At 44.1% G+C, this 542,997-nt stretch overlaps 3 protein-coding genes and 1 non-coding gene across 4 annotated transcripts; 2 read left to right on the top strand and 2 right to left on the bottom strand.

Annotated features, from left to right (window-relative positions):
- Nucleotides 1-9,648: 9,648 nt before the first annotated feature.
- On the bottom strand, nucleotides 9,649-42,168 carry CSE1L (chromosome segregation 1 like). The gene is made up of 24 exons (XM_056844505.1): nucleotides 42,077-42,168; nucleotides 36,576-36,718; nucleotides 35,055-35,156; nucleotides 33,532-33,677; nucleotides 33,286-33,376; nucleotides 31,301-31,408; nucleotides 28,690-28,782; nucleotides 28,259-28,426; nucleotides 28,042-28,171; nucleotides 27,053-27,118; nucleotides 26,014-26,216; nucleotides 24,235-24,319; nucleotides 23,523-23,584; nucleotides 22,713-22,849; nucleotides 22,245-22,348; nucleotides 21,196-21,293; nucleotides 18,034-18,184; nucleotides 16,643-16,851; nucleotides 15,608-15,705; nucleotides 15,377-15,462; nucleotides 14,490-14,571; nucleotides 13,420-13,566; nucleotides 12,959-13,190; nucleotides 9,649-9,867 (listed from the first exon to the last, which is right to left on the bottom strand). Exons 1-24 carry the CDS (start codon nucleotides 42,159-42,161, stop codon nucleotides 9,778-9,780), a joined length of 2,916 nt encoding a protein of 971 aa, XP_056700483.1. The 5' UTR covers nucleotides 42,162-42,168; the 3' UTR covers nucleotides 9,649-9,777.
- Nucleotides 42,169-66,222: 24,054 nt separating this feature from the next.
- Nucleotides 66,223-118,121, bottom strand: ARFGEF2 (ADP ribosylation factor guanine nucleotide exchange factor 2). Its single transcript, XM_056844199.1, has 32 exons — nucleotides 118,013-118,121; nucleotides 108,997-109,027; nucleotides 106,785-106,908; nucleotides 105,823-105,969; nucleotides 104,557-104,736; nucleotides 103,224-103,443; nucleotides 100,737-100,808; nucleotides 100,252-100,415; nucleotides 97,393-97,523; nucleotides 95,765-95,999; nucleotides 95,419-95,518; nucleotides 94,231-94,370; nucleotides 92,933-93,041; nucleotides 92,034-92,235; nucleotides 91,078-91,189; nucleotides 90,025-90,230; nucleotides 88,526-88,610; nucleotides 87,004-87,175; nucleotides 84,834-84,985; nucleotides 83,927-84,055; nucleotides 82,955-83,113; nucleotides 79,413-79,560; nucleotides 77,981-78,080; nucleotides 77,051-77,091; nucleotides 76,785-76,954; nucleotides 72,985-73,136; nucleotides 72,692-72,864; nucleotides 70,467-70,627; nucleotides 69,239-69,369; nucleotides 69,008-69,137; nucleotides 68,140-68,261; nucleotides 66,223-66,335 (listed from the first exon to the last, which is right to left on the bottom strand). Coding segments are annotated over exons 1-32 (4,296 nt in total). The 5' UTR covers nucleotides 118,110-118,121; the 3' UTR covers nucleotides 66,223-66,334.
- Nucleotides 118,122-173,806: 55,685 nt separating this feature from the next.
- PREX1 (phosphatidylinositol-3,4,5-trisphosphate dependent Rac exchange factor 1) lies at nucleotides 173,807-440,239 on the top strand. The gene is made up of 40 exons (XM_056843986.1): nucleotides 173,807-173,959; nucleotides 274,384-274,455; nucleotides 279,807-279,929; nucleotides 291,516-291,620; nucleotides 297,081-297,182; nucleotides 313,210-313,371; nucleotides 323,626-323,759; nucleotides 329,754-329,869; nucleotides 333,078-333,227; nucleotides 340,602-340,749; nucleotides 350,546-350,646; nucleotides 353,596-353,699; nucleotides 354,297-354,346; nucleotides 355,997-356,072; nucleotides 361,195-361,267; nucleotides 365,821-365,963; nucleotides 376,219-376,311; nucleotides 387,180-387,328; nucleotides 388,201-388,286; nucleotides 389,710-389,846; nucleotides 395,230-395,404; nucleotides 398,621-398,808; nucleotides 402,440-402,598; nucleotides 404,019-404,229; nucleotides 405,579-405,855; nucleotides 408,030-408,236; nucleotides 417,636-417,724; nucleotides 418,588-418,670; nucleotides 420,160-420,250; nucleotides 424,110-424,238; nucleotides 424,851-424,892; nucleotides 425,415-425,632; nucleotides 428,513-428,612; nucleotides 430,450-430,593; nucleotides 432,290-432,404; nucleotides 434,556-434,622; nucleotides 436,114-436,292; nucleotides 437,565-437,667; nucleotides 438,935-439,002; nucleotides 440,157-440,239. Exons 1-40 carry the CDS (start codon nucleotides 173,807-173,809, stop codon nucleotides 440,197-440,199), a joined length of 4,965 nt encoding a protein of 1,654 aa, XP_056699964.1. The 3' UTR covers nucleotides 440,200-440,239.
- Nucleotides 181,012-181,083, top strand: TRNAG-GCC (transfer RNA glycine (anticodon GCC)). The gene has a single exon. It is a non-coding gene; the product is annotated as a tRNA-Gly (tRNA).
- Nucleotides 440,240-542,997: the final 102,758 nt, after the last annotated feature.

Below are 542,997 nucleotides of genomic sequence, written 5' to 3'. Positions count from 1 at the left end.
GCAGTGGAAAGAGATCAGCACTAGTTCCTAAACTGCAGAAGAATCTCCCTCCCCATTTGTGTATTTCAGATTCCACACAAGCCACAAACCAACAGTCTGGTAGCACCTTAGAAACAAACAACATTTTACTGTAGCCGTGAGCTTTCGGATTAGACTTCTGCAGCATGATCCAAAGCACTCGGAAGCAAAAGCTGTGGAGGTCAAGTGGAGCTTATTCCCTAATGCGTGTGCTTACTTGGAAGTAAGTGCCTCTAAATCAACTGAGTGGGACTGTTTTCTAAGTGAAAATCGCTTTCTTTATCAATGACATATGTAAACAGTGATAAGTAGGGTTGCCAGGTCCCGCTTCATCACTGGTGGGAGGTTTTTGGGGTGGACCCTGAGGAGGGCGGGGTTTGGGGAGGGGAGGGTCTTCGATGCCATAGAGTCCAAGTGCCAACGCAGCCATTTTCTCCAGGTGAACTGATTTCTGTTGGCTGGAGATGAATTGTAATAGCAGGAGATCTCCAGCTAGTACCTGGAGGATGGCAACCCTGTGGATAAGAGAAGCAGGTGGCTTTTCAGATCCAGTGTCAGAAGAAAAGGGAATCCCATACTGAATTGTTAAACCCAGCTCCAAACTGTGTCTGTAGAATTGCCTTATTAAAGGCAATTTCCTATGCATATTTACCCTGCAGTAAGCTTTATAAAGAAAGCCAGCGTGGTGTGGTGGTTAAGAGCAGCGGACCCTAATCTGGAGAACTGGGTTCAATTCCCCACTCCTCCACATGAGGCCTGCTGGGTGACCATGGGCCAGTCACAGTTCTCTCAGAACTCTCAGCCCACGTGGAGGCAGGCAAACGACCTCTGAACATCTCTTGACTTGAAAACCCGACAGCGTTGCCATAAATCAGCTGTGAGTTGATGGCACACACACAAGCTCTATAAAACAAAGTGAGAATTACCTCTGAGTAAAAAATCCTCAGAAGCACACTGTCAGGTTGTCTGCCCACTCACATTCACTTAAGACTTAAGAAGCTGTGCAGGTGCATATCAGTGGTCCATGAGTTCAGCATCCTGTTTCACCAGTTGCCCTAGATGGTCCAACAAACCAGGTGCAGAGGCCTTCCCTTAATGTTAGGAGAAAGAAATCTTCAGGGGTAAATGGGATATCTATAGAGCTATTTCAAGTCACAGAAACAAGAATAGGCCAACAAACATAGAAAACAAAACAAAACAAAGGCCTACAGCCTGGAAATTATCCATCAATCTTCCAATTTTTTTTAAGGAATGTCAAAAATTGCAGCAACTATCAGACCATTGCATTAATGACTTATGCAAGCAAAGTGGTACTCAAAATTTTGTGAAAGAATCTTACCATGTATGGAAGCAGAAATGTTCAAGATGGATTCAGAAAAGGAAGAGACACTAGAGATCATATTGCAAATTTACGTTGGTGACTGGAGCATACCAGAGAATTTCAGAAGAAAATCAGTTTGTGTTTTTATAGATTACAGCATAGCTTTTGACTGTGTGGATTATTAAAAGCTATGAATGGTTTTAAAAGAAATGGTGAGCCACAACATCTGGTTGTTTTGATGTGCAATCTGTAATCTGGGCAAGAGGCTACTGTTAAAACAGAATATGGGGAAACAGGATGGTTTCCAATTGGCAAAGGTCTCAGACAAATATCCAATTGGCAAAGGTCTCAGACAAATATCTCCCTGTTTTTTAAACAACAACTTGAAACATCTACTGAGGAAGGTTAAAAGTAGAAAGTGCCAAAGCAGGATTAAAGCTGGACACCAAGACAAAAGTAATAACTACTGAGGCATTACACTAAAGCAGCTTGATGGCACATAACACACACAGGAGGTAATGTGAAAGAGAGCCCCTGCCAATCAGAGTAAACAATGAGTGGTCTGATTCAGTACAAGGAAGCTTCACGTATACACATTAAACTCTTTTCCTCCTCAAATGCACCTGGTACTTTTTCTTTCCTCCTGCAAGAGGGTAGATGGACGTAGGCCAAGGTCTCAGAACTGTCCTCTGCCAGAGTCAAAGCTGATCCTCACCTTGAGTAGGGTCAGGGGAACCCAGGTTCAAACCCCTGCTCTGCCATGAAACTTGTTTTTGATCAGATTTCTTTTAGCGTATGCAGGTTATGTAAATTTGAACCAAGCCATCAATTAATGCAATGAACCATTTCAGATTTATTGATTTAATCAAGCCACCGCCTTCATAATAAGCAGTAAAGGTTTGCCAATTATAGAGCACATGTCCTTGGGGTCAGCATTACATGCAATACAGGTATTTATATTGACATTACATTTGCAAATTCAGAAAGGAACAGAGCACTGAAGTGTGGGATTGCTCTAATTTCTTACCACTTGAAAGCATTCCCCCCCCCCACTTAGCAGCAAAACCGTGGGAAACATTTTACCATACTTTGAGTGAAGTATTTAGGGCCACCTCCCCTCCCGGATTTCACCGTCACCATGTCAAGGGATTCAGCCGAAGCCCCATTAAACTCTGCTGGCCTGCAGGTTTCTTGCCGTCTAATTAACTGTGGAAGTTAGAAAGTCATCAGAATTTGTTTTCATTCAAGCATATGCAGGTTATAAGTGTACTATATCTATTTGTTTTATGATTTGTTTTATGAGTGTACTGATTTGTTTTATGGTTGATATCATTCTAGCATATGCAGGTTATAAGTGTACTGATTCATATCACCAAAACACACTTTGAGTCCATTTAAGAGAGGGCTGGGCTAACATGTCTTACATATATATTGTTTCATAGAGTAGCCGTGTTGGACTGCAGTAAAAACAGCTAGATTAGAGTCCAGCAGCGCCGTAGAGACCAGCAAGATTTTGGGGGTGGGGGATAAGCTTTCGAGAGCGAAAAGCTCCCTTCATCAGATAAATATGGACTAAAATCTAGCTGTTAAGTAAATATATAGCTTGAAAATGATGTCTAAGAAGGAATTCCAACTCATGTCAGAGTCAGATCCAATAATGTTTTCCACTGGTGAAAAAGGAGGAAGAGGAAGAGTTGGTTTTTATATGCCAACTTTCTCTACCACTTAAGGAAGAATCAAACCGGCTTACAATCTCCTTCCCTTCCCCTCCCCACAACAGACACCCTGTGAGGTAGGTGGGGCTGAGAGAGTGTGACTAGTCCAAGGTCACCCAGCTGGCTTCATGCGTAAGCGTGGAGAAACAAATCTAGTTCAGCAGATTAGCCTCCGCAGCTCATGTGGAGGAGTGGGGAATCAAACCCGGTTCTCCAGCTCAGAGTCCACCGCTCCAAACCACACTGGCTCTCCAGGAAGGAGGGGCCCCCTTTGACCACCACCAAGGCTATGTCCTGGATCATGGGGCTTGCAAGGAGAAAAGCCAAATGGGGCGGGGGCCGTAGTGTGCAGAATTGGGTAAGACTGAGTGAAAGAGGTGGTTGGATCCAGTCCCTTACTCTCTTCAGAAATCATGTTCTCATTTATCAGCATGAAAACCTGAAGTAGCTCATTCTCTTCGCTCCCCCCCATTTCAAATGGTTTCTTTCCTTCGTTGAAAAGCACAGTCTCAAAGCTTCGCCCTGTGCAAGCAAAGACAACTTTGAACCCAACTTTCTTTTCTTAAAAAGAGAAATTGACAAGAGTTTCAATGTCTTTTCATTCTAACAAAAAGAAAGGGACAGAGAATTGAGGGTTCTGCTCAATGCAGTGCCTTAGGTGGTAATTCAGCACATATATATTTACAGTCACTGAAGACTAGGGCATAACATTCTGCAACAAATGTACGATTAGCACCGAACAGTGAAGTGACTTGTCCTAAGATTTTTTAGTGAAGTAAGAAGAAGCAGAGTGGCAAGCTGCAGTACTGCAGTCCAAACTCTGCTCGCGACCTGAGTTTGATCCCAACGGAAGTCGGTTTCAGGTAGCCGGCTCAAGGTTGACTCAGCCTTCCATCCTTCCGAGGTCGGTAAAATGAGTACCCAGCTTGCTGGGGGTAAAGGGAAGATGACTGGGGAAGGCAACGGCAAACCACCCAGTCTGCCTAGAAAACGTCAGGATGTGACCCGGTGCTTGCACAGGGGACCTTTACCTTTTAAGAAGAAGCAACAGGCAGAGAACACTTAGCGTAGCAGTCAGGGACGGTTTCTGCATCTTGTCTTGTACATGAAAGAGCAGTGTCTTGTGAATGATAACTATAATGCAACGACGGCATAATATCCTACAATGTGCGGATACAGCATTAGGACTTGGGGCAGTTGCCAGATCACAAAAATATCACAAAATCACTCAAGGTTGGAAGAGACCACAAGGGCCATCAAGTCCAACCCCCTGCCATGCAGGATCCCACAATCAAAGCGCTCCCAACAGATGGCCATCCAACCACAGAGGGAGGGGGATCCTGCCTCCCCCCCCCATGGTGTTTTTATGTGCTGTAGGGCTGTGGAAGCCATAATCAGCAAAAGTACACGGCCCTATAGGGTTTCAATCCCCGGCCCACTTTCTTGCACAGGCTGTTTAATTTTGCATCCACGCTATTTTTAAACGTTTATTTACACCCTTTCTCCCCAGAGTGGCTTTCATAATTCTTTCCTCCATTTTATCTTCACAATAGCCCTGTGAGGTAGGTTAAGCAGAGTGTGTCTGGCCCAAGGTTATTTAGCAAGCTTCTGTGGCATAGCTCCTCCAATCCCTCATTTTCAGATTACTGCCTACATGCTTCCTTTACACTCGAGTCTGGTAGCACCTTAGAGACCAACAAGAGTTTCAGGGTATAAGCTTTTGAGAATCAAGGCTCCCTTCATCAGACATGTCAATATGACAAAGGGAGCTCTGACTCTCAAAAGCTTATGTGTGTGTGTGTTAAGTGCTGTCAAGTCATTTCTGACTCAGTGTCCTCCAAAATGTCCTACCTTTAACAGCCTTGCTCAGGTCTTGCGAACTGAAGGCTGTGGCTTCCTAGAATCAAAGTTGGAACGGTCCACCAGGGCCATCTAGTCCAACCCCCTGCACAATGCAGGAAATTCACAACTACCTCCCACCCACCCCAACCCCAGTGACCCCTACTCCATGCTCAGAAGATGGCCAATCCATCGCTTGTTGGGTCCTCTTTTCCTGCTGTCTTCAACTTTTCCTAGCATGATTGTCTTTTCCAGTGACTCTTCTCATAATGTGACCAAAGTACAGTAGCCTCAGTTTAGTCATTTTAGCTTCTAGGGTCAGTTTAGGCTTGATTTGATCTATAGCCCACTGATTTGTTTTTTTGGCCGTCCAAGGTATCTGTAACACTCTCCTCCAACACCACATTTCAAAGGAATCTATTTTCTTCCTACCAGCTTTCTTAATTGTCCATCTTTCACACCCATACATAGTAATAGGGAATACAATGGCATGAATTAACTTGATCTTGGTTGCCAGTGTCACATCCTTATACTTCAGAATCTCTTCTAGCTCCTTCATGGCTGCCCTCCCCAGTCTCAGTCTCCTTCTGATTTTTTGGCTGCAGTCTCCCTTTTGGTTGATGATGGAGCCAAGGAATAGAAAGTCTTGAACAACTTCAATTTCCTCATTGTCAACCCTAAAGTTGAGTAATTCTCCCGTAGTCATTACTTTTGTCTTCTTGATGTTCAGCTGCAATCCTGCTTTGGCACTTCCTCCGTTAACTTTCAGCAGTAGTCGTTTCAAGTCTTCACTATTGTCTGCCAGCTTATACCCTGACACTTTCATTGGTCTTTAAGGCACTACTGGACTGTCCGTCTAACTGTCCTACTGCAGACCAACTTGGCTACCCTCTGAAACTTGTTTCCTTTAGCCATCTTTCCTCTTGACCAGCCTCTTTGGAGCTCTTCCTCCACGGATTCTGCACATCGATTACAGCACTTCCTGATCTAAATACAGACATTTCTTCAGACCTCCCCCCACCCCGGCCTCATTTCAGTCTCTTCTGTTCTTGGCCTTAAGCTTCTAGGCCTCCTTCTGTCAGGTTGTTCAAACTACTGTTTATGCTTCCCTCTATGTTCAGCCTAGAAGCTGAACTAGAAGCTAAATGACTAAACTAGTAGCTAAAATGACTAAACTGAGGCTATCGTATTTTGGTCACATCATGAGACAAGAGTCACTGGAAAAGACAGTCATGCTAGGAAAACTTGAGGGCAGCAGGAAAAGAGGAAGACCCAACAAGAGATGGATTGACTCAATAAAGGTAGCCACAGCCTTCAATTTGCAAGATCTGAGCAAGGCTGTCAAAGACAGGACATTTTGGAGGACTTACATTCATAGGGTCGCTATGAGTCGGAAGCGACTTGACGGCACTTAACACACACACACACATGTTCAGCCATTTTGTCTATCTTCCCTTATCTTGGAAGACTTCTTCCCAGTTCTTAGCAATTGCTTAGGTGAGGCTTTAATTCTGAATAGCTGGGTTACATTTTTGTTCTTCCCCTAGCGCAAGGTTTCAAGTCAACATTAAATGCCAGAGGTTTCACCACTACAGACACAAAAAATTCTGAAGCAAAAAAAATCTTCAATTAAAGGAGGCACTTAAAGCTTCCATTCCAGAAGTCAGTAACAAAGCATTCAACTTTCTAACATCACATGGCACAAAAATCAAAGTGGCAGCCTTACAATTTCCCTGCCTGTGGAGCATGAATGAATTAATGGGTGTCCTACAGTGCAAACTTACATGCAGTGTTTCTCCAGCCTTCACTAACTCAGCTTAGAACCGCACTGTTAATTCTTTTTATTTTAAAATTGCCTGATTATTGAAAGGAACAACTGTTGGTTTAACAATAAGCAAAACTGAAAGTCTTAAAGGTGGGGTAACGGGTCCCAATTTTATAGGCAATTAAAATAGAGGTTTGTGAATCTAAAACATTGGATGCTATAGTACTTGGAAGTTTATTGATCCAATTATTATGTAATGCAGAGATATTTCTACCACCAGTTGATTATTTTGCAAACTGGAAGCATTCAAAGTTAACAGGAAACATTTAAAATAAAGATTCTTATTTCTGGTATGTGTGATCAGGACTATCAGGAGAAAATGATATGGGAAGTATTTAATAAGTCATTAAAGCCAATCTTATTTCTAGTATGCATTTTTCTCCTAATTGCCAATACATTGGGACAACTTCTTCTGAAATTTGGTACTTTTAATCCCTCAGGTCCAATTCCCAAAAAATTTAATGGAACAAAAAGTTACAGCTGGAAATGCTTATCTCATTGAAGCCACTTGGGTGGGGGGAATGTTATTGTGCTGCGATCTTCCTACTATGCAAATGTGCAGTAAGAAAAAACCACACAGAGTAAAGGCATATAAACTGTACAATTAGCTGCTTCACTCTCATCAACTAATCTGGCTTTGCTGTGTGCTCATTTTTATTTTAAGGAAGATCTCATAGAGGTGTATTGTCTTGATCCTGCATATGTCTATAACTTGACCTCACTTCAATGGATAATTAATAACAGGAAAGTTAAATCATAATAGATACATTGGCTTTTCAGCAAGCCAATTAGTGAAAGACCCACCAACCAGAGGTTTTATGAATTTGATACACTTAAAACCAAAAAAGGAATGTGTTTTGCTTGTGGGGAAAAAAAAAGTGTAGCAAATTTTCTGTACCTGCAAGCTCAGCTATTTCAGGTACGATTTTTTAAAATCTCACCAGATTGCATTGCTCTTCAGCTAGATTCTCTTTGCCAGACCTTAGCCTGATAGTACGAATTGCCTGAATTTTATGATGGAAGAGAATTTTCAGGCTTTGTGACAGCAGGACACCTTTGAACCAACATGCCTTGGAGTCATTGCATACAGAAGATTCTTTTTATTCTCACCACTTAAGATGCAGTAGTGATTTGCTCAAGGCCACCTTGTGGCTGAGTGAGGATTTCAGCCCATACATGCAACAGCAGGTCCCACTATAAACATCCTGAATGGAACAGATTGTGCAGATACAATCACATTATGAAACATTGATCTTTCCATGTGCAACCAAAACAAGATGGTACAATTGGAGTAAATCTTTTTTTCCAGGAAATTAAAGATACACGTTCCCAGGTTCTTCTGGTAGCTCAACTTCTGCTGCAAATAAGCATCTTTGCATTCACACTTTATTCAAAATACGTAAGCTACCCTTACGAGTAAGGGTCACTGGCCCACGAGCAGCCATGACTCTTGCCCCCCTGCCCCCCCCTGCACTGGTGAGCTAGCAGCAATTCTCATGATCACAGCATCCTCCATAATAACAGAAACCATAGCCAGCCACTTATCTGTGGTTGTTGCTCAGTTCACACATTACATTTGCTTATGTAAATATGTGCCTCAGAAAGGCTGGGGGGGGACAACATTTCATGTAAACAGTCCTCAGGTTTAAAGCTAAAGCTCTTTATATCACGGGGAACTAAGACACTCAAAATCATACACAAAGGTTCATGAGCTCACTTCTTGCAACCTGGACTGTGCTATACCAGAACCAGTCGCTGGCACTTCCTAAACCCAAGTCCCTAGCAAAAAATAACTTCAGCATACATTCATTGGAAAAAGGTTGATTTCTTTGTCCTATCCTTCCTACATAAAGTAGCTTGAGAACCAGATTCCCCCGACCAGATCCACTCTTACCTTCATCAGCGGAATGGTGGTATGCATTGCCACAACATTTTCTCAGCCTCTGGATTCTAACAGGAAAGCTGCATGGTCCTTTACATTCAAGGAATGCCAAACTTCTACCTCTTCTATTTATATTGCACTTTTACTTTGCGAAGAAGGGACTTCTGAGTCCTTTGTCAACAACATTCATTAGAGGAGCCACCAAGAGGCCAACAGTTGCCTCCACCCCCAAATCCATTTTCTTTATCTCTTTCTGAATATCTAGAACCCCAAAACCAGCTTCATTGGATGAAAAAACACTCGGATACTCACAGCCCTGATTACTCTTCCCCTAAACAAAATTCTGTGACACATAAGAGTTCTCTCTACCACAATTTTCAGTGTTTGGATATTAAACCGAAGAACACCAGTGAGTCTCAAATATAACTAAACATAGTTGCTTAACAAGAACCATCTGCATAGATTACATTTAATAGACATTTATTTGTTTTGTTTTTTTTAATAGCTTCGCATTGCCTGAAAAAAAGATTCGAGTGTTTCTGTAAAGGAGTGCTCCTTACACTTTTGGCAGTGGAAATCAGAATGCTATGAAGGTGCCTCTTCAAATACAATTTTAACTTTATCATGAATGGTGTCAGGGTGGCAAACAAAGTTACACACGCTGCGTATGGCATGGGACCAATGGCATCATTTGCAGACAAGTTACAATTTATTCTAACAGAGTAAGACATACATTGCTAGGCAGACCCGTTAAACAAGAGCTTATTTATTCACAATTCAGATAAACTTTAAAGACACAAAAAGAAATAAAAATGACAAACTGGGGGGAAAAAAAGGATTTTAGTGACACAAAATGAGTTTTGCAGCCAGTGCTCTATACATTTTAAAATGTTACCCAAAACACAGCAGATGTGGAACTCCAATCGATCCCAAAATGAGAAACTCCTATTACTATTTCCCTTTGAAAGCAAACCGGGAATGGGAAAGAGTCACTTTTGCTTCTTTTATCTATGATCACGTGAATGAAATCTTTCAGGCTCTGCGTCAAGCAAACGATTCGGCGAAGTGTTTTTTGAAGGAGCAACTTGCTTCGTCCTCTCCGAGCTTGGCTTAGGAGACAGTCAATATCAGCGGTCTTTGACACAATTTTGAAACTCCGATGCCAGAAACGAAGAGGTCAGAGCAACGTGACGCTCGCAGCCTGTAAGTATCCTTGGAGAAACTGCAGAGCTTCCGCATTCAGGCTTGTACTCACCATCGAGGGCACCTTAAAACAGAAGAAGTCATTTAATTGTTTAGCCATAGGCCGTTACAAAGAAAAAGAAGAAAAAGAATTCATTTATTTGTTTAGCCATAGTCCGTTACAAAATATCCTTACATATGTACAAATAGCCAAAAAAGGGATAAAGTTACATCAATATACATTACCTGGATAAAAACTATTTCATACAAAATCTCTATTAAAACACAAGGCACAGCTATTAACACACACTTTCAAAACCGTAGTAATAGTGGCAGCTTCAGCTTGGTGAGAACCATTATGCTATCCAGCTTTAGCTCCCCCTGGCGGCAAAGCCTTAAGCAACACATAGTGCCATTATTACAACACTTCACAAGTATTGGTTTTGCCTACTCATTGAGGCATGGCTCGTTTAGACTGGTTCAATCTGTGCCTCGTTTTGTTTCCGGTCATTAAGACCCAGAAGCTCCTCTAATGCTTCCAGCCTCTTCAGAATGACGGCAGTGGCAGCGTTATGTTTGGAGCAGTGGACTCTGATCTGGAGAACCGGGATTGATTCCCCACTCCTCCACATCAGTGGCAGACGCTCATCTGGTGAACCGGGTTGGTTTCCCCACTCCTACACACAAAGCCAGCTGGGTGACCTTGGTCTAGTCACAGCTCTCTTAGAGCTCTCTCAGCCCCACCGACCTCACAGGGTGTCTGTTGTTGGGAGGGGAAGGGAAGGTGATTTTAAGGCAGTTTGATTCTTTCTTAAGTGGTCGAGAAAGTCGGTATATAAAAACCAACTCTTCTTCTATGTTAGCAGAAGGATAAGAAAGGGTTAGCTTTGGACAAAAAGAGGAATGAAGAATAGGTGGCATTGTGTATTGTACACAATGGTTGGGCCTGTTTCTTCCTTCCCCTACTGTCCAAAGTTGGCCTTTTTCTCAGTGCAGCCAGCACCTTACAAGTTGGAAAGTTACGCTGGTCTCCTAACTCTAACATTGCCTAGGGCAGTGGTCGGCAAACTCATTAGTCAACAGAGCCAAACATCAACAGCACAACAATTGAGATTTCTTTTGAGAGCCAGGGAGAAGCCTAACCCTTCCCCATCCCATAACCTCTTTTTGGGAAGGAGCGGAAACTCCTCCTCCTTCCAGCCACTCACTCTTGCTCGCCCCCTGTCCAGGGAGGTTCTCCCTTCCTCTTTGTCCTGGGACGGGGGTCCAACCCCGCTCCCCGGACCTTCCCTCCCACTCTCCACCTACCCGACGGCACGCAACTGCATCCCCCATGTGTACCTCTTCTTTTCCAGGGCCCCGGCGATGAGGAGGATGGGAGACGCGTGCTGATGCCCCCGCAGAACACGGAGCGGCGCCGGGCCTCACAGCTGACTCACGGGAGGCGCGGGCAGAGGAAGTCCGCACTGCCCAACAGCTGACTGGCGGGCAAGCCTGGAGCCGGCATGACCGCGCCCCCAGCCCGGCAGCGCGAGGTGGGGCGGGCGCTGAGGCATCGTCACCGCCCAACAGCTGACTGGCGGGCAAGCCCGGAGCCAGCATGACCGCGCCCCCAGACCGGCAGCGCGAGGCGGGGTGGGCGCTGAGGCATCGTCCCCGCCCAACAGCTGACCGTTGGGCAAGCCCGGAGCCGGCATGACTGCGCCCACGCCCGGCAGCGCGAGGCGGGCCGGGCCTGGAGGCATCGTTCTCCCAGTGAATTTGGGGAGCTTCCGGGTAGCGGGTGGAGGGCGGGGTCGAGGGAGGATCCTCGCTGGCCGAGAGGATAAGAGGCGGGGAGAGAGGGAACCGCCGGGGAGGATACAGACGCATCTCGGGGCTTGTAGTTTTATCTTTAAGGAACAGAGGCATGAGTCGTGCGTGCCTCCCCCGTGCCGCGTATCCCGCGGCCTGCCTGCGCCACGTCTCCCGTCACCCGACCGACCGGGCAGAGTCGCACTCAAACGGCCAAAGAGCCGCATGCGGCTCGCGAGCCGCGGTTTGCCGACCACTGGCCTAGGGAGTAGGCTAAGGATGGGACAACTGGGTATAGCCTGACATCCCCCTTACCAATTTTCTTGGGACAAAACTAAACAAACCCAAGGGCTGATTCAACCTCAGAATCAGATCTTGTGGTATGATAGCCAGAGTGTCAGACTAGGATTTGTGAGGCTCAAGCTCCAATTCCCACTCTGCTGCGGAAGCTTGCTGGGTGACTTTGGGCCACTCACACACTCTCAGCCTAACCTTCCTCACAGTGTTGTTGGGAGGATAAAATAGACAAGGGAATGATAAAAACCACTTTGGGTCCCAATTGGGGAGAAGGGTGGGGTTCATTAGTTCTCTGTGCAATGAGGCATTTTCCATGGAAATTTTCCTTTCTTTCTTGCCATCAAGTCACATTTGACTGATGGCGACCCCTGGTGGGGTTTTCAAGGCAAGAGACATTCAGAGGTGGTTTGCCAGTGCCTGCCTCTGCAGCATGACCACTGGTGTTCCTTAGGGGTCTCCCATCCAAATACTTGGCAGGTCCACCCTGCTTAGCTTCTGAGATCTGGCAAGATCAGTCTAGCCTGGGGCTATCCAGACATCCTCGTTAATAGGAAAGCAACATGGCAAATATTTCAAATATTGCAGTAGACTTGCACTCCCACCCCCCACCCCCCACTTTGGAAGTATGACTTGTTTCAAGAGGACTTAGTCAAGAGAAAATTTACTCATGATCGTAATATGACAAACCGCACCCCCCCCCAAAAAAACCTTTAAATTTTGGAGCACACTGCCTTCCTCGGGAGGTGGCAAGTGCTCCTTCCCTGGAGGTTTTTAAGCAGAGGCTAGATGGCCATCTGTCAGCAATGCTGATTCTATGACCTTAGGCAGATCACGAGAGGGAGGGCATCTTGGCCATCTTCTGGGCATGGAGTAGTGGTCGGCTGGGGGTGTGGGGGGTAGGTAGTTGTGAAATTCCTGCATTGAGCAGGGGGTTGGACTAGATGACCCCGGTGGTCCCTTCCAACTCTATGATTCTATGAAAACCAACATGGGAACAGATCAAGTTATTTCCTCCACAGCAGTTCCCCTTCCCCACAATGCTATCCCCCAAATTAAGATTGCAGGGACACTCTGGAGTCACTCACCCTGCCTGGACATGCAGTAGATAATTTATGAAGAGACTGTGCAAGATGGATTTTAGGGTTGTTCACCATTTGGCCCACGGGGTCGTGTTCTTTTTTCCCAGCAAAGGCAAGCTGGGAGAATGCAGTCTGGTATCCTGGTGTGTCTTCTATGTCAATGAAGTGTTCTTCATCAGGAAGGGTGTCATCTTCAGGCAACTCGAAGAGACCAATGAGGGCCTGGAGAAGAGGCGTCCTAAATGGGGAGACACGTTGGCAGTTGTTTTGGTGGATTCTGTTAAGATTCACTCATTTGAGTCAGAGCAAAAGGAAATGTTAAGAGTAAATTTAAGCAGGGGAAAACTGACAAAATCCCATCTGCATTACAGTTGGGTTGCCGTTGGCTTTCTGAAGGGGCCAAAGATTTATTGTACTGCCGTTGCCACAATAATCTGAAGGATGAACTTTATCAAGGTAACACTTACCAGAGTTTTGTGTACTCCGTGTCCATCATAGGAGGACATTCAGTGAGGATTTTTGTGATGCCAACCGCACAGATTTTCTTTTCTACCTGTCCAGACACTTTCTGTATTTCTGGTATTATGATCTTCTCCAAAACCATTCCAAACATCCTGTTAAGTGTCAAAAAGAAACAATTTTAAATTTTAACCACAAGAGAGATATCAAAGACCTTTGTTAAGTGATGTATAGTCTTGAAATGGTGTTAACACAAGTTAAGGTCTGCATTATCATTTACACAAATATCTGAAAAGAGCATTCTCATGGAGAAAGTCTCTGCAAACCTGACTCGATACCCTTACTTTGGGCCTACATCAAGAATACTGGGGCCCTCCCACCATCAACCCAGAATACTAACGCTGGGGCTACTGTTGCTGACCTCCCAAATCTCCTCTGTTCTCTGCTTTTATGGTGAAAACAAAAAAAAGTGTGTGTGTGTGTGGGGGGGAAGGGGGTAAAGCTTACAACCAGGTAAGTAAACACCCATGACCCATATGACGTCTGGCTAAGCCTCAGCATGAGGCTTCTGAAGCACTTTAGAAGAGGTAATCTTTTCGTTCCTGCAATTTGTACATACTGGCCAAACTACAACAAACAGGTGAAAACATATTGTGTAATTGCACATAACAGCCGCTGCACAACTACTGTGGCTGAAGTATGAGCAAAGGAGTTGTTGTTGTTTTGGCAAAGTCTTACTTTCCCCCAAATATTAATCAGAAATATTGTTGTTTACAAATACCTAATGCAAATAGTTCCCAACACAGTCACATGTTAATTTGGCCAGGAAAAGGACTTGAAATAGCTACACAGCTGCTATAGAGGGAAGATTATATTTACTAGACACAGTTGGGAGCTCCACCCAGCTTTTCTCACACGTGGATTTGATTCTCAATAATGAGGGGGCAAAGCACAGAAGGGATGAGATTCGGACCCTACTCCAACGGACCTCTGGCTGGAGAACAGAGTGGCCCCTGAGAATACAGATATTAACTGTCCCTTGATAGGAAGCAAAAGGTATTTTTAAAAAGGCACTAACTTTGGCTGTATACTGTCAAATATTTCTTGAAGTGCTATTGCTCCATATCTTACACAGTACAAGTTGATAAAGACTAGGAAACCTATTGAAAAAAGGAAGAGTCAATTTAAAAAAAAGCTGTAAAGGACATTCCTAGAAGAGTATGAGGATGCGGTGCTCTCGTCCTCCTGACACACACTTGTTCTCTTGCAAAGCTGCTGTCATTGACAGAGTGGCGGACTGCCACGAACCCTCCCCAGCCCATCGTAAGAACTAATGCAACACAAAGCCCAGAGCTTTCATGTACCACTCTTCCCTTTGCTTTCCAAATCCCACTGCTCCACTTTACAGCCCTTCACCTTTGGAAAAATCACCTAAAAATTTTAACAGTTCAGACCAAAGGCTGAAGTGGATGTTCCAATGCTAAGTGTGTGTGTGTGTATGTGTGTGTGTGTGTGTGCACGTGTGTATTTACACACACATACACACACTAAGCATTGGAACATCCACTTCAGCCTTTGGTCTGAGCCGTTAAATTGTTTAGTTTGCTTTCCAAATCCTGCTGTTCCACTTCACAGCCCTTCACCTTTGGAAAAAATCACACACACACACACACACAGCATTGGAACATCCACTTCAGCCTTCAGTCTGAGCCGTTAAAATGTTTAGTTTTATACATGGAAGTAAGCCCTACTGAAATAACAGCATTTCCAGGCAAACGTGTTTCTAGGATTGTGCCGCAATGCTTTCTCGATCAACACTCTGCAATCTTATTCAGAGTTATTTCAGTCTAAAACCCCAATGGTTTCAATGGGCCTAGGACTGGAGTTGCGCTCCAATCTCTTACAGGAAATTTACTCAGCCTGACAGTCTCACCCAAACTATAGACAAATTGACGAGGAGCTTACTTTTGATATATTTTGTTGTTTTGGAATTCTGAAGTCTTTGGAATAGCAGAATGAAAATTTGCTTCCTGTACTGATCAATGGACTCACTGGAAATATAAAAGGAACACACAGAGATGGGTTATTCAGTCAAGTACACCACGGCTCTGATTACATCCCCCACCACATATTTGGAACAAACACCATCACAAATGTTAACTCGCAAAAACATAAATCTATGAATTTAGTACTCACGGAGGCATATGTTCTATAATACTGTTGAGAAGATAGAATCCTTGGTGGTCGTTAAGTTTAGAGGCAATAAGTTTCTGGAACACCCCTAACAGTCCAGGCTGTAGATTTTAAGACAAAAAAAATTCTGGTTATTATTTGGTTAAAAAGAATGGTTAGCCACAAAAATTACTCTAACAGAAGATATCTCCTGCTAATGTCTTTTTGGTTGCTGTCAGGTCACAGCTGGCTTATGGGGACTCCGTAGGATTTTCAATGTAAGAGACATTCAGAGGTGGTTTGCCATTGCCTGTCTCCACATCATGACCCTGGTATTCCTTGGAGGTCTCCCATACAAATATTTGCCAGGGTCAAGGCTGAGAGTGTGTGACTGGCCCAAGGTCACTCAGCAAGTTTCCAAGGCAGAGTAGGGATATGAACCTGGATTTCCCAGACCCTAGTCCGACACCTTAACCACTACACCACGCCGGCTCTCCTGATAACTATCTACTAAAGTTTAAAAGCCAAAGTGTCTTGGAATCCACTGTCCTCTGCTTCTGCACCCTAACTGGCAAACTACAGCTAGTACTTGCCACTTCAAACTGCAGTTTTCAATTCAGCCGAGAAGGACCAAGACTAACCATCATTTTCCATGTTGGATACTATGGCTAATGATTAACAAGAAACAGATGGAAAGTGTGCATTACAGGAAAGGAGGGACTGTACAAGCCCATGGCTGAGCCAGTCTGTAAAGAAATGTATGTGAAAGCATTTGAAGAGCATTTGCTCAAAATGTTTCTGGTTTGTTACAAGAAAATACACGGAATCTGTGGACTCTACCTTTGGGGATTGCCGTCTGGTATTGCCTTTTGATTCATAGTGCACTTTGGCAGCTAAGCACAAACCTAGCTTAATAAAAACTTGTACCGCTAATGTGATCTTCATTTGCCTGGCCATCCAATAATACACGAGGTGGCCTGCCAATCTTTATTTTCTTCAAAAAAAGGTAGAACACAATACGTTTAAGAAGTCTGGTTGCTGCAATCAACTCATACATACTATTTTGTCGGCTGCGGCGCTTGCTATCGTGTTGGCACCTCTTTCCAAGTAGGCCTGAAGGAGCCTCACCAGAGGGGGAATGTTTCCTGACCTCTCCCACAACACCGGCTGAAGCAGATGTGGGAACAAGGCCATGTAGGATGACGGGATATCATTTTTATGCATCTCCAGGAGCAGAGACATCACTTGAAACACGTAGGGAATGAACTCTGTCAAAAGAGGAAAGACAGTTTATATTACACACTAATCATCATCATCATCATCATCAGAGTTGGTTTTTATCTCTACCACTTTCTCTACCACTTAAGGGAGAATCAAACTGGCCTAACAATCACCTTCCCTTCCCCTCCCCACAACAGACACCCTGTGAGGTAGGTGGGGCTGAGAGAGCTCTAACCGAGCTGTCACTTGCCCAAGGTCACCCAGCTAGCTTCGTGTGTAGGAGTGGGGAAACAAATCCAGTTCACCAGATTAGCCTCTGCCGCTCATGTGGAGGAGCGGGGAATCAAACCCAGTTCTCCAGATCAGACTCCACCGCTCCAAGGGCAAAGTGTTTACGATAGACACATTTATCTAGAACACTTATTTACAATATATTCCTGGAGAGGAGCTGCAGCTCGGTGACAGGACCTCCCATTTGCGAAGCATGGCTGGTACTCTCTGGCCTTGATCCCAGGCATCTCCAGTTAAAAGGATCTCAGATGACAGGGGGTGGAAATGACCTTTATCTGCCTGAGATCCAGGAAAGCTGCTGCCCATCAAAGTAGACAATGCTGAGCTGGAAAGGCCAACGGCCTGACAGGTTACACGACAGCTTCCGATGTTAAACATTTTAAACAGCGCATCTCCATTAAAAAAGACCCGTAAAGGATAAGGAAAAAAACCAGACCCCAAAACAAATAACTGCAACTCATTCCTTTGACTGGACTTAGCTCGTGCAAAACTAGGAGATGGCATGAAGCAATTATCAATCTCTGTTTCCAGTGAAGAATTACTCTGCAGGTCGATGTGAATCAAGTTAGACAAATAATGGCTTGCGTCCTAAGGTGCTGTTCCATCAGCAAAGTGGCAGCTTCTCTGATGGAATGGCTTCACCATCTGCGGAGGAGGGGAGGGAGAGCTTTACCAATCCCCGCCGCCGCTGCTCCCCCACACTGCTCTTTCGTTGCCCACTGACTCATAGCAGCACAATTCTGGGTATCACAGAAGGCTGTTAATGAGGACAGCGATGAGGGGAGGAAGTTGCCCTTCTCTAGCACGATTCCTCTTCCACTGCTTAGGATCCCAGCCAACGCCATTTGAACCACAGACATTTTCTGTAGCATCTGTCATTGTGCCATCAACCAATTTACATTATTTTAGTCCAAGCAACATAAACATTTTATTCATACCTTGCACGTCATTCTGCAGGATTTCAGTGAACACCATGAACAATGCCTCTTCAAAGCTTCCGACTGCTGCGGGGTTGGCTTTGCAAGTTATCCTTATTGACAAGCAAATGGATTCAAACATGTAATGATTGAAGTGAGGCTTGCTTGGATTCTGAAGACAAGACACCAAACAAACAGCACAAAGTCATTGGTGTGATGTTACATCAAATAGAAGAAGGGCGTTGTTTTGGGGACTGTAACCACGTGGACTATTAAAGCTCCGCATCACAGGATACCAGGAAGCTAACGACTTACATGAGCATCCCCCCCCCAAGTTTCCCAAATCATGCCAAGTACTTCAGGTGTTGGTATGTAGCCTAAATAATTATCTCCTCTCTGGACTAACTAGGGCCTTCTCATACATTAATATGCCTCAAAGTACAAAGTAACCTTACTCCACACTAAAATCAAGAAGAATGAAGAAGAGTTGGTTTTTATATGATGACTTTCTCCACCACTTAAGGGAGAATCAAACCAGCTTACAATCACCTTCCCTTCCCCTCCCCACAAAAGACACCCTGTGAGGTAGGCGGGGCTGAGTGAGCTCTAGGAGAGCTGTGACTAGCCCAAGGTCACCCAGCTGGCTTCTGGTGGAGGAGTGGAAAACCAACCCAATTCACCAGATTACAGTCCACCGCTCCAAACCACTGCTCTTAACCTCTACACTACACTGGCTCTCTCAAGGTATATAGATCTCTCAAGGTATATACCGTATATACTCGGGTAATAAGCCGACCCGAGTATAAGCCGAGGTGCCTAATTTCACCCCAAAAATGGGGAAAAATTAGGCACCCACGTATAAGCCGAGGGGGAAATGCACCCCCTCCCCCCCGCAAGCTTACCTGACTGGGCTCCAGGCGCGCAGGCAGGCGGTGGCGGCCCCCTCCCTGCGCGCAGGAGGCCCCGCAGAGTCAGCTGGCAAGCAGGAGGACCGGCCCGGGTGAGGTGGGGGGGTGGGGGGGAAGAAACCGCCGCCGCCCAGCAGAAGGCGCGATCGCGCAAAAGGTGCGATCGGGTGGGGGGGAGAAACTGCTGCCGCAGCGCAGAAGACGCGATCGGGTGTGGTGGTGAGGAGAAGGCAGGACAGCCCGCCCATCAGCTGGCTGGCGGGAGCGCGCTGGGAGAGGGCCCGGCAGGCGAATTACCGTATTGACCCGAGTATAAGCCGAGGTGAGTTTTTTAAGCCAAAAATCATGGCTAAAAAACTCGGCTTATACTCGAGTATATACGGTAGATCAGTGGCACTCAATCCGTGGCTCGTGGAGAGCCACATTTACAATGCCCATCGACAAAAAGAGCCACATTTACTTCCGTCTCTCGAATGAGTATCACAGCTTACCCCATTCCTCTGGTGGTAGCTGTTTCATGGTGGAAACCACCTGCCAACCGCAAGCCCCACTTTTATGAAACACGGGGCAGGTGCTACGTTGGGGTAGAAAAGTGCTCAGAAGAGCCACAAGTGGCACGTTGAAGAGCCACATGCGGCTCCTGAGCCACTGAGTATTACTGGCACAGATGGGCCTATCGTGAGTACACAGAAACAAGAACGCTGCATTATAATTCAGCTCCTAAACCTGAATGATGACTAGTCCTTCTAGTCTAACCTTTATTCAAAGTAAACAAAAAAAATCCAAAAACAAAACAAAACACGGCCATAGCAAACCTAAGCTAAAAAAAACCCCAGGTCAATTACTATTCTGTTCACAGCATTCAGGACACCATGTCCCCTTTTCCAGCCGCTAATCTGTATCTAGATTTCTAGTTGAAGCCTAAGGCAGGCAAGCTATTCTTTAGCAGTCACTGAAATCAGACAAATCATAAAAAGCACGATGGGAACTTCTCCTGCATATGCCAACAGCAGGCTTTTTGCTCATGTCACATTCCTTTTAACAAGATTGCCACAGGAAAGCTTTCCAGGGGACTTGTGCTCATAACACCTAAAATGTGCCCTACATGGTTTGCAGGAGAGGGGGAAAAATACCCATGGAGTGATCAGAGATTAGAACGAACGCTGGATGTGTGTCACACTCTGAATATGCTGTGTGCAGCAGCAGGCCTTCATTTCCACACTCTAAGCCATGATACCTTTAACACTTACAGCTTCCATACAACGAGAAGACTTCCAAGTGTTTGTGATCAACCAAGTATGGTCCCTCCCACTTCAACAACAGACCCCCGTGTTACCTCACAAACACCTGTTTTTTGCTGCTCGGGGGGCTACTTTTCCAGCAACCAAGTCCAAAGGCACCTGGGCATGCACACTAGCTGAGTGCACTTTAGGATCCAGTCTAATCTCTTGCTTTGGGTTGGATTCCACGACCCGAAAAGCTTCACTTACAGAAGGCATCTTCCATGCCTCCTCTCTTGCCACTGCTCTGGATTTCTGAAAGCCTCTTTGTCATCTGAGAAGTTGCCCCTGGGCTTTGGGGACCCTTGGTAACACAGAATCATAGAGTTGGAATGGGCCATACAGGCCATCTAGTCCAACCCCCTGCTTAATGCAGGTTCAGCCCAGAGCACCCCTGACAAGTGTTTGTCCAGCCTCTGCTTAAAGACTGCCAGTGAGGGGGGGCTCACCACCTCCCCAGGTAGCTGATTCCACTGTCAAACAACTCTTACTGCAAAAAATGTTTTCCTAATATCCAGCCGGTACTTTTCCTTCCGCAATTTAAACCCGTTATTGCGAGTCCTATCCTCTGCTGCCAACAAGAACAGCTCCCTGCCCTCCTCCAAGTGACAGCCTTTCGAATACTTAAAGAGAGCAATCATGTTCCCCCTCAACCTCCTCTTCTCCAGACAAAACATTCCCAACTCCCTCAGCCTTTCCTTGTAGGGCCTGGTCTCCTACAGGGAACAGGGAAAGACTGCAAGTATGAAGACTGTGGAAACAGCACTCCCCTTCACCCTTTGCTTGAGTTTTTAAGTGTCTTCTACTGCTTGAGTTAAGTGCCTTCTACTTGCACAAGCGTACATGGTCCGTACATCTTGGTTCTGTTATAACTGCACTACAAGCATGGTTTGTGGTCTGCAGAATAACCATTAACAAGCATCTGATCAGTCTGACAAAAAGAACAGAGGACGATATCATGATGAATAGCTACTATTATCTCTGTATGTATTTACCTTACTGACGGCAAGCAGTTTCTGCGTGAGCTGAGTGATGAGAGAAGGGATGTAAGGAATTATGGCTTCCTGAAGCAGAGAAAAGCTTCTCATGATGGCTGGAAATTCAGAGATTTGTATTAATACAGGCAGGAAGGACTGCTGTGCCCTTTTATAAGCACCAGTGTTTATGAATTACAGAAAAATATAAACCTTATAGGCTGCAACTACAGTTAGCATTTTGTAAAGCAATGGAAATTACAAAGAGCTTTACTCTTTGTTGAGGCTCAAAAGATAGTCCAAACTGAAGTCTGGTTATGAGGCTCAGGTCTAAAAGAACAAAACATGACAAGATGTGCTTATTTCCCCCCTTCTTACAATCCTCCGGGAACCCAATAAAGAAGCCCTTGCTGGACCACCAGACTTCCAGCTACAGCAACTCCAAGCTCAGCCAGAACCATCTGCTGTCTCTTGGCTTTAGCTGCCTTTTATTTGAATGAAACGTCCCCATGACCTTAACAGACTGTTAAAAAGGGGGGCTGGGGCGTGCTGTAAAATCCTCTGCACGTTACGGAGCATTGTAGAAAAACGTTACACGGTTGGTTGTTTCAGTCTACAAGCCTATTGAGGCTACGTGGACAGAACAAGCTTTATTTATTCACACTCTGCCCCATGACTGTGGTTCAAGGGTGCCCGTCTAATTTACAATTTCGCGTTTTAACACACATACACACACAGAAAAAAATAGAGAAGATAGTGCTTGAAGATTCAGGGATGTCGCCTGAAGTTCTCAGAATGGGCTGTTCTGACAATCTGTGCCAGAAGGAAGGGAACAGGCTGGCCTCTAGAACTGGCATTCCCCTGGCCAGTGGGGGAGGAAATGCTTCCCAGCTCTTGCTACTGGACTTCTTGCAGGTAATTTGTGAGCAGCCACTGGTCGACTGGGTGGTAGGTGAGGCCCTTCTGCGTTTTTCCCTTTGCACAACCCTAGGGCTGCCAACCGTTGAATTTGGTGCACACACATGAAGGGCTCCCTGAGCTCTCCTCTTCCTCCTAAAATATCATCTTACCTTTCATAATATATTCATTTTCAGATGACCCCGGAAGCGTCAGAGCTTTGAAAAGGTTTGTTAGCAGCATCTCAACATATGGTGCCATCTCTGCAGCTGTAATTCTGCAGAAGAAAAGGCAGTGTGTTCAAGCATCTAGACATTTTCAAATTGCTCAGACCCCCCCCCCCCACCATGCCTAGGGAAGGAAGTCTATTCCAAGTAGACACCAGCGAGGATGTATGCCCCATTCGACTGCAGGGATGTACAAGGAAAAGACACTGAGAAGGCCAAAACTCTGTAAAGCCTCTCCAAACTGGAGCATAGTCAATTGTTCAGTCAGCTCCAAGGAACTTCATTTTAGAACTTTATCTAAATATGGATGTTGCAATCAATTAAAAATACTTAAATAAAAACCAGGAAATTTCAGTAGAGCAACACAGAAATAAACAAGCATTAGAACAGAAAAATAACCAAATATAAACTTACAATGTTGTGTTGTTAGCCCCTTTCATTGTAAATAATCTTTCAAGGGCATGAGCCGCATATGTATGAACTACAATACTTTCTGCTTGAAGATAATTGATTAGGAGAGGAATAGACACCAAAAGCTGATCTTTAGGAACCTAAAAATAGACACGCAGGGTTAAAGTATTTTAGAAGCAGATATCAAAAAGCATGGAAAATTTAACTCCAACAACTCAATCAAATCTCATCTACTATAGTTTGATACCTGCACCTGTTTTGAGAACAAATTTCTTTACTTGATAATGGAGAGAGAAGACCTCAGCTTTCTTTAATTTATAGACATGTCTTTCTTAAACTTGTTGAAATGATAGCATGCATTCTGTTAAACCAGGATTGTGGCAGGGCCAAGAGAAAGTAAAATTCACTTGGCGATGTCAGTTACAAGGTAAGTGCAGTTACAGTAAGCAAGGTTTTGCAGAGATTACACACAGGAAAACCAAAGCACTAACATGTTGTCCAGTGTGGAAGTCACATGCAGAGCTGCCACCCCCCCCCCCCCAAGATAAATGGTAGCTGGTGTCCTGGATGCCAGTGTCCCATCAGTGGACTATTTGTGGTCCAAATAACACTACCAGAGATATTTGAATCAGCAAACAAATCCCCCAATATGGAACTTTCAGTCTGGATCCAACCCAATGGTTTGTTTCAGAATAACCCATAACCCATTGCAAACAAACATGCCATACGAAGGTATGCACACCTTTTAAAGATTACGTGAATAAAACTACTCCAGTTAGATATTTCAGAATTCAGACTAACAATGCAACTTACTTGGTTCCTGAAAATCATGATGTACTTGATACCATCTGCTTTAAGTACAGGAAATTCATTCACTGTAAAAAAAAAAAAGTTACATTAGCTGTCTATATTGCAGGATATAAAATTCAATTACATAATATAGCACTTGAAAGAGTAACTCAAATCACAGCACACAATTCCAGTTTTACAAACAGAAATAATGTCATTGAGTCTGTTTCCAGCCTATAGTGAGACAGACACCCAGTTAGATTTATCCACTGTTGATGTTTCCTGCTTTTTTTGTACAGATCTTTGCTTTATCCAACTGATAATTTCTGTTGACTTGCTCTTTAGTCTATACACTCTTTGGCTAGATTTAATTGTTATAACTTGTTTTACATTAGCTTTTTAAGACAACATTCGGTCTTCAACTAGTGGAAATCCATTTTTAAATCAAGAGTAAAATGCCACATCCACACACAACTTGCTTTTTCTTTACCCCCTTCTCTATTTTCCATTTGGAAGAATTCCAGCTTTTCTTTAGCACGTGCAATGCCAGATTTTTTTTAAATTAAGAAATATCATTAAATCTTCTGAAAAAGATAAACCAAACAGTCTTTTAATGTCTTCGTCACTTCTCAGTTTTTCTACTGCAGTTATACAGGGGCTTTCTGTAAACAGGAAATACAGAACCTATTTATATTTCTAGGTTTAGGAGATTCTGGACATAGAATTCTAAACTTACCATTAGGAGACTTGAGATCTGGTAGAATATGGTTCACAAAGAACTCTGTCAGATTTACAAGTTCATTGGCTTGTGTTATTCCATGCTACAAAAACAGAAAAAGGAAAAAAAGAGAGAGTAGTTTTGAAATACCTTAAAAATGATTTCTGAATTGGGTTATATGCTCACACACTTGACAGTTTCTCCTTATGCATTTTGCCCCTAAGTTCCGAATTAAAAATAGAATATAACCCAAGCAGTTGAACAAAGCGCAAAATACCTGAAGCATAACAAATATAATATCAGTCCTTTCTGACCTTTCAGAAGCACTAAATTGTAAACTTCTTTTAGAAGATTTAAACAGCTGCTCACCGTGAAAATGGATGGGACACATAGGTTTAGGTGTCATATCAAAAGCATGCTTTATTTTTAACTACGGTCACATTGTAAAAACAGGATTCAGTTTACAGATCATCACTTAAATCCTGGTTTGCCTCAACAAATGTTCATTTCACTGCCTTCGCTCTTTAGTATGGGAAGACATTGCCAGGGTACAAATAAAGACACCCTGGCTTGTTAGCCACGTGAAACCCTAGTTAAGACTACCTGTGGTTAATGAACCAACTTCAGATTGAGGTGTGACAAGTCCTAACTAACCACGACTAGTGGAGTGTCCTGTGTTCAGACTATCACATTAACCATAGTTTAATAAAACCATGGTTTCATGTGATGTCTGAACTGATAGACGACTCTCTTCCTTATGATATTCCTGGATGTCTACTACCCCGCCCCCCCATGCTACTCCTATGGGACATTTCATGCGACAGCATGGGAGGATGCAGTGAAGTTCCACTACGCTGATGGAAATCCCTTCTACCAGAGACTTTCCACAGGACCAAACCATTAGTATGAAGTGTTTTAACAATGTGAGCATGATGAACTTGGGAACAATGACCATAGGACCAGTTCCCCAGAGCGAAGGCCTCATTTTATGAGTGAGTAGATAATCCCAAAGTAGTCTTTGTCCTGATATCCACTTATATCTAAGGCCATGTAATGAAGTGTCCAAGGTGACAGATACAGGTAAGGGAATAAACATTTCAAGAGCCAGTGTGTTCTAGTGGCTAGGGCAGGAGTCCCCAACATTGTGCCCAGCATTGCTTCTCATGGGCTGTGCATTTGCTTCAGCAGCAGCTGCCATCACAGCATAAGGATATTCGCTGTATGACTGAAGGTAGCAGTGTGTAAGCAAGAAAATATTTTAAGCAACGTGTTCATTTAAAAAGGCATCCTGTTAAGCAGAGCTTTTGCCTAAAATGTTGAAGGGGTAGTATTAAGAGTTATGCTCTGCCTCCTGTGGAAGCCATTTTTTGGTTTGCTCCGCCTCCTGTGGCAGCCATTTTTTGGTGGCACCCACCACCCTGTGTTACAATTCCAAAGGCGCCTGCAAGTCAAAATGGTTGGGGGACACCTGGGCTAGGGCATCAGACCAGGATCTATGAGACCTAGGTTCAAATCCACAATGTGCCATGGAAGCTTGCTGGGTGGTCTTGGGCAAGTCCCACTCTCCACTCAACCTACCTCACAGTGTTGTTGTTAGGATATAATGGAAAAGAGAATACCTTTGGGAGAAAGGTGGGATATAAGTAAAGTAAAACAGAAAAAATAATGCTTTACAGCAGAAATTCAGCATTTCTGAAGAGTGACACTTAATATTTAGCAATGGTTTTGTTTGTCTTTAAGGGCCTAGGGCAGGTAACCTTTGTAGTACTAGGTAAGTCCTATCAAGATCAATGGTACCTTTTGTGTCTGAGCTTTTGAGGCCAAAGATGTTACAAGGTAGATAGCAGCATCTTTATGCTTCCAGTTGACAGATGGGTTCTTTGCATATTCTTGCAGCATAGAGTTAACATAACCAGAGAAGATCCCTGTCACGGGTGCTTCAAAAAATTTGCATAAACCCCGTACTAGATCACATGCTGCTCTACGTCTGGTATCGATATCTGTATAAGACACAAGTGAAAACAAAATATATGGCACGTTACAATCAGTGCAGTCTCGTTTTGATTCTGAAGAGCTACTTGGCGAGCACATGGAACTCCGATCCATTCTACTGTGAACACAGAACAACCGAAGTCCAAGCCCATCCTTTTAGAGAGGTGGAGCAATTTAAAGGGTAATAGAAGCATACTCTAATCATGATAGCTGTACTAGCAATAAAGGATTACTAAATATTCAAACAGAATATTTATTTAATGTGGTACATGTATTGATCATTTTGACTCTGTTACCACGATGGATGTAGAAGAAAACTTGGGATCTGTGAAGGCCACCACCTGTCCATCCTAGTTGCTGAAATCACGTAAGGATCATATCATTGAGTCCCTGATGTCCATCACAAATGTCACTGACTCAGGATGTCTTTCCTCTGCTTTTCAAACAGCAGGTTATCTGTCCATTACTGAATAAACCATTACCACCGAAGAATAATGTAGCCAATTCACATGTGGTCTCTAAGCTGCCTGTTTCGGGCAAGATGATAAGCCGTTGCAGAACAACTCCCAGTCTTCCTGTATGGCACATTTACTCTGGACCCTTTTCTGTCTGGTTTCAGGCTGGGCTATAGAATGGAGATGGCATTGGTGGCTTTAGCTGATCTCCGTTTCAATGTAGGCAAGGGCCAAAAATACACCCATTACATATCTGAAGCCTCAAGGACAGCACGATTTAACACATTAACTGATTGAAAATCTTCTAACCCTAGAGTAGGCAATTTTCAATATCAAAGTTCAGCAAACTGCTTCAGTTCTTTAGTGCCAATATAAAATTCTGTGATTACCAGATCCTTCCAAGTCTCTCCGAATATATTCTTCAGAATTATCTTCAAAAGCTTCTTCATCAGCCGCTGCAAAAAAGGTAGTCCATAATATCTTAAGTTTGCAAAGATGTTTATTTTATTTAAAATAAAAAATACACTTTTTAATGAAGTTACTATGAACAAAAAGGTCTAAGAGAGGCACTGAACTGGGGCTGAGTAACCACCAACATTTACAGCTGGAATTGGTAAAAACAAAACTCTTACATAATATTTGTGGTTCAGACCTGGATCCAAACCATCGCACAGTCTGTTTCATGAGCTCATGTGGGACTTCGACTTGCACTTTTAACAGCAATCTCTCTTGCTTCACTATAAACTGCTTGTGAAACTGAGGGATCATTCAAAAGCCCTCTGTGATCAAAGAAAATAAAATCATTCATCTGGACTTCTGCAAACAGCATGAGCCTCATTAGCTGACAGATTCAACTGGCAGCATTTTGTACAATACTCAATACGTTTTGATGACAGCTAAGAATAGAAAGACTTGAGAATAACAGGCTGGGGGGAAAAAACAGAATGGTTCGACAGCTCTTACCATGGGTATATTTCATAAGCTGAAAGCAAACTGTTTTAACTGGAATTAAGGCTTTGGGTGATGTCACCCCATGGGTCAGGAATGACTCGGTGCTTGCACAGGGGACCTTTACCTTTTTTTAAGGCTTTGGGGGCAGTGAGAGATAAAACTTATCCTCTTTGGGTACCTGATGTAATTTCACTACTCACTATTAACATGTACAAGAGGAGTCTTTTTGCTACTCTGCCTACTCAAAACCCATGTTGTAAGCCTATTTAGGTATTAGTTGACAAGACGCTACTACCACACAGGCTATTGCTTAAATTTTCTGATATGATACACAGAATGCCCTGAAGCCCTCTCCACTGACCACTCAGCAGTTTCTGCTTCCTGGAGAAACCATCAAGCTTCCTTTTAAAAAATAAAAAAATATTACCTCTGAATTCCATGTTGGGAACAATAACTTTCTCGCAAATACTTGTCAGCGTATTCTGATCTTCAAACAGATGTGTATAATGGGGTCTCTCACAAACCGAAGCCAGAAACTGGATTGCATTGCTTACCAACTGTGAGACAGAAAGCAAGTTTAAATAAGTACTAAAAAGTTCATCTCAATCTGGACAGAAAGAAAACAGCCACACAGTTAAGCTTACCAAATCATATTTAACTTCTTGACCGGTTGTGACTAATAAATTCCAGATTGCTGTGACAAAACGCGGCAGGTAAGGCTGAAATTCTTCATCATATTTTTGGGCATACAAAGCTGCATTATCACAAATCTGAGATTTCAAAAGCTCTAGTAGACCAGCTTCCTCTTCATCCTGATAATAAAATCATACCCACAAACCCTTTATTATTTATTTTTGCCATTTTTATCCTGGCTGTTCCATACAAATATGCATACATCATAAAATGTTAAGATGACAGCAACAGTAATATTTTATTATTCAGCTGGAAGTTACAAACAATTATATTTCTTGATCAGTTTGTTGGACAAGCCTGAACTATTGAACAACATGTACATTAAAGAATTAAATGTTCCCGTTACATGGACACTCTACAGAAGGTTGATGCAATTACTTACATCTGTTTGTAACAGTTTGTTATCCAAAGTTAAAAGGTTGTGGAAATTCATCATCCAGGTTTCCATGTTATCTTCAAAAAACTCAGGAAGGTCCTAACAAAATTAAGATCCAGGTTTTAAATTAATTTGTTCAATCAGATAAATTTAAAAAGCAGCATATTTTCTTCTTTGCTCAAAAAAAAAAAAAGGTCAAAGTATCAATTCAAATTCAAAAACCTTTAATGGCATAAGATAACAATTAATATAAATTTCACTCAGATATCAAACAACCATAGAAACATAGTTAAATATATCAGATTTCCCCCAGTTCTCTTTTCGGCGAATCTTTAGGACGTTATTAAGAAATTTGGCCACCTACAGAGTGATGTCGGGAAACACATCTTTCAGTACATGTCGTTCTTTAGCTTGATCAATCAAGCCCATTAGGTTAATAAAAATGGGGTCAATGTATTTAAGCCGAAGGTGTGTATAAAAAGGGCAACAGAAAAGAATATGCCCAATTGATTCTATGCTTCCTAATACGCATGTACAAAGTCTATCATCATAAGCCACTTTTTGAAATCTGCCATATAAGACCGCAGATTGAACCTGGCCAGGGAAAAGGCTCTATGCAAATGTGGGTCTTTTAAAGAGTTAAGATACGATGCTGTTCCACCTTTCATCAGTGAGGACCCTAGCCTTAGTGAAGAGCAAATTTTGTCAGCAGCGCTACTGAGATCTTGTAGTTGTATGTCCAAAATTCTACCCTTGATTGTTTGGAGTGCTTCCCTTTGTGAGAGCATAAGCAGCTCATCAAGGGATAAACCCAATGTACCTATTTTTTTCTCTACAATTGTCAGCCAATTGGAGGAGCTAGATTCCAAGAGCATTTGGTGGAAGAGACTGTTACTGTTTGTATTGCAGTGGATACGTAACCAATACTTGAGAGTCAACAGCCAAGCCGTGGTCTCCACTAGATCCTGACCCAGTTCTAAGCATAAAGCTGCATAAGTGACACAGTAAGGCATTCCAAGTAATTTCCTAAAAAATTCAACTTGGAGGCATTCCAGGGAGTGGTCAAATGAGCCAATCCATATCGGTATGCCGTATAGTAATTGTGCAACTGTTTTAGCCTTGAAGACTTCCAAAGCTGCAGGGATGAACAGGTTGCCATTGGTATAAAAAATCTAATAATGGCTTGCATAGTCGCCTTGGCTAAATTGGCTGATTTCCTCTGCATTGTCCAGTTCGCGTTGTATTGGAAACGGACACCAAGATATTTAAAATGTTTGACCTGCTCTACTTTTGTTCCCTTGAACACCCACACATGGGGTTTCCATGCTCTTGAGAAAACCAGAATCTTGTTTTTTTCCATAATTTAATTGGGGTCTATTAGTAGTAAAGTAATCCAGGGAGCAATTCATAAGACGCTTCAGGCCCACTCTCGAGCATGAAATTAATACAGCATCATCCGCATAGAGTAATAAGGGTACGAGTATAATACCAAGTAGAGGTGCATGTCCATCCACTTTGGCGAGCTCTGATGCATGATCATTCAGGAAGAGGTTAAACAGGGAAGGGGCCAGGATACAACCCTGTTTAACCCCCTTATTAATATGAATTTTGGAAGTTAATCTTCCCTCTGGAGAACACTTAACCTGGCAAGCTGTAGATGCATGTAATTTCCTAATAAGAAATAGGAGTCTTCTGTCTATATTCAGTTTCTATAACTTGGTCCAAAGTAAATTCCTATCAATAGTCAAAAGCCCCTTTTAGGTCCAGAAAGGCAGTATAGAGCTTGCCCTTCGTCCTCCTGGAATATTTATTCACTAGGTGGGCAAGAACAATACAATGGTCGATTGTGGATTTCCCCTGGCAAAAACCCGCTTGTTCCGGTCCTGGTAGCTGCTGATGTTTCATCCATTTTTCGAGCTTAAAAAATAGGTGTCTGGCATACAGTTTCCCAATTATAGACAGGAGACTTATCGGTCTAAAATTAGAGAGGGATAAACAGTCACCATTTTTGAATATAGGAACAATTATAGCATTTGTCCAAGCCTCGGGCATTATGCCAGTCTTGTCAACCTTTGTAAACAAGGCCGCAAGAAGAGGGACCCACCAATCGGGGTCAAAGTATCACTTAAGGAAGAATACCAATATGCCTATAATGGATGCATGCTAGCTATATATGGAAGGACAACTTTTTAATTGTCTGTTCTTACTTAAACAGGCCTAGCACCCTCATCTGCCAAAAGCCATTACTCGTTTTCACCCATTGCCTCCTACCACAAGCTTTATGAAACTAACTCTCATCAGAAGGAACAGGCGTAGCACCCAAGTAGGAAAGATCAAGAAAAGTATATTTTAAATGCCAAGAGGGAACTTGCACATTCCTTTAGATTTGTTAATGCTTAAATAAGTTATCCTAGCACACTTATGCAGCCAGGTTTTTGAGAAATTAAATATTTCATCGTTTTCAACCAGCAATGCCAAGACCTTTGATCATGCAGCTATCCCACCAGTGAAGTTCCTGCTTGAATTTTCAGGCACCTTGGACATGTTAGGAGGTGGCTCAGAAGAGCAGATCTGTCAGTTACCAGGAAAATAACAAATTAAAACAAAGATGGCTTACTTGAAAATTTAAACTGTAGAACAGCTTAGCAATCAGAATTAGAGAGGAGAAGAGGACTTTCAGAGCACTGGCATCATTTGCGTGAGTACTGCAGAGCTCAATTGTGGCCTAGACAAAAACAGATTAACACCACCAGCAAGATGTAAGTAAAAAAGGTAAAGGTAAAGTAAAATGTATTTATTTATTTGATTTTTAGGTTACCCTCTCCTGGCCAAGCCAGGCTCAGGGCAGCTCACAACCTGTTAAATCAATCTCAAATCAATCCAATGTTAAATATATATATGATAAAATCCATAAACCCAGGTGCCCACTTCAATTCCAGAAGCAATTTATAATATATAAAACCAAAGCAGCAATAACAGTAATTTAAGTTATAAGACTCGGACTGTAATTCTTTGTTTGTAAGAATATATTAATCCATGTTTCTTGTTTTATCTGGCTAAGGGCCGTAAATGATCGATCGATCTATCTAGCGAGAGATAGGAGAGGTGGAAAAGGAGGGGAGAAGAGAGAGAAGGGGAGGCCAGGTAGATGGAAGACGGTCACTGCCCTCAACCTGGTGGAATAGCTCAGTTTTACAGGCCCTTTGGAATTGTTTAGGTCCTGCAAGGCCCAAACCTCATTGGGCATAGAGTTCTACCAGCCCGGGCCAGCGCCAAGATGGCCCTGGTCGAGGACAGCCGGATGCTTTTTGGGCCAGGGATCACCAGATTTTCACCAGATGAGCGAAGCGCTCTTTGGGGGCTATATCGGGAGAGTATTTGACACTGTTTCATTTTGGCTAAAAATATATTTATAGGGAGATGTATAAAGGTAAAAAAGCTGAAATGTATAAACAAAACCAGCAGCTAAGATGCATAAAAACAAAGGATTTAATACTATTACCAACATCACTATAGCTAACAGCCCTTATGCAAATGTTTTAAACAACAAATCAGATTATCCACAGAAAAAGTCTCACCAGACGTGCAAAAAATATATATATTTTGCACAACTCCAACACAAGCCTGAGGAGAACTGAAATGTGGCAGATTAGGGATGGAATGTTAATGACAGATGAACTTAAAGGGGGGGAAGTGTAGGAAGGAGAAATCAGTGTTAAGTCCTAAAAACTTACATAATTCTAGAGCAGGGGTGGGGAACGTCAGGCCCGGGGGCTGTATAAGGTCCGTGAAATCATTTGGTCTGGCCCTTTGTGGGTCCTGGCAGATCTCTAGCTCAGAAGGATCTAAGACTGGTGATCCGCCCCCTTCTGGAGACAGGAATAGCCTCTATTCAAGGAGGATGTGAGTTTGTTTTGCCGAGAAAAGGAACCCCCCCCCCAAGTGCGCCACCAGTTGGATTCCTGCCTGCTTGCCTGTGCCGGGGGGCGGGTCATCTGGGGCAGCTTGGGCCTTGGTCGGCTAATTTTTAAGCTGATAATTTTGTATGACCTGTGAATGATGTTATAAATATCCAAATGGCTCTTGGTGGAAAAAAGGTTCCCGCCCCTGTTCTAGAGGATAAAAATTAAATATCCCCCCCACTCTTCCCCCAATGATTAGATACAGGCACCCAGCTCATTAAAACCTTTCTGAAATAAAATGCAAGGTGGGATTGTCCCACCCAATGAATGAGAGACTTGCATGCAAATTTCAGCTGAGCAACAAAACTAAACCAGCTAATAAATGCATCAGCCTTATGAATGTATACTTCATGCACCTGGTGAAATGAGCTCTGACTCACGAAAGCTGATGCTGGCATTGGTTCTGTTAGTCACTAAGGTGCCACTGAACTCCTGCTTCATTTTGCTGCTAACAGACCAACTTGGACACCCATCTAAAGTAATAAGTTAACATCTTAGTCTATAAAATAAAAGTAGCAACCTCAAAGCTAACAGCAGTCTCGGAAGGGGGGCTACGATGGGGAAAAATAAGTTTCCACAGGTTGGCAGATATTAAGAATTCAGCTCTCTTAAGTAAACTCCAGATTCCACAAGGTCGTACCTTAAAAAGGTTTGTTAGTGGTAGTGCAAAGGCATCAAGGACAAGTTTGATCTCCGTCCACAGCTCATTTGATTTAAACTCATGACGGTACCTGTCAAAAAAAGGAAAGCCATAATAATTTGTATCTGATAACTTTTAAGGAGGGTTGACAGCCAACTGTGTAAAGGAATCAAGGCAGCAATCAAAATCTATTCTAAAATAAAGTTTTTCCTTTCAAACTCAGAAATTCATGCTCCTTCCCCATACCTTTTAAATAAAGAGTGTGCTGTGCGAAGGACTCCGTTAATAACATGGAAATCTCCACTCTGAAACCGATTCACCATTTCTGTCAGGAGGTCAGGCCATTTTTGAGGGAAATCTTCTCTACCAATGATGCTGATTGCATCACTTAACTAAAAGGAAGTGTAAACATGTCGTGACTTGTAAGAAAATATATTGTGGAACACACACAAAGCTGCCTGATATTGACTCCCACCATTGATGCATCCAGGTCAGTACTGTCTACTCAGACTGGAAGCAGCTCTCCAGGGTCTCAGGCAGAGGCCTTTCACATCAACCTACTACCTGATCCTTTTAGCTGGAGATACTGGGGACTGAACCTGGGATCTTCTGCATGTCAAGTAGATGCTCTATCAATTAGCCACAGTCCTCCCCACTCCAAAGTAGCCTTATAGTTATCTAAAGTAGACATGGTGCTAAATGCACAGATGCTAATGAAAATGCCAGAAACATGCCTACTGCCCCCCACAGCCTGCATATTGTCTAGCATGCCCCAAAGTTCCCACACTTCTGTGCTTTGTATCTTTAGTAACTTATCAGCAGTGTGTATATAAGAGGAAAAAGGAATGCCGGCCTGCACCCAAACAACTGAGCCTTCCTCCAACTTAAGCGGCCCTTCCACTAGAGCAGTGGCTCCCAAACTTTTCGGGCCACCGCCCACTTGGTTCCACAAACTCAACCCCAGTGCCCCCTACCCTACCCTATAAAAAGCATTATTCAAAATAGGGGCTTGCACGACTCACTAAAGAAGATAATAACAATAAAATTTCAAAAAACAATTAACTGCACATCTATTCAAAATCAAATTAAAACTTTTTAATTGAAATTTATTCAACCATGTGATCCAATGTTGCCAGCTCTTCAAAGTCTGGGAAAAAATTCTGAGTTTTCACCAAATTTGCCAGCATGATGCCATAGCTTGATCTATTGTAAATTAGTGAACAACAGTTGAAGGGGCCCACCTCTAGCGCCCCCCCTGCTGCCCTCTTGCCTCTTAGTGCCCTACTAGGTAATCCAATCGCCCCCCAGGGGGCGGTACTGCCCACTTTGGGAACCACCACACTAGAGGAAGCATTGCTTAAGTTGGACTAAGCTTCAAACTTAGCTGAGTAGTAGGATGCATGCCAGAAACATGGAACCACAACCCCATCACAGCCACGATCATCTCCTCCCCAGTCATGATTAGCAAGGCATGAGCTGCCCAAAGCCACAGAAACGGGATTCCCACGCCTGTCCATCTATGCCTTGCTAAGCCAAGAAATCATGGCTTTTATAACAATGCATCAGTTATCAATTAACTTTTAAGAATCATTCATATATTTGGAAGGATACACACAGATGTTCTAGCTTGGTTTGGAACAATGTCTTTGCTTGAATCAAACATTATTTGTATTTTGAAATGAGCATTTCATACAAAACTCAGCCTTCTCTGCAACCATACCTCCCCAAGGAAATAAGCAGGCTTCTATTTGATGTCATTGTTTCCTCACCTGTTTTTGAATTTGTTCTGGGCTGCTAAGCATCAGGTGTACTATGTTGGCTTTAATGGCTATCCTGTCTGCGTCACAGATTTTGTTTGGTTCATCTTCGATCTACAAGCAAAAATGTTAAGTTCATTTATTTATTTTAAAATATTTATATTCCACATTGCCAAAAGTGGCTTACAAAATATGAACATACACAATTAAAAAGAAGATTCGTTTTTATATGCTGATTTTCGCTACCTTTTAAGGAGAATTGAACTGGCTTACAATCTCCTTCCCTTCCTCTCTCCACAACAGACACCTTGTGAGGTAGGTGGGGCTGAGAGAGTTCGGAGAGAACTGTGACTAGCCCAAGGTCACAGAGCTGGCTTCGTGAGTAGGAGTGGGGAAACCAACCTGGTTCACCAGTTTAGAGTCCACTGCTCTTAACCACACTACACCATGCTGGCTAAACAGTTAAAACACATAAAATAACGTGCATCAGCAACTGCTGCAACATATACCACAACCAGCTGCCAGAGAATAGTAATTTTTTACCAAAAGTGCATTGAAATAATTCTGCTTTGCACCTTTTGTGGAAGAGAAAACGTGGGAAGCTTGCTGTTCCATATCCTGCAAGCTGTTCCAAAGTGTGGCCACAGCCATGGAAAACGAGCATGCATATGCTTACATGAGCAGACACCCCCCCCCAAATAGATGACCCTGGTGGTCCCTTCCAACTCTACAACTCTATGAAATAGAGGGGACCACCAAAAAGTGATGCACCTGATGACCTTAGTTGGTACACAGGATTATATGGGACAGGTGGTCCCACTCACTATGTTGGTCTCAGGCTGTGGAGGGCTTTAAAAGTAACAACCAGCACCTTGAATTGTGCCAGGTAACCAGTGAAGCTGCCCAACCACCAGTGTTATACATACTCATACTGGCATAAACTGGTTAATAATCTAGTGGCAGTGTTGTGCGCCAACTGAAGTTTTCCAAGGCAGCCCCACACATAACACATTCCAATAATCTATCCCCAAGGTTACAATGGCATGAATCAGCATTAGCAGGCTTCCTAACACTAGCAGCAACTCTGCATACAAATGTTTTCACAGGGAATACTCCAGACAAGCTCAACGCATCTCATGTTTAAGGGGTCCTCCATACAAATAGCGACAAATACTTTACAAGGTACTTCCCCAGTTAGAGGGTCCAGATCTCTGCAGCAGTGAAACCTGCCTCCCTCCTTCCAGTCTCTGATAAAAAGCCCAATAAGCCTACAATCAAAGCAGCCCGACAACAGCCCCAGCTGCATTGGGGGAAAGAATGCATCAGGCAAGATGGGTGGAATTTGCTGACCAACGCAAGCAGGGTTCTGCTTGGCGCTGGCATCACAAAAGAGATACAAATGCAGTGAGCTGCTGTTGGATAGCCTCAGTTGTGAAACTTCCACTGTTAACCCACACAAGCTCAAAGGGTACTTGCAGTCCTATAGGAGCCAGTCCTACAGTATGCACAGGCACGATTCACCAGAATACCTACAATTCTCCAGTTCCTTTTAATGTAATTCTTGAAAGTGACAGAGGCACAGACTTTGATAACATTATCTTGCGACTTCTCTAGCAGCGTTAAGAGTAGAAGTGGGTAATTTTGGCTTCCTTCAACAGATTCAAGGAATTTTTCCGCTGTAAAGGAATATCCTGGAGTTAGCAAAACATTTTAACAATTTCAGAGATTTCTTCAATTGAAGGCAGTCAGCAGATGCTAATATTAATAATAACATGGCTGATAAAGGGAAGAAATAGAAAATAATATTTTCAAATCTACAATACTTTCAATCTGACCAGTGGTACATTTCTGCCTTGTCAACCACAATCAGTTCTGAATACAGATTCAGCAGCTGCCGCTGCTTAAATTCTGAATCCCTACAATCTTCTTCTTTTAGTTCCTTCAGAGTATGAAAAGGCAGATCAACAAAACAAGAGCACCCACCCGCCTCCAAATCTTATTAAGAAAAATCCTTGTTCATAACTGACTGTTTAAAAGTAACAACACATTAAGTAGAGAGAAGAAAGGTAGCATTTTACCAGTATATGTGAAGATGTATAGAGTTCTGAGAAAATTAGTATGGGAATTTAGTTGGGGAAAAGCTGATTAATGAAATAAGTTTTCTATTTTGCAGAGCTGAATATCTGAACACTGATGTACACTACATCAGGAGCCCCCAATCTTTTTTTTTTAATAAGATTTTATTTGTATAAATGAGAGGGTACAGGACAAAAAGGGGAGGGATAAAACGTTGTAGATATAAAAACAATACAGTATTATGAAATAAGCTCAATTGTATATTAAGAAACAATATCTATACAGCAATAAAAGTAAAAAGGGTTAATACAAGGTGTCATTCAATCAATTATTCTGCTTATGTTGATGTTCTGTTGTGTGAAAGTCTAAAATTTACTCAGCAATTGTTTAAAGCTAATTAATTAATACATAACCATCGTATTACATTCAATTAACTAGAATTCATATAAGTATAAAATGACATCCACTTAGCGACAAATTGCTCTGTAGATTCACTAGATTTTAGGTTTAACTCGAAAGTCATCTTAGCCATACTGGCGTATTCCAATAGCTTTTCTTTCCAGTCTTCTATTTCAGGTATGTGAGTTTGTTTCCAAGTTCTGGCAAGAACCGTCCTGGCTGCAGTAGTAGCATATTTAAAAACATCGTGAGATTTCGAGGGGAAGTTTGGTGGCACTATACTGAGTAGATAAAATTTAGGATCAAGTGTAAACTTGGTATTTAACATCAACTGAAGTTCTTGATGAATTTTTTCCAATATATTTGTAACTTTGGACATGTCCACCAGACATGAAAATAGGAACCGTCCGTGTCTTGACATTTCCAACAGGCGCCTCTTTTTCCGGGAGTAGTCATCTGGGAGAGCATATTAGGAGTCAAATACCATCTATAAAATGTTTTATACCAATTTTCTTTAACTTCTTGAGAAACGGTGTATTTCAATTCGGAAGTACAAAGTTTTTCCCATAAATCCATATTAATCATTTGTCCAAAGTTTTGCATCTATTTTATCATATTGGTTTTCACTTGTTCTTCTTCTGTTTCGTATTTTAAAAGAAGCTTGTAAATTTTTCCTAATAAATGTGAATCGTTTTTAGATATTATCTGCTCAAATTCTGTTAATTCACGAAATGGCTGAGGATAGGAACAGTCTTTTTGTAAGTTGGACCTCAGTTGTAGGTAAGTCAGCCAGTTCAGTTTTTGAAATTTTTCTTGAAGATTAATCAAAGTCTTAATTTCTCCTGTGGGCTCTATCATTTGATTGTAAGTAAGATGGACGCCCGGTTTTAATTTAACGTTATCATGATAAGCTTCAACTGGCGACATTATGGATGGTGGAGTAGGACTTATTCTCTTTTTATATTTTTTCCATACTTTCAATAGCGCTATTTTAACATCGCAATCTTCTGGTGCTTTGTCTTTTTGAATTTTTGTTGTGGAGTCCCACAGAACTTTGTGAAAACCTTGTCCAAGGTCCGCTCGTTCTAGAATAACATGTCTGGTTTGGGGATATTTTATCCATTCTGTAATCCAAGTTAGACAGGCAGCATGATAATATAATTTGAGATTAGGTAATGCTAATCCTCCTCTTTTCTTTTCGTCTTGTAACACTTTGAATCTGATTCTCGTTTTTTTCCCGTTCCAGACGAATCGGTTGATTTGTTTTTGCCAACTTTCTATTGTTCTGTCTGGAATATCAATCGGCAGAAACTGGAATAAAAAATTCAATCTAGGAAGTACATTCATCTTTATCGCCGATATCCTTCCCAACCATGAAATATTCATTTTTGACCATAAACTCAAGTCCCTTTCTATTTTCCCCCAAATTTTCAAATAATTTGACCTTAAAAGTGTTTTGTTTTGTGAGGATATATTAACTCCCAGATATTTAACTGGTTCCTTGGCAATGTGACAACCAGTAACTTCTTTAATGTACTTGTCTTCGTCTGTTGTGGTATTAAAGGTCATAATTTTCGTCTTTGTTTTATTCAATTTGTAGCCAGAATGCTTTGCATATTCCATAATATGGTTATAAACCTGTGGGAGTGTTTGTCCGGGCTTCTGACAGATTAAGACAACGTCATCTGCATAACTTTTAATTTTGTGTTCTTCATTTCCTATTGTAAGACCCTTAATCTTTGGGTCATTTCTTATGTAATTCGAGAGAGCTTCCATGGATAAATCAAAAAGAAGAGGAGAAAGTGGACAGCCTTGTCTTGTACCTTTTGTAATAGCAAATTCTGTTGACAATGAACCATTAATCAAAAGACGTGCTTTCTGAACGGAATATATTGCGTTAAAAATCGTTAAAAGGGTATCTCCGCAGTCCATTTGTTGTAAAGTCTTGGAGATAAAATGCCAAGAAACGTTGTCAAAAGCTTTCTCTGCGTATAGAAAGATCATTGCAGTTTTTAATGATTTAGATTTTATATGTTTGATTGCACTGAGGATCAATCGTACATTGTCTCTCATAAGTCTCTTTGGAATAAAACCGGTTTGGTCTGGATGTACCAATTTGCCAACATATTTTTGAAATCTTTTAGTGATTATAGAAACAAAACTTTTATAGTCGATATTCAGCAATGAAATTGGTCTGTATGCTTGAGGAAGATATTGATCTGTGCCTTCTTTTGGGATCAGAGAGATATGTGCTTCCTGCCAGGACGGAGGAATCTTACCATGTTCAATTACTTCATTATAGAGAGAAAGTAAGACCGGAGTCAGTTGTTGTTCGAACAACTTGTAGAATTGAGGTGTTATACCGTCCGGGCCGGGTGCCTTATCTGATTTCAAATTGTTTATAGCATCTACAATTTCCTGAGTTGTTATCTTTTGATTGAGACTCTCTTGGTCTTCTTTTAGTAGCTTAGGTAATTGTGCATCAAATAAGTACTTTGTTGATCCTTCTTCTTGCAGGTCATCTTTCGCGTATAGTTGCTTATAATAATCAACAAATATTCTTTCGATTTCTTCTTGCTTGTTATAAATTATCCCGTTAGTCTTAGCCCCGATTATCTTCCTTGTCTTCTCTTGTTGTTGAAGTTGATTAGCCAGAAAACGACCAGGTTTATTTGCTCTTTCAAAAATTCTTTGCTTGGCGTATCTGATTTTTGTTTGAATTTCTTCTGTTTCTATCAGCTCAATTTGGTGTTTGATCATCTTGATAGTATGTAATGTACTTTTGTCTAACTTAGTTTGAACTTTTTTCTCCAATCTTCTTAATTGATCTTGCAGATCTTTAAGTTTCTTCTGTTTATCTTTTTTAATTTTGGAATTCAGGGCAATCATTTTCCCTCTAATAAAAGCTTTGCTTGCATCCCATATAACAAAATCAGACATACCTACAGTTTTATTTATTGTAAAGAACTCCTCCACATCACGTTTACATTGTTCAAGTGTTTGTTTCCTCCGTAATATTTGGTCATTCAGACGCCATCTTCTGATCCCTGTTCTGCCTTTTAACAAGGTCAATTCGATTGGGTTATGATCTGACAATATTCTAGGTGCAATCTGTATCTTTTCCACGCTTGTTATCATTGATCTGGAAATCCAACACATGTCAGTTCTGGAATGTGATCCATGGCGATTAGAATAAAATGTGAAGTCTTTTGTTCTAGGATTCTTCATTCTCCATACATCGATTAGGTGGAATTCTTTCATTAGTTTGAGAGCATTCTTCGGCAATTTTCCGGATGTACTATTGTGAGTCTTATCTAACATTGGATTCACAACTGTGAGGAGCCCCCAATCTTTTTTAGCCAGTGGGCAGCTTTAGAAATGTGACACAGGGCAAGTGGACACAACTACAAAATGTCTGTCACAGGAGGCACAGCAAATCACAAATCACAAAATGTCAGGGAGTGAGATTAGGCATAACTGTGTAAATCTTCAGCATTTCAGGCAGAAACTCTGTTTATCAGGATGCTTTTTAAGATGAACATATTGTCTAAAAATATTTTCTTGCATACACACAAATAATGCTTACTGGGCTTCCTAAGAAACACTAGCGAATTGCAAGCTCTGCTGGCACCACCTGGCCACGCCCACTTTCTAAAAAAAATTGGCAGGCACCAGGAAAGGTGTCAGTGGGTGCCCACGGCGCCCACAGGCATCACACGGGGGACCCTCGCACTACAGAAGAATTTTTTTTGTGTGTAGAAAGTATTGTATTGCTATGTTTGAGAAGCTAACAGTCTGAAAAACTTTCCTACCCTAATTTGTTCTAAAGGTTAATATGTACAAGTGACCCCCCTCCCACCCCTTTCCCTTATCTTCCTAAGATTCTTTTTGTGTCTCACAGTTCCCACATTTCGTCTGACCAAAGCCTTGCCAAACTGATTTTTGGCACACAATTGGAATTTTAAAGGACAATTTGAGAATTCTACGGTTTCGACTTCTGAGAAGAAAGCTGACAAAAGCCTGTGATTATGCCCAAGCACCTGCTTGGCTCCAAACAATGGCTTGATAGTCTCTTCTTCTCCCACCACTGTGAGCGTTATCTTCTGGAACTGGCAGACAGCCTTCTTTCTGGCATGCATGATGTTGTGTTACTTTTTCATTTGAGCATCAGGCTGCTGTTTCAGATAAAAGTTATGTCCCAGAACGTTTGAAGAATGTTTCGTTTAATATGGAATGGTGTTAGTCTTTTTTTTGCCGTCAAGTCACAGCTGACCTATGGTGACCCTGTAAGGTTTTCAAGGCAAGAGATGTTCAGAGGCCAGGGTCAGGGCTGAATGTGATTGGCCCAAAGCCACCCAGCAAGCTTCCATGGCATGAGTGGGGATTTGAACCTGGGTTTCCAAGGTCCTAGTCCAACACCTTAACCACTACACCACACTGGCTCTTGTTAATCTGCAAATCCCTTATTCTTGGACAATACCATTACTTCTGAAAAATCCAGTGAACACTCAGGCAGAGAAAAGCTAAACAGACACCATTTTTCAGAACAAACTGTTTACCCGGACGTCTTATAGCGGGATCAGGATCCAGAGTCTTCTTCAAATATTCAGTCAGAGTCTGCAAATTGGCATCACTCAGCTCCATAACGGTAGAACCTAAAAATTAACAAAATATTATTGAGTACACTTTTAGGGTGTTAACGGTATACAAAACAACTAAGTGACCCATTTTATGCACAGCACACAGTTTTGTTTGGAGGACACTAGTGTAAGAATGTCCCCCTGTAATGCCAGAAAGTACAATACGTTAGACACCCTCCTGCTGACAAAAATTAGCTAAAAATATAATCAAAGCAGAAATAACTTGCCATTTAAACATGTGGCTATGATCTGTTGCACCCTGTGTGGCTCTTTCAATCCATTTAGGCATCTTAAAAGCATGAATTCTCAAATGCTGTTACCAAGCTCTTTTAATGTAACAGAAGCATTGTTCTTATTCACTGATTTATGGAAATCAGCAGGCACCCCTGAAGGTCACAACTACTGTCCACTTTGAGAAACACGGGTTTAAAGAATCATTAGTCATATTTTCCTGTCATGGGAAACTTTCAAGATAAATGTTTCCAGTACAGCAGGCTTCCAAAATTTTTTTCTAATACTATGCCAAGAGCAAGCTATTAGACAGACAGCCCGGAAACCAAAACTAGTTTACATTTGTAGTTGCCCCCCCCCAAAAAAAACCACTATTCCCCCGCACCACAGCATACTATTTAACATGGTGCTTTGTGTATATCCATTCACTCTACTGCATAAACAATTTATCTAACAGTTTGAAAAATATTTTAGTTTCTTTATATGTGCAAACATCATGTATTTCAGCACCCAGGCTACCAGGTTCCTAGAATTTTTCCATCAAGCTCTTCAGTCTCTCATAATTCACAGTATTGCTCCTCTCCCCACATCACAGATCCTTCATGTCCCATGTTCCCCACAACATCCATTTTAGGTTTCAGAAAAGTTTTCAGACTGAGACATGAAAACCACACAAACAAGAAAAATTAAACAGGGTTAACATTTCTTCACTTATAAGCCATCTAGTAAGCTAGAAGATGAATTTTAACTTTCATGACTATTCTTACTGTGTATTTTTAATTGCAGAAGAGACCATCGTCCCTAAAAATATACTACAGTGAATACTATAAAAATCCCCTTCAGCACCAGTGAGGCAGGTTTTCCCAGAAAAAATTGATTTGGAGAATTTTCCATTGAAAATTGATTGGGATCAGTTTGCAAGACCTGAGCAAGGTCACCATAAATCAGAAGCAACTTGACAGCACATAACACACAGAGAGAACATTTATTTGACTTTTATTTAATAAACAAAATTAAAGAAATCCAGAAGGGAAGATGTGTTTGCTTGCTACAGCCAAAACAATAAATAATCTTATCACACCTTGAAGGCTAATTAATGTATTTTAGCATATGTTTTCATGACTCAAAGCCACTTTACCAAAAGCATGGTTACATTACATAATATATAAACAAGACTATGCATAGAAGGAGAGGGGAGGAAATATGCCAAAAGGCCCAGCATCCAAAAAACATGTGTGTTTATTACATTGTAGGGCACAGGAGAAAACAAGACCCAGTCTAGAGAATAAGTGAACCAAAAAGTTAGCAAAGAAAGATGAATATAAGTATTAATAAGGAAAGTCAACTGCTGTATGTAATCAGCTAACCAACAAAAGCAATAAATCATGGTATCCTAGAGTTCTTCAACAACTCCAATGGGAAATTGCTGGACTTCTAACAATGATATGTAACATGTCCCTTAGGACATGTACCAGAGGACTGGAGAATGGCCTGTGTAACACCCATTTATTAAAAAGGTTCCCCCCCCCAGGAAATTACAGGCCAGCTAGCTTAACGTCTGTCCAGGTAAATTGATTGAATGCATTATTAAAGATAGAATTGTCAAGCATACAGAAGGGCAAGGCCTGCTGAGCAAAACCCAACATGGCTTCTGTAAAGGGAGGTCCTGTCTCACTAACCTCTTAGAGTTTTTGGAAAGTGTCAATAAGTATGGGGACAGGAATGAGCCTGTGGACATTGTCAAAAGCGTTTTGGAAATCCAAATACATAAAGTCCCCCACCAAAGACTACTAAGCAAACTTCATAGTCATGGGATATGAGGACAAGTCCTTTTATGGACTGAGAGCTAGCTGAAAAATAGGAAGCAGAGAGTAGAAATAAATGGTCATATCTCACAATGAAGGGATGTAAGCAGTGGGGTCCCTCAGGGATCTGTGTTGGGACCAGTGCTTTTCAACTTGTTCATCAATGACCCGGAGCTGGGGGTGAACAGCGAGGTGGCCAAGTTTGCAGATGACACCAAATTATTTAGGATGGCTAGAACAAAATCAGATTGTGAAGAGCTCCAAAAGGATCCCTCTAAACTGGAGAAATGGGTATTAAAATAACAAATGAGATTCAATGTGAGCAAGTGTAAAGTGATGCATACTGGGGCAAAAACCCCCAACTTCACATATACACTGATGGGATCTGTGCTGGCAGCAACAGACCAAGAAAGTGATCTTGGGGTGGTAGGGAATAGCTTGATGATGTCAACCCAGTGTGCAGCTGTTGTGAAAAAGGCAAAATGAACACTAGTCACGATGCCAACCTATTATCTCCAGTATCAGAGGAGAATGCCTATATTAGGTGCTGTGGAATACAGGCAGGACTATCCCAGAAACTGAATGGTGCCATCCTAAGCAGAGCAACACCTTAAATTGTGGAACTCCCTGCCCCAGGATGTGGTGATGGCTGCCAACTTGGAAGGCTTTAACAGGGGAGTGGACATGATCATGGAGGAGAGAGCTATTCACGGCTACTAGTAAAAATGGATACTAGTCATGATGCATACCTATTATCTTCAGGATAAGAGGAGCATACCTATGATATTAGGTTCTGTGGAACACAGACAGGACAATGCTGCTGCAGTCGTCTTGTTTGTGGGCTTCCTAGAGGCACCTGGTTGGCCACTGTGTGAACAGACTGCTGCACTTGATGGACCTTGGTCTGATCCAGCACGGCCTTTCTTATGTTCTTATGAGCTCCACACAGGAGAGAAAGGGAAGCATGAAGATGAGTTGCTGGCACATGGAAACAAGCTGTACTAGTGGGCAAGAGTGCTTTAGTTGCAATTGTCCCAAATCTCATTGTAGCCACTGCACAACCTCGGGAGTACAGCACAGAAAGGCACAAACATTAAAACAGCTGGCACCAAAGGAACAGCGTGAACAGACTGCTGGACTTGATGGGCCTTGGTCTGATCCAGCATGGCTTTTCTTGTGTCTTCAACACAGCCCAATGGAATAGGAAGGGGGCAGAGTTGGAAAAAGAATATCAGAGAGCCCCAGTTCATGTGTGAAAACTCTTGGTTGCACACAAGGTTCTTTGGAGCCAATCTAGGGCAAGTAATTACAACACACTTGACCTTTATAAATATTTCACATTGAATACAGATAAAATAATCAACATTAGGAAGCACATCACCAATCATAATTATCTTTATCAGCAAAGAATTCTGTCAAACTGCCAGAAAACATTTGGAGAAGTACAAAAGGGACCCTTTGGGGATTCTAAGATGGTGCTGGGTAACTTGAACATTAACGTCTGGTGCCATTCAGAACTTTGTTGACTCCACAGAACTGTCCTAGATTGGATTCAGCCCTATGCACATCTGCTTGAATTACTATTCTGCACTGATCAAAGTTCTGATCTTAGACCACTGCAACAGTCATATCACTACCTGCTTAAGACACCGACTAGTTTCTGTAAAATGCTGAGGACTGATTAGGATGGCCTGCCCTGGAGACTTACAGATCCAAATTGACAACTGGAATGCTCTAGGGGATGATGATATGAGAACTAAAGCAAATCGTTTCTCACTCCTCCCCATTTTCTGTTGTATCCTCAGACTGCAAAAAGGGACCCAAACAGAATATTGTCGAAGGCTTTCACGGTCAGAGTTAATTGGTTCTTGTAGGTTATCCGGGCTGTGTGACCGTGGTCTTGGTATTTTCTTTCCTGGCGTTTCGCCAGCAGCTGTGGCAGGCATCTTCAGAGGAGTAACAATGAAGGACAGTGACACTGGTCACACAGCCCGGTTAATCTACAAGAACCAATGGACCCAAACAGCTTTAGCAGCCTTGGTAGGTCATCTTCACTTTGATAGCAATATACATAATACACATTTGTTATAATATTGTTGGAACTAGCAAAAACAACTGACTTTTGACACTATGAACAACATAATTTCCCCAATACATTTGGAACAACCACCAGTTTACCATGGCTGGCTCTCCAGTGGTCTCAATCTGTTTTGTGAAATAATTATCAGAAGTTGGCCATTAGTGAGGTCAGCTCAATGCGAGTTGGTATGTTTGCAACAGCCATATTTACTTATTAACTTCATTTATATCTCACTTTTCTCCCCAGTGGGGACACAAAAGTGGATTACAACATAATATTCTTCATTTTTGCATCACAGCAACCTCATGAGTCAGGTTAGGCTGAGAATGTGTGAAGGCCAGGTCATTCAGCAAGTTTCCATGGCAATGGGGATTTGAATCTGGATCTCTCAGAACCTAGTCCAATACTCTAACAACTACAACATCCTGATATGATTTCCCATGCTCTTACTTTCCTTGGAGAGATCATCTGTAGTTTTGGAGTGTAGTAAAACAGAAAAGTATCTTGTAGCCGCCTAGAGATTAACATTCTTTAAAGCATGAGCGTTCATATATATAAAACATGTTACACTTTACAAGATGCTAGTTTTGCTATAACACACTACATGGATACCCCTCCGGAATTTGGAATAAGAAGTAATCCACATGCTGATGAGACAGCCAGTGTGGTATGGTGATTAAGAGTGTAGGACTAGTATCTGGGAGACCTGGGTCTGAATCCCCATTTGTGCCAAGGAAGCTCACTGAGTGGCCTTAGCCAGTCACACTCTCTCAGCCTAACCCACCTCACAGGATTGTTGTCAGAATAAAATGGAGGAGAGGAGAATTATGTAAGCCACTTTGGGTCGCCACTGGCAAGAATGGTGGGGTACAAATGAATAGAAATAAATAAATGACACAGGTATCTTATATTGCATTGACCAAATGCCCAGGAATTGCTGGGGATCCTATCCTGAATCAGACCGTGTTTAGGGGAAAGAAGGCAAACAGATTAAAGATGAATCCAGACAAAAACATTAATACTGAAGACAAATAATTTAAAATCAACATAGTAAACACCCTAAGACATTTAAAACCAATTATTCCACATTAATAAACACAAGCAACGCCTAACTTGTCCTGTTTACAGAAGAAAAACATACCATTCAGTTTCTGCTTATTTCTTAAGAGATTCTCCAGTGTATTACCATCCTCATTTTAGAGAACAGCTCTCACTATTTCTTTTATAACCTTGTAAAATTTCCCTTAAACTGATTTTTGTTACTTTAAACTTTGCTGAATGGCTACTCTCAACAATAACTGACTAATGATCACCTGTCTAAACTATACTGGGCACTTCAGAACAAAGAGAAAACAAGCATCCCTATTCTAAGGAGCAAAGTATCTACATTTCCATAGTAGGAGAAGCAATAAAATGGAGGACAGAAGGGAAGAATAACTTACAAGGGGTGAATATCAATAGGTTTCAACTGAGGATGAGGACTAAGGTTTCAACTGAGGATGAGCCCTAAGCAATAGGAATACTTCAAGAACACACTTGAGATAAGGCTGCCAGCTATATTTCACAAGATAGTCTAAGTGTGTGCCCACATAAACAATAGACAGAAAAAACAGATTCAGCACTATGCACATTTTTTTAACCAGCATGCAAACTGCATTTTACAAAACCAAGGGACTTAGGCAAAATTAAGAAACTGCACTCTTCAGACCCAGTCTCAACGGAAGTTGCATTGAAATGAATTGGACCTACTTCCGAACACTTAAACTAGTGGCGAAGGCAACCACGTTCTTAAAGATGCTACCAGTGATTACAGGGAAAACATCAAGGCCAGTCTGTGACTCAGGTACAGCAGTAATGCCCCGACTTTTCATGCAGAAAGTCCCAGGTTCAATTCCTGGCATCTCCAGCTAAAAGGATCAGGCAGTAGGCGAAGGGAGAGACCTTAACCCAAGGAGGCTGTAAGGACCGCTTATACAATGGGAGCAGAATGCTTTAAACATACCAAGCGTTAAAGAAACAGTATCCTCTGAGCATGTGTAGATTGGCTTTCCCTTACTACTTTGGCCATCTCGAATTCGGGACACGGTACTTCCAGAAAACCCTCCTTCAAGGGGCTCTTTTAAAAAAGATATTTAGGTTCATTAGCTTCCCTTTACACTTGGCAGCAGGAACTGGGGGGGGGGGAACACCCTTCTTTCGTGGGAATGAAGGCCTTCTCCCCCCCCCCCCAAACCCAGACTCAAGGGCCTGCTCTCGTCGGTGAGGGAAGGTAAAATGGAGAGGTGGAAAAGAGAGACAGAGACTGAGGGTGTCCAGGCCACACTAGCCCGTCACCCATTGACAGTCGAGAGGGCCAATCAGCGGGGCCCTTTCATGGCGGATTAGGCTCAGGAACCAACACCGGCGCGCGTAGCGGAAAAGGGGCGGGCTCAGATGGACACAGCAAGTTCAGAGGCTCCCCTCCGTTGCGCCGTGGGCCCGCCGCCCGACCACCACCCAAGGAAAAAAAGGGGAGCCGCGGAGGTCCCTCAAGGCCTCCCCTTCCTCCTACCTCAGCTCTCAGGGCCGGAGAGGCAGGCGGCCGCTCTCGGAAACGCGCTCTCACCTGACGGGTCTCCCGACAGCACTGGCGGCGGTGGCGACTGGAGCAGCAGCAGCAGCAACGCCTCCTACACCTCCAGCTCCGCTTCACATTCAAACCTCGGTAAGAGGGCGCGGCGGCGCGCTGACGTAATGACGCAGGGCACCGCGGCGCTTCCCCGGCCGCAACCAATCGCGGGCCGGCTTCGCAAAGGGGCCTGTCCAATCCCGAGCGTGCTCCTTCCTTAGCCGGACGGACCAATGGGCTCCTGGTTCTTCCCGGTGCCGTCCCAGAATGCAACGGAGTGTGGTCAAGGCTCCTCAGAGTGGGCCAAGCATGGCTGGGAGGAAGTGGCTCGTCGTTTTGTGAGCTTGGCAAACGCAGATGGCAAACTGAGCGGACGGGGACGCTGAGGGGGAATAGGCCACTGCAGACTCCCGTGTGTGTGTGTGGGGGGGACGTAATTAGGATACAGCCCGCAGTAAGAGAGGGACGTTCAAGTCAAGCCTGCTCCGCCATATATTAGAAAAGGGCAAGAGTCCAGTAGCACCTTGACTAACAAAAATATTTTCTGGCAGGGTATGAGCTTTCGAGAGCCACAGCTCACTTCTTCAGATACAGTAGTAGAAAAGGGCAAGAGTGCAGTAGCACCTTAAAGACTAAGAAAAATATTTTCTGGTAGGGTATGAGCTTTCATGAGCCACAGCGTGAGCTGTGGCTCATGAAAGCTCATACCCTACCAGAAAATATTTTTCTTAGTCTTTAAGGTGCTACTGCACTCTTGCCCTTTTCTACTACTACAGACAGACTAACACGGCTTCCGACTGTGAATTACCTCCATATATTGTTTTGTTTAAAATGTGCACTTGTTGGCCTTTCTCCCAGATGGCTGAAACCCAAGACTAGGGTTGCCAGGTCCCTCTTCGCCACCAGCGGGAGTTTTTTGGGGCGGAACCTGGGGAGGGCGGGGACTTCAATGCCATAGAGTCCAATTGCCAAAGCCATTTTCTCCAGGTGAACTGATCTCTTATCGGCTGGAGATCACTTGTAATAGCAGGAGATCGCCAGCTAGTACCTGGAGGTTGGCAACCCTACCCAAGACACGTAGCAAAAGCTAAACCAACATATCACACAAATGCTTACGCTGGAATACTTTCTTTAATCCTCGCGGTGGTCTCCTTATTCTGCAGCACATCACACCAAAGCTAACACACTATAAAGTAGAAAAGCGCAAGAGTCCAGTAGCACCTTAAACACAATTTCTGGCAGGAGATGAGCCTTCGTGAGCCACAGCTCACTTCTTCAGATACAGCTAGAATGTGAGTCTATCTGTCCTTAAGTAGATAAGAGTGAATTCAGACACCCAATGGAAACCATATGTAAACATCAATAGCAGGTAAATGACATTAGCAGGTGTGATTGGATTAGGTGTGATATGCAGAGGGATAGTAGGTGTGGAGAAATCAGCACTGTAATGAGACAGGAATCCTAAGTCTCTATTCAGTCCAGGAAAATGCATAGTCTTGAGCTTCATTATTAGTTGTAATTCAGCTGACTGAATTACAACTAATAATGAAGAAAAAAATAGAGTAATTGTTGCACCGGTATCCTCAATTTCATAATCCGAGGCAGTGTTTTGATGAGTATTTCATTAGGGTTTGGAAAAGCAGGATAAAGTTCCTAGCTCAGCTATATTATATTTTGACCCTGGGCTACCCACCATGTCTTAGTGCAGCAATGCAGAAGAGAGCAACTGAGGAAAGGTACTCCAATCCCTTTATCATCTATCAGTAAAGACTTTTTACTTTAGAAAGACAACTAAGGGGGATATGATAGGGGTTTATAAAATGATGCATGGAGCAGATACTGTGGATAGGGAACTTCTTGTTCCCTCTTCCATAAGAACCCAGGAACACCCAGTTAAGTTAATGGACAATAGATTAATTATGTACCACAGAAAGTACTTCCTCACTCAGTGAGTAATTAAATTGTGGAATTTGCAGCCAGTGGATGTGGTGACTGTTATTATTATTATTTTGGTCATCAAGTCTCAGCCACGTTATGGCGACCCCGTGGGGTTTTCAAGGCAAGATATGTTCAGAGGTGATTTGCCTGCCTCTGTGTAGCGACCCTGGTATTCCTTGGTGATCTCCCATCCCAAATACTAACCAGGGCTGACCCTGCTTAGCTTCTGAGATCAGGCTGGTCTGGGGCCATCCAGGTCAGGGCGACCAATGACACAGGAGAGTTTAAAAGACGATCAGACAGATTCATGGTGGAGAGGTCCATCAATGGCTACTAACCATTATTACTAAAGGGAGCCTTCACATCTAGAAACAGTACACATCTGAATGTGAGGAGGCAACAATGATCTTTTTGCCCTGCAGGGCACCTGGTTGACCACTGTTTGACTAGGATGCTGAACTAGATGGACCACTGGTCTGGTCCAATGCAGCAGGGCTTTTATGAAGATAAAAGGGAAAACTCCTGTATGCTACCTCAAGTTTCTTGGAGGAAGAGAAGGGAAAATGTGATAACTAGTCCATGTGACTGGGATTCAAAAAATGTGTGATCATTTGGTGCCGTTTAGGTAGGGGTTTTTTTTTGCTTATAATTCCAAATGATAATTTTATATTCTAATAGCGAAGTTGGCCAAATCTTTGGATACTTAAATCTGGTGACTGGAGCTGTCAATGAGCAAGACAGATCTTTCTACTAACCTGAAAAACGCCTTTGGTTTGCAGAAAAAACTGAAATTAAAAAAAAAAATACATGGGGAAGTTAAAACAAAAATGGTAAAAGGAATGCCTGTAGGTTTTTTTTAAAAAATGGAAGCCCTCAGTGGTGGTTGCTGGACAACCACAGCACTCTAGGTTTGGTTTTTGTCGCTAAAAGGCAGTAGCAGGGGGCAGGGCCCTTTACAGGCTGTTCTGGCCTTTGAAGGAGGACTCATTAAGGCCAGGCTGGGCAGCAACCACTGGGTGACATGATAATACCTGACTGCATGACTCACCTAAACCTGGTTTCTTGCTACTGTTCAAGAGCAGTTACCCTATGAAAGCCAATATTGTGTAGCAGTTAGAGCTTCAGATTAGGGTCTGGGAAACCCAGGTTTAAACCACCAGTCTGCCATGAAGCTCTCTAGGTGATGTGCTTGTTACATGTTTTCAGCCAAACCTACCTCACAGGGTTGTTGTGAGGATAAAGATGAGAGAAGAATTATGTATGTGTTGGTCCCCACTGTGGAGAAAGGCAAGGTATAAATGAAGTAAATACAATATATAGCTGAAGATGGGAGGCAGATAAGACAGGTTAGTGAGTGGCAGAGAAGGAGGCAGGGAAAGGGGACAGGATATGGAGTTGCCAGGAGGGAAAGGGAAAATATTGTGGTGAGGGAGATACAGGGGAAAGTGATGTTCCCCACTTAAGTCCTGTCATGCAAGTGGGCCTGGCCCAGTGGCTGACATCACAGAACTGTGCCATAATTTTCCTAGGTAGAGGCTGCTGGTGGGGGGGGAAGGGAAAGCTGAAGACAGAGGGGCAGATAAAGTAGGGTTGCCAGCTCTGGGTTGGGAAATTCCTGGAGATTTTGCGGGTGGAGCCTGGGTAACTGTGGAGTTTGGAGAGGGGAGGCCCCACATCTGGGTATAATGCCATAGTCCCTTCACAGATTCTGTTCTCTGAACTATCTTGGGAGTGCATCTGCAGCCATCCCAGGTTACCAGCTAGCTGGTGAATGCCTCCAAGGTGTTCCAGGACATGGTATGAAAGCATATGACATAGTAACTTTACTGCAGCTCAGCCAGTCTGACTCAAAAGGTACCACTGCACACACATAAGGCTGTGAATGCTTAAGAGTACTATAGTACTGGTCTATAAAGATAGACAAAAACCCTGAGACATACAGCCTGGCATAAGGGAATGAGACCACAACAAATGGCTGCACCTGCTGCTGTGTTCTCAGAGCTCTCTTTCTGCATCTAATAGCATTGGCCCGTGGCAGGGGCACCTGGGCCAATGCTATTAGATGCAGAAAGAGAGCTCTGAGAACATAGTGCCAACACTCCCACCATCTAATGCAGGGATCCCCAACCTTGTTGAGCCTGTGGCCATACTGAAAATGTTGAACGTGGGTAGTGAGCACCAAACAAAATGGCTACCATAGGGGTTGTGTTCAATCTCAAGATGTGGTGAGGTTGCATCCCAAGCATCTTCCTATAACATATATGTGTGCTACCTGTTAAGTGCCGCCATGCATCTTCCAATTCATGGCGACCCTATGAATTAATGTCTTCCAAAATGTCCTATTATTAACAGCTTCTCTATACACACACTGTCAAGTCACAGATTACTTATGGCGACCCTGTGGGGTTTTCAAGGCAAGAGAGGTTCAGAGGTGGTTTGCCATTGCCTGCTTCTGCATCATTACCCTAGACTTCCTTGGTGGTCTCCCATCCAAATACTAACCAGGGCTGACCTGCTTAGCTTCTGAGATCTGATGAGATTGGTCTAGCCCGGGCTATCTAGGTCAAGTTCTTCCTATCAGCTATTTCTGAATGGGTGCTCTCTGCAGAAAAAAATGTGATGCCTCCAGCACCTCCTTCTCCAATGAAGTGGAGGAAATGCAGGGTGTATTTGTTACAGAAATTCCAAAAGTCTATTGGATGGCGATATAAAGCAATGTTAGGGGGGGAAAACCCTTTACTTGATTCTTCATATTGATATGCAAACCAATAGAAATATTTGTTCACTGAGCAAAATAATTTTTTTTCATCATAATTGCTGAAGAGGGAATGGCCAACAGCCCATGCCTTACCGATATTGCAAAACTCCAGAATGCAAGCATGTGGCACGGTTCAGACATAACAGCAAACAACTTCAGGTTCTCCAGCTATTCCAGCCTCTTTCCTTCCCTCATATGCAGTGAGAAAATCAATTACTTTTGCATATGAAAACACAAACAGTGCCTTGCATTTGCCATGAAACACCATGGTTTGATCTTGGTTTGCAGAGAAAATGCATAACATAGTTTGCCAGTTTAGACGCAATGGCAAACTATAGTTTGTTGCAAACCTGGAAATAACAAAAGTAGGTCTCTTGCCACATAAGATGATTCACATGAGTAAGCTTAAAGCACTTTCAAGATTTACTGCTATGTCTGAATCATACCTATGTTTTCCCTTCAAAAACCTTCCCAGTATCACCATCAAATTGGATTCAAACAGTTTACGTATTCTTTAAATCGACTACATTTAAAAAGTGACTCTTGTTTTTAAACTTTATTTACCACCTGATTAAAGCATGGAATACAACAGTATTATATATAATATTTTATGTAAAAAACTTTACATCGCTTTTCATATTATATAATTATTCTGCTATTCTCTCAAAAATGTATACATCCATCGGGCAAGGAATGCTTTTCATTAACTTAATGATATTAAATGCACTTCATAATAGAAGATCTCTTAAGAAAAAGTAGCTTGTAACTTATTTTAGGCATTATATAGATAAAACATACATTTGCACAAAGTATATTTTATTTAAAGTTGCAAAGTTATTCTGGACAAAATGTCAAGACATTTAGGGAATTGCACCTCTCACAGATCACTATTTTGTTGTTTGCTTCAAAAGCCATGGATCACATCACATCATTTGGTTGGGTCTAAAATATTTAGGGGCAACATTTTAGTGGCCACCTACAGTGGCTTACATTAACGTCAGCAGTGACCAAACTGCTCTTATAAAATGCAGTGTACAAACTGCTTCACTCAACCTGACTCCATCCATTTTTATTAAAACTAAGCCAGCTTATGTGCAATCATGCAGGCTTAAGACATCTGTGGCCTGTAGTCCTGGTGTGAAGTCGTATTAAAGGAACTGTACTGGGCGGGCATGTTCCACGTTTTAGAATTTGCATAAATTAAAGCTCGCTTCCAGTTGGGGCGTAAAAGAACACGAATGCTACTTGCGCCATCAGATAACAATGCAGGGATCATAACTAAAGTCATCTTAAGGGCTTCTTTCATCAACAGGTTCACCCTCTTCTTTCTTAGCTGTTTGTGCAGGTTGCCACTTCAGTACTGACAGAATGAGAAGTCTAAGTGTAGGTCTGCACATTTTGTAGGACTGGATTTTAAATACCCATTTGTAGCATGGCTTGTTGTAACTAGAACTTTATTTAAAATATAAAGAGAGTATTGTGGCCCACTGCAGTAATAATGCAATGATAGTTAAGAGATCAAGAGCAGACTGTAGGTTTCAGCGTTCCTCTCAGGATTAAAATTTTCCCATTTTCTGCTTCAATCTTGGTTTGCCATTACATCTGCACTGGCACTAACTATGGTTAACGTTAACTGGTTTGAATCTTTGATTCACGGTTTGAAGAAGGTTTGCCAACCAGGGTTAGGAGAAAGCCTATTAATTTTCACTGTGACTAAATACAGTGCAATCCTTAAGGGGGGGCAGAGCTGTTCAGGAGCTGGCGTAACCCCTACGTTGGTGTTCATGCCGCTTGCGCCATACAAAGTGGCATGGACGCCGGCGCAGGGCGACTTACGGCAGCCCCTGGGAAGGCGCAGTGATGTGGGCCTTGGGCCCTGGTGCTGCCGCCCCAGCAGTGTTGTCCCGGTGTAAGAGGCTGCGCCAGCGTCCAAGGGAGCATTCCCAGGGGTGGAGCTGATGTTAGTCAGCAAAATAGCTGGCGTAGCCGTGTGAAACTTTATGGAGGAGTTTCACAGGAATTTGATTTTTAGTCTTTTAATTCCTGTTTTTGCCAACTGGGAAGCCTCTCAGGAAGGAGAGAGAGGATATTCCACTGACAAGGCAAAAGGGCACCTATGTCCCATGTCAGCTCATGGCTTGCTCTTGATCTGCTAGCCATGATTACATGGGCACTATAAGGATGGCAGACGGAATTTCTGGGGAGAATTCATGTTAGCATTGTTCATGGAACTTGGTGTTGCCAAAGAGAAAAAGGAAAAGAACAGAGTACACTGGAGGAACGGCCACTGCAAGAACACACTTGGACATTACATGTACTACAGTGTCACTCTACAAATCTAATACACACAGAAACTCTCAAAAACAGTTGGAATAAGGCTGTTATGAAGTCTCTTTCCATCCCATGATGACACACATGGTAATCTAGGGTTTATTTTCCAAACATCTTTTAAATTTCAGCCATTTGAAAATGGGACTGCTGACTCTAAACACAGCTTTCCTAAGGAAATAAAGTCATTTAACTCTAAGGCTTTTAAGAGGCTGTACGTTTTATGATCAGAATATTCTACATATAAGCAAATATCTCATATATATATATATAAAGCTTCACAGTATTTTACATTGCAAAGATTTGGAAGATACTGTTTGAATCCCATATGTATTGCACTTCTCATTCATTCCAATTTTGAAAGATTAGTTGTAATGCTGCCATGGTTCCTCAAGTGAGTCAAATGGATGCAAATCTGAACAGGTAAATGTTTGACAAACAGAGATGGGACCCAGCTACATTTGTACTACACAATAATAACAGTGAAAAATAAATAAATAACCCAATTACAAGAAGAATATGGAGCAAGGAATTAAAAACCCAATATAAAAATAAATGATTTCTTGCATTATTTTGCAAAACGCCTCTAAATTGCAAAACATAAAAGTCTTAATTGCTTTCCATGCAGAAGAAGTTAAACTCTTATTATTTTTTCCACTTAAGCCTTTTTGCCCATAACTAAATGTTACCATGATCCTTTTCTTATAAGTCATCTGTTTTGTACTTTCACATGGGACAAAATGCTGCGCTTGTCATGTAAAATTCTTTGGTAACGAAATTAAATCTCAGAAACAGGTTTCACTCATCCTATTGATGACCAAAAACAAAAGAAACATAAAACATAAGTTGCTCAGAGATAAACAAAAATTAAGTTGACAGAAAAAGAGATCACCAGTATAGAATAAAACAAATCCAGCCAATAATTCTCGTCCTCCAGTATCAAACACACTGGCCTGCAATAATAAATTCATTTTAACTCTGAAGCCACCTTCTTCCAATGAATTCACCTGAAAAGATCTCTGTTTAGAATTACAGTTCACGAGGCTCCTTCCCCCCATTTTAATACTCTTACAATTCTCATTTGCAGATATGGGTAGCATAAAATATAATTGATAATACTTTTGCAATTGCATTTTTAATACACTTGGACAGAATTCATCTTCTTCCTCCCCTCTCATACAAATAATATACTCATTACATCAGAGTGGAATACAACTACACAAGCGCTAACCTGCCATATCTTACAAAACTACTATTGCCTTCAGTGGGCCAAGAATACTAAAATGCGGACTTACAAAAGAAAAATAAAACCCTCTGCAGCCTCCAAAGGCAGAAGAGCTAATAGAACTGCATTGATAAAATTCCAAATTTACTTCCTATTGCCCCCAACTAACAAACTCCTGTTGCAAGTACATGTGCACTTATATTAATAAATCAGGTGGTCCCAAAAGGAACCAGACTTTTCTCCCTTACAGCACCAGTGATAATCAGTACTAACCAAGCAATTAAACCACCATCTCTCTCAGCAACACAGTAAAAATAGAATATATCTTGACACACGATAAAAGATATAGACCGTTCCTACCCAAATGCTAATCTAGGTACTACTCAAAAAAGGGAAACGGTTGATCAGCCAGTATAAATTTTAATTCATTCCATTTGTATTTCAAAGAGTTAAAGTTTCTTTTTACCCTTTGCTCCATATAATTAAATATAAAGAATCAGAAGGCTTCCCAAAGCTCTCAATAGTCTTTCCCACTCAAATTATCAGAGATTTCAAACTGGATCAAGAGCTATGATAATGATGTTGTGCTGGTTTGTTTTTAGTGGGGGGTATTTCCTTCGTAACAATATCTCTTCACATGACTTTGCTGAACATAGAAAACACAGTGTAGATAATTTCCCTGTATCAAGGGGTGGTGGAAAAAGAACTATCAGCTACAGGCTGATCCAATATGGGCTACCCCAGCACCATCATTCTGAATGTATTCTGTAACATACAGCAAGCTGGCAATCTAGATAACTGCAGATAAAGACTGCTTTGGATTTTTGCTGGCTCAGATTGCCCAAATGCCCTCTTGCCATGTGTTTTACAGAAGAGACTGCACCAAACCATTTGAAAAAAAGGACCCAGTCTAAACATACAGATCATTTTAAAACTGGATGCACAACAATAAGAAAAAGATAAATACTCCAGCACAATTTTTCCAATTATCTTCCCCCCCTTTCTTAACTATTAATATATTTGCTAATATCACAAGCCTACATGAATATATTCAATATTATCCATGGGGAATTAAGTTTCCATTCATTAATCAGTTCCAGCAGATCAAGGGGAATTCGCTGGAAGGCATTAAAAGAAGGAACCATTGCAAACAGATTTGAAGAGACAAGCTTAGTGATAAGAATGACTTGACATTTACTGCATTAAATTGTGAAAATGCTAACAGCTATTTTTAAAGGGCAGCCAGAATTTAAAAAAGACAAGTTTTCCTTCAGAAATACCAGCTTGATCAGTTTAACTCTGCGGCTCTCAAGGTTTTTCTTCTTCCTTTTCTTCAGACAGACCTGCTAGTTACTAATTTCTCTCCTCCTGCCTTTATTCTTTAAACAGATGAATATCACTCAAGCTTTGGAAAAGAGCAGCCATGGAGCTACCATGCAAGTGAGTGGGTCCCAGTTGTCCGTAACTGTTCTTCGGGAATCCAGATTTTGAATACTACACCTATTCGCAGAAAGAACTTCCGTAGCACGGCTCGGAGCTCTGGGATCAGGTCAAACTGCATTATTTCACAGAGATAGGGGTAATATGTTGAAGCGTGAGCTTTAAACTTGGGAGGAAAAAGAAAGGGAAAAGTTAACTTCTATTAACTTAGTTGTCACAGTAAGACTGTGGCATAGCAGTATCCTGATATGCTCCACTGAACAGTCACCAAGTGTTGAGTCCATTGCTAAGCCTATTCACTAGTTTCTTCTCAAACAAGATCCATCTAGTGCAGATCTGCTAACTGGCAGCCTATGAACCAGATCTGTCCCCTTTTATGTATAAGGTTGCCAGCTCCGGATTGGGAAATACCTGGAGATTTGGGGGGTGGGGCCAGCTTTTGGAAACCCAAACAAATGTTAAACAAGTATGTGCAGGTTTATTACCATAACAATTCTAAGCAGATGATTTGCTTGCTCATGGATTTCCTGCAAGGAGTCCAGCCACTACCCTTGAATATTCACCCATCTGTGATCTTTGTATGTACTCTTCTCTATGTGAAATTAGAACCCCTTTGCTTAACCCGAAAATAATTAAAAAACCCAGGTAGTTAAACTAATTTTTATTTTGCCTAGTAAGACAAGAAAGACTGAATGAACCAAGTAGAGGAGAGAAATCTTTTGTAAAAATTCATTTCATATTTCATTTCTTACCTTTTCATCACTGACTTTAAGTGTTTTTGTTAAAAGCAGCAATAAGAGATTAGTCCAGGCCTCTCTGTGGCTTTCTGAGTTCACAGTAATAAAATAGGCCAACGCTTCACTGCATACACTAGAGGAAGATTATACACACTTTAATTCATATTAAAAGGAACTGTAAGCAAACAGCCTAGAAAGGTTTTCCTACCTACTCTCCAGTCCAGTGATACATGCGGGTTTTGATATGTGCAGAAGAAAGAAGAAAACAAATAACTCCTGAGTTTTTTTAAAACGTTCATTATTTAACATAATGTTGCCTTTTTAAAAATCCTACTACTAAAGTCCCTACTGAGTTTGCAAGTATTGTCACTGACACTATAAAGAGGTGATTTTCTTTGTCTGGCACACAAAAGCCTTTCATTATTCTACTGAACAATGTGAGAGGTAGTTACACCACGTTTTTATTATTTCCCAAAGGAAGTAGACATTTTCTGCTTCTCTGATTCAGTAGCTTTTGCTAAAAGTTGAAACCTGCTTAACACCTGTGTGTGTGTGTGTGTAAAGTGCCGTCAAGTCGCAGCCGACTTATGGCGACCCCTTTTTGGGGGGTTTTCAAGGCAAGAGACTAACAGAGGTGGTTTGCCAGTGCCTTCCTCTGCACAGCAACCCTGGTATTCCTTGGTGGTCTCCCATCCAAATACTAACCAGGGCTGACCCTGCTTAGCTTCTGAGATCTGAGGAGATCAGGCTAGCCTGGGCCATCCAGGTCAGGGCTTAACACCTAGCACCATCTAATCTAATTAATTCTGCAACATTTCCTACATTTCATCTTAAACTTTCCATCATGCCCTGAAAAATCTCTCCCAATCTCTCTCTTTTTTTTCCTTTTGAGTATCCAGCCTGATGAGTTCTGGAGAACTTCACAAGCTTGCTTTCTAGTTGTGACATTTGAGGTTGGTTAATAAAAGGCAATTTGTTGTGTCTGGTTTGGGTTTGCTTCCCCCCCCCCCGCCCCCCATGGACCAACATGGAAACCTGTGATCATTGTTGTACTTGGACACATCTAACAGGCCCAAATTTTCCTTTTCCATCTCCAAGCAACTCTGTCTATCACACTGGAAATTAAACCTAACAGTGGCACACTGAAATCAGGGTCAATGGCCTCTTGTAAAGTAGTATGGGGGAGCTACGTGTGCTAAGCCAGATATCTATGTGCCTATCTAAGAAGAAGAAGATGATTTGATTTTTATATGCTGACTTTCTCTACCACTTAAGGCAGAATCAAACCAGCTTACGATCACCTTCCATTCCTCTCCCCACAACAGACAATCTGTGAGGGAAGTGGGGCTGAGACAGCTCTAAGAGAGCTGTGACTAGCCCAAGGTCACCCAGCTGGCTTCATGTGCAGAAGTGGGGAAACAAATCCAGTTCACCGGATTAGCCTCCTCCACTCATGTGGAGGAGTGGGGAATCAAACCCGGTTCTCCAGTTCAGAGTCCACCGCTCCAAACCACCACTCTTAATACTATGCCACGCTGTTCAATCTGCGTGCATACCCCTTTGCATGTCTTGACTGTGTTCCTATAGTGAAATGAATAAGAGGGTCTAGAGCATGGGTTCTCAACAATGGGGGGAATTCCCCCCCCCCGGGGGGAATTTTAGGGTTCCAGGGGGGGAATTGGGACCACTATTCAGCCAAGTGTGATGTCCTGTAAATTATGTACAATCTGTAAAATTGTAGTTTGTTTTTAATCTAATCTGCGACATTCAATAAAGTTTATGACTATCTTGGGAAGGGGGGAATTATATTCCGAACAATGGTGAAAGGGGGGAATGGAGCAAAAAACGCTGAGAACCACTGGTCTAGAGAAAGAAATCTGTACAGGCATTGGGATCCTGCAGCCATAAGCATCCACCAGCCTGTATCCCAATGCCACAAGGGAGGAAATAATTCTTACTTCAGAAGTCTCTCTTGTATAGCATCCCAAGAATCTCTGCGGTCTTCGTCAACATACATTCGGAAAAGGATTCTCAGGCAACAAGCCAAACTGCTGGTCTCTTGTTTTAGAAGATTGGGTTTTGATTTACCCTTGAATCCTAGAAAAACAAGTGCAGTGCAAAGAATGAGCTGAACTAAGGCATAATAAAGGCAAAACCAATTTCACATCTAAAAGCAAACAGAAGTAATAGCCTGGTTATGGAGACAAAAACAAGTGCAGTGCAAAGAATGAGTTGAACTAAGGCATAATAAAGGCAAAACCAATTTCACATCTAAAAGCAAACAGAAGTAATAGCCTGGTTATGGAGACAAAAGGGACTGAGATCTGGTTCTTAAAGATGCAGATGTTGACTTGTCATGGCAAGATCTAGCCACTATCGGCAGTGCTGGGCTCAAAAAACAGGAGCCCTGGAAGTCAGGCACCATGGGTTGGATCCCGTGGCCAAGCTCCATCCACCGCGCAACTCACTTCATCTGCTGCTAGTACTTAAAGTTGTGCAAGGCTCATTGAAAACCATTGACCTTGCACAAACAGAAGTACTAACAGCAGGGAAAGCAAGCTGGGCTGGAGCAAAGCACATGAGGAATGCAGACATAAGATTCAAGCCAAGCTCCTTTCATACCGTATTACTAGGACAGCTGGTCAGAGAGAGTAATTTCAAAGCCTGCAAGTCGATGAGCAGAACCACCACTGGAAAAGCTCTCATAGCCAAGATTTAAGAATTACAGGTGGGGGTGAACAGGTGGAAGAAGCTCAATGTCAATAAATGAAAAATCAATGCCAATAAATTGAATTTCCTGGGTGGTATACAAACCCATAGCTAACATCTTTGGGGACATATGGCAGCCCAACAGCCATTTTTAGAATGGGAAAGCCACTTTGGGGTGGGACAATTGGTATATAAGAAATGGTCATGGACAGCACAAGATGGAGATGTCTAACCCTTTAGTAGTCCACAGCTCCTCTAACTTAAAGCACCCTGAAGCAGTTTTTCTATCCTGCAATTTTTCAGGCAACTTGACAGGGCAAATCCTACTGGGAGAGGAGACACCTGGGAGCAGGGAAAATTAAGTGTCCCTGTCATTTTACTGCTTCTCCAATTCTGGTCCCTCCCTTCCTGAAGTGACTTTTCCAGTTTAAAACAAGGTTATTTGGATTACTATTTCATGCAGGTGTGTGTAATGGGTAGTTTGGCTCTTGGCTGAGAGTAACAAGGCTCGGTTAAGGGCTTAAATGAAAATTGTACAGTCTATAGATTTACACAAAAATAAGCTTTGGGGGCCAATCTCATTCCCAAAGTCTACAAGGTTGGCTGTACCACCTTCATGCTTCAGTACCCTGGAATCAAATCTACAGAATTCTTCAGTGATGCAAAGAGCATGAGCAGCTATTGCATACAGAGATAATCACGCTACAGAGATCAAAGCAATGATTCCATGCCATTAGATTAATATTTTAGATTTTTTCAGTTTAAGATTTCAGTCAGTATAATCCGTAAAATCATGATGCAGGGAAAACCTGAAAAGCATTTTATAATCCCCTTTGTACTTCACACTTTTTACGTGCTTACCAGCTCTCCACAGGACGGTCCGTTGTTCATAATTTGAGTTAAACGCTTTTGAAAATGAATGAGACTCTTGCAGACAGTCCAGCAACTTGAAAAGATGCTGCGATGACATGTACTTGTACATTCCTTGATCTTCAGTGTCAATGTGGATGTCTGTATCTAGGGTATCCCTCTAAAGAAAATCCAGTTACATGAATCATTGTCTGAAAGCACAAGTGTTCTAAAATCCAAATGTTTGCACCCTTTTCCAAGTATGTCAAAGTTTTTACAGAGGTGGTCTTAGTGGGGACCAGGTAATTTTTTTTACTTTTTATTTATTTTATTCCATTTGTACCCAGCCCCTTCCCAACCCAAAATGGGGCTCAGGGTGGCTTCCAAACTATGGATCATACAATATAGTTAAAACGTAAATTTTAAAACACAGCATTAAAACAATATACAGGTTAAAAGAAGGCCGTTGAATTCATACCTGCTATAATAAATAATTTCCTAAAAGTGAGGGTGGGGGCACAGCAGCAGTACTGAAGGCCAATGATCTGGTCTAATAATAATGATCCTCAGGGAGTGGAGATCAGGGAACTCCAGGAAAAATAGGGAATTAACCAGGGAATTAATCTTCCCCTCGCCAAACGTACTAGAAAGCAAATGCGAACACACTGGCAAATGTGGACTCGTAACATATGAGAGGTTTCTCACCTGAGCAGCAGCCAGATGCTCAGCATCTTCCTTCTTGCTGGTTGCTGGGTAAAACACGATGTTGTCAATGGTCTGAATCAGTTCCAGTTGCACAACGCATTTGATGAGGAGGCTGGCAAAAAGTTTCTGGTCTGGGGAAATATCAGCGCGCAGGGTTTTAGTCCAAAACACAATTTTCAATTTGTTCACGAAGATCAAGAAGAAGAAGAAGAAGAAGAAGAGTTGGTTTTTATATGCCGACTTTCTCTGCCTTTTAAGGAGAATCAAACCGGCTTACAATCTCCTTCCCTTCCTCTCCCCATAACAGACACCTCGTGAGGCAGGTGGGGTTGAGAGAGTTCAGAAAGAACAGTGACTACCCAAGGTCACCCAGCTGGCTTTATGTGTAGGAGTGGAGAAACTAATCCGGTTCACCTAATTAGAGTCCGCCGCTCATGTGGAGGAGTGGGGAATCAAACCCGGTTCTCCAGATTAGAATCTGCCACTCTTAACCAATACACCATGCTGGCTCTCAGATGTAGTTACATACACCTCTTTGACCCCAAAGCCCCCAGACCGTTTCTTCCAATCAGACTCTTTCACAAGCATGCAGTGTGTGACATCCTCTACAAACAGGGACCCACAAAGATCCTGATCTAGTGCCACCCCCTCCCCTTGAACTACTTCCATGCCACTGGTGATGGTATCATTTTATGAGCACTTCGTGACACAATACATTTTTCCTTTGGAATTAAAAGTGGCAAAAACCAACCCTAAACACAACACTGCATGCCCTAGCTAGCGAGTTTTTGTTATAGCTACATCGGGGCTCCTATTCCTAACAGTTTTAGGATGGATAAATCAGTTTAACTTGAATGACCTAAAAAGGAAGGAACTAGAAAAGCACGACTGGGCTACTGAACGTTGATTTACAAACCTAATGAAAGTATATACACAGGGTATGCAGTGGGTGGGGAGTGAACCTATGGCCTTGGATCCTATGAACCATGAACAGATCAGACTTCACAGACAGAAAAGACCTTTGCCACCTTCCACTTCTCACTGGAGTCCCTTGAGGTCCCACTTCTAAAAGCCACACCTGAGAGTCAGGGAGCCCTTCAAAATGACTTGGGATGCGGTGCAGGAAGCCAGAGTGGTGTAGTGGTTAAAGTGCCGGACTAGGATCTGGTTCGAATCCCCATTCTGCCATGGAAGCTTGCTGGGCGACTTTGGGCTAGTCACACCCTCTCAGCCTAACCTACCTCACAGGGTTGTTGTGAGGTTAAAACAAAGGAGAAGAGAATTATGTAAGCCGCTTTGGGTCCCCCACTGGGGAGAAAGATGGGATATAAATTAAGTAAATAAGTAAATAAAAGTGCCCCCTTTGCCTCGCCCCCATAATGTGAGCTCTTATTCCATTCATGGAAGAGTTCACACAAGAGGAGAGGGTCCCATCTCCCATGTTATTCTAAATGTCCTCTTGTCAGCTTAGAGGGCTTTAAGAGGGGAGTGGACATATTCATGGAGGAGAGGGGTATTCATGGCTATTAGTTAGAATGGATACTAGTCATGCTGCATCAGAGTATCAGAGGAGCATGCCTATTATTTTGGGTGCGGTGGAACACAGGCAGGATGGTGCTGCTGCAGCCATCTTGTTTGTGGCTTCCTAGAGGTACCTGGTTGGCCACTGTGTGAACAGACTGCTGGACTTGATGGGTCTTGGTCTGATCCAGCAGGGCCTTTCTTATGTTCTCTTAACTATCAGGTACAGCTTTTGGATGGGCTTAGGCAGTTGCAGACAGAAGAGAGAGGTGGTAAAGTTCTCTTCTGTGAACATGAATAGGATTAGAGTTAAAGTTCCCAAGCCTCTTGCCCTGCATTACAAATCAGACAAAAAAAATATGCTGGTAAGGCATTATTATTGTTGTGGGTGTCTACAGCTGAGTATGTGAAGTGTACGTATATATGTACATTCCAAGGCCAGGAGAGCTACATAGTATCATGGTGCAGGCCACCAGGACCTCTTCTTAGGGCATCAGAGTGGGGTCGCTTGTAAGGAAGCTGAATGAAGTTCAGGTCATTGTCACATACGCAGATGCTGAGGAAGCTGAAGTGCAGACTTACTTGAATAAGGGCTGCCTTTCCAACTTTCATCTGTGGGATTTGAAAACTGGCTCTGTCCTCTTTCTGAAGCATTTTTGTCAATGCTGCTTAAAGACTGGCGGTCCAGGTCCACATCCTAGAAATAAACAGAATCTGCATTTATGTTTGCTTCATATATTAGTTACAACTTATTGCTTTAGTCACTATTCAGTTTACCTCTACCGCCACCAATTTCAATGGTTTTTTTTAATCCTTTCCTGTTATTAAGATCTTACAATGATAAGTGACACCAGTGCATAGAGGAATTCTATATACGCCTGCTATTCTCACATTAACTTATCCTAGTCACAGAGGTCTTTATTTTGCACCCTTTTCGCTTGTGGGGATGAGAAGTCAGAGCGCTTACCAAGTGCTTTTCAGATGAATCATCTTCCACTCCTGCTGGCCTCCATGTCAGCAATCTGCAAAGGAAGAAACAAATCTGATTATAACAGTGACCGTGCGCCACCTGGCAACATTTTGCAACATTTGGAATTCTACTCACACATGAGGAATGGTAGTTTTGAAAATCTCTAGCATACAATTGCAGGTCTGGTCCCAAACATCTGGACTGAATTTTTGCCCATTTAATATTACCAGGCTTTCTAGGCAGTTGGTACCTGATCGAGCCAGCTGCTCGTTATCTGTTAGAAAAAATAGGGAAAAGACAGAAGGGAAGAGAGCCACATATGCCTTGGAGGAAAGGTGGGATAAAAATGTGATGGATCTTGTAGGGTAACTTCTTTGAGCTTTTTTGTTTAAAAAATGTGTTTTAACAAAGTTAACATTCATTGTGACTATATACATACTTGGCCAGGATCCAAGGGCATTTGAAAACAACCTGACCTGAACACTGGCTATACTGACACATAGTGCTTACTACCAGCTGAACCAACATGATACAGCAAAATGTCCCCACTTAATCACAGCTATATGTTACACAGGCACCAATACTAACCATGGTTCCCTTGAAAAACCAAACTTTAAAATAATAACTTGGCTTGTGCATTAATCCTGATTTTTTAAGCAGTCAGAGATAAGCATTAACCATGGTTTTGTACCGGCGATATGTAAAAAGAAAAACCTAAATTAATGACAAGTGGGAAGGGGCAGGGGGGTAGAAGCAACTTCATAGAGAAGAGGGAGCATGCTCTTCCAAGGCTAGCTCCTGACTGAGGGAGCTGCATTACATCTTCACCAGGGCATTATGTGGGCTCCGCAGGAGTACTGGAGCTGCCCTTGAAGATGACCCAGAAGCTTCAACTGGTACCAAATACAGCAGCCAAGCTGGTGTTACAAACCACTTAGCTGGAACAGACATCTGTGTGTCAACATCTGCATTGGTTATTTGCTTCCAGGCCCAACTTGTGGATGGCCCAATACAGTTTGCTGGTCCACACCTTCAAAGCCATTCAAAGAGTGGCCTGCTTATACCTAACCGTCAGCATCTTCCCATCTAGCCCTGTGCACCATCTGCATTCCTCAGGTGACTTCAGTCTTGCTGTCCCCTCTTGGAGACGAAATCATTCCTTGTATGCACGGGGCAAGGGCCTTTTTGGTTGTGAGACAATTACGGCATGGCCCGCTCAAGTAGGTGCGCAGGGCACCACTGATCGCCATTTTCTGTAGGGCACGTAAAAATGCCCTAATTCAGTGAGGGGTTCGAACTTGTGGATGGCTGTCACAAACTGCTGGGTTTCTTTAGGCTTTAGTAGAATATATATGTTCTATGTATTCATGTAATTTTATGTTGTTTTTAATTGATATTGCATCCTAGTGTTGCGTTTGTAAGCAGCCTCAAGCATTCTGAAAAAAGCTGGGTGTAAATAACTACTAAGACAGCTTCATGGGTAGAGATGACTGACAGACCAGAATAGTGCTTGCATATAAAGCACTGGGTTTTTTTGTATTTCTCACTTCCTGGGGGGGGGGGAAGTTAAACATAATTTTTTTAAAATCCAGAGACTGAGTATTGGCTCCAAAATACATAGAAAGGTTTAGAGGGTTCATGCCAATGTTCAAAATAGCCCTAATAGGACATGAAACACATTTAGCAAATTTCAGCATTTAAAAACCTGCAACTGACAGGAAACTGAAGGGATGGGGAGCTTTTAATATAGAATTCCTGATAAGGGAAATCAAAATTTAAAAACAAAAAATCAAAAAACTTCGTATGAAAATAATAGATTTTTCCAATACAATGTTAGCAATAGCACCAAAAATGGTTTAATAAATGAGCAGCTAAAAGCATCCTATACATAAGGTAGTAAAAATGAACTTGTTTCAAGGGGAAAAAACATTTTTCCCCCCAGAGTTTCTTGTACAAAACCATCAGAAGGGGTTGAAGAAGGGAGAGATGAAGATACAATTTATATATACCTTCCCACAAATGGTATTCATTCAGAATAATGTGACATGTATTTAAATAAGCTACCTTGTTTTACACACCAGTGTAACTGTGCAAATATGTCAGAAAGAAGAATCTCATTCAAAGCTTCATAGAACTGTGTGAATACGTCACAGATTGCGTAAAGTGCATGATTACACGTAGTAGTCATCCATTCAGATTTCTGTGGAGAAAAGAAGCAGGCTTGAATTCTTATTGGGATAGAGAGAGAAGGGTTATGAATGACCCATTTAATGAAAATCTCAAAGCAGCGTATAAAATACACAGGCCACCCTCTTTTCTTTCTTCCACTGTCAAAAATTATGTTGCCATTTTTTGTTTATGTTAGTCTGTAAGGTACTGTGTACCGCATGTGGCACAATTTAAAACAACATCAATTGAGCTGCCTACGAAGGAATGGGATGTTTGTAATTTTCCTTAATGGGAGCGAGACAAAAGGGAGAGAGGAAGTCTTTGCGTTAGTATTGCCTTTGCTGTTTGTTTCTTACTTATTTACGGTTTTTGTATATTTGCCTTTTGACAAAATTGTCATGGTGTGCACTGCATCACAAACAAAGACACCAACCTCTCAATTAAGACCCCCTAATTTCATTGAAGCCCTGAACTGGATAGCCCAGGCCAGCCCGATCAGATCTGGGAAGCGAAGCAGGGTCAGCCCTGGTTAGTACTTGGATGGGAGACCACCAAGGAAGTTGAGGGTTGCTATGCAGAGGCAGGCAATGGCAAACCTCCTCTGACCGACACTTGCCTTGAAAACCCCACCAGGGTTTTCATAAGCCAGCTGCAACTTGTTGGTAAAATAAATAAATAAATAAAATAAACAATTTTTCAACAGCCGGCTTTGACTATTGGTTTGAGGAACTTAGATTGCTGATTTACAAGAATCCCTTTTTCAAGAGCTTTCTGTACCTCCGATTGCTGCTCTGGTAGCTTCATGTTATCAAATATCCTAAACACGATACGAAAGAGATCCTGCCACCAGTGCTTCTCAAAGGTATGCCCATAGCTCTTCATAATTTCAAACATAACTGTTAGGCCTCTACAATATTTAAAAAAAAAGTAATAAGAATTCAAGTTAACAGGGAAGAAAAGCTAAGCAGAGTTCCCAAAGACCCAAGTGTTTTTGTTGTTGTTGTTTACCTTGTGCGTACATCTAGCTTGCACCGATTGATAATACAAGAAAGCTCAAATAAAACAGGAAACCATCCTCGGACCCACTCTCTATCTCCAGGAGCCACATTCATGTCATCGCTTGTGTATTCTCTCAAAACCTGTAAACATACAGAGAGAGGGAGAGGGAGAGGGGGAGGGGGAGGGGGAGAGAGAGAGAGAGAGAGGTGTCAATGGAGGAAGGAGGAGTTGGCTTTTATATGCCGACTTTCTCTACCGCTTAAGGGAGATTCAAACCGGCTTCCAATCACCTTCCCTTCCCCTCCCACAACAGACCCCCTGTGAGGTAGGTGGGGCTGAGAGAGTGTGATTTGCCCAAGATCACCCAGCTGGCTTCATGTGTAGGAGTGGGGAAACTAACCCGGTTCACCAGATTAGCCTCCGGCACTCATGTGGAGGAGTGGGGAATCAAACCCAGTTCTCCAGATTCACCACTTCAAACCACTGCTCTTAACCACTACACCAAGCTGGCTCTCCTAATCAAGCCTCACTGCAGAAGTGAGTTCAACAGCTTGGTAAAATTCCAAAAAGTTCAGAATAAAGCAAAGCACAAGAGATTTATGAGCTCAAAGAAGTTACCCTACAAGATCCATCACATTTTTATCCCACCTTTCCTCCAAGGCATATGTGGCTCTCTTCCCTTCTGTCTTGAGCATGTCTACTCAGAAGTGATCCCATATTACTCAACGAGGCAGCCTTATTCTCATAACAACCCTGTGAGATCGGTCAGTCTGCGTATGAATGTCTAGCCCCAATTTTACCCAGTGGACTTCACAGTTGAGGAGAGATTTGAAACCAGGCACTCCAAACCTAGTCAGGCACTCTAACCATTACACTGCACTAGCTCTCCATTTCTAATATCTTTAAAATATGTTTGGTATTTGTATATTAGTATCTTTGCTCTCCTGGCAATGCCAGTAATTTTAAATGTAAAATCCTGGATATTCCATGCGATATTGATAGACATCTTCAATGCATGTTCATCTTAGTTGCGGCAGGAGAGGAAAACTATGATTTTCTATGGTTATGGTGAACAAAATATAACATTGTCTTACTAAAAGTAACAAAAACCCATGAAATAAGAATTTCTCAGAAAACAAACTCATGACCCTCTTAAAGTAGGTCAGCAGGGCATTACTAATTTTAAGCCTCTGCAAAAGCACATAAATATAATCAAGGAAGAAAGAAGAATAAGTACCTGAGGTCTTTCTGAAACATATTTAGCACAAAACCGGATAAGTCTAATTGCTTCCATACTGGTGTCTGGAAATGCAGCGTTGCAAGCAAACTCTGATAAACATTTGACGGCATCCTGGAAGGAATCTATTGCTGCAGGAAAATGCTGTTGAAAAATATTGGCTGAGAGGTAAAAAAAAAAAAAAAAAGAGAGGGAAAAAAGAACAATCACCACCTTTCTGATGATGTCTGATGTTGGTAAAACCTGGTAGATTAGATAGCTCAATAAATAAGGAGGCCAAATTAATTGAGCTGTAAACGACATTGCTACACCAACATTTGCCCTTCTGTGTAATACATACTGATGTAAGAAGAAGAAGAGTTGGTTTTTATATGTGGACTTTCTCTACCACTTAAGGCAGAATCAAACCAGCTTACAATCACCTTCCCTTCCCCTCCCCTCAACCCTGCGGGGTAGGTGAGGCTGAGAGTGTGACTAGTCCAAGGTCACCCAGCTGGCTTCGTGTGTAGGAGTGGGGAAACAAATCCAGTTCACCAGATTAGCATCCGCCGCACATGTGGAGGAGTGGGGAATCAAATCCGGTCCTCCAGATCAGAGTCCACTGCTCCAAACTAGAGATGGGAAGGCCCGGAAAAAAACTGGAAAAATTGGGGGAAAAACAGGGTTTTTTTCTTTTTTCCCAAAGGCTTTTTTTCCGGGGGAAAAAACAGCTTTGGAAAAAAACAGGGGGAAACGGAAAAAAAACCTGTTCCCCCCCCCCCATTTTTCTGTTTTTTTCCAGGCCTTCCCATCTCTACTCCAAACCACTGCTCTTAACCACTACACCATGCTGATCACACAGCTGCAGTTCTGACAGATGATCAACTAAACCTAGCCTGTATAACTTGGAACTCCCCACCTTGCAGACCAAGAACGACGGGCCACCAGGGGCTGAACAAATAACTGGTTTTTAATACCTGCCCAGGTCTGAAATACAGTTGGGCTGTCAAGAACCTGCAGACCACATTTAATGGCTTTATTTGGCACAGAGGATCACATGTAGCATATGCTTGAACCATGACAAGGAATTGCACCATAAAACTACACTTGCCTGACTTTTCCCTATGTGACTTGTCTAGGATTAAGCATTCAAAGTCATGGAGGAGGACAAATTAGCCACATGTAAACCACATGTCTTAAAATGTTCTTTAATCACAGCACTGAAGTTGGAAACCAAGTGTCAAAAAGGTTAACAGCAATTGCTTCCAATTACTTCCACCATCTTCTTTAAGAGGTGGATTTTTTAAAAAAGCACCTTTTAAATCTAAAGTGTTTTTCGGCAGCTGCCAGTAGCAACTATTGATTGGGATGTGGGAAGGTGACACGCAAGAGAAGAAGAGTTGGTTTTTATTCCACACTTTTCTCTACCTTTATGGAGTATCAAAGCAGCTTACAACTGCCTCCCCCCCCAAACAGACACCTTGTGAGGTAGGTGGGGCTGAGAGTTTGGAGAGAACCGTGACTGGCCCAAGTTCACCCAGCCGGCTTCTTGTGTAGGAGTGGGGAATCAAACACGGTTCTCCAGATTACAGTCCGTCACTCTTAACCACTACGCCATACTGGTGTAGAGGAGGGAAGATTAGAGTCACAGCTCTGATTTTGCTAACAGGAGATTCAGTGACAGTACAGCAAGCAGCCCTGCTCATTCTGTGTAAACTCTACCCATGCATCATATATGAGCAGCAAAGGATGGTGCTGCTGCACTCATCTTGTTTGTGGCTTCCTAAAGCCACCTGGTTGGCCACTGTGTGAACAGACTGCTGGACTTGATGGGCCTTGGTTTGATCCAGCAGGGCCTTTCTTATGTTCTTATAAAGGCTTGCTCCCATTTAGAGCAAGCTGCACCAGGCCAGAGTGGCGAACACACAACATTGGCAAGATTTCTGAAATTGCGCACAACTACACCACTTGTTGCCACAAGCACAGCTACAGCTGTGAGTGAATTTTTGAAAGTATGCGATGACAGATTCTCCTGCTCTCTCAAGTGAGATACAGGGGGGTAGGGGGCAAAAGATTCAGTTTCTCCTTAAAACAAATGTATTTGATTATAATAATAGAATTCCAAGGTTTCCCATAAGGTTAAAAAAAAAGATACTTGAAGTGCATGCTAGAAGCAGGTTAGCTGTTTTGACCTTTGGCCTCTATTGATCCCTTTTGTCACATCAGCCATGTTAAACTTTACTTACTAACTATGTGTCCTGTTGTCTGGAATGCCAACTCCACAATATTCCCATTATGATCCGATGCTGCTTGATGAAATACTGCAAAAATGTTTTTCCACCCTGAGCGGATATTAGCAGCTTGAGAATTCACCATCTGAGCGATGCAGCGAATCACCATGTCACGAATAGTTGGAGATCTTATTTTCAGAGAGAGAAAGAAAAACATGCTACCTTATTTACAGCATTGTGCATGACACCAGCAGAATGCACGTGCATAAGAAAGCCGGTTAACCTTTCGAGTTGTAAGGAGCACTTACCTATTTTTCTTCATGATGTGCTCAAAGGGCCTCAGAAAGTCCTTTTGAAACCGGAAGTTGGCCAGCTCTCCCTTTTCAAGAAACTTCATTGACAGCTGTCTCAAAGAATCAACTGCAAATATGGCCACATCTTCATTAGGATTACAACCAACCTACCAAGGAGAAAAAGGCGTCCCTTCAGAAAAGATGTATGCTAGGCATAAAGTAACTAGGTAAAGGTAGTCCCCTGTGCAAGTACCGTGCCCTCCTGACCCACGGGGTGACGTCACATCCTGACGTTTACTAGGCAGACTGTGTTTTACGGGGTGGTTTGCCAACCCTCAATATGATTGGGTTGTAGTGAGAGTACTCCAATCACTACGCAAACAGTCAAAGACATCAGAATTAACTTAAAAGATGGGATCCTCAAAAAAAGTGAAATGAGCCTCCGTCACCCTAATCGGGAGTTCAGTCATTATTTACTGGCAGCACTCTGATGATTTTCAGTGGGGCTTATTTTCCTGTTTATGATCAGCGTACAAGTCTGGAAAAAAATCTTCAGCATTCACATAAGTCAAAGGTTCCAATCGGTCTCAAGCGAGACCACCAAAAAAACCCCCACAAAAGGAGGACAGAAGCCTCACAACAAGACTGGAAGACAGATCTAGTACGGCACAGCGACTCTCAGCCTCACACTGTAAGGCATCAGCTGTTCAGGCCTAATGGAGCACTCCCACACACAGAGGGATTTCTACATTTTAAACAATCTGCTGGCCGATTAAATTTTAAATTGCTTTACCCTTCTCAGTCTGTGAGCCCGCGACCCCTTCAAAATGCTAACCATTTTCCATCTGCAGCTTCTTCCAAGTTCCAAGTTCTGCACAAGGTGCAACTGAATAAAGCTCTGCCCAACAGAAGTTAGGTATCTATGCAGGAAATGGGCAAAATTAAGCACCTTGCATTGCGGGGTGGGGGGTAGGGGTCTTCAGACATCCTGTAAGATCTTTCTAATTACACTGAGGTTACATGGAGGTTATAGAGGTTTCTAGCTATACATTTCCCAGTCATATTCCACATATAGGGTTGGATCCAACCAGATTTTCCATGGGTGAAAAAAGAACATAAGCCATGCTGAATCAGACCAAGGCCCATCTAGTCCAGCAGTCTATTCACACAGAGGCCAACCAGGTGCCTCTAGAAAGCCCACAAACAAGACAACTGCAGCAGCATTATCCTGCCTGTGTTTCACAGCACCTAATATATTCGGCATGCTCCTCTGATCCTGGAGAGAATAGGTATGCATTAAGACTAGTATCCGTTTCTACTAGTAGCCATGAATACTCCTCTCTTCATGAACATGTCCACTCCCCTCTTAAAGCCTTCCAATTTGGCAGCCATCACCACATCCCGGGGCAGGGAGTTCCACAATTTAACTATGCATTGTGCAAAGAAATATTTCCTTTTATAAGTTTTGATATTTTCCTTTTATCAGTTTTGAATCTCTCACCCTCCAGCTTCAGCAGATGACCCCGCATTCTAGGGGGGAAGGGTCCCATTTAACCACCAAGGTGGTGATGCTGATGATCGTGGGACCTGCACAGATCAAAGTCACTTCCGGTGGGGCAGCTGGGCTGAGTGCCACGTTTTCCAGGCTCTCCTGGGAAAATCCAAGAAGCGTTTATTTTGGGGGGCTGAATAGCACCCCAACCCGATCCTAGCAAGTGGATCGGGAAGCAGGAAATTCCCTGCAGCCACCTAAGCGGTTTGACCTCCTAAACTCTCCGAGGGAGCTTTATTAAGTCCCCCAGAGGTTTAGATGCCGGTCCCGTAGGCACAAAGGGATATGTAATCGCCAGAGCGCTACTTCGGCATTAGACTCAGCCCTCCCCCATCAGCAACCATCAAAAGGACATCTTTAAGACCAATACCTCACCTCCTGACACCCAAGTGAGTTGATAACAATCTTTCGTTCCTACTGGGAAGTAATCAAGTAACGGGGGGCAGATGAACATTTCTCTAGAATCCTTGTTCCTCCCTTAATCTAACTGGATGAGCTTGGCACAAAGATCCATCAGATAAAGCGGCAGGAGTCTTATCAAACTGATCAGCTCAAAGACAAAACAAACGAGTTCGATAGATTGGCCCGGGACTTACCAATCAGACGCGGTACTGGTGGAAGGGGAGGGAGAAAATTGAATCCCTCCTTTAGAAATCGGGACGTCTTTCCAGCACAAAAGAGTCTTCCAGCCACGTTTCATGGGAATGGAGATCTCTTAGAACCGGAAGACACCAGCTCCTATTCTCTACTTCTCTCCATTGCTCGGCAAGAACAATCACAAAGGAAGAAGGTCGTAGGACCGGAAATACGTCTCACTCGTATAACACTGAAAATGTTCCTGAGGACAACAACCATCGAGACTAGGCGATAGAAGGTCCGCGCCTTTTTGACTTCCTGTATATTTCCTGGTTATGCCGACCTAGAGCGTCCGGTACAACTCGTTGGTATACTAATTTTTTAAAAGCTTATTTCTAAGCCAAAAAACAGCTTTTTTGTGGCGAAAAAATTTATTGGCTGATCAGTAAAGCATTCTCTACGGAACTAACACATTGGTTTCCTGCTGAATGACTATCAACTTTTAATGTTCAATGTAAATGTCTGGAAGCCGTCCCCGATCTGGCTCTCTTCACAGCCCTGCTTTCTTGAAATTGAAAGAAACCTCACAGGACTCAAACATGGAAAAGAAAGTGCAAGACATGCTAGCCAAACAATCTGAGGCGACTGCTAAACAGCTGGAAGAGGCGTCAACCCAGATGGCACAATTGACTTCAATGATGACTACCCTTAGTCAATCATCACAAACCATCAACCAGAAACTTGATGCTGTCACAGATGATATAAAGGACGTCAAGACTCAAATGATGACTATGAAAACAGATATGCAAGCGATGGATTCTTCAGTTAAGAAGGTAATGGAAGAACAAAAAGAGGTAAAGAAGAAGATAGAAGGACATGAACGACAAATTGATGTAATACATACTCATCAGGACACAGTTAAAGACCAACTTGCAATGATGGAAATGAAGGTTAGAGAATCTAACCTTTGTCTGCGCAATCTACCTGAAGAATTGGGGGATAACAAAGAGGCCTTGATTACAGCAGTAGCTGACCTATTTCAAATCCAAGAACAAATACTAGATCAGGCTATTAACAGAATCTACAGGATACCTTTACCTGCAAGGCTGAAAAAATCAAAACCAAGAGATGTCATGATAATTTTTATGATACAAGGATTAAAGATATGATGATGAAAATCCATTATGATAATCCAGTTTCTGCAGGAGAGACACCTTTGATAATTCTTAAAGATATACCACGTCATCTCTTGTGTCAGAGAAATAACTACAAAGAATTTATACAGGTTCTGAAAAACAATGGTATAAGGTATCGTTGGATAATGCCACAAGGCCTGGCTTTTACCTATAAAGAGGTCAGAATAACAGTTACATCGCTTGAGGATGTTAGGAAGTTTATGAGGAGATACAAAAGAGAATTAGTAGGCCTCACCCCAGAACAGAGACGAGGAGAGGAGGATGAAGATGAGGAACTAAAAGGCGCAGCGGGAGGCTCTAAATCATAAACCTAAATCATTACCTTTTTTTAGCAAGTCCAGTCTTTACAGAACAGATCAGTATTCCACAGGAAGTGAGAACAGCTTGCTACCAAAGGGGACGGGAGCTTGAAGTCATGTGACTGTGTACACCAGTTAATCTTGGTGCCTGAAGTGACAGCTAAGAGTAGCTTGTTCATAGGCTTTACGTACCTTATTGAAATGATCTCCAATCACATGCCATATCCTGGACCACTGCAGCCTAATTCTATTCATGTTGTAGTAGGAGATCTCGACAATCTTCTGTAAGCTGAACATGCGAGGATGGTGAGGGGAAGCCAACTCGTCCATGGAAACAGCACACAGCCACCGGACAAAGTCAACTGAACATTTTAAGAGCAGAGACGTAACAGTGAGTCAGAAAGAGTCCAATGCATTTTGCTCTTCATTTCAGTGTTATTTTGCACAAAAGTACATACCAATTGCATTTCCATCCAGTCTTGTTGATCCGGTAAATATTCTGTGGAGTGATAGTTGGACAGATAGTGAAGAACAGAGTCAATGTGTGGAAGAACTGTATAACAAATACTTATAGTGTAAGCACGAGGGGTGGGATCTAGAGGATAACGAGCAGAGTTCCACTCATGGGAGGGGGCTTCAATGTAGCAAGCCTCTGAGCTCCCTACAAATCTGCTACTGTGGTTAGAAGGACCCTCAGAAACAGTATGAGACGGGGCAGGGAGGACTGCTGTTGGAGGGGAAATGTAAAGAAATCATGAGACCACTGCCACCACCTTTACACAAGCAGGGATTGGGATCCAATGCAGTGAATGTTACAAGTTGACTGTTATAACAGGGAAGTGTTCATTTCATGGAATTCCACACTGATCAGGAAAAAAAAAACCTGTTTTAGGTTTAGAGGCATATATCCTGGTGTGGTGGGGAGAGAGATGACAGATTGAGATACAGCAGTGGGCACCTTTCTTTTGTTCCCCACTCAAACTGTTTTTAGCATCTAGGTCCACTCAACACCCAGCCCAGGGACCAATCTTGGAAGCTTAACCTGTTGCTATACTGTTTTAGATTGTAATGGCCTACGGCCTTATACAATAAACTTGCCTTGACTTGACTTGACTTGCAACATAATAGCAACATTTAATTTCTATTCCACCCTCCCCCTGCCAAAGCAGGGCTCATGGCAATTTACAATAAAAATAAAACAGATCTTCAGTACAACAAATAACAAAATATAAAACACAAGCAAAGATACAACTCTAAAATGCTGTATTTAGCTAGATTTAAAAAGCAACTACTTTGGTTTGAGTCCCAAAATAGAACATATTGCGCTAATGAGGAGCGTATAGCTTCATACTTAACTACAAGGCAAACACACACTCATATATAGTTACCTGTCCACTGCCACCACCACACTTTGTGAACTGGTTTCTCCAACAGATTCTTGAATACTGGCTATTTGCCTTTTATCAACACTTCCGCCAACAAAACTGCCTATTCAGAAAGACCCCCCCCCAAAAAAAAACATTAGATCCAAAAATAACGACACTACTGGTATATGTTATGATTATATTAATTTGCCATCAGAGTGTTGACTGACAAAAGAAAATGTAGAACTAGAGGGACAAGGTCATAGTGCAGTTTCAAACTAAGAACTACAGAACTGGAAGTCCAGAATGTCTTTCTGCAAGAGTTACAAATAAAGCAATAAATCATACTGAGCGTTCAAGGATGAATTTACCCACAGGCCCCTGAAAAATATGGACCCTCTCATGCACACATCTATCCATCACCTGACATAATGACAAGCACTTTGCTAGTAGTCAGAGGTGCTCTTTAGAAGATAGCAGAGTGTAGTGCTCTTAAGATGTGGGTTCATCCATCCTTCTGCCATAGCATTAAAAGGTCTTGGCTCCACATATGCAGAGCCAATTGACAAGGTTCTTTCTCACATAGTGACCAGGGGTTGCTGCTCACTCACTACTACCATCAAGAACAAAGAGCACCAGATTTAAAAAAAAACTTATTTTAAAGTAATGGCATTTTAATTGTTTCTAGGCACTAATTTATTTACAAGCCAGCCTGCTTCCAGAAGAGGACAAGTCTAGCTCTGATTTTAATACGCTACGTAAACCCACCATAACAGACCTAGAACCCCACCTGTAACATCAACTTGCAAACAGGTAGCCACTTTTTGTATTGTGATTATTCACCCTCCTTTAAAAACATACATAGACTTAAAAATGTTAGTGATGTCATCTGTGTGAACCGCCACAGGATGGAGCATTACTAAATCTTGGTCACAATGACTTTTGAAGACCAAGGTAATATTACATATACAACAGAATACCCTATGTAAAGGAAACAAAAGTGTCCGTGCCTTATTCAAGTAACAGAACCCAGTTTTTCCTGGATTCAGGGAGTAATTTACTTAAACACTGTACAGAAACATACTGCGCACATTGTAAAGCACCTGGTATATCTGGGTAAACAATCTACTATTTTATAATTTATGCTTATCCTCTTTATATAACGTCTTATGTGATGTAAAAGTGTAGGGATCCTCTGTTCACTAATGAAGACCTCCCCCCCTCCCGTTCTATTAACTGATCCAGAGGATTAGTCTCTCGCTCAATTCTTTAATTTTCAAACTAGCTTAATTCATTGAACTGACATGGTTAATTATGTAATATCAAGTCTCCCTGCACTAAAGGCTAAAGAAGTTATTGATGCAATCTGAAATAAAGGGACCCAATCATTCATCACAATGACAGAACACCTGGATTCGATTAACCTGGAGAAAAGAGCCAAGGATCTGCTTCTTACCTCGGCCGAGCCCCATGAACTCTTCACCTCCAGATGTGAAAACTTTGAGGCTCCCTTCTCTCTCCCGTCCAGACCCAGAGAGGTAGCGTGTTTTAACACCAGTGCCTATGAGTTGTGCTAGCTCCAACTGGCTGATGCATTTCAAGATCTAACAAAATATATACAAATTCAGTACCAGGGCGAACAACTGCAGGCTGCATGATCAGAAGCTCCACAGAGTTCCAGTGCGAACACATAACCCCACACGGATGAGACTTCTCCATTCACTTCAGTACTGAGAGACAGGTTGGTCTACATAACCCCCTTGGGAACCTGCTCGCTGGAGGCCTTTACACTCTCTTTTCACAGCAGGTCACAGCTCTGATGTAAACATACTCCCCTAGGCCACACCTCTGAGTACCAAACAGTTACCACCACTCTCTGGGACACTATCCCACTGGCAGGGGCCACTTGTGGAGAGGTTGCCAAGGACCCTATATTTCCAGGGTAGGGCCTATAACCATCAGTTTCTCTCTAAGTGCAGGAGTCCATATGCACACTTCTGTTAGATTGATAATGTATGGAGCCCCAAGGCACACTGTCTGATTTTGAGCTTGTTGTATAGATCAATCCAGAGCATTAAAATACTAATAGGTAAATTTTACTGATAAATGCACATCGAGATGAAAGAATACAGGCAACTATAGAAAAGAAGTGAAGATCATTTGGAAGCCTGCATAAAGAATGACAAACTTTACTATATTCAGCTGAGATGATCGCCTTTTTAATTAAAACATTGAAGGAGGAGTTTTGAACACATGAAGCTGCCTTATACTTAATCAGACCATTGGTCCATCAAAGTCAGTATTGTTTACTCCCGTGTTGGCAAACCTATGGCACGCGTGCCGCCGCGACACACCGAGCCCTCTCTGTGGGCACGCGTGGAGCCGTCGAGTCTGCCTAGGGCTGTGCCGTGTTGCCGTGGTGAGGGCACTGAGGGCGGTGCTCCTTCTCCCCAAGCCCATGCTCCCCAAGCGTGCGCTGACGCCCTCCCTCTCCTTGCACCCGGGGCAAGCCCCTTCCTCTCTCTCAGCTGAGCTGCGGCTGCAGCTCAGCTGTTTGTCGGGCCCCGCTCGTCTTCAGTTTGGACCGGGGAGGCTTAGGCCAAGCACCTTGCCACGCCCCCCCTCTCAGCTGAGCTGCGGGGCAGTTCAGCTGTTTGTCGGGGCCCCGCCCGTCTTCAGTTTGTCTGGGGCCCCGCCCATCTAAAAAAGCATTTAGAAAATTCTACAAAATTTGCACACAATCCTACAAGCCATCAGGAAATCTACAAGGAATTTTCTAGCATTGTAGCAGCTGCAAAGGTGAATTTTAGTAACAGATTTTTACAGTTCCGTAAGATGGAGACAACCCTGTGTTTTCTTACTTCTCCAGATAAAGCCAAATTTGAAGAACTTGACCTTTCCTGCCTACACTGGTTAGATTTAGAAAATCTGGAAATGGAGCCAATACAATTTCAAGAAAGTTCTAGCTGGAAAAATAAATTCTATGACCTGCGTGAAACACTTGAGAAGATAGAAGGTATGCCAAAGGACAGCACAGTTAGTTCTGAAAATGAAATCCTTAAAGTGTGGAATTCTCTGCCAAATAATTTTAAGTCAATTAAAGCACTTGGGATTGCTTTCCTTACTTTGTTTGGATCATCTTATGCTTGTGAGCAGCTGTTTCCAGCTTTGCATTATATCATATCTGACACCAGAAACAGGCTAACAGATGACCTGAGTGCTGCATGTGTTGCTCTCAAACTTACAAAGTATGAGCCAAGGGTAGACAAATTATCAGCATGCACCCAACAGCAAAAATCACATTAATTGTTCAAAAAATTTGACGATGTCCTCAAAGATGTCACAAAAATGGTGAATTACATCATGGCTCGTGCTCTGAATTGTCGACAGTTTCAAGCACTTCTTGAGGAGGTTCAGGCACAGTATAATTGTTTACTTATGTACAATAATGTCCGGTGGCTGAGCAGAGGATGAGTCCTGGAGAGATGCATGCCAAATGCAAACTTTTACCTTTCAATAAAAAGTTGTTTGTATCATTGAAAGCTTTGTTGTTGTGTTTTTCTTTTAAGGCAAAATATGTGAATGTATGAGTTTTTTCTAAACGAAAACCTCAGTATTCAGGTTAAATTGCTGTATTGGCACTTGGCGATAAATAAGTGGGTTTGGGTTGCAGTTTGGGCACTAAAAGGTTCACCATCACTGGTCTACTCTGACCAGCAGCGGCTCTCCAGGCTCTCAGGCAGAGGTCTGTCCCATCACCTACTTGCCTGGTTCCTTTAACTGGAGATACCAGGGATTGAACCTAGGGCCTTCTGCATGCCAAGCAGATGCTCTACCACTGAGCCACGGCACAAGCCCAGTCAGCTCTTAGAAAGACTGGGCTTATACATAATGTTAATTTAGGCTCAGCTAATGTTAACAGGTTTCCGGTGGTTAGTACTTCTACCACCCAATGTTTTCTGGAACTAAAATTTACTTAATATGTAGAGAACATGTAAAACGATTCCCCTGTTTCACTGTAGTTTTTCTAGAGGATTAGCAGGAAGAATTGATCAGCACTTCAAAGACACCAATGAGCTATTACGGTAAGTAGAACATAACTGTAGATCAGAAGACATTAGTTTTCATTTGACATGCATCTCTCAAGATTCTTCAAACAGCAATATTCCTGGAAGACTGATAATTACTTCAGAAGTACCCTTCCTTGGATGGTCACTGAATATTTTTAAAAATCCAGAGATTGCAAAATTTGTAATACTTCAAACCTGACATGATGGCAACCTGGTTGTGGGGGGGGGGACATTTAAAAGAAGAAGAAGAGTTAGTTTTTATATGCCAACTTTCTCTACCACTTAAGGGAGAATCAAACTGGCTGACAATCACCTTCCCTTCCCCTCCCACAACACCCTGTGAGGCAGGTGGGGCTGAGAGAGTTCAGAGAACTGTGACTTGCCCAAGGTCACCCAGCTGGCCTTATGTGTAGGAGTGGGGAGTTTATGCCCTTTGTGTCAGAATCTGACTGGGAGCTGCCTCCTCCCACTGCAGGGAATAGCAAGGAATCTAATTTCAATCATAAAATGCTGGAGTAAGTGGGAATTTAATTATTGATATGTAAAAAGCAGCAGCCCGGATTAGCTCTGACTAGCCCAGTCTTGTCAGAGCTTGCATAAACTGTGCTGCTAGCTTTGTTGGACAGCAATTTAGGCACCAAGCTCAAGACTAAACATTAGTGATGACTCAACATGTTGCGATAACACCAAACTTGTAAAGAACAATGCTAGAAAAGCTACCCAAACCATTATGCGGCTCATGTTAGAAAACTGCTCTGCAAAAAAGCATTCCCTTAAAAGACATACACATAAACAGAGGAACAGGATGTTTTCACCAGGAGTTCTACAGCCACAGACACTGATTAAATTAGGCCCCATCATCGACAGATTAATCCAGGAAGTCTTCTGCAAAACCGATAGCACACTCCAAATCTCACATGGGGTTTACCTCATGCCAGGAATTCCCTAGATAGTTGCCATCAGTGTGGGCCACAGTAATAAGAGTCTTGATTGTATCTATGTTCTTTTGTTTCATTTCTGTGATGCTGGAGCTGGCGGTCAGCAAGGAGAAGCGGGCAAGCGCTTGCACATAAGCGTCTCTTTCAAGCTAAAATATTAAAAGCAAAAATAAGCAAGGGGTGAACAGGACAAAATTAACAGGATGTAGAACATTTTAGGACCCCCTCCCCCAATTTTTAAACAATGTGGGGGCATCTGAATGGAATGGGATGTGGAACTAGTCATCACAGTGGGAATAAGGTGGAATGACATAGCTGGGGTGGGTGGGAAATCTTTTTAATATACATCCAAACTAGGCTAAACAAGTGCTATCCCTTAAGAAAAGACAATTAAACATTACTTATGATATCTGTTCTGAGAATAGGCTGCTAGGCACTGTGTTAAATCCAGATTAAATTTTCCAGTGGCAGAATGGAACTTTCCTGCCTCCTTTTTCTCACCGATCTTCATGAAATAGAGATCCTCGGGGAAAGGGGACCCTGAGAAATGACACGGGGGTCTACAGCAGAAAGGGGGAATTGATAGCAATTGCCAGTTTAGTCTGGACCCATGCACAGTTTAAATACAAAGAAGCTTTATGGGCACCAGCCAGCTGGCTGGGCATTAAAACAATAAAACAATAGTCTAAACAAAGACAAAGGGCTAAAATAAAAGAGTAAACGCTCTGCAGAGTGGAGCTCAGTCGCAACGCTGCTCTCAGTTCCGTTAGTTTAAATACATGTAATGCTCTGAGATCTAGATTTTTAGGCTGAATTAGTCATACTTCGGGAGGCCATTTACTGCAACTGGATAAGAAAACTACACTTCTATAAAACTACTACCAAATACCATTTTGGCAATAGCAGGAACACTAATACTGGCCTCCAGTATCCTAGATCTAGTAAGCCTGCTACGCACCAACCTGCATGCCAAAAATGCAGGCAATCCGGATAGCACATCGTATTCCTTCCAAGCACAACGAGGCTACTTCGGTGTCATCGCAATTCTGAAGGCCGACACTATAAGCAGCCAGCAATGGAGTCCACACGAGCTAACAAAAAAGAAAAGAAGGGTTTGTACATTTTGTTTGATAAAAATTACAACTATGTTTTGGCCTAGACGAGTACCTAATTTAGAGATCCGCATTTACGTGACATCAGGAGTATCACAATAATTTTTTAAAAATCTAAGGTATCTCCCACCTCATGCCATCGTATTCCCTATTACTATGTATGGGTGTGAAAGCTGGACATTGAAGAAAGTGGATAGGAAGAAAGTAGATTCCTTTGAAATGTGGTGTTGGAGGAGAGTGTTACGGATACCGTGGACTGCCCCCCAAAAACAAATCAGTGGGTTATAGATCAAATCAAGCCTGAAGCTAAAATGACCAAACTGAGGCTATCGTATTTTGGCCACATTATGAGAAGACAAGAGTCACTGGAAAAGACAGTCATGCTAGGAAAAGCTGAGGGCAGCAGGAAAAGAGGAAGACCCAACAAGAGATGGATTGACTCTATAAAGGAAACCACAGCCCTCAATTTGCAAGATCTAAACAAGGCTGTCAAAGACAGGACATTTTGGAGGACATTGATTCATAGGGTCACCATGAGTCGGAAGCGACTTGATGGCACTTAACACACATACACATCTTCGACCTGCTCTCACACTGTGTCACTCCATTGTTTCTAGTCCCTTTTTCACACTCGTGGAATTCATCACTGCAGATCCTTGAATAGCTACATCACCTTTGCAAAATATCAAGAGATGCAGAATTTTCCCCCCATCTGGCATGTCTGGAAGCCACCCATGACTTTAGAGTCCATACTCACTTTGAACATGGGCCTGACATGATCCAGGTGAGTTGCACTAGTAAAAGGGGCCTTCGCGTGGCTCACCGCCTCCATCAGAGCTTTAGCAGTCTTTGCCATCTGCTCCATCTCCAGGTTGTACAACAACCGTCGCTGCTTCTCACTGGCTACATCTAAGAAATACACACGAAGCTATTAAAATACGTCATTCGGGTAATTCCAGGCCTAATTTCTAGACAATGCACAGTACAGACTTCCAAACAAATACGGTACTACTTACCATATCCTAAAGCACCTTAAAGGCATTCACATTTTGTGCTGAGCATAAAACAGTCTAAGAATATAAAGATACTTTATGGTAGTTCTCAGGTGAGTTTCAGTGACATGAACAAAAGGCTGTCACCATCTGTCAAATCTGCTCTTTGTTTCTTTTCCCTGCTCCCCACTGAGAAGGCAAAAGACTGGCATCAGAGTCTACCAGTCTAACAGCTCTGAGAAGGCAAAAACCAGCCAATTCATGTCTGTTGTTTTCCTCTTGGAAACTGGAAGATCATCAAATGTTAATATTTTCATTATGCACAGTTAACACTATATTTATTGCTGCATTAATATATATATATATTAAAAATTATCATTCTTATAAAATAAGGGACTCGGTAATATTGAAGTTGCAGTCTTCTCTTTAACGTCAAAATTCTTCATTTGTGCACAATATGAGATCCAACGCGCCATTCTGTGTATTCCAAAAAAGTAGAGCGTCCTTTGTAGCCAATGTCTTTCCCAAGTTTGTACACTCTCTCACATTACATGGGCAAAAAATTCCTGAGAGTTTATCCAAGCTGGTGGCTTGGAATAAAGGTCTTAAAATTGTAAACAAGCTTCATTTTTCAGTGTCAGGCTGACTTTCTTCTGTTGTAGATTTCAGGGAAAAAGTGGATAGACTTCCACACCCTCGCTTTCTCTTGTGCAACACCATCGTGCATTTAGCTATGGACAGGACTGAAGGAAATCTGCAGTGTTTGAACATGCAATGGTTGCTATCAGTATTATGGTTCTTCCCCTGCTGCTTCTCTCAGCCCTGTTTTCTGGAGACATACCAGAGGGGGAAATTCACCAGAGTTAAATCAAGCTCAGAGCATCCATACAGGACAACCTGCTTCCACCATACAGTACAACCTGCTTTGTACTTGTTGGATCACTCAGGGGTCCTGCTGAGGCAACAGCTGGCAGCTCCGTTTCATAGCAGAATTACAGGCAGCGGCAGTGAACAGCCTCACTTCAGTTGCACTGTAATTCCCACACATCCAGCACGTGCTCCAGATACTGATACAGTGACATGAGGGTTCATAGTTTGTGACTGGCAGGAGACAGAGACCCAATGAATTTGCAACAGTGCACAGGAGCCCCCACGGATGGAAGTCTCACCTAGTCTAACATAACTTACTTCACCCAGAAGGACTGGTGGCCTGATATGCCAGCGTAGTGTCCCTTTCAAATAGCCACAATGTACAGCTAACACCTTCCCCTTATCTGAGCCTCAGCCCATTGGCACATTAAAATAAAGCTTCAGTTTTATACAGCTTATATTCCAATACCACCTCCACCCCCTTCCCTCCACTGTTACTGTGTAACAGCGATCTGAAAGGCATTTCAAATGTTGGGTTTTAATCTCATTTCAGTATTATGGGAGCTTACATTTGGGACATAGTAAGATAGAAGTCCAAGTGACCTAAATATTACTTTATGCCTTGTTTAATGATCTCCTGTATTACTCTTTCATGAATAGGAATGTATGTTGCGGCAGTTGAAACTATCCTACCCAAGCTTCATAAATGCAGAATTGTAGAGCTAGAAAGACTGTTGTCTGAACTCCCCACTACACTGCAAGATCGAATTACACAGAATGCCAATCCACTCTCTTTCTAAGGTCCCATAATTTCATATCTTTTTGGAGGAAAGGCAGGGATCAAGTACACACATAATTTCATCCTCACAACAACCCTGTGAGGTAGTTTAGACTGCATGTGCGTGACTGGCCCAAAATCAGCCACTGAGCTTCAGAACTGAGTCAGGACTCAAATCCCTTGGTCAAGTCCAATTCTACGGTGTGCCAGAAGTAGGTACACTAAGAAAAGAAGACACGGCTATTTAGTGTTTTGTTATCGGTTGAGGTTTACTGCTAAAATCTTACTTGGCTTAGTAGATTTTGTTGAAATTGCATATTCTTTTGTATCCTTCATTGATATTTTCTTCCCTTCTATTTCATCATAGATAGTAGACAAATACTCCTCCGGAAGGTCTTTGCTGTCATTGATGCCACGATTCATTTTTATGTATTGCTCTTTTGTCATCTTATTCTTCACCTTTAAGGCAAAAAGGGAACTTCAGTAGACGAGTTTTCAGAACAGTACAGAGACACATCTATTTAACTGCCAGCCACGTGCTTCGCCCATACAGTGCAGATTAACTCCACAAAACACATATTACTGTTTATTTTATTTTAGATATTTATGGTCCACTTTTCTCCCCAATGGGGACCCAAAGAGGCTTACAGCATTACTCTCCTTCAATTTATCGTCATAACCATCCTGTGAGGAAGGTCAGGCTGCGAGAAAGTGACTGGCCCAGGGTCACTGACAGAACCTCCACGGCAGAGAGGGGATTTGAAGCTGGGCCTCCTGAATCCTAGTCCGACGAGCCAGTCACAACACCATGCTAGCTAAACAGGGACTACATAAGAAACATAAGAAAAGCCATGCTGGATCAGACCAAGGTCCATCATGTCCAGCAGTCTGTTCACACAGTGGCCAACCAGGTGCCTCTAGGAAGCCCACAAACAAGACGACTGCAGCAGCATTGTCCTGCCTGTGTTCCACAGCACCTAATATAATAGGCATGCTCCTCTGATCCTGAATAGGTATGCATCATGACTAGTAGCCATGAACAATCCTCTTCTCCATGTACATGTCCATTCCCCTCTTAAAGCTCTCCAAGTTGGCAGCCATTACCACATCCTGGGGCAGGGAGTTCCACAGTTAACTATGTGTTGTGTGAAAAAATACTTCCTTTTATCTGTTTTGAAGCTCTCACCCTCCAGCTTCACCAGATGACCCCATGTTCTAGTATTATGAGAAAGGGAGAAAAGCTTCTCCCTGTCCACTCTCTTCATACCATGCATAATTTTATAGATCTCTATCATGTCTCCCCTTACCACCTTCTTTCACACAGGACTATGTTGCAAGTTTCAGCAAACTCAGAAAAAGACCCCCAGATTTGCAGAAAAATACAAAAAGTTAAAGAGGGCTACCTAAAAAAAAAAAAAAACCAAAATAAAAAATGATATATGTACATGCACGGACATTGCAAGAAGAAACCACAGATTTCCTTGCTGACTGAGCTCTCACGATAACATCTCACCAGATCTTGGTCACCATTTTGGGTTACTGAGACAACTGATCCACAAGAATGAGACCACTGCCTCATGCTCTGTGATGGGCAATCAGAATTAGGTGATGCTTGGCAGAGAGAACTAACACCCACAGCAGAATGCCAAGCGCACAATGTGAAGCAGAGACCTTGCCACTGGGAGGGGTTGCTTTGGCAACAGAACGCTCTGGCGGCCACAAGGAGGAGGAGAAACAGAAAAAGAAAGAGCTAAGGGGTGCAGGGGAAGCAATTTCCACATCTTATTAGTAACATTTTAAAAAGTATACCTGAGGACTGTGCAAGTCTGTTGTCAGCATGATAATAGAATATGCTAAAACGTAGGCAGTGTCAGCACTAGCAAAGAGAATTTGTCTGGAAAGAAATGAAAACAGATTTTTAGAACCCTATATCTTGCTCAGTCATCTCATTACACGTAGAGATCCGAATTAAGAGGAGAAACCTCTAGGAATATCCCACCGCCACCATTTCCTAATGAAAAGAGTAAGTTCAGTGGCTCACCCAGGTGTGGGTGGCGGCTGCTCCCAATGTTCCTATCGATATGGTCAAAGGTCAACAGGGACCCACTACTTCTACAGTTCTGTAAGCTCAGGGATTCAGAGTATGACCAAGTCATGGTATGCATTCAATCTTAGCAAAGTGGGGGAGGAGAGAAGTTCAGAGGCGGGGGCAGCAATCTAAGCACTGGCCACCTCCAAAGTCCACGAAGTAGGGCTGTGCACCATTCCCCCCCTGGTATTTATTCGGGTTTATTAAACCTGGAAATTTTTGAAAATCCAGAAAAGCCGAATGTAAAGAATTCAGCTTTTCCAAATAATTGAAATTTTTTAATAAACTCAAACTTGGAAAATACTGGGGGGGGGGGGTAATGGTGCACAGCCCTACTTCGTGGAGGCGGCCCAGCGCTTAGAATGCCACCCCTGCCTCTGAACTTCGGAGGTGGCGGCAGTGAGGACTCAGCCTGCAGGTAAGTAAGGGGAGAAGCAGGGGGGAGAGAGGGGGAAAATGGCAGCGGGGCCAAAGCAGTCCCAAATAATGCCAAAAAATCCAGCATTATTTGGGATCTGCTTTTCCAGTTCCCTTTGATTGCCGTCATTTTTTTTACTGCTAAAAAAAAAATGGTTCAGCTGTAGCTGAATGCACACCCCTAGAGAGAAGTCCTCTACCTGCCAAATATCAAGTGTTAAGAATCTGCAGCAACACTCAGCCTGAGTTCATAGGGAATTCAATGTCTCATAGTGACTAATAGATGCAATATAAAAGTAATAAACAAGTTTCTCCTCAACTACAACTAGATTTTTGTATCTACCTAGCCCATTTTTTAATCGATTCTTTCCTCCAGAGAGGCAAGAATGGTCCTCTAGTCTCATTTTATTCTCACAACAACCCTGCAAGACAGGTTAGGCTGAGACTGTGTGACTGGCCTGAGGTTATACAGGAAGCTTCATGGCAGCATGGAGATTTGAACCTAGATGCCAGACCCTCTAATTTTCTAAGCATTCTAGAGTTTGGCCACAAAAAGTTCATGTTTTTAGAATATATGTTGTTGATTTGAAGAATTCATACATGGCTGACCACAGCCTATTTAAGTAAAATAAGTATAACACATGGTCATTTTAAAAATTACTTTAAATAACTACAAATGTACTTTCTGCCTGGACATCCTGCTTAGAATGCTTGTAATCAAGGGTAATCAATCTACTCTGAACTGAGATTTCTAAAGATGAACTTGTTTCAATGATGGTTTGCCCAATGAGTTTCAAGTTACCCTTGGTTGCATTCAATATATCTAGCAGCAAACTTTTCCATTAGTCTATCAATCTTCTGGGCTTCACCAGGTAACCGAAATCCTTCCAGAAATATACGCAAAGCGGAGACAAAGTCCTTTCCGCAGAAATCAAGCAGGTCTACGTAGGCATACATCACTTCCTTGTTAAACTTGCTACTGTCCCCCAGAAAATCTCCCACTTGGCTCTGACAACAGAAAGGAAGACAAAAACGACATGGAAAAGGAAAGAAAAAAGCATTTGTGAAACATTTTCGAGCAACTGACACTGACAATTTGCTTCTCACTATTACAAAACATATTATGAAACCAAATCATCATGTTTCACCATCAGTACCAACACAACGTTCAAAGCCATCAATGGAAACTAGGCCTTGTGAAGGGGCTTCTTTTCACGTGCTCTCTGTAGAGAAGCAAGAAATCTAAAGTACAATGGCTTTATTGGAACCTGATCATGTATGTTCATTCTCCCCAAGGGACTGCTCTTCTTCCCAGCCCCTGCCCATCCTCTGCGCTCTTCTTCAAAGCTCAGCATCGTCAAAAGACATCACAAGTAACTCAAGAACTCGCGTCAGCTGCTTTTTCAATGCAGCACCAACCTGCAGAAAGGCGATTACACCAGACGCTCCTAATGCATACAGAACTCTTTTGCCTTCAGTCCACTTCAATTAAATTTGAAAAAGACACCTTCTACAGAATTTGTATTTTAAAAGCAGAATTACCATTTCAAAACACGCCTGACATTTGAATTTTAAACAAAGTTGTAAATAAGAACTGTATGGCGTGTTAACAAGCCCTATGAAGCCACAAGCAATAAAGCACACTTGTCCCTCCATTAAATAATATTGCTCTTGCTCCTGCAGAAGGAAGTAGCTAAAATATGATCGGCAAGCTCGTTGGTGTAATATTTACACACACAGCCCCCCCACAAACACACACATTCCTCAGGTAATATTCTGTGGGAAGTGCACAGAGATATACACCACTGTTAAAAGGATCACATGGCAGGAGGGTTAATGCAAGATCCAGCCTTACAGAACAGAGGCGTTCTTCTTGGTGCAGAAACTGAGCTATATCTTCTACTGTTACGCCAAGCATTTCCTGCTCCTGCAAGTACTGCAGCCCTCTCTTCGATTTCTTGTTAAACCTATGATGAGGAGGGAAAGATCAGTCAGACCCAGAAAAGAAGTCACTTGTACTTTTAAAACGCCAAAACAAATGTACATCCTAAAATATGCACGTTCAGAAGTTACGGAGTGCAAACCAGATTTAAAACGTGTGCCTGAATCCAAACTTAGTATACTACAGTATGTTTCAACAGTATTTCTTAAAAAAGGAATATTAGTTCTTATATGCACAGAATCTCAAGGAAGAGAAAGCAGAACTAGAGGAAAGCTGTACAAAGATAGTTCAATAAGTCTTAATTACTACCACAAGAGAGATGTAGAATTTTCTTAAACTTCTATTCCTCATTTGTTATGGTAGAACTAACTCTACGGGCCTAGAAATGTTAAACCAACTAGGCAACAAGCAGAAGCATCCTTTTGTTACTGTAATCTTCATCACAGTCTATAATCAGTGGCCTATGAGAATTTTGTTATTAATTTGCCAGTCTCTCTTTAAGCTGCATAATATTAAAACAACACATAAGAAAAATAAAGGAGAGGTGAGTCTCAAACATTCCAGTTGAAGAATTTACAACAGGATACTTTATATAACAGCAGCAACACAATCCTAAATCTTACTTCAAGAAATAAGTTCCACGGAGTTGGATGGGAGTTATTCCCCAGTAAGTGTGTTTAGGATTCCAGCCTTGATTTCCCCGTACAGCACCAATATGGGGTTCACCTCTCTTTTTACTTCCTTTGCCACTTTACCCTCCTTTCCGTTTCCCTCTCGCAGTACGTAATAAAGCAAACCCAGCAAACCATAAAAAACACAGCCATAAGAAATGCACTTTTCACTCTATTTAAACAATGACTCCAACTCACAATTCAATCCCGTGTTCGATTATCTCTTTTTGTTGCTTGATGACCTCAAATTGCTCGGGATCGTCGTGAAGAGCGGTCTGGGTGCCCACGCTCCCAATTCCCGAGGAAACCGTTGAATCTAAGGAGCTCGCACTGCTTCTTCTTCCTCCCATCTCCAAACACTTGCCTTCACCCATCTCCTGGTCGGAAGACTTATCAGGACCTACGAGTGAAAGTGAAGGACATTTATTTAAATTAAGTGATTTAACAAAATAAGTGGGCAGAAAACCAGACACTGACAATTTTATATAACGGAATTAGATCTAGAAGAGACCAAAAAGGCATCTAGTCCCTCGGTTTACTAACTCCTAAAGGTTTGGATTCCACCTAGAATTTCTACAGATGCAAGGGGGGCAATTTTTGTGGACCCCCACCCCCAAGCAGCAGTCCAAAACACCCCTTGCAATGCTGCTCCTGGTTGATGAGGGATCCCCAGGACAAAATTGGTGACAACTGCCCCCCAACCCTTCACCTGCAGAAATTCTAAAGAGAATCCAAGCCTAAGTTTCTCCACAAGTTTCTTGCAGGCCCACTGCATAGGGCCAACTGTATTTGTACAGTGAATATGGGGTACATCAGGGCAAAGGGTACCTGTTTTTCATAAGGATAGGTCTTATGCAGCTGCCATCTATATAAGCCCCAGTTGCTTCCTGATGTATATCTTTGCTCAGTATTCTTTAGTATTAGTATTTTTTTAAAGTCACATCACAAAGCTTGTCCCAGAAATTCCCACACTGGGATGATAGAAGACAAATTTTCTAAAATCAGGCCTTTGGAACATGTTGGAAGATAGCCAGAAGATCACTTGCGCCCTTATTTTAAGTACGCTTTTGGATACAGAAACCACAGCAGTATCTCACCGAGGCTGGCCTGATGGTTGGGGTTCACATACAGGTCTTTGCTCCATTCTACCATGCACTTTAAAATAGAGACTAAACATTCAAGACCTTTCTTCCTTAGGCTTAGTTCCTGTATAGAAATAAAAAACAAAACAAAAAAGGAGCAACTATACCATCAACAGGCCAAGGACTTCAGGTACCAAGGATTAAAGGAATAGAAGAAGTAGAAGAAGAAGAGTTGGTTTTTATATGCCGACTTTTTCTATCACTTAAGGGAGAATCAAACCGGCTTACAATCACCTTCCCTTCCCCTCCCCACAACAGACACCCTGTGAGGTAGGTGAGGCTGAGAGTGTGTGACTAGCCCAAGGTCACCCAGCTGGCTTCATGTGTAGGAGTGGGGAAACCAATCCAGTTCACCAGAATAGCCTCCACCGCTCATGTAGAGGAGTGGGGAATCAAACCCGGTTCTCCAGATCAGCGTCTACCACTCCAAACCACTACACCACACTAGCTCTCAGAATATGGAATGGAATAGGAATATGGAATGGAATATGGAATGGAATAGGTATAATTGAAAAGGCAAACCACAGCCTGAACTTCCAAATATAGAGGGGAAAAACACAGTTTAGATCTGCTTCCCTGATTTTCTTTTCTATGCGCTTAAGACTCTAGTTTCTAGATTCAGCAGCCTCCAGAAGCAGAGCTTGTTCGCTATGGTTCATCATCCCAAACTACAGTTAACATAAACACGGCCGTGAACCAAACATGACAGCATGCCAAATTCAAACCATGGTTTATAATTTTGCCAGTCAATCAAGAACCATGTTCTGCTAATGCATGTCTAACTAAGCCATGGTTAAGCCTTGGAGTTTGGCATGATGTCTGAACTGAGCCACAAAGTAGAATCATAACTTTATGTGGATATAGGAGTTACCAATCAGAAATCCAGCAATAGACTATGATTTTGTTGTAAACATATGGTTAACCAGGGTTTAGGGATTGAAGGTAGGCTATGCAAGTGTGGGGCTTCCTCCCCAACCCCCTGCCCCACACATGAATCATAACCATCATCTACATTACATTTCATCGAGTCTAAAACAAAGTTCTAACCCAAGTAATAAACTGAAAACTATCTTTAAGAACAAGCTACATAAGTTAACAGAAGAACTAGAAGATATTAATTCAAGGAATCAATAGTACTAAATGCTAATGTCTCTAGCAGTGCAATAAATAGAGTTACTCCAGTCTAAAGTCCATTAATTTCAATGGGCTTAGACAGTGAAACTCTGCACAGGCTATTGCTGTAAAAGACTTACCTGTAGAGGTGTCATTCCTAACTCATGTCCACTCCGTCCCTGCGCAATTTTAGACAAGTCGTTTACTAGCCGTTCAAAAATATTAGCAGCGTTCAAATCACAGTCATAGTTAACGTATATGTCCACTACACATTGGGCATCTGAAACAAAAGATGACAATTCAATTGCCTGGGAACAGTGCACAAAGCCAACAACACTTCACAACTAATGGGCTATTTTCCATTTTTTAATTTAGGAAATATATAGGATAGGGACAAATGAAGGGTAGGGTAGGGACAAACAGTCTATACTAGACATTAGAATTTAATTTTTTAAAAACATATATTTCCTCCTCTCCCCCCTCCCCCGGAAATGCACCCTGAGCTCTCAGGGAAGAGGCATTTCTCCAGGCTCCTGTCCCCTTCTTCAGGATTGGTTACAATTTCCCCTCCAGAATAGGCTAGGGCCAATTCTGAGTTCCTGAATTTCCCCTGGGAGCTTTGGGCAGGAAGAGAAGGACTAGCACATCCTCCCCATAGAGAGAAATTCTCCATTAGGTAGCACCCCTTGGTTAAGGAGTCCAACCACAAAAGAAGTTGCCCTGAGGACCCAGGAAGGGCATAGGGGCCAGACAGAAAGAAAATTATAAAAATTATAAAAAAGAAAATTATAATGATGAAAAGCCCCTCCTTAGCGAATTTCATTTCTTTGTGTTCTACCTTCTGCAGATCTTTCTGGAACTTTCAACTAACTTCTTATTCCCTCCTGTTTCCCTCTGACCAACCACCCTCATAGCTCAGGGGTGTATTGTCTGGTCCTGGCAGGTGTGTCTAGGAAATACCTCAAGCACATATTCCATCACCTGTTTCGAGGATTCTACATGAGTGGTCTTTTTGTCCAACTGAACTTAGAGAGATGGATATTTGTATCAGGCTGGATTCAACCACATTTTCCTCTTGTGGAAAAGGCTATGCTGGGAATCATTGGAGGTGCATGGATAAAAGCCATGTGGGATGGGAGTAAGGAGGGGAATTGGGCAAAATTGAGAGGAGAAGCTGTCTGGGTCCAACCCACTGTATCCACTTTTCTGGATCCAACCCACTGTATTCTGCTCCTTCCAGATTGTCTTCTAAATTTATATTCTAAACAACTACACAATGAAAATAGCCTCTCAATGATGTGAAGTTATTTATTTCTAAAATGAAATACCTGCAGAAATTCTAGTCAAGGTCTGAATCACCATCCATTTGTGTTCAAAGGAACTGGAAGAGGTTTCTAAAATGTTCAAGAAGATTTCTTTGAAAAATACCTGTCAAAAGCAAAGGGAAATACAGATATGATCTCTAAGACATGAGTCTATAGTCTGAGTACCTCCCTATCTTTTTCTGAGTACAGTCATCTATTACAAGAAACCATTCATCACTTATTTTCAACTAGATAATATACCAAATTGATAAATACATTGAGACCGTAATATGTAAAGCAATGCCATCTCCTTTTTTTTTCATACAACAGAAAGACTACCAAGTACATAGAGACAGGAAAGCTTTCTTACCTCAATCTGCATTTTTAAATGGGTCTTGAAGTTAGAAAGAAGGGTGAGGAAGATGGCAAGAGACAGCTCAAAGACATCAGGAACAGAAGACACCCCGTTTTTTGATAATGCCACACAGAGATATTGCTTGATTGCATTTATAAACATTTCATGCGTCCGGAAGACCGGGCCGGCATTTTGCAAAACTGAGAGAAGCAGCTGCAGGGACACGATCTTGGAGCGCAGCTCGTGGGACCTGAAAATAGTAAGGAGGAGAGTCGAGTCACAAACTCTTTGTGCTGCTCTGTTACAAATTGCTTCTGTCTGTTCTGGACTGTGCCTCAGTGTTCAATAATAGATGTGTTCTTCAGCCATTCCTGTTCCACTGAAGGGTGTTATCAAAACTTGTATGCCTTTTACTGAGACCCCATGAAAACCTTCATCCATTTTCCATTACAAGAAACAAAGCAACCATTCAAGAATACCTCAGGCTCCTCTGCCTTCTATCATCTATATGATAGCTAGATGGGAAGACAGGTGGAATATAAATATTTTAAATAAATACCCCTAAGGTGCTATTTAAAAAGTCCCGTGGTGCAGAGTGGTAAGCTGCAGTACTGCAGTCAAACCTGAGTTCAATCTCGATGGAAGTTGGTTTCAGGTAGCCGGCTCAGTGTTGACTCAGCCTTCCATCCTTCTGAGTACCCACTGTAGACAACTGGGGAAGGCAATGGCAAACCACCCCATAAACATAGTCTGCCTAGTAAACGTCAGGATGTGATGTCACCCCATGGGTTAGTAATGACCCGGTGCTTGCACAGGGGACTACCTTTACCTTTTTTTAAAGGTGCTATACATATTTCTCTTTTCCACATACAGCAACTACCCATACAACATACACAGGTCTTTATTTTCTGTGGGAAGCAGGAATAACACACAAATTCTTTGAGTCTATAAAGCCAAGTTGGCCCCACTGGAATTTCTCAGAAACTGTCTCATGGCCTGGAACCAGCCATTGTTATTTGGAAAACCATAACTTAACAGTTTCATTAATGGGGAACATTAACAGCATCAATGACATGACAAAGCAGCCACAAGGCATATTCATTATAAATTGATTTCCCCACAGAGTATCATTTTTTTATATGGCAACAGACAGAATCCTACCACACCACAGGTGGAAGGCGTAGTTCTCCTGAGTTCCTCTCCATTGCTGTGGCAATTTTTGACCTCTGGAGGTATAAACCCCAAAGTTGTGGAATCGACATGGAGAACAGGCACTTGGGTTGGGGAGTGAGAAGTGATAAGGAGTTGAAATTGCTACTTCTTCCCGTTCCACGCACACAGCTCCACTGAGGGGAGAGGGCAATTTAACACCTTTGTCCTTTCTCACTCCAGCCTACATACCCTCACAGTTGTTTCTCTCTGCCAATCCAGTGACCCCAGGAGCGATTTTTCCAGAGGCCAGAGGGAACTGCAGGAAACTTCCATGTGCCTTCTGCAGACTGCCCACTGTTTGGCTTTTCCAAACCAGTTACAGTGCACGGATAGTTAAAACCAAGCTGCCAACAAGGGTTTGATCTTGTTCATTCATCTTGATATTAAGCATTCTGGATAGGGTACAACTCAGGAAGATTTATCTTTTTTACTTGGGATCTGGTGGTCCATCACCAAGTGGTTTCATCGAAAGCTTGCACAGTGACCGGAACACAAGGAAGGCATCCTTCTGAAGAATATGGGAGAACTTGGCAGCTGCCTGTGGTCCGGGGACATCTGTTTCCTAAAATGCAAAGTCGGAAAACTATTAGAAGAAGTAAAAGAAGGAGAAGAGTTGGTTTTTATACCTCATTTTTCTCTACCTTTAAGGAGTAAAAGCGGCTTGCAATCGCCTTCCCTTCCCCTCCCCACAACAGACACCTTGCGAGGTAGGTGGGGCTAAGTTAGGAGAGAACTGTGACTATTATTTTTATTTTAGCTTTTACAGATTCATTTATTGACTCTATTGTTATTGGAATTATATAAGTGGCTAAACGGTTTTACTGTTATCATGAATTAGTCCTTCGGTGTTATCCTATCAAAAATTGCTTTTGTCTTCACTTTAAAGTTTTATGTATGTGAGTATGTATTTTCTGGTCAAAGACCATAATAACAATTAAAGTAAAGAACTGTGATTAGCCCAAAGTCACCCAGCAGGCTTCATGTGGAATAGCTAGAACATCAGCTATAGAATATACAGACGTTTAGAAGCAGGATATTGCCTACAGTGTTGAGGTTATAATGGAGAGAAAGTAGTATTTGTAGCCCAACAGCAACACTGTTTACATTGTCAGAGAACTAAAGAACTCAACTAATCTGGCTACACAATAAGCACAATAGCCCTTGACAAAGAAACAAAGGGAAAAACAACAACTTTAAGCAGTCATTTACTGTATTTAAGAGCACTACAAAGTTATTCAGCTGAGGCTTCGGAATGGCTCAGACATAACATGAATCCACGATTTGGAGCTGTATGAACCAGCCCTGTGCTTGCGTGTTCCTCTTCTCTCCCCAACTCATGCAGTCAGAATCAGTGAATTTCATTTTAATGCAAACCATTGCCTTCTAGCCCCCACACTACAGTTTGCAACTGGTGAAGTTGATTTGCAATCTGGTTGGCCAAATGATGGGTTGATTTGCAACCCATCATTTGGAGATTCAGATGCAACACCAAACAATGGTGTGTGATGACTCACAATCATTAATCAACTCCAACTGCATGACTGGAGGGAAATCAATACAGGAACTCAGGGTTCATTCACACATTGCTAAGCCATGTTTTGGTGTTCCATCTGAACTACCCGTTAGCTTTCAAAAAGAGCACTATGAATAAGGGTTAACAGCTAGTTTAGCTCATGAAAAGATCAGCTTAAAGATGTATTAGAATTTGTGAATTTCACCCATTTTTAACACATACGCAGTCTGAGAAACATTTTATCAGCCCTCTGCCAAACAAGTTGCTTAACCATATCACCCAACTAACCATCTGGTTAATTTAACCAATTAAAAACAAATATTACACATGCAAATTGGCAGCCTTGGATACTCATATCTGCAGGAAATAGGGTAGCATTGTAACAGAATGATGCAGGCATTCTTGCTATAATCTCCAAATCACGAGAGCATGGACGTGTGCAACCGTAGCACATAAAAACCTCATCAGACTGCTCACTGGGAGTTTGATAGATCAGGATTAGATCTGCTAAGCCATTGAGACATTGTGGAAGGGAGAAGACCTGATACAATTGTAAATCAGCTGGCCTCCCTGTCCTTTCCTCCCCTCCCCTTCTTCCCTATATTCCCTGTCCTTCCTTTTTGACCTTAACTTCGGTGCCTTCTCCACCCTGATACTGTTTGTCCCCCTGGCCTTGGCCGGTGGGCCCCCTGGAGTTCCTTTCTTGCTTCGCAGAGTTCCTTCCTTGCCAACCTCCTTGGTACAGACTTATCAGGGTATTGAATTTGGGCACCTCTTTTGTTTTAAACTGAGTTTAGTTTTTCAGTTTTAACATGGTATGTCTTTTATTGATGTAATTAGAGTTGGTTCTTGTAGGTTATCCGGGCTGTGTGACCGTGGTCTCGGTATTTTCTTTCCTGACATTTCGCCAGCAGCTGTGGCAGGCATCTTCAGAGGAGTAACACTGAAGGACAGTGTCAAGTGTGTAAGAAGAGTAATATATAGTCAGAAAGGGGTTAGGTTTGAGCTGAATCATTGTCCTGCAAAAAGTATCAAAGGTAATGTGCTAATCATTGTCCTGTAAGTATCAAGATAATGTGCTAATGAGGGTGTGGTATGTTAATATGGAACCATTGTATCCTGAAGTGATCTGTTAATGTGTGAAATCCAAAGCTAATCTGCATGGCTATTGTGGACTTGTATATTATGTTGGAAGTTGTATATTATGTTGGAAGCTGCCCTGAGCCCAGTGTTGGCCAGGAAAGGCGAGGTATAAACTTAATAATAATACTAACAATATTTCATAATTATTTCTATAATATAAGCCCATGATTCCTTATCAAGAGAATAATGTGTGTGAAAGACCACTTTTGCACACAAATCGTTTAGCTGAATTCAGGCAATATTCAGCTTTGATAACTACTTCCTATACAATAGCTAATATGTCATGGTGGAATTTGGTACTAGATGGTGTAGGTGAATAAATCTGCCTTGAATCTTCTTGAGAAAGGTGGACTATAATTGCTGAACATAAAAAAAAGTTTGTGTTTGATACAAAAGATAATAAAAATGCCCTGTTTACAATACAAACCTTTTTCAAGCTTCACACGAGAGATACACTCAATCCTGAACAATCCTGATGAAACATGTTTGGTTTTGGTTGTAATGCATTATGAAGTTATTTTTAGCTATGCCTTTCAAACATTCTAGTGTCATTTCATCTCTCTCCAGCTCCTACCAATCCCTCCAAGAAAGTCAGGAGCTTAAACTAAGTTCACTGCACACTTATGAATCCTACCAGGTTATCGGTGGAAGAGACCGACTGTCTATCATCTGGAATCCCATTTGCTTGTGCATTTTCATTAATACCACCAGGAGAGGCAGGGGCTACAGTTTCCAGCTCAGACGCCATTCTATCCAATTCAGGCGCAGCCTGCTTTTTTGTTTCTTCTTCTAAAGAGGCTAAGAAAACAAACGTTTTACTATATATTTTCCCATGAATACTTATTTTTTTAGTAATCTCAGACAGGTCAGTTGGAAAGTACTGATAGCACAGGTCAGTTGGAAAGTACTGATAGCACAAAGTATTGCTAAAGAATTAGATTATGCTTCTCCTGTTTTATGACAGAGATAAGAGGTTACAAGTCTAATATAGAACCCTATAAGTGGAAGGCACTAGCTGTTTTCTTATTTAAGAAATTCAAGATCTATAGTTTAGGGGGAAAGAGGCTATTTCCTTAAAGGCATGAAGAAAGCAAGAGACTTCCCCCAAAGAAGTTTTACCTCTAACAGCTGAAGTGACCACATCCTCCAAGATTTCTTTAATAATTTGTTTGCATCCATCAGTTTCTTCTTCTGATAAAATATATACCAAGAAGTCATTTGAAAATGTTTCCAATTTTGCTTTTTGTTTAAAAGATATTTTCAAGAATTAAGTTACACAAGACACCACTTCACAGGCAAGGCCAGCATGAACCTCTGGTTAGGAAAAGCTGATCAGAAATATTGTCGAAGGCTTTCACGGTCAGAGTTCATAGGTTCTTGTAGGTTATCTGGGCTGTGTGACCGTGGTCTTGGTATTTTCTTTTCTGACATTTCGCGAGCAGCTGTGGCAGGCATCTTCAGAGGATTAACACTGAAGGGCAGTGTCTCTCAGAGAGACTGTCTATCATCTGGAATCCCATTTGCTTGTGCATTTTCATTAATACCACCAGGAGAGGCAGGGGCTACAGTTTCCAGCTCAGATGCCATTCTACGCAATTCAGGCGCAGCCTGCTTTTTTGTTTCTTCTTCTAAAGAGGCTACGAAAACAAACGTTTTACTATATATTTTCCCATGAATACTTATTTTAGTAATCTCAGACAGGTCAGTTGGAAAGTACTGATAGCACAAAGTACTGGAAAGTACTGATAGCACTCTCTCTCAGAGAGACACTGTCCTTCAGTGTTACTCCTCTGAAGTTGCCTGCCACAGCTGCTGGCGAAACGTCAGGAAAGAAAATACCAAGACCACGGTCACACAGCCCAGATAACTTACAAGAACTGATCAGAAATATTCAGGCCAATTTATTTATTTATCTAGCGCATTTCTACAGGGAAGCTGCCCACAGCAGCTTACAAAAACATCATAAAAAGTAACATCATAAAAGTTAATTAAAACCCACCATTAAAAACCCCAACCAGAGGAATCAAAAAAGGATCAGCTTAAAATGAGTCTCACACTACTCCTAGTCTAAAAGCAGACCATAAAAATGATGTTAAAATTTCAAGCCCTTAATTAAAAGCCTGGGTAAAAAGGAGAGTAGCCCAGGTGCCAGGTGCCCTTAAGGAGCCTTAAGGGGAAGACCATTCCACAGGTGAGAGGCAATCAGTGACAAGGCCCTGTCTCTGGTTTCCACCCACCTCACCTCTGAAAGGGGGCCCACAGAGAGCAGGGCTTGTGAGGAAGACCTTAGCTGGCAGGCTAGACATTAAGGGAGGAGGAACTCCTTCAAGACCCCTGACCCCAAGCCATTTAGGGCCTTAAAACATAAAAACTAGCACTTTGAAGTCTGCCCAGAAACAAATGGGCAGCCAGATCAATACATTGCTATTCAGAGGAAAGTTTTGGTGTTAACTCTTAATTTGGCATTCATTGGCATTGGCTGGAGAAAGCCTTCTATTTTCACTGTGGTATCAAGAACCATGTTTTAAGAACTGCAGTACGGATAACTGTTTTATAAAGGTCACAAATATCATTTTCAAAGACATTTTTGTCACCTAGAATGGCTACTAGAAATGGCCCCACCACTACACATTTTTCACTTCCCAGTGGTAGTTTGCTGCTCGTTACTATTAGAAGGCACAGTGGGCATTTGGGCATCCCAAAGAAACCAATGTTAAACTCAGGGAGCAGACAGTTTGGGCTTGGATTTTTAATTAAGTCATCTTCATATCATAACAGAGATAATAAAGGATTAATGTTAGTGATAAGACAAAAACAAGAAGCAGCAGGTTCGTGTCTAATAAGTAGGTTTCCAATCCCAGATACCACCCAGATGTAATACACCAAAGCATAATTTCCACCTAATCTGCTTCATGTCTTACTGCATGAATTACTAATTTTCAAAGTTTTGACATAATGGCTATATTTTTGCCATGTGTTTACACATCTATAACAATTTTCCCTACTAACAGTCTCCAGAAAGGCTACACAGCTTGTATCATAGTTCCAAATATAGTACTGAAAATCAAATAATAGTTGGTGAAGCTAGAGTAATAACATTTCGATCTCATTTTCCATTTTTCTCCTCGGCCACCTATTCCCCACGCAAACATTTTTTTTAAAAAAATTGCCAAATACTGTTCACTTCATATTTGACACCAAAAAGCTTGGAGGAAACTATCAGACTCTATTGACTGCATGTATGGAGAAACTGCACCATTTTGAATTATTAGGACTGGAGAAATAGCTGGTGTACTAATTTCAGAGCAGTAGGCGGGAATTAAATCTACTAGCTTACTAGCAGATGAACTGAAGTTTATCCATTCCAAAAGCTTTTGTGACTTGCAACGTGTATAGCAACAAGGATTAGAGGCAATTTTGCTTGTTCTTGGTGAGTAGGTTAAAACTACAATAGGAGAAAAACTAACATCATAACGATTGTTAAAATGAACACTATCAAAGCTCCAAGGTAGGCAAAAGTCTCCTGAGAGGAAGTATAAGTCAGCATTCTCCGTCTAAACAAATCATTTTACTTTAAGTCAGTACAAACATCACAAGCTTATTTACCGAATATTGGAGGAGTCAGATCGTTCTTTGGCTTCCGCTCTCCATTTTCTGTACTTTCTGGCTCACCATTAGTCAGGTCTGCTTTAACAGGAGTTGAAGGTTTGCTCTCCTGCAGATTATGTTGCAATCGGCCAATCTTTGGAGACCCTGACGCAGTATAAATTATGGGGGAATGACATTTTTGTTGATTTGTTTTTTCTAGTTCTCTAGCCTCTTGTATCTAAAAAACCAAGGTAGAGATGCTCCTTCAGTGTACATCACAGTATCTAGCAAAACAGTGTATAATAGCAAAGGGCAAGGCCAAATACCAGAGCACACTTCAAGTACGATGGGTTTGTTTGTGTGTGTTTGTGTGTGTGTGTGTGTAAGTCTGCTTTATGCAGCCACAAGTCTTCTGACACCTTATTAACTTAAAATTTTTGTCATAAATTTCCATGGGCCAGAGACCACTGGGGTGCACAAAGCTTCTGCCTTCCAACCCATGACTAGGAACTGTGATGGGAAGAGGGCTTCACAAGTGACTTGTGTTCGGATGCAACTCCTAGTGAGAATCATCACAATTCAGACTTCACAATTCAGTCAGCCCAATTCAGACTTCAAGAATGCTCTGTCTCTCCATTTCATCAGCTTTCTATAGCTGCTCAGTTTCAACATTTCCAAGATAGCAATTGATATTCTAAGCTTAATTCAGGGTTCCAACATCTAAAATTGCTAATTTGTGTCCAGTAGCACCTTAGAGACAAACAAGATTTTTGGGATATGAGCCTTCGAGAATCAAGGAGGGCTGTGGCTCAGTGGTAAAGCATCTGCTTGGTATGCAGAAGGTCCCAGGTTCAATCCCCGGCATCTCCAGCTAAAGGGACTAGGCAAATGCGTGATGTGAAAGTCCTCTGTCTGAGACATGGAGAGCCTCTGCCGGTCTGAGTAGACAATACTGACTTTGATGAACCAAGGGTCTGATTCAGTATAAGGCAGCTTCATGTGTTCATGTGTTCAAAGCGCCCTTTGTCAGATCTGCAAGCCATAGTCTGGAGGCAATTCCTGGCTAGTGTATCATGGTTAGCCCATTCTGGACACCATGGAAAACTCTAGTTACAGCAAATCAGAAAAGGAAGGAGGGACTCTGAGTACAAGAGGGAAGTGGAGGGAGTGCGTAAGCCCACAATACGTCCCCAGTCATCAAAATTCATTGGACTAATGGAGCCAGAATGCATTGCTAATCGAGCCATTCTTTCTATCTTACCACAATTGGCCTAGAGGAGAAGCAGCAGTAAATACATATGTTTTCAAGATGTTATGTTAAAGATAGATTAATAAACAAGCTACTACATACAGCTTGGTTTTCCATCCGTGTGAAAATAACATTCAGCATCTGAGTGAGGGTGGCCTTGGCAGTTGTCTGATTGATGAGATTTTTACTGGCTAGATAGATGTTATAACAAGTTCTAACGGTCTGAAGAATTGTTCCCTCATGGATTTCTATATATGGGGATGTGACAGCAGTAAGAAGAGCCTGAAGAAACAAAACAAAACACCAGAGAACAAGGACTTGAGGAACAAACCTTATACATCTATGTGTATGTGCACACACAGCAATAGTATTAGCAATATATCGTACAGTACTTCTAAACAAAAGCATAATTTAATTTAAGTATTAAAGAAAAGAAATTCAGTTCGCAAAATAGTAATGGATGCACATCATACCCATCCTTCTGGGAAGTGGGGGGTTGAGGAAGCACTATGGAGAAAAGCAGACTATCGCTGGAAAACACACAAGCTCTTTCTGGATATCTATTACAGGTTAGGTCTGTCATCACTGGACTGAATAGGAATACAGTATTCTATGAGCTTTAAAGTTAGCAAGTGCCTTTTTTAATAGAGCAGTGGAATTTTTACTGTAAAGGTAACTAAGATTGATTTTGCCACTAGCTCAAAAGGAGTCTTAAAATAGTAGAGGTGAGGCTGCAGAAGGACATATCATCTAACCGCTGTACGTAGTCAGTCAATATCCACTAGAGAATGGGAAACCAGATATGGGACAGGCTCTGAGAAAATAAACTGGGTCTAGAAATACAGAACACGACATGCAACAAGTGTTCATTATTTAGCAAGATGTCAGCTCAGTGAATACACAGTTTGGAACCTGAAGGAATAAACAATTGAGTCAAGAAGGAGGAGGAGGAAGAGGAGGAGGAGAAGGAGTCTCATTAAATTAGAAGAAGAGTTAGTTTTTATATGCCAACTTTCTCTACCACTTAAGGAAGAATCAAACTGGCTTACAATCACCTTCCCCTCCCCACAACAGACACCCTGTGAGATAGGTGAGGCTGAGAGAATATGACTAGCCCAAGGTCACCCAGCTGGCTTCATGTGTAGGAGTGGGGAAACCAATCCAGTTCACCAGATTAGCCTCCACTGCTCATGTGGAGGAGTGGGGAATCAAACCCAGTTCTCCAGATCAGACTCCACCACTCCAAACCACTGCTCTTAGCCACTACACCATGCTGGCTAGATTTGGGGATTCTCTTATTGAGAGATAATAAGAGCTGTTTCTGTAAGCAAAGCTCTCAAACCAATCAACAAAGCAAAACCAAAATACCTTTATTATTTGTAGCTGCACTCCTTCATCAGTTTGAGGACCCTGAAAACAATTGCAGATTGTTTCAACTATCCGGTCTATCAGGCGTTTTCCAGGAGCTCCACTGTCAGGAGCATTACCAGTGATATGTCCATATGCAATTAGTTTCTAGACAAAAAAGAATAAATGGCATTAGCACTATTTTCAAGCACTAAACACTTTAAGTCATTTAAAGGATCCGAAATGTCAGGAAAGCTTCCGTAATACCGTCAGGGGGAGGGGAGTGTTTAAAATGAGTTGAAGCAGCTGGTAGAAAAACTGACAAAAAAATCTAAAATATAATCTGATGCTACAGCTAAGATCTCTCAGAGACCTGTATGACATGAAAAAGAGGTGGGGAACGTCAGGCCCGGGGACCTTATAAGGCCCGCGAAATCATTTGGTCTGGCCCTTCATGGATCCTGGCAGATCTCTAGCTCAGAAGGATGCTGCCCTGCCTGAATCTCTTGGGCCCAGCTGGGAACAGCAGAGCTCAAAAGCGAGTAGCTCCATGTGGCAGACACTCGGAGCTGTCTCCGGTCGTGCCTCTTGGCTAAATGTCTGACCAAATATAGCAGGCTAATTTTTAAGTTGATAATTTTGTATGGCCCGCAAATGATGTTATAAATATCCAAATGGCCCTTGGCAGAAAAAAGGTTTCCCACCCCTGACATAAAAGCCCCATCAGAAGTGCTCATTAACAGGAGTATTGCATGTGCAAAATGGTAGAGAGCTTGCAAAGCTAAAAGTAAGAACACTGATAAAAGCATATAAACTAAAGACTCAAGAAACTCCAGAAATCTGGGGAGAGGGAAAGTAATAAAAGCAATCCGATTTTTTAAATCTCACATTTGCAGATCGACAATACATACATATACAAAAATGACATATACATAAATAAAACTGCAGCAAAGTTTGGTGACATCTTAGTTTAAATGGGATACCTGTAAGCAGTCCAAGGAGGTGCTGACAATCCGCGGGGACTTTGACTGGCAGGCCAATTCAAACGGCAAGAAATATTTATCTGCTTCAATGAAGTTTGCTTTTGGTGTGGTTACACTGCCTTGGCTAATTAGAAAAAAATGAAAATCACTGTGTTTATGAATTGCTAGACATTTATCTCCCAATTAATTTCTCAGCCCATGAAAGCAGGTAAATAAAAGCATTTTTAACACTACAATTTTAAAATATGGAATCTGATTCCGGTTGTTCCTAAAAGGCACTCTTAGAAACTAACTGTACTTAACCAGTTCCAAGACAGATTTGCAGACTACATAAAATTCACTGTACACATCTTATTACTGACAGTCCTTCACGATTCAAAGACCAGGGCTGCAGTCTTTCATACCTGGTTTGGAATAAATTAGTGAGCAGGCGAATGAAGACCTGAAGACCAGGGCCACAATCCCAGATGTCCATGTTTGTTCAAAAGCAGCACACACACATGCAAGTACTCTCTCCATACTCTCTGCACAACTGAAGCTCACTGCCAGGCTCCATTGTGTAACACAACAATCAGCTTAACTCCACCCCGAGTATATTTGTTGGTTGAGAAAAGTCTATTGAGAAACTTCTTGCATGCATGGTTTTCAGGACCACAGAGTGTGGTTAACTGAACGGCTCTCATGGAGACACACCAAAACTTTCCTTTCATACCCCAATTCTGACATTTCCATCAGAGTGGAAATCCTTAAGTGCGGATCAGTTTATTTGCAACATTATTCCTTCCCTTTTGGCTTAAAGTGAAATATCAACAATTTAAATGTTTTTGTTAGCTCCAGGATAATTCAGAAGAGGAAATCTCATACGAATCCTGCAACTCCCCTTATTACATATATGCAACATAGGAATTCTCAGTGGTAGAGCTCTGCTTTGCATGCAGAAGGTTCCAGGTTCAATCCCCGGCATCTCCAGTTAAAGGGACGAGGCAAGTAGGTGATATGAAAGGATCTGCCTGATACCCTGGAGAGCCGCTGCTGGTCTGAGCAGACAATACTGTCTTTGATGGACCAAGGGTCTGATTCAGTATAAGGCAGATTCATGTGACCTTGAGGTTCATTATGTAACCACTACCATGTCCAAAATCCTCTTAAAACATAAGAAAGGGTTAACAAACATATCTACCTACAAACATACAGTGGAGCGTGGGAAGACTTGTGAAAATAAAGGTGATGAAATGTCAGGCTACCTCCAGATCAAGAACCTTATTACTACCTGCAGCTTCTATGGAAGCGGAACCATGCCTCACCATTTTCAGTGAGTTTTAGACAGACAAGGAAGGGAAGTGGAAAACCACAAACACCAATTTCAAAGAAGTCCAATGTGAAAAGTGACCAACACAGTTTTTATTTGGCCTTTTTCTGTGTAACAAAAGGCTCTTATTAAGACCCTTCCTAAAACATCATTAATATCTGAATCAAGGGCAGTGTCTATTAAGGAAACAGAGATACAGGAAACCACAACAGAACTAATTTTAAAAGCTGGTAACATTAGAGAGAAAGCCAAACATCAATAGCCAACACGGTTAATTAAATACGACTGGTATCTAATCAGACCAATTAAATGCAAGTTTTGTGGCCAATATGACAAAGGGTTACAAAGAAAGAAACGAAATTAAGATTTTCTGCTAGTAAATAATGGCCAGGACATCAAAAACACTGAAAGAAAAATCCAGTTGAAAGAAAAGGAAGTGGTAAAAAACCCAACATATTTAGGATGTATGGGAAGACGTTTTGTGTAACCGAAATACAGTGGTAATTTTACCTTGACCACTTGCAACGGCAATAATTGCTTAAACCTGTACACGTTCTCCAGCATCTCCTATATGACGCAACCACCTCCACTGGAGGCAGCTCTGGATGTACACTTACCACATCCCAAACTGTCTTCTTGTATTCATTGCTCAGGACCACACACATAAGCAAGCCTGAAACGTGTATTCAGATACTTCTGCAGTGCATACTCCTTCAGTGCATCATTTGTATATCACTGGTATATTAGGTTTTAGAAAGTTGCCTGAAGTACCTAGATCAATGCAGTCTGGACATGCCTTTGCATGCATAGTGCCAAGCATGTTGGTACCTAGAAGCCATGCTTACATTTGCGCACTAGATCTGGTCTTTGATTCACAGCTTCCAAATTACAGCAGGTACTCACCTTTGCTTTTCGAGTTCTTCTTTTATTTCATCTGGCAAAAAAACACAAAAAACACAATGGTTACATTGCAGATTCACACCACAAACAAACTGCTGATGCTAGACAAAACTTAGTAACTTCTAGCACAGCTGCAAAAGACACCAGCAACAGTATAAATACACAATGCAGACGGAGCAAAAGGAACATCGAACAGCAGTATTTGGATATGAGTCTCATTTTTCCAAATGTCTTTTAAAGAATTCTTTTACAAATATGGGATAAGAAGCAACCGATTGTTATGCCTGCTAAACAGCTGCTTGAAAATTCTGCTGACGGCAACACTTCTCATGAAGCCAGTCATTAATATCTCTCAATAGCTAATGCACAGTTTAGCATGGGTAATTTCTTATAACACCGTACATGATTCTCTGAACACTTGCATGTCTTCAACAGGAAGAACTAACTGGTAGCATTCAGCCTATAAGATTATTTTGTTCACCCTGTGGGTGCTACAAATCCAGGTAGAGAAACACTAGGCTATGCAAACTGACCAACTTGCCCATGCATGAATAACAACGTCATAGCCAAGGAGGAACAAGAGACAAACTTTTATGGGAGAAATAATCCCTCCTGGGAACTAGGCAATCAACCTATGCAGAACGAACCAATCCCTAAAAAGTATACAACCAACACCAAAAATCATATGGACCTGGTCTTAGGAAGCCTGCAATACCTGTCCTTAGTGCAAATCTGGAAAACAGGTACTGCTGGTTTTTAAAACCTAGCCTATTAAAGTTGTAAGCAAATACAGTACTAGAGAGAAGTGCAACAATGCAAACACACAGCAACCTCAAAGTATTTATAATATCAAATAATTAACAGTTAATTGTTGTTCATCATTTATCTATAGTTGTTATACTCCCAAACTCTGTATTGGAAAATGGCAAAGAGTCAGGGTAACAAAACGCATTTCTACACACTGTTTCTACTCAAGTAAAATAATACCTTGGACAAGCAAGCTGCAATTTTTAAAAAGGCCTTCGTTTTCCTCATTCTCCTGCATCATTAAGCTTTTTTGAGGAAGTATAATACCTATTTTCAAAGGAGACCTACCCTTTTAAGTAATCAGACATGTTTTATTGAGTAACCCACATGCTAAGAGGTTTTTCACTGCAACAGCAGGAGACCGGTGTGATTCAGAAACCAGAAGCCTAGTTCCAACTGCAGTCACTTGGATTAAACAGTTTAAGCACTGGACTGCAGTGAATCATACACAATACTCCAGAAGAATCTGTTCTGGAGCAATCTTCGTAGGAGGTCACATATTCAATGTTGCTTCAATTATCTGGATTTTTTTTTAAATGTGTTTGAATAGAGCAGCAGATGCGCCTCACTTAAGTTGTGGCTGACCACAAGTTGTGGCTGACCACTCTGAAAGTGGCCAGGATTCCTTGTGCTACTTGCTATACTGATTGCACATGCAAAGAAACTTTGCTTCTCTACCTTTAAAGGACAAGGATATTTCTCTCTCCTGTTGAGATTGGGTTGGATCTCTCAATATTTATGTTTTTAATGAAATGCAGCCTTGGGTGGCACCATTTGATCAAGGCGGGGGAACTTTGTTGATGGAAGGAAGAGAAAGGAGGGAGCAAATTCACCTTCTCTGTCCTTACTGCACTTCCCTTCCCTGACATGGCTATTAATTCAAATGGGCCACGCAACTTTGGGAATAAAGAGTCTGAAAGGGAAGAGACGATTGCAGGGGATTCTGTTTTCTGAATGCAGTTCTCTGGGGCAGTTCCTTGGGCACAAGTCGCTTTAGCCATATTTGCCATGTTGCGTTGAACTTTTACACCCTCTGGGAGATGATATCACTGATACGTAAGAAAATTCCAGTACAAAACCAACATACATAGGCTACTTTTTAAGAGATAACAAAATCACATTTAAGCCAAGACTAAACCAAGCTGATCGCTTAGCCAACAGACGGTGCCCACGCAGGAAAAACCAGCATCAGATAGAATGGAGAAGGAATTGCACAAGACTTCCTGTGCTAATGTTGGCTTCAACAGCCAAAAGCTGTTACACATCGCCAGTATTCTAGCCCTACCCTTTGTGAATTATGCTACGATCTCTACTGCCAGGGAGAGGCCCTTAAGAACAGGTCCATGTTGTCATGCTAGTCCATCAGTCAGGGAGAATCATGAGCACCACAGACATTATCCAACAAGAACCAGGCTGCAGGAAAGCTTAGCTGCCAATTAGCAAGTTGAGTCGAAGGGAATGACTGCTTTTTAATGAAAGCAAAGCTTCTCCATTCCTTACAGGTCAGTGTGAGACAGCTAGGACCTGGGAGACCCAGGTTCAGAACCTCACTCAGCAATGAAGCCGAGCACTTTCTTCAGCCTAATCTACCTCACAGGATTGTTTGGTGTGTGTTTTTTTTAATTAAAGAGTGGAGAACCCTTTATGCCACATTGATAGGGTTGCCAGCCTCCAGGTGGTGGCTGGAGATCTCCTGCTATTACAACTGATCTCCAGGTGACAGAGACCAGTTCACCTGCTTTGGAAGGTGGACTCTATGGCATTATACCCCCATTGAAGTCCCTCCCCTCCCCTCCACACCCCAACCCCGCCCTCTTCGGGCTCCACCCCCAAAATTTCCAAGTATTTCCCAACCCAGAGCTGGCAACCCTACACACTAAGCTCCCTGAAAGGAGGATGGGATAAAAATATGATAGTAAACCACTAGGCAATGGGAAGGTAAGGTGATAAATGTTTGTTATGGCTTCCCTTTGCCAGGATCTATCCTGAAAAGCTTGTACACATCTGGGAGGGAGGGACTGTTTTTTTGTGAGGAAAGAATCAGGAAAATGTGGGAACAGCCAATTCTCTGTAACCTGCTTTCTATGTACAACACAGAAAGCTCTGCTCAATTCCTGCTTCTCTCTTTGCATCTTTAGAAGTTAAAAATCAAACGCTTCTTCAGCAAAGAGCTACTTAAAGCCAATCTGCTTTAAAACTTTAATGTGGCTGCTTAGAAGTGTTATCCAGTAATCTCCTGAACTGTGTTATTATTAGGCTTTTAAAAGCTGTAGGTTTGTATTTTAATTTTTGTGAAAGAACTGGAGTGGAATAAGAAAACAGTAGCATGGGTCTGTGGATGACTGGGGTAGTCCGCTCCAGGCTAACACCTAGTGGGTCAGGATAACAGGCCTGTTAGTTGCTGAATGCCAACAAATATTATATTCAGTGGATGATAGCTCATAACAAACTACTTTTCCAGAAAATTAATGTTGAAGTAGCAACCACTGATCAACAAACTGAGAGACACCCCAGAACAAGTTCTTTGCAATGAGAGTAACACCCTCCATTCCTATAAGGAATGGGGTGTTCTGCTTTCATTAAGAAGCAGTTGTTTAGTTTGATGCAAACATGTTTTATCTTCAGATTGAAAAAAATCTATTTCCCTTGCATTTTTTTATTCGCTGTCCAGAAGCCGTGAAGAGTATACTATCTGATCTGCACAAACATACAAAGCAGCCAACGAAGACAGAAATATAAGTAGTTCCATGAAAAAACAGTATCTTTGGGCTTTTATTTAATGAACAACAGCCCTCCTGCATCCCCTCCCCATTCCACATGGGTCACTGGCTCTGGAACTTAGAAGAGTTTCTGTAAGTTGGTTGTGATACAGCTTAGGGCAGGGGCGTCAAACATAAGGCCCGGGGGATCTCAGGCCACCACCAATATATGCTAAGACATTTACCTTTGCATTTTATTTTAGAAACTCACTGCACCCCATTCCTATTTACCAAAACTACGGCACAGTCTTAACAAAATCATATTTCTACTTTATTTAGCTTTATAGAACTACAAAAGAAACAGCATTTGAAAGAAATGGCACCTGTTGTATGCGAACAAGTTTAACAAGATACTGCTTTCTATATTTTAAAAATGTTTCTGTCGTAAAATATCCCACACTTACATGTAGAATTTTTAAAGCAAAAATGAAATAAAAATGAAATGAAATGCCATCATTGGAAGACTAACAATGCAATCCTATGCAGAGTTACTCCGATGTAAGCCCAGTGAAATCAATAGGCTTAGACTAGAGTGAGCATCGCATTGCACAGAAAAAGGACTTCGAGTAAGGCTAGATTTACACAAAAGGGAGGGGGCAGGGACTGGATCAAAATTAAGCTTGTGAACAATGTTTCTGAGCATCATGATTCCATGCAGCGTGACATTTAGTGTTGCTGATGTGAGGAGTCTCATGACAAGCGTCTTAGTTGACGATGGATGATATTTACTGAATGCTAGTACACAGTCTTGCCATTCAAGTTGTGTTAGACAGCAACCAACAATTAGCATACAATCTATTTTTCAATGTAATCAGGAAGGGTCATTTATAAACTTGCCGCACTCTCTCACTTTATAGAATATGCAAGTAATTAGAGTCTCATTAAACAAATCTTAGCATAAAATTATCTGATAATGTGAATATATACATTTGCTCATTTCTGGGTTCTGTCTTTTTGTCACAGTACAGCATGGTCAGTAAATGGGAACTGAGAAGCTTCATTGATTCTCAACTATTCTCATTAAGTTCAGTGGTCCAAAGTAAATTGGTTACAATCAAAACTGTGGGACCTGGGTCTCCAAGAAATTGGGAGTATTCAGGCAGTTTTAGCATGCAATGCAGCTGTGTGCCTGAGCACACACATATACTTTATTGAACAATTTCAAACAGTGTGATCAAGACTGCAAAATGTTTTAAAAAAAAACTGGATGAGAAAATTGACAGAGAGGATAGCAGGGCATGTTATGTATGGGGCATGGGAAGGGTTCCATGGTAGTAAAACAGAAATAATTATAAGGCTACAGTGGTCCATGAAGGGCCTTCCAAAAGTTGGTTGTTTTGAGAAGAGACATAAAAGAGGACAGAATAGGTTTGATACAGGGAAAGAAAGTGAGGCTGCTCTAGGCAAGAAAGTGGCATGTACTCGAAGTCTGATTAGCTATTTCTGTCCCATAAACAAGTGCCTTGACACTCCTTTGTCCATAAACAGCTCATATACTATTCATTTACTACATATACATACTCAAACAAATATCTGTTTAGATTCTCCAGCATTCCATACACACAAATTGCTTCCTTTCAGCCCCATACAAAGGCTGCTTCCAAGTTAGACTGAATCCCAAATTGGATTTGTGACAGCATCTTTCAAGTGGGTTCTAGATCAAATCAAGCCTAAATTCTCCCTAGAAGTTAAAATGACTAAACTGAGGTTATCATACTTTGGACACATAATGGGAAGACAAGAGTCACTGGAAAAGACAATAATGCTAGGAAAAGTCAAAGGTAGCAGGAAAAGAGGAAGACTCAAGATGAGATGCATTGACTCTATAAAAGAAGCCATGACGCTCAGTTTGCGAGATCTGAGCAAAGCTATTAACAATAGGACATTTTGGAGGACATTGATTCATATGATTGCCATGAGTCAGCAGCAACTTGACAGCACTTAACACACACACATAACACATTATAAGATCAATTTTCTTTATTAAACAACCCCCTGTCATCACACTGACTGCCAAAACCATCCATGTCTTCATTGCTGCACAATATAAAATTATAACTTGCAACCATCCAAATAAACCTTTAGACATATTTTTACTCATCACATGGCAAATACATGTGGCAGGAAATCTACCCCATATGCTTGAACAATTAAGTGACCAGTTAGGTCATGTTAAAAAATTGCTTCTCTTACACATTTATGCTTCTGAAATGCACATCTGTTTCTCCCCCAGTTTCTCTTGCTGCACTGTATACAACTTAAGTGTCTTGCTACCACCTTAGAACGTCCCTAGTATTATCTTGGCTGCCACAATGCCTCTTCTGTCAATTATCAAATGTCAGCTCTTCATCAAGAAGATTCCATGCTTTACTTCAATCCAGTACTTACAGATCAAAGCATTATTAATTTGTAAGCAAAACTACTGGCTGTTACTTTCTGCCCTATATATTGTCCCGGTGACAACTTCCACATGGCAGGAGATACCCATTAGAAAGGAACCCTGTGGATGCTCTGGTAAACAACAGAAATACACTGCACCAACACATGCATTCGATCTCCACCTGCATCCCTTCTTTCTCTCTCTCCACTATTCAAACATATGAATGCATGAGGCTGCCTCATACAGAGTCAGACCACTGGGCTATCTAGGCCAGTACTGTTTACTCTGACTGGAAGTGGCTCTCTGAGTCTCAGGTACTTGTCTTTCCTATCTGCTAGTACCTCACCTGTTTAACTAGACAGGGATTGAACATGGGACCTTCTGCATACAAAGCAGATGCCCTACCCCTGAGACTTCATTCATGATACAACATGGAAGCACAGATGAAGTCCTCCTTTTCTGTCCATCACCCCCTCGGGCCTATTATCATCATCATTAATATAGCACTTGATCTCCTGCACAAATACCACCATTTACTACTGGAGTGCCAATAACAATTTCTTCCTATGGTAAAAAAGAATGGCTACAGTGCTGTATCGTTCAGCATGCACAGTTCTTTACAGTAATCTCTTCATCCTCACAAAATCTATTTGGACCAGGCCATAATAATTCCCATTATACAGATAGGGAACTTGAATAGATGGGAAACTTAATAATGACATGCCAAAGACCAGAAATATGGTCATAACTAAGTCGACACTTTAAAACATATATAGGAAAAAAATGAAAAGCCATAAAAAGTGAATAAAGACTTGGTGAAAGTTTGGGTGGCAGTTTCTTAATCATCACATCCAACAGCTAATTCTAAGAAATAATGCTCTAATGTCTTTCATCCTACTAATCCTTTAAAAAGTATCTTTCAGGATGCTAAGGTATATTTAATTTTAAAACAAAGTAATAAAACGGTTTGCCAAAAATAATTCCAGAAAATACGACAGGATTAATTAAAACAGTACCAGGCAGCATAGTTTTCAGTTACAAAAAAATGTTACACGTGTAGACAGTCCAACCATTTTTCATCACTGTTTAAGAAACAACGTTTGCTCCTGGCTAGTACTGCTTGCTACTATCAGATAAGCAAAATGAACCTTGTGCTTTCTTTTGGGGAAGGGGAGGAACCCTTCCTGTTTCTCTCCACTAGCAAACCAGATCAGAGAATCTGTCAGACACTTCCTGTCAGAAGACAGGCAGTTTAGGTCACCTGTTCATAAGCAGAGGAGGATCCAACGTGGCAGATAAATCTGCCAGGCAGTAACCGATGACAACCCCAATCACTAAGTACACTCAGCCGTTTATTAACTCACGCTGGTTGGAACATGCTCATCTGGCAGTTGGGAAAGTACATATATGCTAGGAAATGACAGGGCTCCTCCAAGCACATAGATCGCCATACCAACCTATGGGAATAGTTCATGGGATGATGAAACTTTGAGAGCACATGGCCTGTAAGTTGTTAAGAAAATACTACATGGGACCTCCCTACCAAAGTAGAAGAGAGGAAAAGATTTATGAACCCTAGGCTGTAAAATGTGGTTTGGGGGGGTCCTTCATTCATTGTTGGGTTATGCTGCCCGTGAGCTCTGGTCAGGTCGGAGATCCTATTGCAACGTTTGGGATTGGACTCGGGAAAACGTATTCTTTGAGCAAACACGCCTAGGATCAGGTCGAAACCTTCAGAGAAGCTGTCTGTATAGGTAGACCAGCAGCCCCTGCCAAATCTCCCTTTAGTGGTTCCCAACCTTTTTTTGACCAGGGACCACTAGGACTTTTTTGTTCCGTGCAGGGACCCCAAGGTTCAAAATAAAAATTCAGAGAATTTGAAAATAAACTTTAACCATAACTGGAAGTTAAACATTAAACTTAGAATAATATTTGAAAATATATTTTTTATAATAGAGAACTTTTAATTGAAAATGTTGATTTATGATGGGTTCATAACTTTGTTTCGCGGACCTTAATTTAGTTCTCCTGGCTGGGAACCAGCGCTTTAAATTAACCAGCGACGTTACAGTGGGAATAATTATGTCCGTTGGTTCTTGTCGGTTATCCGGGCTGTGTGACCGTGGTCTTGGTATTTTCTTTCCTGACATTTCGCCCGCAGCTGTGGCCGGCATCTTCAGAGGAGTAACACTGAAGGACAGTGTCTCTCAGTGTCAAGTGTGTAGGAAGAGGAATATATAGTCAGAAAGGGGTTGGGTTTGAGCTGAATCATTGTCCTGCAAAAAGTAACAAAGGTAATGTGCTAACCATTGTCCTGTAAGTATCCAGGTAATGTGCTGATGAGGGTGTGGTTATCTTGATTATCTTGATACTTACAGGACAATGGTTAGCACATTACCTTTGTTACTTTTTGCAGGACAATGATTCAGCTCAACCCCAACCCCTTTCTGACTATATATTACTCTTCCTACACACTTGACACTGAGAGACACTGTCCTTCAGTGTTACTCCTCTGAAGATGCCGGCCACAGCTGCTGGCGAAACGTCAGGAAAGAAAAAACCAAGACCACGGTCACACAGCCCAGATAACCTACAAGAACCAACGGGCTCTGACCGTGAAAGCCTTCGACAATATTTTAATTATGTCTGTTTTTAGGGTGCCGCTGGACTCTTTGTTTTAACTGGGGAACCCAAGCGAACGTTTAGGAAAGAGAAGGCAGGCCAGTGAGAAGGCCTCTTGCTCCAGGAGAGGAAATGCACATGCGATCCCGAGTTTTAATGGGATACCTAGCTGGTGCCCTTCACCTGCTAGGGCAAAGGGGGTGCTCTTACAGCCATGGGGGGGGGGGAAGCCCTGCCGAATGAAGGCGCCTGCGACGGGGGTGGGGGGAGGGAGGGGAGAGACGAGCGACCGTTGACAGTTGTGCCTCAGCGGCCTCGCTCCAAGAGGGAAGGGTTCGGGCCAGGCGTTGGAAGGAAGGGGGCGAGGGCGAGCGACGTTTGACGGGCTCCCTCTGAGGGGAAGCCGGGGGGGGGGGCTTGCCTGGGCGCGCGCCCCCCTCCTCGCACTCACCCAGCGCCACCTGGCAGGCTCTCCGCAGCTGCCCGTGAGGCGGCCGCTTCGCCTCCTTCTCGGAGAGGATCTTCTCCAGGGCCCGCGACACGAACATGCTCTTGGTGCGGGTGTCCTGCTCGCGGGCCGAGGGTGTCGGCGGCGGCGGCTGCTGCTGCATGGCCGTGGCGAGCCGCCGACCCCAGCGCCGGTCCTTCGCCGAAGGGCGGGAAACGGCACTCAAAGGCTCCGGCCGCAGCCGGGCTCCCTGATCCGGAAGAGACGCGGCTCCCTCAGAGGGAGTGGACAGCGACACGGCGCCGCCATGTTGGAACCGTCACGTGACCCTCCTCCGCTTCTCGAGGCCGCCTTATCGAACGACTCTCGCCCTGCCGGAGCTGGTGACGCCAGGGGGCGGGGCTCGGCCACCCGGAGGGAGGGAGGGAGGGAGCGGGGGCGGGGCTTGCTGGGCAAGTCGCGGGGGCAGGAAGAAATCGCCTTCTGCACAGACATCTGTAGCGGGTTTGCAGCGCTGCAAATGTTTCAGTTCGTTTGATGCAACGAGAGAAGTCTCTCTATTGAGGACTAGTAGAAAAGAGCAAGAGTCCAGTAGCACCTTAAAGACTAACAAAAATATTTCTGCCAGAAAATATTTTTGTTAGTCTTTAAGGTGCTACTGGACTCTTGCTCTTTTCTAACACTAAATACAGTATCTGAAGAAGTGTGCTGTGGCTCTCGAAAGCTCATACCCTGCCAGGAAATATTTTTGTTAGTCTTTAAGGTGCTACTGGACTCTTGCTCTTTTCTAACACTAAATACAGTATCTGAAGAAGTGTGCTGTGGCTCTCGAAAGCTCATACCCTGCCAGGAAATATTTTTGTTAGTCTTTAAGGTGCTACTGGACTCTTGCTCTTTTCTAACACTAAATACAGTATCTGAAGAAGTGTGCTGTGGCTCTCGAAAGCTCATACCCTACCAGAAAATATTTTTGTTAGTCTTTAAGGTGCTACTGGACTCTTGCTCTTTTCTAACACTAAATACAGTATCTGAAGAAGTGTGCTGTGGCTCTCGAAAGCTCATACCCTGCCAGGAAATATTTTTGTTAGTCTTTAAGGTGCTACTGGACTCTTGCTCTTTTCTAACACTAAATACAGTATCTGAAGAAGTGTGCTGCGGCTCTCGAAAGCTCATATCCTGCCAGGAAATATTTTTGTTAGTCTTTAAGGTGCTACTGGACTCTTGCTCTTTTCTAACACTAAATACAGTATCTGAAGAAGTGAGCTGTGGCTCTCGAAAGCTCATACCCTGCCAGAAAATATTTTTGTCAGTCTTTAAGGTGCTACTGGACTCTTGCTCTTTTCTAACACTAAATACAGTATCTGAAGAAGTGAGCTGTGGCTCACGAAAGCTCATACCCTGCCAGAAAATATTTTTGTTAGTCTTTAAGGCGCTACTGGACTCTTGCTCTTTTCTACTACTGCAGACAGACTAACACGGCTACCCACTGTGAATTATTGAGGACTAGTAGCATGAGACAGTAGGTAGAATTTAAGGGGGGGGGGGAAAGATGTCGACTTCATAAGAAAGGCCCTGCTGGATCAGACCAAGGCCCGTCAAGTTCAGCAGTCTGTTCACCCAGTGGACAACCAGGTGCCTCTAGGAAGCCCGCGAACAAGACGACTGCAGCAGCACCGTCCTGCCTGCGTTCCAAAGCACCTAATAGGCTTGCTTCTCTAGTACTGGAGAGAATAGGTATGCATCATGATTAGAATCCATTCTAACTAATAACCATGAATACCCCTCTCCTCCATGAACATGTCCACGCCCCTCTTAAAGCCTTCCAAGTTGGCAGCCATCACCACATCCTTTTGCTCAAATCTTTGCAAGCTTGTACGTCTATGGCATTTTGTGTGTGTGCCGCCCTCAGGGCTACTCAGTATAAGCCATTTTTGCATGAAAAGCTGCATTTACTTATGATTACTTTGTGTGTGTGTGTGTAAAGTGCCATCAAGTCGCAGCTGACTTATGGCGACCCCTTTTTGGGGTTTTCATGGCAAGAGACTAACAGAGGTGGTTTGCCAGTGCCTTCCTCTGCACAGCAACCCTGGTATTCCTTGGTAGTCTCACATCCAAATACTAACCAGGACCGACCCTGCTTAGCTTCTGAGATCTGACGAGATCAGGCTAGCCTGGGCCATCCAGGTCAGGGCATTACTTTATTTATTTATTATTATTATTACTTTATTTATGATTACTTTAAGGGTTCAAAACTCCTTCCATGCAAGATGGAACATATGAATTCAATTTTATATTGAGGACTTGAGACCACCTATTGAATATTTATCGAATCCTGGGATTTTTTTCCTACATGAAAAGTGCCTGCTCATCTATGGCTTATCCCAAATGTTAAATATGCATGTAAATAGTAACAGGACTATCCCACTTTTCTCTCCTTTGATTTGCGCATGTCAGACAAAGATCTGGGAGAGCCAGGTGCAAACTCCCCTCTCTGATATGCAGGCTTGCTAGGTGACCACTCTGTTAGCCTAACCTACCTACCTCACAGGGTCGATGTGAGGGGATGAGAACAGAGGAGGGGAGAAAAGTGTTATAAGATGCTTTGGATCCCCATTGGGGATAAAGGTGGTGTATACATTTCTTTTTGAGATCTAGTGTGCTGTGGTGAGATCTAGTGTGCCCTAGTCTAGACTAGGGCCTGGGAGACCCAGGTTTGAATCCACACGCTGCCATAGAAACTTGTTGGGTGACCTTGGATCAGTTACTCTCTCTCTCAGGCTAATCTACCTCACATGGTTTTTAAAAAGATAACATGGAGGAGAGGAGAATGTTGTAAGCCAATTTGAGTCTTCATTGGGGAGAAAAGAAGGTTATAAATGAAGTAAATAAATAAATCATTGTGAGGATACAACCTTCAGTTCTGCTGCAATGGAGGGATATAGTGACCATCATAAAGCTGATGTGAAGGGAAACCAGGACTGTAATGCTCTTGGTATGCCAAACTAACATGCTATTGAAACAATAATAATTTGGCAATAAGACAGCTGAGGGGACAGATATACAAATGTACTAGTTTCCATATATATATATTTTTAAATGCACTTTAAAGATTAACCGATTTATTGTAGCATAACTTTTGTGGGCTACAGCTCACTTTATTAGATGCATGAAGTGATTCTTAAGTTGACAAAGAGACACATACATGGTGGTGGGGGGGGGAACCTGGGACTACAACCCAGGATTTTGCAGGAGAAGGGGTGGGGGAGAAATCAGGGATAATTATGGAGGTGGGGGCAGGAAATGTGGGAGGGCTAAGGAATGAGAAGCTGAGGAAAGGTTGAAACCAACCCCAAACCACCACTGTAAAGTGAAATACACTGGGGAAAATACATCATCAAAGCAAGTAAAAGAAACAAAATAGAAGTTAATTAAAGCCCAGTGGTTTCAAAAAGTTAGTTCTAAAATTATCACACCGAGGGCTGGTGTAGCATAGTGTGAAGAGAATGAGCAGTCTCTGGTTTAAAATTATCACACTGAGGGCTGATGTAGCATAGTGTGAAGAGAATGAGCAGTCTCTGCCTGGTTTAAACCTTAACCTCTGCCACAAACTCACTAGACAAGCCTCAGACTCCATCCTATAGAGAATATAACTGACCTACCATGCAGGATTGTTGTAATGATTGCAAGAAAATATATGTGAAGCAGCTGGGACACTTGAAAGCGCTACACAAGTGCTAGGTATTCGCATGTAAAATAGGGGCTACATATTAAAACATAACATAGTTTTTAGTTAACCTGTTACACTAGAGGAAAACTTGTGTTGGAGACATAAGTGTTTTGGAAGCCTGAAATGTTCTCCCATTGATTTCTGAACTGATATATTTAACATCAGATTTGTGTCCATTTATATCTTTTGTGTAGGAACAAATCTGTTTGTCCAATGCAGAAAGTAAAAGGGCATTGTTGACACATGGTGGCATATATCACACTAGAGGATATAAAGTGGGGTAAGTACAAGATGGTGTGGCAGATGTCATTAGATCCTATAATAACACTGTCTCTGCGTAGGGACAAATTTGGCATCATGGTTTATTGCAGGGTCCTGGGTTTTGTCTCTGTTTGGTGGCCCACAGTTCTGGTAAGAAACTGTTTTTAGCTTAGGAGGCTGTTTGTATTTCTCTCTCCCAAGGACTGAACAGGGACTTGTGTTTCTAATTCATTGTAAGTGTTAACTTTCTTAGGAAAGCCTGAATTTCCCACCCATTACAGATGTGAACCAGTGCAGCAGCACTAGTGATTGTTCTTTGTATTTTTCTCCTTCAGAGTTGCATTTTACATAATTACATTTCACCCTTGACCCTGTTGTTTATTTTTTTCAGATTTGCTACATACTTGGTCTACCTATGAGGATCCACTGCATTGCATCTGAAGAAGTAGTCCATGGTCCTTAATGCATGGGTACTTTGACTCACATTCCATCCCTCAGAGTTGACCTCGTGCCCACCCTGCACTTTTCTCGGGTTTTCCCAATACTGTTTTGTCACGGATTTAAAGTCTGCTCTGAGATCAACTCAGTTCAAATTGTAGCTATTTGTGTGCATAAGGCATTCAGGTTTCCCCCTCCTCCTCCAACCAAGACTGGCGGGGAAGAAGCAAACGTTTGCATAATCAGGAACCAACTTAGCTGCACTTGTATGGGCTTCATTGAAATACATCACAGCACAAAAACAGTTGCAAAGAAAATGCAGAAAGGATTTTCCATCAAGGTCGCTTGTCCCAGATAGACTGCTCTAGAACTGGATTGACAGCCCCCAGAGTGGAATGATAGACCCAGGGAAACAGAATCTGAGCTGTGGGATTGGAATGGCACCCTCTGGGAGTAGCAGAAGTGTTCTGGGACTGCAATTACAGCCCCAGAGTGGAATGACAATACACTGGGGGCTGTCAATCTAATGCCAGAGTAGTCTATCTGGGCCAAGTGACCTTAATGGAAAATCCATTCCACATTTTCTGTGCAACTGTTTTTGTGCTGTAATGTATTTCAATGGAGCCCATGCAAGTCAATTAAATCCTTGTTCCTATGATCTTCAGTGGGCCTTCCAGCCTCTTCCGTTGTTTCCAGTGGGCAATCGTGTCATTCCTTTTAGTACATCCCTTTGTAGACTACAGCCAATTACAATGCAGCATTTTCAAGGGGCAGGGAGGCAGACACTCCGGATTTGTGCTGGTGATTCTGCAACACAAAAACTTACTCCTTATACTCCAGGACTTTCTTCAGGGCAAACAACCACCATGCTAGGATATTGAGAATTCAGATCAGAAAAGTATGGGTCAAGGGAGCGTTGAACCCAAGGTAAAATTCCTATGCATAAATGACCCATGATAACCTGGTGGTGGAAAGTGCCGTCAAGTCACAGCTGACTTTTGGCAACCCTGTAGAGTTTTCAAGGCAAGAGACGTTCAGAGGTGGTTTGCCATTGCCTGCCTCCATGTCATGACCCTGGTATTCCTTGGAGGTCTAAATACTAACCAGGGCCAACCTTGGTTAGCTTGCAAGATCTGATGAGATCAGGCTAGCCTGGGCCATCCAGGTCAGGGCAATGATAATCTATGCCAGAATAAAAGATTGTCAACCTTTAAGGTACCACAAAACCATGATAGGTAACATTTTAACCAGTTCCTGCATGCCTAATTTTTTATCAGTGCTTTTCAGCTACTTATGACCTGCCAATTGTGTACTCACGTCAGCTCTGAGGATCCTCAAACCAAGTTTAATCAGTAGGTGGCTTCTGACCAGATTAGCAGAGTAATCCTACGCAGAGTGACTCCCGTCTAAAACTATAGAAATTAATGGGAGTCCCTCTCCATGGAATTGCATTGTTAGCCACAAGTCCAGGGTTTTATTCTCCCGCTCAGTTTTGTTTGACTAGTACTAAGAATTAGTGCTTTCAGCTGGATAGTAATGAGCTTCCTGAGTTATGCAGGCCTGAGCAATGGGCAATTTGATTATCATGTGCTGACCAAGTCTTGCTTCCCACCCTGGAAGTCAGTGTGGCGTAGTGGTTAAGAATGGTGTTTTGGAGCTGTGGACTCTGATCTGGAGAACCGGGTTTGATTCCCCACTCCTCCACATGAGCGGTGGACGCTAATCTGGTGAACTGGGTTGGTTTCCCCATTCTTACACATGAAGCCACCTGGGTGACCTTGGGCTAGTCACAGCTCTCTTAGAGCTTTCTCAGTCCCACCTACCTCACAGGATTTCTGTTGTGGGGAAGGGGAGGTGATTGGAAGCCGGTTTGATTCTTCCTTAAGTGGTAGAAAAAGTCTACATATAGAAACTAACTCTTCTTCTTCTCCTCCTCCTCCACCACCAATCCAGGGTTTTGCTCCCTTCCAGCTGTCAGCAAAGCAGAGAGAAACTGGCCTTGGCCACATCGCTGCAAGCTGGGTCCAAACCATGGCAGCTTGGACCTGGCTAGTAGTAGCACAGAAGGAAGCCAAGGGTGCATTTTTTGGGGGGGGGGGGTCCTAAATACTCTGGATCAGCCCTGCCCACCCTGTATCCTTTCTCAGTCCACAGTTCCTGCATTTGGTGTTCCGGGTTGTCTCTCTGGCTGCTTCTAACCTTGGCTGTAGTTCATTGTACTTGTAACCTTGGTCAGATCAGCTGCGAAATTCACCGAGTTACCTGGCGCCACTCGTTATCTTTTGGCCTAACTTAATTCCCAAAGGTGGAAGGGCAAAATGGCATGGGGGTTGGGAAACATAGGCTGCCCTAAGCACCTTGGAGGAAGCGCAAGAAGGATGCAGACAAGGTACAATGTAGGCTGGCAAGAAAAACAAAGCAGATAATTTCTGGCCAACTCAGGGATGTGTATAGTTTTGCTTCCAAAGAGGTTTTCCCCTCAGGCGAGTTTAGCATAGCAAAACAGGTACAAATCTTCTTCTTTAGGATGGAGATCACACAATTACAGTATGTGGTTCAGGAAGACTGTATTTGAACTTCTAGAGAAGGCTTTGATTTTTGTTCACAGGTACTGAGATTAGAGTTGCCAACCTCCAGGTGGTGGCTGGAGATCTGGGATTATAACATCTCCAGACCACAGGGGTCAGTTCACCTGGAGAAAATGGACACTTTGGAAGGTGGAGTCTATGGCACTGTTCCCCATTGAAGTACCTCCCTTCCCCAGACCCTGCCCTTTTCAGGCTCCACCCCCCAAATCTTTAGGTATTTCCCAACCTGGAGCTGGCAACCCTAATTGAGATTAGAATGCAGTTTTGCTTGTGCAGGAACGTTTTAGTAAAGATCTTGTGATGCTCATAAACAAATGCTCTCAACTTGGACATAACCTGTCCTGACAGCCGCCACTTCTTACAATTAACCTTTTTGGCTTTCCAGAGACATGCCTGTCAGGTTTAGTTTAATGCTAAGCAGCGTCTTAAGAAGTTACATTCCTGGATGTGGGATCTTGCTAGGAAACAGATGTATTGGGAGATACTCGCTGATTGGAACTCAAGCAGCTTTTGAATCTATCAAGGGACCATTGACGGATCTGCTGAGTATATAAGCATTATGCAGTGGCTCGCCCTCAGACCTCTGAAGGTCGTAAACAGACTCCCAACTACCTAGCCAGTTCAGATAAGTGCAAACCAACAGCCTGATCCCAAATAATTTGAGGCATGAGTTCAGTATGTGATCACTGCATGGCCAGGCAGAAAGAAAGAATACCCCTAATCTTAAACCACAGTTAAGGTACAATCAACTCCAGGGTGGAGAAGCAGCAGTTACTACACCATGAAATGCTGAGCACTTCAAGAAGAAGAAGAAGAGGAGTTGGTTTTTATATGCTGACTTTCTCTACCACTTAAGGAAGAATCAAACCGGCTTACAATCACCTTCCCTTCCCCTCCCCACAACAGGCACCCTGTGAGGTAGGTGGGGCTGAGAGAGCTCTAAGAGCTGCGACTGCAAATTAATTAGGCTAATGGTAACCTCTCTTAAGTATGGTAATGAGAGCTGGCTTCATGTGTAGGAGTGGGGAAGACAACCCAGTTCACCAAATTAGCGTCCGCCATTCATGTGGAGGAATGGGTAATCAAACCTGATTCTCCAGATCAGAGTCTACCACTCCAGACCACCGCTCTTAACCACTGCACCATGCTGGCTCTTTGACAAGTATCTTTTTAAAATTCTGAACCATATACTGTTAAATCTAGCCCACTAAAACCTATAAACCAGATAGCTTCCTTCTGGTTACCTGTTCCTCTCTGCCTGCATGCTGGCTTACTCCATATTATTAAAAAAAATACATATACCATACAGTATCAATAATAGGATTACTGCAATTATCAGGATTACTGACACCAGCTATTAGCGTGGCACCATTATAGAATATATGCCTTATATATGGATGGTGGCAAGTTCAATCCCCAGAATCTCCAGTTAAAAGGATCCATTTGCAGGTCTTGTGATGAACGATTTGAGACCCTGGAGAGCCACTGCGAGTCAGAGTAGACAATACTGACCGTGATAGACTTAGTAGAAGGCAGCTTCGTGTTACACTGCAGGCTGTACATCTTCTCACAGGTTTAGCAAGTATACAAGTAGGAACTTTCTTCCTCATCGACTATTTCCTTTCACTTCCCTGAAAGACCCCATAGCCTCTCCCCTTTTCTTGCTTCCATCTCTCCTTTCCACCCAACAGCCAACCTACTTTTATCTGCCCCTCTATCTTAACCCCCCCCCCCCCCCGGAAGCCTCTGCCTGGGAAAACTATGGCCCAGTTTTTGATGTCAGTTACTGGGTCAGAACTACTTGCATGATAGGAAACCCTCAAGGACTTGCTGGAGGCACATCACTTTACCCTATATCCTCCTCCCCATTTTATTTCTCCTATCCCTGCCCCATTCTCTCCTCAGCCATTCACCTTTTACCTGCTTCCCATCTTCAGCTATATTTATTATTTGTTTACTTCCTTTATATCCCGCCTTTCTTCACAGTAGGGACCAAAGCAGCTTACATCATTCTCCTCTCCTACGTTTTTATCCTTGCGACAACCCTGTGAGGTAGGGGAGGCTGAAAGTATATGACTGGCCCAACATCAGTCATCGTCAGCTTCCATGGCAGACTGGTGATTTGAACCTGGGTCTTGCAGACCGTACTCTGAAGGTCTAACCACTACAGCACACTGGCTTTCATAGGATGGCTTCTGTTGAACAGTGGCAAGCAGCCAGGCCTTGGTGACTCATGCAAGTTGGCTGGTATCAAGCCACCCAGTGGTTGCTGCCAGGCCTGGCTCCTATGAATCCTCTCTCAAAGGCCAAAACAGCCCTGGAAAGGGCCCTGCCCCTCTCCTTGCCTTTTACTGACAGAAACCAAGCCTAGAATGCTGTGGTTGCCTAGCAATGGCCACTGAGGGTTTTTGTTTCTTAAAGCTAGAGGTAGGGTTGCCAACTTCCAGGTACTATTACAACTGTTCTCCAGCCGATAGAGATCAGTTCACCTGGAGAGAAAGGCTTCTTTGGCAATTGAACTGTATGGCATTGATAATTCACAGTGGGTAGCTGTCTGTCTGCAGTAGTAGAAAAGAGCAAGAGTCCAGTAGCACCTTAAAGACTAACAAAAATATTTTCTGGCAGGGTATGAGTTTTCGTGAGCCACAGCTCACAGCTACTGGACTCTTGCTCTTTTCTACTACTGTATGGCATTGAAATCCCTTCCCTCCTTAAACCCTCCTCAGGCTCCGCCCAAAAAACCTCCCACTGATGGCGAAGAGGACCTGGCAACCCTGGCTACAGGGACTCCTTATCGTTTTGGGTTTGTTTCTGGAAACCTGGGGCATTTTTAGCTATCAGAATATTTGACACTGATTTGTAGTTAGGTATTCTACCAACAGCAGGTCTTTCTTAGCTTTCTGTATGCTGTGAGTTGCTTCTGTCTCAGACCAACTGCCCAGTGAAGGTTGTGTTGTTGAATACCCTGTTCAGAAAGCAAACAAAAGTCCAGTGGCCCCTTGAAAAGCCAAACTTTTGTTTAATTTGCTGCAATACACTAGCTCAGCTATCTCTTTGCAATCTTCAGAAATTCTAGGGGTGTCTGAATCTGGGTTTCTCCACTTGAGGGCACCATTGGTCTGGTTTCACTGCTGTGATGAGAAGCCAGGGAGTCCCTTGTAGCTTGCGTGTGGCAGTTCTACGCCTGTTAACTGGTAAGTCTTACTGATCTCAAGCAGATGAGAGAGAACGCATCTTGGTCATCTGGGCATGTAGTGGGGGTCACTGGGGATGTGGGGGGGAGGTGGTTGTAAATTTCCTGCATTGTGCAGGGGGTTGGACTAGATGACCCTGGTGGTCCCTTCCAATTCTATGATTCTAATTGTAAAAGTCTATAGCCAATTTAACAATAATTATAATAATAAGCCAGTAATTACAGTGAAGGGTAAAGGTAAAGGTCCTCTGTGCAAGCACCGGGACATTCGTGACCCATGGGGTGACGTCACATCCAGACGTTTTCTAGGCAGGCTTTGTTTGCAGGGTGGTTTGCCAGTGCCTTCCCCAGTCGTCTTCCCTTTACCCCCAGCAAGCTGGGTCCTCGTTTGACTGACCTCAGAAGGATGGAAGGCTGAGTCAACCTTGAGCCGGCTACCTGAAACCAACTTCTGTCGGGATCAAACTCAGGTCGTGAGCAGAGCTTGGACTGCAATACTGCAGCTTTACCACTCTGCGCCACGGGGCTCCTTACGGTGAGATTGACTCCCCAGTAAATGTGCTTAAGCTTGCAGCTTCATGTATACCAAGCCTGAACAATATACAAGTTATTCTTAAGCAGTCACCAATGCCTCCGCTTGTGAATTTGTATGTGAGTGTTTCTGTCTTCTTTGGATAGCTCCAAATAAAGGATGATATATTGCTGTAGAAGTTATGCTTGTGTGGAGTACAAATGCTTCCATCCAAATTGTCAGACAGCTCATTTTGTTTGTTGCACAGCTCACTTAGGGTGGACAAGGATAGATTTATTTTATTTCAGATATTTATACTCCACTTTTCTTCCTTAGTGAGGACCCAAAGTGGCTTACGTGCTTAGACATTCGGTTTAGGAACTGAGAGACCCAGGTTCAAATTTCCCTCTGCCATAGAAGCTTGCTGGGTGACCTTGGGCCAGCCATGCACTCTCAGCCTAACTGTCTCACAGGGTTGTTGTGAGAATAAGGTGGAGTAGGGAGAATATTTTAAGCCACTTTGAGTCCCCCTTGGGGAGAAAAGAGGGGTATAAATGAAGTAAATAAATAAAAATTCTCCCCCAATGCCATTTTATACTTACAACAAGAACTCTGTGAGGTAGATTAAGCTGAGAGAGGCTGGCTTAAGGGTCACCCAGTGGGCTTCATTGACAGAATGGGGATTTGAACCTGGGTTTCCCAGATCCTAGTCTGATACCAGCATTGGACAAAATTATGGATCTCTATATGGAGCCTGTGGTATAGTGGTTAGATTTTCAGGACCTGGGTTCATATCCTTCCTCAGCTATGATGGGCCAGTCTCTCTTGGCTTAACCTACCACACAGGGTTGTAGTGAGGACAACATGGGTGGGGAGCCAGGTATGCCACCCCGAACTCCTTGGAGGAAGGGTAGGATAAAAACAGAGAAATAATAAGAAAATTGTGTGCACAGGATGTACATCTGACTTTTCCTTCAAAAGTTGAGTCTGGATCTATGCTAAATCTTAGCAGTGCAACAGTTCTTCGTCTTTTCTTTTTATAATGTGGAGGCTGCAAGTTGGCATGGCTTCTGTTTTGAATTTGTCTCCAGCCCCGGATAGCTCAGATGTTTCCGCAGCGTTCTTTGAACAGAAGGGGTGATTTAGCAGCCTTTTATAAGTATTAGACAACCACTTCCTTCATTTCTCTTCACAGCTGCATCTGCATGCAAGCCACACAGCTCTTGCTAAATCCAATTCACAGGCACTGCAGGCAACCGAGCGTTCATTTGATGTCATATGCAAAGGGACGTCTTGCACATGCCTGAGGTGTGTTTTTTTCTAGGGGGGAGGAGGGGTTTAATGCACTGTGTGTTTTTGTATTTGATGTTCCCAATGTCCAGGTGGTTTGATTATCTTCTTTCTTTGCACCAATCTGTGCTGTTGTTTTGTCCATCTACAACGTGTGTAAAGTGAACCAAGGCCCTGGATCTGGCAGAATGTTGCTGTCTCTGGCTGGATAGAAAATAATCGATGTATTTGTAAGTTGAGAATCCTTGTTCTATACTACCAGTGGGATCTGGTCTTTCTGGAATGTACAGTGCAATCAAAGTCCAAAGTATACCCCTCTACATATGCAATCTTCGCATCCCCTAAGTCCTTGATGTGGCTTTACCTCTAATCTTGTGAGCTGGGTAACAGGCGTCAATGCAGCAGAGTGCCAGTTTAATGTGGGGTTAAAATCAGGACCCATCTGCTTTTGTGCTGGTATGCCGCAAATCACTTCTGCCTGGGCTGTCCCTACTGTCATGCCAGAGGCTGAGAAGACAACTCAGGATAAGACCTCCCATTGCCATTCCATGCTCCAAACATTCTTCTGAGTCAGATAAGCTTTTTTCCCCTGTCTTTCCTGTCTCCCCACATTGTTAGCGTAGCTCAGACTGTGAGGAAGTGAGCCTGCTATTTCTGCTTTGCAGAAGTAGAAAAAAAAAGCAAAAGTCCAGTAGCACCTTAAAAACGAACAACATTTCTGGCAGGGTATGAGCTTTTGTGAGTCACAGCTCATTTCTTCAGATATGTGCCTGTTTCTGCTTTTTAGACTTCCTCCAGCTGGTTCAGTCTTAATCCAGGGCATTACTTGGAAAATGGGCCCTCTTTTAGATACCATTTTTTTTCTAAGCCATTTTCCTGTCTGTTGGAGATCCCCTTCCACAAAAGTTATTTAAGGTCAGGTGACCAAAGACGGTTACAGAAGATGAGCTCCACAGAGCTAGTAGAGACGTTCTCTAAAAGGCAAGATAATCCTAATTCTCTATTTTAAAAAATTGAATCTCCACCAGGAAAGTTTAGGTTGAGCTGGGTTTACCAAACATGAGGATTTGTGATCATCATTGGAGATTGAACATTTTATGCCAAGAAAGTTCCATTGATAGAATTGGATGTATTCTGAGGCACCAAATAAATCAGTTGAACTATTCAAATTGGGGGGGGGGGACGACCCTGAACTGTCTACCAGGGAAATCAAAAGGGGCCCTAAGAACCCAATCATTTCTGTTCAGAAATTCGCAAACATTCTTCTGTTCAGAAGATCATCCCTACTCTGTTTTGGTGTCTGAAACAAGGATTCCTGTGGAGTTAGGAAATTTTTTAATGGGGTGAAGACATTTTAAAAGGACAGATCCCCCCTCCCCAAGAAAATAATGCATAACATGTTTTAATTGCCAAGTCCCCCCATCCCCAAGAAAATCATGCATAACTATGTTTCAATTGCCAAAACCTGGACTCTTCTATACATTTCTGGATATCAGGGCTGCCCCTTCCCCACTGTGGGAAGGCAGGGAACCCCTGAACTGTCCCTAGCAGCTAAAATGACTAAAATTTTCTTTAATGATTCTGCTCAAATGACCAATCAGTCTTAAGCAGGACCACTCTAAAATAGGCCGCCAATATATATATAAATTTTGCAGTCTTTACCATCTCTAGTTTATTTGTTATTTTAAAAATGTTGTTTTAAAAATGCCTTCTTTCCATTATCGAATGACTCAACCAGTCTCTACCTATCAACCGCAAATAATGGATAATGAAAAAAACAATCTACTTATTGTACCTATACTACCTGACCCACAAGGGCAGATCCTATTGGGAAACAGAACTTTATTCAATCTGCCCTTCAACTCAGGTGATGGCAGAGCATTCAATTGGGCCATCATATAAACTCTTCTATACTTGGGAAAGGTTAGTAGATTTAAATACTCCGGCATACTTTGCGGGAAAATACCTCAAAAGTAGGCGGAGCAAACTCTCCATGCTCTATTATGCACACTAGAGCGATCTGATAAAATCAAGCTATTCCAATCTGAGTCGCTGCCCTCCTTTCCCCAAGTTGTTTTGTAGTATCCATCGAGAATCCTATCTGATTAGCCCTTTTATCTACCATTTGTTTCCACATTGACTTATATCATTCCCAAGTTACTGCACACAGACGTTGGAGCTTGTATTTAGCACCAACCTTACCCAACACTTAAAAGGAGAACGCCAGGCTCTCATTACAAGAGAATTCATTGCCAATTCAACTTGCACTGCTATATTGCCAACACATTTGGTAAACCTGTGGCCCTGAGGAGTTTCAATAGAACCATGTATTCCATTAACTCAAACCGAGACCCCATAAAATGACTAAACTGAGGCTGTCGTACTTTGGTCACATTATGAGAAGACAAGACTCCCTGGAAAAGGCAATCATGCTAGGAAAAAGTTGAAGGCATCAGGAAAAGAGGAAGACCCAACATGAAATGGATTGACTCATTCAAGGAAGCCACAGCCCTCAGTTTGCAAGACCTGAGCAAGGCTGTTAACTATATGACATTTTGGAGGACATTGATTCATAGGGTCATCATGAGTCAGAAGCAACTTGATGGCACATAACACACACACAGGGTTGCCAGCTCTGGGTTGGGAAATACCTGGAGATTTTGGAGGTGGAGCCTGGGGAAGGTGGGGTTTGTGGAGGGACCTCATTAGGGTACAATGCCATGGAGTTCACTCTCCAAAGCAGCCATTTTCTCCAGGGGAACTGAACCCTGGTGTCTGGAGATCAGTTGTCATAGTGGGAAGATCTCCGGGGCTAACCTGGAGGTTGGCAACCCTACTCCTTTGGATACTGCTCCTGCTCTGTCTAAACAGCTGCAGTAATACACTTATCCTTCATCTGATGTCAGGATAGATCTTCCTGCTTTATCCAGCTACCAGTCCTCTGTTTGCTCTTAGGCCAGCCTCCTGACACTACACACTAGTGCTTTTTTGTTTGTTTTGTTTTTAAAAAGCTGATTTACACCAATTGTATTTTCTTGCAGATCTCCTCTAGGCTGTTCATAGAATCAGAGAGTTGGAAGGGACAACCGGGGTCATCTAGTCCAACCCACTGCACAATGCATTTAAACCACAACTACCTCCCCACCCCACCCCCAGTGACCCCTACTCCATGCCCAGGAGGTGGCAATAAAAACCCTCCAGGATCCCTGGCCAATGTGGCCTGGAGGAAAATTGCTTCCTGTCCCCAGAGTTGCGATTGGCATTTCCCTGGCCGTGTAAGAAAGGGCCAAAAGAGCCAAACTCTGATGCAACCCTTCCTGTGTTGTCAAGTTGCAGCTGACTTATGGCAGCCCCATAGGGTTTCAAGGCAAGAGACGTTCAGAGGTGGTTTTGCCATTACCTTTCTCTGCGTAGCGACCTTGGGCTTCTTTGGTGGTCTCCCATCCAAACACTGACCAGTTCCGACCCTGCTTAGCTTCCGAGATCGGACAAGATCGGGTTACCTTGGGCCATCCAGGTCAGGGCACTGTCACAAAAAAGCCCTGCTAGACACAGTCATATAACTGACTCTGCATGCCCAGCAGGGCTTTTTTACTTGTATCTTTTTCTCCTTTCACACTGCATGGATAGCTAGTTGTGACACTAGGGGGAATTCCTGATCAGTTGTCTGCTGATGTTTGCCGTTGTTAGAAAAAAGAAGTCATACATGATGTTTTCAGAAATGGGAAGGATTGGTGGAAGGAACCACTCTCACATGGATGCTGTGATATTAAAAATTTGCCTATGTTCAGTTTATTTGGAATGCGGAAGCTTGCAGAACTTACGATAAGTTTTGAGGATGTACAAGGAGCAACAACATTACTGGTGTCCAGTTCAGCAACCCACCCCCACCCCCACGGTTATTAGTTTAAAAAGCAGAAGAAAGTGAGTAAAGAAAAAAAGAAAACATGCCTTCTTTTCCGCTGGCCTTAACCCAACCAAGATGAAATCATGCCCACAATGGGAGCCTCTGGGTACATGCAGCAATCTGGATGGTTGTCCAAAACTTTTGCTGTTGATCGTTCACCTACCCTAGCTGAGAGGTTATGGGCAGGTGCCTTGATTTGTCTGTAGTTGCACTGGATGACAACAGGTGGTTGCTAAGGTTGTCAATTCAAACAGGGCAATACACGTGAAGTCATTGGTCTTAGAAGGGTGTAACTCTGCTTAGTATTGCACTGCAAATTGCTTCCAGTATTGCAAAAACTGAAACACGTCCAGTGGTTTCTCAAAAAAGTAAAAACTTGCACTATCCAGAAGTGTAAAACCAACTCAGGATTTCCACAGTGTAGTGCTCCTGTCTTTCCCCATCACTTGCTTCTTGCTGACTCAAGAAGGACTTCTGATTTGTGTTCTGCTTTCTTTGCATTCACTGATTGCACTGGAAATCTGTCTACTTACTGTACGTTTTAGTGAGGAAATCTCCTCTAGGTTCTAAAGCAAGGCAGTAAAGTACAAAATGGGGAGGGGCTTTGATTCATGCTTTGCATGGAGAAGCTCCTAGGTTCAACCCCTGGCATCTCCAGCTCAGAACATCAGAAGGTAGGTGATGTGAAAGATCTCAGCCAGAGACCCTTGAGGGCCTGTGACAGTCAGATACCTGGAGGTTGGCAACCCTAACCCACAGGGAGGGAGGCAATGGCAAACCACCTCCCAAAGTCTTTGCCTTGAAAATAGGGTTGCCATCCGCCAGATACTAGCTGGAGATCTCCTGCTATTACAACTGATCTCCAGCCAATAGAGATCAGTTCACCTGGAGAAAATGGCCGCTTTGGCAATTGGACTCTATGGCATTGAAGTCCCTCCCCAAACCCCGCACTCCTCAGGCTCTGCCCCCAAAACCTCCTGCCGGTGGCGAAAAGGGACTTGGCAACCCTACCTGAAAACCCTATGGGGTCACCATAAGTCTGCTGTGACTTGATGGCACTCTCCACCGCCACTTGAATTACAGTGGGACTTTGTATATGCACCAGAGATAGATTTATGCACAAGGTAAGTAAGCTACAGTTTAGGGCCTCAGATTAGGAAGGGAGTTTCAAGAGAGTAGCCATGTTGGTCTGCAGTGGAACAGCTAGAGCTAGATTCAAGTCCAGTAGCAACTTAGAGACCAACAAGATTTTCAGAGCATAAGCTTTTGAGACTTAAAGCTCCCTTCATCAGATACTATAGTCTAGGGGTGTCAAACGGATTTGTTGCAAGGGCCGGATATGACATAAATGTCATATCGGCCGGGCCATTTGTACCATAAAATTTAATGCCAGATACAGGAGATTTGTAGAAGGCACAGGCAAAGCCAATTAATGATATTATTGTTTACTTAAAATACAAACATGCTTCAAACAATAACACTGTTAAATAAAATAAAATACTGTATTATTGTTTGAAGCATGTTTGTATTTTAAGTAAACAATAAAGTAAAAATTAATATCATTAATTGGCTTTGCCTGTGTCTTCTATAAAGTTTGTATCTCTGGTCCCTGGCATTAATTTTTTTTAAATTTTATACTGGGGTGGGGGTGGCTGCTTTGGCTGGTGAACCGACAACTAGGGTTGCCAACCTTCAGGTAATAGCTGGAGATCTCCTGCTATTACAACTGATCTCCAGCCAATAGAGATCAGTTCACCTGGAGAAAATGGCCGCTTTGGCAATTGGACTCTTTGGCATTGAAGTCCCTCCCCTCCCCAAACCCCGCCCTCCTCAAGCTCCACCCCCAAAACCTCCCACCGGTGGAGACGGGGGACCTGGTAACCCTACTCACAGCCTTCCCCAGTCCAGAAAGACAGGGAGAAAAAGAAAGAGAGAAAAAGTGGGAGAAAGGGAGAGAGACAGGAAGAGAGAAACAGAGAGAGAAAAAGAGGGAGACGGAGAGAGAGAAAAGGGAGGAGAGAGAGAGAAGGAGAGAGAGAAAGAAAGAGGGATAAAGAGAGAAAGGAAAGAGAAAGAAAGCAAGGGAGACAGGGAGAGAAAGAGGGACGGGGGAGCTCGCTGGCTGGGCTTGCAGGGCCCCTGCAGCCCTTGAATGCCCAGAAAGGGAGGAGGACTGGGGTTGGCTGCCTCAGCTCTGCAGGTCGTATCTTTGACACCCCTGCTATAGTGTGCTCATATAGAGACTCCAGGCGAGCTCATGTACCGAAGCCATTTGGGATCCCCCACTCCTCTCATTTAAGACCTTCGCTCTTAGGTAGGAAAACAGGAAGCACCTTTAATTTGAAGGGTCTGGGAAGCTGATATGATGTCAGGGTGGCCTAATAAGGGAGCCCCTTCCATAATTCACAGTGCAAGGCTTAGTAGCCATCAATGGTATCATCCAGTTAAAAAGGAAATCTCTTTCTACTGTGTGGCCTTAGACAACCACCTGGTGTGAAATCTTTTTGAAGCTATTGTTTTCCAAAGGAAAACCAAGTAAACAAACTGAAACAACAGTTTTTAAAAAAAGGGTTTTTTTTAAAAATGCAAAGGAAGCACGCTGTCATCAAGAGAAAACATTTTTTTTTTTTTACCAGCTGTTCTCTTACAGGGGCCATGTCCACACTGAGCGTTTGCAGCTCTGATTTCTGCAGGCTTTCCTTGCATGTTTGCACTTCATCTCAACCGAAGGATTCCGGAGACGTCTCCAGAGCACAATTTCTCTGCGTTAAGAGCATCCGCTTATACAGCGAATTAATAGAAATGAAACGCTTGTTTCGAGCACCAGGTGGGCATGAGCGGCAGGCTACCACCTCAGCCAATCATAATGCTCCTTCGAGCTGGCGCGTGAATGCTGCTGCGCATGCAGGGGAATTTAACAGCGGTCATTACTGTGATGACGGAAGCTCCGCCCGTGTTTCTCTTCCAAAATATGCTCTCTAAATCGGGGAGTGCGAGGGGAAAACATACGAATTTTATCTAATACAGCGGAGGAAGGCGTCGCGGTGGGAACAGAAATTTTAAGTCGTGTTGGATGCTTGTGGACTGGACACGTTTAAATTGCGAGGTAAGTTGCTAGTTCATTCTCGGGCAGGGAGACCATCATTTGATGCATAAATACTTGGGGGGGGGTAGGGTTGCCAGGTCCCTCTTCGCCACTAGTGGGAGATTTTGGGGGTGGAGCCTGAGGAGGGCGGGGTTTGGGGAGGGGAGGGACTTCAATGCCATAGAGTCCAATTGCCAGGTGATCTGATCTCTGTCGGTTGGAGAACAGTTGTATTAGCAGGAGCTCTCCAGCTAGTACCTGGAAGCTGGCAACACTAGGGAAGAGGGGGAGAACCTTTTTCGGACTTTTTTGTAGAAATATCCTAAATAAATAATTAATACAAATGATACCCTCAGCATCTCCTGAACCAAAGTAATGTTATCAATACCTTCACCTTTGCTTGAAAAATCTGTCTAATTGTTCTGGTGAACTGAAACTGCATTTGCAGGGGTACTTCTGCTCCAGATTTTCTGAACTGAGGTGTAACTTTGAGACGGTGAAGCTGATTTGACTCTAACTTAGGCCATGAGCTTAGGGTCTAACTAGATGAGTACCCATATTTGTAGGATCTAACTAGACAGGTGCTAGTATTCCCCCCCACACACACACACACACACTCGAAGGCCAGTACTAGTATGTGCAAGGGTGGATGATTTCAGTTGGTGAAAATGTATGAGGGTGGAAGACTGAAACACCTTTTCCCTTTTCAGTGTATCCCTGATCCAGAGCCCCCACTCACTTGCTATTGCTATACAAGAACTGCTGGGAAGAACCAGTCAGGGATCTCCTCTAGTTAGGCCCTTATTGATGATAATTCCAGAGAGGTAACTGGAGAAAACAAACAGGAGTCTCAAGGCATCATCAAGACTAACAAAATGTAATTCCTGCATAAACTTTTATGGTCTCGTGCCCCATTCTGCTGATATAATGTGATGGTTTTTCACTAGGCAGAACATCTTGCAAATCCTGCATAGTGAGGAATCTTTAGCAGTGGCAGAAAGAGCCATCAATAATAAGGGGCTAGGGTTGCCAGGTCCCTCCTCGCCACAGGCAGGAGGTTTTTGGGGCGAAGCCTGAGGGCAGGATTTGGGGAGGGGAGGGGCTTCAATGTTATAGAATCCAACTGCCAAAGCAGCCATTTTCTCCAGGGGAACTGATTTCCATGGGTTGGAGATCAGTTGTAATAGCAGGAGATCTCCAGCTAGTACCTGGAGGTTAGGAAATCAGTACAGGAGCAAAAAGAGTAACCAAGTGCATAATAACTTTATCTATGGGCTACTCAACTTAATACATCTATGTACACGAACATCAAACATACAACAACTAGTAAGACCTACAATATGACAACAAAAAACACCATCCAAGGTGAGGAAATATGAATGGAGAGAATTCAAAGATTGTTTAAAAGTCTCTGGTAGAGTACACACGTAGTTGTCAGGCTATATTTCTTATAGTCTTGTATAGAAGAAGCGAAGTTCACAATGAGGATACGTCCGTTTCAAATTCTTAAATATTAATTCTTCATCAGTCCTTCAATCAATATTCTTCTTACATATTCACAAGATGTAGGTTACATTCTGCTTCCCACGACTTTTAAACAATCTTTGAATTCTCTCCATTCATATTTCCTCACCTTGGATGGTGTTTTTTGTTGTCATATTGTAGGTCTTACTTGTTGTTGTATGTTTGATGTTCATGTACATCTATCTTTCCTTCCAGTACCTGGAGGTTGGCAAACCTATAAGGGGCTCAGTCCCAGTTGGAGTGCATGTATAAAAGCCCATCAAGTCGCAGCCAATTTATGGCAACACCGTAGGGTTTTTGAGGCAAGAGACGAACAGAGGTGGTTTGCTATTGCCTGCCTCTGTGTAGTGACCCTGGACTTCTTTGGTGGTCTCCTATCCAAGGACTAGCCAGGACCAACCCTACTTCTGGATTTGACAAGATCAGACTGGCCTGGGCATCCAAATCAGAGGAGTCTGTGCAGGGCCTTAGTTCACAGAATCTTATGCTGGAATAAAAGATTAGTCTATAGCGTGCTGCAGGACTCCTGCTGCAATTTAGGCCCTTGGGTAACTTTTATAGATGCCATGCTCTCTCTCAGAGCCCATATTTGTGACATGGAACTAATAATTCTGACACATCTGGAGAGTGAAACTTTCTCACCTACCCCTTCGGCTGAAGCCCCAAATTCTCACCCGTCCATGCTGCTTCTGGGGGCAGGGCCTCTGCCAGGGACCGCATTTGGGGGCTGTACAGCAGGAGGGGAGACATGAGAAACCTGCACTGTCTGCAGGAAGAATCCCTTCCCTCCTCAGAAATGCTCTGGTCAATCCCTCCTCCCTAGTGTTGCCAACTGCCAGGTAGTAGCAGGAGATCTCCTGCTAATACAACTGATCTCCAGCCGATCACCTTTACTTAACTAAATATGTATAGGATTGGGTTATGTGTGTGATTAACTCATGCAGGGCAGGGTCATTGATCATTATTTTGTTTTATTCCAGACACAAACAACTTAAAAAATAAGGTTTCTATGCATATAAATGCCAGTTTTTAAGATTATGAACGCCCACTTAAAAAATAATAATAGATGTGTGAATATCCTCAGGGATATTATCGAAGGCTTTCACGGTCAGAGTTCATTGGTTCTTGTAGGTTATCCGGGCTGTGTAACCGTGGTCTTGGAATTTTCTTTCCTGACGTTTCGCCAGCAACTGTGGCAGGCATCTTCAGAGTAGTAACACTGAAGGACAGTGTCTCTCAGTGTCAAGGGTGTAGAAAGAGTAATATATAGTCAGAAAGGGGTTGGGTTTGAGCTGAGTATTGTCCTGCAAAAGTATTGTCCTGTAAGTATCAAGATAATGTGCTAATGAGGGTATGGTATGTTAATATGGAACCATTGTATCCTGAAGTGATCTGTTAATGTGTGTAATCCAAAACTAATCTGTATGGCTATTGTTGAATGTTGTCTTTGTCTGGAGGTTTTTCAGGGCAGGAAGCCAAGCCTTATTCATTCTTAAACTCTCCTCTTTTCTGTTAAAGTTGTGCTGATGTTTGTGAATTTCAATGGCTTCTCTGTGCAATCTGACAAAATAGTTGGTAGAATTGTCCAGTCTTTCAGTGTCTTGGAATAAGACCCTGTGTCCTGTTTGTGTCAGTCCATGTTCAGCCACTGCTGATTTCTCAGGTTGGCCAAGTCTGCAGTATCTTTCATGTTCTTTTATCCTTGTTTGTATGCTGCGTTTTGTGGTCCCGATGTAAACTTCTCCACAGCTGCAAGGTATACGATATACTCCTGCAGAGGTGAGGGGGTCTCTTTTGTCTTTTGCTGATCGTAGCATTTGTTGTATTTTCTTGGTGGGTTTAAACACTGTTTGTAGGTTATGTTTTTTCAAAAGTTTCTCCATCCTATCAGTGACTCCTTTAATAAATGGCAAGAATACCTTTCCTATGGGGGACTGTTTTTCTTGAGTTTTCTGATTTTTGTTTGGTTCAATGGCCCTTCTGATTTCATTCTTGGAGTAGCCGTTTGTAGCAGTGCGTGATTTAGATGGTTAGTTTCTTCCTTGAGAAACTGTGGTTCACAGATCCGTCTTGCACGGTCCATTAATGTTTTGATTATTCCTCTTTTCTGTCGGGGGTGGTGGTTGGAGTTTTTGTGTAAGTAGCGATCTGTGTGAGTTGGTTTCCGGTAGACCTTGTGACCTAACTGAAGGTTTGATTTACGGATGACAAGGGTATCAAGAAATGGGAGTTTACCCTCAATTTCTTTTTCCATGGTAAACTGAATGTTTGGATGGATATTATTAAGATGGTTATTATTAACCATCTTAATAATATCCATCCAAACATTCAGTTTACCATGGAAAAGGAAATTGAGGGTAAACTCCCATTTCTTGATACCCTTGTCATCCGTAAATCAAACCTTCAGTTAGGTCACAAGGTCTACCGGAAACCAACTCACACAGATCGCTACTTACACAAAAACTCCAACCACCACCCCCGACAGAAAAGAGGAATAATCAAAACATTAATGGACCGTGCAAGACGGATCTGTGAACCACAGTTTCTCAAGGAAGAAACTAACCATCTAAATCACGCACTGCTAGCAAACGGCTACTCCAAGAATGAAATCAGAAGGGCCATTGAACCAAACAAAAATCAGAAAACTCAAGAAAAACAGTCTCCCATAGGAAAGGTATTCTTGCCATTTATTAAAGGAGTCACTGATAGGATGGAGAAACTTTTGAAAAAACATAACCTACAAACAGTGTTTAAACCCACCAAGAAAATATAACAAATGCTACGATCAGCAAAAGACAAAAGAGACCCCCTCACCTCTGCAGGAGTATATCGTATACCTTGCAGCTGTGGAGAAGTTTACATCGGGACCACAAAACGCAGCATACAAACAAGGATAAAAGAACATGAAAGATACTGCAGACTTGGCCAACCTGAGAAATCAGCAGTGGCTGAACATGGACTGACACAAACAGGACACAGGGTCTTATTCCAAGACACTGAAAGACTGGACAATTCTACCAACTATTTTGTCAGATTGCACAGAGAAGCCATTGAAATTCACAAACATCAGCACAACTTTAACAGAAAAGAGGAGAGTTTAAGAATGAATAAGGCTTGGCTTCCTGCCCTGAAAAACCTCCAGACAAAGACAACATTCAACAATAGCCATACAGATTAGTTTTGGATTACACACATTAACAGATCACTTCAGGATACAATGGTTCCATATTAACATACCATACCCTCATTAGCACATTATCTTGATACTTACAGGACAATACTTTTGCAGGACAATACTCAGCTCAAACCCAACCCCTTTCTGACTATATATTACTCTTTCTACACCCTTGACACTGGGAGACACTGTCCTTCAGTGTTACTACTCTGAAGATGCCTGCCACAGTTGCTGGCGAAACGTCAGGAAAGAAAATTCCAAGACCACGGTTACACAGCCCGGATAACCTACAAGAATCCTCAGGGATGTTCCAGGCTCCTTCCCTAAATTTCCAAACACCATTAAAAGAAAAAGGTAATCTCAGAGCATTTCCCTTTGAAGAGATGATCAGGAAAAGCATCTTGTTATTTTGGAGATGTGTTGCAGAGCCAGCGAGCCATGGTGATTAAGAGCAGAGGACTCTAAAATGGAGAACCGGATTTGATTCCACATTCTTCCACATGAGCGGCAGACTCTAATCTGGAGAACCGGGTTGGTTTCCCCACCCCTACACAAGAAGCCTGCTGGGTGACCTTGGGCTAGTCACAGTTCTCTCAGAACTCTCTCAGCCTCACCTACCTCACAAGGTGTCTATTGAGGGAGGGAAGGGAAGGTAATTGTAAGCCACTTTGAGTCTCTTCTTCTTCTTTGCTGAGGGGTTGCTTCCCCATGACAACCTTTTTGCATTGTTGAAGGATTCCTTTTTCAGCAGTTGTCTGAGACCGTAACCCACACAGCCCCTAATATCACTATATCAAATAGTAAGGTGTCAGGCCCCTGTGCCCATGAAAGCAGCAAAGTTAGGACACCCAGATACAAGATAGAATTAAAGCCTGAAAAGACCCCCGGTATGAAGAAAAAGAGAACTTGTCAAATTACCCTCTCAAAAAAATTCCTAAAATGGCATGGTGATGATTGAGCATGCTGTGCGACCTGTAATTTTTTTAATGTACACATGCTTCTATTGTATGAGCCACCTTGAAGACTTACTAAGCAGAAAGTCAGGATATAATAATTTAGTGTGTTTCTCTCATAGCTGCTGATTAGCACAGACCAGAAGGGTTACAGAGTGCAAAGTTAAACCAATTTTCTCTGTCCTCTGGTTATAGGTCAGACGTCAGAGAATACTGAGTGTGATGGTTGTAGGACTGAGTGAAGGAAGAATCACCCAGAACAAATTTCTTTTAATTGCAACATGCCATCCAGTTTGTGAGCCAGCATGGTGTAGTGGTTAGAATGTTGGAACAGGATCTGGGAGACCCAGGTTCAAATCCTCACTGCCTGGAAGCTTGTTTGGTGACCTTGGGCCAGTCACATACTCTCAGCCTAACCTACCTCTTGGGGTTATGGTTGCCAGATCCAGGTTGGGAAATACCTGGAGATTTGGGGGGCGGAGCCTGAGGGGGCGGAGCCTGAGGAGGGCAGGGTTTGGGGAGGGGGGACTTCAATGCCATAGAGTCCAATTGCCAGAGTGGCCATTTTCTCCAGATGAACTGATCTCTATCGGCTGGAGATCAGCTGTAATAGCAGCTCTCCAGCTAGTACCTGGAGGTTGGCAACCCTACTCGAGGTTGTTGTGAGGATAAAATGGAGGAGAGGAGAACGATATGTGCTTCTTTGGGTCCCCACTGAGGGGAAAAAAATCAAGGTATAAATGAAGTGAATGCATGGATACCATTTTGTTGATGAAAATGGAATTAGCAGGGTCTACTAACAGACAGATCAATAGGTGCAATAATAAGGCTTTGTGGTTCCAAAAACTTTCAGTTTTAAACGACAGCCTAATGGGTGAGAATCTGCACTGCGCAATGTTTAGTGTGAGTCGGTCTTAGACCAGGGAGACCTGGGTTTGAACCCTTGCTCGGACCATGAAGCTGATTGACTCATGTTGGGCCCATCCCTCAGCCTAACCCGCCTCATAAGGATTTGTCAGCGGGCAAATGGGATAATCCCACTCTGATCTCCCGACAGGAAGAGTGGGATATGTGAAAAATGAATGGTGTGGAGGAAAGCTGATTTTTTTGATTTTTTTTTTGGCTTTTGTTTGAAGCACAAGACGTCTGACGCAGCAGAAGGGCAGAAACGAGAATTAGTACCTCATATGCATTTCAAGACCTGGGATGTGGTACATCAGACAGCCGGATAACGGCCCACTTAGCGTTCCTTCCGGCATCCAAGAGAGGTGATAATGAGGCTCTCTGGCAATCTTGGTGTGGAGTGGCAGCTACTTGATAGACTCTCAGGCATCTGATTGCCAACCAGACACTTGTCTTGACTTGTATATATTTAAATAAGGTTGTTTTAGTTTCAGCTTTTCCTTCCTCCTAACACACATACATGACTGCACTTCCGACAGCATACGACTGATGCACATTCTCTAGCTGTGGTGGGTGCATTTTGATGCAATAATTAACAAGAATAAGAATAATAATTAACAAGAATAATGCTGGCATTGCCTTAACAAAGCCAGTCCACTGGGGGAAGTTTAGGGAAAGGGAAAAAATCCATTCACCTACTGTGGGACCAGCAGTTGGAGCAGTCTGGCTTAGCCCGGGCATGTCAGCGCTCAGGAGCTAAGCAGCTATCCCTGGCAGAAGGGGATAGGCCATGGCTCAGTGGTAGAGCATCTGCTTGGTATGCAGAAGGTCCCAGGTTCAATCCCAGGCATCTCCAGTTAAAGGGACTAGGCAAGTAGGTGATGCGAACGACCTCAGCCTGAGACCCTGGAGAGCCGCTGCTGGTCTGAGTAGACAATACTGACTTTGATGGACCAAGGGTCTTATTCAGTATATTTTATAATCTACTTCTCCCTATACTCTCTTGGCCTCAAGAGCTTTCTGTTGAAAGGGGAGGGGCTGTGGTTCAGTGGTAGAGCATCTGCTGGGCATGCAGAAGGTCCTAGGTTCAATCCCCGGCATCTCCAGTTAAAGCAGTGGTTCCCAACCTTTTTTTGACCAGGGACCACTAGAACTTTTTTGTTCGGTGCAGGGACCCCAAGGTTCAAAATAAAAATTCAGAGTGCCAATGCGGCAATTTAACCTGAACACTGAGGTTTTAGTTTAGAAAAAACTCATATGTTAACATCTTTTGCCTTAAAAGAAAAACACAATAGCAGAGCTTTCAATGATACAAACAACTTTTTATTGAAAGGCAAATCCAAGGCAAAACCTCCCATTCACAGATGGCCAATAACCCCCCATGCACAGTTTTGAGAATCTGGATGGGGAAAACGTGCATCTGAGTGGCAAATCCAAGGCAAAACCTCCCATTCACAAATGGCCAATAACCCCGTCCTGCGACGGCTGTTAGCCCTTCCGTCGCGGGCCCTCTACAACGCTGCATACTTACCGCACAGGGGGGCAAGCCATGCCTGGAGGCTAGCCCGGGGAGGCCGTCTTCCGTCCCCGACGGAGGGAGCCAGGAGGGCAGCACGCGTGCCAACAAGCGCCCCTTCGGTCGCGTCGCCGGCGAGGGAGGATGGTGGCCACGTGAGCGGCCTGGGGGCCGGGGGGAACTGAGGCCCAGCCGGTCCCTTGCCAATACGTCCCCTCTCCTCTAGGAAGCCGTCACGAGAGAGGAGCACAGTGAGGGACCGCCCCACAAACGGCTGGGAGATAGGAGGACGAGCGAGGGGGAGAAGACACGGCCCTATAAAGAGGGAATGGGGTGGAGGCCGAGGAGGATCGCCACGGGAAGGCAAATCCAAGACCTCCTCCTCCTCGCTGCTGCCGCCTGGGCTCCTTCCTACCTTCCCTCCCCGGGGGGCCTGCCATCCGCCCGTCCTCAGCGCCTCGGCCTCCTCCGCCAGCCAAAACCAGCGGGAAAATCCTGCCCGCTGATTGGCTGCTGCCGCCACCCGCCTTGGTGCCGCCGGCCCTCGAGCGCCGCGTGCAAAACCCGGCCGCGCTGTGAGGAGAGGGAAAGGGGGGAGGAGGAGGAGGCGGGCCCTTTACCTCACACACGGCCCATCAGCCGCGGCCGCAGCTCAACTGAGAGAGAGGGAGAGAGCTGTGTGCCAGACCCCTGGTGGTAAACTTTGTTTCGCGGACCCCTGGTTTAGTTCTCACGGACTCCCAGGGGTCCGCGGACCACCGGTTGGGAACCACTGAGTTAAAGGGACTAGGCAAGTAGGTGATGTGAAAGACCTCTGCCTGAGACCCTGGAGAGCCATTGCTGGTCTTAGACAATACTGACTTTGATGGACCAAGGGTCTGATTCTGTATAAGGCAGCTTCATGTGTTCATGTGTTCAGGGTTGGCCCTGGTTAGTACTTGGATGGGAGACCACGGAGGAAGACTGGGATTGCTATGCAGATACAGGCAATGGCAAACCACCTCTGTTCATCTCTTGCCTTGAAAACACCATGGTCCCGGGGTCGCTATGAGTTGGTTGTGATTTGATGGCTAATAGTTCTTATTATACTGTGAGACCAGTAATATTCCAATCCACAAATGTCAGTTCACATGTTATGTTTTTCCCACTTGGAAAGCATTCATGTGCACAAAAACTGAGTTTCGGTTGTCCTCTGTAAAACATTCCTTCAGTCTGGGACTGGGGCATTTCAGTGACTCCTACATGAACCTGCCTGGTAGCAAAGGTCACATTCAGAAGGTCTTTTGGAAGCAAGGTAAATGAGTACCAAATAACATCTTCCTCTGTTGCAGCATGAAGCCTTTGGATCTCCCACTCCACAGATGTTTGCCCCAAATCAGCTGGTTTTTAAGTGCCAAGCAAAGGTAATGTTGGATCCTATACGGTTGTAAAAGCATAGGGGATCGTGAAGACAGATCTTCTCCATTCCCCCAAAGCCATGATGCCTAAGAAGGTAATGCTGAGGGTTGTGGAACTCCTAAGGACAAAAGCCACCAGGCATGGGTTGTAGCAAGGCAGGAAAATGAGGTGAAATCACTTCCACCTTCTTCTGACAGAACAAGCATGGTACAGCACGCTTTCTGTTGGTGCAAGAATGAAGTGGGGTGATTTTTGCCTAACTCGCTTTTCGTGGCAGTTGCCACCCCCCATGCCCAGGGATGCCTGGTAATGCCAGGTCAGGGTCACAGAAGGCTGCTGTGGGTAGGGTAAAGATCCACTACTAGTAGTGCCTTTCTTTTGCACAATTATAGTATCCATCCCATATTTATATTCCCAGTCATTTGGTTAAATGGTTTTCCCTCTCTTATTCTGTCTTATTCCCTTGTTTTTTACTGCTAGTTTTAATAAAGCACATTTTCTCTTTCTCCGATGACTCTTTTGTTACTCTGCTGTTTTGTAACCGGGGTACTGTGGCTTTAGTTGTCAATTTTTTCATTGTTCCTTTTAATGGTTGCATGGCTCTTGTATTGATTTTGACGCTGCTGGTTGTTATTCTTACTTTTGTTTTACTCTTTTAAAGGCTGTGGCAAGCTGCCTCAGAAATATTTTTAATTGAGATGCCAGGATATTAATATCTTAACTAAATGAACACATAGATTGCTCTCCATGTGTACACTTTAGGAAGCTATAGCCAAATCACTTTCTCTGTGGGGAAAAGAATAATGACTGAAAGGGTTGTAAGATACAAAAGCAAGTGAAACCGAAAAGTGACCACTACAGCTAGAAAAAGAGGAAAAAATCAGTAGCATAGAAGTAAAGCCAAGTCATAAACCTATAAACAGATGAAAGGGGGGAGATAGCCTGGCCATACTTGATCCACATTGGCCAGCAGTGACGTGGGAACTGTTTCTGGGTACCCAAGGTTGGGTAGAAAGAAAAACATATGTATATAAATACTAAAAATATAATTTATTAGACGTGCTAAGTAAAAATATTTAAAAACATTAAAATAGCACAATGGCATTTCCTAGGGTTGATCTCTGTAACCACATATCAAATGTGTTTCGGCCTATTGGGCCTTCATCAGTGGTTAATTAAAACACATGTTATGCCTGCACACATTTACAGAAATAAATAAATATACAAACAGTTCAAACCCAACCAGGCATGTGTATAGGTTCTAAAATCTTTTACCAGTTACTCAAACATCTGGTCAGATTGGTTCTAGTTGTAATACTGGTTAGTATATGTCTCTCATATACTATGTGTGCAGGTACCAACCTAGTAGAGCTGGGAACTGTTTCACCATGTGGCTTCTTCCCACATGTAAACAAGTAAGAACCATGGTGGACGAGGACAATAATGCTGTTCCTTCTTTTCAAAGTGTCACAAAGCTGACTGGGGGAAAGGTGCCATGTCCACATCAGAAGGCATCAGAAGCCCCACCCGTGTGGTTCTTTCGTGCACATGTCACCAGAGTGGTGTGGAAAAACACACCGCAAGGAAGTAGCTCGCACACCGATGCTACTGCCAGTAAGCAATTGATAGCATACGGGCCTGCCTAAAACTCCCGGACTGGACCTGGCAACCCGCTATGCAGGCACAAGACTACCTTCCAGCCGCGCGCCCGCTCCAAATGCTACTGGGCGGTTGCTGCACAGCCTGGAAACAGAAGCAAGGGCAGCCTCCAGTGAACCAGAGGGAAGCCATGTTCCTGTGTAAAGCCTGTTCCAGCTGCAGCCATGTCATGAAAAGCATGCAGTCACGTAGTAAGTGCCAAACACCTCCCCCTCCCATTGCAACATCCACCGCTTAATGGGCAATCAGCAGCGATCCTGATAACAGCGATGAGTCGGACTTCCAGTTATGCAACAGCGATCCCTGGACATTTGCACAGATCGTGCCTTTTGTTCCTGAGCGTTAATCACTTCAGCAGAGAATTTCCAGTTTCTCCCGGGTTGCAAAAGCCATTGGAATCAGAATAGATTTCCAAATTCTCACTACCCCACCCCGGTAGCCACAGATTAATCCTTTTGTCACCCTTTGTCAGCTGGGAATCTAGGAGGGGTGAAATCCCTCTCCCCGCCCCCAGAGAAACAGTATATCTGGAGTGCCCCCTGCCCATTATGTCACCTTAGGTCTTTCCTGGCACCTTTGCCGTTACTCTGTTGGTTTGGTTTTGCGCAGCCTAACCACGCTCCCTCCCGCCTTGCTGGTCAAGTCTATGGGAACCCCTGCCCCCATCTCGGCTTTTACTTTTCAATCTGTCTTAGTCTACGTGAATTTGGACAACACCACATCTGGAAGGTAAATATATCCCAATCAACGATCTCCTGCCACGTTGGCAACTGTACCTGCACTCCTCTCTTTTTGAATTTCCTAGATTTCTCTGTATGATTGTATGCATCATTGATTTGAATGAAAAAGACATAAACACTATTTAATTTGGAATCCATTGTCTGTCTTTATTCAAGGTCTCATTAAACGGATTCTGGTATAGTTGAGAGCGACCCCGCTTTATAAATACATAAGTTACCGATTGCTTAAGCTAATTCCCCATATTAATAGAGCAATTTGGCTAACACACGACTCACTTCTGAAAGCAAATGAGGCCTAGAAACAGTTCATACCAGGCTTCTAAGCAAGAATACAGTTACATTGAAAGCCTGAGGAAATTGTTGCCACACGAGGATGCGGAGGAAGGAAGTGCCTTCTTGGCCTCCCAGGGTAGCTCAGATATAGAGGTCTAATCCTGTGGGTATAATTGCATAGATATGAACATCAGACCCTGTGCATGTATTTGCGTTAGGACAGAGAGTTTTAATAAGATTTAATGCAACTGCCAAAGTTAATGCTTACATTACACATTGTGGGGACTTCACTGAAAAACAGAATTCTCTACTCACTGGCTGTAGGGGTGCCAGTCTGCAGGTGGGACCTGGGATTCCTCTGAAATTACAGTTCAGAGGACAGAGATCAGTTCCTCTGGGGAAAATTGATGCTTTGGAGGCTGGACTCTATGTCATTGTACCCCACTGAGGTCCCTGTCCTCCCCAGGCTCCACCCCCAAATCTCCAGGAGTTTCTCAACCTGGATCTTGCAACCCTTACCCCCCTCCCCCATCCTTCACTTGTGGCCAGGAAGGACGTGGCACCCCTAATTGGCTGTGATGTACCGTACATTATTTGTTGCTACCATGAGGAGATTTTCAGTGCGCCTGCCAGTGGCTAAGGGAAGAGGTGTGTGGTGGCATTCTGTGGAGAGCAATGACATTGATCCACATAGTAAGCCATGCAGAATGGAACAGTCAGCATACTTTGTTTGTTAGCAGCCTCTCTTTGCTAAGTTCTAAGATCTATGGCAAAAGAAGCAGAGAAACCTGGGACTCCCCCCCCCCATCCCCAATGAAGCCATTAACCAGTTCAGCAAAACTATGAATGTATTTTTTATTAGATTTGAATTTGACACAATTATGTTTCACCTTGCAGTTTTTTGCTTTTCATGGTCCCTTGTTCCTACTGTTTGTTTTTTGTTTCATACTAAGTAACATGATTATATAGCGAGGAACCATTTACTGCATATTAAGAAGTGGGCTGTAGTTCACAAAAGCCTTTGATGGAATAGAACGTTGTTAGTCTTTGAAATATGGTTAGCCTACCTCCACATTCAGAGGCAGCGAACCTCTGAATAGAAGAAGAGTTGGTTTTTATACCCCGATTTTCTCTACAGAAAGGACTCTCAAACCGGTTTACAATCGCCTTCCCTTCTCCTCCCCACAAACAGACACCTTGTGAGGTAGGTGGGGCTGAAAGAGTTCAGAGAGAACTGTGAGTGGCCCAAGGTCACCCAGCTGGCTTCATGTGTAGCAGTGGGGAAACCAACCCCATTCACCAGATTAGAGTCCGCCGTTCATGTGGAGTGGGGAATCAAACCAAGTTCTCCAGATTAGAGTCCTCTGCTCTTAACCACTACACCATGCTGGCAATGAATACCAGTGTCAGGAGCCAACGTTAGGGGAAGGCCTTGGCCTCTATGGCCTGTTTGTTGGCCCTCCAGGGCAAATGGTTGGCCACTGTGTGAGACAGGATGCTGGACTAGATGGATAGGGTTGCCAGGTCCCTCTTCACCATTGGCAGGAGGCTTTTGGGGCGGAGCCTGAGGAAGGTGGGGTTTGGGGAGTGGAGGGACTTCAATGCCATAGAGTCAAATTGCCAAAGCAGCCATTTTCTCCAGGTGAACTGATCTCTATAGGCTGGAAATCAGTTATAATAGCAGGAGATCTCATGCAATTACCTGGAGGTTGGCAACCCTATATAGATGGACCACTGGTCTGATCTAGCAGGGCTTCTTCTAATGTTCTTTAAGGTACAACAAGATTCCTCCTCCCCCCCCCACTGCTGCGAACTAATGTTGATGCCTCTAGGAAATGATCCTGCTGTCTGGGGATAACACCTCTGCCCCCACACTGCAAGCCCCACTGTAGGCCTGCTGCACCAGCAAATCCCAGTGCTGGAGAAGTTGTCTGTCAGGTCACAGCAGCATGTGCCCTTGCCAGAGTCGACTCAGGTGTCAGCCAGCTTGAAGGAGCCCAGCTGGCTCTCAGTGGTGTGCTCAGCAGCAGAAGCCAACCCACCTGAGTTCCTATCCCCCTCCCCTGCTCTATTCTGAGGCTCTACCCTGGGACAACTGCCCAACAAAAGCAACCCTGGGATGGTGAGACAGACCCAGACTTGGACCTGGCCCCAGCAGAACCCAAAATCGGCTTTCCTGGTTTGTTTAATGGATCTATACTACCTGGTTATCTTCTATGCTCCAGAGCTCTCCTCTCTAGTATTTACAACTGAATTGCAATGCAGCGATTGCAACTTGAAAAGATTTTTAAGAGAGCATGGATTGTGTAGCCGCTTCTGCAATGGGGCCTATGTGTAAATCTCACTCATGCTTGGGCAATCCCAACTAAACCAACATTATCAAAATGGATTCAGTGTGTCTCCAGCTTGTCACATGATTAGATTTACTTAACACCACTGCTGGTGTCAAGCTAAGAGTGAGAAAAGATGGAGACTTAGGCTTTAGCCTGAACAGGTAAGACATGTCAGAAGCAGTTCCAAGACACAGCAGAGCGTAGGGTCGAACAGGCAGATGGTCCAGTTTTCAACAAATCCAAAGGGATAATGTGTCAGGGGATGAAGGTGACCCCAAGATGAACACATGAACACATGAAGCTGACTTATACTGAATCAGACCCTTGGTCCATCAAAGTCAGTATTGTCTACACAGACTGGCAGCGGCTCTCCAGGGTCTCAGGCAGAGGTCTTTCACATCACCTACTTGCCAAATCCCTTTAACTGGAGATCCCAGGGATTGAACCTGGGACCTTCTGCATGCCAAGCAGATGCTCTGCCACTGAGCCACGGCCCCTCCCCTCTTACTGTTTAGATTGAATGGGGCTGGAATCCTCTTGTTCATATCAGCTTCAGTGGACAGAACTAGTGACTGGGCTTTTGGGTGCTACCAGGAAACATCCCATTGTCGATGCACACTCATTCTAACTCAACAGTAAATAAATACCTGTCAATGATATCAAAAGTTTGAATGCTTCTGGACTATCCCAGAAACTGAATAGTGCCATGCTAAGCAGAGCTACACCTCCCTAAGTCCACTGAAGTCAATGGGCTTTGAAGGCTGTTAACTCTGATCTGGATTCTGATCTGGAGAACCGGATTTTATTCCCCACTCTTCCACATGAGCATCAGAGGCTAATCTGGTGAATTGGATTTGTTTCCCCACTCCTACACACAAAGCCAGCTGGGTGACCTTGGGCCAGTCACACTCTCTCAGTCCCACCTACCTCACAGGGTGTCTGTTGTGGGGAGAGGAAGGGAAGGTGATTGTAAGCTGGTTTGAGTCTCCCTTAAGTGGTAGAGAAAGTCGGCATATAAAAACCAACTCTTCTTCTTCTTCAAGTTGCACTTAACTTATAGTGATGAACAGAGGTGACTGGCCATTGCCTGCCTCTGTGTAGCAACCATAGAGTTCTCTGCTTAGCTTCCGAAATCTGACAAGATCCAGCTAGCCTGGGCCGTTGAGAGGAGGGCATTGCAAAATTACCATTTGGGATATACCGGTAGTAAGTGCATTTACACACTAATTTCTGTCCATGAAATTAGCACTGTGGCCCCCAGAGAAAATTGTTCCAATGCATGTGAGATAATCCTTCGCACAGTCACTGGGATCTCCTGCCTTGAGGCATGATCATCACTTGATAACTGCAAATTAAAGTCATGTGTGAATAGGCCATCAGTAGATAGTGTTTCCTTACCTCCTCACAGCAGCCCAGACACACAATGCTTTTAAGCTGGAGTCTGTTTTTGCATTCAACAGCTAGTCGTCAAGTATACACAAATCAAGTAGCGTGTGAACCAGCCCTGTACACACTCCCATAACAATTTTATAGATATGTGGAAGCCCTTTTTATCAAAGTCCACTAAGACAAAATACAGCAAAACAGTTCATATTGAAACCAGTGTTTCCTGGCTGCATTGTTTACTTCTTTCTAGCATGTTATGTGTGAGTTGTACATGAATATTTAAACACAGATTTGTTTTTCTTGTAACAGCTTCAACATGGTCCCCTTTGTCATGTATGCCAATCACATTAAGACAAGATCAAGGGGTTTTCTTATAACTAAGATCAACCACTGGAAAAGGACCAGAAGCAAGGAAGCAAACCAGTTTTTAAGACACAGCAGTTCTTGCAACAAAAATAGCCACATTTGTGCTAAACTTTACTTTCTGCTTTATAAAGTATGTGGGAATGAAGAGCACGTTCTTATTTTTTCCCCACCCAGAAATAAAGAACGATTATTTCCCTCAATCCTAAAATAGGCTCAGTTCAATTAAGAAGGTCCTGAGTTCAGTTTCTAGCATCTCCTAATGAAGGGAACAGGTGTTGGAAAGACCAGGAAAGAGAAGCAGGAGTGCTGCTGCCAGCCAGGGTAGGCAATGTTGAGCTGGCTGTCAGTTTGACTCACTATAAGGCTACTCCAAATATTTATGGGTGTTGGCCAAAGCTGTGTTTTTTACCCTCTATATTCCATTCCTTATTTTTGTGTTAGTAAGAAAAGCCCTGCCTACATTACAGACTTATATTGGTTGTCTGCTCCTTGAACTGTCATGGCTTCCTCTGAAGAATCATGGGGATTGTGGTGAGAGTTTTCTTAGAGATCCCCTAGCCACCATCTTAGAGGAGTTGATGAGAAAAACTAGTTTGGGGGAGCAAAGAAGTGGTGGTCATTATTAATATTAGAGGAATAACAATTCTGCAGTGTTTAACATAGGGCTATTCTACTGTGAACTCATCTACAGTATGATGTTCATCATCAGTATCTATACACCTATACACATATGAACTCTAATGATACTGCTATATACTTAGTAAGACCATTGGTCTGTCAAGATCAGTATTGTCTCCTTTGACTGGTAGTCGATTCCTAGCATTATCAGATATTTTTCATATCACCTACCGTATCTCCTTTTGACCTGGGACCTTTTGCATGCAAAATAGATGTTCTGCTGTTGAGCCATGGCCCAGTCCAAGGCAGAGATTAGTTTGGAGGAAACAATAGAAGAGCATTATCTTCTTCACTTTCCCTAAACAAAGCTGGTTTGTGGAGAAATGGAGGCAACACGTAATGAATTTCAAAGCATTTGCTTTCTGCTTCATAAAAAACCTCTGAAATGGTCCATGACTGTTTACTTAACAGTTTAATGTTTTAATTTATGTTTTTTAAAAAATTCTTAGAACAGGGATAGTCTCCTTCTGTGTTAGCGTTGCTAGCCATAGCTGGCCAACTGATGGGAGAACTGAGGTGGGGATAATGTCTTTGGCACCACGTTAATGAGCTACGTCACCAGCAGCAGCACCAGCAGAAAAGAATTTGAAACGGTCCATATCTAGAAAGATCGTCTGTGCCTAGACTTGGAGAGTGACTTCCTTGAAGTGGATCAATGAACTGAAACTGACATGGACTCAACTGGGATCTTAACAGTTTACCAGCACCTATGTGTGGAGTTGCAATGTGCTGTTGGTGACTGTATTGTGAGAAAATATTCTGATCCTGTGGAATTGTTGATGTAGTTATATGTATTGTCGAAGGCTTTCACGGTCAGAGTTCACCGGTTCTTGTAGGTTATCCGGGCTGTGTGACCGTGGTCTTGGTATTTTCTTTCCTGACGTTTCGCCAGCAGCTGTGGCAGGCATCTTCAGAGGAGTAACACTGAAGGACGACACTGTCCTTCAGTGTTACTCCTCTGAAGATGCCGGCCACAGCTGCTGGCAAAACGTCAGGAAAGAAAATACCAAGACCACAGTCACACAGCCCGGATAACCTACAAGAACCGTAGTTATATGTGTTTGACTGGATCCTTTATACATGTACTTACTGTGTACATCCTTCGTATTTTGAATATTTGTGACAAACTATATGTGATATTTTGTTTATAATCTGATTAAGTTTGTTGTGTGGCATGTTTTGTCCTATACTGATTTTGGCTTGTAGTACCTGGAGATTGGCAACCCTAGTAGCCGGGAAAATCGGGGATTAATGAGGGGAATCTCTTCAGTAGACCCCAGAATATGGATGGATTGCCCAGGCAAAGTCAGCTATTGGTTTGCCTTGCTGGGGCCGTATTGTAGGGCTGCCAACCTCCAGGTCATAGCCAGAGACCTCCTGCTATTACACCTGATCTCCAGCTGATAGAGATCAGTCCACCTGGAGAAAATGGCTGCTTTGGCAATTGGACTTTATGGCATTGAAGTCCCTCCTCTCCCCAAACCCCTCCCTCCTCAGGCTCCACCCCAAAGACCTGCCGATGGCAAAGAGGGGCCTGGCAACCCTACCATATTGGGTTCTGCTTGCTGCTATTATGAAGGACCACATGAAGGAATGTGGCTTCTTTAATCACTTGCAGGCTTTAATAATATGTCAGTCCATGCTACAGGTAGGATAGTCAACTCTAGCTTGGGGAATTTCTGGAGTTTGGGTGCTGTGCCTGGTGAGACCATTGGGGAGGGGAGGGAGCTCAGCAGGGAATGTAATGCCACAGAGCCCCTCTGGAAGTGCCATTTCCTCCACGGAAACTGATCTCTGTAGTCTGGAGATCAGTTGTCATTTCAGGAGAGTTCTAGACCTCGCCCTGAGGTTGATGACTCTAGCTATGGGCAGGACAGCTAGGTAGAGTTGCCAACTGGCCTGAACACAACTGTCCTATCCTTTTAATCGAGACTTCATGTGCGAAAATGGACAGCTGAAGCTTTCCATAGTGTGCAAGTAAATAATATCCCCTGTTAAGTAACATCCCATTAAACCTCGAGTAATAGAACAGGGCATTTTTCTCCTGGCAATTGTACTGCTGGGGTAGGAAGAAGGGGGCAGAGGACAAAATTCAGGAGGTCCATGCACTGAAAATGGCGGCAAAAAAGGGCTGACAAAGGAAAGGACTCAGAGGACAGGGGAACAAGTAGATAGTTTGGGGGCACATCCATTACTAGTTGGTACCCCTTGTAATAATCACTGCTCATGGATCTACAGTTCCCAGGTTTTCGGGGAAGAGGAAATTATCATTAAATCAGAATAAATTTGCAGCATGGATATGCCATTACTATGACAAGATCCTTCAAATCTATGTATTGCTTTTCATTTTTTAAATAATGGAAGTACTATTCTTCTTTCCTAGAAATGTTGCTAAGCTTAAGTATTAGAAAATGCTCAAATTCTCATTCAGTAGTTACAAACAAATGAGCAAAACGAAGACCACATCAAAATCTAATCTCTGCTATAAACTTACTAACAGGCCATTCCTGAGGAGGAGGGATGCACTGGTGACTAGAGGCAGCACAGCTGGAGGTTTCTCCCCCTCCACCACTGAGGCCGAAACCAGTGTCCCTGGGCTGCGCTGTGGAGGATGGCATCCAGGGCCCCCTGCCGGTGTCCGTGCTACCCTGGTCGCCGGAAGTGGCACAGGCACCGGCGCAGGGGGCTCGAACGCTGATGCAGCCCCTTCCTGGCTTCCTAAGGACTTTCATCCTTGAGACTCAGGAATGGGCTGTAAATGGTCTCTGGCGAGCTGCATTCTCTTAGCCTCAGTCCCACTATCTGCAGTATGGGAATAGTCTTATACATTGTTAAAAAGACTGCATCAAAATAATGTATGCAAAGCACTTGGAATGTTCTAAAATGCTGTGTAAGTGCTCCTTATCAATAAACATCCTGTTTCCAGACTTAGATAATATTGACTTTGTGGCTGCCTTGATTTAAATTCATTCCTGCAGTCAGGAAAATTAAAGTGGTTTGTTTTTTTTAATCTCATATTAATATCAACAACGAAAATGCGAATACTTTACTGGAGACTGAGAGGAACACACTTCATTACCACAAACCACATGCAGGACATACCTAGCATGAAGCTGCAAACACCACAACCTATTTACTCCAGAGAAATCCCCTTTGGCTTTGCAAAGAGTTTCAGTGGTGTAAATGCACAGGAGGTTGCTGTAGCCACCACTTTGACCCGAGCAAATTGGGAGGACTTTCACTATTGTGACTGAATTATTTTCTTGACCAGCTGCTTACTACCTGGCAGAGAAGGCAGACAAAAGGAAGTCTTGCCTGTTACACTGGGCCCTGGATTTCTTTACAAGAGACTGTTCTTCATCTATTTTTCTGGGTTGGGACCATGTGACAACGGCAGGATGCACATGCCTTACAACTTCTGCTTCAGTCAAAGCAGCATGCTTCCTATGAAAAACTGCTTACCTTGCTAAATACGACTGATCTAGTTTGGCTTTCAGTTACAAATGTGGTTCTTTCCATTGCTGCTCAATCACTTTCCTCCAGAAAGCGCCTCCGGGGAGAGTATTGCAAGGGATGACAGTGCAATCCTAAGCAGAGTTACACCAGGCTAAGCACACTGAAGTCAATGGGCTTAGAAGGTTGTACCTCTGCTTAGGACAGTGCCGTCAGTCTCTTCAAAAACATTCTTATAGATGTGATAGACCATTAATTTAGATTTTACCCACACTCAGTGAGACTTGCTTGTCGTTCTAAGTAAACATGCAGGTTCATATTAATGTATTTATTTGGGTATTTCTATCCAACATTTCTCCTGCTGGGGACTCAAAGTAATCTGCAAAAAAAAAAGTCAGACACAATTAACTTTGACGAACCAAAAAATAAATAAAATGATCCCCCCTGACGAAGGTGCATGCGGAACGCATAGGGATTGTAAACATTATTATAGAATTCGTTTCTTTCTGCCCCATTTGTTTCCTTGCCTTTGTTTTACCTTGGTGTAGCCTCCTTTGTTTCTTCAGGATAGCAAACGGCAAATCCATGTCCCAAAACACAGTTTAGTCAACAGCAACAATAAAAATTCTACAACTGATTTATTCAATAAGGGGCATGCCATTTAGGGGAAACAACCCTGAAATATATGACAGGGAATGGAAGGTCTGTAAACTCTCTGTAATATGAATACAGAAACTTTCTTCTCTAATATTTCCCCATGCATCGGCTAGTCTTCCTCTGTCTGCCTTTTGGCCTGGACAGGAAAAGTAGTATCTGAAAGCTGAAAGGGAGAAGAAGACAATAGTCAGTGTTTGTGGAACCTGCAATCTTTCATCTGAGAGAGAACCACCCCCTTTCTCTTTGGAAACAGACGCAGGAGCAACACTGCTATCTACGGCTTCAGGGAGATATCAGTGCCTTAATAACACCAGCAGCCAATGCTCCACTCCCTGCCTTCATCTCAGATCAATTTGCATGTCCAGCAACAAAGAACCCTCATACTAAGGAACAGGGCAAAGTCTGCTATCCTCAGTAGCAGGAAGTAAAGAGCGAGGAATTTATATGGCACATCCACGCCATACACATTGCCTCTATTTGCTGGGAATTTTGCTAGTATTTTTATAAAATAAAGTTGGCCAGTTCACATGTTCAGAAATGTACACTTCCAGCTGACTGTATGAATCGTCCCAGTGAAAAGCATGGCTTTATATTGGTACAGGCACCATGGCTGCTTTGTGGAATGATCTCCCCAGTACAAAAGAGCTGTCTTTTCAACTGAAGCAAACAAATGTTTCCTATAAAATGAACAGCAGTTTTGGAAAACTAAAACGAGAGCTGCAAAATAAAATGACGGTCTTTTGAATGAGTACATTTTCTTGAAAGCGCTTTGATTGTCATCAAAAGGAGTCAGTCCTAGAGCAAGAATGGCTTTATTCTCTGGGAGCATCAGACAATACTCGATACAACAACAAAAAAATTCTACAAAATGTGGCATTCAAAACAGCACGTGGAAGTAAAAACAGACTTGACAGTTGTGGTGAACTGTGCACTTCAGTTGCTGAGCACAACGCTGACCACAAACACTTTCATGGCTGGGAAAAAAATCTCATGTTGGCACATTGTACATTTTCCCTTTTAAAATGAAAAACATTTTGCACATGCTATACAGTTTCCAGACCAAAGCAAGGATTAGGTGGATCCTTAGGCTAAGTGCATTGTGTCAGTGGGAAAATCAAAGAACGTAGATTACATAGGGGAAAGACGCAGGGGAGAAATTCACTTTTATAGGTAGTAGTAATAGTAGTCATAGTAGTATTTTACCCTGTCTTTTGTCAAAATACTGGCTCCCAAGCGGCTTATGGTAATTAAAAAAAAAAACCTTTACAAGTATCAATTACAATAAAATAAAAAGAAACTGGGGCTGAGGGTTTTCAGCAAGGTTTCAGTTGAGGCACCATGGAATGATTCCCAGTTGCTGCCTCTTCTCTCTCTCAACCCTTATCTCAAGTTAAAATCAACCCTTCGCAAATACTAGAGAGGTTTGGGGTGTTGTTTTTTACAGCGCCCACCATTAAATATGTAGCCATACACGTGAGTTTATTTTTGTCCTTTTCAAGTCCCAGTTCAGCAACTTACCAAATTCTTGCAGTCCTGAACCCATTTTCTGAGAAGTGGGTAAGTTCACACCTGAAACTGCCTTATACTGAATCCAACCCCTGGCCTGTCAAAGTCAGCATCGTCTACTCAGACTAGCTGCAGCTCTCCAGGGTCCCAGGTAGAGGTCTTTCACAACACCTACTGCATGGTTGTTTTAACTGGTGACAGAGATTGAAAGCAGAGGCTCTTCCACTGAGCCTTAGCCCCTCTCCTCAAGCAGGCAAGTTCTGTTTACAACTTGATCACTCTTATATTTCTAAGGGCCCAAGAGGAGAGACCTTTCCTACTTTTAATAGCTGCATACTCATGAACATGTGAAACCGCTTTCTATTGAATCAGTTCCTTGGTCCATCACAGTCAGTATTGTTTACTCAGTATTGCTTACTCAGACTGGCAGTGGCTTTCCAGGGTTTTAGGTAGACCTAATACCCAATCCTTTCAACTGGAGATGGCAGGAATTGAACCTGGGACCTTCTGCATGCCACACTAATGCAGTGAGCCATGGCCCTTCCTTTCTTGTAGGTGTGGTGGTAGATGTTACCACTCTTGCTCCAGCATGGTGTAGTGGTTAAGAGTGGTGGACAATAATCTGGAGAACTGTGTTCAATTCCCCACTCCTCCACATGAAGCCTGCTGGGTGGCCTTGGGCCAGTCACAGTTCTCTTTGAGCTCGCTCAGCCTCACTTACCTCACAAGGTGCCTGTTGTGGGGAAGGGAAAGGGAAGGCAATTGTAAGCCGGTTTGATTCTCCTTAAAAGGTAGAGAAAATTGACATATAAAAACCAACTCTTCTCCCCAGTATTACAAGCTTCTGGAGTTGCCAGTTGCTTGGAGAAAAAAATGTCCTGCCCTTTTAGTAGAGGCTTCATTGGATGTAGCAGCCCAAATGGACACAGCTTTGCCAGAGCTCATCAGAACTTGGAAGCTAAGCAAGGTTGGCCACAGTCAGTACTTGGATGGGAGACCACCAAGGAAGACAGGGGTTGCTATGCAGAGGAAGGCAATGGCAAACCACTTCTGCACATCTGTTGCCTTGAACATCCTGTAGTTGGTGTCAGCAGGAGTTGGTTGCAACGTAATGGTACATTATTCATTAACTGGATGCTATTTAGTAAGTCATGTCATTTATCTCCATGACATGAAAAAGCTTCAGATGTCTATTTCCATACATTATGCTTCTATTAAAGGTAAAAGGTAAAGGTCCCTTGTGCAAGCACTGGGTCATTCCTGACCCATGGGGTGGCATCACATCCTGACGTTTCCTAGGCAGACTTTGTTTACGGGGTGGTTTGCCAGTGCCTTCCCGAGTTGTCTTCCCTTTCCCCCCAGCAAGCTGGGTCTTCATTTTATCGACCTCGGAAGGATGGCAGGCTGAGTCAACCTTGAGCTGGCTACCTGAAACCGATTTCCATCAGGATCGAACTCAGGTCGTGAGCAGAGCTTGGGCTGCAGTACTGCAGCTTATCACTCTGCGCCACGGGGCTCCTTCTATTAAAGGGTCAGAGTATTTTTCTTCATTTCCCTGTTGTTAACCACGCAAGCTTCATGGGCCAGCGTGGTGTAGTGGCTAATATGCTGGGCTAGCATCTAGGAGGCCCGGGTTCAAATCTCATCTCTGTCTGAGAGCTAACTAGGTGCTCTTGCACCAATCACACTTTCTCAGCCTAACCCTTCCTCACAAAGTCATGGCAAGGATAAAATGGAAGAGAGGAGAACAATGTGCACTGCCCTGAGCTTAGAGGAAGGGTGGGGCAAAGAAATCACCACCCACCCCACCAAGGATTGCCAACCTCCAATAGGGTTGCCAAGTGCCAGGTGGTGATGGGCAAACCCCCGGCCATCCACCTGGCTGCCCGCCAACCAGCTGAAGGTCGGCGGGCAACGCGTGCATGCGTGCCTACCCATGGTAGGCCCCTTGCGATGCGGCACTTCCGAGTGTAAATGCATCACAAAGGGCCTTTTACCACTCAAACTGGGAGTGACGCATCGCAAGGGGCCATTTAGTACTCAAACTGGGAGTTTGAGGGGGTTACCGCACTTGTATTCCCAGCGATGTATTAAGAGTTTGAAAATGTAAAAAAAAAAAAAATACTGTTCACACTTTCTATGTATTCCCACCAATATATAAAGAGTTTGAAAACGTTATAAAAAATACTGTTCGCACTTTGTTTGGCCCCTTTTGCTGTGCAGACGTCTTCCAGCCATTTTTTAGCAGTGGTATCCAAAAACCCTTTTAAAGCGATGGTTTTTTTTATAACATTTTCAAACTCTTAATACATTGCTGGGAATACAGTGCGGTAACCCCCTGAGTGGTAAATGGCCCCTTGTGATGTGGCACTTCCGGGTGTAAACCGGAAGTGACGCGATTGCGTCGGTGCGGCCAAGCATGCGCACAATCATCCCTCACCACCGCCCAAAAAACCTCCCGCTGGAGGAGAGGAGGGACCTGGTAAGCCTGACCTCCAAGTGGGGGCTGGCTTTCTCCCAGAATTACAACCAATCACCAGACTGCAGCGTTCAGTTCTCCTGGAGAAGATGGCAGCTTCAGAAGACCGACTCTGCTGTATACCATTGATACTAGTTGCCATCCCTCCCCAGATTCCCTCTTCCACAGGCATGGTCCTTAAATATCAAGGAATGTCCTGGGCTGGAGTTGACAACCTTATTCCCATTCCTGTTTCTTCTGTGCCTCTTCCTCTTTGTTTCAATTGCGGAAAGTATCCGATTCCTACTTGTCAGTATAACAGAGGAAAAGTGCATTATGAGATGAGGGGAAAGGATGCAACATCTTAACGTTTGCACCCCTGTGTAAAGCTGAAAGGAGCTGAACACCCCCCTCCCCCCAAAAAAAAAACTCGCTAAAGTTAAAAAACATTCCAGAATGAAGGCAGATTTTTGCTGGCACTTGACATTTGCAGACATAGACGGCACCACTTCAGCATCTCTAATGGATTCCCATAGCAAAGCCATGACATTGCTTCTCATTTCGGAATTAACAATCAGAAAGGGCTTATTAAAAAAAACAAAAACCCTGAAGGAGTGACTTGGCAGCAACGTCAACCAAAAGATATCCATGCAAAATGGTACTTAACAAATTGCTCAAAGAACATCCTATTGATTGTGTAATTTGACTTCAGCATCATAATTTCCTCAAATGCAACTTACATGCTTTTGAACCTTCCCCCTTCTTTCTGAAGAAGGGATACATTCACGCAGAAGCAAGCACAATGCCCCCTTAGCTCTGGGGAAGTGCATGCTGTCCCCTCTCAAGTGCCATCTAGGGTGGCCAACCTCCAGTTGGTGGCTGGAGATCTCCTGCTATTACAACTGATCTCCAGGCGATAGAGATCAGTTCTCCTGGAGAAAATGGCTGCTTTGGCGATTGGACTCTATGGCATTGAAGTCCCTTCCCTCCTCAAACCCCTCCCTGTTCAGGGTCTGCCCCAAAAACTTCCTGCCGGTGGCGAAGATGGACCTGGCAACCCCAGTGCCATCCCAACAACTAAGAGGTTAGGTTTTGCAGCCTATGACTCCAGAGCAAAACGTGAGGAACCAGATATGGCTCTTTTAAAAAGAAAATGAAATATTTATATTAAGGTATATTGGACGGATCAGTGGGATGCTAGAATAAGTAGTATGCAAAGGGGAGAGGCAGGCATGGATTTTTATGGGACTGAAGAGATTTTTTAGAGAAAGGGAATTGATAGAGGGGAACAGTGGCCAGTAACCCACATGCAAACAGTGCGTAGATTCATACCTGTGCACTTAAACAATAGCACAGGGTGTCCCTGAGTATATTTATGAGTGATTGTGATGTCTTGAGTGTGCCACTTCCTCATAAAGCACTGACTACAACCAGTGCTTGGGCTGTGGAAATGTTATGGATTGTTAATCAACATGTGAAGTCACATATTTTCAGTGATTAGAGTTGCCAGCTCTGGTTTGGGAAATACCTGGAGATTTTTGGGGTGGAGCCTGAGGAGGGTGGGGTTTGAGGAGGGGAGGGACTTCAATGCCATAGAGTCCAATTGCCAAAGTGGCCATTTTTTCCAGGTGAATTGATCTGTATCGGCTGGAGATCAGCTGTAATAGCAGGAGATCTCCAGCTAGTACCTGGAGGTTGGCAACCCTATCAAATGGGCTTTCTTTTGATGGCTCTTTGTTGATCTCTCTCACTGAATGTTGACAAAGTTTGGCTCTTTACTTGTAAAAGCTTGCTGAGCTGAGGCCTGGCAATAGGATCACCACTACCTCTCCCGATGAACAGCAGCAAGCCCACAAATGTGCTGCTAAAGGCGCGGGCACAGGGCCACCCAGAAATAGGCTACTCGGTGTATGCATGTGACTGTCTATAATGTGAAGATGTTGCATCAAGGGTAGCAGACAGGGTCTTAAGGACGACTTCTAATTTTGGAATTAGGCAATGTTTGTTATAAATCTCCTCTGCCTGATGCAACGATCAGTCAGCTGAGAGCATTTCAGGTCAAAGAAAGTGGAGAGGAAAAGCCAAGAATGCTGTTTTGTTTTGGCAGAGATTCGGCATTCTGATTCTATCACTGGCTCCTATACAATGGGGCAATGAGCAATCCAACTTGTGTTTTTTGTTTTTTTACAGAGGTCCAGAGGGGAACTAGGAAATTACAGGCCACTCAGCTTAACGTCTGTCCCAGGCAAATTAGTAGAAACTGTAATCAAAGATAGAATTATTAGGCACAGAGAGGAACAAAGCCTGCTGAGGGAAAATCAGCTTGGCTTCTGCAAAGGGAAGTCCTGCCTCACCAACCTTCTGGAGTTCTTTGAGAATGCGAATATGCATGTAGACAACGGTGACCCTGTAGACATTATATACTTGGACTTTCAAAGGGCTTTTGACAAAGTACTTCGCCAAAGACTCCTGAGTAAACTCAGCGGTCACGGGATGAGAACGGGTTCTCCGATGGATTAAAAGCAAAGAGCTGGAATAAATGGACAGCTGTCCCAATGGAGGGAAGTAACAGTGAAGGGGTCCCACAAGGATCGGCACTGGGGCCATTTCTATTTAATTTGTTCATTGAATATCTGGAACTAGGAGTAAGTAGAATAGTGGCCTCCGTGACCTGGATGGCCCAGGCTAGCCTGATCTCGTCAGATCTCAGAAGCTAAGCAGGGTCAGCCCTGGTTAGTATTTGGATGGGAGACCACCAAGGAAGTCCAGGGTTGCTGTGCAGAGGAAGGCACTGGCAAACCACCTCTGTTAGTCTCTTGCCTTGAAAGCCCTGTAAGGGGTCGCCATAAGTCGGCTGCGACTTGATGGCACTTTACACACACACACACACACACACATATACACACACAGAGAGAATAGTGGCCAGATTTGCAGATGACACAAAGTTATTGAGGATGATGAAAACCAAGGCTGACTGAAGAGCTCCAGGAGGGTCTCCATAAATTGGGTGAGTGGTCAACAGTGCAGCAAATGAAGTTCAATGTTGTTAAGTGTGAGGTGATGGAACATGGGAACAGAACCCCCCCAACTTTGGGCTAATGGGGTCTGAACTTGCTGAGCTCGAGAGGGGAAAGGATCTTGGGGTCGTAGTCGATAGCTCGATGAAATTGTCTACCTAGTGTGTTGCAGCAGTGAAAAAGGCAAACTCGATGTTAGGGATTCTTAGGAAAGGGGTTGAAAATAAAACCACCAATATTAGAGAGCCAGTGTGGTGTAGTGGTTAAGAGTGGTGGTTTGGAGTGGTGGACTCTGATCTGGAAAACTGGGTTTGATGCCCCACTCCTCCACATGAGCGGCGGACGCTAATCGGGTGAACTGGATTTGTTTCCCCACTTTTCCACACAAAGCCAGCAGGGTGACCTTGGGCTAGTCACAGCTCTCTCAGCCCCACCTATCTCACAGGGTGTCTGTTGTGGGGAGGTGGTAAGCTCTCCTTCCCTGGTGGTTTTTAGGCAGAGGCTAGATGGCCATTTGTCAGCAATGCTGATTGTATGACCTTAAGCAGATGACGAGAGGGAAGGCATCTTGGGCATCTTCTGGGCATGGAGTAGGGGTCACTGGGGGCGTGTGGGGAGGTAGTTGTGAATTCCCTGCCTAGCGCAGGGGGTTGGACTTCCACCTTCTGGGCACGGAGTAGGGGTCACTGGGGGCGTGTGCGGAGGTAGTTGTGAATTCCCTGCGTAGCGCAGGGGGTTGGACTTCCACCTTCTGGGCATGGAGTAGGGGTCACTGGGGGTGTGTGGGGAGGTAGTTGTGAATCCCCTGCCTAGTGCAGGGGGTTGGACTTCCACCTTCTGGGCATGGAGTAGGGGTCACTGGGGGTGGGTGGGGAGGTAGTTGTGAATCCCCTGCCTAGCGCAGGGGGTTGGACTTCCACCTTCTGGGCATGGAGTAGGGGTCACTGGGGTGTGTGTGGGGAGGTAGTTGTGAATCCCCTGCCTAGCACAGGGGGTTGGACTTCCACCTTCTGGGCATGGAGTAGGGGTCACTGGGGGTGTGTGTGGAGAGGTAGTTGTGAATTCCCTGCCCAGAAGGTGGGGGCAAGGAGTAGGGGTCGCTGGGGGTGTGTGGGGAGGTAGTTGTGAATCCCCTGCCTAGCGCAGGGGGTTGGACCTCCACCTTCTGGCCATGGAGTAGGGGTCACTGGGGGTGTGTGGGGAGGTAGTTGTGAATTCCCTGCCCAGAAGGTGGGGGCATGGAGTAGGGGTCGCTGGGGGTGTGTGGCGAGGTAGTTGTGAATCCCCTGCCTAGCGCAGGGGGTTGGACCTCCACCTTCTGGCCATGGAGTAGGGGTCACTGGGGGTGTATGGGGAGGTAGTTGTGAATTCCCTGCCCAGAAGGTGGGGGCAAGGAGTAGGGGTCGCTGGGGTGTGTGTGGGGAGGTAGTTGTGAATCCCCTGCCTAGCGCAGGGGGTTGGACCTCCACCTTCTGGCCATGGAGTAGGGGTCACTGGGGGTGTGTGGGGAGGTAGTTGTGAATTCCCTGCCCAGAAGGTGGGGGCATGGAGTAGGGGTCGCTGGGGTGTGTGTGGGGAGGTAGTTGTGAATCCCCTGCCTAGAGCAGGGGGTTGGACCTCCACCTTCTGGCCATGGAGTAGGGGTCACTTGGGGTGTGTGGGGAGGTAGTTGTGAATTCCCTGCCCAGAAGGTGGGGGCATGGAGTAGGGGTCGCTGGGGTGTGTGTGGGGGGAGGTAGTTGTGAATTCCCTGCCTAGTGCAGGGGGTTGGATCTTCACCTTCTGGGCATGGAGTAGGGGTCACTGGGGTGTGTGTGTGGGGAGGTAGTTGTGAATTCCCTGCCCAGAAGGTGGGGGCAAGGAGTAGGGGTCGCTGGGGGTGTGTGGGGAGGTAGTTGTGAATCCCCTGCCTAGCGCAGGGGGTTGGACCTCCACCTTCTGACCATGGAGTAGGGGTCACTGGGGGTGTGTGGGGAGGTAGTTGTGAATTCCCTGCCCAGAAGGTGGGGGCATGGAGTAGGGGTCGCTGGGGTGTGTGTGGGGAGGTAGTTGTGAATTCCCTGCCTAGTGCAGGGGGTTGGATCTCCACCTTCTGGCCATGGAGTAGGGGTCACTGGGGGTGTGTGGGGAGGTAGTTGTGAATTCCCTGCCCAGAAGGTGGGGGCATGGAGTAGGGGTCGCTGGGGTGTGTGTGTGGGGAGGTAGTTGTGAATTCCCTGCCTAGCGCAGGGGGTTGGACCTCCACCTTCTGGGCATGGAGTAGGGGTCACTGGGGGTGTGTGGGGAGGTAGTTGTGAATTCCCTGCCCAGAAGGTGGGGGCATGGAGTAGGGGTCGCTGGGGTGTGTGTGTGGGGAGGTAGTTGTGAATTCCCTGCCTAGCGCAGGGGGTTGGACCTCCACCTTCTGGGCATGGAGTAGGGGTCACTGGGGGTGTGTGGGGAGGTAGTTGTGAATTCCCTGCCCAGAAGGTGGGGGCATGGAGTAGGGGTCGCTGGGGTGTGTGTGGGGAGGTAGTTGTGAATCCCCTGCCTAAAGCAGGGGGTTGGACCTCCACCTTCTGGCCATGGAGTAGGGGTCACTGGGGTGTGTGTGTGGGGAGGTAGTTGTGAATTCCCTGCCCAGAAGGTGGGGGCATGGAGTAGGGGTCGCTGGGGTGTGTGTGGGGAGGTAGTTGTGAATCCCCTGCCTAGTGCAGGGGGTTGGATCTCCACCTTCTGGCCATGGAGTAGGGGTCACTGGGGGTGTGTGGGGAGGTAGTTGTGAATTCCCTGCCCAGAAGGTGGGGGCATGGAGTAGGGGTCGCTGGGGTGTGTGTGTGGGGAGGTAGTTGTGAATTCCCTGCCTAGCGCAGGGGGTTGGACCTCCACCTTCTGGGCATGGAGTAGGGGTCACTGGGGGTGTGTGGGGAGGTAGTTGTGAATTCCCTGCCCAGAAGGTGGGGGCATGGAGTAGGGGTCGCTGGGGTGTGTGTGTGGGGAGGTAGTTGTGAATCCCCTGCCTAGCGCAGGGGGTTGGACCTCCACCTTCTGGGCATGGAGTAGGGGTCACTGGGGGTGTGTGGGGAGGTAGTTGTGAATTCCCTGCCCAGAAGGTGGGGGCATGGAGTAGGGGTCGCTGGGGTGTGTGTGGGGAGGTAGTTGTGAATCCCCTGCCTAGAGCAGGGGGTTGGACCTCCACCTTCTGACCATGGAGTAGGGGTCACTGGGGGTGTGTGGGGAGGTAGTTGTGAATTCCCTGCCCAGAAGGTGGGGGCATGGAGTAGGGGTCGCTGGGGTGTGTGTGGGGAGGTAGTTGTGAATTCCCTGCCTAGTGCAGGGGGTTGGATCTCCACCTTCTGGCCATGGAGTAGGGGTCACTGGGGGTGTGTGGGGAGGTAGTTGTGAATTCCCGGCCCAGAAGGTGGGGGCATGGAGTAGGGGTCGCTGGGGTGTGTGTGTGGGGAGGTAGTTGTGAATTCCCTGCCTAGCGCAGGGGGTTGGACCTCCACCTTCTGGGCATGGAGTAGGGGTCACTGGGGGTGTGTGGGGAGGTAGTTGTGAATTCCCTGCCCAGAAGGTGGGGGCATGGAGTAGGGGTCGCTGGGGTGTGTGTGTGGGGAGGTAGTTGTGAATCCCCTGCCTAGCGCAGGGGGTTGGACCTCCACCTTCTGGGCATGGAGTAGGGGTCACTGGGGGTGTGTGGGGAGGTAGTTGTGAATTCCCTGCCCAGAAGGTGGGGGCATGGAGTAGGGGTCGCTGGGGTGTGTGTGGGGAGGTAGTTGTGAATCCCCTGCCTAGAGCAGGGGGTTGGACCTCCACCTTCTGACCATGGAGTAGGGGTCACTGGGGGTGTGTGGGGAGGTAGTTGTGAATTCCCTGCCCAGAAGGTGGGGGCATGGAGTAGGGGTCGCTGGGGTGTGTGTGGGGAGGTAGTTGTGAATTCCCTGCCTAGTGCAGGGGGTTGGATCTCCACCTTCTGGCCATGGAGTAGGGGTCACTGGGGGTGTGTGGGGAGGTAGTTGTGAATTCCCTGCCCAGAAGGTGGGGGCATGGAGTAGGGGTCGCTGGGGTGTGTGTGTGGGGAGGTAGTTGTGAATTCCCTGCCTAGCGCAGGGGGTTGGACCTCCACCTTCTGGGCATGGAGTAGGGGTCACTGGGGGTGTGTGGGGAGGTAGTTGTGAATTCCCTGCCCAGAAGGTGGGGGCATGGAGTAGGGGTCGCTGGGGTGTGTGTGGGGAGGTAGTTGTGAATCCCCTGCCTAGAGCAGGGGGTTGGACCTCCACCTTCTGGCCATGGAGTAGGGGTCACTGGGGTGTGTGTGTGGGGAGGTAGTTGTGAATTCCCTGCCCAGAAGGTGGGGGCATGGAGTAGGGGTCGCTGGGGTGTGTGTGGGGAGGTAGTTGTGAATCCCCTGCCTAGTGCAGGGGGTTGGATCTCCACCTTCTGGCCATGGAGTAGGGGTCACTGGGGGTGTGTGGGGAGGTAGTTGTGAATTCCCTGCCCAGAAGGTGGGGGCATGGAGTAGGGGTCGCTGGGGTGTGTGTGTGGGGAGGTAGTTGTGAATTCCCTGCCTAGCGCAGGGGGTTGGACCTCCACCTTCTGGGCATGGAGTAGGGGTCACTGGGGGTGTGTGGGGAGGTAGTTGTGAATTCCCTGCCCAGAAGGTGGGGGCATGGAGTAGGGGTCGCTGGGGTGTGTGTGTGGGGAGGTAGTTGTGAATCCCCTGCCTAGCGCAGGGGGTTGGACCTCCACCTTCTGGGCATGGAGTAGGGGTCACTGGGGGTGTGTGGGGAGGTAGTTGTGAATTCCCTGCCCAGAAGGTGGGGGCATGGAGTAGGGGTCGCTGGGGTGTGTGTGGGGAGGTAGTTGTGAATCCCCTGCCTAGAGCAGGGGGTTGGACCTCCACCTTCTGGCCATGGAGTAGGGGTCACTGGGGGTGTGTGGGGAGGTAGTTGTGAATTCCCTGCCCAGAAGGTGGGGGCATGGAGTAGGGGTCGCTGGGGTGTGTGTGGGGAGGTAGTTGTGAATTCCCTGCCTAGCGCAGGGGGTTGGACCTCCACCTTCTGGCCATCTAGTAGGGGTCACTGGGGGTGTGTGTGGAGAGGTAGTTGTGAATTCCCTGCCCAGAAGGTGGGGGCAAGGAGTAGGGGTCGCTGGGGGTGTGTGGGGAGGTAGTTGTGAATCCCCTGCCTAGCGCAGGGGGTTGGACCTCCACCTTCTGGCCATGGAGTAGGGGTCACTGGGGGTGTGTGGGGAGGTAGTTGTGAATTCCCTGCCCAGAAGGTGGGGGCATGGAGTAGGGGTCGCTGGGGTGTGTGTGGGGGGAGGTAGTTGTGAATTCCCTGCCTAGTGCAGGGGGTTGGATCTCCACCTTCTGGGCATGGAGTAGGGGTCACTGGGGTGTGTGTGTGGGGAGGTAGTTGTGAATTCCCTGCCCAGAAGGTGGGGGCAAGGAGTAGGGGTCGCTGGGGGTGTGTGGGGAGGTAGTTGTGAATCCCCTGCCTAGCGCAGGGGGTTGGACCTCCACCTTCTGGCCATGGAGTAGGGGTCACTGGGGGTGTGTGGGGAGGTAGTTGTGAATTCCCTGCCCAGAAGGTGGGGGCATGGAGTAGGGGTCGCTGGGGTGTGTGTGTGGGGAGGTAGTTGTGAATTCCCTGCCTAGAGCAGGGGGTTGGACCTCCACCTTCTGACCATGGAGTAGGGGTCACTGGGGGTGTGTGGGGAGGTAGTTGTGAATTCCCTGCCCAGAAGGTGGGGGCATGGAGTAGGGGTCGCTGGGGTGTGTGTGGGGAGGTAGTTGTGAATTCCCTGCCTAGTGCAGGGGGTTGGATCTCCACCTTCTGGCCATGGAGTAGGGGTCACTGGGGGTGTGTGGGGAGGTAGTTGTGAATTCCCTGCCCAGAAGGTGGGGGCATGGAGTAGGGGTCGCTGGGGTGTGTGTGTGGGGAGGTAGTTGTGAATTCCCTGCCTAGCGCAGGGGGTTGGACCTCCACCTTCTGGGCATGGAGTAGGGGTCACTGGGGGTGTGTGGGGAGGTAGTTGTGAATTCCCTGCCCAGAAGGTGGGGGCATGGAGTAGGGGTCGCTGGGGTGTGTGTGTGGGGAGGTAGTTGTGAATCCCCTGCCTAGCGCAGGGGGTTGGACCTCCACCTTCTGGGCATGGAGTAGGGGTCACTGGGGGTGTGTGGGGAGGTAGTTGTGAATTCCCTGCCCAGAAGGTGGGGGCATGGAGTAGGGGTCGCTGGGGTGTGTGTGGGGAGGTAGTTGTGAATCCCCTGCCTAGAGCAGGGGGTTGGACCTCCACCTTCTGACCATGGAGTAGGGGTCACTGGGGGTGTGTGGGGAGGTAGTTGTGAATTCCCTGCCCAGAAGGTGGGGGCATGGAGTAGGGGTCGCTGGGGTGTGTGTGGGGAGGTAGTTGTGAATTCCCTGCCTAGTGCAGGGGGTTGGATCTCCACCTTCTGGCCATGGAGTAGGGGTCACTGGGGGTGTGTGGGGAGGTAGTTGTGAATTCCCTGCCCAGAAGGTGGGGGCATGGAGTAGGGGTCGCTGGGGTGTGTGTGTGGGGAGGTAGTTGTGAATTCCCTGCCTAGCGCAGGGGGTTGGACCTCCACCTTCTGGGCATGGAGTAGGGGTCACTGGGGGTGTGTGGGGAGGTAGTTGTGAATTCCCTGCCCAGAAGGTGGGGGCATGGAGTAGGGGTCGCTGGGGTGTGTGTGGGGAGGTAGTTGTGAATCCCCTGCCTAGAGCAGGGGGTTGGACCTCCACCTTCTGGCCATGGAGTAGGGGTCACTGGGGTGTGTGTGTGGGGAGGTAGTTGTGAATTCCCTGCCCAGAAGGTGGGGGCATGGAGTAGGGGTCGCTGGGGTGTGTGTGGGGAGGTAGTTGTGAATCCCCTGCCTAGTGCAGGGGGTTGGATCTCCACCTTCTGGCCATGGAGTAGGGGTCACTGGGGGTGTGTGGGGAGGTAGTTGTGAATTCCCTGCCCAGAAGGTGGGGGCATGGAGTAGGGGTCGCTGGGGTGTGTGTGTGGGGAGGTAGTTGTGAATTCCCTGCCTAGCGCAGGGGGTTGGACCTCCACCTTCTGGGCATGGAGTAGGGGTCACTGGGGGTGTGTGGGGAGGTAGTTGTGAATTCCCTGCCCAGAAGGTGGGGGCATGGAGTAGGGGTCGCTGGGGTGTGTGTGTGGGGAGGTAGTTGTGAATCCCCTGCCTAGCGCAGGGGGTTGGACCTCCACCTTCTGGGCATGGAGTAGGGGTCACTGGGGGTGTGTGGGGAGGTAGTTGTGAATTCCCTGCCCAGAAGGTGGGGGCATGGAGTAGGGGTCGCTGGGGTGTGTGTGGGGAGGTAGTTGTGAATCCCCTGCCTAGCGCAGGGGGTTGGACCTCCACCTTCTGGCCATGGAGTAGGGGTCACTGGGGGTGTGTGGGGAGGTAGTTGTGAATTCCCTGCCCAGAAGGTGGGGGCATGGAGTAGGGGTCGCTGGGGTGTGTGTGGGGAGGTAGTTGTGAATTCCCTGCCTAGCGCAGGGGGTTGGACCTCCACCTTCTGGCCATCTAGTAGGGGTCACTGGGGGTGTGTGTGTGGAGAGGTAGTTGTGAATTCCCTGCCCAGAAGGTGGGGGCAAGGAGTAGGGGTCGCTGGGGGTGTGTGGGGAGGTAGTTGTGAATCCCCTGCCTAGCGCAGGGGGTTGGACCTCCACCTTCTGGCCATGGAGTAGGGGTCACTGGGGGTGTGTGGGGAGGTAGTTGTGAATTCCCTGCCCAGAAGGTGGGGGCATGGAGTAGGGGTCGCTGGGGTGTGTGTGGGGGGAGGTAGTTGTGAATTCCCTGCCTAGTGCAGGGGGTTGGATCTCCACCTTCTGGGCATGGAGTAGGGGTCACTGGGGTGTGTGTGTGGGGAGGTAGTTGTGAATTCCCTGCCCAGAAGGTGGGGGCAAGGAGTAGGGGTCGCTGGGGGTGTGTGGGGAGGTAGTTGTGAATCCCCTGCCTAGCGCAGGGGGTTGGACCTCCACCTTCTGGCCATGGAGTAGGGGTCACTGGGGGTGTGTGGGGAGGTAGTTGTGAATTCCCTGCCCAGAAGGTGGGGGCATGGAGTAGGGGTCGCTGGGGGTGTGTGGGGAGGTAGTTGTGAATCCCCTGCCTAGCGCAGGGGGTTGGACCTCCACCTTCTGGCCATGGAGTAGGGGTCACTGGGGGTGTGTGGGGAGGTAGTTGTGAATTCCCTGCCCAGAAGGTGGGGGCATGGAGTAGGGGTCGCTGGGGGGGTGTGGGGAGGTAGTTGTGAATTCCCTGCCTAGCGCAGGGGGTTGGACTTCCACCTCCTAGGCAAGGAGTAGGGGTCACTGGGGGCGGTAGCTGCAAACGCCCTGCATCGCGCAGGGGGTTGGACCAGGCGGCCCTGACGGCCGCTTCCAACGCCAGGATCCTCTGCGAGCAAAGCCCCTTCACGTGGCTGGCAGGCGCGCAGCTGCCGCGCACCAGCCACGCTAAAGAAACCCCATCCGCACCTTGCAAGGAGCAAGCGAGTACTGAATCACCAGGGCTGGGGAAGGGAAACGGAGGGCGGGGGGCTGCAGCTACAAGCCCAGCCGCGAAGCCTTCCCCGCGCGCGCTCCGCAGGGCGAGGGGTCTCCTCCCCACTCTCCTCCCCCCTCTCCTCCCCCGGCCGGCCCTCCCTCCCTCCCTCTCCACGCCCCCCGCTCGCTGGCCGGCCGGTCCCCGCGCGCCGCTCGGGCTGCAGCTGTGCGCTCTCGGCTCTCCCTGCCTCCCCTGTCGGGCGGGCGGGCGGGCGGCGCAGGGCGAGGGTCCGGCGCAGCCCCGCCATGGAAGCGCCGCCGGCGGCCGCCCCGCCGGGCCCCGGAGCGGCCGAGCTGGCCAAGGAGAGCGAGCGCCAGCTGCGCCTCCGCCTCTGCGTCCTCAACGAGATCCTGGGCACCGAGCGGGACTACGTGGGCACCCTGCGCTTCTTGCAGTCGGTGAGTTGGGCCTGAGCCCGGGGTCGCTCCTGGAGCTGCTGCCCCCCAGCTTGGCACGGTGGGTCCTGCAGAAGAGGACTCCCCCCCTCCCACCCCATGCAGCTGACTTGACTTAAGGGTGTTTTTTTTTTTTTTATTGGGGGGGGGGGGCTCTGTTCAACCTTGTAATTTGGTCGCAGGGTTCCTCTATGGAGAAGGGTTGAACCCCTTCCCCATCGGAATGGCGTACTCCACTTGGGGAAGTGTGGCCGCCGAAGGAGCTAGGCGTTTGGGGCCGCCGCCCCGAAAGGCATCTTCGTCACCTGTAGATCCCAGGCGTGGGGCTGGCACCGAAGAGCCCAGGAGACCAGGATTGCGCTGGATGAGAACTTTGCGCGCACCAGTGAAGCCTGCCGGGTCTTGATGGCCAAGGGAGCTGGAGGCACGGAGCCTGGGAAACCGTTGTGCCCTGGCATAGAAATTCGGTGCTCTCTCCCAGAGATGTGTGCTCTCTCCCGGAGGAGATCCGGGATTCAGGGTGGCACGGGACACTCTGTCCCAGTGTGGGCAACACGTTGGGTTCTGGCACGACCAGGAGACACAGTGCAGCCGGCCTGCGTTGGTGGAAGCCAAGTGGACGGTTTCCAGGGTGGGATGTCAGCGGGGCACAACATCCATTGTGTGGCTTTCCTTTGCCTTCCTGCTGGCTGCGGTGGCCACTCTTGGCTTGCAGCGTGTCGCGAAGGGTGGTCTTCCTGGTGGGTGGCCAGTGGCAACAGCCCTGAGCTCCGTGCTGTTGAGCCGTGCTGGTGAAACTGCCCTCCTGAGTGAAACTTGGTGTGGTGCGTAAATCATCCCCCTCAGGATGGGTATGCGCTTGATTGTTCCCGAGGTGGTTCATCAGGTACCTGAGTCGGCATAAGAGGGAGCTCTTTGCAAACAACACTCACATTGTACTGGCGGGGGCCCGTTTTGAGGACAAAGCAATGAAACAGCATCCTGTTTTAAGATTCGCTCGCCTTATTTCCTTTTTAAAAGTTGCTTTTGATTTCTGGCCCTTGAACGACATCTAGCAGGACATAACACTTTCTCTCTTCTGATTTCGCCAGAAGTGAGTTTTTGGCACTCGGGCCATTTATTTATTTATTCGTTTATGCATGGGAGGTTTTGCTTTGGACTTGCCGCTCACTGGATGCACATTTTCCCCATCCAAATTCTCAAAACTCAACAATAAGCCCCCTTGCAGAGTTTTGAGAATTTGGATGGGGAAAATGTGCATCTAGAGAGCGGCAAATCCAAGGCAAAACCTCACATGCATAAATGGCCTCTGAGATCCTCTTGCTTTTAATTTGCGGTCGGTTGAGGAAGTTAATTTCTGTCACTCACAGATCAGATGGAAACTGTCTTTGAAGCACTGTTCCACCCCCCACCCCCCCTTCATCAATGTAAAGTTAGATGCAGGCTTGTGTTAGATGCAGGAGGGTGTTTTTGGTCTGCCCGTGTGGGCACAATGAGGATTCTTAGGCAAACCGAAAAGTAAAAAATGAAGCTGGCAACCCCCCTTGTAATTTACAGCCCTGGCATTCATTAGCATCCCACCACATTTCTGTGTGCAACTTTTGTGCAACGCAGCTCCTTTGTGGCTAAGTCCGTTCTCACACTGTTCCCAAACCAAGAAGGAACAGTTAGTTTTGAGCGTTGCCTGCAAACATCCACAATTGTGCTACTTTTCTAGAGAGTCTTTGTTAGTGGCGCAGAGAGCTTGGATTGGCATCTCTCTTCCGTGAATTCATCGTGTTTGCCCTGTGCCAGCATCATATGCTGGATAAATGCAAGACCGCCTCTAGGAATCAGATCGCTGGAGTGTGCTTCTGTATTATGCACTAAGGAAGTCTGAATAATTCAGAATACATTTTGCGGAGTGTGTGTCTGCATTATTTTGCCCTTGTTTTCCAAATGAGGCTTTCAGATGAAACTAGTAGTTCCCTAGTAACGAGGTCAAATGGCTGGGTGCCCATGTCCTCCGAAAGGAGTTTCAGTCCGTCTTTCTTGGACTGGGTCCTTGCTGCCCAATCCAGCCACCTTTTTAGAGCTTTTCTGCCAATGTTGTCTGGGGACCAGTTTTCACGGTTAACCTACCTTGTGTAACGTGGGGAATAGGATGGGGGTGGGGGCACACCTTACCTCCTTGGCCACTTTTTAAAAAAAGATATTTTATTAACATTTTCAAGAAAAAACAAACAAATTATATACGCATTGGCCACCTTGAATGCCCGTCTTGTCTCCTATGCTGCTGGACGTCCGAGCAATGCTGTTTCATCCAGTTTGGTGCATATGGACTCCGTATGCATAATTTTTACATTTAAAGTCCTAAACAGCTTGGCATTCAGGTACTTCCAGGACTGTCTCCTCCCATACCATCCACCCTACCATTGAAAATCTACCCAAGCCCTGCTCTCTGTAGTGGTTTTTTTAAGCTCAGTGGTTGTTTTATGCTGTTTTTATGCCCCTGGCTTGTTTTTATGGCTTGCTTTGATGATGTAGTTTATTATTGGTAATTCTTAGTTGTTGTTTTCATGATTTTGTTGTGTTGTTTTTGCTTTGGGAGCCGCTTCAAACAGGTCTTTGAAGAAGTGGGTATAAATTTTCTAAATAAATACACAGTGTGTCTGAAGCTTCTCTTTGCTGGCATCAGACAGGAAGGTAAAACACTCCCCCCCCCCCCGATGCATTTCTCATTACACACAGGCTGGCATATCTTCTGAATTGGCCCTATATGTTTCAAGGATGGAAACATGTTCTTTAAAATGGAATCTGCTGTTCCCAGAAGTCAGATGCTGCTTTGCACACAGCCAAAACAACATGCTGAGAATGTTTGCCAACAAGACCTAAACCACATGGGTGCATCCTCAGTTACATCCTTCTCAGGAGTCTTCTGCTTCAGTTACTGTGCATTGCCACATTTCACGTCATGCTCCTTATGCTTTAAACGCCGACAACCCCTTCCAATCGGCCATGGCAAAAGGAGCAGGGAACTGCACCCCTTAGTAGTGTGCACTGGGATATTTCCACACAGGAAGGAGAGGTTAAGTTGCGAAGGAAGAAAAAATCCCGAAGATGTGCAGCTGTATGAGAAAAAGGCAAATTAGCACTAAAACTCCGCTTCAGGTAGAACACATCGGTTCACATGTGATGTAAAAAAGCAAGGAAGATGGAAATGTGATTGTTACTTAATCTTAAGAGCATAAGAAGAGCTTGGCTGGGTCAGCCAGTGGTACATCGAGTTCATCTTGTTTCATTCAGTGGCCAAGCAGTAGCCCTGCAGGGCAAACAGGGCGGAGAGGCTAGAGCAGTCTCCTGATAAGTGGTAGTCAAAGGTCTACTCCCTCTGAATGTGGAGGTTCTCTTTATTCACCATGCCTAGTAGCCGAAGATAGACCTCTCCATCGTGAGTCTGTCCGATCCCCCTTTAAAGCTATCAATGCTCCATCTTCCTGCATGGTAACTGACCAATTTTAAAACTCTGATAGAGGAGCATTTAACACACATTGCCGTCTTTCACACCGGTATGCCAACAGCAGGAGACCATCTGACGTGTAAAGCCTGAATGTTATGTGCAACCGCTCTGTTTCCCTTTGTTGATTGGCACTGAAGTTTTCTTCCTCTTTCTTTCTTCCTGTACTCGCTTTTGTGTTCTAAAACCTAGCAGCAGAAATGGACTTATTCTCAGTGGACAGAGAAGATCGTTGCTTGAAGAACGACACTAATTTCCGTGTTGGTTCTCTCTTGGTAGTGGTTGAACTCAAAAGTATATAATCTTTCAGACCTCCCCATTACAGAGGCTGTCAGCTTCATTTCTTGGATGTGTTTCTGTAAAGAGCCCCGGCCCCACCTCAGACAAAACAAAACAAACATGTCTGACCCAAGTACTGAATTTGTGATTTTTGACATTCCCCAGGCTGGAATACCAACCCGTGATTCCTCGCCAGGAATGAGCTGTGAACATTTAGCTCTGACATGTCACAGATGCTTATTTTGATTAGTGATAGGTCCTCTAACTGTGACTCACAGGAGGAGCCTCAGGGTTCCTTAAGGTGAGTCAGAAACCCTCAGAGGCAAAGGGAAACAGAACCTGTATCTTTGTAAGGATGGGGCCATTTGGTAAGAGAGGAGGGTAGGTAAAGTATCTGTCTAAAAAGTAGCTGTGCACTACTTTTTGTGCTCTCCGTGTTTGTTCATCTCAGTTTTTCGGAATACCACCACGCGGTTTGCCCGCTTATACTTATTATTTGACAACTCCTCGTCTTTCTAGAACCTTTTGCTTAGCTAGACTGAATGCTAACACCTCTATAGTTATGCAGAGCAGAATTCTGACTATACCATACCCAGACAGGACCTGTCCGTTCTCTTCTGGCTCTATTGATTCATTAGCTCAGGCCCTCTTGGAATGCTGCTTTTATGAGGAACTCCGATCTCGTCATATCTCTCCCCTATTAACATATAAGTCTAGTGCCTCTGTGTCTTACATACTGCCTTTTTTATTAAGTGACAGGGATCCCAAGGCTACATTGTCAGTGGCAAGATATATTTCAGTCCTTATATCCCTCAAACATTAGATTTACGCTGCTCAAGATCAATGGATCAAGGAACTTCTAAGGGGTAAAGGAAAAAGTAGCTGTATGTAGGACAGGCAGACCAACTTCAAAGGGGAAGGTTATGGCTCAGTGGTAGAGCATCTCCTTGCATGCAGGAGGACCCAGGTTCAATCCCTAGCATCCCCAGTTAAAAGAATTTGGTAATAGATGACTTTAAAAATAGATGACGTTAAAAATAGATGCCTGAGACCCTAGAGAGCTGCTGCCAGACCGAGTAGACAATACTGATTTTGATGGAACCATGATCGGATTCAGTATAAGGCAGCTTCAGGTGTTCATGAGTCCAGAAAGGTGGAGTAAAGCAGGTGCAGGGAGAAAAACAGGGAGCAGCGCTGGCAGGAATGAGGCATCCGGATGGTCTTGCAGGGGTGGAGACCATAGCAGGAACATAGCTGGCGAGAGACGAATCACGTCTGATGATGGTAACAGATACAGCATTAGTACAAGCGTCACATGCCGGCAGTTGGCTGGTGTGAGATCTCCACTTGTATGCTAACTCTCTGCATGAATGAACCCAGGTCACAAGGTCAGTGTGTTTACATGTGACAGGGCATGTGTCCAGTTCTTCCATGGGCAACCCATGACCACCGTGGCCTCCTTGAATGGTGCACAATGGACGCTTTGTTTCACAGACAGCGTTATTGAGGCAAAGCTCGCTCCAGTGAAATACTACTTCATGCTGACCCACGGAATGACCTAGTGGGAGGACGATTCTCTCAGGGGCTTCTCCAAATGGAAGCTTTTATTTTCTTTGCCTCCTGGAACTGCTGGCAGAAGCCCAAACCGGCACCATCCAGGATCCTCCAGGCCTCTGCTTTCTCTGCATTGTATTTCAGGAAAGAAGGCGTTGCTTTCATTAAGTCTGCTCCTAGGGCGGGGAAGTTCTACAAGCCTTTTTCAGAGCACCCATTTCCTGTTTGAAGAACAAGAAGTAATACCTGGGTGGAGGCCTTGCTAGGAGCTCTTGGTCAGAGGGCTTTCCCTTGCCCCAACAAGCGCAAGCGACGATGGGTGATCCAAATTGTTGTGGGCACAAATCTCGGCTCAGTTACCAGCCTTCTGTCCCAGGTTCCTTGGGAAAAGCTGGGTGGCTTCAGAGAAAAGTGCTTCAGGACACACACCACCCATAGAGGCTGAGGAAGTGGGAGAAAATCACTTCTCACTTACATGGAATGAGGAAGAAGCACAAATTCTTACATGTTTATCTCTGTTTTTCCTTAATGGAATGGTACAGTAATCTTTTTAGCTTGGGACTTCCTGTTGCCAGGGTCTCCGAGTAGGCAGGCATGCATACTGGTGGTTAACATCCCACCCTCTGTGAGGACTCTTATATTCTTATCCTTTTCATTCATCTCTCTGTCCACCCTCCTGGGCTGAGGGCAATTTGTGTCCTGGGTGGGGCTGACTTGAGGGGTGGCACATGCTCCTCTGCCTTGATTAGTTGGCTGTTTCTTCAGGGATGGGGAATGCTGGCCAAATTCATCGTTAATTGGGAGGGTAGGGATGAAAATTAGATGCTGCATAACGAACAGGAACAAACTATGGCTCGCTGAAGTGATAAATGGTTCTGGGCTGCACTACCTCAGGCTGCTCATGGGCATGAATGCTCTGCCATATAAAAAGGCTTTCACATGGAAAACTAGCACATGAAGGAAAAGTCTGGGCTGGAACTGGGGTTGCCAACTATGGGTTGGGAAATTCCTGGAGAATTGGGTGTGGAGCTTGGGGGAGGAACCTCAGCGGGATATAATGCCATAGAGTCCACCCTTTAAAGCAGCCAAAAAGAGGAGGTGGGGCAGAGAGGGTGAGAGGAGAGCAGGAGGGAAGTTACATATACATTTTCTAAGTCCCCTGAAGAAGCCCCAATACCAGCCACGCTAAAGGGATGTCTTTTCTTTCTCAGCACAAATAAATTTTAATTTAAGTACCACACTTTTAAAAAGTTTAGATTAGAACAGTAAGGAGGGAAATTTATTTCCCTGACTATCCATTAGCGGATAGCATAGGCTGCGTGATTTTGGTTTATGAAAATGTGCAAAATTGTAAAGGTTGCAATAATTGGTTTTTCCTTTAAAAAAGGTAAAGGTCCCCTGTGCAAGCACCGAATCATTCCTGACCCATGGGGTGAGTCACATCCCGATGTTTACTAGGCAGACTTTGTTTGCGGGGTGGTTTGCCAGTGCCTTCCCCAGTCATCTTCCCTTTACCCCCAGCAAGCTGGGTACTCATTTTACCGACCTCAGAAAGATGGAAGGCTGAGTCAACCTTGAGCCGGCTACCTGAAACCAACTTCTGTTTGGATCGAACTCAGGTCGTGAGCAGAGCTTGGACTGCAGTACTGCAGCTTACCACTCTGTGCCATGGGGCTCCTGGTTTTGCCTTTAGCATGCTTTAATTGCAGGCTTTTGCTGAAGGGGAGGGGCTGTGGCTCAGTGGTAGAGCATCTGCTTGCCACGCAGAAGGTCCCAGGTTCAATTCCCGGCATCTCCAGTTAAAGGGACTAGGCAGGTAGGTGATGGGAAAGACCTCTGCCTGAGACCCTGGAGAGCTGCTGCCGGTCTGAGTAGACAATATTGACTTTGATGGACCAAGGGTCTGATTCAGTATAAGGCAGCTTCATGTGTTCATGTGTGTTCAACTTTGAATTACTCTGTGGCTGCTGGTGTCTGAATAGCCTCATGGGAAGCAAAGAACACTGCTGCATTTGCAAAAGGGTATATGGGTGTATGTTGGGGATTTTCCCCAAGACTTGGATCCCTCTAGGGCTGTGCTGCCCCCCCAACTGGGTCTCTAACCTCTCAGAACTGGTTTTTGATGGGATGCTACAGGCTGAGCATTGGGTCCAGAAAAGCCCCTGTGTTCACTTGGATGGCTGTATCCACAACTTTGGCACCCCAGCTTTATACTATCAACCACTTTGTAAATTATTCAGTTTTTTACAGTGATGCATATTTTCATTGACCTCTACTGAATGGAATTTTGAAAATCGACATAGACTGAAAATTTAACACAGAACTGTGCGTGACTACTCTGAAAGAAGCCTTACAATGAGAATTGTGTCCTCATAAATGTGTTTAAGGCATAGTCCAGGCACTGAGAGAATAGTAAGCTTGGAGAAGGAGTAGGTGGGCTTCTACTCCTGAACACTTATGTCCCCTCATGGGACAGCCTGGTTTTCTGAACTCTAACTTTAAAATTTTTATTTACATCAGTTATTTATTTATATCATTTATGTGTAGTCGCAAGATTTGAACAAGCCTCTGCTTTGCAAAATTAGCTCATGGCAACAGTTGGTTGGGTCTGAAGAGGGAATGGAACCACACACTAAAGAAATCCAAGGTGTTTACAAGTCTCTCTTGACCCTCCAATGGCTGCAGCTTTTATTGTAGCCTTGGAAAACCCTTTCCTCTAAATGAGAACAGTGAATAACAAGCCCTGCCTTTGAAAGGCCCTGACCACTTTCTGAATAGTTCAGTGGGCTCCCACTGGCACCATATTGGGGAAACCTGTTCTAAGGCATGACATACCATAATGCATAACATGGGTTACAAAGACAGAAGAAGTAAAAGGGAGTTGATGAATGCAATAGACATTGCAATGGACAACAATCCTATTCCCTTATAAAAACAGCCTCCTGAGCTGTTCCATCATACTGCAGTTGTTATCCCTTTATGAGAATGCTGTCCTGAGCATTTCTGTTTTGTACAGTCTGTGACATGATAAAAGTCTGGGGGGGCTGGCTAACATCTTCATCTTAGCCACGTTTATCTGGTAGAAAGTCCTGTTGATTTCAGTGTGATTTACTTGGTATATATTTAGGTGTGCATCCCAAAAAGATTTTTAAAATCCTGGACTCATCATAATGTAAAAATGAGGGACACCAGGTTACCACATGTTTTACTGTGGTGATATGTTTGCAGAAAGGAGCAGAAAGCCAGTTAAGCGAAGGAATTTTTCAATACATGCAGTCTGTAGGGTTTATCCACTGTTACCAAACCCCCTTGCCTGTCTTTTGCATTTGTGCAAAGATAATATTACATACATATGAATTCAGCTATGATCCTTATCTTTAAAATATGTAACATATGTGGGGAGAATTTTATTAATCTTGAGTGTGGGCCAGTGGAAGACGTTTGTGGTTGTAAAGGTTCCTTTAATGCACCAACCGTTACTTATATTTTCAGTCTGAAATGTGAAGTAAATAATGTGTGTGTGGGGAGAAAAAGCCCTAGATATGAACAGAGATAAATAAATGTGCAACAGAGAGGAGAGAAGGAAACGGAACAAATCAAGGGTTAAGTCAACGTTTCTGGTGGAACAAGATGGTTTTCCGTTTGATTGGGGACTTTAATAAAGGTGTTGAAAATAATTTGGTAATATGCTACACTGAGACAAAAAGCAATGGATGGTGCAAAGGAATAAAATTTAATAAGTAAGTACCCCGACGCATTTCGCACAAGCTTCTTCAAGGGGGGATCTTTCTCTGCTCAAGAGTTCCATGCAAGCGATGCTTGAGCAGAGAAGAAGCTCGTGTGAAACGCATAGGGGCACTTTATTTATTAAATTTTATTCCCTTGCACCATTCATGGCTTTTTGGCTCTGTTTAGTTTTGCTTGAATATGCTACACTGCCAAAAGATGGAGAATATGAAATGTGCTGAAATTAATTTGGTAATTAGCAGTATTGTGAAAGGCAGAGAATATGAACGTTCAGTCAATTGTTTTTTAAAGCTACCATCTTTTGCCATTTTGTTTTAAATTAAGATTTATGGCTGTTTTTTTAACGTATTATTTTGGCCTTTGCAACTTTGATCTTCTTTGCAACTTATGAAGACTGACACAGAGGTCCCCAGCTGCATCCCAAACCAATCTTTGGACCACTTCCAATCACATATCCCTACGCTCCTAGTACAAACAGCCACCTTGTCTCATGTTTAGTAAGTTGTTTGAGGCCCAAAGCATCAATCTCAGTTTGCAATCTCCCCTTGAAGCATCTCTTTTTGAGAAGTACCACTCTGGTAGCAATTGAATGGCCTTGGGCCCAGTGACTGCAGGTGCATTTGTCCTAAGGGCATCCCACTTTGGAGCAGCTGCCACAAGAACTGGTTTTGGACCAGGAACCAGCATATGTACCCATGGAGGGCAGAGTCCCCAGAATGTGGGGGTGTATAATGTATGGTGGTCCAAATTGTGTATTGGGGTGCAGAGGGGCACACAGCTGTTCCTTATTAAAATATTCTTTGCAATACCCGCTTCTTGGTGGCAACCCAAATAGAAGATGGTGGTGCCAGAACCAGTGTTTGGACTGGGCACCACTGTACATCTTCTTACAGGGGACAGTTTCTGAAGTGTGGGGATGTGCGATTCGGGGTGGTCCAAATATTGTTTTGGGGTGCAGCTTGGCCCCAGTGTCTATATGTGCATTTGTCCTAGGGCCACCCCACTTTGGAGCAATTTGCACCAGAACTGGGCTTTGAACCAGGAACCAGCATATGTCCCCTTGGAAGGCAGAGTCCCTAAATGGGGGGATGTATGACTTGTGGTGGTCCAAGCCTTATTTTGGGGTTCAGAGCTTTTAAATTGTCCTCAATATTTGTCATTGGATTCACAAGTGACCAACTAGGAAATGCGAATAAGGAACTGGGAACGAACTGGGAAACAGCTTCAGCTTCATGTCCCACACTGAATACTACAACACGGGGTACACATCCCTTTTGGACTATTATGCTAGGACCTCCCCCCCTTTTTTTTTGCAAAAGAATCTGGAGATCTTTTGCCACCTATTGTGTAAATATGCTATGTTACCGCACATGCTGCCATCAGATAAAATATACCCACATCCTGCTGGCTTAAAAAATATTTTGTTCAGTAATCCTGCTAAAGATTCAGCTTCTTGGTGAATCTGCCGTGCCTCCCCTGCCTCTCATGAGATTCCGACGTTTGCAGCTCTTTTGTACTGTTCTTGGGATCTCCCGACTGCGGCTGGCGCTCGGGCCCCTAAAGGAATGCTTGTTTCGGCTGCCTCTTGGCTAGAGTTTCCTTTCTTGCCTCTTTCTAGACTCCGTAGATGCTGCGAGCTTCGGCTCGCAGGGGGAAGGTGTTTCCATCTGGTTTGCGTAAAAAACAAGTTGTTTCCTTTCCTGCAAGGCGGCCCGGAGAGGAAGGGAGTGGGGTGGTGAAAGAAAGAAAGAGCAGGGCAGGTCGCAGCGAGCTTTTCCTGTTGTTGTTGTCGTCGTTGCGCTGGGTCAGATGCATGCGCTTGGCAGTTGTGGCGAGGCATCTGCAAGAGTTTGTGTGTGCGCTTGAGGATGTGCTCCTTCCAAAAAGGCCATGCCTGTTTTGTTCGTTCAAGGTGTTTCCTTCCTCAACAGCATCCTCCCTTCCAGCATTCCCTTGTTTTAACTACAGAGTGTCTACTGACACAGGGAAAGATTCAGCCCAAGGGAGAGAATGTCTCTGGGATGCAGTTTATTCGGGGGAGGCAAGTTAACTTTCCCTCTCAGGAAAACAACCTCGACATAGGGAATTAAGCTGAATAAAGCTGTTCAAAAGGGGTGGGGAGGGATGGAACATGGAACTCCTTTGAAACATCTCGTAGCTGTTCTTCGATCAGTCTTAAAGCCAATTGGCTCATACAAATTTGGGGCTGCACATGGAGACCTGTGGCGCTGCCAAAGTATGCGCACGCTGAGCATTTGTTCTGTAGAGGGTTTTTTTTTTTTTTTTTACAGCAGCAGAAGAGTGGATGTTAAGGTCAGTAAGGAAGGTGGATTCGAGAAACATGGAACAGATTCCAAAGCAACGTGCTGGAGAAACACCAAGGTCAAAAGCAGGCGGCCTTTGCATTTTGAATGAGAATTGTGTGGATTACTTCAGAGTTTAGCAGGACGTCTTTCAGATCATAGGTTAAGCTTCTAAGTTTGGAGGCAGGGAACTGTTTGAATGCAAGTTGTCTGAGAGAGGCTTCACTTCTTGAGGTGTGCATGTATTTTGTTTGTTCCACAGGTGCCTTGGCTCGATCCAGTTTCGCATTTGGGGGGGGGGCTCTTTGCCACTGGTGGGAGGTTTTTGGGGCAGAGCCTGAGGAGGGCGGGGTTTGGGGAGGGAGAGACTTCAATGCCATAGAGTCCAATTGCCAAAGCGGCCATTTTCTCCAAGGGAACTGATCTCTGTCGGCTGGAGATCAGTTGTAATAGCAGGAGATCTCCAGCTAGTACCTGGAGGTTGGCAACCCTAGTTACACTCAAGGAAACCCAATAATGCATAATATAGTAAGATTAATACAAAGGAATATATCCCATCAGCATACCAAATCCAGGTTAGGAAATTCCTGGATATTTGGGGGTAGAGCCTGGGGAGGGCCCGGTTTGGGGAAGGGAAGGAGAGAGTTCAGTGGGTTATAATGCCATAGAGTCCACCATCTCTAGGGGAACTGATTTGTGTAGTCTGCTGATTAACTGGGATTTTGGGAGCTCTCCAGCCCCTAACCTGGAAGTTGGCAGCCCTACCCATGTGGGTCTCATGACCCTGAGAATAAATTTCTTCAGGGTTGAAAATGATTGCTGGGAGGGAAGCAAAGAAGGGGAGATCCACAGCTGTAAGCACCTTCTGCTGGCGGATCTCTAGATCCAACTCCTTGGTGTAGGCATGGCTCCAGGTCTCAGCCCTTTATTCATATATTGCTTTGTTGGGTTTCTGGCTTTGTGCCCGATGTAGTGACGTGAGTGGAGCATTGCATTGATCTTCAACTGGTGTGTCTGGATCTACATCTGGCACGCATACTGACTTGAGAAAGATTGTACCAAAGGCACCAACACTTTTTTTTAAAGTTTGCATCTCTTTTTTTTTTTAAGGAGAAGGAAAATGATAGTGAAATACAGAGCAAATCATTGTGTGTACTGTGTAGAATCTAGTTTTTATTTTAAAAGGCCCACTGACTGCAGACTACTAAGCATAAACTGGAAGTTGCTTCCGTTGATGTTTGCAGGACTTTAGATGCTTGCTATTTTAGCTATTGGTTTACTTCATGGTCTCAATCCCTCATATCTATGGAACCACCTCTCCTCCTATGTTCCATTACAGCAGCTTTGCTCCTTGGAACAGAACCTTCTGCTAGGGTTGCCAGCTCTGGGTTGGGAAATACCTGGAGATTTTGGTGTGGGGGGGTGGCACCTGAGGAGGGCGGGGTTTGGGGAGGGGAGGGACCTCAGCAGAGTATAATGCCATAGACTCCACCCTCCAAAGCGGCCATTTTCTCCAGGGGAACTGATCTTGGTTGTCTGGAGATCAATTGGAATAGCGGGTGATCTCCAGGTGTCATCTGGAGGTTGGCAACCCTACCTCCTGAAGGTGCCACCCTACAAATGGGAAAAATCAACAGCTTCTTGTACACACATTTTCTGTTGCAACCCTCATCTTATGGTCAGGAAGGTTCCTGCTCTCTTGGCTTTCTGCAAACAACGCAAAGCTGAATTATTCAGAAGAGCATTTTTACACCGATAATAAGGCTTTACTGAAAAGTTTCAGAAAGTTGCTTTAGTAAAAGGATAAGGTCTGTGGACTGCACTACTTTGTGTGTCTGTTGATCCTAATATGTACTTTTCTGCATCGTTTAAGGTGTCATGTTAATGCTTATTCTCTGTTGCAGCTCCCTTTTCAGATTTCTGCAACTCAAACCTTATTGCTTTGTTTATTGAATTTCCCATCCTGTTGATTGTATTTGTCACAACGTGTGATCTGCCTTGAGTCTCAGGGAGAAAGGCAGACTATAAATGAATGAATGAATGAATGTACAGTCTGCCTTTCTTACCGAGACTCAAGGCAGAGTACACAATTGGAAACAATGCAGTAGAGACTATCTTGTAAATGAAAACAATGCAAATAAGACAATGCAATACATAAAATAATCAATACAATGAAACCACTCCTGAACATAATGCTTTTTGTTGGCTTTCTGGGTGGGAATGATCCGTGTGAATGTTAATAGCCTTGACCTCTACATGGGAAGAGGAGGCTGTGAGAGCGCTCTGTAGTTTTGCCCTGATAATGACATTATAATAATTATAGTACCGGTTTGCAACCATTTTCCATATTGGTTGAAAGGCTGAATAACCTTTTATAGAGAAAGCATGGGAAATTCTGGATTTGGTTTGTTGTTGGGTTATAGCGGCAATTTCTTTTGAGTGTCTGGGTTTGATTTCTTCCCTCCCCCTCCTCTGCCAAATGGGACAGATAACAATCCGGGCCTCATGCCGTGTTATGAGCTTTTGTCAATTAAGTTTTTTTTTTAAAGGGCTGCAGGTTTCTCAGATTAAAGGGGGAGCCGGGTAATTACTGCTGTTTAATAAAGTCTCCTGCAACTGCCTTGTCAGAATGGCTACGTAAAAGCAAAGGCTTGAGAGAAAAGATAAAGATCAGTGTTGGGGTGTGAGGTATCCTGTGGGTTTTATGGTTCGCCTGCTCTGAGCCGATATTGGGCTGTTCTGCTTGTGCCTCGGGAGATCTCTTATTTGGCTCCCAAATAAACCAAATAAACCAAAGAGGCCCCTCCCCCCATTATTTAGGTTGGAATAAGGGATGCTGGAGTAACGCCTCACCATATTCTTTTTGCATTTAGCAGCCATTTTAATATGAACTTTGGCAATTTTCTACTCTTAGCCCAGCCCTAGTTATTTTGCTTGAGACAGAACATGCGAACGGTGCGCTCCCCCCTTCCCAACACACTAATTAATTCCGTTGTTTCATGCCATGTATGTTATCGTTTTATCTTTGATTTGTTGCACTCATCCACCCTCTGGGCTTTCTGGAGCCATGTGGCAGGAGAAAAAGACAAAAGAAAGGTGTCAACACTGGTAAAGGACAGAGCTGGGAGAAGACCTTACTCACAGATAGCCCTTTAAACCAAGGAGCTGCAACCTTTTGCAATTAAAAAGTCCAAGCAGTGTCTAAAATTCAGAGCAGGCACTTTCACACATGCTGAATAATGCACTTTCAATGCACTAACGATCGTTTGCAAGTGGGTTTTGCCATTTCACACAGTACAGTCCAGCTTTGAAAGGGAATTGAAAGTATATTATTCGGCATGTGTGAAAGTGACCAAAGAGTCAGGACAAGGAAGTCCATCTGTGTGACTGCAGCTGTACAACTTTAATGATAATTGACATCTTGGTTGATAATCCATAAAGTTTCTGCAGCCCAAACACTGGTTGTTATGAGTCCTTTTTTAGGAAGTGGCACACACAAGGCCATCCAAGAAGCCATAAATATACTCAGGAGTGCCCTGTGCAATTGTTTTAGTGCAGTGGCATCAATCTGTACATGCACTTAGATTATTGGCAACTGTTCAACTCTATCATTTCCCTTTCTGCAAACTATCTGTAAGAGGGCCCATTAAAAAAATTCCCACCATCCCTTTCATGTACTGGATATTCTAGATCCTCACCTACCCCTCCAATATACTTTATTTAAAGATTTGATTGTCTTTTAAAAAGAGGCATATTTGCCTCCATACTGAGTTACCTTTGGCTCTAGAATCATAGGTTATAGAGCCCTGCTCTGGAAAGGGGTACGTGAGTGGAGCTTATAGGAAGCTCTAATCTTTTCTGACTGACAGCTGTTTCCCCTAGGTTTTAGGTATATTTGCTACTAGCTGGGATATTTTTAATGAGAGATGCTGGGGACTGAATTTGGGATTTCCTGCATACAAGATGTACCTTACCACTGAGTTATGGGCCTACCCAGCTATGAATGTAAAATGGGTACACAGATTTTGATTCTACTTTCTCTCTGTTCAAGATAGATATTACATTACCTTGTGTTTTTACATGTTTGCCAGGCCCCATGAAAATGTGTGTGGGGTTGGGTTGGGTTGGGTTCGAAGCTAGAGAACACACTTGAAATACAACATATTGTCCTGAATTTGCACACTGGTTTTTGTTCATATGTCTCTGTCTTTAAGGGCTTATTAATTTGCATTTGTATTTTGCATTTTTCCTGTGACTCATCTGAAAACCAGTTTGGTGGTCAAAGTGGTATTTGAACTTGAACTGTAGAATTGTGCCCCGAGTGTGCGTCCCCACTGGCATCTCAGTCTTCGGTGGAGTTGTCATCACACTGCAAGCAAGCTGGATAAACAAACAAACTTACATGGGGAATGTCAGATGTGCTCCTAGTTCAGCTAACCTTTGCTTGGCTAATAAATAAACTAACAAGTTCACTGAGGAGTTGCCCAGGATGGTTGAGCATTGGCTCCCATTTCATTTCTCCTTGGTAAAGGACGCGGACCTCTGCTTTCACCTTGCTTATGCTGTAGTTTGGTTATCTGGTTTGCCTGCCCCCAGAGCTCAGTGCTGGAATGTCTCTTGTCTACCAATCCTTAATCTGTATCATATAATAATGAAAAGAATGTCTGTGCGCCTGCTTAAGACCATTTCTGTGTCATCAAAGCGAGCTCCCCGCACATATCTGGAATCATTAAGCAAGTCAGAGATCGTGGCTTTTAGGAAGACTCCAAGCCACCCGTTGCTCTCTTTTCAGAAAGTAGCTTTTTTTTTGCCATTTGTCTATCCCCTTTCTTCTATGACAGCCGACTCCACCACCTCTGAGCCCTGCAGGAGTGCCTCTTGGCTTGGCCACATTCATCAGTCATGAGTGGAGGGGCAGGGGGAAAGAGTGGCCATTCTGCCGCTGCCCTGGTGCTTCTGCGGCTGATGTCGATGGTGGGCGCCTTGCAGGAAGAAGAGTGGAAGGGAAACGCACAGACCCACATGAAAGCGTCTTTATATAGCCAAGCGTGCAAAACATCAGAACGGTTGAAGATAAGTGCTGGCTCCTCCTTCCCAAGGAAGATAAATTTGTAGGCCTCTGTAGTCTTTGTCTTGGCCTGAGTGTCCTTTGGGTGCCCCAATTTAAAAAACAGTTTATATTTCTTTATCTGTAGCAGGGCAATGATAGCTAAAAAAAACCCCATTCTCCAAGAACCTAGGCCAGTCATGGCGAACCTTTTAGAGACTGAGTGCCCAAACTGCAACCCAAAACCCTCTTATATATCGCAAAGTGCCAACACGGCAATTTAACCTGAAGAATCCCCCTGAAGGAACCATGCAAAATAACAGTGGCGGGTTAGCTATGCACATGCTAATGGCTATGCAAACAGGAACAAAGGAGCAGGTGAGTGGGAGGGGTGGAATTTCTCCTTTTGCTTCGAGACCGTGAATAGGCAGTTTTAAATTCGCATTTTAAAAAAGAGCTTTTAGTGAACATCAAAACTGACCATGCATAAATGGCCAGGGTATCTGTTGTGGGGAGGGGAAGGTGATTGAAAGCCGGTTTGATTCTTCCTTAAGTGGTAGAGAAAGTCGGCATATAAAAACCAACTCTTCTTCAAAGTGAAACTTGATATTTGTAACTGAACCATCAGGAAAAGAGGTAAATGATTGGGGGAGAGACACCTGGCAACCCTAAGGCAAATATATGAAGAAAAAACCTGCTCTATATTCAGAGGGTTCCGTCTGAAAAAAAACTCTGCAGGGGGGCTTATTGTTGAGTTCTGAGGATCTGGATGGGGAAAATGTGCATCTGAGTGGCAAATCCAATGCAAAACCTCCCATTCATAAATGGCCAATAACCCCCCATGCAGAGTTTTGAATCAAACATTGCTTTCCCCACCCCCCCGAGCCCCGACCTCCTCCTCGCCGCCCGCCTTGGCGCTGCCGGCCCTCGAGCGCGCATTCAAAACCCGGCCGCGCTGTAAGGGGAGGGGGAGGGTGGCGCTTTACCTCACACACCACCTCTCTTGTGTGTGTGTGTGTGGGGGAATAAACCAGAAATGGGGCGGTGAGGAGAGGCTTCGTGGTCGACTTTTGGTGGGGGTGGAGCCTCCTCTGCCGGCACGCGGGTAAGTGGCTCAGGACGGGACCTAAAGTCCAGACGGGCGAGGCAGCGACGGATGGAAGAGGTGGAGAGAGAGCAAGCCCGCTTCCCGAGGGATGGGGCGAGGAACCGGCAAGCCAGCAGCCAGGAGAAGACGGAGCGCAGAGACGTGGCGGCGCGCTGCCGCACCCCAGCTGTAGCCCCGTCGCCCGGTCGCGCCTGCGCCAGTCAGAGGACTTGGCTGGGGGCGTGGGGAGGAGGGCAGGATGTTTCAGCCCTAATAAGGTCTTGGGGGCGGGACTAGAGGGAGGGCTGAAACATCCTGCCCTCCTCCCCACGCCCCCAGCCAAGTCCTCTGACTCGCGCAGGCGCGACCGGGCGGCGGGGCTACAGCTGGGGTGCGGCAGCGCGCCGCCGCGTCTCTGCGCTCCGTCTTCTGTCGGCTTGCCGGTTCCTCGCCCCGTCCCTCGGGAAGCAGGCTTGCTCTCTCTCCACCTCTTCCATCCGTCGCTGCCTCGCCCGTCTGGACTTTCGGTCCCGTCCCGAACCACTTACCCGCGTGCCGGCAGAGAGGGCTACGCGTGCCAGGTCGGGCACGCGTGCCATAGGTTCGCCAACACGGACCTAGTCTGACACTCTATTAATGGCCTGCCTGTTCCTTCAAAGGCTGCACCCACCACACACTAGGTTTATCATTGTGCTTTAACAATAGCTTGCAACTAGATTTTCTTGTGTGATTAATACATTGCAGTTATTAATATGGGCCATAGCACAAGAGTCATGCTATATCCAAAGATGTGTGGATGCCATCCTATTTGTAGTCTTCCCAGCCTTCCACCAGCAAGTGTCACCGTTTTTGTCTTGACTTGTGTTCTGGAAACCAAACAATACAAATACAAAGTACTCCTTTTACTCCTCATAGACTTGTCTTTCCAAGATTATATCCTAACAGTGCATGTTTCAGTAGTTTACAAATTGGGTACGCTGAACCATGAAATCAGTTGTCTGTACTCTTAAGTTTAGAAACAGCTATTATAAAATTTTCCACCCATTTCAAGGATATTCTTTCTTATCTACTTCTTCATAGCAAGTATGTGAAACAGGAGATGTCTTCTGCCATTAGAGCTAGTGTATTGTGTTTGAAACAGGACTGAGAAGATTTGCATTCAAATGTTTATCCAGCCATGAAATGGAATGGCTGATGTTAGCTAGTCACACTCTCTGCCTAGCCTACCTCACAGGGTGGTTGTAAGGACAGATTCAGGAAGGGGAGAATCATATTCCACACTGAGCTGTTTGGAGGAAGGGTGGGATAAAATCGGATGATCTTTAACAGTCTTAAAGACAAATAAATGAAAGACACCAGAAGCCTTATGATACTTTCTGAAGTAGTGATCTGAGTCTCAGCACTGCATAGATTTCCTTTTGTAGTGGGAGCGCCAGCGTGGTGTAGTGGCTAAGAGCGGTAATTTGGAGCGGTGGACTCTAATCTGGAGAACCAGGTTTGATTCCCCACTCCTCCGCATGAGCTGCGGAGGCTAATCTGGTGAACTGGGTTGGTTTCCCCTCTCCCACACATGAAGCCAGCTGGGTGACCTTGGGCTAGTCACAGCTCTCTTAGAGCTCTCTCAGCCACACCTACCTCACAGGGTGTCTGTTGTGGGGAGGGGAAGGGAGGGTGATCGTAAGATGGTTTGATACTTCCTTAAGTGGTAGAGAAAGTCGGCATATAAAAACTCTTCTTCTTCAATTCCTTGTTTAAGACACTTTGGAATATCAGGGCAAAAGATGTTCTCCCTGCCCCATTTCCTTGTCCAGGAATATTTCTTATTGCCAATTAGTGTCTGCCTTGATACAAAATAATCCTCCTTTGCAAGGCTGAGATTTCAGCATGCCCGCAATAGTCATTTTCTCACTTCCTCAGGGCAGCTACCATGAAGGCCTAGCGGCCACCTCCACAGCTCCCTTTTTAGCTGTGCAAAACCCAGAGCCTTTTGTTTGGGGCTTTGGATGACAGGAAAGAATGTGCAGTTCATTAGTGCTGGTGATTTACTTCCATCCACTTTTGTATTGGGGTGGGACACTTAATCCGTGTTTACACAGCAATCTCTCTGTTGTGTGCCCTGAATTGACAGACAATCCCTTGATGGATCGAATCAGCAGGGTGGTACTGTTTCAGAGCACACGAGGGCTGGTTGGTTTAAAATGTTAAAAAGCTGCCGTATCAGGTTTTACATTCTGTTATCTTCCTTTGTGGCTGTCCTGGTTCCTCCTTCTGCTCTGTCCTGTGGTAAAATTCCCCTGCAATTTGCACCTTCTCCTGGTCTGTTGGGGGAATTTACATTCCACAACAGGGTTGTCAAAATCTGTCTTTTAATAGTTTTACGGCAGTGGGAAATCTGACCGGGACTAATTGTACCTCTTGAATCTCTCTGCCTATTACGAGGCTAAGTTGACATCTTTGGGTACAGCATGGACGGAGAGCTGTTTTCAGCAATTTCCCCATAGCGCAGGGGCGGGGAACCTTTTTTCTGCCAAGGGCCATTTGAATATTTACAATATCATTCGCGGGCCATACAAAATTATCAACTTAAAAATTAGCCTGCTATATTCTTGGGCGGTCCTAGCAGCTCCATAGCTAACGACTCTTCTGCAAGGGGGGAAAAGGTTCCTATTCTCGGCAAAACAAACTCACATCCGCCTTGAATAGAGGCTATTCCTGTCCGCCGAAGGGGGCGGATCACCAGTCTTAGATCCTTCTGAGCTAGAGATCTGCCCGGACCCACGAAGGGCCAGACCAAATGAGTTCGCGGGCCTTAAACGGCCCCCGGGCCTGACGTTCCCCACCCCTGCCATAGCAAGTATCCCCCAGACCCAATTGTACATCAAGTCAAGGTGCCATTCTTGTCCTATTCCTAGTTGCCGACAGTTTAATATATTTACGGGAAGAAGCTAAGCTAAAGGCCTTATGGAACATAAACCTCTAAGAGGTTAGGAAGAGAAATTTAAAGGAAGGGAGAAGGTGCGCCTTGTACACGTTTAGAGAGGGTTTTTCAGGCATAGGTAACAGTGAGACAGAATAGATGGAGTCACATGAGGGAGAGCAAGAGACTTTTAGTCTTCATCCTTTCACCATTTTACTAATCTTAAACTGTCCTGGTAGGGTGCTATTTGGGGAAACCTGTGTATTCTCTTGAGGTTTCCCCATAGTGCCCCCTTAGACTGTTTCACGGTGGGAAAATGGCTGGGGGTGGGGGAGAGAGGAAGAGGCTAAAGCCCCTTCTCTGTGTGTACCACAGTGGTGATCTGGATTGGTCTCCACATGCCCAGGAATCGACTATTAATGTTTGACACGGGGTGGTGACCCCAGACCAAACCTGTATACTTCATAATGTATGAATAAGTAGTGGTCTTGTCTAGTTTTGACCACCAATTGTTCAGTTTTGGAAACTGTTCTGATTTAATCTAAATGTCTTTTATTTTTTATTTCATTGCTTTTTGTCCAGTCCTCCTTGAATAGGGTGAATATTTTATCTTCCTCTTCCTTCTGACCTCCTTTTATATGCTAGAAAACTGCCTTCTGTCCTTCTTTGCCTAAACTAATCTGACTGTCTTTCAAATGGGCTGGCTTTTAGGCTGTTTACTACACTTGCAGTTTTCCCCTAGTTCCTTTCCAGATTGTCACATGGCCTTCATGAATTATGGTGCCTAGAAGTGAACACTGGTTCATGAAAAGTCTTTTCAGTGCCAAACCATATCCTTTCCTGAATTTTGGAAGTTATTACCTTGCTGGTCAGTGAACTGGTGAGCTTCTTGGTAGGACCTTGGTTGATGTCCTAGGCAGATCTGTTTCCTGTAGATCCACTAGAACCACCAATAAAGCGGGACTGAGATCAGTGAGAATTCATTGGTCAAAAAACTTTACAGCTGTTCTCCCCCCCCCATTTCCTTTCCTATCTGGTATCCTGTACTCTGTAGAAATTACTTCCTTAGTGAGGCCCAGGGGCCTTTTGAACTTCAGACAGACCAAAGCGAGAGAGAAAAACCCTGGAGCTCTTTCTCCGTCCTTCATCTGGCTGATGTGGAGACTTTCTAATTGGGAGTCTGTGCCCTCCTGCTTACACAGCTGATGGCCAGATGTCAAGGCACAGGAGACGTGTAGCCAGCAGTTGAGTGGCAGCTTTTGATAGATCATTGGAAGTTTGATGGCAGAGGAACAGGATCTTGGCCTCTGAATTGCATGTGCGTGAGAATCCCACACACCATTTCAATTGTGAGGATTTGTGTTCTGACCGGCGTCTGGATTTATGGCAAAGTAGAATAGGACTTTCTGTTTCTTTTACATGTGTTACTGGATAGGGGTTCCCCAGATTATTGGATCCCTGTGGATAGCTGGTTGGTGGAACATTGGCCCATGAATAGAAAACCTGTTCCTTATGGACAAGCACAAGTTGTAGATTGGAAGGAGGATGGGTTAAACTGTGACAGGTTTTGTAAATTCTGACTGGCAGCTGGGGCGAGAGTGAGTCACTTGGCATATATGAAGCTGTCTTACAGTGAGTCAGACCAGCTAGCTGCATACTGTCGACTCTGATGAGCAGTGGCTCTCCACAAGGTCTTTGAAAGATAGCCTTCCCAGCCCTAGGTTCTTTAACAGATCATAATTACAGGCTCAGTTTACAAACATTGGTGGCTTGTAATGCTTACCTTCGCTCTGAAGTGAGCCTTGGTGATGGAAAGTGCTGCCAAGTCTCAGCTGACTTATGGTGACCCCATTGGGTTTTCAAGGCAAGAAGCGAACAGAGGTGTGTGCCATTGCTTTCCTCTGCATAGTGACCCTGGACTTCCTTGGTGGTCTCCCATTCAAGTACTAACCAAGGCTGACCCTGCTTAGCTTTTGAGTTCTGATAAGATCAGGCTAGCTTGGGCCACACAGATCAGAGCAAAATTAGCCTTGGTTCTCCTATATATGAGAGCCAGTGTGGTGTAGTGGTTAAGAGCGGTGGACTCTAATCTGGAGAACCGGGTTTGATTCCCCACTCCTCCACATGAGCAGTGGACGCTAATCTGGTGAACCGGGTTGGTTTCCTTACTCCTACACTTGAAAGCCAGCTGGGTGACCTTGGGCTAGTCACAGCTCTCTCAGAGCTCTCTCAGACACACCTACCTCTCAAGGTGTCTGTTGTGGGGAGGGGAAGGGAAGGTGATTGTAAGCTGGTTTGATTCTTCCTTAAGTGGTAGAGAAAGTTGGCATATAAAAAAAACCAACCGAACAACAACCAACTCCTATATTGTAATCCAAGCCCAAAAAAAAAGAAATTCTCTCTGTCCTCCTCTCCTTCTTGCTTCCCCCTTGATCTGGTTAAGGGGTGGGAGCTGAGAGGTCTTTGTGGAAACCTCTGAGGTGTCTTGAATAAAGCAGTGTCCCTGGTGCCATATTAACATGTGTCAACATACTCCAGCCAGTTTTTTTGGCCTTGGCTGGGATAGAGGGCGGGATATAAATCCAAAAAATAAATAAAATAAAATAAAAAAGAGCTGGTGGAATGTTGCTATGAGCCATGAAGTCAGTAATTCTCTGGATCAAATTTCATTTCAGCACTGAACTAGTTAGATGGCCACTGGTTACTCCTCCTCAGCCTTTCCACTATCCAGTTGGGGATGCCTCTACTCTACTTCTACAGAGCTGTTGTAAAAATTATTGAAATAATACACACAGCACTTTGAATTCCACAAAAGCTTCAGCATGTGTCTATGTTAGGGATTATTAGGATTAAAAATAAAACAGCCGATATTATAATGCCCCAGTATAGATCAATGGTGCGGCCTCATTTGGAATACTGTGAGCAGTTCTGGTCACCATATCTCAAAAAGGACGTCGCAGCGCTGTAAAAAGTACAGAAGAGGGCAACCAAGATGATTACGGGGCTGGAGCACCTTCCCTATGAGGAAAGGCTGAAGAGTCTGGGACTTTTCAGTTTAGAAAAATAGACAGCTAAGAAAGGACATGATAGAGGTTTATAAAATTATGCACAAGGTGGAGAGAGTTGACAAAGAGAACTTTTTTCTCCTCCCAAAATACTAGAACTCAAAGGCATCCATTGGAGCTGATGGGCAGTACTCAGGACAGAAAAAGGAAATGTTTCTTTATGCAGGGAGTAATTAAAATGTGGAATTAGCTGTCCAAGGATGCAGTGATGGCCATGGGCTATTAGCCATGGTGACCAAAGGGAACCTCCATGTTTAGAGGCAGTCAACCTCTGAATCCAGTGCCAGGAGGCAATATCAGAAGAAGAAGAGTTGGTTTTTATATGATGACTTTCTCTACCATTTAAGGAAGAATCAAACCAGCTTACAATCACCTTCCCCTCCCCACAACAGACATCCTGTGAGATAGGTGGGGCTGAGAGAGTGTGACTAGCCCAAGGTCACCCAGCTGGCATCATGTGTAGGAGTGGGGAAACAAATCCAGTTCACCAGATTAGCGTCCGCCACTGATGTGGAGAATGGGGATGGGGAATCAAACCCGGTTCTCCAGATCAGAGTCCACTGCTCCAAACCACTGCTCTTAACCGCTCTTAACCACTAAATCACGCTTGACCTCTATGCTGTGTTGTTGGCCCTCCAGAGGAACTGGTTGGCCACTGTGTGAGACAGGATGCTGGACTAGCTGGACCACTGGTCTGATCCAGCAGAGCTCTTCTTATGTTCTCACTGTCCTTCCAATGGAATAGCTTTTCTGTTTGTGGAAGAGGGGGTGGTGATTTCCATTGTTCCCCCCTCTCCCTTTGCAAATTCCTGTTTTGCCCCTTGTAATGTTCCAGAGGGTCAATCAGCTCCCAGGAACAAAATCTCACAAGATCCCAGGTGCATGAAGTCCACAGATTGTTGGATATACAGTGTTACATTAATGGTAAGCATTATTGATATTGCCTAATAATAAAGCTGAATTTGAGGACTGCAAACATAAATACATATGGATGTTTTTTTAAAATAAACCAACTAGGAAAAAGTCCATTTGTTAGCCTGCTGCCACACACTGAGCTTGGACTTCTGTTGTAGATCCCTGTCTTAGAGCGCCAGCAATTAAGCTGTGTTTGGCATCTGTGCCTTTCACCTGCTGGAGCTGGAGTTTGTGTTGTGATCAGTGAGTTCAACAGCTGCTTGACAAACAGCTGGAGCACAGTTATTTGCATGACCGAGTAGTTAAGGCCTAGAGCTCCCTGGCTGAAGACCTCACAGGGCTGTGGCCTGAGGTCACCTTTCTACTAGCTAATGCATAAAATCAAGTAAGTCAAACACTTCTCTTACATCTTCACTTGGTAAAAGAGGAGGCTCAATCCAAACGCAGACAGCCTGTATTAAATGATACCACGTGTATAGATTTTTAAAAAAAGAAATCAGTCTTACTAATCTTCTGGAAACCACATACAAGTTTAAAAATATCCTAGCCAATGGTATGTTGTGTAATGGTGTGTTGCTCCGGTTTGAATGTGCCCCTTTTGGTAGGCTGTTCTGTAGAGCCTATAGAAAAGGGCTATTTGGTAATTTGCACAGTTTGTCTGAATCTGTGTTAAAATATTATGAGAGAGCTTTAATGAATCACTGTTGAATTCTGAGGCTGAGCTGGGATCGGAACCGAGGTTGAAATCTTACACTGAACCCTTTTTAATCTTTATAAATTATTGCTCATCATGTGCATGAGCATCACTGAATAATCAGGGATGGCAACATTTGATTTAAAAAATGGATTTGGGGCAGTGCTTGGTGTGAAGCCAACATAGTCAGTGCAAGAACAGAATCTGGTAAATCAATGTCATAGAGTCCAATTGCCAAAACGGTCATTTTCTCCAGGGGAACTGATCTCTGTCACCTGGAGATCAGTTGTAGTAGTGGGATATCTCCTGCCACCTGGAGGTTGGCAACCCTAGTTTGTCACCTGGCCCTATCCCCATGCAGGTGCAATGCAGCTCCCAGCGTGATGGGCCAAAAGGGGCCCTTAAAGGGCATCTCTGGGGAAACTGGGGCAAGGAGATCTCCCCAGAGAAGCCTTTCACCTGGGATCTTGGAAGGAGATAGCCAGGCAGCTGGTGCTTGTTCTATGGGAGTCACTTGGCCACCTGTACCACTTTGCTGGGTCTTTTCTAGGAAGCTGGCAAATATACCCCTCCTTGCCAGAAGACAAGTGGAATTAGCTCATTAGGGTCCTAGCCACAGCAAGAACTATGGCTGCTAACTACTAGGGTTGCCAGGTGCCCGCTGGTGGCGGGCAAACCCCTGGCAATTTACCCCTCTGCCCGCTGACCACCTGAGGGTTGGCGGGCAAACGTGCACGCGTGCGTACATACCGCACGCGTCACTTCTGGTTTAGAACCGGAAGTTCTGCCTCGCGAGGGGCCTTATACCTCTTAGTTTGAGTGGTAAAGGACCGCTTTACCACTCAAACGAAGAAGTATAAGGCCCCTTGCGAGGCGGCACTTCCGGTTGTAAAACCGGAAGGGACGCGCGTGCATCCCCAATATGAGAACAACAGCCTCCCACCCGAGGAGAGGGGGGACCTGGCAGTCCTACTAACTACCCAGAGAAAAAGAGTCACAACCCTCTTCCCAGATGGGGTTAGTGAAATCTCTACTCTTGATTCTTGCCCCGATTGTACTCCTGGGATAATTTCTGTGCCATTCTACTTTAGAACTGGGCTCTATTGAGATGATCCCCTTTCTGTCATTACTTTTACAAGTTTCAGGGGTACGGAACAGAGAAGTCATTCTTAGATGGATCCTGCAGAGGAGTTTAGTAATCTGAAAGCTTGGGCTGATAATAAAGCCCATGTAGTACGTGGAAATTTTATCTCATTGAAATGTATCAGTGTGAAAAGCAACAAGGCAGAAATTCCACGGTTTCTGGAGAAGGTTCTCCCTTCCCTGTTTGGGGCCATTTGTCTGAGTGCTTTTTAAATCTTGGCGACAAGAAGGATCCCCTCTCCTTCCTTTTGAAGGAATTGTAACAGCAAGCGGTTAAACTTTTGGCCTTGCTAAAGCACAGTGATTTGCTCTAGTCCATTAATGCTTACAGCCCCCTGAATTCTCCTTAGGGCATTTCAAGGTGTTGCAAGATTTTCAGTTGTTTTCCCCCCCTCTTCATCAAAGCTCCTTTTGGAAAGAGTTCCAGGACTGCAAAGGGGACGAGCCCCACAAATTAAATCAGTAATAGCAAGCCAACAAACTGCTACCCTTTCATGGAAGTAAGCCCTCAGCTGGAGATGGTGGAAGAAACTGGGGTTATACAAAGGCTGCAGGTCAGAGGAAAGTTTCGCTTTCTCAAGTCCCGTTGAAATTGATGGGACAAGATAGCTGTGCACTAATTTCAGTCCCATTGAATTCAGTGGGAGTTGATGTAGCGGAAGCTAAAATCTCAGAGCAGGAAAAATGCTGGGAGTTGGAAGGAGGAAGTTGAATTCCAGAGCTACTTGTTACGGCTGATGTGCGGCTGCCATGGAAAGCAGCAGTCTTCAATAAGGCAAGTGTGTTCAATAAGGCAAGTGTGTTACATAATTGAGTTTCACATTTCCCCATCTCTGCTCAGCTTTGTTAGCTGCTGCTTGTAAGGCTGGGGAAACTCAAAATGCAAAAACTCACATGCACAGAGGTTGCCTGGGGCATCCTTGCATGGTTTACTGTTCTGAGCTCTTCGTGATCAGTAGAGCAGGCGATTTTGATGTTTCTTCATTGGGCAATCACCTTTGGCCTCAATCTTGTTTCTGCTGTCCAGCCAGGCAGCAGGGACACTCCCCACTGGGTGACAACAGCTGGCTGGAACCAAGCCTGTGGCAGGACTCAGGTTAGCTCCTTTCCCTATAACAGAAGTATAAAGAGAAGCAACCTAATGGAAGGAGGAGGACTTGGGTGAGGCAGAACCCCCTTCCTCCATCTGTGTGTGTGTGTGTGGGGGGGGGAACAGGCCAAGTGCAGCAAAGTGACAGCTAGGGTCAGCCCTACCCTACACTCCAGAACACCCAATCTTGGAGGGGGGTTGCCTATTGCATCTCTGCATGACTCTTTGGCGGCGAGAGGTGGACTCCTCTGAGTCACCGATGGACGGACAGTTCTCTCCCTTCTACTTTAAAATTAAAGAATGGAGAGCGTTTCCAGCTGTTATTCGGGGAAAGCATGCTGACTCGGACTTCAAGGAAGCTCATTAAGGAAAAAATACGTAAGGATCTCTTGTCCGCTAACTTACACACAACTTTGCTTTCTTCCATTTTCATTGTGAAGCTCGAGCATTTTCATTGTGAAGCTCGAGTTTGGAAAGGGAAGCTGAGTGAGCTCGCCTCTAGTCCTCTGGAAGGAAGCGGGGTGGGGGGAGGAGGAGTTACTTTTTGCACAGCAAAGAAACTGAGTGTCTTGCTCAAGCAATTGCATAACTAAAGCCACAAACTCTGGTCAGCAAAGCATGAACCAAAACTTTACTGTGTGGTGACGAAGGAACTGAAATTTGCAGGAGGGAAGTTGCAGCGGCCACATTTGGGAGAGCGGAGCAGTACAGCATTTGTTTTGAGGTGGAGCTTTCGCACAAGTTTTGTTTTAATGTGGTTCTGGAAGAATGTTTAGGACAGCTTGGTATCAGGAAGTGGCCTAACCTGTTGGGAAATAAAATCCCACCCCCCAAAAGCTCTTGGATTTCTTATGTTTACTTTGGAGAGCAGACTAAAAATTACGGAGGTGGGCGAGGAAGGAAGAATGTTCTCCCAGTTGTCTGTCTCTGCGTGGCTGGAAAGGTAGGCTAACTTGTGGGTCACAAACAAAAGAGCTGGCAGGCTTGGGAATAAAGCGGAAGGCTCTGCCTTCATTTTTTTCCTCACTTCCTTTTATAGACAACAAAGCGGAACAAATGGTAGCCCATGAAACCAAAGGCTTATTTAGCTAAAGGGATGGTATAAAATGTAGTGCTATTCACAGCTCTGACAATGCTTTGGCAGCCTCTGAGGTGCAAGTTGGTGGTCTCAGCTAAATTCTTGGGGTCATAACGATTACATGACAGACTTGGCCCCATTTGTGCTGGAGACACCAGGGGATGCCTAGGAATAAGAGAGAGAGAGCTACTTTCTCCGCCCTTTGAATTGTCTCTTCCACTTTAAAGACATTTGTTTGGACCCTGTACCCTTCCTCCCGGTCTTGTAGAGAGAAGGCATCAGTCCCAAGGACTGCAAGTTATTACTTTCTATTTAGAGAATGAAAGAAAGGAAAAACAAGTAGGACTGTTGAAGTCTTCCAGCATAGCTTTTTGTGGACTAGAACCCACTTCGTGAGGGGAGGCAGCATGGTGTACCTCAGTCTTGTCAGATCTCGGCTTCTAAGCAGGGTCAGTACTTGCATGGGAGGCCACCAAGGAAGGCAATGACAAACCACCTCTGCTTCTCACTTGCCTTGAAAGCCCCTTTCTGAACATAAGAAAGGCCCTGCTGGATCAGACCAAGGTCCATCAAGTCCAGCAGTCTGCTCACACAGCAGCCAACCAGGTGCCTCTAGGGAGCCCACAAACAAGACAACTGCAGCAGCACCATCCTGCCTGTGTTCCACCGCACCCAAAATAATAGGCATGCTCCTCTGATACTAGAGAGAATAGGGATGCATTATGACTAGTAGCCATTTTTACTAGTAGCCATGAATACCCCTCTCCTCCATGAACACTCCCCTCTTAAAGCCTTCTGGGATGCTATAAGTTGGCTGCCACTTTACACACACAGAGAGAACCCACTTCATTAGATGGACTTCAGTGAGTTGTTACTACGTAGACGTTTATATATGAAGTGAGCGCCAGTCCACAGACTTATGTTGGAATTAACTCTTTTTAATCTTTAAGGTGCTACCAAACTCTCGTTGATTTTTTGCTGCAACAGACATGGCTACCGTTCTGGAATAACTAGTCAATATGATGCTTGAGAGATGGGGATTTGCTTTCTCTCAGTTGACCAAGTATCCATGTAGTGTAGCGGCTAAGAAAATGAGCTGCATTCTGGCAAATTCCTGCTTCAGGACTCACCTCTGTCACATGCTTCCACACATACTGAATAACGCACTTTCAAACCACTTTCAATGCTCCTAAAAAAGGTAAAGGTCCCCTGTGCAAGCACTGGGTCATTCCTCCTAGCAAATGTATTTTGCTGTGTGAAATGGCAAATGGCAAAATCCACTTGCAAACAATCACTACAGTGCATTGAAAGCGTGTTATTCATCGTGTGTGAAAGCAACAATTTGGCCTGAGGTGAGCTACTGTCTTACAGTATACTAATATTGGCTTGCCTTCTAGTGCTGTTGTGGAGGATGCAAAAAGATAATGCATTTTGTAAACTGAAGGTACCATATACACTGTAAGCATGATTATATATTGCATGTGATCTCTGCAAAGGGCACATACAATTGTGGTGTTTTGCAGAAGCTGCTGGAAGGAAAATTGCAGTTTAAACACTTTATTTGTGACTCCCCTTCTTCAAAGACATACAGAGCAACGTTGTAGCCTACCTGTCAGTGACTTCTCAAACCAGTTTAACAAACTTCATAGTTGAACAGAGATTTGGTCCTGTCTTCCCCACCTACTCCAGAACTCAAACCATTCCTATTATGTAGAGCAGTGGTTCCCAACCATTCTGATGTGGTAATCTACAAGTCCAAATTTTCTTGGTATGGTGACCCACTTAAAACAAAAACATGCACATATCAATAAAACTGAAATAGCCTGGGACCTATTTTGGACTGGAACCCACAGGTTGGGAGAAGTTGATGCAGAGACCTCAATGTGAACTGGGCTAAGTCTCACAGCCATTTCTGTGAATTTAGTGGCCCATTTGCAGTCATCACAATCAAAATGGCCCCAGATGGGATGATGAAATATATTCAGAAAGCTTGGGGTTTTAACAAAAATATTAAAAATTGGCAGCTGCTTCCTTTTAGGCCTTTAGAAAGGACTGAAATACACAACTCTGTCTCTCTCCCTCTTCCAGATGCAAATGTTATTCAAAGAAAAGTGTTGAAAACAGCCTCTTTTCCTCCACATTTTTACACATCAATCAGTGCCTTCAACCCTTTGCCCATCCTCTAATCCGGTTATTGTTCTTGATGCAATCCTCTCAATCTTTCCTGGTTCTCTGGGGATATATCTGAAGGCGGGGAGGCAGAGGGGTGTGAGGGAGACTGTGTAGCAGCAGCAAAGTAATTGCTTAAATTAGTGCCTGGGCACTCCTCAAGTGGTTATTGGATTGCCTCTTAATTGAAGAAGCTCTATGGGCAGGCTTAACTTGTAGTTCTGCTTACCCCTGGTGACTTCAAGGTGCTGTTTTTGATGCTAAAGTGCAACCCGAGAGGCCTGTGAAATTAGGATGTTTTGAGCCAGCCGGTCCCAACTTTTTCAGTATGATGACCCACAAGTCCAAATTTACTTGGTATTACAACCTATACAGGGCTGGCCCAAGGTATTTTGGAGCCCCAGGCAAACTATGACCTTGGCACTCCATTTTCTACAGTAGCTAACCAGATGTTTTTGGGAAACCAACAAACCTTGCAGAAAGGACGCAGCTGCCCCCTCTATGAAGCCCAAGCAAGTGGCATTCATAGAATCATAGAGTTGGAAGGGACCACCAGGGCCATCAAGTCCAACCCCCTGCACAATGCAGGAAATTCACAACTACCTCCCCCCTCCACACCCCTAGTGACCAGAAGATGGCCAAGATGCCCTCCCTCTCATCATCTGCCTAAGGTCACAGAATCAGCATTGCTGACAGATGGCCATCTAACCTCTTCTTAAAAACCTCCAGGGAAGGAGAGCTTACCACCTCCCGAGGAAGCCTGTTCCACTGAGGAACCGCTCTGTTAGATGCAATCTAACAGCCATTCTGACATACACAGCCATTGATATGGAAGTATCCTTCCAGCCTTCGACCACCCTCTCCTTCTCCATTACTCCTTCTATTACCCAGGATTTTCACTCACTCTGGTGACCATCAGGACATATTTTACTTGATCAACATGTATATACAGTGAAGAAAAAATACCAGCTAATGTATGACATGGAAGATACTGTTTCCAGGGTCAGGTGTTGGGTTTCCAAGATACAAAAGGTAGCAATGGATAGGGCAGGGGTGGCCATGAGAGAGGGTTCCCCCCCCCAACCCACATGCAGAGGCCTCATGATTTGCTTTTGGGTAGTGAAAGAAATCAGAAGGAGATTGAGACTGGGAAGGGCAGCCATGAAGGAGCTAGAAAAGATTCTGAAGTGTAAGGATGTGTCACTGGCCACCAAGATTAGGTTAATTCATGCCATCGTATTCCCTATTACTATGTATGGGTGTGAAAGCTGGACAATGAAGAAAGCTGACAGGAAGAAAGTAGACTCCTTTGAAATGTGGTGTTGGAGGAGAGTGTTACAAATACCATGGACTGCCAAAAAAAACAAATCAGTGGGTTATAGATCAAGTCAAGCCTGAAGCTAAAATAACTAAACTGAGGCTATCGTATTTTGGTCACATTATGAGAAGGCAAGAGTCACTAGAAAAGACAGTCATTCTAGGAAAAGTTGAGGACAGCAGGAAAAAAGGAAGACCCAACAAGAGATGGATTGACTCAATAAAGGAAGCCACAGCCCTCAATTTGCAAGATCTGAGCGAGGCTGTCAAAGATAGGACATTTTGGAGGGCATTGATTCATAGGGTTGTCATGAGTTGGAAGCGACTTGACGGCACTTAACACAACACACACACAGAGTGACTCACAGATTGGGAAACACTGCTTCGAACCAATTCACGGATTACACTTGATGTGGACATACGATATCACTCATCTCCTTTTCACAAGTTACACCCCATGGAAAATGCTGTGGAGACAGATGATTGACCCAAGCTTCTTGACATGCATTTTTGCAGTGCAGGTGTGGGGTCAGTGGTTAGAGCACTGGACTAAAACTAGGGAGAGTTGGGTTCAGACCCCCCCCCCCATGATGTTTGTGTGGGGCCTCTCGTTCTTTGTCAGTCTTAACCCTATCTCTCACAGGTTTGTTGTGAAGAGAAAGAGGATAGACACTTAGAGCCTGCCCTGAGTTATCTTTTGAGGAAGAGTAGAATAAAAATGGGGATAAATCCCATATATTTTTTAAAATGGAAAAAAGAAGATGCACAGCATAATTTCTGACATGCACAAATTTTAACTGCAAGGAGATCAAGACTCACGTGGGTTGGAAGGGCCGTGGCTCAGTGGTAGAGCATCTGCTTGGCATGCAGAAGGTCCCAGGTTCAGTTCCCAGCATCTCCAGTTAAAGGGACTAGGCAAGTAGGTGATGTGAAAGACCCTGGGGAGCTGCTTCCAGTCTGAGTAGACAATACTGACTTTGATGGACCAAGGGTCTGATTCAGTATAAGGCGGCTTCATGTGTGTTCATCTTCACTACACAGAAGATGCTGTGACTGTAATTTTCTACAACTCTCTAATTCATATTAAAGCACATGGCCCTCCAAACTGTCCTCTTTCCTGTGCTGGCCTTTACACAGATGAACTGCAGATATAAAAGAGCAGAACAGGAATGTACAAGAGCAAAACAGGACAAACAGCGGATGAAGAAATCAAAACAAGGCACTCTGGCACAAACACAGCCTTCCTTGGGCCACAAATCCTGGAACAATCCATATTACACTACTGCTCGCCATACTTCTTGCTGCTTTGAGCTGTATTTTTTTTTTTTTAAAAAAAACCGTTTTATTTCATGCCTTGCAAATTTTATTGGAATGGTAGCAGGGGGTGCTAATGTGGAGGCTCATAGTAGTAGCTATTGGCTTGTGATGGGAGTGGGGACTCCAGGCTAGTTTGGGGATGCCAGAGGAACACCTCACTGCAGAGGGCAGGGGCACTGGAGGATCTATAGTCCTGGAGGAGCAGGAGCAGCATACAAATGTATTCAAAACCACAGCCATTTATTTAGCAAGAAGATATAGGGATAGTTTCAGGACAAGGGAGCTCAGGCAGTCAACAAAACTAACTAACAAACAGAACTGAGAGCAGGGCATCCACCCCATGAGTCTAAACCAACACACAAATATCAGATGGAGGAATGTTCCACCATAATGTATACAGTAAATTCACCAGCTGATCATGTGCCCAGGATCAGAGGTTCCTGCTCAGGGAGCCATTTTCAGCCCTGATTACCTATAAGATAAGGTCTGCCTGAGGACGTTTTGTGGGTTTGGGAAGGAAGGAAGAAGAAGAGTTGGTTTTTAAGTGCTGACTTTCTCTACCACTTAAGGAAGAATCAAACTGGCTTTCAGTCACCTTCCCTTCCCCACAACAGACACCCTGTGAGGTAGGTGGGGCTGAGAGAGTATGACTAGCCCAAGGTCACCCAGTGTAGGAGTGGGGAAACAAAGCCAGTTCATCAGATTAGCCTCCGCCGCTCCTGTGGAGTAATGGGGAATCAGACCCGGTTCTCCAGATCAGAGTCTGCTGCTCCAAACCACCACTTTTTACCACTACACCATGCTGGCTCTCAGCCGGAACTGTGCTGGTGGCTGCAGTCCTCCCCAAATTACTAAGGAGTCCCACTTAAACCTGTAGGGTTTACTTCAGATGCATTGAGCTACATAAATAGAGTGAAGTAAAAAGGACTTAGGTACTTATGTATGGATCGCACAAATACTCCCCCCCACCGGTTAGGATGTACTTGCCTACCATGTTGCTTTCTTTGGGGGAGTTCTAACTGGGTGAAGCAGAAAAAAAATCCTCGAATGTATGTTTCAAATACACTTAAAAAAAAAAAGTCTCGAATTCTGATGAGTTCAATTTTAAAGCAAGGTCTCTTGCCACATCTTTTTTTCATCAGCGCTGAAACAAGAGCTCTGTTAGGTGGGCATTTCTTTGCATACCAGAATTCCCAGCCTAGGCAAAAGTTCTCTGTTTGACACAAAATAAGATTTAAAAGCTTGGGAACAGCAGCTGTCTTTTGTCAGATTTTTCTTTTTTTGGGTGTGTGTGTGTGTGTGATTTGTGGCTAAGTGCCATTTTACTCAGAGGTCAACTATTGAGGCACCTTAGCATACTGTCCCTTCCAAACCATTGTATAATCCTTGTTTTGTGGGATTAATAGCAGCTTTTAGGGGTGAAGGTGGATATTTATAAGTGACAGCAAAACTGGAGGGAAGGATTAAGCCCCATTCCCCCACTATTGCTGTTAGAATCAAAGTCTGAGACCCCCCACCACCACCTCTGCTCAACCCCTGGCCACTTAAAGCAGCATTTCCCAACCTGTGGTTCCCGACTCAAAAGTGGGTCACAGGCTTTTGCAGTTTTATTGATCTGTACTTCCCCCTCCCCCAAAATAGGTCACCGTATCAAGTAAATCCAGACTGTGTGCCCAGGAGCAGGCCCACCCCCACTGCCAGAGCTGCCCCCCAGACTTGCCCAGGAGTCACAAGACGCTCACTGGAGAACCCACGGTACTGACAACAGGACAGTGACAGCAAGGAGAAATGCTGCCATAGCAGCAACACAGTGCCGGCCCTTTAAGGCTCTCCCACACCCACCAGCTGCCAGTCCCAGTAGGACAATGGCAGCAAGAAGGAGAAATGCTGCAGTGGCAGTAATGCAGTAGGGGCCTTTTAAGGCACCACGTCCATCAGCGCCAACAGCTGCTGCTGGTGTAGCCCAGGGCAATGGGAGGGGAAAAGAGGCTGCAGGTGCTGCAGAAGATTCACCTCATTAGACTGCTAGTTCTCCTGGGCTGTGGCTCAGTGGTAGAGCATCTGCTTGGCATGCAGAAGGTCGCAGGTTGAAGCCCCGGCATCTCCAGTTAAAGGAAACAGGCAAGTAGGTGATGTGAAAGACCCCTCGCCTGAGACCCTGGAGAGCCGCTGCCAGTCTGAGTAGACAATACTGACTTCGATGGACTGAGGGTCTGATTCAGTATAAGGCAGCTTCATGGGAGACTTCAGGAGAATTGACTGAGCACGTGTTCCCTGTTGCACTGTCTTCATAAGGGGCTTAGAAGCAGGTCAGTGAGGAGTTGGCTGGGTTCGCTCTCCAGGCTGTGCGAGAGAGACGCTGTGGAGAGGAGGAAACAGGTATTGCAGATCTCCTTCCCACCCCAATTCTGAGGCTCTACAAGCCCAAGCAGGTCAGAAAAGGGTGTGATGGACAAAGGAGCTGCGATGAGGGTAAGGGCATAGAGGCCCCTGAACCCCTCAGTAACCATACCTTACCAAAAAGCTTGGGACCCACTGACTTAAAGGACCTCAAGTAGTAGGGCTGGGAAACATTTCTGCTTGGTGCCTTGGAGATGTGACTGTTGCTAGTCCAGTGAAACAATATGGGATAGATGAACCAGTGATCTGAACTGATATAAGGCAGCTTCATAATAAGCCCCTTGGTTTCGTTGTTCTTCTTTTCATGGTCAAGAGAAGGGTGAGCTTTCCTGTGCAGGGAAATGTAGTCCTTTCTTGCTGTTGATTCCTGTCTGCATGAAGCAAGTTGGATTTAATTTATCCATTTGAAATCTGTGTCATTGACCTTCCCTTTCCTATACAGTGGGTTCTTCATTTGTGACACATGTGCTTAGACTCTCTGGTATGGACTGGGACATTCAAAGAGCTCTGGAACAAGTGGAGCTAAATGACCCCATAGGTGCTGGCAGTTATTTGAGGCCTGTTGGTTTGGGGCTATTGTGATAGTGGCTACTGGTGTATGCTCACCCAGACAAGCCGGATATGCCCAGGTAAAAGGGACGAAAAAATTCAGGTAGACGAAGGCCAGCGAATGCATGCCAAGTCTTTTAAAAAAACAATTGACTGAGCATTCTTGCACCTTGGGAAACATTACCATTTTCCTTGGTCTGGTCTCATAAAACATTGCCTCTAGTCACTGCCTCGGAATTGCAGTTGTTTCCAGATTTATCCTCCTTTTGAGATTTATTAAACTGTGAACATATATTCTGTCCATGCCTCTTTTCACTGTTGCCAATGTTACCACCTAGATTTACTATGGCATCCATTATTCGAGGTAGTGAGTGTTTTGGGACATTGCCAGAGATTAATGTCTACCTCTGCTAAGTTTGCATAGCAGGAATAACTTCAGATGCATAGTCCACTGATGTGTGTTACCAGCTACAAATGCAAGTGTGGGATTCAAATGCTGGGCGGGTCTGGGATGAGTTATGAAGAGCAATTGTGCATACCTTTCCAGGAGTTAATATTCATGATGCTTCTACCTAGCTGCTTCGTTCTTCCTCTCATGGTTTCTCACCCTTTGTCTGTAGGCTTGCTGTGAATTCACATATTTGCTTCGTCTGTCATAGAGATATCTCTTACTCCTGTGTGTAATACGACAACGTGGGAGGTAGGGAAGAAGACTTAACCAATAGTCACACTTGAAAGTATTGCACAGAATGTGAATTTGCTGAAGAAAATGGAATGATCTGGTGACGGGATACTTGCATTGCAGTGACGGAATGATGCAGTTTCTCTATGTACTTCCTACTGATGACAATTTTGGCTTCCTTTTATTTGGGTTGAATCCAGGTGAAACTTTACATCAGCAGAATGGATCTTTCTTGCTTCCCGCTGAACTCTATGAAATGATGCTCCTGGAGGATAGGGGTTCCTGAGGAATGACATGAGGGGACTCTGCTGCTGGAATGGGGAAATCAGTAGAAATTGCCCTTTCTCTTCTGTTAGTGGAAAATTTATTCTCGGTCCCATTCATTATGTTTTTAGGAGTCAAAGAGGGTACATGAACAAATGAAGCTACCTTATACTGAATCAGACCCTTGGTCCATCAAAGTCAGTATTGTGTACTCAGACCAGCAGTGGCTCTCCAGGGTCTCAGACAGAGGTCTTTCACATCACCTACTTGCCTAGTCCCTTTGACTGGAGATGCCGGGGATTGAACCTGGGACCTTCTCTACCACTGAGCCACAGCTCAGAAAGCTGTTGAGAGCAAGAGAATATAGGGAGAAGTAGATTATCAAATATTAAGTGAAGAAAAGGAGAATGTGTGTTGAATCAAGAGGAGATCTCATATAAAACACACAAGATCAAATCTCCACTAAGCCATGAAGTACATTGGGTGACTGTAGACTCATCACTCTCTGGATGTAACTTACCTCATAGGATTCTTGTTGGGGGAAAAATGAAAAATCTGTATCAGCCTGCCAGCCAGCCAGCCACCCACCCTTAGCTCCTTGGAGGAAGGTGGGATAAAATGTGATAACTAGTTAAGCCAGATACTACAAATAGGGAAACAGCTATTTCTTGTTTATGCTTGGCTTAATATGGAAGGGAGATAAACGGACAGACACACACAGATTCATGTAGTCTACCAGTGACCTAAATGTAAAACCGCTTATGAGTTAATGGGACACCTGCCTTGTTAAAAATCATGTAGCATTAATAAGAGGAACCATCTTGCCTATACAGCTAATGCATTATTTAATATCAGAGGAACGTGAGCATCTGCTTTATGTGTTGTTACAAGATGTTGCCCATTCCTCCTTTTCACCATTTAATAGTGTAGCAACACTCTTCATTTTTAATGGGACTTTTTTGTTCATATTGCTTTCATGAAGTCCTTCCATTGGGACTATAAAGTCTACTGGACCGGTCAGCCATCTCGTTCCCTTTTTCTATCATTTGTCTTGCTCTGCACTTCAAATAATACTGAAAACTGTGAGCCTGTCTGTCTTATTTCTATCAGAATTAAAACTGGGCTCTAGCTCAGTTAATTCCCCCCATTGATTTTAAAGAGCTCCAGGGTAGAAGACAGTCATTCCCTTCTAATAGTTCAATAATATTTATCCATAGAGTCCAAACGGGAACAAAACCTGGACCACTGGAATGCGTCTGGACTAGAAACCATACAGAACATTCTGTACCTTCATTTTTTCCTCTCCTTATATTTCCTTCTAGCTATCTTCATTGCGGGAATTTACAACTGTTGTGACACTTTATTTCACTATTAACTGATCAATGCTTACATGATATATGATTGCCTCAGAAATTCTTTCTGGAACAAATTTCTAAAAGTGCTGTAGAGACAGGCTTGATGAGGGGAAAAAACAGAATATGTGATTCAGTGGGTGGTTTTTTTCCTATGAGCTGTATTCTTAGTTTAGCAGCTTGAATAGCCATGACTAGCCCAATCTCATCAGAGCTTGGAAGCTAAGTCAGTACTTGGATGGGAGACCACTGAGGAAGACTGGGGTCGCTCTGCAGAGGAAGGCAATGGCAAATCGCCTCTGCTCATCTCTTGCCCTGAATGATGTTCATGGGGTCACTATGAGTCATTTGCAACTTAATGGCACACAGTTATTATTATTCTTAGCTTGAATCAGGTAGTTTCTAAATCACAAGTGAAAAAGTAGCTTGCAGTTCAGTCCTGTGCACAGTTACAAGCACACACTTCTAAGCTCCTTGATGTCAGTGGATTTAGAAAGGTCCATCTCCACTTAGGATGGCACTTTTAGTCTGTAGGGCTCTGACTGAGGCTTGAATTGGTTGTCTGGCATCCATCAGCAGAGGATAGGATCCAGAGAACTATCAGATCCCAGAGAACAGGACACCAGGTAGTCAAGAGAGGTCAAGATCTGCAGGACCCGGGAGAGCTCCCAGTAAGTCAGAGGTTACATCAACAGTGTGAGCTTAGCTGGGTATCCAAAAAAGCAAACTAGAGCTGCTTGTTGCCTAAACCCTCCACCTTAGTTGAAAGATAACAGTGAGCAGCAGAACCACAGTATTCATGGATGGCTGCTAGATGTATCCTTTGTCTTTTCTGTTGAGAGCTTAAAAGTGAATGAAGAGGCATTACTGAGGTGGTAGAGCTGCAGATTATGGTTCCTTAGCTGAGGTGAGGCCTCAGAGGCTGATCAACCATGAAGCTTTCTCTAGGTGGTCTTCCTCTGGATGTGTTCCACCACTGCTAGATTACTCAGACACCCCCCAGAATCTCATTCTAGCATGGAATCGTTGGACAAGTATGTGCAGACTGGCAAAATTTACGCTTTGCAGTATAGAGGTGGAAAATGGTTTTCTTATACCTACTGGTTCTGTGTTTGCTATCTGGCTAGATGCATTTGCACCATTACTATATCCTGCATATTTCTTCTTATTTCACCACATTGGTGTAGTGGTTAAGAGTGGTGGTTTGGGCCTGTGGACTCTGATCTGGAGAATCAAGTTTGATTCCCCCACTCCTCCACATGAGCGGTGGAGGATAATCTGGTGAACTGGATTGGTTTCCCAGCTCCTACACATTAAGCCTTGGGTGACCTTGGGCTAGTCACACTCTCTCAGTCCCACCTACTTCACACTGTCTGTTGTGGGGAGAGGGAGGGAAGGTGATTGTAAGCCGGTTTAATTCTTCCCTAAGTGGTAGAGAAGGTCGGCATATAAAAACCAACTCTTCTTCTTTTCAGACAACAGAAGGAAATAGCTTTTGTCTCTCATGCTATCCAGCCATGTGTATTGGCCCATGTAACAAAAAGCCTTCTAATAAAAAACTGTTTTCTTACAAAAAAAAACAATAATAATAAAAAAAAAAACCCAGTTGCCTCATTTGTAGCAACCTCAGCCAAATTACTCAGGGAGTTTTTAATCAATATTGTCTGCTGTCAAGGGCATATGTCATAACTTCTTTGTTATGGTGTTATTGTTATGTCACTCAGTGGTGTGTATGTGTTTGTAAGACTGTTGTGACCTCTGGCCATTCGACAAGGGGGCATTATGAAAAGACTGACCAGTTTGGTTAGAGGCTAAATAAATTGATCAATAAGGTTAGAAGCAGAGAGAGAAAGACAGAGTTTTGTCTGATTGATTATAGATAGGAAACTTGTAATACGCATTGCTGGGTGCATTACACAGGCTAGTGCATGTTATTTATCTGTTCTTCATGGGTGGGAACAGGAGGCATTTCTTTAAAAAGAGCTGTCATTTTCTGATTCGGGCTGATTTTATAAGCATTTTTGCTGGGTTAGCAGAGGATGGGTGTATCTGTACCTGGTGTCCCTTGATGCATTTATTAATATTGCAGCCTGCCCTGATGTATTGCACCAATTCTTATGAATTTCTCTTACATCTGTGCTGCTGATCTTGTGATCACTTTGCACCAGGCAACCCCTGCATTTTGAGAAGCGGCGCTTTAACAAGATATGCAACATCTTGAGGATATTAGTTAGCTCCACATCAAGTCATATTTCTTGCTAGAAACGCACACATATATTTTCCCAGCATCGATACCCACTGGTTCACTTACATCAGCCAAAAGTATTTCCGGTAAGAGTACCGCATCCCTGTAATTGGTGGCTAACCAACTGCAGGGGTACATGTTTAGTTTGAAATATTTCTTCTACTTAATTTGATTGATGGCATTTTATTTATGCCTTTCCATTAACTGGAAACAAAATACCTTTCCTTTAACTGGTGGCTTCCTTGTCCAGCCAAAGGATGTACAGTTAGAGACTTAAGATCAGGTAGCAAACCTTGGAATGCTGTAAAGGCAACAGCAACAGACAAACAACACCACAAAAGAGCAACAATATATACATCATATAACTAATTCTGAATTTGGTCTCAGAGCTCAGTTCAAAAAAAAAAATCTGGAAAATGGGGGGTGGGTGCAGAAAGGAGAGATGGCTCTAGAGACCTGAGGGAAACCCAAGAGTTAAAATAAAATTAAAGGGGTTTCAACCCTCCTAAATGGAGAAAAGGTTGTGCGCCTGTGCATACACTGCGACATAAAAAGTGGACCGAGATGTCATGACGTCACTCCTACCATTATGGGGTTGCGTAGTAATGCCATACAGCTGGACATCTTTTGAAAAAGCAAAGAGCAGCCAGGGAGGGGGAGAAAGTTGTGATGGGAGTGAGTGAGAAGGTGGTGGTGGCTACAATGGGTGGCCAGAAGAAGGAGAAGAAGAGGAGGCGGGAGGATCTGGCAGTGGCAATAGGCGCGGGGGAGGAAAAGAGACTGCAGCAGTGACAGAAACTTGGAGGGGTCTGACTGAGAGGGACCTGTGGGTTGGGGGCCCCTTTTCTGATTGGGGCTAAGAAGGGGCTAGGATTGAGGCTAAGAAGGGGCTAGGATTTTAAAATTATTTCTTTATTCTTTGTTTATTTACGTTATTTATAGTCCTCCTTTCTCACAGGGACTCAAGGTGGATTGCACAGAAGATCAGGGCTATTATGAAGGAAGGGTTTCCACCCCCTCATGCTATGGAAAGCATCCCTGTCACCTTTTCTTTAATGGAGAAAAAAGTATGGGCACCCATTTTTTCTGTAATGGGCTATGACTGTGCCTGCCAGGAGCAGCTTCAGAGGCACCTTCTCTTTGGAATTTTAGGTACACAGTGAAAACATTTTTATTTTCCCAGGTGTGTGTGTGTAGTATACACACACACTCTCTCTCTTACTTCAAATTGATACTTCCCTGGCTGTGCTGCCTTAACAGCATTACAATGTGTGTGTACTTGTTAAGTGCCATCAAATCTCTTCTGACTCATGGCAACCCTATGAATTAATGTCCTCCAAAATGTCCTATCGTTAACAGCCTTGTTCAAGTCTTGCAAACGAGGCCCATGGCTTCCTTTATAGAGTCAATCCATCTCATGTTGGGTCTTCCCTTTTTCCTGCTGCCTTCCGCTTTTCCTACCCTTATTATCTTTTCCAGTGACCCTTGTCATCTCATAATGTGACCAAAGTATGATAGTGTCAGTTTAATCATTTAGCTTCTAGGGAGAGTTCAGGCTTGATTTGTCTTTTTGGCAGTCCATGGTATTTGTAAAACTCTATGCCAACACCACATTACATTACTTGTGTATATATGTCATTGTAAAGTTAGAGAATACCATAGCATGCATCCCAGTGAGGTGGGTAGAAGCAGCCTCTTCCAATAGTTGGAGCAACCTGTTCCATGTTTGCTGTTGAGGGATCTTGCAGGTCTTTCACTTGCTCAACTTGAAAATGGAGCCCACTCAACAGTGCAGTGGTACATAATTTATTCACCTTGCCTTTCTCCACAAAGAGGATCCAAAGCAACTTAAATCCCCCTCCTTCACCCAGGTTCAAATCCCCACTCTGCCATGGAGGCTTGTGGGGTGAACATGGACCGATCACACTCTCTCAGTCTAACCTACCAAAAACTCTGTGAGGTAGGTTAGACTGAGAGAGTGTGATCGGTCCATGTTCACCCCACAAGCCTCCATGGCAGAGTGGGGATTTGAACCTGGGTCTCCCAGATCATAAGAACATAAGAAAAGCCATGCTGGATCAGACCAAAGCCCATCATGTCCAGCAGTCTGTTCACACAGTGGCCAACCAGGTGCCTCTAGGAAGCCCACAAACAAGACGACTGCAGCAGCACCATCCTGCCTGTGTTCCACAGCACCTAATATATTCTACATGGTCCTCTGATCCTGGAGAGAATAGGTATGCATCATGACTAGTATCCATTTTAACTAGTAGCCATGAATAGCCCTCTCCTTCATGAACATGTCCACTCCCCTCTTAAAACCTTCAAAGTTGGTAGCCATCACCACATCCTGGGGCAGGGAGTTCCACAATTTAACTCTGCGTTGCATGAAAAAATACTTCCTTTTATCAGTTTTGAACCACTTTCCCTCCAGCTTCAGCAGATGATCCCGCGTTCTAGTATTTTGAGAGGGGGAGAAAAACGTCTGCCTGGTCCAACACTCTACTTGTTACACCATGCTGGCTATCATTACGCATCATGGTGACAATATGACTTTTCATACACTATGGACCGCTTCAAGATCTCTGTTCCTGTTTTCTTGTATTATCAAAATGTGTTCTGTGGGTTGTGATCGCTAAGAATAGACTTATATTTTTACTAGCCAAAAGCCTGTCCGAATCTTCACACCCTTGCAAGTCTTATGATGTCATGATGATAATGTCTCATTCCTCTATGAGTCCTACTGGAATCAACTCAGTGTTCAGCCCTGTTAATTGCAGTAGGATTTAAGCATTCTTCAACTCCCCTGGATTATTCACTTCCACAGAATATGTGGGAAGACTGATTGCTCTCTGGCATAGTCACTCTTCCATTGGATCAACTGTATGAATCACTTTTCTAAGGGTGTAATCCTGTGCGTACATACTTAAGGATAAGTCTCACTGAAGTCACTGAGCCTTACTTCTAAGTAGACATATGTAGGACTAGGCTGCTAGCCTGTAAATTATCATTGCAGAGAATATCAAAAGACAAAGAAATATTATAAATACATTTTCTCATTTACCAGGTAGTATTTTAGCAGATATTCAGATTACCGTACCTGTAAGGAGTCAATAGATGATTCAGAGCCACTATGTTACGCTCTACTGCAGAGGAGGTTGCATAAGGCATGGGAAGGAATTGTCTGCAAATAACAGTTTAAGAAGACCAAGAAAAGTGATATAAGAAATAAAGAGGTTTCATTCTGGTCTGAGTGGCTTTGGTGATAAAGCATTTCCAATAGGTTTATTATGGGAATATGCCCCAGGTGATATGGCTTTGGTTTAAAAAATAATTTGTTCAGGTTTGTTTTTAAAGTGCCACACATTATTACATCATAATTAAAAATGGATGTTCACATTGGTGTGTGAAGATGTTTATCATGCATGTCTACAACACTGGGAAAATACTTAGGTAAATTACTTTGTGCTTCACTATAAATTTGCAGAATTGTTTGTTTGTCCTATCAGGTTATTTGAGATGGTCTTTTGCAGTACAAAAATGATTTGCTGCAATACAAAATTGGTGAAGTGATTGTTTTTTATTGACCAACTGACACTAGGGTTGTAATATATTCCTTGCACCTTTTTGAAGCACCCCTGTGACTTTTGCATATACAAACTTTTTGCTGTGATCATGGTTGCCTCTTTTCAAACCAACAAAGCATGATGGGGGGCCAGATAATCTCCCTTGACTATACCACTGTAAGCTCTGCTCCAATACAAGTGGGCCCCTAATCTGTACATTATGTCATTCTCTGGGACCAACAAAACAACAGCTGTGATGTAGACATCCTGAGCATGTATTAGATGTGAAAGGCCCCCGTGGCGCAGAGTGGTAAGCTGCAGTACTGCAGTCAAAGCTCTGCTCACAGTCTGAGTTCGATCCCGACGGAAGTCGGTTTTAGGTAGCTGGCTCAAGGTGGACTTAGCCTTCCATCCTTCCAAGGTTGGTAAAATGAGAACCCGCCTTGCTGGGGGTAAAGTGTAGATGACTGGGGAAGGCAGTGGCAAACCACCCTGTAAAAACATAGTCTACCTAGTAAGCGTCGTGATGTGACCCATGGGTCAGAAATGATCTGGTGCTTGCACAGGGGACTACGTTTACCTTTAATAGATGTGAATCTCTGGAGGCCCTCTAATTACTAAAGTAACAAAATTTCTCCATGTTAGTAGTTGTTGCTGACACGTGCCAAATTTCTCCCGTAGGAATCAAGCTCTGCTCACCTTTGCTCTTTAACAACTCCTTTACAAAAGTCAATGAAAAGATGGCCCGACTATGGATTGTTAGTAGAATTTGCTTTTGGGCTGTGCTGTATTCTGGTACAGCATTGGGATAGGGTAGTGTTGTAGCAAAAGTAGTTTAGGCGCAATGTTTATTTATTTGTATAGACATTTATCCCCTGCTTTCCCCCACGATGGGGACCCAAAGTGGCTTACAACACTGTTCTGTCTTCCTCCATTTTATCCTCACAATGGCAGCCCTGTGAGGTAGGTTAGGCTGAGAGGGAGCAGCTGGTCCGAGGTCTCCCAGCAAGACTTCCATGGCAGAGCCGGGATTCCAGCCTGGCCCTCTTAGATTCTAGTGTCACCGCTAAACGACTACACCGATGCTCCGTTGTGTGGTAATCCTGTTTACAAACTCTGGTTTATCCAGGTTCCAAGAGCTGACCCTGACACTACTGCTACTGTCTAACCGTTCAGACAAGTAGCCTACTCATACCATCAGTGTTCTACCAGAAGGATGAATTCTCACAAGATTGCATCTTGTTTTCCCTGACTACCGTAAATTGTAGGGTTTCCCCCCCCCCACTGTTTTGCCGTCTCTGTTTAAGAACCCCACTCTTTATAAATACATTTGTAGCATTGCCATCAGTCCAGCCTGCCTGGATGGGGTTGCAAAACTGATCCAGATGGTGCCGTTTTCCGAAAGCTGTTTCTGAAATCTGTTAGGATGATCTGATACGACGTAGCAGATGCCTAGTCAATGGCTTTCGGGGAGATCTTACATTTCAGGGTCGCGGCTAGAGGTACCTTGTCAGATGCGCCCTTCCCCAAGATGGGATGCTCCTTAACAGCTGCTTTTGATTCTTCTGTTGCTTTTGGGAGTCCTTGGGCTAATGTGCTCACCCAGCAGTACTTGCCTAATGTTTAAAAAATAATAATTGCAGCCCAGTTAATGGTCTTGTCGAACGCTAGCTTTCAATCCCCAGAAGCTTATGATTCTGTGCAGTTGTTCAAATGGCATTATAGCTAGCCTTTCTGATAACGTTAGCTTTGCTTCCTATACATACACATTTGAAGTAAAAAGAAGAGTTGGTTTTTATATGCCGACTTTCTCTGCCACTTAAGGGAGAATCAAACCGGCTTACAATCACCTTCCCTTCCCCTCCCACAACAGACACCCTGTGAGGCAGGTGGGGCTGAGAGAGCTGTGACTAGCCCAAGGTCACCCAGCTGGCCTTATGTGTAGGAGTGGGAAAACCAACCCGGTTCACCAGATTAGTGTCCGCTGCTCATGCGGAGGAGTGGGGAATCAAACCTGGTTCTCCAGATTAGAGTCCACCGCTCCAAGCCACCGCTCTTAACCACTACACCATGCTGGCTGTGCAGCTGCAGTCCTTTTATCTGGTTAGATTTGCCTTTTCTCCCAAGACAATGGAAGTACACGGCTTCCAAAGAATAACCAACATTTAAACCCAACGGCTGCAAAAGGAAGAGGATGGAAATATTACGGGGAAACATAATGATAGGGAGGTCATCTTTTTACAAAATGTGTGTATGGCATCACTTGTTACATCACAATGCAACGGTATTCTGTACAGAAGTCAAAGCCACAATGATTCTACTTCCCGGGGGAACAATTTTGTTGATGCAGTATTGGCATTTGAGAAAAAATGCTGAGAAAAAATGACATCCTTACTATGGAAGTGCAGTCTTGTTGGCAGACGTGCAGAGTCTGCACGACAAATGGGGAAGAAATGTGCAGTGAATGAACTGATTGTGTAGAGAGGCTGTTGCAAACTAGGTAGAAATGAGCACAAAAGGACTCACACTTTCAGAATGTGTAGCTGTCTCAACGTCAGCTCCGAAAGAAGGCCGTTTCTTTAACAATGCATGTGCCGGGGGCAAGATGTCATGATGTCACTTGAAGATCTCTTGCCCTGGACTCTCTGTGCCCGCTATCGGCTCACACCATATTCATTTCAATCTCCTGTGCCAACTTCTCTCCAAAGCCAACTCGGTTTCTCTTTGCGACTCTCAATATCCAGCTCTCTTGCTTTGTTCTGCTGTCAGTCCTTCTGCTGGAGGAGTGAATAGTCTTACTTTCCAGGGTCCTCCTTAATGTTTCTTAAACAACCATGGGCGAAACCAGACTTTACTTCCATTTAATACCCTTCTGCACCCATCCTTACTCTATTTCTGTGTCACAACTTGTCACACATTTCTACTCACCCATTCCTTTTTTATTTTACAAAGCCCTGGGCAGGGACTCTGTAATTTTTTGGCACAGTCCCATAGGATGTTGTTTGGTTAAATAACGGCAGTACAGATCAAAAACCAGCTGGTTATTTCATTACTTTAGGCCACGCCTTAGCAACCCAGAGAATGAGAAAAAATACATCATGCAGAACTTTGTTGGCACATAGAATAAAGGCAAGGCCTCTCTCAATCCATGAAGCTCTTTTGTTTTCTATAAGGGGAAGAAGCCATTTAGATTATCTCCATAATGTTTGGATTATTTATTTATTTATTACATTGATACATATGCCAACCAATTTGAACACAAGGAGCATCCCCAAGGAGGACTTGGGCACACCTATTCTGCCTGTGGCTCTCTCTCTGGTGCTGTGGACAGCTCCTGGATGGCTGAGTAGTCAAGGTGTCTGCCCAGACTTTTCTCTTCCTTAAAGGGACCAGGCAAGTAGGGGATGTGAAAGACCTCTGCCTGAGACCCTGGAGAGCTGCTGCCAGTCTGAGTAGACAATACTGACTTTGATAAACCAAGGGTCTGATTCAGTATAAGGCAGCTTCATGTGTTCATGTGAGACTATTTCCAGAGAGTTGGTTGCTAATGGTGGATTTCCACGGGAGTGAAGGCAGTGAAAAAGCCATAGGTCTGCTATACATTCATAACATAGTTAAATTGTGGAACTCCCTGCCCCAGGATGATGGCTGCCAACTTGGAAGACTTTAAGAGGGGAGTGGACATGTTCATGGAGGAGAGGGGTATTCATGGCTACTAGTAAAAATGGATACTAGTCACGATGCATACCTATTCTCTCCAGGATCAGAGGAACATACCGAATATATTAGGTGCTGTGGAACACAGGCAAGATGGTGCTGCTGCAGTTGTCTTGTTTGTGGCCTTCCTAGAGGCACCTGGCTGGCCACTGTGTGAACAGACTGCTGGACTTGATGGGCCTTGGTCTGATCCAGCATGGCCTTTCTTGTATTCTTGACATTGCTATAAATGAGTTCTGCAGGGCCTGCAAAACAGAACTGTTCCGCCAGGCCTACACCTGAGAGCAGCCGCACGCCTTTCCATGGTTACACTTTGCTGGCCTCCCCATCCTCCCTTATCCATGGGGTTCGCTGGCAGGTCAGGACTGTCCAGCAGCTGAAATTATGCCATCTTGTTTTATAATATGCGGTATGAATTTTCAAGGTATGTTTTGATATAGATGTTTTAATATAGATTTTAATTGATGTTTTATATTGTGTTGTGAGCCGCCCTGAGCCCGGCTTGCCGGGAATGAGGGCGGGATATAAATGTAAATAATTAATAAATAAATAAAATTAAGGTGGGTGTATAAGTATAATCTGCCAGATTATTTTAGCAGGGAAGACCCCCGCCCCCACACACAGGATGGCTGGTGTCAGCACTACCTCCCAGACAAATGCAAAGTCTTGCATGCCACCTATTGAATGTGCCATGGGTGCTCAGTCAGTGTAGGTGTGGCTTCTGGCCTTTTTAAGAACCTCTTGGCTGAGAAGGCAGCTAAAGGACATTAAGCTACTTTAAACCCATGCATCATAATTCTGTTACTATGCTTTCTGCAAGAGAGCCAGTATAGTGTAGTGGTTAGAGTGTCAAACTAGGATCTGGGAGATCTGTGTTCAAATCCTTACTCTGCCATGAAGCTGGCTGGGTGAAGTTAGACCATAGCCTAATTTGTTTGTGTGTTTATGGCACTTTAAACTTGCCTTTCTTCAAAAGGGTCTCAGAGTGAGTTAGAGTTTTATTTAAAACCATAAGGAAAATACCAGTTTCTGATATCATAAAACCAAGAAAACCAGAGACTGCAGGTTGACATAAATGCTCATTTGAATAACTGTTTTGCACAGGTTCCCAACAAATCAATCACATGGGTGCCTTCCTAGCATCCTCACATAGACTGTTCCACCTTAGGTCACTTCTGAAGAAAGCTCTATTTTAACAAACAGATGCTATTTTAACCTGTCTGCAGTGCAACAGAGCTAGATCCGCACAGCAGAATTGTCACAGCAGAGCATATTGGCCCTGACTTGAAAGAGTTGTTGTGAGGATAACATAAGGAAAGGAGAACTATCTGCCAGTATCACCTTGTTGGAGGAATGGCAAGATAAGAACAAATTGCCTGAGCTTGTTGGGTCTGTGATCACTTTTGAAATTTTGAGAACAGGTAGTGGTTGCCACCACAAAATGGCAGCCATGGGGGGTGCAGCCAACCACAGAATTGCTGGTGCGGGGGCTAGGGCCAATCTCAAAATGTTGGGGTTTGCAAGCCAAGCATTGCCTATGATTGGCTTGCCAACTGGCCTGGAGAAAAATGCCTATTCTCTTTAATAGAGACTTAATGAGATATTTACCTGGTGATGATGTTTACCTCCATGCTACTGCCTTTTCCCACAAATTAGGTGTCGATTAAAGGGAGAAGAATTTTTTCTCCAGGTCCGTTGGCAACTGCATCCTTGAGGGAGGCAGCTCTGTCTGAATGGGGGCTCCTCCAGGCCCAAAGGGGATGACTCTTGGGTTTTGTGAAGTATTTCCTACTTCAGTCAAGTGGTTTAAAGACAGTGTGGGCTCTTTGCTTTGGGGAAGGAGAAAATGGGCACCAAGAAATACATCCATGGGTACCACAGTGGGGATTACTGGCATACTAGACCAGACAGTACGAGAAATCGCTATTTATAGCTTTGTTACTTGTTTCTGTCTTTGCTTCCATTATCACCACTAGAAGAATTCCCTTATGAGGCCAACACCATGTTCGCTTAGAAGAAGAAGAGTTGGTTTTTATATGCCGACTTTCTCTACCACTTAAGGAAGAAGCAAACCGGCTTACAATCACCTTTCCTTCCCCTCTCTCAGTGGGGCTGAGAGAGCTCTAAGAGACCTGTGACTAGCCCAAGGTCACCCAGCTGGCTTCATGTGTAGGAGTGGGGAAACCAACCCGGCTCACCAGATTAGCCTCCGTTGCTCATGCGGAGGAGTGGGGAATCAAACTCGGCTCTCCAGATCAGAGTCCACCGCTCCAAACCACCGCTCTTAACCATTACACCATGCTGGCACGCTGGCTTACAAGTGACTTAGTTTGTCATGTCGCATTTACATGTTTACTACGGGGAGAAATAGAAGGATCTTCTGTAATAAGCCTCCTAGTACCATAATCAACCTGCCATCTGAGGACTGGGACTGCTGGGCAACACCCATTCTCATAGAAAACAGATGCAGATGTATTCTTTGAATGATCGGTCTGTGCAACCAAATGAAAGCCGCGCCCCAGGGAGAGATGAGCTTTACATCGAATCCCAGGGCTGATCGTAGAACTTGTTGCGTGTGTCATAATTCAGACAGTGTGTCTGCATTTATGCATTTATTTTTGGAGGTGGGAGTCTCTCGCAGGCCAACTCTTGCCTCATGAACTGTAACGCGAGACGCAGCCTATTAAAGTTTGTTAGCCTCGTATTCTGCGGCTTTCCTCACACAACCTTTCCGAGGGGCTTAAAAGCCGCTCCTTGGCCGCTGTTCCTTGGCAGTGGCTAAACTCCCTTCTGAGCTGCTGGTCAAACATAACAAATGCAAGGTAGCGTTGGCTTTTGTTTTGTTCCAAACGTTTTACCCAGGAAGAGGAATATTTCCAGCGGCGTTCTAGTGCAATGTGGTTCCCATCCCCAAATAAAGCAAATGGCTCATTTTCTCAGATCCCCAGCATGAATTGTAGAGTGTATTATCCAGCAAACAGCAGCTTTGCCTTAACAAGATAAATTAAATTAATAAGGGATGTTGGGGTGGAAGGAAAAGAGGCAAGGGGGGAGGGAAGAGATTGTGGAGAGGGTGGAATGGGGGCTTCATGGGGAGAAAGACTGGGAGTAGAAAGGAACAGAGGAAGAGTTGTCCCCCCTTTTTTTGGGGGGGGGGAGGAAGCTGTCAAATGAAGATTGCTGAGTGCAACTATGCTAGCCAGTTAACACCCGTGAATTTGCAATTAAATGTGGAAGTGGCGGACAAGAAAAGGGGTAAAAGGAGATATTGTCCCCGGCGCTGTGGCAGAGGATGCAGGCCGAAACTCGGGAAACAGTCGGGGCTGAAGCCGTGAATAAACGCTCAGTTTTCCTGGGATTTGCTGTCGGTGGGTTTGGGGGTAGGGCAGGGCAATGGGGGGGGGGCGGGCTCCGTCATTCAGAAATGTTGCCGCGGCAGAGGCCCTTTGTCCTTCCCCTCTGGACAGTGCCACAAAGGAAAGCTTTATTCGGTTTCACGCTGCCGAGCCAGCAGGCTCTTCTCTAGCAGAGGGGGGTTCCTTCCCCGGCCAGACTCCCAGAGCCGGTCTGTAAAGTCTGATTGTTGTTTGGCTTGGAAGTGCATTGTTTGCAGCTTGAATTTTTCTTGATCTTTTGCCTAGATAGCCTCGACCAGTTCCTTTTTTTTTTCCTTTTGGTTAATGAAAATTACATGCACAGTGTGCCGTGGGTTCTTCTTCACTCCTACCCCGGGATGTTTTTTCCCCCCTTCCATGGGATGGAGACACTTGGAGATAATCAGTCTTGTTACTTAGCAGGCTTGCCACAAGCCTCTTTTAATGTGGTTGTGTGTTGATATAGGTCAAAGGGTGAAAGTTCAAGCTCTCTCCCTCCATCACAGTTGGCTCAAAACTGTATGTGTCCATAGTAACTTCTACTGATGGTGGGGAGGAAGGAGAGATTCTCAAACATTTTATCCAAGCTGCCTACCGTGACTACCAGTGGTTGGAACAGATACGCTCGTTGTTTGCCCATGGAGGGAAACTGACATAAACGCTTTGCAATTCTCTGAGCTGAAAGGACATGCTATACGTTTCAGAGCCTTGCCAACCAACCTCTGGCTTTCCCCCCAAAAGCAGGGCCCAGGAATCCCAGATTTATTACATCAGTATTACAGTGACCAAATCTGTAAGGAGGCAAACATTCATAGTCTAACAATCAAAGTAAAATTTCTCTATCAGAATTTAATTTTATTTCTGAGCAGCCTAGGTAAAGGTATTTTAATTAAGGGTAACTCTTCCCTGCACCCCAAGCCTGTAGTCTTAACATGAAAATACAAGACCATCGCCGTAGTTTCTGTCATGGTTTACTATAGTGTTTTTTGGCCTCTTCAGGCTTGAGAGCATGACTTTTAATTTTTACTGCATGTGCCCATTTTTCTTCTTTATCTCTGTGTTTTGCTATTCCCCCCTTTCCCTTACATCCATCCATCCATCCATCCATCCATCCATCCATCCATCCATCCATCCATCCATCCCTCTCTCTCTCTCTCTCTCTCTGTCTCTCTGTCTCTCTGTCTCTCTGCCTCTCTGTCTCTCTGTCTCTTTCTCTGTCTCTCTCTCTCTCTCTCCCCCCCCCTCACGCTGCCCCTGGGCTCACCCCAGCTACAACAGGTGAGCAGAGCCCTGGTCCCAGCTGACAGTTGCCCCAACGTCTTCTACAGCCCCACGTGGGCTGCCACTGCCCAGCTACAGGAGGCTTAGAGCCTCCACACTTTGTGGGGGCTTTGGCAGACACCGTGGCTGGGCCTCACTGGCTGGACCATCAGGCAAAAGAGGGGCAGGACGGGGTGGGGACCACACAGCGGTGGGAAACCACCAATGAAAGACCTCCCTGAAGAGACTTCTATTTCATGAGAGTCTGGGACAGACTGCTGGGCCTACACATATCTAAACAGGACCCATATAAAGCTATGGGGGGTCCTCTAAGACCTCTCCAGGATGCTCCATGGAGGAGAGGCCTGGGACCAGAGGAGAAGGAACCAGATGTGGTTAACCCCCTCCCTACATCATAGGCCTTATACACTGGCCGAACCACAGATGTGGAGATGGGCGACTGGACATGCTGAGCCTTTGGACCCCTGCAGATCGAATTCGAGCCACTGCCCTTTCGCTGCTTCTGGCTTTAAAAAGTCCACCTGGATCAGACCAGCGGCCAACCAGTTGCCCTGGAGAGTCAAGGCCTTCCTCTGGTGCTGCCCCCCTAGAACTAGTATTCAGATTTTTCTGCCTCTGAATACAAAGGTCCGCCTTAGTCAACTAAAGGAGCTTTCCCATTTACCCCTCTTTATTGCCTCCCCTGCCCTTCCTGTTTACCCCACTGGTTTTTTTGGGGGGGCAAGTTTAGTTTTCTCTGGATCTCTTTGGAACTGCAACAGAGGGTGATTTTTTGAGACACCACCCACGTCCTTCTCATCCCGAAGAAGAGGTGCAGAAGGTCTCTGCCTTATCAACAGGCTTTCTTTGTTGTGGCAGCCGCACGTCCATTACTCATTGCTGTCAACTTTTAGCTGTCTGCTAGCAATTGTCTGTGAGTTATCTGTGCAGTGTGAATGGCTGGCTGCCAGTGTTACTAACTGTATGATGAAGACAAAGCATATAAACTGCTCTTAATTATTTTTAGTTTACTTTCCATCATCCAAGCAAACATTCCAGATGGTTAGAAAATTGTATTAAAGGGACAGATTTTTAAAAGGACTCTTTTTAAAAAAGTCTAACGGATATTTTTTTTTTTGTCATCAAGTTGCAGTTGATTTATGGCAACCCTGCAGGGTTTTCAAAGGAGATGAACAGAGAAGAAAAAGAGTTGGTTTTTATATGCCAACTTTCTCTGCCACTTAAGGAAGACTCTAACCGGCTTACAATCCCCTTCCACTCCCCACAACAGACACCCTGTGAGGTAGGTGGGGCTGAGAGAGCTCTAACAGAGCTGTAACTTGCCCAAGGTCACCCTGCTGGCTTCGTGTGTAGGAGTGGAGAAACAAATCCAGTTCACCAGATTAGCATCCACCGCTCCTGTGGAGGAGTGGGGAATCAAATCCGGTTCTCCAGATCAGAGTCCACCACTCCAAACCACTGCTCTTAACCACTACACCATGCTGACTTTGGCTTGCCATTGCCTGCCTCTGCGTAGCAACCCTGGTATTCCTTGATGGTCTCCCATCCCAATAGCATTTACTAGCCAGGGCCTTTCCTGGTATTCCTTGGTGGTCTCCTGTCCAAATACTGATCAGGGCTGACCTGGCTTAGCTTCCGAGATCGGACAAGATCAGGCTAGCCTGGGCTATCCAGGTCAGGGCAACAAAAAGGAGTGCTTTATTAATGGATACCCATGACATATGTTTTCTCCTCCACCTCTCTCTATTAAAGAAACAATTCAGAAATGCAATGCTTATATTTTTTGGTCATAATCAGGACAGGAAATGACTCAATACAGGGCTTAAGCTGGTCAGAATGACATTTGGGTTGATGACCTTGTAGTTACAATGCAATCCTATGTGTGTCTTTCTCAGAGGCAAGTCCCACTGTGTTCACTGGTGCTAACTCCAAGGTAAGTGTGCATAGGCTTGCATCCTTAGGAACTCAGGTTAATGTATGGGTGTATATATTATTTTGGAAAAGGTTCTGCAGAGTTCTAAGCCTAGTGTTGCCAGATTCTGTGTCTTCAATATACTGTTGGTAAGTCAGCAGATTAGCTGCATCTGAGTTGTGAAGTTGAGGCATCTTTCATACCACTCATTGCTATCACTGTTCAGCAAGGCTTTAGCAAAACCAGGCCTGAAACACTAAGAAGGTAGAGGAGGGAGATCAATATGGATAGCCTTACAGTTCTGCTGCTATTCATGTTTTCTCAGAAGCACACCCAACCATGTTAGGAGTGAGGCCATAGCTTAGTGATGGAACATCTGATTTGCTTGCAGATGGTCCTAGGTTCAATCCTTGGCATTTCTAGTTAAAAGGGTCAGGTAGGAGGTGGTGCTAAAGATCTCAACCTGAGATCCTGGAGAGCCTTTGCCAGCCTTGCATAGACAACACTGACCTTGATGGACCAGTGGGCTGATTCAGTATAAGGCAAGTGTTCAGTGGAATTCTCTCCCAAGTGTGCGCAGGACTGCAGCCTTAATATGTTTTTCTGGAAAGAGGATTTGGAGATTTCCAACCTTCTTAGAGCTGTGAATACTGGATGCAGGGGAGAAACAACAGGGGAGATCTGTTTTGACATCCTTAACCCAAAGTGTAGACAGCTCAAGGGCTGTTTCAAGAAGTGAGTGGAGATGCTCAGGTTTTCTTTCGTTCTCTTTTTAAGGCTGTTTTCAAAGTTAACGCCTGCACCTTTTGACACTTGCCACCTTGGTGCCAAGTAGTGACAAAGTCATCAACAGGCCTCCCTGGGGTCTACTGCAACCCAGGAAACCTGCTTAGCACAGACCAAAGTATTATCTCATCCATCCAAGGCTCTCTGCAAAGGAAGCCCGCTGATGTGAAAAGGCATAGTTCAGGTGGGGGGAGAGGGGGTGTGATGAATTTCAACAAAAGCCATATGAGAATGTGGCATACAAGCAGGGGCATTTTGCAAATCTGCTTTATGGTTCATTGGATTAGGGAAAGATTTCCAGAGCCTTGACAATTTAGCTAGCTGCATAGATCTAGAGCAGGCACAGAGGGGAAATGGGTTTCTCATGCCTAAATTCAGGGCTCAAAAAATCCTTCTTAAACAGAGAATCCTCCTTTTAAGACTGTCTTGTATTTCCTTTCCTGTTTGATTTATTAGGGGGAGGGGTTTGGTTCAGTCGTAGAGCGTCTGCTTGGCATGCAAAAGGTCCCAGCTTCAATCCCAAGCATTTCCAGTGGACAGGGACCCGATGGTAGGTGATACGAAAGACCTCTGCCTGAGACCTGGGAGAGCTGCTGACAGTCTGAGTACACTTGAACACATGAAGCTGCCTTATATGGTACTGAACCAGACCCTTGGTCCATCATAGTCAGTATTGTCTACTCAGACCAGCAGCGGCTCTCCGAAGTCTCAGGCAGGGGTCTTTCACATCACCTACCCGCGAGTCCCTTTAACTGGATATGCCAGGCATTGAACCTGGGACCTTCTGCATACCAAGCAGATGCTCTTACCACTGAGTCAGAGCCCCTCCCCTATAGACACTACTGACTTTGATGGACCAGTGGTCTGATTCTGGACAAGGCAGCTTCATGTGTTCAAGTCAGGTCTGCATTTATTTGTTTGTTTTCAATTCACCACCTCATGACTGCTAAAAGATTATTTATTTAGGTATTTATACCACACTTGTCTCCCCAGTAGGCAGCCAAAGTAGCTCGCAACATTGTTCTCCAGTCCTTCAAAGTGGAGGAGTCCCAACAATGGACTTGTGAGGTAGGCTAGGTGGGTAGAATGATGGGCCCAAGGTCACCCAGAAAGCTTCCATGGCAGAATGGGGATTTGAACCTGGGTCTCCCAGATCCTCTAAGGCACTCTGGCTTTATCCTGGATGCAGCTAAAGGAACATGTATTTGGGCTATTCTAGGGAGGATGTAAGAGCCCCGTGGTGCAGAGTAGTAAGCTGCAGTACCACCGTCCAAACTCTGCTCACGACCTGAATTCAGTCCCAACGGAAGTTGGTTTCAGGTAGCCGGCTCAAGGTTGACTCAGCCTTCCACCCTTCCAAGGTCGGTAAAATGTGTACCCAGCTTGCTGGGGGTAAAGGGAAGATGACTGGGGAAGGCACTGGCAAACCACCCAGTAAACAAAGTGTGCCTAGTAATTGTCGGGATGTGACGTCACCCCATGGGTCAGGAATGACCCGGTGTTTGCACAGGGGACCTTTACCTAGGGAGGATGTAGACCTCACTGTGTGTGGGGAATGACTTGAAGCTTCAGCAGAAATGATGCGATCGCTTTACCTTCTCTGGTGTCTTTTACTTTTGAGAAATTGACAATTGTACCTCCCATCCTTGGGGTGCTTGTTGAATTACTGGGTTGTGCTTATGGGTATGTTTTGCACAGTGAGGCCTGGGAACCCAATCCCTGTTGCTACAGAGAAGCATTGATTGCAGATTTTTATAAAAAGTCCCACGCTTGGCAGGGCTGCTGACACTTGAGGCCGTGATGATGTCAGTCTTACCTCTGCTGGCAGAGGCTGTCGGGAAGCAAAGTGGCAATTATTTTGCATGGCTTTGACAGACGACTGAACAACTGTTGTCAAGTTACACGTGTCATTTCCCCCCCCATTCCCTCCAGATCTTAAAGTAGTAACTCCTTAAACCATATGCGTTAAGCACATTAGCGTGCTGTGAAAAAGCTGCTACTGTGCCACGAGAAATACATTAATTAAATAAGTAACACTTCCTGTTAGCTCAAAGCTTCTGTTTACAGAGGCTGTTGCATGGTGCCTGTCTGCAGGATTCTCTGCTTTCTGGCCTTGGCACCTTCTGTTTTATCCTATGCTTGGATGGGTAATTCTGTTCCAGATTTTTGTTGGGCAAGATTTCGTTATTGCTCATACAGAGGCACAACAGAATTAGCTGCCCTTATCAGAGGTTGCCCGTTGCATCTCTGCTTGTTACTGTTCTGGGGTAACTCTGTTGCAGCTATGTATGAGGGGTGATTAAGCACTCACAAATGGGGAGAACTGCTTACTCTGAGAAGAGGCTGCTTGTTGCATCCCTGTATGTTCCTGGCCTGTGCTGGTCATCAGCTTTAATTCAAAACAAAAAGTGTTAGATTTGTTTTAAAGATCATTGTTCAAAAGATCTGTAATATATTATGTTTTGTAGGAGAATAGCAAACTAATATTTGGCATTAATCAGCAATTAGCACTAGAATCTAATAGGGTGATATTAGAGTTGATGATGGATGTGTGCTTGTATTGTTATATCGAAGCTTGGACACAGACATATTTTTATTTGACTTCCCCCCCCTTTTCTTCCCTTTTTCTTTTTTCTGTATCCTAATATATAAAATAAAATTATATATTTTTAAAAAGATCATTTAAAAAGCATTTCTCTGCTTTTCTCTGAATATTTATATTTAATTGTGTTAGCTGAACAAGCGTAAATAAAAAAGTGTAATTTCTGAAAAAAGGACTGTTTAAAAACAGCAATTCGTTTGGCAATTGCCATTTTGAATGTCCAGCGTGTTCTGCCAAAAAAGGGTGGGTACGCGGATCAGTTAGCTTCCTAGGAGGATGGATTGCACGTTAACAGCCTGAATTGACATACATCTGAGCCACCTTTGTGGCTGTCCCATGCCAGAAGCCATATGGTGGAACGAATGAAGTGTGGCGATTCAGATCCTGCCCAGCTGTCTGGTCCACCAAAGCAGGACTTCTTAGAATTCAGCAGCCCCTTTCCTCTGTTCACTGTTCCTGATTTTTTTCTGCTTTATAATAGTAACTGATAATGTTTCCGAAAATAAAAGCTGTAAGGATTTCTCTTATGAAGCTTAGGGATATTTTAGGCTAAAACCTAAAACCAGACAGTATTAGTCACAATCTGGTTTAAATACGAAGCTACTCTGGGTTGATCTCTTGATGGCTGCTTGACCCTTGATTAACACAGACAGCCGCTCTTTCAGTAAGCTCTGGGTACTCTCTTTGGGATAATACTGATGTGTGAAAGTACATTTAAAAAAATAGGCAGTGGAGCTGATCTAGATCTGAAGGTCCAGTTTGTACTACAACTGAGAAGTCTATTGCAGCTTTCTCCCATGATGTCCAAGGAATTGCCATTCTTTGAGAAGCAGGGGGATCTCTGGTAGAATTATCAGCCAGTTCACAGAATTACAGATGTTTGTGCTCCTTGTGGGGAAGCGGGATGCTTTTCAAAGAGGGTTATGTTGACACTTTGGATCACTGAGACCAAGACATGAACACTGTTATGATAGCAACATTTTCTTAAGGGCTGTCATTTCTATAGTCCATATGGTAAGCAAGAGGTTTAACAGGAAACATTACGACAGGTACCCTTCGTGTACATCCTCCAGACATAGCCTCTCTGAATGAATGTGGAAGGCATAGCAAGATGGATTCTAGACATGGACTCAGCAGGTCATAACTTTGTTTGCCATCCATCCATTTAGCCTGGAAGAGTGCAAAATTTAGTGAAAAAAATGTAGTTCGTATATTATTATCCCATCATCATGTAGTGATTAGATAGTTGGATGAGGATCTGGGAGGTCTGGTGGGTTTAAATCCTCTCAGTGCTGTGAAGCTCATTGGCTCACCGTGGACCCATCACGCTAGACCAACTTTAGTTGGGGTAGCTTTAACATTAGTAACTTTAAAGTTCAAAAAACAGAAGGGGAAGGGAGAAGATTGTATGCTCTCCTGAACTTCTTGGAGGAAAAGTAAGATTAAAAAAAACGTGTTAGATGGACAACATTGTCCTTGGTTCTCTCTTTCTTGTTTTTCCTTCACATCACAGCAGTTCCATTCATCTGTGTGATGTAGTACTTAGAGTGTCTGACTAGGATCTGGGAGACTCAGTTTGATTTCCAGTCTGCCATGGAAACTCACTGGATGATCTTGGTAGGGTTGCCAGGTCCTTCTTCGCCACCAGTGGGAGATTTTTGGGGTGGAGCCTGAGGAGGGCAGGGTTTGGGGAGGGACTTCAATGCCATAGTCCAATTACCAAAGTGCCCATTTTCTCCAGGTGAACTGATCTCTATCGGTTGGAGATCAGTTGTAATAGCAGAAGATTTCCAGCTAGTATCTGGAGGCTTGCAATCCTAGATCTTGGGCCAGTCACAGACTCTCAGCCTAATCACAAGGTAGTTGCTATGAGTATAAAATGGGGGAGGTGAGATGTTGTAAGCTGCCTTGGGACACCATTGGAGTGAAAAAAGGGTACAAATATCTAAAATACATTTTAAATTTTTTTGTAAGGTAAACTAGACAGAGAGAGAGAGAGAGAGAGAGAGAGAGAGAGAGAGAGAGAGAGAGAGAGAGAGAGAGAGAGAGAGAGAGAGAGAGAGAGAGAGAGAGAGAGAGAGAGAGAGAAAAAAAAACAGGTCAAGATTACTCAGTGAGTCTTACGACTGAGAGGGGATTTGAACCCAGGTTTCCTCAGATCCTTGTCCAACAATGTACATCACACTGAAAATAATGTGTTCAGCTCTCCAGGGACCCTTTCTTGAAATAAATAGCACTTTGACAGGAGCTGAGTTGTGGTTGTGAAAGAGCCTGGGAAGTGAACACTAGTCTTTCCTAGATTTTAAAGCCTCATTAAAGAGCCAAAAGACTAGTGTTGTAATTTGAAAATCCATTAACTTCAGAATTAGTCTATGAAAGGCAGTGGTGTTGCTTTGGAGTAAGTGGATTATAGATTGTGGCTTTGGTCTCCAGGACCAGCAAATTCATCTGTTTTACAGCTTTAATTCCCCCTCCCCTCGGTCGGGATGTATGAACATTTTCATTTATTTGAATTTTTGTGCATGGTTGGGACTATTTGCATTCTGTCAGTTTTGTGTTAAATTCCCCATTTTTATATGCTGCATGTTTATTTTTTATGCTATCTTGCTATGACATTTTTACACCGCTGATATGCAATCAATGAGGAAAAAAGGCATCATTTTAAACAGCAATATTTCAAAGACATTTGCAGTTTTGCCCCAAGTGTGGAGAAATATCATCCGAGAAACCTGAACGTTCGAATTGCACTAGATTAGTGTGGTATGAAACTTGGTAACATCTCAGTTTTTTGCAGACCATGGTGAATGAAAGATAGGCAATTAAACCTTCCTTTGAAGCTGCTAATGAAATGCATAGAATCCTTAATGCGAATGGGGGTGGGGGAGAGGAAGGTGAAAGAAGGGGGGGTCAAATCTTTACAGTTTAGTGAAAGTCATAGTGCTCTTGTCTACATTTGTGCTGATGAAGCAAAAAGAAGCCTCACAAACTGGCTGTTAAGAAGAGCACTTCTGGATCAGACCAGTGATCCATCTAGTCCCACATCCTGTTTCACATAGTGGCCAATCAGCTGCCCTGGATGGCCAGCAGACGGGGCATAGAGGCCGAGCTCTGCCCTTGCATTGGTATTCAGAGGTTTGCTGCCTCTGGATATGGAGGTTCCCTGATTCATCATGGCAAGTAGCCATTGATGGTCCTACCCTCCATAAACCTTTCTTTGCACACTATATACATTTCAAACCTGTCATCTCTAAATCAGTGCATTTCTAAGGTATGTGGTGGATTCAGATGTAAGCAACAGAGAGAAGTTATACAGGGACAGTTAAGTGGTGCATTTCCCAACCCAGAGGTGGCAACCCTAATAATCGAGCTATACTTTGAAGATTTCAGAACTCCTCAGAGGATGGGGCGGGAACCGATGTGCATGCACCTTTCCCCCTTCATCCTTATGTAAACGTGTCAAGCAGAGCAAAGCAAGTCTGATTGCTGAAGCAGATGCAGTGGTTTGCTCTGTCCTCAAATGTGCCTGTGCATTGGAAACACATGCGTGTATTTAAGGCCACATCAAAAGCTCAGCCATAAATAGAAGGAGTTTCTGATGCCAGGAGAGCTAACCTTAAATTAGAGACGCGGCAGCTTCCAAAGTCCTGCAGAACCATTCCCAGGGAAAGGGAACGGCTGTGTATTGCTCCAATAGATTTTTTGCTTCACTGACATAATATCTTTATGCCTTTGTGTAAATTGGGTCCAGCAACGAGGTGCCCGAGTGCTTTTTAATGCTGGGAATGGAAAAACACTCTGAGCCTTGAGTAAATGCTGCAGTTCTCACGCAATTTAAGAATGGCTTCTCCCATTAACATGCGTTTAGGCACATTTTTAAAATTCCAAGTTTTATCAGTTGACATTATTGCTGTGTGCCAGGATCAGTGAAATCCTCTGTGCAGATGGTTTGCAGGTAATAAGGGAGGAAAGCACTGCAGAAACAATACTTCTAATATTAAACAATAGTATTTCATCTGCCTTCGGAGTTGAAAGTGCTTCACGCCCACTTTCACTATAATTCTTTACCACAGTCCTGTAAGGTCTAGACCAGCTCTAGTCTCATACTGGAGGCGTGGGATTGAGGTGGAGAGGACAGTTTGCCTAAGGCTGCTCATTCGCTTTGTAGTTTGAATTGGCAACCGCCCAGATCACAACTCATTTTTTTAACCACTGTGCCACACGAGCACTGAAGTATAAAGTTAATCTGTTAATAAACATGGACTTCTGCAATGTTGTCAAAGAAGATAGGAATCTCTAAGATAGTTCTTAGTACCCTTTTAAAATCAGTTCCAAGAATCACTTTGGAGAAGTTAAGAAGAAGAATTGGTTTTTATATGCTGACTTTCTCTACCACTTAAGGAAGGATCAAACCGGCTTACAGTCACCTTCCCTTCCCCTCTCCACAACAGACACCCTGTGAGGTAGGTAAGGCTGAGAGAGTGTGACTAGCCCAAGGTCACCCAGCTGGCTTCATGTGTAGGAGTGGGGAAACCAGCCCGGTTCAACAGACTAGCCTCCACCGCTCATGTGGAGGAGTGGGGAATCAAACCTGGTTCTCCAGCTCAGAGTCCACCGCTCCAAACCACTGCTCTTAACCACTACGCCATGCCGGCCCACTATGTGTGTTAACTGCTATCAAGACGCTTCTGACTTATGGCGACCTCATCAAGTAATCACCTCCTAAACCATTCTATCATTAACACCCTTGCTCAAGTCTTGCAAACTGAAGGCCATGGCTTCTTTTATTGGGACAGTCTTTCTCATGTTGGTTCTTCCTCTTTTCCTGCTACCTTAATCTTTCCCTAGCGTTGGCTTTTCCAGTGAGCCTTGTCTTCTCGTGATGCAACCACAGTATGATGGCTTCCATTCAGTCATGTTAGCCCACTATACCTGTTTGAAATTGTTTAAGGTTAGCAGTTAAGATATAAAAAACCACCTTTTATGGAGTCAGGCCACAGATCACCTTGGTGGTGGTGGAAAGTGCCGTCACGTCGCAACTGACTTACAGTGACCTCATAGGATTTTCAAGGTATGACGCACCCCCCCTTTCAACCACTTCAATATCCCACTCTCTCAGCCTGTCTGTATATGCTTTGGGAAAAGCGTTGGCCTGAGTATATTTGTGAGGAGATTATTATCCTTCTCCTCCAGTCCCACACCAGTATTTACCTCAGAGAGAAATAGGACACAAGAGGCTTTTTAACTTAGACAAAACGGGGAAGTTTATTGAACGGAACTCACAGACATTGATTTTCAAGGAAAAAGCAGAAATTGGAGGGGAAACTCAAAGTCTGGTTAATCGACATAAGATTACTTCAGAGATATAGCTTAGAAGTTTTCTTCACTCAAGTTCCTTTCGTTCTTAGTTTCAAGCTTAGTTCTGTCCCTCAGAACTGTTACTCGGATTCAGACTCTGTCCCCAGCCTAGCTCTCTCTGACTACCCCACACCAGTGGCTGTAATCCTCCACACCTCCCCGGTACCGGAATAGCTCTACCTCAGAGACAAATTCCCCTTTGTGGCCTGAGAATGGGCCCTCTCTAACCCAATTCTCACTCCTGTCACTCCCACAGGTTGTGTGTGTTTCAATAGCTTCGGCTTAACAGAACCCCTCAGGTTCACAGAGTACAGTCTGGCTTCCGCTCAGTCTCTCTACCAAGCTTCCAATCTATCACAGCCTTCTCTGGCTGGGTCCCGATCTTCGACTTCTTTCACAGCCTTCTATCCAGGCTGGGTCCCAAGCTTCAAATGCTTTCTGTCTCTCAGAGTGTCAGCTCTCTAGCTTCGCCCACTCTTGGTCTGTCAGCTCTTGCTGCAGATTAACCCCTTTTCCGTCACACAAGGCAAAAGAGGAACAGCAGTGGCTTGCCATTTCCTGCCTCTGCATAGCAACCCTGGACTTCCTGGGTGGGCTCCCATTCAAGTACTAACCAGGGCCAACCCTGCTTAACGTCCGAGATCTGAAGAGATTGGGCTAAGCTGGTGCCACCCAGGATCACTTTAGCTTAATGGATAATTTTGGCTTAATAATGTTGCACATTTATAGCAACGGTTCTCTGGGGTCAGTAGCGATCTTTCACAAACCTGCTATAAGAGGTCTTTTTGCCATCTCCGGGTAGTGAATGAACATGAGAAATCATATGCGGAAAACCATGCTCTGTAACTGGGTTACAGTGCCTAATGCGGTCTTGGAGGTGATTATTTTTTTACTGTAAACAGGACAGAGCTACTCCCAGCTGTCATCTTAACCTTCTAACAAACAATTAAAATCCCTTCATAAGCCAGGCTGGCTTTCTGTTGTGAGCCATGTAGAGAGAGGGTGGCTGCGGGGAAATATCATGATTCTATGATTCTATCACATGATGCACTGTGGTTTTTCTGCGGATTGCTGCAATAGAATGCAGTTTTTCATTTAAGGAAAAAGTGTGCTGGGTTCAGTGGTAGAACAAAACCTTTGCATGCACAAGATCCAAGATCAACTGTGCAATCCTAAAGGGGGGTGCAGAGCGCCATAGGAGTGTAAAACCACTCCGGCGTCCATGCCACTTTGTAACTCTATGGAGGCGTTTCATGGGTTTCTTTTAAAAATGCATTTTAAACTGTTATTTTCCAGCCAGGAAACCTCTGTGGGGGCGGTGCAGCCCATCACTACACAGCATAGTGTAGTGGTTAAGAGCGGTGGTTTGGAGGGGTGGATTCTGATCTGGAGAACCGCGTTTGATTCCCCACTCCTCCACATGAGCAGCGGAGGCTAATCTGGTGAACCGGGTTGGTTTCCCCACTTCTACACATGAAGCCAGCTGGGTGACCTTGGGCTAGTCACAGTTCTGTCAGCCCCATCTACTTCACAGGGTGTCTGTTGTGGGGAGGGGAAGGGAAGGTGATTGTCAGCTGGTTTGATTCTTCCTTAAGTGGTAGAGAAAGTCAGCATATAAAAACCAACTCTTCTTCTTCTTCTTCTTCTACTCCCCCTTCAGGAATGGGCTGCCCATCTCTAGCATCCCCAGTTAAACGAACTTAGTAATGGGGCTTGGAAAGCAGTCTGCCTTGGGTCCTGAAGAACAGTTATTGGTCAAAGGTATCAGGATAGATGGGACTAAGGAATAGTCTAAGTGTAAGGCAGATTTGTTTCTTCGCAATTATTACTGATTTCAATTAAATCTCCTCGTGGGTAGTCATTCAAAAACGTTTCACAGGTATCAGTAGTAACTACCATTCCCTCAAAGAAAGACAAAGCTGAGCTAAACCAGTTTGGTGCGTCTAGCTCAGCGATGTCTGGTCTGACTGGCAGGAGCTGTGGGCAGAGAAAGGTCTTTTCCGGCACTCATTGTCTGATCTCCTTTATCTGGAAATGCCAGGGATCCAAACCTGCATGGAAAGCCAATGCTTCACTCCTGAAGAATGGTCAGCTCTGAGCCATGTCCTGCGTCATAAACTATCACATTGTTATCCTGTGCTTCTTCTCAGTGTGGCGTACTCTGGCTTTGGATCCAGTGATGCACAGGTGGAAGTGTACACCGATTTAGCGCAGTTCTGTTAGCTGAAGATCTTGTGCCATACCTAGTGCTTTCCACCCTGTATCTTATAGTGTCCTGAAGTTGCTTTCATAGCATCTTGGGCAAGCAGGAAAGCGGTTCAGGAAATGCTGTGTTTAATTTAGCGCAAGGGGGCTAGCATGAAACTTTTTGACACTTCCACCTGCTCAAAGAACCTGCGCATGCAGAAATCTTCCAGTGCATCCAACCCATGTCTAGCATTTTCACATTTTCAATCAGAAGCAAGACAGTTTCCGCCTTCATCTTCTCTGTGGGATGGCAGCTTGTCTTCCGTGATTTTGTGAGGTTTTCCGAATTTCTACTTGAAAAGAATTACGATGTTGAGTCTGATGCTACTAGCTCAGTGGGGGTGGGGGAAGGTTCAGAACGGAAGTGCTTATGCATGGGAGCTTGTGCAAAGGAGAGACCCATAAGAAGAGCAAATTTATAAATGATAAATTTACAAAGGGTAATTCTGCCTCTAGAAATTCCAGCAGCACTGGAATTTAGTTTGGGAGGCTCTTTCTGAATATCTGTGCCCCTTCGAGGGAAGGGAGCATGACTCAAAGAAACATAATGAATAATTGCGTGCCCATACTTTATTCCTGATGATGAATGACCTTGTGTATTGAAAGTGAAATAATAGCTTTAAAATTGCATTTGTTGCAGAGCATTAAAGCTGCTTGGCATTTCTAGCACCACTGCACTAGGGACTTAATTACCCATACATGTACTGAAGCCAGAAAGCTTTTTATTTTTTTATTTTTTTGCAAAGCAGTATAGCATTAATTTAGAGATGTGACTCTAGTACTTTGGAAAACAGCTTTTCATGACTTAGCCTCCCCTGTCAAGATGGTGGAAATATCTGGAGAGAGGTTGGACTGGTGGGTTACGGGCAGCCTAGAATCCCTGAGTCCCAGCGGCGTAGGATGTTTACCCCTTAAACTAGTCAGCTAAATTCCCAGCATTTCATGGATGAAAACACATTCAGGAGTCTTTTGTGGGAAGCCATAATAATTAACAGTTGTGGTATAGATATGCCCTATTTTTAAGCAATTCCAGACCCACGGATTCCATGGCCTGTGCACCCCAAAACTCACACTAAGGAATAGAAGAAGAAGAGTTGGTTTTTATATGCTGACTTTCTCTACCACTTAAGGAAGAATCAAATCAGCTTACATATCACCTTCCTTTCCCCTCCCCACAACAGACAAGGCAAGAGATGTACAGAGGTGGTTTGCCATTGCCTTCCTCTGCACAGCAACCCTAGACTTACTTGTTGATCTCCCATCCAAGTACTAACATCTGTTTCGAGGAGTTGTTGAGCAGTTGGGTATTGTACTGAGGTCTTCATGGTATATATTATTTTAAAATTGATTTTCGATGTTTGGTGTATGTACTGTAGTATTGACTTTTAAATACTGTAAATTGTGAGGAAAATTCCCCACGTTTATGAGGAAAGGTGGTCTAGAAATATTTCCAAAAAGTGAGTAAACTAGTTTTAGTCTGTAAGTGCATGTATTTTACACATTTTTAATCTGCCCCTTCCTCCTAACAGCTCAGGATGGGGGACACGGCTCTCTCCTCCTCTATTTTATCCTCATAACAACTCAGCTTTGTGACTGAGTAGGGATTTGAACCCAAGTCTTCCAAATCCTAGTCAGATACTAACTACTACACCATGTTAGCAGATGAGCCCAGGGCATAATTTTGCTTTTTCTGGTTCCTTGCTGGCTTGCCCATATCCCATGAAAGAAGGTGCAGTGGTTAGAGTATTGGACTAGGATCTGGGAAACCAAGGGCAGAACCCCCACCCTGACGCTGGGAGCTTGCTGGGTGGCTGCGGGCCAGTCATATACTCTCAGTCAAATCTACATCACAGGGTTGTTGTGAGGGTGAAATGGAGATAAGGCGAATGATGTAAGCCTCTTTTGGTTCCAGTTGCGGAGAAAGGTGGGGTGTCATTGAAGTAAATCCCCTGTCATACATCTTTTTGGCACAGTTTGCAACAGCGAGGGAGCCCCGCACTGGTCTCCTCTGGCCCCCTCAGCAGGCAGGCCTCTGCGTTTGCAAATAGCATCCAAGAGTAGCCTCATTACGTAGCGCTGCTCCTAGCTGAAGGAAACCTGCGGTCCCTTGACAAGGGCAGCTGCGCTGGCTCATTACAAGAACCTCCGTCATTAGTACATCAATTCAAAGCTCTTAACACAATCCCTTGTTCGCAATTATAAATCAATCTAAATCTCTTTTTTCAAGGGAACCGCCGCCCAGCTCGTCTGGGCGCATTTACCCAGAGGGCTTACTCTAGCATCCAGTCAATGAATCTGTTTGTAACAGCTTTTTTTCCCTCTTGTGTGTGTGTGTGTGTGTGTGTGTGCGTGTTTAAAAAACAACAACACACCCACTGTTGTATTTTCCAGACTGAACTGTGGCAAAAATAGGCAAGATTTCACATGTTCTCTGGGAAAGGGCTTCAGAAGAATGAAATAAAACATTTTTTTTAAAAAAAAAAAATTCGGCCTCTCACTGTACAGGTATTCATATGTAGAAGTGCCCTGACCTGGCTAGCCCAGGCTAGCCTGATCTCATCAGGACTCAGAAGTTAATCAGGGTTGACCCTGGCAGGTAGTTGGATGGGAGACCTCCAGGGAATACCGGGGTCGGGATGCAGAGGCCGGCAATGGCAAACCGCCGCTGAACTTCTCTTGCCTTGAAAACCCAACCAGGGGTTGCCGTAAGTCAGATGTAACTTGATGGCAAAAAACATGTAGAAATAATATATTTACAGTGTTGATATACTGCTTTTCTCCCAGTTGATGGAACTCAGTATCTTCCTAGCAGCATCTTTGCAATGTGGGTGAGTTGGGTCGCCATGTCCCTCTTCGCCACCAGTGGGAGGTTTTTGGGGCGGAGCCTGAGGAGGGTGGGGTTTGGGGCGTGCATGCCCACCTGGAGCAGGATGGCTTGTTCAGCCTTGTTTGAAGTAGATCCGTGATGTCACAGCAGGCTCCTCAGCCATAGGTTAAGCCCACATCCCTCTCATATTCACAACTGAAATAAGGACCAACAAGCTGGATGCTGGGTATTCTCTCATCCCACCACAATACTTCGTATGGTATTTCTTTAAAGCACTGCATTAGCGTTTGCATGTTCATGCACTGTCCTATTAATTAAAATAAAAGTATTTTTTAAAATTCAAAACTGTTCCTGGAAGATGGGTGTGCAGTTGGTGACAACACAGAGACTAGCCAATCAGTGCTAAGCACAGACTGCAGTTTCTGTTAAAAACTTTCGGAAGGGGTTTTATTTTTTTTTGTGGGTGGGGGGAGAGAGCTCATTTCCGAAAAAGGATGGTTGGACTGAACACAAAGTATTCCCACTGCTCGAAACATGCAGTTACCTCAAGATTTCAGATGTAAGTGTACTTAATTGAGAGTAAGCAGCTTTGAAGATAGTGGAATAATTCTGAAGGGAAAAATTGGCATCGAATTGGACTGAAAATTTGTAATCCTGTGCGTGCTTACTAGAGAACTTGGTGGAACATTCTTGTTAGTTAATATGCACAGGGCTAGGCTGCATATAATTGATGGTCGCCATCCGAGAAGTACAGTTTATTTTGCTTCCCCAGGAGTGAGTAACTTTTCCCTTTCATTATAATGGAAGCTGAAGTACAGACTTATGCATTACTTTTGAAAAATGATCCTCTATGTGTATATTTATGGAAAGGTGTACCAGGATGGATTATCCGTGTAACCTTTCCAGAGACATTCCTGTAAGCGAAGATCCTTGAATCATTCCTGGAAAAGTTTTCATGGAAGGATTTCAGAAAAAGAAATCATCACAGGTGTGAGATTATGAGCTCAGAATTGGCCAGGAGACGCTTATTCCTTGAAAAGTGATAGAAACTCTCCAGCCTGGCAGACACAGAGTGTTCCTGGCAATGAAATGGGAATCTTTTACTTTTAGTGAAGATTTAGCCTCCCCTCCTCCTTGACTTGAAGAGGTTTTCAGCCCACTTCGGGCCTATTTGATTCCACTGGGACTTGCTTGGATAGGAGTGCAGTCTTCCTGTTGCAAATTGTAAAGTTTCTAGTCCTGAGTCATTAATTAAGATATTTATATCCTGTGTTCCTCCCCAATGGGAACTCAAAGCAGCTTGCAACTTTGTTCTTTTAGCTTGGAAAGAAGGCGGTTAAGGGGAGACATTATACCGGTCTATAAAATTATGCATGGTATGGAGAAAGTGGACAGGGAGAATCTTTTCTCCCTCTCTGGTAATACTAGATGTGGGGTCATCTGCTGAAGCTGGAAGGTGAGAGATTCAAAACAGATAAAAGGAGGTATTTCTTCACACAAAGCCTAGTTAAATGGCGGAACTCCCTGCCCCAGGATGTGGTGATGGCTGCCAACTTGGAAGGCTTTAAGAAGGGAGTGTACATGTTCATGGAGGAGAGGGCTATTCATGGCTACTAGTCAAAATGGATGCTAGTCGTGATGCATACCTATTATCTCCTGGATCAGAGGAGCATGCCTATTATATTAGGTGCTTTGGAACACAGGCAGGACAATGCTGCTGCAGTTGTCTTGCTTGCGGGCTTCCTAGAGGCACCTGGATGGCCGCTGTGTGAACACACTGCTGGACTTGATGGGCCTTGGTCTGATCCAGCAGGGCCTTTCTTATGTTCTTCCCATGTCCGTTTCATACTCGCAGTGGGTTGGTTAGGCAGAGAGAGAGGGTGACTGACCCAAGGCCACCCAGCAAGCTTCCTTGGCAGAGCAGAGATTCAAACCTAGGTTGACCAAATCCTCATCCAGCAGGGCCTTTTTGAGCCTATGGGCACCTTTGGAATTCTGACCCAGGGGAGTGGAGCCAAGCACAAAGCTTTGGGAGGCAGAACTACGCGGAGAGGAAGCCCGAGTGCAGGGGAAATGAGCAGTAATTTTAAAAAAAAAAACATTTGGAAAGAGGAGCGTGAGAGAGAATAAAACCAAGGATGCGTTAGCAGCTGCCATTGGTTTTATTTTATGTTATTTCAATCTGCACAACCAATCAGAAGGCCTGCTGAAAAACTTGGTGAGCGACAGTCAAGGTGCCTGTGGGTGAAATGGTGCCGAAGGGCAACACACTGGGACCCCCCCCCCCGTTCTAACAACTACACCCCACTGGTTCTGACACCAGTCTAGTAATAAGCATACTCGATAACGTCACAGATTATTCTCCTACGTGGCATTCAATAAGCATGTGTTTCTGGCGGGCTTTCTCCCTTACATTACTTGCCATATTCAACAAAAGAACAGCAACGAAATAAGGAAAGTTACAAATCCTATGTTCATAGGGACTTACATTTATGCAGAGTTTCAATTCATTGAGGTTTTTCCCTTTAGCAATCAAGAGCCACATTGTAGGATTCAGAAATGTGCTCCGGCATTCTTGCCTTGCTGGAAATGGTGTATCCCTTGGCTGAAATCCTGTACAATTTGCTTTGATTGAAATATTTCTGCTTGGAACCCCAACGCTGTGCTAAGCTGAAGCCACCCCTCCCCGCACGCCTTTCACATCCCAACTCATTTATAAAAGGAAGGCTCACTTTGGATTTTAGTATAAGGACTCTGATTTTGAAGTAGCAGTGCTGTATTATTCCACCTCCTGTTTAAAGTGGTTCTGCTTTGCTGTGCTCAGAACCCCCATTCCCCCTTGTAACTATGGCCAATACTTGGCAACATTCAATTCAGGTTTGCTTTCATGACATGCTGTTTTCTTTTTTGGCATAATTAAAGCTACATCATGGGTCTTTTTTTTTTTTTTTTGCTCTGTGCTCATCAAAGAGCCTGTAAATTTTCAAGACCAAACATCTGAAAAGGTCTGCCATTAACTAGTTTTAAAATGAGAACTTTCTGTCCCCTTTGCTTCTGCAGATATTTAATTTAATAGAATATATGTCGGCTTTGTTCTGCCATTCCATGCTCCTCCGCTTCCCCACAGCTGCCCCTCACATGAGATGAAAGCATGTGCAACTTTGCTTCTTTGGCTTCTCACAGCTATGTGAGAGTGCATTTCTTTGTGCAGGTACAGTTTTCCACCTGGGGCAGTTCCTCCTTGCCGCTGATGAAAACCAAAATACACGGTGGATATATGTAAACCGTTTGTGAAAATTGCTGGTATTAAATGCAGTCATTTTCTCCAGTCATCTGTCACTTGTGGCAATTGTTATGACTGCACCTCATCATTTTAGTGGCATGCACTGCAGTTATTTATTTCACAAAACATGTAGGCTGCTTTTCAGATTAAACTGTATTAACAGAGCTGTGGACAGAATATATATAAATAACACTAAGGCCAATTTTAGAAAACAACAACAAGGAAGGGAAGGATCCAGTCAGAGCAAAGCTCATTAAATATCCCATTGATAATTACTGGGTGACATCTATGTGCATGCTTAAATCTTGCAGTGAAGTCAATGGGAATTTGAAGTGCTTTGCCTATATTATTGTTCTTCCTTGATCGGAGTTCCCACCTGATTTCTTTGAAACACAACAAAGTACTGAGGTTGAATAGAACTTCACTTAACACATTGAAAAGCTCTGAGCGCCCAATCCAGAAAGTCTGTCCTTGTGAAAATTCAATGATTTTTGAAATCATAGACTTGCGGGATGAAAGGGGGGTGGGTGGGTGAATGAGGCTTAGTAGCTTTTGTGTTCCCTGCAATCATAAATCCTGAATGGTAGTGATGACACAGGGTGGGTTTTTGTTCTGATTTGCGTTTGATCCAGGAATGCACAGGGCCTGCCAAGTCTCTGTCTGCGGAGCCAGCACAGAAGCAAATCAGCGGTTCTTCTTTTTCATGCGCAAGTGCTGAAAGTCAAATCTCAGCCGTAGAACTTATTTATTTATAACATTTGTGAACTGCTTAGTTTTCTTCCTTCGAAACTTCTACAGCCACACAAACACGAAAAATGTACGACACCAAGGGTCACAGCAGACAAGATGACATTCTTCCGGATTGGTGATAGGCTGTTCAGATTTTGGGTAAATAGCAGTGGTGCAAGTCCTGATTCAGGAGCCCTGTGGCGCAGAGTGGTAAGCTGCAGTTCTGCAGTCAAAAGCTCTGCTCATGACCTGAGTTCGATCCCGATGGGAGTCGGTTTCAGGTAGCCGGCTCTAGGTTGACTCAGCCAACTATTCTTCCGAGGTCGGTAAAATGAGTACCCAGCTTGCTGGGGGTAAAGGGAAGATGACTGGGGAAGGCACTGGCAAACCACCCCGTAAAACAAAGTCTGCCTAGTAAACATCAGAATGTGATGTCACCCCATGGGTCAGGAATAACTTGGTACTTGCACAGGGGACTACCTTTACCTTTTAAAGTCCTGATTCAGACTGGAACTGTGGGTGGGAGGTTAATCCTCCCTCTTGGTCCTGTTATTTGATCCCAAAATATTCTGCCGGAACTGTTGTTTTGCCCTGTTTTGGGAAACATGCAGGTTTGCTGTAAGGTGCCTGTTATGTTTTCCCCGACAAGGCAAAGAACACCACTGGGAAGGACCATTTGAGGCCAGGGAAAAGTATGTATTTGTGAGTGTGTGGGGGAGATAACTTCCCTTCTTCCCTCACCATGGCCACAGTCTGGATCAGGGCCTCCCATGGCTGACGTTTACCATGGAAAATGCATCGTTGGTTGATACAATTACTCTGTCGTCCAGTTGAAATCAAACAGAAAACGAGAGTGAGAAATACAGTTATGAGAAAATCCAAAAACCATCAGTCTCGAGGATGGTCCAAGGGATCGTGGAGCCTAAACCAGAAAATCCAAACAGGTTTGGAGGTCCAGTCACAGTTGTTCCAACTGAGGGCTACAATCTTCTGTGCTTTTCCTTGGAAGCAGGTTCCACTGAAATCAGTGGAACTTTCTTTGGAGTAAATTTAGAGAGGATCGTGCTGTAAATAATGGTTGAGTTGATATCCTGTAACAGAATGCCAGAATTTGAAGTCTGACACTAGCCTAAATGGTAGGGCCTCTTCCTGTTCAGTATTTTATGACTTTGAATAAAAACACTTCACTTACAAGTGAGGTGGTAGAAGGCAAGCTGGGCATAGCTCTTGTGGCCATGAGTTCCACAGAGTCAGCATCGCAATGGCTTCCAGCCATTGCGTGTCTTTCCTCACTGAACTAAGTGACACAACGTAGAGTGCGGTGCACCAGCCTGGAAGAGGTAGGAAGCTCATAATGAAGAACATTCATATATCTTGGTAATCATGTCATTACTTTGTGTCTTCTTGCACAAGGGTGCCTTTGAGATCGTCTTACAAACTCTTTATAGCCAGAGCTGAGAATCCCCATTATTGTACAGCTGACATACTTTTTTTTTTTTTTTTTTTAAATCTTGGTAGTTAGCTGCTGTACAAAGAAATAAATAACAATAAATGGATTTTGACTGGAGGAAATTTTTTGAAAAAACACAACCCTCCACCACCACACTGTAGCATCAAAATATAATGACATTTTAATGAAGTCAGAAATAATCTGTCTAAACAGCCCTGGGGTATTCCGATCAACTATGAGTAATCCCTTTCAAGTGGCTTTGGCAGGCTGCTTTATGTACTTGGACGAAACAGATTCAGGAAATAATAAAGAAAGGGGCGCGAGTGGTAAAACTTAGGGTGGGGTGGGGAGGTTGATTAGAAAATAGCAGAAGGAGAAACAAAATCCCTAACATTTCCTGTCTGCCTTTGCGCAGTATTTAACATTATTGTATGCAATTTTTTTAAAAAAATAAAAGAGCTGGTTGTGAAGGTGCAACTGGATGAGAATTGTGGGTCTGTACAGGACTCTTTCTCTTGCTTAGTAGTGTACCTGCCTGTAGTGAACTGTGTAGATAGCATGGGAAACAAAAGCCTGTGTCGAGTGTCTGTGTACTGGGAGCTGTTGTAGCACAATGGCCAAGAAAATGAGCACGAACCTGGAAAATGTCCATTTCAGTTCCCATTTCTGCAGGAAAACACGGGCAGTGCAATCCTAAGAGGGGGGTAGTTGGGGCACGGCTGGGGATGGCGGACCATGGCACAACCGCACCACCTCCTGAGCGGTATGTTGCACCGCAGCCAGCAAGCCCAACAGGAAAATTCCCTGAATGCCCATGAAACTGTTGTGTGCAGTTCCACGGGCTGCGCCACCATTTTTGCTGGTATGAGTTCACGTCGGCAAAAGGGAGGGGTTCCTGGGGCAAAAGGGCTCAGGGAGCTGACTAGTGTCAGCACTGCTTCTGGGAACACCCCCTTTGGTGCCAACTGAGCTGTTGCGCCAGAGGTGCGCTGCAGCTGCACCAGGGCCCATGTGAGGCATTGCCACGCCGCTCCCCAGCACAAATGGCCCAGCGTTGCCGTTAAGTGCTCATTTAAACGGTACAAGTAGCATTTACGCCGGCACCAGGGTTATGCCTCCTCCTAACAACAGCCCATTTACCCCCCCCCCTTAAGATTGCACTGTTAGATGGCCTTAGCCAATCTACTGGTTTTCATTTTCTGATGCATGAAGCTGCCATATATTGAGTCAGGCCATTGGTCCATCAAGGTCAACATTGTCTATTCAGAGTAGCAGCAGCTCTCCAGTCCAGGGTTTAAGGTAGAGTTCTTTCTCAATTCCAACTAGCAGACTGTTGAACTGGAGATGCCAAGGATTGAACCTGGGTCCTTCTGTCTGCCACGTAGAAGCTCTGCCACTGAGCCACGGCCCCTCTGCAATGTATGGATAACACAAGCCTTACATTCCAGGACTGCTGCAAGAATTACAACTTGATAATATGTGAAGCACTTTGAACAGCATCCCTGCTAGGTGTCAATACCATATCAGTTTAAGCAAACACCATCATTGAAATGCATCTTTAAATGCTGCTCTGGCTTGTGCAAAGAAGAACCCAAGAGAGAAGATGAGAGAATAAGAGTGTAGCGGAGCTTTCCCTTGCATCCTGAGATTTTACAATCTCCCCATGGGAATCTGTCCACCTCTGGGGTCAGTCCTGGTCTTCCTGATCCAAAAGGAAGAAACACAATCTGCTTGATGGAATAAATTCTCTGTCTCTTAGGTGTGATAATCTAGCAGAGGAGTTAGGTGGTAAACCTTTTTTTTTTTTAAGCCCGGCCAGGGCCATTTGCTTCTCTAAGCGCTCGACTGCTTGGGGGACTGATGACTTACCCCTCATACCTATCCTCTTTGCCAGATATGAAGTGGCAGTTAGGCTTCAGTACATGGACAGAGTGCAGTCCCAGCAATTGAAATATGTGTGAGGTCTTTAGGGTGGAAGGCATTTCTGCACACCCTACATCTCCAGTTAAAAGAATCAGGTAGTAGGTGATGTGAAAAACCTGCCTGAGACCCCAGAGAGCTTCCTCCTGTCAGAATAGACAATACTGACTGTGATGATGATGATGATGAGAACAACAACAACTTTTATTTTTATCCTGCCCTCCCCTGGCAACACCGGGGTCAGGGCGGCTAATAGACCTAAGGTCTGATTCAGTGGAATGTAGCCTCATGTGATTACTAGTAAGTACTTTCCGTGCTTAAAACCCGTGGTGCAGAGCGGTAAAGCTGCAGAACTGCAGTCAAAAAGTTCTGCTCACGACCTGAGTTCGATCCCAACGGAAGTTGGTTTTAGGTAGCCGGCTCAAGGTTGACTCAGCCTTCCATCCTTCCGAGGTTGGTAAAATGAGTCCCCAGCTTGCTGGGGGTAAAGGGAAGATGACTGGGGAAGGCATTGGCAAACCACCCCATAAAACAAAGTCTGCCTAGTAAACGTCGGGATGTGACATCACCCCATGGGTCAGGAATGACCCGGTGCTTGCACAGGGGACCTTTACCTTTACCTTATTTTCCGTGCACTTTGCAACTGGTTTTTACTGTGAGACATGCCCAAATCCACTTGCAAACAATCACTAAAGCACATTGCAAGTGGACTGAAAGTGCATTATTCAGCATATGTGTGAAAGCATAACAGCACTCATGCCCCAGTTTGATGTAAAATGCTAGGAACTATGAAACACTGCATCTGGGTAAAATTGCTGCACTTTCCTTCTTGATTACACTTTTATAAATCCTGAATGTTGTTATACAATTACCTTCCCTTATACGGACTCGGGCAGTCTCTGTGTAAAGGGATAGAATGACAAAGTGCAGTGACCGGCCTCCCTGAAGCATTCAATAATTGACCAGGGTATTGGAAGCAACCCGAGGAAAGCTGTGTAAATTAACACTATGATAATGAGCTTTTTGACACTGTCCAAGGGAGAGGGACGGTGGCGGAGGTCAAAGCAGGTTCCCTATCTTGAAAGCTGGTTCAGTTCATTCCGCACGTTTGTTCTAAATATCAGTCAATCGTTTCATTAATACGGGGGAAGTGAGGACATATTAACTGGTGGCCACTGGGGCAGGCAGTGCAGGGAGAAGCAACTTGATCTGCATTGAGGGCAACAACGGGAATGGCAGAAATAGGGTCACTCATGATTACTTTGTGTGATTACAAATTGCATGTTATATAATTCATTGAGCGGCTGGTTGGTGAGCAAACAGCACAGAGCTGCTAAATTTTTGCTCTGCATTATTACCCTCAAATGTGAAAAATTATGCATGGCTGTTTTCCTTGCCGTCACCCCTCTAATAACTTCAGATCTTTGTTTCGATGATGCATGCCGTTTCCGGCCATCGGAGGTTGCCTCGTTCTCCCCGCTTGTGCTGTGGTGGCAGCTGCTGCCAAAGAAACACTTTAGAAATCTGCACAGTCAATCCGCTTTCCAGTGGCCAGTCATAAGCCCCACTGGGACCTGCCCCCTTTATAAACAAAACTCTTGGCAGGCTCCAGGAAAGGTGTTGGCGGGAGCCATGGTGATTGTGAGTGCCATGATGGGGACTCCTGAACTAAGCAAAAAAACCTTGAAAATGCTTGAAGCGTGACTACAGAAATCATAATGTGTGGGAAAAAATCATACTGAATTGGGGTCTCCAGCCACTGGAACTCTAGTTTGCGTCCCCTTTGCCAGTTGTGGCTAACATTTTCCCAAACTCAGCTCTGTAAACTTGAGAGCTAGAAATCTAAACTAAAAATTAAAAATTAAAAAAATATATATTGTAGAGCTTTCAGGATTCTCACAGGATCTTCCCTTCCCTTCGTTCTTTCAAGCTTCCTTGATAGGGTTGCCAACCTCCAGGTAAAATGGTAAAATTAACATTATTTCTATGAGTTGTATTTACAATATAGTGATTGAGATCACACAAATTTGAATTTCTTGTTGTCTATTCCAACTTATGTGAGCCCCGTGCTGATTCTTATTCTATTAATACTGTTACAGCATAGGTGTTGTGTCTTCTTAACCTCCAGGTACTAGCTGGAGATCTTCTGCTATTACAACTGATCTCCAGCCGATAGAGATCAGTTCACCTGGAGAAAATGGCCACTTTGGCAATTGGACTCTGGCATTGAAGTCCCTCCCCTCTCCAACCCCGCCTTCCTCAGGCTCCACCCCAAAAACCTCCCGCCGCTGGTGAAGAGAGACCTGGCAACCCTATCCCTTGACCAAAAGATCTTGAGCAGTAAAAGGGAAGCCTTTATTTCTTAAGAAATATATGGTGGATAGATACTTGGGTATCACCAATGTTGTACTTGGGGCTCTATCCGCCAGCAAAAAGTTTTATCTAATAGGATCTAATAAACTTTCTAGTCTTTATATCACCGTATATCACCGTATATCACCCACCTGTGTTTTCACCTGGTAGGTTTCTTTCTACCGTGATAAGGGCATGTACATGATGATCTTGCATGATGTTGGGCAGCCACAGTACATCAGTTGTGTGATGGTCCTGCAAGTTCCTCATGGTGCTGTATCCATTCCCAAGGCCTATGAATGGAAGGGTTGGGGTGGGCCCAAAGGCCCGCGGGACTGCATTAGAGAAGAGATGATGTGTTCTCCAGAGCTGGGGGAGAAGGAGCACAGCTTTCAGTTCCTGTCTTACCAGGACTTGGTCAATTTCACTTCTGCTCTCTCAAAAGCAAGGGAAGTAACACTACCAGACAGTTTTTGTATTCATCTTGGCAGTGAATTTTGCCGTAAAATTTGGAGAAGCCCTCTTAGCTGGGCTGGTTGCTAAGATGAACAAGACAAAGTCGTTCTCCAGACTGATTACTGGAGAGGTTTTTTTTTTGTTTTTTTAAGGTGCTGTCAATTTCACTGCAGATGTTGCTACCTAAATGAAAGCATCCATGCGAAATCTTGAGAAGACACTTTCACTGCACAGATTTCAAATAGTTTTAATTACCAGATAGTGAGAGAATGAGAAAAGAAAGGGGTTACCGCATAATGCAAAAGGGAAAGAGGACCGTATCCTGAGCCACCTTGTACAATATTCAGCAAAGATATTAATCACAATTGCAAAATAACCAGACACACTGGCCAGGGTGAGGAATAGGGTTGCCAGCTCCAGGCTGGGAAATACCTAGAGATTTTTGGGGCAGAGCCTGAGGAGGGTGGGGTTTGGGGAGTGGAGGGACTTCAGTGCCATAGAGTCCATTTGCCAAAGTGGCCTTTTTCTCCAGGTGAACTGATCTCTTTTTGGCTGGAGATCAGTTGCAATAGCAGGTGATCTCCAGCTAGTACCTGGAGGTGGCAATCCTAGTGAGGAATGGTATTTTCCCAGCAATAAACTTTGAGTACTTAATGGGACTTAAGTGCATAAAAAAGACTGAAAAGCAAATCTGGGTAGAGGATGTCGGGCAAGAGATTGAGACGACTATGACAAAGCTTGTAGCTGGGGCAGGAATGCCGTAGACGGAAGCTGTGAAGTCCTGATCAGTGGGTAGGGTGATCCTTTTATTCAGTGCTGAGGATAATTTATGAGAAATGGGTCTGCGTTGATTTTGTATTTGTTTGTTTGCATTCTGTTAGAAATGCTTCCAACAAACATTAAATCCTATGGTGTTGTTGTTAAACCTTTGGACTAGGATCTGAGTGATCCAGGTTCGAATGCCCACTCTGCCATAGAAGCTGGCTGGGTGACCTTGAGCCAGTCACACACTCTCAGCCTAACCTACCTCGCAGAGTGGTTGTGAGGATAAAATAGACGAAGGGGTCATGATGTATGCTGCCGTAAACTCCTTTGAGGAAGGGGGTCATGGTGGATAAAATATGGATAAAATAGATAAAATTTAATCCTCAGTGTGGTTATACAAAGTAATTCTAGAAGGTAGGGAATTTCCAAAGATATATTAATTTGGTTTTTTTCTTTTAAAAATCTGAGTTTGTTTTTGCTCACTTTGAAATGTTCCCCAAGTTTCCAACTTTATAACGGGGTCAAGAAGTGTGATCCTTTTTATTTTATTTTTGTTTTTCTTCCTCCTGTCTCTATTTATAGCTCTCAGATGTTGGCAGAGTGGAACATGTTATCTCCTCCAGGACCTTCATTACAGGCCTGTAATGAGAACCAGTCAAGTCTCCGCTGACCTTTAAGATTGTATGGCATTGCATCGCCTCCTTGCAAGCGGCGCTCTCTTTAATAAATAAAGAAGCACTATAAGGATATTTGTGCACCTGGCAGGCTGGAGCCAAAGGATCGGCAGGGCTATTTCCTCTCCAGTGGCCCAGATCCATAAGCTTATTAAGTGGTCATCTTCTGTAGGTGATCACAGCTTGATCATGAGTTGCTTCCAAAATGTGCTAACTTACCTGGCCAGTAATAGCACTGCATTCCTTGATGAGAACATGGTGCATTTTCCCCGCTTAGTAAATTATTATTAGTAGAGCCCTGTGGAGCAGAGTGGTAAGCTGCAGTACTGCAATCCAAGCTCTGCTCACTACCTGAGTTTGATCCCGATGGAAGTCGGTTTCAGGTAGCCGGCTCAAGGTTGACTCAGCCTTCCATCCTTCCATGGCCAGTAAAATGAGTACCCAGCTTACTGGGGGTGAAGTGTAGAGGACTGGGGAAGTCAACGGCAAACCACCCTGGAAACATAGTCTGCCTAGTAAATGTCAGGATGTGATGTCACCTCATGGGTCAGGAATGACCTGGAGCTTGCACAAGGGGACTATCTTTTACCTTTACCTTTACCATACTTGCAGGAAAAAAGAGTGTGTACAGATATCTGCAGAAGTTTTGGAGCCTTGCATTTTGCAATGCTAGTGTCCATTCCCATTTCTTAATAACAGTTGGGACTTAACAGACATTTTTACTTGTTTTTCTTTCTGGTGGGATTGCAGTAGGGGGACTCTGGTCAATCCCCTGTAAAGTTGCCATCCTGGATCTGATGCAGCCACTTTGCACACAAACACAGTGAACTGCCTTCTTCTGAGTCAGACTATTAAGGTCAGTGATTTGCAGCAGCTCTCCAGAGTTTCCGGCAGAGGACTTTCACATCACAACTACTGAGGATTGAGCCTGGCACTGTCTGCACCCAAGGCAGATGCTCTACTGTTCCCTTAGTTGCTAGATACACCTCCCTCCCATCTGCCCTCCTTGAAACATCTCAGATGCTGGGAGAGATGGAAACATGGGCTCAGGTGTGAAAAGAGAAATTGGCAGATGGCCCAGAGGAGGTCATGTGGCTTTTGTCTTCCTTCCCTGGAGGAAGGAGGTGTATGAACAGGGGGAATCTCTGTCTTGCTGACCCATGTGTGTTGCTTCATGCATAGCAGACAGAAGGGGGGTGAAATTAGCAGGTGGAAAGGGACCTTTCCCATGTGTTACACAGCGTAAGGTCAGGGATACGGGCACCTATTTGTGGTAGTGTCAGGGAGGGAAAGGGTTTAACCACTTAGTAAGGCTTCAGATCATTTTTGGTTTCTTCCTGGCTTTCTTTATGCATTGGGCTGCCCATTTCCAGTATCTGGTTTGTGGTCACTCAACACTAGATAGCAGTCTGCTTTTGTGGTAGGGTATCTGCTGTGCAAAGAGAGGGCTGAACATGTCTGTCCTACCATGGTGTTGGGTCTTTTGGTATGATTAGAGATGCAACATTTCCAGAAATTTGGAAGCTATGAAAAAATGTGTTTTCCCCAGTTTTCCAGGAAAAAAAGCGTCATTGAAAAAAATTGAGATAAATGCAATACTTACTTCTTGATCGAATGTAAACATGTCCCACTGCTGTAACAACGTAAAAAGCATCATTTATAAATTTTCACATAAAAGCTGTACTGTTTGAGATATTTATGGAACTGTCTTAAATGCCTGAGCTTTCTACAAGCCAAACTTCAGATGCTCAGAAGAGAACACGTGCAGGGTTGCAGCCTTATAGTGCAGGGTTGCAGCCTTATAGTGAGCCTTATAGTGACCTTATATTGACCTGGATGCCCCGGGCAAGCCTGATCTCACCAGATTTCAGAAGCTAAGCAGGGTTGGCCCTGGATTGAACTTGGATGGGAGACCATCAAGGAAGTCCAGGGCTGCTACACAGAGGCAGGCAATGGCAAACTGCCTCTGAACGTCTCTTGCCTTGAAAACCCTATGGGATTGCCATAAATTGGCTGTGGCTTGACAGCACTTTCCACTACCAAGCACAGTTATACTTTCTATGCCCATAAAAGTCAATGGGTGTAGAAAGGAATAACTTTGCTTTAGGTTGCTCGGCTATTTACACAGGGTTTGGTGCACCAAGGAATGGATATAGTTTCATAAATATAAATTAATTATGGTGTGTTTTAGTGCAAATGTAAATGTATTTATGCACAAACGAAATGGAGCATCTATGACATTATTGAAAAAGAAATAGTGCCATAATCTGTTCTTTAGCACCTGGTAGTTTAGTGAAACATTAAAAAAAAAAAAAACCCACCCTTTCAAATCACTTCTTGAAAATACAGTTGCAAACAAATTGCTGGCAAATTCTGTTCCCTGCAGAGTTTATGCATCCATCTTTCCTGAATTTTTAGCAAAACTCCTGCAGTACAACCCTTGCAAACACAATCGACTTTGTCCGGCCTTTTAAAGATAGTTATAGCAAAGGCGCTTATCAGGGAATCTTTGAGATACTCTCCATCCATGACTTTGGCCTTCTTTGCACACGGGATATAAGGGAGGCAGGTCAGGATAAAAGAACCCTTTCAGGTATTCGTGCCTTTGCTTGCAACTGGGAAAGTAAAGAAAGCCTAGCAGGAAAGCCTTTGAAGCAAGCCACCTAGACCGTTCCTGGCTCCAGGTCTTATCTGAACTCCCTGCCAGAACTTCCTGCAATAGTCCAGGCTAATAGAAGCAACTCCAGCCAGCCAATAGTATCTTAACATGAAAGACAGAGGATGGCATTCTGAACTTTGGGGGTGGGGGCTACGCCATTAAAAAATAGTTCTGCAGCCTTGTAGGATGGACCAAGTCCTATGAGGAAAGGTTGCAGGAGCTGGGTATGTTTAGCCTTAAGAGAAGACTGAGAGGGGATATGATAACCATCTTCAAGTACTTGAAGGGCTGTCATTTAGAGGATGGTGCTGAGTTGTTTTCTGTTGCCCCAGAAAGTCGGACCAGAACCAACGGGTTGAAATTAAATCAAAAGAGTTTCCGTCTAGACATCAGGAAGAATTTTCTAACAGTTAGAGCGGTTCCTCAGTGGAACAGGCTTCCTTGGGAGGTGGTAAGCTCTCCTTCAATGGATGTTTTTAAGCAGAGGCTAGATGGCCATCTGTCAGGAATGCTGATTCTATGACAATAGGCAGATCATGAGAGGGAGGGCATCTTGGCCATCTTGTGGGCATGGAGTAGGGGTCACTGGGGGTGTGTGGGGGAGGTAGTTGAGAATTTCCTGCATTGTGCAGAGGGTTGGACTAGATGACCCTGGTGATCCCTTCCAACTCTATGATTCTATGAAAACACCAGTTGGAGGGCTATTAATAGAGACAAAGGTGTTTTCCACCAGGATAGTCTGCCCTGAAGTCAATGCATTTGGGAAGTGGGTTTCTCTCTCGCTTCCCTGCAGCTTTGAGGCGCATTCATGTACCTCTTGGGTTTCCCCCAGCTTTTCTTGGATCTTTCTGAAACCTGCTTTGCTCCAAAGTTTTGGGAAAGATCACAGTAAAGCTGGGACGGCTGCTGCGAGGTTGGGAAAATTGAGATTTTCCAGGCTGACATGGCAGCCATTCTCTCTGTCCCCCGGCAGCCACTGCCTTACCCTTCCACTGGGGAGCTTTTTATTTTTATTTTTTTAAAAAAAATGGCACTAGAATATGTATTGATATACCATTGTAATGCTAGGTGTAGCTGGTTCTCTGAATTCCCAGTTTTCATTTTTAAAAAGTAAGTTTCTAGACAGGGTTGCCAGGTTCTGGGGCACCTCCCCCCTGTACCGATCAGCTGGCTGGCAGGGGACTAACCAGCAGCAAATGGATGCTTAAGCCTATGTTGCCAACAACGCAGCGATGTCACTTCCGGCACAAACCAGAAGGGTTTCCATTTTTCATTTTTTTCATTTTTTTTTTTCATTTTTCATTTCATCACGTCGCCAGTAACACAAGGATGCTCTGGTATTTGGGCAAAAACTGTATGGTAAAAATGACTTTTACCATAGAGTTTTTGCCCGGAGACCAATAAGTCTCTGGGTTGCTGGCGATGTGATGATGTTACTTCCACTGTATGCTGGAAGTGATGTCTCTGTGTTGCTGGCGACACCACTTGGCTTCTCTTTGCTCCTGGTAAGACCCCTCCACCCCCCCTCTGGTTGCCAAGAAATACCTGGCAACCCTATCTGTACCCAATCCCTTGCAGAGCTTTAAGAAAAAAGGCATGCATTCTCAAGGGAAGGAGCTAGAGACTTTAAATTACAAAAGCTGAGAATGCAGAGAATCTGCTACACCGATCACTACAACAATATATCAATATTACTGTATTCTAGTGCTGATATTTTAAACATTGCAAAAGCCCTAGCGGCCCAGGGAAGGGGGGATTGGCCACTTCTGGGGATTGGGACAGAGAAACTGTGGGGTAACCTGCCATGTGGAAGTCCGGTTGCTGCTGTGCTTCTAGGTTGAGGACAGTTTTGCGAACATCTTTTTAGGCAGCCGAATGTTGCTGCATGTATTTTTATACTCTTGGTTCATTGCCTTTTGTGACTCATTTTTTATATTGACAAATCTCACATTGTCGTTTTTATGATTTGATTTGTGGTGTTTTTACTTAGTGAGCCGCCTGGGTGCAGGTCTCTGGAGAAACATTAAAATACGTTTTTAAAATAATTAAGTCAAAACTGAGGGGGGCGAAGAGTGCCTACAAGGACAGCACCAACCCGTTGGCATCTGATCGGGGTTTAGTGGTACTCAGTCTGGCATCTGAATGCAGCCAGTGTTTGCTCTATTCCCCAAATGGTTTCTGAACACGGAAAACATTCATATGAATGGGAAGGGTAACCCTTTCCCCTTGTGGAGGGGGAAGGTTTAAGTGGATTTTGCCTTGGGCCTTATTGTTGCTTTCTCTGCTGGTGTTCCTGCTGTCTTATCAATTCAAATAAATAGGAAGGAAGCACTGGGTCGCTGCCTAGCAAAGCCCTGATATCCTGCCCTACATGGAAATGGTTGGAAATCCTGGTGGTGGCAAGACAACTGCCCTTTGTTTCCTCCCCAGCCTTTGGAACTGGTAGGACAGTGGGGCGACAGTGGTATGTGGGTAAAGCTGTTCTGCGCATGTGGGTCATTCCGTTGCAGTGCGGAGTTCTTGTTCAGCACGTAGCCACGTCAGACAGAAATCAAACTGTTCAGCTTCTCTTTACCACCACCAGCTGACTTCCCTCTGCTGCTCTGGTGCCATGAACAAGTTGCCCAAATTGTCTGGTGACAAGCCGAGCCCTTCGCAATTTTGATTCTTCCAAAAACGCAAATCGGCAGGATTTTCAAAAGGGTTTTCTTTTGGAAGTCTCGCAACAGTTCGATTGGTTGAACAGATGAATCCATTCGTCACCTTTAAAACCTGAAGCTGTCCTCTTGGAAAGGATGTCTGGTGCTGTTAGTGCAGTAGCAAACAATTTTATGGCATCGTGAGTTGCTCAAAAACCTGCTTTCTATGAATGCTTTATTATTTTCCATCGGGCCTCCGAAATTGTTCTAAGATTTTGCCCTTATGATCCTCTGATCAGGAGCTCAGATTTATATAAATTATTTTCTTGTTCAAGTCCTTTTTTTTTTTAAAGGGCAAATTGCTGCACGCTAATAAAAATAAGTGTTTTTTAAAGATGCTCACAGGTTTATCAGCAGGCAGCGTCTTAGCAAAGGCATTCCCATCAGTATGTGAAAGAAGATTGCTTCTTTTAACATGATGACACTTGCTTCCTGGGCTATTTTTTAAAATTATGAAGAATAATGAAAAAAATTCTGAAAACCAGCCCTGCCGCTTGATTAAATCACAATTTTTTTTAAAAAAAAATAGGCCAACAAGTTTTTAAAATTTATGCATCATAATCTAGTAGCGCATTCCTAAAACTTGGGCAGAGGTTGAACGTAACATTCTGCATAAAGGATCTGTTTATTTAACTGGCAGTGGCTGAAAGCTCAGTTTGATGCAGGGAATTCCAAGAGGCTTGATGGATCCACCACAAATCCCTGGCAATTTTGGGAGTGTTGCTTTCTTTATTAAATCCAAGGGCATTTTTCCACTCTAAATATTTCATCGCAAATAAAAGCCCTTCTCTGCGGGAACGGGCTGACCGGCAACCACCTGAGTCTGCAGCTGCAATCCAGAGGCTACAGTCTTGTGACGGCTACAGTCAACCCAGTGTGTAAATCGGGGAGGGAAGTGTTAAACCAGCTATTTGCCTTGGCCTGGGAATCCCTGGTGGGAACGCTGGGGTTGGCAACCTGATCTGGGACTTCTTTCAAGGTGGGAGGCTGGATAAAGCAAAGGCAGAATGCGGGGAATGCCGTGTGGGCATTAGCTGGAAGGAGGGAGAGGATGCTGACAGTTTTGGGGTTATTATACAAATACAAAAATACAGAAACAACTGAATTTCTGAATTCCACGCAATGCAGAACCACGTTTGGCTTACTGAGTGCTGGTAGTGGCAACGGTCACACAGGACTGAGAAAATCTGCTTGGATGAAATAGCTGAATATCAATCTGGATATCCCATCTAGACTTTTGATGATTGATGTATTGACATACAATTGGATAGTATTGTATATGCTAGCACTTTCAATGTATGTTTGGTAGGCATTTATGTCAACACACACACACACACACTTTAATTATGTCTGTTTAGCTACACATGCTGTTATTTTTGATACTTTATTGTAGACAGTTTTTGGGTGGCAAGGCCCCCCCTCCCCAGAGGTAGTCTGAACGCTGGTGGTGTCAGCACCGAAGAGGGCTCCTCTTTGCCTTTTTTGGCCAGAAAGTAGGTTCTGCTTTTCAGGCTGAAATGAAAGGGACCGCTCAAGGAAGAGAAAATGGAAATCCCAATGAATGGGCTGCTTAATGCGGCAGGTCAGCGTATTGGATTGTTAGACTTGCATGCTTAATGTGCTTTTTGCAGAAAGCGTTGTTCTTAATGGTGGGGTTATGAAGCTTTGTCTTGGATAATAATCCCGCCTTTTAAACCCATGGCTGTCAAACTGCCTGCTTTTGTGGTCAAACCATCCAGGATCCAGAGAACTTCAAGTAGATGCCTCTAATGGCTGCTTAGCTAAAAGATGACAGCCATTTGGAAGAGCACCAGAATTTTCTATCTCTTTTACCAGTTACATAAGACCACAAGAAAGGCCCTGCTGGATCAGACCAAGTCCCATCAAGTCCAGCAGTCTGTTCACACAGTGGCCAACCAGGAGCCTCTAGGAAGCCCCCAAACAAGACTACTGCAGCAGCATTATCCTGCCTGTGTTCCCAAGCACCTAATATAATAGGCATGCTCCTCTGATCCTGGAGAGAATAGGTATGCACCATGACTAGTATCCATTTGATACAGCTGAAATAGAAAGGAGTCATTCTGCAGTCTGGTCAAGGCCAGGTTAAACTTCCCACACCTACAACAATTACTCAGCGGGTTGGAGTGTTATTAGAATCTGTTTGGAGAGAAGGGAGCTGCTATGGTTAGAGTGCCGGACTACAGTCCGCGAGACCTGAGTTCGAATGCCCATATATTTACTTTATATCTTGCCTTTCACCCCAGTGGTGACCCAAAGCAGCTTAGATCATTGTCCTCTCCTCCGTTTTATCATCACAACAACTCTGTGAGGTAGGTTAAGTTGAGAGTATGTGACTGGCCGAAGGTCACCCAGCCCAGCTTCTATGGCACAAGTGGGGATCAAGACCTGGATTTCCTAGATCCTAGACTGATACTTTAACCACTGCACCACACTGGCTTTCATTCTGACAAAGTGCTGTTGGATGACTGTAGTTTAGGTAGCTCTCAAGGCTAGCCTACCTTGCAGGGTTATTGTGAGGATAAAATGAGGAAAGAACCATGGATCCTTGGGGGCAGAGGAAGGTGAAGAGGCCCTAGATAAGCAGTACTCAAGTTTTCCATAAGAAAAACAAACAAACTTCTGGTTCCTATGAGAGATGGACACACCAAAATAACTCTAATTCAAATTTCAGAGTCCTTGGAGTTTTTTACTAGGTGCAGTTCTGGTTGCTGTATCTCAAAATGGACCTTGCAGAACTTGACAAGTTACAAAGCAAGACAACAAAGATGATTACAGGGTTGGCGCACCTTTCATGTCAGGAACAGCTAGAAAGTCTGGGACTTTTCAGTCTAGAAAAAAGGCAGCTAAGGGGAGACATGACAGAGACTTCTAAAATTATGCAGGGGAGGAGAAAGTAGATAGGAGTTTTCCCCCCCCCTCCCTCTACAACTTCAGGGCACCCAGGGAAATTGTTGGGAAATAGGTTGAGAATAGGCAAAAGGAAATATTTCTTTACTGGATGAATAACTATGGAATTAGTTTCCCGGGGAGGTAGCGATGGCCTTGAACACAGAAAGCTTTAAAAGGGGGTTAGACACATTCACCCTCGACCCTGGCATGTATTTGGATGGGAGACCTCCAAGGAATACCAGGGTCGTGACATGGAGGCGGGCAATGGCAAACCACCTCTGAACATCACTTGCCTTGAAAACCCCACTAGGGGGTCGCCATAAGGCAGATGTGACTTGACAGCCAAAAAAAAAAAAATCGTGGAGGAAGAGGTAAATTAATGGCTGCTAGCCATGGTGACTGTGTATCTAGAGACAGAAGACCTCTAGATACCAGCGCTGGGAGGCAGCACCAGGAGAGGGCCTCGGCCTTTATGCCCTCTTTGTTGACCCTCCAGGGCAACTGCTTGGCCACTGTGTTAAACAAGGTGCTGGACTAGCTGGACCACTGGTCTAATCCAGCAGGCTCTTCTTATGTTCTTACGGACAAGGCTGTATTGGGGCATCCCACAATACATTGGCCTGAAGCCCCATCCCACCCCCCAGCTGCAAATGCGGCTTATATAGGATGGGTTTCTGCAGTGAATGTGGGGAAAGTTTCTTGCATTTCCCAGAATCCTGTTACAGTGTCATGCAGGGAATGCAATCAGATGCCATCTGGACATGCCCCCCTATGTAAGTGAGGACGCAGATAATTTCCCTGCAACTCAGATCCTCTGCAATATCTCTTTAATTTGTTCTCTGTCCATCCCACTGTTCATCTCTCAGTGTTCCCCTCTTTTTCTTTTGGGCTGAGCAGCAGTATCTATTTTTTCTTGTGTGTGACACACATACAAATCTTGAGTCTGCATGGAAGAAATGTCCGGCATTAGGTGAAATTGGGTTGCATCTGCCAAGGGTGCCTGATCCACGGGTGCCTGTTGCAAACGAAACTCATATGAAACCTGCCTGTTCTGAATTTGCGCATACATTGCACAGGGTGTATGAGACCTGGATTCCAGACTGGCTCCAGTGAATCACAAAGGCAGGGGAGTCACAAAAGGAACCTCAGGCATCCTGCCAAGAAATCAGAACAAGCAACCAACGGGAGTTCCCAGAACCAGGCCAAATGTAAGGGAATGCTGGGAAGAGGAGTTCCTCGATTAGCATTTCATTGCCATGTACACTAGCAGGCTTCTTTCCTCCCTCGGCTTCCCCTTTATGTTTCAAACAAGAATGGCCTGATTCTTTTCCCTGAGTAAGAGGAAATTGGCACTTGAGGCCACTGTGATATGATTGTGTTTTTGTGAGAACAGCCACTGGGGAAGAAATGCCGCAGCCCAGCAAGTAGGGATGGTTTTTTCTTAATGCCTTAAAACAAAGGAAGCGTAGGGGAATGGGAAATTATTTCAAGAAGAAGCCATGCCACGGAGAAAACTAAGTCATGCACTTATGTGGGGTCCTCTGGTCCAGCAAAATACCACTGGGTATCAAGGTCAGTTGGTGGCCATCCAGAATTTGCTCTAGGGGTTCTACGCAAATTGACTTTGCCAGCACAGGTCTGAAATTGATAGGTGACTACAGTTGGAAAAAGGCTGCGAATTCCTACCACCCTCCTGCCAGTGCAAGTACTTAGGAAGGGGCTGTGGCTCAGGGGTAGAGCATCTGCTTGGCATGCAGAAGGTCCCAGGTTCAATCCCTGGCATCTCCAGTTAAAGGAACTCAGCAAGTAGGTGATGTGAAAGACCTCAGCCTGAGACCATGGAGAGCCGCTGCTGGTCTGAGCAGACAATACTGAGTTTGATGGACCAAGGGTCTGATTCAGTATAAGGCAACTTCATGTGTTGATATGAAATGCCAAGGGAATGCAAGGGGATATTGTTGGGAATGGGGGATAGACACAGACTTCCTCCCCCCCCTCACAGTGATATCTGGTGACTGTGTTGATTCAGGGAGATTAAAAAAAAAACAGGGCTCTATCAGGTCCTGATGGATTCCCCACAAGCACCATGTGTGCACCTTTACTTGACTGGAGCAAGTGTTGCATTTGAAAGGGAACCTTCAGAGTCTACAGGGAAGTATGAACTAGCGTGGTGTAGTGGTTGGATTATTGGACTAGGATCTGTAGGCTCCAAAATCAAATCCCCGTTCTGCCATGAAGCTCATCAGCTGATCATGGCCCAGTCATTCTTCCTCAGCCTAGCCTACCTAACAAGGTGGTTGTGATGATAAAACAAAGGAGGGAAGAATTATGTAAGCTGCATTAAGTCACCATTAGGCAGAAAGGGGAGGTATAAATAAAGATTAATAAATAAATAAAATTTGGACTGCAAATGAGAGAGAAGTGTTTCATTTTTATATTAAAACCAATTTACCATTTTGTTTTAGCCAAAAGTACACTGTGAAACAGAATTATATCTGTTCCTTATTTTTAGCTATTAAAAAAATCTTGCTATTGCCGTTATTGGTGACTTGGACTGTTATTTTAGAGTTTGGGAATTGTTTTAATTTTGCAGTTTGCTTAGTTCAAGTATGCTCTCAGCGGGGGATGGCTATGTGTACTTTGGGTGATAGCTTTGTGTGGTATCTATCACCACTGTAAAAAAAATCCTTAGGAAGTATAATTTAAAAAAGAAAGAAAGAAAGAAAGAAGCATGTGTATTCTAAAAAGGCTAGTAAAATAAAACAGTTTGTAATCAGATCCCGAAAAGGAAATAGGGATCACATTCCAAGTTCAAAAAAACCATGATATTTGAAACACAAATTGGCACAGCATAAGGAAAGCTTTAGATAATAGTGTGCTCTGCATAGTAGCGTGAATTTTGATTGTTTAATGGTCTGATCTTTTAGCTTTCAGACGCTCAACCATAAAGAGTCTTCCAGTGCCTGCCAGTTTTCTGAGGTGGAAGAATCCACAGCAGGGGAATCTCAGCATGCATTTGGATCTCAAAAGCAGCCGAGTAAACCGTATTAGCCACACATTATCTTAGATAATAGAGAGATGAAAGGAATTCTCAGGTTCTAGACTTTCCTCCTTTAATCAGATGTCATCCTGTCAGCAAGCTAGAAAGTCCTCGTTTCCATACTAGTTCAGTTCCTGGGGAAAGATACTGCAAGTGCTTTATGCTGTTCATAGAGATACCCACCCCATTAATGCTGGGGTTTCCCCGCACATTTTCTGGCCCATGTGTAGCCGAGGCTGTTGCTGTTAGTGCGTAGGAGAAACTGTTGGAACTGGTCCTTCTTTTGGAAATGAAAAATCTTCCTGCACAATGCTTGCTTTCATTTGTTTCAGTGGTGTCAGAGCAAATGCACATATCTGCGGTGGTCATTCTCACTTCATGTTGTGCTCCCGGTGCCCTGATACTTGCATTAGAGTTTAGCAACTGTTTCCACTAGATTCTTATTGACTGCTGCCCAGTTGTAGTGTGGGCTTTCCAGCAGCACAGAACATGTAGGGCTGTTTAGCTTGGAAAGAAGGCAGCTAAGGGGAGACATGATAGTCTAAAATTATGCATGGTATGGAGAGAGGGGACAGGGAAAAGCTTTCCTCCCTCTCTCATAATACTAGAGCGCAGGGTCATCTGCTGAAGCTGGAGGGTGAGAGATTCAAAACAGATAAACGGAAGTATTTCTTCACACAACGCATAGTTAACTTGTGGAACTCCCTGCCCCAGGATGTGGTGATGGCTGCCAACTTGGAAGGCTTTAAGAGGGGAGGGGACATGTTCATGGAGGAGAGGGGTATTCATGGCTACTAGTTAAAATGGATACTAGTCATGCTGCATACCTATTCTCTCTAGTATCAGAGGAGCATGCTTATTATCTTAGGTGCTGTGGAACACAGGCAGGATGGTGCTGCTGCAGTCGTCTTGTTTGTGGGCTCCCTAGAGGCACCTGGTTGGCCACTGTGGGAACAGACTGCTGGACTTGATGGGCCTTGGTCTGATCCAGCAGGGCTTTTCTTATGTTCTTATGTATGTTTCATGTGGTTGGCCAACTTATGTTGGTGTGTCAAGGTTTGCTAACTGGAAAGTAGTCTAGGATAATGGGGAAAAAGAGGGTGAAACTGTACTTAAATACTGTATATGAATGCGTCCCCAATCTCATTGAGCCAGTGGGCATTTCTGGAATGTGGAGGAACACAAAATGGCTGACATGGGGTGCTGCGGCCAGTCACAAAATATTTGGAAGCTGTGGCTCAGTGGTAGAGTATCTGCTTGGCATGCAGAAGGTCCCAGGTTCAGTCCCCAGCATCTCCAGTTAAAGGGACTAGGCAAGTAGGTGATGTGAAAGACCTCTGCCTGAGATCCTGGAGAGCCATTGCTGGTCTGATTCAGTATCAGGCAGCTCATTTGTTCATCCTGCTCTGATTGTAGGCAGCAATTTCTGAATGACTGCTCTGTGCGGGAACAAAGGTATGCCTCCTGGGCTTCTCTAAAGCACTTCCTGCTCCATTGAGGTCAAAGAAAGTGAGGGTCTATTGTTTCCTTTGGCACCAGGAAACTCATTGGCCTGTGCCATGGTGGCCGCGGGAGCCATATTGGGCATCACTGGTTTATGATATCAAACTTATATTGGCCACTGAAGGCTAGCTCAAGTAAGACTGGACTGTGGTTTCTGGGAATAATCAAGGTGCTTCATCTGTGCTTTTCTTTCACCTTGGGGCAAATAACTGGATAAATAGTACCGTTGTCAGTGCCTCAGGCAGGAGGTGGGTGCAAACTGACAGTGACTGAGTGGTGTGGCTAGGAATATTATACTGAGCCTGGTGAAAACACTCTCCCAGACCTTGGTTTGTTTTACGTCGGTTGCCATAATACACTGGATGGTGCAACATCTACACATAGCTGTTTCCCCGGCATGTTAGCAGACTGCAGGCTGCGCCCACATCAGTTGGAACATTTCAGTTCTCTAACTATTCCCTTGATAATACTTGGTGTCCTGTATCCTTCTGTACTTCTCAGAAAACTTTGAAACCTTTCTTCGGCCTAAGGAAGTTTCCTCCCGTGTTAAGTGGCTCTTCCATATTGTAAGATGTCTTCAAACTCTGCTGAGTGGATTGTGTCCTGTGAACAAACAAACACAGAACGAAGCTCTACACTGAGGAAACATAATCCAAATGAACTCTGTCAAGATCCGCTCCGGATTCTCTGATTCTGGGTTCCAGTTCATATATAAACAAGAGAAGCTACCTTATGTTGAAGTAAACCTTTGGTCTCTCGAGGATAGTATTGTGTTCTCTGACTGACAGCAGCTCTCAAGGGACACAGGCTGAGGTCCTTCATATTGTCTACTTTCCCAATACTTTTAACTGAAGATACTGAACCTTGGACTTTCTACTTGCTCTTCTAATGAGCTGTGACCCTTCCCTGTTCAGTTGGGTACAGTACTCAAATAGCATCTATCATGGAGACAGCTTCTGGTGTGAATTGGGCCCTTCATCTTCATGTCTGATCATGTGTAGGGGTAATTTCTCCTCCTCCCCCCAAAAGGAAAAGGGTTTGAAACTCCTCCACCATATTGTTTTTCAGAACTGCTTTCTGCTGAATGGATGAAATGGGGCTACGGATATGTTCACCTGTTTTTTAGTCCCTGGTGAACTGAATATGCAATCCTGACAATGCAACGGCATTTTGTATTCAGGAAGGCTTGGCTGTCTACCAAGCGCTGGCAGTTGCTGTCAAGACCATGAGAGGAAGATGCTGCTTGGGTCTTTCTTTGCTGGTCTTCTGGTCCAAGAGCCAAAAGACATACACAATCTGTGGAGTCACTGTTGTGTGGGGTTTCCATTGTGGTGCGTCTGATGCTATGAAAGGGAACGCTGGCCCAGTAGCTGGTGAAGGTTGAAGAAGACTGACATTGGGAATCTGCAGGCGCTGTTTGCATGTCTTACAATGGCCCTTAGTTTGTAAATTTGCACTTAAAAAAAACCTATTGTTAGATCTTGGCACGTTGTTCAGAGTTCATCTTCACAGGGTAAAACACTTTGCCGTTTCAGGAGGAACCCTGCCATCAGTTATGTGTCGGCCAATACAATTGGCTTCGGTAGCACTGGTTGGGAAGGAGAATTTCTAGGCAGAGGGTGGTTGCCTTTGATAATAGGAGAGAAGGGCCAGAGTGGGGGAAATTCCTTTGTACTTCATGTGAACTGGAATTCAGCCAGAGAAGTCTTCAAGTGTTTTGAGGAACAAAACACTCTTAAGGAGTTCTGTATTTTTCTCTGATGAGAGGCCACCGTAATTTTGTAAGCGGCAGAGCAAAAATGGATCCAGTAACCTACATTCCTTTCCTATGGGCTCTTTAACCCACTTTGTATTTTGAAGGCAAATTGATTTTTTTTCCAGGTTTTGCACACCTTAAAGATGAAACACTTCCCTTCCATAGTTTGACACTTGTGTTCAGGTTTTTCCCAACCCTGCTTTGCTTCAATTTTTGTGTGTGTTTTATTCTTAAGGTGTATGAAACCTTTTTAAAAAAAGTTTGCCTTCAAAAGTCAAAGCAGTTTAAAAAGCCCTTTTGAAAGGGACCTAAGTAGTAAGTTAGCAAGTTAGCAACGTACCTGTACTGAACAGCCCCAGGTGAATAGGTTTGCTGCCTCTCCCAGAAGGGAAACAAATGCAAAAGTTTAAATATATTAATTAGGCATGCTAATTCATTGTAATATATGCAAATTTACACAGATCTAGTTTTTCTTTACAAAAATAACATTTCAAATAATGGTCCTGGAGGTTTGAAATAACCACGGAAGCCGTTGCAAACAAGCCAAAATGCAATTTTGGAAAGCTGAGAGCCAGTGTGGTGTAGAGGTTAAGAACGGCAGACTCTTATCTGGAGAACCGGGTTTGATTCCCCACTCCTCCACATGCTGCCTGCTGCCTTGGGCTAGTCACAGTTCTTTCAAAACTCTCTCAACCCCACCTACCTCACAAGGTGCCTGTTGTGAGGGGGAAAGGGAAGATGATTGTAAGCCACTTTGAGACTCTTTATGATAGAGGGAAAAAAGAAGGTAAAGGTCCCCTGTGCAAACACCAGGTCATTCTTGACCCATGGGGTGACATTACATCCCAACGTTTTCTAGGCAGACTTTGTTTACAGGGTGGTTTGCCAGTGCCTTCCCCAGTCATCTTTCCTTTACCCCCAGCAAGCTGGGTACTCATTTTACCGACCTCGGAAGGATGGAAGGCTGTCAACCTTGAGCCGGCTACCTGAAACTGACTTCCGTTGGGATCAAACTCAGGTCATGAGCAGAGCATGGACTGCAGTACTGCAGCTTACCACTCTGCGCCACGGGGCTCTTACATGGTAGAGAAAAGCGGGTATAAAAACCAACTCCTCTTTCTTCTTCTCACTTGAGTTTCTCAGTGACTCAGTTCTGAGATACCGTAAAAACAAGGCTAGTTTGAACTATGGTAAGTGTGTGAAACCAGGATTCAGTTCACTCAGTTCAGGGTTTGCTTGAACAAATGCAGGTTACATTAACTTCTCTAGTCCTATGCAGATGACCTGTTGGTACATTGAGTCACTACGTGGGGTGGGAGAGCAGGTACAAGTGCACTGGCCTCATCCCCCTACCTCTGTGTGATTGCTGAGTTGTCCATATGGTGTGAATGTGCAGAGGAAGTATCCACATGCATGTTCCCTCATAGTTCTGAAAGTAGTACTGCTAATAGCAGGGAGAAGGCATACACACGGTTGCTTTTTCCACCTGTTCACATTGTGCAGATGACTCAGCGATTGCATGGAGTTAGGATGGGGTGGGGCCAATGCTCTTGTACCCCCTGGTCCTCCCCATGTGATGAGTCAATGCATGGATGGGTCATCTGTGCAGAACTTCTTTATAGTCTGTGAGGGTATTGCCAGAAAACAAGCTAGGATGAAGGCAGGATGGTTGCATCCGTACATCACTTGAAACCCTACTTAAGGTAACTGCTTAATAAACCAACTTCAGACCCCAACTGACCATGGTTAGTAGAGTGGCCTGCATTCATTAACAGTAACCACGGTTAGTTTCATGTGATACGTGAGCCAGGCCAAAGAGAGAGTATTTCCCCTTCCCTTTAACTTGAAAGGCCTTTACTGAACATTTACAGAAGAGTTATTTGTGGGCATTGTTGCATTTTTCACTGTGGAATTTGACATAGTTCTGTATTATACTGATTTCCATAATGCTTCCTTTCTTTTACATTTTACTGTTTCACATTTGGTTTCTCTGGCTTGAATCCTGTGACATTGTTCCCTTTTGTTTCTCCCTGGGCACTGCAAAGGCTTATCTCCACTGAGGCGCTTGCTTCCTCTGCTGCTAGCACATCCATGGCCCCCGCCTTGTGGAATGGCCTGCCTGAGGAAGTCAGGAAGGTTCCCACACTGCTGTCTTTCCTCAAACTGTATAAACCAGAGTGGTTCAGGAGGGCATTTCTGTAAAGGTAATAGGGATATATTAAAATAGAATGGTTCAGGAAGTTGTTTTTTACACCGAATGAGACTGTGGACTAGACCACGGTATATAGCAGTAGGGCTGTGCACCTTTTTTGGTATTTTTTTAGGTTCGGGTTTAATAAACCTAGAGATTTTCAGAAAAAGCCGAATATAAGGGATTCGGCTTTTTCAAATAATTGAAATTTTTCGGGGTTAGTAAACCATAAGTCAGCTGCAACTTGATGCCACTTTCCACCCGTCTTCGAATCCCAGTCTGAGTTTTCAGCCCACAATCTTCAGCTTCTCTGGTGTTAAAGTCAGGGAGATAGTGAGAGCTCTATACTTGAAGCCACCAAGCTTGTTTTCTTTTCTTTCCAAATAGCATCTGCTGGAATCTGAACTGCAACACAGGTAGCAGAGAGGAGTTTAACCTTGCCATCTGTTCTGCCTGTATTGTTCAACCTTGTGAAGCTGCTGTTTGCCCCATGGGGGCAAAGTTGCTGGAAACATGCTGAGCAATGAGAAAAATATGAAATGCTGGATGCCAGTGTGGTGTGATGGTTAGAATGTTGGAGTAGGATCTGGGAGACTCAGGTTCGAATCCCCATGGAAGCTTGCTTGGGCCAGTCACTCTTGGTTTAACCTACTTCACAGGGTTGTTGTGAGGATAATATGAGGAATCTTGTTGTCAGTTTCTTTTGGACCTCAGAGGGGAGAAAAGTAGGGTTTCAATCCATAAAAAAATGGCATGGGGGGTTAAATCTCTTCTGCTGCACATGATCTGAATCGGAGTCTCTCACAGCTGCTCTTTAGCAAGAAAATTCTCAGCTTCTCTATGCCTAGGGTTGCCAACATCCAGGTACTTGCTGGAGATCTCCTGCTATTACAACTGATCTCCAGCTGATAAAGATCAGTTCACCTGGATAAAATGGCTGCTTTGGCAATTGGACTCTAAGGCATTGAAGTCCCTCCCCTCCCCAAACCCCACACTCCTCAGGCTATGCCCCCCAAACCTCCCTCCAGTGGTGAAGAAGGACCTGGCAACCCTATCTATGCTCCATGCTTTTAGCATGTGGGGTGCAGCCAGAGAAGGACCTGTCCCCACAAGCAGCCACCAGGAATGGGGTTTAAAGCATCACAGCTGTTCTTTTGTACCCAAAGCAACAGCACCAAAGTATTAGTAGTGAGGAAGATGAAAGAAATCTTTGCGCTCTCACAAGACCTCCAAGTGTCAGGCCTAGTTCTTGGTGCGACAGTCAAAGATGGAAAAATCATGAGTGGTAACAGTCAGAAAAACCTGCCTTCCCTTCCCCGCCTTCTTCCTTTCATTCCTGGAACACTTTAATTAGTCCCAGGAGATTGTCTCCTGGATGGGTTTGTCTGATTGAGCCTCACCTGCAATCTCTTGTCTTTCTTCCCCACAGAGAGGGGAGGGCAATTCCCCTTCCTTAGTCTTTTAACCCCACAGCAGCCAATATATACTGTGTACAGTTCTGGTCACCACACCTAAAAAAGGATATTACAGAGCTTGAGAAGGTGCAGAAAAGAGCAACCAAAATGATTAGGGGACTAGAGCAACTGTCCTATGGGGAGCGGTTAAGACGCTTAGGGCTGTTTAGCTTGGACAGAAGGCGGCTAAGGGGAGACATGATAGAGGTCTATAAAATTATACATGGTTTGGAGAGAGTGGACAGGGAGAATCTTTTCTCCCTCTCCCATAATACTAGAATGCGGGGTCATCTGCTAAAGCTGGAGGGTAAGAAATTCAAAACAGATGAAAGGAAGTATTTTTTCACACAACGCATAGTTAAATTGTGGAACTCCCTGCCCCAGGATGTGGAGATGGCTGCCAGCTTGGAGGGCTTTAAGAGGGGAGTGGACATATTCATGGAGGAAAGGGGTCTTCATGGCTATTAGTTAGAATGGATACTAGTCATGCTGCATACCTATTCTCTCTAATATCAGAGGAGCATGCCTATTATTTTGGGTGCAGTGGAACACAGGCAGGATGGTGCTGCTGCAGTCTTCTTGTTTGTGGCTTCCTAGAGGCACCTAGTTGGCCACTGTGTGAACAGACTGCTGGACTTGATGGGCCTTGGCCTGATCCAGCAGGGCCTTTCTTATGTTCTTAAGGTTTACGTGACGTTACAGGCGTGCTGTGTGAATTTCACTGCTGCTTATGTCCTGTTACCATCGCTTTTAGCTATTCTCTTTTCCTTCCTTTACTTTCGCCAGCCTTAAAAATGTGGCGGGTGCCCTTGGTGAAACCACTTGCTTGGCTTGTGAGCCTCTGGCTGACCTCTGTTGGAAACAGAATGTGGGACTAGCAGGGTCATCCTGAGCAGAGTTACGCCCTTCTAAGTCCATTGAAGTCAATGAGTTTACAAGGTAGGGGTGCCAGCCTCCCGCTATCACAACTGATCTCCAGACTATAGTGATCAGTTCCCCTGGAGAAAATGGAGTCTTTGGAGGGTGGACTCTGCGGCATTGTACCCCACTGAGGACCCTGCCCTGCCCAGGCTCCACCTCCAAATCTCCGGTGGCCGGGGGAACCTGGTAACCCTCTTACAAGGAGTTCTCTGTTCATGATGGCCCTGTGTATGATCCTTGTGTTATTCCATCAAGACAGTTCTTGGGTGCCATGTGTTAATGACTGTTGCTAAACCAAGGGACCAGTAACAGAGACTACAGCCAAGTGACTCAACTTCCCTTGGAGTCCTGGGTGATATCCCACATAATGGGAGATATTCACCCTGATATCACTAGTTCTGTTGCAAGATTTTTGGTGGAGGTGATGTCGCTCAAATGTCAAAACAAAACAAGCATGTAAGCTGTGAGTTGAATGTTGAAACACATTTTGTGATTTCAATGAGGCTGGTTCAGGGGGAATATATTGTTATGGTATTAGTGATGCTATGTTTAGTAACTGTTTTCTACTGTGTTTTAACCTTAAGTATACGTTGGGTGTTGTAAATTGATTTTTTGGTGTTGTATTATGTATTATTGTTATGGTTAAGCTCAAGACCTTTGGTCAAAGGAGCTAATAAATAAATGGAATGGGCCAAGTGACTCCTTATGGGCCCCCATTTCCAATCTCCGTTATGTAAGTTCTGCTCAGGAACTGCTGTGGGGAAGTGAGATTATGTTTAGACCCTGCTTCTAAACCTCAGCATGCCTCGGTTGTAGAGAAATTGCCCCCCCAATCTTAGCAGGGCCTCCCCCCACTTTGATACCGATCCCTTTGTTTGATGAGATCCAGTCCTCTCGCCTTCCTACCTAATCATGTCAAAACAGCCGCGTGTTGGGAGGAAGGAGGGGAAGCCTCAGTGGGAATAAACAAACAATTGCTTCCTTTGGTGTGCTGATGGTACCCGATATGGAAGTAAAATAAGTGTCAGGAATGCTTCAAAGAGAAGGATGCTTGTTGCCGGGCAGAACCCAAACAACTTTAAAGACATGCCGCTCGCTTAAGATGCTGGGTGTCCCAGTAATGAAGAGATGCCTGTTTTGATAGTTTCAAGAGTGTAAAGTGATCTGCCCTTTGCGCCCAAAAGCGACGGATTTGCATCCGGGTGGCTGGATGTTAATGAAAGCTCTGGAGATGATGAAATTAAAGAAGTTTGACAATAACTCTCCCCCCCTTTGTTTTCCCCTACAGGCGTTTCTGCACAGAATTAGGCAGAATGCTGTGGACAAAGCTGAAAAATACATCACAGAGGAAAATGTCAAGGTATTTATTTCAGAATCCTCTCTTTTTTCCCTTTGCAAACTCTTGGAACAACTATGATATAGGCCATTGCAGCAGCCACCAAGTGCCAACAAGGCAAGTTTATGTTTATTTTAGCAGACACAAAGTAAGAGGTTGGTTGATTAATTTCTAATGCACAGATATTCTTTTCCTGGCTTGGAGATGCAGCGACGAGAGACGCTTCACCTCTTCATTTGCAGGCTATTATGCTGCAGTTAAAGCCACAAATCCTTGTCCGTTTTTGTAAAAAAAGTGTCAGTGTGCAGTTCCAACCTCCAGTCCTGTGTGCCTTTTTCTCCTTCACTGCTGGAAGGCAAGTTGGGTGCATCTTGGGATGCCAGGCTGCAACATGGAAGTTCTTTCTTCCCCTGCCGTCTGCTGTTGGGTTGTGAGATGAAGCTTCTTTGTCTTCTGCAGCCCACCAGCCTAGCCATACAGCCCTTCCCCTTCTCTGGGACACACCTGGGGTCCTGGTCATTGTAGAGTGTGAGAGAAAAACAGGTGGGAGAAGTGGCAGCCTGATCAATGCATAGTTCACAGAGGGAATCTCTGGGATGTGATTTGCAACCCTAGATCTTGCTATCCATGGTCATTTATGCATGGGAGTTTTACCTGAGGTTTGTTGCTTGCTGGACTCACACTTTCTTCTTTAGAAGCTATGCAATAGCATTCTCCAAGCTAAAAACATGAAGCCCGCCCTTGAAATGCTGCTTTGTGATTGGCTGTAGTTCTTTCTTTGAGATAGAAACCCCATCCCCCCCCGCGGAAATCCAAGTGCCCAGCCAAAATGCATTTTAAAAGACAAAAACTAAACGGAGCACCCTAAAAGGAATGGGGGGGGGGGAAACCAAAGCCTCATTTTAAAAGTCCATTCTTCTGCCCAGAAAGAACTCCCAGGAAGCAGGAAGTATTTGCATCCCTGCCTCTTTACACACTGCTTTGTAATTGGCTGTGAGAGAAACCAAGCTTGCGTACCCTCCACTTTGCTTTATGCATGGAGATTTTACCCGGTCTGAGCTCAGGGGAGATGGAAGAATCGGGTTAACAGAGGAATGGAAAGACCCAGGGTTTGTGAAAGCTGGCAGCGAGGTCATCTCTAATGGAGGGAAAACTCAAGGAACAACTGAGACAGACCGGGAGTGAATGTGAGTGAAAGTACCCATGCATAAATGACCCGTGTTGCCCCTGGGCATGGAGCCACTGACCCTCCCATTTCCTTCCTTCATCCTCCAGAGCATTCCATTATGTTGACCCTCTCTAGGTCATAGGTGTGCCGATAGGTTTGTTGTTGTCTGTTTTTGGCAGGGTTCATGTGCTTGTAACAGCTGTGGAACAAGCTGAGATTCACCCATGAAGTGTTTCCCCAAACCTGCAGATTCAGCAACTGGAAAGATGCTGATGAGCAATATTCCTATTGTTTTCTGTTAATTTATTACCTCCCAAGCTGCTAAATATAAATGTCATGCAGTTCTTCAGAATTCATTTGCTTTGAATAGGTATTTGCAATGCAATCCTTAGCACAGTGACGCCCTTCTAAGTCCATTGAAGGCAACATAGTGAGAAAGGTGTAATTATGTTGAGGATTGAACTGCAGTCTTGTGCCAAGTTACTCTGCTCTAAATACATTGCTTTCAATAAGCTTAGACTGGGGTAGAGAGCCAGCATGGTTTAGTGGTTAAAAGCAGCGGACTCTAATCCGGAGAACCGGGTTCGATTCCCCACTCCTCCACATGACGCCTGCTGGGTGACCTTGGGCCAGTCACAGTTCTCTCAGAACTCTCTCAACCCACACAGAGGCAGGCAATGGAAAACCATCTCCAAACGTCTCTTGCCTTGAAAACCCTATGGGGTCAAATTATGGAAAATAAATTAAATCCAAAATATATAAATAATTAAAAAACAAAACAATGCCATCAATGAATCTCCCTCTTAACTGTAATTGTAAGATGAATTGGAAAATGTGTTAAATACTAAGCCCTCTGTCAATAATCTGATTCAACTTTATGTATTTTTGGGTTTTTTTGTTTGTTTTTTTACTTTATTGTTTCTATATTTGTTTTTAAAAAGGTTTGTTGTTATTGTTTGTTTGGGTGGTGGTTTTCTGTTTGGAAAATTAATTTTAAAAATGTTAAAAAGAAAACCCTATGGGGTAGCCATAAGTCAGCTGTGACTAGACGGCACATGCACGCACACGCGCGCACACACACACACACAGAAACTTGGGTAACTGTGCACAGGATTGTCCTGTAAATGTGTTTGTGACTGAACCACATCTTTGTGGATGGGCCTTGATTTTTCTGTCATTCCTTTGCTGGAATGCATTAGTACCGGAAATGGAGAGACCATATTTTTGTTAGTTTGTTGAAGCGGGATTCTTAACCTCCTGTTGCTCATTTGAAATCCTTTTTGGAGTTCACTATCCTGACACTGGGAAAAATGTATTATTACTAAGGCTTTAAGCCTTTGGCCACTTACCTGGTAGTAAACCTCACTGAACTCAGGAGAAATTGTACAGTACTATGAACATTACAACAGATCCTTGAGACTTCCCCGTTGCTTATCTACTGTGCATCTGAGAACCCTCCATTTTTTCCTACTTCCTGCTTATTCCTCCTCATGCTTGATTAATGCTTTGAGTGCAGATAACTGCTAATTGCTTGATATAATATAATTTTGATACGGGTGCTCATAATGAGCGTTGGCAAAGCATCATTTCTCCTTCCAGACAGACATTGTCAGTTTTACCTACTTGGATTGCTGGTTACTTATTTGGATGCTTATTACCTCTTCTCTGGGCTTCCTCACACTTGCCCAGCCCGGGGGGAAGCAGTAAGTTTGTTCTGAAGTTCTAATGATTGGCACTGATCAAGCTGATATTGATTTCTATACCACCACTCTTCAAAAGTGTATTCAAAGTGGTTTACAAAGAGGTTTATAAAAAGGTTTATAAGATGCAGGCATCTTGTAAATAGATTTAATAGATTTAAAATGGTACCCTGAAGCAAGAAAAAGCCATTCAAATTCAGGGTACCTAAACTATCCAGGTAGAACACAACCGTTCCCCACCTCTTATAAGGTAACCAGCTAAATGCCAAAGGCACAAGAGAACAGGACCATGTTCGTTGGTGCTGAAAATAAACCAAAGAAGGTAACAAGCAAACTTTGGGAGGAAGTTCGGCTACGGAGAAGGCTCTCTTTTTGGTAGTCACCCAGAAAAGGATCTCAGATGAGGACCTCAGCTGCTGGGTAAGAGAAGGCAGTCCTTCAGTTCAGTGGTGAGTAGGCTGGATGGTGCAGGAATCTCTAACGTACACATCTCCCCAACCCAAGACCTCAAACTGACTCCACTGACCCTACCTTTTGAACTAGACAATCCCAAATACGAAAGTCTTTCACTTTAGATTATCTCAGCCTGAAAACGACACTAAAACTTTGCATAAACCTTTGCTGACTTGCGCATATCTTCTGATAAGAATGTATTAAATCGTGCCTAATTCAAATTAGGCCTTGGTTGAAAACACACTGGCAAGCCCTCTGTGGCTTTGACAGCTGGCTGGACCGAGGAGTGTCTTCGATAGGAAGCAAGCAGGTGATAACAGACGGAGAGCCATGCCTGCCAAGCAGATAATTAAAGCCAATCAAAACCCATTAACATCGCTGGCCTCTGCTCTGTAGCCCAGCTCATGCTGAGAGGGGGGACTACAGACATTACAGGCAGATCAGGCGATAAAAGCATGTGCAATGTACCCCTTTCCGGCAAATCCTGGCACGGAATCGGGCTTGGCATGGCTGGGTACCTGCTTACGGCCAACTGGAGGTGCTGGACTGATCACCAGATTCCCAAGGGGAGAAATGCCCAGGGCCCGTGTGAGTGCAGGAGAATTATGTTGTGCTGCATCTTCCTTTCCCAGTCAGCCCAGATGTCCCACAGGAGTGACTCATAGCAAGGAATGCGAGACTGTAGCTCTCTGTTCCCTCCGCCATTGCCACTGTGGTAGAGAAGCTGGCCACAAATAGAGCCACAATGGAGAGGAATGTGGCCGTGTTGTGAGGAGAAGGGGAGCTGTGATGGTGGGGTGCATGGAAACCCTCTCCCAAGGGGGCAAAATAACCCCTGCAGCCAGGCCAGACTCCTCTTGTTAAACCAAAAATGAGAACTTCCTAAGTCTTTCCCCACCATCTGCCCCCCTCCCCCCCACTTGGAATTTCCAAGGAAAATAATGCCGTGAGTGTCCTGGGCGACTTTGTCCACTGCCCCAGTATTATGCTTAGGAAACCATTCCTTATATCCAGCTTAAATCTTGCTGCATTTTCAATCCACTTTCAATGCACTTTGCAGCTGGATTTTACTGTGTAAAATGCCAAAATCCACTTGCAAATGATCGTTAAAGTGGATTGAAAGTGCATTATTTAGCATGTGTGAAAGCGCCCTTCGTTGCCATAGCCTGAATTTGTTTTTGTTGGTGAGTGCTTTCCTCAGGACACCTGCTAGCGTATTTGAGCTTGGCTTCCTGATGGACAGTTACCAGGCTGCCTCCATACCATACCCCCACCTTAGTTTGTCCAAGTCATATGCAACCCCCTAAGTTGTCTGTAGGCTGCCTAGTTTTGCTGCATTCATTATCATAATGGTAGTGGTCCATTTGACTATTAGCTACAGTGACAGGACTGGGACTTGCAAGGGAGAAGGGAAGATAAACAATTTGGAAATCCCACTTCACTCCTCCAGATCTTTGGCTCCAGGTCTCTTTAAGCTCTCCTGGGGCTTGAGGAAGCAAATTTCTCTCCCCCCACTTTTCCTTTTAAGTGAGCTGTTCTTAGCACCCTTTCTGTTGCTTTTTCTGTTCTTATCAAGCCTTTTCTTTTAAAGTTTTCTTTCCTTTTGGTTAGTTTTCAAAGTCATTCCACGAAGTAGGTAGAGGCTTCTGTATTGTCTATAGGGATGCCAACCTCTAGGTGGAACCTGGAGTTCCCCTGGAATTACAACTGGTCTCCAGACTAGAGACTAAAGATTAGTTCCCCTGGAGACAACTGGCAGCTTCAGAGGGCAGACTCTATGGTATACCATAGTTTCTAGGTGAAAACCCTCCCAAATTTCCCATTCACAAGCACTGCCCCCATTCCCCAAGAATTGTCCAGGCCAGAGTTGGCAGTCCTCTCTGTTTTTTATATCTCTTTATTATTAGATTATGTGATGAAATGAAAAGCTACAAAATAAATAACGATGATTTTAGATAGTGTAATTAGATAGTGTAATGATTCTAGGAAGTGTAATTGAAGGCCCTGCTCAGCTTACATGAGCAATTATTACTGGAGATTTCTTTGTGTTACAGATTTTATTTTCCAACATAGAAGACATACTTGATGTTCACAAGGAGTTCCTGACTGCCTTGGAATTTTGTTTAGATCCGGAACCTCAATCTCAGCATGAACTAGGAGATGTTTTCTTAAAGTTTGTAAGTATGATTAATTAAAATTCTGTTTGATAATTCATCTCTATGAGGCGTTGTAACTAGATCTTAACAATGTAGATTTTGTATGCAAATAAATGAGAAAGGTTATTATGTTTGTAAAACACTGTAAACCATTTGAAACTTGGTTGAGCCAGAAAATATCTTAGCAGCTCTCTCCTTTCTCCTTGAGAAACTATAACACTTTTTATTTTATTTCAAATTTTTGTTTACTTTATGTCAAATAGTTTCAAAAGGGTTGCCCAAATTTAGAACCAGTGAGGAAGAAACTTAAGTTCAGAATAAGTTGAAGAACTGAAAAATTTCACAATATTTCTACTGGCTTTCCTATGTGAGGAGAAATGTGGGGCAAACCTTGAGTATATTTCCTCCTTCATGTCCTCCTTTCCTTCACTGTGAGACTGAGTATATTGACTAACTTGTATGGAGTCAGTCCAGGGAGGCACTTCTGCGATACTTGTAAATTGCCATGCTACACATGTGTAAATTTCTGCGTGCACATCCAGTGTACAGCATGAACTATGGCCAGTCATAGTTACAGTACAGTACAGCTATGGCCAGTCATAGATTCTGCTTGTACTGCATAGACAGCAATTTACACATTAATAGGATCGTTCGCATGTGGTCATCTGCTTGCATGAAATACAACAGTGGTCCTTGTGGAAATGAAATAATGTGTGAAGCGGTCCTTAGTTACAGAGAATCCTGGGGGTGGGGTTGCTTCATAAGATGATGCTATTTTTAGATAGATGCTGCTAAAGACCACAGGGCGCTTGGTAAATGCAGGTTCAACTTTCCAGGGCTAACATCTGTAATTATACAACTGATGATTTCCTCATATAGCAAAGAAGCCTCAGTGTCACCCAGAGAGGAAATTAAACACTTCAGGCACTGGGTAATTTAAAAGCATCGCATTCATACTTGTGGGTCTTGTACATGAAGGGCAGCTGGGAAAGACTTGATGAAAGCCCTCTGGTGTGTGTATAATTATTGAATATATTGAGTGGAGTTTTGCCAGGAGATGTCATGATCTAAATATAACCTCTACAAGGTTGCCAAAGTCATAGAGCTGAAGTTGCAACTGACACATGACATCGAGTCCTGTGCATGCTCTTATCCGGAAAGGGTACTGTGGTGCCAACAGCTACTGTACGAAAGCAGCTGGTTTGACATAGTGAGTTGATATCAGGAGACTTAGGGCCATTGTTGGATCTCCAGGCTACGTATGGGAATTAGACTCCGGTTCCTTCTGTCTTTATGGCTCAGTTCATGTATCACTTTTCAGTATTTCTCCCATCGGTGTGATGTGCTCATGTGACAAACAGAAATATTGAGGATGGGTCGTGGCTCAGTGGTAGAGCATCTGCTTGGCATGCAGAAGGTCCCAAGTTCAATCCCTGGCATCTCCAGTTGAAAGGACCAGGCAAGTACTTGATGTGAAAGACCTCTGACTGAAACCCTGGACAGCTGCTGCCAGTCTGAGTAGACAATACTGACCTTGATGGACCAAGGGTCTTATTCAGTATAAGGCAGCTTCATGCGTGCAATATGTTAAGTATCCAGCTCCTGATGTGTGAAAAAACAAACAAAAAGAAAACCCAGGCAGCAGCTAGAAATGTGCTTGTACCCATTTATTGAACTGACTTAAGTTCAGGAAAGAAAAAAACAATTTGCCATCATATTTCAATCTTCTAGTGTTTTATTTATTTGAATGTTTATTGGTTGCAGCCACTACAAAACCGCTTGAGGCAGCTCCTTGTAATTTGAATTGCGCACCATAAAAGGTCACTAATAAAACATGCAAACAATATAAAGTAGCGGATAAAAGGAATGAAATCCAACCGACGACAGAGTAATGTGACAGCAGATAAAACATGGGGGGCAGAAAGGGGAGGAAACAAATAATGCACGAGTGATTTCAGTTGAGATATGTCAGATCCTCAGAGCCCTCTTTAAGCACAGAATAAGGGTCTGTAACACAGGACCTTGTGATTGGCAGGCAGTATGAAGACTTTGGATTGGTCAGGACAGGCTTTTAGTAAAGGCTTAGTACAGTGATCCCTAATGGGATGCCCATGGATATCAAGGTCATGTTGATGTATTTCTTGGTGCCTGTATGCATTTTCCCCAAAGCATCTCTTCCTCAAAGCAAAGAACCAATCCAGGTTTTCCTCTGATTCACTGGAGTAGGAGATGTTTCTGTCTGTGAAAGAAAAAAAAAAACCTTTGGAATCAGCTGTCTCTGTCATAGGAGGATGCTTGGCTTGGAAACTCCTAACTTTCTGTGAAACATCTAAGTGTTTTGTGGTTGCACTGAGCCCTCAGGTGGTTGCTGTGTGGGCCATAGCAGCCATTTTGTTGTGGCACCTGCTACCTGTTCTCCAAATTCCAAAGGTGCCCACAGGCTCAACAAGGTTGGGAACCCATGGCTTAGTATGTATAATAGGAGCTTTGGTCAGTTGGATCAGCCAGTTGGCCAGACTTTAGCTCCAGTTTGGGTCCCTGGTTGCAGTTTTCCAGCAACAGGTTGTTGTAGGGTTGCCAACCTCCAGGTAATATAACAAAAAGAAACAGCACTATGATCCAAAAATACATAACATAGGAATCACACCAGGTGCTGAATGCTAAACCTATATATTGTAAAGCTTATTAACACACTAAAATGCATACAAAACTTATCATTATCTATCTATAATCTATCACAACTATGAAACTATTACAAAACTTGCATATATAAGTCAGATCAGATCAGTTTTATGCATGTTGCGGTCACAGATCTTAACAAACCAACTACACACACACACACTTGTACATAAGACTGGAACACGAAGATGAGACACTACTTGGCATCTTTATGAAGACAGTTTAGTTCAGTGTCCATTGTTGTATCATGAAGTAGTTCCGTCTTGGAATGCAATGTGAGGTTCCCTTTTTGCTGCCGCAACTTCCCAGATTTAAAGGGGCAGAGCTTGCAAAAACGTAACCACTGAATGCGGCTTGGGCGTACAATCCAAGGTCCAAAATGGTAAAAATAAAGATGAAAAATGCGCGATAGGGAGGATCCAATAACCTATTTCAAAGTACAGCTTCTTTAGTCGCATTAAATTCACTATAGGATTGTGGTAACTCAATTGCAACTGGCTGAGTAATGCCGATACATTTCCAGTCCAAAAGTAGTTCCACCGATTGTGGTAGCTTATTGTTCTTCGGAGGAGTACCTTGGAAACCTTCTGTCTGAGGCTAGAAAGCTCTGGCATTGAAGTCCCTCCCCTCCCCAAACCTCACCCTCCTCAGGCTCCACCCCAAAAACCTCCTGCCGGTAGCAAAGAGGGACCTGGCAACTCTAGGTAGTTGGGATCCTGGGTTAGAATGGGATTTAGTTTTGGTTTTGCATGGACTCGGCCTTGTCATCAGAGATGGTTTACATGTTTATGGCAGCAGCGTTGCTGTTTTTCCTAATTGTGGTCAGTGTTGCTGTGTCTTCAGAATTGTGTGTGTTGTTTTTTTCCCTGTTCTGCACTAAATGCTCAGAAAGAGAGTCTTGAAAATCACCATGTCTGTGCGGGAAGCTGTTACACAATAGTCCCTTAACATATAGCGGCATCTTTGATGAGTGTTTTTACAGCATGTGGTATCTGGGATGTATAAATTGGCCTTTAGAAAGGGGAGCAAAGTCAGGAGCCAGCCAGTGATCCGTTGAGCCCAGGCACTCCCGAACTGTGTCTCTTAAGAGGGACTGATGTGTATGCTGAAAAAATAAGCCACTGTGCCAGTTATGTACACCATGCTAATCTGGCATCTCCCTTCACTCTCCCGATGTATGAGCAGTGATGTCACCCCAAGGAGGGAGAAATACGGTTGCCAACACTGGGTTGGGAAATTCCTGGAGATTTGGGAGTGGAGCCTAGAGAGCTCAGGGTTTAGGAAGGGGAAGGACCTCAGCTGAGTATAATGCCACAGAGTCCTCCCTTCAAGAATGGATTATGCAAGAAAGTAGAAAGCAAAAGACTATCCAGATGTAACTGAATGGACAAATAAGGTTGCAGAATATGCAACTGTGGCTAAATTAACATCCTTAGTGATTAATAGATCAACCTCTGATTTTTATGAAAAATGGAAAGTATTTATTGACTATATTGTTAACTGATAAAAATGATTGAATGTTAAAATGTTTGCACAGGGGACTGCCTTTACCTTTAAGTAAGAAATACGCCATCCAATATGCAATTATAATTTTCAAACAAGGTATAATAGAAGTTATAGAGTAAGTTCCATTGTAATGTAAGAATTTGATGTGTATGTTTGCATGTTTTGTAATATCTTTTTGGTAAATTTTTTTTTTTTTAAAAGCAGGCAGGGAAATTGATTTCTGTTGTCTGGAGATCAGCTGTAATTCCAGGAGATCTCCAGGCATTGCCTGGAGGTTGGCAACCATAGGGAGGAATGATATATTAGGATTCCTTAGTGCATGATATAACTGTCTGCCATAGAGGAATCCAAGAAGCACTGTAATAGCCCAGGAAACAGGTCCTGGTATTTACCTCTGACTATTTAAACCCAGGGTAGGTCAAAGTGGTAGGAGGCAATATTGACTGGGCTTCCCAGCAGTTGCCAGGAGGATGCCTGCTCCTTGTTTTTGCAGCTGATTGAGAAAATATCTATATTTGAGACTAAGATATATAGGAGAAGATATATATAAGAATTACCGTGTGTATATAAAAAGTGTGTGGGTGTGTATTGATAGGAAGAAAATAGATTCCTTTGAAATGTGGTGTTGGAGGAGAATGTTACGAATTCCGTGGACTGCCAAAAAAACAAATCAGTGGGTTATAGATCAAATCAAGCCTGAACTGACCCTAGAAGCTAAAATGAATAAACTGAGGCTATCGTATTTTGGTCACGTCATGAGACGACAAGAGTCACTGGAAAAGACAGTCATGCTAGGACAAGTTGAGGGCAGCAGGAAAAGAGGAAGACCCAACAAGAGATGGATTGACTCAATAAAGGGAGCCACAGCCTTCAATTTGCAAGATCTGAGCAAGGCTGTCAAAGATAGGATATTTTGGAGGACTTTCATTCATAGGGTCGCCATGAGTCGGAAGCGACTTGACGGCACTTAACACACACACACACACACATATATATGAATGGCATGTGTCTTATTCAGGAAAAAACCCTGGGCCCTGAGTATCAGAAGACTGGCAAATATCTATCTAGCTTAGTGCTCTTCAACCCATACGACATGGCCCTGAGGTAGGTCATGAGCCCTGATACAGCTGCCATTTATTTATTTGCTGCCTTTTGGAAGGCCCATGCTGCCAGTATGCATGCATGGAGAGCAGAGACACCTCCTTCCTCCCTCTCCAGTAGCAGGATGGCGAGGCCACTGATTAATGGAGACAGTTCTTCCATGGCTTTGACCATCAACTTATTCCTCACTTCCTGGTGCATGGCTTGTGTTTCCTGTCTCTAGCTCTCTTGATGGACTTTCCGTGGTTCTGACGCCAGGAAGGTTGTAACTCTGCTCCCCCCATTTCTTATCATGTGATTTTGTATCGCGTGCTTGCAGCTCAGTGAGTCCCATGCTCAGTTCATTGTGGATCTGAAAAGGTTCAAGGTCACTGATCTAGTCAATTCCTGAAAAGTATCTGTTCTGAAATCTGGCTCTTCGGGGCTCTCCGCATGCTTTCCCTTTGCTGTTACCCTATTGCCTACATATTATGTATATTTCTGTGACTATTTTCTCCAAGTTGTTGTTTTTAATTAACAGATTGTAACCACGAGGACCACAATTTAAAGTAGCTAGACTGATGTGGGGAGACAGGAGATATTTACCTGCTTCTCTCCATGCCTTTTTCCTGCCAAAAAACACAACCACAGATATGCTTTGATCTGATCTGGAGGCAACTTTAGGGACACCATATCATTATAGAGACGAGTTTTACATTGGGATTGATTTTATTAGTATAAATGTATAATTTGATAGATTCTGATCTGTTGTAATTTATTATGGTTCTCTTGTTGGAAGTTGCCCTTAGCCCGGCTTTGCCGGGGGAGGGCCAGGTATAAATGGAATAAAATAAAAAATAAAACTTAAAGATGCTTGTTTCTTTTCCTCAACTAGCACAGTAAAAAGAAAAAGGGTAGGGAGGTATGTAGCAGGTAGCTCTTCCCTAAGGTTGCATAGCTATAGGAAATTAATAGGTTGGATCCACACTTAACTATACAATTAATGGTTATTAACAAATATTTCACACTTAGTTTCTATTAAAATAGTTAATCCAATAATAGCTGCTGGTTCTCTCGGGACAAGGAGACACTCAAGTTTATTTGGTAATAGCTCAGTAATAAGCAAAACTGCTGGCAGATACTGGTTAATAAGGCATTAATTCTATTTTTTAGCATGACTCCGACCTTTGTTTTGGGATTGGTTGGATCATAGGTATTGTATTCTTTGTTTTAAATCTTCAATCTCTATGTATACAAAGCAAGGACTCACATCTCCCCCTTTCTCTAGACTTTCTGTTTTCTTCCCTTTCTCTGTCATGTGTTCTTTTTTATTTAAAAAAAAAACCCCTATCCAAAACAAAACCTCAACTGTCCCGACATTGCCAGTTCCCTCTTTTCTGTTGTGTCACACATGCAGCCCTGCCATTTCGTGCATCTGGGGGCCAGGAACTTCTGCCTTTATATTATTCCCAGGCTTTGACTCAGAAAAGCCTGAAACCGGAGCATCTGTAGCTCCAGATGTAAAGAGGACAAAGCCTACGAGCCAGCTGCTTTTCAGCCTCTTCCTTCATCTCTTTGTGGCTCCTGCTTTATTGGCTGCCGCTGTTGTGTTTGGATGTAAAGATGAATAAAAATGAATAAAAGCAACCATCTCAGTAGATTGATGAACCAAGACTTGAGGGATGAAGAAGAGCCACTGTGGCGTAGTGTGTAGAGCAGGCCCTGGGAGTCTGAGGTTCAAAACCCTACTTGGTGATCTAGGGCTAGTCATTCTCTCTCAGCCCAACATAACTTGTAGGGTTGTTGAAAGGTATATTGGGAGGAGGGGGAGCGATGTAAACCACACAGAGGTTCTTGGAGGGGAAGGGAGCTAAAAATGTAATCGATAGATTGATGGATGGCTCTATGGGCAGAAGGAACACGTCCATTTATTTAGGTTTCAAATTGCCCAGATCTGAATCCTGCACTTTCCGGTATGGATGGTACTCCTTCTGTGTGTAAATGCACAGTCGTACAGTTTATGGTCTTATAATCAGGTGGATCAGCTGTGAACTCAGGACAGAAGAAAGGGAGAGCCTCTTCACAAAATGCACAATGAGCATTTGGAATTCAGTGCCACAGGATGTGGTGCTGGCTTTAAAAAAAGGGATTAGGCAAATTGGTGAAAAGTAGATGTACCAGTGGCTATTAGTCATTACAGTTCAGTGGAACCTTCAGAAGTGAAATAATTTGGGTGGAGACAGATATGGGAGATGATCTCATAACCTCCCTATAGGCAACTTGCTGGCCACTGCCGGAAAGAGACAGCTGGACTACACGGACCTTGCTGAAGTAATGTGATAGCCAAGCCAGAGTTTAGGTATCTGTAGGCTGGATCCAACCTGGTTTTCTTCTCATGAAAAAGGGAGGATAGGGTCTGCTTTGATCACTAGAAACACTATGCTGGGGGATCATGGGACCTGCATGGACAAAAGCCATTTGGGTCAGAACTCTAGTGAGAATGGGAGCTGGAAAAGATTGTGCAAAAACATCCAACCTTATATATCTGTTCTCCAACCCAAAGTCCAGTTGCTGGAGTCTAGGAAGGGTACAGCAGGAGATGATACTGCTATTATAATCAGACAAGAGCAAAAGGCCAAAATCCTCTTATGGTTGATTCAAACTGGCAGCCAATCACAGGGACTGAATTTGCACACCCATTGTGTCAGAAAAAGGCTCACGCTCCTCTGTGTCAGAAGAAGCATCACACTCTAACCTTAGAGTTCTTCACAAGTGAAATTTGAAAAGATCACGTGATCACACCAGAAGTTTCCTTATACCAAGTCAGACCATGGGTCTGTCAAGCTCAGTATTGTCCACTCTGACTGGCAGCAGCTTTCTAGGGTCTCCAGTGAAGGTCTTTTGTATCACCTGCTACCTCATTCTTAAGTGGAGATGCCGGGGATTGAATCTGGAACCTTCTGCATGCAAAGCAGATGCTTTCCCATTGAGCTGTAGCCTGAATGCACAATTCATGTTTTTATTTTTGTAATCACAAATATACTGCTTGAGTATTGATTGCATATTGAATATGATCAATGAGTGCTGGTGAAATTTTGTGGTTCAGGCCATTAAAAAAGCCCATGGCTTCCCGATCCATCCAACAATAAGAATGAATTACACTGTCTTGCTCTCAGTCATTTATGGGAAAGAAATCAAAAGCTGTTCAAAATGAAGCATTGAAGCCAATAATTCCCGTTTCCCAAGTTGGACCGAATGGCTTGTATCCAGTGGCTGTGTGGAATGGAGCTTTCCCACATCACTGTCACTAAACGCCCTCAAAATTTTGTTCCTGGCTTTCAGTGGACACTCAAGAACATTAGTGTCAAGGGGATCTGCAGTGGGAGGGAGGAATCCCCGGGAATTCCTTCCCCAAATGGAAGTGCTTTCAGTAGCAAAGCAATAAAAATTTTTCTCTGTGGACTGAAGACTTCATGAAAGCGAGTCACTGGATCCAGCTTGGTGGAAGGGAGTCAGTGGATTCAACCTTAGTTTTAGCTTTTGGCTTTATAGTAAATGGTATTTAAGTACAAACTTGAACAGTACGGTATGAAGAACATGTGTGTCAGCCACTAAGATGCCAGATGATCAGGAGCTAAATGAATGTTTAATATCAGGGGAAATCTCGTCGTTTTCCTGCTTATACCATGCCAAAACACTCCCAGCAGGCTTGCTAGATATCCAGCCGAACTCTGTCAGCCATGAGAGGTTTTATTAGTCCTCATCTGATTGATTCAGGCATGGAGGTAATTTTACTGCTTCTATAGAAAGCGTTTCATGCCATTCTGCGGATGACTTGATGTTGGGGGGGGGGGGCGCTTAGTCTGAGGTACAACATTGATTGCATTGATTGTGGTTAAGAGCGGCAGACTCTAATCTGGAGAACCGGATTTGTTTCCCCACCCCTACACATCTTTATGCAACAGGAGAGATTTTTGTCTGTCCAGATTAACTGTGATGTAGAAAACGTCGCCATACCATTCTGGTATGTTATGTTCACCAGGAGGGAGAATTAATTTCAGTGAGAAGGTTGGAGTGCTTGTGTCAAAGAGGGGAGGGCATGTGTGAGAGGGAAAGAGAGATTGAATGAATGAAGGAATGTGTTGGTTGTTTCTGAGGATATTTATCACAGACACAGGTAGGTCCAAAGACATGATGTACACATGCGCAGTGCAGCTCTGGGTACAGCTGTGACTTCGTTTGTTGTTTTTGCGGAGCAGGCCTCACCACCAAATAAACAAGCCACATTTCAGACTGAGAAGCAGCTTGCCTCATAGAGTTGGAAGGGACCACAGGGTCATCTAGTCCAACCCCCTGCAAAATGCAGGAAATTCACAACTGCCTTCCCCCCACACCCGCAGCGACCCCTACTCCATGCCCAGAAGATGGCCAAAAAAAGCCCCTCCAGGATCCCTCTTTGGCACTGGAACTGCTGCATCAAGAACAACTGTACTGCAGCTACATAGATCGCTCCCTTCCCCTTAAGCCTCATCAGATCTGTGGATTTTGATCATGTGTTGAATTCTTAACACATGAGCACATGAAGCTGTCTTACACTGAATCAGACCTTTGGTCCATCAAAGTCAGTATTGTCTACTCAGACTGTCAGTGGCTCTCCAGGGTCTTTCAAATCACCTACTGCCGGATCTTTTAACTGGAGATGCCAGGGATTGAACCTGCAACCTTCTACATTCCAACCAGATGCTCTACTACAGACCCACGGGCTCTCCCCCGACCCCGATTCTCAGGGTTGTCCCCATAGTGAATAATGTTTCTGAGTGTTCTGCATAGTGTATGTGGATATGTGTGACTAGATTTAAGAAGCTGTTTTTCCTCTTTGCAGACCATTTATCCCCACCCTGACTGTCCTTTATAATGTTTTTCTCTTTAATCAAAGCACCTGGTAGGTGTCTGAGGCTGATGCCTCTCAACTCTATTTTATTTATTTATGTATTTATATAGAATATTTCTATGACTCCTCTTCAGAGTCCTGCTCAACTTGGCTTACAATTAAAAACCACAGGTAATAGGGTTGCACGGTACAAAAAGGTTTACAAACTTACTTGGATAAATTACTAGGGACTGTGGTCTATACTGCTGTGTATAGCTTACAAGTATGATCCTATTGTGTAATTTTTGCAACACTTAATATGTCATTCTAATACTTATGCTATGCTTCAGTTCTTATAGATTTCTGGTTGGTTGCAGACTTCTACAATACTAAATGCATTGTTTATTGAATGTCCCATTTGGTTGCATGTACTGACTCACTATGTGTAATCAATGTTGAGTCCCTGTGTGAAAGGCGGACTATAAATAATGTCAATAAAAATAAGTAAGTAAAATATTAAATTACAATCCATCAAAACCTGAATTTGACTTGAAATGAAAGTCTGAGGTACAACATTGATTGCATTGATTGTGGTTAAGAGCGGCAGACTCTAATCTGGAGAACCGGATTTGTTTCCCCACTCCTACACATGAAGCCTGCTGGGTGACCTTGGGCCAGTCACAGTTCTCTCCGAAATCTCCGAGCCCCACCTAACTCACAAGGTGTCTGTTGTGGGGAGAGGAAGGGAAGGCTATTGTAAGCCTGTTTGAGACTCCTTAAAGGCAGAGAAAATTAGGGTATAAAAACCAACTCTTCTTCTTCTACATATGCAGACTACATTTCCCTTAAGAGTACTTATTTAGAGAATTCTCAAAAAGCCGATGGTTTACTACCAGGATAGGCCCAAGATTAGACAGAAGAGAACCCAAGGGTATTTCAGCACTCCTCCCGCATACCTTTTCACTTTCCCTTTAAAAGGAAACTGCAATTCTTCTTACAAAAGTGTATTTTCTCTTAAATGGAAGTTATCCACACAGCATTGTGCAGCTCCAGTAGTTTCTGTAGAGGGCCAGTCACAAGGGATTCTGTAATGTCCATCTCCGGTGAAACAAAATACCTGCTTACGGTTGAATGAACTGGAAATCCCATCTAATAGCTCAACAATCACTTTAAACTACTTGAAGATCAATATAACTTGATGTAGACTTACTTCACCCGAAAGACATGGGAGTTTGGAAGGCAGCTTAGGAGCCTCCCTAAAGTATGATGTGAACTTTAACGGGCAGTAGAAGACTGACTCATCAATGTCGGCGCTGTAGTGCAGGGTTCTCCCATAATGCCCATCGTATGCAGTCTGTTTTCCTTTGTCAAATAATTTCAATTAGTAATCGTTTGAAGGGGGGAAAGATACACAGATCAGAGGAATGTCTTGAATTAACACCGATATTATCTGTTCCTGCCTCTCATTGCAGAAAGACAAGTTCTGCGTTTATGAGGAATACTGCAGCAACCACGAGAAAGCGCTCAGGCTCCTCATGGAACTGAACAAGATCCCGCCTGTCAGAGCGTTCCTCTTGGTAAGCAATGGTGTCCTCAAAAGATCTTGTACACCCCCCCAGAGAGCTTTACACTCTGGTAATAACAACGTACTGGTGGTCTCTGGCCCAAAGAGTGTCCTGCTGTCCTCAACTAGGGTCAAGGCGTTTTTGGCCCTGGCCCCGGTCTGGTCGAATTCCCTTTCCAGCGAGAGCAGGGCCCTGTGGGACCTTAAGGAATTCTGCGGTGCCTGTAAGACGGAGATATTCTGTCAGGCCTATAGTTGAGGGCAGCACCGGTATGTCATCAAAGGTGGTGGCCTCTCTACTCTTCCCTTCCATGCTGTTTAATTTAATTTGGGAGCCCTGACTGTTCTTCCAGGCCCACTGTGGCCTTATGCGCCAGAGTTGAGTGCCACTTGCTGTAATTATTTAATTGACTAACAACTGGTTTTAAATTTTTTAAAGTTTATTGCTTATTATGGTTTTATGGTAAAAGGTAAAGGTCCCCTGCGCAAGCACCGGGTCATTCCTGACCCATGGGGTGACGTCATATCCCGACATTTCCAAGGCAGACTTTGTTTGCGGGGTGGTTTGCCAGTGCCTTCCCCAGTCCTCTTCCCTTTACCCCCAGCAAGCTGGGGACTCATTTCACCGACCTCGGAAGGATGGAAGGCTGAGTCGACCTTGAGCCGGCTACCTGAAACCGACTCCCGTCGGGATCGAACTCAGGTTGTGAGCAGAGCTTTTGACTGCAGTACTGCAGCTTAACATTCTGCGCCACGGGGCTCCTATGGTTTTATGGTACTGTATGTTATTTGATGATGTTAGCTGCCCTGAGCCCAGTCTCGGCCGGGGATGGAGGGCAGGATATAAATTGAATTTTTAAAAAAGGGCAGACCAAGATGAGTGAGGCACTCACCAGGCAGACTGTGGAGGCAGAACTGAGGCTGTGCAAGCCATGCCCGCCAGCATACCTGGAAGAATGGAGAGTGGCTTCTGTTGCTCCTCGGGGCCTGCATTGGCTAGGCAACTGGCCTATTGGCACACTGAAGGGAGGGAAGGGCCATTGGGAGAGTCATGCTGCCATGGGGATGGTCTCACCCCTTTTGCGATCCTGGCAAGGCCCTACCCTCTCTTAAGGTATGCTGGGAAATTCCTGGGTCAACTCATCTTCAGTCCTTCCTTTAAAAGGTGGGCTGGAGGTGAGCCAGGGAAGAAGGGCCAGAATACTCTTTTGCAATTTAGACAGAGGATCGAGGAAGGAGAGAGGGGGCTTTGATCGAGATTAACCCCTGACCTGTCCAACTGAGGCATCTAAAAAGCCTTGCAAAGAAAGGACGCTGGAGGGTACATTGGCCTGGGAACCCAACCCCAGCAAGTAGGGGTGTTGTTGCCTGCCACCCCTCAGTTGGGTGGCAGGAGGAAATTCCTGTGAGAAATGGGGAGGGACATGATTGGCATCTCTGTCACGATGATATTGCTTCTGGCATGACTAGGAAGTGATGTCATCATGCAGGGGTACGTTCTATCATTAGGCCACAATCATTAGCCCACAATTTGTGCAAATGCTAGAGTCCCTACCATGATGATGTCACTTCTGGGTTGCTCTGGAAATGACATCATTGTGTAAGTTCTATTTAATTGTTGCGGCTGCTGGACACAGTATCCTCTGTAAATTGGTCTAAAGTTCTTGAAGTGACAGGCTATTATCACATCAGTTTTATGCCCCTTCTGGCTCTTCCTGCCATATTAAAGGCCCGTTAGATTGGGCTGAATCTGACAAATGCTGCTCCCTGTGTCTTTTATCTATTTTGCAAATACCTGGATTTAGCTGACAAAAGAAATTGAAAATTGATTCTTCAGCTGGAGGAAAACAGCTGATAACGAGTGGGGGTCCACAAAACTTGCCAGGAGGGAATATCCTCTCCCTATCCCCCCCTGCTCACCTTCCAGCCCAGCTGTAGCAGGGCTCCGGTGCAGATGGGCCTGAAGCAGCTCCTGGGTGCTGCTATGGATGGGCCTGCCAGGAGCTGTCAGGCTCTGCTGCCACTGCAGATGGGCCCAGAGTGGCCCCTGGGCTTTGCCGCCACAGTGACTGTTTGGGGTAAGTGTGCCCCCGATCTCTGGATTTAAATATCCACAGATCGGGAGCACAGTTGGAAATTAGATGCATAGATACACAACTAGGTAATACCACCCCACTTTGACTTACATTAAATCTTTTATTTACTGTATGCAGTAAAATTAGCCCCTAGTATTGGTAATATAGCCCTAACCTGAATGGTCCAGCCAAGCCTCATCCCATCCGATCTCAGAAGCTAAGCAGGGTTAGTTGTGGTTAGTGGTTGAATAGGAGGCCACCAGCAAAGCCTAGGGTCGCTATGCAGCGTCAGGCAGTGGCAGACCCCCCTCTGAATGTCTCTTGCCTTGAAAGCCCCATGAGGGGTTGCCATAAGTTGGCTGAGACTTGGCAGCGCTTTTATACACCCACACCTTGGTAATATAAGGACTACCATATTTCCCCTTTGCTCTCAGCTTCTTAAGGGACCTGTGTGTTCTGTTTGGTGCAAAAGTGACCTTTGATCAACTGCTGGTTTGTGTATTCTCAGCTGGACGGCTTCCATCTGTTTCTCCTTCTTGACAGAAAGCCAAAGGTGCAGCTAGATACTGGCTACACCCTGCTCCCATTAAAATTGGCAGAGTGTTCTATCCAGAATGCAGACAGAGGCCTGAAGAATGTTGCCAGAATTTTTTCCCCTCCCTCCCTCTTTTTTTTAAAACATCCAGCCTGATGAAGAGTTCTGGAGAACTTGAAACTTGCCCATTATGTTGTGTTATTTTGGTCTTTTACAAGTGGTATTATGTGGCTTATGTTTTTGACAATCTTTGGAAGTTCAGCACAACTCTGTCCCATACTTGCAAATATCATGAAGGTTACCTCAGCACGGGCAAGGAGGATATTTTGCTGAAGTGAAAATCCTCCATCCACCTTGCTATCTTACTTCATGGACTTTTTTTTTTTTTTTTGGGCCACCAAGTCACATCCCACTTATGGCAACCCTATAGAGTTTCCAAGGCAAGAGACGAACAGAGGTGGTTTGCTATTGGCTTCCTCTGCGTAGCAACCCTGGCATTCCTTGGTGGTCTCCAATCCAAGCACTAACCAGGGCTGACACTGCTTAGCTTTGAGATCTGACAAGATCAGGATAGCCTGGGCCATTCAGGTCAGGGCATGGACTTCTTTTACACATCATGAGCTTGCCCCCCCCCCCCAAAACAGCTTTTTGTGTGGAGAAGAAAGATCAAATACCTGTTTTGTGACTTGAAAATAATGATTTAAAACTGAAAATGCATCTAATGTTGGATCCTTAAGAGAAGAAATGTGAGTGCATGCATTGTTTTGGAATGTTCTCTGTGCTTATTGATTGGACTGGTGGAGACCCAATAGACTCATTGGACTGGTGGAGACCCAATAGACTCATTGGACTGGTGGGTCCAGTAGGGACCCAGTGTGGCTTAGAACATGGTTCTCTCCTCCCCCATTTTATCCTCATGGTAACAGACCTATGAGGGAGGATAGGCTGACAGAGAGTGACTGGGCCAAAGGACATCCAGTGAGCCTTATTGCCGGGTGGGGATTTGAACTGGTGTCTCTAGTCCAACACTCTAATCACTGTGCTGTGCTGGCTGTTCAGGTTTATTGCCTCATCACGTCTCTGGGCAGGGAGGACTACAGACTGCTGTGCCATGCTGTCAAACCCCCCCCCCCCCAAATGATTTTTTAAGCAGTTGTACTCATTGTGGATATTGGTGATTGTGGACTGTATCCCCTTGCGTCATTCTGTCTTCTCAGTCTGCCCTCTCCAATCCTATCTAGCATTGTAAAGTCACCATCTAATGAGGTCACGTTAGAATAAAAAGAGCTTTTTTGTGTGAGTGGACTTGGCCTAGGCCCTGTCAGAGTCTGAAACAGAGACTGGTCTTTGGAAAATGTGGGAATACTTCAATTCTGAAAAAGGTGCAATTTAAAGGGCCAATGCGGGGGCAGGAGAAAATGACGAGAGGACAGAAATGGCTTATGATTCACACAAAAACCCTGGAAAATTGGACGGAAGATGAGGGCCGCCACTTCCAGTCGTAAACTTTCTAAAGAATGGGTACACTGGAAGGAGAAGTTTATGACTGGGGTATGTCCAGGAGACAGAGATGGAGAAAATGGAGAAAATGGCCTCTTTGGAAGGTGGACTCTATGGCATTGTACCCCATTGAAGTCCCTCCCCTCCCCAAACCCTGCCCTCCTCAGGCTCCACCCCCAAAATCTCCAGGTATTTCCCAACGTGGAGCTGGCAACCCTATGTGTTGGCCCCATCCATTTGTAAAATTGGGGGATGTAAGGATCTGCTTTTAGCATCCAAAGAGGTGTATGTGGGGAGGAGGGGAAGAAGAAGAGCTGGTTTTTATATGCCGACTTTCTCTACCACTTAAGGAAGAATCAGACCGGCTTACAGTCACCTTCCCTTCCCCTCCCCACAACAGGCACCCTGGGAGGTAGGTGGGACTGACAGAGCTCCAAGAGAACTGTGACTAGCCCAAGGTCACTCAGCTGGCTTCATGTGCAGGAGTGGGGAAACAAGATTAGAGTCTGCCACTCATGTGGAGGAATCAAACTTGGTTCTCCAGATTAAAGTCCACCACTCTTAACCACTACACCACACTGAGCCTTTCCCTTCTCCCTTATCTCCTTTTCCCATGTTCCATTGCTTCTGGTGCTTTTCTATCCAACTCACTGCCTATATTGGAACCAATGGAGGGAATTGGGAGCCTCTGAGGGAGTATATAATGGAGGGAATGGGAGGACTCGAAGGGAGAGAGCTCCGTTTTCCAAGTTGAGGGTCATCAGGCTGAAATGAAACTGGAAATTGAATCCTCTGTGGTGCAAGAACCATATCTCCTTCTCTGAAGCTTTGGGGGAGTCTGAACTTACAGGTGGAGATGGAAATGCTGACACAGATCATTAGAGTGTGTTGCAAAGAGGGAAGGTTCTGGAAAGCTTTTATGACTCACCTTAGAGGATCTATGTGTCTAACTGGAATGCTGTCAATAGTTTGGTGCATCCTAGAGTCTTTTAAGTGTTTTTTAAGGCATTGTATTGAATGCAAAGAAATATATTTGTGTAAATGCAATAGTTCCCTCAGGATCATTGCACTCGAGCAGGGTGATTTGTACTCAGAATAACCTACATTTTAAAAAAATTATCCAAGTGTGCATACGATTGCAGCCCCAGTTGTAGAATTTGGAAAGTTTTAGTGCAGAATTAATTGGATTATGATGATCTCTTTTCGCTTTCCCCTATGCAATAAATTGATATTTTCTGAGCTCATAGCTTGTATGAGACTTTGAAGATCTCTGTGCATCTATACAAATAATGTTTGTTATCTGACTGGGAATGTTTGGAGGATTTGTGTCAAAGGTAACGTTATTGTTCTTTTCTCATGACAGAGCTGCATGCTTTTGGGAGGGCGGAAGACAACAGACATTCCACTTGAGGGTTATCTGCTAACTCCAATCCAGAGAATTTGCAAATATCCACTTCTCCTGAAGGTAACGCACAAAATGCAGAATTTGTTTCGATAGCAGTGTTCCTTCCTAATCCTCTGCCAAGTCTCAGCTATGGCTGTTGCACACTCAGAACTGTACTTTTGCATGTGTGAATGATAACTCTAGTTTGAGTGGGAAAATATTAGTATTTCTTGATGTGCAAGTACATTTGAAGAGTTGGAGGCTGGCACTCAGTGGTGGAGTACCTTCTTTGCATGCAGGAGGTCCCACGTTCTTATCTTTGGCCTCTTTAGTTAAAGAATCTCCAGTTGCATGTTCTGGGAAATCTGTTCTCTGCTTGAAACCCAGGAGAATTGCTGCCAGTCACATTTTTGTCACACCATTCCGGGATAGCCAGCGTGGTGTAGTGGTTAAGAGCGGTGGTTTGGAGCGGTGGACTCTGATCTGGAGAACTGGGTTTGATTCCCCACTCCTCCACATGAGCGGTGGAGGCTAATCTGATGAACTGGATTTGTTTCCCCATTCCTTCACATAAAGCCAGCTGGGTGACCTTGGGCTAGTCACACTCTCTTAGCTCCACCTATTTTGCAGGGTACCTTTTGTAAGGAGGGGAAGGGAAGGTGATTGTAAGCCAGTTTGATTCTTCCTTAAGTGGTAGAGAAAGTCGGCATATAAAAACCAACTCTTTTTCTTCCTCTTCCTCCTCCTCCTCCTCCAAGGCATTCAGGGCATTGAACATCACTTCCCTCTTGGTCCTCACAGCAACCCTGTGAGGCTTGGGGAGAGTGACTGGCCCAAGATCCTTCAGCAAACTTCATGGAGGAGTGGGGATTCAAACTTGGCAGTTCCATCCAAAGCACCCTAACCCTTCTAAGCCTATTGTCTTTGCTTAGGATGGCACTGTGGGTCTCCCAGACCCTAGTCTGACACTCTAACCACTACACCACGCTGCCTGCTCTCTTTCTATCAGTGTCATTTATTTAATCATGTCTGTTTCAGTCTCAGTTGTGCTGATATTCATTGGAAGCTGCTCTATGCTTTCTAGCTGCCATATGGAATAGCTGGCGCACAGAGGCTGCTTAAAGGGATACCTAGGCTGCAGCCATAACGTGTTGACTCATTCTTCAGAAAGTCCAAGGAGCATCCTGATAGATGCACAAGCTGTAGTTTGGCATGCCAGTTTAAACAGGCTTCATACAGAGTTCAGTCTAAGTAGGTAGGGGAAATAGCATAGGGGAGGTGCAGTGTTGCTGTGATCTTCTCCTTGTCTCTTTTCAACCATGAGCTTGAACAGGGACCTCTGAATATGCTGGGCCATGTGTGGGTCATTACCTCCCACCCGTGTGGATGGCTCGGTTCGTACTGGAGGCTATAAGTGTCATATATACTTTATTTAAAACCTTTTTACCCTACTATTCCACCCAATCCGGATCCTCAAGGCAGTGAACAGTTGAAAAACAAAACAAAAAAACCCAATATTTAAAATGCATATATCTAAAACAATAATTAAAAGCATAAACAGGAAGGAGAGTCAGTAAGGAATACTCCTCCCATAGTTAGTTAGAAAATGTATAGGGTTGGGAGGGTTGCCAACCGGCCTGGAGAAAAATGACCTGTCCCTCTAATAGAAGCTTAGAGTGTAGAAATGGGCAGCTGAATCTTTTCATAGCATGGAGGTCAATAACATCACCTGGCAAATAACATCTCACTAAACCTCTATTAAAGGGACAGGACTCCCCCCCCCCACAAGGAGTTGGCAACTAAAATATGCATCCTCTCCAAAGAACTCCAAAGAGATCTCCTCCAATGCTTAATCAACACGTGGTTATTACTTGATGTTTGCTGTGGAGTGAATTTGATGTAGCCACAGCTGACCTGCAGGGTCTATGGAAGAAATATCTTGCTGTTGTCTTTGATTATATCCCTTGGAAGAGAGACAAATGCTTCTTGTTAGAACACAACAGTTTTTTTTTTGAAAATGCATAAGAACAGAAATCTCAAGTATAAATGTGGATGGTTGCAGTAGTTTGGGGCAGGCACTTTCCTCAGCTGTTTCAGTTTGCTCTCTCTGTTTGGCGCCAAGAGGGACTGCGATTTGAGAGCTGACATAGCAAAGTAGCCGTGACATGGAATGCTTCTGAACCAACTTTACAGTGTTGTAGCAGTGCACAGGCTGAAGCCCTGTCTGATATCCCTCTGGCTGTTAGTTCAAGACCTGCTGTCGGCTCAGATTCTAACATTTTGTGGCCCTGGTTTGAGAAGTTTAGTGGCAGAGAGCACAAGCTTTGCAAAAGATCTTAGCTTCAGTCCCTGGCATCTCCAGTACATGGAACTGGATAGCAGGCCACATTTGCTCGAGGAAGAAAATCACATTGACAAAGCCCAGGAAAGCCTTTTCTGCTGCTATGTGAAAACCAGGTTTATTTCTTACTGCAGCAGCAGTTTTTATTTGGCAGCATTTTAAAGCAAGGCCTTTCAAATACAAACATTAGAAGTTTTTTTTTATCAGGTAGTAGTTAGGGAGCGTAGACTGTCAGAACCAGAGAACAGTCCTTGACAAGCCAGTTTGTGCTGTTTTCAGCTGTAGCTGGACAAGCCCTATGGTGGGGACAGGAGTAGAAGGGAGACAGGCCATGCCTGATCCTTCCATGAAGATGTATTGCTTAATAATAATAAGTTAATGAGTAATGACACTTGAGGCAGGGCAGTGCCGCGGGATGTCCCAAAGTCCTAACTGCTTTAACATACCATGTATACCAGTCAGACTGTGACAAATCTAGCCAAAGCCTTGCTCTAAAACGCTGCTTCGGTTTTCGCAACGTGCACAACTTAACCCTGCTCTGTATACTGACCCTGGACTAACTGACGGGAGTGGGGGGAGGAGGCAGCTGGTGGGTCTCCATTCCATGGATTTGCCTTGGGATTACGTGTGACACTCGAGGGCTTTCTGAAAGCCTCGGGTGGGGGGGGGGCAAACAGATCAGAGGAAGCAGAGATATGATAAATGTGGTCTGCACATTCCTCCTCAAGGACCTCCATGGTGTTTACACTTCTTTCGATATCCCTTTGGGGGTCCGTTGCTTGGTTGGCTTCCAGTTGTTTTTGTCAAGAGTGTTGAAACTCAAAAGGGAGCAGTCTGAAAAGCGGAGATTCTTAAGATTCACCAGAGACAGGCCTTGTTCAGATACAGGCATGCCTCATTTTATTGCATTTCACCTTATTGTGCTTCCCAGACATTGCATTTTAAAGCAACTCTATCAGCGCCATGTACTCACTTCATGTCCCAGTGTCACACTTCGGTAATTCTCGCAACATTTCAAACTTTTTCATTGTTATTACAGTACTGTTTTTAGACAAAAAAGGTACGCTTAACAGACGACAGCATAGTATAAACATAACTTTTGTATACCCCAGGAAACCAAAAAATTTGTGTGACTTGCTTTATTGCAAACCCGCAATATCTCCGAGGTATGCTTGTAGTCTCATTCTTAGGCAATTGCTTGGACTGTGATGTTTAGTTACAGGTAGAGGATGTTGGCTTTGAATGTTTCTCAGTGCAACAAAAAAATCCTTCAGTAAAAAAAACCTAACACCTCTTGGGGACAGATTCCAAGTTGTTACAGCTATACTGGTTTATTTTTACTTGAGGGGATTTTGTGTTAATGTAGGAGTGCAAGAAAACCATGAGACAGACTCTTGAGGTCTGTTCAGAAGTGACTCTTTTGCTACCTGGTCAGACAGTGCAAAGTCACCCACCTGCTGCTGATGAGCTCGCCTGTTCCGGAGGACCAGAACTTCCAACCAGTGTCACCTCTGGTGACAACTTCCAAACACACTTGACACTGAGAGACCCTGTCCTTCAGTGTTACTCCTCTGAAGATGCCCGCCACAGCTGCTGGCGAAACGTCAGGAAAGAAAATACAAAGACCACAGTCACACAGCCTGGATAACCTAAAAGAACCGATGAACTTTGACGGTGAAAGCCTTCGACAATACTTTAGTGTCACCTCTATTTGACCTGAATCTGGCATTAGCCTCAGTTATAAATTATATGACTTTTGGTTTAATGTGAGCCAAGACTGACCTCCAGGACCTGTTTTTCTATGTGTAGGTTTCAGCTCTTGCAAATTTAATTTGACAGCAAAGATGAGCACATCTGGACACAAGCAGAGTGCAGCCTTCAAGGGTGTTCCTCCATTGTGGCCTTAGAGGCACAGCTCCAGCCTTTGGGAGATGCCTCAGGCAGCTTACAAAATAATAATTAAAAAAAACTTTAAAAGATGTTAATTAAAATCCAACATCAACAGCCCCCCAGACCAAGACAGCTTAAAATGACAATTTCCAGACTAAAACTGTGCTAAAAAGTCTAACCTTGGTGTACAGAAACATTTTGGTCCGGCACCTAAAGGAAAGCAATGTAGGCACCTGGAGAGCCTCAAGGGAAGGGCATTCCACAAGCAAGGTGCCACTACTGAAAAAGCCCTGTCTCTGGTTGCCACCCACTTCACTTCTGAACGTGGGGGCACAGAGAACAGGGCTTGTCAGGCAGGTTTTACTGGAGAGCTGGACAATATGGGAGGAGGCCATCATTCACTGATAGCCGTATGTTTTATTTTGTTCCTGTTGTGTTGTTTTAAGCTGTGTAAATCTTCCTGGAGTCTCAATGAGAAAGGCAGAGTATAAATTAAGTAAATAACAAGTGCCCTGACCTGGATAGCCCCAGGCTAGTCTGACCTTATCAGATCTCAGAAGCTAAGCAGGGTGGGCCCTGGTTAATATTTGGATTGGCAACCTCCAAGGAATACCAGGGTCATGAAGCAGAGGCAGGCAATGGCAAACCACCTCTGAATGTCTCTTGCCTTACGGGGTTGCCATAAGTCAGCTGTGACTTGGTGGCACAAAAAAACAATAAAAACAACAACAGCAGAGTAGTTATTTCAACCAGGATCGCCCTGGTCCTAGTCCAACATGCTAATTCATTATTCTACCCTGGCCATCTTGATTTTAGGATGTGTTGCTTGTAAAGACAACAGCAACACCGTAATGGCATGGCTGTATCTTACTGAGCGGCAAGCACGCAGTTCAGTGGTGAGGCAGCTGTTGTGTGAGTCCAACCCCATCGGGGACTGGAAAAGCCATTTCTCTTTACAGTGGGCAGCTTGTATGAGCAAAAGGAAGACCTGGAAAGGGGGGGGGAGAGCACAGACCCCTGCCTTAATAACACCCTTTGGGTGGGGATTAGCAGTGCTTTCCTCTGTTTTCTCGCCCTTTGCTATAATAGGCGGGTGTAGGCCATAATAACCACACCCTAGGAGTCCCTTGATTGACAGCTGTGCCATGCTGGGATCAAGGACGCACGCTGTGATTTTTCTTTTTTCCATCCAGGATTTTGCGGGTACTATTCAACTCCATTTCAAGGCCATTCTTTTGGTGGCCATGCCTTGCAGCAGTATGAGCCACTTAAAAAAAAATACAGCTCATAATTATAAGCTACATCGTGGGCTGGGAGATTCTTGAGCTCCTAGGAAGGGATAACCTGGAGGCAGAAGCTGAACTGCCAGACTTGGAATCCACTTGAAAGGAAATGCTAAACAGGGTGGCATTTGCAAGCCAGTAATGATTGTAGGTGTCAGAAATGTGAAATTGGTAGGAGTACAGATAACAAGTGTGATGGAAATCTGACAAGGTGCCCTTTCTTCCTCCCCTGGATGATTGAAAAAGACAGGATGCGGCTACTTAGCTAGAGGTTAAGGTGCTAAAAAGGTAGTCCTCCCAACTCCAGATTTAGAGCTGTGTGAGCTCAGAGCCCTGCAGGAAAATGGAAATGAGTCTATTTTTAATTCGTAACAATAGTTTTTCATCCTACAATAATCCCAGCTGTTAATTTATTGGGCAAAAATAGCAAAAGGAACAGCTTTAAACCCTGCTCGGTTATGTTTCCTGGATCATTTTTTTCTGCCTGAATTCTGCTGTTCAAAACCCTGTTGCGCTCATGAACCCGGAGCAGGAAATGAGATTGATTCGTGCAATCTCTCTTCTTGCGATTAGTCCTAGCTTTTCAGTAAATTTGTTCTGCAGCAGCACACCGTGTTTCGTCACATGAAGCAGTGAGCAAAGTGAACATTCCATTGTGCAAATTGTGCGACATGCTCTCCAAGGGGAGTGTCCTGAAATGCAGGGCGGAGGAAGCCAGGGGGGATGGTTTTATGTGGATGGTGGTAATTTTCAGCAGCAAAAGCATGTGCTCTGCTCTAATATACAAATGAAGACATCAATCTGGGGTAGAGGAAGGCACAGAGGGTGGCGGCTGTGCAGACAGATAAAAACAAGGCACACTTCAGTAGAACAACATCCTCTCTTCTAGGAAATTTGAATGCTGGGCTTGGTTTTGAAACTTTCTTTCTTGCTTTCTTTCTTCCTACCTGCCTACCATGGGGTAGATCTGTGTTTAAAAGTCTAGGAAGCCTGTTGAAAAACTTACAGTCACAAGTAGTTTTGGCAGATGCTGCCGTTCTCTCCATTCAGAAACAATGTATATGATTCAAGTTGCCCTCATTGCCTGCCACTGCTTGGAATAGCAGCAGGAGGAAAAAAAAATTGATGTCATGTGTGTCACTTTTGGGGAAAACCTGGAAGTGACATGGAGAAGCTCTAGGAATCACCAGAAACTCTAGCTTCCAGCGATTCCTAGAGCTATCCTGCAAATGGTGGACTCCAGAGTGGTGGACTCTGATCTGGAGAACCGGTTTGATTCCCAGCTCCTCTACATGAGCGGCGGAGGCTAATCTGGTGCACTGGATTTGTTTCCCCACCCCTACACATGAAGCCAGCTGGGTGACCTTGGGCTAGTCACAGTTCTATTAAGAGCTCTCTCAGCCCCACCTACCTCACAGGGTGTTTGTTGTAGGGAGGGGAAGGTGATTGTAAACCGGTTTGAATCTCCCTTAAGTGGCAGAGCAAGTCGACATATAAAAACCAACACTACTTTTTCTTCTCCATGTCCCCACCCCGAAGCTCCTGCCACTTTCCAGGCACAGTCTGGCAACCCTATAGCATAATCTGCAACAAAAACCTATTGCCAGATCTCTCATGCAGTTACGTTTGTATAAAGTTAATCTTGAACAAGTATAGTCGCTTTCCCTTTCCAGAACAGTAAACTTAAAAATAAATCCTTTGTGTTCCTTTGTGGTAAATCCAGGGTGGACGAGATTAACCAGGGGAAGCAAAGTAGAAGCTCCATCACAGTGTGGCCAGTGGTACATAGTGCTAAACTCTGGCTGGCCATTACATACATAACTTTGGCCTCTTTCCCAGCTGGGCTTGGTGGTGCGACGGGGAAGTGTGGTGTGGGTGGCAGTCCTCAGACAGGGCCAAAATCCATACATGCTACCATCAAGAGGACAGTAGTGGCCCTGCACTGAGCGGGGGCTTTCCCCACCGAAAATATATTAGTGCTTGCTCCTGATACTCCAACCCACCACCACCACCAAATAGGAAGTACCAGAACCCATATCCCTGGCAGGTTCTACATCCAGTGGGCTGGTTCATTCATTTCGGGGCTGTGGGATGAGAACCAAGATCCTAGAGACCTTTGATTCTTGCCCAAAGGATCCTGCTTCTGGGCCGTACTCAGGGCTTTCCCCCCACTGACCCTACAGATAGAAAGGGGTGGAACAAGCTATGCTTTTATGGTGTACAGTTGGCAGCCTTGTTCCCAGATTCCCCTCCCTGCCAGAATGTAGTATCTCCTTCTCCAATATTTTACACTTAAAAGATGGCATCATTTAGTTGATATTCTGGGATAAACATCTGGGGGATATAAATTCTTGCTTAAGGATACAGTCCAGACTCCTAGGCTATATCATTTAAAAAAAAAAAAAAAACCCTCTGATTTCTTCATGACAAGCTAAAACTTTGTTCTTATTTATTCTGGGTCAAGGTACAAGTCCAGTTTACTCAAGCCCCCAAACACAACCCATTGAGGATAGATCCAAGACTTCCTAAACCAGACATTTTTCATTTTTGGCTCTGTGTGTGAAGGAAAGAAAGATGGACAGTGTGAGCTATAGTCAGGGTGAAAGTAAGATGGTACGGAGCACCAATAAGGTAGTAATTGAACTAGTAGTTCCCATCTTTTGTTCTGAGCCCCCCCCCCCAACATTAAAGTTAAGAAATGTAAGTTATTTTCACCTCTGCCTCTAGAATAAGCCAGCTTGTCTGAATGCAGATGTTTCCCATTCAATAGGATTATCTACACAAGTGAGTTGTGTAATGCGTGTGAGTTGTCAGTCATGATACCCATTCTAACTTCTCAAATATCCTTCAAGATTGCAGCATTTCCTGTGGCTGAGATTTATGAACTTTCTGCTTGTGCGTTACTTTGCTCCCACGCGTAGATAACAACCATGTTTAAAGAAAGTGACCCAAAGCAATTCCTGACCTGGGCCCAAGAGTATAAAATGTGTGAGATTTGCTCTGTGGGTCTGTTTCCTGTGGGCCTTTTCACTTGCAAGAAATAAAAAAATAACAGAAACAGAGGTTTCCTCCTTTGGATGGTAATTGCTGATATTAAGACTGCTTTACTAGGTTGATACCTGCACACATAGTATTTGAGAGACTTATACTAACCAGCATTACAACAAGAATCTATTATACCAGATGTTTGAGTAATTGAGAATAGAATTTACAACATATACTCATGCCTGGTTGGGTTTGAACTGTTTGTATTTGTATTCATTAATGCATTTCTGTAAATGTGTGCAGGTTTACAAAGGGTTTTAATTAAGCACTGATGAAGGCCCCATAGGCTGAAACGCGTTTGGTATGTGGCTATAGTTATCAACCTCAGGAAATGCCATTGTGCTATTTGAATGCTTTTAAATAATTTTAACTTTTATATAGTTCTTCTAATAAATTATACATTCAGTATTTATACATAGACTTATATATATTTTCCTTTCACCCAACCTTGGGTACCCAGCAATTGCTGATATTTCTGCAGCAGTGGTACCTTGAACAGAGGAATACATGAATCTGTCGTATAGTGAGTCAGACCTTTGGCTATCCAGGAGGGTATTTTCTACCCTGACTGGCAGCGGCTGTCCAGGCTCTGAGGCCGAGATCTTTCACATCATTGGCTACTTGATTCTTTAACTGGAGATGCCAGGGATTGAAATTGTGACCTTCTGCACGTGAAGCCGATGGTCTTCTACTGAACCGCAGCCCCTCCAGCTTGCTCCTTCAGTATTATCTACCATCTCACAGTTGCTGCTGTTGTGGGTAATTTTTAACAAGTAAATCAAACCCCAGTCTAGACTCAAGAACTTTCGCCATGGGGTTGCCCTGCCTGTAGACTTTGCTTTGTGAAAAAGACCACAGCATTAGGTTGGAGAAACAATAGACCGGTGGACCTTGGCCAGACAAGATAAAAGCAAGAGCTCTTATTTTCACTGAAGAAGCCAAGGGTGTTTGTATTTTGTAAAATAACATAAGCTTTTTTAAAAAATGATAAATTCTTTTCATTATGGAAGGGTGTAATCGGTATGAAAAAAGAAGACTGCAGATTTTTAATTTCTCTGTTTTATGCATAAGTGGAAGATTGTAATGAGAGGCTTCAGAAGTGTCCTGTTTAGCTTGAATGCTGTACGGCAGCTTGTCTACCTGATTGCAGGGCCTCTCTGGGGTTAATGTAGACAAAGAGGAAGAGCAATTGTCTGCCCAGCCGAGTGGAAGAGCCCAGCCCAGGACCGAAAGAGCAAAGCTGCCATTGGAGCCGCCTTGTAATTGTCAGCTGAGGATTCAACATCAAGGCGGGCGAACGTTTGTTGCACAGCCTGTTCCAGTTAAGCACCATTAGCCCTGCTCCCTTCATGGGGATTCCAGTCTGTCAGCAAAAAGCACTCCCATATCTGTGGAGGGGGGAATCCGTTGCAAAGCACAGCTTCTGTTCCCTTTCTGCCTCCCTTTCTGGAAGGAAAATTTGTAGCCTAGTTTCCCTAAATGGCTCCTTCTAAAAACAACGTGCGGGCAAGAACAGTGACAAAAGAAGTAGAAGGGGGGGGGGGAAGAGGAATTAAAGCAATGGTGTTGAATTTGCAAAGGATTGGCTGTTTGTTGCATGGCTAGTACTGGACTCAGATGTATATTTACAGTCAGGGTCATGACCCTGTTGCCAGTGGCCAAACTATGAGCCTGTGAGGCCATGAGAAAAGAGCCTAAGGGACAGAGCAACAGTGCTCTACTGGTTCCTTGCAAATGTGCTGAGCTGTCTCAGTGTTTAAGATACATGGGTAGGGTTGCCAGCCTCCAGGTAGTAGCTGGAGATCTCCTGCTATTACAACTGATCTCCCGCCTATAGAAAATGGCCACTTTGGCAATTGGACTCTATGGCATTGAAGTCCCACACCTCCCCAAACCCCACCCTCCTCAGGCTCCACCCCAAAAACCTCCCACCGGTGGCAAAGAGGGACCTGGCACCCCTATACAAGGGGACTCTTCTGCTTCTTCAGTGTCTTTGGTTTTGGAGTAAACCATTTCTATTGTTGGAGGCCATCACAGGGAACTTAAGAAGCAGCTAGGCACACTCCATAGTGCCTGAGCCTAGTTCCATTGCAGACCGCCTTCCTCCATTTTCCACGGCTGAGACCATTAAGGAGAGTGGAACCATCGGCCAGGCACCCTTCCATCCTGGCTGATACTAGTGCTAATGCCTTATGATGTAATTGCATGGGCTTGGAGCCTAGGACTGCATTCCCCATGCACTGGTTTGCTGTGGCTGCAGAACAAGCTTCCTCTGCTGCTGCCATTTGTACAAGATTGATGTTTTTCAGTCAGCCTTCGAGCAAGGAGAAGAGCGCTCTACAGAGGAGGCTGTCCAGCATGCATAGATCACAGTCAGAGGATCCAAGCCACAGTTGTCATTGTCTTCTTCCTCCTCTTCTTCCTCTTCCTCCTCTTCAAAAAGCAGACTGGCTATAAATATAGTAATTTTTAAAAAAGTTTAAAAGACTTTTTCTGATTTTCCATCCCTTTATCGTGTAAGCGAAGAACACCATTCAGAGTGAGGAGGGCTGATCAGATTTTGAAGGTCAGATGAGGAAGCAAAAGCAGCATCATTAAAGCAGGGGTACCAGTTGTGTCCCCTGTAAGTGCCTGTCTCCCCCACCTCCTGCCAATCGCCAGTTGCCTCCTGCTGTGCCTGGCAATCCGAAGAGTAAGGGAATATATGTACTTTTCCAATATGTATTCAGGTTGTAGAACCAATCTTTTCTTGGGGCATACCTGATAAACTTGGCTCAGAATCTGCATTCCTTTTATTTTTAAGCAGTTTTATTCCCCCAGAGAATACGCTGATCTGGTTACCTCTTGCTTGCTAGCTCTGTAATGCTAGTACTCCGGTCACATTTAAAGTTCTTCTCTGGAAATGTGAAATGAGGCAGCTGTGCAGCAATTTTGCCATTTGGTCACAGCTAAAAGCTATCAAAGCTAAATTTAAAAAGCAACAGCAGTATTGGAACAATGTGAAGCATTCCAGACAGGCTAAAAATGTCATATTTTAAACATCCTATTCTGTACCAAGAGGAAACGAAGATATTTATTAGGACCTTATTGAAAGGCTTTTTTTATTCAAAAGTGTCTGGACATAAAATATTATTGGTCTGAAAAAATGATTAATTCTGGGTTGAAGCTGCCATACTGTTTGCCAAAACGTTCTCATTGTTGATTATCGTCAGTTTCCAAAGTCTTTCCATGGGTTGATTTCCAGCAAGGCAAGTTAAGGTTGGCTGCTGTGATCTGAACCACTCAGACCATTCTGTTTTGTACGTTGTTCACTTGCAGCTGATTACTTCCTTTTAATTGTTATTTGTGGGATTCACAGCTGCTGGAATTAATGGTGGACAGATTCTGGAATGGGATAATGGGGTCCATCTTCAACCAACAGGGCCAGTTCCAACTTTTGGAGAGATCCTGGGCAGAGAGTGGCCAGGACCCCCCTTCTTTTCCCTCCACCAGGCCCCCCGCTCACACGCCCCTACCTGCCCACCATCCCACAAATGTGCTCCTGCCTACCTGTGTGTTCTTCCCCTGCTTGCTTGTGAAGCTAGGAGGACATCAAGCAGAGCGCTCATCAGTGGGTGGAGAAGAAGCAGGTGGGTGACAGGCGGGGTGGGCAGACAGGAAGCCAGCAGCTGTGGGTCCCACCAGAATCCCTGAGCCCTGTCAGCTCAAGGTGTGCTGATGCTAGCCATGGCAGCCAGTGACGCTTCTATGCCTCATGATTCTCAGCAGCACTTTCCTGCCCGAATACCTCCCTGCCAAGGACTGTATCTGACAGTGGAAGATCAGACACACCTGAAACACTCTCTACAGTTTTGCATTAAGCAGATGTAGGTCATGCGAATTGGCCTGTGGGCCCAGATCTTCATTATAGGAGGGTACAGAAGAGGGACTGTAACTTGAAGTTGTTCTTTTTTTATATATATAAATTTTATTGGTTTTTAAAACTCTAAATTCTTCATAATTTTAACAACAATTTAGAACTAATGTCAAAATCACGATTACATCAATTGTCTTGATTACAAGTAAACATAAAAGAAACAAATTGACTTCCCCACCACCTCCGTCTACCTCTTAATAAAGTATTACAATCCATCGTTAATATATTCTGATCCTAATATTAATCTCATTATAAAGTTTCATATCATATAAAGTTTTACATTCTGGATCAGAGTAAAGAGTGACTTTCCATTTTTCTCAAATCTTATACATTTTCACAGTAATTCATCCAAGCCTCCCATTTTCCCATAAATTGTTAATTATCTCTTTGATTTAATATATCATATTAATTTCTCCCTCTCCACCAGCTTTAACATTTTAATAATCCAATCCCTTTTTTCTGAAACATTCGTCCCTTTCCATTTGGCTGCATAAGATGCTCTTGCAGCCATTGTAACGTAAGTTTAGAAATGTCCTTTGAATTTAAATGTCATTCAAGATCATACCAAATAACATCATCTCCAATGTTTTAAAAATAGTTTTCTATACAATCAATCTTATTTCATTATAAAATCTGATTACATAATCCCAACATGATGTCTAAATCTTAACCACTACACCGTAAATAGCCATGCCACCCATCCAAACTGTCGAAGCCTTCCAAATCCAACAGTCATATTTAAACCAGTCCTTTAGCCATGATCTAATATTTCCTTCTGCATTTGAATTAGGTCAGACAGATGCAGGAACAGGATCTCTTTATTCTCTCTCATCTCTTCAGGCAGGTTGCGTGAACAAAAGTAATTTTCTCTGACCATCATTTCCATCATGGCTTCAATCTGTTTTTCTTGACCTTCTATCTTCTTCTTTGTTCCCTTACATCCTTCCGTAACTTTTTCAACTGAAAAGTCCATTGCTTGCTTGTCTGTTTTCATAGGCACGGGCAGGTTACGTTCTTGATCTTCTATCTTCTTCTTTGTGTCCTTGTGTTCTTCCATAACTTTTTTGACAGAAGAATCCGTTACTTGCATGTCTGTATTGGTAATCATCATTTGAGCCTTAACATCTTTTATGTCTTCTGTAACCAAATCCAACTTCTGATTAAATATTTGTGATGATTGGTCAAGAGTAGTCATCATTGAAATCAGTTGAGCCATCTGTGTTGATATCTGTTTTAATTGTTTAACTGTCGCCTCAGATTGTTTGGTTAACATTTCCTGCACTTTTTTTTCCATGGTAAAGTTCTGTAAAGTTTCCTTTGACTTCATAAAGGCAGGGCTATGTAATGAACCGGAACAGGGACGAGTTCCAGACATTTACATAAATAACTAAACTGAAAAATTGATGATCATCTGGCAGGAATCCATTACATGTAATTAATAGAGAATGTTTCATTGACCAGCTTAAATATTTTTTCGGGTTGAAGAGATTAAAATTTAGCCTTCAAATAACTTTTTAAAATTAACAGTACCAACGAGTTTTACCAGACGCTCTAGGTCAGCAAAACTAGGAAGTATTCCAGAAGTTACCTCGTCGCGGACCTTCTATCGTCTCTTCTCTATGGTTGTTACCTTCAGGAATGATTTTAATGTAGCACGAGTAAGACGAATTTCCGGTCCTACGACCTGCTTCCTGTTGATTTGCTTGCCGAACGATAAAGAGGGATAGTGGATGAAGCGCAGAGTCTTCCGATCGAAGATATCCCCATTGTTGTAAAACGTGGCTGGAGGACTCTTTTTACACCGGATAAGTTCTCAAAAGTTTCTCCCTCCCCTTCCTTTAAGAACGCGTCGGATTGGCAGATCTTAAGTCAATCATTCAAGCTCGTTGTTTTAGTTTAAGCTGATCAGTTTGATAAGGTTCCTGCTGCTTTATCTGATGGATCTCATACAGCAAAGTCATCCAATTCAGTTAAGGGAGGAACGAGGTTACCAGAAATGTTTTCTTCTACCCCCCTGTTATTCGATAATACCAGTGAAAAACGAAAGATTCTTATCAGCTCACTTGGGCGTCTGGAGGTGAGGTTCTAATCTTAATGTAGTCCTTATGATGTTTATAAGGTGGTGGAGGGTAGAGTCTAATGCCAAAGTTGCGCTCTGGCGATTTTAATCCCTTTGTGCCCGCGGGACCAGCATCTAAATCTCCCGGGGACTTAATAAAGCTCCCTCGGAGTATTTAGGAGATCAAACCGCATAGATGGCTGCAGGGAATTCCTGCTTCCCAGCCCACTTGCAAGGGCTGGGTTGGGGTGCAATAAATCACCCCAAATTAGACGCAAACTTGGATTCCCCCCAGGAGCCCCTGGGAGAACGTGGCACTCAGCCCAGCGTCACCACCGGAAGTCTGTAACTTGAAGTTGTTCTTGAAAGCGGGTGGAACACATGGAATCTCAATCAGTGCTGGGAAGGAAGAGCATGAACTAAGGACCTGAAGAGTTGGGGCAAGAGACTGACAAGGAAGAACCTAGAGAGCCAGTGGGGTGTAGTGGTCAGAGCAGTGGACTAGTACTGGTGAGGCTTGAGTTCAAATCCCCAGTGAGCTGCGAGACTCACTTGCAGAGCAATCCTGAGGAGGTCTACTCAGACTCCTACTCAGGTCTATTCAATGGGGCTTACTTAAAGGACTGTGCTCCTAAGATTGCACTGTAAGTTACCTTGGGCCAGTTGCTGCTTTCCCCCCCCCCCCCCAATATGGTAACTCGCAGATTAGTTTTGAGTATAGAATCAAGGAGGAAAGACCCTTTGGAGCAAGAATAGGATATGAAATGTATTTGATATAGTCATAAGAACATAAGAAAGGCCCTGCTGGATCAGACCAAGGCCCATCAAGTCCAGCAGTCTGTTCACACAGTGGCCAACCATGTGTCTCTAGGAAGCCCACAAACAAGACGACTGCAGCAACATTATCCTGCCTGTGTTTCACAGTACCTAATATAACAGGCACACTCCTCTGATCTTGGAGAGAATAGGTGTGCATCATGACTAGTATCCATTTTGACTAGTAGCCACGAATAGCCCTCTCCTCCATAAACATGTCTACTCCCCTCTTAAAGCCTTGCAAGTCTTCAGAGCATTTGTGAGTTATGGCCAACCTGGTAATTCAAGAAAGGGACACTTGGATTGCAGAGCTCCAACATTAATGGTTGCTCTTGCCGAGTAGTTCCTGTGTTAGCCCCCATCTTTACTTCAGTTGGGTCTCTGGTTGTAGCAACATAAGAAGAGCTCTGCTGGATCTGACCAATGGACTTTCTAGTTCAGTAAGCTCTTACACACAGCAGCCAATCAGTTATGCTGGAAGGCCAACAAACCTCTAGGTTTTGCTTCATATCATGCTTTATTCCCCATGTCCATAAAGTTGTTGCTGAAGGGCCTGAGCCAAATGACTCCTGTTAAACTGGTGGAGCTTCTGGGGCTTGGCTCTGCTTTTTTCTAGCCACCAGCTGCCCTCCAAAGCAGTGGTCCACTGGGAACTTTCCCAGTAAGTTAACTGGCCAGTCCACTCCCTAGTAACAGGAAGTATTCTATTTCCCCCCCTACAAAGTTTATTTTGTTCTGTTTTGTCTCTTCTCTTCTAGGAACTAGCTAAGAGGACGCCTACTAAACACCCGGATTATCAAGCTGTCCAGAATGCACTGCAGGCAATGAAGACGGTTTGTACCAACATCAATGAGACCAAGAGGCAGATGGAGAAGTTGGAAGCTCTCGAGCAGCTGCAGTCTCACATTGAAGGATGGGAGGTATGGATGGTGGTACGTGGTCCAATAGGGTTCCTTCTAAAGTTGCAAACCTGTCATTGATGAACTCCCGGTTCAATTCTAAGCAGAGTTACACTCTTCGAAGTCTACTGAGATAGATAGATATTTGCAAATTGTGTACTTCCTCTTGTGATTACAAGGATAGCTCATGTTGCAGAAAACCTTCCCTCCATGCTCTTATGTGGCAATCAGGGCTTGATTAACCATTAAGCAAAATAAGCACATGCATAGGGCATCAAGGGAAGGGAGGCACCACAGAAATCCTAAAAAGAGTTACATCTTTCTAAATCCACTGAAGCTGATGCACTTAGAAAGTTGGAACTGTGCTTAAGACTGTAGTATTCATGTATAAAGCTTGTGGACGATAGGACTGCAAGGTTTTAAAAAATTAGGCTTTTAAAAAGGGAGTCTTTTTAAAATGTCATTTAAATCCGTTCTGAATTCCATACCAGTTATGCACCAACAGAGGCAACTCATCTATAAATCCATCCACTATTAAAAAATGAACAAATCAACATTAATGATCTGTATAATGGAAAATATTCATTCCATCTCAGTGCCCATTTCAGATACATAATATCAAGCCATAAAGTTGGCATGCAAATTAGTTTGGCTCAATCTACCATCCCTAAATAGAGTGCATAATTGCAAAACTACATGGGATGTTGGGATATCTGTGATTGTTTTTCCCAATGTATGATTTAGATGTAAAAAAAACAGCCATAGGGAATCTACAGGGGAAAGCTGGGCTTCTCCTCTCCACTGCACCATTTCACTGATAGACCCACCCCCAGCTGCTTTTAGCTTTGTTAGGCACTGCCTGGCGCAGAGTGGTAAGCTGCAGTACTGCAGTCAAAAGCTCTGCACAGGGGGCCTTTACCTTTTTTGGGGGGGGGGTCAGTTACACTCTCACATGCTAACTTATTTCACAGAGTTGATTTGAGGAGAGAAAAAATATGACAGGAGGATATTAATTTATTTAGAACATTTTTATGCCACCTCTCCAGCCACCTAACTGAGGGGGCTTACAAAATAAAAACAACAAAAACAAAACAATTACAAGATATTAATTAAAATGGATTGACTCAATAAAGGAAGCCACAGCCTTCAATTTGCAAGATCTGAGCAAGGCTGTCAAAAATAGGACATTTTGGAGGACTTTCATTCATAGGGTCGCCATGAGTCGGAAGCGACTTGACGGCACTTAACACACACACAATTAAAATCCAGCATTAACTAGGGTTGCCAACCTCCAGGTACTATCTGGAGATCTCCTGCTATTACAACTGATCTCCAGCCAATAGAGATCAGTTCGCCTGGAGACAATGGCCGCTTTGGCAATTGGACTCTATGGCATTGAAGTCCCTCCCCTCCCCAAACCCTGTCCTCCTCAGGCTCTGCCCCAAAAACCTCCCACTGGTGATGAAGAGGGACCTGGCAACCCTAAGCATTAACAAAGCCACAGCCCAGCATAAAAACATATATCATAAAAGCAGACGAGAGGCAACTTAAAAAAAGAGTTTTCAGGCTCAAATAGTGTTAAAAGAACAAGAAACATTTTGGCCTAGCCCCTAGAAGAAAGCAATGGCAAGAAAGACCTGGCGAGCCTTAAGGGGAAGAGCATTCCACAAACAAGGTGCCACTACTGAAAAAGTCCTGTCCCTGTTTGCAACATGCCTCACTTGTGAAGACAGGGACCCAGAGCAAGGGTTGTGTGGTAGATCTTGACTGGTGAGCTGGATAATATGGAAGGAGATGGTCCTTCAAGTACTCTGGCCCCAAGCAATAGGGAGAGGAAGAGTTAACTCCCCATTCTCCAGTACCACACCCCCAATCCTTGGTGCCCAGAACTGAATACAATCCTTTTATTTTCTGCAGTTTTAGAGATCTGTGTCAACTGTATACATATATATATAGAGAGAGAGAGAAACTCTGTACATCTTTTGTATAATTCTACTTTTTTTTACATTACTGGTGACGTTCCAAGTGGGTGACTCATGCCTTTTATAAGACAGAAACGTTGTGATGAAAGAAGGGAATTCTTTGAGTTTCTTTTAAATAGTGAACAGAATAAAAAATTGACAGTTTTAAAGCTTTCAAACATTTCATTTAACGAAGCATAGAAAGAATTCATAAAAGAGATGGACTTTTAAAACAAGTAATTTTTAATTTTATTATTTTTCAAATATGAAATGGTAAGCTTACTACTACTGCGAGTTTTAAATGATGATCAAGGAAATAATGTTGCTTAAAAATGGGGAAAAACGGTTGAGGATGCCTGTTAATGGTGCAGTATAAGCAAGAAATCATTATCAAAAAGGGTCTATACCCTCACTGTTGTTATGGACAATAACTTGTATCCTAACTGTGTATTCCATTGAGGGGAAAACCATCTGCCAGTGTTTTATATTGTTAAAGCAGCAAAATAAGTTTGGCTTTGATAAGGAAGTATGTATTGCATATGTTTCAACTATCCTCCAAATTTCCATTTTTTTTTAATGAAGTAAACTTTTGTGGGGTTTTTTTTACACAGCTTTAAAATTTCCAGAAATGTTACATCTCTAGCTGTGACTCAGAGTGGTAAGCTGCAGTACTGCAGTCCAAGCTCTGCTCGCGACCTGAGTTCGATCCCGACGGAAGTCGGTTTCAGGTAGCCGGCTCAAGGTCAACTCAGCCTTCCATCCTTCCGAGGTCGGTAAAATGAGTACCCAGCTTGCTGGGGGTAAAGGGAAGATGACTGGGGAAGGCACTGGCAAACCACCCCGTAAACAAGGTCTGCCTAGGAAACGTCGGGATGTGACGTCACCCCATGGGTCAGGAATGACCCGGTGCTTGCACAGAGGACCTTTACCTTTTTTGGGGGGGCGGTCAGTTACACTCTCACATGCTAACTTATTTCACAGAGTTAACCACCCCGTAAACAAAGTCTGCCTAGGAAACGTCAGGATGCGACATCACCCCATGGGTCAGGAATGACCTGGTGCTTGCACAGGGGTCCTTTACCTTTTACCTAGCTGTGACAGGTCTGGAAAGTGGCATAAATACCTAAGCTGACAAAATGCAGTAGAAGAAGAGTCGGTACTGGTAACCAATATGAAAATGTTCTGAAAGTTTAAGGGTTCTTTGTCAGGGTTCATGTAAACAAGGTCCAATGAAAAGGAGAAAAGGAGTATAGAAAAGGAGTTCAATGTTGCATGCTGTGGGTTTTACAGTGACTTTTGTTTTATTACGCAACATTATGCTTTCTTGTAACAAGTAATAATAAACAGGGGACGTTCCCAGCACTGTTGTTCTGAGATGCCTTCGCTTATTGCTACTTTATCAAGGCTTTCTTTTTGAGACCGGGACAGATTTGATCTCTCTTGTAGTTACTTTTACTACTTCTTTCTGAGTTAAAGAAAGTTCTTGGCATGCGGTGCAGACCTAATCTATCCTCTGCCCTGAAGAATGAACGGCAAAATTGTGGATTTACAAACTCATATTCTTGTTACATACGTACCCATGAAGCTACTTGAGAAAGCCGTAATGTGTACTGAAAGCACTGTTCACTGTTTGTTTATTTACTTCATTTATACCTCACCTTTCTACCCAATGGGGGACCCAAAGCAGCCGACATCATTCTTGTGTCCTCCATTTTACCCTCACAACAATCCTGTGAAGTGTAAGTTAAGTTGAGAGAATATGACTGGCCCAAGATCACCCAGCAAGCTTCCATGGCATAGTGGGGATTTGAACCTGGGCCTTGCAGATCCTAGTCTGACTCTCTAACCACTATGCCACACTGGCTCATATAGGGTTGGATCCTATTATTGTTCCCTGGATAGGGTTGCAGCTCCAGGTTGGGAAATACCTGGAGTTTTGGGGGGCGAAGCCTGAGGAGGGCGGGGTTTGGGGAAGGGAAGGACTTCAGTGCCATAGAGTCCAATTGCCAAGGCGGCCATTTTCTCCAGGTGAACTGATCTCTATCGGTTCACCAGATTAGCATCCACTGTTCATGTGGAAGAGTGAGGAATCAAACCCCGTTCTCCAGATTAGAGTCCACTGCTCCAATGCCGAGAATAAACAAAAGAACGGTCTCTTCCAGTTTATAAAACTGTCCCGTCTGATCACCTGGAGATTATTTTTATTCGCCTCCGGTGACCAGTTGAACAGTTATTTAATAGCCTGGCTAAGAGGAAAAGGAAATACTAGATAACCATTGTGATAGTTGCTGATAATGGATTCTCGGGGTTTTGAGAGATTTGGGAATTTGGCATCTGTAGATTAGCAGGCAGAAGTGCAGACTTCAGAGTGACAGTACATTTTCATTCTACTATCTGGAACTATAGTTGTTAAATGACTTCACTGATATATTGGTGTCGGGAGAGCGGTGGGACTGACAGTTAAACTATCCGGGCTGATGGTTGACGGCTGACGATTCTTCTGCTGAAGGCATCTTTCAGGAGGTCATGAAAGCTTCCTCATGTTCAGGCTGTTGGATGTACTCCATGGCTGCTGCGATTGTTTCGTTTTTAGGCTGGCTCATTTTTCCCCATTAAGGATGATCTTGGCATTCTTCTGGGGCCATGCGAGCAGCCACGATCCCCAGCCACGTGTGTGTTTTTGGCTAGCAAGTTCAGCAAACAAATCCCAACTATAATGTTCAGTGTCACAAAAGTCCAGTTGAAAAACAGGGTTTGTCATGTCTTGGAGCTTAAAGGGGGGCGGTCTTGAGCTGGGGGGCCCCAATGGCCACTTTGCCAACAAATGCTTGGTGCGTGTGTGTGTGTGTTGGGCGGGAGGGGGGGAGAGATGTTCTAAAAAATGATTGTCAAGCACGATTTTTAAAAAGAGTTTAAATGGCCTATAACAAAAATGCTGGGAATGGAAACAGATCCTGATCTGTGTTGTTTTGCAAAAAAAAAACAAAAAAAAAAAAAAAACAAGCTGCTCAACGTTCATTTTACTGGCTTGTTACTTGAAAAGTTGAAAAAAAAGGTGGAGCAAATATTTGCCGCTGTTTAGCAAAATCCCCTAATGATGCTTCCAAGAATTCTGTAGGCCAGGATCATTGTGATTTTTTTAAAAAAAACTGGAAGTTGACCTGGGAATAGTATAGTCTAGGACCATCCAAACGGTTTAATTGTACTGCTTTACAATTTCCAGAGTCACAGCCTTCCAGGCTCATTAAAATCAGTGACTTAGAAGAGCATAACCCTACCTAGTATGATGCTGTTGATTTCCAACAATCAAGGTGCAAAAATGGGGAGACATCTGAGTTACCCCAGTCCTTTGGATCGGGTTGACAAGTCCCTCTTGTCAGCTTCTGCCAAAACAACATTTTAAAAAATCTGCACAGCCTATCAAATCTCTAGGGTTGCCAGGTCCCTCTTTACAACCGACGGGAGGTTTTTGGGGCGGAGCCTGAGGAGGGCGGGGTTTGGGGAGGGGAGGGACCTCAATGCCATAGAATCCAGTTGCCAAAGCGGCCATTTTCTCCAGGTGAACTGATCTCTATCGGCTGGAGATCAGTTGTAATAGCAGGAGATCTCCAGCTACTACCTGGAGGTTGGCAACCCTACGTTTGGATGATGTGGTTGTTCAGCTGGCCTTCTCCCGTATCCTCCATTGCTATTTCTTAAAATTCCCTTATTCTTTTTTGCTTCATGTAAAAGATAATCAAGAGCTAGGCCAAGAACATGCCCACTTGATTAGCTGATGGATCTGGGGGTGGCTTCTTCCCCTCTTAAGGTTATTTAATACTTTATGTATGCTTTTTCTGTGTACACCTTTCCAACACAGCCAACATGAAATGATATGGTATAAGGGTGGTGGGCAGGCTATGCTTCCCTCTCAGGCATGAATAACAAGCATGATTCCTTAGGGCAACAATAAGTTTTTTTGCATTGAATAGTACGCGGCTGCAGGATCTAGTAAGGTGAGAGAATGCTGTGATTGCAGCATTGTTCTGGAGCAGAGCAGAACAACACCAACAAGTATCGATTACTGCAAAGTGCAAGTGCCTTTGCGTATCATCTCAGCCCTTCAAATAACCCAATGTGGTGCCCGTGGGTGCCATGGCACCGACCAACACCTTTTATGGTGCCCGCCAAGTTGTTTTAGGAAGTGGGTGGTGCCACGTAGGGCTTTTGCCTAGCAAGGCTTCTGATTGACTATTGGAGATTTGTAGGGTTGCCAACCACTAGGTAGTAGCTGGAGATCTCCTGCTATTACAACTGATCTCCAGCCGATAGAGAACAGTTCCCCTGGAGAAAATGGCTGTTTTGGCAATTGGACACTATGGCACTAAAGTCCCTCCCCTCCCCAAACCCCGCCCTCCTCAAGCTCCGCCCCAAAAACCTCCCATCGGTTGTAAAGAGGGACCTGGCAACCCTAGAGATTTGATAGGCTGTGCAGATTTTTTAAAATGTTGTTTTGGCAGAAGCTGCCACTACAACACAAGGATCCTCACTGTGTTTAGGGTTGGCACGTCCCTCTTTGCTACCGGCGGGAAGGTTTTGGGGTGGAGCCTCAGGATGGCAGGGTTGGGGAGGGGAGGGACTTCAATGCCATAGAGTCCAATTGCCCAAGCGGCCATTTTCTCCAGGTGAACTGATCTCTTTCGGCTGGAGATTGGTTGTAATAGCAGGAGACCTCCAGCTAAAACCTGGAGGTTGGCAACACTAACTGTGTTATTGAAGTTAAACCATGGCAATAATTTTGTGGCTGGTTCTACCTCCTGCAGCAGCCATTTTGTTGTTGAACCCACCATGCCATATCAGAATTCCAGATGTGCCCATAGGCTCAAAAAGGTTGGGGACTCCTGCTATATTCAGTAGTATAGTCCACACACCTGTTCCCTTGATTAAAATAACTTTTTAGAACTGTTCTGTTAAAATATAGCCCTATAACCTTTTGAAAAATGCCCTCCTGAACAATTCTGCTCAGGGGAAGCTTAGAGGTTTTTTCCCCTCTCTGATATGACAATGTGAGAACCATGTCTGACTTTCTCTCATCAAGTGTTCATGCACCTGCAAATATTAATGCAAAATACAATGCAGAAGAAACCAGTTTTTAAAGCAAATGTTTTTTCTAGCCAGCATAGGGATCATAATTCCATTACAAACACAGGAAATGTGATGACTAATTTAAGATGCCTGTAGTCCATTGAGATGTTGTCTTTTCATGGATGTGTTTGTGGTATAAATGTAAACACAAGGCAGATTATTCTATTTTTCTGTTAACAATTTGGTCTAGTAAAAGCCATCATCTCAACCTACACTCTGAGTCCTCCATTGCGGTTTTTACCATGTCCGTCTATTTGATAACATAAGAGAATGGATGGAATGTCCCCCCCCACCTTCAACTTATCATTTGGTTCCTTTTGTAAAAAAGTCAACTACCCTCACCCACTTCCTTTCTTTACTTCCTAGCAATCATAGTAGTCCATGCTGTGTCTCCTGTTCCAACTTCCTTGGAAGATTTCAGCAGAGTTCCTGGCCCCATATTAAGAAAAGAAATGGCTTGCTTTAAAAAGGATTGAGGTTTGAGGATGTGCCCAGTGCTAGGATTGTTAATACTTTAGGTACCTAAGTGGGAAATGAGCAATTTGCTCTGTGCTCAAAAAAGAAGCTCTGTGCTCCAAATTAGGAAGATTATCCAGCTAGAGAATCTCTATAGCGTGGCAAGAGAGCTACTGTAGTGTAGCATAGTGTATTGTACTGTAACTAACTTGAGCCAAGAGGAAAAACAGAGTATATATATTTTAATAAATAAATGAACAGTGTAGTGTCTATGAGGCTGTTGTGAACCAAGAAACCCCATTTAATTCTTGCCCTTGCCACAAACTAAGTAGATAATGTTAGATTATTTGCAGCATTGGCCTGCCCTTATGCAGAACGGGATAAATACTATTGAACTACCTTGCAAGTTTGCAGTAAAGATTACCGAGTTAATGTATGTGCAGTTCACTGAATGTGTTAAAATGGTATCTATATATATGCTTGTGGTTGTATTTGGAAAGTCCTCTCCCATCCCAGCTGTGACCCTCATGTCGCAAGTGTAAAACTCCTGTTGTGTGTTCACTGAAAATGGAAAGGAAGTTATCTGGCTGACAATGCATGTTTCGCAACTTTCAATCACTTTCCGCTTTTTTCCAGTAAAGCATCAGTAGGTCAAATTATCTAATCAATTTCCTTAGTCTGGTTGGCATAGCAGATAAGGAAGTCAGAGGTAACTATATTACTAAACAAGTCATGCATACACACACACACACACAGCCAATCCATTAAAAACAAGGCATAAAACCAGCATAAAACAACACTGAGAAGCCTCAAATGATATTGATAAAACTGTTCTCTGGCCAGAAGCAAACCATAAAGCAGCTAGAAAAGATAAAAACGCCATAGTTAAAAACCTAGGTAAACTTGTTTATTTTTATTTATATTCTGCTTTTCTCCTTCATGGGGACTCAAAGCAGATCATCGCATCCGTCTCCCCACCTCTCAGAACAACAACCTTTGGGTTAAATTAGGCCGAGAGATTGTGATGGCCCCAAGATCACACGGTGAGCTTTCAAGGCAGAGCGAGAATTCTAACTGGGTTCTCCCAGGTCTTAGACTGCCACTCTAACCACTATGCCACGCCAGCTCTCGGTCTGGAGGCTTACCTGCATGTTTCTGTCCCTAGAAATTATGCTAACTATTCAGCTACAAAGGTAAATTCTTGTACTTGGTCCTTCTTCACTCAGAGTACATGGAGAGGGCATAGGAGTCTGTGTACCAATGCTGCATGTACATATAGTCCCAAAGCAGCATGCAGAACAAAATAATACAACTACGTACTGGTTTATTTAAATGTGATTAATCATTTAAAACATTTTTATCCCCCCTCTCTCCATGAGCAGACTCAAGGTAGCTTGTAATCCATGGCCATTTTCACTCTATGGTGACTCCCCCCCCATGTTGCTCACCATGACCATTTATTTGTAAACATTTGTAGTGGTATTGAGAAAATCACCTTCTGCAAACATAGAGCTCAGTGGTGGCTGTAAGAAGATAGAATTCTCTCCCCCAGGAGGCCTGCCTGGCATCATCTTTACTGATCTTACCTCACGAAATAAAGTCTAAATTTTTGATTGGAGGGGCAGTGGCTCAGTATTAGCGCATGTATTTTGCGTGTGGAAGGTCTCAGGTCCAATCTCTGGTATCTCCAGTTAACAGGTAGTAGATAACATGAAAGACCCTGCAGAGCTGCTGCCAGTCTGAGTAGACAATACTGACCTCGATGGACCAGTGGTCTGACTTAGTACAAAATCATGCGTTGATTTTGTTGCTTGCTTAGCTAGTGTCTATCAATCTTGGCTGTTCTTTATTGTTTGGCTCTTTTGTTTAGCTTAGAGGTGGACATTTAAATTTGTTTATATTTGATGGGTTGGCCCTAATCTTGTTTTCTGTTCATGGGAGGTCACTTCCTCTCCTACAGGAAGGGGGTAATTTTTCACTCAACTCCCACTTTCACCCCCATATCATGGCCAGTGAGATTCCTAGGGGTCCCTGGCCTCCATGTCAGCATTTAAGGATGGGTGGCCTGCAGCAGACGCAAGGATGTGTGAAAGTCACCTGGACAGCTGAAGCTGCCTTATACTGAATCAGACCCTTGGTCCATCAAAGTCAGTATTGTCTACTCAGACTGGCAGCGGCCCATCCCACAAGCTTTTCTCCACATGCGGCACTTTAGATCCAACCCTGTTTTCGTACAACGTGCTGTATTTTTATATGCTCTTTTGTGTTCAGGAAAAATGGTTTATAATGTTTCAAAATGCTTACTACCCACATAATGGCGGCTCTAATCGGGTATGGTTTAAAGCAACACAGTGTACATTTTTTTGGTGTATTTCTCCTGCATCATTTAATTATTTGAATATCTTAATAAATTACTATCATTATGGTTATTGTTGATTTCACAGAACAGCCATCATTCTGACATGAAAATTAGCCCCCAGACTGGCTGCAACAACTTTCTTAAAACTGGGAGAACATTTAGTTCTGAAGTTAGTAGTAAGCAAAACACAAAGAGGCAGGTTTGTGGGGGGAGGGGCAGAAGGCACTGACTTTATTGTAAGGATTTCACCTTGCAATCAAAATACCCTTCTGCGAAATGGAGATGATGAGCCTAAATATCAGTGCTACATGGAAATTCTTGATTGCAACTTCAATTAGAGGGAAGATTTGAGCAAACTGTCGTTTTGTGCTTTAGGGATCCAACTTGACAGACATCTGCACCCAACTCCTGCTCCAGGGTACCTTGTTAAAAATCTCAGCAGGGAACATCCAGGAGAGAACGTTCTTTCTCTTCGATAACCTTCTGGTCTACTGCAAGCGGAAATCCAGGTGAGCCCCCTTGTCTGTGGCACTTTTGAGATTCTTCCCCTCTTTCCTGTCTGGATGATCAGTGCAGATCAGTGCGGGCCTCATTTTGTTTACCTTTCTAGCACAGCAATTCAAGCCCTGCTTCAAAAGCAGTGGTGTTCTATCTGGTTCATGCACAACAAATTAGGAAGGAGTAACCTTGCCGCGGGAATGTTATCGTGTGTATGGAGGAAATAGCTGCACTGGTGTCCCTTCCTCCCCTACCCCCACCAGCTAAAAGGCTGGATGATGCTTGCTGCAGCTCACCAAAGAGACAACGCTCAGCCAGCATGGAAATAAATATCTATAGAAACTCTTTGTGTGTGTGTGTGTGTGTGTGTGTGTGTGTGTGTGTGTGTGAGTGAGTGTAAAGTGCCGTCAAGTTGCAGCTAACTTATGGTGACCCCTTATGGGGTTTTCAAGGCAAGAGACTAACAGAAGTGGTTTGCCAGTGCCTTCCTCTGCTTATCAGCCCTGGTATTCCTTGGTGGTCTCCCATCCAAATACTAACCAGGGTTGACCCTGCTTAACTTCCGAGATCATGCTATACCATGCTTCCTTCCCTCCTATGAAAACTCTTTAGCACAAGCTAAAGCCCTTGTCATTTTCTCTATCGACAATGTCCACACCATACAGGAGCAAGGATTCTCAAACTGCGGTGTAAATGGGGAGGAAACAAAAATTCTCAGAGCTCCTATTAGTGTAACTAAAGAAATATAAAAGAGACGAGAGGCTGTTACTTTATAGCACCACCAAAAGTGCTCTGCTGAGTGCAGCTAGAGTGACGGGAGGCGATCCGTTGCAGAGCAGAAGTGATCCTGCGTCCCGGCCCTACGCTGAGCATCAGTCTCCCAGCTGCAGGCCTTCTCAGAACAGGTGGTTCAGGCAGGAGCAATTGGAGACTGGGAACACTGCCAAGAGTGATTTGGAGGCTTTTTCAAGCTTGGTGTGAGAGAACACAGGGGGATTCCGGAGAATTCCTCAGGCGAAGCAAGTGCCTGTGAAAAGAAGAAGGATGCAATCATAGGCAGGACTGAGGAGGCAAGAAAAGAGGGCCATCTAGCCATCTGCAGCCCGTAATTCTTCCTAGCTTTTCCTTCCCACCCCTCCAATAAATAAGTACTTTCCTTATCTTTTGGGAGGAAGGGGGGATATTGAGATTTTATCTGACACTTCACTACTAAAGCCTTGGAAGCAATTTGGAAAGAGAGTAACCGACAATTACCTAATCACATGAACACACAAAGCTGCCTTATATTGAATCAGACCCTGGGTCCATCAAAGTCAGAATTGTGTACTCAGACTGGCAGTGGCTCTCCAGGGTCTCAGGCAGAGGTCTTTCACATCACCTGCTTGCCTTGTCCCTTTAACTGGAGATTGAACCAGGGATTGAACCTGGGACCTTCTGCATGCCAAGCAGATGCTCTACCACTGAGCCACGGCCCCTCAACTTTCATATTTCTTTTTTTCCATTTCCCAAATTTGGCCTTTTTAAAATGCCAGGGTTTTTTTGTGGTTGTGACCTTCCTGCCTCTTAGATTTTCCATCCTACATCCCATTCTGTTTGCACACCCCTTTCTTACAAATCATTATTGAATCCTTTCTAGCTTTCTTCATTCTTCTCTTGCCTTCTCTCTTTCTCTCTCTCCCATCCCACTTTGATTCTTTCTGGTTCTGTTTGTAGTTGGGATTAATACAACCCCTCCCTTTCTACAGTTTTCCGGGAACACCAAGTTTTCGGAAACAAAATGTTCTACTGCCTTTTGAGAAAAGTCTTCTTGTTTGTACAGAGCAGGCATCAGTGAGTGAGTTTTCTGTAGTTTGGCTTGGATTTGGATAGGGCAGCTCCGACACTTTGTGTTCCCCAAAGAATCTGTGCTTATATTTCCTTAATAACCACAGTGAGAACTGTCCAAATCAGCAGGATCTGATTTTCATTAAAACAACAACAACAGGATTCTAGGAAATCTGAAGCGTGTTACCTCATATTTAAAGATCTATGTAGACGCAGCCTGGCCACTATACTTCTGGAGGGTTCTTCTGTCTGTCTGCTATTTAAAGCCTGGTCTGGAGTGGAACTGAATCACAACCCACTTGTAGAAGTTGGCCAGCTGCAGGTCTCAACAAGTGACATGCTAATGGAATGCAGCATTGGGAGGCTGCTTTGCATTATGTTAATAGAATGCAGGTTTTCCCCACAGCCAAAGGAAAACTTACAATTTCACTTGGGAGGATTTTAAAACTTCTTAAAAATTGAGTGTGTGTCTGTTGCATGCACATGATCCCACTCTGAGGCCTCTTTCACACTTCCCCACAGTAGCATGGAAACTGCATTGTGTGATTTCATGGGGCTGTTATGTGTGTGAATATTAGAACCACGTGGTTGGGGCCAGTCACATGGGTCTTTCAGCGTGGTGTAGTGGTTAAGAGTGGTGATTTGGAGTGGTGGGTTCTGATCTGGAGAACCGGGTTTGATTCCCCACTCCTCCACATGAGCAGTGGATGCTAATCTGGTGAACTGGATTTGTTTCCCTGCTCCTACACATGAAGCCAGCTGTGTGACCTTGGGCTAGTCACACCACTCTCAGCCTCACCTACCTCACAGGGTGTCAGTTGTGAGGAGGGGAAGGGAAGGTGATTGCAAGCAGGTTTGAGTCTCCCTTAAGTGGTACAGAAAGTCGGCATATAAAAACCAACTCTTCTTCTTCTCCTCCTCCTCCTCCTCGATCAAGTGGGCAGGGTTTGGCTTGGTAAGACCTATATGGTTGCCCCTGTCCTTGCTGTTCCAGTATTGACAGCTGTTCTAAACATGGCCGTGCTATATCTCTGAGAAAACAGTGACTGTGCCAAAATGGACACTCCTTGCAGGGACGAGAGTTGTCAAAATTAGGGTCCCCAATTTAGATCAGCATTCCCAGCCTGTGGGCCAAAAACTGGATCACAAAGCCTGTGAAAATGGGACCCAGGCTTTTGGGATTTAATTCATTACACATGCTCTGTTTTTTAAAGTGGGTCATTGTACCAAGTCCATTTGGACTTGGTCACCATACCGAAAGGTTTGGCAATCACTGCTATACTGGGAGACCTGGCAACCCTACACATAGCATATGCAATAAAAATGACTTGTGTGCTGCATATAGATGTAACCTCTGGCTTTTCTGTTTTAATTACTAGTTTTAATTACTTTAATTTTTGTGTGTGTGCTGTATTTCTTGTTTCCTACCTTGGGTTATAGCTGTTGAGAGAAAGCCAGGATATATAAATATTTTAAATGTATACATACTCTTTATAAATAGTTGTGCATGCTCACTTTATCCCATGTTGTGTTTCTTTTGGATCTAATGGACATACGTCACAACATTCGGAAACGAGAGTGAGCGCAAACTAATTTTCATGAACACTGAAGGATTGACCTTAGAGTCACCGTACTGCAAAGAAGTTCAGAAGGAGGCTAGAAAGGGAAGCTGTTGAGAGTTCATTAGCAAAGAGAATAGGACGTCCTTACCTCTGATTGAATTAATCATTGCTCTGCATTCATCTGGGCTCTTGACTCCAACCACATTAGGATTCTCAAAATTCTGATTATAGAACATGCTGTAATTAAAGCATGTTTCTACCTACATGTCCCTGTGCCCCAGCTGTGGTTTACAGATCATGACTCTAAAGTACACAAAGCGGTCACTTAACCCCCATCCTTGTTCTGCATGTTGCATTGAAATTATTGGCATCTGGAAGTTTTATGCTGTAAAGGAGTCAGGCAATATCTTTGGGAGAATCATTCTGTCATTGCAGATTTCCATCTCAAAGAAGCTGAGAGAGACCCTCAGGTCACTGGAGCTTACGAAGCAAAACACTCACACACTAGCTCAGAACTGTCAACATGGCAAAGTTTCTATTGACATGTGGCCCAACAGGGGCTGCATGCTTAATGAGGGAATCGATGCATTTGTAATTAAACAGTTGCATACCCACAAAGAGCTAAATATAGCTTCTGTTGGCATGCCGAAGGCTTTAGTGGAGCAGACCAATTGTCCCTCACGTCAGCTATTTACAAGAAGATGTATGGTACCAGCTACTTGCCTTTATTTTGAGGTTGCGTTGGTGACATTATTAATTAATTAGCTCTAGCTTTAAACTGCTTTTTTCTTAAAAAGGAAAAGAAAAACATTTTATGTGTTCAGTAATAAGTGCTCACTTGTTAGCAAACTAAGTTGACCTTCAAACAGAATTTCTCAGAAATTCATAAAACACTAAAACAGGCCATAAAACACTAAAATGTACATGCATGTCTTTTAAAAAAATATGTGATATTTATTTATTACCATTCTTAATCCAGAAGAGGGGTGGGGTGGAGAAGGGGTGGAGAAGGGTAGTCCTAGTAACACCTAGGCACAATGATGCGTATAGTTTCCCCCCCTGGGAGCCAGCACTCAGGGTAAACAGCCCTCTCCCAAGCTTATGACACAATATGCTAAGTTTCCTTCCACTGGATACTATATTTCTATGATGCAGCTTTGTTTTTGATGGTATTTCATTCAACTTATTGTATGATAGCGTCAATTCTCCTGAGAAACATGCTGATCATAACATGCTGTTTTGGGGGATGGGCCCTATGGCATTATACCCTGCTGAGGCCTCTTCCCTCCCCAAACCCTGCCCTCCTCGACTAGGGCTGTGCAGCTTTTTTCGGTATTTTTCGGGTTCAGGTTTAATAAACGAGGAAATTTTTGAAAAACACAAAAAGCCAAATATAATGAATTTGACTTTTTCAAAAAATGAGAAAATTTGGGGGTTCATTAAACCCAAACCCAAAAAATACCTGTCGCAGAGCTGAGCACTGGGCTCCATGGAGCCCAGCGTTCAGGTCTGTGCCTCTGGGGCATTCAGATCCATGTTGCTTGCCAGCTCCAACCTCCGGGGTTCAGATCCATGTTACTTACTGGCTCCGACCTCTGTGTGGAGTTTGGAGCCTGCAGACAGTGTGGATCTGACTCAGGTAAGTAAGGCGGGAGCGGGGAAATGGCAGTGGGGCCAAAGTGGCCCTGAATAATGTCGAAAAAACCCGGCATTATTCAGGATCTGTTTTTTTCCAGCTCCCTTTAATTGCTGCCATTTTTTTTACTTGTAACACATGAAGCTGCCTTATACTGAATCAGACCTTTTGTCCATCAGGCTCAGTATTGCCTACTCAGACTGGCAGCGGCTCTCCAGGGTCTCAGGCTGAGATCTTTCGCATCACCTACTTGCCTGGTCCTTCCAACTGGAGATGCCGGGGATTGAACCTGGGACCATCTGCATGCCTAGCAGATGCTCTACCAATGAGCCACAACCCCCCCTCCCCGGGGTTTGTGGGTTTTTCCAATTCTGCTTTAGCTGAATGCACACCACTACCTCAGACTTCACAAAATCTCCAGGAATTTCCCAGCCTGGAGCTAGTCGAGCCTGGCCCCAATGTATCCTCTGCCAAAGGCCAAAATAGGCCTGGAAAAGGCCCTCCCCCTGCCTTTTACTCACTGAAACCTGGAATGCAAAAGCCACTGAGGGAAATGGTTTCTTAAAGCTACATGTGCTCCTTTTATCATTTTCTGGTCTTTTGAACCCTTGAGTGTATTTTTTTTAGATTTCAGATTTTTCTGCAAACCTGGAACCCTTTTGACGTTTGTAGAAAGATCTGTCTTGCTGTTCACAGCTCCAGTCACCAAATTTAAGTAACCAAAGATTTAGCCAATTTTGCTATTAGAATATAAGATACATTTCAAATAAGCACCGTCTTTTGATGTGAGGCGGTGGTTCACTGGCAAAGCTCTTTCTGTTGCAAGGCAGGGAGTAAAGTTAGTGATGTGCACTTCCAGGGATCAGTCATGCAGCTATGGGGAACAAAAGGAGGTTGTGGGACAAGGTAGTAATAAAATTGCATGTTTTCTTTTAAATAATTAAAAAATGTTATCTTGAGAACCACATTTTTCCTCATTGCAGAGTTGCTGGGAAAAAGACGTCTAAACGTACCAAGTCAATCAATGGATCCCTCTATATCTTCAGGGGACGAATAAACACAGAAGTCATGGAGGTTGAGAATGTGGAAGATGGAACTGGTAAGGGATATTTAAACAGACATTTCTTAATGGGAGTGGACAGTCATGTTCTTTGCTGGCTAAGATAACCCTGGATCCTAGCCTCTGCAGTTGAGAATAATTAATCCAAATGTGTAAATAATGCAGGGATATTTGTGGGGTTCTTTGTTAAGTCTGTTAGCTGCTTTGAAACGTTCCATAGGATCTTCTTAATAATCTGCCTTTTAAAAAGTAGGGTCAGTGTCCTGCAACCTGCCGCTCTTGTCAGCAAAGTTTGAAGCCTTCTTCCAAAGACTCTTCCGCAAATGGAAGCACCACCTACGTTGGAGGAGGCCTCCTTAGGCAGGGGGGAAGGCTCCAGACTTTACTGAGCAGAGGGGCAGAATACGTGCCACTGTAAGTTGTCCAGAGGGAGCACATCTCCTCTTCTCTTTGCTGTGTGGATTCAACATCTTGCCTTGAGTCTCAGTGAGAAAGGCAGACTATAAATAATGTAACTACGAATAAATAAAATCTGCTATATTTCATGTGATCCCTTATGGTTGCGAATGCATAAGAAGGAGGGAATGGAGCTTCGGGCAACTCTTAGATCATCACTAAAAAGTCATCTGTGGTCATTGGGAAGGGATGGATGCTTTCTATAGAGGATGGAGAACCCAAGAAGGTGTCATCCTAGATGCAGAGCTTGAGAAGGTGCAGAAAAGAGCAACCAAAATGTTCAGGGGACTAGAGCAACTGCCCTATGAGGAACAGTTAAAACGATTAGGGCTGTTTAGCCTGGAAAGAAGGTGGTTAAGGGGAGACATGATAGAGGTCTATAAAATTATGCATGGTTTGGAGAGAGTGGACAGGGAGAAGCTTTTCTTCCTCTCTCATTATACTAGAACACGGGGTCATCTGCTGAAGCTGGAGGGTGAGAGTTTCAAAACTGATGATAAAAGGAAGTATTTATTCACACAACTCATACTTAAATTGTGGAACTCCCTGCCCCAGGATGTGGTGATGGCTGCCAACTTGGAAGGCTTTAAGAGGGGAGTGGACATGTTCATGGAAGAGAGGAGTATTCATGACTACTAGTAAAAATGGATACTAGTTATGATGCATACCTATTCTTTCCAGGATCAGAGGAGCATGCCGAATTTATTAGGTGCTGTGGAACACAGGCAGGATGGTGCTGCTGCAGTCGTCTTGTTTGTGGGCTAACTAGAGGCACCTGGTTGACCACTGTGAATAGACTGCTGGACTTGATGGGCCTTGGTCTGATCCAGCATGGCTTTTCTTATGTTCCTGATCAGAAATAAGTTTCATCAGAGGGTTGCTTTGGGGAAAGGGTGGAGTCCAGCAAGTCAGTAACCTCACTACCATTTCCCCAAGTAGGCTGTTGCCAAGTCTCATGCCAAGTCTCATGCCACAGCCATGTTTCACGAAGTCCTTACTCTTCTGTTTCCTCTGGGATGGCAGCTGTAAGGGATAGTACTGTTCGTGTGCCAGGCTTAGCTCAGAGGATTCTAGTTGCTGATCTCAATCTTAGACTGGTCCCTTCCAAGGAAAGCAAGCTCGTAGTGTACTTGGGCATGTGTTCCCAACGGTGAGGCTATCTCAGATTTGCACTCTGTTAAATAAAACCAGAATCCTTTGCTCTAAACAAAGACTTCATACCTGTTTCTTCAAGGAGGCAGGTTGGTCTATTGTCCTTAATTCCAAAGATGGATGTGGTAAACCTGCAAGCCAGTGGGGTGGTTAGAGAGGCAGGCCAGGACTTGGGAGACCCAGTTTCAAATCCCCACTCAACTAGGAAGGTCGCTGGGGCTGCAATGCTGAGCCCACTTGCTAGAAAGTAAGTCCCACTGAACTCAGTGGGATATACGACCTGGATGGCCCAGGCTAGCCTGATCTTGTCAGAACTCTGAAGCTAATCAGGGTTGGCCCTGGTTAGTACTTGGATGGGAGACCACCAAGGAATACCGGGGTTGCTATGCAGACAGAGGAAGGCAATGGCAAAGGCAAACCACCTCTGTTAGTCTCTTGCCTTAAAAACCCTACTGGGTCACCATAAGTCGACTGTGACTTGACAGCACTTTACATACACAAACATGCTTAGAATTGCACTGTAGGTGACCTTGATCCATTGACTCTCTCTCAGCCTAACCAGCATCTCAGCTTTTTGGAAAGATAACATGGAGGATGGGAGAAACATGTATACCACCTTAAGCTTACTTGAGGAAGGTGAGATAAATATGTAACAGATAGATATGGGGTAAATGCTATTATGTCAGAAGTCGCCTACCCTGAATAACCGTGGGGCTTTGCATCATGATGTGTCCAAATTGCCTTCAGGCCTTTATTCAGTTCTTATATTTGAAGTTCTTATATTTTTGTTGTCCTCCTCTGGACACGTTCCAGCTTGTCTACATCTTTCTTAAATTGCGGTGCCCAAAACTGAACACAGTACTCTGCTCTGGTTAGACCTCATCTAGAGTACTGTGTTCAGTTTTGTGCACCGCAATTTAAGAAAGATGTAGACAACCTGGAACGTGTCCAGAGGAGGGCAGCAAAGATGGTGAGGGGTCTGGAGCCAAGTCCTATGAGGAAAGGTTGAAGGAGCTGGGTATGTTTAGCCTGAAGAGGAGAAGACTGAGAGGGGATATGATAACCATCTTCAAGTACTTGAAGGGCTGTCATATAGAAGATGGTGCCAAGTTGTTTTCTATTGCCCCAGAAGGTCGGACCAGAACCAACGGGTGGATATTAAATCAAAAGAGTTTCCGTCTAGACATTAGGAAGAATTTTCTAACAGAGCTGTTCCTTGGTGGAACAGGCTTCCTCGGGAGGTGGTGAGCTCTCTTTCCCTGGAGGCTTTTTAAGAAGAGGTTAGATGGCCATCTGTCAGCAATGCTGATTCTATGACCTTAAGCAGACGATGAGAGGGAGGGCATCTTGGCCATCTTCTGGGCATGGATTAGGGGTCACTGGGGGTGGGGTGGGGGAGGTAGTTGTGAATTTCCTGCATTGTGCAGGGGGTTGGACTAGATGAGCCTGGTGGTCCCTTCCAACTCTATGATTCTATGATTCTAAGCTATTGGAGATGCTTGCCTGGCAGGCTTTGCACCAAGTGTGAGGGACAGCTGTACATTTTCCCACTGGCTCCTTCCAGATGGACTTTCCCCCCCACAAAGTCTCAGAACTTGCCCTCACTGACTCCTCTCGTTTCCCTTGGTATTTTTTGCAGCAGATTACCACAGCAACAATTACACAGTGACAAATGGCTGGAAGATACACAACACTGCCAAAAACAAATGGTTCGTCTGTATGGCCAAGACTGCTGAGGACAAACAGAAGTGGCTGGATGCTATAATCAAGGAACGGGAGCAGAGAGAGAGTAAGTTCGTGACTGGTATTTTTTTTTTTTAATGTGCTGAATGAATAAGGGGAATAAGTGGCTCTGTGTGTGTGTGTGTGTGTGTGTGTTTGTGGAAAACATGGGTTTATCCATCCAAGCAAGGAAGAGATAATTTCTTAAAGTTTCTCTGGATCTTGTGATGTCTTCTTAATACATAATGGTTGAAAAGTTTCTCTTCTTTTCACTTTGCCACTTGGAAATTTCAGCACTTAAGAAGCACCGTGGTTACAGGAATCACACTGCCGGTTTCTGTTGTACTCTGTAGTACCGTATATACTCACGTATAAGCCGACCCGCGTATAAGCCGAGGTGCCTAATTACACCCCAAAAATGGGGGGAAATTAGGCACCCGCGTATAAGCCGAGGGTTGGCTTATACAACCCCCGGGTCGCCTTTCCGCCTGGCCTCCCGGGCCCTAAAGACCCACCCCGACCCCAGTGCCACCCCAGGGGGGGAGGGGGAAGAGCCCCTGAACCCCCTACTTACCGGGAGAGGCGACGATCAGCTGGCGGTGGTGGGCCCTCTCCGGCACGCAGGAGGCCCAGCAGGCCGCTCCTGGCCCGGGGAAGCCGCTCTGGAGGCGGCAGTGGCGGCAAGTTCCCCCCTCCCTCCACCTACCGTATTGACCCGCGTATAGGCCGAGTTGGATTTTTTCAGCCCTTTTTGGGGGCTGAAAAACTCGGCCTATACGCGAGTATATACGGTACTTTGGAACATCATTTTTTACTTAATCGATTTGCAAGACTCTCATTTATAAATAGAATTGTTAAGGAGAAGGTCCAGCCTTCAGCTTTTCACCGCATGCTTCTGTGGGTCTCTCTTTTTCCCCCAGCAGAGAATTTGCATCTTTCTGGAATATAGATGACAAATAAAACATCTGTAGGAACAATCAGAAGTAGATCAAGAGCTGTATCACTTTCTTTCCTTTCAGACGTGAGAGGAAAATCTGCCTTTGTACCCAAAGAGTTTTTGCAATTAAAATCATAATGTCAGCACTGTAGCCTTGCATCTGATTCTGATGCTGTGGACAGACAGGTGTTTCTCAGAACTGTTGAGTTCTGTGTGGTGTAGTGGTTAAGAGCGGTGGTTTGGAGCAGTGGAGTCTGATCTCAAGAACCGGGTTTGATTCCCCACTCCTCCACATGAGCGGCAGAGGCCAATCTGGTGGACTGGATTTGTTTCCGCACTCCTACATACGAAGCCAGCTGGGTGACCTTGGCCTAGTCACAGCTCTCTTAGAGCTCTCTGAGCCCCACCTACTTCACAGGGTGTCTGTTGTGGGGAGGGGAAGGGAAGGTGATTGTAAGCCGGTTTGAGTCTCCCTTAAGTGGTAGAGAAAGTTGGCAAATAAAAACCAACTCTTCTTCTTCCTCTTCCTCTAGGTCTCTAAGCAATTCTTTCTCACTTGGGCAGCCATACCAAATAAGGTGTGGTTTAAATGTTGACAAGGGGGGGGGGAATCATTTTCTAACACACATTGCTCTAGGAACCACCAGAAGCTCTATGATAAAACCATAGATGCTCACCACAGAAGACATGCTCAAAGGTAGGGCAGGAGCTCCCCTTCTCTCTCTCCTCCTTCTTCCCCTTCCCCCACAGTCTTCATTGCCTGTTACTCTGCTGTACAACTTGCTTCTAGGCTGTGTAAGATTCTTCTTCTTCCAGGCCTGCTCTTGGGACACTAAACAGAGTCAGTTATCCTCAATAAATATGTTTGAGCCAATGCAGTGTTATTAGGGTTGCCAGGTCCCCCCAGCCACTGGTGGGGGATGGGAAAGTAGGGTTGCCAGGGTTGGCCTGGATAGTACTTGCATGGGTGACCATCTGGGTAGTCTGTGGTTGCTACGCAGAGACAGGCAATGACAAACCACCCCGGAACATCTTTTCCCTTAAAAACTAGGGTTACCAAGTCTCCCCTGGTTGCCAGAGCCAGGTTGGGAAACTCCTGGAGATTTGGGGGTGGAGCCTGGGAAGGACAGGGACCTCAGTGGGGTGGAGTGCCATAGAATCCATCCTTCATAGCATTCTTTTTCTCTAGGGAACTGTTCTCTGTAGTCTGGAGATGAGCTGTAATTCCAGGGGATCCCCAGGTCCCACCTGGAGGCTGACGTCCCTAAGTGTAATGACTGATGTGCCAGACTATGAATATGATCTGGAAGACCCTGGCTCAAATACCCACTCTGCCATGAAGCTTGTTGGGTGACCTGAGGCCAGTCATTATAACTCAGCCTAACTTACCTCGCACAGTTGGTGTGAGGATGAAAGGGAGGAGGGGGGGAAATGATGTACTCTACCCTGAGCTCCTAAATAAAACAGAAGACACTCTATCAAGAGCCAGTGTGGTGTAGTGGTTAAAACTGGTGGTTTGGAGCGGTGGACTCTGATCTGGAGAACTGGGTTTGATTCCCCACTCCTCCACATGAATTAATCTGGTGAATTGGATCTATTTCCCTACTCTTGCATATTAAGCCAACTGGGTGACCTTGGGCTAGTCACAGCTCTTAGAGCTCTCTCAGCCTCACCTACCTCACAGGGTGTCTGTTGTGGGGAGGGGAAGGGAAGGCGATTGTAAGCCAGTTTGATTCTTCCTTAAGTGGTAGAGAAAGTCGGCATATAAAAACCAACTCTTCTTCTTCTGTTTGGATACTAGGAAGTGTTTTTTTTCCATTGGTAACTGAAAGCAGAAATTGATTTGTCTCTCTTCAGACAACACCAGGCTAGATGATTTAGTTTAATGTAAGTCTGCAGTGTGACTCAACTGCAACAAAGCTAATGCAATTTTTGGCTACGTTGGCAGAAGCAAGGTATCGAAGTCACAAGACTCTGTGCTTGTCAGACCTCTTCCGAAGGCACTGTGGTCACTTTTGGGTACTGCATTTTAGGAAGGGTGCAGACAAGATGGAGAAATAGAGCGTGGTCAGGGAACTGGGAAACATGAGGAAAGGCTGAAGGAAATAGGTTCAGTTAGCCTGTAGAAGAGGACAGACGATAGATAAGATCTCACTCTTCAAATAACAAGACTGGGTCATACCCCAGAGCCTCGATGGATGCAGTAAGGGATAGGTGGAACACTAGGCTGTAGTCTGGCATTGGAACCCAGGACTCCGTCACTGCAAGCAATCCATGCAATAAACCAGAACCGTTAACTATCCTCTTGGTGCCTGCCTTTTTATCAGTGAGGCTGGAGAATGATGAAATGTCCTAGTACAGAAGTGGTCCCTGGCCTCCAGGGGCTTGACAGGCTGTCAAATACAAGAGGGAAAGGATTTGTTCTCTGCTATTCCAGAGGACTCGATCTAATAGGCAATGTTATGGGTGATTAGAGTTGAGTTGAGCATTCACTGAAACCTCCTAATGGTAGTAGCTGATAGTGGGACCAATTTGCTGAGGCAAGGGCTCTCATTGGAGGTCTTCACATAGAGGCAGGACAGCCAAATGGTAGGATGTTTTCAGTCTGGGTTTCCTTCACTGAACAGGGAGTTTGACTAGCTGGTCTGTAAGGCCACTTTCCAAATCTTTGATTCTATTTCAAAAGCCCTTTCTAATCTTAAAATTTGTTTTTTAAAATCAGTGTTCTTTGAATCTTGGAACTTTGTGAAATAACCAAGAGATAGCCAGGAGTGCATATGTTCAGTAAGGAGCTGAAACCGCAGAACAAAGAATGAGAGGGATACATTTGATCAAATGGGGGGAAAGTACATTTCAGACAGTGATGGATTGTTAGATAGTTGACGGTTAGCCTTTCTTTCCTATTGTCAGTGACCATTCATTTCCATTTTGTTATTGAATAGGCATTCCCCCCCCCATCACACTTTGCTAGTGCTGACATTATTTTCAGACTTTGGTTGTACAACGTGATCCACTTCCCACTTGTACAGTCAGTACAAGGTAATGTGCAATGATAAGGGAAACGAACTGCTGATCGGTAAGAAACCGCAGAACAAAGTAATTGAATTAAACTATGAGAGTAGTAAATGAGCCAATGTGGTGTAGTGATTAGAGTGTTGGACTTGGATTTAGGAGGCCCGGGTTCAAATCCCTACTCAGCCATGAAGCTCAACAGGTGACATTGGGGTGGAGTTGTGGTAGGTAGTAATTACTGTGGACAACCTGAAGCTGAGACACTGGAGAGCCGCTTCCGGTCAGAGTACACAAGGTTGACCTTGGTAGTCTGATGTAGTATAATCCTATGTTCAAAGAGCAACTGCATCAAGGTTTGAGAGCTTTTCAAGGCTATGCTCACCTTTGGTGCTGGGATGAGACATCTTGGCTGCCCTTTCTCTTTAGCCTCCATCCTAGAAGGAACTGAGTAAGGGATGCATTGCAATCTTCTGCTTACCTCAGAGCTTGATAATGTTGCAGGCGCGGATAGGCATAGCGTTACATGGGCTGCTTTCTCTCACGACCTGACTTCCCAAATTACCTTTGGCAGAACTTGTCAGCAAGCATAGTTGAGTAACATCATGGTATGGGGGAAGATGGCAATCTGCCAGGATGCTTGCTCTGCCAAAATCCTTTCACCAGACATCAGATAATGAAAACAAATGTAGATTCTGCAAAAGAAAACATTACATATTCTTTTCTGTTGTTGTTGTTTCAACACTTAGGAGCACCTAATGTTGGGGCTTATGCCATATGCTGAGCCGTACTGTTATGACGGTTCTGTTCATCATTTACCCCCCCCCCAAATGTTAGGTAAAATAAATGTATTCATTTACATATTTACCTCATCATTCTTCCCAGTGGGGACCCAAAGCAGTGTATACCATTCTCCCCTCCTTCATTTTTTTCCTCTCATCAACCCTGTGAGATAGGTTAGACCAGTGGTTCCCAAACTTTTCAGGCCACTGCCCCCGTGGTTCCACAAACTCAACCCCAGTGCCCCCCTACCCTATCCAACAACACAGTTGAAGGGGTCCACCTCTAGCACCCCCTGCTGCCCCCTTGCCTCTTGGTGCCCCCTAGGTAATCCTTCCGCCCCCAGGGGTTGGTACTACCCACTTTGGGAACCATTGGGTTAGACTGAGAGAGAATGACTGTGTCAAGGTCACCCATCTAGCTCCGGTGGTAGAGTGGGGATTTGAACCTGGGTCTCCTAGATCTTAAGTCTTATATTCTAACTCGTATGCCATTCTGGAAGTTCGTTCCAAGGCTCTCTTTTCTATGCCTGGCCTAAGGATGAGGAACCTTGGTCCCGGTAGATTATTCCTGTCTGCCCCCTCATTCCATTTGATTTCTGCAGCCTTCTGAATTCCACCAACATGTAAAAGCCCAGCCTCCACAGCTACACCATGTTAGCCATACATTAACACCCTGTCACAATCATTGGTTGCCCATGGGACTTTTCCAGAACTCTTTTCCAGTACATATCTAAAATACAAACTATAGATTCAATGTTATGTGTGTAACTCTGGGATCTCTTAAAAAAGAGACCCCCCAATAGTAATAAGTACTAAAGGGGAGGGGAGTGGCCCTAGAATAATTTAACGGGAAGCTGAAGTGATCACTTTATCATTATTGGAACAGGAAAAGTGCATGTGTTTGGGACACAACTCCCCTCTGTAGACTGTGTAGCCTTGTCAAACCCTGGACAGCAACTAGTTCTGATGGTACACTTTGAGAAGAGATGGTAAAGTTGCCACAGAATGGCTGCTGCCACAGAATGGTTGACTGCCAAGTCCCTTTGCCAGGATGCTGCTATTTTTGCCTTAGGTTGGCAGTGAGGGAGCAAAATGGTTCATATTATATGTTCAGATTTGACCCACAGTCTTCCATTTACTGAAGTTAACAAGCTTAGTCGTTGTCTAGGACTGTCTGACTTAAATTTCCCATATTGCTCAAAGTATTCTCTGTGGCAGAGTCTTGATTTGTTGTTTTGAATGTTTTCTATGGATGTGTGAGTGTGTGTTAGAGACCTTTGTTCTCTCCAGAAATCATGTTCATTCTTTGTCAGCCTGTGTGTGTATTTTAAGTGTCATCAAGTTGCTTCCGACTCATGGCGACCCTGTGAATTGATGTCCTCCAAAACATCCTATCCTTAACAGCCTTGCTCAGGTCTTGCAAACTGAGGGTTTTGGTTTCCTTTATAGAGTCAATCCATCTCTTGTTGGGTCTTCCTCTTTTCCTGCTGCCTTCAACTTTTCCTAGCATGACTGTCTTTTCCAGTGACTCTTGTCTTCTCATAATATGTCCAAAGTACGACGGCCTCAGTTTAGTCATTTTAGCTTCTAGGGTCAGTTCAGCCTTGATTTGATCTATAACCCACTGATTTGTTTTTGTTTTTTGGCAGTCCATGGTATCTGCAACACTCTCCTCCAACACCACATTTCAAAGGAATCTACTTTCTTCCTATCAGCATTGTCAGCCTATCTCAAGGGATTTTACCCAGTAGTTAATTTTGCAAAAAGACTCCCGAGGATTCTTAGCCTGTTGTATCAAAACTAATTGTCTCATGATGCCTTAAATAATTACTCTGAAAGATAAAGACAGGGCAGGATATAAGTGTAAATAATAAATAAAATAAATAAAGTTACCACCTCTCTGCTTCCACACACTAACTGTCCACATCATCGTAGCCTTGGTCACACTTTACTATGTGGGTCATCCTTCATTGTGCAGAAAATTTCTACACCAGCCTCAGATTCTTTGAGGGATATCGGGTACAGGTGTACAAAACTTTGTGAGGAATCTTTGAAGAAAACCAAACTACCTGTTACACCTGGGGTGTGAGAATCACCAAGCAATCACAACCTCTGTCCCTAAGAGTCCACAGCCAAGTGTCTGGTAGTGGGTTGGATATTGCACTGCCCAGACTGGGAGTGATGAAATGTAAACACTTTGGGGGACGAGGTGTATTTTGGATCAAATCTTGTGCACTGGCCATGACCTAAATGGCCCAGGCTAGCCTGATCTCAGAAGCTAAGCAGGATCAGCCCTGGTGAGTAATTGGATGGGAGACCACCAAGGAAGTCCAGGGTTGCTATGCAGAGGCAGGCAAAACATCTCTGAACCTCACTTGCCTTGAAAACCCTACTGGGTTGCCAGAGGTCTGCTGTGACTTGACAGCACTTTCAACCACCACTTGTGCATTGTCAGGGTGTGGGCCTTGCATTACAATGGAATAGAACCCATGATACCCTCTGAGGACGAACAGAAAGGAGAAATCCCTCATAGAGTTTATATTTATTCTCTCACTGTGCCACTGAAAAATGCAATCTCTCCATCAAAACTGGAAGGTTTCTCTCTGGAGAATCAAAAGTCGTCTTTCTATGATCTGTCTGTCTGTGTGGCTTCAGTTTTAGGCTTTGTAGCGGATTTGTTGTTTGATCTGGGAAACCTTGCTCTGTATTTCAGGTCTGAAGTTAGGCATGGAGAGGGATGCCTATGTCATGATCGCTGAGAAAGGGGAGAAGCTGTACCACATGATGATGAACAAGAAAGTGAACCTTATCAAAGACAGGAGGAGAAAATTAAGCACTGTTCCCAAGTGCTTTCTTGGCAAGTAAGTGACCGTTTGGGTTGAAAAGGCCCTTTCATAGCAATTAACGGAAAGGACTGCGGGGTTTTCTGTGCATGGTATTGTGAAGCTGAATCAGGCATGCTTTGATGGGACTTAATTGGAAAGGTCTTTAACCTCCATTACAATTAGTTTATTAAAATTAATCATTCATTCCTTCTTCGTGCTCTTGGTGCGTGTGATGGCAGCAGATCTGATAGCGGGAAGGGGGGAATAACTCACAAGTGTCGTTTCAGATCTGCAGGAAGAGAAATTACATGCGCAACGATTGAAAATGCTTTTGACAGTGTATCTTCCTGTCTTTCTACTTCTCCTCTTTTTTAATTTAGAAAAGTACACTTTTTTTCCATTGCTCTTTGGACTTCCCAAGAGCTGTGTCTGCTTCAGTATCAAATCCAGATGCACAGATTTAGCAGGACGCCTCCTGTCTTGGGAAAGACAAAACACTTTTTCAAACAGTGCGTGTGTGTGTGTGTGTGTGTGTGTGTGTGTGTGTGTGTGTGTGGACTATCATAGCCGGCCAGACTTTAGGAAGTTATTTTGAAGGGGGGGGAATAGAGAGAGACTGTTCGTAGCAGCAGTATGCTTCAATATTTGGCATGAATCTGTGGAGTCGCTGGAGGTAATCTGAGAGGGAGCCAGTGTAGTGTAGTGGTTAAGAGCAGCAGACTCTAATCTAGAGAACCTGGTTTGTTTCCCCACTCCTCCACATGAAACCTGCTGGGTGACCTTGGGCTAGTTACAAATCTCTCCAAACTCTCTCAGCCTCACCTACCTCACAAGCTGGCTGTTGTGGGGGGTGGGGAGGGAAGGTGATTGTAAGCTGTTTTGAGACTCCTTAAAGTTAGAGAAACGCAGGGTATAAAAACCAACTCTCCTCCCCCTCCTCTTCCATCTTGGCCATTCAGAACCAAAATTATCATCTAGGAAGTCTGTTCTAGGGGCAGCTTATCCAGCTGTCTTGCTTCCATCTTGTTTCCTTGAGCATCGTAACAAGGCAGTTTCAGTGTTGTGGAGCAGAAGGGAGGCTGTGCCCTACCGAAGGGCAGACTGGAAAGGAAGGGTGGTATTTCTGGCATGGCAGAGTCGCACAGCCAACTTTGATAACTTGGGGGGGGAGGACGGGTAAGACTTTCCATGTTTGGCAGACTGGGGAGGGACACCCATAGTGGAGCGTTCTTTGATATTTGGATGGATATTTTTGCTCTCCATTTTACAGATAAAACAAACTCCCAGCTGCAGAATTCCTTGTCGTTCTGCTTTTTTATCTTGTTTCTTGGGGTGGTGGAGGTGGTGGTAAATATTTCTCCCTGGTTTTTTAATTGTCTGCTCCGCCCGGTATCGTGGCCTAAAAATATCCGCAAAGCTGCTGCCACAGTGCGTTTTTACATCTTGATGTGAAAGCTTCCTCCTTCCATGTTTTAGTCCTGGGCTCTAGATATGGAGCTATCAGCATGCCTTAATCTTATCCTGTAGCAATCTTGCTATTTCAGGCATTGCTCCCTAATCCCTCCGAGGAAAAAAAAAAAAGGGGGGGGGAACCCCAGGAGAAAATTCTTTGTGGATTGCTAACTATAGCAACTCTGAGGCTATTCTAGTCCTGACCACCCAGCAGAGCTCAGCCGATCCACTTCAATCAACTGGACCAAGACCTCGCTGCAATCCTGTTATTTCACATCTGGCGTTCCCTTAAACAGACCCCCTTTCCCGTCTCCAAAGCTTGACCTGCATATTTTCTTGCCATTCCAGACTTAAATACCAGACAAGCCTCTTGTTATGCATATCAAATTCACGCTTGTAGTTTGTTTGACAGTTCTGAGTGTATACATTGCTGTCGGCAGAGAATTTGGTTTTGGCCGCAAACATATTTGCTCATTTTGTAACAGCCTCGCTTAATTCTCTCCTGATCCTGACTTACTTCAGTTTCGAATCAAAGTTGAGTCTGACGTAAGGTTTTCTAATCATGCGTGTGACTGCTGGAAGTAATCCCATGGGCACTTGACCATTGCCGGATGGTTCAGCAGCATAGACCTTTGAGGCCTGGCAGTTTTTCACCAATCTTCCTATGCTAAAGGAAGTACTGTTGAGTTATAAAAGATTTTGGGCCATTGCTTTTTGCTGACACAAAAGAAGAAGAGTTGGTTTTTATATGCCAACTTTCTCTACCATTTAAGGAAGAATCAAACCAGCTTACAATCACCTTCCCTTCCCCTCCCCACAACAGACACCCTGTGAGGTAGGTAGTGGTTAAGAGCGGTGGTTTGGAGCGGTGGACTCTAATCTGGAGAACCGGGTTTGATTCCTACTCCTCTACATGAGCAGCTGATGCTAATCTGGTGAACTAGGTTGGTTTCCTCACTCCTACACATGAAGCCAGCTGGGTGACCTTGGGCTAGTCACACTCTCTCAGCCCCACCTACCTCACAGGGCGTCTTTTGTGGGGAGGGGAAGGGAAGGTGATTGTAAGTTGGTTTGATTCTTCCTTAAGTGGTAGAGACAGTCAGCATATAAAAACTAATTCTTTTTCTTTTTTATCAGTAGCCTGACTTAGTGTAAGGCAGCTTAAACTGCAAATAAACAAATACCACAAGTGATCAGAAAAGTCTGGGTGTGAGGCAAAAGGCTGTGGGAGAGAACTTCAGAAGATAAAGTGCCACCACAGAGAAGGCTATGTCTCTGGTAACTACCCCTTTAGTCTCTGAAGGTGAAGGTATACAAAGTAGGGCCTCTGTTGAAGATCTGAATTGACTAATATGTTTATCTTGCAGTACTTCATTTCAATTAGTATATTTATCATGCTTGTTTTGTGTGTGTGTGTGTGTGTGTGTTTGCCATCAAGTCACAGCTGACTTATGGTGACACCATAGGGTTTTCAAAGCAAGAGACTTTTGGAGGTGATTTGCCATTGCCTGCCTCTGAGTCAAGACTCTGGTATTCCTTGGCGTTCTCCCATCCAAATACTAGCCAGGGTCAGGGCTGAGAGTCTCTGACTGCCCCAAGGTCACTCAGCAAGCTTCCATGGGGCGAGTGGGGATTTGAATCTGGTTTTCCCAGATCCTAGTCTGACATCTTAACCACTACACCATGCTGGCTGTCATCTTGCTTGTAGTCATATCTTATAAAGCCAAATTCACATGATGGAATGCTGTTTCCAAAAGGGGGGGGGGAAACCCCCACTTCCCTGCACCATAGAACCCTTCTCCCTGATATGGTAGTTTTTTATATGGAGGAACATTCTGTCTTATGAGTTCCCATCTTCAGTCCAAAGAGGTACATCCCAGGCACAAGAGTTTACCATGCTGGTGAGATTTCTGCAAACACCTTCCTGCATGTACATTAATCATCTCCCTATCTTGTTGAAGATCATGATGACAGCGCTTGCTCTTTAGGGCCTAAAGGTATTTTTCTGAGAATGCGGGAATCGTCTGTGTAAACATGCGCTTGTACTTGAAAGAGTTTACCTCTAAGTAAACTCTGCAGGTGCAGATAATACAGGTGATCATTTATGAATCACAGTTCAACATGTTATTATTCCATGAAGAGTGTGTAGTAGTTGCAAAGCTTGGAGACCGGGACCTTTCAGTGTAGAAAAAGATGAAAGGGGGGACGTGGTAGAGGTTTATAAAATTATGCAGAGAGAGTGGATGGAGAGAACTTTTTCTCCCACTTCCAAAATTCTCAAACTTGGGTGCACCCAGTGAAGTTGATATTCAGGGTGAACAAAAGGAAGTACTTCTTTACTCAATGAGTGATTCAGATGTGGAATTCGTTACCAGAAGATGTTGTGATGGCATCAAAAAGGGATTTGATAAATTCATGGAGGATGAAAACCTCTGAATACCAATAATAGGAGGCACCTTTGGGGGAAGATCTCTGTGCTCTGTTGTTAGCCCTCCATAGAAATCAGTTGGCCAGAATGGATGCCGGACAGAATGCTGGAGTAGATAGACCACTGATTTGATCCAGCAGGGCTCTTCTTAGGTTCCTGTGATTTATTCTTATAATGATAATTTAGGCACACCATGGTAAACCTTGTGTGACTCACAAGGCACACAAACTATTTATATTATTTATGTACTTTACTTTACATCCTGCCTTTCTCCCCAATGGGGACTGAAACGGCTTACATTGTTCTCTCCTCCATTTTATCCTCACAACCATGTGAGATAGGTCAGGCTGAGAATGTGTGACTGGCCCCATGGTCACCCAGCAGGTTTCCATGGCAGAGTAGGGATTTGAACCTGGATCAACCAGATCCTAGTCCAGAGGTTTAACCATGACACCCCACTAGCAAACAAAGAGTGGAAGCACAGTGGCATGTGTCCTACTAAGGCCCAAGGAACCTTCTTCCAGTTTAAAGAACCTTCTTCCAAGGTAAGGGGCTTTTCCCTTGGAGGAAGAGCTAGTTTAGTTGACGCAAGTCTTTTTGGGCTAGAGGAAGACTTTAGACTTTGCTCAGAAGGGTGATAGGACACTTGGTAGTGTTGGAGTGCTTTTGAAAAAATGTTCTGGGAAGAAAATACAATAATAATTAAAGGAAGCCAACAGATGATGCGGTAATATAATACATAATACTGGAAGAACAGAAGAAAAAAAGTTCTTGCTATTGACATCTGTCCATTCTTTGCCAACCTTATTTTTATCTCCCTGCCTCTGCCTATAGACACATAGACTCTGACAGGGTCAGTTAATTCAGCCATATCTGCCATGCATCAAATATGGGACAGCCATTCCTTTGACATTGGGAGAACACATTTCCTCTACATTCGCACAAGCAGTTGCCAGATTCGGACAAACAGTTCTGCTGTTGTAATGGAATGTGAATGAAACCCCTTTGGAGATTAAAATGCAGTCCTTCTGCACATTCTTTGATTGTGTTTTAAGTGCTGAAATAGCAGTCAAAGAGAGTCAGTTTCTTGGCAGATTCCCAGCATCTCCCTTTAAAAAACACACACACCAAAACAGAAAAAGTCTCCAGGACTATTTCTGGTTCATGCACTTATTTGCTTGCAGGGCAAAGCACTTGCTAATTTTGCTGTGTACCAAATGTTTCAGAAGTCTGAAAAGTAGCACTTTTGAAAACCGTATTTCTAAAGCTCTGGAAATTTGGAAACAACATGAATGTCTCACCCTTTTTTTGCAGCTTGGTATATAAAGGGCTTTTCTGCATGCTCAACTTACTCCAGATTTTCTTACTCAAGATTTTCTGGAGTAAGCACTTGGAAGCATTGTTGTTCTGCGTGTCTGCCCCCCACCCCTGTGCATTTTCACAGTTGGGGGGGTCAGTTTATTTTCTTCCACATGTGCCTTTAATAATGAAGGTTCTCAAGGGAGGGTGCTGTTATCATGGTAGCGTCACAGCACACAGACACCCTGTTTTTAAAAAAGGGCACTAAATATGAATATATATTTCTGGAGTGTGTAAATATAGGCTTAGGAGGTTCTCTGAATTCCCAGCTTTCATTTTTTTAAAAAGTAAGTCTCTAGTACTTTTCCTCGCAGAGATATGTCTTTTTCCTTATATCTCCATGAGGGAGGGGGATAGAGACCTACCTTTTCTTTAAAAAAAAAAAAAGAAAATTGAGAATTCAGAGGATCTCCTAAGCTTATTGTTACAATGCTCCAGAAATATATTGATATTTTAGAGCCATTAAAAACAAAATAAATAACTTTTCTTTAGGATGGAGGGGGGAGAGGGAGTGGTTTGACCATGACAGTCCAATCATCAATCAGTGGGATGGAGGTGGGTGGCAGTGGGCAGGACAAAGAAAACCTACAGAAACATTATGCACAAGGAAACAGCCAGCTCAAAATCAGCTTTCAGAAAGAAAAAAACATCGGGGTAAAAGTGGTCTCAAAAGAACCAGGGGAAAAACTGGGGGACGAGGAATAAAAAACTCAAAGTGAAAATTAGAGACACAACAATGTGTGCAGAAATCAGGGGACAAATTGAAGCAGTATGGGGCCAGAACCGATGAAAAAAACCCTTGCAGAAATGCCCAAAGAGAAAACGGCTTTAAATTATAGCAACTGGAAATTTCAGGATAGTGAAGGAGAGTTTTCATCCAAGACATTGGGCATTGATTCACCTTTTGCCCTTTCCTGAATTAATACTTTTTAAAATGTCTCTCTCTTCTACTACTAAGTGCCTCAGGGCTGCTCACAACAAATTTCAGTACAGTAATAACAAAATCCTGATAAAACTATGAATCAATTGAACACAAAGCATTACAGCAGGAAAAGCAGCACTGCAGAGGTCCGCACCCTTTTTAAGACAACTAAAAACACTTCCAAGCTTCCAAAGGCCTAATTCTCAACAGCCTAGTAATTAGAATTGGCAGCACCCTGGTGGGAGTGGGGGTCCCCCGCCTCCCACTGGTGTTTCCTGCTGCCACTTTGAACAATGGGAGAGAAAGATAACACAGCAGCAGTTGGCCAACTGTGTGATGTCGTTTCTGGAAAAACCTGGAATTGACATCACACCTCTCTAGGAATTGGCTGAAACTTCCCTGGAATTGATGCCAGTCCTCTTTAGGAATTGTCATTGGTAGAAGAGATAATCTAAAATTCCAGTGGGACAGATCTGACAGATAAATGAACTCTGGTGCATTATGAATTCTGTTTGGATACAGTTGCCTGAGGTGCAAAATAACTGTGCATGCCTTCATTTATAACCCTCTACAACACTTTTTTAAACGTTCCTTTTGTTTATGAAAGGGCTACCAAAGACTTAGATGAATCAGCCACTCATAAACACAGGCTAAAAATAGGAGGTTCAGGGTCTGTAATTGGATGCTTGGGTGCTGGTTTTGATAAGCAACAAACCTACGCAAGCTGGAAGAATTATAGCTGTTTTATTGAACACAGATTTCCTCAGCATTGTGCTGCTTTTCGACTTTTTTGTATGCATTGTGTGTATTTTGGACAGTTGTGGAAAAATTGCTACCCAAGTTGGCAAACAGCAGACTCCCTTCCAGTGTCCCAGCCATTCAGTTAACTTTTTTTCTGTACCCATTCTCTTTCTGTCTCTCTTCATTGCTACTTACAACGCGGAGAAGAAAACAATTATGTTGTAGTGGGAAAAATATTTATTGTATTTCTCTCAGAGATCCCTTTCACACTTTGCTTTGTTGGGGAGATCTAAAACAATATATAAAAATATTTTAATTTTTTTTCATAAACACACAGAAAGTTAAAAACTGTAGTCAGTTCAATTCAGTGCCAATTGAGCATAGCAATACTGTTGTACAGGAGCTATGCAATATTCTTTTTCCCACTGCACCATCGTTTTTTCTTCTCTGCTTTGACTCTGTATTGGTGTCCCCCCCCCTTGCCATTGCTACGTAAAATCACAGTCTATACAGATTTCAACTCTAACTGGTATTGTGCACTGTGATTCCCTGTTCACTCAAAATCAATGTAGCACTGAAACCCGACTACCACCAGAAAATTTAGCCCCATATTGATTTTTCCCATCCCCAACAGAAGTATGGTGTACAGATCACGCGAAGTGATGGTATCACTTTACTCTGCTCTGGTTAGACCTCACCTAGAGTACTGTGTTCAGTTTTGGGCGCCACAATGTAAGAAAGATGTAGACAAGCTGGGACGTGTCCAGAGGAGGGCAACAAAGGTGGTGAGGGGTCTGGAGACCCAAGTCCTGTGAGGAAAGGTTGAAGGAGCTGGATATGTTTAGCCTGAAGAGGAGAAGCTGAGAGGGGATATGATAGCCATCTTCAAGTACTTGAAGGGCTGTCATATAGAGGAGGGTGCGGAGTTGTTTTCTGTTGCCCCAGAAGGTCGGACCAGAACCAACGGGTTGAAATTAAATCAAAAGAGTTTCCATCTAGACATTAGGAAGAATTTTCTGACAGTTAGAGCGGTTTCTCAGTGGAACAGGCTTCCTCGGGAGGTGGTAAGTGCTCCTTCCCTGGAGGTTTTAAAGAAGAGTTTAGATGGCCATTTGTCAGCAATGCTGATTCTATGACCTTAAGCAGATGATGAGAGGAAGGGCATCTTGGCCATGGAGCAGGGGTCACCAGGGGTGTGGTGGTGGGGAAGTGGTTGTGAATTTCCTGCATTGTGCAGGGAGTTGGACTAGATGATCCTGATGGTCCCTTCCAACTCTATGATTCTATGATCCCAGCTGTAATATATAGTTCAGCTTATCTCATAGACTGCTATTACACTGTACATTTATTTGCTTCTAGTCCACATCATTGGCTAGTTGAAGAAAGTGGGGGCTGTGGCTAAGGGTGAGACCGTGGCTCAGTGCTAGAGGAATTGCTTGGAATGCAGAAGGTCCCAGGCTCAATCCCCGGTATCTCTACTTAAAGGATTTGGCAGCAGGTGATACGAAAGTCCTCTGCCGGAGACCCTGGAGAGCTGCTGCCAGTCTGAGTAGGCAATACTGACTTTGATATACCACAGGTCTGATTCAGTATAAGGTAGCTTCATGTTTTCAAAGTGGAGTTGTGTACATGTTCCTGAGCACAGCTGTGCTGATGGGATAAGGGAAGCAGGATGATTTCACATCCTTCCTCTTCCTGACTGCGGCCTCTGACACACACAGTCGTTTATCCTTTCAGGTGTTGTGATGCTAGAAATGATCTTTCTGAGGTTGGATTGCAAAGGGCGAAACAAGTGCTAAGGAAATCCACATGACTTTTATTGGCAGTTGGTTGGGTACAAGCCACTGATTTTTCAAAAAACCTGTACTTCCTCTATCGCAAGCACAGCTCTGCTGAGGAAAGGGGTTTTTTTCCTCCTCTTGTACCTTCTCATTCCGGCCCACCAATCTTCATGGCTGTTCCTCTGCTTAGATTCCCCCAACACCCCAGGAATTATATTTCTGGGATAGGAAGGGGCTGCATGAATATGCTTTCTGCACAGGGGTTATTGAATAGAAGAAGAAGAAGAGTTGGTTTTTATATCCTGCTTTTCTCTACCTTTAAGGAGTCTCAAAGCGGCTTAAAATCTTCCCTTCCCCCCACAGCTTCCCTTTCCCCCCCACACACACAACAGACACCTTGTGAGGTAGGTGGGAGAACTGTGACTTGCTCAAGGTTATCCAGCTGGCTGTGTGTAGGAGTGGGGAATCAAACCAGGTTCTCCAGATTAGAGTCTTCCGCTCTTAACCACTACACACCACTACCTGCCAAACCCACTATGGGAGGCCTTGGCTCAAAGGTGGGAGAGCCCCCAATGTTATCTTTGTGAAAGCATTCTGATGTTGGGAGGCAGTAGAGTTGTGTGTGTGTGTGTGTGTGTCAGTGTTAACTGAAAGCTGGTTGAGTGAGTCTGCCTTGATTTGCCCTCAAGTCTATCAGATGAAATCCCCAAATGTACTATACTGTATGCTTATTAAGAAAATCCATCCAGCATCATATTTATGGTTTGTCAGGATAATACCCCTGAGATTGCTTTCATAGTTCAGATTGTGGGCTGAAGCACAGTAAAACAGGAAACCGCCCATGCAGACCTTTTCTATTTTAAAAGAATGTCAGCAAAGCCCACCATTTGTGGTCATTTCGATGCAGTGGATCTGTCTTTTACTATGTGTTTGAACAACTAAATATATGGAATTCAGTGAAATAGTGGGCAAAAAATTTCCAGGGGTAATTTCCCCCCCACAGCAGAACATTTATCTAGGGGTTTGGAAGACCACTCCTTGTCTCTTCCCATTTTTGCAGGGGTCTAGAATGCATGTCCGTCGGTTTGCTTTGCTTGTCCAAAGGGAACATGGAACTAATTTAGGTTGCGGCTCTGCTTCTCTCTGCAGTGACTTTGTATCTTGGCTTATCGAAATCGGAGAGATAAGCAAACCAGAGGAAGGGGTCAACCTGGGACAAGCTTTGCTGGAAAATGGTATCATTCATCATGGTGAGTGCTTTGTATTGCAGCAAAAGATGCTATCGGGTATAGTAACTTACAAGAGGCAGGAGCCTTTAAAACACACGCACGCACACACACACCCTCACACACACAGAGAGAGAGTTATCCCAAAGATGCTTAGGCATTTACAGTCTCTAACTTTGAGAGGTATCAGTGGGAATGATATGCTTGCTGAGACCAACACTTCATTCATCAGTAACTGTCCTAAAGCCTTCCAGGGACATGCTTAAAAAAAAAAAAAAAGGTCCCCTGTGCAAGCATTGGGTCATTCCTGACCCATGGGGTGACGCCACATCCTGACGTTTCCAAGGCAGACTTTGTTTTACGGGGTGGTTTGCCAGTGCCTTCCCCAGTCATCTTCCCTTTACCCCCAGCAAACTGGGTACTCATTTCACCGACCTCAGAAGGATGGAAGGCTGAGTCAACTTTGAGCCGGCTACCTGAAACCAACTTCCATTGGGATCGAACTCCGGTCGTGAGCAGAGCTTTTGACTGCAGTACTGCAGCATACCACTTTGCGCCACGGGGCTCCTAGTACTGAAATAAACCTCCTATGAAATATTTTAGAATGAGTGAAATGCCCTTAAAAACAAGGTAGGCATGCTGTAAACATAAGCAGCTCTTAAATACAAAATGCATTTCTGCACCTGGAAGGATACCTAATCTTCATGAGGAGAGCATCCAGGGCTTTCATGGCTTCTGTTTTCTTTCATGGCTTCTGTTTTCTTTTTGACCTGACTCTTGTGGTTGACCTGTGACACATACACCCACCCACTGTGACACATACACCCACAGATTGTAGGGTATTATTATACGCCCACAGACTGTAGGGTAGATTGTAGGGCAAGTAGCTTGTTGCCCTAAGATAGCACAGGGTGCATCAGCTTGCAGTTTTCTGGGTACATTTACAATTTTACTTGTAGAAAACTAAGGCATTTGTAACTTTTAAATTCCATAAGTATGTCAAATATTTCATTTTTATATGCTAAATAAGTTATAAATGCTGCATTTTATGTTGTTAAAGCAGTAAAATTAGTTCAGGTTGGACAGGACAGTAACAGCCCATTCCTGAAAGGGAGGGGGGTATCTCCACAGAGATTCCTGGCCCAAAAACAAAGGTTAAAAATGCATTTTTAAAAAAATACCTGTGAAACTCCTTCATGGAGTTACACGGTGCTACACCAGCTATTTTGCTGGCGTAGCAACGCTGCTGGATAAAGGGGCATTCCCAACTCTGCCCTGGGAAACCCCCCCCCCCCCTGATGCTGGTGCAAGCGCTCACTTTTGGGTTTTTGCTGCCTGCGCGGCAGCATGGGCAACCAAGGGCCGCACTGCTACGGAACTCTGCGGCGCCAGTGTAAGTGACCCAGCGCTGGCGTTAATGCCACTTTATCATGGTGCAAAGTGGCACGGATGCTGACGCAGGGTTACAGCAGCTCATTTCCCCCCCCCATGGCTTCAAAAATTTCCAGAAATGTTACACCTCTAGATAATGCTAATAAATTAGGAAGCCACTTTTATCAAGTTTTGGAGGAACAGCACCCTATATTTAACATTATATTGATGTATGCAGAGTATGTATAATCCAGTGGGCATATTTTCAAGAACTTTACACGTATAGTCAATCACATTTTCTTACACAGAGATGTGCCTGATCAGATTACAGCATCTCAGTGAAAGGGAATAATAATAGATTAAAGCCATAGTTTCTGATACATTCATATATAATTTCCTCTTAAAAATCAGGAGGGGCTGTGGTTCAGGGGTGGAGCATCAGCTTTGCACACATGTGGTCTCAAGTTCAATCCCCAGCATCTCCATTTAAAATGACCAGAGAGCAGTTGATGTGAAAAACCTCAGATCCTGGAGAACCACTACAAGAATACTGACTGCAGCAGACTGAGAGTCTTATTCAGTGTAACGCAGCCTCGTGTCTTCAAGGGTTTGTCTATGAATACAACAAGCATGTGTGTTAAACCGTGTGTCTCATTCTGGCGCATTCATCTGGGAGCTATAATTGGCTAAAGCTCTCTCTTGAGTGTTCAGTCGATGGCAAACTTGGGTTCACGCTTACATTGTAGGAAAAAAATGCTTGGTATGTATTGATTGATAGGATGGCAGGATTCTTCCCTTAAAAGACTGGCTGCAAAACTTGGTTTCCTCCTGATGCCTTCTGTTATTATTGCAGAAAATGGTGTCATTGAAAGAGCAGGTTTTGTGTTTCCAGCCTCTGTCTGGAAAATGTTCTTAAAAGCAATAGGGATTTTTCTTCTGCCAGTAGTGTCAATTTCATTGCAAACGCTCTGAATCTGCTTGGGGGGCGGGGGATATGATTAGACCTGGCTGATGTCTGCAGGTTTTTGTTGCATTTTACACATAGGTGATTATAAATAATAGTGTTGTTGTTTTTAAAGAAAGAAAGGTAATTGTGGACGTCTTTCACCAAAACATCTAAGAACCAGCATGATGTAGTAATATGAGTGTCGGACTATGTTTGACACTAGGTTTAAATCCCCAGTCTGCCATAGAACCTTGTTGGATGACTTTGGGCCAGTCACATGCTCTTGGTCTAACCTACCACAAAGGGTGTTGTGTGGATAAAATGGAGAAGACGAGAATGTTGTAAGCTACTTTGGATCTACATTGAGGAGAAGAGTGGGGTACAAATGAAGCAAAATAAATAAATATTGGACAACATTCTCATGTCTTGCCTAGGAAAAATGTATATTTAGGAGTATTTTGGGGGGTTGTATTTTCGGATGGACTTCTCCTGCTACTATTTATCCAGAATAGTGGCACTGTGAAAATGTGGCCCTTGTTTTAAGAAGCTTAATGGAAAAACTTGGCGACAGCTGTGGTTATTAAAGTGTAGTACTTAGCAAAAGTACGGCTTGGCAAGTACTCTCTCAATGATTGATTATTGTTCTGTTGCTTCAGTTTCAGATAAGCACCAGTTCAAGAACGAACAGGTGATGTACAGGTTTCGTTATGATGATGGGACCTTTAAGCCAAGAAGCGAGCTGGAAGATATCATGTCCAAGGTATCCACCTTTTCCTTCTTGCACTAGAGGCAACCTCTGAGTGACTGGGGAGGGGCCGTGGCTCAGTGGTAGAGCCTCTGCTTGGCATGCAGAAGGTCCCAGGTTCAATCCCTGGCATCTTCAGCTAAACGGACTAGCAAGTAGGTGATGTGAAAGTCTTCTGCCTGAGACCCTGGAGAGCCGCTGCCAGTCTAAGTAGACAATACTGACTTTGATGGACCAAGGATCTGATTTCGGCATAAGGCAGCTTCATGTGATCATGCGAAAATAACTGTTAAAAGCCAGCTAATAAGAAATGAGCATTAGTTTAAAAAGTCAATCAATTTAGGAGAGTGTTCCTCTGCTCAGGATTTCAATGATTATGGAAGACTTTAAACAATAGATTTATTCTGGTTTGGCATATTTAATAGGAAATAAATGATATTAGTGATACTTGTTTCCATGCAATGCAGTTTAGGATTCAGCTTTTGGGATCAGCAGTCAGCAAACTGTCAATGCAGCTGGGTGCTCCAGATTTGCTAGAGTGCTTCTCTGTGTGTTTTAGATAACCATATGCCTCCTTCGAAATTAAATGCCCACATTTGCTTTTCTCCACAGGGCGTGAGGCTCTACTGCCGGCTGCATAGCCTTTACACTCCAGTGATTAAGTAAGTTTGTTATCATAGTGTTCTCATTTTTTTCTACTAATTATTAGCACAGCCAGTGTGGTGCAGTGGTTAAGAGCGGTGGTTCGGAGCGATGGACTCTAATCTGGAAAACCGGGTCCAATTCCCCACTCCTCCACATGACCTAAGAACATAAGAAAGGCCATGCTGGATCAGACCAAGGTACATCAAGTCCAGCAGTCAGTTCACACAGTGGCCAAACCATTTAGCTGACACCCTGTTTCAGTGGCTTTGTCTGAGAAGGGGTTTCTTTTTAAAAAGCCATGATATTTGGGGAGGAGCCAGCCATGAAAGATGCACACTAAAAGGGAAGAGGTTGGAGTCCCAGTTTATGCAGTTGACCTCTTATTCCTCAATTAATTTAGCAGATGTGGTGATGTGAGTGACAAAACCCTCTCACGCTTGTAGCATCTGGAGCACAGAGATGTTTCATGCATCACAATGCTGCCTAATTGAAAACACAGTTACCCCAGGGGAGGGGGGGTGACCGAGCTGTGAGAAAGGAGAGTGGCGTGTGAGTGTTAGTATGTATGCGTGCTCACGCACATGCATGCTTCATCCATTAAACAAGCAATTTCTACGTAAAGCAAAAAAACAACAACACAAAAATTGATAATCAGTTCAGCTGAGGAAATGCTGCTGACCCTCAGGGGCATGCCATTAACGGTTTGCTTTGCATGCATCAGCCTTCTGCGTTAGTCATCAACAAGCAGGAACAATGGTTGCTGTCCTCATTTTAGGAAGATAGTCGAAATTAAGGTCCATGATGGTTCGGAGAAGTATCTCTGGGCCCATCACAAATATCCGACACAGATTTCCCTCTCCTAGCAATTTATGTCATTTCAAAAATGAAACAGAATTTTCCCCCACAACTCTAAGTCCATATGTACAAGATCGAATTGATCTTGTACATATGGGTTTATGAGTTGTGATAAAAAAATTCTGTTTCATTTTTGAAATGGCATAAATAGTCCATATCATGATAAAAGGGGCTTACAGCTCCCCTGGAATTGAGCACCACTAACTCATACCCCCAAACCCAGAGCAAATACCACATGAAAATAATTATCCTTTCAGCTGAGAAAATGGTACTGATCTTCGGGCATATCATGAACCCTGAATTGCATGACAAATCACACACTTTTGACCCCTCCCATCCACCCCCTCTCTTAGGCCCAGTCTGTTTTCTTCCTCCTCCCAATGCTTGGCCCACGAGAGAAACCTAAATAAGTTCTATATCTCAAGGTGATCTATAGTCCCAAAGACTCAATGTTTAAAAATTAACACGTAGTGACAGTACAACATGCCTGTATCTCAGCCAACAAAATGGCAAAGTAGTTTATTGAAGGTAACAGATATAAAGCAAGCAGACATTCAGGTCAGGTAATATGGTATGATCTGCACTCCCAAGATCAGCCTTACCTGGAAGGTCAGCTCACCCTACCAGCAGTTAATGCAAGTGAACTCTCCAAATCACCTTAGTGGAAGTGCACTGGAAAGGCCGCATTGGCTGCTGAGAATTATTGTACTCTTTGATGACTCTCCTTAGCTAAAATGTGGCCATTGATACTTTATTCATTTGTCTGCCTGATTGCATTTTTAAACAAAGCTTAACATTTGTTTCTTATTCAGAGACCGAGACTACCATTTGAAGACCTACAAGTCTGTGATTCCAGCAAGTAAGCTAGTGGATTGGCTGATTGCTCAGGTGAGGAGAGCCAATATTGCTCTTGTGAATAGTGCTGGTAGCGATGGTTGAGCTTCATTGTAATTTACACATCTAGATGCATAATACATCCGATTCTCTAACAGCATTAATTTTGTTAGCACAGTTCACATGAAACACCAAAGCACAGATTGACATTATTTGAGTGAGCTTTGGACTTGTGCATTCCCTCCTGCCCTTGCATTTTATTATGTCCTCTTACTGCTTTTTTGCAAATTTGTAGTTTGGTGTTAAATCTGATCCAGCAAACTCTGATTTGCATTTTCCCTCCAACCTGGAATTGGAAGGGAGGGTAGATTTTTGCCAATAGTTCCCTCCCACGGCAGACCTGTAATTCCCCATTCATGCTGTTCTTGATGGGAAGGTGAGAAAGTTCCCCTTGACTGTTGGAATTCTTCCTGTCAGTAGATATGGTGGTCATAGTTTACTGGTTCCAGTGTTAAATGGGAAGAGTGGAAATTGTAGTGTGCACGGGATCAGGGAACACATGACCTTGATGCTGATTCATGTAACACTGATCCATGCACTGATTCATAGTGTGGTTGAGACTGGGGCTGAGGAGGGAAAGTGAGGGCTGAAAAACAGAAATTTCAAAGATGTGGCCTTAATTATTCCCCTGGATATAGAAGTAAAGGTTTTCAAGGATGGCAAGATAAAAGACAAGCATCCACTCCATATTCTGTGGTTTGAAGTAGATGAGGCGGATGCGGTGGATACGTTAGCGGTCGTATTGGATGACAGGACTTGGACTAATAGATATAAAATATAGCAAAGGAGATTTCATCTACATTTGAGGAAGAACTTCCTGATGGTGAGATGTGTTCAACAGTGGAATGGTCTCCTTCGTGAGATGGTGGATTCTTCATCATTGGAAGTTTTTAAGTACCGATTGGATACCTACTTGTCAGGGATGTTATAGTTGTAGTTCCTACATTGGCAGGGGGTTGGACTAGATGACCCTGGTGGTTCCTTCAAACTCTGAGATTAAATAAGTAAATAAATAGAAATAATTCCTGTAACCCCCTGAAGTAGGCAGCATCACATTCCAGAGGTTTTCTGTAATCATCACTCACTCTGGTTACTGAGGACTTGTACTAGGCCTGCGAAACATGTGTTCTCATAGAAAACAGATGTGTCGATAGAAATGCTTAGGATAAATGTGCCAGTCCTGTATATAAGTATTGGAGAAAAAGTGAAACTCTTATCAGAACATGACTTGGCTATGGCAAAATATTTTAAAAGTACCACGGCTTAAAGAAGGAAGACAAAACATCAACACTCTCTTCACAAGGCGGTAATACTTTTTGATCAATTACTAGAATAATAAAAGATCAGACCTCGATTATTATGACATCTTGTATTTTTAATTTGTTTTCTAGTTGAAGTTGCTATGTACGTATATGATGTTCCTCTGTGTATTGTTGGGTTTTTTAAAAGTTGATGTTTTATTCTAATGGGGGATGGATCTAGTGTTCTGTCAGCAGAAGGTTCATATGGCCGATGATCTTCTCTGCTCCTCCTCCCCCAAACAGCCACTTTAAACCCCAGGAAAATTGACTCCTGGGTTTGTGAGACCCATATGGAATAATAGCTTTGTAGAACAGTGGGTTTGTAAGAAAGAGCCAACACACGTTCACTTTATGAAACTTGGGACTAGTACCTGCATAAATGTGGGGTTTCACAAGTTCAGCTGTATCTGCCCTGACTGTAACATGAGAATTACTCATGCATGTATAAAGAAATATCTTTATACATGCATGAGTAACATCAAGTGTACATGTGTTTACTGTAACTTGTGAATAGTGCTAATGACATCCTGGTATCTGAACATTGTAAAGTGTTCATTCTCTAACATCCTTACTCCTGTTTTCTTTGCATTGGGAATAGTTTTAGGTTATATCTGGAAAAATACACAGAGGATTTGAAATACTCTATTTTTAGTTATCCCCTTGACCTAAAAATTGCTGTTTTGCAAATGATGAGATCAAAGGCCAAGCTGCAGTACTGGAAGCAGCCAAGTTTGCTAGAGATGTCCTCTCCTCTAAGATGTTTACATTCAGTGGCTTATAAACAAATTGGATTCCCAATGGCTAACTGAAGAATGGTGTCAAAAGGCATTTCCTCTTCCATTTACAAACAGTTTGAGGGTGAATTTAGATTGTGAATTCTAGTCTTTATGTATTACGTATTTACCATTTCCTCTAATAAAATATCTCTTGAAGAATTAAAGTAGCCATGTGGCAGGATGTTGAAATGGAAGAGATGTACGTTAAGCTTGGAAATTCTATTTTATGGAACATTTCATTCAATATTTATCAACACCCTATGGTTTGCCAGTAGTGGGGGGTTAGGTAGGGTAGAATCAGTTGGATCAATACTTGAAACTTTTGTGCTGTATGCCTTCAAGGAGATAGCACTTTCTTTTTTTATTGCAGAAGTTAGTCAAAATTAAAAGTAGCATTAGACTTGTCTTATTGTACGAGTCCATACTGATAAGATTAAGGCTGTAATCCTAAGGATGCTTTCCTAGGAGCAAGCCTCCTCAACTAACATGAGGCCTACCTCTGAGTAGTCCTGGTTAGGTGTGCCCTCTCATTGTATCAGAATGTGGGAAGACTGAAATGAGGCATTGCATGTACCACAGCCTCCATGTGCCTGTTTCAGTAATTGGTTCTGATAGCAACTACAGGCACCAGTGGCTGGAGAGTCCCCTCTTTGTCCTGTGCTTCAAGCAAGCACAGAGCTTCAGCTGCTCAATCATTTCCAGGCAGTATCTCAGTTCAGCGGGCAGAGAAGAAAAATAAATTCATGCGGCCAAGCTGTTTTGTTTCCTTATTTCCCTCTGGTCTGGCTGCTTTCCTTTGTTTTTAGTTGGAAGGAAAAGCATTAGCTTCAAAGATAAAAAAGAAAACAAAAGAGTGTGGCAGCTTAATTTCCTTGTCTTAAATCTTAGTGAGGAAAGCGAACAATAGTTAAAGTAAATAAAATACAATAAATACTATCCACTATCCATGCTGACACCAGTATAAATGGAAATGGCAGAAATGAGGCTCTCCTAGCTACATGTTTTGTAGCAGCTATCATAATCAATAGTTACAACAGGCACATGGAGTCTTTAGAACAGGGGTGGGAAACGTCAGGCCCGGGGGCCGTATAAGGCCCGCAAAATCATTTGGTCTGGCCCTTCGTGGGTCCTGGCAGACCTCTAGCTCAGAAGGATCTAAGACTGGCAATCCACTCAAAAGCGAGTCGCTCTATGTGGCAGACACTCGGAGCCATCTCTGGTTGTGCCTCTTGGCTAAATGTTTGACCAAATATAGCAGGCTAATTTTTAAGTTGATAATTTTGTATGGCCCGTGAATGATGTTATAAATATCCAAATGGCCCTTGGCTGAAAAAAGGTTCCCCAGCCCTGCTTTAGAATCATGGAATCATAGAGTTGGAAGGGGCCATACAGGTCATCTAGTCCAACCCCCTGCCTATTGCAAGATCAGCCTAGAGGATCCCTGACTTGTTGCTTCATTTCAGTATACTTGACCTCACAATAAGAGGAATGTTTTTCGAGTTATGATGGTTGTTACTGCCACATTAGGTTCTCAGCCTACATAGTTTAAGTAGCTGGTGTTCCTTGCTAGGTGTTCCTGACCAGAATGAGCCCCAGACTAATTGTAATTAGAAACTTTTGGAGGAATGTGAAATAATAGAACAGGAAAGGAGTCAAATTCTGTTTAGTCCAATCCCTTGCTTAACTGGTAGGGCCATCCTTTCATCATTCTCCCACCCTTCTAAATTAATCTCAGCTGTCCAAACCAAAGTGAGAATCAAGTAGGTTTTCTGCCAGGAGGGATCTGAGAACTCAACAAAATGCACCAAGTCCCCTCCTTCTCTTCAAGACCCTCTGTCCAATTTGACAGGGGAACGATTCCATTCTTGAGGCTATCAGTCGGGCCTTTCAGCATTAGCAAAACATATCTGCTAAAGGTAGTGTATATAGTAGTGTTGTTGATCATTAAGTAGAAAATAAGCATCTGTTAGAAGAACCATACAACTCCACACTATCCAGTGTTGTTTCCTTAGTTGGGGTGCAACCTCTGATGTCTCTAAAGAAGCGGAAATCATCTCCAGGTTCATATACAGAATGAATGCCTTCCTGTACTCAGTAAGACCTCTCTTTTTTCAGAGCAGAGAGGAAGGAGGGAGTTGCATTGATGTGGTTTTAAAATTGCTCGGATCACACGGGGAACCTTTCACAGTTTATCCATGGAGTTGCGTCCACGTTGTTCATTTCCAAATGGCTGCTCATATCGCCCACTTTTACAGGTCGTTCAAAACACCTGTTGTGTCATTCTTGGAAGTGCTGGATTCGAGTCCAATAGCACCTTAGAGGCCAACAAGATTTTGGAGGTATAAGATTTCAAGAATCAAACCTCTCTTCCTCAGATATCATACTTCCTATGACTCTCAAAAAGTTATACCCTAAAAAACCTGTTGGTCTCTAAGGTGCTGCTGGGCTCACATTTAGCTCTTCTACTGTAGACAAACATGGCTTCCCTCCTGAAACTATTTTCCTGGAAGCGCACACTAATATGATTGAAGGTTATATTTGCTTTTTTCAGCCAGTCTTCATTCTGGGGGTGGGGGGGACTAAACTCTGAGCAATATACGAATTGTGTCTGATCTGAACGTAGCGAAGTCTGAATAAATTGTATTTCCCCAGACCAATCCCTGCATGGGTTTGGCTGCCTCCCTTTATAAAGAGGTGTTTTATTGTCTGTAGCCAATGGGCAGAGAATTCAGACTGTCGCAACTGCCAGTTAAAGAAGGCCTCCACATTGAGGTAATGCGCCGCGTTTGCACAGTTAAAACATCTGCTTTCCGGAGCCCTGGCTTTTGTCCTTCCAATTCCTGTGGGAGGGAAGCAGTGCTATATATAGGAATGAATGGGATGGAGGGGAAGGGAGTCCTGCTTTAATTGCTCCCTATTGTTTCTTCGCAAAGAGTGCCATGCTAATTTGAGAGCGGAGACCCGGTCGCAGGCCAGGGGGAAAGTTGTTTGGATTCGGAAGTGGTCTGAGGTGTAACACTTGTCCTCTCTTGTTGCCAGGGAGACTGTCAGACAAGGGAGGAAGCTGTCGCACTGGGTGTTGGACTCTGCAACAATGGCTTCATGCACCATGGTAATTCATCGATATATCCTTATCCCATCCAATTAACAGGAATCAACATCGTCTCATTAGCAAAGAAATGTGGCAAAGGCCTCTATTCCAAAATACTGTCACCAGTGCAAAGTACTGACTGCCCAAGGAGGACTGTGAGATGCAGGGAGGGCGCAAATCCTCAATGTGACTATGTCGCCATATGTCTAAGAAGTGTAATAGATACAATAGCCCTTAAAGCAAGGGTTCCCAAAGTTTTTGAGACTGTGGGCACCTTTAGAATTTGACACGGGGTGGTGGGCACAACCACAAAATGGCTGCCACAGGAAACAGAGCCAACCACAAAATGTCAGGAAGTGAAGTTATGCATGACTCATAGTTATTGCTTCAACGTTGCAGGCAGAATTTCTGCTTACTAAAATGTCCTTTAAAATGAACACCTTGCTTAAAAATGTTTTCTTGCATACACACAGCTTACCTTCAGTATTGCAATGAAGATATTTTTTGGAAGCTGCTTAGCCAATCAAAAGCCCTGCTGGGCTAAGTCTCCACCTGGCCCCTCCAACTTTCTAAAAACACTTGGTGGGCACCAGGAAAGGTGTTGGGGTGTGTGCTATGGTGCCTGTAAGGCAGTTGTAAAGGGAGTTTCCTTCTAGAAGATTAGAAAGGGCCCAGAAGGAGCACCTCTGCTCATCAGAACCTCACAGATGAGTCTGCAGTATTGAGAACATGATGGTGAAGAAGAAGAGTTGGTTTGTATACCCCGCTTTTCTCTACCTTTATAGAGTCTCAAAGTGGCTTACAATCACCTTTCCTTCCTCTCCCTACAATAGACACCTTGTGAGGAAGGTGGGGCTGAGAGAGAGCTCGAAGAGACCTGTGACTAGCCCAAGGTCACCCAGCTGGCTTCATGTGTAGGAGTGGGGAAACCAACCTGGTTCACCAGATTAGAATCCATTGCTCGTGTGAAGAAGTGGAGGATCAAACCCAGTTCTCCAGATTAGAGTCCACAGCTCTTAACCACTACACCATGCTGCCAGGTTGTAGCAGGTAGTAGCAGGAGAACTCCTCCTAATTCAACTGATCTCCAGCTGATAGAGACCAGATCACCTGGAGAAAAATGGCCGCTTTGGCAATTGAACTCTAAGGCATTGAAGTCCCTCCCCTTCCCAAACCCCACGCTCTTCAGGCTCCACCCCCAAAATCTCCCGCCGGTTGCGAAGAGGGACCTGGCAACCCTACCATGCTGGCAGGGGCACCGCAGAAATGTATGGCGAATAAGATAACCGAAGCATACACGAAGATGTCTGCTATGGTAGACGTAAGCCAGACCTTCCAGGAACTGACTTGGAGTCCTGCATCTAAAGCTACTGCTTCTAAAACCATAAACATACCCCAGAGGAACTCTCATAGCATGGGAAATGAAGAAAATAAAGTGTGCATATTGTCTGCTGTTTGGTTTCCATTTCCCAGTTTACTTACCACTTCCCGTCACGGCTTGGGTCGTTCTCACAAGTATTAAACCTATGTCTGGGACTTTACTGTTCCACGGGGGGTGGGGGGTGTTCATAGCACTGAATCTTTTTCCATATGAAAGGAATCCCCACATAAAAATGTAACATATTGAGGAAAAGGCTAGGCTGGTTGATAATTAGTTCTTGGAAATATGCTCACATCTTCCATGTCTGAGTTATAAACTCTGTCCCGTATCCTGATTGCTTCCCAGCTGGCGGTGAAGATCTGCCCCCAAATGAAGACTGCTCTCCCCACATCAGCCATTTCTCCGCCCTTTTCCCTTTGTTCCTGGTGCAGCAAACCTAAGCCATAATGAGACTCAGCAATCTCTCTGACAGTTTGCCAGAAGGCTTTGATTAATTAATGCACTATATTTTCCTCCCCCTCCCCTATTTCTCTTCCCCTGCAAAAGCAATTGTTTATGCATTTCTGGATACTTGAAGGGCAGATGTATGACATAGCCCTGTGTCTGAATTTGAGAGCTAAACCCAAACCTAAACATCTGTGTATGAACACAAATACTTAATAGTATTAAAATGTCTTTTTCTGAATCAGTGGTAACACTTTGGGAGGCAAGGTTGCATGTGGAATCTGTGTTATAAATATGAAGAAAATCAGATGGTATAGTGGTTAAGAGTGGTGGATTTCAATCTGGAGAACCGGGTTTGATTCCCCACTCCTCCCCATGAGCGGCGGACTCTAATCTGCTGAACCAGGTTGGTTTCCCCAGTCCTACACATGAAGCCAGATGGGTGACCTTGGGCTAGTCACAGTTCTCTCTGAACTCTCTCAGCCTCACCTACTTCACAAGGTGTCTGTTATGGAGAGAGGAAGGGAAGGCGATTGTAAGCTGGTTTGATTCTCCTTAACAGGTAGAGAAAGTTGGCATATACAAACCAACTCCTCTTCTACTACTACTACTAAGAGGGAAAAATCATCAGGAAATCAACGGATCAAATCCTGGATTAGCATTCCCCGCTTTAGTGGGATAATTCCATATATATGGATGAAACTCCCTCAATGGACCACTCGCTCAGCTCTACCTAGCCCAGGATTGTCTCATCTGACTGTAGCAGCTCTTCAAGGTCTCCTGCTACCTAAAAATTATTTAGCTGATAATGCTCAAGATCCATACAATGTAAGAACATAGGAAGAGCCCACTGGACCAGACCAGTGGCCCATATTCTCCAGCATCCTGTGTCACACAGCGGCCTACCAGTTACTCTGGAGGGCCAACGACAGAGCGTAGAGGCCGAGGCCTTCTCCTGATGTTGCTTCCTGGTACTGGGATTCAGAAGTTTCTGAATGTGGACGTTTCCTTTAGTCACCATGGGTAGTAGCCACAGATAGACCTATCTTCCGTGGATCTGTCTCATCCACTTTTAAAGCTATCTGTGCTTGTGGCCATCACTACATTTTCTGGCAGTGTATTCCAGAATGTAATTGCTCATTGACCATGGAAGTATTTTCTTTGGTCTGTCCTGACTCTATTGCCCATCAACTTCATTGCGTGCCATCAAGTTCTAGTGTTACGGGAGAGGGAGGAAAAAGTTCTCTCTATCCATTTTCTCTATCCCATGCATCATTTTATAAATCTCGGTCATGTCCCCACTCAGTCGTCTATTTTCCTATGCTGAAAAGTTCTAGAGGCTTTAGTGTTCCTCATAGAAAGATGCTCCAACCCCTTAATCAGCTCAGTTGCCCTCTTTTCCCCTTTGTCCAGCTTTGCAGTATCCTTTTTGAGATACAGCACTTGGAACCACTGGCCACAAAGTCACAATTCCTTCATCTTCAAGACACATTTTGTGCAGTTCTGCCATTGTTCATGGTTTCTGAAGGCCACTCTGTGTGGATTTTGTTGTATAAATACAAGCAGTGACAAATAAAATGGCTGCAGACAGAGGTTATGGGAGGAATTTCGGTCAGGGCATCAAGGGGGTGAAATGGAAGAAAGTAGAGAGGAACTCAGATATAGCAGAATTGTATGCAGTGTTCTGTAAATCGTTCACGGTTAGCTGTGATAGTAGCAATCTGAGGTATGTCCCTTAGAAGAAGAGGGTGGATATTAGGACATGGCCTCTGTATTCAGACTAGTTCAACAAATTCCAGCCAAGTAAATGATTTTAAAACTGCCGAAGAAGAAGAGATGCAGCTGAGAAGTTAATTTAGTGCTGCGGTCAATCTCTGTCTTTCTATGGCGCTGGCTGGCCTTCGGAAGCTTCACAATGGTCCTATGTTTACTCATTGGAATTTTCCCAAGAAGTGGATGAAAAGCAGCCGTTGTTTGTGTCCTCCCTAGGATGTTTGGATTCTGTGTCAGCAGCACGAAACGTAGGCCCATGCCTGTCTGCTGCGACAGAATGTCAGACCTGCTTGTGCCACTGGGACCAGCAGTATGGAGAGCTAAGATAAATGTCACAGAGGTGGAATGATGGGTAGGAGGGATCCAGATAGGGTTGCCAGCTCTGGGTTGGGAAATACCTGGAGTGTGAAATGAAGGCCCGAAGGAGACACAGATAAGATACTTGAGTGAAGATCCATTATACCCTTGTGTAGTCGCCCACAGATGGCTACTCTGGATCTAGGGTTGCCAACCTCCAGATACTAGCTGGAGATCCCCTGCTATTACAACTGATCCCCAGCCGATAGAGATCAGTTCACCTGGAGAAAATGGCTGCTTTGGCAATTGGGCTCTGTGGCATTGAAGTCCCTCCCCTCCCCAAACCCCGTCCTCCTCAGGCTCCGCCCCAAAACCCTCCCACCGGTGGCAAAGAGGGACCTGGCAACCCTACCTAGATAGTCCCCTCCAACCAAAAACACAGTTCCCTGTGTGTGAAAGAATGCACCAAGAGTCCCGCCATGCTTCTTAGTGCCCTAGGAAGGATATGGCCGGTGCATGTCAAGCTTTAAAAACAAAAGAATATGTAGAAATCTGGAGTTATTATTGTTGATTTGCTCACTGTCATTTTAAAAAAATCATAGCAGTTGTTTTTTATAGTCCCGTTGCATTTTTCCATGTTTGTGACACATTTATCTGTTTCCCGCTTATTGGCTTCCAGTTCTTGAGAAGAGTGAGTTCAAAGATGAGTCTCAGTACTTCCGCTTTCATGCCGACGAGGAGATGGAAGGCACGAGTTCCAAGAGCAAGCCGTTACGAAACGACTTCAAGCTTATTGAAAACATCTTGGCCAAGAGCTTGCTGGTAAGTGACCGATACACTGATTTAATGGCCCAAAATGCCCATCGTTATGAGAGTGTGGTGGGGGGAAAAGGACTCCTGGAGGAAGAAGTGGGTGCCTTGAGTTCTCTTATTACATTGTACACCCCAATGTCAGATACGGTCAGGCCACCCAGAGTTAAGTAGGGACAGCTGGTTGCTTACTCACTGCGAAAGTGTAGTGCTTTACTTTTCCTTGAAGAGGAGCCGTGTACTATCTTGGGAGAAACTGTCCAGTTACGAAGCATCCACAGCATTTTAGGCAGCTCAGTGTGTATTTCAGGGATCCCCAGTGTGGCGCTTGCGGATGATACCAACACGTTTCTCGGTGTCCACCGGGTGTTTCTAGAAAGTGGGTGGGGCCAGGGGGAGCTTTTGCCCAGCAGAGCTTCTGATTGGTCATTTGAGATCTGACAGGCTGCGCGGGTTTTAAAAAACTGTCGCCTCAGCAGCATCTGCCACCTCAGCACGAGGATCTTCACTGTATGACTGCAGATAAGCTGTGGGTATGCAAGAAAATATTGTGAAAAGGCATATGTTAAACAGAGCTTCTACCTGAAATATTGGGGAGTTACACATAACCTCACTCATTGACATTTTATGGTTGGCTGCACCTCCTGTGGCAGCCATTTTGTGGTTGCACCCATCCCCCTTTCTCACAATTCCAAAGTTGCCCTGAGGCTCAGGCTGATGTATTTTATATTGCTGTTATGCTCTGGCTTGTTTTAATGGTGTTGGCTTGTTTTTAATTGATAGTTCTTGGATGGCCTTGGCCTATTTTTTTAATGCTTGCATTTTGACGGCTTTGTATTTAATGCTTGTGTTTTAATGGCTTTATTTTATTAGTTGTAAGCTGCCTTGAGCATTCTTCTGGAAGGGCGGCATATAAATTTTCTAATCGATTTTTTTTTGCCATCAAGTTGCAGCTAATTTATGGCAATCCAGTAGGGTTTTCATGGCAAGAGACGAACATAGGTAGTTTTCCATTGCCTGCCTCTGCAAAGCGACACTGTTATTCCTTGGTGGTCTCTCCCATCTTAAATAAACACATTAAATTAAATTAAGAGATGTGTTCTAAGAGGGAGGTTAAACCTGTTCCCTGCCCCTTTTTGACTCCAGCCTGGGAACTGAGCCTGCTTTTAATCTGTATTGTTGCATCCTAACTTGTGTCTCTTAGGTCATTTATGCATGGTCGCTTTAACCTCCTTTATTCCCTGTTTCAGCCAGGATTAAATTTTTCAGTATGCACGCTATCTCATTCCTTAGAAGCTCAACGCTATTTCGACGCAAAACGAACCCGGCTTTTCCCATTCCTCTTGTGGCCTGAATTAAACTGTTGATCCTGGCTCATTCCGGAGTCTCAGAGCATGCATACTGCATTAGGGGGGAAACACAGAAGATTGGTGTCTCTCACAGCCAATCACGAAGCAGTGTGTAAAGAGGTGCGGATTCAAGTGCTTCCTGCTACCTTGGAGCTCTTTCTGATCTAGAGAAAGGCTTCTTAAAAAGGAGGGTTGGATTTCTCCCCCCCTTTCAGATTGCTCCGTTTTTTGTTTTTTGTTCTTAAAATGCTTTTTTATGCGGCAGTTGGGTTTGCGGGGGGGAGGAAATCTCTCACTAGGTAAGCCAATTACAGAGCAGCATTTAAAGGAGTGGGACTTGATTTGAGTTTGGGAGACTGCTTTTCTGTATTCATGGCTCAATTAGCACACAGTTTTGTCCCTAATCATTCAAGCCAATGCATAAAGTTTCCCCCAATCCGGGTTACTTTAATGTACAATGAACCCAGGTCCAAGCAGGGAGATCCAGCCCATGCATAAAAGACCTTAGTCATTCTAGAATGTGACATAATGTTTGGTGCTATCTTCTGCAGAGTAAGTACTCAGGTCTAAGAAATTGTAAAGAGCCATGTTAGCCCATACAAAATCCAGAAAAAGAAATGAAATCATGTAATACCTTTTACTGAGGCCAACCCAAATGACTCAAAACTGTGCAAGCATTCAAGTTCTATAGAATGCTAACATAAGGCAGATGTTACAAAAATTAAAAAAATGAAGCAGGGAGGAGCAAATTTTCAAGGTCAAGATTGTAAGACCTGGTCATGGATGCTGGCAGGTTTACAAGTTGATTACTCTAGGCGTTGGATTACAGCACTTACACTCTGGGAAGAAGAAACCAATAATGGAGGGTCTGGATCTGAGATCATCGATTTCAGCGGACACAGACTGGAATAACTCTGTATAGGAGTTACGTGGTTGACAACTGATTTTTTTAAAATTGCTTAAACCTGCTGTAAGTGGAGCCCGAGGAAGGCGGTGTTTGGGGAGGGGAGGGACTTCAATGCCATAGAGTCCAATGGCCAAAGTGGCCATTTTCTCCAGGGGAACTGATCTCTATTGACTGGAGATCAGTTGTAATAGTAGGAGATCTCCAGCTAGCACCTGAGGTTGGCAACCCTACCTACAGCCTAGTCTAGTGACTTACCGTATGTTTCACTCCATAAGACGCACTTTTTTCCTCCTCAAAAGTGAGGGGAAATGTCTGTGCGTCTTATGGAGCGAATGTGTGTGAATCCGGCCCCGGGGAGAAGGGCAAAGCTGCCTAGGCAGCGCAGAGCAGTTTAAACCCCCACCGCCCCCTTCCCGGGAGTCCTGGGAAGGGGGTGGTGGGTCTTTAAACTGCTCTGCGCAGAGCAGTTTAACCTCCCCCCATGCTTCCTGGTCCCGAAGCTCAGCTGTTGGGCAGGTCCCCGCCCAACAGCTGAGCCTCGGACCCGGAGGCGCAGGGGGAGGGGGTGGTGGGTCTTTAAACTGCTCTGCGCAGAGCAGTTTAACCTCCCCCCGTGCTTCCTGGTCCCGAAGCTCAGCTGTTGGGCAGGTCCCCGCCCAACAGCTGAGCCTCGGACCCGGAGGCGCGGGGGGAGGGGGGAGGTTAAACTGCTGTGTGCTGCCTAGGCTGCCTAGACAGGCAGCGCAGAGCAGTTTAATTACCACCCCCACCCCCCGCGCAGCTTCCAGGGACTCCCTGGAAGCCGGGCGGGGGGGGGGCGTCTTGAAAGTGCTCTGTGCTGCCTGGGATGGCAGCACGGAGGAGTTTAAAGGACACCCCCCATGGACTTCCAGGGAGTCCCTAGAAGCCGGGTGGGGGGGTGGGGTCTTGAAAGTGCTCTGCGCTGCCTGGGATGGCAGCGTGGAGAACTTTCAAGACCCACCGCCCGGCTTCCAGGAACTCTGCTTTAAAGCCTCCTCTAAAAACCTGTTTTCCTCCTCTAAAAACTAGGTGCGTCTTATGGTCAGGTGAGTCTTATGGAGCGAAAAATAAAGTACATACTATGATTTTGATTCTGTAAACTCTTATTCCATTCTTTCAAACTTTTGAGTGCATTTATCTTAGTGAGTCTTCATCACCGCTATTTGTCTACAGATTGACAATGAGCCAAAGTTTGTACCACTCTCCTCGTTGGCTGAATATAAGAGCAGGGAGAGTGCTCAGGTCAGCAGCAACTGAAACAGCATCCTAGGAAAGGATCCAAAAGTCCATTAAGGGGAAAAAAACTGTTTTCCTGTGGATGACTTTAGCTGCTCTTGACTTGCTGTATCTCCTCTTAGTGCAGCAGGCACATAAATCAGCAGTTCTGAATGCCGATTATAACTAACAGCAACAACAAAAAAATCCCCCATATTTCACAAACTTTGTGGATCGGATCTGTAAGCAGGACACCGATAGATCTCACAGAACCATCCTAAACAGAGCTACATCCTTTTAAGTCCGCTGAAGTCAATGAGTTAGAAGCCAGCTTGCCAGCCCCCAGTAGGGGCAGGGGATGCCCTGACCCTCATTTCCTACAGCTGCTCCTAGAGGAGGTGGGAGAATTTTTTTAAAGGTCATCAGGCCGACTGCATTACATCACTTCTAGGGGAATCAGTCCTCTCCAGGAATCTCTGGAAACTCCATGGTTTTGCCATTGAATTTCCAGGGATTTCCTAGAGAAGCATAATATCACTTTCAGGTTTTCCCAGAAATCGACGGCATGCTGTCACTGATGGCTGTCCCCCATGTCTCCGCCACCCCAGGTCTCCCACTGGTTGCCATGCCTGGCAACCCTATAGGGGTATAACTCTGCATAGAACTGTACTAAAACCTATTCAGTTCCTACATTCAGTTCTTTACTGGAGCATTCATACTTCAGGTCTGTATATGTTTGTCATGTCTTTATGATAGAATCATTTTTATACAAGGAACCTATTGAAGTTACACGTTGAACCCTTCCAAGGTTGTATTTTTGAAGCTAATTTCTTTCTTTCTTTTTTTGGTGTACCATCCAAACATCTCCCCAACAGATTGCTATTCCACTGCATTTCCCCCAGAACTTGGATGGCAGCATTTTGTTATTGGGAAATACAATTCTTCTCGTCAGATACCCTATTCAGTTCTGTTGCGATTCCCATGTAAAATGGGATTGTGTGGATATCCCAAATCCCTGTTGTTTGCTGTGCATGATGCCGCTAGTGATGAGCAATTAAGTTCTCTCTCCCACTCCCCCCAATAGAACCCTGTCTTTTAGTTGATAAAGTTTTCAATTTTCAGTGTTTGGAATTGCTGGGTTTATTCCCTGTAGGACGGCAGCATCAGTTGGGTGATCGCTGAAAAAGGGTCTTGTGAGCAGGTGCAAGGCAATGGCTTGGCTCTTGAATAATTGATTTACGTGCCAGTTGCTGGCGAGTCAGTTGCTGTCAGTGTTTTAAGCGTCCTTCTGCTGTCAACAGCTGGGATCTGTAGCACTGTGTTTTATAGGAGAAATGCTCATGAGTTAAGATACACAGGTCCCTTAAGGTCAAAAGAGCAAGGTGAATATCATTTAGCAAATGACACTTCAGATAAGCAAATGTCCATACTGATTGTGGTGATTTCCCCAGCAAGCCAGTGAATGTCAGGGTACTTTCAGTTCACAGTGAAAAGAATTTTGTTTTCGAATTGGACTTCAGGAGATGTATTGTCTCGCTCATCAAAATCCCAAATGGCTCACAAATTGCCCTTTGGCAAGGCCAGGTTATTTATTTAGTTTTATACCACCTACATAGTGGCCCCAAAGTGATTCTCCAAATATGCTGACACACAGCAATTATCTTGTTTTTATCTTGTAAAGCTCTAGCTAGCTGTCCTCCCTCCTAGGTTTTGTATTTGTCACGTGTTTCCTCCTATTCCTGTTTGCAGATGCATTTTCAGTGCTTCCTAAGGGGCCCCCAAAGGAATTATCCTTGGTTTGGGCCGTCTTGCCTTTTTATCCAGCCTCTTTTTGAATATGCCCCACCCTTCTCTCTTCTCAGCGTGGGGCTCAGCCTGGCATTTCCATTGCCACAGAGATGGAACTGTCAGGCATGGTTAGCCCTTGGGGTATTGGGGTAAAGGTGGTGTCCCTCTTTCTGCCATGTATGCTACTTCTGGGCCCCATTGCTGGCTCTGCACAGTTCCATGCATCTGCATGGCAACTTGGTTGGTCTGCAGCCATTTCCCTGTGGCTTCTATCTAGGGCATGGCCCCACTCGATACCTCTTACCCTGCTCTGTAGTTGGAGGTCGTGATGAAGTCTAGAGTCACACATCATATTTTCAGGCATACACCTAGGATGGAGGGAGGGGAGGGGCTGTGGCTCAGTGGTAGAGCATCTGCTTGGCGTGCAGAAGGTCCCAGGTTCAGTCCCTAGCATCTCCAGTTAAAGGGACAAGGCAAGTAGGTGATGTGCAAGACCTCAGCCTGAGGCCTTGGAGAGCTGCTGCCTGTCTGAGTAGACAATACTGACTTTGATGGACCAAGGGTCTGATTCAGTATAAGGCAGCTTCATGTGTTCATGCTCATACAGTGCAGTAGAAAAATGCTTCAGATAGCCCTCATTGGCTGCAAGTCTCTATTGAGAATAATGTATAAGATCTAAACTGCAAGAAGCAGCTCACATTCTCGTGTTTCTAGTCTGGAGCGCTGACTTACAATTGCATCACGTGTACTCGTATATTACTTTATCAGGGCTGTTTTTAAACTGGAGTAAAGGTAGGTTGCCTTACCCCAGTGGGTTTTGAAATGCGCTCTGTGCTTTTGCAACATATGGTGCATTGCGTAAGGCTAAGCTCAAGTGGCCTCTCTGTATTCCCCCTGGTCTTTTATCCCTCTTCCTGACCTTACGCATGAAGGATAAAACAGCAGATATTTTCTGCCAAACAAAATGTACGGATGCCAAAGGAAAATTATTCCAGTGTGAAGAAAACGCTCTTCAAACAAATACTTAATTTCATTTGCTTACAAAATTGTTTCAGTTCATGGTAATGGATCCTGTCCTGCTAAGAAAAAATACACAAAATTATCTGCAGTCAAAAAGAGAATTAAACCTCAGGCCTACACCCAGATGTTAAAAATGTAGCAATGTCCTGATATTTCCTTTTTGATTTATAACTGGTGGGCTTTTCGGAAATAGGAATGAGGCCTGAGGGGTGGGTAGTTCCTGGAAGTTTCCTTCTGGGGAAAAAAAGTCAAGATGCCTATAGAGCTGGCAACCTCTGAAATATCTACGAGAAACTGAACACGTCATGCTGAACTTCTCTGTTAAGCAGGGCCTTCCACGGTGTTTTCCCATGCCACATTTTAATCCTAATGAAAAGCAACTGGTTGTTATCTCTAAATTTTTAACGTATTTATACCCATGAACGTTTTTCTTCTGATCCAGCAAGGGAGGCCCGCGTGCGAAAGCAGGTTCACGCATATGCTGGCAATGTAGATGTGCACCTGGGTAGACATCTGCTTCTTCTTCATGGTTGTTCATCTGGGCCCTGTTAGACCTTTGCAGGCAGATGGGAGTGCACACCCTCAGCTAGAGCCACTAGCATTTGCACAAATGCTGTTTATATAATAGCTACAGAAATACAGTGGCTTCTTGAAAATGAACATGCATTTCAATACGGGTTTTCGTGAGTCACAGGTAGGGTTGCCAACCTCCAGGTGGTGGCTGGAGATCTCCTGCTACTTCAACTGATCTCCAGGCGACAGAGGTCATTTCCCCTGGAGAAAATGGCCACTTTGGCAATTGGACTCTCCCCAAACCCCACCCTCTTCAGGCTCCACCCCCAAAAAATCTCCAGGTATTTCCCAGCACACAGCTGGCAACCCTAGTCACAGCCCACTTTGTCAGATAGAAAGGTGAAGGAAAATCATATTGGGAAATCTTATGGGGAAGGGTTTTTTGGGGAGGGGGAGTCAAAGTTTGGTGTGAATTATCCCAGGAGTCTTTCAAGTGTAAATTGCAATGTAAGGGGAAGGGGAGGAATTGAAGTAGAAAGGCTAAGTGTGAGTTCCATCGGGTAACTAGAACTGATTCCCACTGGGCTGAAAGCAGCAATATACCTCCCAGGTGTCTGCAGTGCTAGCAGAACAAGATCAGGTTAGCAGTTCCCTCGGCTAGCAGAACAAGATCAGATTAGCAGTCCCCATTGCTTGCAAGATGCCATGGAGGTGCAAGGGTATTGTTGTCAGAGTCCCCTGTCTGAGTTCCCTGGTATGTTACGCTAACGCCCCTGCCACTGAAATGCTTAACACATATTTTAAAAGGGCAAGTGATTAACCAGTTTGGAATCACTAGACTTAGAAGGGCGTAACCCTGCCTGGGATTCCTCTGAAAGATTCCTTTAGTAGCATATAAACATTATTGTTATCCATCTCAATCCTTAAGAAGAGACTGGATGGATAAATACAGAGCTTTCACATTCTTTTGGTGAAACATCCTGTAATGGGTAGCTTTACACACCCTGATAACACCATGGGTGCCCCTTTTACTTTATTTTTAAACGCAAAGAGATGTTAAAAAGAAACGTCCTGTTGTTTTCAGCGAAGCCGTTTCAAGTTGCAGTGAATCTCCAATGAACACTACTAAAAACTGCTTTGCTTTGTTAAACTTCTCAGGGGTTAAGGTTTCCTGGGGGTGGGAGCTTCCTCATGTGACTCCAGCTGAATTGTAAAAGCTAATTACACCCTTCACTCTGGAGTTTTGAAAGAACCTGCTTTCCAGACAAGGGCTAGCAATCCCGCAACCCCCTCCAAAGGAGAAATGGGAAGACAGAGAGCCCAAATCCCGGTCCCAGTCACAATTGGCCTCAGAACTTACAGGGCCATAAAGCCATCCTTGTGCGAGAGGATGGAGAGGCCACTTGACAAATGGGCAAGGACAAAGCTTGACTGGTGAGATGCTGAGTTGCAAGGAAATCTTTGAACTCAGCATCCTCCTGTGCACCATTGTTCCCAGTCCCAGAATGTTTTGTTAGGAGGATCCAGCCTCAGCACCAGCCTTACTGAAACGTCTTCCCTTAATTGCACTATCTTCTGAATAGGCTTCCCCCACCCTTACTTTAAATTATAGGTATCCTAGAGAGAGCATCGCCTTTTGCTTGTATATTCTAGTTCCTGCAGGGAAGAAGGCCCAGTTTCTTGTGTCTTGTGCTTATGATGAACTACACCAACAAAAGGAGGCTGATGAGCTAATCATACTCCTTTGAACCACATAAGGACTGAATTCTAACAGTATAAAAGTAGTTAGAGTAGGATAAGTCACTTATTTTGCCTGTGATTTTTAAAAAAAATTCCTGGCAGACCATAGAAGAGGGAAATGAGCCTTTGGATTAAAACAGTAAACTTGTATGTTGCAACATGGTTCTGATTTGACCCTCATAAGGGCTCACAATTATAGAGCTAAAATTTCCAGAAATTGTGACGCTATGTTTTTTTATAAATGTTTTTTTTTTGGGGGGGTAGCAAAATTTGAAATCACACAACAATTGTTTTTATCAAAACGAAACTTTTGTTGCTTTAACAATATGAAATGCGCAATTAATCTTTAGCTAAGCATATAAAAATCTACTATTTTACATGGTAGTATAAATGGCTGGCAATGGAGCCCCGTGGCGCAGAGTGGTAAGCTGCAGTACTGCAGTGCAAAGCTTTGCTCACGACCTGAGTTTGATCCCTACGGAAGTTGGTTTCAGGTAGCTGGCTCAAGGTTGACTCAGCCTTCCATCCTTCTGAGGTCGGTAAAATGAATACCCAGATTGCTGGGGGTAAAGGGAAGATGACTAGGGAAGGCACTGGCAAACCACCCCGCAAACAAAGTCTGCCTAGAAAATGTCGGGATGTGACATCACCCCATGGGTCAAGAATGACCTGGTGCTTGCACAGGGGACCTTTACCTTTATAAATGGCTGACAGTGTGATCTTAAGCAGATATAGGCCTTCTAAGCTTAGGATTCCACGCAGGTTTCTACGAGCAGAATTGTGACTGTATTTTAGAGAGAAAGAGAGGACACTGTAAACAGCTTCATTCTGTGCTACCTTGGCATATGCACCTTATTTTTTTCCATCTGAGAGGTAGTGGGGAAAGATGGAAGCAGAAAACAAATTTTGTGGCAAACAAAAGGAAGTGTATTATTTATTCCTTACTTGTGGATTTGGACAATAAATATGCTATCTCTTCAGACCTGCTCAGCTGAAACTATCTTTTACTTTCGCAGCCAGACTAGCAGCATATTTTGATGCCCAATTAAACTCTGTAACACTGAAAAAGCTGCCCTCTTCAATAGTGTATTATCATCATACATGTTATAGCATATGCACTGTGGATAAAAGTAGTCTCAGTTAAACAGTTTAGGCACTGAAAATATGCTGTATGCAAAACTTACCATTATCATTATCTTATTGGGTAATGCTGTAAAATGTCTTATACTTTAAAAAAACTCTTCAAACTATATGTTTTAAGTGAGTAGTCCTTGCTCTTTAAAAAGATTTCATTTGTTTCAGCAGAGAAAATATTTCACATTTTTAAGAGCTCTCCAAACTTTTCAGTTTGTCTACTGGAAACACTGCGGAAAAATCTGGGGAGGGAGAACAATTCCCCCTCTAATTTTTCCAGATTTTCTTTTCTGGGGTATCACAACAGTACATAAAATATGACATAAAAATGCTACCAAAAGCTGCATTAAAAACCTTTAAAACTCTATAAAAGTACATTCCTAAGTAGGGTTATACCCCTCTAAATTTATTGAACTATATTGAGTATAATGTAGTAGGGAGATAAAGCAAACGACCTTTTGTTTTAAAGCAAACAACCTTTTGTTCTGGGTTGGCCAGGAAAATAAGTTATTCAGCTAGGGACCAATTACTGTAAATCTCAGGACCTGCCTGGTTCTCAAAGATGCTTTTTCTCTCCCAGGTTTTGCCAGAAGAGGAGGACTACGGCTTTGACATAGAAGAAAAGAACAAAGTCCTTGTGGTGAAGTCTGTTCGTCGGGGGTCACATGCAGAGGTGAAACTTTCTGACATCTGTAAATGCTTCCCTTTTAGCTTGGGAAAGGAGAGCAAATCATTTGAAAGGGCCCCAAAATAATATGCATAAGCCCATTTCATTTTAATGGCAGTGAGAAGGAAATTGAGGATTTCTCTCTCTCTCTCTCTCTGTTTTTTTTCTTTTTTTTTTGTAGTTCCTCTAACGACAAACGGCCTTTGTGCATTGGTAGGTTTTTGGCTCCTTTCTGACCATATTCTTGCAGAGTAATTTCATTAAGCGATAAGGCAGCAGGGCCTCCCTACCCCTCCATCCCAGAGAGATGATGGCTTGCCTCATGCTGTGTCACAAGACCTGAAAAGCAAGGCAGTGTGAAGACTAGTGTCAAATAGCACACGTGTGGAGCAAAAGTACATTGTGCCAGATGGAAGCAGCAAGCCTTTGTGTAGCAACAGCACTACTGGCAGGGTCCAGGTGACTCTTTAATAGTGATCTGGACAGTGCTAATTAAGGACAGTCCAGTGGCCCTGCTTCAACCGGTGGACTCTGATCTGGAGAACTGGGTTTGATTCCCCACTCCTACACATGAAGTCAGCTGGGTGAAATTGGGCAAGTTACAGCTCTGTTAGAGCTCTCTCAGCCCCACCTACCTCACAGGGTGTCTGTTGTGGGGAGGGGAAGGGAAGGTGATTGTAAGCCGGTTTGAGTCTCCCTTAAGGGGTAGAGAAAGTCGGCATATAAAAACCAACTCTTCTACTTCCTCCTCCTCCTCCTCTTCCTCTTCAAGCGGGGCTCAGTTTAAGGGGGCAGGAAAGCTCCCTAGGATGTAGTGTTGGCCACAGGTATAGCTTTAAAAGAGCATTTAGATTAGGGGTGTCCAATCTTTTGGCTTGCCTGGGCCACATTGGAAGAAGAAGAATTGTCTTGGGCTGCACATAAAATACACTAACACTAATGATAGCTGATTCATAATGTTTTAAGTAAGTTTAAGTATGTGTTGGGCCGCATTCATAGCTGTCCTGGGCTGCATGCGGCCCGGGGGCCGCAGTTTGGACAAGCCTGGTTTAGACAGATTCATGGAGGAGAAGTCTATTGCTGTCTGCTAGCTGTGGTGATTAAAGGGTCCCTCTGCATTCAGAGGCAGTAGACCTCTGAATGCCAGTGCCAGGAGACAACATCACGGGAAGGCCTTGGCCACTATGGCCTGTATGTTGGATCTCCAGAGGAACTCATTGGCCACTGTGTGAGAGGGGATGCTGGACTAGGTGGACCACTGGTCTGATCCAGCAGGGCTCTTCTCATGTTGTTATGCCTACTTGTGCCCCTTGTCACTAGCAGTGGCAGCAATAAGGGGTGGTAGAACATCACCCTCCAAGATGGAGACGTGTACTGAATCCTAGTCACGAGCCACTCATACATGCTTGGAAGTGCTGCCTAGAATGCACCATCCTTGCCACTGCTTCCATAGCCACTAAGGAGAAGGACCAAGTGCACACTAGGGAAGCAGCGTGAACTTGGTTGAGGAAGTACGCAGAGGAATGGACGGGGGAGCCAGAAAACAGAAGCCCAACTATTAATCTGTAAAAGAAAATTCCAAGACCACGGTTACACAGCCCAGATAACCTACAAGAACCAATGAACTCTGACCGTGAAAGCCTTCGACAATATTAATCTGTAGTTTGCCCGGATGCTTATTAACAGCAGTACCAAACTGATACTCTCATAGAGTGTTTCCATCCTGGTGGGAGACCCTGATGTATAAGCCTTTCCTTTCCAAGTTATTAGGTACCAGTATTCTGGTAGAGCTTTGTTTTAATTAGAATTCCCATCCCCCCTTCAAGCCAGGGGTTTCTGAATTTTCGGTAACTGGGTTTACTTACTTAATCCATTGGAACCTTAAGGCCCACCGTTGGGCTTCCAGCAATAAATGGACAGACAGAAAGATAGGTAGGTGTCCAAGAACAGTCGCTAGAAATTAACTTCTTAAAAAAAACAACCCCTAAGAAGTTTGAGGAAATGATCGGATTCTACCTCTGCTTCCTGCTGTCTGCTCTTTTCTCTTTCCTTGCCCCTCTACCATGCTCTAGCTTCATGGTCCGTTCTCATCTTTCCATCATGTTCTCACCTCTCCTGACTTTGGCTTTGCCCATCATTATCTCCTGAACCTTTGGCAGTAGACGCCTGGTCCAAGCCACTGAGGGGCGGGCAGGACTGTTGTCCTTGCGTTCTCCTGGTTGGTGGCAACACAGGAGGAGAGAGCATAATGTATACCTTTCATTTTCTCTTGGGCCTATGCTGCAAACAGCTGAGTCTACCTTTCCCCTGCCCGCTGGCAGTTTTAAACCACAGTTTAAGAACTGCTCTAAGCCGCTGATAAGGAGTTCCCAGAAAGTTTCCCATTCAGGTCCTGGGCAGGCTCAGACGTGCTTAGCTTTAGAAATGGAGATGATTCTTCAGAATCTGTCCTTCTCACTTAGGGTTGCCAACTCTGGGTGGGGAAATTCCTGGATATTTGGGGGGAAAGCCTAGGGCCATAGAGTTCACTCTCTGAAGCTACCATTTTCTCTAGGGAAACTGAGCTCTGTAGCCGAGAGATCAGTTGTAATTCTGGGAAATTTCCGGGCCCCACCTGGAGGTTGGCAACCCTATTCTCACTGTTTGTTTGGGCACATGACTGTGGGCGAGATTCCTTGTTTTTTATTGCTATATGGTCTCTGGCTACACCAAGATTTATCTGTTGAGATTAGCCAACGATTTTATGAATATGAAGCTCTTGGTAAACCACTGCCTGAAAAATAATCTCTCCCTCCATCATTTCTTTGGACAGCTGCCTATTGAACATTCAGTGCCGGGGGCGGGGGGGAATCTGTTTGTGTTTTGAGACTACAGAAGCGCACGATTTGCTAAGGAATCTTTTTCTTGACTTTCCAAGAATAACTTGCTTTCACCATCTGCCCTTTTGCCCTCTTTTCCCTTAAAATATTGCTACAAATGGGGAAAGCATCCAGATCCCGGCGAACAGGGGAACTGCTGGCTCAGTTCACCAAAGATTTTAAACCTACGATAATACTTTTTATTGCATTCTTGGGCTCTTCATAGAATCATAGATTTGGAAGGGACCACCAGGGCCATCAAGCCCAACCCCCTGCACAATGCAGGAAATTCACAACTACCTCCCCCCCCACACCCCTAGTGACCAGAAGATGGCCAAGATGCCCTCCCTCTCATCATCTGCCTAAGGTCACGAATCAGCATTGCTGACAGATGGCCATCTAACCTCTTCTTAGAAACCTCCAGGGAAGGAGAGCTTACCACCTCCTGAGGAATCCTGGTCTAGGAGTGTCCCATCCAAGTCCTCTGCCTGGTTTGGTGGTCGATAGCAGACCCCCACGAGAATATCACAATTATTTCTTATTCCTTTTATGTTTACCCATAGAGTCTCGACTGCACTACCATGCTCAGATTCATGCGCCAGATTCAGTTGCGCTTTGAATACTACAAAGCTATTCGGCATATGGTTCAGTGCCAGTGCAGCAGCTGTAGACCATTTGGAAAACCCTCTAGTGGTTTGACGCTCCTGATTCGGGGGGGGGGGACCAGCATCGCCTACCGTACACAGTGTATTTTCCCTGGCGTTTTTCAGACTTTTGTTTTTAAATACTTCAATGTAAAGTTTTTTTTTTAATGCCCTGACCCGGATAGCCTGATCTTGTCAAATCTCAGAAGCTAAGCAGGGTCAACTCTGGCAAGTATTTGGATGGGAGACCTCCAAGGAATAGGAGGCAGGCAATGACAATCCACTTCTGAAATCCTCTTGCCTCGAAAGCCACACCAGGGGTCACCATAAGTCAGATGTGACTTGACAGCAACCTCCCTTTTTTTAGTTAGATAGACCTTAATGTCATTAAAGGTGGCTCTGTAGAAGGAGGAGTAGTTGGCTTTTATGTGCCGACTTTCTCTACCACTTAAGGGAGAATAAAACCAGCTTACAATCACCTTCCCTTCCCCTCCCCACGACAGACACCCTGTGAGGTAGGTGGGGCTGAGAGAGTGTGATTAGCCCAAGGTCACCCAGCTGGCTTCATGTGTAGGAGTAGGGAAACCAACCCGGTTCACCAGATTAGCGTCTGCTGCTCATGTGGAGGAGTGGGGAATCAACTCATTGGCCACTGTGTGAGAGGGGATGCTGGACTAGGTGGACCACTGGTCTGATCCAGCAGGGCTCTTCTCATGTTGTTATGCCTACTTGTGGCTCTCCAGATCAGAGTCCACCACTCCAAACCACCACACTTAACCACTGCACCATGCTGGCTCCCAGAACAGAAATAAGGATGTGGGTAAGGGTCAATTATACCTGTGAGCTGTATGTATTCCACACTTTAAAATTGCAGTTAGGCAATCCATATCTTTGTACTAATTTGCATAGTTTCTCTTCCCTTACTTTGCATACAGCTAATGCATTTTTATAGCACCCTTCCTCCAAGGAGCTCAGGGTAACATATATGGTCTTCCCTTCTCTAATTCATCCTCACAACAAGCCTGCAGGTTAGACTGAACTAGAGTAACTGACCCAAAGTCACCCACTAAACTTCACTGAAATGTGGGGATTTGAATCTTCCAGATCCCAGTGACATTTTAATCAGTGGTGATGGAAAGCGCCACCAAGTCACAGCCAACTTATGGCGACCCCTTAAAGTTTTCAAGGCAAGAGATCAACAGAGGTGGTTTGCCTGCCTCTGCGTAGCAACCCTGGACTTTCTTGGTGGTCTCCCACTCGAGTACTAACTAGGACCAATCCTGCTTCGCTTCTGAGATCTAACAAGATCAAACTAGCCGGGGCATCCAGGTCAGGGCACTCCAACCACTGCATATGAGTGCCATTTCCTTCTTCTGCATGGGGCTGTCGATTCGGTTCATCCCGAATTGAAAAACATCCGAATTTCCCCCGGTTCGGCGGTTTTTAGTTTGGATGGAACCAAACTCAAAAAAGGCCGGAAAACGGGGAGCCAAATTCGGCGAGTTTGGGGTGTTCGGCGAATAAATTCGACAAATTCGGGGTTCGGCGCAGCAGCATAACCGTCAGTTAGTAAGCAGCATTCTCCTGCTGCCAATCGGTGGCCAAGCAGGGTCTTCTTCTAACCAATCAGTCGTGATTGAGCACGTGAGCCCAGCTGCTCCGCGGCCCGGGGAGAGAAAGAGTATCTGTTTGTGTGTGAGAGAGATCCCCGTGGGGGGGTGCGTGTGCACATTTCTCTCCTTTCCGTGGCTCCGGGAAGGCATTTTGGGGGTAGAGCCCCCAAACTTTCAGCGTAGCTTCAGAGGAGCCTTCTTGCAAGAACCCTCAAGTTTTGTAAAGATGGGATCAGGGGGGGGCGAAATATGGGCCCTGAAAGGGGTCCCCCCCTTAATGTGCATTTTTATTCCAGTTACAGCACACATTCGAGACATTCCGTGGCTGCAGGGGGCACATTTTTTGGGGTAGAGCCACCAAACTTTCAGCATAGCTTCAGAGGAGCCTTCTTGCAAGAACCCCCAAGTTTTGTAAAGATGGAATCGGGGGGGCGAAATATGGGCCCTGAAAGGGGTCCCCCCCTTAATGTGCATTTTTATTCCAGTTACAGCACACATTCGAGCCATTCCGTGGCTGCAGGGGGTACATTTTTGGGGGTAGAGCCCCCAAACCTTCAGCGTAGCTTCAGAGGAGCCTTCTTGCAAGAACCCCCAAGTTTTGTAAAGATGGGTTCGGGGGGCCGAAATATGGGGTCCCCCCTTTTCCCTATTGGGATGAATGGGATCAGCTGATCCTGTGTGCATCTCGAGAGCGAGAAATCCAAGGCAAAACCTCCCGTGCTTAAATGGAATCATATTGGATTATCCACTCCTCCCAGTCCCTCCTGATGGAACAGAAGACATCCACAGTAAGACCCCTTTTGGGGCTTTAATCTATAATTTTTCCCGTATGTATGTGTGTGTGTGGGGGGGAAGCAGAGTCTGTATGTGTGTGGGGCAGTTTCTGTGGGGGGGGGGAAGCCAAAGGAGGCTTTCGCCCGTTCTGCCGAGGGGTGTGTGACCTCTCACCTCTGCGGGAGTGTGTGTACTGCTTTTAAAGTTTTAAAGTTTAAAGTTGAGTCTGTGTGGCGGCTAGCGAATCTCTCTCCGCTCGGCACCCAGGCCGTGCCTCCTCCTTGGTGTTTTTCCCTGTTTTTGCCCCTAGCCTGGGGTTGAGTGCAATAGGGCGGCTTGCATGAGATCCCCTGCGTCTTGGATTTTTTCCCCGTTTGGGGGGTGCACTGCGGTGCCATATTGGTTGGAGAGGTGGGGGGTTGTGCTGGTGAGACTTACTTGAGTTTGGTGGGGTCGTTTGCATAAGGGGGGAGCATCCCTCCACCATGAGAAGAAGGAGCAGGGCAGAAAATACAAACTCTGGTTGTTGTTTTTGCACGGTCTGTTTTGCTGCTCGCTCAAAAATGTTTTTGCAAAATCTGACTCACAATATATTTGCACGGTCCAAGTCACCTGCTCATTTTTTCCTTTTTGCTGAGTTAATTAATAGCATGCAATGCACAGCTAGATTGCCTCTGGCTTGGAGTTTGCAAATTTCAATTGCACACTCCAAAGGTCGCGTGTTGCTCCTATAGCTAGCCTAGTGCACCTCTGTTCCTTTCCATGGTCGCTCACGTGTTGCTTTGCATTGCAATGGTTAGCACGGGAGGTTTTGCCTTGGATTTGCCATTCATCCCAATAGGGAAAACGGGGGGAGCCCATATTCCCCCCCCTGATCCCATCTTTACAAAACTTGGGGGTTCTTGCAAGAAGGCTCCTCTGAAGCTACGCTGAAAGTTTGGGGCTCTACCCCCCAAAATGCGCCCCCTGCAGCCACGGAATGGCTGGAATGTGGTTTTTATGGCTTTATTCGGCCAAATTTCCCCCCGAACTCAAATCTCGCACCAAATTCTAAGGATCCGAAGTGGGGGAGTTCGGACTTCGGCATTTCCCGGAGCAAAACAGGCCGGATTTTGCCGAATCCGAATTTTACAGATTTTTTTTTTCCAACAGCCCTACTTCTGCATAAAGACCCTGGACTTCCTTGGTGGTTTCCCATCCAAATACTAATCAGGACCGACCCCGCTTAGCTTTTGAGATCTGATGAGATCAGGCTAGCCTGGTCCATCCTGGTCAGGGCACTCTAACCACTACCCTAAATTAAAGTTTATAATTCTGGTTGCTAAAAATCTTCATCTGTTCCCTGGGCCTCTGACATTTCAAAAGGTAGTTGCTCAAATATTCAAGGATATCTTCCCAGCCACAAGGACAGGGAACTTGCTTTTTTTTTTAAAATGAAAGATTTCTCAAGAAGCTGTATTCTGTGCCTAGTGAAGCATTCTGAGCTCTTGGGGAAAATATATCCTCTGTATATAGACAAGATCTGAAGGATAAGGTAATGCTAGGTGTTTCACGCTAACTCTACCCTTAGGAGAAAAGGGCAAGAGTCCAGTAGCATCTTAAAGACTAACAAAAATATTTTCTGGTAGGGTATGAGCTTTCTGAAGAAGTGAGCTGTGGCTCACGAAAGCTCATACCCTACCAGAAAATATTTTTGTTAGTCTTTAAGGTGCTACTGGACTCTTGCCCTTTTCTACTACTGCAGACAGACTAACACGGCTACCCACTGTGAATTATCTACCCTTAGGATATAACTCAAAGCACTTATAAATTCCTTATGCAATTTATGCAATGGAAGAATAAATACGTAAAACATTATTTTATGAGGATGTGGGCTTTCTAGAAATGAGAGCAGGAATGGACAACTTGCAGATCTTTCATATAAGATACCTGCAGATACTTTTTTCATGTGTTCCTCCAAATGTTCTCCTCCATGGAGCAAAAATGTTATGCTGGGATTGGCTCCCAGGCCAATACTTTGTTCTCATCTTCAAGATCTGAACTTGTTAAAAACAGGTCAGCCTTTATATAAACCCTATTTTCCTAGAAACATCTGGCTGCTGTAAATGTCAGCTATGACTTAATATTTGGTCAGGTTTACTGATCTCAGTTCAGGATATTTTTTAAAATCTTTTTCTCCTTCTTAATCTAGGAGAAAGCAGCACATTGTTGCTATTTTTACTTTTATCTTTCAAAATTCTCTTACCTCTGGATCCTATAGCAGTTGGACCTTCCCAGTCAGATAGAATGACTTCTTGTTTGAATACCATGACTGTATACTTCTGTGCCTTCACTCTCCCTCCACTGAAGAATGTGGTGGTTTACTCTGATTCCCACCCTCCAGCCAACAATCTGCTCCAAAGCCACTACCTTTGACCATATCTGGTAGAGGATGTACACTTCCATGGTTGTGATTAGGTAGGAAGGCCCAGTGACTTTTGCACCATATCTAGTTATTGGAGGAAATGTCTTAAAAGTCAAGGCTTTTTCCCACTCCCAGTGTGACTTCATGGACTGGAGTTATCATTGCTGCCCCTGGCAGGTCTCACTAGATATGACCCATAAGAAGAAGAGTTGGTTTTTATATGCCGACTTTCTCTACCACTTAAGGAAGACTCAAACCGGCTTACAATCACCTTCCCTTCCCCTCCCCACAACAGACACCCTGTGAGGTAGGTGGGGCTGAGAGAGTGTGACTAGCCCAAGGTCACCCAACTGGCTTCATGTGTAGGAGTGGGGAAGCCAACCCAGTTCACCAGATTAGCCTCCGTCGCTCATGTGGAGGAGTGGGGAATCAAACCCAGTTCTCCTGAGCAGACTCCACCTCTCAAAACCACCACTCTTAATCACTACACCATGCTGGCTCTCAACAGGGTGTATGTTGAGGGGAGGGGAAGGTAGTTATGAGCTGGTTTGATTCTTCTTCTGAAGTGGTAGAGAAAGTCAGCATATAAAAACCAACTCTTCTTCTTCTTCTTCTCATTATACCGTAGCAGTTCTGCATGACACTCAGGATATAGCTCAGAGGTCTCATAATATGCATGTGTGCTGTTGTCACAGTGCACACAAATGTTTGTCCATTCTTTCATATGTAACCTCCATGGAGGTGGTAATGAGAAGGAAGTGAGGCAGAGACCCCAGATATACCTCTGTTCTATTGTTGCCTGTAGCAGGCATTCCGAATTGGACTTTGGTGGAGGAGAGGCTCATGCAAATTTAGCTAAGTATAGGCAAATGAGCACCTTTAAGAATGTTTTTAATATTTCAAGTAACTCTGTCACTTGTATAGGCTGGGCTATGTGTACTAAAAATAAAAATAGTATGTAACTATAAGAGCTAAATCCTGATGGGCATAAATTATGCAAACCAATCAGGTTTGTATATTTTCTGTGCCATTTGTATGAATTTTTCTGCTTTTGCTAGTCAGAAAGAGGAGGAAGAGCAGGACAGGATGGTAAAGTCCATCCCATTGACAGCTCAGAATCTCATTTGCTTTTGTTTCTGAAATTTCAGTAGACCTTGCTTGCACTACAATACCGTAACTGACTGCTTTTGAAAATCTAAAAATGTGTCCTATTTAAAACTTTGGAGCCTGCTTTTTAGGAAGCTGAATTCCACACTGCAGTTCACAAGTTTGCTATGCATGCCCAGAATCACAAAAGCCATATAGCCAGCTATACGGAGTTCTTCAGTTGTACAGCAAAACATTACCTATGTATATGGTAGAACAAATCCACATCACAGGGATTTGTTGAACTTCTTCAGTCTTTGCAAGTTTTATAGTGCAGTCCCAAGCAGATTTCCACCCTTCTATGCCCATTGACTTCAGTAGACTTAAGAAGGGTATAACTCTGCTTACGATTGCACTGTTAATTGTGGAACAGATTTGTAATCGATAAACCCAGAGCTTATTAGGATGTAATCACAATAAAAGACGGATACCATTGGGAGGCATGTTGAGTGCTGTCCTGCTTGGAAGAAGCAATTAACAAGCAGATGTCTGAAAATTCATTGAACTTTATCCAACATCTTTTGGCCATTGGCCTTGCCAATGGATCGCTCCTAGAGAAAGCCAGTGTCTCATATCTAGACAATTTACTGACTTGTAAGAAATATGAATCGCAGGAAATTTTCAGAAGAAACAATAATGTAGACTGTTACTCTAGGCCGGTTCATATCTTGTGTACTCCATGAGGGCTTTTTGTGAAAGGTGTGCTTGGAATTTCTATCTGCCCCCCCCCCCGCCCCCCGCCCCCGGTCATGCTATTTTATTTGCCTGAAACAACCCTAGGGAACAGCTGTTAACCCCACTGGGGAAACTTATTGTGTACTGATGGCTACGTATAAGCTTCCCCAATGAGTCAAGTAGCAGCCCCCTGTGGCCTTTTCAGATCAAGAAAATGGCATGGGGGGAGGCCTAAGGCCCTTCTTGCATCATGCGGTCCTGATCCGAATTAGACCTGTGTGCACCTGGGAATTGAGTTCCCAGCAAGGAACTCCCAAATAGAAACACAAGGCACAAGGACTTTATAATGTGTGGATTGGCCCTCAAACGTGTCCTGTTTAGATTGCTCTCATCCCTTGACAAACTGTTAAGCTAGATATTAAAAACATGCTTGGGCTCAAATGAACAGAAGCAGTCCTTCAGGTACCACAAGCAAAATGGTAGCCACCGCATCTGCTGTAAAACAAGTTAAATATGGTCATGGTGACCTGTATCAGACGGACTTTGAACAGCTGTATTCTATACCAGCTGGAAAATCTGAATTATCTCCAAGGGCAGCCCTACACAGGATTTTTTTTTTTTTTTTTACAATAGCCAGCTATTAATAAGCGTCCAAGGAATTCTAGGTTGGTCAGAACACAACATGAAATCCAGTGGTCTAATGTACCTTTTACCCTGCATGGCTCAAAAGACAATGTGTGTTGTTTGTGTGTCCTTTCAGATGGCTGGCTTGCAGGTTGGACGGAAAATCTATTCCATTAATGAAGACCTAGTATTCCTGCGCCCATTTCAGGAAGTGGACACCATCTTAAACCAGTCCTTCTGCTCTAGGCGGCCTCTTCGACTTCTCGTGGCAACTAAGTCTAAAGAGTAAGACCCTGAGAAAATGGAGCTGTTGCTTGTGGATACTTTTTCAGAGTTTCAGAGGGTAGCCTTGTTGGTCTGCAGTAGAAGAGCTTGATTTGAGTCCAATAGCACCTTAGATACCAACGAGATTTTCGGGGTATGAGCTTTTGAGAGTCAAAGATCCCTTTGTCAAATGCACGATGAAGGGAGTTTTGACCCTTGAAAACTCATACCCCGAAAATCTTGTTGGTCTCTAGGTGCTACTGGACTCAAATCCAGTTGTTCAGATTAGTTAACATTCATTTGTTTGTTTGTTTGTTTGCCTACCACAATGAGAAAAGCATAAGCATTTTATAAGTCCATTTTATGGTTCAACTTGCACAAATGCGTACGTAAAGACAGATAAAAAAATAATTTACATTGGTCATTTATGAGCCATAAAAAGGAATACAGAGCATATCCTTAATCCACTGGAATTAATATTGTTGGCTTCAGCACACAAATTAAATTGAGTGAAAGGGGGTACATAAATTTACTAGTAGTGAAAAACTCTCTAGTACAATGTCTTGCCATGTGAGACCTTTAGAGCGAATGAGTGCTTTTTTCAGTATTGATTATGTTTGTCTCATATTATTTCTGGTAGATGATTTAATTTTCTTCTGTTTGGATTGTAATAAACACGGTACCAGGAGGTGCTTGTTTCTTTGTTTGACTGTAGCCAGACAATTTCCCATGGACCACAACCCCTAGTCATTCCTTGATGATAGGTAGGTAGGTAGGTAGGTAGGTAGGTAGGTAGGTAGATAGATAGATAGATAGATGTGTGTGTGTGTGTGTGTGTGTGTGTCGCCCAACCAGTAATGGCAATTTTTTCCCCCTACATATATTTTTGACAGGATTATCAAAATCCCAGATTGCAGCGAAATGCTATGCTTCCAGATACGAGGAGCAGCGCCACCATATGTCCATGCTGTGGGGCGAGGTAAGAAAAGGGAATGCAACACGAGGGGTGGATCTAAAATGTCGCCTCCATAGGCTGGAGAAAGGCTTCAGACTTTGCTGAGAGGAGCGGTGGGATACAAGCTGGGGATTTACTCCTGTGTACTACCTTGCAGACCAGGGCTGTGTAGAGAGTGGGTGGATACCTTCAGGGGATGTGCATGCAGATGTTTCATTATGTATAATTGCTTCCAGAATTTAGTGTATGTGTGTACCGAGGGCAGGGTGGAGTGAGTAGTGGGACAGGAGGGCACCATGAAGAGCTGTGGCCATCTCCTCGCACTCATAGAATGAGGTGAGGCTACAGGGGATGCTGGATTGACTTGGGGCAACAGACAGCTCTCTACACAAGGGCTATTCTTAAGTGCTTCTCGGTGAGATAAGTAGCATTTAAAACATGATGTAGAGAATTGGACATGGCAAGTTCCTGCTCACCAAATGCAATACTTTGCATCATGGTTTTTATATACCACCCAGGTCCCAAATTTCAAAGACTGTAAAAACAATTCATACTGGGATAGTATAAATGTGAATATGTCTGTGCCAGTTTGAGTTATGAGTGCTTTTTTTACACTGCACTCGATTACCATATATCCAAGTTCAGCTCTACCATGGACTGCATGTGCTCTGGAAGCAGAGCCCTCCTTTGGAGGAAAATGGATTGTGTAGCATCAGCCCCGGTGATTGATTGGCAGCATGAAGCCTCTGGATTGGCCAGGCCAGGTATAAATAATAGGAACTGGGCCTTCTGCCCCTTCCTGGTCCAAGAGAGCAGTCCTTTCTTGCTTCTTGGACTTCAAGCTTCTGTAGTTTCTCTATATCCAGTCATTGACCTCAGAGACATTGAGTTAGATGGTGTAGATATGGAAATAGCTGGCCATGGTTGTCACCTGGCCCCAAATATCCAAATCTTTTGATATTTATGATGTTGAAAAAGACTGGTTATAAGGTTATAAACCAGTGTGGTGTTGTGGTTAAGAGCAGTGGACTCTAATCTGGAGAACTGGGTTTGATTCCCTGTCCTCCACATGAGTGGCGGACTGTAATCTGGTGAACTGGATTGGTTTCCCCACTCCTACACATGAAGCCAGCTGGGTGACCTTGAGCTAGTCACATTTCTCTCTGAACTTTCTCAGCCCGTCCTACCTCACAAGGTGTCAGTTGTGGGGAGAGGAAGGGAAGGAGATTATAAACCAGTTTGAGTCTCCTTAAAAGGTAGAGAAAGTCAGCATATAAAAACCAACTATTCTTCTTTAAAAGTCCCTTTGACCAGTTTTTCTTAATGAACATTTGCAAAAGAACCACTGGCTTGCTTCAGAAATCTACCTTTGTCCAGAAAAGTTTCCTTCCTTGCTTTCTGGATTGCCATGCCTCCTTAACATGACTCCTGTCCCCTTCTTTTTAAGGCTCGGAAGCTGCAGCGGTGGGGCTTCATCCAGGACAGTGTATTTTGAAAGTGAATGGAAATAGTGTGATGCATGAAAATTACACTGAGGTTTTGGAGCACTTTACAGCATACAGGAACAGACAGCAGGAATTTCTGGTGAGCGCAGAGGTGCTGGTCAGGGAGGTGACGTATTCTTAAAATAATTTGCTGGGGGGTGGAGAAAATGTAATATCATATTGTTATGCGACTGTGTGCTGAAGAAACCTGCTTTGAATTACATCCCTTCATCAGCCAGGGAGGGTGCTTACAATTCATGTCAAAGTAGAACTTCGTACATTTCTTTTAGCCACAAAGATTCCTGTGCAGGCAGTAACAGATGGCTTCTCTTTTAATAGTCGGAACAAACCCAAGTGACAAAAATAGGATTTGGTTCTGAAACTTGAACATTCCCCTAAATCAAGGGTGGATTAAACAATCTCCAGGATTTTGTTTTGCATCATCTCGAGCCACGCTTATTTTTCATCCTCTCTCTTTTTTTCCCTTTTCTCAAAGTTCAGTCCAGTTTATATGCTCTTAAAATCCAGACTGCACTTCAGCACTAATTATGGGTAGACTAAATTTATCCCATTGGTCAGTGGCTCCCAAATGTTTTACAAGGGAAACCCACCAATCTCACCCTTGGTTTTTTTTTTGCACAATCAAGAGAAAACTTGTACCAAGAGCTGTAAGTCTTGTAAAAGTATTGGAGGCTGCATCTGCTTTGTGTGTAGAATGCCCCAGGTTCATCTCCTGTTAAAAGGATCTCAGCTAGCAGTTCGTTGGGAAAGTCTGCAGAGAACATAAGAGTCTGCACATGTGCAGACTCTTATGTTCTCTGCAGACTTTCCCAACGAACTGCTAGCTGAGATCCTTTTAACAGGAGATGAACCTGGGGCATTCTACACACAAAGCAGATGCAGCCTCCAATACTTTTACAAGACTTACAGCTCTTGGTACAAGTTCTTCTCTTGATTGTGCAAAAACAAAACCCCCCCAAGGGTGAGATCTGGTGGGTCTTCCCTTGTTGTGGTTAGAATGTGCCGGGCAGGCGTGTCCCTCACCCCAGTGGCCCCTGACCGAGCGGCTCTCAATTGAGACCTTCTATTGGAAATTCTCACAAGTAGGTCCAAGAGGTTTCAGAGGACAGAAGGCAATTGCGTTCACTTTCATTGCCAATTCCATTTGCATGTGACAAGAACCTGGGGTTTTCTGTAATGATTGTGTCCAACTAATGAGTACAGTTCCGGGCACCAAACTCAGAAGGACAAATTGGAATGGGTTCAGAGGAGGGCAACGACGATTATAGAGGTTTAAAGGAGCTGGGATTCTTTTTCTTGGAAAAGAGACAACTGAGTGGAGACACAATTGAGCTCTTCCAAGTATTTTCAGTGCCGTCACATGAAAGAGAACAATGGCTAGTCCTCTGCTGCTCCAGAGGTGAAGACTCGATCTAATGGGCCTAAGTTGTTGTTGGTGGAAAGTGCCATCAAGTCATAGCTGACTGGAGGTGACCCTGCAGGGTTTTCAAGGCAAGAGACATTGAGAGGTTTGCCATTGCCTGCCTTCGCATGGGCTGAGAGAGTTTCTCATGGGAGATCCTCAGGTAGAGGCTGTCTAGCCATCAGCTGGGGATCCGCTGGCTTTGGATTTCCTGCCCCAAGCAGTGGATTGGACTAGATGTCCTGGGAAGTCCTTCCAACTCCATTATTCTACATGCAGGGGGGAATGCATAGCAAGCAATCCTAAGCAGGTCTACCCAAGATCCTACTCATGTCTGTTCAATGGACCTTACTCCCAGGAAAGTGTTTTTAGGTTTGCAGTGATCGCCTCTGAAGGAAATAAGAGAAAAAAAAATCACAGTGGTAGGGCTTGCTAGGGAGGGCACTCTGTTACCATCACTTGTTATATAATAAAAAGGTGTTCATTTCCCCATGTGGAATGTTGCTGGCACTTCCACAAAGTGTGTGCAGTCAGTGTGCTATCTGGGAAAATATCCAGTTTTTCCAGGTGTAAAGAAAAAAAAAAGCCCTTTAAATGCTGAAAAAAGACTCACCTCTTTAATGTGCACAGTAACCATGCAATAAATTACCAGGTTTGTGCTAAAATACGAATGTTCCCTGTTCAGCACGCATCTCCTGCATGCCCCTTTAAAAGGTAAAGGTCCCCTGTGCAAGCACTGGGTCATTCCTGACCCATGGAGTGATGTCACATCCCAACGTTTTCTAGGCAGACTTTGTTTACAGGGTGGTTTGCCAGTGCCTTCCCCAGTCATCTTCCCTTTACCCCCAGCAAGCTGGGTACTCATTTTACCGACCTCGGAAGGATGGAAGGCTGAGTCAACCTTGAGCCAGCTACCTGAAACCAACTTCCGTTGGGATCGAACTCAGGTCGTGTGCAGAGCTTAGACTGCAGTACTGCAGCTTACCACTCTGCGCCACGGGGCTCTGTGCATGCCCCTTACCCCATACTTTATATGTGGTGGGTTGATGTGTGAAAAGAACAACCAGATCTCTGCATATAGTTTGAATTTGAGACTCCTCTATCCACCTGAAACTCATCTCCCTGCTATTGAGTCCAATTTCAGACTAATTTCCTCAGTATGCTTTTACCACTCATGACTCTCAGCATGCTTTTTCAAACATTATGGATTAAATGTTTACCAGATCCCATTTCCAGCAGCAGCACACAACTGTTTCATTGGGCACATGTGGAGAAATAGAGACAGCTGCTTCGAACACGATGTCCACTTTTCAGGATCAGCATAAGAAGGCATGTCTGAGTGCTTTATTTTATTTTATTCTATTAGATTTTTAACCCATCCTTTCCTGACCAAGGCTGGGCTCAGGGTGGAGAGCCAGCATGGTGTAGTGGCTAAGAGCGGTGGACTCTAATCTACAGAACCAGGTTTGATTCCCCACTCTTCCACATGAGTGGTGGACTCTAATCTAGTGAACTGGGTTGGTTTCCCCAGTCCTACTCATGAAGCCAGCTGGGCGACCTTGGGCTAGTCACAGTTCTTTCCGAACTCTCTCGGCCTCACCTACTTCACAAGGTGTCTGTTGTGGGGAGAGGAAGGGAAGGAGATTGTAAGCCGGTTTGATTCTCCTCAAAAGGTAGAGAAAATCTGTGACTCTTCTTCTTCCATCAAGTAGAAGTTCTAACAATATTTTGATTAAAATACAATCACACAATACATAAATATCATAAAACCTATAATACACTTTAACAATTCACTAAGTAAAACCAAGATCCAATGACACCTTTAATATTGGTAACAGTGAGCCAGGTGAAAAGGCAGCAGTAACCTATATAGGAGTACAAGAAGCGGGCAGGTGACACAGAGAGCGCAGGGAGGCCAGTCAAGGTGGAACCGCCGCTGCCCTCAACCATAGCCTAGCTGAACATCTCCATCTTGCAGGCCCTGCGGAACTGAACCAAGTTTTCAAATCTTTATCTCACTCATCCTGATAACAATCCTGTGAGGTGTGACAATTGGTGTTTTACAGATGAGGGTAAGGTCCAATAACTTGCCCACAGCTGTGTGAAAATCTGGTCCTGAGTAAAAGTTGGGAGATCTGTCTCTCAAGTTAAAGCCCACTGGGCCATCATTTGGCTAGGGGAGAAGGATCCGGAACATTTTGTCCAGCTCTGTAGCTCTAAAGAGCATTCCATCCCCCAAAACCTATCAGTTCCAGGTTTCTTTCAACCGACTGCTTTCTGACATACTTCCCATTTGTACTCTGTGTTTCAAGCTGCGGGAGCCATGAATGGTAACGACTGCCTGTCACAGTTCAGTGAACCGAGAGGTCAGATTAGAGTCCAGGCATCTAGCACAAAGGGAAGACGGTTTTCCCTCTCCGGGCCAGACCCAACAGTCTGCTTAAGTGATAACAAATGCCTGAAGCAATGCAATGTGCTAAATATCGCTTGCATCCATTATCCATGATAAGAGAGAACAAACAATGATGGTACTACGTGCTGGCAGTATGATTGCCTTTTGCCCTATTAAATGCCTTAATGATAAATGTAGTCCCCTGTGCAAGCATGGGGTCATTGCTAACCAATGGGATGACGTCACATCACGACGTTTACTGGACAGACTATGTTTACAGGGTGGCTTGCCATTGCCTTCCCCAGTCGTCTACACTTTACCCCCAGCAAGCTGGGTACTCATTTTACCAACCTCGGAAGGATGGAAGTCTGAGTCAACCTTGAGCCCGCTACCTGAAACCAACTTCCATCGGGATTGAACTCAGGTCGTGAGCAGTGCTTTGACAGCAGTACTGCTGCTTACCACTCTGTGCCCTGGGATTCTTATTAAATGCCTTACAGTGATATAGTGGTTTTGCATAGAATTATCAGTCAATTAAAATAATTGCATGTTACTGATAGAGAGGGTCACCAAGAGTGTGTGTCTGGCTTTACATTTCCTGACACAGTGGGAAACAGTTCTGTTTGTTCTATCGCCAACTTGTAGGAATAAGCAGGACTCCCAAGAGGTGTCACCCAGCCGGTGAGGGAAGAGGTGGTCAACAGGACCAGGGAAGGATTGGATGGAGGAAGACACCCTTGCTTCCTCTTGATGCTCCAAATTATTCACACATTCTGCAAGTTGCAATCTTGCATTTTAAATAAATTTTGTTTAGGTATTTCTACCCCACTTTTCTCCCAAATGGGTATCCAAAGTGGCTTCCAACATTTTCCCTCCTCCATTGTATCATGTCAACAACAACAAATGAGTGAGGTAACTTAGGTGAAGATTGACTGGCCCAACGTCACCGAGTGAGCTTCCATGGCAGAGTATCTCCCAGATCTGGACTCCCACATTCTAGTCTGACACTCTTAACTGTAACAGCCACATTGTCTCTCAACAAGTAATATTAATATTGGTAGATAATATCACCTGACCTGGGTGGCCCAGGTGAGCCCAATCTTATCAGATCTCAGAAGCTAAACTGGGTTGGCCCTGGTTAGTACTTGGATGGGAGACCACCAAGAAATTCCAGGGTTGATTACGCATAGGCAAGCAGTAGCAAACCACCTCTGAAAGTCTCTTGCCTTGAAAACCCTATGGGGTCACCATAAGTTGGATGTAATTTGATGGCACTTCCCACTGCACCACAGGTAATATCAGCAACTATGCTGCTATTTGGAAAATGTGAAGAATTTAACGTTAGCCTAATAGCTGACTTATTATCTATCTGTCCTTCCATACGACTAGCACCATTGATGTTTATGGTACTTTTTAGGGTAACGTAAGCGGGGGGCGGGGGGAGAAGACACATGTCCTAATTATTTTACAATTTAGTGGAAGACAGTAGATTAAAGGGAGTAAATGCAGAGGCAAGGGTAATGGGAAGAATGTGCACAAATACAGTTACATGCACTTGTAAGCATAGCTTATTGTGTGGGAATCGGACTACTGCTGACTGCTTGCAGTACACTTCATGCAGTTCCATTTCCCAGTGAAACACGCCTAACATGGCTGCTTTCTTTGAAGGGGTTGTACCAGTGGGTTTATCGAACCCATGAAGATGCTGAGGAAGACAGAGCTCAGCAATCAGCATCCAGCTCCTACTTGAATGGAAGCCATTCTGAGTCTTGCAAAGGAGACCTTTCATTTGAAGAAAATGCAGATCTTGATCCCTTGAATGACAGCCGGCAAGAAGAAGAAGGTATGAGGAGAATCCATTCCTTGTCAATGAAGGAAGTGATATAGGCAGAATCCTTGGCTCTATTCTGCTAGGGGAAGTGGCTGTAGCTCGGTGGTAAACGGTGTGTTTTGCATATAGGAGACTCCAAGTTTCAAGCCTTGGCATCTAAATCTAAAATGGGGTTTCAGGTCTGCAAAAAGACCCTCTACCTGAGACCTTACAAAGGCCCTGCCGATCAGAGCAGACAGTACCAGATGGACCAGCTTTCTGACTTCATATAAGGCACTTTCATATGTGTGACACTTCAGAAATTAAGTAGAATGGAATTGTGAAAGAATATCACTTTGTGCCAAACCAGCATAACAAAAGAGTAATAAATATAACTGGATCATTCTAGATCATTGGTCTTCAGCCCTTCCAAACCCACGACCCTCCTTTAATCCCCCAGGTGGCAGCATGGGATCAACTGAGTTGCCAGCACATGGCAGGAAGTAATATGACTGCAGAGTAAGGTTGCCAACCTCCAGGTACTAGCTGGAGATCTCCCGCTGTTACAACTGATCTCCCACTGATAGAGATCAGTTCACCTGGAGAAAATGGCCGCTTTGGCCATTGGACTCTATGGCATTGAAGTCCCTCCCCTCCCAAAACCCCACCCTCCTCAGGCTCCCCCCCAAAAATCTCCAGGTGTTTCCGAACCTGGAGCTGGCAACCCTACTGCAGAGTCATGTGACAGGAAGAGGAGGAGTCTTGCCAGCACTGAAAAGGAATCTTCTTATTGGAGGGATCTTGCTGTGCATCCCCACTGCTTTTTTTCTGCCTGCATGCAGAGAAAGGAAGATTGTGTGATGCCCTTACTCTCTACACATGCATACTCTAAACAGGTTTCCAAACAGCATGTTTTGCGGACTGAGATGCTGTGTGGGTAGTGTATTTTTGTCAATATTGGCAGTTGCAGTGTTGCTTGGCTTTAAATCGTTAAGTTTTTCATGAATGTTATTATGTTGTAAACCACCTTAAACACAAAAAAGCACAATGAAATAGATACATATATTTTACAGATACCAATTCATCTTTACTCTCTTCATTTTCATAGTATCATTTTTGTAGTATCTCCTCCCCTCTTGTAGCAGAGGAGAGGCTAGAATAATAACGACAATAACAACAACAACAATAACAATAGCAAGAGAGGTCTCCTACAGAGGGATGTTCATGAAAGGATTCAGTTCTGCAGTTCTCCCATAACCTGCGAGCATCTTTGCGGTCTCCCATGCTGGTACTTTATATAGAGACCTTATGTACATCTGCTTTTAATTGACTTAGCCATGCAGAAAATCACTGATCCCTTGGATGCGGCTGTACAGGGCAATTAACTTGGCAGCTCTAATGTCAAGCCACAAACCAACGTAATGACCTAGAATCTTGGCTTGTGGTCAGTGTGCATCACATTGGGCAAAACGTCTTACTGAATAACTTCATCCCTTGTGCCACGTAGAATTCCAGCTCAATCTGTCTCTTTCTGGTTGCCCATATGGAAGTTTTGCAGCCAAGCTGTGGGATTCTTGATGAGAATGTTTTCCAGAAGTGATTGGAAGTAGTATTTACTGACAGTCCAACAGCTGGCTAAGTCTGTAGCATGAGAAAGAGAGATCAGGGTGATGGGTGGGGGGTGGGGGAGATCACATTATGGAACACACAGGTTGAATCCCCACTAGGGTTGCCAGTCTCCAGGTGGGGCTTGGAGATCCCCTGGAATTATCTCCAGACTACAGAGATCAGTTCACCTGGAGAAAATGGCTACATTGGAGGGTGGACTCTATGGCATTAATACCCCTCTGAGTTCCCTCCCCAAACCATGCCTTCCTCAGGCTCCACCCCCAAATTTCCAGGAATTTCACAACCCAGAGTTGGCATCCCTAACCCCTGCTCTGTGTCATGAATAACCCATCTTGTGGTTTCTCTTCAGTTCCTTTGTGTAATGTTTCCAATTAGGATCAGAGCCTCCTTTTTCCCAGCCTGAAGCAATCCTAGGGAGCTCCTTCCTCTGCCCCATTTTCCCAAGAGAAATCACACACCCCATGGCTGTTATTAGACAGTAGAATAAATGATAGGAAATTGTGTTTCCCTTGCTTCCCCCCCTCCCCCCGCAATAGCATCTTGACCAGCCAAATTTCTCTAGGGAAAATGGTGCTGGAGGGAAGAATTATGTTCAGCCCCGGCACCATGAATATTTGGACTTAGATTGGAGAGCCAGTCATGGCTCTCCAATGTCATATGGAGTGTGGCCTTAGTATTTGCTGAATAGAAACCTAACCGATCTGAGGATCATTCCCGCAGTTATGTCTGGAATCATTTGTGATTTACCCCCCCCCACACACACACACAAGGGTAGTCAGGGCTTTGTAAATCGCTTTGACGGTTTATAAATAGAAGGCAGGACGCTGATGTAATTTCTAATAACTGTTGACTGAGCAGAAGCTTAACAGGGCTTTTAAAGTTCATCAGGAATATTAACGCTTTAAAATCTTTTGAATATTCATGTTTGCAGTCTGAGTCCTTGGCGTACTCGCAGTGTGAGATCATGTAATCTGATTGAACGAGACACCCCCCCCTTCCCTGCAGGGGTGAAATCTTTTGGTGCTGTAGAAAAAAGGAAGGGGGGAAGTGAGGTGAGGGGCTCTGCCACTGGTCTCTCTTCAACTTTGATGCTTGTTTCCAACAGTGACCCAGCTACGTACATCTAGCTGGCAAGTGGTTTCGACTTTTTTTTTTTTTTGCCTGCCTTCTGGGTCTGGAAGTTTTTATCAGTACCAAGGGGTGTTCCAGTTCAGACTTCTAAACCCAGAAGCTGTTGCTGGAAGCCCAACGATAGTAAATATTTTTGTTGCGTTTTCTGATATTATTAACTAGCAGTTTTGGAAAACAATTATTTATAATGTGCAACTCAGTCCCGTTTTTGAGCTCTCAGAATGCCAGTGCATTTGGCCATTGCATACATTAGATAACCTTTTAGATTAACATTACAAACCTTATAAATGCTGAGAGGGCACCGGGTCAATTTTATCAAAGATCTGAGAGACAGAAAATTTTCACTAGTACCCGATACAGCTGGAGATTTGTGGAATGTGGGCTGCTTGGTAGTAGCAGGCCTGAGAATTAGACTATAACATGTATCCTTGTCTCTGCTGAGTGGAAGTAGAAAATTGTTTAATATGTCTAACCCATGTTGGTTTTTAGATATGGCACTTCATACTTTCGGCTCTCCTCTGGTCATCAATGAAGACACACCTCTCGTCAGCTTAACAGTGGACAATGTACACTTGGAGCACGCCGTCGTATATGAATACGTCAGCACTGCTGGGATCAAATGCTTTGTCCTGGAGAAGATTGTTGAGCCAAAGGGGTGTTTCAACCTCTCTGCAAAGGTTTAAATTGAGCATTATTTATCTGCTTATTTATCCCGACATCTACTTTTTTGTGTCCTTGAGAGCTCATATCTAAAACAGGAACAACAAATGTAAATGGTAGTATATGCCAGACAACTAAATGCTTATCTGAATGTGAAGGTTTTGTTGTGCTTACCTCAAGAGGAAGAGTGTTCCAAAGCTATAGAACAGCCATTGAGAATGAAGACAATCTAGTTAGTTAAGCAAGCCTAAGACCCCTAGATTTCAACTCTCATAATATTTTATTAACTATTCATAAAACATTTGTTTGGAGATCCATTTTCAACAGGCCATAGAGATTGCAGGAGGACTCAAGGGAAGAGTTGGGCTTATTATGCATTTATATGCTTATGGATTATGACTCACATTCTGCCTACTTCCAGTGTACCTGAAGCAATGTACAACCTTCTTCCCTTGAAACACCACTGAGTAAAATAACAATTAAAAATATAAAAGTAACCAAAGAGAATAAATAAACAAATGAATAAATAAGTAGGAAAAAATAGCCATAACTACAGCACTAGGAGCCCCGTGGCACAGAGTAGTGAGCAGCAGTACTGCAGTCAAAAGCTCTGCTCATGACCTGAGTTCGATCCCAACGGAAATCGGTTTCAGTTAGCCGGCTCAAGGTTGACTCAGCCTTCCATCCTTCCGAGGTCGGTAAAATGAGTACCCAGCTTGCTGGGGGTAAAGGGAAGATGACTGGGAAAGGCACTGGCAAACCACCCCGTAAACAAAGTCTGCCTAGTAAACGTCGGGATATGACGTCACCCCATGGGTCAGGAATGACCCGGTGCTTGCACAGGGGACCTTTACCTTTACCTTTTTACAGCACTAAAAAATAAGTCAACCATTATGTGGATCCGATTTTTAGCTGCACCAATAACAGTGTGGCTGTTTGAAAATGTCTTCCTAATTAAGGAAGAACGTTTTAAATGCTCGGTGCAGCGACCGAGAAGACCCTGCTCCATGCCCCAGTTAGGGTTGCCAACACCAGGTTGGGAAATCCCAAGAGATTTTGGGGGAGGAAAGAGTTTGGGGAGGGGAGGGACCAATAATGCCATAGACCTCACCCTCCAAAAAAGCCATTTTCTCCAGGGAAGCTGATAATTGTTGTCTGGAGATCAGCTGTAATTCTGGGAGAGCTCCAGGCCTCCCTGCAGGTTGGCAACTCTAGCCCTAGCAGAATGCAGACCAAGCCCTGCAAATTGCTGTGAACACAGACGTGTAGAACCCTGTCCTTATAGGGCTTTAGGGTGGTGCTTGGAACACTGTTGGGTAAGAAGTTGTTACCCTGGGATAACATAAGCATCCCACCCCTGTCATGCGGCTTACCGTCACAATCTGAGCCAGACAATGCTTCGAAGGAATCTTCCCTGGTAGGCCACATAAAGCTTGTTGCCATAGCAGAGATTACAAAGGAATGAATAAATGACTGTCGCAGTCTGAAAGAAAGAATAGACTTCCTTTCAGAGCTCTATTGGGACTGAGCTATGCCTCTTGTGTTTGGTTTGCCACTCCTAGGAGTGTTGACAGAGCAAACTGTAGTATTTACCATGCTTGGAATTTATGCTGATCAGTCAGAATGCAGTGGAGTGACTCCATATGGCACACCGTTAAGTGTACCCAGTCTTCCAGTTGGCTGTCGGGCATGGTGTTTGAGAGCATACCTCAAGGTTGCTGCTGCCACCTTTCCCAGGAAATTCTGAGTCTGCCCAGTAGAAAACAACGGAGTCTGAGAGCACATTACAGCTTTCACTTCCGTGCCACTCAATCTTATGCATGTTTACTCAGAAGTAAGTCCCACTGAATTTAGTGGGATTTTCTCCCAAGTACATGTGCATAGGATTGCAGCTTTAGTCAAGCACTTTTACCCTTTGCTGGCGGACAGATACTAAAAAAAGAGACCACACTGCTAGACTTAGCCATGATCGTAAGCACCCTTACTTCAAATTTTAAATCAAAACTCAATGGAATAATTAATTTCTCAACTGGAATTGGTGAAATGTTGTTGTCAGTGGGGCCATATGCCATATATGCATTTAAGAAAAAATATGATGAGGGTGCTGCTCCTATAGTGAAAGCCAGAGAAGGAATATTCCAGAAGTATTCTTAGTAATGTGTAACAGAATTCATTTGGCACACACTATGTTAACATTATCCGATGGTGAATTTAGATGGCCCATTGGCTCTATTTCAGCTGCCACCAAAGGACACATTCAAAATTAAATTAAAATTCCACCAAATTATTTTTAAGAGCATTTGTTGCGGTTACTTTTTCATGCCCTATAAAAACCCAGAGATACAGGTTCTCTTAAGGAATAATCACATGGTCAGTGGAAGACTTTTTCAATGGATCTGCGATATTTGCAGGTTTCTGACTCAACCTGCAGTTCATTCTATCTCCGAGAGCCTCCCAGTCTTAAAGAACAGATTTTTTTGATTGGCATAGAGGCCTGCAGAAGATGAGAAATATCAGGGAAAATCCGTTCTGCCAGTTGAGTTCTGCTCACTTGGGTCAATTTACCACCTAAGCTACCCGAGTGGCTCTGTGGGATGCCAATCCAGCCAAGTGTGGCAGTGTGGGTGGGGGAGGCAGCAAGTGTCTTCACCTCTTTTGCTAGTGCCACTGCTGTAGGGGAATCCAAGATGGACTGTTGAGTTGTCCTTCATTCGCACCCCATCTTGGAGTCTGCTTGGACAATGGAGAGAAGAACTGTTGGGATATCTCAATAGCTTGAACCAGTCCTGCCAGTCACAGTTCTTTGGATCTAGCCCAACACATTTGAAACACAAGAAGGGAACAATTGTTTGCCAGAGGTTTTGATGGGGTATGAACAACAGACATCTTAAGAACATAAGAAAGGCCATGCTGGATCAAGCCAAGGCCCATCAAGCACAGCAGTCTGTTCCCATCGTGGCCAACCAGGTGCCTCTAGGAAGCCCACAAACAAGACAACTGCAGCAGCATTATCCTGCCTGTGTTCTACAGCACCTAATATAATAGGCATGCTCCTCTGATCCTGGAGAGGTATGCATCATGACTAGTATCCATTTTTACTAGTAGCCATGAATAGCCCTCTTCTCCATGTTTAATTGGTGGGGGGCATTTGGGGTTTTTATTTTATCTGGTTTTAATTACTACTCGCCTTGAGCCAAGAGGAAAGGAGAAGTACAAATATTTTAATAAAAAATAAAATAAAAATGATGACGCCATATTTTCCATGTAGCAAAAAAATTCATTTAAGAACGTAAGAAAAGCCATGCTGAATAAGACCAAGGCCCATCAAGTCCAGCAGTCTGTTCACACAGTGGCCAACCAGGTGCCTCTGGGAAACCCTCAAACAAGAAAAGGAGAAAGAGATTGGTGGTAGAATTTTTTGGTACGAGCAGTGGCCATCCCACAGATCAATGGATCATCTGAATCCAAACTAACAAAGACCCTCTGATATTGGAGTTCTAAGCAACTGGTGGTTCTACCTAAGTTAGAACAAACCTGACTGACATTGGATGTCCCATGTTTCATCTACCACATGGCCCAAAATGCTGTTCAGAGGTTCTTTGCATGGTGCTGCTACTAAGAAAAATAACATTATTTATCTTGCTTTAGATTTTAGAAACCTTTGCTACTGAGGATAGCTGCTTTGTGAGGAACTGCAAGAGGCTCATGGCCCTCTGTACTGTTGAGACCATGCCACAATATGAATTCTGGCAGATTTGCGACACAAAGCTGGACAGTATCAGCAGAAGGGTCGCCAGCTATCAAGAGGTAGGAGCCCTGTGCAGAAAACTCATAAGAAGTACAGTATCATTATAGCGGTGTCTCCAGGCATTATGCTTGCACATACCCATGAAGGAGGTTGATTAATATATGTGCACATATGTTTAATTATATATGAACCTATTATATTTACTTATACGTTATTATATTTAATTATATATTAACCTATGTGGTGTTGGGTTTTAGATCAAATCAAGCCTGAACTGACCCTAGAAGCTAAAATGACTAAACTGAGGCTATTGTGTTTTGGTCACATTATGAGAACACAGACTCACAGGAAAAGACAATCATGCTAGGAAAAGTTGAGGGCAGCAGGAAAAGAGGAAGACCCAACAAAAGATGGATTGACTCTATAAAGGAAGCCTCAGCCTTCAATTTGCAAGTCCTGAGCAAGGCTGTTAAAATATAGGACGTTTTGGAGGACATTGATTCATAGAGTTGCCATGAGTCAGAAGTGACTTGATGGCACTTAACACACACAACCTATTCTTAGAACTTTCAAACCACTTCTTGATTTTTGTGGGGCTGCAAGCTCACATCAGCAACTACTTTTGAAATGCCCAGTCCAGCTAAGGACCTTTGAGCATCTCAAATCCAATATCAGAGTCTGTGTCAATAATGCCCTTTTCAAACCCCCAAATTTTCACTGATGAGGTATTTGGGAAGAGGGAGTAAGGAGCTAGATCCAGCCCCCCCCCCCAACATGGTAATAGCCGATTGGTATTATTGGTGCAAGGCAGACCTAGCAACTGTTATCAGTCAGCAGCCTGTATTAATTAAAGCTTCCAAGTTGTCTTCAAGGTCTTCCCCATTTAGAGGAAGTTACAGTAATCTAGTCTGCTGGTTACAGCATTCATCAGTGTAGCTAGTTTAGCTTAGTTTAGGACTGAAGACAACTTACTGATAAGATGATGGTGAGAGAAAGCACTCCTATCCCAACTGCTTGAACCAGCTTTTTCATCAGCAAGACTGAGTCCAAGAACTCCCTGGCACTCGTCACCTGGCTGAGTAAAGACAGCCAAACCCCATCTGAAGTTGATAAGCCATTCCCATCCAAAATATCTTTCCCAACTAACAGCATCCCCATTGAGCTTCAACTTGTTCACCCTCTAGGCAGCAGCATTCAGACATGAACCTCAGTATCCCTCCTAAGCAGTTTCTCACTCTTGTCCTTCATCTCTCCTAGACTCCATGAGTATTGTGAATATTTCTTATGCAGATCAAACACAGATTTGTGTAGTTCCCTGAGAAAATACTTTTTTCTCAGTGATAAAGGGCAAGAGTCCCCCCCTCTTTTGGGGGTGATGTCCGTTGAATAAAAGTTCTGTGTTGCATTTGGTGTTTCTGCCTAGATAGTTTGTGGATTGGAGTGTTTGTACAATGGAATAAACCATTTCCCTTTTCTTAGTTTGCAGATGAGTTGAAAATGAAGGTGAGCCTGTCCTTCAAACAGGCCAGAATGGAGCCTCACCCCCTGAACAGCATGGATTTCTGCCCCACCAACTGCCACATTAACCTCATGGAGGTATCGTACCCCAAAAACACTACCTCAATGGGAAGGACGTTCAGCATTCGCCTTGGACGGAAGCCTTCTATTATTGGCCTCGACCCAGAACAAGGTGCTGACTAGCTCTTAGAGGCTGTTAGGGTACTATTGGGCTGTGATGTTCCATTGTGGTTCAAGGCCAAATCCAAGGAAAAACAGCTTGTATGAAGATGGCAGGCGGGCTTTGAAGTTTTCCTCATGACATCTAACTTTAACATAACAACACATGGAAATAGCAAAGGGCCGAACACATATATTTGTGTGAATATAGATATATACATACACACATACACACACATATATATGTATATAATTACACACCCATATATATGGGTAGTCTTTAAGGTGCTACTGGACTCTTACTCGTTTATATATATATATATAGAGAGAGAGAGAGAGAGAGAGAGAGAGAGAGAGAGAGAGAGTGTTTTAAATGGCTTCCAGCAGATACATATATTTAAATAGCTTCCAGCAGATTTCTCTTGTAAAATGGTGATTGACTGGAAGAATTACTGTGAGACAAAGTAGAACCACACAGTGCAAATGTACTTTGACCACAAGGCTTAGAAGCTGTAAACCATCAAGCAAGAACGATATTCTCTTGGCTTCTGCAGGGAAAGCAATTCCTCCGCATGTTGTCCTGACTTGATGCAAGGAAGTATATTGATCTGCTGTCAGTGGAGAAGTAGGAGGGCCGCAGGTTTAATGCACGGCTGTGGCTGTGCCACAAGCTGGTTTCCAGTTCATTTCCAACTAAATTTCACAAGCAGATTGAAAGCCTTTGTAATTTCAGGGTACACCTATTGTGCAGTCAATGAAGCATATTGCAGTGCGTTGAAGTCAGTGGGTTTAGAAGGGTGTATTTCTGTTTAGGATTGCAGAATTAACATTGTAAAAGGTTTTATCTACTGAAGCATTGAGACCACAAGGTATCTTCAGCAGTAAGGTGTAAGGAACTTCTTCACAATTACCTGTTTCTTTGCCTTTACTTTTCACACATTTGAAGTCCTTCATCATTGCACTGTTCTTCATTTTGGAGCACAAAACTCTGTGTTCCAGATTTCTTGCCTTGACTTGAATTCTTATGTTTCCTCTGATGATGAATGAACTTTGTATATATAGAATCAGTCCAAACAATGAGCAAGAGACCACTAGCACCTTAAAGACTAATACAATTTCTGGCAGGGTATGAGCTTTTGTGAGCCATAGCTCACTTCTTCAGATACAGCTAGAATACAGCTGTGTCTCACAAAAGCTCATACCTTGCCAGAAATTTTGTTAGTCTTTAAGGTGCTGCTGGACTCTTGCTCTTTTCTACTGCTACCTATGTGTGGAAAAAAAAACCCTATAAGTACCTTTAATAAATTTAATCTGCCTTTGAAAATGTGTTGTTCTTAATGAACATTTTTCTTGGTTTAATAGGTAACTTAAATCCAGTCTCAAATACTCAGCATTGCATAACCACCATGGCTGCGCCTTCATGGAACTGCTTGTCTCCAGAAGATGGAGACCTCAGTCTCCACGGACAGTATGATGGATGCTATGGCCAAGAGAACGGAGGAAACACGCAGGAGGAAAGGGGGCTTAGCTTTCTGCTGAAACAAGAAGATAGGGAGATTCAGGACTCATACCTACAGCTCTTCAACAAACTGGATGTTGCCGTCAAGGAAATGAAGCAATATGTCTTTCAGATAAATAAGTAAGTTGGTTACATTTTGCATTTGTATATCTTTGAATGCAGTCCTGAATGTTGCAGGAGTTTTCATTTGTTTCCTTTTTAAAAAAAAGGTACTACATTTTCATGAACGGGAATAAGCTGTCAGAAAATAAATTAGTTGTTCATCAGGATAATCTATTTGCACATGTACACTATGAATTCCTTCTAAATGAAAAAAACAGGGAAAGGAAACGGCTATAGGGAGGCTCATCTATCTATAATGCTCCTATGCACTGAGCTGGCAGAAACATTCCTTGGGATTTTTAACTTTAATCTTCTTGACATCATCAACATTATCCATTATGAGCCGAATCTTCAGGCGAAAACCAAATGAAAAACAGGTGGTAACTATGGTCAAATGGAGAGAATATGAGACTGGGGGCAGTGCAGATGTTATGATCTTGGAGCCTTAGCTGTGGCTAAGAAAGTGGATTGTATCATTACTTTCCCCTCCAACACAGATTCCTTATTTTCACTAGTATTAACCATGGTTAAAGCACGCATTTTCAGTGATATTAACCATGGTAAACAATAGCCAATCTGCTCTATTAATTAGGGTTTGAAGCTGGTTTCAGATCCTCTGTTAATAACAAACCCTAGTTAGCATTAACCAGTTTTAAGGTTGATGGCATCATAAGAAGTTAAGCCTGGCAAGAGGTTGGAGATATTTGTGGTGGAGGGGTAAGGAACCATGGAACCATTTGTCAGCTCCTCATCATATCTCAACTAGGTTGCAACCAAGATCAGTTGCAATTGGTTTATCTTCATGTGCCTCGTAGATTTCTATTGGGAGTATTTTTAGTTTCTTAAATTTTGTCTTATAAGGAGCTCAACTTTTTCCTTCTTTGGATGGAGCTGTTGGCTCTCGTAGGTTAAAAAACAAGACCTTGTCTTAACAAATATGATTGCAGGTTGTCCGGCTCAGAACCTCTGAGAAAACTAGCATGCATTCAGGCAGAGTAAGATACCCTCCAAGAATGACAGTAAAAATGGTAAAATATCTCCCACTATTGGCCAGTGACAGGTACATTTCCATAGGTTCGTGAATGCCAGCTGGCATTTTCCTTTGTTCTCTATGGAAGTGAGAGTGCATTTATGGCATTTATTTCAGCACATAAATTGAATCAAATTCAAAGAATTTGCTTTTACAAATTCTTGGTGTTCTTCAAATAATTGGGCCTAGCTCCATCCATTCTTTCTTTACTGACCTAAGAGGTATATTAGTCACTGACTATGTTCCAGGGTTTTTATGAATGAATTTGTGTTTTCTGTGTTTTAGTGAAGATTGATTTTAATTGTATCTGGCTTCATAGGCGTTTCTTCGTGTTCATTTTTCCCCCCTTTGTTGCCTTTTTTTGTTTTTCTTCTTGTCCTTTGTAGCTTTTATTGTATGCTGCTTTTTGGACCTTGGTAAGGAAGAAAAGCAGTCTATACATTTTCTAAGTAAATGCTTTTAAACTCTGTATTGTAGGAAATATTTATTTACAATTTTTCAGAGGGTTTGCTTGTTTGGTCTTCCAGCTTCTATACTGGCAAACTTCTCTTTTCCAGATGAAATTAACGACACTGATTATAACCCACAAAACCCTACATGTCTTAGATCCAATGTATGTTACCGACTTCTTCCTTCTTTATTTCTTATTACGATCTTTGAGATCCACTAAAGATGCCCACCTAATGATACCATCTGTGCACATGATTCACCCAGCAAAGGGCACCAAAGAGAGGAATTCTCTTTGAGGGGGTGGTGGCCAGAAATATCTGTAATGCCTACCTGGTGTTTTTGGCTATTCCTGGGATAAATATTGTGGTATAATAACATTATTCTGGATCATGACCAACCCCAAACCTGAAGGATAAAGCAGGATATAATCCAAATAAATCAATAACAGAATGTGAAACCCAAAAGCTTTTGAACCTGTGTGTGGAAGCTTCCTTCTTAACCTTTGTATAATTTGAAAAACTGAAAAGTTTTACTAATTGTGCCCTGTATAAATCAAAGGCAAAAATAGCAGCAACTACAAAGTTCCTGCCTGTGATTCTACAGAATTCCTTGTCTCCACAACTCTGAAAGGTAGTGCAAGTTAACCCTTTTTGGTTTCTGGAGGTCCTTTATTTATGCTGCAACTAATGAGAAATACATTCTACATTTACAGGCTTTTGTCTACCATAACCGAACCCACAGCAGCCGGATTGTGTGAACCTCCATCCTCAGAGGAGACACCCCCATCTTCCTTGGTAGCTGAGGAGAGTGATATTGACAAAGCTGAGCATGGTGGGAAGAAGAAGGTTGGTTTCAAAGTATCAGAGGAGGACCAGGAAGATTCGGGACATGATACAATGAGTTACAGAGACTCCTACAGGTGGGTTATGTGGCACACAATGCTTTGAAGCTGTTTCCCTTGGAGACTGAGATGAAAAAGGCCAAAATTCATGTTTAATGAACACATGAAGTGTCCTTCTACTGAATCAGACCCTTGGTCCATCAAAGTCAGTATTGTAAGCTCAGACTGGCAGCAGCTCCCCAGGGTCTCAGGCAGAGGTCTTTCACATCACCTACTTGCCTAGTCCCTTTTAACTGGAGATGCCGGGGATTAAACCTAGGACCTTCTGCCTGCCAAGCAGATGCTCTGCCACTGAGCCACAGTTCCTCCCCAAATCAAACAAATAGCCTTCTGTACATGGCATACCGTTAGAATTTGTAATGTCATGCTTTACTGTTTCATGCATCTAGGAATACACTACTGGACTTAAAACCATGGCCCGTGCCATGGTGAAAAATGCAGTCAAGAACTGAATTTATGGCAACCCTGTAGAGTTTTCAAGGCAAGAGACAAACGGAGGCAGTTTGCCATTGCCTGCCTTTGTGTAATGACCCTGGACTTCCTTGGTGGTCTCCCATCCAAGTACTAATCAGGGCCAACCCTACTTAGCTTCTGAGATCTGACAAGATCGAGCTAGCCTGGGCCATGCAGGTCAGGGCATCCCTAACATGTATAATATTAAAAGAAAACCTTCTTAACACCTCTCCCCAGTCTAAATTTGTCATTTTAGTACTGTTACCACAAAAGATTGTAGCATATGACTTACTGAATGCACTAAAGAGGTGCTTTGATTATTGATAAACATATTTCTGTTGTTAGGTGAAATATATTATTGCTGTACAAGAATGCAGTTTTGGTAAAGTGGATCATGGCTAAATCCCATTGAATGCACAATTAAATGTTTGAAGTGGGACTTGGCTAACTCGAACTAGATTTTGTTCTTTATCTTACTCATAAGAACAGTATACAGATCTTACATAGAATCATAGAGTTGGAAGGGGCCATACAGGCCATCTAGTCCAACCCCCTGTTTAATGCAGGTTCAGCCTAGAGCATCTCTGACAAGTGATCATCCAGCCTCTGCTTAAAGACTGCCAGTGAGGGGTAGCTCACCACCTCCCTAGGTAGCTGATTCCACTGTCGAACAACTCTTACTGTAAATTTTTTTTTTGCTAATATCCAGCCGGTACCTTTCCTCCCGCAATTTAAACCCATTATTATGAGTCCTATCCTCTGCTGCCAACAGGAACAGCTCCCTGCCCTCCTCTAAGTGACAGCCCTTCAAATACTTAAAGAGAGCAATCATGTCCCCCCTCAACCTCCTCTTCTCCAGACTAAACATTCCCAAATCCCTCAGACTTTCCTCGTAGGGTTTGGTCTCCAGGCCCTTGATCATCCTCATCACTCCCCTCTACACCTGTTCAATTCTGTCCACATTCTTTTTGAAGTGAGGCCTCCAGCACTGCACACATCCTGGGACCAAAGGAGTTCCTGTACCTAGAAAATAAAGTGGTGACTTCTAAACTGTTGTCTTGTGGATTGCTATTCTGGGTTTGCTTGTTGTGTTCAGGCTGCCACATTTTTGTTACGTTATAGGTGCCACACTGGGGCTACTACAAAGGCTTCCTGTACTACACTTAAATTCCTTCTGCACGTATGTGATTATACTGAATCCGCAGAGTGAATAGAGAGAGGAATTGAGAAGAACTGAATTTCCCCTGAATAGTTATGTATTTGCCAGTCTCAGTAATACACAGCATTCCTACGAACCCCACCTGCCCATGTTCAGTACAACAGTATTGGGTTGCTGAAGGAGTTGAATTTTAAGTTAGGAAACCTTTCTCTGGAAAGGTTGTGGTATTTTCTTCTAATATTGCCATTGTAATCTTGGGGACACTTTGAAAGTACATCATAGGCCTGTGCTGGTCTGTGGACCACAGTTTTCAGAGTAATTGAAAGAATTATAGCTCTTGTAAAAGCATATGTGTGCCTTGGAAACAGCATTTTGTGGTGTAGCATGGTTGGTTCTTTAGAGATCTAGAGAGAAAGGAAAGTGCTTACGCTGGTGCATGTGTGGGAGTGAGTCAGGCCTAGGACCAACGGGAAAGCAAAGCAGTGCAGAAAATAACCAGGACTTGGGAACGGCAGATGAGGTACATTAAGCAAAGATTAATTTTAGTAGCAATATGAAAAGAGGAACCAGTGGAAAGAAGGAAATGCACCCATTGGCATCACATCACAAGCTACTAATGATGTACTTAATAATTGAGTTTATTTATTTTTATTTATTTTATTTATTTTCAAACTTATAGCCCGCCCTCCCCAGCAAGCCAGTTCAGGGCAGGTAACATCATTAAAAAAAACATAAAATAACATTAAATGATACATAAAATCATTAATAAAATCAACCAGTAAAATTCTAAAGCCCCCAACATGATGTCACACTAATCCCCAAATATACTGTAAGCACCGTACAGGTGGCGCCCCTTCAATCTATATTGTTCCCATATTCAGAAGGGAGAGGGGAGGCCAGTAAAGATGATATCGGTGGCTGTCCTCAGTTGTAGGCCTAGTGGAAAAGCTTTGTTTGAAAAATGTTGGAATCCTAAAATGAGTAAATAGGTTTTCCTTCATATGTTTCACGCCTGAGCCTGTTGCTGGCTAACAGTACAGTAACAGTCAAGTGTAGCTTGGGACAGGCAAGAGAATAACAGAGGTAGTATGCATTTAAGTGTATCCAGTCCCAGGGTTCATGACAATTTGACATGGTTCATGTGTCTGTCACTGGATTGACTTACAGGAGTTGATCATACAGGTCGAGTGAGGTCAGGAGAAAGGATGTCCCCTTTACCCAGCTAAGCGCTGCAGCTGGACAGAGGGAATCTTTTTGTGGGTTGTTCAGGAGCTTGTAAGTTTGAGACTTGCCCAGCAGCTGTTGTGAGTGAAACTGGTAATTTGTTGTCCTGTGTGTACAAACACACCATCCACAGAAAACACAGACTAATTGGACTTTAGAGTAGTCATTATGCCGTCGGCAGAATCTTTGCATGACTCCAATCGGGAGGCACCACCAGTCTGAGGCACTTCAGAATAAAAAGAATTAACCACAGCTCCCTTCATTGGCAAGATCTGGCAGCCGGGAATGTGGCGAAACCGTCATTGGACTTTTGTGGCTTTGTGACTGAAATGGAATAAATCCAAACGCACGAGGAGGGTAGGACAAAATAGGAGGTACTGTTTCGAAAGGAGCTGCCAACCAGCGAGAGGTTTCTGAGCTGCCCAAATCAAAATGGGATGCCAGAGGCCTAAAACACCATTCCTCTGCCAAAGTCTGGTGTCTAGACTGACAGTTGAGGGATGACTTGACCCCCATCCATTAACTTTGAGATTTTAAAAAAACGGGAGCGTTATCTATGCCTCAGGCTTCACTGGGGGCTCATCTAGTTGCTTTACTCCACCTCATGGCAGGCAATGCATTTCAGGCAAGGTGTATAATCCTTTCTTTTTGTGGTCGACTGGTTCCATTCCCTTTCTCAGCATACCCACATGGTGTGTTAATTTTTTTTTAAAAAGAATCACTTTGTGATAGGAAAAAGCTGTTGTTCGAGCTGGCTCATAGTTGATTTCAGACCAAATCCTGTGGCTAAATTTCAAGCCGTCTTCTGTTCAGTCTTCTGTGAGTCACAGCACCAAGAAACTGAGGCACCGGCACCCCAGAGTACAAATTAGGCGTTCTTAACCTAATGTTCTTAGCTGCCAGTGTCAAGCAAGCAATGTGACTTCAAGTCCACATTTTTTTATCAAACAGTAGCAAAACTGGTGTCCTGATTACACTTGATGGTGGAAAGTACTGTCAACTCACTGCCAACTTATGGCAACCCCATAGGGTTTTCAGGGCAAGAGAGGAACAGAGGTAGTTTGCCATTGCCTGCTTCTGTGTAGCAACCTGAGACTTCCTTGGTGGTCTCCCCTCCAAGTACTAATGTTGTTCAACCCTGCTTAGCTTCTGAGATTTGATGAGATCAGGTTGTCCTAGGAATGGGCTCAGCCACTTTACCTCCTAAATACTATACAAAGTCCAAGGTTTTAGGGGATAATTTTTTAGCTAGATAAGTCCATGATCCGAGGGTAAACACACGTGAGCTCCCTTACAATGAACCAGACCATTGGCCTATCTAGGCCGGTACTATCTACTCTGGCTGGCAGTTACCTCCCAAAGGTCTACCACTAAGCCATAGGCCACCCTCAAACAGATTCACTATTTTCTGTACATGCCTTACAACTGCAGTTGGGATGTGAAGTTCTTGGGATGTTTGGATATATTTTAATAGCAGTAATTGTAGAAAAAAATTCTTTCTTCTTAACTCTATCTGTATTTTTTTCCCTCAGAAGACTAAGATGTTGAGTAGCAAAATAACAAATGTCTGGATGTTGCTTCCCCTTATCCCTTTTAAAGCTGCTTTTGAAAACCATAGCTTCCAAATATTTATTCAGGTGTCTGAATTTTTTGTTTTTATAAGGCAAGGACTGACCTGTTGCTTTTCCTGGAATATTTGTCACCACTGAAAGCGTCACATAGCTCAAATTAGACCTTTTTATTTTAAACACTGAGCTCAAAAGAAATGGAACAAGATACCTTTTTCCTATCCAGTATACAAATGAGTGCATTTTACAGAATAACATGTTAGGCTAGAGACAGATTCAATAAAGATATCAGAGATTTACCAAGACCTAATTCTGTGTTCTTATTTAGGTCGAACTAGATGCTAAATTTTCTTCTGTGTTTGTAAAAGGCTTGTATTTTTTTTTCTTTTGCAAATGCAGCTGTTGAGATGCTTTATCAAGGAGATAAATTGCACTGGGGGGGAGGCTATTTAACTCTTTCCTCTCCTGCAGTTTACATGCCGAAAAATATTGCCCCATAGCTGCTTTTACCCTGGGGAAATCTTACTTGTAGTATTTCCCCAGCCAGGAATACAAGAACCATTGGGTTTAGCTTTTTAAAGTGAGATCATAGCAGGGGAGGAATGGGTTAAAAATTTCTTCCCTACAGTATTTTTCTCCTTGAAAAAGAATCCCTAGTGGCTGCATTTGGAAAAGAGATGGGGAGGGGAGGAGAAGTCTTCCAAAATGAATATGGAAGAAATCAACATATGATTTGACCTTTAGTGGCACCACTTTCAAAGAAATATAAATTATATTAAGGGTTCATTCAGAGATGATACTTTTCCTAACAGTTAAACCTTGATAGTTTCTCCCTTTGTATTTATCAAGCTGAAATTTCACCCATACTTGCTTGACTTGTTCTGCAGTCTGTTTTGCCAACCCTTTATTCTAATACAATCAACAGGTACATGCTTTCTTTCCTCTAGCATAACTACAGTAAACAAGCCCATGTGCTATCCTTAAGGTTGTTGTGTGAGCATAACTTGTTTAGGATGACTGAAGATTTCTCCTGTGTCTGTATGGCAAGGGAGCTTTGTGTAATATTAAAATGACTGCTGAGCCCTGAAAGTTACTGAGCAACAGCCAAGAACTGTCAAATTGGGTAGCTGATAGAAAATCCCCAGCATGTTTTGCAATCAGCGCATTAAACAAAACAGGCCATGGCAATTCAATTAGAAGTGCCATTTCCTTTCCTTTCTAAATTTAAACCACCACTGTCAAGAGCTCAACATTCCTAGTTGCAGGAATTAACAGCATTCATTTTGCCTAAGAGTTGAGCATTGAAGAAGTATAAAAGCACATTTTTCATGGTTTAAATCCTCAGTTTTGGGATCATAGAAAGCATTTGGTACATGGCACGCTAGTTTCTTCAAGGGTAATGTGTCTTCATGTTTGAAGCTACTGATGCACGGCGGACATATTTCAGCACCAGAGAAATAATGTTATCCATCATTACATACAACGCCTACTCTCGCACTGTGTTTTGCTTAATGAGTTCTATAATTGAACCTAATCTACCCAGGATGACATAGCGCGATCAAAGGCAAATTCCCGGTGGGGCTGTCACTTGTTTCAGAATTTGGACATAAATGAAAGATGAGAAAGATGATTCCGTCTTATCTCTTTTTAGACTCAGACAGACAATTAAGCATACATAACGTATATAAAAGCTATTCAAGGGGGAATTAAATGTGTTTTGATGGTTTTAAGCCAGAAAAGGGATACCATGGAGCTTACAAGAGTGAGCCAAGAATGTACAGCTATGAGGATACTTTCCTGCATTCGCCATGCTTTGTTGGCAGGAGAACTAATTCACAGTCACTTGACTTTCCATAGGAGTCTGTCTTTCTCATCTAGCAGTCTTCTTTAAAGTGGTGTATCACTTTCATAAATGCAGAGAAATACAATATCTTTGAGAACATGTGTATTACGAGCAGAAATCAAGTAGAGATGGGAAGAAGGATTCTTTTTTAATCATCACAATCTCAGTTGAGAAGTTTGGAGGATATTATATAGTATTATTGTGTAGTATTTATGCAATGACAGAATTCCAAGAGTTACAGGGGAGGAAAGGAGCAGTGTGGTGTAGTGGTCAGAGTGTCAGACTAGGATCTGGGAGACCCAGGCTCAAATCCCTGCTCTGCCAAGGAAGCTTGCTGGGCGATCTTGGTCCAGTCACTCACTGTCAGCCTGACCTACCTCACAGGGTTGTTGTTATGAAAGCAGAATGGAGGAGGGGAGAACAAGGTTATAAACTGCTTTGGGTCCCTGTTGAGGAGAGAAGCAAAGTGTGACAGATGGGCAGAGGTTCTGCCCCTTTCTGTTAGACACCAATCCTCTGTATGCCTGTTTGGTGTGTTTGCTGAGCAGCTAACCACCAATCAGGGCCCATTGATGGCTGAGGAAGCCAGATGGGAGGGGGAAGTGAGACAGAAAAAGCTGTTATGCTGCCAGCTCAGTTCAGGTAGGGTTTGCATCTCCAGAGTTGTTAGTCGGGAGAGAACCTGGTTCAGGAGACTAGCATATCAGTGGAAAGTTGCTGTAGACACCACTCTGGTCGAACTATGCAGCCTGCTACCTCTGTTTAAACAAGAAGTCACAGCAACGATGGCCACAAAATCCACAAAACAATATTGTATATCCAACCATTAATATTAACAGTAGAATGCAAAGTATAGAAAAGATTCCTTTACAGTGTTGCTAAGGCATACATATACTCTGCACCGGTACCACAAGTCCTTTATCAGCTAACAAACTGAAAGAAATTGGTCACCCAAAAGCCACCAGTTTGACTTCAGTAACCTCTGTGTAAATAGCATTTTAAACCCCAACCTTCACACAGGGTCATAAATATTTAAATAAATAAATAAAAATTGCTACAGACCCCATTCCTTAACAAAAAAGCTGAGTGGTAATCCAGTGAATGGAGGTTTTGGCCTTGAATTCAAGTTCAGAGGTAGGATCTGATTTGTGGCTTTGCTGGGTAGGGGATTACCCTTGGACAAGCTGCTGCCTCTTGGGCCTCCAATTCATATCTGTAAGATGGAAGAGAGCCAGTATGGTGTAGTGGTTAAGAGCAGCAGACTCTAATCTGGAGAACCGGGTTTGATTCCTCACTGTTCCACACGAAGCCTGCTGGGTGACCTTGGGCCAGTCACAGTTCTCTCAGAACTCTCTCAGTCCAGAGGCAGGCAATGACAAATCACCTCCGAATGTCTCTTGCCTTCAAAACCCTATGGGGTCACCATAAGTCAGCTGTGACTTGACAGCACTTTCCACCACCAAGATGGAAGCGTCACATACTTACCTTGCAGATTTTGATGTGTTTTAAAGATTATGGTGCACTTTGCACATTTTAAAAGTTGCGTATAAGTAGTCATAGTATCAAACCTGTTCAATAGCCATTCACTGAATGCAGGAATCACATAGTCAGAAGGTGTTTTCAGTCCCATGTGCCGCCTTTTCAAGGTTCACTAAACTTAACCCCTTTCAGACTGATTCTTATCCAGTCTTGTCTTAAATATTCACAGAAAGCAATTCCCTGGCTCTGTTGCTCAGTATCTCTTACATTCATGGGTATCATATTTTGACAACTTCTTGTTAAACCAGAATAAAGTTCCAGCCAAACTTCAGAGCTTGCTGCAGTGGGTGACAGTTCTAGGAAACTTGAGGGGTTTTGTTGCCATCTTCTGGGCATGGAGTAGGGGGTCACTGGGTGTGTGGAGGGGAGGTAGTTTGGAATTTCCTGCATTGTTCAGGGGGTTGGACTAGATGATCCTTGTGGTCCCTTCCAACTTTGATCCTATGAAACAAGAATGTGCTTCCAGAAGAAGTTAGAATGGCTCTTTTAAAACACAGCTTCAGGAGCAGTGGTTCTCAGACAATGGTTGAGGACCCCAAAGTGAGTCATGACTCCTTGTCAGGTGGGATTTGAGCTCGGGTGGGAGGAAGAGGAGGAACTGGATAGGATGGGAGAGATGGCTTTGGGAGGCTTGATAGCAAAATAGGGATTGCTTCAGTATAACATGCAAAATTTTTATGATATACAATCTGGTTTCTTTGTACTGCTATTAAAAGTATAAAACGTAAGAAATAAAATGGAAACTTATTCAATATTAACCAGTCTGAGATTACTCTGTTCTAACAGTCAGAGCGGTTCCTCAGTGGAACAGGCTTCCTCAGGAGGTGGTAAACTCTCCTTCCCTTTAGGTTTTTCAGAAGAGGCTAGATGGCCATCTGTCAGTAATGCTGATTCTATGACCTTAGGCAGATCATGAGAAGGAGGGTACCTTGGCCATCTTCTGGGCATGGAGTATGGGTCACTGGGTGTGTGTGTGTGGGGAGGTAGTTTAGACTTTCCTGCATTGTGCAGGGGGTTGGACTAGATGACCCAGGTGGTACCTTCCAACTCTATGATTCTATGTATGGGAGTGGGGCAATATTATACAATTACTTTGCAAGTAATTCCTGAAAAGTGCAGTAATGTATAGTGTATGACAACCAGGGTTCTGTTGTGTGAGTTTGTCTTGGTAGGATGTAGATGGGAGGCAAAGCAAAGGTATCAGAGAACAATATTCCTTTATTCTGCATCTTAACATGGAGTGCAGTTAAATCAATACTTTGGAGTCAAGCACCTAAGATTGTTGTGATGAGGTTTCTGTGCTCACACATCATGGAGAATCAAGTACACTGGGTTTAATTCTGAACCGCTAAACCTCTCTGGGTCTTTAGTCATTCATAAGCAGTCTGGTAGCCAAGGGGGAACCACCAATGTCATCCATCTTCATCAAAAGAAGAGTTCTTAACACAGAGTTCAAAAGGTTGCCGGCACTTAAAGATGGTATCCTCTTACTGTGCTGGATTAGGAGAGCTCACGGAGATGGGCAGAATACAAAAGGGATCGGAATTTTTTTTAAAAAAAACACTAGCTGAAGTTTTTTTTTAATGAAGGCAGTCCTTTAATGTCTCTTTGTTCTCTTATTTTTTTTCCAGCGAGTGTAACAGTAACCGGGACTCTGTGCTATCCTACACCAGTGTCCGGAGTAACAGCTCCTACTTGGGCAGCGACGAGATGGGATCAGGTGAGTAAATTCTTTTGTAAAGGGAACATTTAGAACATAAGAAGAGCCTGGTTAGGGGTGCCAGCCCCAGGTTGAGAAATTCCTGGAAATTTGGGAGAGGGGCATGACCTCAGCAGGGTATAATGCCACAGATTCCACCCTCCAAAGCAGCCATTTCTTCTAGGGGAACTTATCGCTGTAGTCTGGAAATCAGTTGTAATTCTGGGAGATCGCCAGGCTACACCTGGAGGTTGGCAACCCACCCAGCGGTCCATCTTGTCCGGCAACCTCAGTGGCCAACCAGGTGCCCTGCAGGGCTGGCAAATAGGGCCAAGTGCCAGTGCTTCTACCGATGCTGCCTCCAGCACTGATATCTGGAGGTTTTGCTGCCTGTGAATGTGGTGGTTCCTCATAGGAAAGGTGCTCCAACCCCTTGATCATCTTAGTTGGCCCCATGTATACTTTTCCCAGCTCTGCAATGTTCTTTTTGAGATATGGCTTTAATAGAGGTATTAAAAGAGAAGAGTTCAACAACTGGTGGGACTTAGGTAAGTTGTAGTTTGCAAGGGCCTGCCTGTTGAACAGCTGTTCCCCGTCAGTACTTCCATTGCTGCTACCGTCCATATTTTCATTCATTCATTCCAAGAATTTATAACCCACCTTCTCCTATGTTAGAAAGGGCTTACAGAATCCAGATAACCATAACTAAGAGAAAAACAGTTGGAGCCAGGAATCGAGCACAGAGGATTAAAACCAGAATAAAAGCGGTGTGAACGAAGCAGAAGAAAGGCATCTCTGCTTCACAAGTTCTTACTATCATTATGTCACCACTGAAGGAAAAGATAATTATAACAAGACCAAAACAGTACTTCTTTCATAATTAGGTGATGAACTTCCCAATGACATGAGGATACCATTGGACAAGCAAGACAAACTCCACGGCTGCCTTGAGCATCTTTTTAATCAGGTGAGCGGCACAAGCATAGAATCATAGAGTTGGAAGGGACCACCAGGGTCATCTAGTCCAACCCCCTGCACAATGCAGGAGATTCATAACTACCTCCCCCACACACCCAGTGACCCCCTACTCCATGCCCAGAAGATGGCCAAGATGCTCTCCCTTTCATCATCTGCTTAAGGACATAGAATCAGCATTTCTGACAGATGGCCATCTAGCCTCTTCTTAAAAACCCTCCAGGGAAGGAGAGCTTACCACCTCCCGAGGAAGCCTGTTCCACTGAGGAACCACTCTGACTGTTAGAAAATCTCCATATAGAGCAAATTCTCAATTGCTTTGACCCCAGGCTCTTAGAGCATTCAATGATCCCTATCCTTACAGCCAGGGCTGTTAAGTTGCAACTGGAAACTATCTTCAGGGCACCTAGCGCTGATCATGGACTGGTAGAATCTAAAGCTCTACATTACCATGCTGAACCAGAGCAAATCCTTCCTGTGCTAGCATTCAGTCCAATTTTTTCTAGCTGCCATGCTTTTGGAATCATTCACCTGCTATGACCCCCTGCCAGTTTGTCCAAGCAATTGGTATTCAGAGGTATACTTCATCAGATCATGGAGGTTCCATTTACCCATTATATTTCACAGATCTTTTAAAACTAAGTGAGAGATGATTGCCATATTTGGCATACAAAATTTTACACTTATACGGGGCCCCAAGCAGCTGTTAACCTCTTCCTGAATGGAAGGTTTGGCACTTGCCTCTGGGTTATAAAATAATCTTTGACTATTATTCTGAATTTGATTGTGCCCTATTACCTTTTGATTTCCAAATAACAACAGTGTGGATAATAATGGAGTGGCATGGTGCGTGATTTGTTTTTCTACATATGAATATGGCAGATCCTTGTTCTCATCCTCCCACCATCATTGGCCAGCTAATGAAAGATTTCTGCACACAGTAATCTAATTAAAGAACTCTGCTTTCACAGTAAACCGTAGTTTGTCATGTCCCTTCCAAAAGTATGGTTTGCACTCATCCCTACAAACCTGACTTCTAGGAAAGCGAACAAACCATAATTTGTGGTTTGAACTTAATAACAAATTATGGTTTACCATGAAAGCCATGATTAGATTGTTTCATGCAAGGCTAGCATATAGGAGGGATCTTGCAAGCCCAATATAGGAACGTTCTCGCAAGCATGAGGATCCCCCAGGGTAATTGTTCTTTATTGCTACTTTATGGTTCAACATAAAGTCTTGATGCTGCCACATTCTTCCTATGCTTTCTCGTTCACAGAGCTGCCATATCTTAAATTCTTACTCACTAGTAGAAACCATTTGCCACATGCTGTTTCATTAGATGAAGAAGACATTTCGATTCAAGCGAGCCTCTGTGTTGAAGTACAGCACACATGATTTGTTGTTTGACCAGTAACAATTTATTTCACCAGAAACTCCTGGAGAGTTTTAAGAATGACCAAAGATGCGTCTTTCTGCAGGTGGATGCTATCAATGCCCTTCTCAAAGGACCAGTAATAAGCAAGGCTTTTGAAGAAACCAGACATTTTCCAATGGACCACAGTTTGCAAGGTAATCTTCAAAAGGATCATGAGCCCAGGAGAATCAGCATTTCTTAAAACTCAGTGGCCTGGTGAAGGCATCATTTTCTCAATCTCTGACTGTTGTTAGGAGCCTGAGGGTGTGCCATACACTCACAGTAGTATTTTCTCCTCCCTCCTATATTCTTGCACATGAATCTATTTTCTTCCCTGTTGAGGGCTACATTATACATGCACCAATGTTAACATGAACCATAATAGGCTTTAACCAGACTTTGCAAATTCACTTCACATGCGGATGTGAAGCCAACCATGGTTAATGTTGTTAAGCTAATGTGGTGCTGCCCCATGAGTAGCTGCAGCAAGGGAAAGGAGTGGGAATTCATGCACAAGAGAAAAAGAGGCAGGGGCAGGAAGCAGGAGTGTGCATTTGGATATTTCTGATCTAAAACACAGCATGAAATTTCCTGCTTCATTTTGTTTTGAGTATTTCTGATCTGAAACGAAACAGGGAATTTCGGGCACTGTTTTGGATTGGAAATATCCAAAGGCGCGCCTCTAGCAGGGAGCGTGTTTGTTGACAACATGCTTCCAGTCACCTAACTGTGGTTCAGGACATGGAGAATATTAATTTAAATAAATCCCGCTTCTGGTTGGCCACTGAGAGCAAACCTTTTGAGCCAGTTTATAGAAGTTGCTGTTTACAAAATAAAATTTGCCATGATTGTGTGAAAGCAGCCAATGAATTCTACAGAATACAAACAGTAAAATATACCATTATGTGTTTTAATGGGTTGGATCCTGCGATGCATTAATGGAAAGAGCTGTGTTCCTGTGAGCCCATTGCACTAGCATTCCCATGTGATCCCAGGAAAGTTGTTTTTCAGGGTCGTGGGACCCGTGTGGACTAAGAGCCACAAGGGTTGCGAGGTTGCTCCGAGGAAGGGGCTGAAATCACCTTCTCCTCCCTCTTCTGTCAGAGGGACAGAAGAAGCATGAAGGGCTGTATCATTCCCTTCTACTTCCAGTTCCCCAGCCAATGTGTCTGCTAGTCCATGTGGATCCAGCAACCACCAGGAATCGACTTACCTGGGGCTAAACAAGGCTGCTGGGGGGAGGGGAATACGTGAAAAGTCCGCAACCATCAGAACTTTGCACAGACACATCACAGGATCCAGCCCATTGTCTCTGCTTACACAATTGTGACAATTTCACCAGTCAGTGGTAACCATGACAGAAGGCGCCTTAGGGAAGGGTGGATATTGCATGAAAGAACAGACCCAATGAGTTCTGAAAACCCGACCTGTTAAGCTCACGCTCACTAACTTCTCGGAGATGCCTATTTTCATCAAGTAACAAGCACAACATGTACAGTTTAACATGTGTCTCTGCACTCTGTCCCATTTTGGGCCAACGTAAAGAATCATGAAGGCCCTGTTTTGAAAGACATGGAAGCAGAACAAAATGCAGGAGTAGTTTTGCCCCATGAACCATTTGCCTTTTCTTCCTGGGTTCACATCCAATTTTCAGACACAGACATTATTTCCCTCACCATGAGCCATATACTACTCCTTTCTAAGTCTGTACTGAGAAATAATCTTTAGTATTGTCAGTGATTTGATTGCAAAGGTGTGTTTCTGTGGAACATGACTTTCTCCCATTCCCTTCCCCTTTGCAGCCTAAAAAAATGACCTTCACCATTCTTCCTGTGGGTCTCCTGTCCCCCTGGAACTGCATTTAGGGGGACATTTTAGACTGCAGTGGAAGGGGGGAGGCAAGAAAGCCCTCTAGATGGAAATCCTTTAGTCTGCAGGAATGCTCAGTGCCCTTTACATTTTTAAAAAATGTTATTTTCAGGGGAAGAGAGAAGGGGGAAGGGGAAATCATCATAGGGATAGAACCCGTGTCTTTCACACTTGCAGATGAGCTGCATTAATAATAAGCATAATGCTTCTGCACATTCTGTAGTCTCCACAAAGAAATGCTCCTCTGAATAGAAGGGGTGCAAAACACCAAGCGCTCAGTGGCCACTAATGGCTCAGAGAACCGAGCCTAGCATCTGGCACATGGGCAGGATTGGACTCCTCTCGAGTATGCTTGGACCTCATGGCTGCCTCCCTGCTACATTACTTTCTCAGTGGAGTTACCTTCCCCATCCTGCAGAAAAAAATAAAGGGAATGGCTGGACATTGCATTTCTTACTCCATAAACAAACCAGTTTGCCATAAATCTGTTTCCCCGCCACTGATTCTCATATAATTTGAGAGCTTGATTCGTTCAGCTTTTTTCCATATCCCCCCCCCCCAAAATTGTAATTATCTGTAAACAAGTTTTGTATTTTCCCTAGCTGTGCATGCACTCTGTCTAGGATTCATATCACTCTTTTAAATATTAGAATTTTAAAAGAATAAATACTTTAATTTTTTTGGAAGGTTGTGTCTCTGCTGCTGGACATCTCTGGCACTGTAGTGCTCATCCAGATCTTCTCTTTTAAAGTACCAAATGGCTGCAATTGACATACATAACCCACTCTCCAGCCTAGCACCCTTGGCAGTGACATCCTGCTATTTGGCTCAGATTTCTCTTTGGAAACCCCTTTTGTGTGGGTGGGTGTCTCCAGTCTTCTATGTGAGAGTCAGCAGCATCATGTCTTTCCCACAAACTTCCATTCTCAAAGCCATAGAAAAACACACCATTGTAGCTGAAAAACAGAGTCTTGCAGGGTCTCTGGCTAAGCCTGAAACTTGACTGTGGAATGCTTTGACTGCTCACGCAGAAAGACCCCCCCATAGATTCATGGAAGATGAATGGCCTGAAAAGTTCACAGAGGGTCAGTTGTGTTTTGCCGTGAAGCAATCCACTGCTATCCCCCAGAAAGTTTCTCAAAAGAATTTGCTGCTGCTGCTCTTCAGGGTGACTTTTGGCTAGGAATGAACAAATTCTCATCATCTTATCGCTCTTTTAAATAAACACCATTAAATGCATGCAACAAATAGTGCATTTTGCTGATCTTCTAGAAAAGGGAGACTTTGAGAGTAGGGAGGGGGACCCAGGATATGCTTCGCTGTGTTTCTCCCCCTCCGTCCCCCATCCTCTCTCTGCAGCCAAGACAAAACACATTTCCTGACCATGAGCTACATTTCCTTTTCCTCTCTGAGTCTGAATTCTCTCTTTGCTGCATTTCAAATGATGTGGCTTATATGTTTGGTTAGATCAGCAAATTTAGAATAAGGAAGTTTTCTTTATTTCTGCACAGATGGCACATAGATGTTTACTGTAATAATCGGAAAGTCCCTTTATGTTTAAGGGGTTCTTGTATAGATTTCATCCATATTAGGTGCACTGCAAACTCTTTCAATACAATGTCAGATCAGTGGAATGGCTCAGGCTGTAGCTTGAGTTTACAAGCTTCATGTGCTGCCGCTGAAAATAGCAGCCCTGTGTCTCATTCTCTCTTATCTCCTTCCCAGAAAGCATTAAGGTGCATGTTGTGACTGCCACACCCTGAAAACAGCAGCTACTGAAATGTGGGGGGAAGGAGGGGAATTTGAACCATGGTGACATCATGGCATGTATTTTGGATTACAAGATAGTATGGAGAACAGATAGTATGGAGGAGATGATGCATAGCTGCTGTTTTCAGTGGCAGCCATGCGACTCTCATACTATGTAGTTCCAGTCTCAGCATATATATTACTGCTTTCATTTAACTATATATCTGCATTGCTGCACAGTGCAGACTCCTGGCTGACTGATATCTTCCTTCTTTGTTGGGGCAATTAGGCAACTAATAACTTAAGGCTTGTCCGGGAGTATATTTATGCGCTAGCCCAATCAATCCTCTGTACTACTCTGGTATCGCTTAGACTTAAAATATCTTGTTTCTGCAGAATTTAAACAGAAAGAAGAAACGACGATTCGGAGCAGGAATAAAATTCAAGTCAGCATCCAAGAAGACCCCTGGAACCTTCCACTCCGCATCAAGAACCTGGTTGAAACTATACAAAAATATGTGGAAGGTTTGTAAACGGGGAAGCTCTGTTACTAATCTCGTTGTTACACAGAAGTGACAGAGGATGTGGTCAACAAGGGTGGAGCAAAAGCCTAAAAAAAAGCTTCAGACTCCTGTTGCTGCCAAATTTCACACAAACTGGAGATTGCTGGCAGGTCGTCCCCCCCCCCCCCATGTAACTGTGAGTGGGCTCACTTTTTGTGCTAACATAGACCCAGGGGCATCATTGACCTGTGTTAGGACCTAGAGACTTCTGATAGGCGTGGCAGCTCTGAAGGCATGATTTATGCCCAGCAGGAATTTGGGGCAGAAATCCTGAATGCTGCTTTGCATGGGATCTGTACTTACTTACCAAGATGCAATGGAGAAAGCTCGGATGGGGTGTGTGTGTGTAATCTGGAGCCTCAAAAGTTTCAAATATGTGGCTTTTTGAATATGTACAGTGTACCTAACCCCCATCTATAAGTAACAATTACCAGCCCATGAGCCGCTGGGATTAGGAATCTTCTTTGCTTTTGCTTGAGTTGCTGCGCGTTGGAAATGAAGCATGAGTCAAAGTGTGACTTAAACAGGCGATTATTCCCCAGTTTTTAAGCTTTATCTTTATTTTCCTTCCTAGATGGAAAGAACCAGTTGCTGTTGGCCTTGCTGAAATGCACAGGTAACAGCACTCTTTGGCTTGCTCCTGTTTTCAGAATGCCCCCATCAGCACTACTTGGGGGCAGGCATGTGGTTTACATGCCTATTTTGTTTTCTGTTTCAGAGAAAAAGGCATTAAGCTGTTGTGATGAATTTATTTTTTATTATCACTGCAAAACTGCGCTTGTCTTCCATGAGTATCTGATTGACGATACGGAGCATCCCTTTTAATAGGCCAGTCCTGTTTTGTTCATGTTTGGTCATGATTGTTGTCCCAAACTGAATATTTCTGTGGGAGAAATATAAACCCTTTGATATCCTCTTGGAAGTTTTGATTGCTATGGAGGATCTTTGCTGTGTACGTGAACTGGAAAGTTGGAATCCCCTGACAAACGAAGTAGGGAGGATTCCGTGGGCAGTTCTCCAGTGTATGTGTATATAAGTTTGCTTGTTGACTTCTGGGAAGTCAAGTCGGGATAAGGAAGCTATTGCTTTGTTTCATTTGGTCCTCTCTCTCTCTTTCTCTCTCCCCCCCCCCCCCCAGACACAGATCTGCAGCTGAGACGAGATGCCATTTTCTGCCAGACCCTGGTGGCGGCCGTGTGCACGTTCTCTGAGCAGCTATTGGGTGCTCTCAATTACCGATACAACAACAACGGCGAGTACGAAGAGAGCAGCAGGGAGGCCAGCAAGAAGTGGTTGGAGCAGATCGCAGCCACCGGGGTGCTGCTCAACTACCAGTCCTTGCTCTCTCCCAGCGTGGTAAGAACGAGCTGCAGTTTCCTCAAATAAAAACCAAAACAAGGAACTGTGCAGTTTTCCACCTTACTCATTTGTTGACCAAGTAGGGAGGGGCTGTGGCTCTGTAGAGAATGCTCTTCATTCTGCTTGGGTATCTCCAGTTAAAGGATGTAAGGTAGCAGGCATCTGCTAGGCCTGAGCCAGCTTGCTGGGGAGGGCGGGCTATAAATTTGAAAATAAAATAAATAAATAATGGAAGACATTTCTCTGCATGAGATCATGGAGAGCCACTGTCGGTCAGAGTAGATGGTATTGGGACCAATATTCTTGCTGCATATAAAGCAACTCCACATGTTTCTTAATTTATGTAGTGTATATCCTCAAGGACTGGCAAACTGGAATTGTCTTTTCATGCTCTGTCATCTCATTGAACATAATGACAAAGGCCACCTTCACAAGCTCCCCCAACTGTATGGGAACGACTTTCCACCTCTGGTCTCCTACACAGCCACAGTATGTGTATGAATATCTTCATCATATAGGCAGACCCTCCTCAAGAGTCTTTTTCTCACATCCTTCACACTCTGCCTGTGAGGGGTTGGAAAGACCCACTCCATTGGCCCCATCTACGTGATGTGGTATTGTACCCACACCACAGTTGCATAAGTGAACACTAGTTCTTGCTACACTTGACTGACCAGCTGGCATGCTTAATCTCAGACTCCTGTGTTTACTAATGGATGTTGTTGTCTTGTTGTCAACCCATACTGAAGGATCTTATGAAAAAAATTAAAATAAAGAGTTTCAATAAGAGAGCTGAGTTCCATGGGGAAGCAGTCCTCATACAGCTGGGCCCTTAAGTGAGAGGGGCATGCTGCTGCAGTTCCACCCCCCACCAACTGCATGACAAGCAGCATTTGCCTAAATTCCCTCTTCTAGGCAGCTATTAAAATTACAGGAGCTCCAAGCTTCCTTGGCACCCAAGAGACAAAAGTAGAGCGATCCTTTTAAAAATTAAAGGCGTGTCCCATGTCACAGGTTGTGAATAATGGTGGGCTGTGATTCTTTTTTTTCTTTTTGATCTCTCTCTCACATGCACACTTTTAATGATGTAAATACATAAGCAAATCAATTGGGTATTCGTTTACTAAATCAAAGCTTTTGGCTGTGAAACAAAACATTTAAACAATAAAAATACAGTTAAAATTATGAAATTCAATTAAAAACACAAACAGTGCTAGAAGGGCCAATAACCATAATTGGGGGGTTGCCAGGCAAAACAAAAAAGTCTGGGCCATGATTCTGAAAAACTTGAAAGCTAATGCTGCAGATTACAAGGTAGAAAATACTAGGAATGAGAGCGTATTTTGTGTAGTCTTCTGTCCTCTGCTGGTGAGAAGATGTATTTCACATTGTATTAAAATGTCAGGCCAACTTCTGAAACTGTGAGGCATATAAATCATAGCTAGGGTTGCCACATCCCTCTTGGCCACCAATGAGAGGTTTTTGTGGCCGAACCTGAGCAGAGTGGGGTTTGGGGAGGCAACAGACGTTCAGAGGTGGTTTGCCATTGCCTGCCTCTGCGTAGCAACCCTGGACTTCCTTGGTGGTCCTTCCATTACAAATACTGACCAGGGTTGACCCTGCTTAGCTTCTGAGATTTGACCAGGGCTAGCCTGGGCTATCTAGGTTATTAAAAAGACAGGCAGGCATCTTTACTTGTTTCCTAAAAGGCAAAAGTAACTAAACAAGCCAGAAAAGACATAAACAGTTATAGACGCATTGGACTTAGATGATGAGATACAAAAATGCTGAAGTGATATTTTTATGGAACAAATGTTGTTTGAAGTTTTCTTGCACAATCACTATATAATTTTGTCAACATATATAACTGGAAGTTAAGATAGTTATCCAATTTCAAGTGTGTCCAAGATTCCCCCCCCCCCCAAACTTGACTAATTTTCAGCTTGGCTAATGCTTGTTTGGTAGGTTTTTCGTGATGGGAATTCTACCCGTTTTATCCTGGGTGGTGGATTTTGAAAAGTGTGAGAACTTTCAATGAAAGATGTGCTGAGAAAGTAGGGCAGCCAATGGGAGCGGGAAATTAGAGGGACACAATTCTAGGTGCCCGTTCATCAGCATTGCCACCTCTGGGTTGGGAAATTCCTGGAGATTTGGGGGTGGAGCCTTGGAAAGTGTGGGGTTCGGGAACGGAAGGAGCTCAGCAGGGATGTGATGCCATGGAGTCCACACTCCAAAGCGGCCATATTCTCCAGAGGAACTATTCTCTGTTGACTGGAGATCATTTGTAATTCTGGGAGATACCCAGGTCCCACATGGAGAGTGGCAACCCAACTGCTCATTCTGGGATCACCAAACCCCCAGGGAGGGATTGTGGGTGGGGCTTGGCACACCAGTGGGATGCCAGCATGTTTATGTCAATTTCAGTAAAAACCATAGAGTTTTTGTGAAATGCTAGAACAGCCTCTATTTCATTTCCAGTTTTTACCAGAAGTGATGAAGGTGTGCTGGCGTGATGCCCCGCCCCCATTTCCTTCCGCCAGTGCCCGAGGGCAATGATAGGGAGCCCAGCAAGAGAGGAAGGTCATATGATCTGCTTTGATGTGATATTTGGGCTGGTTTTGGATAGTGTGAGAGGGGGCTTAGAAGGAATTTTTCCTGAAGGTCCTTGGTAGCTTTCAGCAGGCCCTGCAAAGAGGAGCCTTTACCAGTATCACATCATAGAAAATATCCATCAGTCAAATTTGCATTACGGAGATTTGGAGAAAAATGCTATCCTTTCTCCTCTGGTTCCACACATCTGGGGGGGGGGTGAGGAGAATGTATGTGCTGGTGATTCCTTGCAATCTATCCATCTACTTCTGTTTGTTTCTCCCTTAGAAAGAGGAACGAACGATGCTGGAGGATATCCAGGCCACCCTTTCAGAACTGGACAAGGTTGCCTTTTACTTCAAGCAACTGGATGAGTGCTTTGTAGCAAGTGAGCCTATTCACCAGTTACTATTACTCTGTGGCTAATTTTCCCTGCGACTTTGCATTCACTCCTGCAATGCGCTGAGCCATCTGCTGTGTGAAGCATTCTGTTCCCTTAATCTCTGTGGATTGTTAATTAGAGTTGCAGATAATGCAGTTTTCGCTAAACACCTGGCAGGAGTGCAGTTAATTTTGAAATATAACCATATTCAGTCATTTGCTTAATTTTATTGTTTTGTGATGTTGTTATGCAGCAGTTGAGAGCCAGCGCGGTGTTGTGGTTGAGAGTGGTAGACTCTAACCTGGAGAACCGGGTTTGATTCCCTGCTCCTCCACGTAAAGCCTGCTGGGTGACCTTGGGCTAGTCACAGTTCTCTCCGAACTCTCTCAGCCCCACCTACCTCACAAGGTGTCTGTTGTGGAGTGAGGAAGGGAAGGCAATTGTAAACTGCTTTGAGACTCCTTAAAAGTAGAGAAAAGTAATGTATAAAAACCAACTCTTCTTCTTCTTATGGAGATAGTGGATTACATTTTTTTTCACCCTTAACTGGCCACAGTTAGTAGAAGCAATCTACCTTTTACTTCTGTTTTGAGCCTATCAATTTTACAAATATTTATGTTGTTAAAATAACTTTTGCAAGCTTCTTCAAACCTACTTTTGGAGAAAGTAGCCAATAAATATAATAAATACATCATTGATGAGAGCTGCGAACACAACCAGAGCTCTGTTGTTTCTGCCAATGCAGAAGAAACAGGCCACTGTTTTAAAAAGCGGTCTGTCTCTTCTGTAATGTTAACTGCTGTAGTGGGAATAGCAAGAGAATCTCTGGGCATGCAGGCAGTTCTCACCTGTGTATCTCTTGTTGGATTGCAACCTGATCAATTATCCTCCTCATTCAAGCAGTGCTTGTCAGTCAGGAGGGAGACTTGCACCTGGTAAATTGTAATCACATGATAAATTTCAACCACTTTCTGCCCACCTTCCCCCAGCAATCATGAGTTTAATTTTATATATATTAACCTCATCCAGAAATCATTGCAAACAGCTGCTGTATTGCATGTAGAAAGAAAGTGTTGTTTACTCTGATTCACTTTGCAAGGCAAATATCTGCCTTCATATCTCCTTTGCTGACCTCCTTTAGGTTTACTGGCTCAAAATGCTATCAATGAAGAGATCCTATAGGAATCTGCTTTATCGGTGTCAACAGAGTCAGGAATTCTGTATCTTCTGGTGTGTTTGCTGCTCCTCCCAGTTTGGTGTCATCTGCAAATTTAATGAGCATGATGCTTCAGACACTGGATTGCGATCATGCATGTACCTACAAATGCCAGATGAGAGTGTGTTTCTTATGAGTTGCCCAAGAAATTCAGCTGCTTCAAGCAAAGTACTAACAACACTAGGACTGTTGGTTCAGTCCCTGAATGGGTCTTATATAGTGTTATTTTTCAGATCCATGGAGATTCATAGAGCCACCCTAAACAGAATTAAATCCTTCTTTAAGCCCATTAAATTCAGTGGATTTAGAATGGTGTAATGCTACTTAGGAGGGCGCTGTAAATCTACTAGTTGTTACTAGCAATGATGATGAAGTGTAAACTCAATGTAAATGTAAACTCTGAACGCAGGATGCTGGAAACAAGCAAATAGGGAATGCCCTGCATGTATGCCTCTAGAACAAAAATGCTAGATTAGCTGGACCTTTGGTCTAATCCAGTGGTTTTGTTCTTTAGTAAAAGATATCTGTTGCCAGATAAAATTACAGAGTTTCAGCTTTACAGTCTCATCATCTTGGCCATCTAGGTTATTCAGTTTTCTTAAAACTGCTATATCCTTGTTTCCCCAGATACACACGTCTTCTATCATGTTGAAGGGAATCGACAACTTCTAAAGGTTATCTGTTACCTGGACAGCTACTACTTTTCCAAACTGCCTTCCCGATTTCAGAATGGAGGAAGCCTGAAGTTGCATGCCGTGCTTTTTACAAAAGGTACAGGGGAAATCCTTCCCCCCGTCCCACCCCTTAAACCATGAGCTATAAGTGTAGTTAGCGTACACCAGGCTTTAATTGCAATACAAATGAACAATGGCCCCTTTACAGGAAAGTAAAGAATGAGGCTGTGGGAATTAAATTTTATAAAGCTTAAACCTGACAATGACAGGTAAATGCCAACAAGGAAAGATTCTTGTGGTGCTGAAACTGTGAGAGAAAGTAAACATACGGACAAACATAATAAGCTTTTTTTGGGGTTCAGCATACATATGAAGGCTAGATCTGTTTGTTAACTTGGACCTTTTTGAATCTCATCAAGTGGAGAGGCCTGTTTTTAGTGCAAAAGGCGAGTGGAGTGGTAAACATATGCATACATTCCCTGACTCAGAAGTAGGCAGCCTTTTTGGCCTGAATGCAAACAAAACCCTCAGTATCTCCCTGTGAAGAGGTTGGTGTCCCGGCAAACAAAGGGGGAGAAAGTTGGAGACAAGAGTTGCTCTTGGCCAGTCATGCTGGGGGCATTCTGAGCCTTGGTGGCACTCCCAGTGCCTTGGGGAAGGGGAGGCTCGGTCCCTGGAGCTGAGAATTGACCCTGCATGCCAAACAGAGTGGTCTGATGTGGCGGTGATTACCTATCCCTGCAAGAACCCTCCTGCCTTCAACCCTACAGACACACACACACCATTTTTCTCCTTGCCTGAGATCTGATGACCCAAGTGACCTTAACTGGGGGATGCTTGGTAGAAGAGACTGCAGGACGCTAAATGGTGGATGTGTAGAGATTTCAGGTCCCTTCATCCATGTGCCTCTGTTGCTCTAAAAAATTGGCCCCCATCACTTGATTTACACATGATGGGGACAGATTTAGGTTTCAGCAGCTTGTTCTATGGCTTTCATTGGTCGGTTGAGTCTTAGGCTGCTTTCATACATGTTGGGTAATGCACTTTCAGTGCACTTCAAGAATTGTTAGCAGCTGAATTTTCCACATGAAAATCCAGTTGCAAACGGTTGCTAAAGTGCATTATCCAATGTGTGTGAAAGTAATTTCAGTAACCTTTAGTAACTTCCCCCAAACCATGCCACATTCCAGTATGGAGGTGCATGTGTTAATTTGCTTGTATTGAGTTGGTGTTGCATTAACAAGCATGTAGATAGATCATGATAGGTAGCCATGTTAGTCTATCAATAGCAGTAGAAAAGAGCAAGAGTCCAGTAGCACCTTAAAGGCTAACAAAATTTCTGGCAGGGTATGAGCTCACTTGAGCTGTGGCTCACGAAAGCTCATACCCTGTCAGAAATTTTGTTAGTCTTTAAGGTGCTACTGGACTCTTGCTCTTAACAAGCAAGTCGAAAGTTGTCAGTGAAAGAAAACTGCCCTTAAGGCAGATTTTAAAAGAAGCCATTAAATTTTAATGCAGCCACACGCACGGCCGGGGAACTGAACGAAATGAGGATTGCCTGCTTGGTAAGCAGAGTGTGGCTAGTTACATTTTTTTGCACAGTCTCAGCATTTCTGTCTGCAAAATGGAATGATGACTGTCTTTCTCATCGGGCTACGGCTGAGGACAAGTAAAATGAGGAGTGCGACTTATTAAAAAGTGCTGTTCTCACCGTTTGGTAACGATGCTAAAAATAGAGAAAATATGAGGATGTACCAAAGAGACAATGACAGCTTTTGTGAAAATCTTTACAGCCCTCGAAAACCTGGAAGGCCAGTCGCAGCCAGGTGGTTCATCTCTGGAAGAGCTTCAGCAACAAATTAATTCCTCTTCTCTTGAGAAGGTGCAGCACTATTATCGCAAGCTCAGGTACAGTGACCCCAAAAAGTACATCGTTTGTTGATAGAAAGCATTCTCCTAAAACCAAAATGGCTTCTCATTATCGGTGTTGTTGTTGTTGTTAATACAGTGGTCTGCATCTGATTGCATAGGTAAAAAAATGAATAACCTTATGCCTTCTTAAGAGGGAGCAGTGATTTCTGCTGATCCCCCCCCCCCACTGCAACACAGTAAGCCCCATGAAATATCGTTCCTGGAGGTCCACTAACCATAGGAACAACATAATGGCGGTCTTGAAGTAGGAGGGGAAATCAGCAGAAATTGCAGCCTCCTCTTAAGAAAACTTAAATGCTCTTAAGTCTTCAGAATGCTGTTGGATGCGGGGCAGCTTTGTCAGGGTGCTTCGCAGCTAGCATACATAAAAATAGGTCCCTGCCCCATGGAACTTACCATCGAAAGCAAATATCTGAAATCAGAAGGGCCATTAAACCAAACAAAAATCAGAAAACTCAGGAAAAACAGTCTCCCATAGGAAAGGTATTCTTGCCATTTATTAAAGGAGTCACTGATAGGATGGAGAAACATTTGAAAAAACATAACCTACAAACAGTGTTTAAACCCACCAAGAAAATACAACAAATGCTACGATCAGCAAAAGACAAAAGAGACCCCCTCACCTCTGCAGGAGTATATCGTATACCTTGCAGTTGTGGAGAAGTTTACATCGGGACCACAAAACGCAGCATACAAACAAGGATAAAACAACATGAAAGATACTGCAGACTTGGCCAACCTGAGAAATCAGCAGTGGCTGAACATGGACTGACACAAACAGGACACAGGGTCTTATTCCAAGACACTGAAAGACTGGACAATTCTACCAACTATTTTGTCAGATTACACAGAGAAGCCATTGAAATTCATAAACATCAGCACAACTTTAACAGAAAAGAAGAGAGTTTAAGAATGAATAAGGCTTGGGTTCCTGCCCTGAAAAACCTCCAGACTAACAAAGGCTACAGTCAACAATAGCCATGCAGATTAGCTTTGGATTTCACACATTACCAGATAATTTCAGGATACAATGCTTCCATATTAACATACCACACTCTCATTAGTACATTATCTTGATACTTACAGGACAATGATTAGCACATTACGTCTGCAGGACAGTACTCAGCTCAAACCCAACCCCTCTCTGACTCTTCCTACACACTTGACACTGAGAGACACTGTCCTTCAGTGTTACTACTCTGAAGATGCCTGCCACAGCTGCTGGCGAAACGTCAGGAAAGAAAATTCCAAGACCACGGTTACACAGCCCGGATAACCTACAAGAACCAAATATCTGTCATTTGCTCTTGAATCAGTATCTTTAAATTGATATGCTCATAATTAAAGATGTCTTCCTGCATCATATAACACAAAGAGAACCCTCTTAAGTAGCAAGAAGAGAAGAACAAGCAAGTAGAACTGTATGACGATGGAGGACTATACAGAGTTACTCCAGTCTAATGACATTGCTTTCAGTGGGTTTAAATTGGCGTAAGTCTGCATAGGATTGCATTGCAAGAAAAGCCATTCACATGCTCATCTGGGTACCTGCCTTTGAGGAGCCTCTCTTGCTACTTCCTCACAAAGGTTGGAACCTGTACAGACATTTTTCAAAATTGTGGAAGGAAAAAAATACCAGTCACATAGATAAAGGTAGTCCCCTGTGCAAGCACCAAGTCATTACTGACCCATGGGGTGACATCACATCCTGACGTTTACTAGACAGACTATGTTTACAGGGTGGTTTGCCATTGCCTTCCCCAGTCATCTTCCCTTTACCCCCAGCAAGCTGGGGACTCATTTTGCCGACCTCAGAAGGCTGGAAGGCTGAGACAACCTTGAGCTGGCTACCTGAAACCGACTTCCGTCGGGATCGAACTCAGGTCGTGAGCAGAGCTTTTGAGTGCAGTTCTGCAGCTTACTACTCTGCGCCACGGGCCTCTACTACTCATATAGAACCCTCAATTTTTGATGAAAGCGAGTATCCTTATAATTGACCCAAGTCCTTGAGTGCAGAAAATAAATTTAGTAGGTCACATGGCTCTTCATCCATGCTGTTTTGGAAGGAGGATAGCTTGAAACTAAACAGCCCCGATCTTATGTAGTTTATTTAATGCTTTGTTTCAGGGCATTTTACCTTGAGAGATCCAACTTGCCTACAGATTCCAATACTGCAGCTGTGAAGATTGATCAGGTACAGAAACCATTTTTCTAATCAGAAACGTAGCAAAGTGGAGACCAACATACGTTGTTCCTTTGCCTGTTTGATGCTTTATGTATTTTATTAATCTTATTATAAAAATGTTTTTACAAGAATCTCTGATTGTACTGTTGTACTGACAGCCTCTGGTTATGCTGTTTGTTTTATTTATTTATAATCCGCCTTTCTCATTGAGACTCCAGGCAGATTACACAGTGTAAGTCAATATGGTCGACAGCTGAGACATCCAATAAACAATGCAATAGGGTTTGGACTGCAGAAATTTGAAAACAAGCAGAACTCTGATATGGAGCTGAAACAGAGCATAAGCGTTTAAACATGGCACATTGAAAAATGCAGAAATTACCTAGTAGGAGCATATTTACAACAAGAGACAGGATATAGTAGTATAGTCTATACCAGGGGTGTCAAATATAAGGCCCATGGGCTAGATCTGGCCCTTTGAGAGCTCTTATCCAGCCCGCCAGCCAGCCAAGGCAGCCTCCCCCCCCCAAAAAAAAACACAACCACACACACACACTGTTGATCTGGGCTGGTAAAGCATGGCCTGGCCCGACCAAGTGACATTCATGTCATTTCCAGCCCTTGTAACAATTGAGTTTGAAAACCCTGGTCTATATACCACGCTTAGAGTTGCCAAATCCAATAGCCAAAGCAGCCATTTTCTCCAGGTGAACTGATCTCTATTGGCTGGAGATCAGTTGTAATAGCAGGAGATTTCCAGCTAGTTCCTGGAGGTTGGCAACCCTAACTATGCTGCCACCATTTTCTGCCTTTGAGGCCTAAGCCTGTCTCTTTCACTAGCTCTGCTGCATTTTCCCTTTGGGCCTCTCCACAATTTATACATTTTAGGTATACACATAAGATTATTTTTTTTAAAAAACTGAATTTGACAGAACTTTGAAAACATTTGAATTCTTGTCTATTTCAGCACTTTAAAAATATTTAGCACTTTTAATATCTTGCTTTTTTTTAAGATGCAGAGTTGCCATAGTTAATTGTAATATAATGTCTCTTTAATTGGCTTTCTGTTGCTGCCTCTGGGGTTGCTATGTTTTATAGATACTGTTTTATGTTTTTAATTTTTTGTGTGTTTATTCTTTTCTGAGCTGAATTTTTCCATGAGCTGCCTCAAGAGCCGCTGAGCTAAATGAGGCCTAGAAATAATTTACATAAATGAAATCCTCAAAGAGCTTGGATTGATTCTGGCTCCCTGTTGGGTGTGCTGTCAGCCAACCTAGATTTGTTGCTGACTGGTGATGTGAAATAACCCAACACAACTCATTCATAAATCTCCCAAGGCAAATATCTGCATTCCAGCGCCACCCATTTGGAATTGTTCTTGTGAATGGGTTGTTGGCGTAAGGGATCAGACCAGGTACGATTTTCTGGCAAATCTGTAAGTATGGAAAGATGAGGATGTGATCCACTGATGCAGTCTTTTTTGTTGCATTCCTTTTGCAGCTGATTCGTCCCATCAATGCAATGGATGAGCTGTGCAGACTGATGAAGTCTTTTGCTACTTCCAAAGGTAGCCAGTCCAGCAGTTCTGTGTCAGGGGCCGGACTGCTGCCCATATCCTCAGAGCTCTGTTACCGTCTTGGAGCCTGCCAGGTCGTCATGTGTGGCACTGGCATGCAAAGGTGGGGTAATTTCTAAATGTCGTATTTCACTGAGTTGAACTCTTTTTTTTTTTTTTTTGCATACGTTGTTAACATCTAGTTTTCACTGAGATGACACATACATGCTGAGGTCTGTACCACATTGTTCAGCAGAGGGGGACTTAAGTGACCTTTTCTCCACACAAAAATAGTCCCATCTGATTAACAGTGCAATCATAAGAACACTTCCCTAAGAGTAAGCCCTTTTGAATAGACCTGAGAAGTATTCTTTCCTTTCCCTAGATTTAACAGCCACTGGCTATCCATCAAACATTTCACACTTTAAAAAGGGGAAATGGAATTTAATTTTTTCTTGACACTATAACAAGAAAAAGTGCCACATCTCTCACGCAATTGACCAATCTATTTGACAGCAGATAATGCTGTATCCGCTTCTCAGAAAGTGTCTTTAGCTGTTTTATCCAGGGAGGGATATATTTATTTCATGCAATTGAGAAGTATTCTGAGTAGACATGCTTAGGATTGGCCCATAAACCTCTTTCTCTCTGAGGTGTTGTGGTGAAAAAATTGTCTGCAGAATCATTCAGTCACACAATTTCTCCACTCACTATCTGAAGTGGTACAGCTCCAACCCGGGTTTGCCAACCTTGTGAAAACTAGTCAAAGCTGTTTGGTTGTGATTTCCCCTTTGCTTCCCTTTAATTCTGAGGTGAAATAATGTTCCACACTTTTGAATGAGATATTGTTCCCTTACTTCAGTACTCTCTTAACTTGTTCAGACTTGGACGTTTTAAGTAGTTTTAAACTAGATATCAGAAAGCTAGGATGGAATTTTATGAACATAGAGTCCCAAAGAGTCAGATGTAACATCCAGTTTGGACCTGACGTTAATTGATTAGCTTGCCAAAATCATGGTTCAGTGTTTTAAAGTTTATTATTTTACTGCTGTTTTAAGATACTGCCATTTTCTTATAATTTTAAGGTGCAGCTATGTTTCTCTTGCTGTTTTAATTGATCTTTTAAAATTGATGATCATTATTTATTAGAATGGGTGAGTTTTCACACACTTTTTGTTATTGTAAACTGCCTTGGATGTTTTAAAAATAGAATGGAAGGATGTAAATTCTCTGAACGAATATGTAAATGAGACTTTGAAATGTCAAGAGTGAGGTCTGCTGAGTTGTTCTCCTAAAAAAGGGAGTGACCTGTAAATTTGCTTTGCTAAGAACATGTCATGTTATGTGAAACATAATTCTGTTTCTGAGTTCAATAATCTTTATATCCTATTCTTAGAAGTACACTCAGTGTCTCGTTGGAGCAGGCAGCCATATTAGCTCGAAGTCATGGACTCTTACCCAAGTGTATTATGCAAGCAACAGACATAATGAGAAAACAAGTGAGTATCAAGGAAAGGATCAGTGAATCATAGCAGCAGCAATGAATGTGAGAAATTGTATATTCATTTGTATGATAGCTAAGGAACAAAAGATAATGGAAACTCAAGACTTTCACAGGCAGAGTATCAATGAACATTACATTATTTTTGCAGTGGTGGACTATAATCTGGAGAACTGGGTTTGATTCCCTACTCCTCCACATGAGCGGTGGACTCTAATCTGGTGAACCGGGTTGGTTTTCCCAATCCTCCACATGAAGCCAGCTGGGAGACCTTGGGCTAGTTACAGTTCTCTCCGAACTCTCTCAGCCTCACCTATCTCACAAGGTGTCTGTTGTGGGGAGAGGAAGGGAAGGTGATTGTAAGCCAGTTTGATTCTCCTTAAAAGGTAGAGAAAGTTGGCATATAAAAACGAACTCTTCTTTTTCTTCTTCCTTCAAAATTTGGAAAATGTGCATATTGTAAATATCTATGGACCTGCCACATATTTACTTACTTCATTTATTTACTGACTTCATTTCTACTCCTTTCTCCCCAAATGGGGACCCAAAGTGACATACAGCATTCCCCCCTTTCTCCATTTCATCCTCACAACGACCCTGTGAGGCAAGTTAGACTAAGAATGTGTGACTGGCCCAAAGTCACCCAGCAAGTTTCCATAGTAGAGCAAGGATTCGAACCTGGGTTTCCAGATCCAGTCTAGCTGCACTCTAATCACTATACTATGCTGGCTTTCATATGGGAAGATGAGAAGGGGGGCATGGTTCAGTGACAGAGCTTTGTATGCAGAAGGTCCCAAATTTAATCCTTGCATCTCTAGAGTAAAGTAGTACATAATTTGAAAGACCTCTCGGACTCCAGAGAGGTGCTGCCAGCCAGAACAGTCATTGCTGACCTCAAGGCCTCAGGAGTCTGACTCAGTATCAGGCATCTTCATGAGCAAGCAGTGAAAAGGGAGAGGTCTTTAAATACAGAGACCGTGCGAAACGCTTGCCCACGCAGCCCTGTACCTGCTGCCTGCCTCCATCCTGTTATATTATGGGAATCTCACAGTGTTGGGCAGCAGCTGCTATAAAGTGCTTTGGGTATCCTTTCAAGTTAAGTAAACACCGATGACTAATGCGCTACCTTGGTGCTTTCCCAAGCCACTAACAGAAGTTAATGGATTTTCAAATAAAAATCATATATTCCTGTTTTAGTGTTTTCCCGCAAGGCTTAGATGTTTTACTGGTACTGTCAATACCATCCATTCTTGTGTTTACTTTAGGGACCAAGAGTCGAAATCTCTGCGAAAAATCTGAAAGTGATGGATCAGATGCCGCAGTCTGCACCCCGGTAGGTGGCTTTGTACAGATGGTACTTGTACTGTAGAAACAAATCTACACGTACCAAGACACACACATTCAACCAATGGTGTGCTCACAAAATGCAGCAGAGTTTGTTAAAGATGTTCATCTTTCACTCCTCATTAACCCTTTTAGGGCTCTTGTATTTTTGTATAAAATACATCAGAGGCGGTTGTCTTGTGGTTGTCAGAATGTTGTCAGCCGAGGATAGCGGAACTGACATCCTGATAAGCAAGCGTGATTCACAAGCAAATGCGGCTGTATCAGATAAACAAAGATCATTCATGAACTAAGACTTCAGGCTATGTGAAATGTTTAGAATTGCCTGATCGTTAAAATGATTTGTGTCAATGTGGGTTTTAATGAGCGAGAAAGGGGCATGGATGTACAACTCCCCACTTTAGAAAAATACAAAACCAGTTGCTCAGTAATGTGGGCATGCAACTGTTGTCTGAGGGCTCTGCCATGTTCATGGGAATAGAGAATCCAAATGAATAAACAAAAAAAATCATTTCCTTTTTTTTGTTCTCATGAGTAGTGAGGATTTTAGTTTGGAGAAATATTTGTCCCCAACATTTAATTTGTAACTAGATCTTCCTAGGCCCATAAGAAGTCACCTCCTGTGACCCAAAAGCCCCCATTTCTAAAACACAGCTATTCAGAGGGAAATAACCCATAATATACCCATATTACTACTTGTGAGAACATTCCATCAATCTTGAGCATGTTTTGTATCTAAGCACTATCTCTGTTTATCTGGATTTTCAGTCTGCTTCACTGGCTTTTGATTAGCCACTGGGGATAGGTTGAAACCCAGAAGGGAGAGACTGTAGATCAATGGTAGAGCACATGAAGGAGATTCCCAACTCAGTTCCTGGCATCTCTGCTTCGCATCTTGGATTTAAAAACAATAGATCTGGATTTTAAAATAATAGGTGATCTGGACTCTCCATTGCCATGCCTGTCATGACCCTGTGAGAAGCTGTAGGATAGATGTTGAATCCCATAGAAAATAAGCTGGTGATCTTCATCTACCCTGCTCCTTAAGAGAGATCATTTGAAAGCATTTGAAGTATCCTTTGCTATATATCGCCTGCTAACATTCCTTTCATAATACCAACTTTTTATGTTGCACGTTTGCAGAATTTACAAGTTGTGTCAACCACCTTCAGACGGAGACTTATAAAAAGAAGGAGGAGGAAACGCCTTGTCCTAGGATCATGGAAGCATTCAGTAGAGCATGATGCTGCCTGGGCATTGATCCTATCTTCTGCCAATGGTGCTTAGTCCAGAGAGAGGACTGTACTAGTTTCTGTGCTTCTGGGCAGTCCAATGCACTGAGAAACTGCCTTTTTGCTCATTCCTTGCATGGGATGCTTGGTTGCCCTTTCTTGTGGGCTGCTGCAGGAGTTCTCAAAAACAAACCCCCTGGAGTTTGGGCCGAGGAATCGCCTTCTGCTTGATGCCAGACGGGGAGAGGAGAAGGATATGGCAGAAACAGCAATGGAAGGATTTGGCTGTGCTGCTGACTGACCATTGTGACTTTGACATATGGATGGGCAAAGCAAGTTGAAGCACCTCAACCTATCAGTTGGTGTTTGGGGCTTTTGTCCAGTTTCCAGCGCAGTCGTTGGCCAGGGGCTTTGAGTCTCACAAGTATACCATCTTGCACTTTGGAATTGCAAATAGCACACGTCTCCGGTTTGTTCAAAGGATTTCTTCTGGAGGTATTTTCCACGTCGGCCCAGTACGAACCAAATTCTACTCCGCAGAGTGTACATTCCATTGGACATCCTACCAAGAATTTCCTTTAAATTTTTACTGAAAGTTCAGGGTTTGCAATTAACACTTTTTACTAATGGTCCATTATGTATTCTGGAGATACAGTAATATTTTACACAGGAGATTAGCAATGAAGGATTTTTTTTTTTTTTTTGTAAAGGAAAAGACATTACAAAAGGGTAGCATTCAGTTGGGTCCTCTAATTGAGCAGATGAGGGTTTTTTAAAAAAAGGAACAGAGAAACTATACTTATTTATGTGGAGTGGAATATCTGTTTTGGAAACATGTTGTTATATATACAAGATTTAAATAAAAAAAAGATAAGTATTTGTTTCAAATGGGGCCAATATGCTGGCAAGTCTGCAGCAGTTCGCAGTTCACTGAAAATAATTTTACGTTTATTTAAAACCTTTCAGTATTTAAGTAGTCTTTAATATGTGTTGTTGTTGTTGTTGTTGTTTTATAAGAAAAATAGATTCCAGTGGACTGTAAGTTAAAAGAGAAACATGGTTGTGTATATACTGTATGTTATAATTTTCCCCCTTGTTTTAGAAATGTTTTCTGTTTTATCAGTATTATCATTAGCGTGGTAATTTGCTTCCAAATTACTGGCTGCAATGTAATGAAAAAAAATATATCAGCAACCTCAGGCCAGAAATAACATTGTTTTGGAGTGAGTGCCTTAAGCGTTTGAACCCATGTTGATCAAGATACAAAAAAGGAAAATGGGTATAAAAAGCAAACTAACATTCTTCTATGTCATAATAGACTAAAGCCATAGTCTTCTCTAAAATGTTCATTATTGGGCATGTATAGAAGCTCTTTCGGGTGACTTCTGTATCTAGCACATGGAAGGAGGGGTATTTTGATTTTGGCTAAAATAGGGCATTCAATAAACTCCAATGTTTCTTAACAATCTGATCCTTCATCTTTTGTGTTACATTAAAAACCATCTGTTCCTATTTTGGCTGTGAAAGGCTTTTTTTAAAAAAAAAACTTAAACAACAGTGAAGGGAGAGTGAAGGAGGGAATCCTCAACCATATGTGAGTGTTTAAGACAGTGGTTTGGATCGTCTCTTTGGTGTGTATCGCTTTGTGAACAAAATGCAGAGTTCTCCCTCCCCCATTCCCCTCTTCCAAAAGCACAGCTCAGCAGAGGAAAGGGGTCAGTTTCATCTTTCTCCAGCCATTCCCAACCTACAAGGCTTTTCCTGCACATGGGCCCTGCAACCCCAGGGATTACTCTTCCAGGGATCCGAATGGGCTGCAGGAACAGAAGTAGATAGCTGTGCCAGCGGTACTATTTGAGTCTGGTGGTGCAGCATGCCTGAGATGGAAGAAGAAGAGTTTGTTTTTATATGCCGACTTTCTCTACCACTTGAGGAAGAATCAAGCCGGGGTACAATCACTTTCCCTTCCCCTCCCCACAACAGACACCCTGGGAGGTGGATGAAGCTGAGAGTGTGACTAGCCCAAGGTCACCCAGCTGGCTTCGTGTGGAGGACTGGGGAAACAAATCCATTTCACCAGATTAGCCTCCGCTGCTCATGTGGAGGAGTGGGGAATCAAACCCGGTTCTCCAGATCAGAGTCCACTGCTCCAAACCACTGTTCTCCAAGCAAGTATGCTACTGTGCTACTGGACTCGAATCTAGCTGTTCCTCTGCCAGTTAGTTTCATTACATACCACCTTTCAACTGAAGGTCACAAAGGTGTTTTATGATACGATATGATACCATAAAACCAATAACTCAATACACTAAATATTCAGTTAAAACCAGAGTCCATAAAATACAATAGAAATCTATAAAATACCATCAGATCAATACCATTCAAAGTTACGGTGATGCCCCCCCCCCACGCACCGTGTCTTATTGCTGTGACTCAAGGACCTGCTGAAAAAGGGCAGGTCTTTCAACACATCCAGAGGGACTGTGGTTCAGTGGCAGAGCACCTGCTTGGCATGCAGAAGGTCCCATGTTCAATCCCCGGGATCTCCACTTAAAAGGACTAGGCAAGTAGGTGATGGGAAAGACCCCTGCCTGAGACCCTGGAGAGCCACTGCCGGTCTGAGTAGACAATACTGACTTTGATGGACCGAGGGTCTGATTCAGTATAAGGCAGCTTCATGTGTCCAAGGCCTTTAGGGAAGGAGGCAACAGTGAAAAAGCCCTCCTCCAGGTTTCCACCAGCAGAAACTCTGCTAGGACCTTGGATTAGAATCTTATCAGATTGGAAACTCAAACCACCAAAGCAGCCATGCAATAAGAGCAACACATTTCCTTTTGTAGAATCTCTGTGATGTGTTTCTGCCAGCATTATTTGAGTCATATTAATTTATTTCATTTATACCCTGGCTTTCTCTCCAATGGGGAGCCAAAGTGGCTTACAACATTATCCCCTTCTCCATTCTGTCCTAACAACAACAACCCTGTGAGGTAGGTCAGGCTGAGAGTGTATGACTGGGCCAAGGTTACCCAGCAAACTTCTGTGGCAGAACTGGGATTTGAATCTGGGTGTCCTGGATCCTAGTCCGATGCTCTAACCACTATACAACACTGGCTATAATAATTAGTGGGTCCAATTTTAGGAAACATTCACTGATATAACTTTTTAAATGTAAACTTGTAAACCTTGGCATTTCTGATGCATTGTACCTGGTCATTATGAAATCTTTTCCATACTTCTTGGCCTTTGTGAGGGCAAAAATAAATTTTGTAAAAATAAATAAATATTTTCCCTAGCTGTAATGGTAATTTTCCCTAGCTGTAATTTGGTATTCCAAATTCCTATTTTATTACATGACCAAGAAAATTAATTCATATTTTGATGTCTAACCAACCTCACTCGCTTTCCCCCTGCGTTTCCCCACTTGTTGCCCACGGGCAAAACATGGGGAAACGCAAGGCGGGAGTGAGGTGACCTCTGACGGCCAGAAACAGCATGCATAATCACAACAAAGACCAAAGCCATCGGAGGGGTGACAGCGAGGGAAACAGCCATCCATAAAAGACCAAAGATTCACCCCAGTTTTAAGTATGGTATTTTCAAGCTGTGATTCTTCTGTGAGATGATGAGAAAGGTTAGCGGTTCCTCTGCACGCTGCCAAATTTCTGGAGCCTCTCATCTGGGAAAAATAATATTGTGGGTGAGAACTAGCATATGTGGGAACCCACCCAAAAACATGCCTATACATCGACACAGTCTTGATTGATTAAAATCAGATTCATTAACTCAGTGGCTCCTCAACAGGCATTCGCCCACAAAGTCTAGTATTTGGTGCGGAAGGTTGCTTTTATTTACAGCAATCCTTTCCCTTGAGGTTTGCAAGAGATTGCAGGAGTGCTACAGAATATGTAGCCATTAGCTTGGATTTGAGTTGCACGTAAAACATTTTTGCTCCCACTTTGCTCTTTTGTGTGACTCCAACTCAATCTGTCATTGGTTAATAAACCGTCCTAACTTCCTTTGTATTTTTCTTTTCAGTGCTTGGGGAAAGTAGGGGGGAAACTATTTTACTAGTGCCATCAAAACCAGTGAGAGGGTTCTCAACCTCCAGGCGGGGCTTGGAGACCTCCTGGGATTAGAACTGATCTTCGTATGACAGAGATCAGTTCTTCTGGAGAAAATGGCAGCTTTGGAGGGTGGACTTTGTGGCGTTACACCCCGCTGAGGTCCCTCCCTCACCAAACCCTGCCCTCCTCCCCAGGCTCTACCCCCCAAATCTCCAGGAATTTCCCGACCTAGAGTTGACAACCTAGATGCATCCCTCTAAACCCATTGTTAGAAGGGTGTAACTCTGCTTAGGATGGCACTGCAGATTGCCAATATTTTTAAGCAACATCCATCCAGCCATACCTGCTACTTTTGTTGATAAAACTTCAGGCTTCAGACAACCAGTTTAGAGAAGAGAATCTAAGGGTTTTTTAAACAGCAAATGCAAGCACATAGGCAGTTGTTACCTGACCAGGCAAGTGTTGGAGTGCAGCCCTAAGTAGAGTTACACCCGTCTAACAATATTGAAGTCAATGGGCTAAGCAGGGTGTCAGTGTGCTTAGAGTTGGACAGCTCTGAGAGACCTGGATTCAAATGCTGTCCCTGACACGCAGCTTGCTCAGTCGTCTTGGATCAATCGCTCTCTCTCTCTCCTCTTCACGAGGTAGTTGTGAAGAAAAAACAGAGAAGGGAGAACCAAGAATGCATAGTTAAATTGTGGAACTCCCTGCCCCAGGATGTGGTGATGGCTGCCAACTTGGAAGGCTTTAAGAAGGGAGTAGACATGTTCATGGAGGAGAGGGGTATTCATGGCTACTAGTTAAAATGGATACTAGTCATGATGCATGCCTATTCTCTCCAGGATCAGAGGAGCATGCCGAACATATTAGGTGCTGTGGAACACAGGCAGGACGGTGCTTCTGCAGTCGCCTTGTTCGCGGGCTTCCTAGAGGCACCTGGTTGTCCACTGTGTGAACAGACTGTTGGACTTGATGGACCATGGTCTGATCCAGCATGGCTTTTCTTATGTTCTTAAGAAGAACCTGTGCTTCTTGGAGGACGGTGGTATAAAAATGCGCTAGACAGATAAATGGTAAACTCTCCTTAGTAATGGCGGTGGCTCTACATAATAACTTTATGTTTCAAATTTCAAATACCTTTATTGGCATAGTACTCAATCTGTCATAGGAACCAAATTGAGAGCCAACGTGGTGTAGTGGTTAGGAGCATTGGACTCTAATCTGGAGAACCGGGTTTGATTCCCCACTCCTACACATGAAGCCTGCTGGGTGACCGTGGGCTAGTCACAACTCTGTCCGAGCTCTCTCAGCCTCACCTACCTCAGCCCCACCTACCTCACAAGGCACCTGTTGTGGGGAGGGGATAGGAAGGTGATTGTAAGCTGCTTTGAGACTCCTAAAGGTAGAGAAAAGTGGGGTATAAAAACCAACTCTTCTTCAAATTGCCTGGCTATGGCTCTGCAATTGAGAAGAGTTTCATCCAGTGGTTAAAGAGAACACCTTCTGAGCATGTACCGACAGCAGCTTTACACTTCCAGGCTGATGTATACTTGTACATATCTCTGTATGAATTGTAGGCTCAGCAAGAATTTCAGGGCAGCGGAGCTCAACTTGCAATTTAACCAAGTTTTGTAAGCTGGAAAACTATTCAATTGGAGCCCACTCCGTGCAAACTGCAGTAAGACGCTATTGGGGGGAGGGGGTGTTTAAAAATAAAACGCATATGCTCTGCAGACTCTTCAAAACGTTAATTCGTTTTAAATTAGTTTTGTAAGTAATCATTAACGCTTGAATTATGTCTTGAATTGAACCTCTTAAAATTGAACTGGTTTTAAAAGCACTCTGAGGCCAGAGAACAGTCAGAAAGAATCATAATTATTTAATTAGCTTCAAATTACTTGCATAACCACTCGTGAGCAGCTTAGTTTAATTTCCCGATAATTAAAAACAATTTGATGCGGCTATATCACTTGTTCTATGCAAATGTCAAACTTAAAAGGGTGTGCGGGGCTTGCAAATTTACCTTGGTTGTGACCAGTCCTCACAACTGAAGCCTCACAACTCGAGCTAATACTGATGTCGTGGGTGAAGAGTGTGTCTGTCCGCGTCAGTAGCTGAGTTGTTGGATTCTCCCCAAGCCTTTTTGCTGTGCTGGCAATATAAGCAGGCCTAACCTCATGCCGGCAATTTAGGGTGCCTTGAAGCTCTTACAATATGAGGGATTTCGTTGCCCAATATGTAGGGTTGCCAATCTGGAGATCTCCTGCTATTACAACTGATCTCCCCTCCCCAAACCCCCCAAACCTCCCACCGGTGGCGAAGAGGGACCTGGCAACCCTACCAATGTGTAATGGCGTCGGAATATAAAGAGCTGGGGCTGTCGCTTGGCTGAAAACTGGTGCAATGGGAGTGGAATGAGGGCAGTTGTCTGTTTCTTAGTGTTTATGTGCTACTTGTCAAAGGTATCCTAAGGATGAAAAGACGCTTTATGACCTGGCCGGATGAGATAAGAGCTGCACTGGGGGTGCGATGGGAGGGGGGGAAAACAGCCCTGGAAAAGGGCTCTGCTCCTCCCAAAAAGGGAGCCTCCTTTATCTGTCTGTCTGTCTGTCTGTCTGTCTATCACTCTTACAACCCGCTCTACCCCAGCAAGCCGGGCTCAGAGCATTTCACACAATCCACAAAATACAATAAAACTATAAAATCACATAAAATGGTAAATTCAAAAAGCCCTAAACAGATTAAAATTTAGGGTTGCCAACCTCCAGGTACTAGCTGGAGATCTGCTATTACAACTGATCTCCAGCCGACAGAGATCTGTTCACCTGGAGAAAATGGCTGCTTTGGCAATAGGACTCTATGGCATTGAAGTCCCTCCCCTCCCCAAACCCCGCCCTCCTCAGGCTCCGCCCCAAAAACCATAGCTGATCTCAACCATAGGCCTGGTGGAACAGTTCTGTTTTACAGGCCCTGCGGAACTCCATAAGGTCCTGCAGGGCCCTGGTCTCACAAGAAAGACTATTCCACCAGGGCAGAAAAAGCCCTGGCCTTGGTCAAGGCCAGTCGAACACTCCTCAGGCTGACCACCAGGAAATTGGTACTAGATGATCTTAACCTTCTCTAGAGAGCATACCAGGAGAGGCAGTCCCACAGATACAAGGGTCCCAGACCACGTAAGGCTTTAAAGGTCATAACCATGCAGGGCCAGGCTGGCTCAAACATGCCCAGTAGCCATAATAGCCAATTTGCCCTCAAGCTATGTGTGTCATTGCAAGCAATCATGGGACACACCACTTAGATTTCCTGTCAATCAATTTGTCACCTTGACTAACTCTGCTGTTCTAAAGGACTGCTTAAGTTGCAGGGCAGTTGGGCCAGCCAAGCTCAAGTAGGCATGAAATTGTTTATCACGTCTGAAAAAGCTGGATGATAGAAAAGACAAGAGACTGCCTTATACAGTACAGACAGATTCCTCTCTGGAAATGACTTTTGGCAAACCCAGTGATGACGGCTTTGTAACTGCATGATGCTACTTTCACTCAACACCCTCCTTTGTATCCCTAAGCCAGCTCTCATCAACCACGTGTTATCACAGGCAAGGAATATCATTTGTGCCCCTCCCCAGGGCTAGGGGGGCAGTGCCTGGGAAGGGTTGAGTTTTAGGAGATGGGACATCACATCCTCCGTGATGCTCTAGGTAATCAAGAGTATAGACTGGAAAATTCCTAGAGAATCACAGAGGAGATAGTATCACTTCTGGGTGGAGGTTTGGGTATGTGACAACAGTTTCGGGTAATGCTATAGGAATCCTTCCAATTTCTATGGTCCTTACCGTAGAGTTTGGGGAAATTCCTAGTGCATCCCCATGAACACTACCTCCCCCTTCTATTTTTCGCCTTCTCCCCAGTTGAGGGTGGGGGTTTGCCCACTGTCAGAGGGCAAATGGCATGTCTACCTTGAGGTGAGCAGCTGCCAGATTCCAGGATTTCCAGTGGTGTCGAATGTCACTGACCCCACCTTCTACACACCCTTCCAGCACCTGTACACCTGTAATTAGTGGTTCCAGTGCTCCCATTATGGCAGGAGAGGTCCCACCTCCAGGCTCCTGCTTCCTACTGTTTCTCAGTAAAGCACCGGGAGCAAAATGATTGTGAAAAGTGGTGTTGCAAGACTCCACCGCCAGTTATGTACCTGGAAGTGACACCACAACAACACTCTAGGAATTCCCCAAATCTTTATGGTTTTTACCATAGAGAATTAGGAAATGCCTAGAGCTTGGCTGCGATGCCATGACATTACTTCCTGGTATGTAATCAGAAGTGATGTTACCTTGCCCTGTTCCCAAAAGCTCCCCGTCGTCACCAGCAGAAGCTGACAAGCCTCCTTCCAATTGCTCCACCACCTGTGCTCCCAGCTGCGTGTGCTGCCCAGTGCTGCTAGAGAAGGGCATGCAGGTGTAGCACAGCAACAGCACTCCTGGCTGCTATGGCAGCAGTCCTAGTTGCATGCACTGCCCATTGTTGCCAGGGAAAGGGCATATGGGTGGGTCAGGTATCTGTGACCACAAGTGGTAGGGAAGCTCCCAAGTGGGTGGGGAAGAACATACAAGGCAGGTTGGGGACATGCAGGTGAGTGAATGGCTAGAGAGGCCTGAGTGGGGGGGCCTGGTGACCAGGGAACTTGGAACTGGCCCTGCCTCTCCTCCATTAGTTCACTTTCGAACAGCGGCAGATCTACTATGAAATTAATGAAGCTTAAGCTTCAGGGCCCCTAATCCTGGAGGAGCCCTGAAACAGCTTTTTTTTATTTTTAACAAGTGAGTTTTTCAACAAATTTGGTGTTTTTTAAGTGTTTGTTATGAGTCCCGTGGCACAGAGTGGTAAGCTGCAGTACTGCAGTCAAAAGCTCTGCTCACGACCTGAGTTCGATCCCGACAGAAGTCAGTTTCAGGTAGCCAGCTCAAGGTTGACTCAGCCTTCCATCCTTCTGAGGTCGGTAAAATGAGTACCTAGCATGCTGGGGGTAAAGGGAAGATGACTAGGGAAGGCACTGGCAAACCACTCTGTAACCACAGTCTGCCTAGTAAACGTCGGGATGTGATGTCACACCAAGGGTCAGAATTGACCCAGTGCTTGCACAGGGAACTACCTTTACCTTATTAAAATAAGGCTATTTTAGTGGTAGAATCAGAAGCCAATGGGTTGAAGTATTTAATATTGACCTTAGAATATGCTCTAATATCCATTTCATATGGCCTCAAAATGTCCCTGTAATTTGTCACATTTCAACATTTTCTCGGGGGCTTGCAGCGCCTGAACCCCCAGCTGTATGGCCTCTCTGAGCTCACCAGAATCTATTCATAGCCTACGTTTTGGCAGCTGGATCCTCGAATCCTTCGTTGGTGCACGGCTTAATAGTTCTATAGCTCCGCCCTTAGGCAAGAGACAATCGGAACCATAAAAAGACATCTGAATTCTCAATTCAGGCTGCACTCGTTTCTCTTGTGCATTTTAACACCAATAATCAGATTTTCACCTCTTTATCCTAACAAGCCCCCTCTGATGACCTTCTACCTCTCTGTTAGAGAATGAACTCAATACATCTGCCATAGAACAACCCCATTGAAGAAGGTAACAGTGGTTACTCAGACCTCGTTGCTGGTTGTGAAGGTGGCCCCATAACAGTTCAAGTTTTGGGGTCCCAAAAATGTAGGTCCACCACTGCTTTTGAATATAGTCTGTGACAGGCAAACACTGATCCTGACAATCCCAACCCCGCTGCCGGCCGGCATCTCAGCGGGTTGCTGTTTCGTCTGCCCCTAAATCCAACCTTGTCTGAACTTCATGAAATTCAAGTGATCGTGGCGGGATCATTTCCCCCTCCTATCTTCATTCATGCGGAACTATTGCAATCATTTCATGCTAACAAAGCAAAGCAGTTACTTCCCAGATACTTTTAGGGCCTACAGAAGTAACATGAGCTTCCTGGTGCCCCATTATAGCCAGATACAAAACCACAAAGTCTCTCGTGGAGACGCAGAGATAATTACATAGAAATGAATCCCCCTTTCCAGCCATGTAACTGGGTGTGTGTACAGGTAATGGTTGCTTACAATCCACTATAAAGTTACACATGGTTAATCCCCTTTAAAAGCAATGTGTCTTCAGTGTGTGTGGCTCTGTGCTGGATTGTGGCCAATATCTCTAGTACTGGAACTTGATACACGCAGATATTAGCATGTAATGTATTTTCCATCCACTGCCAACAATGCTAGAGGTTTTTGGAATTGTCACACTGTACATGAATGGATTGACTTCTCAATAGACTTCCACCACGTTCCAGGTTTCTCACTTCAGTTCTGCCTCCTGGGACAGTCTACCATTACTATTCTGGGGAAATGGCTTCTCCAAAATTTGTCATGTGGCCAATCCCGAATGCATAACCTACTCCCCCACTCTTCCCTTCTCTCTCAGCAATCATGAAACCTCGTCATGCCACACAATTTTATTTTTTAAAAAAACTTGCAACAGTGAAAAGGCTTGACAAAGCTGTAGCTCCATGGCACCATTATGTTTTAGTCACTTGGAATATGTTTCTCCTTTTCTACACTGAAAGTAGTGCAGATTTTGCAGTCTCGAACTGAAGCCTTACAACAGAGCTGTTGTTTTCTAAATCAGCACTGTCTCCATTAAGGAATAATATTCTGGCTTGTTTCTGTTTGGTAATCCTTTGAAAGGCCTCTCCAAAATTTGTCATGTGGCCAATCTCATTTGCATAATCTCTCTCCTTTGTTGGATTAGGGAAAGGCTTTTTCAGGAATGCTTTTAAATAAGATTCCATATGATATTCTTGTTGACAAGTTGGTAAAATGTGGTTTGGATCCTATTACTGCTAGGTTGATCTATAACTGGTTGACAGATCGCACCCAAGAGTTCTTGTTCCTCATCCTCTTGGAGTGGAGTGACAAGTGGAGTGCCTCAGGGATCTGTCCTGGGCCCTGTGTTGTTCAACATCTTTACAAATGACTTGGATGAAGGAATAGAAGGGATGCTCATTTACATCTGCAGATGATACTAAAACGGGAGGGGTAGCAAATACAGTAGAAGACAGAATCAAGTTTCAGGATGATCTCGAAAGGCTGGAGAACTAACAGAATTAATTTCAACAGAGATAAATGTAAAGTTCCACATTTAGGTAGGAAAAATCAAATGCACAATTATAGAATGGGGGAGGCTTCTCTTGGTATTAGCACATGTAAAAAGGATCTAGGGGTCTTAGTAGAGTATACAATAAACATGAGTCAGCAGTGTAATGCAGTAGCTAAAAAGGCAAATGCAGTTTGGGCTGCATCAACAGAAGTATAGTGTCCAGATCATGCGAAGTGATATTGTCACTTTATTCTGCTCTGGATAGACCTCACTTGGAGTACTGTATGCAGTTCTGGGCACCACAGTTTAAGAAGGATGTTGACAAGATAGATCATGTCCAGAGGAGGGTGGCAAAGACAGTGACAGGTCTGAAGAGTAAAGTCCTATGAGTAAAGGTTGAAGGAGCTGGGATGTTTAGGAGGAGATGATTGAGAGGTGATATGATAGCCATCTTCAAGTATTTGAAGGGCTGTCATATAGAAGATGGTGCTGAGTTGTTTTCTGTTGCCCCAAAAGGTTGGACCAGAACCAAAGGGTTGAAATTAAATCAAAAGAGTTTTCAGCTAAACATTAGGAAGAACTTTCTGATGGTTAGAGCAGCTCCTCAGTGAAACAGGCTTCCTTGGGAGGTGATGGGTTCTCTCTTAGAGGTTCCTAAGCAGAGGCTAGGTGGAAGAGATTCAGACGCATCCTCTGATTCAGCCCTAAACTGCACTCCATGTCTGTAACAGCAACTTATATTTTAAAAAACTCAGTGCTTTCTTTCAAATATGGTATAGTGGACTAGGGTCTAAAAGACTCTGTTTCAAATTCCCATTCTGCCATAAAGCTTACTGGGTGACCATGAGCCAGTCATTCTTTCTTAGCCTATCCTACTTCACAAGGTTGTTGTGAGGATACAATGTAGGAGGGGAGAATGTACACCGCTAGGGTTGCCAGCTCCAGGTTGGGAAATACCTAGAGATTTGGGGGTGGAGTCTAAGGAGGGAGGGGTTTGGGGAGGGGAGGGACTGCAATGGGGTACAATGCCATAGAGTCCACCTTCTAAAGCCTCCATTTTCTGCATGGGATCTGATCTCTGTCGCCTGGAGATCAGCTGTAATAGCAGGAGATCTCCATCCCCCACCTGGAGATTGGCAACCCTGTACACCGCGTTGAGCTCCTCGGAGGAAGAGTGGGATAAAAATGTATTAAATAAATAAATAATTTTTTAGAAGTGTGTTGCTGCTAGCTTCATTTCTACAGAAGTGGAAGCAATGTCCAAGAGAGAGCATACCCAATTATGCAAGCGCAGAATTTGCTCTTTGGCACTGGGGTTGCTGAATTTCTTTTAAAATGTATGTTGATCTAATTTCTAACCACAGAATGAATCCACTGAATGAATAATCCAGACTGGACACTTAGAAGAGAACTTAAGTGACATTGTAGAATGTACAGCAAAGATGTGCAGGAAATCTGCAGTTTAGCATTTTTTAGGGAGACCAGGAGATGGTGCTAATTCCTTGTACATGTCTGCAATTTTCCGAACGAGTGCAGTACGCCAGATAAATCTTTACAAATGAAAGCCGACATTTGCCGTTTTCCAGCCACAAGAGAAAATCCTAGCTGCTTCATGACAGTGTGGTGCGGGGGGGTGGGGTGGGGGTCCTTCTTTTTACAGTTCTATTTCCATAAGATTTTCTTTACCAGTCAGTGAACGCAATTGTCAGGTTCAGACACCCTGAAAAGTCTCCAGTATCTTTAGGGAACTGTAAAGAAGGGGAAATTTCACCAGATAAATCTCTTTTCACAAAGGGAGGAAGTCGAAACAGATGTGATGGAGGAGATACATGATCTGTAGGGCTGGAGACTGGAGTAACCAGTGGCACTGGAAGAAAAGGGCCATTTCTCTAATTGACGTCAGTCTGCCTTAAAGCTGCTGTGAGATGCAAAGTTTTCTTAAAAAGTACCCACGTATCAGCTCGTCAGGGCCATTTTTAAATATCTATTTGTTATTATTAGTTGTTGATAAATGCAAAAAAAAAAATCCCGATCTAACTATGAATACAACATATAAAACAAGACAAATGCAAATGAAAGACAAACACATTGGCTCGGATCCACCAGCGAGTTTCTGCAGGCTGATTTCCACCAGCAAAACATGACTTCCAGTCCATTCCTGAGAGCAGCAGTGGCTGGGGACGGCATGGCCGTGGCAGCGCCGTGGCGCCTCCAAAGAGGTTTGGCCGCTGCAGCAAGGGAGAAATGGTGCATTCCTGAGGCTGAGGGCTGAATCGCCTTAGGAGGCGACGTGACCCTTATTCCAGCGTCCGTGCCACTTGCGCCATGCAAACTGGCATGGACATCGGCGTAGTGCCCCTTGCATCAGCCCCCCTGGTCGGTCACGGCAGTACAACCCTCAGACGCTGGCTCCGCCTCTTGCCAGCGCCCTGCTGGCGCAAGGCATCCCATAAACATCCTGGGAGGCATTCCTGGGGTGCTCTGGGGGGCGGAGCTGCCGGTAAGCAGCTTCCTAATCCCTTTCAGACCAGGAACACCCCCTTAAACAACAGCTTTCAGCTGGCGCAGCATTGCTGTTTTCAATGGGGCTTTCCCCCCTTTTCTAAATTTAAATTAAAAAAAAGGCCCTTTTCTCACCTAACTCCTCCTGTTTTATCCCCAAATGTCCCCTGATATGCTGCTGCTCCTGGGAGTAGCATTTCAGAAGGCATTGGGGGCTGCCGCAGAGGGGGAAGGCAAGACAATCACGCTCGGCAGTCTGAAATCCATCAGTCCACAGAAACATTTCAGTGTATCTAAGCCAAGATATCAACAATTGTTTTATGCAAGAAAACACTGTGTTTTGGGTTAAGTGCTGTCAAGTCACCTCTGACTTATTGGTAACCTTATGAATGAATGACCTTAAAACGTCCTATTGTTAACAGCCTCACTCAGGTCCTGCAAAGTGAGGCTTCCTTTATAGATTCAATTCATTTTATGTCGAGTCTTAGAATCATAGAGTTGGGAGGGACCACCAGGGTCATCTAGTCCAATCCCCTGCACAATACAGGAAATTCAAAACTACCTCTACACTTCTCCTACTCTTCTCCTACTGCCTTCAACTTCTCCTAGCATTATTGTTTTTTCCAGCGTGTCTTGCCTTCTTGTGACGTGATCATTTTTCTTTTCTTGTGAATCTGATTTTAAACCAGCGCAAGGCAATTGTCGCAACTGAATCTAGAAAATTTGCCAGTAGATTCTCAGATGGTGCCCCCTTAGCTAAAATTATTGAAACCATTCTGGAGAGTTAGTCTGCATTTTGTTTAATCTAAAGAGCTACATTGCCTGTCTGGTATAACAAGAGTAATACTTGCCATAATGTAATTTGCTCAGACAGAGTAATAAACTCTGATTTTAAAACCACCGTTATACATGGAAGATGTTAGTAGATAAATACTGGGGCTAAAACAGTTTAACAAATTTATTCCACAGCTACGCTGTTACATTGAGAAGAAAATCAGGATAGTTCATAAGATTACTATTCAGTCAAGTTATCATAGAATACCAAGATAAGTGAGAAAGTGGTACCTCATCATAGTTTGGTTCCAATCTACATCAAGGCATTCTATGATCAATGTGTATCCAAGCAAAGAGAACTTTTAATCCCATTGATTAATAATATTATGTTAGGTTGGGGCTTGTTATACCATCTTCATATTTAGATCTCTTCAGGGTTGATAGAGCCTGCCATATAAAAGTAGACTTTTTTTTTTGTCTGTCATTTAAAAAAATTTTTTTTTGAGATAAATATATAGGAACGTTTTCCAATAGAAATATTTTTAACAAGGTCACCATCTTCAAAGTGGCACTTCTGGCAAACCAAGATATTCTAAAATGGGAACATGCGGAAGATCTTTTAAAAAAAATCTGTTTCCATAAAATAGAATAGTTATTTTATAGTAGATCTTCCAGATTTGCTGTTAGCCTTATGCCAAGGTATCTAATAGCTTCTACAGACCAGAATGATCATTTAAACGAGAGGAATGTCATGAATTAACCCCCTCCCTGTGACTGGATTTCCAAATCTTGTTTTCCTTGTGGGCTCCAATTTGATTTGGGCAGTAGCATAACGAAGGCCCGTTTAAGCTGGACCCTACATATGTCAACAGGAACCCATATAACCACCTCCTCCATATGTTCACTTGGCTGGAAATGTATACAGACAATTTTCTTTACAAACAGCCTACCAGCCTGAAATGCTCAAATGATGAAGTTCTGAGAGGCAGACTGGCCCAAGTTTTCTCTTTGGCCTTTTATGCAGGGACTTTTCCCCACGGTCACCCCCGCCGACTGCTTTGGGGCTTCCTTTGGATTATGCATGCCTTTTCCGCCTGTCAGAGGTCGCCTTGCTCTCCCCGCACATTTTGCCTGCATTTTCCAGATTCTGCCTAAAAGAGCATCTGGAAAACACAGGCAAAATGTGTGGGGAGAGCAAGACGACCTCTGACGGGCAGAAAAGGCATGCATAATCCAAAGGAAGCCCCAAGCAGTTGGAAGGGGTGACCATGGGGAAATGTCCCTGCATAAAAGGACATCATTGGGGGAAACACCCATGTGAATTTACCTTTGGCCCTGAAGAAATATACTATCCACCTGGGGAAGCAAATGCTACTTCAGAATGTCATTGAAAAAGAACTGACACTGTGTGCGATGTGAATACAGGGATGCTGCAAACTTAATCGCAAACAAATCGAACAGTTGCAGTCACCCTTGAAGTGGAGCGAAATCTGTTTGCCACTCTGCTGTCCACCGTAAATATATTTCGAACAGCTTTGCAGCGGCACAAGACCTGTGGTGGTGGAGTTTCATTTCCTTGCCTTGCAGGGGTCTTGCTTCTGCACAGCAGGTAAGATTAACCAGAGATTTGGATGGGTGTCAGGTAAATAAATGATGTGATGGGGGAACTGTATGAACACCAAACAGTCTGACACTTCAAAGCTACCAAAGAGCCAGACATTTCAACACTATAGGAACACCAAACAGTCAGACATTTATAATCACTGGCTTTCTGGGTGGATTTGCTCACTATTTATTAATATGGTAGGTTGCCAAGTGGTGTGCAGTGACAACAGGTCTATTGGAGAAGGGGGAAGTAGGACTCCCATCAGGCCATATGAGAATGTGCACGTATGAAATGCTGCCGATTGCACTGGCCTGTAGTGTATGTCAAAAGTAACCAAATGAACAGGCTCGAGCAGCCAAAATGTTTGCTGAAAACGCAGCTCCCTCGTTGCAACTGCTGAACAGGTTGCAAGCCAAACTGGTGCCCCTGTGTGAAAATAATGGGTACAAAATCCCCTTTCTACCTTGGATCTGGATGATTGAACTATTCGCTGCCTTAGTTGAGTGAAATACGTATATGAAAGGGCTGGAAAGGACAAATCCTGGACAGTGAACAAGGAGCTTTTTTTTTTTTTTTAACCATTCTGGACTATTTATGAACTGTGTCTATTCTTTTCACTGCTGCAGTTAATTGGACTCATGCGTTTGCAGGTACCTGCAGCAGATTTATAATCTAGTTGACTGATCCTATTCAAGGTTCTTGTAGGTTATCCGGGCTGTGTGACCGTGGTCTTGGTATTTTCTTTCCTGACGTTTTGCCAGCAGCTGTGGCAGGCATCTTCAGAGGAGTAACACTGAAGGACAGTGTCTCTCAGTGTCAAGTGTGTAGGAAGAGTAATATATAGTCAGAAAGGGGTTGGGTTTGAGCTGAGTCATTGTCCCGCAAAGTATTAAAGGTAATGTGCTAATCATTGTCCTGTAATTATCAAGATAATGTGCTAATGAGGGTGTGGTATGTTAATGTGGAACCATTGTATCCTGAAGTGATCTGTTAACATGTGGAATCCAAAACTAATCCGCATGGCTATTGTACACTGTAGCCTTTGTTAATCTGGAGGTTTTCAGGACCGGAAGCCAAGCCTTATTCATTCTTAAACTCTCTTCTTTTCTGTTAAAGTTGTGCTGATGTTTATGAATTTCAATGGCTTCTCTGTGCAATCTGACAAATAGCCATGTGGATTAGTTTTGGATTTCACATGTTAACAGATCACTTCAGGATACAATGGTTCCACATTAACATACCACACCCTCATTAGCACATTATCTTGATACTTACAGGACAATGATTAGCACATTACCTTTAATACTTTGCAGGACAATGACTCAGCTCAAACCCAACCTCCTTCTGACTATATATTACTCTTCCTACACACTTGACACTGAGAGACACTGTCCTTCAGTGTTACTCCTCTGAAGATGCCTGCCACAGCTGCTGGCGAAACGTCAGGAAAGAAAATACCAAGACCACGGTCACACAGCCCGGATAACCTACAAGAACCGATGAACTCTGACTGTGAAAGCCTTCGACAATATTTTGATCCTATTCAAGTTTACTCAGAAGTAAATCCTGCTGAGTTCAGTGCAGCTTACTCTCAGCTGAGTGTGCACAGCGATCATCCAATCAAGTGAATGTCACAATCCTAAAAACACTTATGTGGGAGTAAGCCCCGGAGAATAAAACAGGTCAGCGTGGTGTAGTGATTAAGAGCGGTGGTTTGGAGCAGTGGACTCTGATCTGGAGAACCGGGTTTGATTCCCAACTCCTCCTCATGAGCGGCAGAGGCTAATCTGGTGAACTAGATTTGTTTCCCCACTCCTACACATGAAGCCAGCTGGGTGACCTTGGGCAAGTTACAGCTCTGTTAGAGCTCTCTCAGCCCCACCTACCTCACAGGGTGTCTGTTGTGGGGAGGGGAAGGGAAGGTGGTTGTAAGCCGGTTTGAGTCTCCCTTAAGTGGTAGAGAAAGTTGGCATATAAAAACCAACTCCTCCTCCTCCTTTTCCTCCTCCTCCTCCTCTTCTTCTTCCTTGAAGTAAAGCTGCTTAGTAGAGCTGGTCGCTCCCTGTGTAGCCTCCCCATGGTTTGAAGAATTGTTACATCCTTGACCGACACAAGAGGGCAGCTGCTTCCTAAGCAAAAGTTTGTGAAGATGGGAGGCAGAACGTGTCACTAGACTGGAGCGGTTCCATTTGTGCTCCCTGGGTTGCGGCACACCATCTGGATGAAGAGAAATGGGCAAAGATGGAGCGACCCCCCCCCCCCCGTGCCTCGCAGGGCCAGGAGAGTCTATCGGTAGAATGCAGAGAAGAGATTTTAGAGTTTGCACGGAGAGTTGCCTGCTCCATCGCACGGTGAATAAGCACACAGCTTCTGTTGATGCTCTTTTAAAATTTCTATTAAAGTATGTTTGCCGCCTTTCGAAGCTTTTTTTTTTTTTTTTTTAATGCTTTTTCCATTTGCGGTGTGCACTTAATACTGTTCCCAGCTTAGTTATTGATTCCCAGCAGGCTTTTGTTGTCAAGTGCAACAATTTAATTTTGTTGCCATGAATATAGCATTTTTCTCTTCAGTTTATTTGCTTGCCTTTCAAGTGCTCTGTATCCCAGCTTGTGCTGGGCAATTTTAGTCATCTTTCTCTATATTTTTGAAGGGCACGGAGGTCACAGAAACAGAATGTGGGGTATAAGGATAAGGAAAAGCCGATGGTGTGCTTTAAAAAAAAAACATAATTAGAAGGAAAAAACATATTTTTGTCTCTATGATAACTGTGCCTCAGGATGCCTTTCTGTCATTGCTTACAAAAGCTGCATTTAACTTCCATAATTCAAACCTAGAAGCCTACTAAGCAAAGGTATTTTTCTGCATCCTGAGTAGGGTTGCCAGGTGACCCAGGTCCCTCCTTGCCACCGGCGGGAGGTTTTTGGGGCAAAGCCTGAGGAAGGGGCGGTTTGGGGAGGGGAAGGGAGGGACTTCAATGCCATGGAGTCCAATTGCCAAAGTGGCCATTTTCTCCAGGTGATTTGATGTCTCTCGACTGGAGATCAGTTGTAATAGCAGGAGATCTCCAGATGCTACCTGGAGGTTGGCAACCCTAATCCTGAGATTAAACTTCTGTTCCTTGGAGCAGAGCTTAACCAAACAAGCAAATTTTATTTGGATACAATATCAGCTCTGAATAAAAATCAAATTTAGGTTAAAATAATAAAATAAAATAATAAAAGTTGATGGTTCTGGGAGGGATGATTTGAAGAAGAGGAGGAAATATCTTCTATGGGGAAGGGTTTTCAATCAGCCGATTATGAATCACACTAGACGGAAGGCAAAATTTGGCTTCTTGGGTGGTTATCTCCCGAGAGGAGTCTGTTAAGAGAAGGCAAACTTTAGCTTCTTCTGATCTCCCAGGAAAGGATGACAATACAGGGAGAATGTACTGCGATCTTATGTCGTTGTAGAAGGGACATTGCAGCAGAACATGTTCTATTGTTTCTACTTTCTCTGTTTTCCATGGGCATAATCATTGATTCAGAGCTTAACCAGAACTAGGCATGCCAACCTCCAGGTGATAGCTGGAGATCTCCCACTATTATAACTGATCTCCAGGCAACAAGATCAATTCACCCGGAGATCACGGCTGCTTTGGAAGGTGGGCTCCATGGCATGATACCCCATGGTGCACAGGCTATCATTGAAGTCCCTCCCCTCCAAATCCCGCCCTTTTCAGGCTCCACCCCTAAAATCTCCAGGTATTTCCCAGCCTGGAGCTGGCAACCCTAACCAGAACTCATGTTCTTTGTAAATTGTGTTGAGTCATAATTTGGGTGTGGTTGGAGGCTCTGAGGGCAGAGCGGGATGCAAGTCACTGCTGTAACATCCAACCTGTGCTTTTCCTGGTTCCAGGGAGAAACTTAGGCATGGCTGGAGGCCACGGCTCTTAGCAGTTAGGCCATGCTTTGTGCCCTGTGACTTTGAATGGGCTGGCCCATTACATTCAAGACCAACACAAGATATAGTTGATTACTTTTTACCTATTTAAATTGTATGTATTTTCCCTACTGTATTTTCATTGTATTTTTATTAATGTTGTAAGCCAGTTTAGGTCTCTTTGGGGAAAAACATGACAAATAAATATATTAAAGAACTAATCAGCTGGATGAAGAGGAAGAAGAATTGGTTTTTATATGCCAGCTTACTCTGCCACTTAAGGAAAAATCAAACCAGCTTATAATCACCTTCCCTTCCCCTCCTCACGACAGACACCCTGTGAGGTAGGTGAGGCTGAAAAAGTGTGACTAGCCCAAGGTCACCCAGCTGGCTTCATGTGTAGGAGTGGGGAAACACATCCAGTTCACCAGATTAGCCTCCACTACTCATGTGGAGGAGTGGGGAATCAAACCCGGCTCTCCAGAACTGTGACTAGCCCAAGGTCACCCAGCAGGTTGAGGCGTAAGGAAACCAACCCAGTTCACCAGATTAGAGCCACCGCTCAACCACTACACCACGTTGGCTTTTCCAAGCAAGATTGATCTTTAGTGTTGACTGGTGTTAAAAATGAACCACTAGAACGTGCCGTTTGCCTGCTTATTTTCTGTATCTTCAGTGCTTGAACACAGATGGAAATGAGGCAAAGCTTTCACACCAGAAACAGAACACTTTGAAGAGTCTGCTCTTCTGAGGTCACTCTTCTGTTTTTGTTTTCCAAGGACACAGTTCAGGTCAGTTTAAGTACGCCTTGTAGACCCTTCATGGTCTACATTAGCTCGTTTTCCTATAGTATTTTGGCTGTTCCACCACTGTTCCACCACTGACTGCTAAGAGAAGCTATCAGTAAATATAGCTTTTGCTTCCTGGGCCCCTCTATAATTCTTGTCTCAGTCAACAAGAGGAGATTGCAGTGTCCTATGATCAATGCCTCAATCCTCTAGCTGAATAGATATTTCCCCCATTTGTTTGTTCACCTTGCCCTGGGAGATCAGTAATTGCTCTCTTATCGTTGTTTTCCCATTTCTGTTTTTAGCCTGAAGTCCAAGGGTGCCCGTCCTGTAACTAGGCACTGTGAATGTCGCCATCCCTCTTTGTTTATAGCCTTGATGTGGGTTGTGTCTCTGTAGGGAAATGTGGCAGGCAGACCTGTGAAAATAAACATTGAAAATTGCCACAGCTCAGACTGAGATTCTACACATGATTATGTCAAGGTGCACACGTACCCTTTGCTTCCACGGTTCTTCATCTTGCATAAGGCTGGGTTGGCAGAAGTCATTTCTTGCTTTTGGAGAGGGGTGGTGGCTCAGTGGTACAGCCCCTGCTTGCCATGCAGAAGGTCCCAGGTTCAATCCTTGGCATCTCTAATTTTAAAAAGGGATCAGGTTTGCCTCATTTTGCCTCATTTCCATCTGTGTTCAAGCACTGAAGAGACAGAAAATAGCAAAGACTTGAAACAACTCCTGCTGAAAGTTAAAAGAGAAAGTGCCAAAGCAGGACTACAGCTGAATATCAAGAAGACAAAAGTAATGACTACAGGAGAATTACTCATTTTTATGGTTGACAATGAGGAAATTGAAATTGTTGAAGACTATCTATTCCTTGGCTCCATCATCAACCAAAAGGGAGAGTGCAGCCAAGAAATCAGAAGGAGATTGAGACTGGGAAGGGCAGCAATGAAGGAGCTAGAAAAGATTCTGAAGTGTAAGGATGTGTCACTGGCCACCAAGATTAGGTTAATTCATGCCATCGTATTCCCTATTACTATGTATGGGTGTGAAAGCTGGACAATGAAGAAAGTAGATAGGAAGAAAGTAGATTCCTTTGAAATGTGGAGTTGGAGGAGAGTGTTACGGATACCATGGACTGCCAAAAAAAAAATCAGTGGGTTATAGATCAAATCAAGCTTGAACTGACCCTAGAAGCTAAAATGATAACATGACTAAACTGAGGCTGTTGTACTTTGGCCACATTATGAGAAGACAACAGTCACTGGAAAAGACAACCATGCTAGGAAAAGTTGAAGGCAGCAGGAAAAGAGGAAGACCCAACAAGAGATGGATTGACTCTGTAAAGGAAGCCACAGCCCACAATTTTCAAGATCTGAGCGAGGCTGTCAAACATTTTGGAGGACATTGAGTAATAGGGTTGCCATTGAGTTGGAAGCCTTGACGGCAGTTAACACACACACAATAGGTGATGTAGAAAACCAGTGGTCTGTCCGGCTTGCACAAACAGGATGGTTTTCTATGGTGGCCAGGTTGCTGACATGATGGTGTGTGAAATTGCCCTTGCAAGGGAGATTTTTGATGGCAGAGGGTAATCTGCTTTCTCTCCATTGTTAGCTGTGGTTTCCCTTTCATTCCCGAGGTGCTTTAAAGCCCCCCTACTCCTGTGTTCTCAAACAAACCGTAGTATTCTCCACCCTATTCTAATTTTATTATTTTGAGGAGTGATCCCCTCCCTCCTGTCCGAAAATGCAAGCTGTTTAAAAAAATCTCCACGAGAAGCCTAACACACTATGGAAACAACACAATACCATTTAAAACCTTTTTAAAAGTCAAATGTTTACAGAAGCCCCTCACAGCATCCCCTCCCTCCACCCTGTTTAGAGGGAAGGAATTCTTTTCCATTATGCTAATTGGTGCAAGGGACTGGCCCCTTGCAGTCATCAACAAATTAAATGAGTAATTGATGAGTAATTCTTCACCTAAACCCTTCAATTACTCTGTTTCCCTTTCAGTCCCAAGAAACCTCTGATGCTGATAAAATCCTGCCCAGGAAACACTTTGTTTTTTACAGGTTTAAAATAAAGCAGATTGTGTGTGTGTAAGGACCAGGCTGTTAATGATCTTTGCAAATGTCATATGGAAACATGAAAAACCCACACCAGTCAGGAGGCTGAAAGGTGGGAAAGTAGCCTTGTTTCAGTTTAAGTCAACTTGATGTCCAAGGGCAACCTCTGGTGACTATTCTATTTTGTTGCTGTTTGTTGCTGACACAGTGTTCCAGGACTGAGATGGCCATATCACATGTATACAGGCATCACAACTAATCAGGACAGGGCTAGAAGAAACCCAATCTGGGAGCCAGTCACCAGAGAAGGGCTGTGCATTCTGATAAACCCGAACCAAAAATAAACCCAAAAAGGCCTTTTCTGCTACTTTCAGGTTTAATTTAACCCGAATATTAAAACTGGGAATAAAGCTGAAGCTGGATAGATGATTGCCGAATCAGCCGAACAAGTATATAGCTGAATAGGAATTCGGCTTTTTTCGGCTTTGGCTTTCCCCAGGCTTTTCCATATGGAAATTTTTAATGAGCTCTGGGGGAGGCATTTTTGGAGGTAGAGTTCTCAAATTTTCAGGGTAGCTTCAAGGGACTCTCCTTGCATGAACCCCAAAGTGAAGATTGGGTCAGGGGGTCCAATTTTATGGGGTCCCGAAGGGGTCGCTCCCTTCTCCATAGAAAAGCATGGTCAATTTTACAATGCTTTTCCATGGAGGAAGGGATCGACTTCTTCAGGACCCCATAAAACTTGACCCCCTGACCCAAACTTTACCAAACTTTGGGGTTCATGCAAGGAGACTGCCTTGCAGCGATGCTGCAAATATGGTGACACTATCTCGAAAAATGTCCCCCCAGGGAGAATGTTAAAAGTACTTACTTTTCATAGTCTGCCATGGCCACTTCCTCACCAAAGAATTATAGGAAAACTCCGTTTCCCCTGAATGCTTGCAATGGGCCTGCACAAAGCTATTGCTACTCTAACTCTGTAAACCTAGTACTATTGCATTGTTTATTGGATATCTTATTTACTTCATATATAACCTACCTTTTCCCACTGTGGGGCCCCAGAGCTGATTAAATAGTTCTCCTCACCTCCATTTTATCCTCACAACAACCCTGTTAGGTTAGGTTAGGTTGAGGGGGTGTGACTGGCCCTAGGTCACCCAGCAAGCTTCCATGGCAGAGTGGGGATTCCAGCACGTCTCCCAAATCTTAGCCTGATGTTCTAACCACTATACCACACTGCTTTTCTCAAGTCTCAGTGAGAAAGGCAGGGCATAATATGATGATCAAGCGGCACAAGTTACGAGGTCTCAGTCCTCCACTCCCACATCTGTAGGCTTGGACTAATAATGATCTGATCCACTGGTTTAAGGTGGAGATGAATGGGAAATACAATACTTTATTCCAATGGGCAGATTGGGGGGACCCCTTCCGGGCCCCATATCTCAGGACCCCCTGACCCAATCTTTACAAAACTTGGGGATTCTTGCAAGAAGGAACCCCTCAAGCTACACTGAAAGTTTAGGACCTCTGCCTCCAAAAATGCCCCCCACGGAGCCACGTAAAGCTGCGAATGTACACATGCACCCACCACCCACGGGGATCTCTCTCTCACACAAACAGACACTCTCTCTCTCTCTCCCTGGACTGCGCAGTAGCTGGGCTCATGAACTCATCCATGACTGATTGTCCAGAAGAAGACCCAGCTTGGCGACCGATTGGCTGCAGGAGAATGCTGCTTTGGGGGCGCCGAACTTCTTCGAATTTATCTGGTGTCCGCCCGAACTCACTGAATTCGGTTTGTCGTTTTCTCGCCTTTTTTGACTTTGGTTCTATCCAAAGTAGAAACTGCCGAATCTTGTCGGATGGAACTGAATCGACAGCCCTAGTTATGATAACTGAGAGCCATATCCCATAAAGGAGGATTTGGGTATAGACTTTCCAGTTTGTAATCACGAGAACATGCCTATACCTTTGAATTCCGTGCTGTATCAACAGATGCAGGTGTGGTTTCACAGACTCATTCCCTTTTCTGTCACCTCCTACTGCACCTGCTGTATGACATAGCTGGTGTCATCCTCTTTATCACAAGCTGAGAAGAAGACCAGGAGTGAGAAAAAGTCACAGCTGCATTAGGGAATTATAGACTCTGTGTACATTCTCTGCCTTGCAACCCAGCAGTCCTAATTTGGGCATTTTTTTTTGTATTCCTGGCAACAGTGGTTTCTATCTGTCTCCATTTCCCTGCAATTGTAGAAAGCGAGGACATTATAGAACTTAATGGGACCCTGGAAACCTTTTTATAAGCACAGGAAAAGGAACAGACAAGGGCAGATTAAACTTTGAAAATGAACAAGGCAACCAAAATATCTACATCACAATTTTGAGGAGGCTGAAAGGATCAGGAACAATAATACAGCCACTTAGGAAATGGCAGGCAATGAAGAAACATTACAGGAGAGTCATTAAGACCAAGGCTGCCTTTAAAAGAAAAGGCTAAAAGGATGATTTAAGTGCCACAGAATCCAGAGGTATGTCAACAAGGGATAGAAATAAGAGAGGAAATGGGTGAGGTTTATCTTTATTGACCCCATGGGAAGATTTTGTTTCCTTCCAAGGTTTTGATTAAAGTAAACTTGTGTCTACTTTGCCGGATGACAATTAGAATTCCCATACCTAGAACAGAGCTTGCAAAAAATTGTAAAATGTGCCTCTCTTTATCTCTGTGAGCTGTTGGCGGTTGTGTAAAGTGCCATCAAGTCACAACTGATTTATGGCGACTCTGTAGGGTTTTCAAGGCAAGAGACGTTTGGAGGTGGTTTGCCACTGCCTGCCTCTGCGTGGACCTAGAGAGTTCTGAGAGAACTGTGATTGGCCCAAGGTCACCCAGCAGGCTTCACGTGGAGGAGTGGGGAATCGAACCCACTTCTCCAGATTAGAGTCTGCCATTCTTAATCACTACTCCACACTGTGAGCTGTTGAGTGTATACAATTAAAAGGTACTGCATCTGGGCACCATAATTTCCATTAACTTCTAAATGGCATTATAGTTTTTGTGCCTGGGCCAGTGATGTGAGAGGCTGTCTTTCCCATGTATTATAAGCTGATATTTATGTTAAGAGAATTAGAGTTGAAGCAAGCTTGGAAAGATGGATCTGATTTTCATTGCCTAACCTTTCTGTGACTTGGTTCTTAGGTAACGATAAACTCTCACTTGTCACTACTGGAACAGGACTGGAAGATTTTTGGGCCGACATGTACTCTCCTTCATGCTCCTCCCCGGCACATGATTCAGAAATGCATAGTTTCTGCCTTTAAGACAAAGAGTTCTTTGTGGTTACATCTGAATCACAAGCTAGAATATGTTCTTTTCACTAAACAAGGATTGCAAACCACAGTTTAAATCCTGGATTACAGGACTGAGATCAAATCATAGGTATATTTTCAGTGAAAATGTGAATTCCTAGTTTCTGAACTGTGTGTGAGGGGAGTACAGACTTAATGACCCCCCACCCCCGGTTCATACCAATGATGACATTGGGGTGGTGACTCCAGTTAAAAGGATCAGTTAGAAGTGATATAAAAGACCTCCACCTGAGACCCTGGAGAGCTGATGCCAGCCTTAGACAATACTGACAATACTGCTGGACCAATGGTCCAATTCAGTATAAGTCAGCTTCATGTATGTTCATGTGTGTCCAAACCATAATTTGCTATTAGGTCAGATCCTGAAATCTGTCAGCAGAAGTTGCTGATGGTCACAGATCTTCTTGGCTTTCCTCTCAGCCCAGAAATCCTTTCTGACACTTTGAGAGTTTATACCCAAGGCTGCAGGATCAGCATGGAATAATATCAATGTGGGTCATGGCTGTGGAGGGGCAAAAGATAAGCCCCCCTTATCTTTCAGTCGTTGGAACTCCACAATTGTAAGAGGCAGGAGGGAGGTATTTTGCTCTCTCCCCACTGCCCCCTCCCAGGCCAAATGGTTATTGCTCTATACAGGTCCTGAGAGCCTGGGAATAAATTTAGGGGGCCAGAAAGGATGGCTGGGGACAGGGGGAAGCCAGGAAGATCTGTAGCCCTTATGTAATTGATCCTTGTTTTGGATCCTGCCCAATGTGTGTGAACCATACCAGTGTGTTTGGCTTGGCTACCCTGTTTGACATCTGGGTCTGTGCATAAGGCCTCTGTGCATAAGGAATGTATATCAATGTCTCAAAGAAACCAGAATCCGCTCCTTTTTGATTTAAGCAAGTTTCTTTAGACAATTTCTTAAGCAATTAAGGAAGAACTCGGCACAATGGGTACATGATAATCATCTGCTATCTATCACCCAACAAACTGTTTTAAAGGAGATAATGATATACTCACTTCTCCATTTTAATTGACCATAAATAGATTTAGCATGTTGCCTTTAATTCCCTTTTCTTTCTCCTCTGCAGAAGGGAAGCGTGTAGCCCTAAGACACTCAATGGATTCTTAACCTTCTGGCAAGAAGGACTGATGTGGGCTGCTTCCATGATTCTCTACAGTGCATACAGGATATGTTTAGCCGGAAGAGGAGAAGACTGAGAGGGGACATGATAACCATCTTCATGTACTTGAAGGGCAGTCATATGGAGGATGGTGCCGAGTTGTTTTCTGTTGCCCCAGAAAGTCGGACCAGAACCAGTGGGTTGAAATTAAATCAAAAGAGTTTCCATCTTGACATTAGGAAGAATTTTCTAACAGTTAGAGCAGTTCCTCAGTGGAACAGACTTCCTCGAAAGGTGGTAAGTGTTCCTTCCCAGGAGATTTTTAAGCAGAGGCTAGATGGCCATCTGTTAGCAATGCTGATTCTATGACCTTGGGCAGTCCATGAGAGGGAGGGCATTTTGGCCATCTTCTAGGCATGGAGTAGGGGTCACTGTGTGTGTGGGGGGGAGGTAGTTGTGAGTTTCCTGCATTATGCAGGGGGTTGGACTAGATGACCCTGGTCTCTTCCAACTCTATGATTCTATGATTAATTGCTACTTTGAATGCAGAGGCATTCTCAGCAGCAATGGAACATCCACACTGGGAATTTCTCTTGGTATCCTCTTATGCTCGCTAGCCCTCCTCCCAATGCCACCAAAGGACTTTTTGACATTAAAAAAAGGCAATCGCTACATCTCCCTGATCTGGATGGCCCAGACTAGCCTGATCTTGTCATATCTCAGAACTTAAGCAGGGTCGGCCCTGGCTAGTACTTAGATGGAAGACCACCAAGAAATACCAGGGTCATTATGCAGAGGAAGGCAATGGCAAAGCACCTCTGTTAGTCTCTTGCCTTGAAAACCCTACAGGTTGCCATAAGTCAGCTGCGACTTGACGGCACTTTACACAATAGCAATATCACTGTAGTGTTCTAACACTATAGCAATAGAGTAAATATTGATTTTTTAAAAAGCTGGTCTAAGTCTCCTAGTGGTGGTTGGGAAATGGTATCAATGTAGTCTGGGAGCTCTGAAAATCTGGTTTCCTTGTTCACATGGTGCCTAAAACCACTTAGGGTACAATTTTTCTGGAAATATTGTACCAAAGCAGGTTTCTGGGGCGGGGGGAGCAGAGCGAGGCAGGGGAAAACTCAGAAGGTAGGTATTTGCATGACAATGTCGTGCAGAAGCTTGGGACCCCCCTCATGCTACTTGAGAGACAAGGTAGACCTAAGTCTCCATGGAGAGGTAGCCATGTATTGAGTGTATACGTACAGCATGGTGATTCCACTGAAGCCCATAGGTCTACCCAGTCCAAGTGAATTTCAGTTGCTGATTGGCAACGAGCATCTTTTTCAGAGAGGCAATCATTCATGTCTTAGAAATGCTGCTGTTTTTGATTAGCGATTGTATCAACTATGTGAAAGGCCATATGGCCTTAATAACACGCCTGTCACTATTCAGAAACTAATTACTTCAGCTTTGGCATGGGGCATCTGTAACGCTGGCTGTTTTTTTGGATGATCCTGTAACAGCGTAATACAAAAAGTGATCAACATTTCTACGGAAAGGAGGAGGATGGATTTTGGGCTGCAACTCGGTTCAAAGCAAGGAAGAGTTCAGATGCAAGGAAAGTTCTATGAATCAAACCAAGACCAAGGATGAGATTTTTTTAGCGATGGAACCTCACCTCGGGAATACCCTCCCCCTTGAGGCTCACCTGGTACCTACTCTCTCTAAGGCACTGGGGCAAAACATTTCTTTTCACCCAGGCTTTTATCTCATGGGGTTTGGTCTTCTAAAATTTTTTAACAATGTGCTTCTAGCCTGAGGAATGGGCTTTTTTGTTTGCTTGTTTAAGAACATATGAACATGAGAAAAGCCATGCTGGAGCAGACCAAGGCTCATCAAGTCCAGCAGTTTGTTCACACAGTGGCCAACCAGGCACCTCTAGGAAGCCACAAACAAGACGACTGCAGCAGCACCATCCTGCCTGTGTTCCACAGCACCTAATAGCTGCACCTAATATCTGCACCATTAGGCATGCTCCTCTGATCCTGGAGAGAATAGGTATACATCATGACTAGTATGCATTTTGACTAGTAGCCATGGATAGCTCTATCCTCCATGAACAAGTCCACTCCCCTCTGACAGCCTTCCAAGTTGGCAGGGAGTTCCACAAATTAACTATGTGTTGTGTGAAGAAATACTTCCTTTTATCTGTTTTGGGTCAGGGAGTTCCACAAATTAACTATGTGTTGTGTGAAGAAATACTTCCTTTTATCTGTTTTGAATCTCTCACCCTCCAGCTTTGGCAGATGACCCCACATTCTAGTATTATGAGAGAGGGGCTCCATACTCTCTCCATACCATGCATGTTTGTTTGTTTAGGATAATTTTAGGCTTCTAGATATTTTGTGCTGTTTTAATGCTCTGGATGGGTTTTTATGGTTTGTTAATTTTAATGATTTTATGCTGTTTTATTGTGTGTTACATTGTGAGCCACCTTTAGAAGGTCTCTGGAGAGGCAGCAGATAATTTTCTAAATAAATAAACAGAAAATTTTCCAGTTCCCAAATCTGACTTGAAAGTAGTTGTTTCAAATAAGTTTGTTGACAGTTTGTGATGAGGTATTGTTTGGACAATTATTTTGAAGTTCCCGTGAACTTTAATAAATAAATGACCATTTTTATATCTTTGTATAAGTTTTCACACGTTTGTGGTTATGGTAATTATAACCCTCAGTTAACTGATATGGTTTGATTTTTCTTTCAGCTCCCCTCAAAGCTCAGACCCTTTTGATTCGTAATAGTATTTTGAAAAGTCTTAAATATTATGTGTCATGGATTATTTCATAATGCAGATAATGCTGTCACTAAGCAAAGATTTTAAACTTTCATAATGCAGGCTCCCTTTTGATTCTTTGGGGGCAGTGGCCAGTGCTTTAATTACGCGCACTTACATTGCACGAAACACATCTGCAGAAGCACAAAGACACATGATTTTCATTGAGTTCTTACTCTACAGTGCAAGTTCCTTGGTGAAAGAGAGGTCCCCCTACCACCCAAGGCCAGATCTGGGGGGTGGGGTCTGGCAGGGGCACTTGCCCCCAGTGCAAGGAGAGGGGGTGTGTGCCAGAGCAGGCCTGGGGAGCACGGGCATGGGGAGAAGGAGCGCCACCGTGCCATGGCATGGGTGCAGCTGCCTGCCCACGGCCCGGCTGGTGTGCATGCCAGCTGCCGCTCTCCTCTCTTTTTGTTTCAACCACTGCGTGCACCACCTGGCATGTTTGTCTTCGCCCCAGCACCCAGCTCCAGCGTGCGCCTGCACGTGCACGGCACACACCCTCCTTCCCCCCTGCCCTGGGCGCTCCTTCCCCCAGCTCCGTGTCGGCTACCACCAAACCACCCACAAAACAGAGCTCTTGGTAATGGGTTTAAACTGTTGACCAATTACAACTAGAAGAACCAACATTGTGTAGTGGCTAGAGCCTCAGACTAGGATCTGGGAGACACAGGTATGAATCCACACCCTGCTGGCGAAACAAGCGGAGTGACCTTGAGCCATTCTCTCTCTCTCTCTCTCTCTCTCTCTCTCTCTCTCTCTCTCTCTCTGCTTAAACTAGCTCACAGGTTGTGAGGACAAAATGGAGGAAGGGAATGATGTCGTAATCCTCTTTGGGTCCCCACTGGGGATAGAAACAGGGGATAAATAAATAATCAGCACTTGGCACTTGCTGAGAAATATTTTTCCAAAGAAGCTGCCAGCAAGGAAGCACAAGATAGCACCAAAATCAGTTGTTGTATTGTTAAGGTTGATTTCTAAAATGAAATAGCTTGATTTATTAACAAAAGAAGAGAGAAATAAGGGCATTGAGAAAAGTAATTCTGGGTGGGTGGTAAGAGGCTATTTTCATGACAGAAATAATATTCACTGGCAGGTACAGATTAATTTCCAAAGAGGAGATTAACATTCATTCTTCTAGGTTGTCATAGTGAGGCGAATTTAAGCAACAGGGAAATCTAAACAGTGCATTCACATTACACTATTCAGTAAACTATTCTGTTGGGGAAGAGGGAAAACATCACGTAGCAGAACACATTTTAGCTGATTAAAAAACAGATGACAAAGAGGCAGACATAAAAAATATGCATGAAAAACAAGTGTAGATCAGATGTCATACTCAAGTAGAACAGTCATCCATGGCAAACATTTTGGAAATAAAAATTATGAAAGAAACAGAGTAAAGATAATCACAAGTTAGAGAACCTTAAAAGAACTGAAATTTCATAGGTTTGTCCATCCCTAGAAGATTAAACAGAAGTTATATAATTTTATTTATTTACTTATTTCATTTAGATCTTTAACTAGCCCTCAATCCCTAGTCGAGGCAGGGCTCAAGATGGCTTACAGCAATACTCGATACATAAAACCAATAAAACAATGTAAAATAATAATAAAAAATTACCATTTGGTATTAAGATTCTGCCAACACACCAATTAATAAGTAGATGGTACACATTTATTAGGGAGTAGTAACCTGCTGTTGCCCTGAAAGCAGTCAGCCCCCGCCCTTTCGTTAGAATAATCAGTTGGTATCAGCAGGGGGGTGGGGTAGGGAAGCCAGTATTGATAGCAAACCGTAGTTGCCCTCAACTATAGGCTTTGTGGAACAACTTTGTTTTGCAGGTCCTGCGAAATTCCTTAAGGTCCCATAAGGTCCTGCTCTCACTAGGAAAAGCATTCCACCAGGCTGGGGCCAGGGCCAAAAAAGCCCTGGGGCCAGGGCCAAAAAAGCCCTGGCCCTAGTTGAGGACAGCCAGACATGTTTCGGGCTGGGGACCACCAGGAGGTTGCCATTTGTAGAGTGTAACACCCTCTAGGGCACTGGTTCCCAACCAGGGGTCCATGGACCCCCAGGGGTCCGCAAGAACTAAATTAAGGTCCGCGAAACAAAGTTATAAACCCATAATAAATTAAAATTTTCAATTAAAAGTTTTCTATTATAAAAATATATTCAAATATTATTCTAAGTTTAATGTTTAACTAACAGTTATGATTAAAGTTTATTTTCAAATTCTCGGAATTTTTATTTTGAACCTTGGGGTCCCTGCACCGAACAAAAAAGTCCTAGTGGCCCCTGGTCAAAAAAAGGTTGGGAACCACTGCTCTAGGGCAGGGGTCCTCAAACTTTTTAAACAGGGGGCCAGTTCACTGTCCCTCAAACACTGTTGGGGGCCGGACTGTTGCGGGGGAGGAGGGGGCGCCACGAGGGGGCTCTCCGGAAAAGCATCCTCCTTACAAGCCCGGTCCTTCCCCCTGTAGTGGTTAAGAGTGGCGGTTTGGAGCGGGGACTCTAGAGAACCGGGTTTGATTCCCCACTCCTCCACGTGAGAAGCGGAGGCTAATCTGGTGAACCTGGTTGGTTTCCCCACCCCTACTCACGAAGCCAGCTGGCTGACCTTGGGCAAGTTACAGCTCTGTTAGCGCTCTCTCAGCCCCACCTGCCTCACAGGGAGTCTGTTGTGGGAGGCTATGGGAAGGGGATTGTAAGGCAATTTGAGTCTCCCTTTAGTGGTAGAGAAAGTTGGCATGTAAAAACCAAGGCCATTTATTCATGGAAGGGTTTGCCTTGGATTTGCCGCTCTCCAGATGCACATTTTCCCCATCCAAATTCTCCAAATTCTCCCCTGGGGTGGGGGGGGAAATTTACTTTTGAGTTCTGAGAGTTCGGACGGGGAAAATGTGCATCTGGAGAGCGGCAAATCCAAGGCAAAACCTCCTGTGCATAAATGGCCACAAGTCTTTTTCTTCTCTCTGGAGATATGCCCAGCCCTCCCCCCCAAGAGGCCCCTACAATTACCTCCAGGCCACAAGGATACCCCCAGGAGGAGAGAGAGCCCCGAGCCGTGAGAACGCTGCCAACTGTTGCCAAAACAGGAACGCCAGGACAGGAAGGGGGCGACTCGCGCACCCAGGAAAGGAGGTTTTGGGGCTGGAGAGGGAGCAGGGAAGGGGGCGACTGGGGCGGGAGGGAGGCTTCCAGTTGTGCGTACACAGCCAGGAAGCCCAGAAAAGCTCTGGGGAGGGGGGCAAGGGGGGACTGGCTTCCTTGGTCCCCGGGCCGGACAAAAGCCCTCCGGGGGCCGGATCCGGCCCTCGGGCCTTAGTTTGAGGACCCCTGCTCTAGGGGATATACCAGGAGATAATACTATATTATAAATAATACTACATTATACTTTATGCACTGTAGATGGAATTCCTGTTCTATACCCAGAACAAACCTATAGTGTTACTGAGATGTACCTCTGGCTAGAAGTTAAATGATGTGGTATAGGAATGCTAACTAGATGCCTAGGGTTTCTTAAGTGCATGCCTACACCTGAATCAGGCCTGGTCAGAGTCATCCAGAACAATGTGTTTACACATTTAGGGGTGGGGCTGTGGCTCAGTGGTAGAGCATCTGCTTGGCATGCAGAAGGTCTCAGGTTCAATCCCCAGTATCTCCAGTTAAAGGGAATAGGCAGGTAGGTGATGTGAAAGACCCCTGCCTGAGACCCGGAGAGCTGCTGCCGGTCTGAGTAGACAATACTGACTTTGATGGACCGAGGGTCTGATTCCGTATAAGGCAGCTTCATGTGTTCATACATATGTACCTCCCTACATGTAGTATTGGGTGATAGTACCCTCACAGTGCAAGCCTACTTTAGGAGTAAATCCCACAACAGTACTTACTCCCAGGTAAGCATGTATAGGCTTGTGCCCTCAGTTTCTGAGATAAATTTGGCAAAACTAAGAAGTTAGAAAATGTAGCTTCAAATAATCCAACCATTAAGCAAGATATATGCACATAATAGCGCCAGGCCATATGTACACACAGCTCTTCAGTTTCCACCTGTGTGATGTTCTAACCCTGTGGTGCATATCAGACAGATGCCTGGATTTTATGATTTGCCCCGATTTCCCTTTGTAGGACACAGGAGAGCCGTATGTTCCAACACATGACTAACCCAAAGGTCTCTCTGTAGTCTCAAATTACCTACTGCCATCTTCAAGTTTTTATCCAAAAAAACAAACCTACAACCACCATGACTGTTCACAAGCCTGCCAACAGATGGAAACAGAACAATAGATAAAAGAAGCAAAAAAATCTGTATCGTACATTTGTGGCTCAAATATTAGAGGCAATGATAACAATGTTATTTGTTATGGCTGGATTTCAGTTCCCCCTGTCCTATAAATGACTCCAGAAAGAGGGTACAGCTGAAGCACCCTTGAGTTCCTTGCTCATGTAGCCAGGGGATGTAATCTGAACATAACTACTGCAAGGTGAACAATCTTTGAATCTTAATTTTCCCCAAAGAACTATTGTAAATGCCTATAAGCTGCACCAGCCTAAAATTAAGAATTCTTGGGGAACACATGAAGCTTCCTTAAACGGAATCTACCAAGGTCAGTGTTGTCTGCTGTGACTGGCAGCCTGTGGCAGGAGCTCTCCAGGGTGTCAAGCAGAGTCCTTTCACACTTCCTTCTGCCTAATCCTCTTAACTGGAGATACTAGGGATTGAACCTGGGACCTTTGCATGCCAATCAGATGCTCTACCACTGAGCCACAGCTCATCCCTAAACCTAACTCTTCTAAGGTTTAATTAATTCCATAGCTGAAATTTCAGTGTTAAAGAGGGTGTGCATGTTAAATGCTGTCAAGTTACTTGCATCTCATGGTGACCCTTTGAATCAAATGTCCTCCAAAACGTCCTGTCTTTAACAGTCTTGCTCAGATCTTGCAAATTGAAGGCCGTGGCTTCCTTTATAGAGTCAATCCATCTCTTGTTGGGTCTTCCTCTTTTCCTGCTGCCTTCAACTTTTCCTAGCATTATGGTCTTTCCCAGTGACTCTTGTCTTCTCATAATGTGGCCAAAGTAGATAGCCTCAGTCTAGTCATTTTAGCTTCTAGGGTCAGTTCAAGCTTGATTTGATCAGTAACAGGGTGGGTCTTTCTCATTTTCATGCTGAACAGGGCACTGATATATTTTTTAATGTCCACAACTGAAAAGGTTAAGTGCAGTACCCTTCTGCGGATTTCTCTGTGTTTGGGGGTTTCTAACAATAAATGATAGGGGAACACTGGATGATTATTGATGGACAGGCTGCAAATATTCTACAACGCTATTTGGGCTATTGCCAATGAATCTACAAAGACAGCTTTAAGAATATTATGTAGATTGTCAGTTAATTTCATTAGCAAGGAAATCTAGTGCAGCCCGGTGTGAATGTCTTATGGTTCAGTCATTGTGCATCACTTGTCAGTAGATGTCATGGACAGAATCGTTGGTAATGTGAACACTTTTCCATCAATGAGGAGGAGAATCAATGCAGCATGGTAAAATGTATCACCTGCCAAACACCAAGTAAAATGACCCTTGGAATTCATGATTGGTGCACTTGTTTATCGAGGCAGATATAGAAACTAAAGCGACTGAATAAAGTAAGTGCATTAGAACCAGTGTGGTGTAGTGGTTAAGAGTGGTGGTTTGGAGAGGTGGACTCTGATCTGGAGAACCGGGTTTGATTCCCCACTCGTCCACATAAGCAGCTAACGCTAATCTGGTGAACTGGATTTGTTTCTCCACTCCTACACATGAAGCCAGCTGGGTGACCATGGGCTAGTCGCAGCTCTCTTAGAGCTCTCTCAGCCCCACCTACCTCACAGGGTGTCTGTTGTGGGGAGGGTAAGGGGAAGTGATTGTGAGCCGGTTTGATTCTTCCTTAAGTGGTAGAGAAAGTCGGCATATAAAAACCAACTCTTCTTCTTCTTCTTCTTCTTCTTCTTCTTCTTCTTCTTCTTCTTCTTCTTCTTCTTCTTCTTCTTCTTCTTCTTCTTCTTCTTCTAGTTGGACGCAGCTCTGTGCCTCTAGGTGGGCATTGGCATAAAGGGAATGAAGCTGATTGTGAGCCAGTTTGATTCTTCCTTAAGTGGTAGAGAAAGTCGGCATATAAAAACCAACTCTTCTTCTTCTTCTTCTTCTTCTTCTTCTTCTTCTTCTTCTTCTTCTTCTTCTTCTTCTTCTTCTTCTTCTTCTAGATGGATGCAGCTCTGTGCCCCTAGGTGGGCATTGGCATAAAGGGAATGAAGCTCTCTTGTCTCCTTCCTGCCCTGGGCAGGGCTCAGTCACACAGGCATGCGTTGCACTATGCCAATCTGAAGAGGAGCCCTGAATTACCTCCCATATGCATCAGCTGTTTCTCTTTCCAGATTCCCAGCACCAAATTATTTGTTCTCAAGCGATATGCCAAGATCTGCGGTGTTGATCATAAGATTCACTCTTTCTGTAGTCTGAGTAGACCATTTGATTTTTTTTAAATTTAAGATTCAAATCCTGAGATAACCGAAAACATGGCAAAATTTCTGAAGATAGTAGTCAACCAATGGTAATCTAGTTGAAAGTAGAATCACAACATTAAGGAATGATTTATATTAATTTTATTTTACTCTAATTTTTATCCTTTTGTATACTGCAGATTGTACTATGCCAATAAAGGTATTTGAAATTTGAATTTGATTTGAAATTTGATATGCCAAGGCCAATCATGAAATTAAAATGGGGAAGGAGGGTTTTATTGAGCCCTATGCCAAACCCCTTCCCACATATGCAATTATGAATAAGAAACTGTGCTCCAGAAGAATCTATTCAGCAATTTTATAAATTAATTTTGCCATCATTTCTTATCTTCACTTAGCTTGCTTTTCTTCCCCAATAACTGACTCTAAAGTAATCACACTTGACACTTCTTTACCAAATCTAGTGTAATGTCTCTTAGAGGATCTCTGTGTTGCCTTTTCTTTCCTCTAATTAGCTGAGGTTTCTCACCTATCAAGGCTCATTGGACTCATTCATCATTTAATTTACCTTGGCCTTTCTACATCTCCTGTTCTCTAGAGTCTTGGACTTTCTTCTCCCCCTGCCATTGATGAGGATGCATGAAGCTGCCTTATACTGAGTCAGGCCATCAAGATTAGTACTGTCTACTCTGACTGGCAGCAGCTCTCCCAGATTTCATATAAATGTCTTCCACATTGTGATAATTTAACTGGACATGCCAGGGATTGACCTTCTCTATGCAAGTGATATGTTCTTCCTCTGAGACACATCTCTGTGAACCTTGATGCGTGGTGCAGTGGCTGGGAAACAAAGCTTCCTTCCACTTGTTCCAACAGGAGTTGTGCTGATCTCAGCAAGGTACAGCCCTGTACAGCCACTGTGTGATAATACCAACCCTTCTAGTGATGTTATCTGAGTCATGGTTTGGAAGACTTTTCCAAAATGATAAACAAAGTCAGTTGTGCAACAATACAGCTGGTACTGAAAAAAAAAGATTTATTAAATGTATGGCTAATGAATTGTGTACCTAACCAAAACAATGAATAGTTGATTTTCTATGCCAATAAAGGTGTCTGAATCTGAATCTGAATCTGAATAGTTGATTTACACTTCCAAGATTGTATGAGTTGATTAGCATCAGCTACCACATCGATCTTTTGCTCATTGCAAATAATGTATGGATGACTGAATACATAAAGATCTGTCTCATTGACAATTTTATCCCTCAGTACTCCAGAAAATTTTCTCTCTCTCCAAAAATTCTCCATCAAAATTCTCAACTTGGAGCACAACCGTCCCTCTCCACCCCTTCTCTCCACAGCCAGGAAGCATTTTCCCTACCATTTTTTATTGTTTGCTTTTCTGTCCTGAATGTCCACACGTCTGAGTCTTCCAGTTCACCATCCTAGTCTCAGAACTGCATTCCCATGTAGAGGAATACACGGTGCTCTCCTGGGGTATGGAAGGTGAAATTGATGAAGGTTCTTATCAGCTGCGAGCCTTGGTCAATTTCATTTTCCGCTACACACTGGGACAGAACTCCATGAGTTAATTTGGGTAAGCATAATGCCAAGTTCATTGGACAGCTCATAAGAAGTCCCACAGATCAGGATCTGATCCAGCGAGCAGTCTGCAGGGAGAGGAGCCCGGTTTGATGCTGAAATCTGATTACAGCTTTAATATAATGAACACAGCCCATTTCTATGGACATTTGAGATGTCACCATCACCACCACGTCCTTTAATAATACCTTTATGAAATAGCCTGCCTGACCACCAAAGATTTATTCCAAGGACTCTGCTGATCATGACTGAGAAAAGAGTGGGAAACGTCGCCACCATATTTATTTTCCAGTTGCTTAGAAATAAACAAGCCCTGACTTGGTAAATCATCTGAATAGAATAATAGCTTTTCTAAGCAATATGTTTTCTTCAAGTTCATGATATTGGGGATGGGGAATCACAAGTGACACTGCCAGAAGAGATTTCCTCCCCAATTCCTTCCTCTTGTTGGATGTTCAATATAAGAGGTGGCAATGGATCCATTGAGCCCCAAGAAATATCATTTTTATCTGCTGTACGGGAGACGGAAGCAGGTGATAGGATTTACTCAAAAAGCTGGTTATTTTTTTATTGATGGGGAAAGATATGAGATGAAGAGAGGATTCCTAATCTGTTTTGTTAAGGCATTACAGTCCCTCCTAGGAAATATGTCTCTAAGGCTGTGCAAGCACAAATCAGAGCTAGCCTAGAAAAGACATTGGCAAATGAATTTGCTCATTATCCAGAGGTCTGGATGTGCTTTGATCACACAGGGAGTTTCCCTCATCACAGGAAGGGCCCCATGCAGTCAACTGTAGTACTTCCCTTTCAGTTTGTAGGAATTACGAATCTATTGTGGGAAGAGAACTCTGGTTTTTTCCCCAGTGGATTGTGGGTTGTGGAAAATGCCTTCAAGATCAATCTGATTTATGGAAATCCCATAGGGTTTTCGAGGCAAGAGACATTCAGAGGTGGTTTGCCATTCCCTGCCTCTGCATAGCGACCCTAGACTCCCTTGATGGTCTCCCATCCCAGTACTAACCAGGGATGACCCTGCTTAGCTTCTGAGATCTAATGAGATCAGGCTAGCCTGGGCCATCCATAGGGTTGCCAACCTCCAGGTACTAGCTGGAGTTCTCCTGCTATTATAGCTGATCTCCAGCCGATAGATAGCAGTTCATCCAGAGAAAATTCCCCCTTTGACAATTGGCCTCTATGGCATTGAAGTCAATCCCCTCCTCAGGCTCCACCCCCAAAACCTCCTGCTTGTGGTGAACATGGACCTGGCAACCCTAGCAATCCAGGTCTGGGCTTCAGTGGGTTTGGTGTCCTCAAAGGTAAAGGGAGTCCCCTGTGCAAGCACCGGGTCATTCCTGACCCATGGCGTGATGTCACATCCCGACGTTTACTAGGCAGACTATGTTTGTGGGGTGTTTTGCCAGTGCCTTCCCCAGTTGTCTTCCCTTTACCCCCAGCAAGCTGGGTACTCATTTTACAGACCTCAGAAAGATGGAAGGCTGAGTCAACCTTGAAACCAACTTCCGTCAGGATTGAACTCAGGTCGTGAGCAGACCTTGGACTGCAATACTGCAGCTTACCCTTCTGCGACACGGGGCTTCTCTCAAACCCATTGGTATTTAAAGGGTGTCCTCCAAACCCATTGGTATTTAAAAGGCTCCAATCCTGCACACCCATACTAAGGATTTAGCATCCCCCTACAAAACCAGATTTACCCCCTGCGGGGCTTAAACCATCTGCTTCTTGACCTGCTCAGGCTCCCTGTGAGAAAATAGGAAGGATTCCTTTCCTTCTGTCACTGGGAAACTGAGCCTGGGATTGCTCTTTTCACAGGGCAGTGAGCTTTCTTCCTGAGCCTGGCGTAAGTGGACAGGTAATCTTTATTGCAAGGCTACCATTAAGAAGCAGCAGTAAGATCAATAGAATAAGATTGAGTCGTTGCTCAATGAATGCAACAGCCCGTGAGCAGGGTAAAGAAAATAATATGCTTATCATCATCCTTGGCTCCCCCAGCCGCAGCCTCTGGTATATAGCTTATATTTTTCCGAACGACCTGCTGTCAGACATGACATGATCACAGACAGGGGTTGTGGTTGTGAAGGGAGATGAAGAAACTCAGGGATGTATGAATGAATAATGATGGGTGAAATGGCTGCCCCATCCTATGGGCTTGCCACAGAATTGGGCCTGGTAAACCGGGAGAAATCAGCTCCAGCTTGCATGCAGCCAGACACAAATTGTGTGTATGTGTGTGGGGTAGGAATATAATGCTCATCCAGTACAGACTGCGAGCATTACACATTGCAGAGACTGAGAGAGTGTAGATAGCCCAAGGTCACCCAGCTGGCTTGGTGTGTAGGAGTGGGGAAACAAATCCAGTTCACCAGATTAGTCTCCACCACTCATGTGGAGGAGTGGGGAATCAAACCTGGTTCTCCAGATCAGAGCCCACCGCTTCAAACCACTGCTCTTAATCACTACAAAGTGCTGGCTCCCAGAACCTACATGTTATAAGTCGTAAAATGTAGTTTGGCCCTTAGTGATCAGCCATGTACACATGACCCCTCCACATGATGACTGAACAAGTAGAGTGGGAGAACAGGCGTGCATGTGCTGACCTCCCCTCCACCTCCAAGTCATCATAGGCTCTGGAGCAAGGTGCATATGCACAAGAGGCAGTACCCACGCATACATTCCCTCCCCTGGATTAGCAACATTTGGAAAGCAGCATCTGTGATCATGAGGCGAGAGCATTTTACAGGCACATGAGTTGCAGGTTCTCCTCCATTGAACACATGAAGCTGCCTTATACTGAATCAGACCCTTGGTCCATCAAAGTCAGTTTTGTCTACTCAGACCGGCAGCCACTCTCCAGGGTCTCAGGCAGGGGTCTTTCCCGTCACCTACTTGCCTGGTCCCTTTAACTGGACATGCTGGGGATTGAACCTGGGACCTTCTGCATGCCAAGCAGATGCTCTACCATTGAGCCACAGCCCTTCCACTGAGCCACAGCACTGCCTCTGTGCATAGGCACCATGCTCATGAGCTGGTGATCATGCAGGCAGTGGGCAGGCCAGTGTGCTTGTGCCCTCTGGCCCTCTCTATGTGCTCAGTAAATGCATGGAGGGGTTGTCCAAGACTACTAGCAGAATTTATTCCAGCCTAAACTTACATGAGTCAGATCTCACTTCATCAGATGCAAGCGGCATCTGGCTCACCAAGCCTTATGCTGAAACAAATTCTGGTAAACTCTAAAGTGTAGTGTGACTCCTACAGTTGACAGTGCAAATATGAGATCAGGATGGTCAATTGGCACCCCATTGGCTACCTGCAGCATGCAGTCTGACAGGGATATAGCTCCTTGGGCTTCTCTCTGTGTCATTTGGCTCAGGCCACCAGTTTTAGGTGCACAGCTGCCCTTGGTCGGCTTTTTGGAGTGCAACGAATAGTCTTGTTCTAACGCATGTTGCAGTCATGACTAACCTCCACCCCTCCCTGCTTTGTGGTGAAATGGGAATTTTGGAATTTCTCCAAGAGGTGGTGGACCTATGATCTCAACAAATGGCCGAAGCATAACAATGCAAGTCACAAGATGAAGGAAGTCTTCCAGCGGGTGGCTTTACCTCGTTTCACCATGCCAACGAATTAGTCAACAGTGCAATCCTAAACAGAGTGACACCCTTCTAAGACCGTGGATTTCAATGGGCTTTAAAAGGGTGTAGCTCTGCTTAGGATGCCACTGTTATTCGGTTTGGAGTCCTAAACACTTCTTGGAAGTTTTGCGGCTCAACCGCTGCCAAGATTTGTTGTGTTGTTTCCACCCCATGAGAAATTATGATGGTCTCCCTGCCCTAATTTGAATTCTGTTTTGTGCAGACACCCTCCATGTACCTTCTGTTTTCAAAGGCTTTCACTAACCGTGAGCTAATGAAAGGGAATTTATAGTATTTATAAGGCTACAGCATAAATGGAATTTAATAGCCAAATGTCGGCAGGGAACTATCTAACCTTTATCAAGCGCTCATTAGTGACCAAGGATTTCTGGTGGAATAATGAGCTGCTGTCTGGCTTCTTTCCAGTTTTTGACACTGGCATCCATGTAAATCTGCTAACAGCTAGAGGAATACATGCATTAACGGAGCTACAGCTAATTAGTGGCATTTCGAACTGAGGACACTTAGGCCTTTGAAATTCAGAAAAACACCCAAATCAAGAATGACCACAGGCATTTGAGGAGGATGCAGCACTTTCCCTGAGCAAATAATAAAAAAGGGCCCCCCCACATAAAATCAGAGACCACCTGCACAGCATTTCAGATATTTGGAATAGCCCTGTCCTATTTACTTAGTATGGAATTGGCGCTTTCCTGTTATATGTTTGCAAAACAGTTCCTACATTTTCGGTTGTCCTTTCTCTCTTTTTCCATCAGGGAGAGGCTCATTTATACAAGGGGGGCTCTTTGGGAAAGAAATTGAGCTTTTGTGTTGGGATCTGATGAGAGGAGCCAGTGTCCTAGTTAACCTTCCCTGGAAACAAGAGTGGACAGCCCCCCCCTCCCTGAAATATAGAATATTTTTCACCAAGGCTAGATTAAATGTACTACCATTGGGGGAGTTAGCAAGCAGGTTTTCAGGGGTTCCTTTTTCTGAACAATTTTGCGATTGTAAAACAGGTAATTTGGCATTTTTATCAATTGTAAAAAGTATGAACTTGCCAGAGATAAATGGATGATAGTATACATTCAGAGTCTTCCTTGGGGGTCTCCCTTCCAAGTACTGACCCCTGCTTTGTTTCTGAGATTGGGCTGTACCATGCTGCCTTCCCTTTCAATTCATGTAATGGTGAAAGCAAAATAGAAATTAGGATTGTCATGTTAAAACAGCAGGGATGAGAAATACAAAATCATGCCTAATGGCATGACTATCTCTGTGCATCTTAGTGGAAGATCAAAAGCACAACAACCCAAGCAGTCTCATGTGGTGGCTATAGTTTTAGGAATGCCAACAGGGTAGCATTCAAACTAAGAGCTATATAGGCCACAACTCTGAAAAGATGTGAGGAATCTTGGGCTGCTCTTCTTGAGTTTATGAGCTGCTTTGTTGCCAGACTTGAGACCCTTCAAAATCCTTTGCAAAGGGATGCTGGGGACTGGGGAGTGACTTTCAGCTTCAGCACCGGCTGCAAATGATCTGGGAACCACACCACACCATCCTCTGCAAGAGAGCAGTTAAGACGCTCAGGGCTGTTTAGCTTGGAAAGAAGGTGGCTAAGGGGAGACATGATAGAGCTCTATAAAATCATGCATGGTTTGGAGAGAGGGGACAGGGAGAAGCTTTTCTCCCTCTCCCATAATACTAGAACGCGGGGTCATCTGCTGAAGCTGAAGGGTGAGAGATTCAAAACAGATAAAAGGAAGTGTTTTTTCACACAACGCATAGTTAAATTGTGGAACTCCCTGCCATGGGGTGTGGTGATGGCTGCCAACTTGGAGGGCTTTAAGAGGGGAGTGGACATGTTCATGGAGGAAAGGGGTATTCATGGCTATTAGTTAAAATGGATACTAGTCATGCTGCATACCTATTATCTCTAGTATCAGAGGAGCATGCCTATTATATTGGGTGCTGTGGAACACAGGCAGGATGGTGCTGCTGCAGTCTTCTTGTTTGTGGCTTCCTAGAGGCACCTAGTTGGCCACTGTGTGAACAGACTGCTGGACTGGATGGGCCTTTGTCTGATCCAGTAGGGCCTTTCTTATGTTCTTATGGCAATTTGTTGTAAGAACATCAGAAGAACCCTGCCTCATCCGACCAGTGGTCCATCTAGTCCAGCAAGCTGTTTCACATAGCAATCAACCAGATGCCCTGATCCAGAGATACCTATTAGTTAGCATAGCAAAGTTGCACAATCAAGATAACATGGTATCACACATAACCAGCACACTTGAGGCAAGTATATTGCACAAAAATAAAACTTATCTTTATTGGGGTAGATTTTATTCACATCCATTTTTTGCAGTAGAAAGGAGATAGAAGCCTAGGCCTCCGCCCATCAGAGGTCGACTTGCTCTCCCTGCGTGTTTTGCCCATGTTTTCCAGATGCTGTTTTAGCCAGAATCTGAAAAACGTGGGCAAAACGTGCGGGGAGTGCGAGGTGACCTCTGACAGGCGGAAAAGGCATGCATAATCAAAAGGAAGCTCCGAAGCAGTCGGTGGGAGTGACCGTGGGGAAACGTCCTTGCATAAAAGGACCTAATCGAAAGAACACTTTCCCCTATCATAAGTGGCTGGCTAATCCAGCTGCATTTGTGTTGGCAAGCGTGTGCCTAGGCATGTCCTTGGCATGGTCTCACAGGAGAGAGCTGTAGAAGCATATTGCCTTTTGCAAGACCACAAGAAGCTAGAGAACACAGAGGGTACAGGAAAAGAAGAAGGAGTCTCAGAGAAGTTCCCAGTTTAGACAAGGAGAGACACCCTGTTCAGTAGAAGATCACACATAACACAATCTGGTTCTAGTGCAAATAGAAATATAGTCGTCGCCCCCCCCTCCCCCAGTGCCCAGGCTTGCTGATTCACCTTTTACTCTAACACCACCAGACAGGGCATATGTAACCTCTGAATTTGGAGGTTCCCTTTAGTCAACATGGCTAGTAGCCCCTGATAGACTTATCCTCCAAGAATCAGTCTAATCCCCCTCTAAAGACATCTGTGGTCATGACCATCACTATCCATGACTGTAGAGCACACTTCAATAACTGTGCATTGCAGCCATTTTGGACAGGACAGTATCTTAAAATGATATTAGAACTTATAATTTTAAATCATATTGTAAATGTCCACTTGCAATTTTACATTTGTAGGTATGTCTCACTGTGTTATTATGTTTATCATAACCCAACTTCGGTTATAAATGAGTTTGTGCATTAAGAGAAGAAGAAATGAAGAGAAGAAAAGAAGTCAAGAAATGTTGAAAGCATCTGATATTATTTTTAACAGGCAGTTTTTAATGCATTAGTGAGTTTAGTACAACATATTCTGGGTGCCAAGGAAGGAATAAATTTTGAACGTATTGTATGTTATTCCTTTTTATCGTTTCCTAACTTTTCCCTTCCCCTTTTCCTTTTCTTTTCAAATTATTTTTTTCAAAACTAAAAATAAATAAATAAAAAAAATCTTCCCACTGGGAACGTGCTGCCATTTTATAGAGGGAGTTCCTACCAGGGAACTCCTTTAAACTGCATCATGGAGGCCTGATTCTGGTGGGGACTGCCATGGTGTGGAGGGGGGAGAGGGTCCCGCCTTCCCCCCAGCCAGTTTTCTGACCCAAAATGGTGCCATTTTGGGTAAGAAAAACAGTCAGGGAGGGAAAGCAGGAGCCCATCCTCCCCCTGCACAATGGTGTTTCCAAGAAGAATTGAGCCTCCACAGTTGAAAGAAGATGTCCAGAGGGCAACTCACACTATAAAATGGCAGTGTGCCCCTGGGACATAGTTTGCCCCTATGAGAGATTGGGAGGTTGTACTGGCTGTCTTAGCAGGGTTGCCAACTTCCAGGTGGTGGGTGGAGATCTCGTGCTATTACAACTGATCTCCAGCCGATAGAGATCAGTTCACCTGGAGAAAATGGCCACGTTGGCAATTGGACTCTATGGCATTGAAGTCCCTCCCCTCTCTAAACCCCACCCTTCTCAGGCTCCGCCCCCAAATCTCCAGGTATTTCCCAACCTGGAGCTCGCACCCCTATGTCTTGGGAAGCATCGCTCTCTCTCTCTCTCCCACTTTCTTTCTGCTTTTCCTCATTCTCGTGTTCCTTATGTCTAACTTCCTGTTTCTTTGGAGCGGGGGTGTCACTTCCGCATGTTTTTTGGTCCCTCTAGTAGTCAACTCGACCACTCAGCTTTAAATGAAGCATATCTCCCTGCAGATTTAAACAGAAGTTTTTTATGCTCTATTTAACGCTGCTTGATGTTGAATTGACCACCAGAGGAACAAAGCACATGAAGAACTGAACCCCCCCCCCAAATAAACAGCAAGTTAGATGTGAGGAACATGAGAATGAGGGAAAGCTCTCTGTGTGTATTTCTTTCTCAGTAAGGTGCACGTTCAGCCTACCAGCATTTTGGAGTTTTATTCAGTATACATCTTTCGTGCTTTGGTTATTACAGCCATTGTCATTCCACTGTGAGATATCCCAGTTGTTTCTCCAGCCAAGAAAACAATGGTGCGATTCCTGTATCTCTGTTCCTCTGGTGGTGCGCTGCAATAGAAGACTCCTTTGAAGCTAGATAGAAAATAACCAATTATTTATTGTGCCTGGAAATATTTCCTTCTGATGGTCACCATGGAATTCTGTTTTTATAAACCCAGATCCCCAGGAAGCCAAACACAAGCTTAGAGAATTCAGAAGGTGTCTGCATAAGTCCCATCCTGTTTTCTTACTATTTAGTTTTACACAACACCTGCTTCTGGCATGCAGAATGTGCATCAATAATGTGGCACATATCTAACAAGTTATTTTTGATGAATGGATTCATGCATAAATACAGATGGAATGGAAAGGTTTGCAGAAAAGCGTTGCCTTACTTTAAAAAAAAAACCTCTACAATATCTAATTAGTAAACCTCTGGCTAATTAGCCTTTCTGATTAAAAATTTAAAAATGTACAAGATACCTTGCCAGAAAGCCTTTCATATTTTGTGTAAAAATTAAAAGCAGGAGTACGAACACAAAAAGAGTTCCAGTCCCTTTTATTTACCAGCAAAATTATCATTATAATGGGCGTGATGCACGTGCAGGGACCCTGCAGGGACCCTGGATGGTGCAGGGACCCTGCAGGGACCCTGGATCTTGCAGGGACCCTGGATGGTGATGGGAGGTGGGCAAGGTCCATGCCACATTGAACACCCCCCCAAATAAATTATTTGCCTATTAGAGTTAGCATGGTGCTGTAGCTAGTATTCTGCCATATTTCCAGCTGAGATTTCAAAGAAAGTAGTGAGGCATCAGTGGTTTCCTCGTGACCAACAGAAACTTCTAGAACCCCATGATCAAGAACCACAGCCTAAGATCCAAGGGCCAAGATCCCTTTTGGTTCTCACCTTTCTGCTTGTGCCTTTGGACAAGTCCAGGCTTCAATTACCTGCACAAAGGGGAAGGGCTGATGCTCGGCCACAGGTCATAATTTCAAAGAATATAAAAGGTGCCCTACTGGATCAAACCAGTGGCCCATTTACCAAGCATCCCATTCGACACAGTGGCCAATCAGCTGCCCTGGAGAGACAACAAATAGGGCATAAAGGCCAAGGCTTCCTCCTGATGTTGTCCCCAACACTAGTCTACTTCAGTTGGCTCTTGCGTTCCCAAATTCTTTCCCTCAAAAGTCAAGTTGTTTTGTTTCAGAAGTGGCCATGTTGTTCTACAATAGAAGAGCTAGATTCAAATCCAGTAGCACCTTAGAGGCCAATCAGATTGTTGGGGTTTAAGCTTTCGAGAATCAAAGCCAGTATCTGATGAAGGGAGTTTTGACTCTCCAAAGCTTATACGCCAAAAACCTGTTAGACTCTAAGGTGCTACTGGACTCAAATCAAGTTTGAGTTGTGTGACCCAGTCATTCACTGCTATTATACAGTACAGTTTATTGTTCATAGATAACCAACAAAACTGTGTACAAGAACACAGGGCTGGCTTCAGGATTTTGCAGGCTAAAAACCTTCATTGCTTCTTCCCTGTGATGGTGATCTGCCCAGTCACTTCTGTGATCCTTGATCCACTCTTTTCAAGGGCCTCCAATGTATAGTTGGATCATATTTTTGAACCATGGCTATGCTAAGTGAACCCGTCAGACATCCCCCAAACAACTGCTGAGCCTAAGCATGTGCTGGCACAGCTTATATATGGGTGAGCAATTAAAAAATATATGAGCATGTGAGATTGCATTAAAGAGATCATGGTTTCCAAAACGCTTGAGCACATATTATTTTATAAAATGTTCCCACTTGCAAGAGCGATGCAACAACACGTAAAACATCATAAACCAGCTAAGAAAAAAGAACCCAAGCATGGGCAGCCAAGACCAATTTGCCACACAAAATAAAACACTTCATTACTTTTCTGCCAAAGGTGTGAGGCCTGTTGGGCGTCTGAAACAGGATGCCCCCCTATGACATATGCTCTTGGCATTGACTTGGCTTTGGCAACAACTGTTATTGGTCAGAAGGGCTTCATAAGGCTTACTCTGCACGTAGGTGTGGGCTATTGGCCAACCTGAGTCACACGTTTGAGTACTTTTCCTTGCACCTAATCAAAGCATCTTTAAACATTCAAAACTAGATTGTGTTTCATCTGTACAGAATTAAAATATACGCACTAGCATCACAGGGGGAAAGCGTGCAACACATTGGCACAAAAAGAACCTTTTCAAACTGACCTTTTGGGTAATGGAACAACCTAACAAGCCAGCATAGGTTGCTCATCCTTTAGGAAAACATCAGAATCATTTGCCTGAGGAGGTCTTATGAGCAGTTAGAACCCCAGATCCCATTACTTTGCAAACACTGAGACTCATGCTCTTCTGTGAGAGGCTAATAGATCAGAGAGAGCCAGGGTGGTGTAGTAGTTAAGAGCGGGGGTCTCTGATCTGGAGAACCAGGTTTGATTCCCCGCTCCTCCACATGAGCGCCGGAGGCTAATCTGGTGAACTGGATTTGTTTCCCCACTCCTCCACACGAAGCCAGCTGGGTGACCTTGGGCAAGATACATACAGCTCTGTTCGAGCTCTCTCAGCACCACCTACCTCACAGGGTGTCCCTCACAGGGAAGATGATTGTAAGCCAGTTTGAGTCTCCCTTAAGTGGTAGAGAAAATCGGCATATAAAAACCAACTTTTCTTCTTCTTCTATTTGCCAGATCTTCTAGCTTCGAGACAACCTGCTTCATCCCCCAGACATACACCTGCTCATTACCTGCCCACCGCTCTGGCCGTGACTGGCATTCTGATTCCAGACCACCAGCTGCATTCTGATTGTCTGCACCACTTTCCCCTTATTCAGCAGTTATGTGTTATCGCTGTGGCACCAGCGACACATATAACCTCTTACACTCATTGATTATTTGACACAAGAAGGATTTCAGTCCCTCTCGCACCAGAGAAAGAAATATAGTGTCTCAGCAGGGCTGAAAGTTCATTAGCATTTGGCTGGTGGCATTCCTGCTACAAAATCCATTTTATGCAGCTACTGCAGAGATGGAACATGGCCTTTCCCCCCTGTGGTCAGAGTCTCAACCAACTGCTCTTTTATGTTGAGGTTCAGGTAGGCCATGTTCTGCAGCAAATAGTCTTTACCTGCCCCTAGAAGAAGGTGGATTTAATCCGTCTGATATCAGAAGCTATCAGAGCACCTTTGGAACAACTCGGACAGGCAGGCACCTTATATGGATTCCAATTCAGAAAGGGGCAGTAAAGGAATCCATCTTTCAGCATTTATTTAGTTTCATGTATTTAAAATATGTCTATCCCGCTTTTCCCCTGGAGGGCGTCGAATTACAAGTTGGCAGGCATAAAGAAGAAAATGTGATGTGCCTATAATAATGGTGGATAGGTTAGAGTAGATCAGGCCAGAGAGTCTTCTTTTGCTCCATGGGAGGCTAGTAGATCAGATCAGAGAGTCTTCTTTTGCTCCATGGCAAGCTAACTCTGTGGGCCAGCCCAGGGGCTAGGCCTTTGATATGGGAAGTCTGTGCCACTAGCAGAATCATTAGCTTGAACCAGTTATTCATACCTGATAATAAAGTCTTAGAATCTAGAAAACTACAGCCACAATACCGCCTTATTTTAACAGCTCTCTGGCAGTACAACCAGCTTTAACCATCTCCATATCTCTAAATTTGCAAATGATGCTTTACAGCAGTGGTCCCTGACATGGTGCCAAAGAAGAAGAAGAAGAGTAGTTGGTTTTTATATGCCGACTTTCTCTACCACTTAACGGAGACTCAAACCAGTTTACAATCACCTTCCCTTCCCCTCCCCACAACAGACACCCTGTGAGGTGGGTGGGGCTGAGAGAGTGTGGCTAGCCCAAGGTCACCCAGCTCGCTTGGTGTATAGGAGTGGGGAAACAAATCCAGTTCACAAGATTAGTCTCCACCACTCATGTGGAGGAGTGGGGAATCAAACCTGGTTCTCCAGATCAGAGTCCACCGACCCAAACCACTGCTCTTAACCCCTACACCATGCTGGGCACCACACTGGGTACCATGTTGCCAGCTGATGGATTTCCTACTGCCCACTTTCTTATTCCACCAAGCATCTCTTCCCAACAGCTAAGAGCCAGACTTTTCTCCATTTCATTTGAAGATGCTTCAGAAAAGCCTTTGAGGTATTCCCTCTGTGTCTGCAGGTGCCACCAATTTGGAAACTGCCTTCATTGTATAATCTCCCAATATTTTGTGATTACACCCAGACTTCCATGACAGACATTTTGTTGTGGCACTCAATATCTGTTCTCAAATGTCCCCAAACATCCAATGGTTCAATAAGGCTGGAAATGTCCCCAAATATCCAATGGTTCAATAAGGCTGGAAATCCCTTCTTCAGGGTCTTCTGACCTTTCTTTCCTGATCAGTTTCCTTAAAGGCATCTATAATCTCGCAAAACCTGCAAGGAAATCACATATTTGACTTAATTTTATATAGACAAATGCAGAACTCGGTGGTCAAATGAACTGGAAATATCCATATCCCTGTCATTAATGGAAAGTGATTTTTACTAAGCTGCAAAGAATTAATGTATTAGATTATGGCTCCCTCACCCCCTGCCGGCACTGACCTGGATGGCCCAGACTAGCCTGATCTCATCAGATCTTGGAAGCAAAGCAGGGTTGGCCCTGGTTAGTACATAGATGGGAGACCACCAAGGAAGTCCAGGGTTGCTATGGAAACCAAACCACTTCTGAATGTCTCTTGAAAACCCTACAGGGTTTCCATAAGTCAGCTGTGACTTAACAGCACTTTCCACTATCACCACCCCCCAAATACTGTGCAGTTTATCAACAAAGCATGAAAATTACTTATCCTTGTTACAAGATGGTAACTTCAGTTTTGGTAAGGTCTGGCAGGGCATCTGTAAGGGCTGTTGAGTTCTCAGATGTTCAAATGCGATATCGAACAGCTCGTTTTCTCTTTAGAACTTCATATTAGGGTTTGTTCCCAGACTTGGAATCTATTTCACTGTGTCCCTTCTCAGGCTCATCTCACTAGTGACAAACTTAGAAAGATATCATTGCCCCGAAAGCAAAAGTAATGTGCATTCGTTTAAATATTTAAAAATGTGTTCCCCGCTTTCTCAAGGCTGTTCCAAGTGGCTGACAATACACGGCATTAAAATACAGCAATAAATTCTAAAGTAAACAGGCCAAAGAAACCACTACAACATAAACAGCAGGATCATCTTAGACCACTGCAACAATCCACTTTCCTGTTTTAGCCAAAAAGCCCTCTGAAAGAGTGCAGCTGTACAGACTTGCCTAAACAAAAGGAGGGAAGGAGCAAGCCAAACTCTCCTTGGCAAGCTATTCTATTGCCTAGAGGCCATCATGATAAAGAAGCCTGCTCTCATTGTGGCCAGCTGAATGTGCTGGATGGATGGAACCACCAGAAGGCTTGTATCTGCTGACAAGAGCTGGCAAGCGGGTATATACAGAGAGAGGGGGAAGTGGATCACAGGTCAAGAAGGGCATGAAAGGTAAGAGCCAGTAAGTCCTCTCTCGGATTAAGAGCCATGTAGGTTGAGGGGCTGCAGTGAGGAGGAGGAAGCAGATAACATCACCCTTCCTGCCTCCAGAGCTCTGTCAATAGCAAAGGGAGAAGGGATTGGTTTTGCCCTCTTCTCACTGCAACTAGGGTTGCCTACCTCCAGGTACTGTTGTATGAAAGAACAGTAATAGGCTCTGAATATGAAATAGCAATATATCAGTAGAACACTAACAACAAGTAAAGGTCAACATGTACAACGACTGACAATCAAATTACAAAAAAGTACAAGCCCCAAAATCGCAACTATGTGACCCAAGAATGGTGATAATGATCTGTATCAGTTACAAAGGATTCTATACAAGGACAATTCAAAGGAAACTTGTATCACACAAACTATGCTGTAAAGCAATCCAGGTCACTCGTCCTCCATAAAGTTCCTCAAGAGTGGGTATGCAATATCTCACTCAATGGCCATAAATTTCGGCATGGATGGTCGTTCTTCCTGGTAAAACTCATCAGGCAAAAGAATCGGAAATGCCTTTCCGGATAGTTCTCAGCGCCTTCACCACAAAAGTGGCTTCATCAGCCTTAAAGAATTGCAAAAATTAACATATAATTGTATCTGCTATAGAATCGGTTTTCAGGCTCCCATGACAGGCTGCACACCTCACTGGTACTAGCTGGAGATCTCCTGCTATTACAACTGATCTCCAGTCGATAGAGATCAATTCCCCTGGAGAAAATGGCTGCTTTGGCAATTGGACTCTATGGCATTGAAGTCCCTCCTCTCCCCAAACCCCGCCCTCCTCAGGCTCTGCCCAAAAAACCTCCCACCAATGGTGAAAAGGGTCCTGGCAACCCTACCACCAAACCACATGACTATTGCTTCACACGGGTCCCACAACCCCAGGAGTAAACTTCCCCAAGTTCGGAAATGGGTGCAGGAAGGAAGGGGAAAGTGATGAATATCCACAATCCCTGCATGGGATCCATGCAAGTATCTTGAATTGTGCTTGGAGTCGGAAACAAACAGGCAAGCAACAAAGGTGTTTTAAAGATGGCATAATGTACTTATGGCATGATGCCCCCCGCTAAAAGTCAGGCAGTTGTGTTTTGCAACAACTGAAGTGTCTGAGAATCCTCCAAGGGCAGCCTCACGTAGAGTACAGTGCAATAATAGCTAGCACATTCTGTCCTTTCATTTAGACAAGTCTGTATAGTTGTACTCTTTCAGAGGGCTTTTGCTTAGATTAGAATAAGGGAGATCAGTTTGTTGTGGTGGTCTAGGATAATCCTGTTGTTTACATTATGGCTGTATTTGGCCTGTCTAATTTGGATTTTATCATTGGTATCTTGTATTCTAATTTTGTAAGCTGCTTTGAACAGAACTGGATAAGAGGGATACGCGTGCGTGGTCCAGCATGGCAAAGCTGGCATCACACAGTGTGGATAAAAGGAACATCTCACCGCCTTTTGACGTGCTCCTCTCGCAAGAAGTTGGATCAAAGAGAGTCCCTGAGTTCTCTGCGGCCTTTTATGGATGGCTGTTTCCCTCGCTGTCACCCCTCCGACAACTTTGGGTCTTTGTGTTGATTATGCATGCCGTTTCTAACTGTCAGAGGTCGCCTTGCATTTCCCGGCATTTTGCCCGCGTTTTCAGGGACCTGTTTTATCACAAATATTGAAAACCCAGGGGAATGCAGAGGGAGAGTAAGGCGACCTCTGACAGTTGGAAACGGCATGCATTATCAACACAAAGACCCGAAGTCATCGGAGGGGTGGCTGCAAGGGAAACAGCCATGCAGAAAAGGCCTTCATATCTCGAGAGGGATAACATTGCCTCATCTAATAAGGATAGGTTTGGTCTCCTGAATTATTCCCTCTTCCTTGCCAGCATCACCTCTATTCTGTCTGGTTTCCATTTCAGCCCATTCAATCTCGGGCGAAAACGCATGGTCGCTTTATCCTCCTTTAATCCCTGTTTCAGCTAGGATTCAGCCTGGATCGAATGCATGCGTTTCACTTAATGTGCGTTCGATCCTGGCTAAAACAGGGATTAAAGGATGATAAAGCGACCATGCGTTTTCGACCCTCATCTCACTTGTCCACAGCTTCCAGACCTTGGCCTATGACATACAGTACAGCGTCCAGAAGTGTGAAAGAAACAGAATGCTCGAGGAGATATCTGCACTAGCTATGCGTGAGAAAGCCGTGTACAATTATCAAACAAAAGCAGATACTTCTTTCCCATCTGGACGACAGATGAAGGAATATTTCCATAAGGCCTGTTTTAAAAGACATTATTATTGTTGTTCACAACTTACACAGAAAGATATTTAAGCATAAATGCTGTGGGGGGGAATCTTTGCACAGCTTAGAAAAAAAAAAGAATTGCCTCAGCAGGGCTGAAAGCTTCATTAGTATTTGGCTTCTGGCATTACTACTGCAAAATCCATCACGTGTGATTGCTGCTGGGATAAACATGTCCTGTTTTCTATGGCCAGACTCTCAAACAACTCTTCATTGGGTGACTGGACTGCATGTTACATTAATGCAGTGTCTGGGCTTCCTCATCTCTGCAAGCGAGCTTTACAGGGAATGCGTGCTGGTGTGCAACCAGCAATGCAATCTCTGCTGCACATAGGCAACATCTTTGGTACAATCTCTGTATCAGTGTCTGCAGCAGAGAATCAGCATCAGTGGGTCATCACACACTGCGGCACTCCCAAATTGAGAGCCACATTATATGGATGCCAAGTTTTATTGCCTGTGCGCATAAAGCATGAAAGGAAGATGCATGTTCCAAACACATGGTGGACCTACCGTCGTTTCACAGGTGTCCCATGCACCCCCAAGTGCTTGCTTGACTTTTCTCCATCCTTTATGTTGTCCGTTGCATAAGGGTCACAATAGCTGATAGTGTGATGGGCTAAACTGGGTTAGTACCCTCTTGTGGCAGGAATGTGTGGGTTAATATGAGACAGGTAGAGAAACTTTGAGAGCACCCTGAGGAATCTATTGAGGGAGTTCGCCCAAGCCGGCCACTCTTCCTTTGGGGCTCAGCAGCATTCAAATGAACCCTAGCTGTTGAAGAGCACAAGAGAATATTAATGGGGCTCAGCACCTCTGGGCACAATTCTATGCAGATGCTGAGAAAAAAGACACAGCAGTATTCGCTGCATCGGATTTGAAGGCAGGGTCTGGTTGGTCTTACTCAAGCAGCCTTTAGTGTGCTGCTTTTACCTGACCTGTACTAGTTGGGATGTCAGAAGTCTGATACTGGTGTAGAGATTCCTTTAGGTGTAAATATTCCTTTCTTAATCAAATTGAATCATAGAGTTGGAAGGAACCACCAGGGTCATCTAGTCCAACCCCCTGCACAATGCAGGAAATGCAGAACTACCTCCCTCTACACCCCTAGTGACTCCTACTCCGTGCCCAGAAGATGGCAAAAAAAACCCTCCAGGATCCCTGGCCAATATGGCCTGGAGGAAAATTGCTTCCCGACCCCAAAATGGCGATTGGCATTTCCCTGGGCATGTAAGGAAAGGCCACGAAAGCCCAACACTGACTTAACCCTTCCTGCCTAAGTTCATGATCTACCTAAGTTCACAAAATCAGCATTGCTGACCTATGGCCAACTAGCCTCTGCTTAAAAACCTCCACAGAAGGAGAGCCCACCACCTCCCATTAATGGATGCAAATACTATGATTTTCAGTGAAAGTAGTCAACTTTGGACTGAAGGAAGGATTTCTGAAGGGACTGAGTGGTTGCTGAAATATCAAGTTTTACGCTTTCTACAAAAGAAGGAAACTAAAGATCAATTATATAGACCATTAACTGAATTCAAAGATTTTCAAAGATTTTATTCAGAATATAGACAAGGAAGAAGGGAAACTGATCACTAAAATATATAGGATATTATTAAATCAGGGTCAAAATCCAGTGCAGATGATGAAAAAGAATTGGGAAATAGAATTAAATACTAAATGTAATGATAAGGAGTGGAAACAAATATTCCAACACATCCCTTTGAAGTCAATTGCAAGAGGTTTACAAGAACATGCATTAAAGATGTTTCAGTCTTACTCCAGTTAGGATAGCCCATGTAATGAAAATAGATAGTAAAGATTGTTGGAGAGGCTGTGGTGAATTGGGGACATTTATTCATACGTGGTGGTCATGTCCAGCTATCACAAATTTGTGAAGATCAATATTTGCAAAGATTGCTAAAATAACTTGGGAATCAATAAATCCTACTATTGAACTAGCCTTACTCAATTTATTTATTAATGAAAACATCCATTGTAAACAAAAAAAAACACCATTTATTAACTTTTTATTAGTTGCAGCTAGAATGCTTATTGTCCAGTGTTGGAAAAATGCCAAAGGGATTACCTTAGATAGGTGGTGTGATAGATTAAAGAATAAAGTGGCACTTGAAAGTTTAACAAATAAGATTAGATTAATTCAGGGGAGAAAAAAGAGAGATGACTTTAAGATGATTTGGAATAGTTTTATAATTTATTTAACAGAATTTCAAGAGCATAGCTCGTTAAGGAATTTAATGGCTGAAGGCCTTACATGAAAATTTTGAATACGGCATTGAATAGTTATATCAGAGGATATATATATATATATATATATATATATATATATATATATATATATATATATATATATATATATATATATATATAAATATGTAAAGTCTCAGCCATTTTAGAGGGAAGCACACACACCCTTTTTTCTTTTTTGTTGTTGTGTGTGTATTTTTTCCTTTACCATAACTTGATGGTATCATTTGTTATATTGGATATGAGGTTACTATGCATTTCTTTGTTTGATTTGTTGTGTGGTTTTTGCTATGTATGTGTATACATTTAATAATTTTTTTAATGCTGCAGATTGGTTTTCCATAAATCTGGTTTAACCCATGCATTTATCGTGTGTCTTCATTCCAGGGTGTGAGTTTAATGGATGTGAGTTCAATTGATTTTAACTTTCTTCTAAATGCTGGTTGTGTTTGCAGTAAGACACTCCATCCAAGGACTCAGCATTAGGCAGTGCAATCCTGGAGTGAACCCCAGTCCAAACCCATTGAAATTAGTGATTTAGACTGAATTAACTGTGTTTGGGATTTCTCCACAACTGCCACCATCAGAGACTTATAGAATCCAAGACAGCCTTTGGCATCCAAGTAGGGGTACCATGCTTGGCCTGGCAACCAGTGGGAGATCAGAGTGGGGCAGAGACATGGAGGGTGGCCGTCTTCAATGGCATGGCATCACTTCTGGGAAAACCAGAAGTGATGTCATGCCTCTCTAGGAATCCCTGGAAATTCTACAGTGAAGCCATCTTAGACATGACACTGAAGCCATCTTAGCGGACAGAGTATCAGACTAGGATCATGGGAGATCTGGGTTTGAATCTCTCCTTCTACCAAGAAAGACCACTGGGTAACCCTCACTGTCCTTTTCTACTGAACATAAAACCCTCCCCTAGAAATCAGACAACCAAGAAATCTATTTTGTAAAATGTTGTTGCAAAATGGCTCCCTTAGACAGAGCACTTATTAAATCAGAAGTAATTTATTATAGAATGTAAGTACAATCAACAAAATAAAGACTTACTTAGGTGAATGCCTTTCTTCATGGGCAGCTTGGATGGGATTACAAAGCAGGATTCAAAATTGCTGAGTGTGAAAGTTCTTTTCTTAGGCCATTTCAAAGAATCCAGGAGGGTACTAACTTGTCTCCATGGAATTATTGCCTTAGATCCACTGGAGATTTTCTGTAGGTGTAAGAATTTCCACCTGTAGAGTGCAACTTTTTTGCTTCTCTTGTGGCAGCCTGAAAGACCCCACCAAAGGATGTTGTTGGGGCACAGGGGACACCTAGGAACAGAATTTGGGGAGCATTTGGGGGCTGTTGTGGGAGGAGAGACAGCTATGCCTCACAGATGGAAATTTTTATGCTGTGGAAAAACGTGGGTGGATCCAAGTCATTGTGTAGAGTGATAGGGTTGGATCTGGTGGAAGATTTCTGCATGTTAGTGGAAACATAGTAGAAAGACCATTCTAGCAGCTTGCCCTATATCGGGGTCCCCAACATAGTACCTGGGGGTGTCATGGTGCACTGCTCACCAAGTGTTTTAGAAAGTGGGTAGGGCTAGGTGGGGATTTTGCCCAGCAAGGCTTCTGATTGACCATTGTAGGTTTGATTGGCTGTGCAGTTTTTTATAAAATGTTGCTTTGGCAGCAGCTACCACCACTGCACAAGGGTCTGTGTGACTGAAGGTAAACTGCAGCAGCCATTTTGTGGCTGCTCTGCCTAGGGTTGCCAACCTCCAGGAGGGGGCGGGCGATCTCCTGCTATTACAACTGATCTCCAGCCGACAGAGATCAGTTCACCTGGAGAAAATGGCCGCTTTGGCTATTGCCCTCTATGGCATTGAAGGCCCTCCCCTCCCCAAACCCTGCCCTCCTCAGGCTCTGCCCCAAAAACCTCCCGCTGGTGGCAAAGAGGGACCTGGCAACCCTAGTTCTGCCTCCTAAGGCAGCCATGTTGTGGTGGCCATTTTGTGGCTTTGCCCACCATGGTGTATCAGAATTCCAAAGGTGCCCACCGGATCAAAAAGGTTGGGGATCCCACCGTGCATTAATTGCTCAATTTGCATTTCTACTTGCACAAAAATATTGTGCAAGTACTTATCAGAACTGACAGCTGTTAATGTGTATTGAGCCATATTGCTTGTGCAATCAAGACTGAAAGCAACAAACAGTAGCATAAAGAGAGAGAGAGAGAGAGAGAGAGAGAGAGCAATCTGAAGAGCATCTAGGGCTAGGCTATCAGCCCAAGCTTGCTCAAGAAACAGGAGCTGCAGGTCAAGAAAACACACACAAACACACACAGGTGTAAATAGCAGTAGGGCTAGTACTGGAAAGGAAAACTAGAAGGTCCAGCATTCCAAGAAAAGGTTAGAATCATAGAATCATAGAGTTGGAAGGGACCACAAGGGTCATTTAGTCTAACTCCCTGCACAATGCAGGAAATTCACAACTACCTCCCCCCCACACCCCCAGCAACCCCAGCAAACTCTACTCCATGGTCAGAAGATGGCCAAGATGCCCTTCCTCTCATCATCTGCCTAAGGTCATAGAATCAGCATTGCTGACAGATGGCCATCTAGCCTCTTCTTTAAAACCTCCAGGGAAGGAGAGCTTACCACCTCCCGAGGAAGCCTGTTCCACTGAGGAACCGCTCTAACTGTTAGAAAATTCTTCATAATGTCTAGTTGGAAACTCTTTTGATTTAATTTCAACCCATTGGTTCTGGTCCGACCTTCTGGGGCAACAGAAAACAACTTGGCACCATCTTCTATATGACAGCCCTTCAAGTACTTGAAGATGGTTATCATATCCCCTCTCAGTCTTCTCCTCTTCAGGCTAAACATACCCAGCTCCTTCAATCTTTCCTCATAGGACTTGGTCTCCAGACCCTTCACCATCTTTGTTGCCCTCCTCTGGACACATTCCAGCTTGTCTACATCCTTCTTACGTTGTGGTGCCCAAAACTGAACACAGTACTCTAGGTGAGGTCTAACCAGAGCAGAGTAAAGTGATACCATCACTTCGTGTGATCTGGACACTATACTTATTACACTATTATGTATTATTACATTATGTTGCAAACACAAATGAAAGCAAGATCCAATCTAGGCATTGATCCAATTGGCATGGATGTGGACTACTCTCAATTGCTGATGAAGTAGCAAACCCGGTTGAATCTAAATAGAGTACATAAACCTGTAAACAATTGTAAGTAGACAAATATTAGTCCCCATACAAATTTCAAAAATGAAAGTCATGACCAAACCATCCTTTTTCTCTATTGAGTTCAAGTCTGATAGTATCAAAGCTGCATATGAATGCCAGCTCAGCTTTACTGGACTCTCCCTTTGAAACTCTTTTGCTGACATGCTGCAGTCTTAAAGGCCAATTGAATTCTCAGCGTGCAAAGAGAACCATGATTCTCACATGGGGCTGGGATGATGACCTTTGAAAGGCTCCGTTTTTGGAAATGAGATGGTCCCTCCATTGTTTGTTTCTTCTTCCCAGAAGAAGTGCTGTAATCTAACGCCTACAGCAATCAGCCTGTCAGTCTGCCAGCCCCAACATGTAAAGGCCAAACATCACAGGGTCTTAAAATCAAACCCGACAATTTTCCATTTCTCCCTCCTTCATTTAAAAATTCTTTGTAGCATCTGTCTGATGAAAGTGTCCTATGGAACTCAAAAGCTTGCACAATGTTTTGTGTCATTTGGGTTGGCCTCAATAAAAGGTATTACATGATTTTGCTCCTTTTCCTGGCTTGGGCATGGGCCAATACCATTGTTTACAACCATTTTTCAATTAAATGTAACACTTCCTATATTAGATAAAGTGGGCTATGGATCCCAGGAAACACTTTAGGATTCAGAGTGCACCAAGACGCTTTGTTTTTTTGAGCTGCAGCAGTCTAACATGGCTTTCTCTCTAGAATCTGTAAAGGATATGGGGAATTATTAGCTAGTACTCGCTTCCCAACAGGCTATTATTGCTTTCTTGCAGGGAACCAGTGTCAAAGCAGCACTGAAGAATTGTCCAGCCATCCTACCATAAATTATTATTTATGAAAACGGACTGGTCACGCATGACCAAACATCTGCCATCATATTCCTGACTAATATTTATATCACCCTTTGGAGGGTTCAAAGCATGTCCTTACAATCACCCAGAAAGGTGAGATTTGAACTGGGAATTTTCTGACTCATCTTTTGGTCTTGTAGCCACTCGTACTACATTATTCCAGGTCTTAAAACTTAGTGAGAAGAGCAGAATGTTAATGTTCTCTTCTGCCTCTTTCTTATGGCAGGGGCCATAGCTCAGTGGCACAGCCCATACTTTGCATGCATAAGATCACAGGTTTAATAACCACCAACATCTCCAATTTCAAAAGGCTTACATTCCATGCCCGAAACCACAGAAAATTGCTGCCAGTCTGAGGGCCAGATAGATTAATGGTCTGACTCTATATAAGGCTGTATCCAGTGTGGTGTAATGGTTAAGAGTGGTGGACTCTAATTTGGAGAACTAGGTTTGATTCCCCACTCCTCCACATGAAGCCTGCTGGGTGACCTTGGGCTACTTACAGTTCTCTCAACTCTCTCAGCCCCACCTACCTCACAAGGTGTTGAGGGGAGAGGAAAGGAAGGTAATTGTAAGCTGATATGAGATTCCTTATGGTAGAGAAAAGTGGGGTATAAAAACCAACTCTTCTTCACATGGCAAGGATTCTCTGTTCTCCATTCATTGCTACTGCAAATGCAGGGGCATTATTTGGCAATAGAGCCTCCACAGGAGAGGGTTTTTTTCTCACTTTCTTCCATCAGTTAAAATTTTCCCTTCACCCCCTCCCCCACTACTGGAGGGCATTTTGAGTGTTATAGCGCTATACCACTATATCCATTACCATATAATTTTTTTAAGGCCACTGATGACACAATAGGGAAATGGCAGCTGTGAGAGGGTGATGGAAGGAAAATGGTGCCAAATGTGGGGCAACCCTAAAAATGCGCACCTTGCTATCCAGAGAACTTGCTAAATGATCGGAAGGGCATTTGTTTACAAAAGACTGTCATAAACCAGATTTGAGAAGGACAGCTCTGATAATAAACTGCACAGTGGACAATTAGATTATGATGTTGTGTGGACACCCTCCCCCAAAGTGCTCCTATATGGAAGCAAAGGTGGAGGAAAGCATCCATGTGGAAGCACAAAAGGTCATATTTTTAGGTTCATCCAAGTAATTCCATCTCCACAAAGAGTTCTGTAGATGCACAAATGGGCATACTGCCCAGATTTGGGTCTGTCTGTGTGTTCAGCAATAAGACATCTTACATCTTGTCTTGTACAATCAAGTGCATTCCTGTCTTTCTTACTTTATTTGATTAATGCAAATGAGTTGCCTGGAGCAATCAGACTCTGTTTGCCAAGATAGTCATTATACGGTGACAGAGATTAGTGTGGTACCTAATCAAAAGGAGCAGTGATTGATATTCTGTCAGCTTTGGTCTTTAATCAGGGAAGCTTTCTCCCAATCATCAGTTGTTAAAGAGCCTCATTTATCTGATTACTTTTGGAGAACTGGACTTAAAAAAAGAATTGTAGTTAAAATATTCTGAAATATGACTGCTTTTGGTAATATTTTTACTGTGCTATTTGTCAGGAAGTTGTGTTTGTCTGGGAGAAAGAATCAGTGTTGTTCTACTCTCTGGCTCCCAGCCTCACGGTGCCTGCTGGAGTGTTTTATGGTGCCCACTTCCTTCTTTCCCAAAGCATATTTCCCCCTCAAAGCAAAGACCAATTCTGACTTTCCCCCATCTCTTGGGAGCAGTGGGTGCTTCAGAAGAGCCCAGGAGGACATTTCTGTTTGCAGGGAGCACCCATACTGAAAAATCTTGTTTCATCAAAGGAGGACATTGGGCTTGGAACCTCCCAATATTTAGTAATTGGACCCAGACCCCATGGGAGCTATTTGGTGGATGGCTGTCCCTCCCCCCATGGAAGTCATTCTATGGTGCACCCCCTCAGTGTTCTCAAAAGTCCACAAGTGCCCACAGGCTCAGGGTGTGCTGTCAGATATTCCTGATATTAAAGGTTATCTGATTTACCTGGCTTCCTGGAACAACTCCTGGATCTGTTAACACTGTGAATTAATTCTTGGGGATTTAACAGAGCCTGCCTTCCTCCCATTTTATGAACAACATCAATTATCCTAGTCAATCATAGATGTGGAACCATTCAGCAGAGCTGCCTTGGCCAATCACACAGTCTTGGAAGGGAGGGACATTTTAGATGGCAATCATCAGTTATGTTAGCCATTTGTGCAGCTTGTGGGCTGTGCTTCTCCTTGTGTCCTGGGAGAGACATCTTGCTTGGCTAGATGGATCCTGCTTGGAGTGCGCTCGACTGATTTCTTGACAGACTGGTCCGATTTATTTAATTTATTGATTTATTACTACTAACTAGCCTTTCCTTTGTCCTTTCCCCTCGGGGGGTAATAAGGGGAGCACAATTGGTCACTGGGGTAGTATTATTTTCATTGTTGTTTCGGGTTCTGCATAGATTAATCTTCAGTTTGTAGGAGTGTGCATTACAAAATTCCCAAGCTGAAGACACAGAAATCACTAGGTCAGATTGTTACAGAGATTTCCCAGAAAGAAAATACGAATCCAGGATCTTTGGGAATTACAAGCCCCCCTCCCCTAAAGAATCCATGGTTGCTTTTTTCTGAGCTTGTGTGCTTACCAGCAGTGCAGCATGCACTTGTGTTTTTCTTTGATTCTACTGATTTCCCAGGCAGTGGCATTTCTCCTTTCCAATTGGATCCTTGCATTGGAGGAGCACAGAACACTCCTAGCCTTCAGAGACAAGCTGCAGAGAGCTGCTGTCCGTTGTTGCTCCCTCCTTTGTAGGGGTGAAGTTCTTTTTTCCTATGCAAGTAGGATAGCATCGGGCACCTTGTTCAGGGGCCCATAAAACTGGACCCATTTGTCCAATTTGCTCGAAACCTTAGTGAATAGGCAGCACTAGCTCCCCTGCAATTTTTGGTGTCGTTTGATTGAAAAACAGCCGCTCCAGCTCCCCTCAGACAAAGGCACTCCTTCGTCACTTTGTGAAAGGAAAGAAAGAACAGATTACAACCAGGAAGGCTGGCAAACTCAGAGTTTTCTGCTGAAAGGTAATTTTTAAAATGTCAGTCAGTCACTGTAGGAGTAGGAAAATGAAATGAACGCAGACAGGGTTTTTCTTTTAATGCTGGTGGGCAGCGCCATAGCCCAGGGTCACCCAGCTGGCTTCAGGTGGAGGAGTGGGGAATAAAACCCAGTTCACCAGATTAGAGTTCACTGCTCCAAACCACGCTCGTAACCACTACACCATGCCGGCTCTCTGGGAGAAATGCAGGAAAATTCTGTGTTTCTTGCACAGAGTTGTAGGATACGACCCATCAACATTCTCTTTTAATGGGATAGGAGTTGCATCCTATAGTGAATGTCTCAACCCTGTGGCCCCCAGAAGAGGCTTGGCCCAGAGTCTCATCCCTGTCCCTCGTACATGCCGTGCTGGGTCCCAGTTTGCCTTCCTTGCTACCGAATTTCCAAAGGACTATTGAGAACAAGGAGTAGCGCATAGACTGTAGTCAGAGTATGTTCCTGAGTGAGCTTTGATGAATTACTATACCACCCTGGCCTAAATTAGATTGTCAGGCAAGGGAGAATAATTACACAGAAGAGCCCAGCGCTCAAGTCTGTTGTATGAAGGTTTGTAAAAATAGTTCAAAACAGTTGCAAAGGGTCAATTGACTGAAGAGAGGGCGGAAGTAAAAGTGGAAATAAATAAGGAAGCTCCCTAGGGTCAGGAGTATAACTGCTAATATTTTGTGTGTATTTGTTTCGTGAGGCTGGGGGAGGGAAGTTGCAACCAGAGTTGTGTTTCTCACCGAAACCAATGGAAATAAAAACAAGGTAAAAATGAAAAAGAACTTTAATAAAATGAACCAAACACACCACGTATCTGGGCACATCCCTAGCAATGCCAGTAATGAAGAGACTCTTGAAGGGGAAAAAATAGGTGTGCCTAGCTCCTCACTAGGGTTGCCAACTGCCAGGTGATAGCTGGAGATCTCCTGCTATTACAATGGATCTCCAGCTGATAGAGATCAGTTCACCTGGAGAAAAGGGCCGCTTTGGCAATTGGACTCTATGGCATTGAAGTCCCTCCCCAAACCCCGCCTTCCTCAGGCTCCGCCCCAAAAACCTCCCACCGGTGGTAAAGAGGGGCCTGGCAACCTTACTCCTCACTCATCCAATTTCCTCTCTAAAAATTTGGAACTCAGTGCTCATTTATAATGAGTAGTATTTTGTTCTTCGTTTCCGCATTCTGAAGCCTTCTGATATCCACCCAAAATACCTGCAAACTGTTAACCGTTGGTAAATGGTTCATAAAGTACAAGAGGTACTTTCCCCCACCCCCTTTTAAAATCACAAAGACTTTGGTAGTTCTGTTTATAGCCCCGCATGGCCGCTATTGCACCTGCCTGTTGGGAAATAGTATACCGCACTTTCAGATTAGAACTCTCCCCCCACGGAGGGTGAAGCGTGAGTCCTAGTCATTTTACAGGATTATCAGAGTCAGGATGACATAGCGCCCCGTAAAAATTAAGAACATGACAGCGATATTACAGAGGATTCATGGATATTGTTTAAAAGTTGTGTCATGTTAATTGAAAAAAATATATAAATTAAAATGTTTCACGATTTGGATAAGAAATAAACATTTAGACACAAATTCAAAAGAAGATTTTTAACTTTGTTATTTCTTGGACTTTTATTTTACTAAACTTTGACAAAGTTTGTAAATTGCTGTGCAGAATGGGGCAACCTCTCTTATTTGCAAGGGAATTTCATCCGAGAGGAGCTTCCTAACCTGAGATTTTCTCAAGCATGGACCAGGACAGAAGTGGAAGGGAGGTGGTGGAAGGAATTGGGTAGCTGACAGGTAGAAGCCTAAGAACTGGAGCCAGTGGTTTTGACTTGATGGATTATAGAAAGCAGAATTTATTCACACCAATTACAGTACCACCATCAGGATAAAAAGGTGATTATATTTCAAGGAGGAAAACATGATGGGCCTATCATTACAGTCCATCCAAGACAATGAATATAAATTGCTTTGAAGAAACCTGCATTATTTCTCCCTAACTAATTCAGAAATTTTTTTTTATACAGGGCTGTGTACGTTTCCCTCAACCCTGTCATCTGGAATTAAGCATAGTCACAATGAAGGCTGAAAGGGGCACTGAAGAATGTTAATGGGGAAAGCTGGCGTACAGGTTGAATTGCTTTCTGTATTAAAAATAATAATAATAACAGCCCAAAAGGAAAATTGCCTAATGCTTATTTTCTCTTCATGCCTGATATAAAGCGTTGGGGAATCAGTTTTGCTGAACGCTGCAGTACTGGAGCAATTTCTGCATCAGAAAAATACATTATGCTGGACTGTAAGTTATTTAAAAATCAAAATGCTTTTGGTTTCTTTCACAAACTATTGACAGACCAGCTACTGATATGATTATATACCCCAGCCTGTCTTTGGTTTGAGGGCTGCTACATCTGTTTGGCTGTCTCTCTTATCTATTTTTAAGTCTTCCTCCTCTAAGAAGTGCAGACATACATAGGGATCACCCAATTTTATCCTTCCAACAAAGACAGTATTCTCAGAAATGCTACCGATTCCATACACAGGGTCAGCTAGACAGGCACAGTTCAGGACTCTCAATGCGTGGATAAGAAAATGGTGCCAGGAGGGAGGGTTTAGATTTGTCAGTCACTTGGGAACTTTCTGACACAAGCTGAACCTGTAGAAAAGAGACAGGTTTCCCTTGAACCAAAGGGGAACCAGGCTGCTGGCGATTAATATCAAAAAGGTAGCAGAGCAGCTTTTAAACTAATCCCAGGGGGAAAGCTGACAGGAGCTGGAGAGCCTCTGGTTTAGGACAAGTCAATCCAAAGGCTAATGGGGTCTGAACTTGCTGAGACGGAGAGGGGAAAAGATCTTGGGGTCGTAGTAGATAGCTCAATGAAAGTGTCAACCCAGCAGTGAAAAGGGCAAACTCTGTGTTAGGGATTCTTAGGAAAGCGATTGAAAATAAAACGGCTGATATTATAATGCCCCTGTATAGATCTATGGTGCGGCCTCACTTGGAATACTGTACTGGTCACCATATCTCAGAAAGGACATCTAGGGTTGCCAGGCCCCTCTTCACCACTGGCGGGAGACTTTTGGGGTGGAGCCTGAGGAGGGAGGGGTTTGGGGAGGGGAGGGACTTCAATGCCATAGAGTCCAATTGCCACAGCGGCCATTTTCTCCAGGTGAACTGATCTCTATCGGATGGAGATCAGTTGTAATAGTAGGAGATCTCCAGCCGCTACCTGGAGGATTAGGAAAACAGCACAGGAGAACAAATTTACAAGAGTAGCAAAAATCAATAAGATTTTTTGCTTAAACATAAGTGACAGAACAAAAATGAAATACATAAACATGAACTACTATATACAATATGTACAAAACAAGTATGATGCAGTCTCTATGCAAGAAAGTACTTTATTAATCATACTTTATTAATACATGCTTTCTTGGTAGTACATGACATGATTGTTACGTCAATTTATGTCGTATTTGATACAGGATTGAATTTGGGGCTGAAGAAAAGACTGTGAAACGGCCGTCCGATTATTTTGAGAATTTATTCATCATTTTCAAAAAAGAATACACACCAAGAAGACTTCATTACTTTCTTGCATAGAGAGGTTTATAAAATTATGCACTGGGTGAGAGAGTTGACAAAGAGAACTTCTCCCCTCTCCCAAAATACTGGAACTAGAGGGCATCCGGTGAAGCTGATGGGCAGTAGATTCAGGACAGACAAAAGGAAACATTTCTTTACCCAGAGAGTGTTTAAATTGTGGAATTTGCTGCCAGAGGATGTAGTGATGGCATAGACAGCTTTAAAAGGGGATTAGACAGATTCATGGAGCATATGTCTATGATTCTATCAGTGGCTACTAGCCATGGGGACTAAAGGGAACATCCACGTTCAGAGGCACCAACCTCTGAATCCCAGTGATAGGAAACAACACCAGCGGAAGACCTTGGCCTCTATGCCCTGTTGTTGGCCTTCCAGAAGAACTGGTTGGCCTCTGTGTGAGACAGAACGGTGGACTAGATGGACCATTGGTCTGATCCAGCAGGGCTCTTCTTATGTTCTTAATAGGTCTGTGAGGTATTGCCTGTCTCCAGTATCACTGTGATCCAATCAATGAAGGATGGACATCACTCCAGTTGTGGTGTCCTCAGGTGAAAAGTGTCGTATTAGTGGAGCGGTGGGAAAGTTTGTGGGTTTTGATTTGTGGCTGAATCTTTCACTCTTGCCCCTCAGCATCTGATATTGCAATCATCCAGTGATGGGGAGGGCATTGGAATAGGGATATATATTTGTTTCCAAACTGTTGAAAAATTGGCCAAAAAAGTCCCATTTGTTATATTCATTAGGGTAACAGAAATGAACAGGAATAACAATGAATGAATGAATGAGTTGAATGAATGAATGAATGCATGCATGCATGCATGGTTGTTTGTGTAATCTATTTCCCTGTGTTTTTCAGTTAATAGTTATGTATTTTGCTTTAAGTAGCCTGGGAAACAGACCTTTTCTCCTATCTGTCTGAAATTTGGCAAAGAGGATTCATTTCTGAGTGCAACCCCAGAAAACCCCATTTATAAGAGGCACAATCCTAATTAGTTGAAAAACAAAGTGTTGGGTCCTATTAATGTTATGCTAATTTTGGAGCCTTCCTCATCTATAAGAACCGTTTCTCCTGCAAAAGGAATGTGTTCTGTTGGAGCAAAGATACTTTTGCTAAAGGAAGAGCCCTTGTGCTGGGTGAAGGATTCACCATTAGCTGAAGAGATTAACAGAATCTAGCCCAAAGAATGTAACAGTAAAAATGTGTTTTCCATTAATAGTGATCTAAAGGAAAGGTTTCTTTATGTAGGGAAGGGAACATGGCTCAGTGGTAGAGAATCTGCTTTATACACAGAACCTCCTGGGTTCAATCCCTGGCATTTCCAGTTAAAAGGATCAAATAGTAGGCACTGTGAAAGACCCTGAAGATCCACCACTAGTCAGAGAAGACTATATTGACCTTAATAGACCAAACATCTGACTAACTAGAAGACAGGTTCCTGTGTATGTGTAAATATTGCATAGTTAAATTTTGGAACTCCCTGCCCCAAAATGTGATGATGGCTGCCAATTTGGAAGGCTTTAAGAAGGGAGTGGACATGTTCATGGAGGATAGAGCTATCATTTTTTTAAAATTTTATTGGATTTTATAATACAAATTTCCCATATTAACAAACAACAATAATGGTAACATGTAATTCTAAATCCTAACTAGATGTTGTTGTAATTTCTTATATACGTTATAAACTACCAAATAACGGAAAAATTTTCGACTTCCCCATCACCTCCTCCGCCTCTTAATAAAGTATTCTAACCTGTCGTGATTGGTCTGATCTTCTTATATCTCAGTTAAATTTCATATAACATATTCTATTAGTATAATTAATTATAGTTCTTGATATTAATAGTATCGTTTAGATCAGATTAAAAGGTAGTCTTCCATTTTCCCCAGTCCTAATTCATATTCACAATATTTCATCCAAGCCTCCCATTCCCCCATAAATCGTGCATTGTCTTTTTGATTTAAAATGGCTGTAAGTTTTGCCATTTCCACCAGTTCAAACATTTTCAAAATCCAGTCTTTTTTCCCTGGGATTTCTGCCCCTTTCTATTTCGCTGCAAAGAGCAATCTTGCCGCTGTTGTAGCATAAATCAGAAAAGTCCTTTGTGTTAACAAGTCATCAGGTATCATGCTTAGTATGGAGGATAGAGCTATCCATGGCTACTAGTCAAAATGGATACTAGTCATGATGCACACCTATTCTCTCCAGGATCAGAGGAGCATGTCTATTATATTAGGTGCTGTGGAACACAGGCAGGATGGTGCTGCTGCAGTTGTCTGATCCAGCATGGCCTTTCTTATGTTCTTAATTAAAATGAACTGAAATAATAAAACAAATGAAGATGAAACATGTTGAATGTGTAAGCTCATATATGGTGATTTGTTTTTAAAAAACACACACACATACAAGCCAGGAACACGATACAGCTTTCTTGGCACCGAACCAGTTGTTTAGCTTATGCTGTGGTGAAGTGACACCTCCACCCATCAGTAATGTATACATTTACAGCTTCAAAAAAAAAATTAATTCACCCTCTGCCAATGCTCAGGGTTTAGTCTGAAACAATATTTCCAGATAGGACAAAGGCAGGAAAAAAAATAAGTTCACCAGACTAGCTGTGCAATCCCAAACAAAGTTACTCTTTGTAAGCCCATTGATGTCAATGGATTTAAAAGGGTGTAACTCTGCTTAGGAGTGTGCTGTTAGACGCCCCCTGGCAATTAATGCAGTTAGTCCTGTTCTCAGTAGAAGCAAGCATGCTGAAGACACTTGGCACAAAAGATAGGCTGTGCCTGAAAGAATTTCTTAGTTCAACGGAGAGAGTCCTTTGGGATTCAGGGGGAGGGGGGAGGAGAGCGAAAGAGAAACTTGCTTTGTTCTTCATAGGCTGGAAAAGAAGAGAGAGGTATATAGGCCCAATGAAGAAAACATGGCTTTCAGGAAAGAACTTACCGTCTAGCCGGAGGAAAATAATGGAAGTATCTTAGGTGCTGTGGAACACAGGCAGGATGGTGCTGCTGCAGTCATCTTGTTTGGGGGCTTCCTAGAGGCACCTGGTTGGCCACTGTGTGAACAGACTGCTGGACTTGATGGGCCTTGGTCTGATCCAGTAGGGCTTTTCTTATGTTCTTATGTTCTTATACTGTGCACAGAATGTAAGCACATCGTTGTAACTTGTGAACAGGTTTATTGAGAGGGACCTCACCGGAGGTCAGTGACTCTCTGTGTATAGTGTACAGAGTCACATGCCTCCCCAGTCTCTGTGTCTTAAAACCATTCTTCCACACACATCTTGCCAAACAGGCATTTTACATGTTTCACATACAATGGACTGTGTCTTATTTCAACAGTGAGTTTTAAAAGACGGTTAGCTTCCTAGTGCTTTTGGTAGATATGTTTCTAGACTTTCAGCATGTCTGCTTCAGGTGTCTGTAAAATAAGGGCACATTTGCGTGGCCTTCACATTCTGGTGCTTTGTTGCCTACGTGGCAATTAACTACTGTGTAAGCAGGATTTACGGATCACCAGTAACATGCCATTTGCAATGCTGCGCGAGAAGTCGATTTTGCTTGGGAAAAAGCCTCCTTCTTATTCATGAATTCAGGACTATACTTGGTGCCTAACCCTTCAATATGTGCCAGTCTGAAGGAGAACAGGCTCAGCATATTCCATCAGCCATTAAATATAAGGGACTCCAGGAGAAAATTGGTTGCTTGGATTCTCTGCCAAGCAGATAAATTAGAATGCGATGATACATCTGTCAGCTAGGAATCATAACTTTTAAAAATTCACCTGTATTACATGCACCCAGCAAACTGAGACTGGTGACAACGTTTAAGCATAGGAAGGAATAGCAATGCATATGCTGGTCCAAACATGCACAAAACTAGATCTTATGGTTTCTGTAAAATCCTAGGTGCCCAATCCTGGGCAAATGGAAAGCTAGCCAGTGTGGTTACAGTGTAAGAATAGGATCTGGGAGACTCAGGTTTGAATCCCCACTCTGCTATCGAAGTGTGCTTGGTGAACTTTGGCCAGTCACACACTCTCACACTAATCTACTTCACAGGGTTGATGTCAAGATAAAATGGAGGAGAGGAGAACAATGTAACTGCTCTGGGCTCCATTGGGGGAAAGGCAGGGTATAAATTACATAAATATGCAAAAAACCTACCACAGTTGCTTAAAATGACTTGTTGCTTATCTTTTAATGGATGTTAGCCACTCTGAGCCTGGCTTGGCCTGGGATAGAGAGCGGGGTATAAGTCCAAAAACAAACAAACAAACAAATCTTTTATCACAGAGTCATCTTTTGTGAGGCACAACTGTTTTCAGGCCTCATAAAATGAGCTCCCCCTAACCTGGATAACCCAAACCAGCCTGGTCTTGTCAGATCTCAGAAGCTAAGGAGGATTGACCTCAGTTAGTACTTGGATGGAAGACCATCAAAGAATTCTAGGGTTGCTATGCAGAGGCAAGCAATGGCAGACCACCTTTGAATGTCTCTTGCCTTGAAAACCCTACTAGGTGACCATAAATTGGTTGCAACTTTACAGGGGGTAGGGAGGAAGAGCTCTAAGAAAATGTCATTTCAGAGGGCAGCCATATTGGTCTGCAATAGAGTGGGTGGATTCAAGTCCAGTATCACCTTAGAGACCAACAAGATTTTGGGGATATAAGCTTTCAAGAGTTAAAGTTCCCTTTGTCAGAAAACATGTGGCTTCCAAGTTGGACAGATGGAGAGGTCCCTATTGGTCAACCTATGTTCAAAAGAAGAACGGGGCTATGGTCCTTGGTTCGATGCCTGGCTCCTCCAGTTAAAAGACTCAGGTAGCAGGTTATGTCAAAGACCTCTATTGGAGACCCTGGACAGCTGCTGCCAGTCAGAGTAGACAGTACTGACCTTGACAGACCAATGATCTGACTTAGTAGCCCTGGCCACAAGTTACAATGAAGTGTACAATCTCTGGAATTCTTTCTCAAGATCATCTCCCCCCCTTTTTTTAATATATAAAATGCAGCCCTGGATACTGTAATGTTAATCAGAAGGCCGGCATGGGGTGGGTGTGGGCTTCTTAACCACGCCCCACCATTTTACCACTAAAAACCACCAACCTCCAAAATTAATGGTGCTCTACCAGGCAAAACAACTGGGGATTCTTGTTCTTATTCTTGTGTAGGAGTGGCATGGCCTGAGCTATTTATTTTATTTACTAAATTTGTATCCTGTTTTTCTGCCTTTACAAGGACCACCAAGGCAGCTATACCAATCTTGTCAGATCTCGGAAGCTAAGCAGGAGCAGCCCTAGTTAGCAGTTACACCCTCTTAGACTCACCTACCTCACAAGGTGTCTGTTGTGGGGAGGGGAAGGGAAGGTGATTGTAAGCTGGTTTGATTCTGCCTTAAGTGGTAGAGAAAGTTTGCATATAAAAAAACAAACTCTTCTATTTCTTCCTTTTGTCTCATGCTTTTAGACTGTTAATCTTGTGCGGGGATCTCAGCATTTCATTTATGCCTAGTCTCTTTTGGACGCTTCAGTAAGTAATAAACGATAATGATGGAGGATGACGAAATGAATTAGTAGCCTCATTGGAGTTCTTCACAAATACATTAAAGTGTGTATGTTTTTTTTAAACTAAAGAATGGCTCAGTTTTTATGAACAATTACTTGCCTGGAGTAATCAAGGTTACCAGCGAGGCTTTTGACGGGAATAAAACGTCCTACAGTAGAGGTGACCGAATGGAATAAAACTGTGTAAACATGATAGGAAAGGCTGGTACAGAGAAGGAAAGGAAGCTTCCGCACACAGACAAAAACACAAACTGTACAACATTTGTCAAGGGTGTAAAGGATGAAATGTCAGCAGAGGGGGAGAGAACACTTAAGAGAAAGTAATTCATCAGCACAATGGGAAGATGCTTTTAACAAAACAATATGGCTGCAAACACGTCCACAGCTGCACATTCTCTAGTCCTGCTGAAATGGTATCCCAACTCAATAGTTCTGATATAATTTATCTGGTATGTTTATATCCCGCCTTTCTGCGACAACGTAGTGGACAAGGCGGTTAAAAAGAGCACTGATCCTAGCTTGGAGTAGTGTATGCGCTAAAGCTCCTTTGTGAGATTCTCCAGCTCCCCTCGGTAATCCCAAAAAGCCACACATTCAGACTGACAGTCCAAAGCAGGTTAACGTTTATTCAGGATCTGCAGGTACAGCATAAGCAATCCACAGGTTCAAAGCTGCTAATGGCAGTTCGGTCTACAGGCCTAAACTATAAGCATAACGCAATCCCAGGTGCAGTACTAGGCAGGCCTGGGAACAGGGAGATAACAGCACCAGCTAGGAGAAAGGAAGTGAGCAAGCCATAACACCGGAGTTGCTAGCATGAGAGTCAAGGACAAATCAGGGGGCCACAGCTAGGGAAACACTTGCAGTGTGCACAACAGGCCTGACTGCTGTCAAGAGCCAGGGATCCAGCAACGGGCCTGACTGATGTCGAGAGCCAGGCATCAGGACGGTTCCTGACATTCTGCCCCCCTTAAGGCACTCCTCCCGTTTCCGAGACAGGTCCAGGTTTCTGGGGGTAAGACTCATGAAATTGACGCACGAGACAGGGCGCTGCCACATGCGGAGCCGCGACCCATTCATCCTGCTCCGGACTTAGATGCTTCCAACAAATTAAATAATACAGCTTTCCCTTCTTGAGTTTGGAGTCCAAGACCTTGGAAACCTCTAGGTGCGTCTCCCTCCCCCCCACTGTCGGCACTTCAGGCGAGGGCTTCGGATGAAACTGGGGGGCGGCTACATAGGGTTTGAGAAGGCTGATATGGAAAACTGGGTGAATTCCCCTGAGGGCCTTGGGGAGATCCAACTCCATGGTAACCTCATTGATGACCCGTGTGATAGGAAAGAGACCCACATATTTCCCACTGAGTTTTTTACAAGGTCATAAAGATCGGAGGTTTTTGGTGGACAGATATACCTGATCCCCCACCTGGAGACTCCACCCCGGGGAATGGTGCTTATCAGCTTGCTCCTTATACTTGCGTTTGGCCCGCTCCAAGTTTTTCTGAAGCCAAGGCCATGTGTCTTGCACCACTCGTACCCAGTCGTCCACCTTGGTGGCTAAACCCCCCTCCTGTTGAAAATCCACATTGCCAAAAGGACCAAAGTCTTTGCCATAGATCACCCGGAAGGGGCTGTAACCGGTGGACTGGTGGGAAGCATTGTTATAAGCGTATTCTCAAAAGGTAAAAGATCCACCCAATCATCTTGATGGTAATTTACATAACAGCGTAAATAACATTCCACAACAGAGTTCACTCGTTCCGTTTGCCCATCCGTTTGAGGATGATGCGCTGAAGACAACCCCTGTTCCACCCCCATTAACTTCAAAAAGGCTTTCCAGAATTTAGCCATGAATTGGGCCCCCCTGTCGGAAATTATCTTGCGTGGGAATGAATGATGTTTCATCACGTGTGTTACAAATATGCGTGCCAGCTTTTGTGCCGTCGGAAGCCCCGTACAAGGAATAAAATGTACTTGTTTAGAAAACAAATCCGTCACCACCCACAACACAGTCTTTCCTTGGCTTGGAGGAAGGTCCGTAATAAAGTCCATAGCAATGACCTCCCACGGAGTAGACGGGACTTCCAAAGTGAGAAGTCCCGGGGGTTTGCGCTTCAACCTTTTGGAGGTTGCACAGGTGGGACAGCTGCACACAAACAGATCCACATCCGCTCTCATCACCGGCCACCCAGGGATCCAGCAACAGGCCTGACTGATGTCAAGAGCCAGGGATCCAGCAATGGGCCTGACTGATGTCAAGAGCCAGGCATCAGGACGGTTCCTGACATCTTTGTCCAGTCCATGGCATTTCCAGTTCTAGGATTTCAGTCAGCAGGTGCTGGCAAAGTTCTCTTGTAAAGTTGCTTCTAGTGAGAGTAGCTGATACTGACCTAGATGGGTCGAATGGTCTGATGGTAGAAGGCAGCTGCATATACAAGGGTTACAATCTTCAACTTTGAACACATCAAGGGGATTTATACTGCTTGAGACCATTGGTCTATGAATTGTCTTCTTTGATTTGCAGTGGCTCTCCAGATCTCAAGGAGAGGTCTTTCACCTTTACCTACTACCTACTTCTTTGAACTGGAGATGCCGTGGAATTGAACCTGGGACCTTCTGCATACAAAGCAGATAGCCATTCCACCACTGAGCTACAACCCCACCCTATGGAGGGGCAATGGTCGCACGTCCAATGCCAAGTTTTCCTGCTGCTGCCTCTGTGCTGCTACACAAAGTTTTCCAGCTTGGTTGAACAAATACATAGCAGCTGTACATTCAACAATGGCGCTGGAACTAGCTTATTCCAAATTTGAGACAGGCTTCCAAAGATGCTGCTTTTGGAATGGCTATTTGGAGGAATGATGGGTAAATGTTGGTCATGTAACTCCAGTTTTCTTCCTCTTCCACTGGCAATATCCAGTGACTAGTTGTGGCTTTACAATGTAGACTTCCGTCATTTAGGCATGGGTACTTTCACTCATATTCACCCCCTGTCTCTCTCGGTTGTTCCTTGGAGTTATGCATGAGCTTTCCCTCCATTAGAGGTGACCTCGCTGCCAACCCTCATAAATCCTGGGACTTCCCGTTCCTCTATTAACCTGAATCTTCCCTCTCCACTGAGCTCAGCCTGCTTGAAATCCCCATGCATAAGGCAAAGCGCGGGACACAGAAGCTTGGTTTCTCTCCCAACAAGCAGACAGCCTGTTACAAAGCAGCATGTCAAGGGGTGGGGATTCAAATACTTCCTGCTTCTTTCTGGGCAGAAAGCTTTTAAAGATGAGGCTTGGGTTTCTTCCCCATTCCTTTCAAATAGCTCAATTTTTTTGTTTTTGTTTTTAAAATGTTCTTAAAAGGCTTTTTTGTGCAGCAATTGGGTTTTGGGGGGACTTTTCTCTCGCTACAGCCAATTACAAAGCAGCATTTCGAGGGGTGGGGACTCAAATACTTCCTGATTTGAGCTTGGTGGATTCTGGTGCATAGACTCTCAACAGGAAAGTGTGGGTCCAGCAAGCAATGAACCACAGGTAAAACTGCCATGCATAAACGACCTACAAGTAGAAGGCAAATGAGAGCAGCACCAGTGTGCCAGTTGGCCGATCCAGCTGCTCTTACTAAGTCCATGAGAGAGCACACTGGCTTCTTTTTTGCCACCTTGGAAACATGTCCAGATATTGAACACATGAAGCCGCCTTTGACTGGCAGCAGCTCTCCAGGGTTTCAGGCAGAGGCCTTCACATCACCTACTATGAGATCTGTTCATAACTTGGAGATGCTAGGCATTGAACCTGGGACCTTCTACATACAAAGCTGATGCTCTAGCACTGAGCCAAGGCCCCAGCCTGAACCGAAAACACATTTAATATTATTGCAATAACTTAATTTTAATACCGAATGTTCATTTTGCACCCTTGTCCGGATTATATTGGGAGCGGATGCTTCTATTTCATCTCCCTGGTCACAATTCCTTATTGAGAGGGGAAAAACACACCAGAAAGTGGGTTGTTGTTGCTGTTTTCATAAGGAGCCACATAAACTTGGATAGCAAGAATCATAACAACAATGAGATATTATTCTCCTGTCTGTCAGCATTCAATCATTTTGTGCTGCTTAGGGTATAAGAATGCATCTGTTACTTAATATGATGGGCTTTAAAGGCCTGTCACAATCTCCTTGGCTTGTTTTTCAAGACGCTAACAAACGCTGCACTTTCCCACCAACCAGCTGCTTTTCTCTCAATAGGAAAACCTTCGTCCCTTCCTCCTCCATTATTGAAGGATGCCTGGAAAGTGGAACATCCTTCCGCTTCATTAGAAAGCACAACCTGTGGAGTGCATGAGAAGTCAGCAAGCTGTAACTCTCCCCTCCGGCAAGAAGTCTTCCTCCGGTGCATCTCAGAAGGGAACAGAGAGCATCTTTGACCTTTATCCATTCGATGGTACTCTAACCTCTCTGTTATCAACTCAGGCTGCCGGGTGATCAGAAGATAAGAATTAAAGCAAGGAACTGCATACAGTGCTTTTTCAGTAATGTAGATCCTTCAGTCTTAATTAAATACTTTAATGATACTGCTCATACAGCCAACTCGGCTCTGAGCAGTGTGACATGAAGATTAAAACTGAAAGAAAGGGGAAATTTTTTTATTTATCCACATATTTATATGGATAAACAGTAGAGAATTTAGAATTTTAAAATTTTAATTGACTGGGACTGCAGTCTTAATTGGGATCCCAGTTAGGTGAATATTTAGGATGAATATCAGAGAATCTGTCTCTGTTTATTGAAAGGAGATCATGCAGTTTTTATGCCATATATTTTTTTTTCAATTCCCAAGAACATTCCTTTCCTTTTCTACTGATAAACCTTTGCCTTACCATGCTAAAAGTTCATCCTTTGTCCACATAGTGGATGTATTGCCTTGTTTTGGTTTTTTAAACAATGGCACCTAGTTGGCAGTACCATCAGGACATCATTTATTATCTGTGAAATTGGGGGAGAAAGAAAACCTACACTCACCGTAGTGGGTTTCATGCACATTTTAAGCCCCGACAAAGCCACCTCTTAGATTTCAGACTTAATCTCTTTGAATGGAAATTGTCAAGGCTTTGTAAGGGGGGGGGGAGGGAGATAATTGACCCATTCGGATAATCAGAGATGCTGAATTGGAGTTACTTCTCAATCCATTATAAATAACTCTCCCTTAAAAACTTAATTAATAAGTGCATCCAGTGTGGTATATCGATTTTTCTCTTCCTGTTTTACTGGAGTTACTCTCTGCCTTTGGCACGTGGAAGAGGCTGCCTTGATATGTGAGCCTGTTTCAGGATAACTACCAGGCACTCCATCTTTTTCCACCTTGCCAAAATGAACTGAGGGAAGTGTGTAAATCCAACAGGCTCTTGGGTTGCGGGGACGTTGAAAGAGATGAATCTCTCAGGGCTGGGCCTGGAGCTCCAGTGTGGGAGATATGACAGGGAATCTCCATCATCATGAGCTCCTCACCTCATTTTACTTACACGGTGCTATTAGTTAACAATTATTCAGTGCTGGATTTATGGTAGGCATTGTACAGCACACAAGAGAGGGCAGGAGAGATGACTCAGCCAGCCATCCGCTTCTATGTAGAAGGTACACACCTTATGCTTGAAAATGAGTACATTTCAAGCTTTCTCATTGTCTCAGGATTCCCAAATTTGATGAAGCTGAAGCGAAATGGGATTTTTACCGGAAACCCATCGTTGTTTTTTGGAATATGAGGACAATTTAGAATACACAGTCTGATGATATTAAAAATAGTTGTTGCTTCAACTGCGAGTTGAAATTGTCGTGTTAACTGCGAGTCATTCCTTCTATATATTGTGTATTGAATGAACACTGATTGTAGTATAAATATTTACCAGCAACTACTGGATTTGTGGCTGTAGTGCTATTTTGCTTTGTTAACACCCCCATTTTGGCACTTCTTGTTGAAAATTTTGATTACTACCTGGAGGTTGGCAACCCTAACCATGAGGAAACTTTTGTCGGCAGTGCCTCCTATTATGAGGGCATCAAGAAGAGGCCTGTTTCACATTGTTTGTTCCACTGTATTACTACTGATTGAACAGGGACGAAAATGCCTTCTTAATGAGTGGGGAATAAAGCCCAGTGAATCTGAAAAAGTAAATGTCCACTTTGAGGACTAAGCCACAGTTTCAGCACAATGCAGTCATTTGAAGCTTATACCGCATTTGCAATGCATTCTTTCCATGCATCTATAATTGAATCTTTCATATACAATTTTATTTGCATTCATTGGATAGTTCAGGATGTGCAGAGTTGTTTTCCCCTAGGCCCACTTTCTCCCTTCAGGCAATAGAAAAATACGCATACATCAACAAGTTTAACTTTAGCAGCACCCAGAGACTTTTCACATGAGCAAACATTGGGGAAGTGACCCGTGCGAGAAAGCAAGGGCATGTATAATGCATTTCCTTGGCCTCTTGGCTATTTTTGCACCACCAAATGAAGGTCAAAATATCTCAGGCATGTTATTTCCAAATCACGGGACTTTGCAGACTGAAAAGTGTTCTTGCAATCCTGTCCCTGCTTATAAATCTTTGCCCACCTTTAATTGAATTTGCTTATTTACTATATTGTTATTCTGCCCTTTCTACAAGGAGCTGAGGGCAGCATACATCAGCCTTTCCTCCTCCTTTTTATACTCACAACAACCTTGTGGAGAAGGTTAAATGGAGAAAGACTGGGTGGCCTAAGATCATCCAGCAAACTTGTTGGCAGAGTGGGGATTTGAACCCGGGTCTCTCGGTTCCCAGTCCATCCCTCTAACCACTACACCTACAATGCATTCCTAAGGAGAGTTACACATATCATTTCTCTGAACTTCCCAACAAAACTGCTTCTGATTGCTACCGAGCAGGGCAACCCTTGACAAAAAAGATTAAGATAATTCATACCATAGTATTCCCCATTTATGGGTGTGGAAGTTGGACAGTGAAGAAAGCTAACAGGTCTAACAGCAATTCTGTAGCTTTGAAAATACAGTGCCTCTTCTCTAATAGACAATGCCCATTACTTATGCAAAGGAAGTTGTTCATTATCCTTGTTTCTGAAATTCTGCTTGTACTTTGAAGGAAAGAGAATGAAAAAAACAAATAACCCCCCATTTTAACTGCTCAGCAGGGGCTCTGGCCATGTGGAAAAAAAAGAAACAAACAGTTCTGTACTATCAATTCCTCAAATTTATGTCCGTTCCTAAGGGGAAGATTTGCTGGAGTTTTGAGTCCTAAGGTTTTCTACAAATTTCTGTCACCAGAGGAACTGAAAGAGAGAGAGAGAACGGGAGCAAATTGGTTTCAAAACACTTGGGGTGGATACAAGCCTTTTTAAAAACAATAGGGGCTGGTTTACCAACCAATCACATCTGTCAGTCCAATCCAAGTATCTGCTTTCTTCCTGTACATTTTGCAAAGTTTACAGAAGTTGCTGAGTGATAGGATTTCCAGTCTCCAGGTAGTAGTTGGAGATCTCCAGGTGACAGAAATCAGTTCACCTGGAGAAAGTGGCTGCTTTGGCAACTGGACTCTGGCATTGAAGTCCCTCCCCTCCCCAAACCCCACCCTCCTCATGCTCTACCCCAAAAACCTCCCACTGGTGGCAAAGAGGGACCTGGCAACCCTACTGATCAGGGAATGGATGACTCCACTGCATATGCATGAAGACACATAAGAATGAGCATGAAGGCACTATGAGATACACAGTCTGCCGTTCTGCTAGCTTCTTGGGCCTGCTTTGAATGGTTAGCAATATATTATAAGAACATTAGGTTCTTCTCATACACATTTACTACAATAGCTTTATTGGCCTTTAAATCAGCAGAGAATAGGCTATTACACAGCAAATGAATATGGTCCACGCCAGTGAAGTAGATCAATGTGTACCACTAGACAGCCTTGAGGCCTTGGACAGTGATCCTTGATATGGGAACTAGGGCATTACCTGGGGTTGCCAGCTCCAGGTTGGGAAATATCTGGAGATTTTTGGGGTGGAGCCTGAGGAGGGCATGGTGGGGGGGGGGGGGCAAACGGCCATTTTCTCCAGGTGAACTGATCTCTATCGGATGGAGATCAGTTGTAATAGTGGGAGATCTCCAGCTAGTACCTGGAGGTTGGCAACCCTAGTGTTACCAAAACACTCATTATACAAAACCCTAATATAAAATATGCACCATATATAACAACGCCAATGTTCAAAGCCCTCTTGCAGTCAGTAATTGCAGCCAACAGACCAAAAGGTGTCAGATGGAAACCTGAGCTCCGTAAGGCTGCATCCCATATGCCATAAATCTCAAGCGGGGGTAGTGATCTCAAGCGGGGATAGTGATCCGTCAGTGAAGGACTACAAATGTCCCGGACCTAGTCCTTTCGTGGGCAAACACTTCTTCAGCTAAAGATATAACATACAACATTCAAACCAACTGTTTAAATGCACGCTATACAAACTCTGATACATTGTGATTCAAATAACTACATCTTACCTCCTATGTAAACTAACAGTGTGCCAAAATGGCTACAACTCTAGCAGGACGTAATACGACGTCTCTGAGCAGATAGAATTATACTTAGGGTTTTGTATAATGAGGCTTCTATATAGTGTTACGTTCTGACTGTGATGCGTTTCCTGAGTCTAATTTTTGTAACGCTTACCTGCCTATGGTGTTTTATAGGTTATTTATGGCATTAATATAATCTTCATATACTTGTTACCTTGGTTTCAGTGCTGTGTTTGTTTCTTGGTTTGTACTGTATTTCAGCACCGGTTGCTTATTTCACGTTAACCCTAGTGTTACCTGCATGTTGCTGTTTTCATCTATGGAATGCTGGAGAGTCAGGCAAAGTCACCTGTTTGAGTTTCACCAGCTCTTAAGACCTCTGCATCTTTTAGAAGGGGGGGGGGGGAGGCAATGGAAAGCAAGTACAGAGGCAGGGATATTGGCTCTGACCTAGAACTTAAAAAGTATCCTTAGAGCATCTCTTCATAAAAGTTTGATTTTGATTCTCTCCAGGCAACTTAAAAAAAACACACATGTTCACTTTCTTTGGTGAAAATTCCCCCCCATCACAACAGGCTAAGGTGGCCCTTCCATCTTATGATACTGACTGCAAGGTTTAGGGGTACCAGCCTCTAGGTGGGGCCTGGAGATCTCCGGGAATTACAATGATCTCCAGACTGCAGAGATCAGTTCCCTTGGAGAAAATGGCTGGGTTGAAGGAGGGACTCTATGGCATTATATCCCACTGAGGTCCCTCCCCTTCTCAAACTCCACCCTCCCTGGGCCCCACCCCAGGCCCCACCCCAAAATCTCCAGGAATTTGTCAACCTGGAGTTGGCAACTGGAGCCAAGGCTACCGCTAGCTAATGAACCACACTACAAATCAAAACATTTTTCTTAGCTAGTGGTTCAGCTAACTGAGATATCTAACATACGTTTTAGTTAATATGTAAGAATTTCCCCCTGTGATGCCGTATTTCAAAACCAAGGGATTAACGTCCAGGAAAAACACCTCATAAATCAAAGTGGTGTTATGAGGAGGAAAAAACAACAACCCCTCCTTTTGACTACATTGTGCTTTGTACACTAATAACATTAATTTATTAGATGGAATTGAATGTCAGAATGTGTTCTTACAAAGAACTGACACTCACAACCCGTATAGCCCTCTGGAGATGAAGGTATCATTGCTTGTGCTCCCTCCCCCCCACTTTTAACAGTGGGCTTGAAAGAGCAGCTCTGCGATTCTGAAGCTTGAAGCTGTAGCAAGCCAGGCAATGAATGATCTAACTCCTTTAAGTTTAGCATGCTGGGAGGACCTGGAGGGATTTTAACATCAGCCATGTATTTGTGGAGCTGGCAGCTGTAAACCTCTGGAATGGGATCTGAGGCTTCCTGGGGAGAAGCAGGCTGTGGGAAAGTTTTATAGCACTAGAATGCCATGTTGGTATCACTGGAGAGAAGACTTCTCCGGTTTCAAGTGGCCCCATCTAGTAAGCAGCCCAAAGTGGGGGTCTTGCATTTGGGAAAAGGAAAAACCCTGACGCTGGAACCTGACTGTAGCGCACACACAAACATGCACGCATGCACACACACACACTCAAAATTGCAGGGTAGCAACTGTTGGTTCTTTTGTGCCAGTGTGGTTGCCTTTTCCCCAAAGCTGTAGCCCTCTACACACAACATTACGTGCACGGAAATCAATGCGCTTAGAGGGAGCGTGGGAACAAGTGGTCTGTCCCTAGCCCCTGCTCATAGGTATGTGAGTCCACGGTCACAGATCATTGGATAATGCACTCTCAATGCACTATGGCAGTCGTTTGCAAATGACTTTTCCTGTGTGTTGCTGGGGGGAGGGGGATACAAATCAAATAAATAAATAAACAATCTAGTTGCAAATGATTGCTATAATGCACCGAGAGTGCAATATTCAACATAAGTGAAAGCAGCCTACATGTATACATGTAGGTTCCACCCCTGTGACGAGGCATGTTTGAAAAGGCAATGTTCCTGATGACAGGGAGGATCCTACACGTAAGGTTGCCAGGTCCCTCTTCACCATTGGGGGGAGGTTTTTTGGGGGGAGCCTGAGGAGGGTGGGGTTTGGGGAGGGGAGGGACTTCAAAGCCATAGAGTGCAATTGCCAAAGCGGCCATTTCCTCCAGGTGAACTGATTTCTATCGGCTGGAGATCAGTTGTAATAGCAGGACATCTCCAACTACTACCTGGAGGTTGGCAACCCTACCTACACGTGTCTGCTTTCTGAGCACCATCCTACGTCATACTTGCAAGCCGGTGTTCACACCGTAAGCAGGGGGCATAGCCAGTATTCTCATGCCTGCTCCTCCTCTACTTGTGTTGACTTCATGTGTAAAGAGCTTGTCTTTTAGATAACCTGGTTATCCATAGCACACAGCGGGCAGTGGTAACACGGTGAGATGACATTTTGTGGCCTTTTATGCTCTCTTCTATTAGCAGACATCAAGCTTGGAAACAGGGAGAATTTCACATTTCTCATGATGGCTCTTTCGAGCTGAAAGTCCCCATTTCGATTTCATTTCTCCACTGTGCAAATCCACAATTCTTTATGTGCTCTGCACTGAATTTTCTCCCATTAAAACGTGTGCATTTTTCAATTGTGCGCCAACAAACCAGCATTGTACATATATTTTACATATAAATAGAATGTATGGTATATATGGTACACAACTGGTGTATAAACTGCATACAGAAACTGTACAACTGTGTGCACAATATCAATGAATCTACATGTAAAAGGTAAAGGTAAAAGTCCCCTGTGCAAGCACCGGGTCATTCCTGACCCATGGGGTGACATCACATCCCGACGTTTCCTAGGCAGACTTTGTTTACGGGGGGGGGGGGGGGCGTTGCCAGTGCCTTCCTCAGTCATCTACACTTTACCCCCAGCGAGCTGGGTACTCATTTTACCGACCTCGGAAGGATGGAAGGCTGAGTCAACCTTGAGCCGGCTACCTGAAACCGACTTCCGTCGGGATCAAACTCAGGTCATGAGCAGAGCTTGGACTGCAGTACTGCAGCTTAGCACTCTGCTCCTGAGCAATACCACGGGGCTCCTGAGCAATGAGCAATAGCAATGAGAAATAGCAAAAAAGCAGAGATGAAACTGTTAACATAATATATAAAATAATATTAAAACAAGGAATTAAATGGTGAATAGGACCCTCATGTGTAATTAGAGTTGCAGTCACTTGCAACTGGACTGGTTTGTCTGCACAGGATAGCCCCATTAGGGTTACCAGGTTCCTCTTCGCCATTGGCGGGACATTTTTTGGGGTGGAGCCTGACGAGGGTGGGGTTTGGGGAGGGGAAGGACTTCAATGCCATAGAGTCCAATTGCCAAAGCGGCCATTTTCTCTAGGTGAACTGATCTCTATTGGCTGGAGATCAGTTGTAATAGCAGGAGATCTCCAGCTACTACCTGGGGGTTGGCAACCCTAAGCACCATTTCCAATTATGTGTGGTTGCAGTCTAACTGAACCTGGGCAACATAGGGGCTTTCTGAACTTCCTTGGGGAGATGGATGCAGAGAGCAGGCACAGCAACCGAAAAAGGGCAGGACTTCGGGTTGCCAGGTCCCTCTTTGAAATCGGCCAGAGGTTTTTGGGGCGGAGCCTGAGGAGGGCGGGGCTTGGGGAGGGGAGGGACTTCAATGCTATAGAGTTCAATTGCCAAAGCGGCCATTTTCTCCAGGGGAACTGGTTTCTATTGCCTGGAGATCCGTTGTAATAGCAGATCTCCAGCTAGTACCTGGCGGTTGGCAACCCTAGCAGGACATCACCAAGAAGTCCACGGCTGGTGGAACAACAGAACAGCAAGCAAAGTTTGCTGAGAGGATCTCAACACATACATGGGTTAAAAGGTGAATGGCTGTAATACACTTGTATCATTTGTAAATTTCATTGGGTACTGGAAAAAAACCCACGCCTTTTCTAGAAACTGGTACATTCAGCTGCATCTGTAGAGTTAACTGCAGCTTAATACAGATAAATGAAAAGGAGCTTTCAGAGTTCCAATCTGGCTTCATATAAATCCAAACAGAACTAATGTAAGATATTGTTGGATGGAATTTCATTGGCTTCCCAAAGTGTAACAGACTGATAACCAAAAGAAAGGCACGCCTGCTGCCAGTCTATTAATAGCATAAACTGAAATCTGCTACGATAGTGAAGGATCTTTACCAGTTCCTTGGTAGCACTGGCAAACTTGCCATTAGGCCAAGTTTAGATTTCTACTAGCGGCGACTGGTGGATGATAGGATCGAGCTGAACAATATTTAAGAGCTAAATCATCGAGCCTTGTCAAAAGGAGTAGGGTAAATGCATTTAGAATACCATCCACTGGGAAGGCACTGTTTCTTTCAAGCTTAGCTGCCTTTCCCAAAGGCGCAGGTGGCAGTGCTAACACTTTATTTCTTTTTTAAATTGTACTCCATTTGTCAGAAGGATGTGGCTTTAAGGCAGTGTTGCTCAAAGTTCTGATAGCCAAGGCACACTTTTTTTCAGAACGAGAAGTGAAAAGTTAGTTGAATTCATTCAAATGTCCTAGCTTTTAGAATGAGGAATACCTCTGTTTCTCCATGATTCATTGTTCAGGGCGCCTCTGCTGACTGGCAGTAGACCAGTTACTCCTTCAGAGACTCCAAGGGCAGCATTCCCTGAGAGTGGGTAATTCCATACACCACATCTTCATCTGGATCATCCAGTATCTCCCCATGCAGAGACACGGCAGAATTAATCATTCCCAAGGGAGGCTCTTTGGAAGGAGGTAAGGCAAGTACAATAAATCAGACAGGAATGCAGCAGGCAGCCTCCTCCATCATTAGAGACTTGGAACTTATGGGGACCTTTAATTATTTATTTCTCAAGCTGCTTGCTACACGATTTGCTTATGGCTCATATACTGACTCTGAGCTTCACAATTCTGGAATTACTGGTTTAAGCACTCAGTCAGTAGGAATTCTCTGCATAGGTAGGGTTGACAAGTCCCTCTTCGTCACCAGCAAGCTTGGGGAGGAGAGGGACTTCAATACCATAGAGTCCAATTGCCAAAGCAGCCATTTTCTCCAGGTGAACTGATATATATCGGCTGGAGATCAGTTGTAATAACAGGAGATCTCCAGCTACTACCTAGAGGTTGGCAACCCTATGCATAAGCCTGCCCAGCCCCACACCCCTTTGGGCCCTTCCACATCGTCCATTCCATTTAGGGGAAATTCCCTGTGGCTTGTGCTCTAAAGGCTTTGGTGTTTATCCCTGTAAATATCTTGAGTTGGCTGTTTTATGCAAGGCCTGTAGGCTTGCCAACCTCCTGGTGGCGGCTGGAGATCTCCTGCTATTACAACTGATCTCCAGGTGACAGAGATCAGTTCCACGGGAGAAAATGGTCACTTTGGCAATTGGACTCTATGGCATTGAAGCCTCTCCTCTCTCCAAACCCCGCCCTCCTCACCCTCCACCCCCAAAATCACTAAGTATTTCCCAATGCTGAGCTGGCAACCCTAAAGGCCTGAGATTTACCTTTTCTGTAGGTCATGCCCATTCAGTTACACGAATAGTATGTTGAAGCAAGGGTTGTGCAAATATGTCCTTTTTGTTTCTTTTTGGTTTTGTATGTTGTTGTTCTGAATCTTCATTTCACCCAGTTTTTGTTGAGGGTGGCATTCTTGATTTGTTTGTTTCTTTTATGCCATTTTCCATGCAGTGTATATGTTAGACGCCATTAAAATGACCAAATAATGCAAAGCTAACATTCAGAATGCACACATTTAATGTGAAAAATTGGCCCCGAAATGCAATGCAAATGGCCCCCAAACAAAAGCTGCATGGGTTTAATTCATGAACAGAAAAAAAAACAAAAACAAAAAAAATTGAAATGGGAGTCCAATGGATGGGCGTGCAACATCTGGACACATCTCTAACTGAAGCGGAGCCTTCTGTTCTTCCTAATGGGAGCCGTTCTTTTATCCTCCCCAGCAATCAGGACTCCACCCCGGTTGCTAGAACTGCTGAGTTATGCTCCTTGCAATACCCAAATAAAATATCTCAATCTACTGCCAGCAGATGAAAAGGGAAATTAATGAGCCACTATGTGGCAGCATTGTTAAAAGTGTTGATGTTCCTTTGATCTCTGGTGCTCATGGAAATGTTTCGCTACCCCAGGGAAGGTGAACCACACCCTCTATCAAAAGGCTAAGATAAGCTTAGATAATAACACCGCTGGAGCCAAGTACAGGGGATCCGATTCTACCTGCAAACAACAATTAAACTAGAACAGCATTTCTACATAGCAATTTCCTTCTTACTCAGACAAAGAGAATAATAAGGGGGTAGTTTGCCATTAGACGGGTCTGGGCATCGCCAGAAACAACAGCAAGTATAGTGTTACGCATTTCATTTCCAGGATCTCAGACCACATCTATGTATTATATATAGGACAATAGATGTAATTTCCATGGTTCTAGCCTTGATGGATGCCCCTACCCAGCTATAGTTGCATGCAATGGAATATTGGCTTGACTAATGACACAGGGGTGTGGAATTTGCTTGCATGATTCCTGGAGGAAGTAAAAACATCTAGTACAACCACATCACTCCCTCATTTGCAACATTTACAAAAACTCATCTCTGTTTCCTGAATCGCGGTAATGCTGGTTACAAATACAAAACTGGGCATAGTATATGCAGCTTCAAGCATAGCAGAAATCCGGTACTACTCAGACTCAAAGAACGGAGCTTGGAACCATTGGTAATTTCCAGGCAGCGTCCCATATTAACCAGCAGTGCCCCACAACGGGTGAACTGCAGCCGAATATATCCCTTAGGTTTGTTTTTCTGGAAGAACTTATCAAATTGTTCACATGTACAAAAGCTGATGAGAGATATGCACAAATAAAATGCTGAGAAGTATAATTCTATTCCTGGCATGTTAATAGGGTTGACAACCTCTAGGAAGTAGCTGGAGATCTCCTGTTATTACAACTGATCTCCAGCCGATAGAGATCAGTTCACCTGGAGAAAATGGCTGCTTTGGCAATTGGACTCTATGGCATTGAAGTCCCTCCCCATCCCTCCCCAAGCCCCGCCCTCCTCAGGCTTCGCCCCACGCACCTCCTGCCAGTGTCGAAGAGGGTCCTGGCAACCCTACATATTAACCGTGCTTGTTAAATGCAACCTCCATCTTCAGAGGACGTCTATCTCTGAGAACTAATTGCTGGAGGAAAGCAGCATGCAGTTGCCTTCATAACCTGTTTGTGAGTGAGGTTAGATTGGCCCTTTGGCCAGTCAACTGTGCTGTTCTCATACATTTTATTTCTTAAACTGTACAATTTCAGAAGATGTATAGTTTCATATTTTCTTTATCCAGAGATCATACACTTAAGATTTTGACTTCAGCCAACTGAGCTACAGTTATTTAATACAGAAATACTTTCACACTATGACCAAGCTGCCAACATGTGAAGAAACCCAGAATTTTTACACAGGACAAAATTGTTTAACCTTTGGCAATTTGCATTACGGTTTTAACAACAACAACAACAGTTAAACTTTGGTTTTTTTTTTAAAATATTTATAATCCTGTTACAAGTTTTAATTGATTCACTCAAGTGTATCAAACATGCAATTTATGTTAATGCACAGGCCAAATGTAGCATCTTACAAAAGAGCCACATGCACATTTCATGTGCACACAGGTATGTGTATTTGGAATAAAATGATACACGCAAGAATAACTGTCATGAAAAAATTATCAGAATTATTATGTTGTGTGATGCTATACCCTGGAACTGCTTGGAATAATCCGGCACATGGTGTACTTGACAAAAATTGATATGACACACATTTAATTTAAAATATTAACCAATTTAATTTTGCTTTGAATACCAAGCAGGAAAGTCATTCAGCACACTCTTTCCTCTTAAGAACTGGTATAAATGATTCTTCCTGTTTTAGAGAGCACCAATGAAAATGAGATATACAATCCAGGCCACAATATGTTACCATCCAGAGTGGTTGCTTCACAAGAGGGCTTACCAGGCAATATTTTAAGATAATTCATGCAGAAGACAAGCCAAACCACACTGTGGAGTGAAAGGCAGTTTGCTTCGATAGTGCCTTTCTGTGCAATGTGTGATTTGGCTTGCTTACATGAATCATCTGGGATTGTTGTTCTCGAAGCCCTTCTTGTGATACAACCACTGTGGTTCATGACAAATTGTGATCTGGACTGTATGGCCATTTATGCTTGGTTACTTTTCCTTGCATTCTCAGCCGGACTGCTATGGGGATTCGTTGGCGTTATTCATGATTTTCCGAACCTTGAGAAGTCACTCTGTAGCTGCCACGCACTTGTCTCACATTTTCAGGAACCTGGCTGCTTTGCCACAAATTTAGGGTTTGCCTCGATCCCAAAGCAAAGGTAGTCAGTATATACAAAGTCCGAGAGGCAGAGGGGCTGGCCTCATACAACGTACAGACGGGAACAGAAAGGGCTGAGCTGGGAGCTTGCATTGTTAGGACAGGCGCGCAACTCCGGCTCCTCAAAGGCCCTCACTGCTATTTCAGCAGACCACTCTGCAGGAAAGCGGCTGCCCGGGGAGAGCGAAGGGAGCAGGGAAGTTAATTCCCATGAGCTTGGGTAGGGTGCCGGCCGGAAGTTTCAGCAAGGAAAACCAGCACGGGGCTGGCCGTTGGCCTCTGAGGCACAGGCAGAGTCTTTCCCTGCGGTGAAAGCAGAAAAAGACAGGAAAAGCCCACAGGGAGCTTGGTGAGAGCAGGTTCATCCCTGGCTGTCTTTGGTGAGCTCCAGGGGGGGTCCTCTGGCAAGCAGGGCAAATGTAGTCAATGCAATTTCTGTGCATAGCCTTAACTTCAGGTTTCTCTCCCCCTGCCTGTTCTGACTTGTTCCTCCCTCATCCAACCCCCCCAAAGCCATTTTGGTAAGTTTCAATACCGTGTTAAGATCTCGGGGAAGGGAGGAGGCTGTTTTCCCCCACCTCACCTCAGATGCGTCTTCTCTAGTCATTATCAGCAGTGAGAGTAATCTTTAGTTTGCCAGCACAAGACCTCCTGCTTTGAGACAGCCAGAAATGAATTGGTGTGTGCGAGGGTGGGGGAAGGTTCTTTCTCAGCTTTGGCTGTAAAATGACCACTAGGTTCCAATCAAATGTAAGAACCCCTCTGTGAGACTGGTGGGGTCTGGTGACTCAGGCCTCCCTGCCTGCCATTTTTTAATGTTTTCCAGTAAATTTCAGCAATAAAATAGTAAATACAAATGAAAAGTAGCCAAGGGAAGGACTCAGCGCTCCCTGGCCTCCCTGCATTTGGGCAATTCGGATAGTAAATTTCCCAAATTTGAGGGGAGGGGAGGCGCTGAGTCTTTCCCTTGACTACTCTTCATTTATATTTACTGTTTTACCTTTTTATTGCTAAAATTGCACTGGAAACCAAAAAACCAACAACCCTGGATGGGGTTGCTGGCTGAGCAGGACAATATTTCCAGCCTTCCGCTCATAAGCGTCCTCTTGGTCGATTTCACACAAGTGCTTGCAGACATCTGGGAGCAAACAGAGCTGGGCTGATTCCCCCCTTCCCCCAAGTCAGTTTCACAGCAGGAGTTTTATTATGACCCCTGCAGTGAAATAGCCAGAAACAAATTGGTGGGGTGGGGGTTCCTTCTCTGCTTTGGCTCTAAAATGGCCACTTGGTCAATAACAAATGAAAGAATCCCACTGCAGGGCTTGTGGGGGGGGGGGCTGGTGATGTATTTCAAAAAATACATTACAGCCAATTACAAAGCAGTGTTGCCAGGGGGGAGGGACCGAGAGACTCTGTATTATGCTGGGGATGCATAATTGAACACAAGGTACTCCTGGAATTTCTTCGGGGCAAAAAGCCCCCATGCATAGAGTTTTGAGAATTCAGACCAGAAAACTGCATCTGGAGAGCAGCAAATTTCCTAAGCATAAATGGCCTATTTGTTTGAGGTACTGTTAGTTGGCTGGCACTTCCTTCCAGCATCAGGGTCAACTCAAACCATGCAATGTGGGCCAGGATGAGGTAATACCATGGCCTCCTGCCTTCCTCATCAGGTGGAGCTGCCACATTTCCAGCAGGGCTTCGCAAGATCACTGATTTCCTCACAAACGGCATAGTTTGGTGTAGTGGTTACAGTGTGGCATTAGGAGGACCAGAGAGACCCAGATCCAAATCCTCATTTGCCATGAAACATACTGGGCAACCTTGGTCCAGTCATGCCCTGTGAGCCAAACATATCTCACGGGGTTGCTGTGAGGATAAAATGGAGGAGGAAGGTCCATGAATGTCTCCCTGAGCTCCTCAGAGGAAGGGTAGGATACAAATACATTGAAATAAATAAGAATGTTCTTGCCAAGTCTATGAATTGTCAGCATCAGAAACATATAGCATAATAAGTTTCAGAGGGCAGCCGTGTTGGTCTGCAGCAGAAAAGCTAGGGCTGTTCTGTATTCTCATTTCCCTCACTTCCTGTTTCTTGGGGTGGGGGTTTCCTGTTCCGCATGTGTTTTGCTTCCTACCATGGTGGATTCGATCTCACACAGGTTTATGTCCTGCATAAAAACTTGCAGTTTAAATCTGCAGGGAGATATCCCGGACATAAACCTGTGTGATATCGAATGAACTACTAGAGGGAGAAAACATGTGCGGAACTGACACACATCCCCCGAAGAAAGAGGAACCTACAGCTGAGGAAAATGAGAATGTGGAAAAGCCCCTAATTTCAAGTCCATTAACACCTTAGAGACTAACAAGATTTTTTGGGTATCAGCTTTTGAGAGTCAAAGCTCCCTTCGTCAGATACACTTTGGGCGAAAACGCATGGTTACTTTAGCCTCCTTTATTCCTGTTTCAGCCAGCATTCAGCCAGGATCGAAAGCATGCGTTTCGCCAAACGTGTGTTCAATCCTGGCTGAATCCTGGCCAGGCAGAAACAGGGAATAAAGGAGGCTAAAGCAGCCATGCGTTTTTGCCCTTTGACTCTTGAAAGTTTATACCCCAAAAATCCTACTGGTCTCTAAGATGCCACTGGACTTGAATATAGATTAAGAATGTCATTTTTAAGTTCAGATGGTTTTACCCTTTTATAATGACTACCTTTCTCAGATAAGTTGCTTATCTCTTTAACCACACTACCATGCATCCTAGCAGCTGAAGGGGGATTCCCTCCCACCTAGGATCATTTAAATACAAAAGTGATTTTGAAAAATTGCCCTCCTGAGTTGGCAGAATTTGGACGGTTAGTGCTTTTGGGAGACCACACCTGGCAATTATATTTGTTTAAGTAGATTTGTTTTCCTGTTCTAAAAAGAAGCTCTAATTCTTTACATAGAAATGTCTTCAAATCAGAGCCAGATAGGAAGGCATACCCACTGGCCCCACCCTGTTTACAGACCTGAGGCCTTTTTACATGAACTCGTAGCCAAAAATCTCTTGAAAGATCGTTGAGGATTTTGGTGCTCATTCTCCATTCCAGTGGGGAGCTGGCTTAGTTGTGTGAAAGCCTAGAATTCTTCAGGCATGGTGGGAACCTCTGAATTGTGTGGCCCTGGGAAGCTGCTGTGGCTCAGTGGTAGAGCATCTGGCTTGGCATGCAGAAGGTCCCAGGTTCAATCCCCAGCATCTCCAGTTAAAGGGACTAGGCGAGTAGATAATGAGAAAGACTTCTGCCTGAGACCCTGGAAAGCCTCTGCCGGTCTTAGACAATACTGACTTTGATGGACCAAGGGTCTGATTCAGTATAAGGCAGCTTCATGTGTTCATGTGTTCAATGGCCCAAGGTGGTTGGCTATGTACAGTGAGGGATCAAATTATGTAGCTTTGGGTTCCCTTCAAACAGTAAAAATTATCCAATCCCATGAATCTGGATTTAAACTTGAGTCTTTGCTGGTTGCAAACTTTTTTTTTATGAGTATTGTATAGAAGTCTGCCTTTTAATGATCAAGGTTAAGGCGGAACTGGTAGTAGAAGCAACAGTGGAGGCAGGGCAGGCAGGGATTAGTAGAGTTTCATTTTGTTAGCATTGGTGATTAACCTCTTTTAAAAAGATATTGAAATAGCAGCATTGCTAAGCGGGAGCAGCAGGAACAATAATAATCTGTTTAAGCAACACACACAATGAGGAAGCAAATCCTACGAAGGTAGAGCTGTCTGTCAGAGCGGTGAGTATCTATGAAAACAGGGAGAAATCCTTCACCATTAGAACACTATCCCCATGAAATCCTTGACGCAACAGGTGAGGCAACTTAAAAGCAACCCATCGGAGTGCAAATATTCCCAAAGAAGTGTTTTGCATATCTGCCAAATGAGTTTTACGGGGCCAGGCCGCTGTAGGCTTCTCCTTGTTCCAGTATCTGCTTGTGGAAAATCAGAATACAGGCATGCAGTATCGAAAGATGTGCTGGAAGGTGTGCCGTTGACAACGCACTGCTCTATTTTGTTGCATCTCAGGGAGCCGCATGAAGTGGTAGGCTCCAGTTATGGTTATTTTGTAGTTAGGCAGAGACTGCAGAGTTTAAAGGATGGGATAAAATTATTCACTACATGGAGAAGCTTGAGTTTATTTAGATGTTTATACTCCACATTTCTCACCAATTGGGACCCAAAGTGGCTTACCATATATACATCAACCATATATACATCAACACTCCAGCATGGTAGTGTAGTGGTTAAGAGCGGTGGTTTGGAGCGGTGGACTCTGATCTGGAGAACCAGGTTTGATTCCCCACTCCTCCACATGAGTGGCGGAGGCTAATCCGGTGAACTGGATTTGTTTTCCCACTCCTACACAGGAAACCAGCTGGGTGACCTCGGGCTAGTCACACTCTCTCAGCCTCACCTACCTCACAGGGTGTCTATCATGGGGAGGGGAAGGGAAGGTGACTGTAAGCCGGTTTGAGTCTCCCTTAAGTGGTAGAGAAGATTGGCATATAAAAACCAACTTCTTTTTCTTATATAGAATTATATTATTAGTCCATCATGGCCAGCTTTATCTCCTCTGACCTGTAGTGACTCTCCAGGTACAGGTCTTTCACATCACCAAGTACCAGATGATTTAAACTGAGATGTCAGGGATTGAATTTAGGACCTTCTGCATGCCAAGTACATGCTCTACCACTGAGCTTCACATCATTCTTTCCTCCTCTATTTTATGCCCAGAACAACATCCCTGTGAGGTAGGCCAGGCTGAAAAAGAGTGACTGGCCCAAGATCACCCAGTGAGCTTCAGAGTTGAGAATGGAATTAAACCTAGATCTCCCTGGATCCTAGTATGACACCATAACCAACCTACCGGTCAGATTCACAGGGTTTCCCTCTGTCTACTCTCACTACAGCAGATCCACACCATGTCATGTCTCATTGTCACAAAGTAGGCTTCCTAGCAGAGTGGGAATTGGAATTCAGGTCTCTCCGATCACAGTCCAGCTCTCTAACCCTGCACAACACAATATAAGCCAAAATGTTTGGGAGAGAAGATGGTACCTATTGATATAACCTGAGCCTGCAGTATTTTTTCCCTCCTGCATTTCCCTAGTGTTTCTGGGAGAGGAGAGAAAGACTCTTTCTTTCTTTCTTTCTTTCTTTCTTTCTTTCTTTCTTTCTTTCTTTCTTTCTTTCTTTCTTTCTTTCTTTCTTTCTTTCTTTCTTTCTGCCCCTTTCACAGTCCTTCTTTATAGCTCTCTTGCATCTGATGTTACAAGAGAGAGGGGGTATGGTTTTCAAGCAGCTTTAACCAGTTTCAGCAGTTTGCACTCTCTTGATTAATTTAACTAAATTAACCAATTTGCGCTCTCTCTCTCTCTCTCTCTCTCTCTCTCTCTCTCTCTCTCTCTCTCTCTCTCTCTCATTGAAGCTCTGCAACCACTTTTTCAACAGATAGTTAGCAGCAGTGGTTTGAGTGTCAAATTAGGATCTGCGAGACCGAAGTTTGAACCCCTCACTCCACCATGGAAGCTTGCTGAGGGATCTTGGGTCAGTCATATACTCTCAGCATAGCTTTCCTCACAGGGTTGTTGTGAGAAAAGATGGAGGAGAGGAGAACCACATAAGCTGCTTTGGGTCTCCATGGGAGAGAAAAGCAGGACATGAGTTAGTAAATTAACTTCCCATGCATATTTTGGGTTCTCTGCATTTTCCTGATCTCTCTTTCAATAATTCATAATCTCTGGATTCTCAATTTGGTAGGCAAAATAAATGTCAGGCTCCAAGGTGAGTGGTGGGGCCTGGAGCCATGCCAAGCTCGGTGATGGGGGGGGGGAGAGATGGGATTCACCCCCATGTGTCTCGCAGCCCCCCCTTGCGTGTAAAGTTATAATCCCAAGTAGTCTTATGGCAGGAGCCAAACATGCTTCCCCAAAAATATCTGTCAACTGTATCATTTTCCCCCCAGCTCAACATGATAACTGCAGATGATGCTGTTGAGCTTGGTCACTTAAGCAAATATCCCTTGCAGAGAAACGCTCACATCCAGAATACATTTCCTTATGTAGAGCTATATTATGTTTAAAGAAATGGATCTTTCTACTGCTTGAAAGGGGAGGGGGGCACGTGATTATGATGCAAGTGGTAATGGAGCATGGGAAATAAATGGACCCACAGAAATGAGTAGATGGCGCTTTTTAAAAAACCATTTCCTGCCAAGGCAGGACTATAACCATCGGGGAGCGGAACAGAAAGAGGAAAACAAACACAAATAAATATCATTTCACACCTGAATAGGTAGATGTGGAGTTCAGCTTCCCTGATCCATCACACAGAAATCAGTGGGAGTTTCACTGTCAACTCACTTACGGGAGCAAGAATAGCCTTTAAAGGAAAAGCACTTAGGCTGAGATGAACAACGATATGTAAAATGATGGATTAAAGTACTGAATATCAAGGTATCTCTTGGGAACTTGAACGGTTGGTTCGCTTTATTTTTACCGCAGCTTTCGAAACAGTGTGCCCCTCCAAGGCACCACATAAGATCAATTTCAACACAAAAGAGCCCACAATGGGGGAAAAAATCAAAACAATCAAAACATTAAAAAAGAGCAACCATGTAAAGACTTCTAACAGCTTAATCCTTCCAAAGCAGAATTCACATAATCTTAAGAGCAAAACCTCAAAGTACCCACAGGGTCACGGAATATTTTAAATCCTAATCAAAAACCAGGTAGAATGCTGTGAATTTCACATCAAACGTGTTTGATAGTTGAACTTACTAGGTTTTGAATGCAATGATCAGATGGGAGCCAATAACCCAGGCTGTTCAGTTCACAACAAACAACTCAAATGCTTTCCAAAGGCCAGGTTTCCCCACAAATAACTGTGCAAGTGCAAAATACTGCCAGTCCAAACTGATCGGCAGGCATGAACATTGCAAAAGACTGCATAGACAAACACTGGAGGATAGTTTTTTTTTTTTTTTAAATAGCATGGTGTTTATGGTCTTTTATGCATGGCTGTTTCACTTGCCGTCAACCCTCTGACGACTTCGGGTCTTTGTTTTGATTATGCATGCCGCTTCTGACCATCACAGATCGCCTTGCTCTCCCCCTGCATTGCCCCATGTTTTGCCCACGTTTTCAGAGACCTGTTTTATCTTAAATTTGAAAATGTGGGCAAAACACGGGGAAATGCAGGGGGGGAGAAAGGCGACATCTTATGGTCAAAAAGAGCATGCATAATCAATACAAAGACCCAAAGTTGTTGGAGGGGTAACTGCGAGTGAAACAGCCATGCATAAAAGACCTACGAGTTGTGACTAAGTTGACTGTCTAGGGGTGCACTCATTCAGTGAGCCACCATTTCCGCTGCATTTTTCACTGTAACGCTGGAAAACTTTTTGAAGGCTTTCTGAAAAATCAGTAATTGCTACTGTGCACTAACATTCTAACAGGCTTCCCTCCCCCATCTCATACCTACTGGTCAGAGACCCACCATAAGGGTTCACTATAAGAAGATTTGGGGGCCCTGTTTGGCAGCACACAACTGCCTTTCAGCTGGAATATCTGTTCTACAAGTTCACATGATAGCTTGCTTAGTCTTTTCAGTTGCAGCATCTGCCATGTTTAAGGGTTTCTGGCCCTAAAAACTTCAGTAAAGAATGGACTACATCTTGCTGTCATTTCGACCGATACAGCATGTATTTGTATTTAGCTCAATACATCTTTTAAACAAGATCAGCCATAACACTTTTTTCCGTAGAGACAAAGATGTTGCCACCAACTCTGTCCTCCTCTGACCCTTACAATTTACTGACCTCCTCGTTCGATGGTGGCCACAATACAATACTTTTTCATGATTATAGCAAATATATGCATTTTGTTCAAGAAGAAGAAGAAGAAGGTTGATTTTTATATGCTGACTTTCTCCACCATTTAAGGAAGAATCAAACAGGCTTACAACCACCTTCCCTTCCCCTCCCCACAACAGATACCCTGTGAGGTAGGTGGGTCTGAGAGAGCTCTAACAGAGCTCTAACGTGCCCAAGGTCACCCAGCTGGCTTCGTGTGTAGGAGTGGGGAAACAAATCCAGTTCACCAGATTAGCCTCCGCTGCTCATGTGGAGGAGTGGGGAATCAAACCCAGTTCTCCAGATCAGAGTCCACAGCTCCAAACCACTGCTCTTCACCAGTACACCACGCTGGCTCTTAACCACTATACAAATCTTCTGAGTCTTTGGGCGAAAACGCATGGTTGCTTTATTCTCCTTTAATCCCTGTTTTAGCCAGGATCGATTGCACATTAGGCAAAACGCATGCGTTTGATCCTGGCTGAATCCTGGTTGAAACAGGGATTAAAGGATGATAAAGCTACCATGCATTTCGCCCTTTCTGTAACCCCAGGACCCTGACAGTTGTGGTGAAACAAACCTGCCAGCAGATTAACAGTGCAATCAATTGCAGAGTTATTCCAGTCTAAAACCATTCATTGGGATTAGAATCCTCCCAGCTCTATTAGTGGATGTGTACTAGTGGATCCAACTCCATGAGTACACATCTGAGCTTCCTGGAGGAAGGGTGGGATGAAAATACAATAGGAAGTATTTGTGCAGCTCTGTCTCTTTAATTTTCGGCATATTTTCACATGATCCATTATGGTGTTTACATACAATCAATATAGCCCGGGGTACCAGACAAGATTAAAATTGTCCCTCTGTGTCTCATTGATGATAACAGGTTTTAAAGATCCTTGTTCTAGGAAATGTTTTGCATTACCAGAAAGCTCCAATCGTAGACAGAGTTATTGATCTGAATGTCAATCTCAGGATCCTTGAGTTACTATTCGATGCCTCTGAGATATTTCTGTACTTTCTGTCCAAATTGGGGGGGGGGGCAGAGAAAAAGATTCACTTTTTATGCCTCGTATGAAGCTGCCTTCTCATTCATCTTGCTTTGTGACATTTTGAAGAATCGGATTGTCAGAGTTTCTATTATATTATTAATAAAGGGACGAAAATTGGTGGTTGCCTGTTTTTTCCCCTTCCCTGCTGCTATATCTCTGATGTCTGAGAAACAGAAGTACCAACTTCTTGGGCATGCGCTAACCAGTTCTAGTGTTCTTTGATTCCTGTCCAATATTTCCCCCTCCCTTTGTTCACTGGAGGATCAGCACTGCCATCTCTGACAGCACCGATCACTCCTGTGGGCAAGACAGAAGGGGTGCCAGGATAACATGTGAGAAAATCATACATCCTTCAGTGCTCAAATGGATGGTTTCCTCCTATGCAGCAGCTTCGTGCCCAGATGAGGGCACCTTCACAGTCAGAAGCCTGTTTCATAGCTTAGATGGAGGCCACAGCCCTGCTTCTACCTTGTATAGTGTGAATTCACGGAGGAAGGAGTAGGATTGTGGAAGCTTGATCTCTTATCCGGCTAGGGAGGCTGCCTCTGCTGCTGACTCACACACTTTCAATTTATTTAATTTTGTTTATTTAATTTCAGAGTTGGAAGGGACCCCCAGAGTCCTCTAGTCTAACCCCCTTCCAACCGGGGTTCTATTTGCAAGTCTACATGCAACGGGGGTGCTACATTGAAAGTCTACATGCAGCCTTATGTGTGTATAAAACTGAACACAAGTTTGTGGGCTGTGCAGTTTTACAGATTTCTTCATTGCATGGGAGGAAACAATGTGCATACATTGGCATGCATGTAGTGCTCTATGCACATGTTTTGTCTGTTGCCCTTACCTGCCTTTCAGGTCAGACAGCTTGTACAATGCAGCTCCCTCCCACTCTGTGCCTTCATCGGACATGTGGAGAGGCATATTATTTATTTGTTTGTTTATTCAATTTATACCCCACACCCTCTCCTCACAGGGGACTCAGGGTGGCTTACAACATTTAAAAATGAATACAGATGCAATACAAATATATCTAAATGTGATAAATATGGAACAATAGAACCAATCAAAACATCGACTTAACAACAAACTAGAAGAAGAGTTAGTTTTTATATGCCGACTTTCTCTACCACTTAAGGAAGAATCAAACCGGCTTACAATCCCCTTCCTTTCCCCTCCCCACAACAGATACCCTGTGAGGTAGGTGGGGCTGAGAGAGCTTTAACAGAGCTGTGACTTGCCCAAGGTCACCCAGCTGGCTTTGTGTGTAGGAGTGGGGAAACAAACCCAGTTCACCAGATTAGTCTCTGCCGCTCATGTGGAGGAGTGGGGAATCAAACCTGGTTCTCCAGATCAGAGTCCACTTCTCCAAACCACTGGTCTTAACCACTACACCATGCTGGCTCTCAACCACTTGGAGAATAAAAACAACTGGCAAACTCCCTGGTTCATAAAGTTAACTAAAGGCCACACAAAACAAAAAAATTAAAACAAATGACTAGCTCCCTGTTCATAGCGCTAACCAAAGGCTGCACAAGAAAAAGAAAAAGGCTTACATGCCCTACGGCATGCCCTTCTCTGGACACGTTCCAGCTTGTCTACATCTTTCTTAAATTGTGGTGCCCAAAACTGTACTCAATGTTATGTGCAAAAGCAAGTTGGGTCAGGGAACACCCAACCTGACTCATGTCACATGTATCATCTAGTTTGGCCCTGATTTACCAAGGAGACTTTTCAGAAAATAGAGACTGTCCCTGGCAAATATGGACCATAGCACTTGCATTCAAAAGCTTCTTAAGGCAGTCTGTTCCACAGCTCATCTGTTCTTACTAGTGGGGTTGAACTTGAAGCATCTGTTAGGATGTTTGCAACCCAATCTGTTGCTGTGTTGCAAGTGGGAAGATTTTAATAAAATGGAAAGGAGAAATAGTAAAACAGTGGCTCTTGTATTGTTGTACTTGGAAAAGATCCCTGTAATTTCCTGTAACTGACATCTGTTCAGTATTTTGTTGTTTTGAAGAGCTGTTAATTTCACCTCATACTACATTAAATACAGGCCTTTAAATAAATATAATGATTTAACTGGCATAGATTTGTTATTATTTTCATTCGGCTTAAATGTTTTATCAGACAGCTTCAGATTTTGAACTTGAAATATGTTTGACATTTGAAATAGATACCTGTCCCTTAGCCTCTGATTGTTTGTAAGACGTACAAAATCCTTCCAGTTTTCATTTTGTTACCTCAGAGGTAACAAAAACCTTGTTTTTGCTCACATATGTTAATTCATGTACAGTTTCCAAATGGGCTTTTGCATGGTACTGTGAGTACTGTGTGTGTGCAAAGTGCTATCAGGTGGCAGCTAATTTATGACAACCCAGTAGGGTTTTCAAGGCAAGTGATTAAGCAGAGGTGGTTTGCCATTGCCTCCCTCTACATTGCAGCCCCGGTATGTCTTGGTGGTCTCCCATCCAAGCACTAGCCAGGGCCAACCCTGCTTTGCTTTTGAGATCTTATGAGATCAAATAAGCCTGGGGCATCCAGATCAGGGCTACGGTGAGTATTGTGTGTGTGTTAAGTGCCGTCAAGTCGCTTCCGACTTATGGCGACCCTATGAATCAAAGTCCTCCAAAATGTCCTATCTTTGACAGCCTTGCTCAGATCTTGGAAATTGAGGGCCATGGCTTCCTTTAGTGACTCAATCCATCTCTTGTGGGGTCTTCCTCTTTTCCTGCTGCCCTCAACATTCCCTAGCATGACTGTCTTTTCCAGTGACTCTTGTCTTCTCATAATGTGACCAAAGTATGACAGCCTCAGTTTAGTCATTTTAGCTTCTAGGGTCAGTTCAGGCTTGATTTGATCTATAACTGATATAACAGTCAGCACAGAACTCCCCTTACACATCAATCCATAATCCTTGTGTGGTCCATCAACGAATATGAGGACTTTGTAATGTGGGTGATAGTTCTTTCTTTCCCACTTGCCTTCCCTTCATTAAGGGTATTGAGCCAGTATATATAAGGTTCTGGCACATCTCAGTCATGTGTCAATTACCATTCTTGATCTTCTTACTTTCTCCTTACAGAAAGGGAGATGAAATTGCCACAAGTAATGCTGGGATCTGTTTTATCCAATTGTACTTTACTATCTCATCCATAATCAATTGACCCTCCAGGCAATTTGTTACATCCAGCTTACATTTGTGCCAACATCCATCTAAAGCGTAGCTTTGAATTATTTATTGAAAATTTAAATGGCAACATGCCAAAGAGCTCAAGTGAGGATTTCTTCAAATGATGAATATCGTATTTTTCATATGTTAAAGATACACAGCACTTTCCCTCCCAATAACCATTTAATTCCAAATTGCTAGCAAATCCATGGTTATATTGCAACCGATCATTTTTCAGTTCTTGTCATGCCATTGTCCAAGGGAAAGCATTATATGAGACATACTGCTGAAGCCGTTCAAAGTTGTAATAATAGTAGGATAGTGTCGCTTTAAGAGAAATGGAATCTTGGACGTGTAGCTGTTTTGACAGCTGACAGTTACATTAAGGTGACAAACGAAAAAGAGTGGAAAGTCTTTTCCAAAGAGTCAAGTGTGTTTCTTTTTCCTACCGTGAAACTATTGATGCTGAAATCTTTGCCCCCCTCAAAAAAAAGTGTTGGAAAACCGAACTTACTCTGCAGTTGAGCACCTAATTGGTGATTTCTTCACAACTTGTAATGAGCAAGATTTTGCAGGGTTTTGTGCCTGCAGAACTGGTGGCACCCTGTATGGCAGCTGCCTGGGTAGCTGTCATTGGTACGTGCT

This window comes from Euleptes europaea, chromosome 2, assembly GCF_029931775.1.
Source record: "Euleptes europaea isolate rEulEur1 chromosome 2, rEulEur1.hap1, whole genome shotgun sequence".
In the NCBI taxonomy this organism is placed as follows: Eukaryota; Metazoa; Chordata; class Lepidosauria; order Squamata; family Sphaerodactylidae; genus Euleptes; species Euleptes europaea.
The sequence above is the reverse complement of the archived record's forward strand: the minus strand, read 5'-3'. Positions and strand labels throughout refer to the sequence as shown.

Coding starts and splice junctions, on each gene's coding strand:
- CSE1L (XM_056844505.1), bottom strand. CDS start 42,161: ATGGAGCTGAGTGATGCCAATTTGCAGACTCTGACTGAATATTTGAAG. Junction 22,850..23,522: donor TCATGATTTTCAGGAACCAA/GTAAGTTGCATT, acceptor GTCTATTTTTAG/GTTCCTAAAGATCAGCTTTT. Junction 15,463..15,607: donor ATTATAGAACATATGCCTCC/GTGAGTACTAAA, acceptor TTATATTTCCAG/TGAGTCCATTGATCAGTACA.
- ARFGEF2 (XM_056844199.1), bottom strand. CDS start 118,109: ATGTTCGTGTCGCGGGCCCTGGAGAAGATCCTCTCCGAGAAGGAGGCG. Junction 105,970..106,784: donor CCTCCTTGGACTGCTTACAG/GTATCCCATTTA, acceptor TTTTTTGTCTAG/AAACTAATTGCATATGGACA. Junction 84,986..87,003: donor AACAAAATCTACTAAGCCAA/GTAAGATTTTAG, acceptor TGTATTTCTTAG/ATGTAGCCAGTGAGAAGCAG.
- PREX1 (XM_056843986.1), top strand. CDS start 173,807: ATGGAAGCGCCGCCGGCGGCCGCCCCGCCGGGCCCCGGAGCGGCCGAG. Junction 361,268..365,820: donor CAATGGCTTCATGCACCATG/GTAATTCATCGA, acceptor ATTGGCTTCCAG/TTCTTGAGAAGAGTGAGTTC. Junction 424,893..425,414: donor GGCCTTGCTGAAATGCACAG/GTAACAGCACTC, acceptor CCCCCCCCCCAG/ACACAGATCTGCAGCTGAGA.